Source organism: Phacochoerus africanus, chromosome 15 (assembly GCF_016906955.1).
Source record: "Phacochoerus africanus isolate WHEZ1 chromosome 15, ROS_Pafr_v1, whole genome shotgun sequence".
NCBI classification, from domain to species: domain Eukaryota; kingdom Metazoa; phylum Chordata; class Mammalia; order Artiodactyla; family Suidae; genus Phacochoerus; species Phacochoerus africanus.
The window spans coordinates 116,065,260-116,641,975 of record NC_062558.1 but is presented as its reverse complement, the minus strand read 5'-3'; the positions used below and the strand labels follow the sequence as shown (position 1 = coordinate 116,641,975).

Here is a 576,716-nt window from a genome sequence, read left to right as displayed (position 1 = left end):
CTAATGTGCCACCAATAGCAAAGAATTTCCAGAGCATCTCAGAGTAAACTGGGATCATCCCTTTGAGTTGCCATGGTGGGTTCTAATCTGAATGCATTCCTGCATCTCAAACACAGAATTTATAGTATGCTGCATCATCCCTAAAGCAATAGTTTGTCAGAGCAGGGGGCTTTGATATTTCCAAGAAGCACTTAATTCCTATCTCCACAGCCATTAAAAAACAAGAAAAAATGTCCTCATGCAAGCTTTTTTAGGCTGACATTGAAAGAACTGCAGCTTCTACAAGTCACATAGAAATAACCACATATTAAGATGTATGTTTGAAAAAAAAGCTGCCAATGCTTCTGTGAAGCTTAAGAAGATTTTCCTTAAAAGAAATCAGGTAATTCGTTTTGAATTAAAGCTAAGCACTTGGCTTAGTTCTCTTTCATTTTTCTTCTTGTAAATCTCCCACTAAATTAATTAAGCTGGTGTTCAAAACTGGCAGCAAACCTGACATAGGAGCCCATGCAGCAAACTGGGTGTCGATGGTGAAATTAGAACAAAAGAATCTGCTGCTTGGGAAGAGCCAGCCTGTTTTTTTCTTTGGCTCCCTCCTCCACCCCTCAGCACACACAGGACTGGCTGCCAAGATATTCTTTGTTGGATGCTTCATCCCTGTGTCCCACAGATGACATTTTTTTTTCTGTTATATATAACATATGACAAATGCATGAGCAATAAAGAGGAAGCTTGGCCATTTTCCACCCACATGCCTAACAACATGAACAGTTGCAGCTGATCCCATCATCCAAAACCATATTCAGGCAGAGTCTTCAAGGCAATGACAACAGAGAGGCCTGCCCCTATCATAAGTAGAGATGGTCCTGAGATGTCCTTAATACCAGCCATGGGGGATAATTGGATGTGTCAACATGACTGAACTAAGGGATGCCCAGGGAGGTGGTAACACCTGTTTTTTGGGTGTGTCTGAAAGGGAGTTTCAGGAAGAGATTAGTATTTGGATCTGTAGCTGTGTAAAGAAGATCAAATTTATGGCTGGGGGGCATCACCTAAATCACTGAGGGACTACATAAAATAAACAGGCAGAGGAAGGACAAATTTGCTCTTGTGGCTTACACTGGGACATCTATCTTTTTCTACCCTCAGACATGGTTCTTCCTGGTTTTTGGACTTTTGGATTTAGACTGGGACTTACAAGATCAGCTCCCCTGGCCTCAGGCCTTTGGACTGAATTATACTACTGTTTTATTTTCTGGTTCTCCAGCTCACACATTATAGGGCTTCTTGGCCTCTATCATGAGCCAATTCCTAGAATAAATCTCATCTATTTCTACATATATTCTATTGGTTCCATTTCTCCAAAGAACCTTGACTTCACACCAGGAATTAAAGCAAAAGTGCATGGCTGGATTTCCCATAATAGCTCAGCAGTAAGGAAACTGACTAGTATCCATGAGGATACTGGTTCTATCCCCAGCTTCGCTTAGTGGGTTAAGGATCCAGCGTTGCCAGGAGCTGTGGTGTATGTCACAGACATGCCACCTCAGTCCTGGTGTTGCTGTGGCTGTGGCATAGGCTGGCAGCTGCAGCTCAGATTTGACCCCTAGCCTGAGAACTTCCATATGACATGGATGTGGCCCCTAAAATATAGGAAAAAATAAATGCATGCCTAATGTTAATTTTTCTTCCTTCCCATTCCTCCCTTCCACCCCATCTCCCTTCTTTCTTTCCTTCCTTCTTCTCTTCGTTTTACTTTTTACCTTCTTGTTCTTCCCTCCTTTGCTACTTTCTTCTCTTTTACTTAAATATTAATTGAGCACCTACCATGGGCTGGGCCCTGATGAATCAGTAGTGAACAATATAGGCAACTACCTATCGGCTTAGAGAGCTTGCATCCCAGTGCAGGAAACAGATTCCAGGCAATGAGAACAATTAATGAATAAAAATAATGAAAGGTCAGGGTACATGCATAAAGTAACAAAGCAGAATCTTATTTTTTTTTGTACCCTCTGCTTTGACAGAGGATAAGATAGAGGGTAATAGGAGTTCCTATTGTGGCTCAGTGGGTTATGAACATGATTATAATCCATGAGGATATGGATTCAATCCCTGTCCTCACTCAGTGGGTTAAAGATTGTGAGCTGTAGTGCAGGTCGCAGACGCAGCTCAGATCCTGTGTAGCTGTGGCTGCAGCATAGACTGGCGGCTGTAGCTCTGATTCAACCCCTAGTCTGGGAATTTCCATATGTTGCAAATGCGGCCCTTAAAAGACAAAAACAAAACAAAACAAAAAAAAAGCCTAGATTAGGATGGAAATGTAAGGAGTGCTTTCAAATTGAGACATGCAGCCTGAGAAGGAGCTATGAAAGCTGGAGGAAGGGTTCCTGGCAGAAAGGAACGATAAATTCAAGTCAAATAAAGATGGTACTCCAAGCATTTGAGTGAAACCTATTTGTCTCTTGAAGACCACTGTCTCTATTCTTTGTCCTTCCTTTCAAAAAGAAGTCACATATTCTAAGAGTTCTAAGTAGAAATATCACGGGGCTCTGGAAGGGAATTTCTGAAATGAAGAGGTTGCTTTCAAAGTGACTCATTTATCCTCTTTCCTTGTAAGTCGAAGGCACAAGTGGCTTAAGTGCAGAAGGATCAAGGCACCTAACAAAAAAACAGTGGAAAAGAGCTCAGAGCGATGCTGTTTCCTTGCCATAATTAACCTCTGTTCTACCTTCAGCACAGTTCCTCAAGTCCACTACTGAAAAGAGGAATGCATCTGAAGCAATTATATGTGCTCAGTGGTTTGAGTCCTGAAATCTGTTTGACCTGAAGAGTAAGGCAATTTAAAGCAAAAATCGTTTTGCTTCTGGAGCTGGGGCAGGGAGTGAGGGTGGAGGTGGTCCTCAGTGTTAAACTGTGGCAACTTTGAAATACCAGCTAGACCTTCGGGGGCAGAGGTGGGGACAACCCTGTGCTTCTCTGATTTGTGCCTGTCTCTGCAATGTGAGGTGATGTGACTTGACACCAATTAGCTGCATGCGTGAAAGTCGACCCGCTCTCGGTTAGCGGTAAGTGGAGAGTACCGTGCACCACTTCAGACATGACACACGTGACACAAGGCACTGCCTTTGTTGATGCTCATCAGGAATGACAGGCAGTGAGTTACAGAGATACGCTGGAGAAGCAGAAAATGTGATTGGCCACAAACAGCATCAAGGATGACAAAAACTTCCTGATGTTTGGAGCAGGTAAAATAACCAAAATGTAAGGATATCACTGCCCCAAAGCCATGAACTCAGGAGGTGTCTGTAAATATCCTGGACATCTCAGGGGACTTGATGATCCAGAAAGAGGTAAGATACTTCCCAGAAGACTCCCTGGGATGAGTTCTCTCTTGCCAAAAAGACTGATATGTTAGCTAACTTCCAGAGAGCATGGAAGTTTGTAACCTTCGGAAGTTTTTAAAACCTGAGCATTCTCCCAGACAAACAAGACACAAACAAAAACTTAAGTGTGACTTTGATAGCTATCATTTTACAATTTATAACTGTGTTTACTTAAGTTATGATCCTTGGTGCATAAAATGATGAACAGGCATCATAACAAGTGCTATTTCATCACAACCCTCATTGCCAGAACTGATCTAAAACTCTGCTGCTTGAGGCTTTTTGCCAGACTAGGAATTAATAGTGACTCCCATTTCCTATAAAATCCCCAAAAGTCCTCAACCCAAGATTTTATTCAATTTCTCCCAATGCAAACTTCTTTTTATGAAATCATGTTTTATAGTTCCACCAGTCATTTTTTTTTTTTGTCTATGATTAAAAGAAGGAAAGGGACAAAGAAAGATCCACAGGAAATATTTTAAGGTACAAAAGCCAAATACAGACATATATATCTATACATATATATACACACACACATATATAGATATATATGTATATCATAACACACAATTCTGTTATCATTTTTTCCTAAACTACATGCTTATATACTCCTTCAATTAAAGGAGTAGACATAAAAAATGTAAGGGCTAATAAAAAGGAAATTTTCTGTTTTTACCTCTTTTTTATACTTTGAAATTTGGGCTTTTTTTTTTTACACAACTGTCATGTATATGCATGTATTCATGGCATAAGCTCATATAGTTGTATAGGAATAAAATGGAGCATTAAAGAGCAGTAATGGTATCTCACAGCTCCAGAACCAGAAAACTCAGGGGGGAAAAAGGTGATTTACAAGTCTAATCAAAACCAGTTTGTTGGTTTAAAATGGTATAGACTAGTCAATGACACATCTTCCTCAGTTTCTTCAATATTTATAGGAGAATGTCAGTCAATTAGACTGAGAAATGACATATTTAACTGGAGTCAGACTATAGCTATGCTCAAACCCTAAATTCAAACTCAAAAATTCATTTGATATAAACAATATTTATGACCATTTGCCTAGAGGAAGTGCAATTCTGTCACTTTCCTCAATCAGCATTTCCTAAGTGTGTCTTTTGGGACATAAATCCACAAGATGTCCAATGAAGAAAGAATTCTTCGGTCAAAGTTTGGCAATGTGTATTATATTCTCTTCCATCGATTCAAAATGCATAATAGTATAACAAAAATATCAGAGAATTCATGAAGTAAAGGAAAAAACCCTTTAATTTATTAACCTAGAGTTTTCCCCACCTATTTGGTAAGGAACTATTTTTATGTAAAATCCCACATAGTATACTCAAGGAAACACTTTTCCAGCAATTCCCAAATGTGTACCTAGATTATGGCCCCATAACCTCTTACCCAGACTTCATTGTTTTACCCAGCTTCCTGCTTCTCCATAGAACTGCACTTAGGGAAACAGAATCCTTCTGGATACTAACACTTGATACCTAAGCACTTTGAATCATGTAATTTTGATTAGTGAAAACTATTGTGAAAAATGTTGCTTAAAAATAAACTCACTGGAGTTCTGTTGTGGCTCAGTGGGTTAAGAACCTGACATAGTGTCTGTGAGGATGTGGGTTCAATCCCTGGTCTCATTCAGTGAGAAAGGATCTGGCATTGCTGCAACCTGCGGTGTAGGTCAAAAATATGGATCTGATCTGGGGGTGCCGTGTCTATGGCATAGGCTGCAGCAGCAGCTCTGATTCGTCCCCTGGCCCATTAACTTCCATATGCCACAGGTGAGGCCATAAAAATCAATGAATACATAGATAAACAAACTCAAAATAAATAAATAAATATTATTTAGGGCAAAAAAAAATCTCACTAAGTTTTAGCTACTATTATGAACAGACACAATGGTGAATTCCTTTCATAGACTATCCATGATAATCCTCAAAATGATCCTCTGAGGCTAGTGTTGTTGCTCCCAATTAGTGATGAGGAAAAGAGCCCAAAGGAGTTTGAATAGTCTGGCCCAAGATAACACCACAAGTACATTTGAGAAGATGGATTCAAACCCAAGCACCTTGACTCCCGGGCTCACATTTGTAACCACCCTGTGAACCGAATGTCTAAGATAATACATGACAGATAGTATTTTTGTTGTTGTTTTAATACTTTGCTCACTATATGTTCTGAGATTGTTTTCCCCTTCTCATTGGTAGCCAAATATCTCCAACTAAAGGATGGTTTAACAGATGTACAGAACTTCAAGGCATGCGTGTGGTAGACCCACCTTATATTGGCTCCATCTGACATTGTTACTTAGTTTCCTTTTGCCTCATTTTGTTTCCTGTCAGTTTTTAATGTTTTATTGTTATGCTATGCACATGCTATACAAATATAAGGTGGCAAGGTAAAAACATATTGTATCTCTAATATTTCTATGTATTCACCACCTGCCACAGAGCTTTTTTTTTTTTCCTCCAGCTGCATCATCATAAAATATCATTATGAAGATGAGCCAGAATTGAGTTCCAGTAATAAACATACCTTCTATACTAGACAGCTCTAACCCTAGCCGGCCAATTAGCACACAGTACACTGCATGAAAGAAGATGTGTCAAGAGCCCAGTTTGTCATCGACAGATAAGTAAAAGGTAGTTAATGTAAATTGCATTTCCAAAATTCCTTCTACTTAGCACGTCTCAGGAAGGACCTTGAGACTGTGATCTAAAGATTGCAATGAGCTTGAGTAAGGCAATGGCCACTTTACATTTACGCTTGTGTTTTTCTCCAGAGAGCACTCAGCAGTTGTCCTATTTACTCCTCCTCGTTACACTTGCTTGGTTGTTACGGCGTGTTATGAAAGTATGGCAACCTGAGCAACCATTAGTAGCAGCTCCCCAGAGCACACGGCTTAAACTGTGTTAAGATATCTGCCTCAACAAGTTCGTACAAGGGCCTTTTGCCCTGGGTGGCAAAGACCTCTGTTCCAAAGAGGGCTGATCCTGTGAGGAACTGATCTGATTGATGTGTTTGAGTGGCTGCATCCTCAGAAGACCACGTGGCCTGCCAGTTTCTGTTATGGGGATAATGGAAACAAAGCTCAGACTTTAGGTTCAACAATTTAACCGGTTGTTTTAAAACAAAAATATAGTTTTTTCCCAAAGATTTGAAACAACAATAAAGCTTCACTATAGAAAAAAATATATACAAAAAGGAAAAATACATAGAACCAAAATTGTTCACCGGGCCATTGGAATGCGAATGATTAATTTCCAGACTTGGATTTACACACACACATTCTCTCTCTGTATGAATGTGTGTATGTACATTTGTGTGGTTTCACAAAATGAGCCCAGGAAAGAGGATTCCAAACTTCCATTCAATTACCTGGTAGACTCTCTTACTATTTTCAATCATCTAGTTCCTCTTTCTGAAGGAAGATTTTACTTTCCTGGCACCTTGACGTCAGGTTTGACTGTGTCACTTGCTTTGGCCAATGAAATATAAGGAAGCAGATGTGAGTCAGCCCTGTGTTGAAATGTTAAGAGCCAGTGCATGATTTTCCAAGCTCTCTTTTTCCACTCTCCCACGATAACTGCCCTGTCAGCCTCCACTTCAAAGTTATGACAATGACAATGCAGTCGTACAGCCCCAACTGACTCTCTGTGTTATGTGAGAAAGAAAGAAATCTTTGATGTTTAGACTGAGGTTTGGGGGTTGTTATCACAGAATCATCTAGTCAATTTTGATTGTCACCCTAAACCAGTTGCCTAAACCAGTTGTGATCATCTTCAAACAGCCATGGCAAAACTAATAGAGCTATCCCTCCTCAAGATCAAACTAAAGAGCCGGAACTACACCAAAAAAGATATGCAGTCACTGCTTCTTTAGATAGTACTCAGTGAAGGCTGTGGGTTAGGGTAGAAGCTTGGTTTTTGCTTCACCTGTGACATACATTCAGAAGAGGTGAAGCTTAGTCTTTTTCATTAATACAGTAATAATCTGTCATTCAGTCAATATGGGATACTCCAAAATTTCCATATCAGATGTGGTATTGAATTCTTGCAAGGAAAACTGAAATGCTCAGGCCTCAGTCTACTTTCCACCTTTCCCTACTATATAACAAAAGAAGAATATTTGATCTTCCTATTTGGCAATGGACCAGGCAGAAATTAATGTGTTAGATATCATGTTATCATGAAATTTGTAGGATTTCTGTCACTGAGATATAAACACTCAAGTTCATTCCAGATTGGGGTCTTATTTTTCTGTGCTTTCCATTTTCTACTGTTCTATGATTTTGTTATTGTGTATGGGACTCTTGGAGATTGCACATAATGAAACCCTTTTAAATGAAATTCAATGTTTAATAGTTTTATAGTGTATTTGCTATTGGTATTATAATAAAATTTGGCTGTCATTTACACCAAGTTGTTACGTGAATAAAAGTGACCCCAACACAGACTAATTATGCCAATTATAACCTGAGAAAATTTTAAAATGGAAGCTTCAATGGCAAGAATAAAATTGATTTTATAATAACATCTATTATAATACCTGTGCTTACTGATGTATTGGTGACATAGACCAGTTGATATTTTAAGAACTCAAAGTCATACAGTTAGCATAAGCTTTGAACATATATATGCATGACCTAAACCTGTCATCCTGTCTTACACTGGCCTTTTAGATATCCAGAGCAAAGTTAAATAACTTAACACATAAAAGAGATCATTTCTATGGTGAAGAAAGCCATTGGTATCTCCAGGCATAATAGTCGCTAACAAACACTTCATGAGATGGATGGGAAAGGGGAGAATATGTCATTCATAATCTTTCAGTCAACTGAGAAGTCATTAATTCTAAAAATGTTTATTGATCTCCTACTATATGCTAGAGGCCCTTCTAGGCATTGCAGATAAAATGTTTAGCAACAACAGATATTCCTACTCTAAGTTATAGAACTTAAAGTGTTATTAAATAGAAGCCATATGTATATAGATAAGTGAATACATGCATTAAAAATATATAATATTCATAATAAATATTGTAAAAGGAGTATAACAGTGGTACCCTGGGAATATAATATCAGAGTTGATGGACGGGTATGGATGAAGGCATATATCAGAGAGGCTAAGGGGAAAAAACCTTTCTGAATAAATGATATTTGAACAGAGATGGAGGATAAAGAGCTAGCTGGCCATGAAGAGCCACGTGAAATAAAACCTGCAGAGGAAACAGCAAGGCTCTGAAGCAGGAGATAACATTGAATGAGAGAGGGGGGAAGCAAATGAGTCAGAAAGTCCATCAGGACCAAATTATGAGGGAAATTGTAGGATGATGACCTAAAGTGTGATTTTCATTCTAAGGGCCATGGGAAGCCATTGATATTTGAATTTAATGGGTGTCTCTCAAACTGGGAGGCCCATACCTAGCAGCATTGAGAGAGCACTCAAACCTGACATAGCTGTGGGGAAGCAAGTTATGACCAATGTATTCAACCAGATGATTTGTGCCATATGTCTAGGACATAGCCTAGTATTTTGAAGATGCCTGTTATTTGCATGTTCCTTTCCCTCTTTCCCCACTTCTTCTAACAAAGCAAAGCCCTTCACATCATTTGCTGCATGTCTTGCAACTAGAGAACCCTCAAAATAATCCGATACCCCAGAATCCTGCTTTTGGATCCCTTTGCCATCCTAGTTTGCAAATAATTTTTTTTTATTCATCTGGCCTATATTCATAACATTTTTACAAAATAAAACTGTGTTAAATACTAAACAGTTGTACATAAAAATACTTATAAAGATTCATCCCCCTTAGCATAACTATTTACATATTTCTATATACATATAAAACTTCACATTGTTGTAATCAGTGTTTACATATAGCTGTATGGCAATTTTTATTTATGTCTTTTGTAGGCATTTTCATGCCTCTATAATTTTGGCATTTATCATTTTTATGGGTGGTACTACTAACAGGTTCATATATCATAGTTTAATTAATTCTTTCTTAAGAAACACATATATTATCCATGTATTTCCCCACTCCAAATTGGTTCCTAGGCCCTTCTCAATATATTTCATGGCCCTTCCATATTTCTGGAGCATGCTATGACCTTTTAAAATAATATGAAAATTAAGGGAAATTATTTTTTTTTAATTATCACTTTTTTCTGACATTCAAAGTTTTTTTTTCTCCTTGATTCATATATATTTGGATAGTTTTTCTTTTTTTTTTTTTACAAACTACATCTAACTTAGTCCATTAGCTTTTAGACTTTATTAATATAATACTTTACTGGGTCTTGGCCCTTCTCATCAATCTTAGTTCTTTCTTTGGTTCCACTTTCCTTCGAACCAAAGGTCCAGGATGGCCAATACACTCAGTTGTATTTCTTCATGCTTTTGTAGTTTGAATCTTTTCCTTTAGGCTCTTTCCTTATTAAAAATAGACATGACCTTTTTTTTTCCCCAAAAGAATTAAGGCATCATGTATTTTAATTAAATGTAGAAAATATTTTAAAAAATTAAAAAGTGTGTGTGTGTGTGGATTTCTACCAATTAATTATGCTAGATTTAATTTATTGGTATAAAGTCATCCTTTTCTCCATGCTTAAGTTTTACCTAGCTGGAGTCACACTGCTTTTGTAATTTTATATCACTCTTCCACTTATCATAACCTAATAAACATTTTTCATATAATTATACTTTCTCATAACCAATATTTTAATGGCTACATGAACTTCTTTTGATTGGTGATATTGTAATTTTGTTAATCACTTCTGTATTTTGTATTTTTTAAATTTTCATAGCTTTCTTGTTAAAATTCAGTGAGTAACCAAGAAGCAGAGACCATGTTTATAGAGCCTTAGAGCAGTTTCTCTAATGTTTCACCAATTAATACTTTTCCAGGTGTTTGCTTCTTAGATGTTAGACTGCATTTTTACCTTCTCCCAGCTAATCCTTTTCTCTCATGCCCTTTCTGCCTTCCAACATATCTTGGAATTCCCTGTGACAAGCATTTGATTTGATTTTCCCCTTGTTACAAAGCACCTTCTAATCTGTCAGGAAAGCTCATGCCTTCCATCGCTTACCCCATGAGCTGAAACCCAGCGAGGCATCAGTGATTGTCAAACACATCATAAGCAGCATAAAGATGAGCCCAGAGGTGTTAATTCAGAGAGAGGGAGAGGGAGAGAGGAAGGGAGACAGAGCAGGCACAACTTCTCTGTGAAAGAGGGAAAGAGTGATGATAAAGGGAATGGACAGGCAGCTTTGGTTTCTAGAAGAAACATTCTGCCGTGAGAAATGCCTAGGAATAAAATTGACTTCCATGATGGATTACTACACGTTGATAAGAGAGACCTGGAAAATGGCATCAGTTAAACACCACTATCCATTCAGTGCATTAATGAGACAGCTTTCAGAATTCACTTGTATAAAGAGGGCTATCAATATTGGTGAAATCCAGAGGTACTGTGGCAGATTAGAGAAGGATGAATATTTGCTAAAGAGACAGGGATTTTTCATTCTGTTTCTCATTTTCCTGCACAACATTGTCAAAACTCGGCTATGCCCAGAAGTCTAAGAAATCCAACCTCATGGTTTATAATACTGTATGATAATTTCATTTTACTGAATGTAGAAAACACTAGTAGTCCATTTACACTGGTCAGCTTTCAAAGGTAACTTGGCATTCTGGTGATGGAGATGTTCAAAGACCACCCTAGGAGTTCCCACCATAACTCAGCTGGTAAAGGACCCAACATTGTCTCTTTGATGATTTGAGTTCGATCCCTGGCTTCACTCAGTGGGTTAAGGATCTGGTATTGCCAAGGCAAGGCATAGGCCTCAGCTGCAGCTCTGATTGACTGCTAGTCTGGGTACTTCCATATGCTGTAAGTTCAGCTGTAAACAAACAAACAAACAAACAAAAACACTGTATTTAACTGGGAAGATTTTGTTGTCTTTGTTTTTACTGTATCATGGTATTATGTTAATAAATAACACTTATTTATTGTTTGCTTATTCAGTCATTTATATACACCCTACTGTATATTCCACAAAGGAGCTGAGGCAGTCATTAGGCTATTATTAGAACAGCTTATAAGGTGGAAATAAAAAGAGCTTATTGGTAGTAGAAATGTGTGCACTGTATTCAGGTGGAGTTTATTGGAAATTGCCGGAGTATTTATTTACTCCACTGACTTAAAATATATCCTATTATATGTGGTACAATTAACATTTCCTATATGGACCACATGTACAGTGGCTGGATTACTATATAACAATTAAGTGAAAATAAGAGAAGTTTTAAAAAGTGCAGTTGCCCACCTGAATTATCTTTGTATCTTCAGGAAACTCCATTAAAAGGAAAGAGAATAAATAAAAACAATGTGTGTGTGTGTGTGAGAATATATATATATATGGAGCAGACCAGGAGAGGGGGTGTTGAGAAGTTTTTGGAATAAGGCAGGTAGGTGAGTGATTTATTTGGTTAAAAAAACATGGCGCAGCAGAAAGGAATCCAACTCGGAACCACGAGGTTGCAAGTTTGACCCCTGCCCTCGCTCAGTGGGTTAAGAATCCAGCATTGCTGTGAGCTGTGATGTAGGTCGAAGACATAGTTCGGATCTGGCGTTGCTGTGGCTCTGGTGTAGGCCGGCAGATACAGCTCTGATTAGACTCCTAGCTTGGGAAACTCCATATGCCAAGGGTGCAGCCCTAAAATGACAAAAGAAAAAAAAAAAAAACTGAATGCTTTACAGGGGGAAGCTTGGAGGGTATGAGTCAGAACCCCAGCACTTGGCACCAGTATCACAGAAGCAGTAGAAGAAACAGAAAGCAGAGGACTGTAGAAATCAGTACCCTGGTCCATTCGCTATTCCACTCAATCAGGCAATTACACTTCCTCCACCCCGGCATGTGGTTAATTTTAATTCTCTAAAGAATAAAACCCAGAGAAATTCCATTGTAGGGGGCATGAGCACAGTATGTGGTGGGAGACAGACAGCGAGGTAAAAACAAGAAGGTGAAGTTGAAGTTACCCCAGCCACTGCTCAAAACTATTTTCTTTTTCTTTTTTTTTTTTTTCCAAGAATGCTGGCACTGACTCCTCTACCTAAGGATTAACCATCCATACCAAACCCTAGGCCTGGACTTGGCTAAATATAAAGCTGTTGTTCTCTCTTACCAAAAAAAGAATACATAAAATAGGGAGTTCCTGTTGTGGCTCAGTGGATTACCAACCTATTATCCATGAGGATGCAGGTTCAATCCCTAGCCTTGCTCAGTGAGTTAAGGATCTGTTGTTGCCCTGAGCTGTGGTGTAAGTTGCAGACACGGCTCAGATCCCGCCTTGCTATGGCTGTGGCATTGGCCCATAGCTGTAGCTTTAACTGGATCCCTAGCCTGGGAACTTCCATATGCTGCAGGTGTGGCCCTAAAAAAAGAAGAAAATAAAGATCCAAAATACAACCTTCAGGAGCTCCCTGTTCACTTAGCAGGGATCCCACATTAAAGATCCAGCTCAGGTTGCTGATGTGATGCAGGTTTGATCTCTAGCTTGGGAACTTTCACATAAAACAGATGCAGCCAAAAAGCAAACAAACAACAACCAAAAAATACAGGAATTCCCAAAGTGCAAATTCTAAGACTCTAAACCATCACTGAATGATTTCCACTCATATACCATATATTCCAATCAACTATTTTAGAGGACTCTAATATCACTTTTAGAACACCAGGATTTAAAAAAAAAAAAGTTTCTGGAGCTCCCATCGTGGTTCAGTGGAAAAGAATCTGACTAGCACCCATGAGGATGCAGGTTTGATCACTGGCCTCCCTAAGAGGGTTAAGGATCTGGCTTTGCTGTGATCTGTGGTGTAGGTCGCAGACACGGCTCAGATCTAGCGTTCCCGTTACTCTGGTGTAGGTGGGCACCTGCAGCTCCAATTTGGCCCCTAGTCTGGGAACCTCCATGTTCTGTGGGTGCAGCCCCAAAAAGACATAAAAATAAGTCCCTAAAATAGTCTAGAAAATAAACAAGATTGCCTAAAAGGAATAGGTATTAGCATGATATAGGGCTTTTCAGTAGCCACATTAGAAGCTGAACGAAAATGTAGCAATGCTTTCAAAACTCTAAGGGAAAATTTTATTTCTGACGTGAGAGGCCACGCCTGGCCAAATTATCAATCCAGGATGAGGCTAGCAAATTCCTTTTTCAGAAATATAGATCTAAAGATTCCCTCTCATGGATCATTCTCAGAACATTACTTGAAGCTCTGTATCTCCAAAACAAGGAAAGATACCAAGAAAGACAAAGGCACTTATCCAGGAACTATTGGTTCAACCAAAAGAGGAGTGAGGAACAGACCCAAGAGGTTAGAGATGCAGTTCAGAAGGTAATCTAGAGTAGAGGTGAAAGATGGAGAGCTCCAGGATGGAAGACTATTGCAAAGAAAAATAAGTATTATCTCACTTGTTATAGAAGAAGGTATTCTAAAGGAATCTGTACTCCTTTTGGGGGGGGGGAAATAATTGTGTGTTGAAGACCAAGCAAATTTTTATTAAAAATCAATCAATAAGTCCACTTGGAAAAGTGACTCCAGAATAAAAATATAATCAGAGTATCCTACTATTGAATAATACTTGTGTAGTAATATCATGTAACAAGTAAATACGCATTTAACCAAAACTGGATTATAATTTTATTGTATCAATGGAGGGAAGAGAAGAGGGTAAGGGGAGGTGTGGGAGGAGCTGAGACAGGGCTTAAGAGTGCTAAATCCTTATTTACCACACTGCAAAGTAAAGACATAATGCTCAAAAGTACAAATCAATGATTCCTAATAGTATCATAGATACTGTAATGTTTGGTATAATTAGCATCATGGATACTAATAATTAGAAATACGGAAGTGAAATCAAATGGTACTTATAGAAAGAGAGGAAGATAGAGTTGGAAAGATATATGTGTTTATGCATATACAGTGTTGATAGTAATTGACTCTGAGGGCAAGGTATTCAGGGATTTATAGAAAAAGGAAGATAGAGTTGGAAAGATAAATATGTTCATGAATATACACTGTTCACAGTAATTGACTCTGAGGGCAAGGTATTCAAGGATAAGGTGGAGTTGGGGATGGAAAAGAGAAAGTTTTTTGTGAGGACTTTTATAGTTCTATTTCATTCTTAATTTGCATGCCCTACTTTCATAAATAATTTTTGGAAAAATAAAACCTTTTTTTTTTAATAGGGGAAAAAGCGATAAACTCTTTCATGTCCTGAGGTTAAGATATTTAGATGAGGGACTAAAAAAAAAAAAAAAAAGGAGACTTTTGTATTTGATACATTATTCCTGTGCTTTTTTTTTTTTTTTTTTGCATGTTTGAACTGGGTTGTAGTTAAATCCTTAAGAGTTATAGTGGAGGTAGATTCTACAGAACTTGTTGACTGCTTGGGTGAGCTGGCTGGTGAGAGAAAAGGATAAACAAGTTGCTTATCATAAGGGTGGAAGCAGAGCTGTTTGAAGAATCAAACTCGTGAAAAAAGAATTTAAGCAATCAATTTATTAGTGCTTTTTCCAAAGATTCTTCCCCAAATTTAAGGTTTAAAGTCTTTCCCCATGACCTACTAAGCATTCCTTAACCACAATTTTTCACAACTCGCATCCTTCTGAAAATAGTAGCCTTCTCTGGTCTATGTCTGCTTTTGGAGAATAATATTCTCTCTCTTTCTCTCTCTCTCTCCCCCCACCTCTCTCTCCCTCTACCCCCACTCTGTCTCTCTCTGGGTTATACCCAGGAGTAGGTTACAGATACACACACCACACACAGGCTCTCTGATGCTTCTCTACTTCTCTCTTCTCCCCCAGGCCCATAATTTTACATGTGATGTGTTCTATCTTACACTGCTGCCCGGAAGATACCAGGAACTGTGACTGGAGGGGATCTTATCTTTCTCAATAGACCACTGAGAAAACAAAACACCACCCCTGACATCCAGGAACTCATCTAATACAGCTAGATCTTCCTGTTTTTAGAAGCTGGTATGAAGCTCACAGCTAGGCTATGTTATTAACCTATTGTATGTAAACAATCTTACAAAACACCAAGATTATGAAAGTAACTCTGAGACCAATATAAAGTGAGACAAAACAAAGCTTATTCATACTTTTGTGTACATGCAGACAAGATAAGCTAACTTTGCAGCCCACAAAATGACAAACACCCTCCTTCCACCCCAGCCAGTGTGAATGATGCTGCATCGTTCCCAATTCCAACCTCAACCCTTAACCTCCCTTCATGTTGCTTCCCCTTGAGAGTCTGTTTTCTGAGATGGTTAGCAACTATTTGGTCCTGTCCAAAACAAGCATAAGATATTTGGTCCATGCTAAAGGTCCTTGTGATGTGGTCCTGTCCAAAACATCCATAAGCATATTTGGTCCTTGCCAAATAGTTTTGGACAGGACCACATCTCAAGGACCTTTTGGCATAAAGCAAGTATGTCCTTAGACATTTGGATAGGACCAAATATAACTGCATATCGAGGGCCTTTTGGCATAAACCCAATGTCTCAATGAGATTTTGGACAGGATCAAATATCCTGCAGGTATTGAGATATTAGATTATAAAACTGGCTCTACTTCCTAAAAACGTTCAATCAAAAATAAATCTTTGCTTCCTTAAATTCCCTAAAAAATTGCTTAACCAAAGCCCAGATCCTTTAACAGTTTCTTTATAACACCATCTCACTGAGACACCCCACACTTCCCATGGTGTCTGTTCTCCCTTGCTGCAATGAGTACTAAACAAAACTTGTTCAACTACTGCTGTGTTCAGGATGGGCTCTGGCTGGACGGCACTGATACAATGGCATTCTTTCTAGACTGAGTAGAGACAGTGCTTCATATGAACAAGAATCACTTTTCTTATAATAAATAGAGTATGACTTGGATCAGAAGAATGACATGCACAATACAGCTAAGATGCACTTACTTTGCCCATAATGATTAATAAATTGGGTTCAGATTCTCATTGTCAGATTTCAAGTACAGATCCCACTGCTCACTGTTTCTCTAGTTGCTTAATCTAAGTCTTGGTTGCCTCTTCTGAAGGCTTGGATAATACTAGTTCCATCCTCATAGGGATGCTATGACACCGAAGAGACAGCCATAAAGGACCAAACACTGTGCCTGGCATGTGTTAGTTCTCAATAAATCTCCACCGTTATTATTATCACTTTTTGCCCTCAGGGAAATGCTTTTGCATGAAGAAGTTTTGGCACATAGAAAAGAGGGTCATTTTAATGTCTGTAAAAAATGCCCAGCATGTAGTAAGCATTCAAAAAATATTTTTGAATAAATGGGTACAACTTATTTTGTCATTATTTTTTCTGTAGAGTTGAGCATCAATCAAATTATTAAGAAGTGAAAACATACTAAGTACACTCAAAGTTGTCTTCTGGTATATTATTAGTTAATAGGAATCAATGAAATTTGGAGACATTTTTATTTTCAGGGTTTTCTCAACAGGAGGGGCATATCACTGTTGGTCACTGAATTTTTTAGAGTAATGAAGTATCATCTAATAGAATCAATGAAAATATATCATTTTTGCTTAAAACTGGAAAAATATCTACCCTGATGAGATGCTACAATATTTTTTAATGATGAAACTCTCAGTAAGATTTTGCATGGATCTTACAAAGTAGTGGAATTCTTTCATACGATCCCACCCACTAAAGTATCACTTGTTTCTAAATAAATATATCATTTACGCTTTGAAAATAATATGTCCATCTATCACCCTTGAGATTTAGGGAGGAAGATGCAAAAGTCAGCAAGATCCACCTCTGGCAGCCATGCTTTAGAACATATCACAGCAATCAAATTTGACATTGTTAACAATTTATCTGGCTCAACTGTAATTCTAATGTACTGACAAGTGAAAATCTGGCAATGAAGAAAAACGGTGTGCAGACACTCTAATGTTTCAAGTGCTCTGTGATGCTTCCTTCCAAAATACTTCAGCTCAATCCATGCCCTTACTCTCTGGGAACAACTTTCACAACCTTTCAACTTTGTTTTGTTATTGACCTGCGATGACCTCAGAGTTAAAAAGGATTTAAATTGACCCATATGTCTTTGTGTTAGTACATACACATGTTTACTTTTTTGTCTGCCAAAAATATCTCTAAGAAAATCTCAGTGATGGGTTTTTAAAAATTAAGACTCATGCAATATCTTGGTTGAAATACCGTTTTTATGTTATGTATGAAAAAAAAGTTTCCAACCAAATTAACCTATCACAGTGGTTTTCCAACTTTTCTATGTGTTGGATAAACTAGTTCATTTTAGAAGATTAGATGTTGAGGCTGCCTCTCATTCCAGTGAATCTCTGAAAGTGAAAACCAGTCATCCATATGTCTGAAGCCCTCTTCCAAGTTGGTTCTAATGTAGAGCCAAGTTTGGAATCTGTGATCCAAGCAGGTTACTCATAATACAGTGTGTAATAGCACTGGTATTACCTGTGAGCTTGTCAGAAACACAGAGTCCTGGACCCCTTCTTAGGTCTGCTAATTTATAATATGATCTAGATCAGCACTTCCCAAACTTTAATGTGCCTTCCAAAAACATTGGAGTTCTTGTGAAAATGCAGATTTGGATTCAGTTGTTCAATTGTAGAACCTAAGACTCTACATTTCTAATAAGATCTCAGAGGATACTCATGTTTCTGGTCTAAGACTGGTCTTTAAGAAGGATATAGCTGGTAAAGTATGAGCCATCTTCCTTGAAACACAATCATCACAGCTTTGATCTAATAGGGATAATAATAATCACTACATCCTTCAGCCAACTACTACATTCCAGATGATGGGCTAAGAGCTTCTATTTTACAAGCTCTGTGAGGAAGAACTATGATAATTCATATTTTAAAAATGTTTAGGTTCATAGAGGTAGAATGTGACTCAAAACTGCTCAGCTCCCCCTATATCAAGGGCTTTCAGACTTCAGAACGATTATGAATCACCCAATGTGTCCACTACATATATAAATTACAAAATATTGTTTCCATGGGGTGGAAGTGAGGGGACTCAATTCATCATCACCCCAAGAGATGATATGACTCCTAAGTTTCACATGATGGCATCAATACAGGATAGGACTATAGAATGATTCTCAAAGAACATGCCAAATAAATCCAAAAAAGATTTCTATTCAGCCACACTTTTTAAGTGTTGGTAACATGTGGTTAACTGTATGTACTTAATGTTGCAATATGTACTGCTGAAATGGATTTTTCACGGGATGGGCTTCTTAGAGTTCTAATAAATGAAAAGACACCATCACTGTGCTAACCACTCTGGGACATTCAAAGTAAGTGTAACACACAGCACGTCTATGAAAGCCACTTTGCAAGAAGAGATATAAACTCATAACGTAGTTAAATAATAACGCACGGTAGCATATGGTAGATGTCAAACAAACAACAGAGGCAGTACTCATAATGATAGTAGCTACCACTTATTGAATAACTGTTATGTGCCAGATGTTTTATATAAATTGCCTCATTCTATCACTACAATCCTGGTAAGGTTATGATTAATATTCCCATTTTACAGATAAGGAAAAAGAAGCTCAAGGAGTTACGTGATTTTCTCAAGGACTCACGTGATTTTCTCAAGGACTCAATCATATTAAAAGCTAAACTGGGATTCCAACCCCAATTTTGTGTGACCCCCAAATGCAATTCGGTTTCTAGGATGCCTTATTGCCTCTCTTTCACCATGTTACCTCTTCCGTCTTCTTGGAGGTCAGTGAAGGAAAACAGGCAGCAACAGAAAAAGCTTTGTGAGGAGATTTTTACATGAGCTATTTTTATAATGACCGCTGGGATTTTGATAAGTAGAGAAGAAGGGAGAGAAATGGAACTAGAAAAAGACTGATCGGGGAGCAGTCTCAGGAAACAAGGGGATGTTCAAATTTGATAAGAATGGCTTGTTTGGGGAAGAAGCGTGGGGTGGAGTGTGTAAACTAAGATCATTATGAAGGACCTTAAAAATCCTCTCAGAAATATTGGTCAAAGGACATTGCAGTCTCACAGAAGTTCTCAGGAAAGGGAAACCAATGATGACCCTGGGATTTTCATAAAATGAATAAGACCCCAGTGTGATGAGTGGTCTGTAGGGTAAGAAAGGAAGGAATTTGTGAAGGATTCTAATAAGTCACAGCGAAGTTTTGGGGAAATGTAAAACTAGCAAGGTTTTAGGGCAGAAGGATTCTTTATGGAAACTGGAAACATAAAGCAGTGAGGTCTTGACAGTTCCCACTGTAAAGCCCTAAAGGAATTGGAATTTTCTCCAGAAGGTGGAAAGGCATTATGAAGATCAGTTGAGGATAGAGAGGAGAGAGGAACACCTCTTAGAAAACAATGAAGTTTGATTTAAGGTATTAGTGACAGAAATGGGAAAGAAAACATAAATGATAGGAACTAAGAATCTAGGAGATCAGGCAGTAAAAGGTGCCTGGAATGTTGGCATTCTGAGGAAATTCAGGATGATGAGAAGATGGTAACCCCTGGGCGATTGTGAGTTGCTTAGCTATTTACTTGTGTGTAAATTCTGGACTTTGTAGTGTAAAGGAAACTCAATACCAAGTGGGATATGTTTTCCTCTCAAAAGATCCATAGTCATAACCAAAAAAAGCTTACATTGATGCACTTTTCTAAAAGTCTTATTGAAGTATAGTTTATTTACAATATTGTGATAATCTCTGCTGTACAACACAGCAATTCAATTATACATGCACACACTTTCATTTTCAGATTCTTTTCCCATATAGGTTATTACCAAATATTGAGACCCTCTACAGCAGGTCCCCATTGGTCTGCCATTCCATGTACCACAGTGTGCACATGGCAATCCCAACCCCCAGTCCATTTTTTACTTATATGTTTTATTGTCTTATTCAAAAGATTCTTACATACATTGCTTCACTGAAATCTCACTTATCCATGAAGAAGTTGGGGAAGAAATAACACCTAAATTTTATTTGTGAGGAAAGTGAGGCAGAGAGAGGCTCATTCATGTATTTGAGGCCATTCATATTTAAGTGGCCAAGCCAGAAATGGTACTCTGAGTTGTGTCCCCAAGTCCAAGATCAGTCTCATAGCAAAGACAGTGAATCCTAAGCAGGAAAATGCTGGGCTAAATGGGGATGAGCACATAAATTTCCATAGCAATGTATCATTCCTTCAATTAGTCCATAAAATAGACGACAATTCAATAGAAGTAGGTAATGACATTGTACTTTAATTGTCATTAGGTTTAAATTACAGAGCTATTTCTAATCAGTTTCCAGGAAAGTGAGAGAGCAGGAGGAATAAAAGTTGGTTAAAGGTGAGGGGTTTTTATCAGTCATGTTTGGAAGTACAAGTTATCTGTGTCTAAATGTAGAATGCTTTGCATGAGTCACTGACCCCTTAATTACTGAGTTCTGAAGCTATTCAGCTGCCTGATGAGAAGAAGCCCACTTCAAATGATGGCACTTGGTGTCAACAACACTCAGAAACTGATCACAACCTAGAACAGGCAAGAAGATTATTTAAGTTTCTCAGACTCCACCTGGGCAGGGAGATGTTGAATCTTAAGATTTCTATGCCTCTGCTTGCACTGCTTTCTGAAAGAAAACAAAAAACTAAACAAAAACAAAGGAATGCTGAAGACCTGGATACACTATACTATAAATTAATCACTTAATCATTCTGTTCCTCATTCTGTGCCTCCATTTCTTATCTATCAACTGACAATAAGTCATTAATTTCTAAATCTATTTATTGATGTTACATGAGTTTAAGACCTTACTATATGCCAAGGGTCAAGTTTAATGCTGCAGAACAGCATGGGATAACACAGGTTCTAGCCCAAATGAATCTTTGAAATTATCAAGATAAATTAATATTAAGCAAATAATTACAAAAATAACCATAAATGATAACACTAAGAACTCAATGTTTTAGTGAGGCTTTCTAGAATGAAGGAACTTCTAAATTTAAGACACAATATGAAAGCAATGAATTTTAAGGTCAGGGGAAGATAGTTAAATTCTACTGAGTATCTACTATCTATTAGGGATTATGGTCGATCTTTATATCCATTTGCTAATTTAATCTTCCTGTCAACAGGAAGATTATAAGTTATTATACGTGTTTCCTTATAAAGAATAAAGGCTAAGGGAATTTAATTAACTAGCCCAAATTCATTATACCATGGTCCTTAAGAATACAAATTTTGGAGTTAAGTTACGTGAGTTAAAAATCCAAGTTCTGCCTTTTATTGTCTATGAACTTGGGAAGTTACTTAACCTTTTCTTTATCTTAGTTATCTCATCTACAAAATGAGAATAATAATATCACCCAGATTATATGGTTGTTGTGAGAATTAAATAAGTTCATGGTGCCTGGCAAAAAGGAAATGCTATAATAAATATTAACTAACATATTATTCTTAACATTAGTTGACTTGATAAGTGAATTTCATATGTCAACTTGGCTAAGCCATGGTGCCCAGTTGTTTGGTCAAACAGGAGACTAGATGTTGCTGGGGAGGTATTTTCTAGATACCATGGAAATATTTTTAAGATGTTTCTATGGAGGTATGAACATCTAAATCAATAGACTTTCAGTGAAGCAGATTCCTCTCCAAAATATGAGTGATCTTTATCCAATCAACTGAAGGCTAAGGCAAAGATTGAGATTTCAAAAGGAGAAGGAATTGGGCCTCAAGTCTGCGACAAAGAAGCCCTGCTTGATTTTGCAGCTTGCCTGGCTTGCCCCATAGCATTTGGACTCAAGATCAGCTCTTATCTGAATTTCCAGTCTGCTGGCTTGCCCGGTGGATTTTAGACTCACCAGCCCCCACAATATGATATATCCTATAGGTTCTGGGGTTTTTTTTGAGGCCCTGACTAATACAGTTGATAAAGCCTAAATCTGAATCCAACTCTGATCACAGAGGCCAGTTCTGAGTTTCGCAGTTACAATGGACCGTCCTGTGGTTAAATTGGAAGCTGTTCAACCTGTGTTGTCCTCGTTTACCAATTTGGTGGGGCTTTTTTTTTAATTTTTTTTGATAAGTTTTTACTGAAAAAGGCAGTAGCAGTCAAGTCCAAAGACATCAGACTACAGGTCTTTTGTCTTCCTTCTCCAGAACGTTCCTTCCCTGAGGGCTTTGACACTGTGAATGGGGCCACCTCTGACAAGTCAAATTTCTTTCATAATAGAGAGAAATGTTTAAAATGAGATCCTAGACTTTCATTAGTTTTTATGCTGCCCTAATTTCTTTTTCTCTTTTGGTTCCATACCAGCTGCAGACTTTAATTAAACTGTGGCAAGTCTCCTAAACTTGGCGGGCTTTCCAGAGAAAACAAGGGCACCTCCTCCCAAGACAGACCTTTCCTGGAGTCCTCCAGTCTGCGTTTATTTTCCACAACTGTCTGGATCAGAGGCTAGGATTTTGCATGTCCTCATATCTTGTCTCCTCCCTTCTTTTGCTCTCCCTCACTTTGCAGATTTCACTAGAGGTTCCTGAGCCGTGTATTACTGCCATCATACATTCTAAGTAATATTTCATTGATATAATTATGGTAAATTATGACACTGGTTATCATTTCAATTTTTTATTTCAAGTACCATTCATAGCCATAGGATAAACCCATCATATTTGTATTTATGAAAGATTAATGCATCTCTTTATTATAGACAATGATAAAATAAGATGTGAAAAGGAAGCACAGTCTTATTAGGCTGAAGACAATGACAAATATATTACAGATCTATTCAAAATACTCCTGAACCTCAGCCGCTATGTACACTGGGCTCTGTTTTCTGCACCTGTTCTGTGATTATCAAACTGTGTAATACAGACAGCTGAAACTCACAGGTTAATTCAGTGGTGTTTATATGACAAGGTTATTTAAACAAAGCAGTACATTTATTTATGAGGCCATTTTATTCTGCAGAGATTCTTCTTCAGCTGCATCATACGACCACTTCCATCTTGAAACAATATGAGACAGTTTGTAGGAAAACAATAGAAAATGGTGATGTAAAGATACTACCAACGGAATAAATAAGGAAGGTCAGTGACTGGAAAATGACAGGAGAAGAACTCCACGCAAAGATTAGGGAGAAGAAACATACATAATTTTTTTTCTGAGGAAAGATAATACAGGGAACAGAGGAAGGAGCTGAAGAAAAAGCTTTCAGACCAAAAGAGGTGATATCCAGAAGGTCTAGGAGAGCAAGCAAGAATTTAAAGAAACCTAAGAGTAGCTTCCTTCTAAAACCCTACAAGAATTCATCTATATAAAGAGCATTCTTCATCAAACAATAACCTCAGGTGATTAGGCCATCTTAGTTAAGCAGTAGATATAAGTAATTCAATAAATATTTATGGAGAATCTACCACATGCCTGGCCCTCAACTAGGCACTAGAACATAGCAGTGAACAAGAGAGATATGAAACCTGACTGGGAAGATGCTTACAGTTTAATTAGAGACATATTAAATAAGGACTATTTTAATAGTTTATTGTATTTAGAATTGTTAGAAATTTCATAAAGAAAAAAAATGCAGGGTATTATGAGAGCCCATCACAGGATGGGGGTTGTTTTAGCTATCCACAAATCTCAAAGAAAACCTCCCCGAGGAAGTGAAATTTTCAAAGCTGAAAATGAGTAAGGCTTTGCACAGGCTGTTTCTTCTGTCTGGAATTCCTCCCTTGCAGCCAAGGACCTAAGTGAGAAGAAGGCTGATCCTCAGAATTAGAAGACAGTGAGGGAGGAAGAAGGGGGCCTGAGAAGAGGGTGTTGAGTGATTGTTATCAGAGATTTACAGACCACATGAAGAATTTTAACTTTATCATCAGAGCAAAGAGAAGCAAATTAAACATTTAAAGCTAAGAAATAAAATGACTAGATTTGCATTTTTAAAAGAGGCCCGCTTGGCACTCTTGCCTTCTGAGCTGGACTGCATTTGGCCTATGTCTCTCAATAAACCTGCTTTCACTTTAAAATAAATAAATAAATAGGCCCTCTTTTGAGGGCAGGGCACAGGTAAAAGAACAGGATTGGAGGCTACTGAAAGATAACCTCAGTGATTGGTTTGTATCAAGAGCACCATATGACAGGCAATACACGTGAAGTGTGTTGGCTCACTTTGCCTCACTCTACATGGCAGGGATTCAGGAGTGGTTTTGTGGGCATGTGGCAAAGAACCAGCTCAGCCAACAAATGCCTAGTACCCAGGAGAGTCCTGCACTGGCAGTTTAAGGCTCTGTGGCATCTGTCTTGAAATTCCTAACATTTGATCACTTTCTGTATGATAATATGAATGGATGGGATGATAGAGCATACACAGGGCTGGGAGTCTCAGCTTACAAACAATCTTGCCCCCCTCAGCCTCTCTGACTCTCTGCGATGGGTTCTCAGCCATCTGCTCGCAGCCCCTTGGCATCTGGGTCCCACCAGGCCACCCCATCTCCATCCCTGCCTTGTGATCACTGCTACTCTTTCCCCTAGGTAATGGCCAGGTTATGTTGGCATGGAAAGGCCTGCTTTCTACCATCGCCCTTTGTCCCAGTGGGGGCGTCCCATCCATGAGTATAGAATGGACCTCAGACACATGGTGGTTGTTCCTGCTTACTCTCAGGGGCTGGCAGCACCCCTGAGTGTTTAGTGGGTGTCCTGTCAGGGACAAGTTTCTCAGCTACTCCAATCCATGCACCAAGCACATCTGGCACAGAGAACAAAAACTCTTGGGGGTCACCATCAAGCTGGGTGAGGGGAGGAGATAGCAAGCCCATGGACACAGAGATTGACCAGGGCATATTGCCTTGGTCTGACAGCTGACTGACCTGCTGCCTTCTTCACTCACAGGATGGAACCCTAGGCTACCTGTGAGAGTCTATGTGAGTATTGTCATACCTGGGGTTAGCATGAAAGTAAATAACAAAACCAAAAACACACCAAAAAACTGCCATCACAATTCAAGAAACAGACGGCAGATAAAAGCTTAATATCTTTGCACATTTAATGGCTTTATCCTAGTCTTTGAGCAAGGAGACTTGAATTTCATTTTGCACTACGTTCCACAAATTATGTATCCAGCCCTGCACATTACTGTTACCACATTTTAGAGATATGGAAATTAAATTCTGTGTGGTTAGCTCTGTGGCATGGGACAAGTTATTTAAGTTCTCAGAGCCCAGGTTCTTAATTATCATGTACAACTCCCTTCTTAGAAAGAACAGAGTTTTGGATATATTTATTTATAACATCTAGTGGAAATGTTAAGAAGGCCAAGATGTATGTGTGCGTGTGTGTGTGTGTGTAGACACATGTGCATGGGTGTATACATATGCATATTCCTGTGCATATATACACATGTATTTTTAAATTTTCTTGTGAGCTCATTGAGAATTGTAACTCTATCATCTATCTGCTTTATAGGTCAGAATTTCAAAAAAGGGGATTAGATCAAGTTATAAATCTAAATTATGTATCACAAGAAAATTCTAGGAGCCAACGTAGATGTCAAGGAATTTGGAGACTTTTTTAATGGTGACATTCACATCAATAATGAACATACTGAGCGTGTAATATGTGACTGACCTAAACCTAGGCCCTTTACATACATTATCTCCATTTACAACTAACTTTATTATAATCTATGGTTACCTCTAGTTGATAGATGAAAGTTAAAGTTCTACAGAGTTAAGTAGATAATACAGTTTCATTTGCAGAAATGAAGTACATGGGCACAGTTGGCAGAGGTATGAGGAGGAGTGGCTCTCCATCAGTTCACCTTGGGCAGGATGAGGGCATTTGGGTACAGCACTGCTCAGAATCCCCAGGATCCAGAGCAAGTCCCCTGGGGAACAGTAGAGCAGGCTCTCTCATTCTCTCTGGGCACCACCCTGGCCTAGAAATTGTTGGTTTTCTTTCTTCCTATGGATGAGTATAATGTGGCTTTCCTTTCAAGAGCTGTTCTGAGGCTCCCTACATCAGGACACTGACAAGTATTTCTTTGTAGTTCTCTGCCCTCATCTTGACACCCTCAACGTCACTAGGTATACAAGCAGGACTAAAAACAAAACAAGCAGGCACACAAAACAAATACACCATGTATACATCCTCAGTGCTTCTGGACTTGTAATAACTTCCAAAAAGACTTGATAGATCAAACAACTCACTTGGTAAGAATCATTCATTCCTGCAATCATTGATTTCAAACAGGTATAAGAGCTTGTCCTGGGTATTGTGGATCAGAATAGGGAACAAAACAGAAAATGTAATGCTTTCACAGATCTCATATTCCAGTTGGGAGGTGACGTGATAATTAAACCTATCATATGTCTAATGGTGATAAATTCCATGGAGAAAATCAAGAAGGCATAAGTACAAAAAGGAACACAGGGGAGAAGGCAAGATGCTATTTTAAACAGGGGGTCAGGGAATGCCTACCTCTCTGATATATTTGGGCAGAAATTTGAAAACAGCAAAGAGCTAAGCTACCCACTTGGCTGAGGAAAAAATATTCCAGGAAGTATTTCAGCAAGTGCACCAACTCTGAGGCTGCAGTTTGCTTGTAACACGCAAGGAAGAGTAAGGAGGCCAGCGTGATGGGAGCAGAGTGAAGAGGTAAGAAAGGACAACATGACTGGAGAAGTGATGCAAAGCAAGGGGTCAAAATGGGTCTCAAATCCAAAACACCTAAACCAATTCAGGTAGGAGAGGGCAAAATGAGTCTCAAATCCAAAACACCTGGTTTCAAACCACACTCCTTCGGTGGTGTAACTGCTTGGTCACTGCGTGCTCTGGACACCACAGCTTCTCCTAGGTGCAAGCTCTTTTCTCACCTGAGATAGCAAGTGTTCTTAGGCACCAGTCCCTCAGTGTGCAAAGCATCTGGGGGAGACTGCTGAAGGAAAATGGCATTCCTTTAATGTTCTCAGTGCACCTCCTTCACTTTGAGTCCCCTGCCTTGCAAACTATCCAGGAGGGACCTCAAGAAAGGAGGCCACTGGAGTCCAGTGATTTTGTTGCACAAAGGAAAGACCACAGAGTTTTATGCATATCCCAGAACTGAATGTGCCTAAAGTTTATAGCTGATGCTTGAAGGAGAGACTTGCCCTAGAGGCTGCTATGAGCAATGGGATGTAGGAACTTAGAAGGCATTGGATTCCCTGGGGGTGGTGCCATGTGTGGTGTGGCTGCCTCCAGCCCAACCTCTCTAGGCCGCTCCCTCTGCTTCCTAACCTGGATTGCCTTATGGGACTCACATGTTTGGTTAATTATAACTGTATCTCTTTTCTGAATGTGCTAGATTTTACAGCGTTCACAGCTCCTAATTAATATAGACCTCTCTCCCTGAACAGCCTCTGGTGTCTTTAGTGAAGTTATAGATTTTCTTTCTCAATTGCTCCGGAGCCACCCCAAGGCTATTAATTTGGGCTATTAGCCTTGGGTGATTTCAAAATCCATATTGATAATACTGAGGCTGTGCTGGCTGCTTGCTACATGGGCCATGAGTAAACAAGTGGTAGCTTTCTCTGTTATTTCAGCTGCAGCCCAGATTTTCTGGAGTGCTTCCTGGGAACTAAGCTAGGTCAGGTCACTCTTAAAGGAATCCTGTTCCACAGATGACCTGGAGACAATAGCTGGCTTTCACAGTAGTAAAAATAAGCATAATGATAATGACAGTAATGATAAATTAATATGCAGGCAGACTTCAGAGATTGCAGTCTGTTGCAGACCACCATTGTAAAGCAAGTCACATAAATTTTTAGGTTTCTCAGTGCATATAAGTTATGTTTATACCATAACCTATTAGATGTGTAATAGCATTTTGTCTAAAAATGTAGATACCTGAATTAAAATGTACTTGATTTCTAGGGGATTCCCATTGTGGTACAGAGGAACCAAATCCAACTAGGATCCATGAGGATGTGGGTGTGATCCCTGGCCCAGTCCAGTGTGTTAAGGATGGGGAGTTGCTGTGAGCTGTGGTGTAGGTTGAAGATGCATCTTGGATCCCACATTGCTGTGGCTGTGGTGTAGGCCAGCAGCTTCAGCTCTGAGTCGACCCCTAGCCTGGGAACTTCCATATGCCACAGGTGAGGCCCTAAAAAGCAAAAACAAAAACAAAAAATTTAAATTCTAAAAAACTATTTCTAAAAAACACCAAAACAATTACAAAGGGTAACATCAAAAATCACTGATCACATATTATCATAACAAACATAATAATAATGAACAAGTTTGAAATATCATAAACATTACCAAAATGTGACACAGAGACCCAAAGTGAACAGCTCTTGTTGGAAGAATGATGCTGATAGATTTGCTCAATACAAGGTTGCCACAACTTTCAATTTGTAAAAAATGCAATATCTGAGATGGAAAGAAACACCATGTTCATGAATTGGAAAAACTGATATTCTTAAAATGACTGTACTGCCCAAGGCAATATACAGATTCAGTGCAACCTTGTCAAAATACCCAAGGCATTTTTCACAGAACTAGAATAAATAATCTTAAAATTGGTATGGAAACAGAAAAGACCCTGAATAGCCAAAACAATCTTGACAAAGACAGAGCTGGAAGAAGCATGTTCCCTGACTTCAGACTGCAGTAATCAATGTGGTACTGGCACAAAAACAGACACATACATCGATGGAACAGAAGAGCCAGCCAAGAAATAAACCCACACATTTATGGTCAATTACTCTACCACAAAAGAGGCAAGAATAGACATTTATAGAAGAGAGCCTCTTATATAAGTGGTGCTGGGAAAACTGGACAGCTATATGCAAAAGAACGTTAAACATTCTCTAACACTATATACAAAAATAAACTCAAAATGGATCAAAAATAAACTCTAAATGTAAGACTAGAAACAAAAAAACTCCTAGAAGGAAACATAGGCTTAAAAAAGAACAAAGTAATGCCATTTGCAGCAACATGGATGCAACTAGAGATTCTTATACTAAGTGACAAAAGTCAGAAAGAGAAAAACAATACCATATATCACATATATGGAATTTAAAATATGTCACAGATGAACCTATCTACAAAACAAAAACAGACTATGGGACATAGAGAACAGACTTGTGGCTTCCAAGGGGGAGGGGAAAGAAAATGGGATGGACGTGGATGAGAAGTTTGGGGTTAGTAGATGCAAACTATTACATTTAGAATGGATAAGTGACGAGGTCCTACTATATAGCACAGGGAACTATATCTCATCTCCTGGGATGGAACATGATGGAAAATAGTATGAGAAAAAGAATGTATACATATGTATGACTGGTTCACCATGCTGTGCAGCAGAAATTGACACAACACTGTAAATTAACTACACTCTAATAAAGATAACATATTTTTTAAAAGAAAGAAAACATAAGCCGAGCATTCTTTGCTAGAAATCATAGCAATGCTTTCCTTAGGATCTGTCTCCTAAATAAAACAAAAGCAAAAATAAACAAATGGGGTCTAATTAAACTTTAAAATTTTTGCATAGTAAAGAAAAATATTGATGAAAATACAACCTACTACATGGGAGAAACATTTGCAAATGGTTACCAAGTAGGGGTTAATATCCAAAATATATAAACAGTTCATAAAACTCAAGGCCAGTAAGATAGACAGCCTGATTAAGGAATGGGCAGAGAACCTGGGTGGACATTTTTCCAGGGGAGGACATGTGGATGGCCAACCAGCACATGAAAAGATGTTCAACATCATTAATCATCACAGAAATGAAAAATCAAGGCCACAGTGGGATAGTACCCAACACCTATCACAATGACTGTCACCCAAAAGAACTCAAATGAGAAGTGTTAGTGAGGATGAGGTGGGAATGTGGATTGGTGAGGCCACTGTGGAAGTGGTATGGAAGCTTCTCAACAAACTAAGAACAGAACTACCATATGATCCAGCAGGCCCACCCCTGGGTATATAGTTGAAAAAAAAATGAAAACACTAATTCCAAAATATACATGTACCCCAGTGTTCACAGCATCATTGTTTATAGTTGCAGGGACATATATAGGCAACTAAGTGTCCAACAGGAGATGAGTGGATGCAGAAGAAGTAGTATATCTTCTATCTATCTACCTATCTATCTATATCTATCTACATTTACATATGTATGCATAGATATAGATTATATATAATGGCATATCACTCAGCCATAAAAGGGAGTGAAATTTTGCTATTTGCAATGACATGGATCCAGTGGGAGGGTAATATGCTAAGTGTAATAAGTCAGATATAGAAAGATAAATACTGTATTATATCCCTTATATGTGAATTATAAAAAAATAAAGTGAAGTAATGAATATAAAAAAAGAAACACACTCACAGATACAGACAAATTAGTGGTTTCCACTGGGGAGAGGGAAGGGGAGTGGGCAGGAATAGGGGTAAGAGATTAAGAGGTATGAACTATTCTGTATAAATTAAATAAGCTACAAGGAATATGGCTAATATTTAATAGTAACCATCAATGGAGGATAAGCTTTAAAAATTGTGCATCACTATGTTGTCCAAATGTAATTTATGTAATATTACACATCAACTATACCTCAATAAAATAATTTATTGTTACTATTAACAAATAATTTTAATAAATGCAACATCCGTTTCTATGATAATTTATTCATCAACTACTACCTGCAATCGAGACTATAATGAGGCACCACCTTGTACCAGTTAGAATAGCCATCATTAAAAAGTCTACAAATAAATGCTGGGGAGGGTATGGAGAAAAGGGAACCTTCCTACACTGTTGGTGGGGTGTAAACTGGTATAGCTACTATGTAAAAACACTATGGACGTTCCTCAGAAAACTAAAACAGAGCTACCATATGATTCTTCAATCCTATTCCTGGGCATATATCTGGAGAAAACTATAACTCAAAAAGGTACATGAAGTGTGATGTTCATTTCAGAACTATGTACAATAATCAAGACATGGAAGTAACCTGAGCATACACTGACAGATGAATAGATAAAGATGTGGGGTATGTGTGTATGTGTGTGTGTATCTAATAGTCATGTTTTTTGAGCACTTATTAAGTGCCAAGCTGAGTATGGTAAGAATAAATTGAATTAGCACATGGTTTTCCACCAGTGCCAGGCACATGGTATTTGTTTTCATTTTTATTTTTGCTTTCAGAGAATGGCTGGTATGGGTGTTGACCAAGTGGAGACTGAGAAAATCTGAAAACAAGAAGTCAAAGCCACCCATAAACTTCTACACAAATATAAACATTTTGGAATATTTCCTTGAAAATATTTTCTGATCATATAATTTTTGCAATGTCAAAGTCTTTCCAATGCATTCTTCTTCTTTCACCTGATATTTGTATTATTAGCTTTCCTTGTCTTTGAAAATTATTTAAACACATAATTTTATTGACAGTCACAATGTGGATATGCCATAATTTACTCAGACTACTACTGTTTGACATTTCAGTGGTTTCAAGTGTTCAGTCATTGTAAAAACGGTTGTATTGAACATGATAATGTGAAAATCTGTCTTTATCTACATTTTTTATTATAATATATACCTAGGAAAACTTCCTCAAAAGAGGGTTATACATTCCCACTTCTTTATAGCTGTTGATAGTCTCAACCTACTTTTCAAGGAAGTGGTACCTATCCAAACTCCCAACATCAGTATATTAAAGGAACCAATTAATGACACCCTCTAGGAAACTTTTCTGTTACAAATGGTTAAAATGTTGAGACCATCATGAAATTTGTAGTAGCAAATTTGAAATTAATGCAGCTTTACTATCTGTTTATTTTTTATCATTATATACTTTAACCAGTCTAATTTGTAATCCTATACATAGAATTTGGGATAGAGATAAATGACTGGGAATTAGAACATCCTCACGTTCGTATATTTGAAGAATATCCAACTGATCTGACTTTTTGTGATTCTCTGCTAGTTTCATTATCTAATACATTCACTTATTTCAAGAATATTTACTGAGCACCCACTAGACTCAACTGTTGAGTCATAAATAATTATTTAGAATTGTATTATGAAACATGGTACCAACTGGATTCCAAGGTGACACAGACAAATAAGACAAATATACCTTCAGAGAGATTCTTTCTAATTGGACAGGTAATTACAAATATGATAAATGTTAGATGAGATAAAGGCAGGATATCATGGGAACATATGATGGGAAACATTATGATGAGAATATCAAATCTGTTTGATCTATGAAGGGTGAGTATCACTGGGTCAGCTGAAAAATAGAAGAACCTTATATGAAGAGGGAACAGTATGTGGCAAGAATTTGAAAAAGGACAGCATGTACATACTTGAGGACCTCAAAGAATTCCACTATAATTAGAGCACAGCAAAGAAGGGTGGAGAAAGTGCTAGGTTTGGATGGAGAGGATGTTGGCATAGGTCAGACTTTATAGGACATTTATAACTCAACGTGTTGGTCCAAGTACTGAAAATAATTGAATGCTTAAAGGATTTTAGGGAAGACATAAGATGAGAAGATGTATGTTTTCAAAAGACAACTCCTATTTAGAGAATAAACTGGAAAAAGAACATAGTGCAAAAGTAGTGACCACTTAACAGGTTAACAAAATCTAGGAGAGTGATGGTGGTTTTGAAATTTAATGAAGCAGCAATGGTGATGGAGAGAAATAGACAATATTAATATTAAGAACCATAGGGACAAAGCTTACTGCCATTTGAATCCCTTGCACAGCTCCTGAAAAATCTTTCTCCCACCCCTTGACCATTACTCCATGAGGATAAAGGATTCCTGATCTTTGTTAATTCTTTAAGATTTTTCTCCACTTAAGATCTACACCAGGAAGCTTCCCCTGATCTTTCTTTTCCTTAGGTTAAATAATCCTATTTCTTTTTATCTTAATTCCCAGTATATATCAGTTCAAATTATTTTTTTATTTAAAAACATTCTTTAAAAGGTGTGTATTTATCATTTTTCTATTTGCCACTTATGGGATAGGAGATATTTTCTTTAGTTATTGTAGAAACACTGCATATGTTTAATAACCTATTCATGAAATGCTAGCATTTTATAGTTTATAAAGCTATATTCTATTTGCTACAGTTTGAGGAAAATATGATAGGACAGGAGAAAGAGGTCTGCAAATGCATTTATTTTGAGGCATGGTTACAGGAGTTTCCTTTTATTGGCAAAAGCACAAAACTCAGAATGATCACTTTTCCAGTAGTTTGTAATCTGGGGAGGAGGGCAGTGATGATTCCTCAGACACCTTCCATGGGCTTGATTTTCAATTCTTTGCCCTGTTTCTGCTAATCACCTCATCTCACAAAAGAGAGAAGTAAGGATTAAGGAGATACTCTCTGTGACTTTATATAGCTCCTCAAAATAAAAGGGCTATATATATTCAATGCATTATGAATCTGATTGTGTTTGTATTCAAGATTTTTGCAAACATTGACTTAGCCCCAGAAGTGTCTTGTTTTCTAATTCTGCACCAGGAAAGGGATCCAAAGTTAACCCTCTAGCAAGATGATTTCTTAGATCAAGAGATACCAGAGGCAGGAAGCCTTCTTTCACAGTTTATCTTCTCAACAGTCAATTCCTTGCTCATTCACCAAATTGTCAATCTTTGTACTTTTTTTCTCTCACCTCAGAGGGACACAGCCCTGCCTCTAGGTGACTTCATGAAGTGATAGTGTATCCCTTAGTGATTGCTTTTTACTCTTCTGTAGTTGTCCACCCAACAGCTAGTTCTGCCTCTGTGTTAACTGTATGTTGGATTTGAGAATTAAAAGGGAAGGATGCTACCAAAAAATATCAGAGAGAGCAGTATCTTTCCTGCCATTTGCCTCATGACCTTGTACACTAACCCCTTACTTCAAGCTCCTGTGTTGTATTTGATGTTGTCTATTATGTACCTGTGATCAAAGTGCCAGGCTGAGAGTAACATTCTGCCTAAGTATGTCAGGCAACCAGAGGTAGCGGAAGGCTGTTTCTAATAATTTCACAAAGACACTTCAACACAGTCATCACACTGATGATTTTAAATGATTATTAGATGGGTTCACAATCAAGGTGACTTTGTCAGGCTCAATAAATACCAAAAACAAGCCTCATGGTCTTGTTTCCTTACTTTTTACAATCTCCAATGGAGCAGCAGTGAGGAGGAGGTGCAAGGGGGCATGAGAGCGGAGCTTCTTCAGTATTTCTTCCTTGAGCATGTTTTGTGCTTGTAATGATGGGGGCAGGAGGGCAAGACTGAGCTCTGGAAACCGGCAGCCATTTGTCCCACCTCCCTAAAACTCAAACTTCACTTTTCAGCCTCCTGGATGAAAGTCTTGTGTCTATTTATTTGTGATTTATAAAATCGCACACCCTTGGCAAACTGCTGGCTTTGGGGAGCAAGCAGACAGCTGAAACCAGCCAGTAGGTCATATAAAGACCAGTACAGTAATCCCACCTCTGTCAGGGGGAAGTGACTTAATGATCCTATTTCCTTCGTCAATAACAATCTGGGCAGAGCTATTTACAAGGATGGGGCTTCCTCTGAGTCCTGAGAGGAGGAAGGTCATGTTAAGATTCACAAATCCTCTTAGAGTAATTCTGTGTTCTTTGTCCTCCTAAGACTTGATTCCTGACATCTGAGAGAGAAATTCTACTTCTAAGAAGTCTGGGAAAATCTTAGCAAAACCTCTTTAATATAGAGCCCCCTGTGCCTGGTCCAGGGTGGTATGGGGGGCAGGTGAACACTCTCAAACCTTTTACTGAATCAATGTCTTCTGTGTAAAGGATAGAAATTATATCTCCTTCCAATCCTCATCTCAAGGACTTTAAAAGGGCAGTTCCCCTGGCTTCTTTTGCTGAGAGGATGAAGGAGCAGGGGAACCAGCCCCAGTAAGGCTTTGTAGATGAAAGAAAATAGCAGTGCTCTTGCCACAGTGAGGGTGGTTAGGGAATCTGTGACATTTTGAAAATGTGGTCTTGCTGTGTTCTTTGTTTAAAATACACTGTGCAAAAGCTGACTGGTGATAAGGCCTCTTTGTACACATTTTTCTTTAAGGCCATCGTTAGGGCTAAAGAATGGTGAAGACCTCAAATGTCTCTCTGCTCTCTGGTTCAGTCCCCTCCCCCTGTACCATTCCCTTTCACTCTCCCCTTCAAAGTAGAGATTGAGGGGATCAAGTATTCATGTAGAGTCAGGCAGACCATGAGTTCAAATCTTGACTTTCTACTTGGCTTTGTAACTTGAGGTGTTTCATGGATACATGGGGTGGGTTTGGTGATCATGAATCATGACTGTCTGTGTTATTATAACTATGGAGGCTACATTCTCCAAGCCTGGGTTTCTTCACTTAAAATATGAGGTTAAAATTTTACCATCATGAACTCATGTGAAGTTAAATGAAATAATGCACAACGATGCTCTAAGTTCCCTACAGCTCTATGGCAAGGTATCCAACCCATGGACCTTCACAGAACCCTCGATCCCAATGAGAAATCTTTCCAGTTTTTATTATAGTTGTTGCATACTTATGTCACAACATAGGACCTAGCTTCCTGAGGGCAGGTATCTTAGTTCAGACTTCAGTAATAACAATACCATAGATACTATAGTTGGTCTTACTTTTAGTAAAGCAGGTACCTGATTTAAGCTTTGATTGCTGAGGCATCCACTTCAAAGAAGCATCCACACCAATGGAATGACACACTGTGAGCTGGTACTAGACAAAAAAAAACCCATCCCCTTCCTTGACACCCCAGTCTCATTTGTTTTGTAGCTTTTAATTCATCTCAACAGTTGCCTCTATGGATCCACTTGTTTTTCTCTTCCCAAAATTTCAATTCCTTCTCTTAGGTTTCAAATTTACCAATGAAGAGTGAGCCTGTAAAACTCAAGGCACCTCACCCTCAATCCCAGTAAAAGCAGAAACTCAGGACCTCACACTCTCTTTCTCTATCCATTACCTTGCTGTGGGCTCCCAGGTGTGCCTTCTAAATCCCAGGACCTGTAAATAGTAAATCTCACCCTCCTGCCCAACACACACCGTTTCGTGATAGTTATTGGTGAGGGCATCTTGCAATTGTAATCAGAACTACAAGGGCTGGTCCAACCATATTTGTTTTCCATAGGTGGAGACCAGAACACAACAACTGGTTGGCTTAAAAAACAACCATTCACTTCTCAGTTCTGGAGGCTAAGAGCATCAGCAGGGTCTGGTGAGAACCCACTTCTCTGTTTGCAGATGGCCATTTTCTCCTGTCTTCTCACATGGTAGATGAAAGAACTCTAGTCCCTTGACCTCCTTATAAGGGCACTCATCACATTTTGGAAGCTCCATCCTCATGACCTAATCTTACCCTAATTACCTCGCAAAGGCTCTGCCTTCAAAACCATCTTATTATGGGTTAGGACTTTGCCCTATGTATTTGGGGTAAAACCATTAGGTCTATATCAGCAAAGGAAAGTGATATTTTCTAGATTGGACTCTCAGGCGCCAACACAGTAACTAACAAGTACTCAAAATACACATTGAAGGTACATATGGATGGAGGAAGGACAAGTACATTTTTGGCTCTAATGTAATTTTCATAAAAGCATTAATGTCCTTCCTTCTAATATTGCCCCAGGATACTCTATCAATATGCTTGTGACAGAGCTTCTCAGACAGGGCTCCATTCCTGGCCTCTCACTGTCCCTTTATCATAGTCATCAGGCCTGATATATGTCTTCTCCCTAACAGAAAGCTAATGGCAGCTTGCTGTCTAGGTATGGAAAGGAAAAAGCCATCTCACATCCACATTAGCACTAAATTGCTAATGACCAGGACAGTTTATTACACATTCCCGTTTAGAGATATCTGCATTTTAATCAGTGCTTCAACCAAAAGGATAGCTGTATGAAGGTGGCTTTTCAAGACTCAGCATTTCTAAGCTGTATATTTTGAAAGTATCCAGCATCACCACCACCTACCCACCTATGCCCAAGACTTTCAAGTATAAAGTTATTTATATGCTTGAACATCCATAAGAAGTCTATGAGAAGTCTCGTTTATTCCTTCCTTGATCAAGAAATTGTCACCAAGCTGTAGAATACCCCTGGGGACTAGAAATATACATTTAGAAAATATATTTGGGTTTTTGTCCATATAAGGTGAGGGCTATAGGGACAGCTCTTCCTGATCAGTTTTTTTTTCTGTAACCAAACACATGGTCCTCCCATGCCCAGGGCCAGCTATCAGGTAGCGCCATTACTGCAGCCGTAAGTAGAGCCAGACCCAAATTTGACAAGTAAAGTGGACTTATGGGACATAGGAGTGGGATCATTGAAATCTAGACTTTCCTGGAAAAGTTGGGAAATGGGGTTCTTCTGTACCTGCATGTAGGTGAAGAGGCTGCCTTTGCCCAACCAGGTTAGTCCCTGGTTAGAAAAGTCAGACTGTATGCAACCAGCCCTACAGGGATGCTTAGGTCTCAAAGGCATGGTCCCAAAAAGCAAACATCTCAGCAAAAACCATGGAACAAAGGAATGTTTTTGCCTCCAATAATGTTGAATAAGGCAAAGTTAATTTTAAAATCTTCTAGTGCAGTTTTATTTTTAGAGACAGTAAAGTGATTTGCCCAAGTTCACCCATCTTGTGGGGACAGACCAGCCACCTGTTAATGTCTTTAAAAGTTGCATACAGCATTTTAAATTATTTTATTTTATTTTATTTTACATTTTATGGCTGCACCTGTGGCATATGGAAGGTCCCAGGCTAGGGGTTGAATTGGAGCTGCAGCTGCTGGCCTAAGCTATAGCTGCATAGATCTGAGCCGCATCTGTGACCTACAACAGCTCATGACAACACTGGATCCTTAACCCATGGAGTGAGGCCAGGGATTGAACCGGCATCCTCAAGGACACTATATTGGGTTCTTAACCCACAGGACCACAATGGGAACTCCAACATATAGCATTTTTAAATGCTTTTCAAAAATTACATTTGGTTACAATAAATTAGAATGGTAAGCAGGGCAAAGTCATCACTTCCGTTAGGTAGATAAGGAAATGAGGATCAAAGTGGCTTAGTCACACAGAACCTTCCGGTGGACCTAGTACAAGCACTCAGTACCTCAACTCATATTTGTGTAGGCTTTTTGTAGTTCTGAATTTTCTCTATCTGGTTGGTTATTTGTTCAATCTGGGGTCTGACTTTATGTAAAATATATTCTTTCTTTTTGAAGGAAGTTTACCAGATCACCAAGAATCATGAACTGAGGCATCAGAACCTGTGCTCCTCTGACCATGCTGCCAGGTGATGCTCTGGGCCTTGGATTCCCCATCTTAAACACTTAAACAGGGGTGCACTATATGGTTTCTAAGAAACTTTCCAATTTCCTGTAGAGAACTGCCAGAGTTTTGTTCATACTTATTGTAGGCAATGCCCAAACTGCAACATCAGACACGGATTGGTGAACAATCCTCTAGTTGCTCTGTTTCTTCTTCTGTTTCTTCTTCTCCATTTTCAGTGGTGAGCAGGAAAGCTGGCCATCACCAGCACACTTCTGACCACCTCATGCTGTTACCTTTATACTTGTATCTGATGCTTGCAAGCATCCTGCCAAGAAAGCCATAGAAGCTGTAATTGAGCAGGACCCTACGGGGCCTTCCTGGGGCAGGATCCTTCCCCATATCCTCCATTTTCACTCCTCTCTCACATATCTAATGCATATTTTCTGAGTGAATTTTACAGATGTGAACACCCCCCACACACACACCAAATGGAAGATGCTAATGACATGGTGGCCATGAGCACATAGCCCCTAGGCTTCCTGGAGCCTAAGGATCGATAATGTTAACCCTTGTGGCACTGCCGTTACCTCACCATCAGCCAATCAGAAGATTGTGCAGGACATGATCATATATTCTGCAATCCTTCCTCCTCATCAGGCCTTTAAAAACACGTTACTAAAACCTTTTGGGGAGTTTGTTATTTTGGGGGGCATGAGCCACCTGTCTTCTTGCATGACCCTGCAATAAACATTTCACTGCTCCAGATTCCCATATTTCAGCACCGTTTGGCTTCACTGTACATTTTTTTTTGCACCTGAACTTGTGTTCACTAGCAAAACTCCACTACCCACACCTACAGGTGCTTTAGCCAAATACTTTAGTGTATGGGTTCTCAAGTGAGACAAGACAGGGGATTGAGTCCAAGGTTCACTAAAATCAGTGTAAGTGGCCTATAAGTAGTAGTAATAGGGTAGGGTTAGGATTCGGATTCAGAAACTAAGACCTGCAGAGATTAATTGCTTCTCACAGCTGGCCAGGGCTCAGCTCAGCATAAAGGACCACAGAGCAGTGAGCCCTGTTAGTAGGGGCAGAGGGAGGATGGAAGAGAAAGAGAAAGCTCACTGTTATAATTATTACTAGATTATAAATTATTATCTATAGATAAATATTTTTAACACACAAAAGAAAAGCAATTCTGCAGAATTTTTATGGCATCTGGGAATGTGTTGCACATATCAGATTTGCAAAAGGGGAGGGCTTTTCTATATTTCGTAGAATCTCCAAACTGAGAAACCCAAGTATAATGTTGCCACTGTGGGACCTGACAGGTCACCCAACCTTTCACAGCCTCAGTTTCCTCTCATTTGAAATGCCAACTTGCACTCCAGCCTTGCAGAACAGAGGAGGGGTAGGGGTGAAGGAGGCAGAGGTGAAGCACCAGGCAGTATCAGGAACTGCTCGCCTGCTATCCCTCCCCCATCCTAAATTCTCATCCAGTGCACTCACTGCCTTCACACCCATTCATGACAATGTACCCTCTTTGCTCTCCCCTCTTCTTTAGGCTGGGTGCTTGCTGCTGACAGCTGCTCTGACAGAAAAAGCACTGATAATTACTGCCTATAGTACTTCTTCCCAAAAGGCTAGCACCAGGGCTGCCAGCCACTGAGCCCTGACCTCGCTCTCTTAGCCTAAGAGCATTTCTCCAGGTCTGGCTGAGAACAGCACACCTCATCTCTGAAAGTTTGACCTTTTCCCAACGTCTCTTTGTTGGTTGCCGCTGTCCTTTCTCAAAGCTTCATATTGATATTTGGCTCTAATAGAGAAACGTAAACAAGAGATAGATAAAGGTTAACAATACCCAATCAATGCTGCAGAGAGAGGCAGCCCTCAGAGGAAGGTATTGAAAGGCCAAATGTAGGGAGAGCTCTATTGACAATTTAATTGCATTCATACTTTCCTCCTCCAATGTTGAACTATGAACTCATATGTTGAGCTGACTGATATTTCTTCATTTTAGCTAAGGGGGGTATTTTTTTTTCAATAGATGTGAAGAAAAATGGCATGCAAATACATATATAATTTTCTGAATTTGTTAAAACTTATACTCGAACATACTCCTAAGGTGCTTATTTTCTATTTAAAATTACTCTTGCAGTTCCTGAAATGTGCTTCCCCATCACCTACCTTCTCATCATCCCTGTTATGTTGATCCACCTAGGGAAGTTCAGTTCCCTTGCTCATCTCCCTATGACACATTTCCTTAGGTTCCAACCTACATCCAATGTCCCTTCCTCTGCCACAGCCACCCTATCATAATTGCCTTAGTATCTGTATTCTCACACCAAGACGGTTGCCAAAAGTCATCATGTGTGCAAAGGAGTTATTCAAGAGTGGCTGGGCAAGAAAGTGAGGTTCACAGGGATTATGTGTATTTCCTGAGGTCATGTGAATTATCACCAGATTAGTAGTTTGAAGTTAATCTTAAGGTCTAACTTTTAACTTAGTTTTCTACCATTTTATGTATGTCATCCAGTTTCTTATACGAACAACATGAGATGAAATACATATAGGCTACTAAGGGAACGAGGGCAGGAAGGAGGGAAGAAAGAAAGAAGGAAGGAAGGGAAGGAGGGAGGGATACACCATTATGACAATGAATGAATCACTCACTGGCAGAAACCTATGAATGAAGACCAAACCTCTCGAATTGATTCCAGTATTACTTTTCCATCATAATTATTTATTTCATCCCACCCCTTTTTTCCACATCTCTGCTTCTTCATTACCCAGATTATAGCTTTCCATTCATTAAAGAGTGAAAAATAAGTATTTTCCTCTTTAAAAGAATCTAGTAGGTAAAAACCTGGAATTGAGGAAGAAAATATAGGTGACGGTAGAAGGAGGGTGATTTAAAAACAATGTCTACATCTAAATAATTCTTCCTTTACTACATTTTTATAAGGTTGGGATTCCTGGCATTTGATTTACCATTTTTAAATGGTAAAAACACACATGTTGCAAACAGTTTGGGCTACCTGGACAGAAAATCAGGATTTCTTCTACTTGCCCATTACAAAGCTTGCCCATCTCTTTGTGGCTTGCAAATAGCATGATACTTATCTAAAAACTTTATATCTCATGGCACATGTACAGGGTAAGGCTGTAATGGAGCAGAGATCCTGCAAACCAGCAACTTCAGGGTTCCTTCCAAAAGGAGAGAGATGGAACTCAAGGTCTCTGTTCCCTCCAGCATAGGAAAGGAGGGCAGAGTGTGCCAACAACTGGGAACCAATACATTTTCTGTGTTAAGCTCCATTTATATGCTACAGGAAGAGAAACAGCAAAATACTGTTGCATCAAAGAAAATTGCATCAATTTTTAATTACACACTTAATCATCTTCTTCCAGAAAGGCAAACCATCTTCTGTGACATTCTTAAATATTTGAAGGCAGTGCTGAGTGAGTGCAGGGCAGGATGTTGGGTTTATTAGATGTCATAGACAATTTCAACTGACACTGATGGGTTGATTCAAGGGACAAGATCCTTTTAAGAGTTGTGAGTGCCAGACACTAAGGAGACATGCAATGTCCAGTCTCAGGATTTTTTTTCCTTCATTAATTCACTCAATGAAGACTAATTGCTAAGACTAATCCTTTGAGGTATAATATTCTAAATGTTAGAGATAGAGATGAAAGACAGTGTCTACTTTGAAAGAACATACAGTTTAATTATTGATGACAACATAGCAATAGTTAAAATATATTGAAATAAGAGCAATATTAGTGGAGGCGCAAGGCAGGAGAAGATTTTCTTCATCGGGGCAAGTAACTATGAAGGTTTTTGGTTTCTCAGAAAAGAGTTGGAAGGCTTTGAGTAGGGTTTTGGGGGATAGATAGGAGTTTGGAGCAGAAAACATGGTATTGTACGTTTGGTCATGTGTATTACTTCATATGCTCAAGAGCACATTTCAGAAGAGAAGGGGTGACTTCCAGTTAGGGGGAACTGCAAAAGCCTATAGATATTTGTTAAAAGGCAACATTTCACCTTTTATGGTAGGGATGACCAAAGGCATTAGTCATTTACAGATGTCGAATGACTTTCCATATTTCTTTAAACACAAAATCTTTGTTTCCGTGATGCAACTGAATTCCATCAGTAAGAAATCAGGGCAAAGCTGAAATCCTGGCTGTCAACTCTGATTTGACTCTTGAAATGTATTAACCTTAAGTTCCTTAACCTTTTTGGAGTTCCCAGTCTGACTTTATTTTTTTTTCTTTTTAACTGTGGCCAAAAAGCATGTAACACAAAATTTACCATCCTAACCCTCTTTAAATGCATGGTTCAATGGCACTAATACATCCACATTGTTGTGCTAACATCTCCACCATCTATCCACCGAACCCTTTCCACCTTGCAAAACTTGAACTCTACCTGTTAAGTAACACCCTACTACCCCTTCACCCAAGTCCCTGGCAACCACCATTGTACTTCCTCAGACTAAGAATCTGACCACTTTAGAACCTCCCATAAGGGGAATCATACAATATTTGTCCTTTTGTGACTGACCTCTTTCACTCAGCACAATGCTCTCAGTGTTCGTCCATGTGGTAGCACATGTCAGAATTTCCTTCCCTTGTATGTATATACCACATTTTGCTTATCCATCACCCATTGGTGGATACTTGCACCACTTCCAGTTTGGGGCTATTATAAATAATGCTGCTGCAAAAATGGGTATGACAAATAGGTCTTTGTGAGCTTGTTTTCAATTCTTTTGAATATATACCCTGAAGTGAAATTACTGGATCATGCAGGTCTTTTTTTCCCTGATAGTGAAATTTAGAATGTAGCTAGGATATTTAATTCTGCCCTGAGGGGACATGTCTTGCCACTGAAGTCAGAAAACATGAATTCTCATCAAATTTTCATTGTTAGGGAGTTCCCTTTGTGGCTCAGTGGTTCACGAACCTGACTAGGATCCATGAGAATGGAGATTTGATCCATGGCCTTGCTCAGTGGGTTAAGGATCTGGCATTGCCATGAGCTGTGGTGTAGGTCACAGACACGACTCAGATCCTGCTTTGCTGTGGCTGTGGCATAAGCTGGCAGCTGTAGCTCTGACTGGAACCCTAGCCTCAGAACTTCCATATGCCTCAGGTGTAGCCCTAAAAAGAAAAAAAATTTTATCATTAATTTACCAGTTAACTTAAATAAATTCCTTCCCCTTTCTGGACCCTAGTTTCTTAGTTAGAAGAAGGTGGACTAGACATTATCTGAGTCTGTTTTAGCATGGGCATTCTGTGGCTCCACACTTGTGGCAGTTGTGTCTTCTCTGACTGCTGAAGACATTGAACTTGGTTTATGTGCACCCATGCCTTGCCTTGTCCTAGACAGGGTAGAAAGCACACAATGACTACTCACAGGAACAGGGGTGGGGAGCAATCTGGTTAGAAAGGCAAAGTTAAACGGGCAACATTTAAATCACAGTACCTTACATAATCCAACATGAGCTAGTACATTAGCCTGGAGACCCTTTGGTAGCTCAGCAATTAGGAATGTAGCTTCCACACCAAGATAGCCTGCATTTGAGTCCTGGACTTCCATTTGTTATCTGTTTGACCTTAGGCAAGTAGTTTAATTATCCTGTGCCTCTGTTCCAAAATTGTGAGAATAATATATATTCCATGGTATTTTTGTATTAAATAAAGCACCTAGAACAGTGTCTTCCCCTTGCCTGTAACTTCTTCTTGATTGTATTTATGCTATTTCTTCCTTCTTGGTAAATTCTGCTTCTCTTTGCTTGGCAAACAGTAAAGTCTTAGATGTCTAAATTCTAGGTGCTCTCGATTCTTTGCCCTAGCTTTATTTTTAACCTCTATTTCTTGTCCCCTTGTTCCCTACATAGCCCTTAATTCCTCCACCTTGATCCACATCATATTGTCATTGTTTTAATTTGATTTTTGTGTATATCCTCACTTTTCCAGTGTTCCCATTCCTCTTACCACCTTCTGGTCTTCCTCTCATTTTCTTTACGATGCTTCTGACACCTACATCAAGATAAGTTTCTCTCTGGAGGTAAAATATTCAAGATTCTCAAATAAAATGAGGTCACAGGTAAGATGCTAGCTCCTAGGAAGGCCCAGGTCACTCAGTGTGGCTCTCTTGGGTCTTGAGGAAGGGAGAGGGGAAGCTTAATTTTAAGTAGTTCCATCTATTTCTCAAATCTGGTATCATTAAATTTTACTTTTATCAAGTTAGTCTCTTGAATAAAAAGTTTAAACAAAAGTGTTTTATTCAAGGCTCGCATTTTATCACAATGAAAGATTTTGTTAAATAACTGCAAGGTCATTTTCAAACTTAATAGCACTAGCTCTATTTTAAAAATATAATCTAATACCTTTAAATGCCCATGACTATCCAAAAAAATCTCTCTTTCCAAGTGGTTTCTTCAACTGGCATAGAAAGAAAAGGTCCATCATTGCACTGAGTTGCTCTGTCTCTCAAATCTGTTTTCATTCTCTTTAACAGTCTTCCTTTTCCTTTTCTTGTAACTTTTTTAAAATATTTTGAAAAAAACTGAATGGTGTTGTCCAAAGCCCATATTATGAATTCAGCTAAGTATGTCCTCATAGTGTCATTTACTCGTCCCTCTATCCTCTGTGCATCCTACAAGAAGTATAGAAGGTAAATTATTCCTAAAGACTTCATTAGATTCAGATAAAGCAGTTTTTGCAAGAATGCTTCACAGGTTGCCCTGTGTGGTTTAGATTGCAAGACACCAGGAGGCACCTAAATCTGTCACATTTTTAGTGATTTGAAGACTGATGGGTAGGTTCAGGCGGTGACAGCCCTGTCTGTGCACTGTTCTGCTATTTGCCAGCAGAGCCTAGGTTAGGTAGTTTAAGTACCATGGACAGTGCTTGTCCAGCCTTGCTGGACACTGAACAAACGCTAAATGACTGGGTGGGTAGAGATACAAACTCTTATTCAGGAATTGACTCTCCTTTTATTTATTTATTTTTTGACTCTACTTTTAGAGATTAACAATGATTATATAATTTATTGAGGATCTACAATTGTCAAGAACTCTTCTAGCTTCCTTACAAATCTTAACCCATTTATGTATCCAACAGTCATCCATGTTTCATAGATGAGACATCTGAGTACAAAGAAATTAATTTACCAGCTTCACCTCGCTGAAATGTGGCAGTTGTGAAGTTCAAAATCAGGCAGTCTAGCTTCAAAACTCCACTCTCAACCATGCACCACCTCCCACCAATTACTGCAAAGGTCAACTCAAAGCTTACTTCCTCCTGATTGTAGCACCCATATATATTCTGCACTCCTATACAGCAGAGAGCATAACCTACTTGAAAACATGAGATGTGGGCCTAGGAGGGCAAAGTATATTTCAGGCTGCCCTGTTCTAGCTGTTTGTCTTGGGTCAGTTAACTCCTCTGGGTCTAGTGTTCTGCCATAACAATATTTTCCTCTTGAAGTTCTTATGAAGGTCCAATGAAGAAATACAAAGAAACCTTGTAAGTTTAAGGCATTATTCCAACATTTTTCACACGTTTCATTCTCATTCTCTCTCCCATGCACAACCTGTACCTAATTAGATTATGTCTCATATTCAAAGCAATTCTTGTCTCTTCCTTTTTTCTATCCTACAGCTTTCACAATATTTCTTTGCTTATGACCTTTGCTAGGACATCAGCTGCTAAGCAGAGTTGCTGAATATTGAAACATGCAGGGTCCCAGTCTTTACTAACTGCAAAGCTTTATTTTCCAATGAACATCTAGCCCAAAGATGACTCAGGAACCCAACAATAATTCTGGCCCTTGAGAATTGCCAGGTCTAGCTCGCTGACATCACTATATAGGAGACACAGAACACCATTTATATTAAAGTCACATTGATTTAGATTCTACTTGGTTACATCATTCAGACATAGTAAATGTGCTCCTAATTCAAAACCAGCCTTGGGCAGCATTATGAGGTTGGCAAGATTCCCTTTGGTGTCTTATCCTTTCACTCCTCTCCCCTCCAAATCTGCATGTAGAATTCCCTTGGTCCTTGGATCTTCTTTATGGAAAACTAATCTTTTGATTTTTGTGTATGTGTGTGTTACTATAAAATAGAGGTTTATGTTTTATTTATTCCTAGTACAGATAAGCAATTTAATTGAAGTCTTTGGATAACTATAATTTTACATAAGGCATTAGCTCCAATCATGGAAATTTTAGGCATTTCACTTGTTGTTAGGGTCACAGATGCAGGGAATTTGAGATATATAAAAATTTCAAAACTCATCAGAATGTCTAGGAAACAGATAATGCCTTTTCTGCTTATCGAGAAGGCAAGCTCATTCTTGTTATAAAGATTGAGAAGTTCTGAATAATTATTTCTCTTGTGAACTTTCAGAAAATTTCTGTCCCAAAAAAAAAGAGCTGATCCTAATTCGAAGTTCATTGTTTAACTGAAATTTTAATAAAGCTTTGAAAGGTTATTTAATCTTCAGCTTGCAAAATCACACACCTAATTGCCATGTGTTCACTTGATTCAATTTTATAAGATTTATTGAGCATCTACTTGGCACAGTAGGTCATTTAAGCTGAAAAATGTTTGGATTGTCTTCCTCTAAATGCTCATGCATATGCAGAGCAATGGGAATGGACAAATCTGAGTTCAAGTTTTGGCACTGAAACTTACTAATAAAGAAATTATTTAACCTCTCACACCTCAGCACTTTCTCTGTAAAATAGGAATTATAAGTCTGAAGTCCTAGAGATGCTGTTTTATGACTAACTTAAAATGAGACAATATAAGAAACTGCAGGTCATATCATGGTCTCTCAAACAAATGCCAGCTCCCCTTCTGCCTGTAATATACTGCAGATTGTCATGAGTTTCAAAACATAACTGCAAAGTACCACAGGCCTATGGGGAAGAGATTAATTCTGACTGAGAGATGGTTTATTGTCAGGCTGTATCATTACATCCAATGGGGCCTTTATATATTATGCTTTTTAAAAATCTCACTTAACTTTATTTTCCAGAGTCCATTAATCTCTCAACTTTAAGTCTGGGGTTTGATTTTAGAAAAACGTCTTCAAAGAAAATAGTTCCCAATACTGACCTCCCACCATGTCAGCGAATCTGTGTCTGCCCAGGAAATGCAGTTTTGCTTACGCTGTATGTTCTATCATTTTCTGCCCCTATCGTCCTATCTCCTTTCTCAGCCATGTCTAGTCAACTTGATGGGATCCTTGGGCATTTTTCCTAAACATCACCACGTGTCTCCCACAATCAAAACCTCCTATAACTATATAGGTTAGCCATGTTTCAAAGACCATGATCAATCACAACCACACACATACCCGCCAAGTTCTTAGGTTTTTGTTGTTTGTTTTATTTTGGGAGCAAAGATCATGAACTCAAACTCCTGGGCTTTCAAGTGATGTTTACAGTTTAGAACAGAACACAGATTACATAATATTCCTTCACTCCTTCTTCCTTGTGTCTTGGGGTTTTTGGTCATCGTTTCCCTGCCTTTCTGTTTTTCCTCTTACTTTTGGATTAAACCTGCTCTTACTGAATACTTAAATCCCTACTAAATGCTCTACACTGTTCAAACATAACCAGGCACTTTCCATAGTCTTATTTTCAGATGAATGGATAAATGGCTGGGTGAAGCATATGGGTTCACTCATCAAAAGGAAAACTTCCATAAAACACACATGGATTCTCAAAGCCAAAGCCGCATTGCCAGAAAAGGTCTGCCCTCATTCTGCCATGCTCACAGATGTTAATCTGTTCCTTACAATAAACAAGTAAGGTAAGTGAATATTGGTTCCCCAGCAAATGCCAACATTCACTGGCCAACTCTGCATGAGGAGAGACTTCAGCATATGCAATGGACAGATTTATACTATTTTGAAAAGTTTTGTTGGGCAGACCTCAATTTACACATATAATTGTGTGCACTGTAGGATATATCTGTCTGAAGGGTAAATTTTTTCTTCTGTCTTCAATTCCATCACTTATTTAGCACTTAACCTATACTATATTGTATATCTTGCTATCTTTTTTGTGACCATAAGCGTGGTTTTTTGCACACAAGACCTTGTACAAAATAATTGAAAAAGCAAGTTTCTATAGTTTCCATTATAATAATTACTATTTACTAATTGTTTACAAGCAGCTATGCATTATGGGATTGTTAAAAAAAAGTCTTTTTTTTTTGCTATATTGTATATTACTTGCATCTCCCCAACTCACTGCCAATAAAAGCATTGAGTATCATAGTCTTAACTCTGACTGCCCCCCCAAAAAAGCAATAATGTATATAATTATACAGAGTGCTAGCGATACATTTGCTTAGTATATGTTGACCTCTCTTTGTCAGATCCTGCAGAGGGGCAGCTACTAGGCAATGGATTCACTTAACATCTTGAGCCATAGTGTTCTCCTTTATATAATGGGAGCAATTGTTTTGAATACTTAGGGTTATAATGAGGACTTAGAGTTTTTGTAAGTCACACATTGCCATAAAAATGTTAATATCACTTTCTTTTCCAGCTTACCATCACTTCTTTTTAAGAAACCCATATCTTTTTTGAAAGGACTAGGTCCTGAAGACTTTGCAAATTCAATTATGAATCCCCACAACCATATTTTATAGTCTTCATGGCCTAAAAAATAAAATGTAATATGCAATTTCTGCCTAATGCATTTTTGGTTCCAAACAAAGGACAGATTTAAAAGAAGTTTAAGCCAATAAATATATTTGTGTCTTACAGGTTTAAGATAAAGTGACTATTTCACAAAGCCCAGGGCAAGGAATACTTGCAGGCTTAGCAAAAGACTAAAGGAGTGGGAAAGATAGCATAAACCAAGTGGGAGGGGCTTCTCAGCTTCCCTCTTGGATCTGATCTCTCAGCTTCTCTGTGTGCTTCATTCTCTCTTTTCCATGCCTGGTAGAGAATAATGCCCCACTGCTTCCAAAGATACACAACTGCTGTTGAAGCAAGCCTGCTTCAAAATTCCAAAGCAAGCAATTCCAACCGTTTCAGGTTGGTGAAATACACACTCATGACCCATGTATACGACTATGACTATACCTATTCACCCCTGTAGATGGGGTGGGCATAGAGTGTGGTGGGACTGTTCTCCAAAAAAGATGGTTTCTATAAGTTGCATAGACACCTCAAAAATTGTCTTAAGCAATTAAATGTTTTTTGTTGTTGTTGCCTTTTTTTTTTTTTGTCTTTTTTAGGGCTGCAGTCATGGCATAAGGAGGTTCCCGGGCTAGGGGTTGAATAGGAGCTACAGCTGCTGGCCTGAACATCATAGCCACAGCAACAGGGGATCAGAGCCACATGCATGACATACACCACAGCTCACAGCAACACTGGATCCTTAACCCACTGAGCAAGGCCAGGGATCAAACCTGCATCTTCATAGATACTAGTCAGATTCGTTTCCACTGAGCCACAAAGGGAACTCCAGCAATCAAATGTATTTTAATTAGAAGGAAGATTCTAAGTTTCTACAGAACAATATATGACAGCCAATAAGCCAAAAAGGAATATTCCTATTCTAAGTGTACCCCTCAAATACCATAATTCCTACTGGTTATTGAGAAATATTTGAAATGACACAATGGCATGTACTATATATAGGAAAACCAGAAGAAAACATATAAACATATATTAAATAGTTTCATATATTTATATGTGAAATATATTTGTATAATTACATATTATAATATGTAATAGTTATATAGGATATTATAATATTGCATAGTATAATTATAAAATTACATATATAAATTTTAATTTAGGCCAAAGCTCTGAATGGAAGTAAATCATGGATTATATATAGATCAGTATGTTGGAAAGGAGCACAAAGGTTGATGTCACTGTCCCTTGGGCCAAAAGATATAAGGAAAAACTCAATTGATGACTATCAACTTTCCTATGGACTTTATATGCAACACCTCACCTAATATGATTCGCCATGAAAAATCCATAGATTGGAGAGAATTTAAGATAGCTGGAGGCTTTCTTATGAACATTCACGACTGCTTATGCCAAGAAAAAATGATCTAAGGCAAAAGGGAAAGAAGGATTTGGAGCGAACATTGTTGTTTCTTAGATCATCTTTCCAAAGGGAACATGCACATTTCAGTTTTGCTATCCATTTTCACTGACTTGGGAATCTCTGTCATGGTGGATTTATGAGACTTTAAATATTTACCACCATAATACATGCTTTAAAGATGCATTATTATTTTTTAACCAACATTAAAGTTTAAAAAACTGAGTAAAACTCTTCCATGATTGACCAGATCATCTCTCAAAACCAAAAAAAAAAAAAAACAAAAAAAAAACGGAAGAACAAATCATACAAGAACAAACCAGCAAGATTTAAGGTTGCGGGAGAGATTCTACATCATTTCTTTTGGGGGGAGAGATCTGTATTCCTATGCTTCCCTGAACAGAGAGTTTAAAGAACTCTGCTTGCTCTAAGGTTTGTTAACTCGTTTCGAACATTTCCATTTCAGAAATGGGACAATGACCTGCCAATTAAATCAGGTTTCTAGTTAGTTGCCCTTGGATAGGATTCAGTTTGTGCAGTATTGGCCAGTTTAGTGTCTTCAAAAAGTGGAATTAATTGTCAACATTTAAAAATATAGCACTTTTTCATTAATAGCAGGATTTCTGGCTTTATCTTAAAATTTTAAGGGATTCCTAATTGATGCAGCAATTTTGCTGAGTTGAGAAGAGGCTGCTTTCCCCTTTAGTTTTCCTGTGTTCTAGATTCATCTTAGTCTTGTGCCTCAATTGTCTCCTGGACACTGAGGTTGTACACCAATGGTCACTTAATACAAGAGAAGGTATTTTGACTCTTTTCCCAGGATTCTAATCAAAGAAAGAGAATCAAATAAAGTTCTGAGTGACCATATGTTTCAAGACGGAGATTTCAAGATGTCTCTGGAAATAAAGAACACTCTTCCATGTGTGTATATAGGCAGTGCAGTCGTATACTTAAGTGACCACTGTAAAATAAACCCAGCCTTCTTCACCTTTTTTTTTTTATTAAACACCAGTGGGACCAGCTGTTTGACTCATGGATTTATTAGATCTCTTCTTATTCTAGTACTCTATTATGCCACAGTAAATTCTAAGTGTTTGCTTTACCATTTGACAGGTGTAGCTAAATAATTTCCATGTGGGCTTATGAAAATGAACAGTGGAAGAAAAGACATATTGTTCTAGAAAGAGAGGGATGCTAAACTCGAGGTAGGAGCCCAAGGCTAGACATAAGAACCCTAGGTTGCAGCCCTTGACTATTTCTACTATTTCTACCATTGCTTCTCTGTCTTAGATGCATTAATCAACAGTGGAGACATTACTGAATTCTTTGGATCTCTAAGCCTCCTTTCACTTAAAAAAAAAGTACTAATCCATTGAAAATTGCAAGAACCCCCTTTTTCATTTTCTCGATGACTTTACAATTTGCAAAGATAGTGTATATTTTTCCTCTCTTCTATAAGCATTTCTCAGATCTCCTTGGAACCTTCTCTCTTCTGAGTTTATAGAAGTGTTTACTATCTACTGTCACTGAAACTCGAAGTGAACATGTTCTTAGTTTAACAATAGGATAGAGTTCCTTCCCAAGACACAGAGTAATTGTGTTTGGTGCAAAATTGCCTACTGCATTTTGACCATTAATGATTCATGGTGTTTTCTAGTCTACTTGCAAATGCTGAGTTTTATGCTTTTCGGTCCCTCTCTTTTTAGCATGGAGAAATTACTTGGGCAGAACCCACAAGCATTAGTCACTCAAAAGTTTCCTGAAAGAACAGAGAAGAGTACATTTTAGGAGTCTAAGGAAGACCCTCCAGAAAACTTGCACCCCTTGCCACACAGGGCAGAACTAAGGCTCAGAATGAGGCCCCCTTAAGAGAAGAAAACATGGGGACGTTTGGTGTTATGGAAATTAATACTCAACTGCTTATTATGTGTTTTAAAGTAAGTTATGCTTCATCAAATTAGGTAGGAGTGTTTTTGCTCTAAGAAACTTGTTTAAGAAAATTCTAAACTATAGGTTTTCTCTACATGATCTTATAGCAATTATTCACATTTCTCAAAATGCAACACTAAGAGTTGCATTAACCAATGCAAAATAGCCAGGTTCATGTCGAAATCTGCCAAAAGTTGGCCTGCATCTGGAGGAAGTCTGCAAGATCAAATGGAGCCCACAATCATGGAGTTCCTAAATAACAGAAAATGTGCATTAATCTCTTCTAGGAAGAGAACTTAGTGCAAAAGCTATGACTCCATTTACAAAGTAAGTGGACAATTTCTGTTTTGTAAGAACAACATATTATCTAAATTAAGTGAGTGACATAAGCTTCAAAAGCTATGTGGAACAAAAAGAATGAATGTAACTATGTGCAATACATCTAGTAGAAAAAAACCCATAAGCACATAGTAAAAATAAAAGGGAACAACAATTTACTACCATTGGAGGTGACTATTCTACCAATTCCACACTCTGAAAATAGGCAGTTAAGAATACAGAGCAGGACAGGGCATCAAGATGGAGGAGCAGAAAGACATGGAGCTCGCCTTCCTCCACAAAGACATCAAAAATATGTATACATATGGAAAAACTCTCACACACAGACAGACAAAAAAACTAACTGGAAACTGGAAGGAAAGCTTTTATACAACCAAAACTTTAAGAAAAATCTTCACATAACTGGGTAGGATGGGGAAAAAAAAAAGGCACCAGATCAGGACTGGCACCTTTGGAAGGGATCTGTGAAGAAGGAGAAGGTCCACAAAGTGGTCCTTCACCCTGGGAAGGGATCAGATGGACTCAATTTGAGCATCACTTCTGGGACTCCTGCAGAGGAGACAAGTCCCCTTGCCTGCCAGGAAATCCTCCAAGACAAACAGAATTACCAGAGAAGCTTAGACTCTGCTCAAAAGGAGTGCATACCTTGCTGGCTCACCAACCACCCGGGTGAGAGAACTTTGCACTGGAGGCTGCCACCTTGCCACACTTCCCAATCCAAAGGGGTAAACGGCCCAGCCCTACTGACACCACACTACAGCCTGGTGGACAGCAGGGCAAAGATTTGGTCTAGCTGTGCCAAGACAGTTAGGGACACATGGGCGTGTGATCCAGACCAACCACAGAGACCACGGTCAACACACACAGCAAAGGGCAGCGAGTCCAGCTGGGCAGACGCTGTCAGAGCATGCACCAGGCAGCAACACCAGCAGCCTCAGTATAAGCCCTGAATCCCCAGCAGACAGGCCCTGGGTGTGTGATCCAGGAGAAGAAGCGAGCCTGTTGTCTGTGCAGGCAAGGTGACTGGGGGTCCAGCTGCAGTAGACATCGTCAGCTTGCACACCAGGTAGTGCCACATGAGTGTGCAGTGGCCAAGAGCTGAATTTTGGGTAGACAGGCCCTGGGCAAGAGGACTCAGTAATTCATTTCTCAGTGAGAGCACCCTGGGGTCCAACCCCTCCACTCCACAGCTTAGTGCTGAATCTGGGGCAGACAGGTCCTGGGAGAAGGCTGACAAAGAAGCAGACCAGATCCCAAGTGGCAGCACAGCCACGTCAATTCCTGCAGCCTCAATGCTGCAACACCCCAGCTCCAGCCTTGCACTAGATCTGGGATGAACACAACAGAAAAAAAGGATGTAATCTTGGGCTGCTTCTACGCACAATTACAGATACGTCCACGGGCGAGCGCGTAGGGTCACTGCCATGGTTCTGACCTTACTTGTTTCCACAATCACTTCCTTTGTAGCAGGGAGTGCACTCAAGGGCAATGGAGCCAACTGAACAGGACCGGCAGGGCTTCTACTCCATTACTAGGGAGCAGACGCCACCCCAAACAGAGCAGTGATGCCCCCAGAGCAAAGAGGAGGAACCCCCTCATGTCCAGCACAGGTACAGGACACTACACCAATCACACCCCTATCCAGGAGAAAAAGGCCAGCATACCTTGAGAGAAGGCATGCAGAGAAGACCACACCAAAACCAGCCCTTACACCAAAAAATGTGCTTCACACACACAGTCTACACAGGGATACTCCCACATAAAAACACCCCTTCAAGACCACAGTAGATAATTGTTTCTCCTGTAATCATAGAGACAGAAAAAGTTAAGTAAAATTTTAAAAAAGCAAAGGAAATACTCCTAATTTTTTTTAAAAAAAGAGAAATAGCCTGAAAGAACACATTAAAAATGGTTAAGATTGTGAATTTACATTATTTGCTTTTACTATATTTTTTAAATCCAAGGGAAAAAACCCCAGAAACACAAACACCTTTCAATTTTGAGGATGGATATTATAGAAGAAAGTTAGTCCCTACCTTTCCTAGGCGTCTGGACTTTTCAGCTCTTATCAGCCTGTGTTGCAATTAATGGCTCAGATCCCAAAATATCCTCGATGGTGTTGACTCTGTAGAGAAGTTCATGGTACCTAGAATTTAAACAGTCAGAAGTTCCAAGAGTAGAAAAAGCTTTCCTGGTAAAGACATTCCCCTGCTACTGACTGTGCCTGAGAGCAAGTGAAGATATCTTAGGCTGGCGTTTCCACAATTTAACATGTATAGGACTCACCTGGAGTCTCCTTAAACTGCAGATTTCAATGCAATAAGTCTGTGCGGGTTCTGAGGGTCTATAATCTGACATTTTCCCAGGTAATGCTGATGCTTCTATTTTAAGGACCTTGCATTGAGTAGTGAGAGTTTAAAGAAATTCAATTGTCATAGGTTGAATTCACGATTTACCAGTTTCACCTAATCATAAGAATCACCTGGTACTCTTGTAATCCCAATATCTAGGTCCCTGCGCTGAGGATGATGTTTAGTTGTTCTTTACTGTATATCTGGAATTTCTGTTTTAATGATTAATTACATCAGTTAGTTGCTATTTCCCCAAATTCACTAAATGATATAAGCACTGAATTTAGGGAAACATTTACTCAGGGATCTTTAGGCTTGTTTTCAATAGTGACTTTCCCTGATCCTGCCTCTCTGTATTTCTCATAGGGCTGTAGAGCTATAGATGAGGTTCTTATTAGATACCTACCTCCAGGTTTCTCTTGATGTGCTGCTCCTTCTACTGGACACTGAAATTTCTACTAGAAGCATCATCCCCCTTTATTTTAAATAACTAAAAATAAACACTCAATATGTGAACCAGCTTTCATTATTTTGATGGTTAAGTGATTTCATTCAGTGACATAAATCTATTTGTGTGACAATTCTGTGAGGTTTATATTATTAGCCTCATGTGTGGACTTTAGAAAACTGAAGTTGATAGAAGCAACATGACTTGCTCAAGGTCACACAGATGCAGGAAGTTCTGAGGACAGGATTTGACTCACAGTTCAGCCTGAACAACAGTCACTCAGATATTAGACATCTGGTCACCTGTGCTGCCACCTCCCTGAATGCTTGTGAGACACAACATCTGCACAATATTCGTTTCTTCTGCTCTTCACTCAACTTAAGGTCTCCATTTACCTTTGCTTGATGTCTCCTGCTCAGAACTTTATGTGCTTACCTGTGCCTTTCTCCCCAGGTCTTCCAGCCCTGAATGAACACAGCCCTGATTCTGACCTATCCTGGGGGCAGGATCACTCTTTCTAATCTTCCTCTGGTCTTCACAAACATCCACAGTCATCTGGGTCCAAACAGCTAGCCACATTGGGATGTAGGTTGGTTCCTGATGACAGGTTCTTTACACCAGCAGTCACATGTCTTCCCTGAGATGTTCTTCAGTCCTAACCAGCTGTCCTGCATAGAACCACATGGCGGGGCTGGTGGGATGGGCACATTAGGCCTTATGGATAGTTAACAGTGACTTTTGCTGATTCTTCTCTGTACCTCAGTGATCATTAGATGAATTGCATAGAGATTATTCATTTGACAGTGCCTGCCAGACACTGTACAGGGTACCTGGAGATGCAGAGCTGGGCACAAGTTTACAGCAACGGTTGTCATCATAGAGCTTCTGATTAAATAAGGAAATTATAATTAAATAACCAGAATCCATGTGTGATTACAAATAGAGACAGGGCTGTTCAGGAACACAGATGTTAAAAGTCACAGATGTCATAGAAATCAGTAAATATCTGGTCAGGTTAATCTCATTTTTTGCTTTTATCCTATTCAGTGGAGTTGTTTATAGATGTAAAAAGAGCTAACATATATAGAATCCCTGTGAAGTGCAAGTGGTTTCTTCTAAGCATTTAATACATTTTATCTTACTATTTAACCCTATAAAATAGGCATTGCTGTTCGACTTCAGATTTTTCCTTTGTGAATTTTGGGCAGAATGCGTATCCAAGCTGCCCAGAGTCGTAGAGCTAGTGAGGAGTGGGTGCTGAATTGAACACAAGTCTATCAGACTCCCAGGCTCAATTTTGTAACAACTGTGGAGGACTTACTGCCTTAGGGAAACAAGGTGGATGTGGGGTCCTGAGAGCCAATAGGAAGAGTAAAATGTGTCATGTAGTGATGGGGCCCAGGGTGGAGAGAGAATGTCAAGATATACCGACATTAGGTAGACTGATCATTGGTTGAATACATAGACCCAAAGAGGATTGTTTTGGTGGTTGACAAACAGGAAGAAGATTTGTTAACAGCTTGGCCCTGTCTAAAATATTTTATCACTGGGTCTAAGTGAACTTATGAAAGGGGGGGAGGGTTATCACATTTGTGGATGAAAAATGCTGAGACGCCAATGTGTCGATTGACAAAATCAGTATTCACAAAAGTTTCCACCAACTGAAATGAAGGTCTGCACCTAATAATGTGAAATTTAACACAAATGTAAATGAAGGCTCGGCTTTCCACTTCAGGGTACCAACTGAGTACATACAGAACTGGGGAGATGACATCAAGGTTTCTATGTAAAGATTTTTGTCAGTAGGATACTCAAAATTAGGCAACAGTGGAAGGTGACACAGAAAAATCTTAATGAGATGTGTGCTTAAATCTGAGATAGGTAAAATTTGGGGAAAATGTAAAAAAACAAAGGCGATGAGAGGCAGCATTGCTTTCTCTGAGCTGTTTATGGGAAAAAAGTATTTCAAGTGCTTCTGGCACCTTATAGCAAGGTTCCATATGGACCAATCGGATCATTTAAAAAAAAAAAAAACAGGATAGTAAAAGCTTAGAAATAATTTCACATGAGGAGTAGTTAAAACTTAAAATAATAAATCAAAGTAGATGTCAGCTCCAGCTCAGATAAGACTCAGGGTAATTGACAAGCCGTCTGTAGCATTTGGACTCCCCTAGAGGAGGTAACAGGACAACCAGTTGAGGGTTGAGAATAGACCACCAGGAACAGTAAGAGAAAACCATCAGAGAATAACTGTTATCCGTTTCCATTTTACAGATGAGAAAGCAGAGGTCTAGCAAGTCTCAGTAACTTTGGCTTGCTGGATGATTCACGGGAGGCAGAGTGGAGAAAGTGAAACTTTTTAGGGGGAGCTTCCCAAAGAAAATCAGAAGTCAGTACAAATATGTACTTAGCAACAAAAATAATGATGGGTAAAATTGGATTGTTCTGATTTTTATACCAGCCACTCTGTTAAATGCTTTATATAGCTGGACTCATTTAATATTCCTAGCAATCATTTCTCCATGTTAAACATGAAATGACTGAGGCTAGAGGAAATTAACTTGCTTGTGGAAGGCAGAACTGAGACTCAACCATATCTGGTTAGACTCTATTTTTTATTTATTTTTATTTTTGTATTTATTTGTTTATTTATTTTGTCTTTTTGCCTTTTCTAGGGCTGAACCTGTGGCATATGGAGATTCCCAGGCTAGGGATCTAATCGGAGCTGTAGCTGCCAAGCCTACACCAGAGCCACAGCAACATGGGATCTGAGCTGTGTCTGCAACCTGCACCACAGCTCATGGCAATGCTGGATCCTTAACGCACTGAGCAAGGCCAGGGATCGAACCCGCAACCTCATGGTTCTTAGTAGGATTCGTTAACCACTGGGCCACAACGGGAACTCCTGTTTAGACTCTAGAGCCTACTGGCCAATCCCCTGCTGCTTCTAACATAGTGTAAAACAAGAGCAAACCAAGACGTTGGCTTAGGATGGCAGGGGTTACCTGGGGTAGGAAAAGAGAGGTGTTGGCTCAAGGGGAGAAATCAGGGGACTCTGGTAAATTTTTGGCCAGAGACACAGTGGTCTGAGCGGAAAGTGATTATATGAGTAATCACAAGTCGCTAGAATATTCCAGAATAATCAAGAGTGTGACAGTCCCTGGAAAGCTATGGCTGTAACCAACTCCAGCTAACATCACCCTTCCCTGGAATTGGTTCATGAAAACAAATAAAATCCTTAGACCAATGCATCCAGTATGACATCACATCCATCACCTGTACCTTTCTGGGCAATATCACCCTGCTTTAGTGGCATTTTCACTTTCCTTTGCCTAGCTGTGTGCACTCAGTTTAAAAACCACCACCACCACCAACATTTAAGGACTAACATGACACAAAGTGTTACTAACAGCAGGGCTCTGGTGCTGATATTGTACTTTGTATTGATGTCCTGCCTCCCTCCCCGAGCTTCACATATCCTATTTCTTGTGGACGTCCCGTGTTTAGCACAACAGATGCTATCTTTCTTCCCAGGCATTAGGGAAAGAAAAGTCATCATACTTTCTAATGTTGGACTCCATTCTGGGGAAACTGAGGCTGGCAGGATATGATCTGAGTCTTCAACCTCAAAGACCAGGTTTTTTTTTTTTTTTTTCCCACTGTACAGCAAGGGGATCAGGTTATCCTTACGTGTATACATTACAATTACATTTTTCCCCCAGCCTTTCTTCTGTTGCAACATGAAAAGACTAGTTTTTTGATAAAAACCATAGACTAGACTCTGCTTCTCAAAAGCTTTACCCCACACCCCACCCCCACTCCTTTGCCACCCAGCTTGCTGCCTCTGCTGCTTAAGCCAGAGGAATCATTTTGTTTTCAAAATTCTTCATCTAAAATGTAATAAGGCTGCTTCTGAAACAGGGCAAATACCTGTGGGTAGAAAAAGTATCTTGAGCCTCCACTGATGGGTCCTGGCAGTGGAGGTCCCTCTGCCACGAAAGTTAATTTCTTGCTCCTCTGTGTCTTGCTGTGAAGTGCTTTATTAAGAGGAATTTACTCTTCAATATCCTATAGTGATTTCAAATTCCCAAGCTTACTGCCATGCCTTACTTTATAGCAACAATTACACACCACTCCCTAAGGTTGTAAAGGATTTGGAAATACATCCTCAGTGGAACCTTAAGATGTCAGATGCCACTAGCTTGCAACAACATTAACTTTTCTCATTAGAAACTTGGGTGTGAGATACTTGGAGGAGGCGAGGCAGGGAGAGAAGGAGCCTAAAAAGAATAAGGAGAGGGTTCTTTAAATATCCTGGCTTGGTCTCAATACTCAGGGACTGCCTTAAGAGAGTGCATCACAGGGATGGTAACAACCATTGGTTTTCTCTTGCAGAGAGCAGTTTCATGTTTGTAGGGGGTCTGATTTCCTTCCTCCAGCCTCTAATCACAGAGCCAGGTAACTCTCCTCACAAGGCTGGTTATTTTAAATGTTTAACGTTTTTCAAAGAAAGTTACTGCTGAGCCTCTTTTAATCTTCAGAGCCAGTCATAGGGGGTGGAATGGGGGGGCCGTGTTGTGCTTATTCAATGGTATTCTAATAGTTCTCTCAGGGTAGCCTCTCATAGAATCCTATTCTCCAAATGGGAGTTGGGGGCAATGCCATAGACTGTTAAATGAAACTCCTGCATTTTATAAAGTAGGAAACAGATACTCAGAGAGGGTAATTCAGCTCATATGTTATCATGTCATAAGCAAATTGGGAGAGATTCCCCAAGTGTTTTTATTGTTCTCCATCCCACAGTCACCGGAGAGAAAAGTGATGCACTGATTCACCCAGAGGTTAATTTTTTTTTTTCATTTTTCTCCCTTTCTTTAATTCACTTTGCCTTTATAACACCCACATTTGGGGACTTTATGAACAAAGTAAATCAGGAGTAAGCAACCGCTGATTCTTCAAACAATTTCATCTGTTTAAGTGGAAAACAAGATGCACAGTCCCCGTTTGTGACAATAGTTGGGGAAAAAAACAAAGCTTTTGAAGAGTTCATCATCAGCATCACCAACAAATATGAGATGAGAAAGCTACCCACATAATTGTAACCTTCTAGAGGCCTTTCCTAAGCAAGAGGATTGAGAGAAAAATGGCAGCCGTCCCAGATGATATGACTTGAAATTCCTCTCTCTGTCTGGCACACATTTACTATCAATCCTTGGCCTCAGTTTGGGTATGAGATGGTGGTTTGTAGAATCACGTATTGGTAGGCAGATAAGTTTGTATTTCATACGACTATTTTTTTAAGAAAGAATGTCATACCTTTGTTTGAAAAGAAAAATCTCTTCCAGAGTAGATGAAGACCTCAGAAACTTTCAAAATCTAGATCCTGGCCGGAAAACTTGTAAACCATTTTTGACAGATCTTTTTCGTTTCTTTGTTTGTGTGTTTGTGGTTTGTTTTTTAAGAAAAACATAATAAATCTTGCAGTCTTTGCTTTCATGTGGTAAAATACAGAGACTCAAATTTGAGAATAGCAGTGAAAACTCACATGTAGCATAATTGTGGGCTAATAAGAAATTCAAGAACATAATTTAGAAAAGAAGAGACATGGACATCTGCTGAGCCCCTACTCTGTCCAAGGTGTTAAACTGGAGGCTTTCACACTATAATATTTTCTTTTAAGAAAGGAGTTTAAACTCTGCAGATCCTTTGATGCAGGAAAGTTTAATCACATTAAGTAACTCACCTCTAATAGCTGGATCTCAGGTTGGAGTCCAGGTTTATCTGGTCCCAAAGCCCAACTCTTTTCCCTTTCTGTATGAGTTGTTCATTGGCGCAAGATTTGTATACAGATGGGATCTCATACAATCCCCAGAAGTGTTAAAATTATTTCAAATAAAATCTTTCATAGCAGTATATAGACTAAGAGACAAGTTAAACCCAGTTCCAGGTAAGTAATCACTGATTTTATAGGGCAACATAACATAGGAATGACCAGCATGGGCTCTGAAATCCATCCCTGGATTTTGAATCTTACTTCAACCACTTAGCACAAAGATTGGGAAAGCTGAGGAGAGTTTTAAAAAGGGATTTTTCACAAAGGTGTGGGAAATTTCCTGGAAACCAAAAAGGAAGACTTGACAGTGCCACTGCTAACTCCTCTAGGCTAAAGGAGGGAAAATGGTGGAACTCCCAGAGAGAAGGAAAGCTGTGTGGAGTGGGCTGCCTGGAAGAAGATACAGGTTTCAGTCAAGAGACGCATCGATACAAAGAGGACCCCACAGTGAGGGAGGGAGCTGGAGAGTAAGTATCACAACCTCTTGTCCTTTCCTACAATTTTCTGTTCCTTGTTGGCGTCACTGAAATGGAAGCCAGAAAGAAGTAATAGCATTCACACAAGTTGGCCTCCCAAGCACTCCAGCAGGATGGGAAATAATGGAAAGTAGATCTGAAAACACACACACACACACACACCTGTGCAATAGAGATGATAATCATCCCTACCTCTGCCAGCAGTTGCCAGGATCATGTAAATTAAAACTTGTACTGATTGATACTGATCCCATTTTGAATGCAAACTATTGCCTGCCATATCAGTAAACAAAGGATGCTTCAGCCATCAAGCCATCACATTACACCCTCCCCAAATGTGAGCCCTGAAGGAACTCAGGATGCAAAGAGGATGTCCCCTATCTGGCAGTGCAATACCAACAGTGCACCCTGAGGAGACTCAGGGAGAAAAAGCACAGGATACTGACCCCAGAGAGATGAGGTGCATATCAAAGCAGTGATTTCTTTTGTCTTTTTTTTTTTTTGTCTTTTTGCCTTATCCAGGGCTGCACCCATAGCATATGGAGGTTCGCAGGATAGGGGTCTAATCAGAGCTGTAGCTGCCGGTCTTCACCAGAGCCACAGCAACGTGGGATCCCAGCCGGTCTGCAACCTACAACCTACACCACAGCTCACGGCACATCCTTAACCCACTGAGCAAGGCCAGGGATTGAACCCGCAACCTCATGTTTCCTAGTCAGATTCATTAGCCACTGAGCCACGACAGGAACTCCAAAAGGAGTGATTTCGATGAGCCCTGACTCTTGCATCTTCTCATACATAGAAAACTGCTAAACTCCTTAACTTGAGATTTATGGTTTTAATTAACAGTATTCTTTTGATGTCCCAACTACCTCACCTTTGTTGCAAAACCTCCTATATATCCTGGCTCACTCCCCTACCTCTTCAGAATCATCTCTCAGAGTTATCTGAAATTCCATGTCCCAGGCTTAAGTCCTCAGCTTTTTCCAACAAATAAAACGTACCTCTCAACTTTTAGGTTGTGACTTTCATTCAGTCAACAACAGATAAATCCATCTATAAATCCAGAGGTAACATGAACTGAGGATGACCTATTCTAGCATCTTCATTTGACAAAGGAGGATATAGAGGTTGCAAGAGAAGTGACTTTCCCTAAGTTAATTAAAGAGTGAAGGAATCAAGAATAAAACTCTTCATGTAACCGATTAGAACCCCCGGAGTCTTCCCAAAGTGGACCCCACTCATGTTCTCCACCTGCCTTATTTAATCTATAGAAAAAACTTCAGTCAAAGAACCAGTTTAATCAGAGAAGTGATAAAATTCAAAGAAAAAGGAAAACAGTCAAGCAAGACAGAATAATAGTTGAACCATTCAACAAAGTCAAGGGCTTTTGGTTAGTTCTTCAAGAACTGTAGATAATATTCTGAGCCACATCCTTGGGGCTGTTTTGCAGGTGCCAAAGTCCCCACTGGGTGGAAGAAGTCAACGGTATGCTGCCTACAAGCACATAGACCTCAGACATGTTGGAACCAGAAGGTTGATGATGCTGACTCAATTGCCTCATCACCCACCAGTGAGGAAAATGCCCATGGGCTAATCATACCCTGCTCCTTGAACACTGTAAGACTCCTCACTACCCCCTCCAAAGGGGGCACAGTCCTTGAGGCACTAGCCTTCCATGTTCCCCTCTTTGCCTGGCAATGAAAGCTATTTTTTGTTTCCTCCAACACTGTCTCCGTGTTTCTCTTTGGCATTGGTCAGCCATTATCTCAGCAACAAGCTCTTCTGTCTTTTTTTTTTTTTTTGTCTTTTTGTCTTTGTTGTTGTTGTTGTTGTTGCTATTTCTTGGGCTGCTCCCGCGGCATATGGAGGTTCCCAGGCTAGGTGTTGAATCGGAGCTGTAGCCACCGGCCTATGCCAGAGCCACAGCAATGCGGGATTCGAGCCGCATCTGCAACCTACACCACAGCTCACGGCAACGCCGGATCCTTAACCCACTGAGCAAGGGCAGGGACTGAACCCGCAACCTCATGGTTCCTAGTGGGATTCGTTAACCACTGCGCCACGATGGGAACTCCTCTTCTGTCTTGTTGTTAGAGATCTACATCTGTAAATGTGTCCACAGAAGGGAGGGCATAGACCCAACCTCAAGTCAATAAAGGTGAAAAAAATTGGCTGTATGATCCACTGAATTCACAGCCCTGAGACTTCCAACATGGCTTCTGCAAAGGAACAAGGATGTCCCCCATCTGGCAGCGCAACCCCAACAGTGCACCCTGAGGAGACATCCCACAGAGGGGAATGTGATTTCCTGGATTAGTTGGTTCATGAGCTGACCTACATTTTTCTCTCTCATGGGTTTCTCTACATAAATAAGAATCTACATGGTCAATCTTTAAAGGGTCTAATTAACAAAGAACAGGGACCACTCCCCCAATAGGCCCAACAGTCTAAACAGCAGATCCCTTCTGGTCTGGTCTGCAGCAATCATGCCAGAGTGAGAAGCAGAGCCAGAATATTAAAAAAAAAAAAAAAAAAAAAACAGCCTTCTCTTCCCAGAAACATGAATGCTATGCAAGGACAAATTTAGCCTAGGGTCCTTCATGATAACTGCAGCCAATTATATTTTGACCAGTCATACCAGTTCACCTGGGATTATCTCAGTTTTATCACAAAAAGTCCGTCAATTTACAACAACCCCCCCCCTCCCCAAGCCCAATCTGCCATGCCCAGTCCAGGGCAAAGCAGGTCATCTGGTCACTTTAGATGATTTCCTGAGATTTATAAACTTTAGACCAGACAAGAGTCCTGTGCTTAGATTCTTGCCTGGTGCTTAATTGCATCTTTTGGGATTTAAATGGTTGTGTTTCTAACCAATAATCTTCATTTACCTCTGGGAATCCTGATAAGCATATGCTAATAAATCAAAAAGTGGTCACAAGGATAGAAACAAAAATTGAGACAGCTTAAAAACAAAACAGAGAACAGATGATATAACTACTTGTAATTCATAATTATAGCACTGACTTCCTGCAGAGTCTGCTCAAAGCACATGTCTATCTAGGGAGTGTGGAATGGTGACGGAGGCCAACAGAAGTCCAGGTGGGAAATACAGAGGATCTGAGATCCTCTATTGACTGGCATCCGTGACATTAAGGAGTGGACACCATTACTCAAGACAGCCCTCTTAACATCTCGCAAGTAACTTAGTCTACTCTAGTGTGCAATAAATTCTTGGGGAGTGAAGGTGTGAAGAATAATGCAAAGGAAAAATGCCTCCAAAGCTATGAAATTTAAAGAAGTGTCTCCAATGTCATTATTTTTAGCTGTTTCTGAACTTGAACCTAAACGGGTCCTCTCGGCCAGCCTACTCTTGCCAAGTTCTCATTCAGAGCCTTGTCCAACACATTGAATCACTGGGATACATCAGGCAGAGCTGTGTACTACTATCAGTCTTCAACACCCACATAAACTCAGTAAAATGTGAATTATACTCGTGATGGGAAAAAAGAAGCATACAAATATAATCTGTAATGATCCCAGCCATCTTCCTTTCTTGAATTAGATAGTTTGCTCTGCTTGGTCTTTATTTTTCTAATCTCCTCATCTAAAAGAGAGCTCTGATGTGCCAAATCAATTCTTGGAATATTCGTGGTGGAAAAATAGATGAAAAGTCAGAAGGGTTGTGTTTTCTGGAGTGTGACTCAGTAGAAGAAAGAGACACATGGAGAGTTTTCAGAGATATTAATGGGGCTATGATTCACCTGCATAATATTCTAGAAATCTAAGCTAAAAAGAAATTAATTTCTGATTAATTTTATTGCATGAATGGTTTGTTTGTTTTTTTAATAAAACATGGTACCATTATGGGATAGAAACACATGGTCATACATATTTAAGTCTAAGGTAATATCCTGTATGACACTATTTTACCCTGCTGAGAGACTGTGACAGGAAAATAGGCTATTCTGATAGTTCAAAATCAATGCACAGCAGTTACTTTATATCAGTGAACAGAATTTGCCCTGACATATATTCAAATCTATATAACAGCATATAATTCTGTTATATATTCTGTTGACATTCTATCACCTAAAATTTCATATACAATTATTGTACTTTCAAGCAAGTCTACAGTATAAGCTAGTCCAGGTAATAAAATAGTCTCAGTAATTTAAAGTAAATTACGTTATTTTATTTAGTAGGAAGTACACAAGACCAAAACTCGGAAAGTCTGTGGCAATCCCAGCTCCATCACTCATTTGCTCTGTGAGTTTGGGAACTTTGATCCACTTTTTAAGCCTCCACAGCTCAGATATACCGTATGTAAAGTCATACTCACAAGACGTGGGGGATCAGATTGGACCCAGAGTAAAAGCACTGGGAAAAAATCTCGAAGTTCCATACATATGAAAAGTTACTATTATACACATTTCATGAATAATATCTTGCTAAAGAATTAGGAAGATATAAAATGTATCTACTATTACATGGACTCGACTTTTAACCTTTCTGTGATGATTCAGAACAAAAAAGGCAAAGCAGGTCCCAACCACTGGAATGGGACAATTTGGTTCAGGGTAGTGCTTCCATTTTTAGATTTGACCATCAAAATGTTAAACAGTTTAAATTTGCATCTAAATGTCCTCAAGGCTTGCCCTTTATTGATTTAAAGACCATCTCCCATTGCCTTTTCCAGCTCTGCTGAAAGTACTGGCCAGTCTTACTGGCCTCTGAACGACCAGATGGTAAACACTGCACACAGTCTCAGGCTAGGCATACCTTAGCAATATTTTTACCTTTAGTCTCAATGTTAACCAGCAGTTGGGAACCTTGACAGAGAATCTCAGATGACAGCAGCCTGTTCTGCACTAAATCCTTAATTGCATTTTTCCCTGCTGTGACCAGATGGACTGAGGAGCCAGCAGGAAGCCTTCATGGTCAGTAGAGGCACATTCTGGGATTAGGTATTAACTCCTTGAGCTTTGGTTTTCTCACTTATAACATGAGGTAACTTCCTATACAGCTGTTTGTAAGACTATGAGGTCACCTGTGTTCACCATTTAGTGGGAGGCACAAATTCCTGGGTACAAGATAGCTCCAGGGATATATTGTGCAACAGGCAGAAGGTAGCCAATGTTTTATAATAACTAAATGGAAAGTAACCTTTACAAGTTACATATCAAATTTAATAATAGATTTAGATTTAAAAAACATTTAGTACAGTGAGGGGTACTTAGTGAAGAACTGCATACATAGGTTTACCTATTATTATTTTCTGGCCTTCTAAATTAATTCCGTTTCCATGGTTATATAACTCTCAAAGAACTGGATTCCTTTCCTTTCTGACTCTGATAATGGCTCATAATTAGACTTTCATTATTGTGATTATTCGCTTAGAACCTGTCTATCATTACCTTGTGAGCACAGTACCCTTGTCTGCTTTTACTCTGTATTATGTGTCCAGCTACCAGCACGATGCCTAGCAGCTTATAGGTGCTCAATGCATTGTGTCAAATAAAGGAACAAATGAACATATGCATGAATACCATGGAATGTATACCAGTGATCACTGAGACCCAGGGGAAAAAAACAAACAAATAAACAAAAAAACCCAGCAAAAGTCATAATTAACCACCCACCTGGGCTAATTGGCCCACCCCACCAGCCCCGCCATGTGGCTCTGTTCGGAATAGCTGGTTAGGACTAAAGAATAGCTCAAGGAAGGGATGCGACTGCTGGTCTGAAGAGCCTGTCGTCAGGAACCTCACTGCATCCCAATGTAGCTAGCTGTTCAGACCCAGATGAATGAGAGACCAGAGGAAGATTAGAAAGAGTGATCCTGCCCCCAGCATAGGTCAGAATCAGGGCTGTGTTCATTCAGGGCTAGAAGACCTGGGGAGAGATAAGCACATAAAGTTCTGAGCAGGAGACATCAAGCCGAGGTAAATGGAGACCTTAAGGTGAGGAGAGCAAAGCAGAAGATACGAATATTGTGTAGGTTCCATGTCTCACAAGCATGCAGGGGAGTGGCAGCACAGGTGACCAGGTGTCTAATGTCTGAGTGACTGTTGTTCAGGCTGAGCTGTGAGTCAAATCCTGTCTCCAGGACTTCCTGCATTCTTGTTACCTTGAGTAAGTCTTGTGGCCTCTATCAACATTAGTTTTCTAAAGTCCACACAATGAGGGTAATGATATAAACTCAAAGAGTTGCTGCACAAATAAAATCATATCACTTACCAAAATTACCTAACTACCCAATGATGAGAATAGGGTCACATGGAAAGCTTATTCTTGGTTATTAAAAACAAAAGGGGGGGTACCTTCTAGTAGGAATCTATCTCTGTATGAGTCAAAAGAAAGAGCAAAAGAAGGAGTTCCCGTCGTGGCACAGTGGTTAACGAATCCGACTAGGAACTGTGAGGTTGCGGGTTCAGTCCATGCCCTTGCTCAGTGGATCTGGCGTTGCCGTGAGCTGTGGTGTAGGTTGCAGACATGGCTCGGATCCCACGTTGCTGTGGCTCTGGCGAAGGCCAGCAGCTACAGCTCTGATTGGACCCCTAGCCTGGGAACCTCCATATGCCGCTGGAGCGGCCCTAGAAAAGGCAAAAAGACCAAAAAAAAAAAAAAGAAAAGAAAAAGAAAAGAAAGAGCAAAAGAAAAAAGGCAAAAATTAACCCCAAAAAATGTAGATATAAAATCAATAGCTAATCCTTTGGGAAATGCAGAGAAATTATAGTGAAGAAAGAGCATGAAGATCATCTACTTAGTGTTTCCAAAACTGGCCTGATCATAATAATTTCCTTTGTAAACATACAGTTTATAGACTTCCACCGAGATCAACTAAGTCCCAATCTCCAGGGGAGGAACCTAGAGAGCTAGACTAGTAAGGATACCACGTCATTCTTACAACCAAATGAACTGAAATCCTGTTTAGCTTCATCTTTCCCCATGGTGTGAAAGCCCTCCGGTCATTCCACTGACCACCAATAGTAGGAGCATCTGGGGACTTGCTAGTACTTCAGGATCTCAGGCCCCAGCTCAGACCTACTGGGTCAGAATCTGCATTTTAAGATGACCCCCAGGTGAATCTTCTGGTCACTGAAATTTAAGAGGCCCTGGTCTAAGGTGTCCCACTAACTACTGGGTACCTCAGTGACAGGAAATACACTCCCTCTCAGAAGACTATTTCTATCTCTTAGTACCTCTGATTATTTGCAAATACAGACACCACTCATGCCCTAAAAAATCTGCATCACTAAGGACCTTTAGGAACTGACCCAGTAAGGACTGGGGGGTAGCTGGTATTTCCTGGATACCTAAGGAAAGTTGTTTTTGTTTCCTCCTGTTTCGTTTTTCTTTCTTATGTCCCCATTATATTTTTCCAGAACAGAACAAAGAGCAGTAAGAGTGATAGTTTTACAGTTTTGAAAATAACCTTAATGTTTGGCCAAAAAGAAAACAGCTAGAGTCTCATATCTCTTCCTGCATTTTTTTCTGATGTGATCTGTTTTTAGCTTGAAATATAAAAAGCAAAAATGATGTCATACTTATAGGTATTTAGAAAAGAGAGGAGTATTTTAATAGCTTTTTGGGTAATTGTGGTATTCTTCTCTGATACTCCACCAAAACTAGAAAAGCGATAGCTCATTAAAAATCAACATGGAGAGAGTTCCCTTCGTGGCACAGCAAAAATGAATATGACTACAATTCATGAGGATGTGAGTTTGATCCCTGGCCTCTCTCAGTTGGTCGGGGATCTGGCTTTGCCATGAGCTGTGGCATAGGTTGCAAACACAGCTTGGATCCCGCATCGCTATGACTGTGGTGCAGGCCAGCAGCTGTAGCTTCAATTCGACCCCTAGTCTGGGAACTTCTATATGCCAGGGGTACTGTTCTAAAAAAGGAAAAAATAAATAAAAATTAACATGGAATCTGAAGCTATGTTAGTAAAATTTTATTACTCTATGAAAATTAGTCTATCTTGTGTTTTTGGTAGCACTTTTTATAACTTTGAAGGAAAAATACTGGACAACTGGGTTATGCAGATATCCTAAATACTTACATATTTCATTTTAAAAAATCAGACAAATCACATTCATTAATATCACCACTGATCCCATCATTAATTTTGTAAATCTTGCAAGCTCACGGTGGCTTACACAAGTTTTTTCAAATTTCATTTTTCTTAAAATTTTCTTTGGTAACAATAATTACAAGTTGTTTCTCCTGAAGTGACATGCTTACTGCATTTATTTTTGAAGAGATATCTGCCATAAACTTAAACTGAATAACTTTAGTTTTTCTGCCATTCTTTCAAGTAAAAACAGTATTCTGTGAAAAAAAAGTGGTTAGTTCAGCTTGCAATTCAAACAGTCGTACAAATATTGCTCCTGGAAGCAACCATAGTATCTTAGATATTAGCAGATATGCTTTATGCATAACATATGTTTAAAAGTCATGTACTCAAGGTTTGAAATTTCATAAATTTAGCATTTTTCTGCTTTATCTAGGATATGTTTAAGTAAACATACCCCTTTTTCACTACAGTTGCAGAGCAGTGAAAAGTATCATTATTTCTACGACAGTCTGGTGCCAGTACCTTGATTGGTTTCAAGGAGCTAACGTCTCTAGTCACCACTGCTTTTGCACCAAGAGTGCAAATACCAACAGAGTGAAAAAAGTAATGTTATCAAGACAGTTTGACCTTAAGCCCCTGAAGTCTGTAGGCCACACTTTGAAAATTGCTCTATTAATTTGTCCTCAGAGGTAATATTTTCTCCTCTCCATCCCACTCACCCATCTTTCTCCTATTTTTCTTTTTTTTCTTTTTTTTTTGTCTTTTTTGCTATTTCTTTGGGCCGCTTCCGCGGCATATGGAGGTTCCCAGGCCAGTGGTCGAATCGGAGCTGCAGCCCCCAGCCTATGCCAGAGCCACAGCAACGTGGGATCCCAGCTGCGTTTGCAACCTACACCACAGCTCACCGCAACGCCAGATCATTAACCCACTGAGCAAGGGCAGGGATCGAACCCGCGACCTCATGGTTCCCAGTTGGATTCATTAACCACTGTGCCACGATGGGAACTCCTTTTTTTTTAAGTAGCAAAAAGATTAGCCTTGTCTTGGTATTCTGGCATTCCTTCTTTCCTCCACAATTTGATTAAAATAGGGTTTATTAGAGATATAGAGCAGTGTTAAATCATTTCTATATATATCACACTATTTAACATCTACATAATTCATTTCATTTACATCTGCATTAAAGCTTTACCTACACTGATTCAACAACCAAAGGTGAAAATTTTATCACTAACCTAAAATGAAAGGTATGTCTGGAAAGATAAAGAACTTAAAAATATTTATTGTCCTTTATACCAGGTAGGGTCCTTCAACAAAAACAGAAGTCACTGTATGTATTTAGAACCTCATTTTAATTTAGTAGAAGCAATTGGTGACAATTTTTATAGAAAAAAATTAAAAGGCACATAGAGCAGGTGGGAAAAATCCAGATTTTAGCCATAGCAAAAAGCCATTATCACTCCTCAGCCACAAAGAAAAAATGAGGGTGTTATTCTATCTAAGGGGCTAGAATATGTTTAATTTTGAAGTTAATTATTCACAGCAGATATTGCCTATATGATAACCAAGAGAAAATTCACATGAGATTGGATAAATCTGAGGAAAAAAAAAAAGGCCAAGGAATGGCACACTCTGGCTTTGTTGCCGTATCTCTGAAGAAAAATGTCATTTGTTAATTTTTAATAAATGTTGATCGAGCAACTACTATGTTCTGGCCTCTATCCTTAGCCATGGATATTAGCAGTGAGTAAGACAAAGAAAATAAAAGAAACCAACATTCTAAGGATAAAGACAAACACAAAACAAATAACCCTGCAAATAAACAGTGATATTCACTATACAGAAATGTAAAGCAGGATAATGCAATACAAAGTGTCTGGGTTGCTCTTTTAGGTCAGTCATACAGGCAGGTGAGTCGTGAGGAGGTGACTTTTAAATTGATATTGGCAAGAGGGGCCAGGTCTGGGAAGGACATAAGTCTTCAGGTCTCAAAAATAAGCTAGACACCTTAGAGAAAAACAACGAAGGCCAATGTGGTTGAGATTTGTGGGTTGAATGGGAAGGAAGGGAGAGTTGGGCAGAGAGCAGATTGAAAAGGTATTTAACAGTCTATAAACCTTTCCATTACGAGACTGTAAGAACTTCCTTTGACACTAAATGCAATGAAATGTCACTGGAGGATTTTAAACATGAGAGTGGCTGAACACAACTTAGTTTCAAAGGTCCTCTGGAAGACAGGAGTGGGAGGAGGGAGGTAAGCTGCCATTGGAGGTCAAGGGACCAAGAGGAAATCGTCTCAAGGTGCATTGACTTCATCAAGCTCCGTATCTTTTCCCTGAGAGAAGGGAAAGTGCAAAGATGAGGCTCAAATTACCCAGCCTTATCCCTGGGAATAATTTCCTGACAATAGTATAGAAGGTTAGAGTCAAAGCAGGTTGTGGCGACCCTTCGAGTTGTAGAAGCAGAGATTAGAATTTGGGGAAGAAGAGATGGCTGGAAGCTACAGTATGGGGTATCAGAGATGAAGAGGGAGCTATGCTCAGAATGGGCCCCAAAGAATCTATGCAAAAGCTACATATAAGTTTATACTGGCAAAGAACAATTGGAGATTGAAATTAAAAGCATCACTATTTTAAAAGCATAAAAACTAGGAAATACTTGAGTGTAAATACACCCAATAGGTACAATTTACTCTAAACCTATAAAACATTATTGAGACAAAACAAAGACTACTTCAAAAAACAGAAAGATATATCACAAAAATAGACTGGAAGGTTAATTTTGTTAAGATGTCTGTTCTTCCGTATTTAATACATAGAGTGCAAGCAATGCCAATCACGTGAAAGTAAACATGCTAAAAGCAAAGGAGCTAAAATACAATATACATTAAAAAAAGACAAAGTTAGAAGAATCACAGGGAGATGGAAGAGATGACAATAAGGCAGGCACTAAGAAGCTATCGATGAATGAAAGAGCAAGGTGAACGCAGCACGATGGACATGTGACATGATGCTATGGCCTGCATTTCACAGAAGCACTGGTTTTGAAGGAGAACTGAAGCAGTGGTTTATACACATCTGTCTCCATGTTCTGAGGTTCTTGAGGTGAAAGCCAAACCTCCCATGTCACTCTCTTTAAAGGAGACTGTTTGTAAGGAGACATCCAGATCTCTGTCACGGGTGGAGCGTGCAGGGGAAGCTTAGAATGAGGGACATGGTATAGCATAGTTCACAGTTAAGAGAGCCTAAGTCCAGAACCACAATGGAAAGTTGTATGGGAAATAAGAACTAACGAGTAAGAATGAAACATCATATTAAGGAGTTCTCATTGTGTCTGAGTGGTAACTAACCCAACTAGTATCCATGAGGACATGAGTTAGATCCCTAGCCTCACTCAGTGTGTTAAGGATCTAGCATTGCCATGAGCTGTGGTGTAGGTTGTAGACGTGGAACAGATCCCATATTGCTGTGGCTGTGGTGTAGACCGGCAGCTGCAGCTCTGACCTTCCATATGCCATGGGTGTGGCCCTAAAAAGAAAAAAAAAGAAAAAGAAAATTCATATGAATATGGGAGTCCTGTCAGTGGAGTTCAGGTGTTGCGAGGACCTAGGATAACAAGGATGTAAGGTATGATTGGTGATTGGATTAACCCCAGAAATCTCTTAGAAGGAGGTGGTAACCAAGACAAGCTGGGCATCTGGTATTTCCTGGTTCTCGGGGCATGTGGCAGGCAAAGAGTGAGCTGGGGGCCTTGAGGGTTGTTCTCTTTGGTGGCTGCAATAAGGCAGGCAACACAGAGATGGGACGTGGGTCCCGAGGATGACGACTGCCTGAGCTCTAAAGTTTAGGAGTGGTGGAAGCCCCTGTTTGCATTAGTCAGTATTTCTCCTCTCCACGCCATGCTCTGGGTGGACGAGAAACTGGACAAAAACAAGTGAATTTCAAACTTCTTTGCTGAGGAATCCTTTCTTCAAGTGAAAGTTGCTGTAGAGGCCCAACTCAAAGAAGGTCCTACATCAGATTCGCTCCTTACTTGGGACCCTGAGGGTCCACGAGAGCTTCCTGGATCTTCCGGGATTGAAGAGGCATGCTTTGTGCCTCTAGACGGTGCCATCTCTAAACCAATTCCACATCTCAGATTCTGTGTGGGTATAATTCACAGCATTCTGACTACTGTCTGCAGCCATGACATATGTGGTAAAGCCTCACTAATTTTGAATAATGATGCTAATATGATTCAGTAACAAAATTAAATTACAGACATTTTGTTAACAAAATGCAATTTTATGACTCTCAACTAGAGAATGTTTTATAAACTGAGCTATAAACGGATATTATTAAGCTAAATGGAATAAGTTTATGCAAAATTACAACTCACAATAGACCTACATAAAGTGATGTATCACAAACATGTAAATCCTTTCACATAAGAGAAATAATTGCTGTGGCTGAAAAATTGAAGGCAGAGTAAAAAGGGTCTTTAATTTATTGAGTCCCTGGTTGTCAAAGCTACTACTTGTACTTTGAATTTTTCCTTAAATATAAAACCTTAAAGAGTCAAAGGTAAAGTAGTTATATTAATATTTACTTGAAAAAAAAAATCAACTGTACACATTGTCAGTTGTCAAAAATCTCAAGTGAATAAGGTTAGAGAAAAAAATACCACTTTTTAGATAAGCCTAGGTCCCTGGTGGCATTTGAAGACAAGTACTGAGTTAAAGTTAAAAGATATCATGGGTGCGGGACTCTTGAACACCATGATATGCTAAAGCAGAATATCTCAAACTTTAATATGACTATGAATCACTTAGCAATCATGTTAAAATCCAGATTCTGACTCCATAGTTCTGGGGTGGGATCTGGGATTATGAATTTTCATTTTGTGTCAGTGCTGCAAGTCTGTGGATTACACTTGATATAGAAAAGTACTTTAGTTACATTCAGAGTTTACATGAGAAAGTTGAGTAGATGTAGTATAGCACTTTTGATTCTGCATACCTTCTATGAGATGACAGAAAAAATTCAAAGACTTCTATTCCAAGTTCTTGTACATAGGATTTATCTTTACTAAGGAGGATGATCCTTTAATTTCAGCTTCTAGTTTGTTTTCTCACCTCACTTCCTCTAAACACTTAGTTGGGGGCCTTTCATTATAGATTATTAAGCACATTACATAGGGAAATCAGGTACAGAATTTCATAACTCAAATTCTCTGGTGTTGGCATAGGAGTCTTATAATTGGCTGGTTTAATTTTTTTTAATAGTGTATTTTCTTTAGGTAAATTTATTTCCATTCACTAATGTTTAGTCAGTGAGCTTACCTAAATATGCTTTCAGAAAATGAGTTGCTTCACTTAAGAGTAAAGCAAGCAATTGCTCTTTAGATTTATGGACTTGTAGAATTTTAGGTTGAGCGTATTATTAGAATATGTATAATCTAAAACCCTTGTTTTTCCTGTAAGGAGATAGAGATGCTAGTTATAATTCACAGGAAGGTTTAGTTCCTATATCTTCAGTCTTTCTTTGAATATTTAAAGGAAAATCTGAACTTCGGTGCCTCTTGAATTTAAACTCAAATATTATTTACCTTGTGTATTAATGGCTTATTAAAATGGCCATCATGCATTTCTAAGTATATCAGTGTGGAATATACTAGCTTTATGCACTTACTCATACATAAAACCACCTTACTGTTTTTCAGATGCTTAAAATGTGTGCCTTAAGCTGTGTTAGGATGAGCGACTTAAAAGTTTAACATCCAAATACTTCATCTTAACTGTCCCTGTTTATATTTGGGGCCCATATTAACCTCTGTTCCCAGATAGATTTAACAGAACGGCCATATCATCCTAGAAAGAAATGTGTTTCAGGGAGATGTAATGCAGGTTCAGGGTCACAGACTTACACAGCCTCTGATTATTGTCCACACACGGCGCTGAACGTCCCCAGTAATCTGTGAAATATGCAGAAGGCACGTTCTCCAGTTCCAGTTACTTGCCACTTAGCCCCGGTGAGCTGGCTGGGCTCCAATTCAGGTAATTGCATCCTGTCTGCTCAAATTTCCTTTGCAATTTCAATCAGATATGTTATCCTCCTTAGCATGGCTGCCCAGAATGATAGTTTAGGATTCTCTTACAGCTGCTAAGCAGCTGTTATGTTCAACCCAAGAGGTGACTATGTTTGAGTAGTGGGTAAAATGATTCCTTGTTATTCCTTTTCTGCTTCACAGAGGTATTCTGAGGCTTAATTAAGATGTGTATAGCTTCTGAGGTGCAAGTTATAGCAAAGATGGTTGACATTTGTTATTAAGCATTTTTAAAGAGTTCTGTACCTGATTTCATCTTACAGTGGAATCTGGGTATAATTGTTCCTCATACTATGATATATACTATGTAAATTGGATAGAAAAATCGTCAGAAATTGGTATGGGTTGAATTACACAACATGTTACCCCTTTTTATCACTTTAAATGATCTTCAGTATTAACGGAGAAAACTTCTCACTTACAACTGCATTAATAAACTTTTGATGGTTTCACATTATTAGTTGCAGACACTGAAAAGGTATTTATCTGTTTTGTCCATCGTTTCCCCAATTTTGCCATATGACTATCTTTGCATGTACTTTGCTCACAAAAATATGCTGCATTAGAAAATAAAACTATCCCAGAATTTAGTGGCTTAAAACAACCATCACCTTATCAGATCTTATAATTTTGTTGATCAGGCATCTGCTCAACTGGGAAATTCTTCTGCTCCATGTGAGGTTGACTGGGATCATCTGGTGTCGGGACTGCTTTGGAAGTCTGAGATAGTTTTATTTTCATGCTCAGTGCCCTATCAGGGTTCGAAGGAAAATTGGGTTCAGCCAAGTCCCTCTCCATTTAGTCTCTGGCTTCTTCATTGTTCTCTCCAGCAGGGAGTCAAACTCTTACATGGAGACCCAGGATTTGAAGAGCCTGAGACTGAAGTTGTTAGTTCTCTTAAAGGCTGGACCTGGAAAGGGCAAAGCATCACTTTAATATTACTTTCTTTGTCAAAGCTGTCACAGACCAGCCTCTATTCAAGGGAAGGGAAAACTGGTCCATTTCTTAATGAGAAGAATGGGAAAGAAGCATGACCATTTTTAATCCCCCATCCTGACCATTTTAATAGTGCTCTTATCCATGGTCGCTTCAAAAAGATCTGAGTTTTCCACAAGGGACACATTTACAATTAAACATCCAGACAGAAAGACTTAGTATCAACCTCCTAGCTTTAACAGTCCTATACAAGACCTTTGGAAACATAACAAAAGCAGGCATTTCCTAAGAACTAACAACTGTAAATGGGGGGCTCATTGCAATATTTTCTGTCTCTGCTATTTAAAGATTATGGTACCATCACTCCCCACCCAAACCATTATTTCAAATAAACTCACAACTTGCAAATAGTTGTAATTATACTGAGTTATTTACATCTAGAATACTAAAACAAACAAAAAACTTGCAATGGAAATATATCCAATGTTATGGTTTCTATTCTGTTGCTGAGGAACTTGAAATAAAATGGTAGATGATTTGCTCAAAAGCCTCCAGGTTTATTTTTGTGCATGGTGTGAGGGTGTGTTCTAGTTTCATTGCTTTGCATGCAGCTGTCCAGGTTTCCCAGCAATGCTTGCTGAATAGATTTTCTTTTTCCCATTTGATGTTCTTGCCTCCCTTGTCAAAGATTAATTGACCATAGGTGTCAGGGTTTATTTCCGGGTTCTCTATTCTGTTCCATTGGTCTGTCTCTTTTGATACCAGTACCATGCTGTTTTGATGACTGTGGCCTTGTAATATTTCTTGATGTCTGGGAGAGTTATGCCTCCTGCTTGGTTTTTGTTTCTCAGGATTGCTTTGGTGATTCTGGGTCTTTTGTGGTTCCACATAAATGTTTGGATTGTTTGTTCTAGTTCTGTGAAAAATGTCATGGGTAATTTGATAGGGATTGCATTGAATCTGTAGATTGCTTTGGGTAGTTTGGCCATTTTTACAATACTGATTTTTCTGATCCATGAACATGGATAAACTCAAAATGGCTGAAAGACTTAAATATACAACAGGACACCATCAAACTCCTAGAAGAAAACATAGGCAAAACACTCTCTGACATAAACATCATGAATATTTTCTCAGGTCATTCTCCCAAAGCAATAGAAATTAGAGCAAAAATAAACCCATGGGACCTAATCAAGCTGAAAAGCTTTTGCACAGCAAAGGAAACCCAAAAGAAAACAAAAAGACAACTTACAGAATGGGAGAAAATAGTTTCAAATGATGCAATGGACAAAGGCTTAATCTCTAGAATATATAAGCAACTTATACAACCCAACAGTAAAAAAGCCAATCAATCAATGGAAAAATGGGCAAAAGGCCTGAATAGACATTTCTCCAAAGAAGCTATACAGATGGCCAGCAAACACATGAAAAAATGCTCAACATCGCTGATCATAAGAGAAATGCAAATCAAAACAACCATGAGATACCACCTCACACCAGCCAGAATGGCCCTCATTAATAAGTCCACAAATAACAAGTGCTAGAGGGGTTGTGGAGAAAAAGGAACCCTCCTGCACTGTTGGTGGGAATGTCAACTGGTACAGCCACTATGGAGAACCGTTTGGAGATACCTTAGAAATCTATACATAGAACTTCCATATGACCCCACAATCCCACTCTTGGGCATCTATCCGGACAAAACTCTACTTAAAAGAGACACGTGCACCCTCATGTCCATTGCAGCACTATTCACAATAGCCAGGACATGGAAACAACCCAAATGTCCATCAACAGATGATTGGATTCGGAAGATGTGGTATATATACACAATGGAACACTACTCAGCCGTAGAAAAGAATGACATAATGCCATTTGCAGCAACATGGATGGAACTAGAGAATCTCATCCTGAGTGAAATGAGCCAGAAAGACAAAGACAAATACCATATGATATCACTTAGAACTGGAATCTGATATCCAGCAAAAATGAACATCTCCACAGAAAAGAAAATCATGGACTTGGAGAAGAGACTTGTGGCTGCCTGATGGGAGAGGGAGGGAGTGGGAGGGATCGGGAGCTTGGGCTTATCAGACACAACTTAGAATAGATTTACAAGGAGATCCTGCTGAGTAGCATTGAGAACTATGTCTAGATACTCATGTTGCAACAGAACAAAGGGTGGGGAAAAAAATGTAATGTATATAACTTGATCCCCTTGCTGTACAGTGTGAAAATAAAATAAATAAATAAATAAGTAAATAGAAGCCTCCAGGTAAGGAGTAATGGGCAGCTCAGTTTTGGACTCCACTTATTCCACCTTCTTTCCCCTCATTTAGACTTGACTTGCACCCTGAAAATGAGGTTCAAGGTTTCTGACATCATTACAGTGGAAATGTTTTTCAAGAAAGCGAAGAAGTTCCCTACTTTTTCCTAACTTTTTTTTCTTTTTTCTTTTTTTTTTTTTTTTTTTTTTTTTTTTTTAGGGCCACGCCAGTGGCGTTTGGAAGTTCCCAGGTTAGGAGTTGAATCAGAGAATAAGAGTGGCAACTGCCAGCCAACACCACAGTCACGGCAATGCTGGATCTGAGCTGTTTCTGAGACCTACACCACAGCCCACTGCAAAACCAGATCCTTAACCCAGTGAGGCCCAGGATCAGACCTGCATCCTCATGAATATTAGTCATGTTCGTTCCTTCTCAGCCACAATGGGAACTCCAGAAGGTCTCAACTTTGTATTCCCACTTTTATTAAGAGATACTAGGGTGGAGCTGTTGCTGTTGTACCTAGCTCATTTCATTTGTCAAGTAGGGAGTGTGAGAAATCTTGCTCAGTTGTATTGTTTGCTTTGTCGGGAATATCACAGCCAAGGATGCAAGATCCATTCTGGTCTCTGGGTTCTTCCCTTCCACAAGCAAAATGCACCATCTGCATTTTTCTTTCCCTTTTCTCTAATTCTTCTTACTCTTCTCAGTCTTGAAGGCTGAATCCAGTTTTCCCAGCTGCTTTAGAAAGACTTCTACTATTTCAATCTGCATTTCCCTCTTTCTCTTGAACCCAAAGAACTTTATAGTCTGGAGCATGTGTTATCAGAAATCAATCATGTTCATTCTTTTGCTCATGAAAGGCCACATTACTAGTAAGCGACAAAAACAGGAGTTAAACACTTGACTGTTAAAACATCTTTGGATAATTGTGTTATTTGTATGCATTTCCACATGTGTGTGTGAGTAGTCATTTGGGGAAATGTATGGTTATCTTTCAAATGTCATGTATAACATAAGTAAGTCACAGACAAAGTGCTGTGAGATTTCAGATAGGAGGTGGTTCAACATGAGAAAGGTAGGGGTGATTGTAATGTGTAAGAAAAAAGCAGGACAAACAAAAATATGCTAAGAAGTTTAAATTTAGTGAGATAGTCACTGCTAAGTTTTTAAAGGTGCTTAATGTGGGTTGGCAAGATCAGACACAAACTTTTAGAGGACTGATCTCAGCCTGGGTGGCAAGGTGATTGGAGTGGGCCCTGTCAATGTTATGAGTTATGCTTTGCTCCTTTATTTCCTTCCAAAAGCAATTAGGAGTCTATTGCAAAAGTCCAAGTAAAGCAAAGTAATAATAGTCTGACTTCAGTATATATCTCGTCTTGGCGTGTTTATTGATAGTATTAAGAATGCAATTCTTGAATTGTTAACTATTAACAATGACAATATTAAGCATCATTTTTGTGATACACTCCTCCTTTCATTGGATCTTCACATATATTATTTTCACATATATTATCTACTATACTTTAAATAGACCACTGACCACATAAAACTAGCAATGTTCTGAGGAGCTAGTTGCCAGTCAAAACATTTGGCTCATTTACTAACTAATCTATAAGCAGCCATTCTCCCTCTGTTCTTGGAGCCATGCTTCATGGTGCCTTCCCTCACGGTTATCAAAGCATAAACAATAATCAGAAGACTAATGATAATGTTTTCCAATAAATGCTATTATTAATATTCAACTTGAATCAAAAACTTCGAGCCCAACAATATAAGATGTATATTATTGTCTATAGTTTATACATAAAGAAACTTGGGCAGAGAATGTTAAATAACTATCTAGATGCATGTATCCTTCGGGGATAGACTGGGGATTCAAATGTAGGCAGGATGACTCTATAGCCTGTGTACTGAGCCAACAACCTGCCAAATCTAGCTTTTCTAGTCTTCGTTCTCGAGTTTCTACGAGATGAGATCTTTCACTACGGGCACAAAAAAGAAAAGCTGTATTTTTAAAAAAAAATATTTTGGACATTCTAAATAGAGATATTTGGTAATATACACCTCTCTTTAGGATATAATTTAAGGACTATTTACCTTGCAAATCATGAATTTAAACTTCATTATGTTCTACCAAGCTTAACATGTCGAATGGCAAAAAGGGACTTTGAAAACCAGTAGGCGGAAAGAATCCAAATTCCCTTATCCAAAATAAGACACAATTTCTAAATCCTCCACAGGTTTTCTCTCTCCTAGCAGCTGCCTGCTAGGAACAGAGCGAGTTCACCACAGCCCTGCACAAGATTTAATGAGGTAATTAAGAAGTATGCTGAGAACTTGGCCCAGGACTTGGTTCTGTTTTTGCTCTGCAGATTTTGTGTTGGTGGAAGCAGTTCAGGAAATTCATCATTTGTGCTTGGCAATGCCAGTGACACAAGTCAGTCTTGGAATAGAGTAAGGGACCACGGTACTGAGTGGGTAGCCAAGGTTTGGCAGTTACATATAGAGGTTGGAGGGACCCTTTGGCTATGATTAGTGTTCCTCTCAGATAACTCTTAGCAGCAAGTGGCAGGGAAAAATGGAACTGCCATTCTCCCAGTCTTCCCAGATTTTTATTCCATTTTTTTGGCTTATTCTTTCTACATCTATATGTAGACTCTCTTTTATAAGAAAACTTCACATGCTATCACTAATCTTACATAACTGAGAAATAGTATCTTTAAAGCATGTGAATATATGGCTGAGAGAGATTACCTTCCAAATATCAGAGAACCATTTGCATTTACATTTCCATGAATGAACTGTTTGTACTTTTAAGCAAAGATCCACAAACTTCTGTGGGGAACTATGAATTGGGTGCCTACTTACAATGACTGTGGAATTATGAATGGGTACAGCAATTTGTCAGTATCTAGTAAAATTTTTAAGTGCTTATTCTCACTACTTTCACCCTTATGTATTTATCTTATGAACTCACATATATGCAACGTGTCATATTTATAAGACCTCCATTGCAGCATTATAGGTAAAACTAAGAAAACAACATTCATACTTATTAATAGATGACTGGTTAAATAAATTGTGGGAGGACCATCTACTTCCAGCCATGATTGAGTCACTGGTATGAGCTAGCTCTCAAGCCATAAATGCCTAAAAGACTAAAAAAAAAATATACGAGGCAATAATTTTCAGCATTGGATAATGGACTGCATAAGTAGGGGATTTCTGAGAGAAGGGAAAGCAAAAAGGTAAGGTACAAATTATCCGGTCTTATCCCTGGGAATAATTTCCTGACTACAGTATAGAGTCAAAGTAGGTTGTGGCAGTCCTCCTGAGCTGCAGAAGCAGAGATTAGGATTTGGAGAAGAGAAGATGCCTGGAAGCTACAGCATGGAGTATCAGAAACTAAGAGGGAGCTATGTTCAGAGAGTGCCCCAAATAATCTATACAAAAGCTACATATAAGTTTATACTGGAAAAGAACAATTGGAGATTGAAATTAATCGCAGTACTATTTACAAAAGCATAAAAACTATGAAATACTTATGTGTAAATATGCCAAATGCATACAAGTTACTCTAAAAACTATAAAACTTTATTGAACAAATCAAAGAAACACTAAAAAACAGAAAGCTACACCACAATAATAGACTGGAAGGTTAATTTTATTAAGATGCCAATTCTTCCATAATCAATAAGTAATTGAAAGCAATTCCAATCATATGCAAATGAGCATGCAAAAGCTATATGGAAAAGCTAAGAGCTAAAATAGCCCAAATGATTTTAATAAAAAAAAAGATAAAGTTGGAAGTTTCACTCTATCAAGTGGTAAGAGTATTATAAAGCTATAGTAACCAAGCCATAGGTTAAAGGAACACATAGAGTCTATAAATAGACCTATACATGTATGCACAATTGATTTTTGACAAAGGAACTAAGACAATTCAATTTAGAAATGATGCTGGAACAATCTGATACCCATATTAAAAAAATTGAATAAAAGAAAAGAAACTGAGTCACAACTCACACTAGTAAAAAAATTAACTCTAGGTGAATTGTAGTCCTAAATATAAAACTTTTCACAATAACATAGGGGACAATCTTTGTTACCTTGTGTTAGACAAAAATTCCTAAGATCCAAAGAGCATGAATTATAAGAGAAAAAATGGATACATTATACAACATAAATGTTAAAATTAAAGCTCTTTGAAAATCACTTTGAAGAAAATTAAGCCAAGCCATAGACTGGGAGAAAAAAAAATGTATAAATGCTACATCTATATCAAGTATATATAATGAACTATTAACTCATTAATAAACAAAGAACACAATTCAATTGGGAAAGGGGAGCATTTTCAACAAATGGTGCCAGATCAACTGCATATCTGTATGGGGTAGGGGAGGAAGTTGTTATATTACACTGGATGCAAAAATTAACTTGAAATGAGTCACAGACCTAAATTTAAAACCTAAATCTATTTATAGTAGAAAACATAAGGGAAAAATCTTTGCAACCTAGACATAGGCAAAGATTTCTAAGCATACAAAAGTATAAACAAAAATTTTGTAGACTGGATTTCATCAAAATTAATATCCTTTGCTCTTTATAATACACTATGGCAGAGAAAATTATACTCCCCCAACAAAAATATCCCATGTCTAAATCCCCAGGATGATTGTGAATACACTATATTATAAGACAAAGGGAAGTTTGCAGTCCCTAAATTAGATTAACAATCAACTGACCTTAAAATCCACAGGTTATTCAGAGTTCCCATCATGGTTCAGTGGAAACAAATCTGACTAGGAACCATGAGGTTGCAGGTTTGATCCCTGGCCTCCATCAGTGGGTTAAGGACCCAGGGTTGCTTTGAGCTATGGTGTAGGTTGTAGACATGGCTCGGATCCGGTGTTGCTATGGCTGTGACGTAGGCCAGCAGCTGTGGTTCCAATTAGACCTCCAGCCTAGAAACCTCCATATGCCACTGGTGATGCCCTCAAAAGACAGAAGACCAAAAAAAAAGTAGACAGATTATCCTAAATTTCTTCATGGATTAAGTGTAGTCACAGGGTCTTTAAAAGCGGCAGAGAAAGGCAGGGGAGCAAATCAGAGAAACTTAAAGAACAAAAATGATTTAATGTTGCTAGCCAGAAGATAAGACACATGTTGAGGCCATGTGTCAATGAAACAGGGATTCAGAACTACAACCACAAGGAACTTAATTCTGACAACTTTATTTTTAACTTTTTTTTTTTTTTGCTTTTTAGGGCCACCCTGTGGCAAATGGAGATTCCCAGGCTAGGGTCAAATCAGAGCTACAGCCACCAGCCTACAACACAAACACAGCAACACAGGATCCAAGCCACATCTGCGACCTCCATCACAGCTCACAGTGACACCAGATCCTTAACACACTGAGCGAGGCCAGGAATCAAACATGCAAACTCATGGTTCCTAGTCAGGTTCATTTCCGCTGCACCATGATGGGAACTCCCTGACAACTTCAAAGAAGTTAGAAGCAGATTCTTCCTCAGGGCTTCTGGAAAGCTACACAGTCCTACCAACACTTTGATGCTGTAAGACTTGAGCACAGCATCCAGACACACAGGGCCAGACTTATACAACTCACAGATCTGTGAGATAATAAATGGGTGATGTATTAAGCCACTCAATTTCTGGTAATTTGTTACACAGCAATAGAAAACTTAGACACCTTTAAGAAAATGAAAAGCAAACCACAGGCTGGGGTAAAATATTTGCAATACTTATGTAAACAAAGGACTTGTATCAAGAATCTATAGAGAACTCCTGCAATTACATAGAAAGAAAACAAACAACCTAATGTAAACTTCGGACAGAATATTTCAGCTTATGAAAGACAATATGTAAAGTCCCAATGAAACGATGAAAACATGTTCAACATCAATGGGTTGTTCAGATTCACATTAAAAACATGTTGAGATATTTTTCAATACACATTAGAACAGCTACAATTTAAAAGACTAGCCATACCAAGACTTGGAGAGCATGATATAAGTGGGATATGTATCCTATACCAGCAGGAAAGCAAAAAAGTACACTTTGGAGAGTAGCTAGGCAGTTTCTTAAAAAGATAAGCAGATAACCATCTTGTGATCCTAATATTCCTTCCTTAGGCATTGACCAAAGACAATTGAAAACACATGTCCATACAAAGACTTGCATGCAAATATACGTGGCAGATTTATTCGTAATAGTCAAAACTAGGGGAAAAAATTCTGAATGCTCATTGTCTGGTGAATGGATTTTAGTTGTGAAATTATGGTATATCTATGTAATGGAATAATACTCAGCAATTAAAAAGTAATGGGCTACTGATACATACAACAAAATGGTTTAGTCTCAAAGGTGTGATGCTACGTGAACAAGGGCAGACAAAAGAGAGTACATCATGTTAGACTGCATTTACATGAAATTCTATGACATGCAGACAAATCTGTAGTGACAGAAGCAGGTCAGTGGTTGCCTAGGCATGCAGATAAAGCAGCATGAGGAAACTAGGGTGAAGGATATGTTTACTATCTTGATAATGATGATGGCTTCATGGTGGACATGTATGTCAAAAATATCAATTTGTACACTTTAAACATTTGCAATTATTGTACTTCAATTATGTCTCCATAAAACAGTTTAAACAATTGTATGGCTATGAAGCACATTTTCCAGCCATAGAGGCCTGGCTGTAGTTCAGCAGTTTGAATTCTCAGAATATCATAAATGTCAAAAGGACACTGTGATAACCCAGGATTTTGTCACAGAATGATCCAATGTGGGGTACCTACAAAGGCAGGTAGGGAAAGGTGAAACTGTTCTCCGTCTCTACAGATAAATTGAGGAAAATTAGTTTCATAAACAGCCCTTCTGTTGTGGCCCATTCTCTCTACCCTCCTTGGCATGAGCCTTAATCAGTTTACCAGCACTGAGCCCTGAAAAGCCAAGGGGGCTTTCTCAAGCATAGGGCTCGGTCCTTAGGATCCCAGAAGACTTCATATCTGCTCTCCTGCTGTTATCAAGCGTTGCCTTTGAGTTTGTTAGTGGTGGCCAATAGGATTAGCAAGAGCCACATCTCAGAAACTCCCTTGGTTTAAAAGATAAAGGAAATTCCCTGAGGAGTTTTCTAGTCAGCTTCGGAGTAGCAAGAGGATTTCATCACATCTGGAAAAGAAAGAAAATTGCTCCAATCATGTCTTTTGAAGTTTTTATGCCAGAGCCTTAGAGGCCTTTCTAGCTGGTGCTTCTGCCAGGCAGGGCTATGTTCCCAGCTCAGGGCTCTCAAGAAGGCATAGCTGATTGCTCAGCAGAAACCAAGGAACTGCCAGTGCTGGGGAGAATCTATCTCCTCATGACAGAGGCACCACAGTGGAGCAACACAGACTGACCTCTATCCCTCCTATGATTGCTTTGGCCCTGGCCCAGAGAGGAGCCGACTGCACAGACTTTGACCCTTTCCTCACTCACAGAATCAGTCCTGGCTGGGGGAAACATAAGAGGATTTAATCTTTTCCCTGTCATTGGCAGCCAGATCAGCAAGTACCTCAGATAAGGCCCCTCATGTGATATCATTCCTATTTGCCTCAAGACATCCTCCCCACAATCTTTATTCTCCAAAAAAAGCATTTCATTGCAACTCAAGTAGGATAAGTTGTTTAACCTCTCAGTACCTCATTTCCCCTTATTCACTCATTCATGTATTCAATAAATTGTTAATGGCATCTACTATGTATAGGTTGCCTGTGCATGATTGTCAAGAATCAAAACTAAAATTTAGATCTGCTAGAAACCAGAACAATGATTTCTTTATTACCAGAAAATGTTTATGTCTTGGAAATTGGTAAACTTCAGGGCAGAGCACCTCTTCTCTCTCCCCATGTGAGCTTGGTTGTTAAAGGTTTAATGGAACAGAGAACTGTACACATAGAACAAGAGAAAGAGAATGACTTCCTTAGGTTGTAGAGCCAATAGTAAAGTTTAAGAAACTTCACTGTTGGTGGGAATGTAAATTGGTACAATCACTATGGAAAGCAGAATGGAGGTACCTCAAAAGAGTAAATGTAGAGCTACCATATGACCCAGCAATCCCACTTCAGGGCATATATCTGGACAAAACTTTCATTGAAAAACATGCGTGTACCCCTGTGTTCATTTCAGTACAATTCACAATAGCCAAGACATGGAAACGAGCTAAATGTCCATTGACAGATAAATGGATTAAGAAGATGTGGTATATATACACAATGGAATACTATTCAGCCATAAAAAAGAACAAAATAATGCTATTTGCAGCATCATGAATGGAATCAGAGACTCTCATACTAAGGCTAAATAAGTCAGAAAGAGAAAGACAAATACCATGTGATATCACTTATATCTGGAATCTAACATATGCCACAAATGAACCTATCTTCAGAAAAGAAACAAACTCATGGACATGGAGAAAAGACTTGTGGCTGCCAAGAGGTAGCAGGAGGGAGTGGGATGGACTGGGAGTTTGGGGTTAATAGATGCAAACTATTGTGTTTGGGGTGGATAAGCAACGAGATCCTGCTGTGTAGCACAGGGAACTATGTCTAGTCACCTGTGATGGAACATGATGGAGGATAATGTGAGAAAAAGAATGTATGATTGGATCACTTCGATGTACACCAGAAATTAACAGAACATTGTAAATTAATTATAATAAAAATAATAAAAATCTTTAATAAAAGGCAAACAGGTGGTAGCAATAGTCTTGGGATAAACACACTAGCCTAGAGGAGAGTGATACAAACAGAAGAATGAGAAAAGAGCTCAGAAAACAAACACACACACCATGATAAACCAACAATGGATGATTAGGGGAGGAGCAAAGGAAAAACAAAAAGGTCCAAGAAAGATTTGAGTGCACTTGTTTGGAGTATCAGGAAGGAGTTTCACAAGGGAATGTGTCATAAGATATTTCCAGAAGGAAGTATTTCAATTTGCTAAATTAATCTTTTTTTTCTTTCTTTTTTCTGTTTTTGCTATCCTGTGGCATATGGAGTTGCCAGGCATCATATCCAAGCCACAGTTGCGACCTACACCAGAGCTGTGGCAATGCCAGATCCTTTAACCCACTGTGCTGGGCCAGAGATTGACCCTCTATCCTGGCGCTGCAGAGACATGGCCCATCCCATTGTGCCACAGTGGGAACTCCATGCTAAATTATCTTTTTAAACCATAGTCTGAGGTTTAGAAGTGCCAGGAATGTTGGTGGCTGGGGTGAGGTGAATGATTGATAAACTTGGACAAAACACTTTCAAAGAATAATGGAGAATGAAGTTAGATGCATAATCGTAAAAAGTAGATGGGACTGAAGTGCAAATAATGCGGATAATGAAGCAGAGGGCTTCAGTCTGATGATTAAAAGCTGTCCTTTCTGGAAAGGGGAGAGCTGGATATTCTGCTGCCAGGACTCACCTTGTGGATCCTCCTTTTCTTTTATTCATGCAGGAAATATTCTCTGTTAGCTCATGCCTTCTTTACATGGAGGATGAAGAAAGCAACAGCTTTAGCTCTGCTAAGCAACCATACTCTCCCAAGATTGATGAGGTCCAAATCATTGAACCTGGAAGTTCAACTGCTTATCATTTAGGAAAGGTTTTTCCACAGATGGCTAATTTCATTTCCCGCATGTTGAATTTTTCCTAGCTTTCTGCTCAGAAGGTAATCTAAATTTCATGCTTAGGGAGTACCTTGCTCTTACCCAGGAACATATGCTCCAAGAGGGAATATTTTCTCTGCTCATTTTTAACTCATAAAAGATGCAGCAGGCTTGGGGCAGCAGAGGAAGAAGAGTTTGAGACTTGCATTGTCTGTCTGGCAGTGGACATTTCATCCCCAGCTCAGAGAAGTCGCCACATCTATATGAACCCTGAGAGTGATGGCCAGCTCTGTACACCATATTCCACTATCCAGGGCTCAGCTAATGGGGCTGGACATGGGCAACTACTCAAAATCTGCACAGAGACAGTGACTTTCTGGCTCAAAAAGACAAGCTACACTAATCAGATTCCCTTTATCTGAAACTTCCCTCCAGGTTTCTTGGCTTGCATCCTTCCAGTTGCAGGAGCATGCACTAGAAGAGCAAGTAAAAATAGAGAGGATTATGGGCAGGCAGAGGAAATCAGAGAAATTCATGATTTCCTGAGTGATAGAGTAAGGTTATCACTAAGAAGTATAAGAACTGGAACTTAGAACTGCTAGGAAACCAGTGACCAAAATCACCCACCTTGGCCAAGCATGATAATAGCTGCTTTCCTGAGTTATTTCCCAGCAGAAGGTCCCAATAAGCAACATGGTGCTGCCACCAAAACGAACGAGGAGAATTTGGGAGGAGCCAGAAGCAGAGAGGAGATGCTAGCCTATAATGTGCTCCACCAAACCCCTAGAACCCTTCCCCTCAGAACTGTTTGAGAGATGTGTGTGCTACTAGGAAGGACCCTGATTCAGACCACATATGGGCCAAGCAAGATGACTGGCCAGAGACAACCCAGAAATTAACCCCATTACCATAAAACCTGAGACCTCAAGCCACGTGTCAGAGCAATACTCCTGTGTTCCCTCACCCTACTGATCTCTGCCCAGGCACCCCTTCACAGTAATGTCTTTTGCTTTGTCAGGACATGTGTCTCCTCAGAAAATTCATTTCTAAGTGTTACAGAGTAGCCCACTCTGGACCTTGGAAGGATTCCCCCTACCTGCAACAGAACCAGAAAATCAGAAACCAAGAACAAAATAAATCTGAAGATTATACACTCAAGACCTCAATTCATGACAAAAAAAGAGCCCTAATCATCATATGCATGGATTTCACCTGAGACACTATCTTCTCATGATTGCAACGTGATGTCTTCAACAAACTCTTATTAAACTCCTACTCTATAGCAGACATATAAAGACAGACCCTGTCTTCACTGTCCTCAAGTAGTTCTCAGAGTGGGACAAGAAACACCTGTGTTAAGGGTTCATTGTAAAAGGGAGAAAATGAGAATTAAAAACAGCAGCTAGGAGTTCCCTTCATGGCTCAGGGGTTATTGAACCTGACTAGGATCCATGAGTATGTGAGTTGCATCCCTGGCCTCACTTAGTGGGCTAAGGATGCAGCATTGCCGTGAGATGTGGTATAGGTCACAGACATAGCTCAGATACTGTGTGGCTGTGGCTGTAGTGTAGGCTGGCAGTTGCATCTCCGATTCAACCCCTAGCCTGGGAACTTCCATATTTCAGGGGGGCAGCCCTAAAAAGAAAGAAAGAAAAGAAAAAAAAAACCAGCAGCTAAAGTCACAATTTGAGGACAGAGCATTTCTGCAGTAATTGAAGGGCAGCCTGATTTTCTATCAGCAAATCAAGGGCAGCTGGGACTCCCATAGCTAACCACAGGGTACTTGCAGCTTATCTGTGTTTATAATCATTGGTTCATCCCTTCAGAAAGTGTACATATCTTAGCTCACTTGATAGTCTGGTTGGTTTAAAAAGCCATAGTCTGTCCACTATCTCTGGGTTTTACCAAGAGGAATATATTGATTTGGCTTGGCTAAGTCCTATAAAATGCAAATATATTGTTTCTTCATCGAGAGCCCCAAACTAAGTCACAGGAATAATGCCCAGACCAGAGGTACCTGGATTAGCATTTAATAAGCGGGAGCTAAATGGGATGCAAAGATCATCTCATGGAATCTTCAAATGGTACCATGAAGCACCTATTATTATTATTATTTGCACTTTGAGATTGAAGAGTAATGAAGGCTTAGTGATGTAAATTTACATGCCAAAGTCAGCAGCCAGAGGTGATAGATAGGACCCAGTTCTATTTCTGTGGTCTTCATCATTACACTAGGAAGAGGCCGTGTACCGAAGACCTGTTCCCCAAACTAACCCAGACTACTGGCAAGAGCAAGACAATTGATAGGTTAAGCTATGCATTCACCAATCACACTCATAGTAGTTATGGGTTTTGGGAAGGACAACTGCAAAGAAAAATCTAGAAAAGCCTGGATATAATTACATAAAAAATAATGTATTGGTAGATATTCAATTTCTTTATAATATTAAGGTCCCAGATGATGTCTTCCACACATATACATAAGAACCTGTGTCTATGTGTGTATGTGTATGTGAATATATATATTCAGACCTGTTGAAAGAAAAATATAAAAATCCACAGGGTTTAGAGTAATTATTGTTAGCAAAGGTGATCGGGTCTTACTTAATTAGCAATAACGGAAGAAGGTAACATGGCAGTGTTTTTTTTGGCAAACAGAGATGTTGGAAACTTTTAATTAGCAAGAAAATCTCCCAAGCTGGGGTTCATACCTCCTCTCACCAGGCAAAGACTCCACAAAAACAGCTTGTGCAGTGATGAAAATACAAGAGTTAAATAATGAAGCAGTTCTCCAGTCCTTAGGGGAGAAGCAGGGCAGCCTTTTAAAGTATTCACTTAGTGTTGACTGGAGGGAGGGAAGAGAAAAAATATATAAGCCTTCCATTCACACTCCAGATGTTCCCACTAAACAATCACTTTCAAGAAAGCTCAGCTTGCGTGAATGATAATCATTCTTGAGACGGGGGACTTGGCAGTCCCAGAATAAAATTGCTTGTGGAAAGAGGGCTGCTATCTAAGGCCTAGGGTTCAAGGCGGACCATGACGCTCTAGCCTTGAGGTGGAAGGGCTCTGCCCTGCTCTATATCTCATTTGCCACAAGAAATTCCCAATGCCTTCTATTCTCCCAAGACTTCTCTGTTCTGACGCACAGCTGGAGACTGGGCTGGAATCCTGAGTTATTCATGGGTGCATGTGGTCATGGGATGTGATTTTTCTGCTCCTTGAACTATTATACTGAGGAAGGTATAGCTGTTTACTGTGTCTTATATCTGTAAGAACCCTTCGAATCATAGGAATGGGTTTGTCTTTTTTTGAAACTGACCACCATGGGATGGTGTCTTAGGTTGGGTGTTCTAGAAACAGGGCTTACGACAGGGATTGGGGGCATATGATTTATTAAGAGTATGCTAAAGGGAAGAAGGAAAAAAGATGGCAAAGGAGGGAGAGCCAAGCCAGGATGTAGTCTCATCCTCCGTGTCGCTTTGACCCTCGCAGAGTTCTGAAACATAAATCACACCAGACTTGCCCCATCCAGGAGAGGGGCCGTTACTGCCAGGAGAGATGGGAACCCTCTGGGGCAGGAGACACGAGCAGCCAACACTCACAGACTTCCATGCTGAATGCACAGCTGAAGTCAAAGAAGTGCAAATACAGGCAGGGAGAAGCCAGGAAATTGCTTTCATACTCAGCTCATAGTTGTAGCAGCTCTGAGCCAGTATATTAAATTCATTACAGGATGGGGCATCTCATTTGATACACACAATGGCCTGATAAGATAGGCAGGGCAGACATCATTTCTCTTCAGCACCACTGCCTATATTAGAGAGGAGGAAATGTACTCACCTAGACTAAACCATGAGCCAGAGTAACCCAAATAATCTGAAAAGCATTGGAACTAGAACCTAGGATATCTGACTTTGAGTTCTGTGTCCTTTCTGTACCATCTCTCTACCTCTTCCCCCCTCTCTTGGTAAAAGAGGAGAAAAATAACATGGTGACAACCAGGTGACAAGTGGTACAACAAATGAATGAGAAGCAGGGAAAGGGGAGAAGAACTGAGATAGACTCACCAGAAAGGCTTGCTGAGGGGGCCACACCTCTGCTGGGTCTATTCCACAGTTAGGATTTAGATGGATGGAGAGAATTTGAGAGCATCTCAAACTCAGGTAGTCCAGAGAATAGAATGATGCTGGGTGCATCTGGGGTATAGCACGTGGATCATTTTGGAGAGGTGCTAGATTGGTAGAAGTGCCTTACAGGTGTGTGTGCCTTGGAACAAGAATCCTGTAGCTTGTCTTTCCTCTCACTCAACCCCCACATGGTCTTCCCTCCACATGCCCACACCATGCCCTTCTCTAGCTTCTAAATTCGGATGTAGTTTCTGGCTGTGTTAATGCTGGAATAACTGGTCCTAGCTGTGAAGCATTGCATGAATTTGCTTTCCTCCACCAGTTGAAGAGGAGTAAAGACCTTCAAACTCAAGATGCAATTGCTGTGAAGTCATGGTAGGATTTTAAAGGATTAAGATGGCTTGGAAGAAGACAAAGTATTCAAAAATACCCCACTCCTGCCTCAAAACACACCTACCCAAGGGGTTTATAGGGGCCTCAAGGAAAAAGACAAAGGAAATCAAATTTTGACATTCTTGTTCCTAAGACCCTGGCCAAACCCCTAACTGCAAAATATTTTCAGAACCCCGAGTGGTATGTGACCCAGCCTAGATATTTATGAAGTCTCTCCACCCACCTTCCCCTCCCCTGCAAGCTCCAGTGAAATCACAAGACATAATGGGTCAGTCTATTCTGTGAAACTATAGAAAACCACAAGAATGCATATGAAAGAAAACTCCCTTTTTTTGCTGAGGGATGGCCACTTGATAGCCACATAGTGACCCCACTGGCTAGCTAAGAAAGCCCAATCTGTGTCCTAGAACCTGAGCAATCAAACCACTCTTTCTCCGTCTTTGAAGAGAAATAAGAAAAGGGGTATCAGTGGGAAATTTCTGGTCAATGATAGACCTATAGGCTTGTGGAACTAAAGAACCTGTACAAGTTAAATCATCTGACAAGAAAAATACTTTACAACTTGAGGTAAGAATAACAAACCCAGAGCAGATAGCCCAGATTCACAGGGAAGAGCCAAAGGGACTCTGGCTTGGTAGGTTGTGATGAGGAAGGTGGAATTAGGGGAAAGATATGGATCATGGGGCCAGCATTGGACACAGAGCAGAGGTGAAGGCGTTGTGTGATGTCAGCTCCTGCCGAGATACACTGTTTATCTGCACCTTTGTTAATCTTTTTTTTTTTTCCTCCGCTTTTTAGGACTACAGCTCTAGCATATGGAAGTTCTCAGGCTAGGGGTCAAATCAGAGCTGCAGATGCTGGCCTAGGCCACGGCCACAGCAACTTGGGTTCTGATATGCATCTGCAACCTACACCAGAGCTCACAGCAATGCTGGATCCTTCACCCACTGAGCAGGGTCAGGGATTGAACCTGTAACCTCATGGATACTAGTCGGGTTCATTACATCTGAGCCACAATGAGAACTCCTGTACCTTTATCTATTTAAATTTTTTAAAACTTTATTTATTTATTTAGGAATAAGCCTTGTAGTGAATTGAAATGATGGCCCTCCAAATGAGATACCCACCCAGAACCTGTGAATATGACAGGTTTCTGACTTGGAAAAGGGGTCTTTGCATATGAAATTAAGGATCTTTGGAAGAGATCATCCTGGATTAACTGAAAGGACCCTAAATCTAAGGATAAGCCTTCCCCTAGGAGAGAAGGGAAGACACAGAGAATCCATGTGAAGATAGGAAGAGACTGCAGTGATGCAGGTTCAAGATAAGGAAGGCCAAGACCTGGCAGCAGCCACCAGCATCTAGGAGAGACCGTGCAATAGAATCTTCCTCAAGGCTTCCAGAAAACAAAACAAAACCTTGCCACACTGTACTTTTGGACTTCTGGCCCTCTAACTGTGAAGGAACACATTTGCATTGTTTTAAGCCACCTGGTTCATGAAAATCTATTAGAATAGTCCTAGGAGAAGTTCCTGTCCTGGCTCAGGGGAAACGAATGTGACTAGTATTCATGAGGATGTGGGTTTGATCCCTGGCCTCACTCTGTGGGTAAGGATCTGGCTTTGCTGTGGTGTAGGCCAGAAGCTGTAGTTCTGATTTTGCCTGGGAAATTCTATATGCCACAGGTACAACCCTAGAAAGCAAAAAGAAAGAAAGAAAGAAAAGCACAGTTCTAGGACAGCTCTAGGAGCCTAGGAGACAAATGCATAGGTACACAGGTGCTGTTGCTGGGAACATTCTTAGTAACAGCAGCCAAGGTGTGTGTGGTGGGCCAACAGGCTGTGTCCCCCCAGGCCTCCATAACTACCTCAGCCATCAGGAAACCAAGCTTTCTAACCAACCAACATCCCAACTTGCCCCAAAACATGAGAACTTCCATAGCCTCCCAGGGCCAGCTACCCTACACAGAAGCTTCCAACTTTGGCCCCTCCAGCAGCATCGCAGCTCAAAAACATCCCATGAAACCCACATCCCATTAAACCAGGCTCAAGCACACCATAAGGCCCCTGGGAAGTTTATTCAAATGACAGAGTCATTCTCCTTTTTGGAAAAGGTCTCTTATCAGACGATACAGAGTATATTTTCAATCATTCTTATATCACAATGAAGAGACAAACCCTGTTAGTATGTGTTCACTAAGCTAGGAAAAAAAAAAAAAAAGGGAGACGTAAGACACAGCGGCTTGGTACACTCAGGGACTAGTTGGGACTTTGAGCCTCCATGAATCTTAGCAGAAGCCAGCGAAGTGTAATTCAATCTTTTTAACTTCATGATATATTTTCATGTCAGTGGCTTTAAGATAAGGAAAAGACTTTAGTGAAAAATGAAACTTCTGATGAATAACTTGTAGGACGTTGAATAATATACAAATATTTCTTTCTCTTCTGTCAGAGATCTTCCAAATTCTGCTGGTTGTCAGCCTTGCCACAGCCCTCCTTTTAAAAGGAGCACAATTTGGGAGGAACAAAGAAAAGAAACCTGGGCATTTGGGGAAGGAGGAGGGAAGGGGGAGGGAGGGCGGGGAGAAAGAAGAGGAGGGGAAAAAAGAATCTCAGCATGTCATAATTGAAAGATCCTAAAAGACGCAGGAAAATTGGCACATTGTTGATAATAACCATAATAACAGAGTTAATGATAGGCTCCCTGAAGGACCTTGCTTGGTCTTGGATTTGTTACAAAGAAAAAGAGACGTTCAGCTGGCAGGCATGGCTGCTTTCAGCAATGCAACATTCGTCCTCCCACAGCCCACCAGCCACGTTGCCAGCTGGGCCACTTGTCTCTTTCACCATCCCAGCCCTCATGTTGCCTTTACAAAATTCCTGGTATCTTGGCTCTTCTCTGAGATTCAACAAAAGAACAGGTATAAACATTTATGGGGAGAGGGGCTGGTTTATGTCTGTATTTTCTCTCTTTTTTTTTTTCATTATTTCCTACACAGGGGACAGGAGACAACACTGGGTTGGTGAATGGGCTGGAGTAGAGTCCACATGGCAGAGGGAGGGAGCCAAGGAGCACACCTTGGGGTGAGGAGTTGGGGTAGGGGGTAGGGGGCAGGGTCGGAGCTTTCCTGCACTGTTGCTGCCTTAGGAAGGGGTCCTGCCCTGACACGGGGGCTATAGGAAAGCACTGAGAATGGTTGGGGGCAGAGGGGTTGCTCAAATGCTCATTTATGCCAAACCCATTATCCATCCTCTTGATATTTTCTATTTTATGTTCTTCCTAAGAACCAAGGAGAAAATTGAAGTGGTGGGAAGTGAGAGACTCCCCCAAGACCACCCAGAGAGTAAAGGCAGAAAGAAACTGGAATTGAACCCAGCTGTAAGTCCTTCAAGAGCTAAACCCTTCTGACAACATCTCAATTCTGCTCCCAGAAGTGGAGGTGTTGCCCTATTTGAGGCTGGGGTGGGATGTGATCCCTGAATTCTGAGAGCTCAGAGTGGGGGAGGCTTCACAGGAAGTGAGGTGGTGTGATGCCTCAATGCACACTCAAAAAAAAAACATGCTGCAAATGGAAAATGACTTGAAAAGCAGGCTCCTTTCCATGGCTGGTGGGGTCGGTTTACATGCACTCACCTTCTGTTGGATGTCTCTCTCTTGAGTGGTCTCCTCCAGGTCCATGGCTCTGCGTATCTGGTTCTGAACCTCTAGCCACCACCCTGGTATCAGAAGTTCAGCTGGGTGCTAAAGCTCAGGGAAAAAAATTGGTCTAAGTTTCCCTTTTGTGTAAAATGTTTTCCAGCACCAGGCCATGCCTTCTTCAAGCTGAGTTCTTCACAGTTCTCTCAGGATCTCTCACCATGTTTGATCACCACTTAAAACCTTAATTGACGTTGTCTGGTTCCAACTTTTGTGAACAACAATGGCAAATTACTTACTGAGGGGACGTTGTCAGAAAAATTGCTCAACAAAGATTTTTTCTACTTTTGTGAAAAGAATAAGACAAAAGTAGCAGAGAGCATATCAGAACCATTTCTTTTGCCAAGAATCTTGAATAATGATTTCCTGTATCTTTAATACTCATTGTGAAGAACCTATGTAATTAGTTTCTTTTTCCATTTCTAAAGACCAATAAACCATTCTCTAGCAGATACTATACTACCACAAGAATCTTGAAGTTATTGTCCGTCTTTGACCTATGAATACTCTTATTTTAACTATGCTTAATAATCACTATTGCAGAAGAATCTCATGGTTTTTTTAAAAAAAAAATATTAAAAAGGACTCTAGTGAAATAGTTGGAAAACCATTATAAACATTTGATGTGATTTTTATATTCCTCTTTACTTTTTAAAAATTTGAAATGAACAGGAGTTCCCGCAGTGGCTCAGTGGTTAATGAGCCCGACTAGTAACCATGAGGTTGCGGGTTTGATCCCTGGCCTCACTCGTGGGTTAAGGATCTGGCGTTGCCATGAGTTGTGGTGTAGGTTGCAGACACAGCTTGGATTCCACGTTGCTGTGGCTGTGGCATCAGCCAGCAGCTGTAGCTCCAATTGGACCTGTAGTCTGGGAACCTCCATATGCTGTGGGTGTGGCCCTAAAAAAGACCAAAAAAAGAAAAAAAAAAAACCTTTGAAATGAACATAGGCTTATCATAAATATTTGAAGCAATAAAGAAAAGACAAACTACCTGTGATGTTAGAAGGTCAAATTTTTCTAAATGGAAACCTCTGATAGTTTATTTCATAGCCGTCTTTCTAGCCCATCTCCCACAATTCCCCCATGCCCATTCAGCCTCCAGTTCTGCCACTTCCCCAACTTTTAGAGATCAACTGCTTTGCCAGAGAAAGAAGGGAAAGGGAAATACTAGATGGACCAAAAATGTAAGCAAAGTACACTTTTAAATGCCTAGTGTAAATGGCATTTCCTTTGCTAATTCCTCCTTCATTTTTTACCAGGGTCCTTCTTCCAGTGAAAGGATTACCCCTCCATCTGTTAACTGTCTCTAAATTACCAAAGTATTTTGTACCTCCCAAAAAGTGTGCTTGAAAATTGAATACTCACAAGAGTGTTCCATCAGGCCATTCTTTTCCATCATACCCCAGGAAAAGGGTAGCAAATTCATATCTTAAGTTCCTACTGCCTAGCACACTACAAGGGACTTAGTTTATTTTTATTACTTGTTATTATTATTATTGCTTCTTTTAGGGATACATCCATGGGCATATGGAGGTTCCCAGCCTAGGGGTCAAATTGGAGCTGTAGCTGCCAGCCTACACGACCCACAGCAACGCCAGATCCAAGCCGCGTCTGTGACCGACACCACAGCTCACAGAAACGCCAAATCCTTAACCCACTGAATGAAGCCAGGGATCAAACCTGCATCCTCACGGATACTAGTCATATTCGTTTCTGCTGGGCCACAGCGGGAACTCCCAGCACTTAGTGTCTTAGTTGGTGCTCAACAAATGTTGAAAGAATAGTCATTTCAAGAATTCCTTGAAAGGTTATTAAAGTCGACCTTCATTCTCTGTCTCCAAAGCCACTCATTGATTTCCCTTAGTGATGGAGGGACCATTTTTCTCCTGGGGTATGTATTCTCAGTGGAATAGTAAGTTCAAATGCATCTACTCGCACTTCAAAAGCCAGAGGAATAACTTACAGGTTTATTCCTCCAATAATTTTCCTCACTGTTTAGTTTTCGAAGGCTGTTATAACAAGTACCAAGATGGGGTGGCTTAAACAACAAAATGTCTTTGGTCACAGCTGAGGAGGCTAGAAGTCAGAGATCGGGGTGCCAGCAGGAGTGGTTTTCTTCTGAGGCCTCTCTCCTTGGCTTCTAGGTGGCCACCTTCTCCCTGGATTCCACCCAGTCTTCCCTCTGCGTGTGTCTATGTATGAATTTCTTATTATAAGGATATATGTAAGACTAGATTAGTACCCACCCTGACAGTATCATTTTAACTTAGTTACCCCTTGAAACCTTCTGTTTCCAAATACAGCCACATTCTGAGGTGCTAGAGGCTAGGGCTTCAACATGTGATTTTTTTTTTCTTTTTTAGAGTCACATTACAGTGTATGGAAGTTCCCAGGCTAGAGGCTGAATTGGAGCTGTAGCTGCCTGCCTATACCACAGCCACAGCAATGCCAGATCTGAGCTACCTCTGCAACCCACATGGCAGCTTGCAGCAACACTGGGCCTTATCCCACTTGGCAAGGCCAGGGATTGAACTCACATCCTTCTGGGTTCTTAACCCACTGAGCCACAGTAAGAACTCCAGCATATGAATTCTGAGGGAACAACATCAGAATTTTCAGCCTATACCTCTCACTGTCCCATGCAGTAAGCATGTGCCCTAAACTTTACCAGTCATGCAATTTATCAGAAACTTTGAATCTTCAGTAACATGAGGATAGAAGAAATGATTACAGTTCAGCCCAGAAATAGCCCCTGGTAAGATGCTCTCTGCTAAGAAGATGATCCTGTGTCTCCTGCTTTCCAACCTTCCAAAGTTGTCTTAACTCCTGTTTCTTTCCAAGGTATGGTCTTCAAACTTGAGTTGAATCTGTGGGCTCCTGATGGCCTTCGTGTAAATTCTGCTTTGCTGAAATTAGCCAAAATGTGTGTCTATTTTCTGCAACCAGTATCTGAATTGATAGGATATTATAAATATATTTTTTAAAAACTACCCAAGGTTATGCTCACTGATTTCTGACTATGAAGGTCACCACCCCAGGGAGAAGACTTCAAATACACCAAAGCTTATAGGGAAGCCCCATAAGGAGTTTTTAGGTACAGAGAATTGGAGGTCCATCTACGGGTAGGGAATTGAAAGGGAAAACACAATTCAAAGGTAAATGGAAGATGGACACATCTCTAAATTTAAATAAGGGTAACCCTACATCCTACTTTGCTTGAAACAATCCTTGTCATGCTTCTTCTCCTATTATAATTATTAATAGTGCTCCATTCACTGTTTTATCTTACTTTGGATTAAAAAATGATGTGGTCACCTTATATTGTGTGTGGTTTGATCATTGATACTGCCCCACCATCTAGAACAGAGCCTAACACAGAGCAGGATTTCAGTAAATATTTCTTGAATGAATTAAACCAATGAATGAATGGGAGGGATCTTGCCCCATTATCAGCTACAGATGCACATTGGTTATTGATTTTTTTTTTCTACTCAATGTCACTTGCTGGGTCTGTATCTTTGAGCCAAGAGGTTTTGGAAGAAAAGCATCTTGCTAGGAAGAACTCCTAGATGGAAAGAAAGCACAAGTTTGGAGACCTGCCATTTTCCTGTTAGCACTCATGCTAGTGGTGGCTGTCTCTTTGAAAGGGATGTATTTCCAGGCAAGGTGTGAAGCCCACCAGTTGTTAGCCTGCCAAGATCTGAGCTCCACTGGATTCAGAGCTTTTCCTCCCCTTACCTGACCTCCCTATTGCCTGGATGAGGCTTCTGCTTGATCAGTAGGCAACAAACACGCCACTAATTAGGAGGCACAAGGCAAAGCAGAGGATGATTAGCTCATGATGAGTACACGCTGCCTAGAGTTGTCTTGTTACCATTATAAATAGATTAGAAATCTGGGGAGCATCTGCATTTCCCCCTAAACAGAGGAGATTCTGAAATTGACAGGTTGAAAGGAGAATGTGTCAAGTAGGGCTTTGTAATTGACAAAGATTACCTTTATTTCTCTAGCCTCTTCTCTCCTCACTTCTTCCCTTGGCACCCTACCCTCAGACTGTCCCAGCTTCCAGTGGAAGAAGCCCAGCAATTCTCTAATTGAACCATAAGATTTTGGAAGGTCAGTGTAAGAAAAGCATTCTGGCGTTCCAAGGACCAGGTGTGCTGTTTACGGAAACAATTATGTGCTTCCCAGGTGATTCTACCTAGAAACCAAGAAAGACAGATTAGTGACAAGAAAAACAATTCTGTTCTGTCTCTATTGCTTCTGCTCAGCCTCCTTTCTCTTCCCATCCACTGTGCTTGGACACGCTCTTAACTGCAGCCAGTTCCTGGGACACAGCAATAACACTTTGCAAGGGAGAATTAGCAACTCAAGACCCTGCACTGTGAGAAGAGGCTTCTGGGAGAGGCTCCAGGGAAAACAGGGACTTCTTGGTGGGGAAAAATCCCCAGAGCCCAGAGCCTTCAGCACATGGGACACTTTGGCACAGACATCTCTGTTGAAGAAATCTCTGTTCTTCAAGGACCGGGCTATACACTTTCTCAGGAGCAAATCACTGAAAGCCCCACTTTATCTAGTTCATTTCCAGTGGCTGCAAACAGTGCTGTTCCCCAAAGAGTAGGCCATAATGACAGAAGGCTCGTGTGCCTGCCATAATCTATTTTTTCCTGTCTTTGCTGACATTTTGGAAAGACTCTGTGTCTTGTGTTCACTCTCTCAAAGAGCTTCCCTTGAGCTGTGACCAGAGTTGAGGGCAAGACTCCATCTCCTTGGTACCTCCATGTGCATATAAGGTACATTTTTAGAAATAATTGTTTGGTCTGATTTTTTTTTTTTTTTAAATGTGTGAAGGTGAAAGAAGTCAAGTCAGTGACTCTCAAAGAGGGGCCACACACCAGGACCTGGAAATGGACATTATAAAAGCTTTGTATTAGAAGAGAGAGTAAACAAGAAACAAATTATATTATAAAGGCTAGAGCCCAAAACTGTCAATAAGCCAGGCCACACTGTTTCTGTGCCACAGCATGGCTCTCTCTAGGACATCACCATGCTCAGCAAGGCTGAGCATGGTTCAGACCCCAAGAGCCTCCAGCCTTTAATTTTATGAGGCATTTCTGGCAGCCCTGATTAGAAGTGTCCATTTCTTGTCCCTTCTATATGGTCCAAGGAAATTTACATCAGTTATATTAACAAAAGAAGCAATAAAATAAATAGTGTCCTTTGGGATCAATGTGTAAACAGTGGCTTTTAATCTAAAATCTTTTTTTTGCTTTCTAGGGCTACACTTTCAGTATATGGGAGTTTTCAGGCTAGGGGTTGAATTGGAGCTGTAGTTGCTCTCCTACACCACAGCCACAGCAACTCGGGGTCCGAGCTGCATCTGTGACTTACACAGAAATGCCAGATCCTCAACCCACTGTGCAAGGCCAGGAATCAAACCCTCATCCTCATGGATACTAGTTGGATTTGTTTCTGCTGAGCCAGGATGGGAATTCCTAAAATTTCTTCTTTCTGAGGGGGAGCTGTGGAAAATGGCTGTATAAATCTGAATTTTCTCTCTGGCAAAATAGCCTTTGATGAGTGATGGGCCAGATACATTTTATAACTCTAGGCCAGAAAGGACAGAGGAAAAGGATTCAGCATGATACAACTGAAGCTTCTCAGATTCAATTCATTATTTGCCAAGCCCTGGTTATTTTGTGTGGGTTTACACAAATGACTGTGTTTGAGCTCGGTTCCAAAACTGTGAGGTAAATGTCATTATCATTAATTTATAGATAGGAAAATGAGACACTGATGATGTCACTTTACCCCCCTGGACCTCAGATAATGAAAAAGCAGCACATTCAGGTTTTATTGAGACTTTTAGTCTCCAAGTAAATTGGACATTAACAGAAACGCTCTCACCTATTTTGTGTACAATGCCCCATTGATTTCTATCTGAATGAACTTGTATCTCTTAATGATATAGGGTCTGAAAACACAGAGGCCAAGAGCAGTTTAACTCTGCTCCTATAAAGTTAGTGGGAATTAAGTTGTAGGGGCATGAAACTGCAGCAGCACTTTGGGAAGACTCTCAGGATATATCTGGTCCCTTGGGCAGTACCATCAGACCAGACAAGAGAATTTGGCAGGATCTGGTTTGTCTGTATCAGGGTGAGGCCTTCCCATTGCTGTTGTTTGATCTCTGGCCTTCTTCCCTCCGAACAAGGCCAAGTGCTTTAAAAGGCAGGCAGTTCTGTGTGTGAAGCTGGGACCTGGCTTCACACACTTTGAGCAGCTTTATTTCAGTCCGTGTGGGAAGCAAGGATATCAGGCTTTGAAACAATGGGTCAGCAGGGCAACAACTTGTGGAGGGTAGTGAGCCACTGTGTGAGGAGCCGACTTGGGCTGCTAGATTCCCAAGCTTCCCAGACTCTATAAATGCAGGGGCCCTATTGCCCTTATCCATCAGGCTCTCTAATGACTCTCAGTCAAGTGCAGTTCAATCAGTTTTGCATTTGCCAGGGAGGTATGTGGTGGAAATCAGACTGCCCTACAGGGAAGAAGATAAGCATTCTACCTTCAGCTCTGCACTAGTTTCCGGCGTAACCTTAAGGAAATCACTTTCTTTTCTGAGTCTCAGTTCATTCTCTACAGAAGGAGCGAGTTCTCCTAAGTATACCTTTATGCTAGTCCTCTCCCAATCGTTTTGGAATTAGCAGTGTGCTTTTCACACCTCTGGAAATCAAAACAAGTCCGTGAGGCAGGCCAGAAAGTGTTTGTTTTCCTTTTACAAATAAGGGCATTGTGGTCCAGAATGACTTGCTACAAGTCAGAGATCTCCTAACCCTGGCTTAATATTGGTTCCAAGGCACAATCCATCAGCACCTTGACTCCGAGCGTGTTTTTGTTTTAGATAATTCAATTGGGTGGCTCTCCCAGAGTTGCAGCTGTTGCCCTGGAGGAAATGAGAACATTTAGAAGCTGTTCTCACTTGGGTAGACTAAGGCGCCTTGTATCATGGTAATAGGAACTAGAGGAGGTGACTTTTAGCCAGTAAAATAGCTCCCTGAGCTATTTTAGTTGCAGCTAGAGCAGTTATTCTCAAACTTCAGTGCACACGAAAATCCTTGGAGAATCTGCTTATGCTCTTTATAGCTGGGCCCTAGCCCCAGAGTGCTTCTGCAGGCTTACTGACCTGGTCTAGAATTGCCTCAGAGAGGACAATTCTGATGGTCAGATTGACTTTACCACTGGTGAGAGACCCTGCATAGAACTAGCTACAAAGCCAGTCACACTCTCTGCCATCTGCCTTTGCCTGCTTTCTCCTGGGAGATCTCATAGGCCTCTGTTGGTGGTAGATAGAGGGGCTATATTCTGAGCATGACTTTGCCCATAGGAAACCACTAACTCAGACTATTTCACCACTTTATTTCACTTTTATCCTCTTTAATCTGGTGGAGCAATTTTATCAACCAGGACATAAAATTAACATCGGAAGAACTCATCTGATTGGAAAGCAAAAACTAATGCATTTAGAAAATTCTCCTTTGACTTAGGTTAACACTATTAGACATTTCACATTACTGGGGGAGCTCAGAACCCTTAAAAATCCCTTAAAGATTTGTAGGTACTTTATGTTATGAATTGCTAGAGTTAGACCAAAAAACTCACCACTTCTTTTAGAGGTACTATTAGTGCCATTCTCAACATTTGAAGAAGGTATTTATGTAATGTAAATTTTTTTAAAAGGTGAGTATAACTCAAGAAAAGGTATACCAAGAGAAATGAACAAGTTTAAATAATTCACAAATTGAAAGAAAACCACACTGTTTAATCCTAAGTCTTCATTTGAGTTCAGAAAATATGATTCCGGAATAGTCAGTTCGCATTCACAATATGGGAGCAAATTATTAACCAAAACTTCTGGTTTCTTATGTTTCTGGGATTCACTGAAATTTATCACACATTTTGAATACTAAAAAAAATGAAAACTTCCAACTTACAGCCCTTATTCTTGGTACTTTGTCTCCCTTCCCTTATTACCTAATGTGCAGAAAAGCCACTTCCTCCTCCTTCCAAATTCCTTACACAGGAAGAGATTTGTTGCTGGTTTGATCAAATGGTATTTAAAAAGTGTTTAAAAGAAAGGATATATGTCTTCCTAGTTTCTTCTCCTCTTTTCATTTTTTCTGCTGAAAACTTTCAGACCTGAGTTCCCCCTCTAGCACTCATTGGGAGCTTGTGTCAGACACACATGCCTTGGGGTTACCAAGACTTCTGCGCAAAAGTCCTCGCCAACATTTGGGATGGAAAACTTAGATATTGATTTAAGTGAACCATCTCACTAAAGTTGCCCATGGGGTCTTAGGAAATGAACAGGTATAATAAATTGAACTGTTATTCCCAATTATTCTTATCCTCCCTAGATCAGAATTAGATGTCCACACCTTTTGTCGTGTAATTTAGTAATGCCTTGCACCAGAGTCCACTTACCTGGCCCATTGATGTTGAATGTAGCCATATGACTTTCTTGAGTTAATGGGACATCAGTGACTATAAAGAAGAGTAACCATTTTTGGCCAAGGTCTTGTAGAGTATGCTGCTGGCTTTACTTGGAATTCCATAATCCACCATGAAAATAACATGCCTGGGTAGTTGCTGCTCTGAGAATAATGAAACTCATGGAGCAGACCTGAACCAACTGAGGCCTGCATCCAAACCAGTCCAGGAGAGCCTGGTCAATCCCAACTGAGCTCAGCCAAACCACTGCCAACCCGAAGACTCACAAGCAAAACATCAATATCTGTTTTTACAAGCTATTTGGATTTTTTCCCCCATGCAAAATTATCACAGCAATAGTTGCATGATACAATAGATCCAGAAAAACTACCAAAGAGAGAAACCTCAGCCAGGTATGTAGCTTTGATGTACAAAAATACATTTATTTTCAACAATTTCAAAACCACTGTCTTTTTTTTTTACAGTAGAAATATTCAAATGGAACAATAAAACCAAGAACAGTATATGTACATATACTGTATATATAGATATGACTCATGCATTTGTATTCCAGTGTTTATTACAAGTATTGCAATTGTCTGCCCCATTTAACCCTTGGAACAAAAAAGCAGGATCTTTAGAAATCCTCCCAATTCTGATCTATGCTGTAGACGGTCCAATTTCTCCAGGTCACATTCTCTGCGTCTCACAGAGAAGGATGTGAACAGGTACAAAACTTGGCCTTTCCTCCCATATATATACAGTATATCATTAAAAAAAAAAAAAGTATACTCAGGCTGAGCCTGAAAAGAAAACAATGCTTTCAGCATCGCTTAAAGCCACCCTTCTGAAAGGAACTGACACGTGAAATGGGTGAAGGGGCTGGGATGATAGAAAAGAGAACACTGGCTTTGAAAGTCACTCGCCTCAGATGCAAGAACTATCTTAGGGGAACTGAAGGCAGACATTTGAATTGAAGGAAGTTGTGTACATCAGACAAGCAAGTAGCACAGCTTTGCTAAAATCAACTTTGACTAATATCATGAAAAGCTAGACCCCTATTCTTCCCACAGGGTTTGCACCGTCTCCTGATCCCACAAATGCCACCTCCCTCCCTCCTCCAACTTCTCCCAGGCCAAGAGACCCTCACTGGGCTTAACTGAGTACCCAAGGGACTTCTCTGAGCTAAGAACAGCCCATAACTTCCCCATAAGCATTACACCTTTTCATGGACTTTAACCAGAAAACAATGCTTTTCATTGTTCAGATCCATTGCCTGGCTCCTTTAGAGAAAACCATTTTCCTAGGCTAATAACCATCCTCCACTGCATCCTTCCTGAGGGAAAGCCTCGTTTCCCCATCTGGGTCTCAGTCTGAAGTCTCTCATGGGCTTCATCTTTCAACTTCTTCCATGTCACTGTGGGACAAAAAGTGCCCCCCCCATGTTCTATGAGGTCACTCTCATCCTTCCTTTAACCAGTTGTCCCCAAGAAGCCCTCCCCCCTCCCCCCTTTATATACAGAAGTAGAAACCGGCAATGACATGGACACAGAAATGCAAGAGTTAAGTGTGACAGACAACTGGAGAGCATCCAGAACCCAACTCATCCAGCAGGCCTGGGGGTTGGTCAGCTCTGAAGGTGAGTGCATAAGCCAACAGACGCATCTTTCTTTTTTCTGTTTTCTTTTTTACTAAACATTAAATTATTTCTTAGGAAATAAAAAGCTATTTACATTGTAATTATATACAATAAGCCATCTGCAGCCTCGCAGTGGACATGCATGAGGCAGGGCCTCTTCCGACAGGTGTGCACGCTTTCTGCAGCTACATTCCCTCCCCACCAACCTACCTCCTGCAGATCTAACTGGGAAATGGTTTATGTTTTAGGTGTGTGTGTTGGGTGGGAGGAGGTGGGTATTGGTGATTTGGGGGCCAGGAGGGGGTGGAGATGGGAGTGGGAGGTTAGTGGAAAGCCAACCCACATTAAAAAATAAAAAGAAAGAGTGGCCACAAGGCAAAAGAGATGCCTTGCCCTATCAATGGCAGAATGAAGCAAGAAAGCCGTGGAAAGATGCATCCTTTGTCCTTAGCACACATATAGTCATTTATTCTTTTTGTCTCATGTTAATCAGCTAAGAATGCCTTTGCCTCCCAAAGCTAACCATCTGACTGCTTATTATGAAGGGGCCCTTGGTAAACGAAAGGTAAAAAAGACATATTCCTTTTTCCATAATAAGAGATAAGAGTAATAGGAATCTTCAAAAATAAAAAGTCAGAAAGATGGTTGACCACGTGGCTTGTTGGTACTAAACACTAGTGCAGTTGGGGATCTCCTTTGTGCTTTCGCTGTTTGCAATGGTGGCAATGCTTCCTGCAGGGGAGAGAAGACAGAGGGAGGTAAGGATGTACATGTTACAAGGGTATGGATCTTTGTTTCTTTACTGATAAATATCAAGCCACCTTAAGGCGTGTTTATCAAACAAGGCACCTGTGTCACCCATCCTATCAACTCACTGGCTTAGTCCATGTATGTCTGCCATCTCCCACACCAACATGCAAGGTAGGAGAGATACCTTGTGCCATCCTACATTCTGCTGATCACCACAGTAATAGCCAAAAGGTAATGAACACTTACTTTGTAGCAGACACTATGCTAATGACATATGTCATTTCATAATCACAACAATCTTAGAAGGTAGGTACTATTATTCCCATTTCACAGATGAGGAAAATGAGGCACATAGAAGTCACAGAGCTAGTAGATTGGCAGACCAAGCAAATGAATCCAGGACTATCTTAATTATGCTATAAATGTGTTTACTTTATAGGAAAACAAAAGAGAAAGTCCAATAGTTATAAATAGTTGGCTTCATCCCTCTCCCACTGGGATACCAGTACTTTTGATCTTGATCAACTTTTAAGAGAAAAAAAGTTCTGCCCATATTATAAGGTCAGAGGTAGCAGAGTCATTTTAAAACATGATTATGTTGCCATAGCCAATTGTTTTTCCTCATCCTCCAGTCTAGTCCTGCCTGAAGGACAGGCCAAGTGGACTGACTGACTCGAGTTTGGAGAACAAAGGACACAGGAGCTTGGTGATACCAGCACACGTACCTATGACCCGGGAGTCCAGCTCTTTGTCCAGCAGTTCCTCGGGCTCGGTGAAGTCACTGAGTGTGATTTTGGGGGCATTTTCACTTTGGCTCACTGACCCAATCATCTCCTGCTCCTTGTCGTGTTGGACTTGAGCATAGATGTTAATCCAGGGGATTTTCCTACATGGGACAGGAGCAAAATCAGAGTATGATCACAGGGCATGCTAAATTGGGGCAATTGGAAATCCTGGGTGATAAGGGAAAAGAAGAAGCTATTTACAGGACAGGCCAATGTTAGCGAAAGGGGATAGCCACCCAGATTCTGTTGCCATAAGATCAATGAATGCAAGGATGGACCCAGATGCCCAAGAGAGAGGTAAACTACAGAGCTCCCCAAATAATACACCTTTTCCTGGGGCACAGAACAAGCAGGTGTAAACAGCAGGATGATGCTATTAACCAAGGGTGCACTAAAACCCTTAGAGCACTTGCCAGTGATTAAGTTTATAAAGGAGTTGGACTTTGAGATGCATAAGGTTGTATCACAGTGAAGACAGATTTTTCTATGTGTGCATCAGTTTAATCAATTCACATGTTTCCTTTATGAATAGCCAAGAATAAGAGTCTTATAGCCATGTACTGTTTTCAGAACACCATCTATGGGCCAAATAACTTAAATAATTCCATATTCAGTTTCCTCATCTGTTGAATAGGAATAACAATAGCTTTCTTTTAGGATTGTGGAAGGGATTAAGGAAAAGATTAAGAGAAGCTGAATAACTTCCTTCAAAGACACAAAGGTAATAGGTTTGTAAACAAGGCAAACAACTTGAAGTTGGAGAGGTAGGCAGATTCATACATATTTTCTGAGTATTTATCTCCTGGCCCATTTCCACTATTTCCTGGCATATTGTATTCCACCTTCCACAACCTTCTTTGACTTCTTTTAATCCAGCATTTGTCAAACTTCAATGGATGCATCACTAGGTTCTTGTTAAAATGCACTTATGAACCTCTAGGTCTTAAGAGGATGTGCTAAAATCCTGCATTTCTATGTGGTTCCCAGATGCCACTAGTCCTAGACCCAGACTTCGAGATTCAAGATTAAAATGTTTCAAACTCAGCCCCACCTTGGGGACTTTGAATCAACTGTTCTCTCAGTCACACACCTCCTTCTACTACTTTCATGATGGCGCCTTTCTTATCCTTCAGAATTTGGCTTACATGTCACTTCTGAGAGGCCTCTACTGACCACCCAACCTCTCTCATTATAAATATTTAATTATGGGATGGTGTCTATGAAAGAAATAAATAGGGTGTTGGTTTAAGGTGATGTAATAGGCAATGTACGTGGACTTGCTTTCTGTCTGTCTTTCCCACTAAAATCCCCATGTCTGCAAGGTCTACATTTTCCATCTTCATGGCTATACATTTAACATAGCACAGGGCTTGGAACATGGTTTATATTCAGAAAGTATTTGCTGCATAAATGAACAAATGACCTTTCTATTTTCATATATTATGTTCCCAAACAAAGGACTGCACTTGTAGAATATTATAGGTAGATGAGCTCTCTCTTACTTCACTAAATGATGGGGAAATTGGTCTGAAGGCCAGACATTTCATGAAGCTGATTACTAGTATAGATATAAATAAGATTTGAGACACCTGACACCCACCCAGTCCAGAACATTTCGTGTATGTATGAAGGAGAATCACTCTGTTGCCCTAGTGCCAACAGGTGGTATTTTCAAGCTCTACCTTCCCTTCCCTCCTCCAACTCCCCCATTGAGTAAGGCATTTAGAATGTGAGGCACTTAATAAGGTCTTTCTGTAGCTAACCTAGAAGGAAAAAAACAAATTATGTTTAAGACATGGGCAGTTTCTACCTGTCATTATGTTCAATTTTCATGTTTTCAGTAGCTGCTTTTCTCCATACATTAAGGGAGGTGTCTTCCTGACTCCTACTGGCTAAACTAGCTTAATATAATTTACAAGAACCTTAAATGAATAGATTCTATGTGAAGCAGCAAACCGCAGGCTCTCTAAATGGGTATAATTAAAATTTCATGCTGGCCCTTACTTTCTACTTACCTCAATAGAAATGCAGGCTAATGACTCTGATCTCTTCTAATCATAAAAGTACATATTACTCATGAACGTGGGGATCAACTGTATTATTTATTAGGCGCTGGGGGCAGTCAAACTATTCCTGATTGCACAAGTCTGGGTACCTCAGAACTGTAGTCAGAGGTCCCTGCCTCCCTTTGCCTGCTTTCCTAATGATACCTGTGAGGGTTTGGATACATTTGCCCTTATAAATATTATTCACTGTATTTCAATCTCTGAAAACAGGCATACTTTCAATATTTTAATAGATGGTTGAAAAGTAACAATAGGAATTCCCATGCTTTTCAGTTTTTAACACATCAATGTAAGACTTTTGATACTTTAAGAAAGGTGGTAAATGAAGAGAGTTAGAGGCATGTCTTGGGCTACACTTTCATATAAGTTTTAATAAGAGAAGTAAGATGGATCAATCTAAGTCATCTATATGAATTTCCGTTCTTGTTTGTTCCAACTGTGATTAAGTGTTAGAAGCCTCTGGGAGGATTTAGAGAGCAAGGTACTCCCTAAAGCCTTAACTGGAAGGAAAAAAAAAAAAAAAAAGACCGGGAGGAATATAAAAACTCAAAAGTTATTTTGGGTAACAAGAAAAACCAAATCCACAGTATATAGAAAGAAGGTCTCTCTTTCTTTCTCTTTCTCTTTTTTTTTTTTTTTCTCTTTAGGGCTACACTTGGGCCATACAGAAGTTCCCAGGCTAGAAGTTGAGTCAGAGCTGCAGGTGCAGGCTTACACTACAGCCACAGCAATGTGGAAACCCACATCCTCATGGATACTAGTTGGGTTCATTTATCCGAGCCACAGTGGGAACTCCCTTGAAAGGTCTTACAAAGAAGAACAATCTCAAAATGATTTTTAATTATATTGCCTAACATATCACAAAAGAGTAGTCACTATACAAGAACAAGATCCGATGCGGTCACTTAACAGAAGATGAAGAATATAGTTACCATGATTTCCAAGATTCCTTTAAATAATTGTATTCTCTGTCCTCTGTTAGGTGATCACTTGGGACATTGAGATTGTTTCAGCACTTGGAACACAGGAGGCACTCAATAAATGTTGGATGAATAAATTAATGCCTTAAAGAGTCAAAGCTGGGGATGGCAGAAGGAAAGTTTTAGGTCTGAAAATTCAGCATGGCTAGGGATCTAGAAATATAAACAGAATTACCCTTTCTCTAGCCTGTGATGCCCAAGTGTTTACTAGCCAGGTATAGCTATTTAAACCTAAATCAACTAAAGTTAAAATTAAAAATCTAGTTTCTCTATCACACCAGGGGCTACTATATTGGACAGCATTTTAATTAAAATATTTTAATTAAAATGCTCAATATTTGGAGCATTTTAATCATCACAGGAAATTCTACGGAACAGTAATGAAAGGAGCAAAGGAGAGTCTGGGAATCATGAATGAGAACCTGATCTTCAGGGCCAGCAAGCTACTGGCATTGCAGGTATTGAGGAGGGAAAGGGGACCAAAGAAATAAAAGAAGATCCAACAGGACCTCAACCAAAGGGCTTGGACATTGGGAGGAAAATGTCCAGAAAAGGTGACTAGAAAAAATGGTAACTAGTGATTGATTACTCTTAAGGGACTCTGCTGCTTATCCAGTTTGACTAGTACTTGTTTCCTGTTGTCTACAGCCATACCACCTTTAACATGCCCAATCTCGTCCATTTCTGGTAGCCTTAGCTACATGATTCACTGTTAGGGACACAGAAAGGGTTGGCTGATATTTGGGGCCTAGAGAGGTAGAATAATTCAGAGATGCCATAAATGGGCATAGGTTCAAATATTAAAATCTGCACGTTAAGAGATGCCTGAATTGAGAAGTTGACTATCTAGGGAGTTTAGCAACAATTACAAGAGAACAGAATACTTTCTAAGTCATAGGATACACATTGCCTTAATTTGGAGACATCTGCACCAATACCTCTTTGCAAGACTCCGTTGGACCTTGTTCTCAGCAAGAATGAACTTCTAGGTGTCAGGTGATAAATTTGGTTTAGTTGACCATCAAGCCCCAGCAACCACCAGGCTTCCCCATAACCAAATTCCTGAATGAATGAAAGTGTGCTTTGTATGTAGCTGGAGTGCATCCATGAGTGGGTGTTGCTTTGATCAGACTATTCCCGTATTGAATCTTTGCTCCCTAATTGGATATAAAGGTTTTTTTTTTCCCTCCTTCTTCAAAGGGAACATGGAAGATGGGTGGACACATCTAGATCCAAGAGGACATGAACTCATATACTGGTCTACAAATTGAGTAGGAAGATAAACCCCACACTGTCTTTCTGGTAGAGATGCTGAAGGATTCCTGCTATTGTGATGAATTCTGGGATGTATATGAGTAAAATGGGTGTTTTTAACCCTGAGAAATTCACTAGAGGATAGCTGATGGAAGTTGTAGGGAGTGGGTAAAGTGAAGCCCCGTAAACAACTGATCTCTTCCAAAACCTAAAAGCATTACCTTAAGTGCCTAGAGAAAAAAAAAAGTTATACTTTCAAAACATCTGACAATAAGTAATGATGCTTTTTCTTTACACAGGTTTCCTATGAACCACATTTCTATGCCATTGATATGTACGAACATACTATGTATCAGTTTGTGACACAGAAGGCACTTTTGTAGGGTATGATGTTATTTATAGTAGCTTAGCTTTATTTTTAAATTATGTACCAGGTATAAATAGGATTACACTTAAAACATACAGCAAACCTATAAAGTATTATTTTTTTTCCATTTTACATATGAGGAAACAAGGGCTTAGAGAGGCAGATTGAACTAAAGACACTAAAATGCTAAAAGTTAAAATTTGGTCTGATTTTTGGATCATACTCTTAACCAGCACACCTCTTGGTAGATGTATTGCATTATTCAAGTAATGGTACAGAATTATTGATTTCAATTTCATGTTTTTAATAAGTATCCTATTATATCACCCTACCTGGGATCTTCCAAAATAATTTCTGAATACTTATGGGGTTTGGTTTTCTTGATCAATTTCCCTTTAGAAATAGGAAACATAAGGAAGAGGATAAAATTGAATATTTTTGGCATGCAAATTTAAACAGGGAGATTGGACAGTGGCAGGAAAAAATAAGGAAATATATGTGTGTGTGTGCATAACCAGATTTCAGCAGCATTTTCTCCACTTAGCCACCCTGATTCGGTGTTGAGATATAGAAAAAGATCTCCTAAATATTTGAGATCTTACTTCAGAAACTTTGATGAGGTTTTAAAACCCCTCAAACTTCCCTTGAAGAGAATAAACTGATTTCATAGGCTATCCATAATTATACTAACTCAACAGAATTAAGAACTGAATAGAGTTCAGATTCTTAAAACTTATTTATCCCCTGACCCTAAGCTCTTCTTGCTCTGCCCCAATGCCAAAGAGAGCTTCAGGGGAGTTAATATCATCTATTTGGGATGAGTTTAGGAATGTTGGTTACGGGAGGACTCAGCTCCCAAAAATCTAGCCCCACAATTAAAACTGAGTGATGTGAGCACATACCTTTTAAACTTGTAGATCAAAAACACAGCCAGGCCCACAAATACCACTGACAAGAGCATAAGCATCGCTGAGCTGCTGTGTCCGGCACTGGAGTCCACCAATGGAGCTAGGAGGAAAGAACAGACTTTCTCACCTGGAAGCTATTAACTGGAGGGCGCATCCACTGGAGAAAGGAGGCCAGCTGGTCTCCATCCTCATATCCAGGTTCCAGTTGCCCTGCATGCTGTCTGGGCACAGGCAGCTTGGCTTCAATGATGAGAATGAAAACTTGTTCTTTGCATAAATTTTACCCAGTCTAAGGGGAGTAGAACTAGGACTTGAATGTTCTTTCTCTTAGATAGTCTAAGCACCTGTCAACATGATTATAGGGGGCTCTAGGGAACTTTGAGTTAAATACTGATGCAGTGTTTTGATCTCTTCCTCAACACTGTTTTGGTAAAACCCTGCTAGATGGGCACATTTGGAACTTCCACATCTGAAAAGCTTTATATTAATTAGAAACATTTAGCAAATAGGCTTCCCCAGAGAGCCAATGGTGGATGCCCAAAGGGGCAAGACTTTTTCTTTTATTCCTTTCACAAATCAGCCACCTAGGAGTTACCACCATGGTGCAGTGGATTAAGAATCTGATTGCAGCAGCTCAGGTCATGGCAGAGGCACAGGTTCAATCTCTGGCCTGGTGCAGTGGATTAAAGGATCTGTCACTGCCACAGTCATGGTGTAGGTTGCAGCTGTGGCTTGGTTTCAGTCCCTGGATCAGGAACTTCCAAATACCACCATGGGTGCAGCCATGAAAATAAAAAATAAAACAAACAAATAAACCACTTAGAGCTGGTCCCTTTTTCTACTTAGATTTACACATTATAAATCAAAGGGAGTTTTAAAGTGATTTGATCTCATCTCCCAACCAAGATTCACTGAATCAGAGAATTGTAGAAATTGGGAGAGCCTGAGGACAAATTAAAATAATCCCAACTGTTATAGATTAAAAACATAATATAGTCAAGGCCCAAAGAAATTGTAGGTTTTTTTCCAAGATGATCTAGGGATTTGATAGCAGAGCTGCTTCTAAGAAAGTCTTCTTGACACTTTAACAGGAAACCTCAAGGAAGATGTGATTACTCTTTCTCCACCATCACTACACATGGATTTTCTCAGGCATTTATGGAGAAGTGTTTGGTAATTATACCCTCCCTTTTCTGTCCAGGATATCAGGTCACCATACATCCTCCCCCCACAATCCCACAGGCACTCACCTAATGTCAGCTGTGTGACATACACAATCACTTGAACCCCTGGCTTCAGTTCAAACTGGACCAAGTTTTGGTTTAGAGCATTAAACAGTGTCTCTACAATCTGGGGGGGAAAAAGGAGAGATAGAGAGAGGCTGTGTGGCAAGAAATGACATGTGATAATGCTCCCTCATGGAGTAAGAAGACAGGGCCAACAGGGAAAAAATGACCATGATCTATCAGAGGACAGGATATTAGAACATTTTTATCCATTTGGTTCTCCCAGTCCCTGGAGCCTCCGTGAAGCTAAGGACACGATTGGTATTACTTGCTCACACTGGAGGGTGAGACAGAGAAAGGTGTGTCCAAAGTCACCTAGTGGATTTGAGCTGAAAACAGACGTAGACGTTTCAACTCCCAGTTCAGTGCCTTTTCCTCCAAGCCTGTATAACTTACTGTAGGAACACCTGTTGTGGGTCCCCATTAAAGAAAGCCCACCTGCCATTAGTTCTTTAATCTGAACAAGCAATATGCACAGGGTAGAGAGGCCCCTGCCAGGATTAAAGCAGGCATGTACACCTCAGCCCACTCCTCTGCTGTTTCTCTTTTAGAGACAATGGGAGGCAAACATCAAAGCAGACACTGCCTCCTTTTTATGGGATAATTTTTCCTCTTTACTTTTCCCCAGCAAGTCTCAGAACACATAACATCGATTTAATCACTGTGTAATTCCCACATGAAAGCTGAGGCAGACTGAGGCTGTTGTCCCTAACTCTTATCTCGCTGTACTCGCCTTAATATCACAGCTGCTATTCATCACCATAATTACCTATTTATCTAAATGGATGGATAGTGTAGCTTCCAAATATAGTTCACACATGCCACTTGCTATTTCAGAATAAAGAGGTCTTGTAAAAGTGATGCATGCATTGAGATGCTGAATTTATATCTGGTCAATTTCAATACGCAGCCCTGCAATCCAAGGATCCACTTCATTTCCAGAGAAACTGTGATGGCATCACTGCAGCTCTCAGAGGGCTGTGATGGACACAGGGATGGCGTGACAGGCAGGTGAGTAGAAGAAGGGTGTGGAAGATCTCTGTATGGCAGTTAACTCATATGGAAGCAAATGTGTTTGACTGATACTGATTTTTAGCTGCCTCCTCCTCACTTATTTTTAGCATCACAGGAAGGCATGAAAGGGTAAAGCAAAGCACAGCCAATGAGACCTCAGTGAGAGGAGGGAGGGAGAGAGGGAGAACCAGGGACCACCACTGCCTTCACTTCTAGGAGAGCGTGCAGATCACAGGAAAAATATGCCATTTGATAAGGACAGTAAATCACAATCCCTTTTGGGAATGCTGCTTTCTTAGTCAAAGCAAGATGAGGGAATCCATCTCTCTCCAAAGATGTTTAACAGCAGTTCATTTTCTTCCCAGAAGCAGAACTTAGACTGACCCGGATCTTTAAAGACAGAAAGCACATTTTTCCAGAAATAGACAGGGGAAACTCAAATTCCTCTTTTTCTCCCCCACCTCTTTCCCCAGGACAAGCAGCTGGGTGGGAGACAAGAGCAAGGTGTAGGAATGCCAGCTGTTGGAATGGATGATCACAGGGTACTTTTCTTTCCTGTGTGGCTGAATACTCCATTATTTGTGCGTTTGTCTTTATTCTGGGTAAGGGTGATTATTCTCCAAAAACCCGGGTGCTGGACAGAGAGTGACAAGCTGATGGACCAATACAAAAGGGCTCATCTCCCTTTTTGGCTAGAGAGACTTTGTGTCCCCTTAGAATGTGAGGTGCAGGCAAGTGTCCTGGCCAAGTTTTCTCTCACTTACTTGTTCCAGGTCCCCTTCATTGCCTTTCCTCCTCTCTGTTAAGTTCTTGGGGGGAAGGATGAAGAGCTCTGCTGAAGTTGGGAGGCCAGGGAACACAGCAACTAGGATCTGTTCTTCTGGGACACTGGTTACCTACAAAGATGTTTAGACCAAAGCATAAGGTCCTGCAGAAGCCAGCTTTCACCAAGTCAATAACAAGCATATTGACTATACATTATTTAAAAGCAGCATTTCAAGCACAGTCTCCAATACACATCCAGGCTTTCTTTCTATTTTCTCCTAGAAATGATAAAGAAGTATTACTTTCACTAACTCCTCTGCTCTCATACACATTTTTACTAAAACTAGAATACTACTACAAATGATATTTTTAAAATAGTGTTTTTGCTGGCAACATCTGCAAAAGCTCCTCCCATACTCTGCATTTTTCTACACTAAAAGAGCTAGAGCTTCTGGCTAAAACATGAACAGACTGGCTGCAAATGAGGAATAAGAAATTATAAACAAACATGGGAAAATGCAAATTAAAAAAAAAGCCAAGCAGTTCTTAGTTTCACTTACTAAAGCAGGATTTTTTTTATTAAGTTAAAATAGCTAATACTGGTAAGGCTTCAATTAAGAGATTTCTTTAACTGTTGCTGGCAACACTAAAAATTGATATACATTGCCAACGTGTTTTTTTAAAGACTTATTGTAAGGTCATGAAAATATCCAGACCCTTCATTGGGTAACTGTAACTTGAGTGTTTTTATCCTAAAGGAATGATCCAAAATATAGAACAAGCCATATGGAGGAAGAAACTATCACAACATTTTTTATAACAGCAAATAAATGGGAAAAACTCAAATCAAATATTCAAAAAAATTAAGTAAATAATGGTTATGCTACCATTAAGATGATAATTAGTACAGTGAGGTAACATGGGAAAACACTTAATGAGAGCTGCATTCTGATCTATTTTCTTATATTTCTTTCATTCCAATGCTATAAAAATAAAAAACATATACAAGTAAAAATAAAACAAAACAGTAAAACCTGTGTTGAGATGCTGAAATTATAATTGTAATTGAATTTTTCTATTCCTGAGTGTTTAGTAAAAAGATTCTATTGCCTTTTGATAAAAACTAAAAGTAAGGCTTTTTTTTTTTTTGGTCTTTTTAGGACTGCACCTGTGGCATATGGAAGTTCCCAGGCTAGGGGTCGAATCAAAGCTATAGCCACAGCTACAGCAATGCCAGATTCCAGCCACTTCTGCGATCACAGCAACACTGGACCCCACCGAGAAGGCCAGGGATCCAACCCCATTCTCATGGATACTATTAGGGTTTGCTACTACTGAGCCACAACAGGAACTTCTAAAAGTAAGCTTTTGACTGAAAGCAAATTCCTTAAGAAAAATAACACTGAGTTCTCCCCTGTAAAGTTTGGACCTAATCTTTCCTATGTGTCTCCTGAAGGTCATTATTCCAGAACAACACCTCTTTTTCTGTCAATCTAAATATATAATATATATATATATTAATTTGGCAGAAACACCTGCCTCATCCAAGAAGTTTCCCCTGACTATCTAGCCTGCAGTCACCTGTTCCACATCAGCCTCTTGCCCCCAGCACTTTAATCACTATTAAAGGAACTTAGATCATGGCCATTGTAACATATGTATATGTCAGGCTGGTACAATCTTTTCTCTGATAGGTTTTTTTTTCTTCTTTTTATAATTTAATTTTTATTTTATATTAGAGTATAGCTGATTTACAAGGTTATATTAGTTTTAGGTGTACAGTGACGTGATTCTGTTATACATATACATATATCCATTCTTTTTTGGATTCTTTTCCTTATAGGCAATTACAGAATATTTAATACAGTTCCCTGTACTATTTAGTAGGTCCTTATTGATTGTTTTATACATAGAAGTCTGTATATGTTAATCATAAACTCCTAATTTATCCCTCCCCCACTGTGGTTTATACTTTGGTAACCATAAATTTACTTTTGAAGTTGATATTCTATCTCTATTTTGCAAATAAATTCATTTGCATCATTTTTTTAGGTTCTGCATGTAACTGATATCATGATTTTTGTCTTTCTCTGTTTGACTTACTTCATTTTATGATAATCTGTAGGTCATCCATGTTGCTGCAAACGGCATTATTTCTCCTTTTTATTGTATACTGGGATATGTAATATTCCATCTTATATATGTACCACATCTTTATCCATTCCTCTGTCAAAGGACATTTAGTTTGCTTCCATGTCTTGAATATTGTAAACAGTGCTGCAATGAACATTGGAGTGCATGTATCTTTTTGAATTATGGGGGTTTTTTTCCAGGATATATATCAAAGAGTAGGATGGCTGGGTCAGGTAATAACTCTGTTTTTAGTTTTTTAAGGTAACTCCATACCGTTCTCTGTATTGATTGTGCCAGTTTATATTCCTATCAAAAGTGTAGGAATGTTCCCTTTCTTCCACAACCTCTCCACTGTTTACTTTTTGCAGACTTCATGATGATGGCCATTCTAACTAATGTGATGTGACACCTCATTATAGTTTTGATTTGCATTTATATAATAATTAGTGATGTTCAACCACTTTTCGTGTGCTTTTTGGCCATCTGTATGTCTTCTTTGGAGAAGTGGCTATTTAGATCTGCCTATTTTTTGTTGGATTTTTGCTTTCTTGATATAGATATGCATGAGCTATACATATATTTTGGAGATTAATCCCTTGTCAGTTGCATTATTTGCAAAGATTTTCTCCCATTCTATGGGTTGTCTTTTTTTTAATAGTTTCCTTTGCTGCGTAAAAGCTTTTGAGTTTAATTAGGTCCCATTGGTTTATTTTCATTTTTATTGTCATTATTTTAGGAGGTGTATCAAATAAGATGTTGCTGTGATTTATGTCAAAGAGTGCTCGGCCTATATTTCCTTCTACCAGTTTTAGAGATTCCGGCTGTACATTTAGGCCTTTAATCCATTTTGAGTTTATTTTTGTGTATGGTGTTAGACAATGTTCTAATTTCATTCTCTTACATGCAGTTGTCCAAACTAAATGTCCATTCACAGATGAATAGATTAATAAGATGTAGTACATATACACAATGGGATACTACTCAGCCATAAAAAAAGAACAAAATAATGCCATTTGCAACTATAGAGTCTTATACTGTGATGTAAGTCATCAAGAGACAAATACTATATGTCACTTATATACTGAATCTTAAATTTAGCATAAAAGCTGGCATTTCATTCATTTTAATGGCTAATATTCCATTGTCTATATGTACAACTCTTCTTGATCCACTCCTCTGTCAATGAACATTTAGGTTGTTTCCATGTCTTGGCTATTGCAAATAGTGCTGCAATGAACACTGGAGTACATGTGTCTTTGCGAGTCGTGGTTTTCTCTGGATAGATGCCCAGGAGTGGGATTGCTGAATCAAATGGTAATTTTATTTTTGGTTTTCTGAGAAATCTCCATACTGTTTTCCGCAGTGGTTGCACCAATTTACAATCTCACCAACAGTGTACTATGGTTCCTTTTTCTCTACACCCTCTCCAGTACTTATTGTTTGTAGGCTTTTGGATGATGGCCATTCTGGCTGGTGCAAGGTGGTACGTCAAAGTGGTTTTGATTTGCATTTCTCTAATAATGAGTGACATTGAACATCTTTTCATGTGTTTTTTGGCCATCTGTATGCTTTGGAGAAATGTCTGTTTAGATCTTCTGCCCATTTTTTGATGGCTTGTTTGTTTTTTTGGTATGGAGCTGCAGAAGGTGTTTGTAAATTTTGGAGATTAATCCCTTTTCAGTTGATTCGATTGCAAAGATTTTCTCCCATTCTGTGGATTGTCTTTTCGTTCTGTTTAGGGTTTCCTTTGCTGTGAAGAAACTTTTAAGTTTGATTAGGTCCCATTTGTTTATTTTTGTTCTTATTGTCAATACTCTAAGAGGTGGATCTGAGAAGATGTTGCTGTCATTTATGTTTGAGAGCGTTTGGCCTATGTTTTCCTCTAAGAGTTTTATAGTGTCTAGTCTTATATCTAGGTCTGTAATCCAGTTGGAGTTTATTTTTGTGTATGACGTTAAGGAGTGTTCTAATTTCATTGTTTTCCATGTGGCTGTCCAGTTTTCCCAGCACCACTTATTGAACAAACTGTCCTTTCTCCATTGTATATCCTTGCCTCCTTTGTCATAGATTAGTTGGTTGTAGGTGCGTGGGTTAATTCTGGGCTTTCTATCCTGTTCCCCTGATATATATTTCTGTCTTTGTGCCAGTACTATACGGTTTTGATGACTGTTGCTTTGCAGTATAGTCTGAAGTCCGGGAGCCAGATTCCTCCAGCTCCATTTTTCTTTTTCAGGATGTCTGGCTATTCTGGGTCTTTTGTGCTTCCAAACAAACTTTAAAATATTTTGTTCAAGTTCTGTGAAAAATGTCCTTGGCAATTTGATAGCGATTGCATTGAATCTGTATATTGCCATATACACAATGGAATATACACAGTGGAATATTGCTCAGCCATTAAAATGAACAAAATACCAGAATTTTTAGCAACAGGGATGGACATAGAAATTATCATCCTAAGTGAAGTCAGCCATACAATGAGACACCAACATCAAATGTTTTCACTGACATGTGGAATTTGAAAAAAAGGACAGACTGAACTTCTTTGCAGAACAGATGCTGACTCACAGACATTGAAAAACTTATGGTCCCCAGAGAAAACAATCTGGAGGTAGGGGAATGTGCTTGGATTATGGGATGGAAATCCTGTGAAATTGGATTGTTCTGATCATTATATAACTACAGATGTGATAAATTCATTTGAGTAATAAAAAAATTTTTAAAAATTGGCGCAAATGAACCTACCATAAAACAGAAACAGGCTCACTGACATAGAGAACAGACTGTGATTTCCAAGGGGGAGAGGAGAAGAAATAGGATGAACAAGAAGGTTGGGGTTGGCAGAAGCAAACTCTTACATTTAGAATGGATAAGCAATGAGGTCCTACACATTGTGTGTACAGCACAGGGAACTATATCTAATATCTTGGAATAGACCATGATGGAAGTTGAGAGAGAGAGAGAGTTGGGTCACTTTTCTGTACATTGGAAATTGACACAACACTGTAAATCAACCATACTCTAAAAAATATTTAAAAATCCCTTATCAGTGGCTTCATTTGCAAATATTTTTTCCCATTCTGTGGGTTTTCTTTTAATGTTATTTCTGTTAGATTCTTTTTTTTTTTCCCTGTCCTTTGTCTTTTTAGGGCTGTACCTACGGCATGTGGAGATTCCCAGACTAGGGGTCAAACTGAAGCTACAGCTGCTGGCTTACGCCAGAGCCACATCAATGTCAGATCTGAGCCACGTCTGCAACCTACACCACAACTCACAGCAATGCCAGATTCTTAACCTACTGAGCAAGGCCAGGGATTGAACCCACAACCTCATTGTTCCTAGTCGGATTCGTTTCCACTGAGCCAAGACAGGAACTCCTCTGTTAGATTCTTACTGTATGTTTGCTCAGACATTCCTGGAGGTCTCTCTGACTGCTTCACTCTTCCATGTGATGGACAATGACAACGAGGAAAGACTCAATAAGTAGAAATTGGATTGAACAGAAGTAGAGGTATTTTCTCCCACTTACTCAGCTCTGGTTCCTGTTTGGAACTAGGCTTACAAATGGGAGTTAACTTTCAGGGATGTGATGAAGGAAAGGGAGATCGCCAACTTGCAGAGAACTAGTAAGAAGCAGTCAGAAGCCTGAAAAGTCCTACAAAGTGGGGAAGCATCCCTGTGGAACCCAAGGGGGCTTTTCCAGACACCTGTTTCCTGCTAAGAAGCATGACCTTGAGTAGCTAGATGTATCTGTACCAAAGTCACGGGGCAAGAAGACCTTAACCTAATCAGCCAGGGAAGCAAGTCTAAGAGACTAGACTGATGAGCAAAACACAGAATCACCCAATGGAGAGAAGGGTATGAGCTGATAAATGTCATGGCTGGTGTGATCTTGTGTCCCAGGAAGAGTGGTCTCAGGGAGCATCATTCAATTAGGGACTTTGGAGGGACCTTGGAGTTCAATCTCATCTAAGGGGAATATGAATGAGATTTACAACCCAGGAATCAACCAAGAAGGTTGACGGTTTTTTGTATATTAGGATAATTGTAATTGCTAAGTTATTTATTTAAAAGCACACATGTTTAAATAAATACAACCATACAAAATATAAAATAATCTGGGATGTTTCACAGTCAAAGGCAGACACAAGAAACTTCATTTCTATCCTTTTCTATGAACCTTCTCTTTATTAAAAGATGTAAGGTAAAGATCTTCTTGTAGACCACTCCTGACAGGAATGCTTTTATATCATGTTCTTTTATTTCTTCTTTCTCTCTCTCTGGCAGCTCCTTCTCCATGTCCTTCTTTGGATCTTTCTCCTCTGCCTTGGTGAGCATCAGTGTTCATCCCTGCCCTGTCCCCCTCTCCCACCTTGGGAGTTCTAAAGACTTCCACAGCCTCAGCTCCCTTATCTCCGCCTCCAGTGGAAACCTCACTTGATTTTCAGATCCATAGCTTCAACTCTTTGGTTCTCTTCACCCCATTGTTTCTCGCGTGCCCCAAACTCATATAAAAGACTAAACTATTATTGTTTCTCCTACACAGTCCCCATCTTGATTAATAGCAAGGAAAACTATCCCCTACCTGCTCTTATAATCTAAAAGCTTCTCCTCACCCACACTATATTTTATTAGTCTCCAATTCTATTTCTCAGCTTGCTAAGTAGCCTTTGAATTTTTCCTCTTCAGGTTCTGATTATATCTGGTTTAGAAAACCACAGTAATCTTTTAACTGGTCATCTATTCACTCCCCACCTCAAGAGCCCATCCTCTATAATGCCATCAGAATGGGTGTCTAAAACATAAATGTACTTTCGGGACTTTTTACTTAAATAACAAAAAGGAACACATTTCACACTACCTAGAGCCTACAGGATGTATGTCAAACCCCTTTTAGTTTCTCAGACCTTTCATAAACTGACCCAACCATTCCTGATCAATGTCAGTCACCTGGGCCCTTGGCTATGCTAAACTGCCATTTCTCAAATATGCTGCACTTTCAACAGACCATGGTTTTGCATAGGCTGTTCATTCTACCTGCAAGACATTTTCCTCTCTCTGTGAACTAAAATGTAGCCTTTAAAACAGAGGTCAAGTGTCCCCTCCAAAGACCATTCTAATAGTTCTCAAGTATTTACTGAATCACAAATATATGCTCAGCCTGAACTTCCCTGTACAGAGAGAATTGTGCTTCTCTCCAGGCTCTTTTGAAACACTGGCTATGCCTCTACCATAGAACTAGTTTTATATTAGATTTATCTATACATTTGTATTGACCATGTTTTATTCAGCATTATATTCTAGTGCCTAGGTCTGAGCAAAGGATTACCAAGAAACTTTAAACTTTCTCTAAGGAAAATATGACCTTGGGTTAACTTTAAAATTCCTGCTGGCATACTCTGTTTAGTGGCCTGTAGACTTCAGACTGCCGTGCATAGTCAATGTGAGTCTGAAAGTCTGAGTATCTGATTAAAAAACAACAGAAACAAACAAGCAAATAAAAAAACCCTAAATCTCCCCCCTAAACCTTGGTAGGCAAAGAGCCAACCAAGTGAATGATATTCGTATAGACTCAATGAGGGGTCCATCCATCATTTCATTAAAGGGGTCAAGCTTCTGCCTTAGAAAAACTTAGGATAAAGATGAAGCTGATTTCTCATCCTCAAACATGGAATTGATTCTCTGTCTCTATTTCTCTCCCCTTAATCTCTCCATCATTCCTTTGAATTTATTACTTCCTCCATTCTTCTTTATTCTCTCTCTTTTTACAGAAAAATCATCTTTATTTAACTGTAGAATGGTGGTTTAAATCCATGAAAATGTATTCTGGACCACACCATCTGGTTCTTTACTCATAAAGATTTAAACAAAGATAAAGCCAACTTACTTTCACCAGAGCCCGCTTGATGACATTTCCAATATCTTGCCTCCACTCAGGAATGTCAGGGTTATGGTAATCCAGATTAGGAGAGAATGATAAGAGCTGGGACTGGAAGTATTCTGCAAGGAGAGAGAGTATGTGAGTGAGGCCAAGAGAGGGTGTGACAGCGAGGGAACCCCATCATCACTGTGTTTTAGGGAAAGGGCCCAGGGTCTTATGTGTATCATCTAAGTTTCTTCCTCTCAGCCTGTCTCTGAAAGATTCAGATTCTGAATCTTGGATTCTGAAAGAAAGTGGGATTTGGTGACTGGAAGATGATTCATGCTCCCATCATTTTTATTGGCTCCTAAGATCTTAAGGCTGTCTTCTTGTAAATGAACATTGTCTGAAATGAAAGATAAGTAGGAAACTCTAGAAGAATGAGGCTCTGGCTGCTGCAGGTAGACACATGCAGAAGCAATGATAAGACACTGACAAGGTGGGTTTGATTAGAATTAAACCTTTTCTTACCCTTCCCTCAGTTTCATCTAACTTGCTAGAAACTACCTCAGGGGTTAGAAAATAGGTGGAAACCTTGTATCTTGGGTGTAGCTAACATTCAGTTTCTTGATGTGGTTGGTAAGTGCACAGGTCTGCACACTTGGTGGTAATTCATGAAGCTAAAACACTTATGATCTGTACACTTTTCTTTTTTAAAGGTACACTTCCATAAAAATGTTTATCAAAAAAAAAATCTTCCAGGTGCCCAATGAGAGAATCTGAGTATCGATTTGTATAGTTATAGTAAATGATACTCATCTGGGGTGATAGAGGAGAAATATAGTCTGAGTCAGGAGATCACATACTCTAGTACGACTTTCTAGAAAACCCCAATATGGTGGCTGTTTTAGGAGTCTAAGGGCTGTTTGTGGGATGGAGGTAGAAGCACAATTTGATTTAAAATAAATTTAAAAATTAAGAATGGCTCCCTAGGATTGAAAACAGAATGGTGGCCATATTTCCCACTCTCCTGCCTTACTCTGTCCTTATATTCTTAATCTTATTCTCAGCCTTTGCAGCCAAAGATATTAGAATTTCCAACAATAAAGAAAACACATCAGTTATGTGTAGTTCATCTCAGTACCTAAGCTGTGAGATCTTCAAGAGAAGGGATCATAACTCCTCCAGTTTTGAAGTCACTGGTCCTCATCCTCAAAAAGAACAGACACTACACATATGTTACAGATGCTTTGGCAGGTCATCAGATTTATGTGCTTCTATAACAGTCTTTCCAGCTCAGAATCCCTCCAATTTATAACACATCTCTATCTAATGAGACTATGAGGTTGTGATATTAGACACATCACGGAAGACAGAAGATGTCTGTCTATGACCTGCTTCTCTTACAACACTCAGTACTACTCGAGGACAAGGTAAGAAGTAGGTTTGGATAACTTTTGTGGACCTACATCCTACATACTTTTCCCATGGCCTGAAGAATTTCCAAAGCAGTCAGCAATGATTGCCAGGGTGGTTGGAGGGAATTGGATGGGCAGAAAGGGACATCACAGGGCTTACCATGAACTGCAATATCTTTTGTGTCCTGGATAAGGGCATTCCCAGCAGCCACCTGGACGGTGATGGTATTGGTTCCCTCTGCTAGGAATGTGAAGGAAATGCTGCTGTCCAAGGTGATGAGAGGCTAAAGTAGAAGAAGAAACACTCATTTAATCCTTTATGGGATATCAGTTCCTCTCCTTCCTTGTAAATCTCAGACTCTCACAAATCTGCGTAGCATGTGCATATCCCCAAGGGATTCTAACTTGAAAAGGAAAGAAAAAAAGTTACAGTTTTCTAAAACTGTGATTATGTATCCAGTATCCAGGAAGAGTTTTAATATACTTGAAAAACACTGTAAAATGTTCATTCTGAGAGATGAAGATAAAACTGGGAACCATGGATTTTGTGTACCATTCTATTCCTCCTCCTGGGGCAAAGTAGAAGCATCTTTTGTAATTGATTCCTAGTGGCTCTGGGAATAGGCGATTATATTTCTTTTCCTCTAACATTCTGTGTCACTTATCTTTTCATTCCATATTCCACTGGACTGTAAGTATTTTCAGAGTAGTAACCACATTTTATTTTTTTCTGAATCACCCACCCTTGGCACAGGAGAATCTATATATAAGTTGGATACATGGTCATATTATTGATATTTTGTTTATCATATTTGTGTTTTCCATTGCCAGGCATTTATAACATTTTAAATGATTTGGAAAACATATAAACATGCGTATCTGTGCTCACTTTTTAATCTGTTTTTCTTTTTCTGTTTTCTTCCCCTGCTCATAACAGATAGGAACTTGCCAAGGATAAAGAGATAAAGAGAATAATATATATTTTTTTCCTTGGGATCTAGACTCAATAGAAGCAGGTGCTTATTGAAGAGAAGAGAATGCAGATTCTGAGATTGAAGAAATATTATTCAGTGGTTATCTTGAGGCCCTGCCATCTCAAATTATCCAGTGTTGGCAAGGTAAGTCATAACAGTAGGAGGCTTCTCTAAGGCATCTCATAAAAAGGTGTCACAGACACAGATGAGCCGATTCCCTTTCCTCTCCGTGTGTCGGGACAATAGGATAGAGTGCTGATGTAGCCAGCTGGGAATGCATAGAGTTTCCCTTTAAGAGTGCGGGTATCAGCTGGTGTTCACACAACACACCAGTGCACGTAAATCCTGCAAAAGCTCGGAATGCAGCTTTCAGAGAGCATCCCTGCTGCAAGGCTGAAATTTCCTTCTAGCTGAGAATCTTCAACTGGGTTTTTGAAACCATAATTTGATTTTTTGGCTTTAAAATTCTATTGCTTTATTTTATGACTAGGCTGATGGCTGGAGTTGGGCAGGATTTGAGGTATTGCCCTAAGCTTTCCGACACCCTTTCTTCTCTGTTTGCTAAATGAAAGAAAAGAGTATGGAAAGAGTTATACTCTTTTCCTTAACTAAGGGCAAACCCCAGAGGCCAAACATTCTTTCCCATACTTATGGCTCTGTGATGATACACACACAGGTGTGGCCTTATTAATTAAACAACAAATGAGGTACAAGTAGTTCTTGGGGATGGATATCGACTCTGTGGGCCAGTAGTGGTTCTTTAGTGTCCTGTGTTGAAAAAAGAAGCTGAAGTCAAATTGAGTTCAACACAGCAATGGAATAAAGGAAAAGCATGCACCTCTGAGTTGCCATTTCTAATTTAACAGGAACAGAGACTTGAAACTCTGCCTCTCCTCTGTTACCATCTTAATGAATGACTGGGCAAAGTTTGTCTCCACTGTGGGCCTTAGTTCTTTATCTGTTAAAGGTTTGGGTTAAAAGATGTGAGGACTCATTCAGTGATCAGAATATGTAGGGTTGATCCATGGCTTTTGGCAAACTTTCTAGTTTCTACTAGTCAACCCATTAGGTCTTATCTGTTAGAATACCTCTAGTTGCTTCATTACCTTAGTCATATTCTTTGGAAGCAAAATGAGATCCTTCTATATACCCAATAGAATGGCTAAATTTTCTTTAAAAATAATAATATCAAATATTGTTGGGGATGTGGAGCAACTCAAATTCTCATACATTTTTAGTGGGATGTTCAATGGTGCAACTTTGTAGGAAAAAGCCCAGTTTTATAAGAAATTGAAATAGATTTTTCCATAGCAGTTGTGACATTTTATATTCGTGACTCATTTATTGCAGTCCTGGCAATTTAGTCTAGATAAAAGGAAATACATATCCACAAACAAAAGAAATATTTATAGCAGTATATTTATAATATCCCAAAGCTAAAGAGTCTAGGAAGACTTATCACTAGAAAATGAACCAACAGGCCATTGTATATGCATACAATAACTATAAAATAACAAATACTGATATACATAACAATATGGATAAATCTCCAAACCATAAGAAGTGAAAGAAGCCTATATACTTCTTTCAAATAGTATATTGATATTTATGTGAAGTTCTAGAAAAGGGCAAACTAATTCACGATAGAAGACAGTGGTTGTTTCTGGAGTTGGAGGTGGGAATTGACTGAGAAGGAGCACAAGAGAATTTTAGGGAGTAATGGTAATACTATATATCTTGATAGGATCTGGGGTTACAGGTGTAATGCCTTTGTCAGAACTCATGAAGTACATACTTCAGATGTGTGAATTTCATTGTTGATACATCTCATACCTCTATGGGGGAAAAGTATAAGCAAATATTGAATTCTAGCTAATGATTTGCAAACTAAAGCACTGAGGACAAAGAATATAGGTGTCTGAAATTTATTCTGAAATGAATCAAAACATTAAGATCAACTGACGGCTGGATAAAGAGATGGACAGATAGACAGGCATGATAAAACAAGCATAGTAGATATTCATGAAAGATTACAGGGGGTAGGTATAAATGGATGGTCACGGTAAACTTCTTTCCACTCTGGTTTATGTTTGTGGTTTTTAACAATAAAATGTTGGGAGAGAAACAAAAAAGAGGAATAATCAATGTATTTTTATTTTTTCTTGATTCCACAAATTGCTCTCTCTAACCATGACTATATCACACGGCCCTTCTGTTTTGGTCACTGCCCTCAGCTAGCTCTAATCTCTTCCCACCTCTCACCACCAGGATACTGTTCTCTCCTAGCGGTGCCTCTTCAGAGAAACTTCACTACTCCTCTGTCGCCTTGTTTAGCTTTCAGAGGTCTGCGTGGGCCCTCCTTTCTCTGCACACACTTATCGCCTTACACTAGGGTGATTAGTGCTGTGTCAGGCAGTGATGTCTCTTTCTGAGAGGAATGGAATTCCTCCTGTCCCAGCAGATTTGGTCTGCTCTCCATCTGGCTGCTTTCCTAGCAGATCCAGGAATCAAGCAAGGAAGCAAGTCTGCAGGACAAGGGGATGCCATCTGGAGTGGGAGGGAGTGTGCCATCCCACCGGCCAGGCAGGGCTCTGAGCCACAGAAAACTGTTGAATGTGAACACGTGGTCTTGGGGCAGCAGGCCACAGGGGTCTGTGCTAGGGCAATGGCAGAAGCTAATTTTGTTTTCCAAATGGCTTTCATTTTTCATTAGCTGTTATGGCATCATGGCTGATTTCACCTTCCTTGCAAAGCTGGAGCGCTCCACAGGATTCTTGAGTTCTTCACTGGCCACCCATGTCTAGTGCACAATGCTAAATTAAATCAAGTATTTTAAGGTTCATTTACTAAATCTATTAGGCAAGCAGACACATTTATTAAGCCAGACCTCTGTTAATCCCAGCAAATTGGCCTTTTAGAGCCCTACAAATCCAACAGGCAGCCAACTGACTTCTAGGTTCTTTGTCTGAGCTTTAGGACCAGCCCACAGTGAGGCTCTTGCCCAACCTAGGCTGTGGGCTGCATCCGCCTGCCCTCAGAGGATTCTTCACATGCAACAGATTGTATATTACCCACTGAGACCTTCAAGAAATCAACAAAACTCCAGGTGACTATGTAGTCATGAGATTCCCACTTGACTAATAAATCAGGAAGCTTCAGGGAAATGTTTGGATGGTACCTGCACTAGTTTCCCATATACAGTAAGTCAAGTTAATACTGGATATTATAAAATATCCGCAATATAAATGTATACCTTGATAAAGTCTGCCATTCCCAAATTGTGCAGACGGTGCATTCACTCCACTTACCTTACTTAAAACATTTATTAGATTGCACAATGATGTGTGGAAAGTGCTTATTATATGAAGTGGGGAAGGCAGAATATGTAATTGTAATTATGTAATTATGTAATTGTTCTATTATTAGAACCATATAAGAAAATAATCTAAAATGCACAAAGACCAAATCTACATTAATGAAGTAGTATGTAAAGATATGATTATGGGATTATTTTGAAAATTCATAGTTTGGGAAGACACATTTCCCTCAAAAACACATACAGACACCTGTGCGTGCACGTGCGCACACACAAACACACACACACACATAAAACCTCTAAAAACTCTTCAAAGATATCTCACTGTCTAAGGTATCACTGTCCATGAATCTGGATATATTTTCTATTATGTTATCCTAAATCTGAGTTTCTATGTCAAAATAAAATGTATCCATTTATGTCATTCAAAGACATTTGTCATCTATCCTCTCCAATTTTAGTATCTTATGCAATTTCTTCCCAAATGCATCCCGCTTTGGTGGAATCAATCTACACAGAACACAAACATGCCCAAAGCATTAGCACTGCACACAAACCCCTTCCCCTCCTCTCTTCCTTCATTCTACCACTCCTTCAATGCCAATTTAGGACCAGCTCCATATACCACTAGCTCCAAGATCAAGAAGCCCTCATACATCACTCTCTAGGATGCTTGGCTAGGCCAGTAATGTTACATTCCTATTATTGTAATTTATAGTACCAATTCTTGGATGTTAACCTCATATTCTCAAATATCTTGTTTCTTAAGGGAAACAAATGGAATTTATACTGCTTTTTGTTCCTCATAACATATAGCACAAAATGTAGATTCTTGAAAAAAAGTCTATGAAATCACTGATACAATTTCACATCTACCGATAGGCATGTAGGCATATTGGCCTGCGTTGGATTTCAGGAATGCCTACACTCTTCAATTTATTCATATATTATCACACTTTCTCACCAATCATTGTGTGTGTGTGTGTGTGTTTATACTGCCTTCTCGTCTGGAATGTAATCTCCTGGAAAGTAGGGACAAGGTTGTAAGTGCTCTTCTATCCTTAAGGGCACCAAATGGAGGGTTGGCTGCAAAGGGTGAGGGTTGAGTCTTATTGGGAAGTTGATTTAGTTCAACCACCTGGGTGAACATGTCCAATGCACCTGGTCACAACACACAGAAACAGACATACACACACAGCCATGGGATAATTTCTCCTCCATCAGGGATGTCCTGATGATTAAATAAAATATAATACATGTCAAGAGTCTAGTGCAAAGTCAATGCTAGAAATAAATGCTCAAAGTTAGTATTAGCTCCTTTTACAGATCGGTTCATTCATCACAGGTAACCAAATAGCATGACAATCGGAGCACTTACCAACACACCGAAATACATGCATTCATTTGCCAGGAAAATATGATGCTCACTGAATCCATTTGTGTGCACTATGACTACCTTGATATTTTTCAGTCATAGTGCTATAAAAAGCACTAAAAATGTACCTTTTTAAAATGGATAAAACAACTGTGCTTGGAGGTGGGAGAGAAATCTATGGAACCACATCACATTTGCCACTGAGACACAGATGCCATTGATGCAAAGAGGAGCACAACAATGACTAAGATGTTTAAGTCTTTAGAGGTGTTCTAAGTGCTTAAGTACCTTTCTTTACTTAAGCCTTGAAGTAATATTACAGTGTAATCACTACTAGTTTACTCTGATATTATGATAAACAAAACTGAGGCACAGAGAAATGACCTGATTTGACAAAAGGCATACAGCAAGGAGAATCTGAATCTGGACCCCATCCCAGGCTTGTTTCATTTCAGTACTGCTCTATTTGAATGCCTCTAATGTACTATCATTCTCAGGGTGCTTTGGGAACAAAAAACAACTAGTAAGACCTTTCATATCTTGATATTTGTACAGCACTTTATGCTCAAGTTTATTGATAGACATTCCTAACTAAAGGAATACTTCAGGTCATCACCAATTTAAAAAATGAATCTATAACGCCATTCTACAATTTTTAAATTTCTCTTTCATGTCATAATATAGATTAGATAGCTACACATATATTTCAAATAATAACTCAGTGATGTCCATAGATTAGATATTACTACCCTTGATTTAGAGAAAATAGCACTGAGACTCAAATCAGGTTGATTTGTTCAAACTAACACAGATAATCTTTAGAGAAATAGAAACTAGACTCTCCAATTACTATGTCCATTTCTCTGTTGATCAAATATTTATTAGACACTGTCTGGTATTTCAGGTCTTAGAATCAGCACTCAAAGGGAAAAAATGGTACTGTAGAGAAACTACCTTGGGTTCCTTGCGGGCTGTTGAGTAAATTAACAGTAAATGTTTATGATGGCCAAGAACTGCCCTCCTTACACACAGTAGTGTCTCAGTAAAGATCACAAACTCCCTGGCTTGACAGCCCACATCTCACATCCTCAGAGGTGAAATGAACTTAAAATCATTCTCTTTCTGATATTCTCCTCCCAGAAAATTTTCTCTTTGCTTTCACCATGGATGTCTGCTGGTGTCTAACGCAGAATTTTAAGGTCTGTGACCTCCAAGAGACAAACAGAGGGATGAAGCTGAAGCACTCTGCTGCTGGGGTGCTGGTGCCTGGTAGACTGGGGTCAGGAGACCTGGGTTTAGGTCCAGCTGTTTGACCTGGGGATGCTTATTTCATACACAGAGCTTCAATTCTCTCATGTACCACATGGGAATCTTATCAACTAACCTCCTTATCCGTTGTCTTTGTGAATAATAACACCAGAAATGCAAAAGCATCCTAGCCTATACTGAGAAAGTATGAAGGTATATAGCACAAGTGATGCAAACAGAAGTCTCCCTTGGGCCCATAAATCTAATTCAGTGTTTTATCAACCCATCCTAACTGCCAGTTTTTATACAAAAATAAAAAGCATCCATTTAGCGAGTATCTCATCTGTGCCAGAGAGAGGCATATTATCTTTCTTAGTTTTCACAAAAATCAAGATGACACAGTAATTATTCTCTCCAGTTTACAGTTGAGTGAATTAAATTTTAGGTCAAATCGCTTGATCGAGCTCACCCAGCCAACATTGCTGGAAATATAACCCTTGCCTCTCTGACTCCAAGATCCATATTCTCTCCACCCTATCATGCTTCCTCCCTAAGCAAGAGCAGGGATAAATCAGCTCCCACTCTTACCACGCAGGAGCTGAAGTTCTCTGTGGTCATCCTGAAACAACCAAACAAAACTGGCACTGTTCCATTCCTTTTTTAAAGGAATTACTCCACAAGCAACTGGATATTTCTTTCACCTCTCTATGGATATCCAGCATTCCAACTCTGATATGATATCTTTCATAAATTATTGTTTTAAGTAAAGCTCTAAAATAATCAATACCAACCACATAAAGAATGACTGAAGAAAATGCAAAGACCAAAAGAGGACTAGAGAAAAACAGGATGCCCTTAAATTGAGCGACCCTCAGATGAAATGCTCCCAGCTTCTGTTATACAAGTGGGGTCACTCTGGACACAAGCTTCACCAGCAGCAGTCGCTAGGAGTGGGGAGTATGCACAAAGTCCAGAGATCTGCCCTTTAGTTCCTTTTTTGAGACTTGGCAACATCAGTACTGTGCCAAAGAAGAACCCTCTATAATTCATAGAACACCTAGTAGGTCTCTATAAAGATCCTTTACATGCATTATTACCCCATTTGATTTTCACAGCTCTGCATTTAGATATCTAACTTATAGTTACAGAGGGGTCACAATCTCAGAGGTGCTAAGTGATGTTGTTGACATTACATAGCTAGTTAGTGGAAAGGCCAAGATTAAAACAAAATGGAACAAATGAATTTTTAGAAATAGAGGAGCAAGAACAACCAGATTTGGAGAGCTGCTCCAAGTACTTTCTTCCTTAGGATTTTTTGAACTTGCCCTATTATAATTATGTTACAACAATGAAATTGGTGTAGGAAGTTATGTTGTGTATTCAGTTATGTGGATTCATAGCTTCATTAAGTGTCCCTATTGCTCACAAACCCAGAGCCTCCAACATCAACACAGAACTTGAAACACAGGGGCATTCGGTAGAGATGTAATCAGACACCAATCCGAAAGGGTCAAACCTTTGTACTATTGCCGAACCACCAGAAATAGGTAAGGGTCCCCAGCTGGCTGGGCCACACCACTGCACTGATGTTGACCTCCTTATTTCTTATGGCAACAAATGGAACTCTGAGATGAACGTGCTCCACAGGACCTGCGAGAGCAAGGAAAGTGATGTCAGTGATTATATTCCTGGAATAAAGAAATGATCACACTCCCAGATTCTTCATCTTAACTCCTATTACCATCACCTATAATAAAACAAGGACTGCAAACTCACAAGTATGGAGAAATACATGCATGTAGGGGTGTGTGTGTGTGTGTGTGTGTGCCTGAAATGAAGCACATAGAAGAGGAAACTCTATTGCCTTTGGAATGGATAAGCAATCAGATCCTGCTGTGTAGCATTGGGAACTATGTCTAGTCACTTATGATAGAGCATGATAATGTAAGATAAAAGAATGTATACATGCATGTTTAACTGGGTCACCATGCTGTACATAGAAAATTGACAGAACCTGTAAACAAGCTCTAATGGAAAAAAAAATAAAACTCATTATATAAAAAGTTAAAAAAAAAGAAGAGGGAACTCATATCCGGCTTCAGAGTGTTTGAGTGACATCTGAACTTCATTTATATCTGATGAGCCCAACCAGGGATGCTTATGAACCTTCAGTCCAAGGACAAAGCTAGTTTACTGGACACTTAGCCAATAAATAGGAAGAGCAATCTCTTTCATTTCTGATGATGAGCCTGTATTGTGATTGGGGGTCAATTGCATTGTATGAAGGGTTCTTCCATTATCCTCAATTGTTAATTGGTTCCATCTTGTTCAACAATGGGCCATTGTGCCTGTCATCTGCAACACTCTGCGGGTGTCATTCAGAAGCTGCCAGGCTGCTTTATAAAAAGGAAGACAGCACATCTCCCTAAATTGAAGGAGACATAAGTGCCAGGGTCCCAAATAATTACAACAAAACTGCTTACAAAAAGGTGACTAAAACTCTGTTGCTTTTTTTTTTCTCAGAAAACTGATATTAGTCGTCTCAAGTTCTAAACTAGCAAGTAAGAGGATAGATTGGAATCCACCTTATGCATAATAAGTGAGGAGTTTAATTTAAATGGTTTGCAAAATAATGTGAAAAGAGGAAAATGCTGGTGGAAAATGTTATTGTGCCAGTATTGCATTTGTGGTATAGATGCGTTATTTTTTTTTAACTCTGAGGAATTGCCCCCCCCTTATCCTCACCCTTTCTCTTTCCTTTCTCTTTATTTTTTCCCTCCCCCCCTTCTTTTTCTCCCTTTCTTCTTCCTCCCCTTTCCCTTATATCCTTTCTCCTTAACCAAATCCAATTAAAATATTCTAATTATCTGTCCACACTATGTTAGAGCACATTTTTCCTGGTTTCCATCATGAGAGTGTTGATCAACTCATGTGACTCATGGTCACAACTGTAGAAGGGGGCATCTCTTTAGCTGGGGGCCTGCAGTAGTTCTCATAAGTAGGACATTTTTCAGGCCACCCAGTCTTCACTATTTACATCCTTGTTTATTTTGGAGACAGTTTAGAAAGAAGAAACCAGATGGACATTTTTCATTTCTGCCCGTGTGTAATTTTATCTCTATGGCCTTTTCCTCAATCTTACGGAAGCCTGGCCAACACAGATTGTTTACGCAGTTCCCCGTCTTCCTTACAGTAATAAGAACACACAAAAGCGAAGTTTGGATGTTCAGAGCACTATATAATTAATTACTATGGGGTGGCACTCTTTCCATCAGCACAACCACACCGTCACTATCCCTGTGTATCACTGAGTAGAAGTTGCTCTTAAGACAGTGGACATTCTTCTGAGCCTCACCAGGTATACCCTATGCTGTAGGTAACTTTACATGGACTAGCTTTTGGGTGAGGAGAGCAGCCAGACCTGCTTGCCACTGTCCAGATGGTGTTTTCTGAAGAATCAAGAAGAATCTGTGTATCTATAGCGTGAAAATACTCTCGGCTTATGGCTCTCTCACCTGACCCCAGACATATGGCTCCTCAAGATTTCTTCCAACAAATAATTTCCAACCTGTCACTTCAGATACATATCTGGCTGGAGGCTTAATTATTTTCACTAAGTAAGTCTGTTTAATTATTTTTGTCTGGTTTGATTGCAGGTGAGAACAAAAATTTTTAAAAAAAACAGGGTGTGAGAAAATACTGGCTGCTTTTCATTCCTTCATTAACTCATTTTTTGGAGTTTATCTGGTTTGTCTCTCTTGGTTGTTTGTGTTTACACATCAATGTGGAAGAGAATGAGGCAATGAATGGGAAGGGGTCTCTGGCCAGGCCATGATCTAGGAGGGAGATAAGAATCCTCAGTCTTGATGATCATTGTATGACTATAAATGCAATAAAATTCACTTAGTTGGAGGAGTTCCCGTCGTGGCACAGTGGTTAACAAATTCGACTAGGAACCATGAGGTTGCGGGTTCGGTCCCTGCCCTTGCTCAGTGGGTTAACGATCCGGCGTTGCCATGAGCTGTGGTGTAGGTTGCAGACGCGGCTCGGATCCCACGTTGCTGTGGCTCTGGCGTAGGCTGGTGGCTACAGCTCCGATTCAACCCCTGGCCTGGGAACCTCCATATGCCGCGGGAGCGGCCCAAGAAATAGCAACAACAACAATAACAACAACAAAAAGACAAAAAAAAATTCACTTAGTAATAAAAACAAAACAAGAAACAAACAAACAACAATAAAAACAAGAATAATCCTCTGTCTTCCATTAACACCTCAAGAGTCATTCTCCACACCCAGACTCCGATCTCCCATTTTTCTCACACTGGCAAAGGGGCCCCTTTTATACTCAAAGTCAATTCAATGCTCCTGTTCTTTTTTTAACTGATGTATTGTTGCCTTACAATATTGTATTAGTTTCAGGTGTATGGAAAAGTGACTTGGTTATACATACATACATGTATACGTGTGTGTATACATATATATATGTATGATTTAATATGTGTATATATATATGCTTTTATTTTTCAATTACTTTCTATGATAAGTTATTACAAGATATTGAATATAATTCCCTGTGCTATACGGTAGGACCTTGCTGTTATGTACGGTAGTATATCTGTTAATCCCATACTCTCAATTTATCTGTCCCTCCCTTTGCTTCCCCTTTGGGAATCATAAGTTTATTTCCTGTGTCTGTGAGTGTGTTTTTGCTTCGACAATTATTCATTGGTACCATGTTTTAGATAATGCTCCTGTTCTCAAAATGTGTGGAGCCCATTCCCCCAGCCAGCTCATGGGAACCCTGGGTTTTTCCACAGTTGATTGATGACGTCGCTATTACTCATGGCCCTGGACAGCCTTCTCAGCTTCTGTAGCTCAGAGCTCTTGGGTCCACCAGGGCTCATACTGTTGGGTACTTTGATGCTCCCAAATACAAAATGAGACCTCCTTCTCCATAAATCCATGCCAAACACCAAAGGGATGGGGCCTTTCTGAATTGGAATAACAACAAACATGGCCACATTTATGCCAGCTTCAGAATAAGCACATTTGGGTAAATATAATCTCAAGGAAAACATGTATCAGCTTTTTAGGACAAACAACAACAACAACAAAACCCATGAGCCAGAAGCTCCTGGCTTTAACTAGAGATAAACCATGGATTGAGGAGAAGAGAGCTAAAGGGCTTCAGGAGGGAACACAGAAAAGTCCTACAATTCTCCCTGTCAAATAGTGCTCTTTTTGATAAAAATCTAATAATCTGCGTGAGATTGGTTATTATGGGCAGCTAACAACTACTTTTGTTAGCTAATGGCCCAAGGTGAGGCCAAGAGCAGTTTCCACTACAATAACTGTCTGGTAAATGCAGCCATGATTGATTTGGAGGGAATTATGAGCATGATAAAAGCTTCAAGGAGCATTTCCTCCTTCACACACATAACCCTCAGTATAAACCTGTTTTCTGCTGTTGTGTTTTTTGCCACTGAGATACGTTGGTCTCCACGGTCCTGCAGGCAAGACCCACTCTTGGCAGAATCAGGACCATGGGTGGGGCAGGTTGTTGGAATAGAGGAACATAAGTTTGCTCTTCCTTTGTCTTCATTTTTAAATGCCACGGACAGGTCAGGCTGAGAGTTAAAAGGAAGTACTCAGTCCTCACTGCAGTAGGAACATTTATTGTGTGCCAAGCTGGGTGCTAAGTAGCATTTTGAAATTGACATAGACCTGAAATTGCCATCCTTAGACCTGTGTGCAAGACTGGCCCTTTGCTGGCATCTGAGAACTTGGCTCTGGGAGTGTTTCCAGTCAGCAACTGATTAGAATGCTTTACCCTGCCTATTTTTGCCAAAGATGTGGTTTATTCTGAAAAAGTGTTTTCCGTGGGGAGTCAGGAATTTGGTGCATGCTAGGCAGAAGATGGCTGCTTGACAGGTGCCCAGTAGAAGCCAGGGACTTGGGTCTCCAGTGAACTTCTCTGGTAAATGGCCCATCATACATGTTGCTACAACTCACTGCTGGAGGAAGTATGCACGTTCTGTGTGGCTCCATGGAGAGAAGACTTGAAAGTTTGCACATGATTTCTTCCAGGCTTTGTTCCACTTTTCTTTTTCCTTTTGCTGATCTTGTTTGTCTCCTTTCACTGTAATAAATCTCGGTCTGAAGTATGACTATGTGCTGTATCTTGTGAGTCCTTCTAAAAAATCACTAAACTTGGTGGGGAGGTGTGTCTTGGGGACCCCTTGACACACACACATAATCCAATTTGATTCTCATAACCTCACTCTAAGTACTAAAGGTGAGGAATCAGGGGTTTGTAAAAACTGAGAAAGTTGACTGATGTTAGACATTTCACAAAGGGATAAGATCAGAATTCAAACACAGGACTTCCTTGCTCTAAACCTGGCTCAGGAACACCTTGCACCCCGCCCACCTGGGTTTCTGACCTGGTGCTCTTGGCACAGAAGAATTCTGGTTGGTGTGGTGTGGCTATCACCACTTGGGTCATTGATGACCCATATCTCGCAGCACCTCTCTTGCCTCACCAGAATGTAAACTCAGCAAGGGCAGGGCCATCTCTATTGCTGCCTCGCCAGTACCTAGCAGAATGCCTGACCTATATTAAGAACTCAACCAACTGTCCTTGAATAAATTACTGAATGAATGGATGTGTCACTTGTGTTTCCTATTTACTGTTATAAGAGCCCTTAGAATTAAGCCATTTGAAAACTGAAGCTCAGAAGACCCAGAGAAGAAATTATTTATCTAATGGTTGTATAGCCTCACATCTTTAAGAATATAATGTATATAATCCAGGTACTTTTCCATGCACTTCACTCATCACTGCTGGTCCTTATGCTACTATTGTGACCAGAATGCTAGGAGACTAGCCAGGAGACTGTTCTCCAGGGTCTCTTTAAGTGTAGGTTGTTTATACAGTAGAGTATATATGATTATTGAGTTGTTAATAGAAAAGGGGCCCCATGATATCACCTAGATTATTTTAAAAGGTATAATTTTCACCATATGTAGCATATTTCCCTCCAAACTATTATGGAGTATATATGTAAAAACCAAAGAAGACCTTAGACTTATGAGTATAACTATAGAAACCAATAAGAGCCCCATAACAAACATTCCTTGATCCAACATTATAAAATCATATTTATGTTTCAGTTTATACAGGTCAAGTCCTAGGATAGCAAATACACAAAAGGCTTCCAGTACAAACACACTATTTTGGAACTTCAGCTGTTGTTTGTCTCCTCTCACTGGCCAAGAGCCAAGAAATATATTCTAGGACAGCAAAAATATTTTAGATACAGAGTCCCCATCATGGCTCAGTGGTTAATAAATCAACTAGGCTCTGTGAGGATGCAGTTTCGATCCCAGGCCTCACTCAGGGGGTTAAGAATCCGGCATTGCTGTGAGCTGTGGTGTAGGTCATAGACACGACTTGGATCCCGCATTGCTGTACCTGTGGCGTAGGCCAGCAGCTATAGCTCCAATTCGATCCCTAGCCTAGGAACTTCCATATGCCATGAGTACAGCCCTAAAAAGCAGATCTTAGAATATTTACAACTGAGATAAACTCAAAGTAACCTTGGATGTAAGAAATAGGTTATTTTGTCTGTTCAGTTCTGCATTTAAAACAACCCAGGCAAGAGTTTCTTTAATCCTTCTTTGTCTCTCCCAAGGAAGAAAACAATTTACTTGGATTTGTGCTTCTTTCACTCATAGTAGCTTGAAAATGAATCTGTGGCTATGAACCAGATGAGTTTCCTCCTCCCCCACATTAGGAGGCTCCAAAGCAAAGGGAAGGGACTTTTACCTCAATGTGTGCTTGCATACTCAGGCACACTTATTTACATCAGAACAGAGTGGAGCTGAAAAGGAAGGACCAGTTGGTAATGTTATCCAAACTTTCAAAATCCTCAGTCTACTTCAGTATCATGAAACTCAAACACAGGAGAGCACACATCTCAGTCTTTTGATTGGAATCATCATTTGGGGTAATAGGCAGAGCAAATCCAGCTCAGCTTTGAACCCCAGGAAATCTAGACACAGGGAGTTATCAACAGGGAAAAAAGTATGAGAGGGGATGGCTGGTGCTACTTACAAACCACGTGCAAGAAGAGGACAGCTGTGTCTGAACCCAGGTTGTTCTCTGCATAGGCCGTCACCTGGAAGATCCCTGCACTCTTGTACACATGCTTGATGCCATCCTCAATGGGACTGAAGTTAGCATAAGACACGGCAATCCCATCCCCAAAGTCAAGCTGGATGTTTGTCCTTTGGAGATCACCCTGCAAGGGGGAATAGCAGTTGGCCTGGGTCCATTCACATGGTCGAGCTTGACTTCTATTTGATGCCTGGTCCTGTGCCTTCAGCATCACCCTCTGAGGCCCTGATCTCTCCAAGGGGGCTGAAACACCCCCAACACAATCATCAGACTCCTCTGCTATCTACTGGGCATCATGAACAGGTGCTATATGTGCCCCCATATGCCCAAGCTCAGGGCACACTGGTTTGTTTAACACTGGCAATTGAAGATAAGGTAGAGCTTCTATGAAGCTCTGAAGTGGGGAAACCAAGGGCTTCCCTGGCTCCCAAACACACATGGTTTAATTATTCCTACCTTTGTCATAATAATAATAGTAGTAGTGGTACTAATACTAAAATAATAGTCACAGCTAATATTCATAAGGTTTCTTTTTAGTTCCAAGCAATTAATCCTCTCACAACTCAGCAATGCACAAAGTGTTACTGTCCCTATTTTAGAAATGGGGACAAAATATATTAAGTAATTAGATCAAAGTCTTGCAACTAGCAGTAAGAGACCCAAGTTTGAATCCAGGCAGTCTGGTGTCAATACTAACACTCTCAACCACCAGGCATAATTATAACTGTTCCTAACTTTTTTAGTATTTATTATTGTGTTCCCAGCATCATGCTAATCATTTAACATGTATACCACCACCTTCAAAATAACTCTATGAGATAGGATGATCATTTTCACTCTACAGAGGAATACTGCACACCGGCCAACATTACATCTGTGCTCTGTTGACCTTGGGTTTCCCTAAACTTAAGCCCCATCTTCCCTAAAGCCTTTTCTGACCATTTCAGCTTAGAGATATTTCTGCCTCTTGGGATGCTGAGATGCCCCTGGGTGCTGCCTGAGGATGTGATTGATGTCTATAGTTCAGCTGAGTGCATCTCACTACATCAAGCTGATACCTAGCTTCTTAAGGGCTGATGCTGAACCCCAACCTTTCTTGTCCCACTCTGCACTATACTGGGCCACCACTCTGGGTACATTCCATTGATCCTGATGATAAGATAACTATCCCAAATGAAAAAGAACAATTAGGTTCTTTCTGCCTATTTGCAAAAATGGTTGGTGAAATAAAAAAAAAAAAAAAAGAAATACCTCCATTTGGAATCATGAGCCAATCCTTCTGCCCAGTGAATGTGCATTCATCACAGTTTCCTTTTCTGTCTCTTCCCCCGTGGAAACTCAGATGTGAGTAAAATATTGATAGGTGCTCCCTTGCCCCCCATACAATGTCAACTACTCTTGAGTTTATGAATATAAATTAAAGTGGAAATGAACTGAAGGCAATTCAAATAGATAAGATCATGGCTCTTCACATCCATTCAAGGGAAGGTATTTATAGTGCTAGTCCTGGAAACTCCCTAGTGGAAATGTGATAATGACCTCCTCCAAATATTAAAGTTCTTTTTAATTCAAGCACCCAGTGTGAGCAAAGGCTGAAAAATCTGCCAACCCAGGATAAGGAACTTTTGCCAACCATCCTGTCCAGTGTGGATAGTTTAAAGGTTTCTAAAGTATTCATAGTTAAGGGAAAATCCCCTGGCCTGCATTGGTCTCCTTCCAAGATCTCAGGAGCCCACAGGTAATTTACATTTAAATTTAGAGGGCTTTGTAAATCAGGCAAGCTTTCTTGTCCCAGCATCTCAGCAAGAAGTGCCTGAAAACTTCCCTGGTTTGGAAAGAGATGAAACAATTCATATAGGAAGCAAAACACATACAGCAGAGCTATTTCCATTCTGGAATGAATGAACACAGTCATTCATTTTTACTACCCAGATTATAGAAGACCTAAAAAGTAAACTAATGGAGCAGGTAGCTGATGGAAAAGCAATTTATATGGTATTCTTTATAAAAATAAATTTCAGAGTTCCCATTGCGGCTCAGCAGATTACAAACCTGATTAGTATCCATGAGAATGTGTTCAATCCCTGGCTTTGCTCAGTGGCTCAGTGGGTTAAGGATCCGGCACTGCAATGAGATGTGGTGTAGATTGCAGAGGCAGCCTGGATCTGGCATTGCTGTGGCTGTGGCGTGGCTGGCGGCTGCAGCTCCAATTTGACCCTTAGCCTGGGAACTTCCCTATGCCACCAGTGTGGCCCTAAAAAAGCAAGAGAAAAAAAAAGTTTCAAAGATTAGGATTCTTTTTTCCCCACCCTCATAGTCATAATTTCAAGACACTTTGATAACCTTGTGGGCTTTTCTAATCAGTGGATTAAGGGCAAAAAAAAGGGGGATGGTCCTGAAAACAATAGAAACAAATGTGAAGTCCCTTCTTCTAGCAAGGTCTGCAGTATATAGGCTAATGGTAACAAGCATTATTTCAACAAAGCAGATCCTAAAAGGGTACCTCAAATAATATATTCAGATCTGCACCTTCCAGAGTCAAGGGAGCCCCATTTGCCCCACTTTAGCCGAGGTCTGTATTGTGAGATGACGTGAAGAAGGTCCCTTCTCTTTCATCTTTTTCATCTTTTCCCCCAAAGTCTTAGCTTCTCCCCACGGACTTTGCTCTGAGGACAGTGGGAACACATGTTCTTTCTTTTCTTCCCTGTCTGGAAATGGGAAATGGCCTGCTTGTGAGTTCTGACCTGGGGTCCCAGGTGGCTCTGCCCCTACCTCCTCCATGAGGATGATGAAGGTGGCATTGTGTCCCTGCTCCGCCACCAGGCGGCCATCGGTTGTCGCCACGTGGAGGCCATGAGGGGCTTTTCCAGGGCACATCTGGGCCTTGGCGGTGTACTTCTCCCTCAGTCCATCTGTGCAGTTGTTGGACACAATCCGCCGATACCTGAGGATACAGACCATTGTCAGCAGTGTGGCTTGTGTCCTGCGTGTGCACGCTTGCGTAAGCACATGAGGTAGAGTGCAAGAAAGCAAGAGTGAGACAGATGTTTCATGCACCTGCACCTAAAAACTGAGTCCCAAAGAAGACAGCCATTTAGGAAACTAAATAAATGCTGAGAAACCACTATCCTTCCATCTCAGGAAGAGCCGCTCTTTAAACATGATTATTGATCCTACCTGGTGGGCCACGTATCAGATCAGTGTCTAAACCAGTCAAGGAAAATCAATACCTGGCTCACACATAATGCAGGAAGAGGCAGACCCACTGGACTAGGGAAACAAGGAAAGCTGGAGCTTCTCTCTATGAGGGAGGGACTGGTTCGGACTTGTAATTAAGATTACTCAGTTAAGCCTCTTCCTATCTTCTCTGCACAGCCCCTGCCCCAGGACATCCTATCCCTCACTCTGGAGCTACTGGGTTCACTTATAGCACATTTTCTCTCCTTGCTAACACTTCATTTCTCACTCACCACAAATGCCAGACTAGAAGCACAAGTCTGACGTTCCTATTTAATCCTGCTGTGAAGATTGCATGGAAAAACAGCCCCACAAACACCGTAACCTTCTAGGAAAAGGGCATCTTTGCACAGTGATGACATATTATCCTGCTTGATCACTGACCTCAACACCTGAAGCCAAGCTGAGAGTTCATCCACTGCCCTTACCTGCAGGACAGACATTATTTCTAGGCATACCACTATCTGTGAGACTGCGTATAATCAACATTCTGGTCAAACTACAAAATAAATGCACCACCACTACCACCATCATCATCACGACTGTATCACATCATATCTTTCACCCTGTATGTCAGGAGTCATTAACCAATCCATCAATGGTGCCTTTTTTTGGTGGCCTTGAAAGGAGATGAAACCAAATGCCTTATGAGTGATATGGGTCTTCCACACTACCTGATATTCCCCTACCCCCAAATACAGCTCCGCATCTCCAACCAGACATTTCAAGAGGATGTTAAGCTAATGCCGTATGTAGTTATTCCCTCAGATGGAATTACAATATATACTCTTGTAGACATATGTTATTTTTAATTGCCAACTGAGTTCATAATGGGTCTAGAGCTGCCCTGCCTGACAGGCTAGCTGCATTCCCCCTGTGGCTACCGAGCACTTAAATGTGGTTAGGGTTGCGTGTTGAAATATTTTAGACATGTAGTAAGATAAAATATATTATTAAAATTAATTTCACCTTTTAAAAACCCTTTTTCGACATGCTATTAGAAAAATTTTAATTACATATGTGGTCATATTATAGTTTTTTGTTCAGCACTGGTCTACGTAATAGAACCTTTTAAATCTATATTTTATTGCTGACCTTTAGTCATTTAGAAGATATTTAGTTTTACTCATGACAGATAATTTGATGGGTACCATATCCTGAGGCAAACTTGATATCATCCACTCCTCCTCTTCAACTTCAACTGGCCAACTGGTTAATAATTTCTAATATAAACCTTCATTTAAGAAACCTAGAGGGAGTTCCCGTCGTGGCACAGTGGTTAACGAATCCGACTAGGAACCATGAGGTTGCGGGTTCAACACCTGGCCTTGTTCAGTGGGTTAAGGATCCGGCGTTGCCGTGAGCTGTGGTGTAGGTTGCAGACGCGGTTTGGATCCCGTGTTGCTGCGGCTCTGGCGTAGGCCAGCGGCTATGGCTCCGATTAGACCCCTAGCCTGGGAACCTCCATATGCCGCAGGAGCAGCCCTAGAAAAGGCAAAAAGTCAAAAAAGAAAAAAAGAAAAAAAGAAACCTAGAGATGTATGCAGTCATTTATAGTGAATCCTTTGGAAAAAAATGAAGCATTTTCCCCTTTCATCTCCTGGATTTATTTGGTTGGCCATTTAGGGGTTTGATAAAACTATCTTGCTTAAAATTGGGGCCACCTACCTGTGCCACATGACCATATGAGAAGCCCTAATGCAATTATCTTCCAACTGTGTCCAAGATATGCTCTGGCTAGGAATTTGATAGTCTAGCTGATCATTTGTTCCATTAAATCTCTCTTCCTCAAACTTCATAGCACCTTATTCTCTGACATCACATCTCTTTATGTTTCACTCTGCTGGATCTGTAGTTTGAATGGTTTGAATCCCTAGACCACCCCTCTACCATAAAATGACATCAAAAGTGCTTCAACCCCAGCTCAGATCCCAGGAATACCTCCCAAAGAACCAAATTCTTGGCTAAAACATTATGTTTCTCAGAGCATCTCAGACACTAAATCCATCTCTTGCATCGTGTTTTGCTTTTTTTTCTCTCTCTCTCTTGTAGAACTCAGGTAGAGAGTACCCCTATCACTATTTTATAACCAGGTAAGGTAAAAGTAGTGAGATGTTGAATAACTTATATATGCCCTTAGAAGATCTAATGGAAGAATTGAGACTGGATTCCACAAAAATTAGTCCCTCATTACTCAAAGATGAATGCTGGGACCAGCAATGCCGATATTGTGTGGGAACTTGTTGAATGAAGAATCTCAGTGCCATTATAGAGCCCCTGAATCAGAAGCCGTGTTTTAACAAGATCCCTGAGTGATTCATAGCACATTAAAATTTAAAAAGTTTTGTCTTAGGCTACCAATCCACTTTCCAAATCCGTATGATATCATGGAATTGACAAAAGAAAGAGGAAAACAACAAACCTCCAAAGAATTTTTTTTCAAGCATCTGAATAAGTAATAAGTGAACAGAGAGAAACATACATAATTTGATAATTGCAGAAAGTATACCTTGACCATTTTATTCCAGCAGTTCCTAGGATGGACCTTTCGAATTTGCATTCTGTTTTTATCATCAGTCTATGAGAGCTTCAGTTCATCTATTAATAGAGAACACGGTAATATCTGCATATCACTTGTGTTCATTTATTTCCACTGGGGCCAAAGAAACAAACTGGTATCTCTTTCCAGAAAAGAAGGGATGATCAAAGCAATAGCTATGTTTAGTCAAGAGAAAATGGCAAAAGGTATTGAAATCTAGGTAATCAGAATTTTTCAGATGTTCAAAAAAAATGCTATTTTCAGCTAAATAACTCTTCAGCTTTCCTCATAAGGCACCTGCTATCAACAAGTTCTATCTACCCTCCATCTTGCTTAAATAGCAATGGCTCCCTTAATTCTGACTTAGGGAAACAGGAAAACAGTGAGCAGAGTCCCTTCCGGGGTTTTACTTACCCAGTGCTGTTAAGGTAGCTTTGACCAAGGCTGCAGTCTTTTGATGGGGAGGCTGGATTGTACCAGAAAGCTGGAACACACTGGCTTTCTCCATGTCTCTCGTAGCCATAGTCACTGTTTAGAAAAGGAATATTGCATACTGGTAAACATGAGCAAAAGTTAGAATACATATACGCACAAACACAAACAATCACTACAGCCACCCAAAAAAGAAAAAAAAATCCCTGTAACATATTCTTTAAATAGTCTCAGTAAGGACAAATATTCATATTTTAACACTGAATTTTCAGACTTAGAAATACCCCCAAATAAAAGTTTGGATTGTTTGTTATAGTTCTGTGAAAAATGTCATGGGTAATTTGATAGGGATTGCATTGAATCTGTAGATTGCTTTGGGTAGTATGGACATTTTTACAATATTGATTTTCCCAATCCAGGAACATGGAATATCTTTCCATTTCTTTACATCTTCTTTGATTTCTTTGATTAAAGTTTTATAGTTCTCGGCAAATAGGTCCTTTACCTCCTTGGTCAGGTGTATTCCGAGGTATTTGATTTTGTGAGGTGCAATTTTAAAAGGTATCGTATTTTTGTATTCCTTTTCTAATATTTCCTTGCTGGTATACAGAAATGCAACTGACTTCTGAATGTTAATCTTATATCCTGCTACTTTGCTGAATTTATGAATCAGTTCAAGTAGTTTTGGGGTTGAGTCCTTAGGGTTTTCTATGTATAGTATCATGTCATCTGCATACAGTGACAGTTTTATCTCTTCTCTTCCTATATGGATGCCTTTTATTTCTTTTGTTTGCCTAATTGCTGTGGCTAGGACTTCCAAAACGATGTTGAAGAGCAGTGGTGAGAGTGGGCATCCCTGTCTTGTTCCAGATTTGAGTGAGAAGGCTTTCAGTTTTTCCCCATTGAGGATTATATTTGCTGTGGGTTTATCATAAATGGCTTTGAGGGGGAGGGAGTGGGAGGGATCGGGAGCTTGGGCTTATCTGACACAACTTCGAATAGATTTACAAGGAGATCCTGCTGAATAGCATTGAGAACTTTGTCTAGATACTCATGTTGCAACAGAAGAAAGGGTGCGGGAAAAAATGTAATTGTAATGTACACATGTAAGAATAACCTGACCCCCTTGCTGTACAGTGGGAAAATTTTAAAAATTATTTAAAAAAAAGAAGAGATAAACAACAAACAAAAGAAATACCCCAAAATAATTTGGAGTCCACTATATAGAAGACATAGTGGACTATCAAATGGAGAGTCTAGATTTAAAGAGGTATGAACATATATAATGTGGCAGACACACTGGCTTGGGATGGGTGCAAGGGATGCATTAAATTTAAAACTATATTTTGGATCACAGTGGTTTTACTGTAATAAGTAGATGACAATCAAGAAGATGACTTTAAAGGTCAAGATTCATTCCTGGGTTAAGATTCCGCATCTTATTGCAAAATGAATTTCATTGATTTTATTTTTATTTCATTTTTCCTGGAAATTCCCTTTCAAACACATATACACATTTGCATTCACATCTACACATAGAATCATTCAAATTTCCCCAACTGTATATAATACAGGTCCTTTGTTTCCTTTAGGAAAAAACAAAACAAACAAACAGAACCCACCCACCCCCAAACTAAATTGTAGCTCTTTTCCTTGTTTCTGTAAAAGCCTAGCCTTAATAAAATGAAGAAAGTCAGGTAAGATTTTCTTCTTTTTCCCACACTCCAAAATGAGGAAGTCACGGACCCATTTAGGAGAGAGGGGCTTCCATATGAAGCATAAATGGTGTTGCTTTACTTCTTGGAGTTTCATAAGGTTACCAGAAATATAAATGCCAGAGTAGAGAAAGTGCAAGAAAGTAAGCATTATTGCTCTTGTAACCAGCCCCAAGTCATTGAAGGTGGTTTCACTTGGCAAGAAGAGTCATGCTTCTAAATTAAGCATCCAAGGGTTTCCTGGAACCCACAGACAGGACAGAACAATCCAGACGGTTGAATATTGACCCACTGAGTGTTAATGAAACATAAAACAACAGAGAAATCACTCTCTCTGGACCCACACCTCCTTTCTTTTTTTGCCTCCATATTCTTTGAGCCATGATTTAACTGAAGTCCAGGGAAAACAGGGAAATTGTCTATATGAGTAACTAGGACAGGAGTAAAAGGAATATAGGAAAAAAAGTTTAATTCCACATTTATGTATTACTCATATGAACCCTGTCCTGTGTAAGAGGTACAATAATCCCTGTCCTTGGGGGGGTTTCAGTCTCTTAGAAAGAGGAATACAATATGCCTCAACTCAACAAAAGAACAGAGTAATACAGTATGAAGCAGAACACAGTGTAATGCAGCATGGAACTGAACACAAGAATACTGTATGAAGCAGTGCAGGTAAGAAGTACCAGCTGACTGATGAGATTATATAAAAGATCTCAGTTTGACCCTACCCTACCTTCTCACCATCTTCCTCCAAACAAAACTCCAGCCAATCTTTCAACTCCCTTTGTCTTGGTATGTGTTATGCCCTGGGCTTTTGAATTACGCCACCCTTTTCTTTGCTTGGCATTTTCCAGTGTATCCTTCTCCAATATCTAGGTCTGATGAGACCATATCTGCCTTCCCAGACAAAATTCTTTGTGGCCGTATTTTGGAAACATTGTGGTTACAAAGGAAGTGACATTTCTGGTTTTTTTTTTTTTTTTTTGTCAATATTATGATAGTCTAGAATAAGACATTGCAGATGTTGAATAAATATTTACTGGGTGAGTAAACACTTTGGTTACATTTTTAAATAAATGCACTAATTTATTTAAATTTATTTAATCTCTCATTGCATGTGATCTATTTCTGCAGGGAGACTTTAAGTCCACAGTGGACTTTCCAGTGGGGACCACAGAGAATATCCCAAGTGCTTAAGAGATGTCCACGGAGCGAGTGTGAGCTGAAGTCATTGCAAATTGAGGTGGAGAGGTGAAGTTCATGACCAGCTTTGTGTTTAAATGATACTGGTAGAAAAAGAGAAAGGGATATGTCTATCAAGGTCATCTTTTGCTATGCCTCCTGATCAATGATTGGAGATCTTTCAGCCTGAGAGTTTATATGGACTCAGTGTTGTGCCAGCTGCTAACAGCCTTTGAGAGCAGCCAACTTAAAATTCCTGGGATTTTGCAAGTTCATTAACAGTTGTTAAAACACAACTATTATCAAAAATTAAGTTCTACAAAAATTTCAATTAAATAAATTACATTCAAAAGATAAGTACTGAAAACATAGAAATTCCTCATTATTTAATGTATTTAATATTATATGCAATAAATATTATAGATAAAAGTCATTATGTGTTACATTATCTATGCTCTTAAAGTCATTTATACCCATGTATCTATACGGTAAAAAAACATGTTGTGCTTCCCTATTCTGCATTCACCGACGTACTGTTGGTAGCTTGAAATTGGCTATGGTAGGAATATTTATAGAAATTAGCAAAGACTACTAATGAAACCTTATTTATTACTTTATTCCTAGAGAGCCTGTAGTTAAATACTTACCAGCACAGCACTGAATATCTGATGTTTAAGTATTGTTTATCTAAAGAAAGTTTTGGGCTGTGGTATGTCTGTACTCCTTCCTGAAAACCCCCTGATTGCTTTATTAGGCAAATCTACTGAATGTTATTTTAATCCTAAGAAATATTAATGATATTTGAAGGAAGGCTATTTGTCTAAGCAGCTTTGGGAAAGAGAGAAGTGTCTTAATGCTTCTTGCTAAGCCTAACCATCTTTAGCAGTACTGTTCAGCTCTTCTACCTGTTAGTGATGCAGTAATTTAAAAGCATGCTGCTTTGCCCCAAAGAGAAAAGGCACCTCATTAATATTTAATAACATTAATGGAAACATCATTGGCTGCCTCCAAGCTGTGGACTTCTTCATTAACTTCTGCTAAATGTATATTAAAATCTCCCTTACTGCTCAACCTCTCTCCAAGCTCTGGAGTTTTCATGATTTCAGCAAACAAGCCGTTCCAGCTGCTTCTCCAGCTTCCTAGGGAAAGGTGTTTTTCTGTTGAATTGTGACATTTGGAGAGAATGTACCAGAAAGTTTTATTTGCCTTGGGGAAGTAAGCTGCCTCAGCTTCTGCAAACACACAAGTAGTTTCCTTTAAGAAATAAGTCACCTCTGTATCTTTCTTGACTAGGAAAGGATTTAGAACTTCTAAAAGTTTAGGGGGACACTTGCGCATTTCCAGGAACCAGCACGAGCTCCAAATCCTATCCTAGAGGGAGCCTTAGTTGATCCAAAGAAGGGATAGACAAGGAAAGGCTCAGAAATTAAAAAAAAAAAACAACCTTCTGCACATCAGAATAGAAAGAAACATGTGTATTCCTTGGGTCCAGTTCCCTCAGATGACATGTTGGAAAGGAGAAGCCAAAAGAGGAGAAATGCCTTGTTCAAGATTGTACACAGCTAACCATGTCCACCAAAAGTGATCACTGAGAGGCCTGATCCCTCCTTCAGCATTAGTACAATCCCATGAAAATCCATTTCACCAACAGTAGGTAAGGCCCCTGAGTCCCTGGGAATGACATTCTGATCCTCCTGGAGCCAGCCAAGTCATGATCTCTGCTGGCCCAGTGGTACAGGGTATCCTACTCCAAGACCATGCACAACCCTATTATAGCATTTTTGATCCCCAGTACCTCCATTCTCCCATTTGGGAGTTGAGATTTGGGGCTTAGTGTTCCACAGGTGTCTCTGTCTCATTTTAGGAGACAGTACAGCATGCTGGGTTTGGGTTTTTGGCACAGCATGAACACTCAGCAAAGAGAAGCAACCACAACAAAAATGATGGAATAATAATTGCCATGATTATCATTTGCTAAGGCTTAAGCCTAAACACAGCTATAGAGATAGAATGATGATTACATCCAAATCATTTCAAAAATTGTTTGAAAAACCAAATAACCATCATGCAAGTATTTCTCCTAGTCTAACCCATGCTAGCCATCGGCCCTTATCCCACCACTCATCAACAATCATCACATATCTGCTTTCTCTGATCTGCTGCCTATTTTCCTTGTACTTACTCAGCAGCAAATCTACAAAGCTCCATCACCTCCTACAGGCAGCCTTCAATCCTTATTCCAGTCTGCAGGGATCTCCTTGTTCTAACCATTCCCAGCACTTGCAGGTAGGACCAATGCTCGGTGCCCCATGGGACCCTACATGATAATGGAAATGTTTTACATCTATGCTATCCAATATAGTAGCCACTAGCCAGGTATGAGTAGTGAGCACCCGAAATGTGGCTAGTGAAATTGAAGAAATAAATGTTTAATTGAATTTAATTAAAATGCAAATAACCACATGTGATTTGTGGCTATTATAACGTACATCATAGGTTTGGATCATGAAATTCAGTACCCAGTTATACCCTTTATTATTTGTTGTCATACCTTCTTTGCATTCAATAACTCTGGCTTATACATCTTTGATTGTTTTTTACTAGGCATTTCTATGAACACCTAGTTCATAGAAAAAGCTATGATTAATGGGGCATTATATGCAGAAAACTAAAGGTTGAATGGATTGCAGACACATGTGAATTTATGTACTATGGTACCCCAATTTTTCCCCTCCCTCTTTTACATTACTACATGATAAATGCACTCTGTATCTGGAACTCTACTGGATATGGAAGGTAAACACAAAGACATATTAAGACTTAGGACTAATCAACTGAAAAGCTTTTGCACAGCAAAGGAAACCAAAAAGAAAACTTTCAGAATGGGAGAAAATAGTTTCAAATGATGCAACCGACAAGGGCTTAATCTCTAGAACATATAAGCAACTTATACAACCCAACAGCAAAAAAACCAATCAATCAATGGAAAAATGGACAAAAGACCTGAATAGACTATTCTCCAAGGAATATATACAGATGGCCAGCAAACACATGAGAAAATGCTCAACATCGCTGATCATAAGAGAAATGCAAATCAAAACAACCATGAGATACCACCTCACACCAGCCAGAATGGCCCTCATTAATAAGTCCACAAATAACAAGTGCTAAAGGGGTTGTGGAGAAAAGGGAACCCTCCTGCACTGCTGGTGGGAATGTAAACTGGTACAGTCACTATGGAGAACAGTTTCGAGATACCTTAGAAATCTATACATAGAACTTCCAGATGACCCCACAATCCCACTCTTGGGCATCTATCCGGACAAAACTCTACTTAAAAGAGACACATGCACCCTCATGTCCATTGCAGCACTATTCACAATAGCCAGGACATGGAAACAACCCAAATGTCCATCAACAGATGATTGGATTCGGAAGATGTGGTATATATACACAATGGAACACTACTCAGCCATAGAAAAGAATGACATAATGCCATTTGCAGCAACATGGATGGAACTAGAGAATCTCATACTGAGTGAAATGAGTCAGAAAGACAAAGACAAATACCATATAATATCACTTATAACTGGAATCTAATATCCAGCAAAAATGAACATCTCCACAGAAAAGAAAATCATGGACTTGGAAAACAGACTTGTGGCTGCCTGATTTGAGGGGGAGGGAGTGGGAGGGATCGAGAGCTTGGGCTTATCAGACACAACTTAGAATAGATTTACAAGGAGATCCTGTTGAGTAGCATTGAGAACTATGTCTAGATACTCATATTGCAACAGAACAAAGGGTGGGGGGAAAAATATAATGTGTACATGTAAGGATAACGTGATCCCCTTGCTGTACAGTGGGAAAATAAAATTTAAAAAAAAAAGACTTAGGACTCTGAAGTCAGAATATTATTTTGAATGAGTTAACCTCTTTGTGTTTTGATTTCTTCATCTATAAAGTGCCTGTGATAAAAGACTCTCTTTGCAGGAGGTGGTTGAGAAGATTAAGTAAGACAATACATCTCAAATACTTGGTACATAGTAGGTGCTCAGTAAAATTACTGCTGTATGAGTAGGTAAGTGAGTAAGGAAAGAAAATTACTGGATATAATTCTAGTCTAATTTGGTTTCTCACTGAACAAATGCATTTGGACCTCCTGGGGGCAACTAGTTCCTCAGAGGCCTCAGAGGACTTCAGAGCAGACCCTTTACACCCCCTTTTCTGACTACCCACTAGTCTCTGACAAAGTGAATTCTCCTTGAGGATTTGTTTCTGGCCCCTCAACAATACCCTGATGGAGGTTACTGCAAAGTGGTTCTCTATAGTAAGCATGGGGCTTGGGGATTTATGAGACCATTAATTAGAAATGTATGCGGTTACTGAATCTGACTAGGAACCATGAGGTTGCGGGTTCGATCCCTGCCCTTGCTCAGTGGGTTAAGGATCTGGGGTTGCTGTGAGCTGTGGTGTAGGTCGCAGACGCGGCTTGGATCCTGCGTTGCTGTGGCGCTAGCGTAAGCCAGCGGCTACAGCTCCAATTTGACCCCTAGCCTGGGAACCTCCATATGCCACAGGAGCAGCCCAAGAAACGGCAAAAAAAAAGAAAGAAAGAAAGAAAGAAAGAAAGAAAGAAAGAAAGAAAGAAAGAAAGAAAGAAAGAAAGAAAGAAAGAAATATTAATATTTATGTAAAATTCATACTTATTACTGATACCATCTCTGGATGGAAGGGTGAAAGTTGTGAAAAGTTAATGGTGATCCACCAATAAACATGTATGAGGATCTATAAAGTCTTCCTTCTACAAGCAGAAGAGGGATATTGGTGGGAAATATCCTTCCTTTGTGAATTCAGGCTGCACTCCTTAACTTTTCCACCAAAATCAAGACATTTAACCCATCCTCTCCAGTCTCCACTCCCTGTTGTCTCTGAGACTTAAAAGTTGCCTGGATCAATCAAATGAACATGACCCGATTTGATTTCAGAAAACAGTTAGTTGGAATGTGCAAGATAATCACTTACACTGACCAAGCTGGGTTTTTCAGATTCCTCTGCTAACACTTCCCGGTAGGAAGGAGCATTGAGAAGGAGACAGGGCTATGACACAGTTACAGTACACAGCTTTTTAGCATGAGTATTTATGATAAACAAATTCTATTTGATGGAAAAAGTATATTTAAACAATACCTATGGTTATTGAAGTTGACTTAAAAATAGCAAACAAATTTAAAGATTTAGTCCCACTGTCCATAAAAACCATCGTAACACAAACAAACATAAGAACACAAATTTCAGAAATCCAACTCTCTCTTCCATACTCGAAAGTAGTGCAGAAATGCTTTTTTTGGTCACATGATTTTTTTTTTTTTTTGCGTGTGTTCTCAGATGATGGCAACTAATCCAGCCTCAAGTCTTGTGTGTTTATTTATCCTACCTCAGACTCAAGTGGTTCTATTTTCTTTTTAATATGAGGTGTGGTTGGCTATGGAAAGGCAAACATATAATTTCTTATACATCTTCCCCTAAAATTCTATGGTCTTCTCATACACCCTATACCTACAATTCTAGTACCAATGGCCAAAACTACTTCATTTGGCATTGGTTTAGAATTAATAGAACATTTTATATGAAACCTTGAGTTTTAATTTTATAATAACCAAACTTGGTGACCCTATTTCTTCTGAAAAATAAAGTGACTTTAACATAATAAAGACTCTGATTTATTGAGAAGTGGCATTATATACAGGGGAGAATATGGAATTTATCTAGACTTGCATCTGATCCTCATCTCTCTTCCAATTTATGTGCACTTGGTCAACTTACATTCCAGATGCTGAATTTCTCCCCCCTAAACTGTCATAATAGTGAATTGACATTAGAGGGCATAAAGTCCAGGTGGTACCTCTACCACTGCAAGTGTGAGAACCATAGAGGATTTTGCAATGGCTTTTCTCCCTCCTGCTTTACTTACAAGTGCATCCTGACAGCAATTGCTAAAGAAGGAGTCAGAAATAGTTTAAGCAATGCCATTTCCATTGAAAAAAATGGATGACACCCAAAGGTACAACATTGAAGACAGTGCTTATTTGAATGTGTGAGCTCTGGCTAGTTGCTAAAAATACCACAGAGACCACTTAACCCTGGGGTACAAGATTAACAACAGCAGCAGCAAAAGCTATTTGCACCATTAGGATAAACTCCTTATCCACTTTAATGATGTATGTGAATTCATTTATTCCTCCCTAGGACCCAATGAGATACATGTTATATATTTGTATTTTACAGTCCAGGAGTTGAAGTCATAGAGATTAGAGTCAATTTCCCAAGGTCAAAAACTGAATATCAGAGCTTGGATTTTTTTTCCAGACTAGTAAATGTTAACATAAACTGCTGAAGGAAAAATATTTATGTTACAATTCTTACTCTTTATCAATTAATTATAAGGCTTTCTAACAATAGGTGAGGGTATAGCACAGCTCAGAGAGACACAGGAGAAAACGTAGCATAACATAAACAAAAACATCTGCTACTGTGGATGCAATATGCAGAAAGACAGAGGGAAGCCTGATATTCATATTCTGAATATTTGGGTTGACATCAATATGTCATGTACCATAATTCTGTGTGGCTTACTGTATAAAGTGCTATGACTATTTTTCTGGATTGTGGTTAATAATTAAAATTCATTCTCCCCAAATATGAAAATATCCTTTGTTTCTGAAGGGTCAAAAATGCCACAGGTGGGATTCTGCCATTAAAATTAAATTCAATTTGTCCCATTTCATTCGGATGATTCTTGCTGAAGTCAAATTGTTCTAGGCATGAGTTCATGGATGAAGAGTTCATACAGTGCAGTCATGGTCACCTAACAAGCTTGCTGTCACCAGCTATAGTCCTAGTAGAAAGTAGGAAATGAAAGATAGCTTGCAGCACCAATCAAGCTTTAAAAACGGCTGGATTAAATGAGGATGGAAAGGGTGAGGCTGCTGCACAGGGGCAGCTGTTTTGTACCCATCTGGGCTTATTTCTCTTACTAGATGGGAGGAAAGCACTGATGCAGCTTTGATGCTTCCCTTTATCTTCCATGTTTATAGGCTGAGACTTGAGCCCTTATGCTATATATATATATACATAAATATATATAATGATTTTTATTTTTTTCCATTATAGCTGGTTTACAGTGTTCTGTCATTTTTCTACTGTACAGTATGGTGACCCAGTTACACATACATGCATACATTCTTTTTTCTCACATTATCATGCTCCATCATAAGTGACCAGACATAGTTCCCAGTGCTACACAGCAGGATCTCATTGCTAATCCATTCCAAAGGCAATAGTCAGCATCTATTAACCCCATGATTGGATTAGGAAGATGTGGTATACATACACAATGGAATACTACTCAGCCAAAAAAGAGAACAAAATAATACCATTTGCAGCAACATGAATGGAACTAGAGACTCTCATCCTGAGTGAGGTAAGTAAGAAAGACAAATACCATATGATATCACTTATATCTGGAATCTAATATACAGCACAAATGAATCTTTCCACAGAAAAGAAAATCATGGACTTGGAGAATAGACTTGTGGTTGCCAAGGGGGAGGGGGAAGGAGTGGGATGGATGGGGTGCTTGGGGTTAACAGATGCAGACTATTTCCTTTGGAATTTTTTTTTTTAATCTGGAATAATTTATGAAAATTCTAAATTGAGCTTCAGCTTTGGACTCTCCTCAAAGAAACAACATTCAAAAACATCATACAACTTTGTGATGCTTACTGTTGGTTAGACACTGAAGATGCAACAATAAAGACAGTCTAAAATTCCTGCCCTTACACTCTACTGGGGAAAGATGGGCAGCTATAAAGCAATCAAAAAAAAAAAAATCTCTACTTGTGGTTAACACTAAGAATCCAACAAAACAGGGCTATGTGACAGAGAGTGCTCAGGTAAAGTGATATTAGATGATCTCAGACGGTGTTTCTGAGGAGTTGATGTTTTCACTGAGGCACCTAATAGTGATAAGATCTGATTTAGGTTTTTAAATATAATTTTGTTTTCTCTAATGATATATATTTAGGGTGACCAGAGGGGAAGTAGAGAGTGAGTTAATAAATGGTTGGAGTGATCCAGATTGCAATGAACATGGTCACAGATGCTTTGAGTTAGAATGTGTTTTGGAAATAGAAACTTACAAGGATTTGCAGATGGCCTGGACATGAGGGTAAAGGAAGGGGAAAATCAAGCTCTCCTGAGATTTTTACTTAAGCAAATGAGTGGGTGTCTGTATGTTTTACTGAATTTGGGAAAACTGGTCCAGGGATGGGAGCCTTAAGAAAAGTGAGAGCCTACTCCCAGTAGTGGGTATTGAGGAAGAGTTCTGCTTTGGCTACATTAAGTTTGAAATCCCTATTAGCAATTCAAAGGAAGATGGATGCTGAGTAAACAGATGGACACAAATGTCTTTATCCAAGAAGAGATACAGGCCTGAGCTGGAAGTGAATATTTGGAAATTACTGAGTCAATAGCTAGTAAATGAGATTCAAAGTCATTCTCTGGGATTGTCATTAGAGGGAGAAAAAAGAAGCCATGATAAGGGTTCATTTGGAAGAACACAATTTGAGTTAATGTGTCTGGAGGGAACTGTCCAAGGTGCCAGCTCTCTGGGCTCTCTGTGCCCAGCCCAGCTTCTCTGGGACTCTCCAGGACAGCTGCCCACTGAAGATGAGAACTCCCCTTGGACATGCTGTTCTGCTAGAACCATGATCTTCCATGTGAAAATGCCTCTTCCTGTCCTCCTTCCAGGGATGCAGACTTCCCACCTGGCTAGGAACAGGGGTAGCCAGGCCTGCAGGCCAGCAGACACACCTCCTACCTCTGAGTCATGCCTTTCTCCCCAACTTCATCTTCACCTTCATCCCCCAAACCAGCAAATATCTAGTTGGAATTGGTGACGAGATATGAAGGGACTCACCATTCAAAGTCCCAGTCGGCACAGACACATGGTTCGGAGACCACTGTCCCTGAGGCGTCTCTGCTCAGGGCACACTGAGCGCCTGGCTTGCGTTTCTTGAAAATTTTCCTTTCTCCCATGACGCAAGGCTCCCCCTTAGGAAGAAAATCAACAGTGAGAGAGGCAGAAAAACACAAAGAAGGTGAACTAAACCACCTCACCTTTTATTTATTTTATTTTATTTTATTTTATTTTATTTTATTTTATTTTATTTTAATTTTTTCCCGCTGTACAGCATGGGGATCAAGTTATTCTTACATGTATACGTTTTTTTCCACCCTTTGTTCTGTTGCAACATGAGTATCTAGACATAGTTCTCAATGCTACTCCACAGGATCTCCTTGTAAATCTATTCCAAGTTGTATCTGATAACTCCTGATCCCTCCCACTCCCTCCCTCTCCCGTTGGACAGTCACAAGTCTATTCTCCAAGTCCATGATTTTCTTTTCTGTGGAGATATTCATTTGTGCTGTATATTAGATTCCAGGTATAAGTAATATCATATGGTATTTGTCTTTGTCTTCTCTTTTGGTCTCTTTAGGTAGAAATCGCCTTCCCACTAACCATCTGGGAGTTCCAGAGATTAAAAAGCTGATCTTTACTGCCACGCAAGAGGAGCACTGTGGGAAGCTGGCCTATCACTGCTACTCCACCTAACCCAGTCAGTGATTTCGACTTGGCCTTGTTTCTTCTCCACATCCGTGGAGAATACAAAAACTCCAAGTCATCCTCACAGACCACAGGCAACTTCCCAAATGGCTTAAGTAGAAATTCTAATGGAAAGGAACCTACTTCTGGCATATTTTTCATCTTCAGAGTAAACCTGAAGTGGACCCAACAGGAGTCCTGTCTATGATAAACAACCATGCCTATGTCCTTACTCCCAGTCAAGGGTAAAAAGAGAAGTTGGTGCAAATTATATGCATCCAATAATTATTAAAGAAAAACAGTCTGCCTCTGCATATGGAGCCCCTCACTCCCACCTTTCACCCCTTCTCTGTGGTCCTACCTGCAATGATCCTTCCAGCTAGTCTGAGAAATCCTCTCATGCTTCCTATTAGAACCTGTGATGGTCAAACCATTGGCCAGTCTCCTAGTTTGGGAAGTTTATCTCTCCATGGGTAGCACTAAAATCTCAGGTTATCATTGTCACCTTTCCCTCAGGCTGCTCAGTGATTTCAAGAAGAAGATCAGGATTCCAGAGTGCAAAATGATCCCCAAATATCATCTAGCCCTGCTAGATTTGGGTGTGTGGGCTCCAGACCCTCCCCCATAATCCACCATTATCCTCAGTTGACTCGCTACTTTCCTCCTCAAAATAGGATGGCCTAGTAGGACCAAAAAGAACTTGCAGTAGCTCCTATTTCTAGGACCCAGGATTCCTCCACCCTGCCCTGTACCTGATTGAGCAGGTGCCAGGTCTGGAAGTCCTCCTTATTGCAGCGCCGGCTGAAGATTGATTTGTAGTCCACCTTCACCAACTGCCATTCAGAGCGGAGGCTGAAGTGACCAAAAACTCTAAGGGTTTTCAGGGGAGGATGAGCAAGACAAGAAAAGGCCCCACGGTCAGTCACCAGTGCACAAAGACTGGGGGGAGAGAGGACCAAATTGCAGACTTCACCAATTTTTCCAAAGCCAGGTCTTTGATGGCCACTGAGGGGAAAGTCACTGCCCACACAATTTCAGTCAACTGACCTAGTATTCACTGCGGGTTTAAAACAAACTTTTTGTATGTGCGCAAAAGTATTGTATGTGCTTTACAAGAGGCATTTTTTTTATTTTTTTTATTTTTTTTTGTCTTTTTTTTTTGTTATTGTTGTTGTTGTTGTTGTTGCTATTTCTTGGGCCGCTCCCGCGGCATATGGAGGTTCCCAGGCTAGGGGTTGAATCGGAGCTGTAGCCACCGGCCTATGCCAGAGCCACAGCAATGCAGGATCCGAGCCGCGTCTGCAACCTACACCACAGCTCACGGCAACGCCGGATCGTTAACCCACTGAGCAAGGGCAGGGACTGAACCTGCAACCTCATCGTTCCTAGTCGGGTTCATTAACCACTGCGCCACGACGGGAACTCCACAAGAAGCATTTAAATATAGAAAGGTGTGGAGAAGGAAAAATTTTCCCAATCATCTACAACCCTCTACTCATGGAGAACATTTGCTCATTTATTTGTTTGTTTTTAGCGCTGTGCCTGTGGCAGATGGAAGTTCCCAGGCTAGGGGTGGAATTGGAGCTGCAGCTGCCAGCCTACACCACAGCCACAGCAATGTGGAATCCAAGCTGTGTCTATGACCTAGACTGCAGCTCATGGCAACTCTGGATCTTAACCCACTGAGTGAGGCCAGGGATCAAACCTGTGTACTTATGGATACTAGTTGGGTTTGTTACTGCTGAGCCACAAAAGGAACTCCATGTTGCTCATATTTTACATATGGCCTTCTTCTTAATGCAAACACTACTATTATATCTACTGATGTCCCCTGGCAAGGACTCAGTTTTCTCACCTGAAAATTGTACATAGATGTGTTGAGGTGAGGGTAGATTAGCTGATCTAAAAGATGACCTTGCCAGTTCCAATATTCTGACTGAATCTAAGCATGCTTTACTTGAAATTCTCATTGCTTAATTTACATGAATACCACGCTCTTTTTCCCTTCTCTGAGAAATCATAGTTGTCTTGTAAAAGGAACTCATATTTATGTAAAGCAAAGAAGCACACCATCTGTGAGATTTAGATAATCAATACTGACCTTTTCAAAGACCAGCAGTTGATATCCCTATAAATATGAATGATCAATCGTTTCAAGAAAAAGAGAAGAAAAGACTGATCATCCATACTCCACTCAGTGGCATGTCTTGTAATTACAATGCAAGGCATCCATCACCGTGATGGAAAGGGGAGACCAGTCACGCTGGGAAGAGAAACAGATTGAGGTCTTTCAAGGAATTGGATGGCTTGCATTCCAGCAAGACTTAACCACACTCTCAGCCCTGGGTTCTCCTTTTCCCAAATTCAAATAGTCTTATAGTGACACTAAGAGACTACTTCTCTCTAAGGGATATTTCCTTCTGCTATATGAAAGATGAGGATGCTATCGTAGGGGTGGAGATGACTAAATTTGTGAAACTGAGAAAGCAATAGGTTTTGTAGATCATGCAACTTAAAATACACCTCAGGGAAGGATTTTCAATGTTTTATCAGTTATATGTTAAATAAAGCTTTTATACAGCTTTATAAAAAAAAAAGATTAAATAGGCTTGAGGGAGGAACTAAGGGTCTCTCCTTTAGCACAACTTCATGGTCTTTGCATAAATTTTACTTTAGCCTTGAGTAGTAGGAGCTACAGGGTCTAAAATACCCTGGATTGTGTGGCCAATACCATGTGGGCTACCTCCCCCCAAGGTCTCTCTGTTCTATTGTATTCTTGCCATATTCAGTGGTACCCAAATCCAATGCATTCAAACCAGGTCTACACTAATGTATTTCTACTATTCAGTTCTGGTTCAGTTCATGGAGAAGTCATGAGTCAGCCTTTTTTTTTAACATTTAACAAAACTGTTATATCTTATTAAAAGTTTCTATTTGTTTTAAGAGAGTAGAATAAGGTTAAAATCTCATCAAGCAAAAACAGACCAACAAACAGAAAAGTAGGGTAAATCTTAATGAATGTCCCCTTCTATCCAGACCATCCAAATCCTCTACATCCTTACCTCCTTTAGTAAGTCTTCCTGGATCGGAGTACTTTAAGTAGCAGGATACCGGTGATGCTAAACAAAAAACAAAACGCTTCTGCCTACTTCACATAGTTTTCAGTGATATTATGGACCTCAAAATACATCATGTCAGATTAACCCCATTCCTCTCTATGAAAGGATTACTAGACAGACAGAAGAGGGAAATTAAGGTGTATGATTTACCTGGATATAAACAAGGTATCTAACAGGGTATGCTATAGCAGCCTTGAAGAAAAGATGAAAAAATATGATCCAGATGCTAGTAAAATTATGTGGTTGAACAGTACCTAATTACAGCATTAAAATCAAGCAGGAGGGAGGGTGAGTACTTAGCTGCAAGGTTCTGCTGTCGGCTCTTTCTTGTTCATCATTTTTATTAATGACTTGAAGACATGGAAATAATGGTCGTCATTGGAAATTGCATTTTCTAATGACACATGGCTGGTAGAAACAATCAATATGCTTGATGGAAGAATCAAGACCCAAAAAGGTCTTGACAGACTGAGGAGACAGGGCTGAATTTAATAACATGTGACATAATGGGGGAAAAGGTCAGGTCCTACCCTGGCAACTACATAAGCACTAGATGAAAGAAATGGGGCTTGGTGCAGCTCAGGATAAATAATAATAATGCTGATGGTGATGATTTCCACTTAAGAGTTTTCATGCACAATGTTATTAATATACATAAGCAATTTAGAGAGATCAAAAATACTTAAGGTAATCTTAGAATGCATTAATTAATGCAGAATTTTGTATCATCTAGAACAATAGTGTCAATATCCTGGTCTGTTTTCCATTAAATCTATCAAAAAGAAAAATTCTAGTTTTAGTCTTGGATGTCACCATTCAAGAATGATATAGACTAATATATAACAATATAGACTAAAGTACACTTAGGAGCTTTGGTGGTAGTAGTAGAAGTTGAATCTCCTGAAATTTTAAATAAAAATATGCATATATTGGCTTGTATGTATTTATCTATGGAGAAATTGCATATATTTGATCAGTTTTCCAAAGGGTTCACAGTTACCAAAGTTTAAGGACCATTAGAAAAGAGAGTGATAGGGAGTTCCCACCGAGGCTCAGCGATAACAAATTCTACCAGCATCCACGAGGACATGGGTTCCATCCCTGGCCTCATTCAGTGGGTTAAGGGTCTGGCATTACCATGAGCTGTGGTGTAGGTTGCAGACATTACTTGGATCTGGCACTGTTGTGGCTGTGGAATAGGCTGGCAGCTGTAGCTCCTACCTGACCCCTAGCATGGGAACTTCCATATATGTGAGGTCAGCCCTAAAAAGACAGACAGACAGACAGACAGACAAGAAAAGAAGAGAAGAGAAAAGAAAAGAAAAGAAAAAAGAAAAGTGATAAAGATGATGTACTGAATTAAATAGTGGTTCCCCAAAGAGATACAATTGTACTGTAATCCCTGTCACCTGTGAGTGTGACCTTATTTGGATAAAGGTCTTTGAAGATGCTAAGTGAGTTAAGGATCTCAAGATAAAATCATCCTGGTCCTAAGTCCAATTGCAAATATCCTTATAAGAGATACGAAAAAAGAGAGACATACAGAAAGAAGATGATGTGAAGACAGAGGCAGAGATTGGAGTTATGCAGCCACAAGCCAGGGAACACCTGGAGCCACCAGAAGATGGAATAAGCCTAGAATGAATTCCTTCATAAATAAGAGGGAGGGTGGCCTTGCTTCCAGTTTGACTTTAGACTCTGGCCTCTACAACTGTGAGAGAATGAATTTCTGTTTGTTTGTTTGTTTGTTTTTCATCCACCCAATTTGTAGTAATTTGTCATAGCAGGCATAAGAAATAATACAAATGACAATATGATTTGAGACCCCTTTTCATCCATCTCTCCAAGGAGCAGTGAAAAAACTATGTCTGGTTAACCTGGTGATGACTTAGGAATGGAGAGGGGAGTGAAAACCAAAAAAAATGAGCACTCACCCAATTGCATGGCCTACTTGATCCCGAGCCTCTAAAGATTGTTCTACCCAACTCTTTGGGATATCCTGTTCCTGAGCTCAGAGTTCTCATTTTAGGAGTGAACATAATACAGGTACACAATCAGGACTTGTGGACTAATTCAGATTCCTCTCCTCTGAAACCCCGGCAGATCCATTCCTTTCACCTATATTTGTTTGGCTTCTATTCCAGACTTCCTTACACCATGTTTTCCAACTCTTTCCCCAAACCGTAAGTCAATTTTCTAATATTTCTACTTAAGAGTGTGGTAGTCTGCTTTCATGTGCCAGATGCAAATTTTTAAACATTTAAGATCAGGCTTATGAACTTTGCTTATTTCCTCATTGGACCCCAACTAAGATTGTGGGGTAAAATCCCTTAGCAACTTTCAGACATTGATGTCCTCCCCATCTCTCCATCATCAGCTCATGGTAGATCCCTTCCTGTGGGGCATGTGGCTCTGAAACAGGGTTTATCTTTTGCAAAGATATGGCTTCCCTAATTCTGTTCAGTATTGGTTTCATTCACTGTTATTTGGTTGGAGCTCATGGAAGATGAAGAAATGATGGAAACACAGCAAACTAAGTAGGAGATTAAAAAAAAGACTAACTTAATTTCAAGCATTTATCATCCCTTGTCATAACTACCCTTAGAACAGATGTTAAAATTCACAACATCCTTAGAAGTGAGAACCCAGGTGGGAAGTGAGAGGAACCATCAGAGAAGTCAGAGAAATCACATCCATCATTTTGGAATGATAAACACTGACTATATCCACTTGGTTCTGGAGTGGAAAAAGAAAACCTACATTGCTTCTAATTCAGAATACGATAAATCAGTTTCCCAGATAAAATGTTCTCATCTCCTGGAAATGTTCCTCTAAAGCTTATCATAAGTAAGGAAGGAACAGCATACCTGTCCCACTTGTGGTAACTTTTGGGGAAGAATGTTGTTCATATGTCAACTGAATATGAAAACTCAAGAGATGAGTAGGGTAGAAGAACCAAAGATGTGGAACATATCCAAAAAAAGATAATGTAATTCCAAAATCAGGTGCTACTTCCGTTAGAAAGCCTTCTGTGACTGTTTCAAAAATACTGAGTTCTCACTCCTCAGAAACTTGAATGGTCCTATTATCTTTAGACTAGAGGTTCTCCACTGTCTGCATCAGAATCACCTAAAGAGCTTGGTAAATATAGATCGTCTCCCACCCAGATTTTCTAATTAATATGTTTGGGGTAACTAATGAGGTGCCTGATTACTTGCATATCTAATAACTTCCCAGAGGATGCTGATGTTGTTGTCTCCAGGACCACTCTTTGAGAAATACTGTTCTAGACCACTTACCCATAATTTAATTTTCTTGTATTTTTTTTTATCAAATTTGTGTCAACCAATGAGAAAGCTCCATAAGGCTGGGAATGTTCTTGTACTTCTGTGTACCACACAAAGCCTTTCAACAGGAGTTGCTTGAAAAAGACTGGCTAACTAATTACTGAGTACTCCTGGAACAAGGCAATTCTAAAGGGTGGTTTCCTTCTTAAGTCTTTGGCAAAAAGAAGCTAATTCCCAGCATGCCCAAATCCACTGTCACCCACTATCCTACCACTTCCTTGCGATTACCAGCATAAACTATTTTGACCTTCTTTTCCAGAAATACATTTCTAGCCCCCTTCTGAACTCAAAGCATATTTTCACCAAAATCATAAAAACCCTGAGATAGAGTATGTGTAAATCTTGAAAATCCCAATTGATGATAAACATTCATTATCATTGCCCTAATTCTCACTGCTGGGACCTCCACAGACTCATACCAAAGATCCAGCTCATCAGGAGTTTTTGAATGGGTTGGCTCAAAATTCCTCGGGTAAGGTAAATATTAACCTCAAATGCAGGGTCTTTCTTTATTCTTGTTTGAGGTAACATTTTCTAGAGAGTGTTGGAGAAATCAGATACTCATACATAAATACAGATGACTGTCTGGAAACAGGTATCTTACCCTTTAGTTCCCCTGAAGAAGTTGCTCCCAACCATAGACTCAAATACATGAATTCACAGAGCCATTTCTCACAGTATGGATTTTCAGGAAAAAATCAATTAAAATTTATTACTTTTGTTTTCCTTTTTCTTTTTCCTTTGTCACCTGGATTTTTTTTTTTTTTCATGAGAGTTTTTGGCTCCACTCAAGATTCATTTTCCTCTTGGGCGAAGACCTGAGACCATTTCTCTCTTTTTTTAAACCCCTCTGCTGTCTGTCTGGACTGCTAATGGGACTCAGGTCACAAAATGCCCTCCTTCACTCCCGGGTGGTTAACTTTTAATATACAGGTGGTCTGGGCATAGAGGCAAGGGTATTAGGTAATGAAACAGAAGTCTTGTTTTTCCTAGCTCTGATCTGCTGCTAGATTAGCTAGATGACCTTAAGCCAATCATTTCATCCCTCAAACATCAGTGCCCTTAACAGAAGATTTAACAATTTAACAATTTTTTATCAGTGATACATGTACACAAAGGATGAGATGCAGAAGTAGTCTAAATGGAACATAGCCCGTTGAGGACAATTTCCAAGAGTTTATTTTCCTTCAATCCCTATGTCTGCCTCCAGGTAGATAGTCTGTCTATATTCTGGTGACCCCTGTACACAAAGGATTTATCTATAAGGGTCATTCATCTTTGTCTCCACTGGCACTTCTTTCATATAACAGATGCTCAATAAATACTTCTGGTTTGATTAATGGGTAGAATTAATCTATCAAAAAACCATCTACTTCTTCCAAAATTGGGGTAATAGCTTTATCTGCCCTTATTTCTGGGCCAAAGAACATGGCTTTGCTAGGTGTCCTTTGGGGTTTGGGAGTACAAAAACAATCTCAGGAAAATAGCATCAGCTTCTCTTCCCTTGTTATCATGGACTGTGCTAGGATTTCCACAAACAGCTGTGATTTGCTGGGATTGGAAATAACACACCTTCTCTAATCCACTATCCGGACCTGAATAAGCCTTGTAAGAAGGGAAGTGATTAATTTGAGAGAGGGAGGTGTTTTACAAAAATAAAAGACTTCATTAGAATTCCACACACACAAAGGGTTAGCTACTCATTAATTAAATGATTTCAAAGGGGATCTTGGTATATAATTGCTATAATTTAGGTGGAAACAATGCCATATTAAGTGTAATTAGAGGAGTAGGCTCTGTAAAGATGTTTTCCTCTTTAGCGGAGAGCAACTCTGGGTCGCCCGATTCCCCTCTGCACTGTAACCTGGTTCTTTTTTCAACCTCCAAATACATCAGCTTTCATATATAGTTATAAAAGCTGAGAGAGTTTCAAGGAGAGAGTGGTTGACCACAATCCTTCTAAAAGGAAAAGAACAAGAATTCCTTCCTAGGAAACCACTGGAAATACACAAAAGAAAGAGCAAACAGTGCACAGGGAGTTAGGTTAGAGGATGCCACTGCAGACTGACTTTTGAGGCAACATTTGGTCAGACTTAACTAGGATAATACTGTGTTGTCATCCACCTGCCCAGGACCTTCTCCATTTCCTTGATCTTCCTCAGTTACCCCAGAGCACGCACCTCGAGCTCTTCTAACCACCAGCTCTCCCAGCTTCACCTGCCTGAAGAAAACCTTAAGAAACAGAACAAGGCCAAAGCTGACTCCATCCGTTTCTTCTTGACTTTCCACTTTCTGTTATTGCCTCAACTGGATTCTCAGTTATCAGACTAGAAACCTCTGTGTGAGCAGAGACTCATCCCTCAACATGGTCCTCGATCTTAACCTCCAGCCTGACACTCAATCCTTATACATGTCTACAAACCCTCTCACATTCACCAACTCCATTTGTATGCCACGCCTGTGTGCTAGTAGTAATAATAGCTATCATTGATGGGTATCTGACAGAATGCTTGTCAGGTGCCAGGAACTCTGCTAAATGTTCCCTGGCTATTATCATCCTGAATCCTCCATACAATGCCTGAGAATCTTAGGTAAAGCCACTGCAGATGAGTAAACAGAGGACCTGGCCATACTCAAGGTCAAGATTGAGCTGGGATTCAAGTTGACTTTAATGTGAAGCTAAAGCTTTAACCAGTCACACTTCCTCTGGCTGAAGACTAATCCAGGCTCTCAGTACCTCTCGTCTCCTCACTAGTTTCACTAGTTTAAACCCTACATTCTCTTCCACTAAAAGAAGCATGATTTCCTAGTGCCTGCTTTTCCTCTGCCTGGGATACCTTTTCCAACTTCTCACCTTGTCCAAATCCTACCTACTCTACAAGTCTCAAGTCAAATAATATGCAGTCATTCTGGGGAGGGGGGCAGGAAGAAGGGAAGGAAATCTTTTCAAATCTAAGTAATTTTCAGTAACCATTTTGAGTTCTTTTTGTTTTTCTTTTTAGGGTCACACCTGAGGCATGTGAAAGTTCCCAGCTAGGGGTCTAATCGGAGCTGCAGCTGCTGGCCTGAACCACAGCTACAGCAGCGCTGGATCTGAGCACTGTCTGTGACCTACACCACAGCTCACAGCAATGCTGAATCCTTAACCCACTGAGCAAGGCCACAGATCAAACCAGTATCCTCATGGATTCTAGTGGGGATCGTAAACCACTGAACCATGAAGGGAACTCCCTTAAGTTCTTTTTTAAGAAAACAAAACTACTCTAAGTATACAAAGTTTTTTTTTTAAATTTATTTTTCTTATCATCACTTAAACATATTGATCTAATGGTAATGTTTAGAAAGAATATACTCTCAATGATATCAACTCTTTGGAACTAGCCTATCCTTTGCTTGTGGCCCAGTGTGCAGTCAATTTTATATATATAATTATTTATATATATATTGAATATTTGCTTAAAAATACATATTTTCTATTTGTCATGTGGAGGGCTGTATATAGTTCTTTACAGCAAGCTTGCTAATAGTGTTACTCATCTCCAAAATCACACTAACTGTTGGACTTCTTGGTCTGTTGCTATTTGCCTGAAGTTTAATAAACTACTCCCCTATGATAGTTCAAATCTTCCATTTCTCCTTGAAATTTTTGTAGGTTTTTCTGTTAATCATTGCACTATACAGGTCTTGAGATTTTTTTCTGTCTTCAAGACAGACTATTCTACTTGGCTTTAATTTAAATGCTAACTTTTCTGTTATGCTCTCCATGATGTTTCTTCCCCCTCCATTCCTTTCTTTCTTAGGAAGAAAAAAAAATTATCTTTCCTCTGAATTTTCGTAGCATTTTTTCTCTATATTTTGACTATCATCCTTGGCACTTCCAACAGGTATCAAAATTCAGAGAATATTCACCTAAATATATTGTCATCTTTGCTAGGTTTTAAACTCTTGCAATTCTGCAATTTATATAAGCTGTGCCTTACATATAGTAAGTGCTTGTCATATACATGTTTTCTGAGAGCCAGGAGAATAAATTGGCTAAACATCAAATATGTTGGCTTCAGACAAGCCAGGATGTGAGCCCCAGTCCTGGAGCAACTGGAAGTTCTTTATATGTATATTTATTAGACTTAAATTTCCTCATTTGCAAAATTAGGATAATAACAATACCTACTACATAAAGTAACACAGAGGAAGACAACCATCATATGATATCACTTATATGTGGAATCTTAAAAAAAAGGATACAAATGAACTTATTTACAAAACGGAAACAGACTCACAGAATTTGAAAACAAACTTATGGTTACCAAAGGGGACAGGTGGTGGTGGGAGGATGGATTGGGGGTTTGGGATGGCCTGTACACACTATTGTATATGAAATGGATAGTCAACAGGAACCTGCTGTATAGAACAGGGAACTCTACCTAATAACCTATATGGGGAAAGAATCTGAAAAAGAATAGATGTGTGCATGTGTATAACTGAATCACGTTGTTGTACAGCGGAAATAATTACAATGTTGTAAATCAACTATACTTCAATAAAACATTACAAAAGGAAAAAAAAATACCTAACAGAGTTCTGAGGTTTAAATGTGTTGTATATTTGTAATGTTTAATATAAATTAAGAAATGAATAATCTTAAGCAACTATTAATATTTTACATAATAGTAATTAATTAAGTTGCTTCATGTCTTTTGTTGGATGCCTGAAAATTTTGTGGGCAGAGAGTGTGCCTTACGCTTTTATAGCCCTGTTATTTCTACTCTAAGATTTTGCAAACAGGAGGTTATCTGCAGAAGTCAATTAAACAACAATAACAATAATAATTAGAAACATAAATATTCATGATAATTTATTGAACACTTACAGTATGCTAACCACTTTACATGGATTATCTAATTTCACCTATTGTCCCCATGTGATAGATGGGGAAAGTAAGCCTCAAAGAAGTTTAATAAATAATTCATTCAAAAAGGCTACACAGTGAATAGGCATTGGAGTCAGGAGCCCAATTTAGGTGTTTGCTGCTAGTGTTATAACACAGTTCTCAGCACCATGCTCTCATACCCCTTCTTCTGTGTTTTGTAACTAATTAGCGGTCATTTAACTGCACAGTTCAGCACAGAGGTATGGGCATGGGGCGGGGAGGAGGCTCTTTGCTCCAGCTTATCATAGGCTGCTTGCATAAAGGCAGAAACAGCATGAAATATATAAAACTGAAATCACATTTGGAGGAAGGAAGAAAAAGAGAAACATGTAGAGGTTATATCTAGAGAGCTCCAATTATGCCTCAATTTGTCTCAAGAACAAAAGTATTTATTCTGTGAGGAATTATGTACTTGATCTTAAACTGCAATCTTCATTGGCTTGGTTTCTGGTTGGGAGTCCCTGGGGCATGAAAAAGAACAGAGCTTCACCCACTATCTGGAAAAAACAAAACCCAGATAAAGTAGTGGCCTGCTCAAGAACACAAAGGGATAGAACCCAAGTCATCTGAAATCCAGTTCTTTCTCCCACACTGACTGCTTTTCATGGGAAACCTTTGCAGCTTGCAGGATGAATCATGGTAGAGCATATATGACAGTAATTGCTGGAGGAACACATGGTAGGAATTTGACCAAATCCAGGGCTATGCGTAATCAGGAAAGGTTTCAGACAAGACCCACTTTCCACATTAGGCTGCCTTTTTCTTCAGCCTCCTGTGTCTAAAGAGAGCTCTGGGTTTTTCAAACTGTGCCCTGCCACTCTGGAACTATAGATGTGTGCTATTAGGTTCTTTTAAAAGAGAATTTCCTTTGGTGCACTAAGACTGGCATTCATCTGCATAGCCTAATGGGTCCAATAAATCATCAGAATGACATAGACAATGATGTGTCCTGGTCTCCAGGGAAATGAGCCTGTTCCCCTCCAGAGAGATAGCTTAGCTATTGTCATTGAGCCCCTGATGTGGGTCAAGGTCAGAGATGCTAGGGTTATGGAATCTAGGTTGTGCTTCACAGGTGGCCAGCAAGCCAGAAGGCAGGCACAGACCTTCAGTTCACAAATGAGGGAGGATCCCTGTGGGTACTAGGGAGGAAGGAGTCTCCTGTCGGTCCAGGTGTTGCCTCCACGTTGACATGTAGATATATGTGCCCCAAACTGAATGTTCTGCAATGACCCAGCCAGGCTACTTGCAATTTCTCCTATTTACACACCAGATTTATCTCTCATTCTTCCAAGTAAACAATTAAACCAGCTGTGGATTCCGGTGAGTCACACACTAGCTTCTCTGCCATCTCCATCCAAGACTTAGAAGTAGCCATTGCTAGGAAACCGCATATCCCAGCTCAATCCTTTTTACCCAGCCTTGACTTCTTTCACTGGCTGGATGTCATTAATTTCAGAGCAAATTATTAGAAACCTGGAAAACAGTTCTGAAATACGTGCAGATTTATGACGAAGTCATTTCACAAAAGGTCGCAGGCAACCCTGCCTGCTATAATTAAATCTTTCATTAATTTTTAAAATACACAATAACTTACAAATGCAGAATAAGTTAACCGGATGACCTTGAAAAAACAATTTCGAGCACTGCTTCATCAGAAGCCACTATCTAGCAATTTCCTGAATTTTTATTTTACAAGTGGGATTTGTCTTTTTCCATTTTTGTCTTTGATTGGGTTCCAGTAGTCCGTTTATGTGAAATGATTCAGTGTGTAAATGATTAATTTACACACTGCAGAGTGACGGTGGGTAGTTCAGACTCTCCTTCCTTTAGGTCACAATTTCAAAGGTAGAGTAAGTGTCACCCACACAATCATCCATACATATTTAAATGCAGCCTCTATGCTTTTATTATGTGGAAGCTACTGGCGGGTGGGAAGAGGGGTTATTGGCAGTGTCCATGGCATGCAAGAGTTCCCTGGGCCAGGGACTGAATCCATGCCATAACTGTAACCAGAGCCACAGCAGTGACAACACCAGACCCTTAATCCCCAGATCCATGAGAGAATTCTTACTTGTTTTTTTTTTTGTAAGTACATGTTGATAAATGATTTCTCTTTTCTCATTATAAAAAGCATGCATTCTCACTACAAAACAGTTAGAAACTATAAAAATCTATAGATGAGAAAATAAACACCCTACTGGAGTTAACCATTTTTGATTCTCTGTGATATTCCTTTTCATTTGTTGACAGTGCTCTTCTTTCTCAGACTAAGAGATAAACAATAATCAGAATTCACAACCAGAGATAAAATCTTTGGAAGTTAGAAGCAACTGTGAGGTATCTTGCCTTCCCTCCCTTTCTCTCTCCCTTCCTCCCTCCTCTGTGTGTGTACATTTGCCCTTTTGTCTCTGTCTCACACACAAACAAGCGCGCACACACACACACACACACACACACACAAACACAAACACACACACCCACCACCACCACCACCACCACCACTAAAAGCTCAAAATTGCATTATGGAAAATATTCCCTAAACACTAGAGTTGAAATTGCATTCTAGCTGAGTGGATTCCAGTGAGTCGCATACTTTCTTCTTTGCCACCTCTGTCCAAGACTCAGAATTAGCCATATAACCTCATAAAAAACTGACCTTTTTCTCTGTAAGGTATAGAATAAGCTATAAAACAGTGCCTTCCCATCAGCAGAGACCTTGCCCATCTTGTTTATGCCCAGTCCAGCTCCTAAAGTTCTCAGGACAGTGTCTACCTTGTAGTGGGCACTCAATACATATTGTTGCATAAAGACATGATCAACTCTCTTGTAATAGCAGCTCAGCCCATGTGGCTTCCTGAGTCCTTCTCTAAGCATTCCTATAGAGTTCAGTTCTTTCTGAGAGACCTAGGCCCTCCACGCCTCCTTTTACCTCCTGCCTCCATAATCCCGTGTCTTTGCTATGTTGGTCCTCGGTCATTGGTCTCCAGAAATTCAGGCCACATACCTGCCACCTAATTGTTTTCCCTTTAAGGTGTGGAAGGGATTAGTGATAAAGGAGGTCAGTGGCTTCAGGGGAATTGCATTGAGTAAAAGTGCGACATGAAATAGACCTTAATAGAAATAGGCAGGGGATTGACAACAAGGAATCATACACTCGGAGTCTGTGTTAGTTACATGGTATGATGATGGGTGAGATGGTGAAGAGACAGGGATTAAAGGTTTGAAAATAACCACCTGGAGAGGAGGAGGGACAGTTGAGAAAGAGACTAAAAGGCATTGGACCTGAAGAGGCAAAAGAAAGAAAGCTTATCTTTTAAATGCATTTAAAGAAATCATTCAATATCCAAACAAATTTAACTCTTAAAAAAAAAAATCTTAATAAGCTCCTTCCATGGGTTTGAAAGTTTCCAGTCCACAGCATTGGGAATGTAGTCTGTGAACCTGTGAAAGACGAGTCAGGAACTGAGTGATGGAGAATCTGAGAGGTGGAAACAAGAGGGAGAAGATGAATGTTCAAGATGGGATTTGAGAGGGGAGAAATACCTGGGAATTAAAAGAGCTGTAAAGGGGTGGGGGACACCTGGTTTTCCTTTGTCATTGCATTTCTGTTTCCTGCTTTGTGTCAAATCCTGCACCAAGAGGTAAAAAGAATCAGATAAAAAAAGAAAAAGGTAGATGTCAACCCCTTCCCTTAAGTAGTTTGCAGTTTAGTCTCACAGTATTATTCACTCTCAGTGTATTTGCTGAGCCCCAATTATCCACAGTCCTCCATGTACTGTGCTGATGAGGATGACAAATAAGGCAGTTGCCAACTTTACAAATCTATCAGAGTAAAAAAAGACCTCACACCCTGACTGCAGGGACGACCAATATGTAAAACAGAGCACAGTGCAAAAATAAAGGTGACAAAGCCAATTCACCATGACCCAGCAATTCCATTTTTAGGTCTGCAGCTCAGAAAACTTCTATTGATGTATTTGGAGGCATAATCCAAGACAGGACAATACTGTTTGTAATAGTGCAAAACTGGAAACAAGCTAAAAGTCCATCAATAGGAGAATGAAGAAATAAACTGTGCGTATGCATGCCATGACAAAATGCCTCAGAATTATAAGTGTCTGAAACAAATGGATATGTCCCAAGAGAGACAACGGTGACTGACAAGCATATAGAGGAATGATAGAATCTGGATAATTATACACTTAAAAAACACACAAAGCAATATTACATATAGTTTTATGGATAATTAAATGTGTCCTAAAAACATCAACATACATACCAAATTCACAGCAGTGGTTGATCTGTGAAGGGAGTGAGGGGATAGGGTCTGAAAATGGACAATACCGAGAAATCCAACTCTACTGGGATGCTTTGCATATTTGCTTTAAAAATCTGAAGCCCAAAGGATAACGTGTTAACATTTATTAATTCAAAGTGGTTGGTATACAGGTGCTTGCAATACTCTTCTTTGTACTTTACTGTATTTTTTAAGACTTTCAAAAAGAACTGTAAGAAAACAATTATAGGTATGAAATTATGGATGTAGAATCTATATTAGGAATCACAAATTCAAAATCTTACAGGAACCAGAAGCTCAACTTAAATGAACAATGAATAAGCTGAAACACCTGGAGAAGACATGTATATCAGGTAAGAGGTGGGGCAAGAAATAGCACAGCCAGTGGAAAATGGCCAGCTGCCATGGAGCTCTAAGCAGTTTATTGGACTATGGGCATTTGGAGGTCAGTGCTGTGAGATTTTTTTGTCTGCAAATTTTAGCTCCATTAAGAAAAGTGCAGACCAACCTAAACATATCTATAATCTAACCCATGAAGCTTAAGATAAAAATTTAATAAAACAAAATAAAGGAGACCTGGAAGAAATATAGAGGGCTTCCTGAAAGAGGTGGGACTCGTCTGTATGGTTAAAATAAGAAATGAGGAAAAGTCTCGACCATTTCAGATGATTTGTCTATTCAAATAGTCAGCCCTCCACATCTGCTTGCTCCACATCCACAAACTCAACTAACTACGGAACAAAAACATTAAAACCAAAATACAGAAAATTCCAAAAAGAAAAACTTGAATTTGCCACACACTTGCAAATATTTATATAGTCTTTAGATTGTATTAAGTATTATAAGTAATTTAGAGATGATTTAAAGTATGTGGGAGGATGTGCGAAAATTATGTATGCCATTTTATATGAGAAACTTGAAGATTCATAAATTTCGGTATCCATGGTTGGGAGGGGTGTTCTGGAACCAATCCCCACCAGATACCAAGGGACAACTGTATTTCCAAAGAGAGCATAACTGAAGTAGTTTGTGGATAGGAGAAGTTTGTAGAAACTGTGTCAAAAATTTAAATGATATTTTGTAATGCAGCCACAACAGATTAAGCTCCATGTACTCTCTTGTTCAAGGTCAATAAACTATAGCCAGTGGGACGAATCTGGCCCAAGGCCTGTTGTAGATGGACTAGAGCCTGATGATGGTTTTTACATTTTAATGGGCGTGGGGGAAAGCAAATGGAGAATTATATTTTCCATCACGTGAAAATTGTATGAAATTGAAATTGCAGTGTCCATAGGTGAAGTTTTATTGGAACACACGATGTCCATTCATTCATATTGTCTGTGGCTGCTTTCGACACCAGAAGAGGAAAGCCAAGTTGGTGTAGCAAAGACCCTGTGGCCAGCAAAGTCTAAGATCGTTATAGAGAGAATCTACTGACCCCCTGCCCTAGTTGGCCAAAGTTCTTCCCGGTAGGTAGCCCATTTTTCGATCATTAAACTATGGAGACTGCAAACATCTCTAATGTCACTCAATGGAGGTTATTTCACTTCATTGTCACATTCACATGAGGAAACTCAAGCTCAGAGGGAAGGTATGCAAGACATCTAAGGTCACCATGATGTAAGTGGCCATCTCAGCTTTGTCCCTGGAGAGTGGACCTCCAAAGCCCATGCTCTCAGCCACCACCACACCATCCCACACACACAGCAATCCATCAGTCAAAATAAGCCTTTTCTTTCCAGACTATCCTTCCAGTACCTTCCAGTATCATCCAAGCCCCCTAAGTAGGTATGCCTTCTAATTTTGCACTCTGTGGCTCCAACTCAGTGGGCTCTTGAATTGATGGCAAGTCTGGTACTAACTGAAAGGCCTGAGTCCAGCAGTGACTGGCGAAGATGACTTGGGAGTTCCCTGGATTTGCCGATTACGCGAATGACTTACTTTAGGCAAAGCAAAATCAGACTTTTCCAGCAAACAACAAAGAATCGAAAAACAGATCAATGGAAGCAGCACTGGCTCATTTCCAACGACTTTATCAGATGCAGTTACGAGAGGCTAAACAATGCATTTAAGCCCAGGGCTGGGTCTCCATGTTGCGCCAAGGCTGGATTTAAGAGCATGTTCCCTGCTAAGCTTGTGGTCACAGTCTCTTAAGGAGAAAGAAGGTCTTAGCTTTTCTCTTTTTTTTAAACCTCTGCAGCTGTGGGGTTTGCATAATTTTCTGGGCAAATGTTATCTCTCTTCTTTCACTCTGACTATTAGTTCTGCTGCTGGAACAATGGATCTGAGATTTATACCAATTAGAATGGGATTTACATAGGGAGTCAGCAAGGCAATTGGCCCTAGACAATTTTCTGAGCACATCTCGGTCCCTCCCCACCTCTCACTCTCCCCTCTACAGCCTAGGTATGTTCACATTCTTCTGCTCCAAGTTTGTTCACACTGTCCCCAACCTAGGATGTCCTTGGTCCCCCTTTCTGCATAGACATGAAGCCCTAGCTACTCTATTTTTAATCCCTTCTTTGATATCCAATGGCAAATACAGTTTGTGCTACACCTTACCATTTACTTGATTTCTAGTTCTTTCATGTGTTTGTTATCTTCTTTCAGATAGACTGTACTTGTTTCTGGCAGGGCAGTGGGAAGCCAATGGCACTTGGTGAATAACATTCCAGCACTCTCACCCCCAACACCATGGTTCTTTTCTGAGCACACCTTGGGAGAATTCTAGTGCCTTTCCTCAAATTTCAGCTCCAAACCTCGAGTTTGATATTCACATTCCTTGCTCTCAATTTTCCGTTTGCTGAATATGTGAGCTGAGCACTTATTTCTCTGAGTCTCAGTGTTCTTCTCTGCCCATGGACAATTATCTGATCTACCTGGAAGGGTTACTGGGAGATGTCAATGAAATCAAGTTTGAGAAAGAACTTGGAGAGATACCTGCCACAAAGGAAGGTGTGGAACAGACACAGGCTTGCTGCTGCTCACTCCTGGTGAGAAGTATCTGCTTTCTTCCAGGGAAGCTGTGCCCCTCCCTTTGGGGATTTTTTTTTCCCTTGGGAGGCTGCCAGGTTTTCCCTGTTCCCTGTGAAAAATCAGCTAAATCACAGTCAATAGGTTCAACATTTCATATCAAGAATTTCTAATATAGATTTGAGGCTACAGGAAAACAGTGTTTTTCCATCTGATTCCATATCCCAGCCAAGCAAAAAAGAGCACTTCTTAAAGTGCCAATTTGAGGGCCAATAGTGGACCAAATAAGCCCAAAGTGCCCTAAAAAAAAAAAAAAAAAAAAAAAAAAAAGCAGATGTTTCATTACCTGGAGAGCCACTGCTTATGATGACAATAGGCTCTCCAGCTTGTCAATCACCCTGCCTGAGACACAATAGGCCCCTGGCTTGTCAATCAACCCTCTCTGTTCTTGGCCTTAAGTAATAAGAATGATCACATTTCACTGTGAGTTATGTTAGACTAGATGGTTCCCGTCAGGGTTACCACGGCGATGTGGAAATAATAACATTTGAAAAGACACTGGAAAAAAAGAGCACAATAAAAGTAAGCAAATCCCATGCCCGCAAGCTGGGGACTGTCTAGTTCAAATAAATTCCTCCATAAAGCCACTGTGTTAGAATGTTCCATGCTACTGAGCTTTGGCCTCCAGGAGAAGTGGAAGCTGAAGAAATTCTGTGGAAGGTGGAGAGAATTAAAAAATCATTCCCAGGCCAGTCCTCAATTCTCTAGCTGTCCCTCTGTGCCCACTGCCATTCCACTCCTTGCTTTATCACCATCTGCACATAGACATAGGCCACTCTAATTCCTACCCAACCCCAGGCTCCCATAACTTGCAACTACTGGATTTTGAACAAAAAACTTAAGAATATCTGGGGATCTTCAATCAATTTCCTAAAATGCTAGAGCCATGAGCCAGGGATGTCATTATAATTACAACAGTGGTAAGATTATTGGGGATAATATTCATAAGATTCATGTGCTAATTTGTTCATTTATTCAATCTTTCTCTCTCTCTCTCTCTCTCTAGATATATATGGTTAAATCTTTCGTGCTAGTACAAAACTGATGCATACGGCAGTCAAAGAACATGATACACAAAGATCCTCCCTCATGGGGACTTAAAGTTCCTGTGTGTGGGTGTTTACATACATATGCATGTGTGTTTGTGTCTTAAGGATAGATCAAGGGACAGGGAAGTACTAAACAAACTACCATTTTCACTAATACATATGGTCTGAAATATTGTAAAAGAAGCCTACATTGGGCTACGACAGCATATAGCATAGGAGTCCAACCTGATCTAGTGGGCTAAAGGAATATGTGCCAGAAAACAAAACAAAACAAAACTGATATTTAAGCTGAGACCTAAGATACCCAGAAGCCCGGCTGTTCGACCAGGGAGGGCAAGCACAATGTAGATGTGCACACAGACAAAGACCCCAGGGCAGGGAGATCAGTGGATCAGGGAAGAGTGCTCAGACGCATGGGTGCCAGAAATAAGGACCCAGAGAGGGACTCAATGTAGATATTTGTAGGCCATTCAGTGAATTTGGAATTTATCCTAAGGGCACTGGAAAGCCCTCCAGGGGTTTGAGAAAAGGAGGGCTTTTTCCAAATTTCCAATGTCAAGAACATCACTCAGTATCTAATTTGTAAACATAACCAAGACCCTTTATAGTCTCAACCCCTTAACATCCAGTCATGCTCTCTTATGGTTTTTTCCTTTGCCCTGAGGTCACTCATTTGTACAACCAATAATTATTAATTTTTGTTTTTGTCTTTTGTCCTTTTAGGGCCACACCCATGGGATATGGAGATTCCCAGGCTAGGGGTCGAATCAGAGCTGTAGCTGCCAGCCTACACCACAGCCACAGCAATACTGGATCCTTAAACCACTGAGTAAGGCCAGGGATCAAACCCACATCTTCATAGATACTAGCCGGGTTTGTTGACCACTGACTGAGGCAGGATGGGAACTCCTCAACCAATAATTATTGATTCCCTACTATGTGCCTACCCCCCTTTTGGGCACTGAGGCTACAGTATTCAACAAAACTGATAAAATGTGTGCCTTCTTTTGCGCTTTCTTTCTGTTACCTACTAATTGGTTTTCCACTGGTGAACTGCTATGGAAACTTCCAAACTAACTCAATCGTCACCTTTTGCATGTGTGAGGCTTTTATGGGCCTATACCTATATTCTGGTAATATAATTAGGGTTTCTTGATGTTGTGTTTCCTACTCCCCCCAACACTGGACTGAGAGCTCCATAAATGTAGAAATAACTGCTTTTACTTCTTGAATATCACGTAAGAGAGTCTCAAACATACTGGAGGCTCATTAAATGTTTTCGAATGAATGAACTGTGTAGTAGCAGGGCTCTCTAGAGAAATGTAATGAATAGGAGATAGAGATACAAATAAAGATGACCTAGACATAGATATGGGGGAGAGAGAGATACATAGGACATATGGAGGCTAATATGTCCCAAGACCTGCAGGGTGAGTCAGCAAATTGGAGACACAGGAAAACCAATGGTGTAGTTCCAAGCTTGAGAGTCAGGAAAAGTGAAAGTTCTAGTTGGAGTCAAGGGCAAGGAAATAATCAAAAACAAAAACAAAACAAAACATGTTGCAGTTCAAAAGCATCCAGGCAAGAGGAATTCTCTCTTGTTAGGGAAGAGTTAGCCTTTTCGTTCTATCTGGTCCTTCAACTGATGAGACACGTTTCACCCTCATTAGGGAGAACAATCTGCTTTACTGGGTCTGCTGACTTCAATGCTAATCTTACCCAAAAATGCCTTCATAGAACCAACCAGAATAATGTTTGAGCAAATATCTAGGCATCCTATGACCCAGTCAAGATGACTCATAACACTAATAATCACAAAATTATAAATATTTAAATCCTCCAAATGCAGGTAAAACCTTAGTGTCAATGAGCTAGCCCTTCTTTCTTCCTGACCTCTACTGAGCTAGAGTCAGGGTTAACAGAGAGAAAGATACAGAATTCAAATAGCCTATACCATTAATAAGTTTTGGTTAAACGGCAAGGTTGAGCAATCTTGTCCCCAAATGGACTTCCTGTCCTCGAAGTTTCTAAGGCATACATAAACCATCTTGAACTCTGGTGTCTGTCTTTGCCATTGTGCCATTCCATGAGATAAAAGCACTAGTCATCCTTAGAGGGATTCTTGCTTTTAAAGTATTTTCAGGAGTTCCTGTCGTGGCTCAGTGGTTAACGAACCTGACTAGGAACCATGAGGTTGCGGGTTCCATCCCTGGTCTTGCTCAGTGGGTTAAGGATCCGGTGTTGCCGTGAGCTGTGGTGTAGGTTGCAGACGCAGCTCGGATCTCGCATTGCTGTGGCTCTGGTGTAGGCCGGTGGCTACACCTCTGATTAGACCTCTAGCCTGGGAACCTCCATATGCCACGGAAGCAGCCCTAGAAAAGGCAAAAAGACAAAATAAAAAATAAAAAAATAAAGTCTTTTCACACCTAAGGCAGAGAAATTGTCTCGGCAATCATTCCAGGATCCACCCTTCTGGTTGTCTAAAGAGCCCTGGATCACTGTAATACTAGAGAAACTTTGAATTTAATAAAAAGTTAAAAACAAAGAGCTTGAATTGTTTTATACTTGGTTGGATGATTGCTTCCAAACTAATCTTAATTCCATGAAGGACAAATACCATTCCATCTCAAATCCCATATAAGTATGCACTACTCTAGTTCCTCTTCTACTTACTAGTACTTACAGGATCTTGATAAGCAAGGTAGAAAGGGGAGAAAAGCTCTGCCACACTTTGTAAAGTCTTACTGGGGAAGAAAGAAAAATAGGAGTGCTATCTCATCTTTTCAGTAAATGGTTTGGCCTTGAGGTCAATCTCCCTCGTATCCATGTAACCAGCTAAACTCCATCTGAAACTGTGAAAAAAAAATTACCCTTTAAGATTAGATGAATACAGAATTTAAGCTGTCGGCCTTAAACATGCTGGGAAAGCCAGGTCATATAGAGATTTGGGTACATGTGCTATTGTTCAAAGTAACTCCCAAGAGAAGCAGGCAATGAGTTCAGAGAGGTGCCATAGAAGAGAACCCAGGATAAACCATACTACGTGATGAGGAGAAACAGAATAAAGGGAGGACAAACATGTCTCTTTGGTACAATAACAGGGAAGACCTGACTTCAGGGCCACACATATCTGCCAACCATGTCAGGACCATGTCAGAGCTGACTATGATGAGCAGCCATATCTGGCCTGATGAATTTAAGCAGACTACAAACTTCTTGACTGTGCGCACCTTTGCCTTACAGAACTTAGAATTTAACACTTAAAACTCTTTGATGGCCGTCTTAGAGGATGTCTCAGAGAAGAGGAAGGTTTTCTTTTTTAATCAAGGGACTAAATGGAGGATCAAAAATAAACTGGAAAAGTCAATTCATGGTCAGAGCTCCCCATGGAAAAAAATGTGGTGGTATTTTAGTATTCCATGATGTGGTTCCTGGAATTCATAAGAAAAAACTTTAATCTCTTGGCAGAGTATTCTGGGTAACATGACAGTCAATTGTTTGTCACCTTTAATGTGCAAGTCTACAAAGTCCATGAGGACAAGGGTTTCTCCCTGACTTGCTCATCTAACTGTATCTGGCATATAGGTAGCACCATTTTTTTTACAGTATAACTTCACCAATGTCTTGCCAGGACCTTAGATCCTTGGGATTTCTCTCCCACTGTATCTTTGTTATCTAAACCTCCTCTATATTTATACATCTATATATATATGTACATTCATTGGTGTGCATATGTCTATACACATATGCACCCGAATATATATATATTCACGAAATGTGTATATATATACACACACACATATTATTTGTATTTTAGAAATAAAATTTACATTGTGATATGTTTTCTTTGAACATATAGGACTTGTAATCATATAGCATATTGTTGCTGTATATCCACCAAATGATGAAGCATTAGACTCTAAGCATTAATAATATACCATATCTTAAATACTGTCCATGACTTGAACAGCGAAACGTGCATACAATATTGTTAATTCTTAATTGGTAAAGTGATTTGACAGTTTAACAAAAGAGTCTATTTGTTATTATTGGAACTTTAATTAAAAATTTAGAGGGTGCGATAATTCTGTTTTGGGGTATGTTTTAGGAAAATAAGAAGAAATTACTGAAAAATGCAAATTACAACTATACTTCCTGAGCAACAAATTCTGCAGGAAACCCTTGTTTACACTGCACAAAGGAACGGTTCATAGAAATCCCTATAACAACCACAAGCTCTTATCTGAAGACATCAGTTATGAATGTAATACACCCACCTTGGAAGGCTCAAAGCAGCTCCTCCTAGGGTTTGACTTATCTTTCAATTTCCAACCATAGTGGGTCTATGTGCCTAACACATAGCATTTGCCCCCAAATAAGGGTTATTTTAAAAGACAGTGTTCACCACACTTGGAGTTAGAAAACTGTAGTAGCAATTTGAAAAAATTCAAAGATAAAGATAATGTAAAATCACTCTTTGTTGCACTTGTTCCAAATAATTTTAAAGACATTTTGTGGAACCACCAAAATTTTCCTTTATGAATCTTTTTTAAGTAGTGAGGATACTGTCTTACTTTTTTAAGTATTGAGGATATTTGTATTTCTAAGGATAAATCCTGTAGATGTGGAACCCTTAGCAGTGCTTCTACTGAATTTCCTAAAAAGGGAAGATTTTTGGAATGTCAACATTTTATATATATATATATATATAGGCTGCACCTGTGGCACATGGAAGTTCCCAAGCTAGGGGTCGAATTGGAGCTGCAGCTGCCAGCCTACATCACAGCCACAGCAACGCAGGATCCAAACTGCATCTGCAACCAACACCACAGTTCACGACAATGCTGGATCCTTAACCCACTGAGTGAGGTCAGGGATTGAACCCACACCCTCATGAATACTAGTCAGGTTCCTTATCACAATAGGAACCCCCCAAGAATGTAAACATTTTAGAAAGAAGAAGGAGAGATTCAATTTCACAAATGAAGTCATGGAAATCCAGCATACTAGCCACTGGACAGTTAGGTATTCCAAAGCCACAGGATTATACAGAATCCTAGGTAGGGTGGCCTAACCCCTGGACTACTCTTTTGTTTAGTTGTTTTTTTTTAATGTTTGTTTTCCCCAATTTGTGTGCCATTTTCTGTTATGGTTGTGTGCTTTCTGTCACTCTGAAAGCCCAGAGAGTGGCTGGCTAACCCTATGAGCATGGAAGTGAATGGGAGGGACATGGCAAAGTGGCCCAGTCTGGGACTAGATTACGCCATTGCATCAAAACTGCACTTAAGAAGGAATTTTTAACTGATCACTCTGGGGAAAAGGTAACGTATAGAAATGAGCTACCTGCTTCATGTTCAAAGCTCATCAGTCAGTCTCATATTTGGAAAGGACTGATTTAAACTATAAAGAAATTAATGAATACAAAGGTTAAAAGAACAGCAGTGGCCCCTAGAGTAGGAAGATGATAGCCTTCCTTCCTCCAAACCAGTGCAGAAGCATGACTATGACCCTTTCTGTGCCCACTCCATGATACAGCAAATTCTCCTTTAATTCTCCAGGGAATAATTAAAGTGTAAGATATTCCAGCCACATGAGAGTGGCGGAGGGGGAGGAAGGTGGGGTTTGGTATTGCTGGTGAAGAAGTATCATAATTGCCTTTCCATGCCCCCCCAACCCCACACACATCTGCACACCAACACACATAGGTGATTTGCTTTTTAAGAACTAAATTTTGACATATTTTTTGAAAACATCACATTATTACCACCTTCTTTAACAATTCAGAAATTACTTCAGGGCTTTTTCCAGCTTTAAGATCTATATCACCACTCTCTAGTCTCATTGTAAAGTAATGTAGAAAAGTTTTCACAGCAAATTAACCTGAAGTGGAATGGGAACAACTTTTGTGTGTGTGTGTGTGACTCAAGGAGTTTCCTTTAAAAAATTCCCTGTTTTCAGTACTGTTTTGCTACCTCTGTCCCCATAACTAGCCCCTTACTGGACTGTTCTGGAAAGAGAGAAAACACATCTAAAGACTTAAGCTCCTGCTCACATGAGTTCTGGATAAACAAAAATTATATATATATATATATATATATAGTGTTTTTAGGGCTGTTGCACCGGCAGCATATGAAAGTTCTCAGGGTAGGGGTTGAATCAGAGCTGCAGATGCCAGCCTATGCCATAGCCACAGCAATGCCAGATCCCAAGCCATGTCTGAGACCTATACCACAGCTCATGGAGCTGGATCCTTTAACCCACTGAGCGAGGCGAGGGAGCAAACCTGCACCTTCATGGATACTAGTCAGGTTCGTTACCACTGAGCCACAACGAACTTCTGTTAAAATATTTTAATTCCATAAGAAACCATAACTTTTCAATTAGAAGCTCAAATTCTCTCATGCTGTCAGTAGCCTTTCGAATTGGTGGGTGGGTGCAAGCATCAGTATTTCCATCTTACAGATGAAGCAGCTTTGGCCCAGAGATGGAAAGGCTTTGGGAAAAGCCCTTGGCCTCTGTGAAAGTAGAGCACAGGCTGCTGGGCTGCTTTGGACCACAGCCAAAGAAGTACTCACGTCATGATCTGGGTCTCCACGCCTGCCTCCACCAGAGCCCCGTCAACAAAGAGAGGAAGTGAAGTGAAACCATACTTGTCCCAGGAGTGGCCCTCATCGAAACTCACCCTGGGTTGGGAAAAAGGACATGAAAGAAACAGCTGAAAATAAAACCACACTCTTTTTTGCAACCACTTTTCAGGTTATTAAATTCTCCTCTGTATCTCACTTTCTGGCAGTTTGGATTATCAATAGGTATTAATCTTCAACATCTCCCCATATTATTATGAGATTTGATCAAAACTGCATTTCCTGGCCCAGGCAAAGACAGCACCAAGCCCTGCAGAAATATTTCAACATCTCAGAATAAAAAAAAAAAAAAATCCAGGTAGGAGGGCTGAGTGGATGGAATGTCACATTTCCAGTACTCAGAATGGAATGCGGGGTTCAATTTACAGCACAATCAATTCAGCCTTTGGAGTTTCTGACACAGATAAATTGAGTAACACAGGGTATACCCTATGGGAGGGGAGGTGTGTGTCTTTCAGACCAAACCTTAAAAATAGCAATTTCCTATTTGTTCAAAATGGATGAAGTATCACTTTCCTTCTCCCATGCCACTCTACGGGGCTTTTAGGGACAAGTATAGAGTATGAGACATTGTTCTGGGCAACGCCATTCCATCTTCAACCAGCAGTAAGAGGAAGTTCTGGCCCTTTGTGGACACATCCAAAAGGGAGGCTGCCAGTGGAGAAGACTTGAGCAATTCTGAGTGGTTGCTTTCTTCCCCTTCTTGATATTATTGAGTGTCCTGTTCCCCTTGATTTAACCAAAGGATAAGCCCGAAGACCGTCTCCTCTGAGAAGCTTTTCCTGACACTCCTCCTTCCCTCGGGTAGTTTTATTTGCTTTTATTTATTTATCTTTGGTTATCCTTCTTGGCCTGGTCAATTCATAATTCTTCTCTGACTCCACAGCATAGGATGCTCTGAGTTCGCCTGTAGAAACTCTATTTTCCCTCAACACCCAGGCCTTCCCCTAACATAACTCTAAGTGAGGACCTCTTAACTCATCTTGAATCCTCAACTCAACATTATAATCTTGGAACTTCAGGGATCACAGTATATCTTTTTCATCGACTAACTCCCTTGATGTCACCAAGATATCTTTGTCACAGTGCTTCTTAGTTGATACTACATACAGAGTTGCAAAAAAAAAAAAGTCTGACTTTCCCACTGAACTGTGATTTTTTGAGGTCAAAGACCATAGGAATCATTTTTGTATTCCTAGTAATTAGTAGAAACATTGACATATGTTAAATGAATATACAAATGAAAAAAATAAGAAATGATCAAGGGAACTCTTCTAATCCATCCAATCATTTTTCAAGCATGACTTATACTAGCATCCATGAACTGGATGTGAACCACTGTTCCCATTACTAGTCAGCTATTCAGTCCATGCTCTGCATATTTACTTTTTATCTTATCCTCTCTTCCCAAATATATTCATTTTAAACATTATAAAGTCAGTTTCATCACCCAGGTAGACAAACTAATCTGCCATAGAACAAGTTCTGGATAATGTCTTGCATACCTTGGCCTATTCTACAAACAAAATCAGATGACACTCAGAAAAGGTTTTATGAGTTCCTAAATTATCAGCATCTAAATTATCAGTCTTGACTTTATAACTTTATTGAGGTATCTTTCATATATATAAAAACTGTATATATTTAAAGTATACAAATTGATCTTTTGATATAAACAGGGACCATGGAGTTCCCTTTGTGGCTCAGCAGTTAACAAACCCAACTAAGATCCATGAGGATGTGGGTTCGATCCCTGGCCTTGCTCACTGGGTTGGGGATCTGGCATTACCATGAGCTGTGGTATAGGTCGCAGCTGCAGCTCCAATTCAACCCCTAGCCTGGGAACTTTCATATGCTGCAGGTGCAGGCCTGAAAAGCAAATAAATAAATAAATAAACAGGGACCTTCTGTCCAGCACAGAGAACTCTACTCAGTATTTTCTGTGATAACCTATATGGGAAAAGAGAAAGGATGTGTGCATATGTATAATGAATCATTTTGTGGTACAGCATAAATTATCACAATCTTGTAAATCAACTATACTTTAATGAAACTTTAAAAAAATAAACACATGCGAGATAGCTATAGATTGATAGATATACAACAGATAGATAGATAGAAAAAGAGGCATAGTGAACATTGGCCACCATGAAGCTGGTTTCTGAAGAGGTGGGAGTGGAGGGTAGGCAGAGCTGGAAATGAGGATATGTAGGTTAAAAGGTACAAGGTTTCTGTTATGCAAGATGAATGAGGTCTTAGAGATCTACTGTACAGCACAGTGATGATAGTTAGCAATATTGTTTTGACTTTTTTAACTTTCCTTTCATTTGTTTATTAAAGACTATAGAAATTGAAAGGTCCCCCCCCAAAACAAAAGAGAAGGTGGGGCATTTGTGTGTGATTGAGTAGCAAACTGAAGTAGCCATTCTTCAGGGAGCATCACCTTTACTGCAAAGAACAACTTGGATATTTGGCAGACGCTTAAGAGATTGGAGCTGTTTTGACATTTAAGGACTTGGTTATTTTAGCCTTTTTTTTTTAAAATATACTGAAGGCTAAATAATCATCAAAGCTGAACCAGAGGAAACTGGGCAGATCGGAACATCTTTTTTCAGAAGTAACTTTCTCATTCCCAAAGGAGACATATGGATGGCCAAGAGGGGTATGAAAAAATGCTCAATATCACTAATTATTAAAGAGATGCAAATAAAAACTACTATGAGGTACCATCTCACACCAGTCAGACTGACCATCATTAACAAAGTCAACAAATAACAATTGCTGGAGAGGATGTGGAGAAAAAAGTACGCTTCTCCACTATTGGTTGGAATGTAAACTGGTACAGCTACTATGGAAAACTATATGGAGGTACCTCAGAAAACTAAATATGGAACTACCATAGGATCCAGCAATTCTTCTGCTGGGCATATATCCAGACAAAACGTTCATTGAAAAAGATAACATGCACCCCTATATTCATAGCAGCACTGTTCACAATAGCCAAGATATGGAAACAACCTAAATATCCATTAACAGATGAATGGATTAATAAGTGGTACATACATACAATGTAATATTACTCAGCCATAAAAAAAGACAAACTAATGCAGTTTGCAGAAACATGGATGGATCTCGAGACTCTCATACCAAGTGAATTAAGCCAGAAAGAAAAAGACAAATAACATATGATATCACTTATTTGTGGGATCTAAAATATGGAAGAGATGATCCTATCAAAAAAAGAAACAGGAGTTCCCGTGGTGGCGCAGTGGTTAACGAATCCGACTAGGAACCATGAGGTTGCGGGTTTGGTCCCTGCCCTTGCTCAGTGGGTTAACGATCCGGCCTTGCCGTGAGCGGTGGTGTAGGTTGCAGACCCGGCTCGGATCCCGCATTGCTGTGGCTCTGGCGAAGGCCGGTGGCTACAGCTCCGATTCAACCCCTAGCCTGGCAACCTCCATATGCCTCGGGAGCGGCCCAAGAAATAGCAAAAAAGACAAAAAAAAAAAAGAAACAAACAGAAACAGAATTTATGTTTGGCCAAGGAAAGCAGACTTTGGGTTCCCAAGGGGGAAAGGGGAGGGAATGTGATGGATGGGCATTTTGGGGGGTTTTTGGATGCAAACTTATATTTGGAATGAATGGGCAATGGCGATCTAGTGTACAGCACAGGGGAATGTGTGCAATTGGGTCACTTTGCTGAACAACAGAACTTGAAACATTGTAAATCAACTATAATTTAATAATAATAAAAGAGTGAAAATAAGGGACATTCTATTGTAGCTCAGTGGCTATCAACTTGACTAGTATCCACGAGGATGGGGGTTTGATTTCTGACCTTACTCAGTAGGTTAAGGATCTGGTGTTGTCATGAGCTGTGATGTAGGTTGCAGACTCGGCTCAGATCTGGTATTGCTGTGGTTGTGGTGTAGGCCAGCAGCTGCAGCTCTGATCCTACCCCTAGCCTGGGAAATTCAATATGCTGCAGGTGCTGCCATAAAAAGCAAAAAAAGAAAAAGAAAAATAAAAATACAGTGAAAATAAGAGCATATTTGAGAATGGATTTACCTTTCATGCCATGTACCCTCTTGGGTCCTAAAATAATCACAGGTGTTTTTCAAAGCATATCATGGCCACTAAGTAGTAGACTATCTGGTAAGTCCAAGAGGTGAAAGATGATATTTAGTTTCTTCTAGTTTTTTTTTTTTTTTGGATGACTCTGAAGTAATTGACTATCATCTTGATAGGAAGAAGCCAAAGCGGCTGAAGGCCTCCATCATTTTCTCCTCCTCAGAATTTTCTTACGGTTGAAGGTCAGTTATTAACCCCAGCAGAAAAACTTGCAAGGAGTGCCACCAGCATCCCAGGGAAGGGGGAGCTGTCACACCACTGCCATTAACAGGAGACTAGAGGACAGTCATCTCTATATATGAAGAAAAGATACCACAAAGTAGACACAAAAGGACCATCACAGCCTTTTCATCTCTTAGGTCTGAGCTCTGAAGAAAAACTAAGCCCAAGATGGAGAGAGCAACTTCAGAAGATAAAAGGGTGCTGTATGAACTGAATTCACATGCAAGGGGCAAAAGCATGGTTTAGACAGAAGAATGGGATCAGGAAAATAAATAAGAAATGGCGACATCCAGGTGGGAAGGCTAGCATTCACAATAACCAAAGTCTAAGGATGGCATAACACCAGTGTTAGCAAGAGGACAGTTCTCTAGGGCCAGAGTGAAGAATGGATCCCATGACTGTCATTTATGGTCAATGCATGACTTGAAGCCCAGGTTTGTGCCATTTGGGTGACTTTCTGAGATCAGTAATTTCTAACACCTGAATATCTCAGCCTGAGGTAATTATTAAAATAAAAACTAAACTTCTTGAAAACTCCAAAAAAAACCACTATAAAATTAAATCATTTGAGTATCAGAAATCTGGGTCTGCCATTTGGGAGAGCTATTCTTTCTGATGACTGAGAGTTTTCAGGTGTTCTGAAGTAATTCTATTGAATGGTAACCCCATGGGACCAACTTCTTCTCTAAATTCAATAGCTCATCAATGGCCAAGAGAAAGGAATGTGGAATTCCTTATTATGCCCACAGGTGAAGCTGAAATCAGTAGGATCTCCAATACTCAGGGAGTTAGGAGTAAAGTTACAATTGACCTTCAAATACTGGCAAGATGAGAGTATAAAACCAAATCAAAATAGAATTCATTTATAATTTTTGTGTGTGTGTGCTTTTAGGGCTGAACATGTGGCATATAGAAGTTCCTGGGCCAGGGGCTAAATGCCAGCTTATACCACAGCAACAGCAACACTGGATCCGAGCCTCATCTGCAACCTATACTACAGCTTGCAGCAACACCATATCCTTAACCCACTGATTGTGACCAGCAATCAAACCTGAAACCTCATGGACACTATGTCAGGTTCTTAACCTGCTGTGCCACAATGGGAACTCCCATTTATCAAATATTTATTGATATCTACCGTGTGACTCTTCTGGCAGCAGCCTCTGTTCTAGGGACGTAGCAGTGAACAAGAAAAGGAAGGTCATAGTTTCAGTGGAATTTATGTTCTAGTTTGAGAAGACAAGCAATATATAGATAAATGGATACAAAAATATATGTTAGAAATTAGTGTCATGAAGACAACTCAAACAGTGATATGATAGAGAATGATCAAATAGTTACTTTGTATTGAAAATTCAAGAAAGTCCTCTCTGAGGAGGTGACATTTAAACTGAGATCTGAATGATAATAAGGAACCAGCTGTGTAAAGATCAAGGTGAGAGCCCTTCCAGAGGCGAGACCTGGTGTGAAGTGAAGTTGCTGTATGGAAAGAGCAGAAAGACGGTCCGTGGTATAGATGCATGGGAAAGGGATGAGCATGATAGAATGGAGTCAAGAAGATAAGTCTGGGACAGACTCTGAAGCACCTTGTTTCCAGCTGAAGTTGCAATGATATGTTTTGATTTAGCCTTTAAAAGATAACTTTTATTTCTTCATGGTGAATGGATTATTAGGGCCCCAAATGGATGCAAAAAGATGAATTAGGAGTTCCCATCGTGGTGCAGCAGAAACTAATCTGATGAGGAACCGTGAGGTTGCAGGTTCAATCCCTGGCCTTGCTTGGTGGGTTAAGGATCCATCGTTGCCATGAGCTGTGGTGTAGGTTGCAGACATGGCTCGGATCTGGAGTTCCTGTGGTTCTGGTGAAGGCCAGCAGCAATAGCTCCAATTTGACCCCTAGCCTGGGAACCTCCATATGCCATGGTTGCAGCCCTATAAAGACAAAAGACAAAAAAAAAAAAAAAGGAAAAAAAAAAAAGATGAATCAGTGGGGGAGGTGTGGCTATTATAAGAGACCAAGTTAGAGAAGGAGTTTGGACAAAGGTCATAATAGTGGAGACAGAAAGAGATGGAAAGAGTAAGAATATTTTTACAGGTAGAGTCAAGAGAATTTTGCTTGAACAAAAGAAAGAAATCACAGACACCATGGATTTGGGGGATTAATCAGCTGAGATAGGGAAATAGGGAGAATAGGAGAAGCAAAGCTTTTATTGATTTGGTTGTTTCTGTTTGGTCCATGTCAAGGTTGAGATGATCTTGTATTTCCATGTTATGACACTATCAAGAAGAACTTTGGATGGATGGAGCTGGAGTTTTGGAGAGTGTTTAAGCCAGGGATGTAGTTTTGGAAGTCACTTATAAGATGGGACCAGCTTAAAGCAGAATGCTTAATTTAAAAAAAAAAAAAGAAAAAAAAAGAGTCTCACAGGAAAAAAAGTAACTAACGACGAGCTCAAGGTGGGGAAAAAAAAAAAAAAAGAAAAGAAAAACAAAACAAAACAAAAAACACCTGAGGTGATTGTCAATCACGAGGTAAATATTTTCCAGCAGACGTCCCTATTGTCAGAGGTAATCAAGTCACTGTGAGTCTAGTACGTGTTCACAGATAAAGAGCATGCATAATAAAAAACATTATCCTGCCATCAGATCCTAAATACTATGTTCAGTTTCAATCATTGCAGAAAACTGACAACCAGTGTGATTAAAAGTAAGAAACAGGCTGTTCTAGAAACAGGTTCTATGAAGATAGCTTAGGGAAAAGAAGAATAAGGGCTGAGTCATTTATCATTGCCTTTTAAATTTTTTAGCAAGAGTGCTTCCAAATAGTTAAACGCACAAACATGTTTCCATTCGTTGTCTATTGAAAAGGGGTAATGTCTGTGAATGAAATCAGAGAGAATGTAGATAGATGCATGAAAATATCAATATATTTTAAAATATAGAGAGAATAAAGTAGGAGAGATTTCTATGTTCATAATTGTTCTAAAAAGCAAAGTTAAGTATTTGCACAAGAATGTGAGCTCCGGAGTATTTTATCATGTTCAGTGGTATATCCCAGCACCCCTACTAATGCCTGATAAATAGAATATTCTCAATGACTATGTGAGAGATAAATGAACAAATGCATAGAATCTGTCTTGAATTGCTTATCTTACCATTTTTCCAGAACCTAGGAAGCCTAGATAAAACCATCTCTTGAGGTCCTTTCCAAGTGTAGGACTCTAAAAATCTCAAGCATCTTTGGGGCAGACTTATTTTGCATTAGTCTGTGCAGCAGGACAGAGATGGATGAACAGAAATTACACATAGATTCATTATTGCTCAGCACAAACAATCTTTCTAACAACTCAAGCCAATGTACCATTTGGAGGCTTCTGCAAGTTGGTCAGGGTGGTGCAGTCCTGGTGAAGCAGGCTAACCCTCGTAAGTGTCACAGAGATATTTGTTATACTGTATGTGAAACTAGACTACTTGTCCTCCAAGACATTTTCTTACTCCATGGGTCTATGACTTTACAATACTAAGGTGAGATCCACCAAAAGGAAGAGAATCTTCCAAGAATAACCAGAGCCCTCCTGGGAACTCTCTAGCAAAGAAATAGAGTTAACAGTGGTCACTGAGGATTGATGTTCCTCACTTTGGTGAGATGCATTGCTCCATTTTACATTATCCCAAATGCACGGGGTGGTGGGATGGTAGCCACTTGGAAGTTCTTCAGAACAGCACATGCACTTTTGCTTCTTAGAGGCACATATTGGTTGGAACTATTGTTTTCCTGTAAGTGTTTCTCTGAACAAAATGCTGGTGCCCACAACCATTTATAGAAGAGCAACAGAACAAAAAAGGCCAGGTGATGTTTTGCTTTCAGTTTCTAAGAGCATCCCAATGAAAGGAGACACGGACAGCTTGTTAGGGCTAAGCAAACAGTAGGACCCCAGTCTACCTGCTGATTAGTAGCTCTGTCTGTTGTGAATTTTCATTCTGTGGGGCTCCATTGTTCATTTCACTCTAATGCTTCTAAGGTACAAAGGTAATACTGGATGGAGGGCTTACCTGAAATAGCACTTATGTTCTAATCTCTATGCATCTAAATGTACATGGTCACAAATGGATGGGTTCATCTGTATGCTGTTTTGCCTTCATGCATATCTAGCTACCTATCATTTCAATTTATAGGGAACAGCATGCCTTGTTAGCCTAGCTAAAGTTTCCCCAGCTTTTCAATTATGATTGCTATTTTCTCTGAAAGGCAAAGTAGCTATTATTTAAATGTGAGAGCCACTATACCCTTGTGTAAGAGTAGGCAGGCGGGTGTCTTTTTCCTATGCAAATATCTATACATCTGTATATGCTGCCAAAATAATGTCAGTTCAAAACTCACTAAAGAAAAGAACAATGGACTCATTACTTAACCTTTCTTTCACTTAAAATGAGCTGTTTACCTTGAAGGTTGTAACTTAATTAAAAGTATTGCTGATGAAGAAGCTGCCATTTGAATTTTACAAGCCTGCAACTCATAAGCCAGCCAGAGACAAAAATCAGTCAAGAAGTTTGTAAGGAAACGGTTATGATAATGATATGGTCAAGCCCTTACAAAACACTCAGTTGGGCTTGAAAGAGACGTGCAAAGGAGAATTCCTGAGTGAGTTATTTGCAGTACTTGTTTTCTAATACACATGCTCAACAGCTGACATTTAACCATGGCAGGGACCACTTCAGAGATGGGCATTCATAGATAGGCAAGAAAGCAGAAGTCACAGGTGGGATCAAAGTTCAGGGAAACATTTGTAGCATTTGTGACAGATGACAGGTCAACATCCTTTGAACAGGGAAAATTCTATTTCAAAAGCTCAGTTTGAAAAATCGTCTTAATGCTTTGTAAATTGAAGTTGGTAAACACATGGAGGGTAGTATTTTCATTACTATTATAAGAGGAAATTCAATGGTAATGCAGATATTTTCTTCTGAGTTCTATAAATATTTTTTTATCAAAAAAGAGATATTTTATGGAATAAGGGAAAACTCAAACCTTGTATTGATGAGTTTGAGAGGCAGGATTTGATCCTACTTACATATCCCTGAGTGAATATTAGATAATTTTCCTAACATGGATGGTTTCTCTTCAAAAATTCCCAGACAAGTGATCCTTTGGGAAGTCGTCAGATCTTTGCAGACAAACATTTGAATGGTCAGGTGTAAAGATGCTAAGATTTACCAAAACCCAAATTTTCTTTGGTCCCTCTGCTCCACATACGCTTTTTGTGCGAAATATATTTTCCTCTTCTTTCACCAAAAAGAGGTAAGAGCAACAACAAACTTTTGTGTAAAAGTCTCTAAAAATCAACCATGCAATGATAGCTAATGAAAGAGGAAGAGCAGGTGTGATATTCAAGCATAAGATGTGGTTGCCACCCTCTTCCCCCAAGTCTTAAGGGGACAATATCTGCCAGCTGTACCTGTCTGCAGGGCATTTATCAATTATCTCCTTGAGATTTGGATAGAAATGGTTAGAACACAACAATAAGAGCTAAGACATGTCATTTTTCTTGGTTAAAAAAACCAATAAACGAAAATATCTTAAGAGTCAAGCTGCCCTGCCTGAGAGTATGAGTCCTGCTCAATCCTCGACTCAGAGAGGTCTTCCCATTGCAGAGGGAGAGAGGTCTTAGTAGTAGAAGGAATTACCTTCATATTCAACCTGAATCCCTTAAACTGGCATGTACCATTCTTAGGAGTCCTGCCTACCCTTATTTACTCACATTCTTGATTCTAACCAAAGATAGTTCTCGGTGATCTCCCTAAAACCCTGAACTCCAGGCTTGATCAGAATTTTCTCTGCCCTTGGCTTTCCTCTCATCACCTCTCCTACTCATGGCATCCTTTTTTTTTTTTTTTTTTTTTTTTAAGACCAGCCCTCATGTCACTTGCTACAAGAAGATGCCCTTATATACCAGGGAGGGCTGCACCCTGCCTTGGGAATCCAGCAATGCACACAATCAGCATCACGACACAGACATGCTTTGATTTCCAGTAATATGTGGACCACCTAAACTCTGTATCTTGACCATGATCTTCCAGAGGGCAGCAACCATGTGAGAAGACTTCTGTGGACTCATTAAAGTGTCCGGAAAATAATCAGGTAAAACAGAAGAGCCACTGTGATAGATACGTAACTTGGTTCTGCAAGGTTCTAGCTGCATAGCTTTGAAAAAGATATTTAACGTGTCTGCATTTTAATGTTATGATAAAAAGAGTGACTGGAGTTCCTGTGGTGCCACAGCAGTAACACACCTGACTAGTATCCATGAGGACTTGGGTTCAATCCCTGTCCTCACTCAGTGGGTTAAGGGTCCAGCATTGCCCTGAGCTGTGATGTAGGGCACAGACACAGCTCAGATCCCTCATTGCTGTGGCTATGGAATAGGCTGGCAGTTGTAGCTGCAATTTGACCCCTAGCCTGGGAACTTTCATATGCTGTGGGTATGGCCCTAAAAGGACAGAAAAAGAGAGAGAGAGAGAGTGCCAACACACATAGGGTGGTTTAAAGAATTAACTAAGATAATTCATGTAAAAGTCCTAGAACAGTGCCTGGAATTTAATAATCCCTCAGTAAATGCTGGCTATCATGACTATCATGTAATTCCACTCTTCCGATATTACCTCAACATTGTAACATCAGTAGTAAAAGGATGATAAACAATTATACTGGGAATTTTTCAAGCTCCTGCTTGAGTTGGCAGAGCATTTTTTTTTTTTTTAGCAAACAGAGTTAACTTAATACATGGCCAAACTAAGAAAAACTTTAAGTTCTTGCCAAGAAGGCTGCAGCTTGAAGTTGATACCTGGGGATCCTAAGCCTCTTCCTAATTACTATCTGATGCTTCCAAGTAAAACTCTTACTCAAAGAGGTTAGTCTTCTAAAGCCAAGGGTCTGGGAGTTATGCCAGCATCTGTCTTCCAGCCCATGCTGAATCCCAATGACTCTATTCTAGAGGCGCATGCCCTCTACTATCAAACATTCTCTCTTTCAGATATTCATTCTGCTAAATCTGAAGCCTGAAATGCTTTCCCTTCAGGATGTAAACATATATACTTATTCATCCTCTGCCAAAAAAAAAAACCATCATCATCATCATCATCATCATCATCATCATCGTCGTCATCGTCATCATGCATTTTCACTCAACTTCGTTCCAAAATCTACTTTCTTGGGAAGAATTATCTACACTGTGTCTGTACTTCAATCCATTGATTATCAATCATGCACTCACTCATCCAGCCATTCATTCACATACTTCAGTCTACCTCTCATCTTCACCTCTCTTGTGAATCTAGCCAACAAAGACCACCAGTGACTTCCTATATTGCTAAACTGTAGATTGTCTTTTACTCTGTAGATGATTCAATCTGATTACAGAATCTGGTGCTTTCTTCAGCATCCATGAAAATATTCCCCCTGTGTTTCTATCTCTTTGTGTAGTTCTCCTTAGTCTGTCCTGTAATTCTTCCTCTTCTCTGCAAGTGGGTATTCAATGGTGTTCCATGAGAGCCCCTGTTTTCTTTTTTTTGTATCCACTTCCCTGAGGCATGGAGCCTACTGACATGATTTTAACTACCACCTAATGGCTAGAGACTAAAAATTTTTTTTTTTTTTGCTATTTCTTGGGCCGCTCCCGCGGCACATGGAGGTTCCCAGGCTAGGGGTCCAATCGGAGCCACAGCCACCAGCCTACGCCAGAGCCACAGCAACGCAGGATCCGAGCCGCGTCTGCAACCCCCACCACAGCTCACGGCAACGCCGGATCGTTAACCCACTGAGCAAGGGCAGGGACTGAACCCGCAACCTCATGGTTCCTAGCCAGATTCGTTAACCACTGCGCCACGACGGGAACTCCTAGAGACTAAAAATTTAAAGTGTCATCCTAGATGATTCTTCTAATCTTGAGGTGAATATATACAATAACTAACCATCACCTCTGCTTGAATATTCATAGATATATCAAATTAAGCTGATCTAAAACTGAATTTAGCATCTGCTACATGCACTTAACCTTCTTACAGCTACTATATTCTGGATTCCTAATCTTGGCTGCCTAATCTTGCCAGTCCTTCCTGTGCATTTTTTTTTTTTTTGCCTTATCTGAGCACACATTCCTACATCCCATTGTATTCATCATACCTCCTCATGTCATTTATCTGACCTATTACTTCAATCTAAGGGTTAAATGGTGTAATGTGTATTAAATGGATGGATGGATGAAAACATGGATGAAGGAATGCATAAATGGGTACAAAACCATGCACAAAACTTGTCCCAAGCATTTCCACTAAGAAGTTGCTCATTAATAGGGGAGGGAGCTGTCCTTACCACAAATGCCTGACTGGCAGAGGTGTGTGTTTCATGGCCACGAGGGCGCCACCCCAGTCTAGGAACCAGACATTGTACTCTTCATCAAAGATCTGGAACAACAACAACAACAACAACAGTCATAGCAACGCCTTACATTTGCAGAGTGCTTTACAGTTTACAAAGTCTTTCATGTATATCATTTCATCTAGATTATGAGCCTTCCAACAATCCTACCAGAGAGTTTGGCACGTACTGTCATCCCCCATCTAATTGATGGGGAAATGGACTTGCAGAACTCTCTCCCTAGGCCACCCAAATGTCATTGCCAGGGCTCTTTTCCCTAGTACTGTGAGCCAGTGTGCCATATGAAGTTGAGACAATGAGAAGCATTTTCAACTAGATAACCCAAAAGAAAATATGACTTCCAAAAAGCTTTCCCATCTTTTTCATCTAAGTTACTACTCAGATTTCTTTTTCTCATTTAATCAAGTGTGATATTTACTAATGTATACATGGTCTGTGTCTTCTGGTGTGTCTTTAAATGATCAGGGAACTTAAAAGGACAATTTCTTTTAGACATGTAGATGTTGTGGTCTTATGATGACTGTTTACAGGCTCAGCCTCCACCTCCTAGTCTCCCACCCAAGGTGGATGAGGTATTTACTCTAAATGCTCATGAGGACACAGTACTTCCTGGGACTGAGAGTTATTCTTTAATTCATTCATTTGTCCAAGACTTATTCAAACATCTAATCATTACTTTGCTCATTCAGTGAACATCCATCCACTCATCTATATGGGCATATACTAAGCACCTACCAGGATGCAAGTCTCAGGAGACTTAGCTCAGACCAAACCCCACCTATAGCATTGTTTCCACAGTTATGACTTTTAAATATCCAATCTAAGACAAGAAAAGTATCTCTCCATCAGAGAATAATTTATCTCTTCTAGATCTTCTAGAGGAAAGTAGAATTGGAAAATTCCTCTAGCACTTCACCACTAATGGTGGCTCTTACAGTCTGGATGGAGAGGTTGGGATGGTGGGTTAAGTGAGATATACTTGAAAGGGTAAAAATGTATAAGAAGATTTAAAAGGGAGGGAATAGGAGGAATGATGTCTCCTGTACATATGCCCAGTGAATACCACAGAGAAAAGTAAACGGAATCTCAAGGCTTAAAGCTCTCATTTTCTTCTCACATTTCCCTTTCAAGGAGAGACAAATGTCCATACTAATGATGAGCCTTAATGCACAAAAGATTTAAGGGTCATTTATTTATATTTCAGATATAAACATTGACTCTGAGCCTGCAATGCTAACTTTTCTCTCCAGGGCTGAGATGGGCTCCATGAGAAGCCACATAATAGAGATGCCAGATTGAAGTCTGAAGGCAAGAACTACAGAAAGATTCTTGGCACTGAGGAGTGGGAGAGAAGTTATTTTCTTCACACTTTTCTCTGTATCCTCTCATTCTGGCCACTGCTAACTCCCGCCCTGTCTAGCACTGTCATGGAAGCTGGAATCCTTAGCTGTTTGGGAGAAGAGAAAAGAAAGCCAAAGTAGTGACAGCACAAGGAAGGGATGCTGCAATGACCACCTGGCTAGGTGCACTACTTCTGGTATCGGTGAGACAATGGCTTCTTGGGAGTTTCTGTACCAGAAGAGTTTATACTCCAGTTTCTACCTCATTCAGCACTTAGAGCATATTACATTTTGCAGGTATGATCTTGTTTATGTGTCTGTTCCTCATCTACCTGACTCTGGTCTCATGGGAAAGAATCTTAACTTCCTCTTTGTTGTATGCCTTCTCATGGTTAATATAATGGTTGTGTCTGGTAGGTCCTTGGCAACTCATTTTGAGAGTGGTAGTGGTGACTGTGGTAGCAATGGGGGTGGTGATGATGATGCTTGTGATTGTGATGATTATCTTCACCAAGGGATGCAAACAGAAATGTCCCCAGGGAGATTTCAGATGGTGGCTTCACCTCATCATTAAGACATCCCATCCTCTTCCCCTGTATTCCTTAGATGGAAACCTTCTCATCCTTAAGATGTATGAAAATGCCATCTCTTCTTAGAAAGTCTTTACCAGTTTCCCTAAGTATAATCAATTTCTCCCTTTCCCCTGCAAGCTCATAATGCCACTAAAATAATACAATCACCCTAGTGAGTTATTTATGAACCTGTTTCCTCTACTTAATTTTGGGCTCCGTGAAGAAAGGGACTCCAAAGTATTCAACTACCTCCTCGGGTTTATACTTGACACTTAGTTGACATTGTATAAATCTGTATTGTCCAATATAGTAGCCACATGAGACACTTTACATTTAAATTGATTAAAATAAACAAAATTAAAATTCAGTCCCTCTGACACTAGCCACATTTCAAGTGTTCAATAGCCATATGGGATGGCATAGATACAGAACATTTTCATCATTGCTGAAAGTTCTATTGGACAGTGCTGCAAAAAAAAAATGTTTATAAAATTGAATTAATTTTTCATATAGTCATGTGTTTATTAGGCTGTCTCATACTTAATTAAAGTTGGGCCTACACAATTCATAAGCCACCATGGACTTCCACAGCTTTACTGGTCTTGGTATTCTACCCTCTTCATCTTGTAGATAAAGAAACATATCCAGAAAGAGAAAGAGATCTACTTGCCAGGATCTTATGGCGCATTAGAGACAGAAACTCTTTTACTGGTTTGAATCCCCCCACACCAGCACTGGCCTTAGCAGTGAACAAATTGGGAAAATCCCAGTTTTTCTTATCCCCTGCCTAACTCTTCCCATTTTACCCCATTGTCTGCCAGCTATGTGGGCCAAAAAGAACAGCTGTTTCAATATTTTTGCACCTCAAAAGTCATAATGAGCCTGAGGAACCATAGGAAAATGCCATGTTGGCAGAACTTGCCCTAGATGCCTCTTCCCTGCCCCCAAATCTCCCAATTACCTGTCTCCATGTGTTGCCCCCATCGGAAGAGATGAACACACTGATATCAGTATACGAGAGCTCTGGGCCAATATTGCCTGAAACAGAAGCAGATCATTTGAAATTGTCGGGCACTTTACAGATTACTTGTGCTTGGAGCTGGGGGAATCGGGTAGCAGAGAGCAAAGGTTTTCCAAGTTATGTTTAGAGTAGATTTGTACAGTCTTTCTTGATGTCGTGTCAAAAACCCAGTGGGAAGATAACCCAAAATGGTGGGGGGGAAATGAATAAATAAATTATATGACAGGGATGCATCTTCAAATGGTAAGACTCGAAGACCAAATATTGATTAGCTTGGATCTTTGGAACTCTTCCTCTTGTATAGCAGCAGTCTCTTCAAAGTTGATCTTGATGGTGGAAAAGGATGGAAGTGTAGACGTGCACGGAGAAGTTGGCCCTGAGAATATCTTTCTCCTCATATCTGATACTAGCCCAAGAAAATCTGATGTGTATATGTGTGTGTGAAGGGGTGTGTGTGTCTATTCGTATCTGTGTGTTTCCAACTTATACTCTTCAATATGTTTATTGAGTGTCAGGCAGATGAATAATCCAATAGTATAGACTATGTAACCAAAATTAGAAAGTGCCCATAATGAACCTATCTACATGACAAAAACAGATGCACAGGCACAGAGAACAGACTTGTGGTTGCCGAAGGGGAAGAGGAAGGGAGATAAATGGACTGGCAGTTTGGGGTTAATAGATACAAACTATTACACTTAGAATGAATAAACAACAAGATCCTACTGTGTTGGCTATAGGAAATATATCCAGTCACCTAGGTTAGACCATGATAGAAAAGAATGTAAGAAAGAACATATATGCATGTGTGTATGACTGAGGCACTTTGCTATATAGCAGGAATTTGCATGTTGTAAATCATCTGTACTTTAACAGAATTTTTTACTAAGATTAGAAAGTGCCCAGAATAAGATGGTTATACTCATCAGACCATGGCCATCAAGCATGGTTTATACCTAAACTGACCACACCTACCACTCCCTTCATGCACCTTTCCCCTCTCCTTCCTCTTTTTCTCCCCTTTGGACTTCATCATCCTGTGGTTATGTTTATTGAAAAAAGAAAGTGGTTATGATTTTCTAGTCCATCTGTATTGCCCAAGTTGCCCTACATACTCTCCAAGCCTAGAATGATGCTCCAAATTTGGAATTTAGTCCCTCAACAAACAATTATGGAAGGGATGAATGAGTGAACAAACGATTAAATCATGTTCTGATATTGATGCACATTTGGGGAGGTCTTAAGAATCAGGAAAGTACCCTAAACATGTAAGAATTTATCACTGAGGCTGATATTTTTTCTTTAAAAATAGCAGGAAGGGAATGTTAGCTCCCACACATCTGTAGCCTAAATAAGAGCACAATAAAAATGCAATAATGAAAATGTTAATTGAGCTCCTGACATTTAATGCTTCAAAATGAGAAATTAAAGCCAGGCTACAGCTTGTCAAGCTCCCATCAGCATCAGGGAGCACACAGCTAGCCAACTTGTTTTGACACTCAGGCTTCCAAAAATAACCCTGAGGCTCAGAGCTCAGGCAGTAGGTACCAGTGGAGTGGGGAGAGGCATAGTGAGCAGCTCTGAAGAGCTACATCTAGAATCTGGAACTCAGGTCTTCCAATCCAGTTTCTGGAAAACACGAATGAAGAAAGAAAATAGGGATAGACAGAGAATGTCAACTGGGGTCCTTTACAGATGGCTGCCCAGAGCATTGTGCTAATAAGGATTCTGAAGCCATATTCAGTTTCAACAGAATAGAGTTTGGTGATCCATTAGTAATGCCTACCTAGGGTGGTAGAGGGAGCAGGAAAATAGTACCCCCAGGGCTAGAATTTGCAACCCCTGTCATGGTTTCTTGGGATTTGTCTCATCAACTCTTACCCAATTTAAGAGCTGGTTCCGCCTACATCTTTAGCCTCTCCTTGAAAGCTTGACCAGATTGATTTTGGAGGCACAGTGGTGGTGAGAATTCAAGGCTCACAGTGAAGTCTGTTTTGGAAACATCTTCTGTCAATTGAAAGGCTAGTTGAAAGAAATGCTGTTGATCACAGGGACCAGAAAGTCATTTCCCAGAGGAAAGGAGAGAAAAGAGGTGTCCAGAATGATTTCATCATTGAACACATTCAGTCCTTTAGAGGACTGTGAGAGTGAAGTCTCTGATTGGGCTAGTCCGGGTTACAGTGTCAGAGAAGGAAGATTTGAAGAATGTGCCTCAGAGGCTACAGTGGAAGTGGAAGGGCACTTCCCAAGGTGGCCTCCGGCCAGGCTGGAGGAAAAGGTAGCTGGTCCCCACTGAAGTGGTATGATAGAAGAGAGAAACAAGGATAGGGATGAAGAAGAGGGAGTGCTTCTCAACAACAGCTTAGATGGTAAACCACAGAGGGCCCGGTGCCCTTTGGGGCAGCTGTAGACAACATGCTTTTAGTCCCACATCTTCCCAAGTGAAAGACAGAGATGGAGATATCATTCGGGATTAGAGATAATTTTCTCGTCACCACTGATGCCCACTCAGAGTCAGTAAGTAGAGGAGGAAGCAGACAGTGCACAAGCCACTCTAAAGAGGGAAAGCACCACTATGGAGGGACCAACACAAGGGTATGGGCATTCAGAGTGGGTAGGAAGTGTGGCAGGGAGCATGGGTAGCTGTGAAGCTGGTGTGTGAAGGGACTCAGGGCTAGGTCTAGCTGAATGGCTATTGGGTAGATTAGACTTGGAGCCAGAGGGAGTGTGGGCATGACCATGGCACCTGTTCATCCTGCCCTCCATCTCATCATCTGTAAATCGAGGGGAAGAATAACCACCTATTCTGCATCATAAGGTCATGTGCATTCAAAGTGAGTTGCACACCTTAAGGCCCTGGGAAGATGTGATTCCTTGATCCCTAGCTGAAGATCACAATGGTAAGGATATTTAGAATGCTAGTGTCTCTGTTAGCTCAAAGCCATCATTAAAGTCTCCAAACTAGAATCCAATCTGCCTTCTGAAATGGTCTCAACAGAAGTTAGAGCTGGATCCCTGGGTAGGCACACATCCCTGCAGCTTCCCCAAGACCTCATTTCCAGGAGAGGTGGGAAGAGTTAGTGAGTAGTGGGAGTCGAGAGGAGAAAGGCCAGGGTTATGAACACTTGAAGGCAGGCCAAATGCATGGATGTGGAAAAGGGTCCTGTAGAGACAGGCTCTGTACAGGCCACTGAAGGCACCCTTGGCTAATTTCCTAATGATTTTCCCAGTAGGAAACAACCTCTCAGGGGAAGCAGGCAAGCAGGGTTAAGAGAAGGTGGAAATGAGGTGTGTGCGGGTGATCTAGGATCAGGATTTGTCAGCTGTGTTACATTCCTCTCAATGCAAAGTGCCACACAGAGCAGCAAGAGTTACAAAGGGGAAAGTAAAGGAATTAGTAAATTCTCATATATATACAGACACAAAGAGTTTCAAAATCAAATGTGTAATGCCCACATGTTTGCTAGTTCATAAAGTCTTAACATTAGAGTACTTTAGAGGCACATGATAGTTACAGGCAATAACAACCATAACTAATTCTCCCAACCACGCTCTGAGCCCTTGCTGGATTTTGTTGACACACTCCTCCCCCTCTATGTTCTGCAACATCCTCACAAGGTAGAAATAAGACTTGATTTACAGAAGAGGAAAATGAAGCTCAAAGGTTAAAGAACTAAGCCAAATTCCTAAGGCTATGTCAGAGTTCAGCTTGAAAAGCAGGATTCCTGAGTGTATTCAGCCATTCTGTGGATGCATAATATTGATGGATTCTATTGAAGGTGATGTGCAAACTACATTCTCCTGGTGCAACAAGAGCAGTTCTAAATTTCTGTAATATTAATGATGATATAGGTAACATGTAGTGAGCATTCAGTATGCCCTAGACACTATTTTGAGCTCTTTAAATCCATTGCTTCATTTAGTATTCAGATTCTACTATGTCAGCACTATTATTCCCACTTTGCCAATGAAAACAGACAGTTGGGGTAGTTAAGCCACATGGAACAATGCCTGGCTACATAGTTAGTGTTTAAATAATGTTAGATTTTCTTATTGATTACTGCTGTCCAAGGTTACTTCCACAAGAGGGGCCCAGAGCCTCCTATGGGCTTTGAGGAAAGGCAGAGTATGTAGCAGTCTCAGAGGTGGGGGTTCCAACTGGCATGGATTATGGAGTGTGGAGATCAGTCCCCCAGCCAGGAGAATAGCAATAGAGCCTGCCCTTATCTCTCACTGTCCTGGGATCCCTGAAGCCAGTGGTGTTAAGTATGGCGGATCTGATCCCTACCAGATTGAGAGGAGTGACTGAGACATCAGAAGACTATGAGAGCTGTCAGTCTGATGGGAGTGGTCACTGGTAGTATTTGAAAGTTCATGCAGTTGGAAGCTGAAGAAGGAAGTGAGGTCTAGGAGAAGAGCAACTTCAGGGGCTAGGGCTTCAGGTTGATGAGAGAAAACTGACTAAGCCATCTCAGAAAGTCTCTGTGAATTTATCTGCTTTGATTAGCAAAAAGCTGCCTAATACCAGAGCTCTAACTTGGAAGATTAGAGGCCCGCCTTGCTTTATGCCATCAATGTATTCCTGAAAAGGTGTATGCAAATCAAATGCATACTAATCAAGCACATTCCCCCAGAGACTTTCATTTTCATCTCAGAGTTGTTTTATCTTCCTTTCTGATTGATGTTCAGTGGACAGTGGTTTCAACAATGCAACCTGGAGTTTTTCTGCCCTTTCCCCCAGGCTCTCAGCCAAGTGGTTAATCATGTGTAAACAAACCTTTACATGCACCAGAGACCTCCTGATTAAAAACAGCTCTGAGGTGAAACCCTTTGTAAAGAATTCTCTGTGTAAAGAGAAAACTACCCCAACTTATACTGGGTGGGCTAGGAAGTTGAAATATCACATTTTCTTAAAGTGAGAATTCTCTACTAAAAACAACCTTGCTGATCAGTCAATTTACTTGGAGAGGAACTCTGGGCTCTCACTAAGCACAGTGGACTAACCTCTCACCATGTAGGATGGTGCATTTACCAAGAGTTACAACTGTCTGGAGTTCTTTTGCTGGGTTACTAGATTAGCCTTGGAGTTCCACAAATCCTGCCTATTATGTGGGAAGAGTGCCCATAGCATTTAGTTGATGCTCAAATGATTCCAATGAGGTCATAACATCTTCCAGAGGCCCTCAGTGAGGAAGAAGCCCAGGGAATGCCTTTCTTACCTGTAGCCACCACGAGCCCTGGAGCTGTCTCCTTGCTGGAGATTCTTCCTGAGGAATACGGATTTTCAGAGATTTGCAAGTGTAGGTGTAGGGAGCAGAAGGGCTGCAATGGAGAAGAAGAAAGTAGCTTCATTCCAGGAAACTCCTGACATGCACTCCTGTCCCACCAGAGATGGGGCTCTCTTGTGTTCAGCTTCCAGAACAGCAAAGGTCAGATGTGAGCCACTCACTTAGCTTTGGGCAGGGGTCATCTCTCCCTGAACAGCCTATATGCTCACATCAGAAGCTGCCCTGAGCACCATTCATAGGCCTGTGCTGGTCCCCACTCCCATAACAAGGATATGCCTATCTCCCTCACCCCCACACCATCCATCAAGTTCCAGCTCATGGTCAGTCAAACAAAACCTCTGTGACCATTACTTTGCACAGGATGATACTGACCTTCTCCCATATCTGATGCTGACCATCATACTCTGGTTCTTGGAGCTCTAAGGGGCCAGGGAGAGCAGTGAAATGGGGAAGCTAAGGGGGAGTCTCAGGTCCCCTACCCTCTTCTTCAATCAGGTAGTCTCTGTTTCTGCTTTATGTATTTGGCTCCTGTCTGTAATTTCACTTCAAATTTTACTTAAAATGTTTGAAGCCATGATCTAAAACTCATGTAAGTTTATGTTCTTTATTCATTTACTTGTTCATCCCTATGTGAGCTTCTATAAAAGGATTGGGGATTTATAGAGATGTAGGGCCCATAATAAATAAAAATGAGCACATTGTGAAACTAGGAAAAAGAGAAAATTAGGTTAATAAAATAAGATGAATCCGAGTTCCCGTCGTGGCGCAGTGGTTAACGAATCCGACTAGGAACCATGAGGTTGCGGGTTCGGTCCCTGCCCTTGCTCAGTGGGTTAACGATCCGGCGTTGCTGTGAGCTGTGGTGTAGGTTGCAGACGTGGCTCGGATCCCGCGTTGTTGTGGCTCTGGCGTAGGCCGGTGGCTACAGCTCCGATTCGACCCCTAGCCTGGGAACCTCCATATGCCGTGGGAGCGGCCCAAGAAATAGCAACAACAACAACAACAAAAAAGACAAAAAAAAAAGACAAAAAAAAGAATAATAAAATAAGATGAATCCATGGGTGAGGTTTGGGGAAAAAAGTTCTTGCTGTGACCGGTTCCCAGAGGTAGGCAGGCACCTGACTCTGACCTCCCTAGGACCCTAAGCCAAAAACATGGAGCTAGACTTAAAACTACAAAATGGAAAATATCCTTTTTGTCCTATTTAACACTAGATTTCCAGTTTTTAACATAATGTCTAGAATATGATATATGGTTGATAAACCTTTTTAGTAAGTGGTAAAAGGCAACTTATTTTGTGAAGGAGAAACATAACCATTTCTGAGTCCTTGAAAACATTTCTCACATAGGTTTTCTGTAAGAACTCACTGAGGGTTGTGAATTTCACTGTTAATTACCTTTCTTCCCTCCCCATCTCTCACTGCAGCCCCTGAGGACAGAGACAGTATCTTATACATCATGTCTTCCATGGTGGCCACCCTAATATTCCATATAGCTGGAACCCTGGGAATGGGAGAGATTAACTATTGCTCCATGTGGACCTACCAGCCTGACATTTCTTGGGCTTCCAAGGCAACTCTTGCTTACCTTGACCACTATCAAGAACTTATCAAATTGTATCATATCAGCATCAGCTAATAGGTATTTACCCACTACTGAGCTCTGTTTGGCATCCTTAGCCCCTGGCTCTTTCTCTTGTGTTTACTTATCTTATTAGGAGTTGGACCACATAGTATATTCTCAGTAAAAGCTTGTGGAATTCAGCAGAACTTTCCCTCCAAGTGATAAGGCAGTCTGTGTCCACAAATCAATGCCCTGGAAGTTGTAGGAAATCCCTGTCCAGCACCAGCCAGTTTCCAAGGCCTCTTTGAAGGAATTTATCCATCCCCAGCATCCCCAGGGTAACCAGCCTGCCCTGTGGTCTCACGTGAGGCTGAGGGACTGACCAGCAGACAGTGTACAGGGCTTCCTCTCAGGTCCACATCTGGAGCTTGCAGTAGACGCCAATCCCTGCCCTTGTTGTACGTGATGTATGTCTTCACCTGGTCATCCACCTTCTTGTTTGCCAGGAATATCCCTTTGATACCTGCTACCTAGGAAAAAAGGTGGGACATGGAGAAGCATGTTGGGCCAAAACACCTATAGTTTGGGAGAATCCCTAGGAGAAGCCCCAGCATCTTCCACAGCATGTTGGGGGTACAAAAGAGGAAAAGGTGAAGGGCGTGGTGACAAATGTCATATACCACGTGGTCTCGGAGAAGTTTAAGTTCCCCTCTGTTCCCTACCCCCACAAACCAAAAGCCCCACTCCCCTCTTACTCATCTGCTTTTCCCCACTCTACAAGTCTCTGCACATTATTCAGAGGACCTTATCCTTAATCAATGATCAACATTCCCTTTGGGGTGGGAGTGGCTGATGACAACCGAGGGAGCTACTCCTTCCATAGAACATTAGGGATTAACAGGTACACATTACTATATGTGAAATAGATGACCAACAAGGACCTACTGTGTAGCACAGGAAATTCAATTCAATATCTTATAATACCTTATAATGCAAAACAATCCAAAAAAAGAATATATAAAAGAACATATTGTATATATTTCAATTATATAGATAACATTATATAAAATATATTACTGAAAATAATACATATGATATATATCATATATAACATATAAAATGTATGTAAAATACATAACTGAATCATTTTACTGTACATTTGAAACATTGTAAACTATACTTCAATAAAAGTTAAAAATAAATGAATAAATAAATAAATAATAGAGAGCATGGCATTTTGCTCAGAAAGGGCTTATAGACAGGTTTGCAAAGCATCAAGGTATAATTCATAGTTGTAGAAGTCCAGGTGTCCTGATTCAAGGCAAGGTAGATATTTTTAGGCAGATGACCCAGCTTGGAGACCAGGCCCTGTCTCTGGCTGTCCCACTATATCACTATGTGACTTTTGGGTAATTCCCATACCATCTTTGGGTTGAAAGAGGTGGAATAAAAAATTCCTTTCCTTTTTTTTTTTCCTCAGTCACCTATAAAGGATACCACAGATAACAAAGAGAACTATTGCCAGGGTCCTTGATGTACGGAGGTCTGTACGCCCTTGATATTATGAAGAGAGAAGAGCATCACCGCAAAACACATAGATAGAGAGCTAGGAGATTTATGATCCAGAAGGGTTGGTTCAAGAGTAAGTACAGATTTGACTCACTTTTATTTCTTCTATGCCTACATCTGGGCAATAAGAAGAGATATTTAGCATGACAACACTCTAAGTCAAAGAAAGATTCCCTTCACTTCCTGTTCAAGTTTCAGCATGTTCCAAAGCAAAGGGAGTCCAAATTGTTTAAATATATAAAAACAAGAGGTGGAAGGGCAAGTTTTCTGATAACACTCAGATATGTGAAAATTTTAATTTTAGTTATCTCCATTCTTTGAAGGACATTGAAAATTGAGGTTTACCGCAGTTCTGAGAGGATGCCAGTGGGAGCAAAGGGAAAGAATTTCATGGAAATAAGTTCTTTTTTTTTTTTTAATGGCATATTTTAGTTGATGAAATAAGACGTTTTTTTGTTTTGTTTTGTTTTTTTAAGTAACATGACTGGCCTTGAAAGAGAATAGAGAATGAAATGAATGAAAAGAAACAAAACAAAACAAAACAAGAACCCCAAAACAACAACAACAAGAAAAAAGACAGAGAATGTCAGGAGGGCAAGAGCATTATCTGGGAAGGATACCACCAGGGGAGTTTGACAAAAAGCCAATAATGGCATTGATTAGATTCCCTAACTAGACCAGAGGGTGGGTAAAGACAAGCCAGCATGTGGGAAGGGCAGTGGTGTCAGAGTCATGCCCTTCCCTGGAGGTACTGTCCCTGCTCTAGCTGCTTAAAATCAGTGTTATTTCAGGAAGACTAGTATCTTTACTGCTCATCCAGGGACTGTGAGACCTTCAGATCACCCCAGTTTTTAAGACCAATTACAAAGGTGTTTCTCTTAAACCTGATTACCAATTATTCCTCACAGAGAATGGAATCTTTGTTTCCTTAGAGCCTTCTCTGCTATTCTTCTTAAACACAGAGCTGGTGCCTTTTCTGTTGGACCACAAGATAATGATTCCATAGCACTCTCTCCTTAAGCCAGCTCCCCCCCTCACCCCTGTCCCACCATCCAACATGCACCCAGAGCCTTGCTATCTACTTTCTAGGACACACACAGGTCAGACTCAGACTCTTGAGTCTGCTCATTTGGGGCTTCTGTATCTCCCCCACCCCCAGCCCCAGCCCCCAAGCTCAATGCATTCCAGCATGAATTACTAGCCACTCGGTTGCTTCTTGTATTCTTCTGGCATGTTTGGAAAACATAATATGTCAATCTTATACTACCCTACTCCCATTGAGAACTCCACCACTCAGGCAGGTATTTTCTGTGTGCCCCACATAGTCTGAGAGCAAAATCAGGAGAATGGAGATTGAAAAGCTACAGGAAGGAGAGATTTTGAAGGAGCCCATCTGCACTCCTGAAGATATTTCTTTTGCAGTTGCAAATAACACCAAAGAAAACTCTCTCCTGTCTGAAAAAACAAACATACAAACAACAAGAACAATAAAAACAGCAAAAAATACAACACTTTCCATTTGTATTTGGATTGGTAAAAGTTCTAACATTATTGTTGAATTGCCTCTTGGCTCCATCTCTTGCACAAATAGATTATAAGTTTGGAGGGCACCTTACTTTCTGTGTCTTAAGCCAAAAGCTTTCAAATTTTTGGACTGCAACCCAAGTATGAAATATATTTATGTCACAGTCAAGTAGACTCACACCCACACATGTATGTACATGTACATAAGTTGCTAAATATATATCTCTGACACACACAAAAGATTCAAAAAACACTACTAAGCCCCACTATATACAATGTAAAGAAGTAGGAGAATGAGACATACATTTTAACTCTTCTCCATCAATAGAGGTACTTGGAATCTGATAGACTTAAATGGGTGTCTTCCCACAGTAGTTTGGAAGCAGACCTGCTTTTTGGCTGCTGTTGGCCCCAAGAGTTCAAGGAGAAAGGTACCAGTTTGTGGAGGTCCCCATAGAAGAGGGTAGTACAAGATATCAGGCCTGCATGGCCCACTTTTCCTCTGGGAATCAATCTGAGGTACAAAGGGACACTGACAGCAGCCCCTTGGCAGAGCACTGAGTCCAGGTGGCATTGTCATCTGTTGTTCACCTTCCTGAGCCCTAAGGACAAGGAATCCAGGGCTCTGCTGGGAAAAGCAATTACCATGGTCTGCTTTGGGCTGTCCCTAGAGTTGTTCCTGTGGTGAGCAGCCAATGAAGGTCAGCTTGGGAAGAATGTCCCCTTGGAGTCTATAAGTAGCTGTCCATCTGGCCAAGGAAGGACCACAATAAAGGTCATAATAAAGCAGTGGGTGGAGGGCAGGCACTAGAAAATGGAAATGCAATGAAACACCAGTAAGATAGGCAAAGAGGACAGAACACTAAGGATGGCTCAGAGAGTTTCATTTTCTCCATCCTCAGAGAGGTCAAGATAATTAATCATTAGGAAATTTAAATGAAACTAACAAGTTACAACTAGGTCCCGAAAGGAATGTGTAAACATGCACACATGTGCACAACATGCCCATACACACAGATACACACATACTCACAGACACACACACAGAAAACTGATAATGCCATGTGTTGGTGAAGATGTGAAGCAAACTAGAAATCACATACATCTCCAGTGGGAATACAAAATAACATTGCCACTTAAGACATAGTTTGGTCAATTTTTATAAACATATACTTACATTTGACCTAGCAATTCCACTACCAGGTATTTACATGTAAGAAAGAAAAACTTGGGAGTTCCCGTCGTGGTGCAGTGGTTGGCAAATCCGACTAGGAACCATGAGGTTGTGGGTTCAATCCCTGCCCTTGCTCAGTGGGTTAACGATCCGGTGTTGCCGTGAGCTGTGGTGTAGGTTGCAGACCCGGCTCGGATCCCGCATTGCTGTGGCTCTGGCCTAGGCCGGTGGCTACAGCTCCGATTCAACCCCTAGCCTGGGAACCTCCATATGCCGTGGGAGCGGCCCAAGAAATAGCAACAACAACAACAACAAAAAAAAAAAAAAAAAAGAAAAACTTAAGTTCACATGGATGTGCACAGAAATTTTATTCAAAAATCACACAAAACTGGAAACAACTTGAATGACCTTCAAGTGATGAGTAACTAAACAAATGAGGAAATGCCCAGGCAACACAGTACTACTCAGCAGCAGAAAGAAGGGAGCATTGATTGATATTCAACAATATGGGTGAGTCTCAATGAGCTAAGTGAAAGAAGCTTGACTCAAAAGGCTACCTACTATATAATTTCTCTCATATGAAATCAAGAAAAGGAACTATTGGATGGAGAGAGAGAAATCAGATTGGTTTGCCAGTAACTTTGGATGGGAGGAGGGTGACCACAAATGGGCCGTAAGAGGGGATATTTTGGGACAATATCCTCTGTGTTTGTTATATCTTGATTATGACTGTAGATGCAAATACTCCTGTCAAAACTCATGGAACCAAAAGGGTACATTTTACTATACATGAACTATATCTCAATTAAAAAAAAAATGAATGTGAGAAAATGCATAGTAGGAAGTACTTGGGGTGTTTTGGTCAAATAGACTTGGGTTGATTCCAACACAGCTCTACCACTTGTTAGCCCTGTGATCTGAGCCAAGTTAGCAAATTCTGTGCATCTTTGTACCCTCATGTGGACAACAGGGAATGATATCTACCACAAGGAGATATTGTGATAGATAAGAAAGAGTATATAAACTGTTAAGAGTTTTAATATCAGGGCCACTAGCCACATATGGCTACTGAAAATTTGAAATGTGGACAATGGGACTAAGAAACTGACTTTGAATTTTATTTAATTTTAATGAATTTAAACTTAACTTTAAAAACCAATACCAGGTCCAGTTATTGGCAAACTTTTAAGTATGTTTGGAATAACTTGAATCTACTTCTACCATAAATTTTATGAAATGTAAATTCTGATCAAGTATTTATGGGGAAAATTTAGCATACGAATTGAGATGTACTTGGGAAGTGTAAACTATACCCAGGATATTGTAGACTTAGTATGACAAGAAAAACCATAGAATACTTCATTAGTAATTTTTCATATTAATCATATACTGAGATGATAGAATTTTGGATATTTTGGCCAAATAAAATGTATTATTACAACTATTTTTACCTGTTTCTTTTTACTTTTTTCTATATTTCAAAAAAATTTAAAGTGCATGTGTAGCTGTATTATATATTTATTCAACAATGCCAGTCTAAGGCATTACATGGTGTGCTGTTATTATTACACAGAGTTACAAGTTAGATGAGGAAAATACTGAAGAAAATGCAGCATCTCAGAGCATATTTCCATAATATAACTGAGAGTGTTGGAAAGGATATTTGTTACCTGATTTATCAGTGGAGGACAACTAAGAAGAAATGTAGTTTATAGTTAGAGATGTCAAAAAACCACAACAGAGCTCTCTATGAAGAGTGTCATAAGAAGAATGGTGAACACACGTAATGAACTACATTCACCATCAACACCAGCCTTGTTTTGATGAGATGGGCTCTGACGCCTTAAAGAAAAGATTATTATTTGGCCTTCAAGAATTATTTTCTCCCCTGATTATGTAATTACAGCCATGACAATATTGTTCTCTGAGACAGGAATTGAACAGAACACAAAAGACTCTCTCTACAACCGTAAATTGCACCCACAGTAAAGGAAAAGCCAAGATCTTCAAGGTGAATTCTCAAATAAATTCTCACTTTCTTTGTTCTCTTTTCAATGTCAAGAAGAGACTTGAGAGTTCCATGTGGAAGATGGAGTGACATGCCATGAGCTGTGAGGGGCCAGAGTCAGCTTGAACCACCTCACATGTGTGTTAACTGAAGGCAAATCTGACATTTCAGACAAGGGAAAACAGATGTAATCATATGTTACATTATAACATAGAGCTAAGGGAAAACAGATGTAATCATACGTTACATTATAATATAGAGCTACAAAATAACTTGGCATAGGGAATACATCATGCATACGATTATAATTCGCCAGATGTAAGGGAAAAATATAGAGAAATACTAGCCCAGAGAATAAATACCCAACTCTTCAGTCAAGCTCTTTACTAGCATCTTTATCCCTTTATCCCTTTTCCAAGGTCATTCAACATTCCAGGAAAATGGACCTCTGCTCATCAGACTGTGGTCCTCTTCTCATGCTAGAAATTTACTAGGCATGCCTTTCTCTTATGCTCTGGCAATTCATCATTTAAACCTACTCATATGCAAGTCTCCCCACATTCATCGAGTTAGAATTAACAATTCCTTTTTAGTGATCCTCTAACATGCAGGAATCATATCTCTAATACAGGTTAGTCTGTGATCACTACCCTACTAGAGTCGCTTATATCTTCCCAGGAGCTTGTGAGTCTCATGTACTGGCCTCATCAGACAAAATACACTCCATGAAAGTTTGCTAATTTAGCTGAATTGAATGTGAAAGCTTACTGTTTTTTTTTTTTTTCCAGCTGTATTACTCAAGGGCATTCAGAGTCCAGAAAAATTATAGTCTCTTTGCTAACTTGCCATATGGTACACAATCTCAGTTTCTATGAGAATCTCCAGTGAAGAAGGTTAAAGTCTAATGATGCCTAGAGACTAATTAAATTGAGCTTTATCTCCAAGTCATAGAATGTATATCCAGGTGCAAAATAGCACCACCCTCTAAAAACCTTCAGTATGCTCATGGATATAGATAGTGTCAGGATACAATGTTTTCCCTTGGTATTAAATGCCTTCTAGAATCTGAATCCCAACTACTTATCTAGCACTCATTCGTGTATCTGACAACCATCTATTCTACACAATTAGATGGGTTAGCTCACAGTCTTACAAATCTACACCATCTGTCCAATTCTTGGCTTACGCTATTCTTGGCACTTGGGATAGCTTCCACTTCTTCACTTCTTCATCCCCAGGGCAAAAGTACTAATAATCAGATTGGTAACACTGAGAAAAAGAACTGGGCATGTACAGCACATCCCTAACTCAACTATTTTCGGGATCTGCCTGCAAAGATCACATCCTCTGTACCTCAATGCTGTGTTGTTAGAGACAGTCTTCCACGGGAGAGATTTTGATTCACTGTTTCTGCCTGTGACTGGATGGATGAGTCCAGTTCTGGGGAGCAGTATTAGTAAGACCACGTCCTCCCACATGCTTTTAAAAACAGGAAAGCTGACATTTGATGTCCTTTTGTCTCACCTTTTTTTTTCCTGTTTCAACTGGTTTCAATCTTGGGCAGGTAAAAGAGGAACTTTGTTTATTGACCCCTTCAGAGTCCAACAAACTAGAACGCAGGCTCTGAGGGTAAGAACTCTTATTTCTCCTGCTTTCCCTATGGGCTTGAACAAAATGCAGGGTCACAGAAGCCCTGATAAAAATGAATGGAGAACAAGCTTAACAGAATTGGTTTTAGAGACGTTCCCTTGCCTGGTACATCTTGCTTCTCTGTGGCTGCAATGATATCTTACCTTTCTCCCCCCCCCCCCCCAATAAGACTGACTTTAGCAAGACAAAAAAATATTACATGTATCTTGGTACATTCTTCATTTTTATTCATGCTCCACTTCAGGTCAGAATGTCTCACTGTTCTAGATGACCAAGGAATTTCAGGCACCCTCTTTTAGAAAATGAATGGCACAATGGTAAACTCACCCACCACATCAATAGAGTCAGAGAAACAGGGATTTCTCAACTGAAAGGTCATCTGAAGCAATGTCCACCTCCCCTATTAGTGTCTGGTCATAGGAGTGTGAATAATCCTCTTACCTCTATAGGCTTACTGGTGCAAACAGGAATAGCCTCAGTCCTGGGAACATTCAGCCAAACCTTCCCACAGATGTGATTTACTGCCCAATAACAAAGATGTATTTCTGCCTCCTCGTGTGATTAGCGGCATGAAAAGTTAAGCTTCCCAAAGCCATTTACACCCCTTAGTCATCTCTTCCAGTTTTTACAATTTAAGGAAGAAATCTAGGCCATTTCCCAAGCTGGGACCTTGTTGCTAAGGGAATTATTTCAGCACTTGTCTACTACATCCCAGAAAATCAGAGTATTTCTACCGATTTTGTTTTATACCCAATGAAATTCACTTCTGTCTGTTTTTTAAAGTACTTCCATTCGCCACATGGCTTTGTGTAACATTCCTTCTACCTAATAAAATAATTGTAATCTTATATGTTTCTACCACTCTTAGTAATTGAGAAGCCAGCTTAGATACCAGGATAGGGATGCTGGAATTCTGATAGGCACCACCCAGAAGAGACCACTGCAAAGCAAAAACCCAGGCACTGGTCCTCAGGTTCTGAAAGCAGCTCCCACTTCTCAAAGAGGAAAACTCACAATAGAGTAGCACACCCAAGCCATCTGAGGCTGCCATCCGCAACAGACAACTCATCCTGCCATGAATGAATGACCTCAGCCAGCACAGCCTGACACCAGTCACTAGTGAATGTTGGATAATAAGACACACTTTTAAAACTCAAATCAACCCATCAGGTTGAAGTGGTCAGTTAAGTTCTTCCACTGTGGCCAGGACTGACAAAAGTCACACACTGTTTCTGGAGGTATAAATAAACACTACAGATTTAGGATCACTGAAACAATGTTTTTTTGGTTTTGCTTTTGTTTTGTTTTGTTTTGTTTTAGATTTTTTTAATTAAAGTATAGTTGATTTATAAAGTTTCTTCAATTTCTATTATACAGTAAAGTTGTTTTTGCTTTTGTTTTTTTTTTAATCTAGTTCCTAAATGTTGTCATTTGGTTTCCTAGATAAATTATCCTTTAATTGGTGATCACATTAAAACAGAAATTCAATAGAATTGGAAACTCAATAAAGGTGATAATAATAAAAAAGAAAGAAAGAAAGACAATGTAAGTTAATGCCAGTTTTTCTTCATGCACAGGTGTTGGCATCTAGTGGCACTTTAGGGAAACCCTCACTCCCACCACTAATATTTTCTTTCCTTTCCTATAAATTTGTTCACAGAACACTGACTTTCCAAATAATTTAAAGAATATAAATAGCACTACTTGAGTTCCCATGTGGCTCACTGGGTTAAGAACCCAACATAGTGTATATGAGGATGTGGGTTTGATCCCTGGCCTTATTCAGTGGGTTATCTGCCATTGCTGCAAACTATGACATAGGTCACAGATGCAGCTTGGACCTGCTGTTGCTGTGGCTTTGGCATAGGCTGGCAGCTGCAACTCTGACCTCCAGCCCAGGAATTTCCATGTGCCACAGGTGCAGCTGTAAAGTAGATAGATAGATACATAGATTCATAGATACCTAGAGATATACATGTATATAAATGGCACTACTCCCTCCATAAAAGGAAGCATAGGATTGAAAAAGGTACTTAAGAGATCACAGAGGTCTATTACTTTCACTTCTGGCTTGTAATCACACATATACATATATGAACGTCAACTTTAGCAACATTTGTTGAAGGCTTATTGAGTCAGACACCACATTAAATGCTTTACAAACATCTCTCTCATTCTCACAATAATCTTATTAAATAACATCTCCATTTTTCAGGTAATGGTATTGAGGCACGGAAGAGTTAAATCCCTTGCCTAAAGTCACCCAATCACTAGGTGCACAACTGAGATCTGAACTCAAGACTATCTGACTCCAAAGCTTGTGTTCATACATTTAAAACTCATGAAAGAGAAAGTCAGATCCAGGTGCAGGATAATCTTGGCTACATACCTCGTACAATTCAATAACGATGTTTCCCATTAGTCCTCGGCTGCTCTTAATGTTCTCCATGGCCAGGGTGAAGTAGATCCCACGTGTGTCTGAGATGTAGAGATTGTATGTGTCATTCTGGTTCCATTCCTGGACGGCTGCAAACACTTGGTTCTCATCGGTACTGATGATGTGCATGTCCTATAAGAAGATGGAAGGCCTGTAAGGGAGCAGATCTCCATATCTCCCTGCCCACTGGACCCAGAATAATTACCATGACTTATGAAATGGTTGAGAAAAAGCTTGAGTTATAGGCAATGTTAAACAATTTTTTGTTGGGCCACGGCTATAAACTATGAGCCTCATGATTTCTGTTCCTTCCTAAGCAACAGTAAGATGGGTGTAAGGGGCTTTGGTGGGTATCATTTTCCATGGCTTCGAGGGATCCATCCACTTTCATTTTTTATTTCTATAACTGGAAATTAGTGTTAGTACTCATGGAGACACACAGCCTTGCAAGAGGAGACACACATGCAAAAAAAGACAGGGCCTATCCCTTTATTAGATCTTCATTCATGATTTCAAACTTTTTAGTGTAGAAGTTTTCATACATTCTTTGGAATATTTAGTCATGGGGATAGCAGGAAGGGTGGCATGGAGGCATAGCAAATGGGCAGGGCTCCGAGCATCCAACTCAGTTTAAAACAGAGCAGCACTACTTAGACCTATTGTATCCTGGAGTTCTGTGTTATATCTTAGGAGTAAAGGGTGAGGGGGTTTCTGCTGGTAATAAAGTAATATTTGAAAACCACAAATAAAGAGGAAAGGCAATTAAACCTGGAATTTAGTGTTCTGGGTCATAATATAAGCTCTGCTATAAGTTAGCTATATGATATTGAATGTGTCAGTTTCCCCGATCTTCCATTTTCTCACCAAAAATGTGAAGAGACTGGGTTTTCATTTCAATAGCTAACATTTGGGAACATATTCAGTCATCTAAATGAATTATTTTAATTAAAAGTCCAAATGATTCTGTAATGGAAGGGGTATGATTATAATCATTTTATTTAGGAGTAAGCTAAGGCATGTAGAGGTTTACCAACTGACCTCAGATTATATAACTTGTAAGCAGTCAAACCATGTTTTGAGCCTCTGTGGGATGACTTTAATACAATTGGTAGCTTCTAACTATTTGTATATATAGCCTCCAGCTCAGAAGTTGCAAACCAATGACCCATGGAATGACTATGAATCACAATGGTTTGGTTTGACCATAGCATCTATCAAATACCTGAAATGTAGTAGTTTTAGGTGGAGTTAGCATTCATTGGAATCTTAGCTTTGCATGCCCAAAGGTTCCAATGATCTGCCCTTTCATATTGATGTTAACTTCTTGGTCCCTGAAGTCACTTTAGTTTCTATGCCTGGATGGATCATTTCTAAAATCAAATTAATAGTTCACAACTCAAAATAGTTTATAAATGCAGTCTGCATATAGGCATTGTACAAAGATTATCATAAATTAAAATCCTTGTCTAAGGAATTTACACTGTCAGGAGGAAATACTGGCCTGGATAAATACTTGACAAAATAAGAGTACTTCCATTTGGGGTAGGGGGAGGAGGCACCCTTGTCACTGTAGTGGAAATCAGTGTGGTACTACGAATACAAGCAAATGGAGTTGACAGTAAGTAAATAACTAGGGTGGATCTAGTCTTTTCTGTATTTGACCAAACTTTCCTAGAAATGGTTTCAACAAGAAAAGGAGGCAGCAATGTCTCTAATGTCAGAACCATGGAGAGTTCCTCCAAGATGATTTTTTTAAAGGATACAAACTCATTTGATTTGGATAGCTGGGCGGTGGGGAAAGTGAAAAAACAAGTTCTGGATCTTTTACTGGAGATTGTTGGGTCACAGCCTCTAGCCTTCGACTCCATAGGTCACCTTGACGAAAACCTCACTTGTTTATTTGCACTTACTTACACACCTTGTAGAATCACAAGTTCCTGCTGAGCTGCTTGAAAATGGAAATAAGGCTTACTCTTAAAAACCATGTGATGAAATCGTGTTGTGTTGGTGTGGAATGAAAGCCCAAGAACCCAGTAGGAGGGGAAGTAGCAGCTGCAGGAAATACGGATTAAATTCACTTACCCTGTTAAAAATGCAATAGAAATGCCTGGATTTTCCCAGATGTTTGGTCATAAAAATGAACGAGCTAAGTTATTTTAGACTAAACTAATGTAAAAGAAGTGGAAAAAAAACAACTTAAAACACTAGGGCATGGTCAGGATTAGAGGCAGCAGATTTGCTCTGAGTGCCTCTTAGTTTAGACCTGCAGTGGGACTGTGTTACCTGGTGAACAGGTATTCCAGACTCTAAGATGAGAGAACACTCTAATAGATAGACATATGTAATGTTTGCTTGATAAATTCTTAATTTGTCAAAGCCATTTACATAATAAATCGTATTACTGAGATTTGAATGCAAGACTATCTGAATCAAGAAGCCAAACTATCAGTGGGAGCACAATTTAGTATGCATCAAAATGACCTGGAGATCCTCCTAGCACGCAGACTCATGGGTTCCTCTGCCTAAGATTCTTATTCAGTATGTCTGAGGTGGAGCCTTGGATTCTACCATCTGAGCAAGCCCTCCAAATGATTCTGGTGCATGCAATTTGAGGAATCACTTTTTGATAAGCTCTGAACTATTTGTTCTCTCTCCTAATAGGTCTTAGAGTTGAATAGAGGTCAACCAATAATCAAAATAATAAGCCTTTAATAATAAAGTAAAGCATCATTAGCTAAAATTGGTCCAACAGGAACCTGCATGTTAACAAAGCTTATTTCTTTCATCTTGCTACCCTAATCTAACTCCAAAGCATGTGTCACTTCCTTACTAGAACAATTATAAATAATACTCCCCTGACACAGTCTCAAGACAGTCATTAGGGAGAATCACAGCTGCTTTTTGAAAACCTAAATCTGTAACTTCTTAGGTGAACAACAGTAAAAATACCCTCTTACTGAAACATTTTCTTATAATCTGGGCCTAATGCAACTTTATTCATTACAAAAATGCCTATGTTCTTAAGTGTTTGCCATGTGCCAAACACCATATGTAAATACAGAGAGTATTAAAATGTAGAACCTGACCTCAATAAGATGCCCACACAGTGGTGGAAACATCATAAACTTGTATGGCCTTTCCTGAACTTGATTAAGGGCTATAGTAGAGGTACTGCAACTGGTGAAAGGAGCACAATGGCTTACAGGTGGGAGGGGGGAGGCAGAGGAAGAGAAAGTAGAGCATTCAAGGACATGCATGGAACTTGGAACCACTCATAGGCAATTTTCCTCCAAGGGAGGTGAGAAGAGAGTGGCCACATCACAAGGGGGTCTGTATAGAACACCAAAGTTTTACCCTGAAGGAAGTATAAATCTTACATAAGATTTTTAAGCAGGGGAGAGGGAGGATTAGAGTTGGTTAATGCACAGATTTTGGTGAAGAAGATCAGGTTCATTGAATGATAATGTCCAATATGGGAGCATTGTGAAGAATGAAGTTAAGTGGTATAGTGCTAGAGGCAGGAAGAAGTCTTAAAAGATCGTTGCAACCATCTAGGTAGTAACACACAAGACCTGAACTGAGGAAGTAGTTACTCCAAGAGAAGCCTATGAAATGAATTGGAGAGATGTTAAGGAGGTAGAATCCACGGGGGTTCAAGGAGACAGATATATCTTTAATATCCCAGGTACCTGAATTATAAACATTTTCTGCTTTTTCTTTAAAGTACTCATTAGAATCAAAACTAATAGTCACTATTACAATTATGTGTGTGAGGTCTGCCTCTCTTATTAGACTATAAGCTCTGGAGGGCAGAAGCTATGTCTCTCTCGTTTATCATTTTTAGTACTTCCCAGAGCATATGGTTGACATCCAACAAAAGTTGATGGAGTAAATAAATGGAGTAAGTAAGAAAACATGGGAAAAGGAAGAGAACAAGGGTCAAAGGGTAGAGACTTTGAGCTTAGTTGTTAAATGAGATGATTTAGGGAATGTACTTCAAATAGGCAGTTAACAATAAGGTCCAGCATTTAAGGGAGATATATGCGCTGGGATATGGGAGACAGCAGGTGACGAGAAGGGATGAGATCACACGGGAACCACGAAGAAAGCAAGGAGGACTTAGGAACACACAATTTTAAGGATGGCAAGGAAAGGGGATCCAGAAAAGGAGACCAGGGGGAAAAAACGGCTATAGGGAAATGTATCAAATATGGCTTTTTTTCCCTCAACAGTGTCAGATACTCCAGAGAGGTTAAAAAAAAAAAGATAAAGACAGAGGGATATCTAATAGGATTTGGCATGTCGGTGGACCCTGGTAACAACGGCTGGCAGATTTTTAGTGGAATAGTGGGAAATGAGTGTGGAAGAGCTGAGAGCCACAAGCAGCAGGTTCAAGAGTGAATAGGAAGTGAAAAAAGAGGTTAGAATTACATAAAACACTTTAAGACGTGTGGCAGGGACACAGCAAAGAAGGACAAATCAGCATTTGGGGAAGCATAAAAACTAAGAAAAATCTTCCTAAGGAAATTACAGAAAAGGTTAATAGCAGTGTCATGATCACTGTAATAAATTATCTAAAATATATTTCCTGCTCCTTTCTTTCATTATTCGAAATGGGATTAATTGTATTCTACCATCAAAAACAAACCTAAACTTAGATAAGGAGAGACTTTATTTGAAAAGCCTATTGCAATGGGGATAACACTCTGATCATAATATCTGAAAGCACCTCAGAGGCAGAAAAGAATGACTTGTAGAGGGAAAAGTAAAGCAAGGCTAGAATGAACTATGGGGAGAGGGGTGTGTAGTTAAACAGGAAGTTATTACACTGAAGGTGGGAATGTAAATTGTTGCAGCCACTGTGGAAAACAGTATGAGGGTTCCTCAAAAAAATGAAAATAGAGTTGTCGTATGATCCAGCAATCCCACTCCTGGGCATATACCCAGACAAAACTATAATTCAAAAAGATACATGCAGCCCAATGTTCACAGCAACACTATTGACAATAGCCAAGACATGGCAACAACCTAAATATTCATCAACAGAGAATGGATAAAGAAGATGCTACACACACACACACACACACACACACACACACACACACACACACAAATGGAATATTACTCAGTCATTAAAAGAATAAAATAATGCAATTTGCAGCAATATGGACGAACAGAGAGATTATCATACATAGCAAAGTATTTCAGAAAGAGAAGGACAAATACTGTATGATATCACTTATATGTGGAATCTAAAAAATGACACAAAGCAATGTATCCATGAAACAAAAACAGCATCATAAATATCAAAAATAGACTTATGGTTGCCAAGGAGGAGGGGAGTCAGAGGAGAGAAGGACTGGGAATTTGGGATTAGCAGAGGAAACTATTATATATAGGATGAATAAACAACAAGGTCTGACTTACAGCACAGAGAACTATGTTCAATATTCTGTGATAAACAAAAATGGAAAAAGAGAAAATTGTTCTGCTTAGGGTCAGGTGATTCTCAGAGGAGAAAAGCTAGACTTAAATTTGGTCAAGTCAAATTAATAGGCATTTAGTCCAGATTGATCAGTGGGAACACACAGTTTAGTTAATCATTTATGAGATCAAAAAACAGGAATCTGGTCTTGGCAAAGGTAAACACAACACGGGGGCATCTGAGTCTCCTCAGGACATGCGAGGGAGGGGATTTCTTTGTTGTAAGCCATGTCCAGGAACACAAAAGGGTGAGGGGATTTCTTAAATGTTGCTGTTTTCCAGGAGCTTGGGGCCAAGTCATGTTCAACATTGTCACCACTAAACTGAGTTCTATAGGAAAACAAACATTGTTTTCCTTTTGTAGAAATGACTGTTAGAGTAGCAAGTTAAGAACAAGTCCAGCATATAAGAGAAAAGAAGAGGTCTATCAGACTCAGAGTGATACAGGGATGCAGGTAACTATGAGACCAAAGGCAGCCTGGGCTGTGACCCCACAAGGGACTTGCCGGGCAGGTTAAGAGTGTCAGTAGTACTTGCCCCGGATCACAGTGGGTGTTTAGATCTGCCCAGCACTTTACATTTTACCAACAATGAGACATCTGATTTATCCCCACAACTTTGCCAAATGGTATCATGTTGCCCATTCCACAGATGGGAAGACCTGGGCTCACAGATAAACAGGCAGCAGAGCTGGAAAGAAAATCCTGGATTTCTGCTCAGGAGCTCTGGTCCCCTTTTCCCAAGGTGTCATGGCTCCTGCCATCTGCCTCCAAGCCCTCCACTGGTGTGCAATTTTCATGGCCATTGGCCTGAAAGCACTGACCTGATGCCCAGGAGCTGGGTTATAGAGATCTCAGCACAAGGTTGCTGCCCCTAATAATGGCACCCTTTATTAACCGTCTTCATTTCCTTCCCTGCAAAATACTATGAAACCATGGAGCACCCCAGGAGAGAATCTTCTGAACAGACAGGCTGGGAGTAGAGGTGTTTTTGTTTTTAAGCAAGATGCCCAGCAGCAGCTGCAGCACCACATGGAATGGCAACAACTTGCTTAAAAGCCATTTCCATTTTTAAACAATGGAAAGACCAATCTCCCTCCACCCACTCTGTCCTCACCTCCTCAGCAGAGGCTATGGAAATCTGGGCCAGTGCCGACTAATAAAGGGGATCGATAACCATCCAGCTATTTTCACAGCAGCCCTCATATTAATGAGAAGCTGTTCTGGATGAAGTTCTATAAGAGGGGCCGCACGGATGGTAGTCCACCACAGTAAATTGCCATGGGGTTGCTAATCATTAATGGAGTGTTCTAGGGTTCTGATCAATGCCAGGCTTCATTTGTTCCCACCTGCAGCCACTCTGCTCAGGAGAGTAAATTGTTTTCCTGAGCAAGTGAAAAGTACATAAAATATGCAAACATACAGAGACAAAATAGACCCTATATGGATTATAGGGTTTGGAAAGTTCTTGAATTTTTTTTTTCCCTGGGCCAAAACATGGACATCATCAGGTTACTGCTAGGAGTATACTCTTTCAAAAGGAAAATGATTATGAACTTCTCCTTCCTCATCTTCTCAAAGCAGAAATACATCTTTCCTGCTTGAGTTTAGAATATCTGATGGGAAGTGCTCCAGTGATGCCACTGGTTAGCTCATGGTACTCACAGAATATGAGTAATTCCCGGCAACCATGATCCTATACACTGGTTTTACAAAGCCACTCACATAGAGAATAGAGAAAATGAGAAGTTGATGGCCATTGTCCCAGAGGCTACTTATTATGGTCCCTGCCAAGCTCATCAGCCTCTCCACCTCTCTGTATGCAACCCAGTCTCTCTCAAGATGGTTTTTCAGTTTGTTAAATGAACCATACTCTCTTAAAAACAGGGCCAATGTATAAAGTTTTTACTAGTTTCCCTAACACTGGTTTGCAGGGTTAATTCCTTATCTTTCTTGAATCATCTGAAGTGTCATTTTCTTTAGGGAACTTTCTCTCAATACCCATATTTGATGAGTTCCAACAATTATGTCACAATGGCCTTTGGACTTCTATACCTACAATACTCCCTATACCCATGATTAATTCTTTGGTGTCTCTTCTCTACCATAACACAAGCTCCACGCAGGCAGGAAATATCTGTGTCTCACTTTCCACTCTATCCACAAAGCTTAGTTCAGTGCCTCGCACAAAGTGAAAACTGAAATGGAAGAAAGACTAGATCAATGGATGAAAAAAATAAGGAACATGCGAATGAATGGATACATGCATGTTTACATGAACAACCACATGGATAAACACAACCAGGGAGTAGATACTTATCTACCTTCTTATCCCATAATCTCTTCTTTCTCTGCACTCATTGAGCCTTTCATGATACATTTCCTAGCACCAGCTTAGAGACACAAGTCTTTGTAACATTACATTTGATACATGTCCAACCTGAGACTTTTTGCTTCTTTGCAGCTTCAATAGGGGATGCTATTATATCCTGTCTATTTCACACTGAGGTTCTAAGATCCATCTCCTCCCAGAAACTACTGTTCACAAGGAATGAGGTCCTCAGCATAAGTTTTATAATATTCCAATAGAGGAGTTAAAATGCAATGACTTGATATTATGGCAAATCATTCCTATTTAATTACTCATTGTGGTAGAAAGGAGTGGAAGCATAGGCAGTACATTTATATTTAGCACTAAATATAAATGTACTGCCTATGAGGTTCACCTGTGCACCTGTATGTAGATAGAAGACAGAGAGACAGACAGACAGACAGACAGATAGATGATAAACAGGTAGATATAGATAGATAGGGCTTCTGCCTGGGCCATTCTGAGCCTGGCCCTCTATTGGTCAGCAAGGCCATTGTGAAAGGGAGGGGCCTCCAGAAGAGATTTCAAAGCTAGTGCTCCTTTCACCACCAGTCCGGGGAAAAGACCCAAGGTTGTACCTGATATTTGAATCTTGGAAATCAAAGTTCTTGTCTGCATACCCTTCTGAGAGGGGAACACAGAACCCAGATTCAGCAACATCAGCAGAGGCCAATCCCCGCAGTGGGAAGTCAGGCTGAATGCCAGCCATCTCCCAGGCAGGGATCAAGTTTTCTGCAGCCCAGCCAGGCAGCCTCTCCCTGCCGCTTTGTCTGGCAGCACCCAGGACAGCGGGTGGCACTTACCTTTGGCAGCGAGTACTTGGGCAGCTTTATCTGAGCAAAAGCCTCTCTTCGGTAGGACACATAGTAGCTGGCTCTCCCACCTGTTGTCACCTGGATCATGGGGAAATACAGGAAGGTCAGATAGTGCTATGGATGGATGACAGCACAAAGAGGACAGAAGCAGCCTCTCTATTAACAACCACAATAGGTTTGCAACAACCTTTTAGGGAATAGCCCTTGTTGGCTTTACACCTCCAACCCTAGATAACTTGAGTTGCTCCCATGTCACAGTGCTTAGCAATTCCAACACTCTCTCCCCATGGCTGGCACTATCTGTGCAAGAAGGGGCTCTGTATTTGGTCACCATGCTCTGCATACATACACACCTAATAGATAACATCAACTGAAAACAGAGAAGCTCTTGATATGGGCTGTACCCATGATCTATATATTGTCTCCTTTTCCCCAACATTTTTAATCCATTGAAATGATGACATGATTGTCAAAAAATATTTTCTGAATCTGAATAACTACTATTGCTCAAAGAGCTTGTTACTTTGAAATTAATTTTACTTTTGATCTGAGCACATTTTTTTTCCTTCATATTTACAAAGCCATGCATTAAGCAGACATTTATTTATTCTTTCCATGTGCAAGTTAATTATAGGCGTCCAAAGCCAGAGAAATAATGCTGAATTTGAACATCAGAGATCCTACATCTGAGTCTCAGTTCTACTGACTCACAGGTGGGGGAGTCAAGATCTGAAACCTTACTCAGGAAAGATGGATTCTTAGAGGAACCCAGAAACCGCTCCAAGAAATGGCCCTCTGGTCTGGGCCTGTTGGAAAGTCCTGCCAGTGTGGCACAGCACTGCAGATGGCTTCTCTTGGCACAATTATCCTAACTCGGGGAAATTAATATTCACAGGAGAAGGCAACATAGCCTGTTCAGAGAAAATAGCAGGATGACAATAGCAACCAGGCGGCTGTGCTCAGGAGGCAATTACCAGAGGCATGCACTCCATTCTCACTGAGGCCCAGGCACTTGCTGGAGATGGTCCAGTCCCCTGAATCTGGTCTAAACCTGGCACCCACCCACAGCGGCTGCTGGGAGCATGAGGGGTGTGACATCTCTATTGAAAGCCACCCATCGCTCCTCACTCAGAGAGATGCCATCTCCCATGACTCCCCCTTGCCCTGTTCGGATTAGAAGCTTACAAAGCAGGCATCAAAAGCTGCCAGGTAGAGCAGATGTTCGAGTGAGCGTGACAGCAGAACCCTGGAAAGAACTTGGTAGAATACATAGGCTGTGAACCAAGAGGAGATTTTGGCTTTCTCCCTGAGGTTCACTGCTAGCCTTACATGTCTATTTTCTAATTAGAATAATGTTTGTCTCATACTTCAAGCCTTTTTTTTTTGATAAGACATCTGTTCTAAATCTATATTGTTCTGTGTTGGCTTAGAGGCAGGATGTTGACAGATTAAGATCAATGAGCTGCCAAGAAGTCTTTATTATTTTTCTTTTAAAAATAAATCTCGACTTCATAGAATCAGATAAAAATATAACCCTTGGTTTTAAACATAGTCACTATTAGTCCTGGCATGATCATATTTATTTGCTTATTTAATTTGGCTTTATTTTTTAATTATAAAGCAACACATATAAACATATCTGCTAACCCAAGAACTAGATCAATAGTCTTTAAACTTCAGCACGTATCAGTATCACCAGGAAAACTTGCTAAAACTCAACTGCTGGGCCCCACTGAGTCTGGGGTGGGGTCCAAGAATTGTCTTTTCCAATAGGTTCCCAGCTGGTGCTGACACGGGTGGTCGGGGGACCACACTTGGAGCAGAGCAGAACTCGAACTTTAATGCCAATGGACACACACCCCTATGCCTCTGGGCTCCTCACCTATCCTGACTCCTGCCTTCCTCTGAAATGTAGTTACTTTCCAGAATCTTGTGCTTACAGTGATGACCTTTTTTTTAAAATTAAGGTAAAATTCATATAACATAAAGTTAATCATTTTAAAGGGTATAATTCAGTGGCATTTAGCACCTTCACAACGTTATACAACCACCAGCTCTTATGTAGTTCTAAATCATTTTTCATCACTCCTCCAAGCAGATCTTTTACCCAGAGATAAAATTTTTAAGCCCCCAAGTATCTGCTCTGGTCACCTATCATATGCTTAAAAGTCAGTTCTATGCAGGACATCCTAAATCTCACCAACCTTACCCTTAGTGAATCAGACCAGCATCAGAGGCAGCAAGTTCCACTACTGATGCGAGGCAGAGAGCAGCAGTGAAAACAAGTGTTTCCCCAGAAGACTCAGTCACCTCCATAGGGAGAAAGATGAGACGGCACCACAGGGCTTTTTATCAGCACCACACAGCAATGCCCGTGGGGTTTCCAAATTACTGAGGATCCAGAGGGAGAACAGAGTGGTGCCTTTGATAGGGTGAGCAGTCCCGCTGACTCAGGAATTCAGCCTAGCCATGCCTGTTATGGCCCTGCCCAAAGAGAGACACACACTCTCTTTCAACCTCTCTCCCCCCAACACACACACACCCAGGGAGCATTTTTGCTTAAGTAAGTCATGAAGATGGAATTACACTTCAGAATCACCATGGGATGATCTAAAATATTAAAAGGCTGCACAAAGCCCAAGGAGCCCAGAGATTCTTCAGGCCTCAGATATTATAGCAGCCCTCAGCATATCCACCGGCTCCTGCAGCTCTGCCTTTGTCCTGGCCATGCCCCTCTCTGCACTGCGCAAATCCAACATATGCTTTAAATCTCAGTGTTAAGGCCCAGAGATCCTGGAGAGTTTCTGGATGCCACTTATTTATTATAACATATCCTTCCTCTCAACTCCTGAATTTTTGTTATTTCCATTTTTCCAGTGTTTTGACATTTTCATGGTTTACATATATCTATAATGATCCCTCCAGGTCTTATTATAAATTGTAACTTCCTGATTGCTAAGTAATGCTGGTCTCACAGCAGATGATTAGTGGATCCATGATGATAAAAACAATGATAAAACTGCCCTGGTTTGAGTTTGTCTACCATGCTTCAGAACCTTACATTGTCCCATATAAATTATACAGTTCAAACCCATCAACAACCCTGCAAAGGCAACAAGAAATTGAGTGACTTGCCCAAGATCAGACAAATTACGAGCCCAGTAAAGTCTGGCTCCAAACCTGTTCTCCTCTATCCAAGATGAATCCTCCATTCACCTTCCTTATGTCAACAACTGTACTGTAACCATACGATATATTTCCTTGATTACATCTTTTAATTGTTTTTAAATCTCTATAATTGACTGTGTATACATTTGTATTTCCATGTAATCCCAGAAAATCGGTTATGGTGTTGATGCTGCATCTTAAAACTAATGTCTTCTTAGAAGAGAAGAGGTGAGGTAATAAAAACAAGAGAATTATCATGCCATGAAAGCTTATTACTTGGAAGATGCTACAGTAAGCAGTTTACAAACCACACTTAATTTGCATATGTGTATTTGCATATATCCATCTATACCTCTCTCTCTACCTACCTACCTATATACACACACTCCATCTCTTCTACAGCTCAGGAAACTGAGCCTGAGAAAGGCCAACTAATTTGCCCAATGTCACACAGTCCTTCCTTGTCCCAGCTAGGGTATGACTCCAGCCTGTGTTTGACTCTTTCACTAGGAATAAGCATATCCCCCAAATGTCAGGCATGGGGCAGGAGGTCAATACTTACTGACTAACTGAATAATGAGTTGTCATTCATCCACGTAACCAGAGAGCCTTTGACTTTGCTTCCCTCCATTGTTTAGTGTCTAAGCAGTGGCTCTAGAGAAGAGCTTTCCAACACTGCCTGGCTCCTGGCTGGTCACAGGAACTTATCTCCGAATAGAAGCTCTAGCCCTCTCCCTGGGGAACAGAGCCCTCCCAGTCCTGGAATGATACCAGGCTAGTGCATTTGCTGCCTTTCTGCTATTATTTGTGTGGTTCTCTGGCAATCATACAAGGAAGGAATAAAGTTTAGCGACTATTAATCTATTTTGATGAACTTTTCTCTTCCTCACAAGCAAATCTGCTGGCACGGTAAATCCCAGAGATTATGACCACTTTCCCTTTCAGTGACACCTTTTATTTTACATTTGATGAATGTCATCCAATTATTTGCTCTGGGCCCATCCGTCATGCTAAACACAGAATTAGCTGGGTCTTTTCCTCACTAATGACTGGCTCGTTAATCTGATTTTCTGGATTTCCATTTTACAGGTTTAATTGGGCTCCTGGCCAGTGAAAATGATTCCTTTGGACAAATGCATTGGCCATTAAACACATCTGTCTCTTCTGACTTTCTCCCATGCCTGCTGTAACCAAGTCTAAACTGACATATCTTTTTTTTTTTTTTTTTCATTTCTCCTTGCTTCTGAATGATGGCTTGCCCTGGAGGAGAGAGAAAAATATGCCTCCAAAATGGAACTGGGGGGCCCTGAATCATACTGAACTTGTTTCTGTCACAGATGGAAGAAAACTTGTAATGTCTCTAGAATTCATAAGTGGGTACAGGTAGTCTGAGAAGAAAATCAGAAACTAACATTTTTGAAGTGTCTATCATGTGATGAGTGCTTTAGATTTATGATACTATTTAATATCCACAATTATTATTATTACTGTTACTATTGTTAAAACTATTATTAGTACCCTCCAAGGTGAAGGTATTAATAACATTTTTCGAGTACTTCCTACATGCCAAGTGCTATTCCTCTGTATATACCAGCTTTCTCATATATGATCAGGTGAGAAATTGAGGCACAGAGAAATCATACAGCATACACAAAGACACACAGCAAGTAAATGGTGGAAATGGAATTTGAACCCAAGTTCATACGACTATGAAGCTTATGCTTGTCCCTCAGACTATGCGAGGTTTCCACACGTCAGTACAGAAGGGAATAGATCCTAGGTCACTCAATTCCCAATAACCAGGTAAGTTGCCCACCAACAAGGCAGGTCTTTCTCTGTGAGGGTTCATGTCAATTCCCCAGCCCTGAGAAATCAATGTTCTATTGTTGCACAGGAGTAAATTGTGCTGCTATTGGCATTTGTGAATAAGAGAGTATAATGGAAACAATTTAGATTACACAAGAGCTGTCGCCTTCATAGGAAATGACATTTAGAAGCTTTTCCAGCTAGAGGAACTTGCTGGGTCCAATACAACATGAATAATCTAAGCCAAGAGAAGCGACTACATTCATAAGCACATGTTAGGTACTTCTCAGGCAGCCTCTGAACTGTTCCCTCCTTCTTAAAAAGATGCAAGGGAACAGCTGAGTTGTTATGATGCACAATTAACTTTTTCAATTTCTTTGCTCATTAATTCTATTCAGATTATTTAAAATAAGTCTTGATGTTGTTAGGCCTTTCTCTTCCTCTCCACCTACATAATTCCTTTAAAGATCATGCTTTTTTTTTTTTTTTTCCTTCAGGAACAAAGAAACAGGCTTCTGAGTACTGGACCACAAGAGTCAATAAATTGCCATGGGCCTCATTAGGATGTGGCTCTAAATATTAGGATGGTCCCAGGGGCTTCTACATGGCAGTTCAAGTCATTTTGTCATCTTGAAATCATTTTCCAAAACTGCCCTACTAAGGAACTGTCTCATGTGTCTGAGTCAAAACTGGTACAGCATTTGAAACAAGACACCTATCAGCAAGACATCTACTCTGCCAGACTGTCTGATGTTGAATTTAGTGTTTGTCAAACTGGTGTTGGCTTATTTAATGTCCTGGAGGCTCTGTGATATTAATGTAATATGCAGTTTTATCTGTCTGTTTCTAGAGAGTGGGCCTAATGCCTAGTACAACACTCCAGCTTAGGCCAAACCTCCTTTGAAACATATTTCCCCATAATTTTTTTTTATTGGGGCCCTAACAGCCCCAAAACAGCTTCACCAAGAATATATCTGGGATAAGAGAAGTGATGCGAAGTCAATATTGCTTTTTCTCTTGGTGAGACGTGTGCACAGGTGTGTGTGTATGTGTGTGTGAGCATAGGGGAGATGTTGGAGGGAAGATATGTACTGAGGTTGCTAGCACACTCATTGGCCAACAAATATTCACACATCAACTGCTGCCTTCACCAGCCCTGCCAGGAAACTTCTTGGAGCCTTGACTACCTATGGAGGATGTTGATAAGGAAGAGAAAAGGTAATGAGTTAGAAAAACATGGGACAACAACCACATGTCTAGACCATACACAGCAGAAAAAGAATCAGCAGACTTGATTCTCTGAGACTGTGTACTGAAATATCACAAAGGACCAGACTCGATATGTTTCCAATTATCCATTTTCAAAGAAGACTCCGCTTCTGATTTTTAAGCATTGTAGCACGTCTCTTGGGATCCCAGACGTATGTTTGAATCCTGCTTCTGCCATTTGTTGATTGGGTGACCTTGGACAGGTCATTTAACCTTCCTAATTACTTCTTTGGAAAAACAGAGATATTATTCTGCTTACTGACATGTTACTATAAGGATTAAACATGTAAGGAGCCTTATTCCTGAGCCCAGAACATGCTAGGTACTCGATGCATGTCACCTGTCCCTGCTGAACTATAGGCCCAGATGCCTGTATCAGTCTAACAGCTTGGAGAGCTTATGGTGACTGAGCATGGTGACAGTTTACTATTGCAGGCCAGAGGCTTCAGGAAGTGCTAGGGTAGTCGTATGGATTGCCTGGTCAGAACTTATTGGAAATAGAGGACTGAAATTGTTCATGTTGCCCTCAGCAAGGATGATTTTTATTTATTTATTTTTGCATTAGAGTATAGTAGAGTTGACTTACAGTGTTTTGTCAGTTTCTGTTGTATGGCATAGTTTTACATATGTTTATATAGGAATATATATATATTCCTTTTCTCATTCTATCTTCCTTCATGATCCATCCCAAGAGAGTGGATATAGTTTCCTGTGTTGTAGAGTAGGACCTCATTGTTTATCTATTCTAAATGTAAACGTTTGCCTCTACTAACCCCATCCATCCCACCCCCTCCCGCGTCCACCTTGCCAACCACAAGTCTGTTCTCTATGTCCTTGAGTATTTTTCTGTTGTGTAGATTAAAATGGTAGAAAAACTAAATAGACATTTCTCTCTTAAAGAAGACATACTGATGGCCAATAGGCACATAAAAAAATGCTCAGCATCACTGATTATTAGAGAAATGAAAATCAAAAGTGCGATGAGGTACCACCTCACATGGATCAGAATAGCCATCATTAACAAGTCAGCAAATAACAAATGCTGGAGAGGGAGAGATGGAGAAAAAGGATGGCTTTGTAGAGAAGACCACCCATGGAGACCACAAGGCCATGTGTTTTGTGCCAGACATTTGACCATTAATGGCTTCAAGTCTTATCTTCAGGTCCTAGCATTTATGATTTAGAAAGAGGGGTAGGAGTCCTTAAGATGCCCACTTGATCCTTCAGAGTAGAAATTGTTTTTCCTTTCCTAGTTTTATTGGGGAATGAAAAGACAATGATAATAATTATGGAAATAAAAAAAGAACAGATATGAATTTTAATTGTCATCCTGAAGTACACATTTTGTGAGCATTTAAATACTCCCAATTAATATAATAGATACAAAGCCAAACCCTAGACAGTCTACCCTGAGTGTTCTAGATCTGGAAGCCACAGTTTCACAGAAAAAGGAAAATAGTACCCACAGAAGCACCAAAGACAAATGCTAAACTTACTATCAAAACGCTTCCCCTGCCTCCTGTTTCAAATGTCAACGTTCCTTGAGCACTGTGAATACAATACTTTTTTTTTTGTCTGTTTTTTTTAGGGCCACACCCGCAGCAAATGGAGCTCCCAGGTGAGGGGTCCAATTGGAGGTGTAGCCTCCAGCCTATGCCAGAGTCACAGCACTGCGGGATCCCAGCCAAGTCTGAGACCTACACCGCAGCTCACAGAAATACCAGATCCTGACCCCACTGAGCAAGGCCAGGGATTGAACTCGCGTCCTCATGGATACTGGTCGGGTTCATTAACCACTAAGCCATAATGGGAAATCTGAGAATAGTTTATATATATATTAAAGTATATGTGTATATATATATATGTGTGTATATATATATATTAAAGTATATGTGTGTGTGTGTATATATATATATATATATAAAGCAAGAGAGAGACTGAGAAGTGGCTAGAAAAGATATTACAAGTTGCTAAGCTTATATAGTCTTCCTATACTTAATAAGGTTTTCTCTTCATGATATCACATAGGCTATTTCCTATATACAAGTAGACATTATGAAGGCAATTAATTGACTGAAATCTTCCCAGTCTGGAAGATAATAACCCAAATTTCAGAAAATTAAAAACAAAATAGTGGGGAAGGAGAAGAGGGAAGGTTAAAAGGGCCTGGTATCTGTAACATCTTAACTAGCTTAGCTCAATCGTGAATCAGATATGCAATTTAGGCATGGTAACTAGTCTCTTAGAGTTTCAAGGTTATTTTTACATAAAAATGAAATGAAGAATAATTACAGTTATCTTACAGAGAAGTAAATGAGATAAGATAATAAAATACTTTCGTCTAACTATAAAATGTTTCACAAACACAATTATGAGGATGATATGACCGACCTTTGTGTGCACTCAGGAGCCCAAACCTTTTACTGATAAATCACTAGACTGAACGTTTGTGTCCCCTCCAAATTCATGTGTTGAAACCTAATTCCCCACGTGATGGTGTTTAGAGGTGGGACCTTTGGGAGATGATTAGGTCATGAGGGTGGAATCCTCAGGAAGAGACTAATGCTCTTATCAAAGAAAGCACAGATAATTTTCTGAGTTATGCTACCATCTCAGGACAGGGCAACAAGATACCGTCTACGAACCAGGAAGTGAGCCCTCACCAGACACAGAATCTGCGGTGCATTATTCTTGAACTTAACAGCCTCCGGAACCTTTAAGAAATGAATTTTTGTTTTTTCATCAACCACTTAGTCTATGGCTTTCATAGGAGTCTTAGTACAGAAATCAAGCTGATGATCCAGTTAGGCCCACTCTTAATTGTGTGGGATGTTGAAATTTGCCATTGGGGCAATGGCTATCTATACATAGCCTGCAGGACTAGAGTTCCCTACAGACTCAAAGGTTGGAGGATACATGGAATATGAGGAGAGAAGCAAGAATTGTACAGGCAGAGGCATAGAATAGAAGTGTCTTTGGCCACCGGGATGGATGGCAGCTGCACAGAGCTACTTAGAGAATGATTAATTTTATTGATATGTTCAAGATACTTTAGAGATCCTAAAAGGGCAAGGCAAGCAAGATCATTAATTTTAGAGAGAAGCAGGGATGCTTCTTTGGGACACAGGACTTACAGATAGACCTGGAGATACGTGAGCTGATGGATATAGCACAAAACTTCACCAACATGGGACTTGCTGCCTCATGAGTCAATTTTGGGACAGCAGTGGATGAATTTAAACCATATGCCAAGCTTTTTCTCAGAAAACACAGCTGCCTCCCCCAAGAGAGCCATGAGTATTTGTAAAATGCTAACTGCTACTTCTTGGCACTTCCCCATGACGCTCCTTTTGTGATAACTCTCCTATTCTCCACTAGCAGAAGCATCACAGTTGGACAATCAAGCTCCATGCTCACCAATGTCTGCTCTCATACACAGTGACCTTGTAGGAGAGATACTATGCAGCCCCCCTTTACCGATAAGTTAATTGACATGCATGAGGTCACTCAACTCCAAAGGAGCAAAGCCTGGATTTGAACTTGGGTCTTTCAATTTTGACAATGTCCAGTACATTGTGCAAGCCTCAATGAGTCTAAAATGTCTACTGCTGAGCCTTTCTGAAAAATATCTCATTTGGGGCCAGTTATCTGGAGAGATTCATCCTGACTCAGATCTCTAGAAAAGCCCAGAATCAATGAATTTGACACCATTTACATTAAAAACTACCTTCTTAATGAAGCCTCCTCCATCCCAGTTTCCCAACTAGAGTCAGCTTTTCTCCCTCTGGTTTTCAGGACTCTTTGTTTGTGGCTCTGGTGCTACACTTACCAGCTGCTGCCCTGAATTACTGGAAAGTGGTGCTACACTTACCAGCTGCTGCCCTGAATTACTGGAAAGTGGGCATATCTTAGGTTGTACTATAATATCTTCAAGGGTAGATAATGTATTCTGTTCCCATGTAACTGTCTCTCCATACCCAGCACCCATGTCATGACTAATATTTGTAGACTACTCCGTGCTATTAGTTTTTATTATTGAACCAAATCTCATTTAGTCAGAGCACAACTATACAAGTGGGGTCTACTTAGATTCCCATGTTAGAATCTGGGAACCTGAGGCTCAGACAGGCCACATTAGGTCACCTTCTTCCTAAAAGGTGAGGCTCAAATCCAACCTCAGAATGTATGATTTAAGCCCCAGGCTCTTTTCATGCTGCCAGGCTGCTTCTGTCTATGTTCACTAAGTCAAGATCAGAAGAACACAAAGTGAAGATAATTGCATGGATTTTTACAAGTGGGTCTTGATTTTACATCAAATCCTCCTTTGATTGGTTGGTAACACCACAGCACGGGAAAGCAGGGGCCATGGGAGAGCGTGCTTTCCTATGGGAAACAGGGAAGCAGATTACAGGATGTTCTTCCCCACCCACTGCCGAATCCACATATTAATTAAAGGTCTGGCCAACATCACATCGTTCCTTGAACATTAATCATGTTTAGACATCTCACTATGGATCCTTGCCCCAATTCTACTATGGATTGTATTTATCAATCAATCAACAAGTACTTATTCTGTCCTTTTGTACCCAGGCTGTGTCATGTACCACAGGAGTCATGGGGCTGTGACCTCACGGAGTTCACCATTTCTTTGTAGAAACAAGCCTAACATATCAGATGTACAAACGATGATATAAAGTGAGTGTTGATACTATGCTACTCTGAGGAGGGAAGGCTAAGTGCTGTAAAACAGAAAAAAAAAAAAAAAACCTTAGAACCACAACAGTTACTCAACTTCTTCTCAAGATCTTTCTAGAATTACAATAAAATAAGTGCTGGGCACTGTGGGAGTCCACACTCATCCCATTTCCTTTTACAGATGACATGAGTAAGAGATGGAAATGGCAGGGTGACACAGCTAGCAGAGGGCTGGGCTGGGATTTAAGCTCATGCTTGCTTAACTACAGAGATGTAGGCATAAGCTCTCTTCTGTATCACCCTCCACTGTGTGATGCACACACCTAGTAAAACGTAGTATATAAACAGGTATGATGTACACTCCCACTGCCTCCGGAGGAGAGCATGGGTCCTCACACTGAAGGATATGCTATTTTCCCAAGAGGATGATGGGTTTGTGGATGTAACACTAGAGAAACCAGATCATGGCTCAACTGTCCCACACACCAAAGGGAGACACTGGGAGAAAAGGTGAGACTGTACCATAAAAGAAGAAAGAAGAGATCACCAGCAGAGCTGGAGAGGTGGCAGGATGGGAGATCCTAGAGAGTGGATCACTGGTGATTAGTTGGTTCCAGAAGAGGTGCTTTGTGGGGAGGACTAGTAATAGAGGGTGTGTGTAGGTTTTATTAAGGGTTTTTGTCATTTAGTATCTGATATAAACATGCTGCTTCATTTTCACTTGACATTTTCAATAAAAATGCTATACTACTCTGCTCAATAATCTTATTAAAATTTTATGTATTTGTTTGTTTATCTCAACAGAGGTGGTTCACATCAAGAACATGGTTCTGCTTTAAGAAAATGCCCAAGGGTTACAGCTGGGTTATCAGGAATTCTATCTTTCTGCACCTTTTCAGGTTACTTACTTCCTTCTTGGTTGTGGAAATTAACAAAGGACATCAAAACAGAAGCCCAGACATGGATTGAAACCTCTTCCACCCCTATTAACTATTAAGGCTCTTTAGGAAAAACACTTAACAGCTCCTACACCTCAGTTTCAACTCAAAACAGCTAAGTTCAAAACAGATAAGCACCCTCACAACATAAGGTCCTACGTGTGCCTAACACAAAGTAGGGACTCAAAAATGTCAAATGTCAATGTTTTTTGTCCCTTCACTTCCTGAGTCCAGGTTGCCTCAACATGAAGGTCGTCTTTAACTCCTATCTCCTAAGATTCTACGCTGTCAGTTTCTTCTGTGGTCATTCAATGACTCCACAAGCATGCTGTAAGCACTTACTTTGTGTGAAGCTTTCTGCTCCTACTTACCGCCCATTACACAGTTCTTGACCCAATTTGCCTCATGCAAATAAGAAAGTTTAAGTTGTGACTCTTTCTCATTTAAAGAACAGAACAAATGCACTGGTTGAGAAAGAAGGCTCTGGTGTCAGGCTGCCTAGATCAGATTTCTGTTCTATGCTTTGGGAGAATGACTTTACCTCTCTGTGCCTTTTCTGTGAAATCAAGGTAAGAGTAGGACTTATCTCATATGATGTCATAATAATTAAATGCATTAATAATAGGTCTAGCTTATACCAGCCACTCAATAATCATTAGCTGATTATATACACAATTGGTTCTCTAAGAACTACAGATAATTAAATAAGAAAGAAAATGAACCTAGGAGGTAAAAATCATGGAGGAAGGGTTAGGACAAATATTAACCAAGAAAATGCTGAGAACTACAGTGTTTCTTACACAGAAGAGTTAGTAATGTTCAATCCACTTCTTAAGGACTTGTCTCTGATATTTCATTTCGGAGGATATAAAGAAGCCACTTCTTCACCGGCTTCCCTCCCCCCCCCAAAAAAACAACCAAGAAGCAATTACACAGTGTGATGAAATAATAAACACACTCATATTAAGAGCACTTGGATGATTTCTCCATACTGCAGTCTGGAGACACTCACTACCTGGGGCAGGCAGTAAAACAGCAGGCGTTTATTCTGGAGAACCAGACAGAACCCTTGGATACAGCCCACTCTCCATTCTAATTGCATTCAGTGGCTTTACCACCACAAGGTGTGCATTACTTTCAAAGACATTTTTCAAAAAAGAAAGTGGAAATGATCTCGCCTGGCTTCAGAGGTTACAGGCTGTAGGGAGAAAGGGGAAGTGTCTAATTTCATGTTCCCATTACACACAAGCTGGATAAGAAAAAAAAAAAAAAACAAGGAAGGAGGAGGAGAGAATGGAGATTCAAGAATCAGACAATTTTAAAGCCCAAGAAACACAGAGAGAAGAACCAATCAATTTTTTTTTTCCATAGCAGATGTTTGCCTGCAGTTCCAAAGCTAACAGCAGTTGATGTAGTAAGGATGAAATAGAAGGACGAAGAAAAGAGAGTTTAAAAGGAAGGGAGGGAGGGAGTCAGATGGCAAAGAAGCAGCTAATCCCCAATTCCTCCTTCCTGGCCTCACCATACTAGGCTCTGCCCTCTGGGGACAGCAGGGCATCCACTGCCTTACCCACCCTAGGTTCTCCTGGGCCCTTGCATATAGCAGCCCTATGCCTAAAGCATTTTTCACCAGGAAGACAAGGGTAATCAGGCCCATCCTTTAAACATCTTCATTCTATTACTTTCATAATCAGTTTCTGAAGTTCTGTTCAATAGATGTGGGGCCGACTAGACCAAGCGCTTGAACAGCTGCTTGGGCCATGGAGCTGCTCTCTCTGCCATTGATCACAGAGACAAAAATCAATCATGGCTAAGAAGAAAGAAGTTAAAAATAAATTGCAGGAATTGATTTCTATTCAGACCTTCTGACTCCCTGTTTAGGAAGGAAGAAGGAAGAGGGAAGAGGGAGCCTGGATCCACCTGTCATGAAAACAATTCATGTGTCCCAACCTCCAAAGCAAGATCTTGGAATGTTTTACACACACACACACACACACACACACACACACACACACACACATTTTCTCTTAATTTATGCTTTTATATTATTTTGTTTTTGCATCTTAATAACCATCAGAGATGAGAATCCATCCAAATCATAATCTTTCATGAGAAGAAGACTAGGGTTTGTCTTGAGTTCACTACAAATACTCTAAAGTGGGACCCTGGGCTTTGTGGATGGTAGGAACTCCAGAAAAACTTGTTGAGGGACTGATGGAATCAGTGAATGAATGAAGTCCCCTCCTTGCATTATCAGTTCTTATAGTTATGCTTATTTCTGTGAAAATTTTATCACAGCAGGCAACTTTGTTATTGCTCTGCTTATGCATTATCTCTTTCTATCTCACTAGACCATAAACCCTCCCATGGTAGGAACTTATAGTTTTTTGCTTTTAAATTTTTGATCCATTGCATCATCTTCATACTGAACTCTCAGTAGGCATAAGAGAAGAATGATTCAGCAAGTCTCTTGAGGAATTAGCTATATCCAAATATATATACATATTCTGACATTAGAGAAATGAGTTGGGAATTTCCAAATAATAGCCCCCTTTCTTCTAACTGACTAAATGGAACATTCTGGAGAGTGATCAGACGTGGAATTTTAGCACTGGAAGAGAATTTCTAGAGTCATACAGCCCACTGGCTTTCAAACTGGATTCTGGGGCACTCTAAAATTCTACAATGATGCCTTGGGAGTGTCTATAAAGGGGTGAAGAAGAGGCTGGGTGGGGGAGGGAGCTGATACAATGTCTCACCCTCTTTAAACTATGTCCATTCCATTTGTATCTATTTTACATTTTGGAATTCCTTGAACAGTGTTGAACGTTCCAACTGTTAAGAATATCAATAGTAACCAAAGGTTTGAAAACTCTGATGCCATCCTTTCATCTTTGTGATAAGGAAATGAAGCTTTGAAGGGGAAAAGTAATGGCCCAAGGTCACAGAGTGAGTTATGCTGAGACCAGACTTAAACTCAGGAATACTGTGCTACCTGCCCCCACTGCCCACCTCATACTGTGGACACTGTCTCCTGCCATGAAAGGTCTCTTTTCTTTGTAACACTGGATGGTCCTGTAGTTGGACTCCTCAAGTCAATTCCTTTCTTTGAGAATTGGCTTAATCCCTGCCTTTTCCAGGAAATGTCCCTGATCATATTGTGCCTCACAGATCTCCCTCACTCTGAGAAGGAGCCTTGATTATCTTAGGGGCATTTACGCATCACTCATGGAGACCGTCAGGCCATCCAGTTCTACCTCGTATAAACTGAACAACAAAGGAGAACAACCACTTTGTCAGTCGTGTCTACCATTATATCACTTTCATTTAGAACAGTAATAGGAGCATATTAAGTGCTCAACAAGGAATTGTAGAATGAATGAATAAATTAATCAACCAATCAACACTTCTGTCTCAACAGCCCAAGGTATGTAGTAGGTATTCAGTCAAATCAAGTTGATTGATTATCCACTGGCTCTTCCACTCTTAAATTCCAAGAAGACCTTATTCTGGCTGACTGTGAGAGTTTTCAGAATCCAAGTCTTAAAAGCTTCTTGCAGAAATCCAAAATATCCTTTTATCACCATTCACTAGCTATGGAGTTAAATGTAGAGAGATTAAAAATTTTAAAATATGGGAGTTCCCCTTTTGGCTCACCAAAATCGAATCCGTATCCATAAGGATGCATGTTCAATCCACATCCTTGCTCAGTGGGTTCCATCATTGCTGTGAGCTGTGGTATCGGTTGCAGATGCAGCTTAGATCCTGCATTGCTGTGGCTGAGGCAGAGGCTGGCAGCTATAGCTTGATTTTGCCCCTAGCCTGGAAACTTCCATATGCTATTGGTACAGCCCTAAAAAAAAAAAAATTAAAGCTGAGCCTCTGATATAGATATGTATTCTAGTTAGAATGGTAATGGGGAGAGAACTGGACTTAATAGTCTGCTTCTCAGTCAACAGCCCAACTGCCTTCATTATCAGCACTGTTGTTTTTACAATACAATTATCTTTAATAAAAGACCCCAGAAAAGGGATCCTCCTGGGAGCTGGGCTTGGCAGAGCTCATGTTGAGAACTTGCTGGGACTTGAAAGGGAGGGATAATGGGAGACCTGACTGGGTCATGATTCGATAGCTCCTCTGCACCCAGAAATGGGACATAAGGGAAGCTGTGCCCCAAAATACATCATGAAAATAGGCTAATGCATGAAGAGGTATAGGGAAAGGGGGGAAGGCTGGAGATGAGTGGAGCTGGGGATGGTAATGATGATTAACCATCAGGTTGTCAACTGCCCCCCTTTGTCATCCCTGTGACAAGTGTTTGAATGATCCTCTAAGTGTATCTGAGGGACAGCTCTCAGAGGTGCTGGCATGATTACATTGTGCTGAATTCCATTAAGCCCTTCTTTGGTTAATGATGCAGAAACTTTCTGATCTGAAACAAAATTGAAACAGATTCTGACAAACAGTCCACTTGAACAAGGAGTGGAGTGAGGCTTTCCTGCCCCTATTATCTACCAAGACAGGGACAGCACCTGCTTACTTCACCTTTACAGTCAGCTGGAAAAGCTTCTGGGAACACCAGCTTTTCAATGCTATGCTAATGTGAAGATCTGTAGATTGGGGAAATGGATCAGTGTCCTCATTTGCTGTCCTTTACAGACCCAGGCAGCCCTGAGTTTAGATCCTCCTGACCTTGCCATTTATTGAACTGTATGATGAAGGGTAATGCTCGAAACTTCTCTGAAACACAATTTCCTCCTTTACAAAATAAAGAGAGTGATATCTACCACATTGAGATCCCGTGAAGATTATGGTAAAATTAAATAAAATGTACATGTGCCAGATATAAATTTTGCACTAAATAAATGGGAGGTCCTTTGCCAATAAGGATAACAATTCTTCAGTTTGCTGATTGGTGGGTGAAAAATGGTGGTGTGGCTAGATGGAAAGAATAGTCTCAAGAATTGCTGCTTTGGAAATAAGAACTTAGATTTCCAAAGAGTGGAAGAGTTTTGAAAGTTAGGTGATCTCATTCCTTTGAGTTGAATATAGAAATGTTTGTGGCCCCTGGACAGCACACCCACCTTGAGGCCAGAACACACAGGCTGCATCTAACTATATGAGGCTCCTGGATAATTAAACACGTATGTGCCACTCTTCCCATAAAATACACTGAATAGCAGATGTGCAACCATGACCCACCTTGTGCCCAAGGAGACACCATTAATTAACAAACACAGTCTTTCCTAGTGAACCACAATAGCAGCTTCTATGCCATTGTTACCAATTACTCAGAGGTGATACACAAAATGAAAAAAAAAGTGATACTTCAAAACCAGACATATCGCATCCATGTACTACTAGAAAGGCAAATATTTATAACACATAGCTAATTGTGGGACAATGAGCTGGGATTAAGGGAAAGAATTCCTTGCTGTTTGGGTCTAGTAAGCAACAAGTACTGTAACTTCCATGGAAACTCTGCAGATCTCTTGAGAAGAAGCAAATCTGAATCATTTATTAGAAACAGGCATGGAAAAGCTTTAAATAGAGTGAAGAGATCACCATGCCCAAGGATTGATGGGCATCCTGTACAGAAAGGCCCCTCCCTGGAGCCATTTAGTCTCAAGCAGGAGACAGTGGGGAGTCGTCAGCATCTGGTTGGTAATTGATGCTGTGCTGTAGGAATGGACAGGAGGCATTGATCAAAGGGTAGGAAGTGACCAGAGAAGAGGAATCTAGCCAAGGCTCTGAAAAAGACCGTATTTAACAGATGGGCAGAGGGAGAAGCACCAGTGTAGGAGAGGAAGAAGAGACTGAAGAGGCAGTGAGAGGAGCCATACTGCACACTAGCAAAGGAGACAGGCTGCTTCAAAGAAGAAGGAGTAGCCAGGACATTCCAACGCTGTAGACAAGTCCACTAAGTTCATTCTTGAGGGGTGTTATCTGGGTATCATTTATAGACACCTTGAATGAACTTGGAAAATGCAATTTCAATGAAGTAGCAGAGGCAGAAGTCAGTCTTAAGTGGGTTAGAGAGAGAAGGAAATGAAAAAATAGGTTAATGAATGTAGACAGTGCTCAAGAAATTTGGTTGTGAATGAAAAAGGAGTCCCTTATAAAAAGGAGTATGAGGAGTTCCTGTCGTGGCTCAGTGGTTAACGAATCCGACTAGGAACCATGAGGTTGAGGGTTCAAGCCCTGGCCTTGCTTAGTGGGTTGAGGATCTGGTGTTGCTGAGAGCTGTGGTGTAGGTTGCAGACATGGCCCAAATCCCACATTGCTGTGGCCCTGGCATAAGCCGGTGGCTACAGCTCCGATTCGACCCCTAGCCTGGAAACCTCCATATGCCTCCATATGCCACGGGAGCGGCCCAAGAAATGGCAAAAAGACAAAAAGACAAAAAAAAAAAGAGGAGCATGAGGTTCTAAAAAAATTCATTGTTTAGTTTTTTTGGTAAAGTTTTATTGAAGTACAATGGGTTTACCAGGTTGTGATAATTTCTACTGCACAGCAAAGTGATTCAGTCATACGTATACACATATCCATTCTCTTTCAGATTCTTTTCTCATATAGATTATCACAGACTCCTGGGTAGAGTTATCTCTGCTACCCAGCAGATTCCCCTTGGCCAATTTTAAAATATCTGCTATCCTTAAATCAAAACTAAACAACAATCACTGAGGTATATGGAATGACTGTTGTTCAGTTTTAATTTAAGGATAGTAGATATTTTAAAATATTTTAACAATGATGGAAAGTCAGAAAGAAGGAGGAATAAACTAAAGGAGAAAGGAGGATAAGCAATACAGCCAGGTCTCTGAGAAGTTAGAAGGGATGGGGATAGGTGTTTGGGTTGGGGATTTTATATGGGGATGAGGATGCTTCTTGCTACTTGTCTTATATAGTTCACCCATCCACAATCCTGGGTGCATAGTAGGGACTCAATGAAAGAGTCAACGTTGTCTGGCGTTGGGTTCCTCTCAAAAGTAGAGGCTGAGACAAGCGCTTTTGTGCAGGTAGTTTATTTATTTATTTATTTTGGAGGGGTCGTTTGGGGTTTGTTGGTTTATTTTTGAGAAATGTTCCTAAGGAACAGGAATGATGGAACTAGACAGCAGGAAACTAGGAGTCAGGGAAAGCCATCCCAAGATGTATTACTGAGCTGGTTACTCCCATGAGAAATTGGGGCTTAATTCCACTGGGGGACCCTATGGTGCCTCACAGAGGACAAGGCTAAGAATTGCCTTCCTGACCTAAGAAAAGGAGTACTTATCCACTGGCTCCTAACTCTTATTGGTCAAATCATCCCATAGGATCTTGACACCCTTGTGACTCAAGGTGTGCATCTGGGCCAGACTGGCTGAAGGGGTCTCTTATTATACGCCTCCTACTCAGGGAGAAATTACCCCCTAGAACAAAAAGCAAGAGGTCCACAGAGTAGCTGAGGCAAGGTAACACCAGGCCACCTCCATGCACAGCTAGTTGCTGATCAAAGGTGAGGCAGAAGCATGGGAAATGGGAAGGAAGAGATGTTCAACACGAAGGTCAACTAAACGTCATTACTTCACAATCTGATCACTATTTTGTGTGTACTCACAGAGGTATTTCAAACACTAATAACAATGTTTACTTCATTCACTAAAATCATTATCTGTGTGGAGGCACATCCCAGCTACATGCTATTTAAAGAACTTCCATTAGTGTTGCCTGTTGAAAACACTTAAGACTCTGAAAGCACCTCAAGAATATTCACCTGAAGATGTCTTTATTGGATTTCTTTTGAAGATTGTCTCTGCAACTCTTTCATTTTCCTTTAAACTCCTGTGCTGTAAATGTGTCCCTAATGATGAAATTGCTATTTATTTAACATTCAAAATCTCTCCCATTAAGGCAAAATTAACATCATTTAAAATATTGCCAAATAGTTTTTCTTTGAATAATTACACTCTATTAATTTCTGCCTCAGGGCTTTTTGTCATTCAGAAAGATAACAATTTATTAGGGATATAGTAGCCACACCATAGAGGCTTCTTTACATCTCATGGTGATGCATAAAGCAGGCTCTTAAAATATCAAAAGCCAGGTCATCTAGGGACCAAGAAGGCACTCAAGAGTCTTAAAAGATAATTAAACTCCAGCATATCTACAGTTGTATATACACAGATATATGTATCATTAGAAGCCATATCCTTTGACAACCAACACAGTAGAAGGTATGTGGGATAATTTTATCATGCATATATGTCAATGCATGTGTTGAAGCCATGAATAATTAAAGAATGAATGTAAGGGAAAGATTTAGTCATCTTTTATGTGATAGGCTTATCACAAAATACACAAAATACAGTAGGGCTAATTTTTGCATGTGGATTAGTCTCTTGATTCTTGCATTTCATAGGGCTCTGTAGTGTTCAAAGCATTTCAAAGCCATTTTTATCTCCCTTAATCCTCACAACAACCTTCCAATTTAGGCAGAACAAGTAGCATGATTCCATTCTACAGAGATCAGGAAATTAATGCTTGGAAAATCCAAGTGACACACCCAGTGTTCCCTGGCTGGTAGGTGGTGGATTCCTGACTATAACCCAGGTCTTTGAGTTCAAGGTTCTTTTCCTCACATGAGGCTGCTTGCTACTTGAATCATAAACTGCTTGAGAGCAGGGACAATGTCTTCTGTTAACATGCTCTGTAGCATCTGATGTATTTCTAGTAGCTCAACAAATATCTGTTAATTGGCTACTTGTACTTGTTAACTGCTAAATCTTCTAGAACATTTCCCAACAACAAAAAAATAGCACAATAGTGCTATATGTCTATGTTTATACACAGAAATCTTAGAAACTAACAGCAACTTGTATCCAAACCACCACTGGCTTCATTTGACTATTGGAATTATCTGAGAACCCCTCTTAAGTATGACATTGCTAGAGATGTCCTCCCCCAGAATTCCTTGGTATATAAACAGGGCTTCTCTTCATAGCATCACTAGGAGTTGAAAGTGGCATTATATAGTAGATGGCTTTGCACTGTTACTGGTCTCCTTGAAGACAGGGAGAAGGGTTTGGCAGAAGTGAAATGGCCCTCCCTCCTTCAAATTTTCTTGTCTATCCCTACAGAATACTTTGTATCTTTGTAACGATTTTTATTTTTTTTCATTATAGGTGGTTCAGTGTTCTGTCAATTTTCTACTATATAGCATGGTGACCCAGTTACACATACATGGATACATTCTTTTTTCTCACATTATCATGCTCCATCATAGGTGACCAGACATAGTTCCCACTGCTACACAGCAGGGTCTCATTGCTAATCCATTCCAAAGGCAAGAGTCTGCATCTATTAACCCCAAGCAGTTTGTATCTTAATTATGGATTTTTTTCATAAGTCAGATATTTGAAGATATGGCAGTATCAAGCATTTAAAAAAAAGTCAATTGCACATGCAATGAAACTTTATTCAATGATTGACTAAACCCTATGACACTGATGGCCACCTCCCCTGCCAGATGAAGACTAGGACTGGGCTTCATGTAGCTCAGTGAAAACACACAATCTTTCGTGATAACTTACCAGGGCTCTGCTCCTATTTCTTCATCACACTCCCTAATAGCTAGGGTGTGAATCATATTACTGAAGGGATTTTATCGTTAACCACTGCTGAACTACCTATTCTCTAGGATAATCACTAGAAAAGCCACTCGATAAGGAGAAAAGACAGGATTTCCAACCATCTTGGCTCAGAACACAGAAACCAACTTATCTCTCTCCCCTCCTGCCCCTACAGAGGAAAGCCGATTTCTCTTTTATCCATGTGGAACAGAGGCATTTCAGACAGACACTTTCCCATTAAAACAAGGGCTCTTCTGGGAAGGATTAGCTCCTTTTGATTTCACTACAAAACCCCAGGCCCTGGGCCCCCTGCACAGAAAAGGCCTTGACGGATTAACAAATTTCACAGCTTTCTGTACATCTCCAGCTCAACTTCCCTGATAGCAGGAGATCAAACACTAGGTTCCCTAAGCAAAACCATCAGGATGGCTACCTTTACCTCGTTGTCCATAAAAAAAAAAATAAAAGCGGGGCAGAATATTTGGGGTCTCTGTAAATTGTGGGAGCTGTGTGGGTAAGTATAGGGACCCTTCTACCATACAAGATACAGGATCAAAAATAATAACACCATATCTAAAAAAAAAAGAAATTATGACTGGATATAAAAAGCTTTCCTTTAGAGGGGTAAATGGAAGAGAATAAACATCTTATGCAAAATTGGTATCATGAGAAGTGCATTATAAAGATGTTAGCTAGGTTTGGGGTTATTTAAACTGCACTATCAAATGTATATACATTTATTAACAATGACTCACTCGTGGGTAAATAATTACGACTTAAATACATACATTTTATTTATAAATATGCAGAGACAGAATATGGGTCTGCCTGTCAACTCAAATTTCTAGTGGTTCAGTTGTCCACACACAAAAAAAGCCTCACCTTGACCTACATAGTCAGCAGTGCTACAAAAATGTCAGGGTTTGCAAATGTTTTTTAGCAGCAGATTCATTTCATCAAATGAAAAGTATTAAGAACCCTGATAAACAGAGAAAACCAAAGCAGAGTTACACTTTTAAGGAGGGTCTGAATCCTGGAGACCTACCCTTCCAGACACCCTTGTCCATTTTCGTTACATTTTGAGACAAGTTCCCTAAGAGCCAATATAAAAACTGTTAAGAAACACACTGGGCACAGAAGGGTATGAATGAGTGAGGGGATAGACTCGTCTCTTTTTCTTCAAGTTTTTTGTTTGTTTGTTTTATTCCTTAGAATTCTTTCTCTTATGGCACTAAAACAAAATATAAAATATTGATATTTTAGAAAGTGAGACAGTTGAAGTGATAAGTCTCTTAAAATTATGAAAAACCAATTCCACCAAAGCCCCTTATGTCCATCTTGCTGTTATTCAGCTGCTCACATTGTAGGTGTAGAAGTGAATATCCGCCTTCACAAGTCACCCCTTTAAAAGCCAAACTATGGAAGGAAGGCAGGACTCCGTGGCTGTGTAATCCTCGGTGTCCAGCTCTGCCTTAGGAATATTCCACGGTGATGTCACCAATAAGGGCGGGGCTGGATCCAAATCTGGGTGTGCTTCTTGTCCCCAAACAGTTCTTTGGCAGCTTCTAGCCAGGGCAGGAAAAATATAACCTATCCCGATGCCCTGATAGCTTACTCCACTACCAATCTGTAGGTTTAAACTGTGGAGAAGTTACTGTTGGTCTTAGGGTTTTCTGCTCTGAAAGTCTTCTAGGCAGCCTTATTTCAACAAACAGAATGAGGAACTCTTGCCCTTTCCTTCTTTCAGAGGTAGATATTAATTACTGCAGAGCAAGTCTTACCTTTTCCATACAGCCTTTCCCACACTTCAACTTTCAAAACTCACACCTTCCAAAAAAAAAATAAAAATATACTGACTCCAGAAACGTATTTGAGATGCTGTCCAATACTTTTTTTAAAAAAGCAATTATAAAGCAAAAAATATAAAAAAGAAAGGTGCCAAGTAATCAAAAATGATCAGTGGTATAGGAGAAAAGAAGAACAATATCAGAAAGCTTAATTCAGGGAAGCTGCCAAAATTGACACAAAATTTAGTTTTGAGCATTTTAACAACTGCAAAAAGGGAAATGCAAAATTACCAATATTTAATAAAAGGAAGTAGAAATTGCCTCTCCAGGACAATTTTCTAATTTATTTTCCAGCCACTTCATTCCCTCCCGCAATTACTATCGTCCTTAGATACCTCTATCTATAATTAATATACTATGTCCTCTCACTTTGCTCCCTTGACCCAGGCCTTCCCTCTGCCTGGAATGCCCTTTCCCCCTCACCTGTCTCACTGGTACTCATGGCCCCACTGCCAGGAAGCTTGTACTGACCCTCCTCCCATGGCAGGGTCAAGAGCTCCTCTTCCTCACACTAAGAGGAACATGTGCTTTCCACTAATGCATCTCTCATCACGCTCCATGATAATTGTTTCATTGTCTGTGTTCCCCACTGGGCTGAATGTATTTTAATATATTTAAATGAATGAATATAAAAAGGGTACTGAATCACGTAATGGATAATTCGTGGAGAGCAGTTCTATAAAAATGGAGAGACATTCTACACATGGTCATTTCTTATGCAGTGAGCAACTGCCAATTACCCTAAGTTGTCTTATATTGTTAGTTGAAGAAACAGGACTCACTTGCTTTAAAAAGATAACTAACCACATTCCTTGAGAATAAGGATGATGTCTTATCTTCTCTGTTCAGTTCAGTTCAACAAACGTTTATTGAGTACCAGTCATTATGCTAAGTTCAGGAAAAACAATGATGAATAGAATGTAGTCCTGTTGCTCTTAAAGTTTACAGACCTATCTTGGGAGGAATAATACACATGGATAAGCAATCAGCAAAGGAGCTTGGTTTAATCCTGGTTGATTGAAGATGTCAGGGAAGACTTCCTATAGAGGCATTGCCTAAGTTGAATCGAATAGGATGAATCTGCCTGATAAAAGGACACCCCAAGACACAAACAAAATAGAAGAAAAGCATATTAGACAAGAAATGATATAGTGCAGAAATGACATGGTGCATGAACAAAGATTAAATAGTTTATTTTTATTAAAGGGTAAAATATGAAAAGGGAGGTATATGAGGAACAGTGGTGGAAAAGGGATTCACATGAGGCTGATGCAGTAGGTAGAATTCAGATAATAGGAGAGCTTGTAGACGATGTTGAGGAAGTTAAGTTTTGACCTATAGGCAATGAGTAGCCACCGCAGACAAGAACATTGATTTTTATTTTAAATAAACTCCTTTAGAAGTAGTGTTGTGAATGGATTGTGGGTGTGCTCATTTGGGAGCAAGGAATTCAGTTAGCAAGCTCTTGCAACCTTTCAGAAAATACATGATAAGAGTTTATAAATGCTTTTAAACAGCCCAGTAATAATGGTGCTTCCCCCTTTCCTTCCATAAATCACGCTAGAGCAACAAGGATAACATGAAAGAATCATGAAAACTCTATACTGAATGAAAATATAACCCCAAAACACAGTATATGCAAAAAGGAAGCCAAAAGCAATGAAGGATAAACAGGGTGCAGGCAGGCACAAGGGTAAAAATGTCTACAGCTACAAATCTTAGGTTAGTCTAGAGCAATAGAGTTCTCCAGAGATACTTCCTAAGGAGCAACACCAACAATCTATTATTTGGAACTAGGAATTGGTTGGTGGGCCAGGAATTGGTAGGGGGAGTATTCCTGGAACTGAATGGTGACAAGAAGCTGGAGAGGCATGGTTGGATAAGAACCACTCAGTTGGTCCTACCTTATAAGAAGAACCTACTAACAGACTACCACTCTTTCATTATAGGGACCTTCACTGAGAACCAAGGGGGATTCTTCTTAAGCTGAAAGAGAGCCCTGATTTATCTCCAAGATGAACTTCCTCAAACTATTCATCCTGAAGAGCTTATGTCATTAAAAGATACATAATGGTGAGCAGCAGAAGAAAACAGCACAAGAATTACACAAAAAATAACACAACAAAATAAAAAAGGGAAAGGGACAGGCAAAACAAAAGTCTAGCAGGCATATAACAACAACAACAAAAAAGCTTCCACGAAGCAAAAATGTTGTGACCATACTCTTAGGATTATAAAGAACTCATTTGATGACATCACCTCTACAGGTAGAGTCAAAACAGAAATGCAAGCGCTTGGGGAAAATAGATTGAGGCAACAGAAAGAGATAAAATATAAGCTGGCAAGGTTCATGAAAGAGGTTAAACAATAGCAGAAAAAAAGGCAAAGAGGAGCCTGGACATAGTTAATTACTCATTCAGGGACAGTATGGGTAAAACTGTTTTTATAAATTCATTTTTCTCAGGGAGTTAAAAATGCGTTAGAAGGGAAAAAAAATGACAGCTCCCCTTTGTATTTCTTGCCCATTGTACACATCCTAAGTGCCCTGGAGGAAGCAAGCCAAAACAATAAAACTAACATGTATAATACATAAAATACATATTTCAAAATATAAATGACAGAAACTTTTGAGAAATTAAAAAAACAAGAAACTGAACCAATTGAACGAGACATATTCCAGGGAAAATAATCCACATGTATGACCAACTGGAAAATATACATTAATAAAGTAAATAGTATTCAAGTACATATTTTTTAAAATTATATATCAAGGGCAAAAAAAAAAAAAATCAAGACACTGAGAAGGGAAAAATTTTAGGCTAGCCAGACACACAACATTCAGTAAGTTAATGAAGCAAATTTCTTAAGGAAAGTGAAGGACATAACAAATTTTACCCCCTAAAAGATGTTATTAAGGCATAAAGAGGATAAATAAATATATTTTCAGCACTCTAGAATTCACCTCTAAGACATTACTAAAGGACAGATTTCAGACAACCAAGACATAAAACGGAAAACTACAGTAAAAGGACTGGTGGTAGCCCCTGAATATATTTACCTATAAAACTAAAATCTAAATAAATTCAGGAATGAAGCTTTGAGCAGAATATAAATGCTTCAAATTACTTAATTAAAAAGAAAAGTGGGAGTTCCCGTCGTGGCGCAGTGGTTAACGAATCCGACTAGGAACCATGAGGTTGCGGGTTCGATCCCTGGCCTTGCTCAGTGGGTTAACGATCCGGCGTTGCCGTGAGCTGTGGTGTAGGTTGCAGACGCGGCTCGGATCCCGAGTTGCTGTGGCTCTGGCGTAGGCCGGTGGCTGCAGCTCCGATTCAACCCCTAGCCTGGGAACCTCCATATGCCGCGGGAGCGGCCCAAGAAATAGCAAAAAAAAAAAAAAAAAAAAGACAAAAATAAAAAGAAAAGTGGAGTTGAGTAGAAGAGGAAGAGAAGGAGGTCATAAACACGCACGCTATTTTTCTCCACCTTTCTTTAGCAATGCTTAATAAAGTATTTAAATTAACAGAAATACATTTTAAGATAGGAAAACAAACACTAAGAGATACTATAACCAACAAAAATGGGGTGGTTGTGGATTTAAAGAGAGAGGGGAGGAAATAGAAAGGCATAAAAATACACCAAATTTAAAATTTATCACAAAAGGAAATCAATCGATGTTATGCAAAAATAGAAGGTTTGCTATGTTGTGTAACATTATATTCATGAAGCTTAGCTAGAACAGATATTCAAAATCCTCAAACAAATACATAGGCAGGAAACCAAGGAAAATAGATCATACAACCAGATTTTTTTTAAAGCAGCATAGTTTTTTTTTAATTAAGCATTCACTGTCAGAACTAAGACATATCTTTTATATCAAAGCCAACCCTCAAACTCATCCATGAGAAGCAAAGGATTCTGATTATTGACAGCCAACCACCTTATATCTGTACTTGCACTATGAGCAGTTGTTTACCTGCAACTCACTGACATTCTTCTATTTCATTTCCATCTTAGTCAGTTGAGAGTTGCAAATAACAGCAATTAATCTGTTTTTATTTGATGATTAATGAAATTCAACGTTTTTCTCAGAAGTGTCGGCCTTTTGCATTATTTAGAGAGTTGTAATTCAGTTGTTTCCCATCTCTTTCATAGTTGGAAAACAAAAACCTTAAGGCAGCCTTCAAGACTCTGTGGGGTTGGAGTTCCCGTAGTGGCAGAGTGGGTTAAGAATCCAGCCAGCTCTGGTTGTTGCTGCAGAATCATGGGTTCAATCCTCAACCAGGGGCAGTTTGTTAAAGAATCTGGTGTTGTTGCAGCTGTGGTGTAGGCTGCAGCTACAGCTTGTATTCAATTCCTGGCCCCAAAACTTCCATTTGCTGTGGGTGTGGCCATTAAAAAAAAGAAAACTATGTGGGAGCTACACCTTATGCCTTTCTGATGTTGTCTCTAAACTCCCCAAGTCTCATTTACTTTTCCCTCAGCTCCTTGAACTCTAAATATTGGAGGGCCCCGTGGCCTAGTCTTTAGATTATATCTCTTCTTAATCCACACTTTCTCCCTTGATGACTTCAACTCTGCAATTTAAAAATATCGCTATGCTGACCCCACCAAACTGATGTTACCAACCCCCTACCTTCTCACCATTCTTGCTTATAAATCCAGCCCCCAATTTCTACCTGTCTACCCCACCCTGCATGAGGGGCTCAAGCAGTACAGGGCCCAACAGATCTGGCTCCATGCCCCCTTCTGAGTGCTGACTTCTGTCATTCTTTCCTTGGTTACCACACAACAAAGCCTCCCCAGGTCATCCTAAATAAAGTAGCAATACCTACTGACACCCAACATTCATGGCCAAGCATTTAGCATTTATTTTTATCTATAGCACTGTAGTCAACTGATATATTTTGTATATAGAGATAAACAGATAATGGCAGAAGGTAGAAAAGAAGATAGAAAGCAACATTTGCACGACATTATTTTGATGCTTTACAGATATAATTGACCAATATAATCCTCCTAGTAACTCATGAAGCAGGTACTACAATTATCCTCTTTTTATAGATGAGTAAAATGAGGCATAGATCAAGATCAAGCAGCTAAGTGTGGCGACCCAAGGTTGGAATAAATGCTGGCCATTAGGCTCCCAACAGTAGGTCATTAACCACTACCTTTCACAGCCTTTCGTATAAATGTATATATGGATATATATATATATATATATATAATCTATATATTTTTCCTCTCTCCCATTAGCATGTAAATGCCACAAAAGTAGGAACTTTACTGTGTTCAATATCTTAATCTCGGCACCTCAAATGGGGTCTACAACATAGTAGGGAATCGATAAAATTTTATTGAATAACGGGAACTCATTTTTCTTCCAAACAAAATAAAATTTGATGCTGATTAAAGAAAAGAACTTCTTTGGTTTCCAGCATAATAATTAAAAAAAAAGAAATGTTTCAGAAGTTTAAAAAAAAAAACTGGATATCTGCCTACAGAGTTACAGAAAACTTTATGCAACACAAGGAAAAATGAAACCAAAAAAAATCTGAACATTTTAATTCTAAGTCATGTTTCCCAGAAACAATTCTGCCAGTTTCATCATTTTATGCAGTATTAGCATTAAGAAAAGGGTAATCAGATTGGTAAATTCATAAATCATCCCTGAGCTTCTACATTAAAATAAAACCCTAACAATGGAAATGGAATAAAAGGAAACACTTGAGAAATAACTAAGGGTGATATTAGCAGAGGCTGTGGATTCATTTAACTTTGTGACACAGATTGACTTCCAGGATTCTACCTTGAGTTACCTGGCAGAGGGTAGTGCCACCAATGTGTCAAGTTCAAGGGAGGCCTGACAATTGTATTTTACTATTTGAGATGTCAAGATGGCTGTTAGACATGTAGGTCCACAGTATCTGTGGGAGGTCCCAACACCTTGAGAACATGGAGAAGATGCTTGAAACTATGAGATTTCCCAGGGACCGTCAGGAGGTGTGGGTGGAGGTAAGAGAAGTAGGCCAAGGGCAGAGAGTGTGGGAACACCAAGAGTAGTGCCTAATGCTGCATGTTTTGCATTGCATGTGTTCAATAAATACTTATGAATAAACAAATGGTAATACCAAATGACCTGCCAAGACTTAGGAAAAAAAATTCCTGAAATTCTAGCTTTTAATCGGGCTGAGAAACAGCCACAAAGATCTCCTTTTCACTCCCTCTTTCAAGCTGGTTTTTGAATGACTGGCTATTTTTCCTATATATTATCCCACTTCAAAAGCCCACACAGCTAATTTGTAAAAAAGAAGTAACTGCTACATCCATACTCTATCAATAAAACAAGCAGTCACTGAGCACACTTGATTTGCAAAAGCGTCTTGTTAAGGCCAAGGTTTGGGGTAAAGTATGTGTATAAAATATTACCCCTATCCTCAGAGAGTGTAAAAGAAATTCAGAAAAGAGAAAAATCCCCTGAGATATAAGTAACAACTCCTAATAGTCTAGGTGTAGAGCAATGGTAGATAATAAAAGCCATAAGGGCACAAAGGAAGGGAGCCATTCCCATCTCTGAAGTTCACAGAAGTTCTCATAGGAGAGTCGGGGCTGATCAGGACTAAAAGGCCAGGGGTGAGGCCAAGAGAGCCATCCAGGTGCTTAGCTCTGAGCAAACTCAAGAAATTCTGAAGTTCACTGTTTCTATACAAAACAATCTGCAAAACCACTGACAGCAGAAGGTGGGAAGGCAGAAAGTGGGGCATCAAGGTTGCTGCCTTCAAATACGAGGATGATTTGTCCCAGTAACACACCCTCCCACACACAAACACACCCACACACAACACATACACTACTCCACACATACACACACACCACACATACATGCCACACATAGACCACACCACACACAAAACACACATACACTACACACCACACACACTCCCTATATACACACTCAGCATGCCTCACTCGATGGCACATCTTCACTTGTTTCCTCTCATTTTTGATCTATTTGGTCCCTCCTGCCAGTGAAACTCTAAACCTAAATCAAAGGGCACCCTCCTGCACTGCTGGTGGGAATGCAAACTGGTACAGCCACTATGGAGAACAGTTTGGAGATACCTTAGAAATCTATACATAGAACTTCCATATGACCCCGCAATCCCACTCTTGGGCATATATCCGGACAAGAGTTTCCTTGAAAAATACACGTGCACCCGCATGTTCATTGTAGCACTATTCACAGTAGCCAAGACATGGAAACAACCTAAATGTCCATTGACAGATGATTGAATTAGGAAGATGTGGTATATATACACTATGGAATACTACTCAGCCACAAAAAAGAATGACATAATGCCATTTGCAACAACATGGATGGAACTAGAGACTCTCATACTGAGTGAAATAAGTCAGAAAGACAAAGACAAATACCATATGATATCACTTATAACTGGAATCTAATATCCAGCACAAATGAACACTTCCACAGAAAAGAAAATCATGGACTTGGAGAACAGACTTGTGGCTGCCTGGGGGAAGAGAGGGAGTGGGAGGTATCAGGAGCTTGGGGTTATTGTATACAACTTGGTATGGATTTACAATGAGATCCTGCTGAGTACCATTGAGAAACATGTCTAGATATTTATATTGCAACAGAACAAAGGGTGGAAAAAATGTATACATATAAGTGTAACTTGGCCCCCATGATGTAGAGCGGAAAAATAAATTAATTAAAATAAATAGATAAATTAATTTTAAAAAAACCTAAATCAAGGCTTCCCTAGTTTGTCTAAAAATTTGTGTCCTGCCTGGGCCTGGCCATTCGAGGGGTGGTTAGCACTGGACTGGGAGGGGAAGAGTTAGTAAGACCTAGATTTTCACAGAAAGAAAATCCTAGAGACACTTAATTTCTTGGAGCGCCTCATTCCCATGTTAGATAAGCCACTTTGGACAGAAATAGAATGTGGCTTTGATAAATTACTTATCTCCTCTCTAATTCCTCATCTCTAATGAGATTTGATTCTAAGTAATCTCAAACCCCAGGCCAAGTCCTCATCATTTCAAGACCTCTTTGGCATAATAAAATGACAATGCAACTGAGGGAACTTTAGCAGGCCACTAAAGTACCCTGCATATGGCAGTGACCCATGACACCTTCATCTTTCACCAGAAGTCCGGGATCTCCCCAGGGGACTGGTATCCAAAGCATAGGAGAGACAGCATGCCAGTTCCACATCTGCATAGCCTCTGGGAAGCCATCCTCATTTTCCTTGTAAGCAATTGACTTTGCATCTTCCCTCTACCTGTACATCTGGACTTACCTGAATGAAGATATATTCATCCTGGACGACCAGGGAGCTAATGTCAATGGAGCGAGCAAAAGGCCCACTCCGAGTAGTCTCAGCACATTCCTGGATCCTGCAGGTGAGGTAGTGAGCATCTGAAAGAGGAGGGCAGAGCAACACTTAGACACAGGGGCAGCGGTCAGTGAAGCTCTCAGCACACAAAGTTCTGCTTACGAGGGATCACTGATGCCATTTAAAACAATCATGAGATTGCATTTTCTTGTCCACAGAATTTGTAAAATTTTTAAAAGTAATATCTAGTTCAGAAAAGGGAGTAGGGAAAGAGTTAATCTTACATCCTAACAGCTCAAGACTAAATTGGTACAAATTTTTGGAGGAACAAGTTTGAAATATCTATCAGAATTTTAAATGTACCCGTCTTACACTAGCAACTCTAATTCAAATGAGGTTTTCTAGAGACAGGTATATATGTTCACAAAGGGGCGATGGGGGGATGTTTATTGGGGCATTGTTTATAACACTGAAGAAAAGGAAACTGGCTAAATGTCTGTGAATTAAGGAACATTTAAATAACAGGTACACATACGTGGTACCATTGCTGAAAATAAAAGAATTAGGGATATACATATGCATCAACATTCTGCTTCCTCCAGCTGCATTGTTCTACAACCCTCTTAAAAAATGATTTAGCAATATATATAGTTTGATCCAATTTATTTAAAAAAAATTTTTTTGTCTTTATAAATATAGGTTTTTACCATAACCACACAGCAAAAAAAAGTTTTAAAGGACACCTACAAAAATTAGCCATGATTACTTGGGGAGAAGGAATGGACTTAAGGAGAAAGAGTTGAAGTAGGGCCTTTGCTTTTTATATTATATACATCATTATTGTGTTTATAATAAAACTGTATTTATTTATTACTCATAAGTAAAACTTGTATCACTACTTGTAACATTTTCTAAATATCTCAGTTGCTGAACATTCCTCAAGCAGCTGGACCTGAATGAGAAATTCTGGACTCTAAGCATTCTGACAATGAGGACACAGTCAGGCAAGGAAGACAATCCATTCTGTTATTTGTTCTCCAAGGAAAAACTGCAGGGAAGTCTCTATAAAGAAACCTCTGTATAAACTTGCTTTACAAGTATGTATTATTGATTTAATGATGCTTAAAAATAATAAATGGGTTAAAGTGGAAAGTAATAATCACTTTAGGATTAAAAGCAAAGAAGTCTTTGTCACCATCTAAAATGACCTGCCTTACTACATATACGTAATGTTCTCACCAACTTAAATATGCACACAGGTGTGCGTAAGTGTCACAAGCTACAATGAAGGGGGTGGTAAGCAGTAGAGATAAATAAAGGCAAAAGTTTAAATAATCAACAGTTTATAACAATTGAGTTTAAAGCAAGGGTACTTTAAATCTTCCCTCATTGTTGATCTTTAATTATTGATTGATCCAGCAAGTACTTGTGTGCATATAATGTGTGGGGTATTATATAAGTTCCAGGAATATAGCCATGACTTAGAAATTTTCTATTCTGGAAGGAACTGCTGTCTAAAAAGGGTTCACTCAAAAATTATTTGTAGCTAGCTATTACAAATATTTATTTATGAATAAAATGCTAATTTAATAAAGAAACATGTTTTAAGAGAAAACAAATTTATTATGTGCTATATCTCTACTTTTCAAATCTGGACAAAATTAAGTTGCTTTGGGATCCTTAATCCATACACATCAAACACTGATTTCAGTCTCTCCATCAGCTGTTTTATCATCTGCTCAGTCTCTCAAGCCTCTTCACTCTCCTTTCCTTCCTTTCTGTGGTGCAATCCAGCTTGTTCTCTGCCCTGACAATTCTGCCTCTGAAGTGTCTCCAGAATCTCTCTTCTTCTCTCCATGACCCTTGCCATTTGCCTGGACAAGTCCATCCCATCTGTGCTGCCTGCTGCACCGATTTCACAGCTGGTGCTCAGGTGCATGATGGACTCAAAGCAGGGTGGACCTGAGGGAAAGAGCCAGCATCATCTCTCAAACCTAATTGAGCTAATCCCCCCCAGCCTCAGAACCACCAACAGTTCTGAGTGCCTGAAAACAAAGCCCAAATATGTTTCTATGAAATAGAAGGCCTTTTACAACTAGCTTAATGAAATAAAATGTCTAAGGAGCCAGGCAAATAATATATAAGAGGAAACTGAGCTGGGGTAAGATGATAAAAGGCAGCTGGCACATGGCCTTAATGTCAGGGATCACTGAGGGACACTTGGAACTACAGTAAAACGGCCAACACTTGTCTCCTTACTGGGGAGCTGCTTCTCGACATCCATTATCATCGAGATGCAGGAATAAGATGTTCTGAGTTTCCGCATGAAGTTAAATATTCCAATTTTTTTATTGTCAAATTTCCTAATGTTTAAAAAATTGAAAACTAATTTAAATTTAAAATATGGTGCAGTTCAAACTCTATGAGGCTAAAGGAAATAAGCCTACAGTCCAAACAAGCCTAGGGGCCATTCATTTTGCATCTTGACTCTGAAATTTGGTCCTTTCCTGCCTCTCCAGAGAAGAGAGAGTGCCCGGTCCTCCCCTGTTCTCTGACGTGTTATCAGTCTGGCTCCCTCCCCTATTGTGGAAGTACATCCTGTGGGCCCCATCCTCTCGGTCTCTGTCCACAGAGAAAGCCAAGAAGGGCCTGGCTTTCCACTTCTGGCTGAGAGGACAGGGGAAGGCAAGCAGCCCAGGCTGTGCCTTGGAGCACATGGCCTGCCCTCCAGGGATATTCTTGGCCTCACAAAGGCTTAGTAATTTGCTCCTAGAATAAAGCACCAAAACCCAGTGAAACGCAGCAGTAAATACATGTAAAGAAACCACAAGTGTTGACATAACAACCTGCTTCTTTCTTGACAGCAAGTATCACGGAAATCTCCTTATACCGGTAATCAAAGGTGTGCACAGGAGGATGTCTGCTTATCCCTCTCATGGGCTCATTTCCCCCATCTATTTAGTATTTACTCCTGCACTTGGAGATGTTGAAAAAAAAAAAGAAGAATCAAGTGTCTTCAAGGCCACCCCCAACAAATGTAAACCTACCTAAACCTTGGCCCATGGCAGGTGAGCTATTGCGCCAAACCTGTCCTAGTTCTTGGCTCTCCCCCCGTCCCCCTTTCCGACTTGCCCCTGCCTGGCAGGGAACAAAAGGTCCAATTTAACAGGAAAGCAGCACTAAAATGAGTTTTCAAAATCCACTTAAAATTCAGGGGCCTCGCAGTCATTGGTTCAGCTCATATATCAGAAGGCTCAACGCTTTTATTTTTCAAACCACAGAAACACGATAACAAGAGCTACAGCGCCCACTGCCTCATGAGAACCCAATGTGGGGGCCTGAGGAGAAGAATGTGTCAGGCAGGCTGGGCTACAAGTTTCCCGGGGGAATGTGGGTTTCAAAGGTGGGAAAGAGTCACAATTGGCTCAGGCCTCTGACTTACAAAGGGTCATAAATTTGGACTTTGGACATTATCTCCAAATGAGGCTGAATGCAGCCATATTCTGTAATGAAACTGAAAGAAGCTATGTATCAGATAACGTGAAATACCCAAATAGGCTTCTAACAAGTGTGGCCTTTTTATTTACTTATTTATTTTTAATAGCACCATATGGCTGATAAAATGGAGGAGGCCCAGATCACTTGAGCATATTGAGGGTTTGAGAGAAAGGCTTCTGAAGGTAGAAAGTGTGAAGATCAATTCCTGGACTTGCTGCTTGCTGATTGCCCTTGGCTAAGCAGAAGTATGCTTTTCATCTGCAAGGTGCAAACAAGTTAGCGTTTGCCTCTCAGGGTTATCGTCAGGATTAAATAAGATTATGTATGAAAAATGCTTAACACATTGTGGACTAAATCTAAAAAATTCAATAAATGCTAATTCTTTTTATTATGAAGAAAGAAGGAAGGGGATTTAACACAGTGTCCCTCATAGGTTCAATTAACAACAAGGAATATTCTGTTTTATTACGGAGAATCAAAAGACCAGGAGAGGAATTCCTCTTGTGGCTTAGTGATAATGAACCCAACTAGGATTCATGAGGATGTGGGTTTGATCCCTGGTTCCACTCAGTGGGTTAAGGATCTGGCATTGCTGAGAATTGGGGTGTAGGTCACAAACACGGCTTGGATCTGGCATAGCTGTGGCTATGGCATAAGCCAGCAGCTACAGCTATGAATTGACCCCTAGCTAGAGAACTTCCATATGCTTCAGGTGCAGCTCTAAAGAGCAAAATAAATAAATAAATAAATAAATAAATAAATAAATAAATAAATAAATAAAAGTAAACAGTAGAGCACAGGTCCTACTGGTAAAGTCATAAGTCATATTCTGAATTTATGTCACTGTTTGCTTTCTTTAAATGCTATGGGTGCTCAGACAAGAGAAAAAAAAAAAAGCACATTTGAGATGAAATAATCAAGGAGGACTTGAAGGAGGAGACAGCCCTTGTGTTTAGCCTGGATGGAGACATGTTCTATGGGAGAAGGGAATTCCTGAAAAAGGGAGTAAAAACTGATGTGGACATCTAGGTGCAAAGTGGAAGGCACTATAAAATTAGATGATAATGTGTGGACTTGATTAATCCTTATTCTTGAACTTCTATTTCCCATCCTCTCCTTCAAAACATTCTCAAATGAAAAACTAGAAAGACCAGACTGAATGAAGATCTCATTTGGATACCCTTCTGAGAAAACCAGATGGTGATTTCCCAAGTGGTTGAGAGTCACCTCATCCTCAAGATTAATGTATTTCTAAATGGGAAATGTCTTTCAAATGTATTTCTAAGAGCTGGTACAGTCACTTATCCACTGAAAAAAAGTCAAGGCTTTGTTGCCTATACCTTGGAGAGCAAGATCTGCTCCATAACTCTATCAGTACTGGCTTGTTTTAACTCACTCTACCACTGGTAGAAACTATAGGGAAGATGGTACCATTGACCCCGTGTGCCCAGTCTCATGGCTTCTCAACTTACATGTAGTGGACCAATATCCTCTCTGGTGAGAAGAGGTAACCTTAGACTGACTGATTCATTCCTTTTGTATGGGGTCAAGTTGTGCAGAGAAGCTGCATGTGTCAGACACTCCCCAAAGCTCCATAAAGCAGAACATAAGATTGGTCCCTGCCCTCGGAAGAACCCCAGATTAGTGATGAAGACAATATATTCACAAGTGATTGTGCCTTAGTATCTGTGCTGGGTCAAGGATGATCAGGAAAGAGGAATGTAGAAAGATAAGGAAGGGAATAACCTGACACCCTTAATGTTATCTTCCTAAAAGGTTCATTTCTGCCAGCAGTTTTATAAGGCAAGCTTCTCATCCACCTACATCAACAAGTTTCACTGTAAAGTCCAGCATTCCTCACTCTGCCAAACCTTAGCAAAAGGATCATCTCCTGAGAAGCAGGGATAAAGTCTTAGTCATCTTTGTTTCCCACCTGGTGCTGACTTTATAAAAAATCTTCAGTAAGTGTGAGTTAAACTGAATTGAATTACATTAAAAGCTGACACATTTCTATGTTGAATTATATTGTGACTTGCGATTATGTTTTGCCTTTAAGATTATTAAATATTCAAACTATTCTAAACGTCATGTCTCTTGCCATTTCAGAGGAAAAAAAAAAAACTTTCCATGATTCACTCAATCTCCATCCCTTTGGGTAATATACATATTGTCAAAATTGAAAAAGTGAATTAAAATTGTGAACAAAAAGCAAATTCAGCTCTTCGGGTCTTTTCATAGAGAAATACCCAGGAGCTATTTATTTTAAATAATGACATTAACTCTCAAATGCAAATAAGTGAAACCAAGCAGATTCCGAGAAACTCTGAAAAGTTATTTAGCTTCCATAAGCTTCCTGAGGAGTGAGCCTAACCTGTTTGCAGGCACAGTGAAAAACAAAGGATATTGACATTATTGCAAATGCCTAATACAGCACCTGAGACAGGGTAGGTACTTAAAATCAGCAAGATAAGAAAAGGTAGCTACCATTCCTTCCTAGCATACCTAGGGATTTAGAGTTTTTGTGAAACTTCTTACTGCCCACAGGAGAATTCTAGGGTCTCTTCCTTCTACGGACACAGAGGGAAATCTGGCAGGGTAATAGGCATTTAGAAATCATACTGATTCTAAGTATCGTAGGACTCCTGACTCTCCATTCAGGGCTGTTCCTACTCTACTTGCCAAATAAACTGACTCCAAATATGATGATTAGGTAGTGGTAGTGGTGGTGGTGACAGTAACATTTTTGAATGTTCACTCTCTTGTCTGGTCTTGCAGGAAATATATGCCTTCAACTGGTTATTGCAAGAATGTACGAATCATGCAGGAATTGCTGCAGCCCCAATAAGGAGTTAGAATTATTTTCATTCCCATTTCACAGATGAGGAAACTGAAGCAGAGAATGATTAAGTAATACATCTGAATTCTACAGCTCTAAAATGCAATAGGGATGGGATTTGGACCTAGGTGATTTGACACCAGAACCAGTGACCCTAACCATTATGGATTTGAATCATGGAAGGACAATTATGATGAGAATTAGACTAAAATTCACATTCTGGTTCAGTCCCTGTCACTGACTATCTATGGGACCTTGAGAAAATTGTTACACATGTTGCTGCTTTTTTGAGAGTGAGGCAATTTGAAAATTTCTAATCTATTCCAATCATGCTTTTAAATACTGAGATCCTTTGTCAAAAACCATCCTATATTCTCAATATATGAAGTGGATTTTTTTTTTTCTTTTTGCTTTCTGCTTTTTAGGTTTGAGCCTGTGGCATATGTAAATTCTCAGGCAAGGGGTCAAAGTGGAGCTGCAGCTGCCAACCTACGCCACAGTCACAACAACACAGAATCCTTAACCCACTGAGCAAGGCCAGGGATCGAATCTGCATCTTCATGGATACTAGTTGGTTAGTTACTGCTGAGCCACAATAGGAACTCCTGAAGTAGATTTTACCATGCCTTATATAAATGAAGAGAAGGCAGGGGGGTCTGTAGTCCTATTGATTTAACTCTCCCCTTATCCTCTTCTTGGTTGAGTTCTTAAAATAATGCCAGAGCTCTTAGTTACACAATTTACAACCATTAAACTAGTTAATAACCTCAAGTTCTTTAAGAGCCAATACTCTATGCGTCTAGAAGCTACAGTTTAGGCTGCAAGGCTGATAGTTTTGCCTTGTGTGCCAAGCCCACTTGATTATTTATGACTGCCTGGAATGCTTTGTTAGGAAGTACTGGGCTTTATCTTGTTTGATGAGAAAGTGTCATGATTGGCTAAGAGAGCTGATAATGGTCCTGGGACAATGAATGGTCATATATGTTCTGTGGGTTTGGATCTAGAAATGTGAAGTCTAGATGTCTAAAACCTTTTAGCTCCTATACAGTTTCACTAATTACAGTGTTCCTCTGAGGCACTCATCTAGCTTATGTTTCAGAATTTCCAATGATGAGGAACTTGCTACTTTACAAAGCAGTCTGTGTCATTTTGGGGGTCCTCAAATTGTTACTCCTTTGTTCATGGAACTTAAATATGCCTCACTATAAATTTTACTCTACAATAAGAATTTTTGAAAATTGATGAAAAAAATGATAAAAATATTTATTATACCTGTGTGTTTTTAAATATGTGAAGCACTGGAAGATTACAGAAAGGTTAAAAAATTTTCCAAGGTCAAATAGCTTCTAACTGACAGAGTTAATTCTCCAACTCAAATGTTAGGGACCAATATGACACTGTTTCTGTTGACACTCCATTGTCTCTTGGATGAAGAATGCATATATGAGTATGTAACTGAGTGTGGGAGAGAGAGGGAAAAAGAGGGAGGGAGAGAGAAAACGAATATGCATATGAATAAGAACATGAATATTAACATGAATATTCACAGGGGACACTGACAACATTCAGAGTGAGATGATTTCCAGAAGAGAATGGGAGAAGAAGCCATTTGAATCCTGAATCTCATGGCAGAAGCAGGTTTCACACTGTTGTTAACAAGATTGGTTGGCTTTGCCCTCTTTAAACCCTGCCAAAGCAAGAGATAATTCAATGACTTTAGTTTAATCTGGAGGTCTGACACTCAAAGAGAAGGACCAGGAGTAGGGAAGTGTGGAGATACTCCCATCAAAACCAGACAAGGGACCTGTTTATGTTGGGTTTGCTCCAGAGTGTTAAGAGGCAAGTCTAGAGCCAGGATGGTCAAGGCCACACATAATACTGAAGAGTCACATGCTGTGTTGTTGCTCCTGCAACCCCTTCAGTCTAGAGCAGTGCTGTCCAATAGACACATGATGGAGCCACTAATGACCCTTTACATTTTCCAGTAGCCACATTTAAAAGAAGAGTACACACCAAGCATACTTTATCTAGTCTTCTATAGAACCAGCTCACCAGATGATCATAAGGTATGCTACAGGTTAAGAGAAATGGCCATGGGAACTGTGTGTGTGAGTGTAAGACAGCATTCACCACATACCACAGCAGAACGGAGTCATGCATTTCATTAGGATATGCAAAATAAAACATCCCCAGGTTAATTCAATCTTGTTAGGTGCACTTTTCAAATAAAGATGGGTGAGAGCCAATTCCCTAGGTCAGGAGAAGATTTTTTGAACTACCAAAAAACTGATTTTAAAACTTTAAAAAGTGAAACAGAATTAATATGTACTATCCTTTAACCTAAATGTGGCATATGACATTTATTCCTGTTTTATATCCGTCAGCTTTTTTTCAATTCTTGACAATAAGCTGGGAATTTTTCTATGTGCTCTGCATTTTTTTTTTTTTTGTCTTTTTGCTATTTCTTTGGGCCGCTTCCGCGGCATGTGGAGGTTGCCAGGCTAGGGGTTGAATCGGAGCTGTAGCCACCGGCCTATGCCAGAGGCACAGCAACGCAGGATCCGAGCCGCGTCTGCAACCTACACCACAGCTCACGGCAACGCCGGATCGTCAACCCACTGAGCAAGGGCAGGGACCGAACCCACAACCTCATGGTTCCTAGTCAGATTCGTTAACCACTGCGCCACGACGGGAACTCCCTGCGTTTATTTTTTTTCTTTTGAGGGCCACACCTGAGGCATAATGGAGGTTCCAAGGTTAGGGACTGAATTGGAGCTGCAGCTGCTGGGCCTACAACACAGCCACAGCAACATAGGATCCGCCTTGCATCTGCTACTTAGGCCACAGCTCAAGGCAACCCTGGATGCTTAACCTACTGAGCGAAGCCAGGGATCGAACCTGCGTCCTGATAGATACTAGTCAGATTGGTTTCCTCTGAGCCACGATGGGAACTCTGTGCTCTGTATTTTTAATCTCATAAAACTTCACAGTATTCTTATACTATAGACCTTATCCCAATGTGGACCAGCATTCTTGAATTTTCAGAAAATAAGTTTAAGCTCAGTGTAAGAAATTACCTAAAGAGGCAGAACTGTCCAGCAATAGAATGGATCTGTCTTAAGCAGAGCTCATGAACTCTGAGGATACCCTGTTAGAAGCTGGGGGTGGGGGAGGTTCCTACACTAGATAAGAGGTCAGACAGTCCTGTAAAGTTTCCCCAACTCTTCAATATTACAAAAATTATAGATCACATACATAGCTTAAAAAGGTTGACATAAAGATCAAAGCGAAGTCAAGGGCTGTCCCGAAAACTGTGGGTTATCTTCTGAAAGCTGCTGTCCACTCCCCTCCTGTTCTTCTTCAAACCCCTCCATCTCATCCTTCATCCAGTGTTTCCAGTTTTTTTTTTTCTTTTTTCTCAGCAGTAAATTTCTAATTCAAGCTTTGCCACTCTTTGAATATGTGCCATTATCTCCCTAAATCTTAAATAGCTCTCCTGTTAAAAAATGTAAAGGAAGTGTAGGTCACCCCTCATCTCTGCCTGCTTCAGAGAGGAGCTTATATTTATTCAAAAATCAAAAAAAAAGAAAAAGAAAAAAAGAAAGTACTCAGCAAAGTGCCAGGCACAAAGTAACAAGTGTTGATCACCTTCCAACTCTCTTAAAAATAAAAATAAAGCAAATAAAATATATTCCCCAGAGTGCATGTTTCTAGCGTGCAGCTGTGTTTGGCCTTAAAAGCAGTAGTTTTATCATGGAGGTAGCATATTCTGAATGATACCCCAACACCTATATCCAGGTCAAAGAGAATCTGCTTACAAGTGTACATTCAACTCAAACCCTTTGAGTTGGGCAGAGCCAGGATAAGTATGCTCAGATAATAGGAAACCAGAGCACAGAGAGGTTAGGGGGTCTCAAGGTCTCATGTCCAGTGGGTGGTAGAACTCAGGACCTCAATTCACAGTTAGGTGTTTTTTACGGCTATACTCCTAGGTCACTATTATTTGCATGAGTTATTTAGCTCTAGTTATGACCTAGAATATGTTCATTACATTTCCATATATTTGATGTATATCATTATTTTCACATATGTAATACATTTTTAAGTTGATTTTATTTTTCTTGAGCAGGAAAGAGCTCTATAGATATAAGTTGGTGCAAATGCTATTTAAGATGTAGATGGGTGCACAATGTACAAAGGGGTCATAGATTTGAAATCTAGGATTCCTCTGCTTATTTGCAGGGGTGATAGAGGTCTTGCTCATAACTGAATCTGGGGCTAAGAATCTTGCCCAACATACAGTAGGCTATCTCTAAATATTTGTTGAATGAATAAATAGTTTTGCAAATATTGTTTTCCAGTTTTTTTTTGGGGGGGGGGTAAGCATGGCTATATAAAGGTTTATTTTTTTAAAGCTGGCAGTCCTTTCAATTCACCATGTAAATGCAAAATAATTACGATGAGCTACAGACATTCCTACTAGAATTACACTGCAGATGCTGGGAAATTACTAACAGGAGCCTCAAAATTTATCATATTAACTCACGTCCCCAGAAAAATTCATTCCCGAGGGTTTATTTCAATGAGATGTCTCCCCTGGGACTGTAGGCCTCTCCCCAACTCTAGGAAATAAAGATGGATATGGCAGTAATGGAGCTCAGGACTGTTCATCTTCCCAAGCCATTAAAATGCAAATCGGGGGAGGAGAGAGAGAGCTGCAGGCAGATCTCCCAGGGCCTGGCCTGGTGGCCACAGCACTCACATCCATCTGCCGTCCGCACCTCCATGTGCACCAGGTCTGCTTCCTTGTCCAATCCAGCCACCGACCTGGGGAATGAAAGGAGAGTCAGAAGCTCAGTGACCATATGGGTGGGAGACAACAAAGCGGGGAAGCATTTGGGGTCATGATTCAGAAAGTCACTTTCTCAAGAGGGCCTGGCCGGGACTGCGAGGACCCACAGAATATGGTGACATATGGTCCCAGCAGGGTGGTTGCCCCTCATAGCTGTCACCTGTAATGGCTGCAACTCATGTCAGTGAGTCAGTAACTCTCAACACACCCATCAAAGTACAAAGGAATGCTCTCCATAGTAAAAACAGTCTAAACCTCTGCCCTTGACCCTTTACCACCTTGCAGATTGATCTTGTCACATCTGATTATTTCCACCACTTCCTCCCCCTCTGCCCTCCCACTCGAGGGGGTGTTATTTCTTACCACACTCTTACCCCAGGTAAGGTGGTTTAGCCTCTGCTCTGGGTTGTTTGTTTCCAGATAGTCCTAACCTCCTGAGTTTAGATCTATCTGCTCTTCCTTACCTCCTTGTGAACAATAAATATATAGTAACCAACATTCAAACTCTGGTCTGACAAGGACACGATTCTCCTGGTGGCAGGGATGGAAGAGCAAAAAGTCTATGATCAATAGCCAGAAAATGAAAGCTGAGAATCTTTACAAATTAATCCTTGTGGGCCTCCACACTTCCACACATAAAGCCCAGTGAGCCACCTCCTGCATAAAATCTCTAGGCCAGAATAAGACTCAGAAAGTGAGCTAAAAAGGCAACAGAGACATTAAAACATTCATGCACTAAAGACATCACATGATCTACTCTCTCTCTAGCAAGCATGGACTCATAGTCTTTTTACTCTTATTATAAATATCATTCTGGTTTTTTAGTCCTCATTGGCTAAGAGGCGGCATGTTAGAAAGGAAAAGTAGAATTTAAAATGGCAAAAATCAACAGATGGTACCCAGATAACAAGAAAAATAGAAAACTTATTAAACACAGACCTAAGAACTCTAAACCCAATCTTCCACACCATGAATCCACTATACTTTTTCAGGTCCTGAGGCCATAACTGTATTAAAGCACAGCTCAGTATCTGATATCCATGCTGAGGGGCCAGAAGCAGAGAACACGGTAGGCAGGAGGCTAATGATATAAGCTTACTCTGTTTAAGAAAATAGGCAAATGAGCTCTGTTAGGAAAAATGAAGTGATTTTTTATTTGTTAGTGATTATTGTTTTGAACAGCTAAACTTTCGTTACTTAAGAAGTTCATTTACATAAAATACTTCTTTCTCCAAAAAAACTGCATAAAAGAGGCTTTATTTAATGTTTTATTTTTTCCAGTGATCATTGATATACTATATCTTTTAATTTTGCCTCATCCATTTGATCCTAGGGGCAAACATCTAACATAAGAAGAGCAGGTATCATTAGTTATATTTGATTGAATGGGAAATGGAGGCACAAAGAAATGGATATTTGTCTAAGATGACACAGGGGCCAGGCCAGAACTAGGGAGGCTTAACTTACTTCTCCATTGAGGGCAGCTCTCAGTCTTCTTGGCTCTTTTCCCTTTGGTTGGCAAGGTCCTTTAAACCCAACTCTCTCCCTGTCCCTTTTCTTCTCCAGCTAATCCTAACCCCTCCTTTAGTTCTCAATTGGCCTCATCCCTCTAGCAGCCCATCCATCCTCATCTCACTGAAGAATACTTTATTTGCTTCCATAGGACCTTAGCTTGGTTGTTCTCAAACTTGGGTGATCATAACAGCCATTGAGGGGGCTTTGAAATATCCATATGTTTGGCCCCTTCCCAAATCAATGAGATAAAATTCTTTGGGGATAAAATCAAGGCATCATTATTTTTTAAAGCTCTCAGGTGATTTCTATGCATGGTCTTGGAACCACTGTGTTGTATGATTCAATCACATCACTTATGTGATTGCAATTTTGTGTCTTTCATACTTGGATATAAACTTTAAAGATATGGGATCCTGTCTATTTATCTTTGAATCATTGGCACCTATGGGCCTAGTGCATATTAGGTCCTACCAATGTATTTACTGAATTAATGAACAACCCAATATGCCCCTGATAATGACAAAGTTCAAATGTCTAATTTATCTAAGGTCAGACACACAGGACTGAAAGCACCAGAAAGGGCTATATGGATACCTTCTCTATGCCACAACCTCTCTGTTTATTTACAAGAAATTTTGTATACTCAGGATTAGAGACTTCTCAGGTATTGTTTTTCTATCCTCACCCAAGGTCAATGATAGGATAGAGTGGACAGAATTGAAACCATAGTGATTAAATCAATTACAGTCATCAAGCATTAACGTTCTATAGAAAAGTCACTGCCTCTAAGGGGCTTAATATAAGGCAGACAACAATAAAACAAGTACATAAACTTCCCCCTCATTCAGAATTGCTCAATCCCTTCCACCTATCTAAAACCCTGTATATCTTTTAAGGTTAAAACCAAGCTCTAGATCACCCTCCTTTGGACTTCTATGGAATTCATACTCTAGATTACACATCCTCTAACACTTATAATTTTATAAAGCTGTGTATATGTTTCTTTTGAGTTGGTTTTGGCCCCTAAGAATGGGCACCTGTGGTATTGGTTGGCATAGTACCCCTATAACCCTTCCATCCTTTACAGAACTGTTATACCCAACTCAAGCCATGCACTTTGTCCAGGATGGTCAATCAGAGTAGCCTATCCCTCTGAGCCATCAAGATGGTACATGATCCAGTGTGATTATGAGACATTTTGGCTATAGTTATAAGGACATGATAAGACAGTTTAGAGAACTTCTGCAGTAATTCTCCAACTCATCTGGCAGAGAAAAAAAAAGCTACCTTTCCTTCTTATCACCATGATAAAATGACTGGAAGAAATATTTCCAGCCTGATAGGAAGAATAAGTATAAAAGACTAATGTGGATATACATAAGAAAAATAAAAGAGACTTTACATTGTGACATATAGCTCAACAGAGAAACAGGGATAGAAAGGGTTATATGAAGATAGTGGTCAAGAGATGAGATGAGATAGAGATACAAAAAAACAGACAGACAGACACTGAGATTCAGAAAGAAATAGAGAGAGTAGACCAAAATGGCAACATAGGTGACTTCTGAGCTCCCAATGTATACATGGAGGAATAGCCTATCAAAGAGTTCCAAAACTAGCTGAGCAACTCCTATATATAAAATGAATGAGAAAATATCCACATTGAAATGGGCAGAAAGGGCTTAGACTTACTCTATTCATAAACCCCACCCCTGGCAGTTCCACACAATTAGGATTGAACCCCTAACCCCCAGATGCTCCCTAAGGAGCAAAAGTTTTAGACCCCACATCTAGAATCCTAAATTTTAAGACCTGCCACAAAGGGGAGGGTCCTCCAAACAACTAACTCTAAAAGCCAATGAGCATTATGTCCCTAAAACTACAGCAAGCAAAGAAGCAGTTCTTAATGGGTGATGGAACACTGCTGCAGCTGTTGTTCCATGGCTCAGTGCAGAGAGAGCAGGAAAAATCACGTCTTTCCCCTAAAGTAGTTACCAGAATATTTTAACAACTGCTGCCTGAGGATCAGGCTTCTAGGGGCTGCATGTGATTATCCCCAGAGACAGAAGAATACCTCTCCCCCATTTTGCCTCCAACCATCTCCAAGTTGTCAGTAACTACCTGGAAGAAGCTCATACACATGACTGTACCCCAGCTTTAGGGGCTACCACCTAAGAGATGGTCCCCAAATCTTCTTGCTTTGATAACCAATGGGATTTCCATTCATGAGTCCCATGGGATTGTAACAAAGAAGCAGTTCTTAATAATCTATCACCCCAAGTTTCAGCACAGAAGGTGCAGACCAAAAAAAAAATGGCCATCTTCCACTCTTTCCCTGAAAGGGAAAATACTTTAAATGCTGCCACTTGAGGCTTCTAATTTAGCAGGCTCCTCAGGGCTGAGATCCTCTTCAATGATGGAGAAAATCTGCATACAATTTTTCCATCTTCTCCTTCCAGTGACTCCAATATAATAACATTTTTTTAAAGTCACCAATATCTCCCTGAAAGGAGATTGTACACATATCTGGCACCCCACTCTTGTGACTATTTCATGAGGGCTGAACTCCTGAATCACCTGGGTCTAATAAACAATGGGGCTTACACTCATGAGGCACAAGGGCTGCAACAAACTAAGAAACAGTATTAACGGGCACAGGCATACACTCACCCTTGCATCTATACACCAAGGCACAGCACTTAGAACGTGGGCAAAAATGACTATTGTCTAGTTTCCCCCTGGAAGGAGCTTAACTACATGCTTTAACACATGCTTCCTGAGTATCCAGCATCAGCCTGCATCCAAATGCTGACTACACTTCTCATCTTTGGAACACTAACAGGTCTTGGCATACCTTAACTATTGGGAACCACTAAGAACAAAGAATGAGGCTTAGACAATCACAAAAGTTTGAGAGACAACTACGAACACAGCCAAGTTGATCAATGAGGTACCTCTCCTACATGAGATCAGTCTGTCAAGATTGGAAGATGTGTCTGGTGCTGATTTATCTGATGCTCAGAAACCAAGACAAAGAGTCAAGAAAAATGAAGGAACTGACAAATATGTTACAAACAAAAGAACAAGATAAATGTCTAGAAACATATCTTAATGAAATGGAGGTAAGTTATTTATCTGGTAGAGAATTCAAAGCAACTGTAATAAAGATGCCTATAAAATTCAGGAGAGCACTGCATGAACACAGTGATAATTTCAACAAAGAGAAAGACCTTTTAAAAATCACCAAACAGAAATTGCAGATATGAAGAATAAAATAATTGAACTGAAAGATTCAACAGAGGGATTCAATAAAAGACTAGATCGAGTGAAAGAAAGGATCTGTAGTCTCTAAGACAGGAAAGTGGAATTCATCAAATTAGTGGTATTAATAAACTTTTTAAAAAATGAAGATAGCTTGAAAGACTTATGGAACAACTTCAAGCAGACCAATGTTCTCATTATAATGCTCCAGAAAAAGAAAGGGATAGAAAACTTATTTGAGAAAATAATGCCTGAAAACTTCCCTAACTAGGGGAAGGTAACAGATATCCAGAATGAAGAAAGCCAGAGAGTTCAAATAATATGAATCCAAAGAGAACCATGCATACACATTATAATTAAACTATCAAAAGCTAAACACAAGGAAAGAATCACGAAAACAGCAAAAGAACAACTTTTGGAGTTTGCATTGTGGTTTAGTGGGTTAAGAACCTAACTAGTATCCATGAGGATGTAGGTTTTATACCTGGCCTTGCTCAGTGTGCTAAAGGATCTGGTGTTGCTATGCACTGTGGTGTAAGTTGCAGATGTGGCTCAATTTTGGCATTGCTGTGGCTGTGGTGTAGTCCCAGCAGTTGCAGCTCCAATTCAACCCTAGCCTGGGAACTTCCATATGCCACAGGTGTGGCCAAAGGGGGGAAAAAAAAGTTACATACAAGGAAATTCCCATAAGACTATCAAAGATTGGAAAAAAAAGTTATATACAAGGGAACTCCCATAAGACTATGGAAGACTACCAGCATATTTTTCAGCAAAAACTTTTACCAGGCCAGAGGGAAGTGGAATGATATATTTAAAATACTGAAAAAAAAATTAGCCAAGAATGTCTTATACAGAAAATTGTCTTTCAGAATTGATGGAGAGATAGAGTTTTCTAGACAAACTCTGGAGGGGGTCAACACCATTATATGGGCCCTAGAGAAAATGTTAAAGTCAGATCTTAAAATTGAAATAAAATAACAGTAATAGTAATAGGAAAACATATAAAAGTATGAAATTCACTGCTATGGATAAACATATAGTTAAATTCAGAATAGTCTAATGTGTTAATGGTGGTGAATAAATCACTGATAAATCCAGTATGAAGGTTAAAAGATAAACTATTAAAATTAACTATAAAATTAATTTTTTAATAGATACAGAATGCAAATGATGCAAATTGAGACATTACAACATGAGATGCAGAGGCAGGGAGTGCTTTTGTATGTGTTTGAAGTTTTACCTTTTTTTCTTTTTTGATGGCAGTTCCCAGGCCTTGGATTGAACCTGCACACAGCAGTGACCTGACCACAGCAGTAACAATATCAGATTCTTTAACCACTTAGGCCATCAGCAAACTGCTGCGTTTGAAGTTATTATAAGCTTAACAAAGACTGTTATAATAAAACATATTTTGTATAAGCCTCGGGTTAACTACCAAACAAGCCTAAAGAAGGTACATAAAAGTAAGAGAAAAAGGCATCTAACTATTCCATTATAGAAAGTCATCAAATCACCAAGGAAGAGAGAGAGAGATGAAATAAAGGAACTACAAAACAATGAGAAAACATTCAATAAAATAGCAAGAGTAAATCTGTACCTGTTAATAATTACTTTAAATGTCAAATGACTAAATTCTCCAAACAAAAGATATAGAGTAGCTGAGAAGATAAAGAAAATTAGACCCAACTATATGCTGCCTACAAAAGACTCACTTCAGGAGTTAACTGCTATGACTGTAGAGACTCGGGTCGCAGCAGAGGTGCAGGTTTGATTCCTGGCCTGGGAACTTCCATATGCCATGGGTGCGGCCATTAAAAAAAAATTACAAAAGACTGACTTCAGCTTTAAGAATACAACACAGACTGAAAGTGAAGAAATTTAAAAAAAAATTACATGCGTATGGAAACCAAAAGAAAATGGGTATCTATCTTTATATCAGACAAAACAGATCTTAAGGAGAAAACTGTTAGAAGAGACAAAAAAGGTCATTATATATTAAGAAAGGGGCCAATTCATCAAAAGCATATATCATTTTAAATATTTATGCTCCCAATATAGAATAATCTAAATATATAAAATAAGTATTAACAGATCTGAAGGGATAAATAACAATATAATAATATTAGGGGACTTCACCAGTGGATAGGTTGTTCAGACAAAAAGTCAATAGGAAACATTAGACTTAAGCAACACTTTAGATCATATGGACCTAATAGACATACAGTAGTCCAGTCTTATCCTAGGTTTTGTTTTCTGCAATTTGAGTTACCCAAGGTCAATGTGGTCAAAAAATTTCAGAAATAATTTATATTTTTTTTCTATTTAGGGCTGCTCCTGTGGTGTATGGAAGTTCCCAGGCTAGTGGGGGAATTGTGGCTGCAGCTTCCTACTTATGCTATAGTCATAGCAACACCAGATCCAAGCCATATCTGTGAACTATGCAGCAGTTTACAGCAATGCTGTATACTTAACCCACTGAGCAAGGCCAAGGATTGAACCCATACCCTTATGGATATTAGTCAGGTTCTTAACATGCTGAGACACAATGGGAAGGCCCACAATTCATAAGTTATAAATTGCACACTATTCTGAGTAGTATGATGAAATAGTGCACTGTCTTGTTCCATCCAACCTGGGAAATGAATCATCCCTTTGTCCAGCACATCTTCGTTTGTTATTATTCCATTTATTATTAGTTATTGTTGTTAATCTCTTACTGTGCATAAGTTATACATTAAACTTGATCATAGGTATGAATGTAAAGGGAAAATATAGAGAGCGTTAAGTACTATCCATGGTTTCAGTTTTAGGCATCCACTAGGGGTCTTGGAATGTGTCCCCCATGGATAAGGAGGAACTACTTTATACAGAACATTGTATCTGAGAGCAGCAAAATCATATTCTTCTCAAGTGCACATGAAATATTTCACAAAATAGATCATATATTAGAACACAAAAAAGTCTTAATAGAAATTCCCATTGTGACACAGCAGAAGCAAATTTGACTTGTATTCACGAAGACACAGGTTTGATCCCTGGCCTCAGTGGGTCAGGGATGCTGCATTGCCATGAGCTGTGGTGTAGAGTACAGATGCGGCTTGGATCCCACATTGCTATGGCTGTGGCATAGGCACACAGCTGTAGCTCCAATTCAACCCCTAGCCTGGGAACTTCCATATGCCATGGGTGCAACCTAAAAAAAGCAAAAAATAAAAAGTCTTAATAAATATAGGAAGATTAAACATATTAAGCAACTTTTCCTAACCACAATGGTATAAAACTGGAAAGCAACTGCAAGAGAAATGGAAATTCACAAATAGGTAGAGATTAAACAACATGCTCCTGAACAGCCAATGGGTCAAAGAAGAAATCAAAAGAGGAATTAGGGAGGCGGATCAAGATGGCAGAGGAGTAAGATGTCGCACTCACCTTCTCCCACAAATACATCAAAAAACACATCTACATGCAGAACGACTCACACAGAACATGTACTGAATGCTGACAGAAGAATTTAAACCTCCATAAAGGGCAAGAAACTCTTGACATAACTGGGTAGAAAAAAGAAAAAGAGGAGTTCCTGTCGTGGTGCAGTGGTTAACGAGTCCAACTAGGAACCATGAGGTTGCGGGTTCGGTCCCTGCCCTTGCTCCGTGGGTTAACGATCCGACGTTGCCGTGAGCTATGGTGTAGGTTGCAGATGTGGCTCGGATCCCGAGTTGCTGTGGCTCTGGCATAGGCTGGTGGCTACAGCTCCGATTCGACCCCTAGCCCGGGAACCTCCATATGCCGTGGGAGCGGCCCAAAGAAATAGCAAAAAAAAAAAAAAAAAGAGAAAAGAAAATGAGAGAGAGAGAGAAAAGGAATAAGGACAGGACTAGCATTCCTGAGAGGGAGCTGTGAAAGAGAAAGGAACCCACATTCTGGGAAGCCACCTAACTGATTGGGAGATCAGTGGAGACAGAGGGACCTCAAAGTCACAGAAAAAAGCACAGGAGCTGGACTGAAGAGGGCAAAGTACAGTGACAACTGCACAGATCATCTGCACCACCGCCAGACACCATGGCCTGAGATGGTCTGGCGGTGGGGTGGAGGGGTGGCTGGACACTAAGACTTAGGCTCCAGAGGTCCATTCTGGGGAGAGGATGAGGGTTGGCTATGTGGGGACAGTCTGAGGAGCTAAGGAGCAGTGTGCTACAGGCTGGAGAGTGGAACTCCAGGGCAAAGGGAACCTGAGAAAAGGTCTGGGCCTGCAGGAGAAGCAAAGCACACTTGCTGGGGAGGGAGACAGGAGGAGGGTGGACCACCATAGGAATCTCCCTGTGCATGCACACACACAAGCTCTCAGAAGGTGGGGCGCCTCTGGTGCAGGAAGGCTATGGGTGGCAAGAAGCCACTTGCTCAGGCTACGGAAGACTTGGCACTTCTTGTGCAGGCTATGGGTGGCGGGAAACCTCTTGTGTGGGCTAAGAGTAGCAGGGAGGCTCAGTGTGACACGTGGCAGGTACAGAACTTGGCAGTCATCTCAGAGGCCAGAGGGAGGTGTGGCCTGCCACCACTAGGGGCCTGTGAATGGGCTCCACCTGTGGCCCCAGTCACCTCAGGTGTTGGCCAAAGAAACAGAGGGCAGTGCAACCAAGCACCACACGTTGTCACTCTCACTCTCCTGGGAACACACCTGCCCTTCAGCTGCCACTGCCAAATGCTATGGGCAGCACCCAGATGCTTGATCACGGTCCTTCCCCAAAACCTTACAACTAGGAGCAGCTAAGGCAGCACCTCCTGTGTGGGCTAAGCAGGATGGGATGCTTCTTGTGTGGTCTGCAGGTGGCAGAGGCAAACCACCACAGTTATCTCTGACTCCCCACCACCACTGGGGATCCCTGAAAAAGAACCACTTGCAGCCCAACCACCTCAGAGGGCACAACAGAGGAGAACATTGCAACGGAACACAACCTGTTGTTGCTCTCGCTCCCCTGGGAGCACACCGCCCTGCTGTTGCCACTGCCAAATGCTCTGGGCAGTGACCAGATGCTTGATCACTGTCCCTTCCCAGAAACCTACAACTAGGAGCAGGTGGTACAGTGCCTCTGGGTTGGGGGGGGGAGCTAAGCAGGATGAGGTGCTTCTTGCATGGTCTACAGGGGGCTGGGGCAAACCACTGCAGTTATCTTTGACTCCAGAGGTGGGCATGGCTCACCACCACTAGGGGTCCATGACAAGAACTACTTATGGCCCCTATCACCTCAAGGGCACCTCAGAGGAGAGCATCGTGACTGAACACCACCTGATGTTGCTCTCACACCCCTAGGAGCACACAGATCCTGCTGCTGCCACTGCCAAATGCTCTGGGCATTGCCCACACACTCAATCTCTGTTAATTCCCAGGATCCTGCAACTAGGAGCAGACTGTGCAGCTCCTTCTGTATGGGCTAAGAGAGACAGGGTGCTTCTGATGTGGTCTGCAGGTGGTAGGGGCAAACCACCACAGTTATCAGTGACTCCAGAGTGGGCATGGCCCACTACCACTAGGGCTCCGTGAAAAGGCACCACTTGCAGCCAAAATCACCTCAGAGGAGGGCATTGCAATCAAATACTATCTGTTGTGGCTCTCACTCCCCTGAGAACTCAAACACCCTGCTGCTGCCACTGCCAAATGCTCTGGATACATTGTAAGTCTGCCTAAGGCACCTTACCACTTCCCAAGGCCCTGCAACTAGTAGCTTGTGCCACCTTCCTGCAAGTCCTTGCTGCTGTTAAGAGCCCAGCAACCAAGCACTGACTACCAGCCCTACCCATTGCCTCCTTCTCCCTGGAAACAGACTCAGCACCCTAGGGATAACAGTGTGCTCACATTGAAGAAAGAGACAACTAATATTCAAACTCCTATGCCAAAAATAAATAGTAACCCCCCATGAAATACAAAGGGGAGGTCTAGCATAGAAGTAGCCCTCCCAAGACTACAGTTTGGCCTCCCTAAATTCAACACAAAAAGAAAAACGTAAGCAAAATGAAGATGCTCAGGAATAATTCCCATTTAAAAGACCAGGAGAATTCACATGAAGCAGAAAACAATGAAACAGACCTCTGCAATCTGATAGACACAGAGTTCAAAAGGGAAGTAATGCAAATACTGAAGGAATTAAGGCTCAATATCAATATCAAGGAATTAAGAGTGATTATGAACAATAATGCAGATTCCTTTAGAAAGGAACTAGAAAATATAAGGAGGAACATAGAAAAATTAGAAAATTCATTTGTAGAGACACAAACTGAACTAAAGGCACTAAAGAGCAAAATGAATAATGCAGAGGAATGAATTAGTGACCTGGAAGATAGAATAATGGAAATCATCCAATCAGGACAACAGACAGAAAACCAAATGAAAAAAACACAAAAGCAATAGATGAGATCTATGGGATAATATAAATTGGCTAATCTACAAATAATAGGAATTCCAGAAGGAAAAGAAAAGTGGATTTAAAATATATTTGAAGAAATTATGGCTGAAAACTTTCCAAATCTAAAGTAAACTGATATCAAGATACATGAACCACAGAGGGCCCCAAACAAGTTGAACTCAAATAGGACCATACCAAGACATATTATAATAAAAATGGCAAAAGTTAAAGAGAGGATTCTAAAGACAGCAAGAGAAAAGCAAAGGGTCAATTATAAGGGAACCCCCATAAGGCTATCAGCTGATTTCTCTACAGAAACAGTACAGGCCAGAAGGGAGTGGCAACATATGTTAAAAGTTCTGAAAGGAAAAAAAAAATTTGCAGCCTAGAATACTCTATGCAGCAAGCATATCATTTAAAATAGAAAGGGAAATAAAAATTTCTCCAACAAACAAAAGCTAAAAGAGGACAGCAACACTAAACCCAGTCTAAAATAAATACTGAAAGGGCTTCTCTAAATAAAAAAGGAAGAAGTAAAAAGAAATAGGATAGAGGAATCCACAATTGGAAAGCAATCACTTAAATAAGCCAGCATACAGATCTAAAAGAAGGAAAAAAAAAAAAACCCTACTGTAAAAGCAATGATAAACATAAGGAAGAGCAAAAGGACAAACATGAAGACGTTTAAAAAGGACTTCAAAGCATAGAATGTGGGGAAGGAAAGTAAAAAAATATAGACTCTTTTTTTTAATGTGTTTTAACCTATATGACTAACAGGCTAAAACAAGCAGATACAGGAAGGGGTTAACATACTTCAAAAAGAGGGCAACCACAAATCAAAATCAAACATTGCATTCACAAAAACTAAAAAGGAAATTACTCAAGAATAAAATAAATGGAAATCATCCCACCAAAAAAAGGAAGGAAAAACATAGAATCAACTGGAAAACAAGGTTTAAAATGTCAATAAATGCATATCTATCAATAATTACCTTAAATGTCAATGGATTGAATGCTCCAATCAAAAGACACAGAATGGGAGTTCCCATCGTGGTGCAGTGGTTAACGAATCCGACCAGGAACCATGAGGTTGTGGGTTCAGTCCCTGCCCTTGCTCAGTGGGTTAATGATCTGGCGTTGCCGTGAGCTGTGGTGTAGGTTGCAGATGTGGCTCAGATCCCACGTTGCTGTGGCTCTGGCATAGGCCAGTGGCTACAGCTCCAATTCAACCCATAGCCTGGGAACCTCCATATGCTGTGGGAGCGGTCTAAAGAAATAGCAAAAAAAAAAAAAAAAAAAGACACAGACTGGCAGGTTGGATAAAAAAGCAAAAATCTACAGTCTGCTGTCTAACAAAGACCCCCCTTTGGGCAAAGGACACACATAGATTGAAAGTGAGGGGGTGGGAAAAGATATTTCATGCCAATGGCCAAGACAGGAAAGAAAGAGTTGCAATACTCATATCAGACAAAATAGACTTTAAAATGAAGGCCATAAGGAAAGACAAAGAAGGACACTATTTAATGGTAAATGGATCCATTCAAGAAGAGGATATTATGATCATCAATACATATGGCCCTAATATAGGAGAACCCAGATATCAACAACAAACACTAAAAGACATAAAAGGAGAAATTTATGGGAATACAATCATAGTAGGAGACTTTAACACCCCACTCACATCAATGGACAGATCCTCTAGACAGAAAATCAATAAGGCAACAGAGATCCTAAAGGTCACCATAGAAAAGTTAGACTTAATTGACATTTTCAGGACATTACATCCAAAAAAATCAGGATATACATTCCTCTCAAGTGAACATGGAACATTCCCAAGGATCAATCACATACTGGGGCACAAAGCTAACCTCAAAAAATTTAAGCGTATAGAAATTATTTCACGTATCCTCTCTGACCACAATGGCATGAAACTAGAAATTAACCATAGGAAAAATAATGAGAAAAAACTATTTACATGGAGAATAATAAACATGCAATTAATAAACCAATGGGTCAATGAGGAAATCAAAAAGGAAATTAAAAAAACACCTTGAGACAAATGATAATGAGGACACAACCACTCAAAATCTATGGGATGCCACAAAAGCAGTGCTCAGAGGGAAATTCATAGCAATACAGGCCTTGCTCAAAAAAAGAAGAAAAATCTCAAATAGACAACTTAACCCACCACCTAAATGAATTAGAAAAAGAAGAACATCCTGCTGAATAGCATTGAGAACTTTGTCTAGATACTCATGTTGCAACAGAAGAAAGGCTGGGGGAAAAATGTAAGTGTAATGTATACATGTAAGGATAACCTGACTCCCTTGCTGTACAGTGGGAAAGTAAAAAAAAAGAAAAGTAAAAGAAGAACAAACAAAACCTAAAGTCAGCAGAAGGAAAGAAATCATAAAGATCAGAGAAGAAATTAATAAAATAGAGATTCAAAAAACAATAGAAAAAATCAATCAAACCAAGAACTGGTTCTTTGAAAAGGTAAACAAAATTGACATATCTCTGGCCAGACTCACCAAGAAGAGGAGAGAAAAAACCCCAAATAAATGAAATAAGAAATGAAAAAGCAGAAATCACAATGGATAATGCAGAAATACCGTAAATCATAAGAATACTATGAACAATTGAATGCCAACAAATCTGACAACCTAGAAGAAATGGACAACTTTCTAGAGACTTACTGCCTGCCAAAACTGAATCAAGAAGAAATAGATCATCTGAACAGACTGATCACTAGAAATGAAATTGAATATGTAATAAAAACACTTCCTACAAATAAAAGCCCAGGAGCAGATGGCTTCACAGGAAAATTCTACCAAACATACAAAGAGGAATTTATACCCATCCTCCTTAAACTTTTCCAAAAGGTTGAAGTAACACTCCCAAAGACATTCTATGATGCCACCATCACCTTAATATCAAAACCAGACAAAAATACCATGAAAAAACAAAACTATAGGCCAATATCTTTGATGAATATTGATGCAAAAATCATCAACAAAATTTTAGCCAACCAAATCCAACAACATATAAAAAAGATCATACACCATGACCAAGTGGGATTTATTCCAGGTTCACAAGGTTTGTTCAACATATGCAAATCAATCAACATCATGCACCACATTAACAAAAGAAAAGTCAAAAAACACATGATCATCTCAATAGATGCAGAAAAAGCATCTGACAAAGTCCAACATCCATTCAGGATAAAAAGTCTTACAAAAGTGGGTATAGAGGGAACATACCTTAACATAATCAAAGCCATGTATGACAAACCCACAGCAAATATAATACTCAAAGAAGAAAAGCTGAAAGTCTTCCCACTAAAATCTGGACTAAGACAAGGATGCCCACTCTCACTTTTATTCAACATAGTATTGGAAGTCCTAGCCACAGCAATCAAACAAATCAAAGAAATAAAATACATCCAAATTGGAAGAGAAGAGGTAAAATTGTCACTGTATGCAGCTGATATAATACTACATATAGAAAACCCTAAGGACTCAACCCCAAAATTACTTGAACTGATCCACAAATTCAGCAAAGTAGCAGGATATAAGATTAACATTCAGAAATCAGTTGCATTTCTGTATACCAAGAATGAAATATTAGAAAAGGAACACAAAAATACAATACATTTTAAAATTGCACCCAAAAAAACCAAATACCTGAGAATACACCTGACTGAGGAGGTGAAATACTTATATGCTGAGAACTGTAAAACATTAATTAAGGAAATTAAAGAGGATTGAAAGAAATGGAAAGATATTCCACGCTCCTGAGTTCTAAGAATTAATATTGTAAAAATGGCCATACGACTCAAAGCAATCTGACTCAACACAATCCCTATCAAATTACCCATGACATTTTCCACAGAACTAGAACAAACAATACAAAAATTTATATGGAACCACAAAAGATCCAGAATTGCCAAAGCAATCCTGAGGAGCAAAAAACAAGCAGGAGGCATAACTCTCCCAGACTTCAGGCAATATTACAAAGCCACAGTCATCAAGACAGTGTGGTACTGGTACCAAAACAGATATACAAACCAATGGAGCAGAAAAGAAAACCCAGAAATAAACTCATACACTTACAGTCAGTTAATCTTCAACAAAGGAGGCAGGAATATAAAATGGAAAATAGTCTTTTCAGCAAGTGGTGCTGGGAAAACTGGAAAGCCACATGTAAACCAATGAAACTTGAACACACTCTCACACCATGCACAAAAATAAAGTCAAAATGGCTTAAAGACTTAAATGTAAGACAAGACACCATAAAAATCCTGGAAGAGAACATAGGCAAAACATTCTTTGATATCAACCTTACAAATGTTTTCTCAGATCAGTGTCCCAAAGCAACAGAAATAAAAGCAAAGAGAAACCAATGGGACCTTATCAAACTGAAAAGCTTTTGCACAGCAGAGGAAACCACAAAAAAACAAAAAGACTACTTATAGAATGGGAGAAAATAGTTTCAAATGATGCAACTGACAAGGGCTTAATGTCTAAAATATACAAACAACTTACACAACTCAACAGCAAAAAAGCCAACAACCCAATTGAAAAATAGGCAAGACCTGAATAGACATTTCTCTAATGAAGATAGATAGATGGCCAACAAGCACATGAAAAAAATGCTCAACATTAATTATTATTAGAGAAATGCAAATCAAAACTACCATGAGGTACCACTTCACAGCTGTCAGAATGGCCATCATTAGTAAGTCCACAAAAAACAAATGCTGGAGAGGGTGTGGAGAAAAGGAAACCATCCTGCACTTTTTGTGGGAATGTAGATCAGTACAACCACTATGGAAAACAGTATGGATGTATCTATGAAAACTGTACATAGAACTACCATATGACTCAGTAATTCCACACCTGGGCATATATCCGGACAAAATTCCCTTAAAAAAGATACATGCACCCACATGTTCATTGCAGCACTATTCACAACAGCCAAGACATGAAAACAACCTAAATGTCCACCAGTAGATGTCTGGATTAAGAAGGTGTCTCATACACACACACACACACACACATATATATACACACACACATATATACACACACACACACATATATATACACATATATACACACACACACATATATATACACATATACACACACACATATATATATAGATATACAATGGAATACTACTAAGCCATATAAAACAAAATACTGCCATTTGCAGCAGTATGGAGACTCTTCATACTAAGTGAATCCTGCCAGAAAGAGAAAGATAAATACCATATGATACACTTTTATCTGGAATCTAATATATAGCACAAATGAACCTTTCTACAGAGAAGAAAATCATGGACATAGAGAACAGACTTGTGGTTACTGGGGGGTGGGGAAGGAGTTGGATGGACTGGGAATTTGGGGTTAATTGATACAAACTATTACCTCTGGAATGGATAAGCAATGGGATCCTGCTGTATAGCACTGGGAACTATGTCTGGTCACTTGTGATGGAGCATGATAATGTGAGAAAAAAGAATGTATACACTTATGTGTAACTGGGTCACCTTCCTGTGCAGTAGAAAATTGACAGAACACTGTAAACCAGCTGTAATGGAAAAAAAATAAAAATCCTTGTTAAAAAAAGAGAAATTAAAAATATCTTGAAACAAATGAAAATGGAAACACAACATACCAAATCTTACAGGATATATCAAGGAGAGAATTTTACAGCAATAAATATGTACATTAAGGAAGAAGATCTCAAACAATCTAAATGTACACCTAGAGAAACCTTAAAAAAGAGCTAAACTAAACATAAACCTTATTAGAAATTAATAACAAAGATCAGAGGATATATAAATGAAATAGAGACCTAGAAGACAATAAAAAAGATGATGAATTAAGATAAATGAAAAGACTAGTCTTTAGCTAGATTTACCAAGGAAAAAATAAATGACAAATAAAATTATAAATGGAAGAATAGACAGTACAACTAACATCACAAAAATGCAAAGGTTCATAAAAGACTACTTTGGAAAATGATAAGGCAACATATTGGACAACACAGAAGAAATGGATAAATTCATAGAAACATACAATCTATCAAGACTGAATCATGAAGAAATAGAAAATCTGAACAGACCAGTTACTAGTAAGGAGACTGAATGAGCAATCAAAAACCTCCCAAATAAAAGAAAGTCCAGCATCAGATGGCTTTAAGGGTGACTTTTAACAATCATTGATATAAGAACTAATACCAGTATTTCTCAAAATTTTCCAAAAGATTAGAAGAGGAAGAAATACTTCCAAAGTCACCTTATGAGACCAGCAGTACCCCAATATCAAACCCAGAAAAGGGTGCTCCAAGAAAATTAGAGACCAATATACTTGATGGACATACATGCAAAAATCCTCAACAAATGATTAGAAAATTGAATTCAACAGTACAAATCTTCCCTGACTTACATTGGGTATATTTTGATGAATCCATCAAAAGTTAAAAATATGCTAAGTTGAAATGCATTTAATACACCTAAGCTACTAAATAGCACAGCTTAGCCTAGCCTAACTTAAATGAGCTCAGAACACTTACATTAGCCTACAAGCAGTTAAAATCATCGACCACAATGCCTATGTTATAATGAAATATCAAATGTATCATGTAATTTATTGAGTATTGTACTGAAAATGTGAAGCAGAATGGTTACATGGGGACACAATGGTTTTAAGTATATCAATTGTTTATCCTATTGATTCTGTTTCTCTGAATAGTTTTAACTAATAAAAAATGCTTTTCTCAGTCCTGGTCCAACTTTGCAGCCTGTTTATCCACATAAACCCATAATGTACCTTAATGATTATGCTTGCATATTTATTTGCTTAAGCCATCAATTACAAACAGAAAGAGTCTTGTTACTATAGAACCCATCAGACAATGAGCTTCTGAAGAACAGAAATGCTAATCATCTTTCTCTAACATTTACTGCCAGATACAACTCAGGATTAGGCATAACTTCAGATTAAATGATAAGAGATAAGAGATTTGTACTTCAAAGCTGCTCTGTTCTTGGACTCAGAGAGGGAGAGATTAATCTGCTCAGCTGGTCAAAGGTGGAGCAGAAGATCCTGGATGCTAAAGGTAAGAATACTCTTGCCCTTCTTCAGCACCAGAGGAAAGCCACTGCCTATTTTCTGCAGTACTTCCAGCATTACCCTGGAGTCTCTCAACACTGGCACTGTTGACATTTAGGGCTGGATAATTCTTTACTGGGGGGGCTAACCTATACACTGCAGGACATTTAGCAGCAGCCCTGGCCTCTACTAGATGCAGTAGCAACCTTGCAGTTCTGACAACAAAAAACCAGTCTCTAGATATCACCTATGATCCCCTATGGACAAAGTCGCCCCCCAGTTGGGAACTACTGCCTTACCTGGATGCACTTGACTGATGCGTGAACTCTGTGCCTCCCCTGCTAACAAAACAGCAAAAATAAGAACACAGAGATTTCACTTCCTCATCTAACCCTAACACTACTGAGATGCATGCTCACAAACTCTTGCTATTCTGTACCTCACCATCTCACCAGAAAACTCTCTGACATTCACCAGGTGGAAGCAGTCAGGTCCCTCATCTTAAAGCCTCAAGAAATCTCAACTTCCAAAAACGTAATAACTGGAGAGTGCACCCAAATACAGCAAACACAGAAATATAAGATGCTGATATTCCATGATTCTTTTCGGTGTGGAGGCAAAGTTTCAAGGAATAAACTTGCGGAAAATTTTGGGAAAGTGCATGTGGTAATAATAATAAACACTAATGGCTACTGTGTCAGGCATTGTGTTTGGTGTTTTACAAGCATCATCTTAATTAATACTCAAGGTACCATTCATCTCATTTTCATCTTCGGTAAAATGAGGATAATAAGAGAGATTAAGTAACAAACCTAAAGTCACATGATACTAATAATTCACAAATATTGAGAGTACTGTATGTCAGGCGCTATTTTAAATGTAAATGCTGATCTCATTTCACATACATATTGATCCTACACGTCTGGAATCAGTCTTTTTCCATTATTATTATTATTCTTTTATTTTTTGATGTGCCCACAGCAATGTGGACGTTCCCAGGTCAGGGATCAAGCCTGTGTCACAGCAGCGATCCTAGCCACAGCAGTGACAATTCTAGATTCTTAACCAGCTGAGCCATCAACAAACTCCCCCATATTTAAAAAGGATGCAATTAGGCACTGAAAGCTTAAGTAACTTGCTGAAAATCTCACACCTAGAAAGTAGCAAAACTAGGGCTTGAACCAGCCAGGTGGCTTCAAGTCAGGATCTTAACCTCCCCTATAAACTGACTCTACTACCTGCTGAGAGAAGGGATGGGGTTTGAACCCAGTCATTTTTCTGAGAGCTAAGCATCATAAGCATCGTGCCCCGTTGCCTGTTCTCTCTACATAGGCAAGTCCTTAACAGCAGCATTCTACGGCATATAAATGCATTATTTATATACATTTGACATCTCAGAAAATGTTGGTTCTAGATTACATGAACTGGGAGTCACTACCATCTGGTAATAATCAGTGAGGAAATGTTGGGAATAGAAAAAGGTTAGGCTAATGAGAGTGGATACATGGAAATTTTTGCCGAGAAACCTTAAGAAAGACAAATACAGCTGAGAAAAGGACATTTTGGGGGCTTGGGCTTGACTCATTTTTAGGTCTTTGAGAATGGAATGAGCTGAGATATGTATAGAAGGGACTGTGACACTGTCATGAGTCTGTAGCAGGGGATTAGAGGCTTGCCTGCTCAGATATGCCAACCAGGTTAGTAAGTGTCCCTAACACCTCTTCCATCTCCAGGACCAGAAGGGGGCCAGAGTGAACCAGAGCGTTAGAAACAGCACCTATTACAGAACCAGCCATGGCACAGATCAAGCTCCCTCTGCTTCATGTTTGCAACAAAGTAAAACTGAATTTGCAAGTATCTCATTGAAATTACATGAAAGGAAACTCCTGAAACTTTCTAGAAATTATCAGATGGTAAAAAGAATATCAGTATGTATTATTACTAATGCAAAATGAAAACAAACCATCAATGGCACCTTTATTTGGTTATGCTGTATTCCTGGTTTTAATTGACTATGAAATAAAATTTAATAGAGCAAAACATAGTTAAGGTATGAAGAAGAGATAGGAATCCACGAAAGCCCTTATGAGTATTTAAAAATTCCTAAATGGTGAAATACTTTACTGAGGGTTCCTCTGAAACCTAACACCCATGACTAGGGAAAAACTAATCTTCCATTGTATCTTTGCAGTCTTCCTAAACAAGGGACAGAGGTTCCTTTGTGGTGCACTGGGTTAAGGATCTGGCGTTGTCACTGCAGCTGCTGTGGTGCGGCAGGTTCAGTCCCTGGTCTGGGAATTTCCACATGCCATGCACATAGCAAAAAAAAAAAAAAAAAAAAAAAAGGAGCTAGGATAGGAGGATAGGATCAAACTTTGTGAATCCCTCCCCATCACATTTTTCCCACATATGCCAATAAAGATTTTAGTCTCCCTGTCTGTAAGATGGGACAATCATAATACCTACCTCACAGAGTCGCAGGAAGGAAATGAGCAAAGTGGTAAATACTTAGAGCAGTGCTTGACAAATAGAATTTTTTTTTGTCTTTTTGTCTTTTTTAGGGCCACATCTGTGGCACATGGAGGTTCCCAGGCTAGAGGTCTAATCAGAGCTATAGCTGCCAGCCTACGCCACAGTCACAGCAACGCCAGATCCAAGCAGTGTCTGTGACCTACACCACAGCTCACAGCAACACCGGATCCTTAACCCACTGAGCAAGGCCAGGGATAGAACCTGCAACCTCATGGTTCCAAGTCAGATTCGTTTCTGCTGTGCCACAACGGATACTCCAGACACATAGAATTTTTTAAACCTTTTAGCTATTATTATTTTTCATTTAAAGGACAAGATAAACTAATCTGATTGATGCCTGTCTTCTTCCTTCTCCCATACCTCAGTTCTATAATTATCGAGTGCTGAATAGTTACAGTATTGCTCTATGCACTGGACATGAAAAGTCTTGATTTGGGGGGTTTAGGAATCTTTCTTCCTCTCCAGATTGGTTACATATCACAAATCCTGGGAACTCACTCTTGATAAGGGCTCTTATAAGGCCCCATTCTCCTCCTCAGTGTATAAACTATTATACTATATTGCAAGTGCTTTTTTTTTTTTTTTTGCCAATGGGACACCATCCTTGACCTCGACCTCAACAGCTTTTACTTGTTCTATCACAGTGCTCAGCACATTGTAGATCATCAATAAATATGCATTGAGTGAATGATTACAAACCTCTGATTCAGGCATACAGACTTCCTAAGACTCTGTGTAAGCCTTGAGCTCACATTTGGGCATTTGGGTCTCAAAGAAAACTTTTCTTATGTTCAAAAGAGATCTCACTTTCCTGTTTGTGTCCCAGATGATGTTTATCATGTGGATTGCTCAACTGGTGCTGAAAAGGGGAAAATTTTTCTATGCAGACCTGGATAATATGTGAGGTTTCCTCGCAGGTTTCCTCGCAGGCATGCTTAATTTTATAACAATTACCAAGCTCAACATCAGTGCACAAGGATCATGTGAAACTCTGAGAGGAAGGGTAAGGATTATTCTACAAAATTCAGAGTGCTTCTGACTTCTGAGCGAGGGCCAAGGACACAGGGAACAAAAGAACATAAGGAGCTACAGCCCAACCTCCAGGGAAGAAACTGAAATTGGCTCCTGGAACCATACACTCACAGATGTTACTGAGGGAAGTACAGATGTTACTGATGGAAGTCACTGAAAAAGGCCAAGCGGCTTTCAAATTTATTTTTAGCAACTGAATCCTCTGTTCAAACACAGTCTCCAAATCCTAACATGTGAAATAGGTCAAACAAGAACTCATCAGAAACTATGAATGGCTTACTCAGACACAACAATGCCCGAGAAAACTGGACAAAGAAACTTTGAAACATCCTGATCTTGTTCGACCCCTTCACTTAGTAGATCAGAACACTGAGGTTCATACAACTGTCCACAGACACACAGAGACACACAGCCAGTTTGGGTCACATGGCCCGAGGATCCAATTTGGAACCTCAGGCCAGCCTCTTCATCATACACGTGGCTGCCACAAGCACGTGGAAGGGCTGAATTTCTCAGTTTTTCTCTCCTGGGGGAAGTGCATCCCAGAGCAACACCTTCTGCAGAATTAGGAAACCTGGACATTGGGGTATACACAAGGGAGGTATTAAAATACTGATACAGTCCAAGGAAAATGCTATGTAAACCGATTTGCTAGATAATTAAATGATAAAATAATCTTATCTCAACATGTATTTCTCCAACCCACACCACAAACATTCTCTCTCTCTCTCTTTTTTTTTTTTTTTAAGGGTCACACCCTTGGCATATGGAAGTTCCCAGGCTAGGGGTCAAATCAGAGCCATAGTTGTCAGCCTGCACCACAGCCACAGCAATGCAGGATCCAAGCCACATCTGCAACATACACCACAGCTCACTGAATCCTCGACCCACTGAGCAAGGCCAGGGATCAAGCCGGCATCCTCACGGCTACTAGCCGGATTCATTTCCACTGTGCCACAACGGGAACTCCACATTCTCCTTCTTGATGTCTTTGCTCAGGCTGTCCCTCCACCAGGAATATTCCTCCTATTCTGTTCTGCATATTCTCTGCTGATGGCCCAGCTCAAGGCCCACTTTTCATGAAAGCTTCCTGATCCTGGCTGAACACTATAATCCCATGAGGAACTTGTTAAAAACATTGACTATCAATCCACAGGTCCCAATTCCATAAATTCTGGTTTCATTGGTTTGGAGCCACAGTCCTTCCACATTTTCATAGCATCAGAATCTTTTTGTTAAAATACAGATGCTGGGCTCCAATCTCAGAATTTCAGATTTGGGAGATCTGGGGTGGGGCTAAAGAATTTGTATTCTTAGCAAACATGCAAATGATATGATGATGATGGCCAGGGATCACAGTCTGAAAACCACTAGCCTGGAGTACAATACAGGAATCAATGGCATTTAGATACTCTCAGGATATGCAGCCAGCGTTGAGAATCACTCATTAGTGCTCAAAACACAACCGTCATGAATCAAGCTAAAATAGCCTTTCCTGTTTATGTATCAGTGGGGTAGTTAAAAGCATGAACTGTAGAATCAGATGCCCCGAGTTAGAGTCTTGGCTCCATCACATACTCCCTGTGGGATCATAGGCAATTTACTTAACCTCTCCTTGATGCATTTTTCTTATTGGCACACTGGAGAAATGATAATAGTGCACTTCTCATTGTTTTTATGGGAACTAAGTGAACTAAATGCATGTAAACATTTCAAATAGAGAGGTGGGGGCATATGTGAAACCCTAACACTATATAATGATTACAGTTTATAATGCTCACATTAAGTGTTAACTAATAATCGTTGTTATTATGTTATTATTATTACATCTAATGTACTAAAATTTTATTATCAATTTAATATGTTATCTCACGTAATCCTTAAGCAAACTCTTGAAATCAATAGTATAATTTCCTTCAGATGATGAAATGAAAAATTTGAGATGTTAAATTGTCTAATTGTTGGTACAGGGTGAGAAAGATGGAACCTGATTCAAACACAGTCTGCTTTACTCCACCATCAATAATCTGTGTACCTGAATTTTCTTCTTTCTTTATTGTACTGTCCTTAGAGACAGTCTCTAGATCTGATTAAATTATGTTCCACCAGTGCCTAGCACTGTGCTTTGCTCTGTATTATTAAATATCTGTTGAGTAGATGAATATACAAATAAAACATTAATAATCCCAGTAGTATGTTTAGGATAAATGTTGAAAATAGCTCCATAATATAGTGAAACAGATTTCATTCGTTTAATTAATCTCCAGGCAATTAAGTAAATAAAGTCTTCATTTTCCATTATTATGCTGTTATTTTCATCATTTATCCTCAAAGCAATATTGGATCTGTCAAAAACAGTCATCTGTGATTTGCTTGACAAATGTGATCATCCTATGAAAATGCTAGGACAGCACAAACTCAGGGATCTTATCCAACTTCAATGAACATGGCTCCTCTAGTGGGCACTTTGACTTCCTTCCAGTCACAATAATCTGTGCCTCTGTCAACTTCTGTCTCTCCCAGACCCACAGAATTCTAGGTGCAGACTCCCCTGCCCACACGTTATATGGCTCCATCCCTTGTTTATAGTTGATTAGACCAGGGATACACCCTCAGCCCAAGCTAGGTCAAAGATATTAGTTCCCAGACTTTAGGACTGCTTTGAGAAAGAACAGCTTGAGAATCAGAGAAACTTGTCTTGGATATCTTTAACTGTCCTGCCAGAAAGAAGAGAAAAGCAGAGATAAGACACAGAAGGAAAATACTCTGTGAGATTCTGAAATAGGGTCCTTCGTGGGGTCTAAATGCATTCCTTTTCTGGGACCCTAATAAATTTCTCTCTCTGTCTGTCTGTCTGTCTGTCTGTCTCTCTCTTTCTGTCTCTCTTTCTCTAGATAAATTAGCTTAAGTTAGTTACTGTTTCTTGCAACCATAGAATCATTCCCATTGTGACTTCTAAAAGTTTTTCAGCATGTGCTGAGCCATCTCATGACACTTGGATTAGTTCCTATCCCTTAAACATTCTGCTGCTCCCAGCAAAGTTAAAGGACCACTGATTACCATACCAGTGTCTCTCAAATAATCACCTATGACCCACTAGTGAGTCATAACACATATCTAATGGATCACAACCCCAATTGTTGTGGTTTTTTTTTTTAATAAAATAGAATGTGTTGTTGGCTTTGGGGGGGTTTTTTTGTTTTTTTTTTTATTTTTTTATTTTTTTTGTCTTTTTGCCTTTTCTAGGGCTGCTCCCACAGCATATGGTGGTTCCCAGGCTAGGGGTCGAATCAGGGCTGTAGTCACCAGCCTATGCCAGAGCCACAGCAACGAGAGATCTGAGCCGCATCTGCAACCTACACCACAGCTCATGGCAACACTGGATCATTAACCCACTGAGCAAAGGCAGGGATCAAACCCATGACCTCATGGTTCCTAGTCGGATTTGTTAACCACTGAGCCATGATGGGAACTCCCAGTTTTTTAAATAAAATACAATTAAATGGAATAGAAAATTTCAGAGAGAATCTCATGTGTAGACTAAATGTTTTTCATGGATACTTAAGGCATATAAAAAGAGCTAGGTGTTATACAGGATCATAAGTGTAATAATTCCTACCAGGGAAGAAGGAAGGGAGAGAGGGAGGGAGGAAGCAAAGAGAGGGAGAAAGAAAGAAAGAGAGACAGAGAGAGAGGGAGGGAAGGAAGGAACAAACTATGTGGCCTAATTTAATATAATATTTTTCTAAATTCTAGGTGACTAGAATGAAATTCAGCAGTCATATGAACTGTTTTCAGGACAAGGTATACACCCATCAAGAGGTCACTTGTAACAGGAGTTTGAACTCAACTGAAGAATCACAATGATCTGTAGCCAACATCATGCTACAAGCTGGCATGTAGCAAACTGAAGTTGAGCTTTGGTCACTGGGGTTTTATGGTTATGCTAATGGAGCAACAATCCATGAGGCTTTACTTAAATACAACCAAATGATTGATTTGCTAGGTATATTCAGTAACCCCTTGGAAAGTACTTACTGAATACCCACCATGTGTGAGCACTTGGAGAGCTTCCAGGCAGCCTAGAACATGGTCCATCTGTATGTTATATATGTGTGGGGGCTATAGCCTAGCATACAAGTGGACAAGACCATACGACATGACACTGCTTAAGAAAGTCTGCTCGTGAAGACCTATGAATCCCATTAAACAGACCAAGCACACTGCCAAATTTGTAGAGAGGTTGCAAAGAACAAGCAAAGCCCTTGTTCTCCCAGCCATTTGATTTTGGAATTGCCATTTTCCCCCACCCCATACTCTGAGAGTACCTTTAATAGGCATTTATGGGCTAACACATAAAAGGACCTTCAAAGAACTTGCTGTCTTGTTGGGAAAGTGTAATAGATCAGGTAGAGTTGCATAGAGATGGAAAGACAAGGACCAGGTTTGAAGAATGTGTGGGGTTAGAAAGTCAGGGAGAAAACAGAAATGATATGGTCCAAGGCATGGTGGTGCAAATAGGCACACCAGAGAAGAGAATATCATATCAAGCAGCTGTCACAAGATATCACTTTGGAGACAGAATAAGAAAGACTTTGAAGGCAGTGAAAAGTCACCATAGCAGAAATTATGGATTGGTTCCTACAAACTAAAATATGCAACATTCCCTTCATGTTCATTGGACCACTGGATAAAGGCTTCTGTTTTGGCAGGAATATTCATTCTATTTCTTTAGAAAGTAATTTGTATTAAAGTAACTTTGATAAACTCTTTACTTAGGAAAGCCTATGCTTTTTACAATGTTGCTTCATTTCTTATTCTTTGGTCTATGGGATGTGTTTAAAATATCACAACTTGGAGTATGTGTGACACCCTAATAGCAGTGATTTATGGGGATCTTCACATGTCCTCATTCAGTGACATACTGAGCCAACAGCCAGGGCCACTCAGGAGGGAAAAGATGCAAACAGAACAAAAGTAGTATTCACAGAACTTCCCCACACCACCCAAGCTCTGCCACATAAGAAGAGAGGAGACAGGCATTTGATCAAGAATTTTCATGAAAACTTGGGTAGAGAAGTATCCATCTGTCACTCCCCTGGTCACATTTCAGGTCTTTTTGGGTCCCAGGACCACACTGACTCAGTGATTCATTCCACTTATTCACACACTGAGCACCTGCTACATATGAGTCTGGAACAAAAAAGATGATGGGGTAAGAAAAGATGCTGAGAGCAGTAAGATGGTGAACTAGAAACTCAGACTGATAAGAAAGCAGAGGGAAGCAGATGCTTGTAAGAAAACATAGCATGTGCCTTCAGAGTGGAGTATTCTGCACAGAGTGCTGTGAGCATCCACAAGGGGCTGGGTCTTTACAAGTGAAGGAGACACTTCATAAAGGAGAGCCATACACAGATGAGATGCAGTTAGCTCCTGCTGGCCCATCAGTGTGGCACTGAGGCTTCCTGTGTGCCTGGTATAGAGACCAGCAGCAAAGTGAGGGTCAGTGGCCAGAGGCAATAGAGGGGTTGGAAAGTGGAAAAGGATATAATTTCAGAGAGAAAGAGGTAAATAAAAGTTTGGAGACCTGTTAAAGAAAAACAATTAGGAAGGGACAAAATTCTCACACTGCACGTTTCTTAGGCTAGAGCTCAGGGTGACACAGTTAGTGCTTACTGGGGTGGCACTAATTACAGTACCTATTATTTTTAATTCATAATGTGTTTTTAGGGCAAAAATCCATCTCTTCTATGTCCAGTGGTTAAGAGAGGTACTTTGGCATCATCAATCTGAGGTTCTAATCCCAGGTCCACATCTATTAGCTGTGTGACTTTGGGGTTAGTCGACCTCTCTAAATCTCCAATTCTCCATCACAATAACAACTTCCTCATTTGGTCTTGAGGAGGATGAAGAGAAATGGTATACACGTGCACACTGAAAGAATGTTCCCATCTGTGGAAAGGTTCTTTTGTGCCGTATATTAGATTCCAGATATAAGTGATATCATATGGTATTTGTCTTTCTCTTTCTGATCTACTTCACTCAGTATGAGAGTCTCTAGTTCCATCCATGTTGCTGCAATTGGCATTATTTTGTTCTTTTTTATGGCTGAGTAGTATTCTGGTGGGTATATATACCACATCATGGACTTGGAGAACAGACTTGTGGTTGCTGAGGGGGAGGGGGAGGGAGTGGGATGGATTGGGATCTTGGGGTTAATAGATGCATAATATTGCCTTTAGAATGGATTAGCAATGAGATTCTACTGTGTAGCACTGGGAACTATGTCTATTCACTTATGATGGAGCATGATAATGTGAGGAAAAAAAGAATGTATACATGTATGTGTAACTGGGTCACCATGCTGTACAGTAGACAAAAAAGATAATGTATTGGGGAAATCAAAAAAAAAAAAAAAAAGAAAGAAAGAATGTTCCCACTGGGTTCCAGGGTTCCAGGAATCTCCTAGAGCTTACACAGGCAGACATACACACAGAGGCAAAGACACAGGCACACACACCTGAATACCCACTGGTAGTGCAGAGTGTGTCTATGGAAATGTGCATTGGGATAGAGTAGAAATGGCCCTAGGCTGGGGAAAAGACTTCCATTCCTATCACAGTCTGTTCACTGACTAGCACTGAGGCTTTGAATATGATGCCTGACCCCTCTATTTGTCAGAAAATTGCAGGGGTTGCCAGGGAGGTGGGATTGGGGCCAAAGGATCCTCTCCATCTCTGCTCTCCAGGGCTGGTGATTCTGCAGCTGAGGATGCTGGAAGCACATGAGCTCTTCCTTTGCACTGACAGCTCTTAAAGCCCTGATGGTCAGGGTCCTCCCAGTCTATCCTGCTCTGCCCCTTCTCTGAGAGGGGACCTTTATAATCAGGTGAGGGCATTGGAAGGTAGGGAAATCCCCTGCTGGGAAGGTTCCCAAAGTGTTACTAGCCACCACCTGCAGGATCCATGCCCAGCTGGAGAGGATGCTCTGAACATCCATGTGCTGCCAGAACCCACCTGCCCAGCACCCCCACGGGTATTGAAAGACTGAGCAGGGGGCAGCCTGATGAAGTTGCTGCTGGGGTTCAACAAGCAAAAGATACTCACACTCAACAGTTTGAAGAGTGTTTTGGGAGGAAGATAACATTGTTCCCATTCCACAGATGATCAAACTCAAAGTCAAAGTCACTTAGGATCATCAAGCAGAGCCCAGAGCTCTCAGTACTGTGGGCTTTCCCTGGCTGCCTCTCACTTAAGTCACATGTAATTAGATGTAAGATTACGTGGTACCAATGGCAAGTACTGCAAGAATTCAGAGAGTTAATTAAAAAAAGGCAAAGGACATTAAGGAGACAGCTTGGGAGGATGTTTTGTAGAAGTTCTAGAGAAGAAAGAAAAAGGAACCAGGTATATTTATAGACTAATAATGTGCAGAAGGGGGAAAAATGTGCTGCCTCTGGCAATTCTCATCAAGTTAATGGATGTTGCCAATTACTGTGGTAACATTTTTAATTGTATCTTAGCTCTGAAGAGAATAATAACAGAATTTCCTAGTCTTTGCCTCAGGACTGTTAGAGGCACACCTTCTGGTATATTACAGTAGCAGTGGACCTATCTTCCCAGAGTCTACAGAGACAGCCCACTTCATAGGAAAGTCTCACTCACAGCTGTTCCAGACCTAACTGGCATGGAAAGCAGTAGTTAGAAAAAGAGCATTGGCTTTATATGTTCACGTGTAGAAATGGGTTTGGGGGACACTTGGCAAGTGTGAGAGGGAACAGGCTGTAATCACATGGGACCCTCATGAAGAAGATGATGACCACAGCATCCCCAAAGATAAGGTACCAATCACTAGTGCACGTGTGCTGTTTTACAGTCCCTGGGACACTATGCATTGTGAGTGTGATCTTATTTAACACTCATAATACCAGTGTGGTTATTTGATTAATGCCTCCCCTCCAGACTAAGTTTCTTGAAGGAAGGGGGTCTTGTCTGCTTTGTCCACCAGAGTAAATCCCCTTCCTAGCACAAATCTGGCACTTAATCACATGGTTCAACTAAGATCAACGCTCCTGTTTTTGGTCTGCATTTTACTAGCCAGGAACTAAAGGCTTGGAGGAACTAGGCAGGTGGCTTGTCCAATAAGTGGCAGCTCTTGGATTCAAACTCAGGTCAAAGATGGCAGAATAGAAGGACTGAAGCTCAATTTCTCTCCTAAAAACAACAAAATTCACAACTAAAGGCTGAGCAATCTCCACCCAAATGGACTGGAAACCTTAAAAAAGATACCTTACTCCAGAAGAAAAAGAGGAGGACACATCAAGAGGTAGGAGGGGTGATTGCACAATATAAACAACCCCATACCTCTGGGGTGGGAAGATCCACAGACTGAAAACTAACTGGTTCACAGAGACTCACCTACAGGAGAGAGAGTTCTGAGCTCTACATCAAACCCTCATGTGTGGGGGACCTGGCACTGGGAGAACGATCCCCTGGAGCATCTGGCATTGAAGGCCAGTGGGGCTTGTGTGCAGGAGCTACACAGGACTGGGGTAATGGAGACGCCATTCTTAAAAGGTGCACACAGACTTTCACGTGCACTGGGTCTCAGGGAAGAGCAAGGTCTCCAAAGGAATCTGGGTCAAACCTGACTGCAGTTCTTGGAGGACATCCTGGGAAAACAGGGGTGAATGTGGCTTGTTGTGGGGGACAGACATTGAAAGCAAATCTCACAGGGATATTCAGCAGCTTGCCTGTCTCTGGAGTTGGCTATTCTGGGAAAATCTGGCCCCACCCGTCAGTCAGTGCTGAGAAGCCCCAGGGCAAACAACAATCCAAGTGGTATCACAGCCCCACCCCTCAGTAAACAGGCTGCCTAAAGACCCCTCAGGCACACAGCTGCCTCTAATCCCATCCAGAGACTAAGCCCCACCCACCAGAGGCATTAGAATCAGCTCCACCTACCAGTGGGCAGGCATCATCCCCCCCCCAATCAGGAAGTCTACAGCAAGCCCCCATACTCACTTCAGCCACAAGGGGGGCAGACATCAGAAGTAAGAGAGGCTACAACTCTATTATCCGTAAAAAGGCCACCACACCAAAAACCTATAAAAATGAAGAGACAGAGAACTATAACTCAGATGAGAAAGAAAGGAAAAACCCCAGCAAATCAGCTAAGTGATGAGGAGATTCTCAGCCTCCAGGAAAAAGACTTTAGATTGTTGATGATAAAGATGATGCAAGACATTGGAAATAAATTGGAGGCAAAGATGGATAACTTACAGGAAACACTGACCAAAGAGATACAAGATATAAAACTTCAGCAAGAAGAGATGCAAAATACAATAACTGAAATAAAAAAATTCGCTAGAAGCAGCTAACAGCAGAATACAGGAGGCAGAAGAATGAATAAGCAAGGTGGAGGACAGATTAGTGGAAATTACGGATGTAGAACAGAAAAGAGAAAAAAGATTGAAAACAAATGAAGAGCATCTCAGAGAACTCTGGGACAATGTGAAACGCACCAACATCCGTATTATAGGGGTGCCAGAGGAGAAGAGAGAGAGAAGGGGACAGAAAAAATATTCCAAGAGATAATAGCCGAAAACTTCCGTAACATGGGAAAGGAACCACTCACTCAAATCCAGGAAGCACAATGAGTACCATATAAAATAAACCCAAGGAGGAATACACCAAGACACATATTAATCAAACTAGCCAAAATTAAAGACAAAGAGAAAATCTTGAAAGCAGCTAAGGAAAAGAAAAAAGTAACAAACAAGGGAACTCCAATAAGGTTATTGGCAGATTTTTCAGCAGAAACTCTGCAGGCCAGAAGGGAGTGTCATGATATACTTAATGTGATGAAAGGAAAAAACCTCCAACCAAGATTACTCTACCCAGCAAGGCTCTCATTCAGATTTGAAGGAGAAATCAAAACTTTCACAGATAAGCAAAAGTTGAGAGAATTCAGCAACACTAAAACAGCCTTACAACAAATACTAAAGGAAATCCTCTAGGCATAAAAGAAAACACACAACAGGAAACAAAAATTCCACAAATGAAAAGGCTCACCAGTAAAGGTGTGAAATCATCCATGCACAATTATGCCACCAAAATCAGAAAACATGAGAAGAGGTGGGTACGAATGCAGGACACTGGAGATGAACTTGCAATTAAGAGACCAACAACTTAAAACAATCTCATATACATATAGACTCTTATATCAAAACTTCAGAATAACTGCAAACCAAAAATCTACAATGGATACACAAGCAAGGAATCTCTGGAAAAGAAATATATCTCATAGTAAATAAGTGAATAATCCACCATGAAGGGGGTCATTTGACATCATTCTTGGAATGCTGAAATCTTAGATCTGATTCTGATTTCCTCTCCATCAAAGAATTTATCATAATTATAATTAAATAATGCAACTGTACAATTACATAATACAGTTCTACAATTGTATTATCAATAACCATTTCTCTCCATGGTACAATGTAAGGTCTATAATGTCTTGTTTATCACATCACCTAGAATGGTGTAATGCCTATATTGAAGAATCAGTAAGATGTAACAAGTTGTGAGGACAAAAAAAAACTCAGGTCAGAGGGACTCGGCCCTGGAGTACAGTGTGAGAGGCAGCAAGGAGGCTGACTTTCTTCACTGGAGAATGAAGGAGGGAGGCGAGAAAAAGATAAAAAAAAAACTACAATGCACCAGGCATCTTATTTCTTTATGTCATTTAATCATAAGAAGAAACCTACAAAGCACGTATTGCCCAGATTGAAAATGTGGAAATGGAGGGCCTGAGAATTTAAGTGTGTGGGCAAAATTCCTCAGGAGGGCAAAGAAGAACAGAGCAGGTTCAAATGATCCCAAGACTTAATCTCAGTAGAGCCTTCCTCCACTCTATGTGTCCCAGAGAGGGATGCCACACAGGTCAAACTGACCCTAAAAACTCCAAACACTGAGGGGAAGAAAAAAAAAGGGGGGGTATGGTTTCCTGTTCCTTCAAATAAATCTCTTAGGGACAACTTGGGGACAAATTGTGACACAGGTCATTTTTCTCTAATGAGCCCTTCATTCCCATCCCTGTTCCCAGATCCCCTTTCTGTACTTCTCTCTCTGATTTCTACCTTCAGTGGCATAATCCTTCTCACCCTACACCTGTACCAGGACCCAAGATAGTCCCCCACTTAGGTCTGCCCTTCCTAGATAATATTCTGGGCTCTAAAATCAACCACCAGCAGCCCACAGATATGCCTAGGCGCTCAGTCAATAGCAGCCAAGGAAAGTATCTGAATGAATAAAAAGAACTCCTTCAGTAACAAGCAAAGTTATCCTGGGGGGCTGGGGGGCAACAGATCCAAGAAATATTAACCAGGTATACTTCCTATACATGGGCTAATCTCTCAACACTTTCTGCCAAAAGTGTCATTCTCTAAGCAGAGACTGTATGAATGAAATACTCCCTTTCCTAGGCCTTGAAGGAGGCACAGCCTAAGTGCTCACAGATTTGCCCACACCCCCAAGATCTCTGCACCTGAGACTACACAGAGGGCTCATGTCACACACCAAGGCTTCCCAGTTTAGGAAAATAACCTGACTGATCTGAGAACCAGTCATTTCAATTCAAAGTAGGCACTGGTCCCTTCCTGCCTCTTCCTCTTCCTTTTCCATCTTGTTTAGTACATTTCACTATGAGGCCATCACCAGAAGACAGTAGGGCAAGGCATACACCTTGCAGTCAGAGAGACCAAGGTATCTATGACCACATCCCCACCACCCATCAGTAAGGGACCTTGACACACCTTCGACTTTTCTGAGCCTTGAATCTTCATCTCTAAAAAGGAAATAATAATAGTCCTTACCTCTCAGTGTTGTTGTGAGAATTAAAGTAGGTAAGAGTAGGACACTTCTAGGCTCAGGAATACTCAATGCATGTCAGCCATTAGTGTTTCTCATCTTCCCAAAGGGCCATCAGTCTTTGACCCCTACTATTGTCCCAAGCCCCCCATCCACTCCTCTTTTACCTGCATAGACAATGCTAGAGGCACATCTCCTGGATAAGAGGAGAAACAGATAAAATCACCAGATTTTATCTACAGGTATAGCTGTTTCATCTACCTTCCCAAAAAAGATTCCTCCTAAACCCCAGTACATTCCAGAGGCAACATGTGAAAACTCCTAGGACCTGGAAAACTAAGACCTACATAAAGATGCAAAGCCCTGGCACAAGGCTGCATAGTCCTCTGAGACATTACTCACACCTGCATCTGTCGGCCTGGAGAAGGGCTGCCCAGGAGAAGAGAAAGAAGTCAGCCCCTCTGGGACAATTACAATTAAACTGAACCAGATGCTCTGAAATCCTCTCCTGGGAACCATTCCGCCTAGTCCAGGGCTGGAGCAATACCACTTAATAGGCCCTTTTTCATCTTTAATTTCTCTGATTCAGAAAGTTTACAAGATCAATTGCTAAGAAGGCTAATGTGAGGAGATGAGGCAGCAAGTTGCTCTGGGCCCAGAGTCAGCTAATTCCTTAGCTTCTAACTAGAACCTATAGGGACCCACTTATATAAAGCCTGAGAACTCGCCTGGCTCAACTGCCCCTCCCCTGCAAACCCCTCTAAATAAAGAATTTGAATTGCAACACAGCAAGAATAGCCTGTCATCTTCAAACCAGGGAGCACTTCCTAGGAATCTCAGGAAGATCTTGCTGGAAATACTTTCGCCTCAACCCAGGGTAGGGCTTTTATGTTCAGAGCCTGCTCCCCCCTCCCCCCACCACCATCTTCATATCTAGCATCCCAGGGACCTTGCCCCTGCAAAGACTATCTGAGACAATGCAACATCACGATCAAGTCAGGGGCTCTCAGACTGCGTGAGTCTACATCCCATTTCTACCTCCTTCAAAGCCTTGGTTTCCTTATCTGTAGATGGAAGTAACAAAAGAACTTTGTGGCCTATAAATAATGCCAGTAATGTGCTTAGCTTGGCACCTACACTCTGTAAATGCCAGCTATCATTCACTGTCCAGTTTGCTTGGGCCACCTAGTGCCAGCACACTGTGCTTATTCAAGGGTAAAGTCAAAATGGACCAATATGATGAAGCATTTCTGTTTCACGGGACAAAAAAAAAAAATAGGACTATACTCAGATATTTTAGCCAGTGTCCTCGTAGCTGCTGCATCCCTGAGAAAAGTGACAGCCTTTTCATTTCTTGTACTATTTTATGTATCTCCTTTATTCCTGGAGTAAGTTAAAGCCTCCCCTCCTTCATTCCTGCCCCGCAGGAAGCCACATACAGGGACAACGCTGGCTGATGACAGTTTTACCAAATGATTCCTGGAAATAGCATGGAAGAAGAAGAAAAAAACTGCCTCCCTTCCAGGGGATGTACATTCACTGAGTGGAAACACAGCCCAGAAGAGGAATAGCTCATACGAATTGTTCTGCAGGATACACCCTCCAGGACTCTTCATTTCCTTAACAGGACATTTGCCTCTTTTCCCCCATCATTGTCTGCATATTTTCCTTAATGATGGCAGAATTAAACTGAACTTTTTCTGCGCAACTACCTCTGGGGGATTCCAGCAAGCCTGGGAAGGAAGTTTCAATTTGTTCACTTGCTGAGAATGAATTCTGCCTCATATAACTCCTGACAAATTGCCATTTTTAAAGGGTTTGTTAATTTCCAATGAGCAAATGGCACATCAGATATCTTGTTTATTCAACAGATGCTCCTGAGCTAAACAAATGGTTCTTGTTTAACAAACATGGAAACATCTTGTCAGCTTTGCCGGGATCATCCTGTTTAACTATCAAGGGGGGCTCTTGTGGTTCGTGGAGAATATATGAGCTGCCTCCCTCCCATGTAGGGGTCTCTAAAGGGTTGGGAAAGTGGTTCCACTGGAAGACGTGACGTGAAGCTCCTTGATCACAGGCTGGGAAACAGCTCTTAGACAAAGGACCTGGGATTTCTCCCTTTCTATGAAGATGTCAAGTATTTCAGATTCAGATCTGTTTGATAAAGAAACCTCTTTGGTGCTGAAACTGAAAATAGTTTGGATAGAGATTCCCATTAAACACAGAAGTGGTATAAAACTGTGGTTAAGAATCTCAGCTTCACCGTAAGCCTAGGTTGGATACTGGCTCACCACTTAGTAATGGTATGAAGCTGGGCAGCTTAATTAACCACTCTTAACCTCAGTTTCCTCTTCTGGGAAATAGGACTAATGACTTGAAAGGCAAAGATGCTGATGACAGCGAAAAATGTAATAAATGTCCATACTATTAACCCCAGCTCAATTTTTTTATCTTTTATTTTTTTTTGGTCTTTTCTAGGGCCGTACCTGAGGCATATGGAGGTTCCCAGGCTAGGAGTCTAATCGGATCTGTAGCCACCGGTCTATGCCATAGCCACAGCCACAGCAACATGGAATCCCAGCTGCATCTGTGGCCTACACCACAGCTCACAGCAACTCCGGATCCTTAACCCACTGAGCAAGGCCAGGGATCGAACCTGCAACCTCATGGTTCCTAGTCAGATTCATTAACCACTGAGCCATGATGGAACTCCAACCCCAGCTCCAATTTTAAGAAATTTTTAAAATGGAACTGAACTCAGGAATGAATCCATGGACTGAGAGAAGGTTGGAAAGGGCTCAGTTTCTGTATCCTCCATTGTCTAGAAGGAGTAAATGTGGCATGTTTTATTCAGTGATGGTTCAATGACTCTGGTAAGAAGTGAAATCTAAACAGACAATGGAGTCCTTCCAATCCTCAAATCTCCAGCCTGATATCATAATTACTTTCAGTCAGTGAGCTAAGGATCTGGCTAGCCTAGGAGGCAGGGTGGGTGGGATGAGGAGGGCTGGGAAAGAAGGAACAGAAAGAGGCCAGCTTGCCAGGAGCACATGAGGACACGTGGAGAGAGATGATGGCTGACCTCTGTCAAGTCCAAATGTGCAAGGATAAATCCATCTGCTGATAAGTGCAGCATAGGACAAGGTATTAATTACAGGAGGGATGGCATTTCGAAGCCTCCCTGCTGGAAAGTATCATAGAGCATTACCTTGAGACAACATCTAACATGCTGAAGATTAATTTACTCCACAGTTTAGGTGCTCTGGAGAGATGCAAAGTGAGGTTGACCCCAGGTGAGTTTGGCATTACCATGCACTGTCTGAATGAGTTGCAGATATTAACCGACCTGAGCCTGGGAAAGGACTGCAAAAGACCCCCCACCTCCCCAGGCATGATTAATTACCTGGCTCCTCTCCAAATCAACTCTATAAGGTAGAGAATAGCATGCTTATCCTCATTAGGCTGATGAAGAAACTGAGGCTTAGAAAAATGGCCCCAAATATTAAAGCTTCTACTGGAGGAGCCAAGACATCTGTCTCAAGAAAAATGGACAATTTAAATACTCTGAACATTGGGAGAGAGTGCAGGCGGTTTCAAAAGCAATGTAACTTTTGAGCAGAACTTTGGAAGATATTAAGTAGTTTGCCTGGAATGGTAATGCCCTGCTTTTGTTCTCCTGGCAAAGGGAAGGCATGATGGAAGACCTGCAGGTAAATGATCTCAGAGTATGCATGCAAAAGGGAGGTGGGTGTTGATTGTGGGTGGGGAGGTGAGGATTAGTAGGTAAGTATGAGTTTGGAAAGAAGTTTCAGGTGTTTGGTGTGAGAGGGCATTCTTTGCCATGCCACAGGGTTTGGAATTTAATCTCTAGATTACTTTTTCTCAGTCTTGATTCCCTGAAAAATCTATGATGATGATGCTCAGCTTAAGACACAGTTGCTGTGCCTGCCAAGGTCTTGAGAAAATCATAAGTAATCTTTAGTGAAATACTGCCCAACATTGATTTGCATTCACTACATCTCTTTGTGGTTGGTCCAAAAAGGCAGATTAGAGAGTCAGTAAGAGAGAAAAGACTGGGGACACATTAGCTGTTGCTCAATTGATTTTTGTTCATTTAGCAATGCAAGGATATAAGAATGACATCATTTTACTGATAACCTTGAATTGCCTCAAATTTGCCAAAAAAAAAAAAATGGAGGAGTGATAACTCATCAACATCAATTCTTTATTGGCTGCAAAATTTTGGCGACACACTTCACATGTAACCATGACTCACAAATGTGTCATTACACTTTCATTTAAAATTCTTTTATAAATCTCTCTTGATTTCAACAGCAGTTGTTTAACCAAAGGGTAACATCATTTAATCTTCATTTTAGAAAACTTACCAGGCAGTATAAAAGATTGACTCAAGGGTACCAAACTGAAAGCAGAGAGGACAGAATGGAAGCTGTTCCAGGGAAAAGATAATAAGGATGTGATTTTTTTATGTAAGTAGGGATGATAAAGATGCATCTGAAAACATATCTAGTAGGTGTCATAAACTGGCATGGGGATCATATGGCGGGCGTTGGCTGAGAGAAAGAATGAAAGGGGTCCAGGATGATTTGAGATTTCCAGGTTGGACAAGTAGATGGCTGGTGAGATTGTTCACTGAGATGATGTGGGAGCTCAGGAGGAATAATTTAACCAACTTAGGCGAAGGAGGAGATGCAGTTTGTGTGCACTTGAGGAATGCAATCTGTTCTTTCATGGAGAATTTGGGATTTGAGGTTGATGAGAAATATCCCAATAGAGCTACATAGTAGTAAATCAGGGTAAAGATGTCCAGTGGGCCATGGGGCATGGGAAGTGGGGGATTCTGGCAAGAGCAGAGTAGGTGATCTTTACAGGTATGGACAGTCATTATGATGTGGATGTGATTTTCTGGGAAAACAAATCTTTTTTTTTTCTTCTTTTTGTCTTTTTAAGGCTACACTCATGGCATATGGAGGCTCCCAGGCTAGGGGTTGAATCAGAGCTATAGCCACAGCAGTGCAGGATCTGAGCTATGTCTCTGACCTACTCCACAGCACAAGGCAGAGGGAGACCCTTAACCCACTGAACAAGGCCAGGGATTGAACCTGTGTTCTCATGGATGCTAGTCAGATTCATTTCTGCTGAGCCACGATGGGAACTCCAAAAACAAATCTTTTTAAAAGCAAACAGGAAAGTGGTGAGAACATCCTGGAACATCCTTGACATCTATGGCATCCCAAGTCAAGAGGAGCCAATTAAAATGCAAAAATGGAAGATAGAAAAACAGGAGAAAATCACAGCGGCCAAGAAAGGACAGAGTCTCTGGAAGGAAACAGACACCATGAAAACTGCTGAAGTCAGACAGAATGAGAAATGAAAAAAGAGCACGGGAGTCAACATGAAGGGTTCCCTGATGATCACAGTCCAAGGAGCAGTGGTGCAGGAACCAGACTGAGTGGGTTTAAAGGTGGTTTGGAGGTGAGGAAGCACATCCATTATACATAATTTCAAAAAAAAATTAGCAATGAAGAAAGGAGACAAATAGAGAAGTCACTTGAGTGGAAAGAAAGACATTTTTGTTTCCTTTTTGCTTTTTCTTAAAGGATGGAAGAGAATTAGTGATTTTTAAGTAGGTACAAGGGAATAAAGAGTTTGAATATACTGGACCCAGAGAGTAACTAATACAGCAAAGCTTCTAAAAAGTTAAAAGAAACAGGAATAAAGGTGCACCTGAAATTTAAGTTCATTAAGAAGGTACAGCTACTCTTCTAACACAACAGAGAAATATGGAGAAAGAGAAGACTTTGCAGAGAGAGGGGCAAAGGAGAGTAGGATGTATTTATATGTAGTAGTTTCTAATTTTTGGTGAGACAGAAGACTTGATGACTTCTGAAAATAAGGGACAGGGAAGGGTGCAGGTAAGGTGACTGGCAAAGATGTAGTAAAAATTTGGACAAGTCCACATCAGGAACAAGAAGACAGCCAATTAGAAAACGCTAGGTGGCAAAAGCAGGGACTGTTTGGCTAATCAAATAAAAGGAGTGGAAAGAAGCAGGTCATGACTGGTGTTGAGCAATTATGATTCTCTTCTTTCAAGAATGGAGTAACATGCAGCGTTGCCTACCAAATAGATGGTAGTCAGTGATGACGTGTCCAATTAGATCTCTAGGTGTAACTTATCCAAATGTAATGTGGCAAATCCACAACCTCATTCCAGCTCCACTCCTGGCAAGGAAAAAAGCAGCCTTCTGTGGCCAATAAGATGGCAATTCCAGTCTGTCTTTAATTTATCTCTGACTCTTCCCAAACGAGCTCTTTCCACCTCTAAACTCAAAGACTTCTCTCATCCATCTCCACCTCTTCAAGTCCACTGTTTCATAGCATGACCGCAGGTCTAGAATAGATCCTCCAAGCCATGAACACTGAAGAAGAGACAGCCAAGGAATTAATGTTCACCAGGAAAGATTTCAGAGCAGGCAGGATGGGGGAGAAGCTTCTTCTCAGTATTAATGCAGGTCTTTGGTACAACATGGTCACAAAATGTCAGCCATGGATTGTTCCACCAGTGAATATTAATTTTTAAAAGCATTTTCTGAGTATTAGCTTTTTATAGAGCACAGTGTTTACCCAGGGGACCATTCGTAACAGTAGTTAAAGAGAGACACTCTAATTCATTGTGTTTCTACGGCCTTGGGAAATAGAAATCCTTTAAATACCTTTACTCTGCTTCATGGGAGCTACTTTTCAAAGTTTAAATTGGTTACTTTTCACACTACTCATTTCTTAAATTCCATTTATAAATCAAAGTAGCTCTTGAGCAATTTGATGGGAGTGAAATGGATGAAGAAAGAACAAACAACAAATATATATGTGTATATGGTCATTTGAGTTTATTGGATTTTTCTTATTGTTACTTCTAACCTCTTCTATGAAGATGCTCTGAGCTAGGTCTGGCCTGGTGATCAGAAGTGCTGCTAGGAAAGGGTTGTGATGGTCTTCTTAGACTACCAACTTCCAACTCCAATGATACCATGTCTTCTATGTTGCTTTGCGTCAGAGTTGACCTGACTAATGTCTCAGAGATCCAGGATGAAAAAAAGTCCTTTCTAGAATAATATCTTCTCATTCACAACCACTCAATTCCAGGCTTTAGAACTCACAATGAATATTTAATAACACTGGTCTAGAAGTTTCTAGCACATCTCAATAGAATCAAAGGCTCTTAATCAGTGCTGAAAGAGTCCTCAGAGGTCATCTCATACAGTTGGTTTTCAAACAACTTAATAATGGATATAGTTTCCCAAACCGTTACACACTAATATTTTAATGTAATTTAAAATATCACAGAATGTCAAATTTCCATACAAGTTTCTAAAGATTCTCAATGGATGCACTTATCTACACTTAGCTCATCAAAAATCAGTAGCAGTTTGTGGACCAGCACTGGTCCCTGGACTCTATTCTGAGCAGAAATGATGCTGGTACAAACTTATTCTAAATTTAGGTAAGGAATCTGAAGTGTAAGAGAAGGGGCAATTAACCAGTTACAATTTCTTAACAGGAGAGTTAGGTTAGGATTGGCATTATTGATACTAGCCACAACGATGGAACGTCTTCACAGTCACTCAAGCAGAGATTCAGAAAGATGGGCCCCTCTGCACAGAGACTCCTCGTTACCTGAACCCTAAGTAGTTTGGTCTTATTAAGTATATTTGTCTATCTGACTATGCCACATTCCCTGATACATATACATTATTAAGGCAGACCTTTCAGACTCCCAGGCTAGGCTGGGTCCCTAAGTTTTTACCCTCACATGGCAACCTTTACTCATCTTTCACTGATTTAACCATTGTTAGCAACTACATCTTTATCTGATTATTGCATTATCATCTTTTTCTTTTTTTTCCTGCTGGGCTATAAGGGCTAAAGAGGCAGAGACCATGTCCGTTTTGTATACCATCATAGCCTGGTGCCGAGCATAGTGCCTGCCTCCTAGCAGATGCTGAACACATTTTTTGAAAGAATTAATTAATGAGTAGAGAAGCAATGCTAGGGTAGCTCTCTGGGGCCACCTGCAGGGACTGTAGGAACTAGCAGCATACCTGATGAGGACACCAGGACTAGAGCTGGGCCTGGCTAAGATTTCTCCAGGGCAGCTTAGCACCTCACACCTAGCAAATTCTCCAGGCTTATTTCAAATGGCCTTTTATCAATGCAGCTGGCAGGTTGTTTCTCCCCTCCTCCCTTCTTCCAGATCTCCCTTCCTGCTTCCTCCCACCTTTCATCCTTTCTTCCTTCTTTCTTCCCTGTCATTTCTGTATGTAACACTGCATGAGACAGTGAACACCAGCATAATCTGGCAGGATCTTTGCGTAGAGAAAGCTTATACAATACATGGGTGAAAGAGATAACTACAAATGGCCCAGTTGATGAGAAAAACCAGAAAAGATAAACATTAAGACAACATGAGCTCCAGGAGTTTCAACTCCTCTGCCTGGGTTTTAAGCCCATTATAATCAGATTCCATCTAACAATGCCCAGGTTATCCAGCATGCATCAGAGAGCCTGCACGCCTCAACACCTTCAAAACATTACACTTACCCATTTCTCTGATTCTCTGCCTTCTGCTGCTGCTCTGGCTGAAAAGCTCTCCTTCTTTAGGCTTGGCTAGGTCTCACCTTGCCAGATGGAGCTCAAGTGCCACCCCCTGGGAGACCCACCCCATACTCCCATTTCCTACGACCAAATTATCTGTATCACACAGGTGAGCCCGGATGGATTATAAGCTCTTTGAAGGAAGGGCCTGTGGCTGGTGTCTATTCACTGTCCCCACAGGGCTTTAAGTATGGAATTGTGAATGCATCAGTGGAAATGCACAGCAAGGCCAAAACAAGATTTGGTACTTTTATTAGGTCTGTCACTCCCTAGACTATGGAAAAGCAATTCAGAGCAAAACGCAAATAGGTGTTATTAGAAAGTGTCATACCTTATCTCAGCAATGGCTTCTTTTTTTCTTTTTTTTTTTTTTAAACTCCACTGTGCCCACAGCATGTGGATGTCCCTGGGATCAAACCCAAGCCACAACAGTGACAACGTGAGATCCTTAACCTGCTAGACCACCAGGGAACTCCAGCAGTTAACATACAAAAGAGTTTTCCATGATCCCATTTGTCATTTACAAAACCGGGCGAGTAAGGACAGGTGGGAATAATGGGAAAGTACATAATTGCTATAACTGCAGCATAACATATACAGTGCCAAGCTACTGTCTACACCCCATGATTCCAGGTGAGTCACTTTGCCTCTCTGGACCCCAGTTTCTTTATCTGTAAGCTAAGTCTCTTTTCTCGAGACTTCCCTTCTGCTTTAATTGTTCAGGTGTCTCTTCGAAACTGGCATGTCTCTCCTGGGTTCCCAAGGTCAATGGCTGTTCCAGAAACTGCCGCTGGTTTCCTCTGAGCCGCCGGAAGGAAAGGTTCTTATTCATTACACCGCCCCATCAATCATCCAGAGTCCATAGGATGTTTAATATGGAATCACTTAATTTAATAGTCATTTTGACATAAGAAATTGTTTTCTTAAAGCCAGAGCTGGCTGTAAAACCTCAAATGATATTTTATGGCTGTCATATAATAAAATCATTCAGCAATTAGTGATTAATGACATACAACAGTAAGATTTTTCCATGGCCACCTCCCCCCGTGGCTGTTTCTCTCTGGTCTCACCCACTTTCCAGTCCAGCAATCAAACCTGGAGTGACAAGCCTCTTTCTATAATCAGAGTAGATTTCTGAGCCTAAAAGGCCATCACCTCCAACAAAAAGCATCCAATGGGCCTGGCCTGGTACTGTGGTGGGACTGAATGTAAGCATCTAAGTAGACAGTCCCAGACATGGATGAAAGCTAGAAAGCATGGGCTCCCTCAGACAAAGTACCAGGCGTGGGGTTTAGAACAAAGGAATCAAGCTTTTTTCATTGTGCAACAGGGATTTTGTGAGAAAGGCAATGGACCCTGTGAGCTGTCTCCCTCACCCTCCTGCCCATTACACTGTCCTCCTTTACTGCACTTTTAGTCCTGACCCTCCCACTCTCAAAACGCCAAGCACTGTCTCCCTGAGCAGGGTCCCTGCTGTGTCCCCTTCCCTCTGGTCTACCCTCCCACAAACACCAAAAATTAAACTTGACAATGTGGGCTTTCAACTCAGGAAGACCAGCCCCTCTTTCCTAGTTCATAACACTCACCCAAATGCGATGGGACAGACTATTGGTGCTAGTCTCATTTTACAAATGAAGATGTTGAGGCCCTGGGTGTCTAAGAACAGTCAAAAAGCAGCACAACCATGGTTCCATCCTTGGCCGTCTGCAGCCAACCCCTGACCTTGGGCCAGTGCACTCTTCTCACTCTTCTGCACAGTTGTTAAAAGATAATTGTAGTAAAGGGAGCCATGAACCTAGCACATTGCTTGGCCTAATCTAAGTCCTCAATAAATGGTAATTTGTGATTATCATTGTTACTTACATAGTTTATAATGTTACTGATTTTTGCCTTATTTCCCCTGTTAGGAACAAGGACAGGATTAGGAGTAAACCTATCTGTCTCTGCTATACTGGATACAGTGATGTGCTGTCTGGACCCCACTGTCTTCTAGATACTCATCCCCCAGTGTAGGAAGTGATGATTCTCAGCTAAGTTGCTCTCTGGAATTTTCCACAGCTGGTGACAGCACCTCACCAAGTTCACACCCCTTGCCCAGTGACAGCTCACATCTTACAGATGCTCAGTGTGGAGATAGGAAGGCTAATCCCTTGGCTCAAGGAGGGACATATCTAAAGGCACATCACAGCTACACAGCTCTCATGGGATCAGCCAGTGCAACTGCATCACAGCTCACTCTCTGCCCAATGCCCTCACCCCTCAAAGGGGGTATTATTCCTGAGCTCCAACAAACCTCCTGCACAGAAATCCCTATCACAAAGGCTACTTACCGAAGGAGAACTTCCTAGGACATCCACCCACCCCCCAGAAAATCCATGCACAAAAAATAAAGAAACGCAAAACTACTCAGGGAACACTGTTTCACTGCCTTTTTACACTGGGGGAAATTACACCTAAGTTCAGAGCATAATTTCCCATCAACTATGTAGTAAATACAGTGCTGAATTTAAACCCTCTTTGAATCTGTGGTCACTACACCTTGTTAATTTATTTCCAAGTAGAACTTGAGTTTTTAAATATCATAAAGAACAAAAAATATAAAGACAAGAAACAGCATTTTAGAATGAGAGGATTTAGATTCATTTTCTACTCTTCAAGATGTTCTTTTACATTTTAAATTGTAAAGCACATTTTCTAGAATTTTCTGAAGTTCTATCTCCTCTTTCCTGTATTTGCTGCCCCCAGTAATAGCCTTTTAACAGGCCACCTGGTCCCCAGTTCTTCCTTCGATGATTTGCCCTTTATCCTGCTGCAAGAATGACCTTCCTAAAGACTGGTCCTGAGCATGCCCAGTTCTTTAAGTGTATTAACTGAAGAATCTTCAACCTGGCATTTAAAACCTCTAAGTTATCACTTTAATCTTCTTTTCAGCCTTATCGGCATCTCTTCTCCCATGAGCATAGAACTTGAATTTCCTGACAGACTGAACCATGAATAATTTTCTAAACACACCCCATGCTCTCCTGCTTTTGAGGCTCCCTTTCTGTTCCTTCTTCTATCTGAAATGCCCACCATTATGTCCCAGAAGAAGGCCCAGGACCACACCCATAAGTCTGCCTATGAAACTGAACTCATTTGTTAGTGTTCCTCTCTGAAGTCTTTACTGATGCCACCTCCTCTGGCCCCTCTATCTCAGGTGGTACCTCTCTTGTGGCATTTCACTACTGTCCCTTGTATCAGATACTTGCCAACTTATCTCAACTTCCTTTCACGCTACTGTATCACTCAGCTCTTGCTGCCTAATAAATCATGGTAAAATGCAGTATCTTACAACAGTTATATATTTTGCTCCTACATCTGGGGGCCAGCTGGAGGACTGCCTTGGCTATATTGGGCTCCATGGGAGGCTCTGCTCCATACTAGGAATCAGGAGAGAGAGCTGGGTTCCTCACAGACGTGTGGGCTTAGGTGTGCTTCATATGTCCATTATGGATCTTGGAATGTGGGGGCCATCATGAAATGAAAGAGGTAAAAGATGCACACCCCAGGCAGGCAGGCACTTTAAAAGCTTCTTCTTGTTCTTACCTGCTAAACTTGTCCACGCAAGTCAGACGGATGAGCGCACAGCTGGGGTGAGAAAATACCTATTGCATACAGTTCATTGTTGAAAGGCACCGCCAAAGTCACACAGCAATGCATTTGGATGTACAATTCTATTACTTAAGAGATAATTAAGCACTAGAACAAATAACCCATACCTACTGTCCTTTATATCCTTTTGCATGAATACACTATTCACAGAATAGGGACTCCAGTCTCTTGAAAAGAATTTCTTAGTAAGTACATCTAAATGGACATAAATAAAATCCATAGCCTCTATTATGCCACAGTGTTAATAAAAACTAGAAGCATTATTTTAATAATGACTAATATCCATATAGCGTTTTACAGTTACAAAGTATTTTAATAATGCCTTAGAGCTTTCAAAGCACACAAATATATTATCTCATTTAGTGAGTAGTATATGCATTTTTAAAAGATGCCTGGAGGGGGCAATGTCTTCGCTGGTTGGAAGTACTCTTTAACTCTAGATGTCAAGTACTGTGGAGGAAGAAAAGGGTTTTTGGTAAGGGGCCCCTGGGTCGCGACTCAAAGCACAACCCTAGGACACCACTAACTTGATCCTTGGTTTTGAAAAACATTTTCTAACCAGGATATGTACTGTTTACTGGGAGAGACACATGCAATGGAGATTCCTGAGGCTAGATTCAGAGCAAGGGTTTAAAAGTGGGGCCCCAAGAATCTGCATTTTAATGAGCATCTTAGGTCGATCCACTGCAGGTTTTCCCTTGACCATCATCTGAGAAAAAACATTCTATCAGAGGAATGGACAGGATTTCTCTCCTCCCAGCACCTAATGTTGAAGATCAACACACAGGCTACAAGAGGATTATCGACTTCTGGGACAAAAAGCATTGGACTAAACTTCCAAGACCTTCTATCAGCCCTTTGAATTCTAGAGATGAAGGTTCACAAAACCACAGGGATCCTAAGAGCAGCCTAAGTCCTGGCTGCTATTCCAGTGGCAGAAATAGAATTAGTCCCCAGAAGCCCTGAATCTTTCTCAGACTCTTTCCATGACACCTCACAAGCCATGGATTTTTTTTCCTCCTAATGTACTGAGTTTCTCTCTGTGCTGGGATATCCTAACAAAGCTCACATCAAGTCAATAGGAAAGAAAAGGAAGAACAAAAGGAGACATAGCATACCTCTTAAGGCCATTCATGTTTCAAATATCTTCTTCCACAAAAAAAAAAAGTAGAAAATAGTCATAAAACCCAACTCCATTTGCCCTATTTCACTGCCACTTCTTTTAATGACACTTGTTAAGCAGGGGGGTGTTAGTACTAAGAAATGTATGATTCAGGATCCTGGATCTCTCATTCCCAGTGTTACTTAACAAGTGCAGGGACATCCCATTTTAAACCCCCCAGTGCTTCTGGCCCAGCTCCTTGGCAATTACTGCACACTTTGGTGCATTTTATAGATCAGACTGGTTCCAGGGTCTGACCTTTTCAACACTTCAGTCTCCTCGTGTCCATCTGAAATGCTGAGTGGGCAGAGAAGGGACCCCCCCCCCTGGGGATTTCTCTTTCTGCCTCTATTGTGCACAGTTTTGCACAAATTACTTGACAGCTTCTCTTCAACACTGTTAAGGGAAGAGGTTGGCAAATGTTGCAATGTGATAAGGCTGGCCAGTGGGGAGATGAAAAGGGGCGTGGCATGCACCTAATCCATCATCCAGGCTGTCCTTCCCAAGAGCAGATTCAAGTAAGAGGGCTAAAGGAGGAGAGTGTGTCCTGATTTCAGGGAAATTGAGGAGAAACAGCATGGATTCCTAAATGACAGTTTTGTCCCTTCTTGTACTTATAAGCAAAGGGGATCAAGGTGGTAGCATACACCTGTCACATATTCAGAAATACACAAACAAGTACACAGAAGGAAAACCGCTGTCTTTGAAAAGCAATTTGCTGACAGCTGAAAAAGCCTAACTGACTAAAGGAGTTTCCTGTTTTAAGCATCCCTTTGAGAATAAAACAAGCTACAGTGTGACTGAATGATCCTTAGCACCCTTTGCCACCAAGTAAAAGAAAGGGTTAATTTCTTCCAATCTAATCACCATAGTCTTTCACTCTCTCTCACACCAGGCTCTATGGATTATCACTTAACTGCATAAAATCATTTCCATGTGAATGTGGACATTTACCTTCTTACCAAAACATGGTGAAGCCCTTGATAGAGCAGAGGATCACCAGGTAGTATCCTCATTAGCACAGTGGCTTAGGTTCTTTGGCAAGACTTTAACCACTGAAAAAATGTCTACTCTATAGGATAACCTGAAGACAATTATACCAGTATGTAGCTTGTATAAAATGAAAGGACCAATCTAGACTGATGATTTTATAAATGTTTTAATTTGTTTCCTTGATGAATGGACTGCCATCTTCAAAACAACTCTTATGCATAAGCCTAACATATAAAACATAAGAAGCTGAGTAGTTCTGGCTGAATCAAAAATGAGAGGGCCAAGGACCTGATCACTATGCACCACTAAGGCTTTCCTGTGTATCAGATAGTCCCTGGGACAATTTTTCAGAACTCCCATAGACTTTCCAAGAGCACTAGTGGAGAAATCACTAGACCAGATCATCTTTCAGGGTCCTTTCTGCTGTAACCTCCCTATAATTCTTTAGTATACAAGAAGAGTATATCAATTCAGTGGTATATTCTGCCATGAAAGTGATCTTTATAAATACTATGCCCACATAGAGAAAATTGTTTTGATTAGGTAAATGTGAAAAAAGAAACATAAATGGTGTGACATAATACAACTACACTTTTTTGAGAAATTATTTCATGTGTACAAAGAATCAGAAGATGGAAAGAGAGAATAAAAAATGTGTATTAAAATTATTGAATTCCAGGTTTTTTTTTTCTTTTTTAGGGCCTCACCCATGGTTGTGTGGAAGTTCCCAGGCTAGGGGTCCAATCAGAGTTGTAGCTGCTGGCCTATGCCACAGCCATGCAGGATCTGAGCCATGTCTGTGACCTATACCATAGCTCACGGCAATGCTGGATCCTTAACCCACTGCACAAGGTCAGGGATTGAACCCATGTCCTCATGGATACTAGTTGGGTTCATTATTACTGAGCCATGGCAGGAACTCTGATTAAATCCTAGTTTAATAAAAAAAAAAATTAAGGCTGTTGTATCAATTAAAGTATAAACAGGAATGGATTATTTAAAATATATACTAGGCATACATTTTTAAAAGCCCCAAATCCCATAATTTTTCATTGGAGACTGGCACTTGGGATCGAGATACTTTAGAAGATTTGCATCTGTCTTGAAAAAATCATTAGCTTATATATTGACAGAGAGCTGCACGGAATGCACTTAAGTATCTCAAGGAAAGTACCAAATGTTAATAAATCTTCGTAAAACATGACCGTCATGCCAATCCCCTGCACAAGAGATGAATGCCCTCCATTACCCAGAGAGACATGTCTAAACCACTTACCTCATGTTTGAGGCCCTTCACCATCTGAATCTAGTCTACATCCCAAGCTTCATTTCTCACTGCCCCTCAATGAAAATCCTATTTTCCTAGCACAGTGGTGCTCAATGGAGGGAGGAGATAACCTGAGAGAATAATTTGGCAACATCTGAATATTAGAGACATTTCTGATTTTCACAACTAGAGGAGTTCTGTGACCGTTCACAGAGTAGAGACCAGGGATCCAGCTAAACCTGTTACAAAGCACAGGATAATTACCCAGACCATAATGCCAAAAATGTTGAGGTTGAGAAACCCTATTCTTTTTTTTTTTTTTTTTGGTCTTTTTTTGCTATTTCTTGGGCCGCTCCCGCGGCATATGGAGATTCCCAGGCTAGGGGTCTAATCAGAGCCGTAGCCACCAGCCTACACAAGAGCCACAGCAACGCGTGATTCGAGCCGCGTCTGCAACCTGCACCACAGCTCATGGCAACGCCGGATCCCTAACCCACTGAGCAAGGGCAGGAACCGAACCCGCCACCTCATGGTTCCTAGTCAGATTCGTTAACCACTGTGCCATGACGAGAACTCCAAGAAACTCTATTCTAACAACTGCTCTCCAAATATACTGAGACTTCAGCTTTGTTCTAATTAGGCTCCCTGAAGGAGAACCCTTTCTTACTTGCCAAGTCAACCATCATCCAAGGTTCTTCAATCTCATTTCCTCCAAGAAGCCTTCACTTGGCATACCAGGCTAGCCTGGGCCCTTCAGCTGCTGAGCAATCATGACATTTTCCCTAATGTTCTTTTGGTGTTTCCCATTTCTGCCCATGCTCCCTTGGCAATCTGCATGGATTTGTCTCAACATTTGCATCACATCTGTTAAAGCACACATGATCTGATACAACACAATCTTCAGCTTATAGTTTTACGAATTTTATTAACATCAAGCTAGAAATATTTTTCTCTAAAATAATTTTAACAAGTATAATAACAAGGCATGGGCTGATAACTGGAAAAAAAGATCAGAAATACAAACAATGACAATTAGGTAATGAATGGGATTTGAATGTAGAGAAAAACATATGCAGATACAACCAAACTTACTTAGTTTCAAAGAGATACTCAGAGCTATCTGCCACCAAATTAATGATGATACTCATTTCTGCCAATTATCCTCTCATCTTAGGAGTTGTTTTATTATTAATTTTATATCTAATATTCATTAAACACTTACTATGTGCCAAGCTGAGAAGACTGACATTCAGCCAGGAGGTGATGGCAGGGTATACTGATGCCTCATCAGTCAGAAAGGACATCAGCTAATTAAGTACAATTGCCTAATATCATATAGTTATTAAGCACACAGCTCTTCTCCTTTAAATTCCCAAGCCCCCTACAGGAATGAATCTCTAGTTAGATCACATTCCCCTAATTACTTTAAAAAATCTCTTTATAATATAAAGAATCTTAGGGCACCAATTATATGTGTGTGTGGGAAAATTGTAGATACACCTTATGGTTATCCAATTCAGTCATGCCAATCTGAAGAAAGATATGTACAAAGTATCTTTACTTCCAATAGCACCCAAAGTGAAAATTCCTCGATATAACATTAGCTAGAAATATGTAAGACATATAGAGAAACTACACAACCTTATTGAGGAATACAAAGAAATACTCTAAAAGGAGAACAAACCACATGGCCCCAAAGAAATCTGGATGTTGAAAAATATTCAGTTCTTGACAAATGAATTTAGAGCTTTGCTGCAATTTTAATCAATAGTCTCCTGAGTTCCTTTATAGGGAGAGGGGAAGTGGGGAATTTTGAAACATAACAGTGATTCCAAATTTATTTGGACGGATAAATGAATAAGATAAGCCAAGGATATTTTGGGGGAAAAAGAAGAGGATCTATTTTTGTTCTCTTATGTTTTGCAGGAAAGACTTGCCCAACCAGGCACAGCGTTGTGTTATAAACAATAATTAAACACAGTGTGGTCTGGCTTAGGGCACAGAGAACTGACCAAGCCAAGAGAATAAAAGCTGCTGACAAATGCTGTGAACCTACCATCCTCAATGGTTCCTAACTTCTGACCAGAGTTTCTCCTACAGGAAACAGTCAGAAATATGGGCACAGAATTAAGTGGGAATATGTTTATTGGAGTTTATTTTATTAAAAAATAGAGATCCTACAAATCCTAAAAAATACCCATCAATATGGTTTAAAGTTATTAAATTATTAAAATAATTAAATTATAATATAGTCTCAAGATAAAACAGAGAACTATCAATATGAGATTTCTGAGGCATAATTAGGAGAATGTGTTTTTAATGTCATATAATTTAATATATATAATTATAATGTATGTTATATATATACTATATAGTAAAGAAGCATCACAAATCAGAAATCTTTAGCTAATATTTTCATGATCATAGAATGTGGGCACAATCTAAATACAAAAATAATAGAAGACAGTATAACAAGAAAAATAAAAAGATTTGATCACTTTTAAAGTAAAAAGTACGTTTGATATCATAAGGCAATTAAAATCCATAGAATAAACTGGAGACAATCCTGAAACAAAATGAGAGACCATATAAAAAAACTCATAATAAAAGAGAAGCAAAAACAGATGGTCACATAAAAGAAATACAATGGCTAATAAATATATGAAAACATGTCTAAACTCACCGGTCTGATAAGAAATGCAAATTAAAACAAGGAAAATCCATTTTTGCATATTAAATTAGATTACTTTTTTAAATTAAATTTTTATGAGGTGTAGTGAAGTGGTATTTTACTAGTTGGAGTGGAAATTGTTATAAAATTTCCAGAGAACAACTTGGCATAATATTTATACATATTGTTTTGGTAATCTATCCTTAAAAAATATAATAATCAGACCATGGAAAAATAATTACTTAAAGGTTTTCAAAATAATATTCCAAAGACTTCCTCAATAGTAAAATTTTGGAAGTAAGATCAATGTTAAATAACAGAAGGGGATTAAATTATTATACAGCCACCAATTAGAATACAATGAAAGTAACAACAGTTTTAAATTATGTTTAGAGAGTACAGAGAATGGTACAGGAAAATGTTCAAGTATGTTTTTAAAAGATGCAAAAGTTTAAAAACAACATAACCTTGGAGTTCCCGTCGTGGCGCAGTGGTTAACGAATCCGACTAGGAACCATGAGGTTGCGGGTTCGGTCCCTGCCCTTGCTCAGTGGGTTAACGATCCGGCGTTGCCGTGAGCTGTGGTGTAGGTTGCAGACGCGGCTCGGATCCCGCGTTGCTGTGGCTCTGGCGTAGGCCGGTGGCTACAGCTCCGATTCAACCCCTAGCCTGGGAATCTCCATATGCCGCGGGAGCGGCCCGAGAAATAGCAACAACAACAACAATAACAACAACAAAAGACAAAAAATAAATAAATAAATAACCTCAATTGCAATAAAAACAAATAAGTTGAAAATTATAGTATATTATAATAGGGGAAAAAGTCTATGAAGATGTACTTGATTTTTTTAAGTGGTATTTTCTGGACAGTGAAATTAGAGGTAACTATTTTCTTTTTATTGCTCTGCCTTTCCTTGAATGTCTACAATAAGCTTGCATTGAATCGACAAACAGGAATAAAGTATCTAAATCATGTTTATGTCTTTTAAAAGTTATTTTTGTAGTTTTGCCATTGCCTCTGTATCTTGTCCTAGAAGCCTGAGACATTTCTGCTCTAGGACTCTCCTCGGTGAGATGTCCTCTGGGAAGTTTACGTTTCTTCTCAAAGTCTTCCCTGTTTTAAACCTTGCTATAGGCTGAGTTGTGTCCCCCACCAATTTACACATTGAAGCCCTAACCCCTAAGGTGATGTTATTTGGAGATGAGACCCGTGGGGGGTAATTAAGTTTAGACAAGTTCATTGGTGTAGAGTCCTCATGGTGGGATTAGCATCCTTATAAGAGAAACACTGCACACCTCACTTTCCCTCTTCACCATGTGAGAACATAGCAGGAAGGGAGCTGCCCACAAGCCAGAAAGATAGCTCACTCCAGAAACCAACCATGCTGGCACCCTGATCTCAGATCTCCAGCCTCCAGAAGCGGGAGAAAATATATTTCTGCTGTTAAAGCCATCCAGCCTAAGCAGACAATTATACACTCCTCTCCCAACATGGAGCAGGGCACTCTGAGATTTACTCAGTGAGAAAAAGGCTGATTCTGCCACCTGCAACCCTGCATACTGAAGAGCCTCCAAGCCTTCTGGTGGATGTTTTCCCCTTGGGCTGTTCCTCTTCTTTTTCTAGGCCTCTCCCTGACCTTCCAATTCTTAGATTCCCCACGCAAGACGGCTAAGACCAGTGCACTGCTATCACTGTTTTCACTTCTTCAAGTAGGGAGCAAGGCTTAAATGGGCAATCTGAGTTCCAAAGAAGACTAGAGCAGTCAAGACGCTTTATTCTATGTGGGTTGCTTGACCCTTCCCTAAAGGACAATAGCTATCTGAAATCTCACCCACTGTGAAAACAACCAAATTTGCTCCCCTCTGAAAATGTATTAGTGAGATTATTCTCTCTCTGTGCTGAATGGCTATTACTCATGTCTGCCACATAATCATCTGGGTAGAATAAGCAGTTGGAGGCCCTCTGTCTATAATTCCACAGAAACCAGCCAAAAAGTGGGGGAAAGAAGAAGGAATGGTGTTTCTACTTGAATCTTAGAACGTTTCTTACACTGGATGAGGAGAGTGAATGTGGCTGTCTTTGAAGTCTCTGTTTAACACATAGAAATCTTTTCAGATTTCCAGAGGCTGGGTCAAATATGACACTTTCTCTTCCAGTAAAGACTTCATTAAGTCTACAACTACATAGGTCTCCTTATTTTCCCTCCTTCATAGAATGCATACATGGTAAGCCAAAGTACCACATGAGTCCAGCACCTCTTGATTTCATCCAAAGAGTTGAGGGTTCTGTCTTCCCCGGGGCACTGACTATGGTGTATAGTTTCTGAGCACTCCATCCGTTCTTAGTATTAAGATAGCTCTTCAAAGGCCGAGATGTAACCAGACATGCAGCATTTAAGTGGCCTCTGCCAGCAAAGTAGAAACTGATTTCTGCTTGAAAGCCGAGCTTTCACACTCCCCTCGTGACCTTGCATGTATTATTTTCAATGTAATGTATTTTTAAATTGCTGCATCATTTAAAAATGTAAGGGAGAGTTGAATTAAATATTATTTGTGGCATACCCTAGTTTGCAAAGGGCCTCTAAATCGGATCCCTTCTATCAGGTCGATGCCTAAATCCCATTACTTGAGATGGCAAATGACTGTGTTTGCAAAATTGTAGGTGCACAGTTAGAGAGAGCTTCAAAAATTCAGCCCATAATGTTAACTTTGTTTGAAAAGAGCTTGATTTTCCAGGAAAAAATCTCAAGCCATTCTGCCTATTCCTTAACCCTGTCATGGATAATATATTAATATCCAAAGGATGACTCACCATGTAATTCTTCAGGAACCATAGTTTAGGAGCTCATCCTTAAAGTAAAACATAGACTACATTAAAGAATACGTGAGATTTACAGAGTTTAAATTGAAGTAAAGGTGTAAGGAGGTTTGTCCAGCCACATTAATTCAAATAACCATGCCCTATTTTTACCTCCAGCCTTTCTGCCCAATGTCTTCCACACTCACAGCTGCTACTAGGCTGAAATGGGTAAGTCTAGGATTCAGATATATGGGAATTTTGTAAGTGAAGTTAGCACTTTTCTGAATGGGAATGTTCACACTTGGCTCATGTTTACACATACACACACATACAAACACTCTCAGAGAGGGAATAAAAAGTATTCTCAGCAAAATCCTGCCATCGAAATGTAGAACAGAATAAAATGGAATAGAATGAAACAAGTTGACAACCTCACTAGAAATATTAGCAGCTAAAAATAACAAATATTTATTGTCTCTCTGTTTCTACATGTCAGGAATCTGAGCATGACTCAACTGGATGCCTCTCTCTCAAGGTCTTTCACAAGAATTCAGTCAATGTGCTGGCCAGGGCTGCAGTCTCATCTGAAGGCCTGACTGCAGAAGGATCTGTTTCCAAGCTCATGCACATGATTATTGGCAGGATTCAACTTTTCCTCCCTGGAACCGAACTGTCAGAATGAGGCTCTCAGTTCCTCACTGACTGCTGATTATAACCTCCCTCAGTTCCTTGTCACATGGGCCTTTCCAGAAAGCAGCTCACATAGCAATCATGAGAATTCGCCTGAGACAAAAAACACTGTCCTTTTGTAACTGGAACTCTGAAGTGACATCTCCTCACCTCTGCCACATGCTAATCACTAGAAGTAAGTCACTCAATGCAGCCTGAATTCAAAGGGAGAGGGCTACTCAGTGGTGTGGTCTCCAGAAGCAGGGATCATTGGGGGCCATTTTGGAGGCTGCCTTTCCCAACCAGGAAGGGAGTACTAACTATAAATAGACTCATTGCATATATTTTAGGTGGGAATATACAATAGCACATGATTTATATTTTCTGACAAGGATTAAAGATCCTCAAATGTATATATTTTAATGTAATTATTCTCCTTTTAGTGGTGATATAGACAAAATTGTTAAACCCTAACAATCACCGATTTTCACTCCTATGTGTTCTAATAGATGTGCAACAAACACTTATGGATTTCCTGGGGGTGGAATAAGAGTGATAGATGGAGAGGCAAAGGAGAGAGGGTCAATCATTCTCTATAAGAAAAGCTTATGATACTTTGGAAGGTGTGTAAGAGTGGAGAGGTACTTTGGAAGGGGATGTGCTGTGGACAACCCTGTGGCTGAGAATAGTTTTATAGCCCATGGAAAGAGAAGGAACATATGAGAAAGTAATGATTGTCTAAGATGATAAGGATTTTGAAGAGATAAAGGGGTTTTATAAAGACTCACCGTTGACTGTGTGATGTGATGCTTCTTTGCAACTCCTCTCAAGGAAAGGTTCAGTAAAAAGCTACACTGCTCTAAAATACTTTTAGTGTTGCATATGGATGTGACACTTGAATGTGACACTCTGTTGAGACTAGGAAAAAACATATGTTTCTCAATGGGCTAGCTGGGACACTGGTCCAAGAAAATGATCCTAGATAGTAAGGAAATATACATAAAATATTAACTGAACCATTATTTATAAAAAATGAAAAATATGAACATTTCTAATGTCTAGTAAAAATAGAATATAGCAATAAAGTATATATCTTTACAGAGTGAAGTGTTGCCTAGATAATTAAAATGATGGCTATAAAATGTTCACAGTAACATAAAAATTGTTGTAATAAAACATTAAGAGGGGAGAAAGTAGATTATACAAATTCACATGTAAGATGTTTAAGCTACATATAAAAGAGCACATTCATCCAAAAAAAGAGACTGAGGAAAAACAAGAATAATGAAAGACTGGAAAGAAAATATTGCAATGAAAGGACTTTCTAGTCCATATCCTTTTTTCCTTTACAAGCTATTTTCCTTGGACCTCCTATCTATACACACCAGGAGGGACATGTGCTGCTTTTCCATTCATCCAATCTTCCCTCATGACCTTTCTTAAAAAGAAGAAAAGCAGCTGGGACAACCATCACTAGAAACCTACAATGAGTAAGCCAACATTAGTCTAAGGATGAGAGAGACAAGGAACCCACTGTGGCTGTCCCTACACACCAGCGACTCTTCAGCCTGCAACCAGCATTGCAACAGGTCAAAAGAGCTGTCCACAAAGGACCCTCTCCTTGAACACCCTACAGTGGGCTGATCTAGAACTTGTTGTACAACTATCGTCTTCCTATAGATTTTCTTTTTTTTTTTTTTTTAATTTTAAAGGCCGGTCAATTTTGAAACCCAAATACCCCAGAAAAGGGGTAAGAGTTTAACATCTTAGGGTATATTACTTTATCACAACACTTTCATACAATGAGAAAAGGCAAAGAAGAGGAACAAATGGACCCCAATCTTTCAGGAGAGAGAATAATTAAGGAAAAGTTAGTAAGGAAGAGATATTGGATACATTCTTTCTCTCTTTCATTATACTATACAAGTAAAAGCTATTAGAGATCAGAGGCACTTAGGGACTAGTCCAGTTACACAAGAACTCAGCAAGGCCTAGGATGCCTGCGCCCTCCTTGAAAAAGATGCTGGAAAAGGGCAAATACCTAGGTAGTGTGAGGGTCCATAGAAGCAAAGCTGTGAACCATAACAAGTATTCATATTGGATGTGCAATGAAAATAATCTTCCCACTGCAGAATGTGCCTGCCTGCTAAATTTCTCCCATTGGAAGGGAAGAAGAACTATTCATTTGCAGCTCAGTAGGATATTGAAACAAAACAAAATGTTTTTTCCCTATGATAACTTTGTCAAGCAGAGACTAGAGAAGTATTATATTAGGATACTTAGCTACTTTTGTGATGTCCCTACAAACTAAAAATCACTAAAGTAGTTGGAGTGATGAATGGGAGCATAAGACAAGTCTGGTAATCTGCCTGTCAGGCAGTTGTCAAATGAGTGAAAGGGTCACAACTAAAAGACTTGTCATGTCAGTCCAATTCTAGGGGTGTGAGCATGATGGCTAAGTCACTCCAGGGTGTAAGATTCCTAGGTGACCTCTCTTGATGGCATTGGAACATCTGGAATTCATAAAGAAAATTTTATCTCTATAGGAAGCTTGATTACTAATGCTAATGAATATCATGCCTCCTGCCCTATCTAACCCCCAGGCACTGTGGGGCACTAAGGAGGAAATGGATAACAATGATAGCCCCTTACAATCCCCAGTGCATTTTCAAAGCCATCAGTTACAGGGTCATCACTTAGAGGGTTGATTCTTCTCCCCCACCCTCGGCAGAAATCATTTCTGAATTATAGTACTCTTCTCCACAGATCTCCTCTAGACTGCTACTTTCCACCAACTAAAGGCAGCATAGGAAAAGAAGCCTCACATTCATGGATGTCTATCTCCAAATATAGATTTTGAACATCTCCAATTTATAGATAACAATATTTGGACAATATTTTGTCTGGATTGCATTTTCACTCTATTTGTCTACACAACATAATATAATGGTCTTTCATTTTAATGTCTTGTTTTGACATGGCTATTTTCTCTCCAGTGTGTCCCCACACTTACCAGTGCCACTTCATCCTAAATGATCCCTCCCAAAGAAACAGTTTTAGGGCTTTTTGATGTTGATTTGTTTTCACCACGTCAGAAGAATCATGAAGCAAGAAAGAGTGAGGACAATAAGGTTAGGTTGAGATGTGGATTCCTGACAGTAAATTAGACCCACTGAATTGTTATCCAATGTTCACAGGCAGTCTCACCCAGCATGGGATTCAAAATTGCATCCCAGAAAAAATGACAGATCACTTGTGTGCCATGTTCTTCACAACTACTAATAAATATAGTATTTAAGACATAATTTACAAATTACAAAACTTGAAGGGAAAAATGAAATTGCCAAGAGTCCAATTCTGAAACGATTGCATCTGGTCCTTTGGAAACAGAGAAGAAGAATATTGTTCCATTATACAGATGAGGAAACCAGAGCTGGGAGAGGCCCTGTCTCAGCCAAAACTGTGCTCAGCACCCTGAGAAGTGAACTTTGTCTTTCCTCAAGGAGCTGCTGAGTCGATATTTCCACTCCAAACCCATACAAGCCATGTCTCTTCAATATAAGTGGTTTGGAGTTTTTTGACAGTCATGGATTCTGTCACTGGAAGAAAATAATGGCCTCTGTAAAATGAGCTCTCTGCAACTCCTATGACACTTAAAAGAATAATCATGGCAATTATACATCAGAAACAGAGAAGTGATAATTACAAAAATGGAATTTTCAGCTACCACTTGGCTGGCCAGCACAGGCGCTAACTTTTACGTTTCCCCATGGGGGCATATATGAAAGGAGCAGAGAGTGAAGAAGAAATGAAACACAATTATCAGGACCTGGGGATTTATTCTTTTTACACAAAGGAAGAGGGAAGGCAGACAGCAGCTGGAACATGCTCTTCTTGCTCTTTGCAAAACATAGGAAAACTCTGCCCTTCCTCTACTTAATTTATTTTCCTTCCAAAATGATGACAAGACTTATCCAATCTATTATATTTCTTTCTCCATCAACTTGACTTCCTAGGCGGCCAATGGCCTTACCATCAGGAGTTTGTTCTAGAAATAGCAGAAGGATTTTGTTTTTGTTTTTGAGGGATTTCTGAGTGATGGTACACCGAGAAATGGTCCATCTTAGCTGAGCCAAAGGCTGTAACTATATAGCCAGAACATCAGAAAAAACAAATACTTCTTTTTCTGCCTTACTCTATTGTAAAAAAAATCTTAATAATTCTAAATACAGACCAAGTAATAATTGTAATAATAGTTACAGACCAAATAATAGTTGGTCTGAAAAGGGAAAAATAATTGGGGATAGTCCAGGTATTGAAGCAAAAGCAACACTCGCAATTCCCTTTCCTCTCCCAGGATTCTGTATATATAATAAGACATGGTTGACATGGTGCTTCAGAAATCATCATTTTAACTCTGGACATAGTTTTTGTAGGTGCAGGAGGGGACTGGGTGAAACTGCTGCTTCCAAAGATGTTGGTATGGATGTGTATATGTACAAAAATGGATGTAAATGTACATCACCCCACAACGCATACCCTGCACCTACCTAATGGAAGGCATACACGGCCATCTCATGACTTCTTAAGGGAATTGAACTAAGGCATTTAAAATGAGCATGGAATAGTTACTATTTTCAAGCACTGCTAATGTTGTTTCTGTTTTTAATCAAACATATAATTAAGCATATTACACACTTTGGTTCAGGCTGCCTACAGATATCCCTACACATATTTGGCCATCGCTTTCATTGAAGTTAAAGCAAGACACAAGGAAGAAGCATTTTTATGTTCCAGCAAGGAAGAGTAAAAGCTAAAATTACACTAAACCAGGTTTCCCTTGTTACAGCCAAAGTAACAGTAGTAAGCATGTATTTAAAAAATACCAGTTAATGACAACACTTCCCAACTAGGGGGAAGGGCTAACTGTCCATCTGAAATGCCTTCACTCTTTAAAAAGATTTTTCAAAATTGCTCCATGGGCATCATTCTGAAAGATTTATCAGGTGTGATATGAGACAGGAATTCTGGACTGAAATGAGTTTGGGAATCTGACTTCATGTTTGGCAGCTTCCTTCATTCCAGCCTTCTCCAGAGTCTTTAATATCCTACCGTGAATCCTGAGTCTCCAGGAAGGTAGAGTGGGGTAACCATCACCTAAAATTATTTGACCATAGAAACACCTATGGAAGGACAAGCATTGTGTGGACCTAATGTTCTTTGGAGAACATTTTAGGAAAATATTGCTTTTTAGAATAGGTTCATAAAATATTTACTTTTTCCAAAAATAAGAGAGATTAGTACACAGCACAGATGGTCATGATGCTCTCATGGATTTCTCCAGCCCAGTGCTTCTCACTTTAATGGACACAGTAAGTCACCAGGGATCATGTTACATGCAGAGTGCTACTCAGTAAGTCTTTGTGGAGCCTGAGATTCTGCATTTCTAACAAGTTCCCAGGTGCTGCTGATGTTGCTGGTCCATAAACCAAACTTGGAGTAGCAAAGGGCTAGGGCACATGTGACTTCAAGGGCTGAAGGTGTCCAGGGATGTGTCCTGAGTGCTATGTTGCCTGATAATTCCTTATCCAAGAGGGTGGTGAGTCTGAAAACGGGGCTTACCAGTAAAACCTGTTGGGTGTGATGCGTTCATGCATGAGTTGCCACCGTCTCCCAAAGTCCATGGAGCTGTAGAGCTGCAAAATAATGAAGTGAGGAGAGCATAAGCATCAAGGGATGTGCTGTTTAACAGAATACATGTGCATCCCCCTGGAGAAGAACATCCCAACCCACCAGTGTGCCCAACACCCTCAAGAAGGCATCCATTCTATTCATATACAAATGTATGTACATGGCTGTGCCATACTTATCATGGTGTCTTCTGGCTCAATATATAGGCAATCAGCTGATGCTTTTGAGCTAAGCTTTGAAACCATTTCTGAGGCCATGTCTCTACCTTGGGGGCAAGGCTTTTAGTAAAATTATATCTTCCTTTTTTTTCCAGCTGCACCTGAGGCATAAGGAAGTTTCTAGGCTAGAGTTTGAATCTGAGCTTCAGCTGCAGGGCAATACTGTATCCTTAATCCACTGCGAGAGGCCAGGGATCAAATCCACAACCTCATGGAGACTAGGTCAGGTTCTTAACCCACTGAGACATATGGGAACTCCTCCTTTTTTCTTTAAATTCTATAAAGTCTTTAGCTACATCTAAAATAATTCAGCAACACTTATTTAAAAATATATGTTTATGGAAAAACCCTTACATGAAAGTCACTCTGTAGATTCTGTGTTCAAGGAAAAAAAATAAGACACATGTAAAAATGCCCTTCATGTGATACCTGATACAATATTGTATGCAAAAAAGTGTGCCCTTTCAGCTTTATCTCTTACTCTTCTTGTATATAATATAAATGACATGAACTTTTCAGTGCCACTAAAGACATCAGACTCATTCACATTCCCACATCTTTGTAAAATGGCAAGGATAAGACCACTCTTGCGGCTGAGTGAAAATTACCCATCCATGCAGGGCTATCTCTGACCTTTAGCCCACTCACTACTCTTTCTTCTCAGTGCACTGCACTCATCATTTTTTCCACTGAGCACTTACCAGAGGGTAAAATACAGGTATGTCGTTCAGATTTGTCTGATTATTTAGTTTTATTTATACTCCTTGAATACATATATAAAGTGTTCACCTAAATATCTATTGCATAAATCAATAATTAAAACAGGGAGGTAATGATGGAAGAAACTCCATGGAATAAGAAAACAGGAAAAAAAAAAAAAGAAGAGCCCTGGGACTTTGAAAAAAAAAAACCAAAAAAATAGAACCTTCTGCAAGGCCAAATGAATCAGATTCCACATTCTCTTATTTTATGAATGCAGAGTATGGCCCCTTTGTAACACAAAAGGGAAAACACAGAATCTCTGTAAAGACTAGCCAGGAGTGTATGGTTTTATTTGTAATTGAATATCTAGAAGTATAATATCTGAATCTATCTGATAATGGAATAATAGATATATTGTCATCATCATCATTATTATTTGACTAAGTTGTTCTTTCACATACATTTCAGCATTACAAGGACACTGAGGGGAGTTCAAGACAGTTATCAGTTATTATTAATGTAAACCCCTACCCTCAAGCATTCTCTGATCCAACCAGGCACAGTTAACCACCCCCCCCCATGGTGCCAATACTATATGCCTCCATGAAGCTGTTTACACTCAGCCATAACTGGTTAGCACACCTCCTCCCCCACTAGACTCTAATTTATAAGAGGGGTGGAGATCATGCCTTACTCAGCTTTGTGTGTCAGTGACTATACAATGCCTGGCATAAAACAGGGGAACACAGGAACCTCCTATTTTACAGTTCATGAGACTCAACCTTGAAGAAGTTATGTTTTGGTCAAATGAATGAGGATGTAGGTTTTCTGATGTCCTGGCTCACCTCTCCTTCCACGGAATCGTGATGTCTGGTTTATAATGAGAATGCCATCGTGTTTATTTTTTTTTCACAAACTTTTACAAGTGGGGAAACCAAGCAAGAGAGAAGCAGGTGGTCTGCAAGTTTGTAAAAATGAGGTCATGGAAGGACACCCCAAGAATCACACCCCCAAGAGCTGCTTACCCATAGTGTTCTCAAGTGCACGCACACCCAGGTAACATTTCCATCTCTAAGTTATGAGTCCATAATCTTACAATGCCTACAGAAAGAATTTTTGCATGAACTTCTGATTATCTCAAAAAGGCTTGAGGAAGTATAGTGCCATTTCAGTTTAATTCAGTAAGTATTTATTGAACACTGGCACCAGGAACTATATTTTTTAAAAGTCTCTATTGTCCAGTAAAGAACAGATATGGGTGTGTGGTTGTGGAGATACACATATATTAGTAGTTAAGGAGATGCATTAGCATTTCCATTTTATCAATGAAGATAATGACGCTTTGTTCTATAAAGCAACCAAATGGAAAACTAGGAGGTCCATGATGATTTATCTGATTTCAGGTTTATACTAAACCATGTCAATACCACCAACACTCACAGAATTTACACAAGCCGGGATCGCTCATCTCTCACTCTATGAGAAAGTACCAACTAGTATGTGTGCCCAGCTCAACACATGGGGAAAAAAAGGCAAAACTATTCTTCCATTGCCCTCAGTCTCTTTCTTTACTCACCAACTTAATGAATAAAACAGAACGAGCTCTACACCATTAAATTACAGGGCGCACAGAGACGCATTCAATTCTTCAGGAAGCCAAAAGGGTAACTATAAGCATGTCAAAAATGAAAGTGGGGCAAAGGCTAAGGCGCTAAAAGGCGAGAGATGGGAAAAATAAACTAGGCTAAAAATGGGTAAATGAAGCTCCCTGGATAAATGTATCTTAAGCTAGGCCTTTGGAGATAGGTGGTGTGGACTGAGTGGAAGAGACAGTAAGAAGATTGGTGTCTATATATTCAAGGTCTTCAGCCTGGCTTGTCAGGGGGGCTTTAAGAGAAAGGATGGATGTGATGATGGTCGCTGGCCAAAAGCAGGTGGCAGTTGTCTGTCTACCCATTTGTCTCCTTATCCATCCATCTATTTCTGGATGTTTTATATTTACCTATATGTATATTTATATATTGGAGAGGGTCTTGGGAGAAAGGAGAGGGTTTGTAAGGATCATACCATCCTGCTGGGAAGACTATATTGACATACTTTATTTCAAGGACCGAGTATTTCATTTAGGGTTTCAAGAACTGGGTCACTCTCTTTCCTATGGCAGGTGTCTGATAAATATATGCTCAGAATTAAGAGAGATGTTTCCTAATTAAATATTGAAGAGACTTTGGGTGGAACCTTCTACAACCCAAAGCTATCAGACTGTCTGTCAGATTCTACTCAGAGCAAACAGAGCCCCAAATTCCATCAAATGAAACCCAGCATGATTGCGTCTTCCTCTGCTGCAAACTCTAGTGACAGGTCAAGAAAAACCCTGGGGGTCACAGTGACAACACCGGAGTCTTAGTCCTCCAAGGAAACCATCAGACCTTCCATCCTGGAGGATACTGGTCATGGCAGAGTGCCATGCACTGCAGCTCCTGCCCAGGTGTGCTCTTGGGAGAAGTATGGCTCCTCTCATCCCATGCTCTTCCCAACAGAAAGAGCAAGAGCTCAGCTGTAGATCTCATCCAAGCCAGTTTCACTTCCTGACTCCCTTGTCTCTGCTTTTTCTTTTTCAGCTCTTCAGTTTGACTGATGGGAAAAAAAAAATTAATTGAATTCTCTGCCTGGAGGCTGATTTAGATGAACAGAAAGAGCAAACTCCTATTCATTAAGGGCCTTGGGTGAGCCACCTTGTTTCTCAATCCACAGTAAGTTTCTCAGTCTGAAACGAATGGTGTATCTCCCACAAGCTAGATCTTTGCAGCCTCTTCATTCATTCATTCATTCATTCACTAAAAGTGTATTAAAAAATGACTATGCTTCAGGCACTGAACTGAATGCTAGGATTACAAAGGTTAAAAATACCATGATCATCAGAAGACAGAAATTCAGACAATCACACTGCCATGCAATATAGGCCATAATATTAATACTAACTATCTCTGCAATGGTAACAGAGTGGGCAATAGGTATTTTCTTCTTTTGGTCACAGAAATTTTTAAGGATTATTGTGAATATGTATTAGTAATTTAAAAAATGAAATCTATAACATTGAAATAGAAACAAAGCACATAGGCAATCATTCAATGGAAAGTATTGAAAGATGATTTCATGACATGAAAATGTTCATTATATGTAATTTATTTAAAAATATGTTACACTTTTGGCTACCAAAGAGGATGGGTGGAGGGGAGTTGAATGGGGATTTGGGATTGGCATATGCACACTGAGGTACATGCAATGATTAGCCAACAGGTACCTAATGTATAGTATAGACAACTCTACCCAATATTCTGTGATAATCTAAGTGGGAAAAGAATCTGAAAGAGAATGGATATGTGTTTATGTATTACTGAATCACTTTTTGCACAGCAGAAATTATCACAACCTTGTAAATCAACTATACTTCAATAAAACTTAAAAAATTCCGCAGATAAACCAAAGCTATTTAACATTACTCTAGACATTAAAAAATGTTACAAAATATGTAGATATTAATACTAATTTTATGTAAAATATTGCATAACTTGAACTATATTAGGAGGTAATATGCCAAAATGTTAAGAGAGTTATCTCTGAATTGTGAAATGATGAGTAATTTATTTACTTTTTAAAAGCTACTCATCATTTTCAGATTTCTTTATTATATATATATATACATATATATACATATATATATAATTTCAATAATGGTGCAAAGCTATGCATTATTCCACTTATATTTTTATACTAATTTTCTATTTATAATGTATACATTATCTATCTTTTAAAAGGTTAAGAATTGAAATTCCAAGTTGTTCATTAGGGAACTGGAATTAGACAAAGCATCATGGGATTTTCAACAAAATGGTATTTCACAGAGGTTATCATGGATAGTGGTGAATCTTTCCTTGGATGGGAAATGTGTTAGCTCACATGGTGTTTATACAGCACTGCATGGCTTCAAACCAGAATGGCTCATGCAATATTAAAATGTGTTTTCCAAGCAGTAAACATTTTGAAGCATTTTTGTTCATACAGAGTTACATATGAGACCATGTTTCCCTCTGTATCCTGCCTTATGATGGCCTCTCCCTGCAAGGACATCATTTCTGGACTTTTACCGGAGAACAATCCAGATCCCTTTCTCTCCCTCTTTCACTATAGTTAATGTTCGCATCTCTCTTAACAAGCACGTATTCAGTAGCGACACATACACGCAGAGCCCTAAGTGAATCATTGGAACAGCTGGAAAATATGAAAGAGCACGCTCTTTTCCTTATTGATTCCGTTATTAGTTCCCTAATTACATCAGCCAGCCAGGGAAAACCATCTGATAGCTGAAGAACTTAAGAGGCAATTTAATCAATGTACTATTCCACAGGAAGAACAACAAATCGTATCTGGAAAGTTTAAGTCCAAAGGATAATATGATTACATTAGGAGGTTATGGGTTGAATTTATTGTGTCCTATTCCCCACCCTCTCCCCCCAGAAATGAAAGATATGTTGAAGTCTTAATCCCCAGTATCTCAGATTGTGACCCTATTTGGAAATAAGGTCCTTGCAGATATAACCAAGTTAAAAGTGAGATCAGGATAGGTTCTAATCCAGGATGGCTGATATTCTCGTGAGGAGAAATGTGGACACACAGGCAGATAGGCAGAGAGGGAAGACGACGTAAAGATACCCAAAAGGAAGAACAAATGAAGACAGAGCATTATAGTGACGTATCTACAAGTCAAGGACTATGAAGACTGCTGGAAATCACCAAAACCTAGGAAGAAACAAAGACTTCCCTATAGGTTTCAGAAGGAGCACAGTCCTGCTCACATCTCAATTTTGGACTTCCGGCCTCCAGAATTGTAGGACAATGGATTTCTATTGTTTCAAGTCATCCAGTTTGTGGCATTTTGTTATAAAAGCCCTAGTAACTAATATAGGCATCTCACACCTACCAGCAGGAGTCATAATGACACATCTTGCTCTATTTCTTTCTTGTTTTCTTGTCTCCACTCCTAGTCATTGAGTTGTAAAGCTAGACATCTTGCTTAGGATCAGACTGTTGATTCTGTGGTGGAAAGTCTAGCCCTCATTTGCCAGTATTTATCTGCCCTGTGCATCTTCATCACACCCCTAAGGATATTTTCTAAGAATAAATGTGAATTCATAATGGCCACATGGTGGTAACCAGACATAATCAGAAGGGACTACAAAATATACATTTTACAGCAGCTTTTGGTGTGCCAGTCAGATTCCATAGAGCCAGCCGATCTTCTATGTGGAGGGAAGGATGGTTTGAAATATATTTATATAAAAACTCTACCCTGTAGGGAAAATTCAACCTTAGTGTGTAACTGTCTTGATTTTTTTTTTTTTCTTAAAACCTATGGAGTTTAGGTAGCATTCTACTGAATTTTGTGTGGCCACACTGGTCTTTGTCTTTCAAATAAAATAAAGTAGGTTCCTACTCAAAATAGGAAGGACTCTGCACCTATTTCCTTGGTAGCCACAGAGCATGTGGGAGACCTAGGCTGGCCTATATCTTGCCTGGGCTTCAGGGAGAATCTCCTGGGTTGTGGCAATATCTATGGTAGGCTGGAGAGCAACCAGGCTCACAGAGCAACAAACATTCCTTTCCAGCATGTGTCTCTGGTTCCTTTCTCCAAAAGAAACTCTTTCTTTTGGAGAAAGAGTTCTCCAAAGAACTCTTTCCTTGATAAGCAGGGGAAACAATTCCACCCAATGTCCCTGTAAGCTCTGGGGACATAGACAAGAACTTCTGTCTTCAGTAACCATTTTGCTTTGCCATTGGAAGACATAAGGTATCTTCACCAAAAAAGATACTTATAAAAAAGCTGTAGACATTCACCCAGTCATGGCATTCTATTGGAGATGCCACCATCTTTCCAACAATCTTCTCGAAGATTTCTAGCCACAAAAGTTTCCGGTCTCTCTCAGGCAGCTTACATGGCTCATTCCTTCATTTAACAAGGCTGATCAAACGTCTGTTAAACACCACTTAACACTGTTACATAGGTTTAGAATACATCAGTGAACCAAAAACACAAAAAGCTCTGCCCTCAGGGACCTGTCATTTTAATGGATATCAGGAACTCAAATGGTGTCAAGTTCCTTGTATGAATACAAGAGGGAGGTATAAGGAAAACAGTACTGTTATTTGTAATTCTTTAGATAGAGGTTCACTTTGCTGGCACTTAATGCAGTAAGAGAATTTCTCTGCTTATCCAACAATAAGATTTTTTTCCCACTTTTTATTGAAACATTTGACACTCCAGGGCGATCTTTTATTTTTCTGCTTTTGATAGAGTCATAAGTTCAAAGAACATTTCACTTTTCTCTTAACTCTAAGAAAAACACGGTGCAAACGTGATAATACTTAGAAAATGACATTTCCCCACAACGCTGGGGGGAAACAGGGAGTCCAGGGAGCTTGTGCTCCAGCTAAAATATGGCTTAGCTGTTCCTTAGTTGAACGGGAGTGCTGATCCAAGTGTGGTCATGCGTTATGATTTTTAAGGTTATCTGAAAAGTCAAATATTTATGGGAAATCTCCATATTTTACATTTTTGTCAAAAATTTTAAAATTTATGGATTTCTGGGAGTTCCCATCGTGGCGCAGTGGTTAACAAATCCGACTAGGAACCATGAGGTTGAGGGTTTGATCCCTGGCCTTGCTCATTGAGTTAAGGATCCGGCATTGCCGTGAGCTGTGGTGTAGGTTGCAGACGTAGCTCAGATCCTGCATTGCTGTGGCTCTGGAGTAGGCCAGCGGCTACAGCTCCAGTTTGACCCCTAGCCTGGGAACTGCCATATGCCGTGGGAGCAGCCCTAGAAAAGGCAGAAAGAAAAAAAAAATTATGGATTTCTGTTGTGGCTCAGCAATAATGAACCCAACAGTATCCATGAGGATGTGGGTTCAATCCCTGGCCTCACTCAGTGGGTTAAGGATCCGGCACTGACATGAGCTATGGTATAGGCCACAGATGCAGCTCAGATCCCACATCGCTGTGGCTGTAGTGTAGGCCGGCAGCTACAGCTCCAAACTGACCGCAAGCCTGGGAACTTCCATATGCAGCAGGTGCAGCCCTAAAAAAAAACAATTTTTTTTTTAATTGCCGGGCAAGTAAGATATATCTTAATCCAGGTGGCCAGGTACTGCTTGAAGACTATCAATTTGTGACTGAACTTTAGTGTAGACCTACAACTGACTGAAGGAAAGAGTGAGATTATATGACTTTGAAATAACACTGCCAGATTTAACAAATACAAATACAGAATAGAATGCCCAGGTTCTTAGAATTTCAGATTAAAAACAAAAATTTTTTTGACCAAGTATATCCCATGTAACATTAAAGATAAGCTTATATGTTTAAAATGTTGTTGTTTATCTGAAATTCAAATTGAATTGTGTCCTATATTTTATCCAACCTTACTTTGAAGTCCCTCACATTCCATTTCTAAAAGTCCAGATTATAAGATGTATCCCCTTACATCAGGCTTCATTATTCTTTGACATTGGATGTCACCAAGTGAACAACAGAATCTCAAAATGATTTGTAATACTCTATTTCACTCAATCTATTTAATGCTAATTAAGTACTAGCATATGCTAAGCTCAGTGCCAGGTATGATAACACAAAGGTGAGTAGCGCAAGGTTCCCTGATCTCCAGAGACTCAAAACCTAGATAAGAAGACAGATGTGTCAACAGGTAAGTGCAGGACAAGACAAGGCAGCCCCTGCCAATGGAAGCAGAGGAGGGCTGGGAAAAGGCAAAGGAGGGAGTGGTCACTTCTGAGGAACTTGGCACTGGGCCATGAGCTGAGTCAGAATGGATGAATAGGAGCTGGCCTGAGGATAAATCTGCCCCCTGCCCCCCCACCAAAAAAAAAGAAAAAAGAAAAAAAAATTGTAGCTAGCAAAGGTGATCATTTCTGGACATTAGGGAAGATGTTGGAAATAAAACGAACATTATCTCATCCTCCTATAAAAATACAGTTCATTTGGCCATGGATCAGTGTACACTGTTCTAACTGCAACATTTCAAAGGAGAAAGAGCAGAGATGGAAAAAAAATATGAACAGGTCATCTGAAGGATTCAAGAGGAGGAGGAGAAAACTGGGGAGCTCCCCACATAGCTCAGCGATAACAAATCTGACCAGTATCCATGAGGAGGTATGTTCAATCCCTGGCCTTGCTCGGTGGCCTTGCCAGTTAAGGATCCGGCATTGCTGTGAGATATGGTGTAGGCTGCAGATGCAGCTGGGATCCTGAGTTGCTGTGGCTGTAGTGCATGCCAGTAGTTACAGCTCTGATTTGACCCCTAGCCTGGGAACTTCCATAGGCCACAAATGTAGCCCTTAAAAAAAGAGAGAGACAGAGACAGAGAAAACAAGTACATAGGAGCATGGGTGTGAAGATAAAATGAAACTGAAAGATGGGGCTGTGAGGGAGTTCCTATCATGGCTCAGTGGTTAACGAACCTGACTGGCATCCATGATGACACGGGTGCAATCCATGGCCTCATTCAGAGGGTTAAGGATCCAGCATTGCCGTGGGTTGTGGTGTAGGTCTCAGACTTGGCTCGGAGACCGAATTGCTGTGGCTATGGCCTAGGCCAGCGGCTACAGCTCCAATTTGACCCCCAGCCTGGGAACTTCCATATGCCACAGGTGCAGCCCTAAAGAGTCAAAAAGACAAAAGATCGGCTGTGAGAGTGAAGGCTATAAAAGCAGAGAAGTGTAGGTAGATACACATTTATTCATCAAATTTCAAAACATACTCCCTTAAAACCAAAAAGAGGCAAGATTACAATACCAAAAATGAAAGACTGCTTTTATTTTTATTTTTTTCATTTATTTATATATTTTTTTTCTACTGTACAGCATGGTGACAGTTACACATACATGTATACATTCTTTTTTCTCACATTACGTGTTCCATCATAAGTGACTAGACAGAGTTCCCATTGCTTCACAGCAGGATCCCATTGCTAATCCATCCTGAAGGCAACATTCTGCATCTATTAGCCCCAAGCTCCCAGTCCCTCCCAGTCCCTCCCCTTCCCCCAGGCAACCACAAGTCTATTCTGCAAGTCCATGATTTTCTTTTCTGTGGAAAGGTTCCTTTGTGCCCTATGTTAGATTCCCGAAATAAGTGATATCACATGGTATTTGTCTTTCTCTTTCTGACTTACTTCATTCAGGATGCGAGTCTCTAGTTCCATCCATGTTGCTGCAAATGGCATTATTTTGTTCTTTTTTTATGTCCGAGTAGTATTCCATTGTATACATACCACATCTTCCTAATCCAATCATCTATCAGTAGACATTTGGGTTGATTCCATGTCTTGGCTATTGTGAATAGTGCTGCAATGAACATGCAGGTGCATGTGTCTTTCTTAAGGAGAGTTTTGTCCAGATGTATGCCCAAGAGTGGGATTGCTGGGTCATATGGTAGTTCTATATATAGTTTTCTAAGCTACCGCCATACTGTTCTCCATAGTGGTTGTACCAGCTTACATTCCCACCAACAGCGCAGGAGGGTTCCCTTTTCTCCACACCCCTCCAGCATTTGTTATTTGTGGACTTATTAATGATGGCCATTCTGACTGGTGTGAGGTGGTATCTCATGGTAGTTTCGATGTGCGTTTCTCTAATAATCAGTGGATGTTGAGCATTGTTTCAAGTACCTGTTGGCCATCTCTATATTTTCCTTGGAGAAATGTCTATTCAGGTCCTTTGCCCATCTTTCAATTGGGTTGTTGGCTTTTTTTGCTCTTGAGTTGTTTTAGAAGCCAGTTCATAAAATTCACTACTCTAAGAGGTTGGTGAGAAAAGCACAGGATATCCTATAAACAGTTTAAAACTCAATGTGCCTCCAAGTCTTTCATCAAAACATCCCTAATAGCCAAAGGGAATAGAGCTTCCCATTAGGAATCTGGACATGTGACCTTACACAGCCTGAATAAGGACAAATTTTTCAAGTCTCTAATTATCACCTTAAAATTCTAGGGATATTTTGTCATCTACTATATATCTGCGCTAAGGATTTTTTAAAAATGAACTTGTTCACAAATCTTCAAAGGAAGTGACCCCTCCACAAAAACACTCTACATCTCTCATACTCTCTTTATACCACTTGCCCTGGGGAGGGGGGTGCACGTTTGAGTCCCATTTTGAAGATGGGGAACTGTCACCAAAAATGGTTGATGCATAATTAGGGGCCAGGTACTGATGCGGGTGACTTATTTAACTGTCTCAAGTGTGTTTTGTGTAGGGTGACTGCAAGGGAGCCTGTGATCATTTCTTGGTGTCTATGACGACTGGAACCCTGCACCTGATATAAGGAGACACATTTAGGCAGGGCTGTTGTTTAAGGACATGACCAAGGGAGAAGAAAATATGGAGTTCTGGTGATGATACACTTGCAAGAATGCAATTCCATTAGACCCTGGCTGCTAACACAGAAAGCCTCATTTTTTCCATGGCTTTTGTATGATTCCTCAGGCTTATCCACCTGACTGTACCCCCAGTTTCAGAGGCCATCTGTATATTTGGATAAGTAAAGCCTTCTATTTCCCAAGTCAGGGTTCAACTCCCTATGAGAGATATTGGTGACTCACCTGAGAACACAAAGCATAGAGGATGCTTGCCTCCATTCTCTACAATGTTCAGAATGTGTGGATGCTTCGCTCCAACCCAGCATACAGAAACTGGCTCATAACAATATTAGTGTCTACACTCTGTCAAAGAGGTAGCACCATGCTCACTTTCTGCCTGCATTTTCCTCCAGGATTCTCTCCATCCCCCTTATTTTCCAAGTTCCAGCCACACTGGCCTTCTTTTGGCTTCTCAAACATGCCAAGACATCTCTAGCCCCTGGGCTTCTGCGCACGCTATCCTGTCTGCCTAAAATGTCCTTCTTCCACTCTGCACCCCTCCCTCTTTCCAAACATGTACTCAACTGCTACTTGCATGACAGGTATCAGCAGAAATATCCCTTCCTAAGGGAAGCCCTGTTGATCACTTCCTGCCCCAGACAGAACCAGGTCCACCTGCCAACTGCTTCCGTGGCTCTCTGTCCTCTTGTTGCACAACATTCACCAAAGTACAAAATTGTATATTTGTGTAATCTCATGATTAAGGTCTGTCTTCCTTTCTAATTAGTGGGGAATCACTACTTTATTTTGTTTTATTTTTTATTAGAGTATAGTTGATTTAGAGTGGTGTGTCCATTTCTGCTGTACAGTGAAATTGACTAGCGATCCAGTCGTGCATATATATATATACACACGCACACACACATTCTTTTCCTCATATTATCCTCCATCATGTTCTATTCCAAGAGATTGGATACAGTTCCCTGTGCTCTACAGTAGGATCTCACCACTACTTTAATAGTCCTAAGCTTGATAGAATGCCAGATCTGGGACAATAGATGCTCAATAAATAGGTCCTGAATGAACACATGATTATTCCTTTTCAAGCCTTTTAAAATTCTGTTCCTTCCTTGGAAAGGCCCCAACCCTTCCCAAGTTTGTTTAAATTCTACCCTTCTTTCAATATTAGTTCAAACTGTCTCCTGTCCATGAAGCCACACTTGGCCGAAAGAGATAAGAGTACAAGAGAAAAACTGAGGAACTACTTTTAAAAGAAAATTCATAAAACCCATCACTATAAGATGCTGGAGAGAAGGGAAGAATATCCTATGGATAGAATCTCCTTTCTCACACATAACACCCACTGTCCACCGGACTGTAGTAACAGGTTTCCCTTAGAAGCTCTCCAATTGCTTTTATTTAACTCATCCAGCTGCTGATCTGGTCATTTGCTCCCTTATGCATCAAAACTTGAGGTAATCTCTTCAAATAGATTAGAGGCTCCTGGCTGAGCGAAATCTCATCTGAAATCTTGATCCCCTCTAAGAAATTCCACAGAGCTTCCCAACAACACAGAATCAGAGAATAACAAATTTTATAGCTGAGAATGTTCTTGGAAGAAATCTGGACAATTCTTTTTATGCACATGGAATCTAAGGCCCATAAAATCTATGGGACCTGCCTGGCGGCACACAAATAATCATCTGTGGAGCTTGAATTCAAACCCAGGGTCCTGACTCACCTCAATGCTCTTGTAACTGTGCTATACTGTCTTTTCTTTTCTTTTTTTTGGTTAACTGCTTGATTTTGAAAGAAAAGCAAGTTAACATAAGCTCACAGGAATAATGGCTCATTTGGCTACACCCGGCATGAATGACACTGCACCTTGAATCCATCCAACACTTTTATTTACAAGTCATTTTCACATTTCATTTTATCCTCTTTTATGCTAAGACTATTTTCTAAGCTAATAGTCACATAAGACAATCTTATAAACAATTCTCATAGTATTTACCAAAATCCATTCTTTTGTCTCCTCAGTCCTACTCTCTTGATCATTTTCCTTTGCAATCACATTCTATTCATCTCTACACATTACAATTCAGAAACATCTCATATTAAGCAGTACCCTTGGAACACAAATGTTGCTAAACCTCCACAAGCTGACTTTATTTGTTCTGACCCACCCCCCCTCACCCCGTACCTGTGTTCTCTCTTCTTCACGGTTTTTGTTTCACATCACATCCTACTATTAATATCCACTTTATCACCTACTTTCCTGGCCTTTTCACTGCATTCAGTTTGTTTTTAACTCTTCTCCAAGTTCAAATTAGTTTTTTATTCCCAATACCCTGAATCTAAAAAAGGTGGGAGAACTTACTTTTTTTCTAGTTTTAGGTCATGTATTTAATTTAAATTGCTACCTTTAAGTAGCAAAACAATAATACTCACCTTCAATGTGGAACAAATGACTTCTTTACCTACCATATGAAACACCATTTGAAACACAACTCTATTTTTTAAACATGCTCATGATTTTAGTATTAATATACATAAAATGACCAGAAAATCTGAGTTCATTCAAAGTCAAGTATTAAAAGAATAAAAAATAGTGTGTACTTCAAAGTCTATTCTTGCAGAAAAATAAGAGGCTCTGACCCTGACAGGTATTTCTTGTATATAGTTTGACTCAAAATAAACACTGACACCCAGGGTTTCTGTCCATACTTCCTAGAGGAGAACATGGAGATTTCATGGGTATAATGAACTTGTTCAAGATCCCAAAGCAAATTCAAAGACGTGATTCCCAAACCAGTGTTCATTCCAAAACATCTGCTGCCATTGAAAAAAAAAATGAGTGTTATCAAGGAAACAACCTTAATTGTAAGGGAGCTTACACCATTACCTAGAAAAGTTGGCAAAACTTGGGGTTGTAGCACAGAAAACAGACCAATGAGCAATTTGGAAAAAGTGGTCCAGGGAAAGGACAATGAGACTGTCTTCTGCTGCATCAAAAGGCAGAGCAGGACCAAAAGGGGATCCAGATAGAAGTAAATGTTGGCTTGACATGAGAAATAATATTCTAATGGAAAGAACTCACTGAGGCTGGAAGAAGCTGTCTCACATGGCAACAAGTTCTCAAGGGAGTTACAGGATATGTTTAAGTAGAAAATGGATGAGTACTTTGATTAAGGTGATACCATCAGGAAATTAAAGTGTCAGATGGGGTTTAAGTCAACGAGTTCTTAGGTCCCTTTAGATATATGATTTTTGATTCTTAATCCAAGAGCAGTAATCCTAGGAGCAGAACCCAAGGGGGGATATTCACTACTGATGTTCCCTAAATATTTGTAAAAGCTGGCAGAGAAATTTTTTTCAAAGGCTCTCAAATGTTGTTGGAAAGGCCAGGACTCTGTGTGGCAGCTTTGATGGATTGATTTAGTCTCCTTCTATCTAAGATCTTTGCAAAAGGACTTTCAGCTCTTCCCTTCAAGAGCTAGAATTCATTTCCTTACCCCCTTGTTTAGGCATCAGAGTACAGTGAAGGTGAATCTGTCCCAGTTCTGAATGTAGCTTCCAAGAAGCCTTGGAATCTTTCAGGATGCTGTCACCCTGGGTGAATGAACCTGTGCTAGCCTGCTGGAAGATAAAGGACCACATGAAAGAAAACCCAGTCGACATCCATCTCAGACCAACATACAGCCAGCTGATCTCTACCTAGAAGAATGTGCCAGCCAAGATCAGCACAGCCACCAATTCAACCACAGTTGACCATAAAAACATGAATAAATATAGCTGAAGCCAGAAAAATCACCTAATGAATTCAGAGTTGTGAGCAATAACAAATGTTCACTGTCGTAAATGTCTAAGTTTAGGGAGATTTGGTTCCACAGCATTAACTAGCTGGTACACCGACCTTAGATACAAGCCTTATTTCTATCAATGATCTAACTGGGCTATTTTGAGGAAGACTTTAAATTCCTCAATCTCTGTCTTTTATATAAGTATGATGAAGGGATTTCTTCACAATAGTGGCTCTCAAATTCTAAAGTTATTTAGATGTCTTGTTAAAAATGTATATTCCAAGCCCCCTTCCAGAAATTCTGGTTTAGGGGTCCAAGGGAGGAACCCAGAAATATGCCTTTTAACAAGATATCAGATGATTCCACAGTAGAACAACACATTGAGAGACTCTGTTCCAGATAATTTTTTTTTCTTCTTCTTTCTTTTTTCTTATTATGTACATACCTGTGGTATATGGAAATTTACAGGCTAGGGGTCCAATCAGAGCTTCAGCTGCAGGTCAATGCCACAGCCATGGCAATACTGGATACGAGCTATATCCAAAACCTATGCCACAGCTTGGGGCAATGCTGGATCCTTAACCCACTGAGGGAGGCTAGAGATTGAACCCACATCCTTATGGACACTATGTCAGGTTCATAATCCACTGAGCCACAATGGGAACTTCTATTCTAGATCACTCTTAAGGAAGCTTGGAGATTTATAACTATGCTCATAAGCCTTTCTTTCAGTCAGTCTCTACTTCCATCACAGGTAGATGATGTCCAGCTGAATATTTGCAACTCCTTAGAGATGGGAGTGTCACAACTACCCTAGGACCCATTAGAGAAGAGTAACTTGTCCTTAAATCAGACACCATTTGGCTCCTGAGAAATTCACTCATAGCTCTATCACAGAAACCAGAGCCTTGAAAAAAGAGATGGACAGACTGTTTACACTCAAACTATTCTGTCCAACTGCAAATGCTGGAACACAATTAAATAGCAAACAGCATAGCCTCAGCTAAAATGCACAACAGCTGGACTGTGTTCCCTGAAAGTACAATGCATTTATTACACAGATAATTAGACTTCCCTCTAGATCCCAAAGTCATATGCTCTGTGCATTAAGCAAAGAGGACTTACTGCATGCTAGCCAACCCCCAAATGCACAGAAAGTGCTGATCCTTGGGTTCTAAAATGGGGTGAGGAGTGAGTTGGGGAAGAGCCAGGAAGATAGCAATTATTCTGATGTTCTTCTGTTCTTGGATTTAGTGACCCAAATCAGTGGTTCTCAACTCTGCATTAGCGTTTCCTGAAAGTGTCAAGCTATACTGGTGCCTGGGCCCCATCTTAGAAACCTTAAGTCAAAATCTCTGGGAATAGACTACCTCGGCACAGGTGTTTTTAAAGCTTTCCAGGTAATTCTAATGCATAAACAGGGTCGAGTACTATGGTCTAAAGCAGAGGTTGGCAAATTATGATCCATCTGTTTTTGTAAACAAAACTTGATTGGAACCTATCCATACTCACACGTTCAATGTTGAGTCTTATAATAGAAATCATACGGTTGGCAAAGCCTACTAAAATACTTAGTATTCTGTCCTTTACAGAAAGTTTGCCAACCCACTATTCTTAGCTACTGATCTTGATCTTTAGTATCAGGTAAGAGGTCCTAAAAGGAATTTTATACTGAGTGCCTCCTGGCTTGGTTACCAGGAGGCTTGGTTACTTGGTTACTTGGCTTGGTTACTTGGTTACTTGGTTTGCCTGTGTCTCCAACACCAGGAACCCAAAGAAAATAACAACAACAACTAAGGTCTAACAAGTACTTATTGTGTGTCAGGTACTATGTTAATCAGTTTGCATTGAAGCCCTACAGTCACCCTGTAGAGGAACTCTGGTTATCATTACCTTATAGAAGAGAAAACAACACTTTAGAGAGGATTAAGTCACTTGTCTGAAAACACAGAGTAACTGTCAAGGTCAGATTCAAATGATACTGTCTGATTCCATGGCCCATGTGCTCAATAACCACACAAGCCAAGATTCACAACATGGAAACATGGATCTTCTGAGCCAGACTGCAATGTGAGCTTGGGCAAGCTACTCTGAGGGGCAGGGGTAGAGAGGTTCTAAGAAAACCTACACTGCAGGGCTACAGTAAGATTAGGGAGAGCACATTGCCTACTAAAATAAAAACATCCGGCAGACTAAAACCATTTTTTGTCAGGTTTTTCTGCTGTAGACACACTTGACGATATTTCACTAATTGTTTTCATCTATTTAATCACTCAGTAATTTAGTGAACACTTTCCATGAACCAGCATGGTTCTATATTCTAAGGATATAGCAGAGAACAAGATACAAGAAAACAAAGTTTTCTTAACATTTTTATTTGTATGTTGCCAATTTTTCCTACTACTACGAAGGGATGGGTTGGCAGATTTTTTTACTTAGGAACAGTGGACAGTTTCTCAGCACTCTACTTGGGAGCCATTTTAAATAGTGAAACTACCAAAGAGAAGCACAAAAGTACAGAAATCCATGGCACAAAACAAACCACATAAAGGAGGTCACTTATAGTCTGAGAGCTCAAATAAGAAGACAGAGTATAGCCCTGTTCAATCTCTTCTGGGAACATGCACATCCAGGGACTCAAATTTTTGCCACTCAGTACATTCTGAGTACTGATATGGGGATTATAAGTAAATTTTAGTGACCAAGTAAATTTGCAAATATAGAATTCACCAATAATGTCATGCAAAGATAACTGCTAAGAGGAAAATCAAAGCAGGGTAGGGGGATAAATTCAGACAGGCAGTACTATTTCTGTGAAGACAGTCAAGGAAGACCTCTCTGAATGGATAACATTGGAGCAGAGGCCTGAATGAAATGAAAGAGCAGGTGATATGAACATTCAGAGAGTGACCTAGGATGGAAGAAGAGCAAGGGTGAAGGTCCTGAAGTGGCCATGTGGTGACTCAGAGGAACACTCCAGGCCAGTATAGCTGGAGTAGTGGCAAGAGAGAGAAACTCTGGAGATGAAGTTAGAGAGAAAACAGAGAGGACCTCACATACGAGGCATGTCTGCCCTTGATGGGATCTTGGTCTTCTATACATGATGGAATCATATGGAGGCATTTGAGGAGAATTCTGCCACAACCTAATTTAGTTTTTTAAAGACCACTATTAGAAAGTGTGGGGACCACAGAGAAGAGATGATGGTGGTGGTCCAGGAAAGAGGGCGGTTGGCTTCCACTAGCATGTGAGTGGCAGAGTTGGGATGGTGAAGGGACTTGTAAAATACTCTGGAGATAAGGCAAATAGGACCTGGTGATGGAAGGACTGTGAGTTCTGAGTGAAGGAGGAATCACAGATAGCTCAAAGATTTTTGTACTCTTCAACTGGGTAGTGGAGGGAGATGAGAGAATGGATCATATTCGCATATATGGTGAAGGTAGAAATGATAAGTTTTGCTACTGTACTGGAGTTGAGTTTGATTGCAAAAAAAAAAAAAAGACAATTCCAAGATGTTGAGCCTGTAGAAAGGGGTGTCATTTACTATTATTCAAATCTGGGAAAGGAAAGTGTTTGTAGGGATGTCAAGGTTGCATATGTTAACTTATTATTTGGATTTTTTTGGTGTGTGTTGGTGTGTGTGTGTGAGAGAGAGTGTGTCTGTGTGTGTGACAAGTAATAAAGACAATTATAAAGGGGTAGTAGATACTCATCCATTATGTATAAATTACCTTTGTGTATGTTCTGCTAAGTATTAGAGATAGGCAGAAACAAAACCTAGTTGCCATGGAGGAGCTTGAAATCTAATGGAGAAACAGGTAAGTAAACAGATGATTTTCTTTCCACTACAGGTTCTGAAGCCAGAGAATGTCAGGCAATGCCCAGGGCAACACAGAAAGAATACTGGAAAGAGATCCCAAAATCCTAATCTGCGGGAACTCCGATTTCTCCAAAGAAAGACCTAACAAAGAATGATTCTGCTGGTCTCATAAATACAGTCAAGAATTTTCAGCTCAGCTCATGATAAAATTGCTACCAGAGAAAAGGCTTATGCGAAGGCAGGGCAGACCCATGGCTACCATGACATCAAGTGGCACACAAACGTCTCCGCACTCAGAGGACAGCCCCGGGCAGTCACGACCACCATCCCCATATTCATCCTTTCTCCCGCTGACCTTGTTTGTAGCTCTGCTTGTTGCTTTTAATGTGTAACCAAGAGAAACTCTAGCAGAGAAACACCAACAAAACTAAAAGTCCTCAAGCAAGGGAACTGCCTCTGCAAACAAAGGAAACATGAATTCCTTCAAGGTTTGAGCAAGGAAGAAAAAGAGCACTCTTGAGGAAAATCCCTGCTGAAGACAAGATACTCTTTTACTCTGTTTCTACCTTTCTCTCTGGTCCCAGCACTGACAGAGACGAACCTGAAAAATAAGACACAATCCCCTCCCTTAGTCCCCTCAGTACAGCTGGTAGAGACCAGGATTTTCAAAAGAACTTACTGTAGAAATCCAAGAGGGAAATAAACAAAGAAAAGATAAAAACTGCAATCGGTGCACTCACAAAGCAGAGGTCCCTGACCCCACAATAGCAGAGAGTGTTACCAGGCACATGGGCCCAGTTTGGTTACACATTCAATCTGTCTGAAAGTTCTGTGTTCAGAAAATGCCTCTGTTCAAAAAAAAAAAGAAAATGCCTCTGTTTAATCCTTAAGCAGGACGTTCATGCACATGCATACATTTATACACACTCCTTGGCCACATCTTTTCTAGATATATGTCTGGAGTTGTTGCTCCAGTCCAGTGGTGGTTTGGGGAAAGACATGAGTGGGTTTCAGGGCTGTTGAAGGTCTCCTGGGAAAAACAAGGCAAAACTCATATTCCTTCAAGCATAAATTAACCAAGGCATGGGTAGGGTCAGGTAAAAACATGATTCCCTCTTCTCCATTTCCACGGCCCCCATTCCATCCTATTTCATGAAAACTTCACATTTCTGGGCCAAGAGGTCCCCTGGGATCAATGTCGGAGTCCCCTTTGAAGCCAGTAATCATGAGGTGGGCTTATTACATCTTTGTCTAACTGTAAAGTGGCCTCACAACCCTCCAATTTTGGTGTTTCAAACTCAAAGAACAGCGAATCACTACAGTCAAAGGCATTCTCAGCTGTGTTTGCAAATACAAGAACAAGAAAGTGTGTGTAACCCTCTGAGAAAAACCAGGAAGAGCACCCACATAGTCACAGGAGGGGCTATTCACCCAGAGTTCAGTTGTGTACTACTGCTTATCACATAAAGAGTGTGAATCCCAGACAGATACAGATACCCTCTTCTTGTTTTCTTTTTGATTTGAACGCTATTGTAACAAGAACACTAAATTCCAACAGTGTCACGAGGAGAGAGTCAAATCATAAAAATAAAAATATTAGGCTGGAAAGGGGAGGCTAGATTCTCCTTGAAATGAAGACTTCCCAGTTCTCTTTCTGTCCAAGTAAGTGCATGGGAACCACTCTGCCTGTGACACTCATCCTCCCATTTCCAACTGGATCTTATGGTTTGATAATTTCTTGTTATTCAACCCCTCCATTCTATCCCTGTCCAGCATTCACAACTCTGCCAGGAAACTTAGACTTTATTTCCTATTTCTTCCCCACTGCATTGTTCAGCAACTACACAGATGCTTTAGACTGATTTTCCAACACCACCCCTACCACTGCCCCCAGGCAAGGGACAGAAGTTCCTATTGGACCCATCATTTGGATGTGCTCAGCCTCCATGGTATGATTTATAGAAAGGCAGCCTCAATTACAATTTCTCTTACTCCTTGCATTGATGAAATGCTGAAAATACAGAATTGCCAAGATGGCATGGTACACAGCCTCCGACTCAAACAGCTTTCTGCTGACAGCCCCGGGCACACAAAAAAGCTGCAGCTCCCAAAACAGAGACTCAATCCATCAGTGCCAAAGATGGGAAGACCGGGAGCTGTTTTCCTAAGTCAGAAAAGTGGCTCCACCACCACGCTCCTCTCTCCATCCCACGGTGGGAACTCTGCTCTTTCTTCTGGCTGGGAACTTAGAAGCAGCCTCTGATATGGGCCAAGCAATTTCAGGAACAGCAGCCAGCAGACAGGAATTGGGAGATTTAAAAAATAAATCTGCATATGTGCTTCTATTTCTAGCCCTTGTTTACTCACAATAAAAAAAAAGTGAAAGCAGTAACTGAACTAAAAACAAATAGACCCATTTAATCTATTAGCTTTGGTTTCACTTTTATTCTGCCGACTTGAAATTGGTAAGAACTCCACAATAGTGTTTCACCCAATGGGAGAGTTTGTGGGAATAGCTTATCCCATTTCTTTTATCAGGAGTGAGCCTAGGATCAGGGGAGAGAGAGAACTTTAACATGTGTCATTGGTTGGTAGAACAAGGAGCATGTTAAATACAAGGTCACTCTTGGACTACCTTCCCATAGATACTCCAATTTTTTTTGATCCTGTCTCTTCAAAGTTTTTTTTTTTTTTTTTATTACAGATGGAATGATCTGCATGGCATCTTAGAAATAACTTTTTTAAAAGCTCTGGGTTTGGACAAAAGTGCTCAAGGGAATTAACACTATTTGTGGTTTACCCAGTGTACTCTCCATCCACTGAACCACAGTCATCCTTGCAATGGCCTTTCTCCAACATCCTAGGATTTCCAAAATTGATTTCTGGGTAAAATTTATCTAAGAGGTCTTCTCTTGACAACTGGGATATATTTTAGTGTCAATTATTTAAATTAGATTTTGTAATGAATAGATTTTATTTTGAGGGACAGTTTCACCTTTACAGAAAAACAGATGGAAAGTACAGACAGAGATTTCCCAGAGAACCTCTCTCTTCCCTACTATTGCTAACATCTTGCATTAGGGTGGTACACCTGTGAGAAATGATGAGCCAATATTAATATATTCTTATTAATGAAAATCCGTTGTTTGTATTCTCTGTGTTCATTCTATGAGTTTTGACAAATGTAGGAGGAATGGCATGTGCCCACCACTGTGGTATGACACACAAGAGACTCATTGCCCTTAAAGATGCCCTGTTCTCCACCTATTTATCCCTCTTTTCCCTGAGACCCAGGTAACTACTGATCTTTTTACTGTCTCTATAGTTTTGCCATTTCCAGAACTCCATTTAGTTGGAATCATACATTATGCAGCTTATACAAATTGGCTTCTTTCACTTAGTAATATGCATTTTAAATTTCATCCAGACCTTTTCATGGGAGAATTAGCTTTGGTTTGTTTATTTGTTGGTGTGATGAAACTAACAGCTTATAAACAGAGTCAGGACCAGTAAATCATAAAATTCAAAATATATCCCAACTTTCCCCTTTCTTAATTGTAATCTCTAAAGCAGATCAGGGACACTATGAAAAACTAATCAAACAAAAACCTGGTGGTCCCTAATACTATTAAAGGGAAATCCACAGAGGCACATTTTATATTATCCAGTGTGTGTTTAGAGATATGTCAAGTGAATCACCTGAAATTATCCCATCTCAGGGAACATTATTACAATTACTAGTTATTAGAATTAATTGTTATTAAAATGAGAATGTGTCAGGGTTCAGGTGGAAAAATAAAAAGAGTGCTTGAGGTCCATAAAACAGCACAAAGAGATATTCATTCAACTGGTTGGTTAACTCTATTTTAGGGTACAGACACGCTGATGGATCAAAGACCAGCTACTGGGTATTATCTGAGAATCTAGCAATGACAAGGCTTTGTATCATGCACTTTTTTTTGTGTGTTGATGTCTAAAACACATGCCCTGCACACTAGCAGCATGTCATCTCCTAAAGAGTGTGTTGCTTCCAATAACTACCACCATGTTAAACATTATGTATGGGGGGCAATGGAGGTACAGATGATGAGTTTCATGGAAACTCAGACAAGGAAGATCCTTTATGACTGGCTGACAATATGAGCTAGTAGCCCCTCAGGGAGGACAGAAAGTCATCCATAAGCAATGGTACAATGGCAGGGCAGTATAAAGAAGATGAGTGCAATGGAGAAGATCAGGTGCTCCCCCTTTTATTGGTGCATGAGTCTCAACCTTATAATCTAAATCCAGCTTTTGTTATTCTGCATAGGGTAGGAGGTTGGGAAAAGGGAGAGTAGCTTTGGTTTATCTATTTGTTTACTAAAATAACTTTAAAAAAATTAGTGGCACACCTGTGGCATATGGAAGTTCCCAGGCTAAGGGTCTGATCGGAACTGCAACTGCCAGTGTACACCACAGCCATAGCAATGTGGAATCTGAGCCACATCTGTGACCAACAACACAGCTCTCACAGTGGCACAGATCCTTTAACCCACTGACCAAGGCCAGGGATTGAAACTGCATCCTCATGTATACTAGCCAGGCTCCTAACTTGCTTAGCCACAATGGGAACTGCCCTACTAAAATAACTTTTTAGTGAATTTGAGTATCTTTAGGCATGGCATGTCCACACCAATTTATTATAGCCCAAAACTGTTATTACCTTTTTTTTGGGGGGGGGGGGTGCATGCCCATGCCATGTGGAATTCCCCAGGCCAGGGGTCTAACCCATACCACAGGAGTAATGAGAACCACAGCAGTGACATCAGTCCTTAACCCACTGAGCCACCAGGGAACTGCCCCAAATTGTCATTTGTATGATTTGCCCATTCTTAATGTACCTTTGAGATAAACATGGGGCATACATTTTGCAGAGAGAATCATCAGAGGATGATGCATTTATGACTAAAAACCATAAAAATTGAATTCAATGATTACAAATCTTGTACTTCACCCTGAGAGCAAAGGAGAGTCATTAAATTTTGGGCAAGTTCATTTGGAAGAAACGCTCATATGGGCAATATTAATGAAGCTCTTACCTTAAAAGATTCTAATTCTATAAAGAATAAAACCCATATTCTTGAACATCCATTGACAAGTAAGTGTGGACCACCCCATGGATTCTAATAATAGATCTAGAAAGCTTCCTGATATAACAACAAGACTACGGATATGAGGTCTTTGAAACATAATGCTGGATTCTCTAACAGAACACATTTAGACTCTGGCTTAGTCATTTGAGTTAATTGAAGTCATAAACTATTGGAGCTCTTAGACCTTCTTGACATTCGAATGTAAGTTATTGGTGCTTCTGTAAAATTAAGGGAAGAGAAAGAAAGAAAAAGGAAAGCATTTCTAGGGTAACCAGTACCCTTCTGATATAGAACAGAAAGTTCATCTGCTAGGTTAGACAGGAATAATGGACCCCTGCAACAAGTTGGTCTTTAATTCAGAAATAGTTGCATTCCTTCATTCATTCACTCTTTCACCCATTCGATAAATGACTATTGCTATTCTTCTGTCTACTGGGTATTATTCTGACTGCTGGAAGATTAAAAAAGAAGATAAGGAGTCTCCATCATGGCTCAGTGGTTAACGAATCCGACTAGGAACCATGAGGTTGCGGGTTCTATCCCTGGCCTTGCTCAGTGGGTTAAAGATCCGGTGCTGCCATGAGCTGTAGTGTGGGTCACAGATGTGGCTCGGATCCTGCATTGCTGTAGCCCTGGCGTAGGCTGGTGGCTACAGCTCCGATTGGACCCATGGCCTGGGAACCTCCATATGCCACGGGAGCAGCCCTAGAAAAGGCAAAAAGACAATTAATTAATTAATTAATTAAAAGATTAAAAAAAAGAAAACAGATTAACTCCAATATGGTTCATAGATACAATATAGGAGTGGACATCTATGAGCAAAGTAGAACGAATAAGTGCTTGACACAGGATGTGGCATACAGTACACACTTTAAATAAATAGCTACCCTTAGCATTAGATCAAAGGAAGAAGGAGCATCAAGCTGTAGAAGGAGTGTGACCACTTTTTGTTGCATGAATAAAGGGAGCATTTGGAAAAGCAGCATCTAGTCATGTAAGTACATTAACACGTGGATTGGAAAGGTAAGAGAAGGGAAGGAAAGAGGTAGGACAACAAAGGTTTATAGAGAGGAACACAACCCACATGTGTCTAAAACATGAAGTATGTGAAGAGGAAAAGTAGAAACAGTAGGTGCAGTCTAGAAGAGAAGATACAAATGCCAACTCAAAGTATGAGCAATGGAGAACAACTGGTTATTCTTCTGTGTGGGAAGGACATACAACATCCTATAGAAACCACAAACTGACCTCACGACACTCAATGTTTATCATGACCTCTCCTTAGTTTTATCATCTATAAAAATGAGAGATGCCTTCTAAAGAATGATCAAATATATTACTCTAAAGGAATTTTAACTTAGGTCAGTGTATAGGAAGCTTAAAAGGCAAAGACACAGAAGAACACCTGAAGAATTAGGAAGCCACTGGTGGTGTGAAATGAAGACAAAAGCTCAGGTGGGAACAGTGGGAATGGAGAGGAAGTGAAGGCAATGAAGACAGCAGTATATAATAATTTCAACACGAGTGACAGGGGAGGGGAAAAGCCCCAAGCTTAAGTGAAGAGAAAGAATGGGTTGTTTATTGGTTGAACTAGAGAGACAAGTTGGAGTTTGGCAGATGAGGTGGAAGATTTTAATACTTCCTCAGGAACCCCCATGAACATAAGTTTAAGATAGACAGAGAAAGAAACTGAGTTTGGAGGATGTATGTATAATTAGTAAAGGGTGAATTTAGATGAACAGCTGTATCTTCTTCTAGATTCTACCAAGGGAAGCAATTCAGTCCAACTGTGTTGAGTCTGTATACCATAATTGTATATTTTGTTTTAAAATTAGAACATATAAAAGAGGAAAATAAAGCTTTGCATGTAATAACCTTAAAAAACTATGTCTAGTCACTTATGATGGAGCAGGATAATGTGAGAAAAGAGAATGTATACTTCTATGTGTAACTGGGTCACCCTGCTGTACAGTAGAAAACGGACAGAACACTGTGAACTAGTTATAATGAAAAAAAATAAAAATCATTACATAAAGTTGAAAAAAAAAGTAGTTTAGAAAAATGCCAAATACATGTTTATAACATAAGATGTTTCTGTCGCTTTCCTACTCTAAGTTGTTTTACAGTAACCCTGAACTTCTAACTAGTTCCTGAGATTATGTGGAACTATCCCTCCTCTCACCTTAATATCAGAGTCAGGATGTGAGCTAGGACTAAGCTAACAGCAGAGGCCTCGTTGATGAGTTTAGGGGTGGGCATGCGGCACAATCAGAAGCAACTGGAGCCAATCTCAAGACTCCCTATTGAAGCAGCTCTCTTTCCACCAGGGGTCATAAGAGACGAGGGCAGAGGTTTAGAGTGGCTAGCAGCCATCTTGACAATCTGCGGAGAAAATTTCTTGAGACCAAAGATAAAATAAAAAAAAATAAAAAAAATAAAAAAAAGCTGAAAGATGAAGGAAAAGGACCACTGCGGGCATGCTTTGAGCCTTTAGACTCAATCATGCTTGAACAGGTGTTCCCTTTAATGTCACACGTACTTAACTCACAAATTTCCCTTTGCTTATGCTGGTATGAGATGGGATTTTCATCACTTCCAACCAAAATAATCCTTACTTTATACACACAACATATAACCATGGGTAACGCTGCATCATACAAAAACTAAGTCCAGAGAGAGGCATATATTCTGTAGGCTGTGTTATCCAGTGAATACTTCATGCAAAAGGCCAGTTCTTGAGGGCTGGTTCACTGTGCTTTGGCTAAGGACATTTTTATAGGGCACTGCAAGGAACATAAAAAAAAAAAATGATCTCAGTACAGCTCCGCTAATCAGGGACATCATGATTTCATGTAGGAAACAACTGCATGCCAAACTCAACAAAACAGTGAACAAAGCTGAATGAAATGACAAGTGGAGCCTAACAAAAAAGGATTCATCCTTGTGAGACAAGTGAAATTAAAGAGAACTACCATTCTTTAAAAAATACAACATTTATTGAGCAACATTCTATGTGATACAACTTCTTAATTTACTATCTCCATAGTTCTATTCTCAAAAGCAACAGTAATAATAATAATAATAATAACAATAAAAGCCATAAAGTCCATGACTGCTTCCTCCATTTTTTTAGACTGGACATGTAATCTCAAAGTTCATGCTTTAACTAGTAAATTATAATACTTAGCAACCTCTTATTGCCTGGCTGACCCAACCAGCCTTTCTGGCTAACCAATCGTCTTTTCTACCCTTGTACCTTCAAAGGCTCTTTATTTGCTTGATACAAGGAAGCAGCAAATTACTTTCCTATTGTTTGATTGCCTCCTGGAACCCTGCGAATCAGTTAAATGGCCTGTCGGTCCAAGGTAGGGCCTTTCTGCCACTGCCACCATGACTGCCTTTGCGGTGGACTCCCCCACCATCCTCTGGCTTCACACACCCCAACAGTGAAACCATGTCATGCAGAGACAAGAGAAAGTAGATGGTTCTCTAAAGAAATTCCCCTTCATTACAACAAATAACTTGATAATTACCAGAAGTGGCAGGAAAAAAAAAATATTACTAGCACAAGAGAACAAGCAAAACTTAATCTTTAAATGAGACATAATGGAATTTCTCACAATGCGTCAAAGTCATGGTTAAAAATGCTGTCCTCCAAATGAGAACACTGCCCTCCTGACTCCAATTGTCAAATCTGTTCAAACACATCTCTCCCGTGAGGCAGTTTTCAAGATTAATAATAGTGTGTATGTTGTTTTAGAAAACTTCCCCCAACCCCCTGCAATTCAGAATAGCATTTATTTTGTGAGCTTCAATCAGGCCAGTCATCCATTCCCCCCAGGTGCTGAGTGGAGAGGAAAAGCAACTTTTGCAGGGATTGTGAGAAATTGGAGTGGCAGACAGGAATACCACTGACTGCAGTGAGGGTTCCCTTTCCAGCCGACCTGATAGAGATCTCAGCCGCTTTTATCGCTTATGATAATAATTAATATAAGAGAACAAAAAAAGTGATTATTATTCACAGAAGTAGTTACAGTAATAAAAGTGACACCTATTTTTCCAGAAATTTTAAAAAATATTTTTATTTTATAGTAATTAGACTACAAGCACGGTGCTAAGCTGGTTTAGTTTTATAGTTCCTTTGGTGTCATGTTTAGCTTTTTTAAAAAATCCTTAATATTTTCTTCTTATAGAATATGTATGTAATATTTATAATATGTAACATATAACATAAATGTAAGTTATGAAGTACAGTAAAAGAAACACCTGTGATCCTACCACCAAAATTTAAAAAGTAGAACCTCACTTATTACACTGAAGTTATCTGTGTGCTCCCCTGAGCCCCAGGTAAGCACTCACCAGAACTGGAATTGTATTGTCCCACTGATTTTAAAAATAATTCTACCCAGTAAGGATGTAACTCTAAACATAGTATTTTCAGGCAGTGTTTCTTTCTGAAATTAAAAAATGGAGTCATACTGTATAAAGCCTACCTTGATGGGCTTCTTTCCCTGATGGATATTTTTCTACGATCTATCTATGCATGTTGTTCAATGCGGTTTTGTTCATTAATTGTCACGACTGATAATATTCCACTCTATGAATATAACACAATTCAGATGTCCCTTTGCCTGTCAATGGATACTTGAGATACTTCCAGCTCTTTTTCTGTATGGACATTCATGCACGTGTTTCCTGACAAGCATTTCCCCAGGGTTTACACCAGGAGCACGTTGTTTAATTGTAGGATTTGCATTTAGTTCCTGTCAAAGGTCACTCCAGCCTATTTTTCAAAGCAGTTGTTCAAATGTAAACTGGCACCCAGGATGTACTAGGATTCCCACTAAACCTCAGCTACCTTCATACTTGCAATGACAAGGTATCTTAATTTTGCTAGTCTGGTGAATATTAATGGTATCTCGTCACCTTAATTAGTGTCGTACCAATTACTAATGAGGCCAACCTTTTTTTTTCATGTTTATTTTCCATTAGTGCATCCCCTTAAACATTATACTTTATAGCTTATTTTGGTAATTATTTTGTTAATTTGTCTATGGTTTGTTCATAAATTTGTAGTATTTCTTTCTGTAAAATAGATTCTTATTCTTTGATAGAGATATGTGTTGCAAATATCTTCTCCAATTGGAGTTTGTGGCTTATATTTTCACATACCATTTTTGGTATCTTTTAATGAAAATTATTCTTCATTATTATGCACTTTAATTAATACAACTTGAATGTATTCATTTTACGGTTAGCACTTTTTGGGTCTTAATTAAGAAACCCTTTCCTATCATAAGATGTAAAGTATAGCTTCCAGAATTTCCTTCTTAAAGATTAATACTTTCTTTCAGATTTAATTTTTTTTTTTAATGGCCACATGTGTGGCATATGGAAGTCCCTGGACTAGACCAGGGATTGAACCTGTATCCTCAGAGAGACAGCATCAGGTTCTTAAGCCCCTGAGCCACAATGGAAACTTCTTCACATTTAATTCTTGAATTAATATGGAATTTTATTTTTGTGCATGTTCAGACCGAAATGTATTTCTTTCCTATGCACAAATAATTGTCCCAGAATAATCATGACATAGTGCGTCCAATAGCCACTGTTTTGTTATGCCAACTTTGACATTATTAAGTTGCCATATGTTTTGCAAGGATCTTTTTTGAGCTCTCTATTCTGTATCCACTTGTCAATTTGCCCATGTCTATGTGGCATGTGTGTGTCTGTGTCTGTGTCTGTCTGTGTACAAACTAAGGAGAGGTACAGAATAAAACTAAAACTTTTATATCTGATAAGTTCTCCACCCCAGCCCAACAACACACATTCGATTTCCCTTCAGTTGAATCGGCCTTAGTCTTAAGCCTTTGCTGTCTTTTGTGTGCTAGAGAATCAACTTAATAAGGTCCTACAAGCATTTGCTATTATTTTGATTAAATTATATTAAAACAAAGAAACCTGAGAAAATTGACATTTTTATGCTACTGAGGATTCTATTAAGTATGCACAGTATATTTTTCTACTTAGCTTGGATTCCTTTAATGTATTTTTTAAAAGTTTTCTCCATAAAGGTCTTACATAACTTTACTCTTGTTGGAAAGGAAAATATGTTACACCATGTAAATTATGTTTTAATTATGTTTTATAATGAATTATTGCTAAAGAATAAAAATCCACTTAAGGAGTCCCCATCATGGTGCAGCGGAAACGAATCCGACTAGGAACCATCAGGTTGCGGGTGTGATCCCTGGCCTTCCTCAGTGGGTTAAGGATCCGGTGTTGCCGTGAGCTGTGGCGTAGGTCACAGATGTGGCCTGGATCTGGTGTTGCTGTGGCTGTGGCGTAGGCCACCAGCTGTAGCTCTGATAAGACCCCTAGCCTGGGAATCTCCATAGGCTGAGGGTATGGTCCTAAAAATACAAAAAGACAAAAAAAAATCCACTTAATATTGCTAAGTTTTATTAAGTTTAATCAATTGACTATAGTTTCTTTTGTGTTTATACATAAAAAATCATATTATCTATAGAAGATGATTTTTTTTTATCTTATTATGATAGTTAAGATTCACAGTGCAACACTTATTTAAAGCTGTTATAGTGGGTATCTTTGTCTTACTCCTAATTTTTCTAAAATGCTTCTATTATTCTATAATTAAAAATGTTGTATTTTCTGGCTGATAATCTTCATCAAATTAAAGAAGCACTCATCTTCCACTCATTTATTTGTTTCATTTGTTTTTATTTTGTAAATCACTAATTTGTTGAATTCTATTGAAGAATTTTTATGAGAAGCTTGGGGGGGAGTGAGATGGACTGGGAGTTTGTGGTTAGTAGGTGCAAACTATTACATTTTGAATGGATAAGCAACAAGGTCCTACTCTATTGCATGGGAAACTATATTCAACATAGGACGGAACATGATGGAAGATAATATGAGAGAAAGAATGTACATATATGTATGACTGGGTCACTTTGATGTACAGCAGAAATTGGCACAATACATTACATCGACTATAATTAAAAATGAAAATTAAAAGAATTTTTATGAGTCAATTGAGAATATAGTTTTCTCCTCAAACTTTTATTTTTTAATGATTTTTAATTTTTCCCATTATAGTTGGTTTACAGTACTCTGTCAATTTTCTACTGTACAGCAAAGTGATCCAGTCACACACACACACACGCACACACACACACACACACACACATTATTTTTCTCACATTATCCTCCATCATATTCCATCACAAGTGACTAGTATGGAGAGTATGAGCATGGAGGTACCTCAGAAAACTAATATAGAACTACCATATGACCCAGAAATCCCACTTTTGGGCATATATCCGACAAAACCTTCCTTGAAAAAGATACATGCACCCATATGTTCATAGCAGTACTATTTGCAGTAGCCAAGACATGGAAATAACCTAAACGTCCATCAACAAATGCATTAAGAAGATGTAGTATATATACCCAATGGAATACTACTCAGCCATAAAAAGAACAAAATAATGCCATTTGCAGCAACATGGATGGAACTAGAGATCTCCTCAAACTTTTAATATAGTGAATTTCATTTTTATATATTTTAGATCTTGCATCCTAGAAATAAACCAAATTTTAGCATAATATATTCCCTTTTGCATACATGGCTGGATTTACTTTATTCCACTGAAACTTCATATTATGAAGCAGGTACTTTTGGAGTTCCCCTTGTGGTGCAGCAGAAACAAATCTGACTAGTATTCATGAGGATGTAGGTTCAATCCCTGGCTTTGTTCAGTGGGTTAAGGATCCCATGTTTCTGTGAACTGTGGTGTAGGTCACAGATGCAGCTTTGATTCCAAGTTGCTATGGCTGTGGCATAGGCCCGCAGCTATAGCTCAGATTGACCCCTAGCCTGGGAACTTCCATATGCCATGGGTACAGCCCTAAAGGGCAAGAAAGAAAGAAAGAAAGAGAGAGAGAGAGAGGGAGGGAGGAAGGAAGAAAGAAAGAGGGAGGGAGGGAGGGAAGGAAGGAAGGAAGGAAGGAAGGAAGGAAGGAAGGAAGGAAGGAAGGAAGAAAGAAAGAGGGAGGGAGGGAAGGAAGGAAGGAAGGAGGGAGGGAGGGAGGGAGGGAGGGAAAGAAGGAAGGAAGGAAGGAGGGAGGGAAGGAAGGAAGGAGGGAAGGAAGGAAGGAAAAAATGAAGTAGGTGCGTTATAATCGACTTACAGCATGTCATTTAGTAGTGATAGGACAAAGAGTAAAGGCAGTACTTGACTTCAGGCCTGTCTGACTTCAAACTAAGATTTTAACCATGTGCCACAGCTCTCTGGATGCTCTGAAGTTAACAATTCATGACAGTGACTCAACACACATTTTCATAGCTTCCACCAGTCTATGCTTTGCTCCTGAGACAGTAATATCCAATATGTTAATCTAATTACACTTGATTGGTGGACCTTGAAAGTCAAACTTGTAGATGCGTGTGTATGAAGGGAAGATGACGGAACTGCTGGCATTAACACGCCCCACGACCAGAGAGAAAGGGTGTAAATGAAGACTAAAACATCTTTTAGGTCTACTGGAGGGAGTGACTAGAAATTTATCAGGTTATCATCTTAATGGGAGGGGAGGGACATCCTCATTTTCTTTCCACCTAGATTTACGGCTCTATCAAATCTATTTACCCGAGCCCACCTCCACATAATTTCACACTTCTTTGTCAGAACATTTACCACTGTCAATCATTCAACACTTAACTTTAGATTAAAAGGATATTCACCGGAAAAAACAGGCACACTGTTGCCAAATCACCCAGGGCCCAAAAGTTCATTCCAACTTCCTCTTAAGCACAGTTTTCCTTCACTTTGAACATGTATGTTTTGTCAACCTACTCCAGTTTCTCTACCTCGTTTTCTAAATTCAGTCACTAGAACCAAACATCACAGAAAACTCAAGTAAACAAGGGAGAATACCTAGGTCCAGGAAGGCAAAAGTCATGGGAAACACAAGAATGGGTGGCCTGAGGCTCCAGCCCTTCTGCGCTGTGAAAAGCCTGGCCACATTCAAGAGATGGTGTTCTAGATACTAATCTTAGGGTGGACGTCCACTGGTTGGAGCCTCTGCTTTGGAACTTTGCTTCTCTCACATATCACTGTCTCGATAAGATCTCCCCTGACCATCCTGAGTTGCATCTCTCTCATTCTGGCTCCCCCTATCCTTTCTTGTGTTATTTTTCTTATACCACTTATGCAATAATTAACAACATATGTTATTGCTAGACCAGCTCTAATGATAGTTAGCCAACGGCAGTTGACCCTTGAACAATGCACTTTAGGACTGTCCGGGTCCACTTATATGCAGATATGTTTCAATTGCAAATACCACAGATACAAGGTCAGTGGTTAGTTAAATCCATAGATACAGAGGAACCATGAATATATAGTGCCGACTATAAATTACACATGGATTAATCCTCATGTTGTTCAAGGATCAACTATATATCAATTGCTGGCCATCTATAATATAAAAACCAACTATAACAATAAATGGTATATTAATTTGACATGTATGGAAAGTTTCAAGATGGGAGAAATTTTGGTCTGGATTTGTTTTGTTGGCTATTTTAGGGCCGCGCCTGCTGTGTACAGAGGTTCCTAGGCTAGGGTCAAATCAGAGATATAGCTGCTGACCACAGCGACAGCCACACAGTGTGGGGTCCAAGCCATGTCTGCAACAAGCACCACAGGTCACGGCAATGCTGGATCCTTCACCCACTGAGCGAGGCCGCATCCTCATGGATCCTAGTCAGGTTCATTAACTGCTGAGCCAAAAGGGAACTCCAGTCTGCTTTTTGTCTGTTTATTTCTTAATGTACCCAGGTGCCTAGAGCAGTGCCTGGGACATGGCCAGTGTGCCATGAGTACTGATGGAAAGAAGAAAGGAGAGTGAAATGGAGGGAGGTATAGACACTCCTCTAATGTGAAGACACATGACCCCAGCTCAGGTAGGCGCAGTGAGTTTCCCAGGTATGGAACCAGCAGGAATAGCCATTTAAAGATATATAAATTGTGTTAACCTTAAGATACCATAATCAATAGAAAGCAGTAGAAAGGAATGTACTACTGATATGCACCGCATGAAGGAAGCTGAAGACCCTCGTGCTTGGTGACAGAAACCAGGCACACAAAAGAAGCACACCTTGTATGACTGTTTGTGTAAGATGCACACTAATCTACAGTGAAAAAAGCAGAGCAGCGCTGGCCTGGGGTCAGGGGGGTGGGGCGTGGACTACAAAGGGACATGAGAAATCTTTAGCGGAGGGTTTGGAAATGTTCTGCATCTTGGAAATGGTTCCGCAGGAGTTTATGATGGTCAAACCTCATTGAACCGCGTACTTTAAATGAATGTGGTTTATTATACATAAATTATTCCTCATTTTGATAAGGAAAAAAATACTATAAGTGGCACAGAAAGAAGCAGATGGCTCTTTAGCTCACTTTTCAAAGAACATCATAGCCATAGAGTCAGCAGGCCAGACATCTACTAGGTGTGCTGTCAACTCTGAAGTATGCTGCTTTTCTCTAACTTCCCCTTTTCCAGCTATCTCTCCTCTTCCTGAAATAAAGAAATCCTCTAATAGCATCTTACAAATGCACCAGTTCTGCTTATTCATCTCAGTAACTATGCAAGATGTTGTTTGTGCCCCTTGTCACTACACAAGGTGTAGCTAACACTGTCTGGGCCAAGGCAGCCATACCCCCAGCATCTCCCTGGAGACTCTCACCCTGACCCTAGCCTCCCCTTCCTCTTCTCTTAGAAGTGTCTAAACATCAGAAAAGTACCACAGAAAGAAAAAAAAATAGAAAGTGTACTTCCAATAGAAAGATTTTTCATTTAAATGTGCTTTATTGTGTGATGTATTCCTTTAATTAAACTGTGTGTCTGGTGCACTAGTTGCTATTACAGTGCAATTCCTCATGTTTATTGAATGCAAGAGTAGCTAGGGCAATGCAGTGGAAACACACATTAGCAAGAGTGCAACTTAAAGCTATAGTTCTCTGATCTTTTGTGCTTCTAAGAGGTAGATAATCTTCGGGGTTAGTGGCCCGGTATACTGAGATGCCCTCTATCAATATGAACAGGTCTCATCTGAAAGGAAAAACAAGGTTTCTTTCTAAAAACCGTGTTTGGCTCATCTTGTTGACTTACCCAGATTGTACACTCTACTTCTAGAAGAAACAAAGAACCAGGCAGAGGAAGGGCAGATGCTAGAAATTCCCCCACCTCTTCAAAAGATTGGATAAAGGAGCAGAATTATTAACATTCCTTGCCATTCACGTGACTTTATGGCTTATAGAGAACTCCTCTTTAGGGGCTTGTGAAGTGTTGTTACTGCTCATACTGACTTAGGAACTAAGAGACATAGGATAAGTGAGGTACCCAAGTAGCACAGAAAACAATGGAGACACACTAGAACCCCAAGGCTGTTCTCTTTCCACCTCAGAGCTGGCAGGGAGCTCTCTGTTCTGACTCTGCCATGAGTTATGACTGACTTTGGTACAAATCCTGGAACCTCTCTGTTTTAATCTCTTCATCTGTAAAGAGAGGGGATAATTCAACATCCCTTTAATTCTTAAATTCCGACAGTCTCTTAAATATGCTTTCATAAATTGAGAAATGAGAAACCAGAGGAAAAGAGGTCTCCTTTCATGAGCATTGGGAAGGATGCTTAGTTTTCTTCCTAGACCAGGGTTCTGTGATACCATGAAAAAGAGCTAGCATTTCCTTCCATACCACTCCTATTTTTTTTTCTCTCAAACATATTGAGAAAAAAAATGTCCTCACAAAAAGATCATATTTTTAAAAATTAATTATTAGTCGATAATCCCAATAGATCCATGGTTTTCGTTTTTCCATGACCTCCATCAGGCCTACTCAAAATGCATTTCCATATTGACATTTTATCTCATTGCCATTTTCACAAGGAAGAAGGTCTATCCTTTTGTTCTTCTTTTGGGGCAATTATTGTACCTCCTTACTACTTGTTCTCTCCATTTGGATTGTGAGTTTCTTGAGGGCAGAGACCTTAAATAACACATCTTTGGATGTGCCTTGGCATTTACTGTTTACTGCCAATGGCTTTAAAAACTTGAGTAGACATTTATAGTATGTTTCTCTGCTTCTTGAATTTGTCCTTCCACAATTAAAGCTCTGCTTCCTTTTCCAGATTCTCCTAATAAAATCAATTTCTCATTTTGGCTCTGGCATTCACTAGCTCTCAGTAGAGAAAAAAAAAAATCACATACTTCTCTATGACCCATTTTTAATTCATCAATTTCCAAATTAAAAAAAATTACCAACGCACCAGGTAATTGTATAAAAAGCACACAGAATCACTCAGCAAAATACCTGTATACAGCAGGTACTCTATAAAAATGTGTTAGACCTGAGAATATAAAACAATGTGCCCCTATGTTCATAATTCCCCTTAGAGTTCAAGGCAAAAAGAGAAGAAAAATGTGTGCAGTCAAAACTTAATCCAATGCTACCTTCCCAATCCACTCACATTGTTCTGTCAGTAACACTCAGTAGGGTAGACAGCATCCTCTAAAAACATGCTGGCTATGAAGTATCTCACCACCAGCCTCTTCTGATGACTCAAATGCAACAAAAAACATAATTCAGACACCAAAGGTAGTTTAAAGCTACATCAGAGAGATAGATGCACCCATAATGGTGTTACAGCCTTCAAACTCAGCCAGGTTTGAATATATTTCCTTGATCAGGACTGTTCATGGGAAGAAGAAAATCCCTTCATGGGGAATTTCTACTAGACAACAGGGAAATGCAGACCTTTGTCCAAGAACTGATTACTGGGTATTTACTATGTGCTGGGCACTGGGGATTCACAAACAAAGAGTCAAGGTGTCTTCTCCAAGGTACCGACAGACTGTGCAAAAAAAAAGGTGGCTATCATATAAAGTGGTGGATGATACAATGGAGGTATGTCTGTGCAAAAAAAAAAAAAAAAAATGGAAGGAACCTGAGACCACCAGGTGGAGATCAAATAGGCTTCTTGGAGGTACTTAAGCTGAATGAGAATTTGCTAAACAGCAACCAAACTATGTAACCAGAATCATGCTTTGCCAGTGATTTTTCCGTTCTTTCTTCCCCATTCCTCTTCAGCTACACCATTTCTTTTTCCAATCTTTAAGGCCAAGCATGAGTATCTCCTTCTCTGTGATATAGCCCATCAACCCGGCCCAAAGAGACTTCCTCCCTGGAATGTGGAGCCTCCCACACTTCTAGAATTCCAGCTGCTATTTTGATTTCAAATGTATGTCCTTCTACCTCCTCAGCTCTTGAGTGCAAAACCCATGCCAGGGGTTGCTCAGTATTTTATGTCCAGCTTAGAGAACCCTGCCTGGTACTGAGTGTGTACTTCTATAAATAGACAACCAATGAACAATTGTCCCAATCACCATTTGAGTTGTGAATGAATCTTGTGCCCTGATTTTTTTTTTTTTTTTTTGGCTCAGAAAACATGATCTGCAATTAGGGCACTGAATTAGGAGGTAATCTTGAATTCAGCTTTGCTTCCTCACTCATTGCCCTCAACCTCACAAATTCCCACTCAAACACTCACCTTGGCAAAGTCACTTATACTCTCTAGCTTCCATTTCATTATATTTCTTTCTTTCCTTCTTTGGAGGAGTAGCCAAGTAGGTATAGCAATGGTACTTTTCTAACTTGTTATAAAATTCAAATGAGATTCCCAATTAAGGTTATTTTTTTTTTAATGGCCACACCTGCAGCATATGAAAATTCCCAGGCCAGGGATAGAATCCGAGCTGCAGCTGTGACCTACATGACAGCTGCAGCAACACTGGATCCTTAACCCACTTCTCAGGCTGGAGACCAAATCTGTCTTGCCACAGAGACAACATTGCCAGAGCAGGAACTCCCCCAATGTGTGTGTTTGTGTGTGTGCATGTGTGTGTGTGTGTGCACATGTGTGTGTGTGTGTGTGAGTGACCTCAAATGGACTACAAAGACCTTTGAGAACAGAAATTATACCACATATTTCTCTATATCTCTCATAGCACAGAACACAGGCCTGTATTGAAAGTAGATTCCTAATAAATATTAGTTAAAAATCCCAACTACTAGTTAGGACTTCAGGATGAATGGGAAACAACGATGCTAGACTAGGGTAACTTTCCTTTCTTCCTGAAAGGAATAAGCTTTCAAGGCTGAGACCTCTTAGAGTGAAGATCCTGTGCTAGGACGTTCTTACACCCACTCATCCAATAGGTCAGCAGGTAAGTCTAGGGCACCTACCAGGCCTTGCTTGGGATACTGAATACACAACCTGGGACCAAACAGACTGAGTCCCTGCCTTCCTCGAGCTCCAGTGCTGGTGGGTGACTGAGAGGTTATGCAAGAATTAACATGCTGGATGGTGACAACTTATTAGGAAGAAAAATAATGTTGTACAAATAGAAGTGGCTCAGAAAGAAGTTGAATTTGCAGAGGGTAGTTGGGGAAGTCATTTTTAAAGAGATAACATTTGAGCTGAAACTTGCAGGCAGTCAGAACCTGAGCCAACTGGACACCCTGCATCCCAGAAAGAGTGCAAGAGAAGAGCACTGAGACAGGACTGTGCTCAGTGACAGGAGCCTGGGTGGAGGGGGCTCCAAGAGCCTGTGGAGCAGTGGTGGGAGATGAGGCCAGGGCAGTGGGAGGGCAAGCACACGGGGAAGAGTATATGCGATTCTATGAGCCATGGAAGAGACTTGGGGTTTTCCTCTGAGTCAGGTGAGATCCATTGGAGACATTTTTAAAATTAATTTTGGTGAAGTAACACTGGCTTCTAACATTATATATATTTCATGTGTACAATATTGTATTTCCAATTCTGTATACGCTATAGCATGCTCACCACTGAAAAGTTAGTTTCCATGGTCATCACACAGTTTGATCCCCCTTACTCATTTCATCCTCCCCCATGCACCCCACCCACCCTTTTGCCTGTAGTAACTATTCTGTTCTCTGCATCGATGTGTTTGTTTTTGTTTGACTTAGTGTGTCCATTTATTTTGTTTGCTACATTCCATATATGAGTGAAATCATATGGTATTTCTCATGTGACTTACTTCACTTAGCATAATACCCTCAGGGTCCATCTATGTTATCACAAATGGCAGGAGTTCATCCTTTTTTATGCCTGAGTAACATTCCATATATATATATATATATATACACACACACACACACACACATATCTTCTTTTCCCATTCATCACTGATGGGTGCTTAGGGTGTTTCCATATATTGGCTCTTATAAATAATGCTGTGTGAACATATATGTTTGAATTAGCATTTTTGTATTCTTTGGAAAGTTTAAATCAGGGATGACATAACAGTTATATTTTAGTGGATCATTGTGGGTGGTTTACATAGAGGTAATGGTAGGTAGAAAAGAGAGAACGAGGTTGTTACAATGATCCACATGAGTGAGGGACCTTGGAGACACACACCAGACTGGAGCAGTGGAGGAGGGGTGTTTGGATTCTAGATGTGTGTTTATTTATTTACTCATCCATTCATTCATTTTATGGCCACACCTGTGGCATATGGAAGTTCCCAGGCTAGGGGTTGATCAGAGCTAAAGCTGCCAGCTTATGCCACAGCCACAGTAACCCCAGATCCAAGCCACATCTGCGACCTACATCACATCTTGATCCTTAACCCCCTGAGTGAGGCCAGGGATTGAACCTCACAGAGACAACATTGGGTCCTTAAGCTGCTAAGCCACAATCGAACCCCTAGATGTGTTTTAAAAATACAGCCAAGGTGTTTCTGTTCTGGCCCAGCAGAAATGAATCCAACTAGTATCCATGAGGATTCGTGTTTGATCCCTGGCTCCGCTCATTGGGTTAAGGATCTGGCATTGCCACAAGCTGTGTTGTAGGTGGCAAACCCAGCTCAGATCCTGTGTTGCCTCAAGATGTGGCGTAGGCCAGCAAGCTGCATCTTCCATTCAACCCCTAGCCTGGGAACCTCAATATGCCAGCCCTAAAAAGCAAAACACAAAAATGAAAAATAAATAAAGTCAAGATGATTTGCTTGGGGACCGATGGTAGGGTCGAGTATGAACTGAAGAGAAGGGTCAAGACTCCAAAGTATTGTACCTGAAAAACTGGAAGGAAACAGGGAGAGGAGCAAATTTGTGAAGGGGAATGCATAGCAACCAGGTGTTTAATTTAAAACGGAGTATGTGGGAGTTCCCGTCGTGGTGCAGTGGTTAACGAATCCGACTAGGAACCATGAGGTTGTGGGTTCGGTTCCTGCCCTTGCTCAGTGGGTTAACGATCCGGTGTTGCCGTGAGCTGTGGTGTAGGTTGCAGACGCAGCTCGGATCCCGCATTGCTGTGGCTCTGGCATAGGCCAGTGGCTACAGCTCCGATTCAACCCCTAGCCTGGGAACCTCCATATGCTGCGAAAGCGGCCCAAGAAAATAGCAAAAAGACAAATAAATAAATAAATAAAACAGAGTATGTAGCATAATTGTGAAATAGCCACATTGAGAAGTCAAGAAGGCAGTTGGAGATGAACAAATCTAGAGTACAGAAGAGAGACCTGAACAAATAATTAGGACAAATAAGTGGTATTTAAAACCGCGAGGCTGGATGAGATCATAAAGGGAATGAGAGAGGGCAGAGATGGGAAGAGGTCCAAGAATTGGATCCAAAGCCTCTTCAGTATTAGGAGAGTCAGATAGACGAGGCAGAAGCATGAAAGGCTTCCGAGAAGGAGCAGCCAGTGAGAGGGAAGATACAAAGAGAACAGAGTTCCATCTTGCATATATTTTCTTCCTTCTATTCATTCATCCTCCAAACCTCAGCCTTTGTACTAATGCTTCAGAAAGGACTTCCGTGATCCCCAGTACAAGCATCCTTCCACTAATCACATTGCTCTTTGCCTTCTTAACACTTTGAGTATGAATCTGTGCATACATTTATGAATATAATTACTTATGGCAATTTGTATCATTCCGTGTTTGTTTACATGTGTACAATGAATATCTGCCTTTACCTGGACTGCTGGCTAGCCCTGCGCAAGGGCAAATCCCATTCACCGCAGGTGCAATTGGTGAATTAATGCTAGGTGTCTTATGTTCATTACCTAATGTCAATTTAATAGCCATACTGTGATGTTTATAGGACTAGTCCTATTTTGCAGACATGAAAACAGAGGATGAGAAAATTCAGTAACTGTTTGAAGGCCACCCTGCTAATAAGCAACTATACCAGGATGTAAAAGAAAACACATAAACACACTAAAATAGATAACCAACAAGGACCTACTGTATCGCACAAAGAAGTATATTGAAAATTTTGTAATAACCAATAAGGGAAAAGAACCTGAAGAGGAATCTATATCTGTCTGTCTATCTGTCTGTCTAACTCAATCACTGTGTGTGTAACCTGAAACCAACACTATCTTCTAAGTCAACTATACTTCAACTTAAAAAAAGAAAGAAAAGAAAGCAAAGTAAAAGAAAATGAAAGAAAAGAAAATGCAAGTCTATCTAATTCAAAGCAGATGGCCTTTCTAAGCTGCCCATGTATAGTAATAGTTCCGTTAGTGTTTGGTGCTGGTCTGTTTAGAAAGCAGTTTATTACAAATGGAAGAAGTGGGAGACTTGATAAACTTGAACCTCACATCACCAGTTCCTTCCCCTACCTCTCCCCATGCTCTCTACCTTCTCACTAACTCACACTCACGCTGTACATAGCTGTCCACATCTGTCTACGCTAGTCTCTACTTGTCCTCACTCTGTAGCTGTTTTCTGCCTTTCCCTGGCCTGTTCTACACCCACCCCCTCAGGGCTCACTGACAAGGACTGCATCCCTCGTCTTCCAGGTGGCTCAGCCAAAGGCAGGCACAGGCAAAAGTTAGGCAGGTGAGACAATAGAGAGGTTAGGACTTGGCTTTCCAACTTCCCGCCTCCCTATAGGGTCTCATATTTGTGGCAGGGGCTCCCTCTCCTATAACTTCAGCTGAAGCAGTTCAGTGCTGCCCTGGACCACTCACTGGGGAATTCATGGAGTGTTTGCTCCTTCAAGCCCTGGCATCTTGAAGCTTCCTCCTGCTTCCGACTGCTGCTTCCTACCATCGCTGGCTCCCAGCGCCTTGCCATGCTGGTTCCCTTAACCTTGCATGTCCCTCTGAAAGAGGTCCCTTCCCTCAGGTCTCACTGGAAATCTAGCTAGGGCCAACCTCCTCCTCAAGGCCTCGGCCCTGGCGGATACAAGGTCAGAGTGCATCCCTTCTCCTTGGCGCAATCCTGCTCTGGCCCCAGCCCCTCCTGTCTTCCTGCAGAGCCCAGGCTGTCAGGCAGACCTCTTCACTGTGCCTGCTCTGATTTTACAGCCATCCACAGTCCCATAAAACTCAATGAAACAAAAACCTAGAGAATCTGTACCACACCTGAGAAATTTCCCATAACTGCCCTGAAATGGTGCTAGATTTCCTGTGGTAAAATTTAAAGAGATGGGGGAAAAAAAGAAAAGAAAAGAAAAGAAAGGGAAGAAGGGAAGGAAGGAAGGGAGAAAGAAAGAAAGAAAGAAAGAAAGAAAGAAAGAAAGAAGAGGATTTGACATCCAGGTGTAAACTAGTAATAATTTCTGGCTTTTCCGTGACTAAATGAGAAATGAAGTGTGGGGAGGAACTCAGGCTGTCTGAAGGCAGAGATAAGACTGTACCTCCAGTTGGGAGGCTGCACTCTGCATAAACATTTTCCAAACCCCAGTTCCCAAGTGCTTGGAAGAGAGCCCAAGGCATCAGCCAGAGTCTGGTCAGATGGAAAATGAGAGGGGACAGGCGCCCACCCAAAGCTCCTGCCTCCACACACTCATTCGAGGACGCTGGGTAAGCACAATTAATGGTGAAGTGGTTTGTACAGTTTATGTAAACATATTAACACCTTGCTCTGCACATTTATCTGATGTTAAGTGATTAACCAGTTCCATAAGCTAATATTTATATATGACTTGCAATTGTGCAATGCAAATTAGGCCCCATTTATCATGGAATTGGAGGATTTGGGAAAGGAAACAGAGTCCAGGGACATTCTAGTCCAACCCCCACATGAAGACAAGTAAAATAGAGAAGGGCAGCGATATGGCCAAGGGGGTGGAGAGCAAGGGGTAAGGGTCTGTCTCCACTAATCCTTTTCCTGCTATATTTTGCTATTTTCCCCTCATAAAAAGGAACAAGGTACCCACGTTTCCTAGATCCTTAAAGAGAACAAAAATTAAGTTTTTCTAACATCCTTGAAGGCCGGAATAATAATAACTAACGTTTTGCCAGCTCTCACCCTACGCCAGACAGATGCTAAGCTGTCCGTGGTTAAACCTGCAACATCACTATGGAACTGATGTTCTTGTTAGGAATTATAATCAAAATTGAGAGTGCTAATTCCAGATCCCGGATTCACATCCAGCTCCATTAAAGGGATGTAGGACTTTTTAACTAATAGGGTGGCTGTTAAGATTAATTAAGAAGCAAATAAAGCAGTTACCGTGAGGCCTAAAACATAGTAATAAGTGTCCTAGAAAAGGTTTCCTATTTTGTTGTTCATCATGTTCCGTGTTTTTTAGACATGGGAAAAACAGGCAGAGAGTTTTATTTTGATACAAGAAAACACACACAGACATGTAGCTGTTAAAGGATAGAGCCAGGTCTGTTGACTCCAGAGCCAAGGTGCCCCCTCACTGATGCTGTCCAATAGCACACTTGGTGGTGGTAGAAATGGTCTCTAGCTGGGATAACCAGTACCTGGGTACGAGATGCATGCGGCTACAGAGAACTTGAAATGTGGCTAGTGCAGCTGAGGAATGGAATTTTTATCTTATCTATTTGTAATTAACTTAGTTTACAGCCACACGAGGCTAACGGTTACTGTAATGGACAGCTCGCTTCTTCACTGTCTCATTCGCGTTGCCGTCCTTATTCCCTAGCTCACTGCCTGACTTCAGCTCGCTCTCTAGGATATAAACCCTTATTCTCATCACTCTGATGTTACTGCCTTCACAAGCCTCTTCTCCATAAAGAGTTATACAGCTAAGATGAACTCACAAATGTCTGTATAATGAAGGAATATACAGATGAACTCAGCTAGTAGAAAGGGGTTCCATGTGAATCAAGGTAGATCTCCAGGTCTGCCCTCCCCTGTCATGATGTAGACACCCTTTCCTCAGCCTGCAGCCATTCAGCTTTTGTCTGCTTTTTTTTTTTTTTTTGTCTTTTCTAGGGCCGCACTCGAGGCATATGGAGGTTCCCAGGGTAGGGGTCTAATCCAAGCTGGAGCTGCCAGCCTACGCCAGAGCCACAGCAACACAGGATCCGAGCTGCATCTATGACCTACACCACAGCTCACTGCAATGCCAGATCCTTAACCCACTGAGCAAGGCCAGGGATCGGATTCGTTAGCCACTGAGCCACGACGGGAACTCCTTGTCTGCTCTTAAAGAGAGACAAGTGGGCCAAACTCAGAGGCCATCAACATCCTGAATCACTTGTCACCTGGTTCTCACCTGGGCATCCAGCTAGTGTCTGGAAGAGAATTTGGAACACAGTGATCTCTCATTTTGATTCTGGTGGTCACAACCTTATATGGGTCCAGAGAAATTTCAAGAACTGCTTAAAACAGACCTCAGTCTGGAACCTGGAGAATTAAGATCCCTCACCATGGACATCTGACCAGCTTCTGTCTGAAGCCCAGTTCTTTCACTTCTACCTCCAGTACTTTGGGCCACAGTGATGCTCTAAAACCTTAGTGCCTTATCTTTAAAATGGGAACAACAGGGCCTGCCTCCAAAGGGTTGAAAGGGACGCTAAGTAGACAGAGCTTAATACAATGCCCAATTTGCTGTACTTGTTCAAGAAAGAATGTTCTGCCTCTCCTTGCAAGGCTAGAGTTACTGAAACCACCTTCTCTAATCGGCCTGTCACCAACACATCCTTCCTTTCAATGTTTTTCCCCTGAGGGGGGTTCTATAGGCATCTTTTCAAAGAAAAAGTATATTCAAAGGGTGAGCATACAGCTAGACCAGTTCCCATAGTTTTGCATAATTTTTCAAGTGGGAAGTACAATTTCAAGGAAAATTCTGGATAATCACCATCCCCATCAAAAAGCACTTAAACGCCTATTTGCAAGTGTGCTAAAGGAAGAGGACAGGACTGTACAGCCCTGCCCTCCAGGCACACATCAAAGAATCACTTAGATGCAATATGTTCTTTTCCCCAAATTACCAAACCCAAAGATTTGACCCCTCTAACAGCATCTGATTCTTAACTAAAACTTGAACCTCTCTCCTTCCTTTTGGCATTACTCATTTCTGAATTTCTTCCTACTTCCGGGAACATTCTTCCTTTGTCACTTTTGCTGTATGCTGTTCATCTTTGTTCTCCCACTTACGAGCTGTGTGGCCTCTGAAAACTTACTTCACCGTCCTGAACCTTGATACCATTATCCATAAAATCAAGGTAATCTTACCTACCTCATAATGTTAGTTTGAAGATTATTTAGGAGAAATAGGCCACAAATGGATGGGACTCCATCCCCTAACAAATTTATTTATGACAAATAAAATAAAACTCAGAATCTTAAATAGTTTCCAAGCTTAGAAGGAAATTCTTATGTGTCAAAATCAAAGTGAAAACTCAAACAAAAAGGAGTTCCTGTTAGGGCACAATGGGTTACAAACCCGACTAGTATCTGTGAGGATTCAGGTTCAAGCCCTGGCCTCACTCAGTGGGTTAAGGATCTGGCATTGCCACAAGCTGTGGTGTAGGTCTCAGATGTGACTCAGATCCTGTGTTGCTGTGGCTGTGATGTAGGCCAGCAGCTGCAGCTCTGATTAGACTTCTAGCCTGGGAACTTCCATATGCCACAGATGTAGCACTAAAGAGCAAAAACCAAAAAAAAATAAAAACCAAAAAAACCAAAAACAAACAAACAAACAAACAAAAAACCCAAAGGGTTAATAGGGGGCTCATGATCTATGTATTTGTGAACTAAATATAGGCTTTGGGAACTGAGAGTGTGTTCTAAGATCTACCCAAGGAAAAGAGAAATCTTTAGGTCCTACAAGGTAAATTGCTGTAAATAGCCCATATATAAAGTCTAAAGTGCTACTGGACATGACACAGAGCCTCAAAATACATTAGCTAGGGTCTGGACAAGCAATAACAAGTTGCCTTCTGATCAGAGCCTTGGATTAGGCTGGTTTGGGAATAGTCACCCAGAAGAAATAAAAATCTCAGGATAGCTATCATTATGGGTCTAGAGTTTGAATTCATATAACCTGCATTCATGACCTGAATTCATATGACCTGTATATATATATATATATATATATATCCATATTCACTGACACATTTAGGGCTCAAACAAAAGTCAATGAAACCCATGGGGGATATATCACAGGGAACCCTGTAGAAAGCAAAAAGATGACTCCATATGAAGATGAAATAATACTTAAAACACACACGTATCCCATAACCCATACCCACCTGCCCTTCCACACACAAATAAACCACTGTGAGGTTTGAAATTAATGAATGAATCAGAAGGAAGCTGTAATATTAAAATTAGCATAAGGAAAATATTTAGCACAATGCTGAGTATATATTAGGTAATAAATTGTCCTGATTTCCCACTGTCTTTTCTTCTATATCCTAGAGAATGGTTCCAAGATTCTGTTCTTGTCTTTTTATGTAGGACATTTATTTTTGGTTTTGCTATATTTTATTCATTCATTCATTTAGCAGAAGAGGGCATGATTGGAGCTGAGCTTTGAGATAACTATGCTTTATGCTACCACCGTATTGATTCATTCACCATTGCCAAAAATAGAATAAGAATTTTGGGGGACAATGGAGGACCAGGAACCAAACAAGAGGTGGGCAGGTAGGAAAGCTAATCCATCTCCATGTCACAAAAGAGTGGCCACATGGGAAAAAGTATGAGAGAAGCAGATCGTGGGATTGGTCAGGGAACCATTGAGGAACCTCCAGCTCCACTTGTGGACTCTAACAGGCTGAATCTCAACTTAAACCCAGAGTTGGGAAGCATAAAGCATCCTTCCAAACTGTGGGTGTGCTTTTTTAAATTTTATTTTTATTAAAGTATAGTTGATTTACAACGTTATGACACTTTCTGCTGGATAGCATAGTGACCCAGTCATACATACATATGCATACTTTTTATCATACTATCTTCCATCATGTTCTATCCCAAGAGATTGGATATAGTTCCCTGTGCTGTACAGCAGGACCTCATTGCTTATCCATTCTACATGTAAGAGTTGGCATCTACCAATTCCTAACTCCCTGTCCAACCCACTTCCTTCCCCCTTCTCACAAACATAGAGAACAGACCTGTGTGTATGCTGTAAAGGGCAAAATTTAGATCACTGGGGCATGAACTTTCCTGCCTTCCTCTTCTACCAGAAGGCTGAGGTTCAGGGTTTTTAGAAGTTATCTCAAGGAGCAAGAGGTGTTCATCCTGGGGTGAATACGAGTAACAGGACAGGTACTAAGGCTATGTCACCTATTGAAAGGTTTTCATATATAAAGAGAGGGGATTTATGGGCTTCAGAAAACAGAGTATTTGAGTGAAGTCATGCAAAAAGAGAAATTATTACCAATAGGTAGAAGACTAAAGGAAGCAGATGTTATGTTAATGTGGTAAGGTCTTAGCTAATGATTGGAATTATCCAAAAAACCAGAAATGGTTTCTTTGAGGAACTGAGCTCCCTGAAACTGGAAGTATGTAAACAGAAGCTCTGTGCTTGCTGTCAGAGCTAATATACAAAGGATTTTGGAGTTGTAGATAAAGATAAAAAATAGAGAAGGTTAAAAGCAGCAGCAAACACAATTACAAAAATATTTCCCAACGAGACTATATAAATGAATTCCATACCTGGAAGTATTAATAAAAACAAAATAAATTGAATTAAATAAATGATAATAAGTGTGTTTTTGAGCTTCTCTCCTTTTCCAGTTTCATAACAGAGGATGAGTACCTACATACACACAAGCAAAGCAAAGGAACACCACCAAGTGGCACTGGCACAATCGAAATGCTGAAAATGTCATAGTTCACATGTTGTCATCACTGTCCTTCTCTGTGTTTATTTCCATTAGAAGAGCTGAATAATCTAAGCAGCACTGTCTTCAATTTTGTAATTAGAAAGCATGGGCCCTGATGCATTGCAAATGCAGTCAGAATCCCAGCTTGTGACTTAATGAGCAAGGATAGTCCAGCCACAGACGTCCACCCTCCATATTAATCAGGAGCTGATGATTTTCTGCTGGGAAACTGTCCTCAATGATACATGGTGCTAGTCAGCTATTACCCAGGTGGCCTGCTTTGCCAAAGACCTCTGGCCTTTCTAGTTTTAAGTCTGTACAACTAGGCATCAAGGAAACTGGGAAAGCTTCAATTATCTTGGGAGGTAATTTCCCCCAAGAGAAAATATTCCCTGAAGCCCTAGAAAAGTTAAAATTTCAAGGTAGCAAAAGAAGAAATTTTTAGAAAACTCAAAATAAGCAAACAGAAAGAAAAAAAAAAATCTCTGCCAAAAAGAAGAAAGAAATCTGAGTCAGCTCAGCCAATCAGAGGCCAGAGCATGTGAAAATCAGTGTCATCCGCTCAGTTGTGGGGTCCTACAGAGGTTAGAACTGGTTTATGCCAAGCAGAGATCTCACATTTAAAAAAGAATTAGCACAACTAAGAATCTTTCTCCTATGGGACTCCGATAACACAGCAGCGAGCTTTCCGTCATTATTCTCATTCTACATAAATTGAAGCAAGTTCAGAGATAGATGTTAAATCATCCACCAGAGGTCACACATTTGGTTAAAAGAGAAGTTTGGAGTTATAAATCCAGGCCTTTTAAGTACAAGTCCAGTTCTCTCCAGAGCCTATACTATGTGCCTCAAGAGGGTCTCCTTTCAGCTGCATATTAACTATGAATTTTCCCCTAAAGCATTAACTTAACTGAGCCTTTCTCCACAGCTGACCTGTCACCAAGTATGTATTGAGCACCTAAGTAGCCCAGTAGGTTTCTTTCTTTGATGAAATCCTCTTCATCCTTCAAGGGCCAGCTCCCTCCCTTCCCAATATTCTGTCATCTCCAAAGACCCTTCCCTGCTGGTGGTCTCTGAAGGCCATTAGTCACTTCTAAGGCTCCAATGTCAACATACATGATCAACAAGAGTTCATTACTTTTTCCCTCTCACCAGACTGAGCTACTTCCAGAAAGTCTGATTCATCATTGTATCTACACAAGCACTGTACACAATTACTGAAATCCTTCAGGTCCTCAGTAAAGATTTGGACAATGGAGAAGGAAGGCCTGCCATGAGTAAACTGGGGTCCTATTTCAGAGCCAAGATGTACACATGAAATAGACACTGCAGAAAGGATTAGCTACCTGTGTGTCCCAGGTTTTAATTACTGTAGAGATAATCCCTAAGGGACAGTCCCCAGAAAATAAAAAGCACATATATACATATCTCCCGCCCACAATCCCAGATGCACCTTCTCCTTCTCTGAGAGATAAGAAGCATCCACAAAGGGTTGTCGAATGTCTATAAAGATAGGTGTAAAGTCATGCCATTGCCTAATCAAGACTGGGTTTCTCAATTGGGATAAGATCCTTGATGGAAAACTAAAGTCTCAGACCATGACAAACAGTTGGAGAGAGAAGTTTGCATCCTAAATTCTGAAACAAAATCTGAAGTCCATATGAAGTTGATGAAAGGCAGCACTAAAGATTACCTTTAGATTTTGAATAGCTTATGGTAAAGAAATGACTTACTCAAATGGCCTTTTTTAACATAGACAGTTCCCAGCCTCCAGATGAACTAAGCGAACAAGAATGGGAAGAATTTCCAATCTTTGTATAATAAAGCACATACTCTGTAACATCCAAAGGCCCCCCAGTGGCTGACCCTGGACTAATTCTTGGCTACTATCCATCACACACTGTGATTCAGTCAAACTAAACTGCCTGCAACACTTAGCTATACCATCCTTTCTCCACCTGCACAAGTTTACTTAGGCTTTTGCATTGCCTAGAATATCTTCTCTGTGTGCTCATTTGATACCTTTTCCAGGAACCATCCTCCCCCAAAGCCATGTTTCTCATCTTCCTGGCTGGATCTTTCACTGAGTTCCTTAAATATTTACTTTTACCTCTTCAGTGGGATATGAGGGTAGAAGTTTGTACTTTCTTTCCACTTACTTGATATTTTAAAGTGACATTTTAGTCATAAGGATTTTTTTTTATTATTATTAATTCTTGTCTCTCAAAGTCCCTTTAATGGCTTCAAAACATTTTCTCTTACATTAGGTAATTTTCAAACTTCTCTGAAACTAGTTAACATAGTCCTATTTTACAGGTGAAGTATTACAATAAGTGTACCCAGTCACAAAGGACCAGGGTATGGCCACTCTTGGTAAATGTTCTATATGCACTTGAGAAGAATGCGTATTCTGTTTTGTTGGGTGAAGTGTTCCATCAGTATCAGTTAGATCAAGTTAGTTGATTGTGTTGTTCAATCCGTCTACATCCTTACTGGTTTTTCTTTCCACTTGTACTATAAATTGCGAACAAAGAATCAAAACTTGATTTCTTTAAAATATCATTTACAAATCATATTTATGAGATGCTTAGGGATAAATCTGACCAAAGAGTTATCTACAAACTAAAAAAATAAATAAATATATAAAACATTGATAAGTTAAGTTAAACTCAAAATAAATAGAATTAATGTTTTCATAAATCTGAAGACTCAATATTTGTAAAATACACAAATCATTAGAGATAAATAACAAGTGTGGGTAAGGATGTGGTGAAAAGGGAACCCTCATGCAGTGTTGGTGGAATTATAAATTGATGCAGCTACTGTGGAAAACAGTATGGAGGGTCCTCAAAAAATTAAAAATAAAACTGGCATATGATCCAGCTACTTCATTCCTGGGTATTTACTCAAAAACGAGAAAACAAAACAAAGAACTAATGTGAAAAAAGATAGATGCACTCTAATGCTCACTGAAGCATTATTTAAAATAGACAAGCTATGGAAGCAATGAAAATGTCCATTGACAGATGAATGGATAATGAAGATATCTCTCTCTCTCTCTCTCTCACACACACACACACACACACACACAAAGGAGTATTTCTTAGTCATGAAAAATTGAAATATTGCCATTTGGATCTAGAGGATATTATGCTAATTGAAATAACTCAGGGAAAAACAAACATTGCATGTTCCCCACTTATATGTAAAATAAAAAAAAATAAGAAAAAAAAGGAAAACAGACTCAGAGAGAGAACAAAATGAATGCTTGTCAAAGAGAGGGTGATGAAGTGGGCAAAATAATTAGAGGGAATTAAGAGATACAAACCCCCAGTTACATAATAAATAAGTCACAGGGATATAATATACAGCATAAGGAATATGGTCAATAACAATACAACAACCTTGTGTGGGAACAGATGGTTACTGAACTTGTCATGGTAATCATTTCATTTCATAGTGTATGCCAATGTCAAATCATAATGTAGTATACCTGAAACTAACATAATACTGCATGTCAACTATATTTCACTATAATTAATTAAAAACTAACTATAATAAGTGTTGGTGAGGATGTGGAACAAAGGTAACTCTCATGTACTGCATTGGAAGTGTAAAATGGCACAACTGTTTCGGAAAAATGTTTGGCATTTTCTCAAAAATTTGAAGCTACGTCTACCTTATGATCCAGTCATTGCACTATTAAGGTCTTCTCCAAGGAAAATAAAAGCCTATATCTATACAGAAACATGTGCAGGAATGGTCATAGCAGCTTTATGTGTAACAGCCAAAACCTAGATTGATCCATTAATAGGTGAATGGGTAAACTAATTTTGATATATCCATACAGTGGAACACTCTCGAGAAAAAAAAATAAATAAATAAACTATTGATACATGCAGCTACATAGATGGATCTCAAAATATTATAAGAGAAAAATGCCATGCAAAAACAATACATATTGTATAGTTCCTTTTATATAAAGTTCTAGAGAATGCAAACGAACCTAGAGTTACTGCCAGCAAATCCCCAGCTATGAATACTGTGAGGAGATGAGAAGTGTGGGAGGGAGGAATTATAAAGGAGCACAAGAGGGTGATGGATATGCTCTTTGTCTTGACTCTAGTTATGACTGCATGCATATTAATTTCAAAACTTATCAAATCAGTGCACTTTAATATGTGCAGTTATTGAACATCAATTATACCACAACAAAGTTGTCCATAAAAATCTGAAGGCAACACGCAGAGTGCCCTTAGTCCTATTTTAAATAATGTTTAGGAGCAACTAAAAATGTTTAACTCCAACAGAGTTCCTTAGCTCTTAAACACATGTATCTTCAGGACAGAGCTCTTCAAATGTTATATCCAACATTTTTGAAGCTAGTTCACACCTTCTCCCTAAATAGGCTCTTGAAATAATCTATAGTTCTGTTTTGTCATGCCTGGTATTTTCATCACAAACACCTTTGAGGCAAGCAATTCCACTACAACTAATTAGCCGTGAAGCAATTTTGCCATACAAAATAAAATAACCAGGTGACAGTTTGGTTTCACTTCAGCATTGACACACTACTACTCCCATTTTTATATTATATATATCTTAGGACTCATATGATTTATACAATGATGAATAGATGTAGCAGTCTTAAAATAGTGGATGATAACAACTCTGGATAGAGACTTGATAGAAATGTAATAAGAAAAGTTACTGGAAGCTGAAACAGGAGAGTGTGATGCCAGATAGCATGTTATACTAGAAAATGATAACGAAGCAACTTGCAAATGCTTCAGGGATCCTAGTCACCATGCCCCACGCCCCCCACCCCCCCGTGAAAATGAAAAGTTTACCAATCTATGGCAAATATAAAAGAAGCAGCGGCTTGTAATTCACAATAGGTATTGAGAGCTTTAATTATAGTCGTTGACAGATTTAGACACAACAGCTTGTTCACTCATGTCATCTCTACCAAATTTATCACACAACATGAGAAGTTGGAGGCAAAAAAAGAAGAACCAAGCTCCTCCTATTTCCCAAAAAGAAATGGTTACAGGATCCCTGATGAATTTAAGCTTCTTGAAAATGGTGACAAATTTTTGCTATGTGATGAAAGGGAACATGACATAGATAGAATTTTGGTATTTAGTACAGAACCTGATTTTGATGGTTTGATGAAATATAAGGACTAAGCACGTGATAGAACATTTAAATGAAGTCCAGGTGTGTTCTACCAGTTACATATGTTACATGTGTTGATAAGAAATAGCAGCATCTCTCTTCCGTTTTTTTGCCTTTCAGGGAAACCTGAAGAGATTTATAGTGATTTTTTTATATTGTGAAGAATTTATGTCCAACATTAGATCCTGAATCTTTAATGATGGACTTTGAGAAAGGAAGTATAGCTTTCCCAACCCAAATATGACTAAAATCATCTATCCACACACATTTTAAATGTATTCAAATATTTTTTATATTTTCATTTTTCACAATAAAATCTTTTTTAAAAATTTTGTTATTTTTTCCATGTTTCATTATGCCTTTTTAAATCTTCATCTTTTATTTTCCTTTCATTATTTTACCTTTAACATTTTAACATTTTCTGGCCAATTAGTTATGCAGCAAAACTGCCTACAGTGAAACTGCTTGTGGCAAAGTTCCAATACCTAGAACCCTATTTTGTAGACTTATCATCACTGCCATCAATTACTCATTTGATCAGTGTTTCTCTTTCTATGGCAGCAGAGACAGTATCAGTAGCCTCTAGCCTTCACTACTGCATCCCAAGGTCTTGGTACACAGTAAGTGTTCAGTAAGTACCTGTTGAATATGGTATCTTTGGCCTGGTATCTAGGTAATAAAGAGCAAGTTGTTGACACCTTCAATTAAAATGCTAAAAAGCAAGAGACGGTTTTTGCTCTCTATGTTTTCCTTCATTTTCCCATTTATTTTGTCAACGGTCATTTTCAGAAAAAAATTCTCTTGAGCTTTTAAAACATGAATCTTTGTTAGAATTTGTTAGGCTCTTGTATCTGTTCATAAGTTACAAAGGAAAAAAGACAAATGTCATGGCATACTTTTCAGTTACTTGTAATGATTAAGTTGTGATACATGTAATGGTGATTAAATAAATAATAGCAGCTTTTTACCTGATTATGAAACTGGTGTTTTCAGCATCCAAAAGGGAAGAGATTAAACAACTCTAAGGGTAGACAAATTAGAAAAAGAGTAATGATCCACTGGTGAAACTTGAAAGCTCCCTTTAGGAGCTGGAGCCTCTGGGCGAGACAGTTTCAGAAACCATCCATGCCTGAGATAAACAGGGGAGAGTAGATTGCCCATCTGCCTTTCAGCATCTTCATTATGAAAACATTCAAGTCCAATATTAGGACAACAATATTTGAAGACGGAAAAGTTAATATATATATATTTTTTTGTTTCCTGACTCATTCCCTAGCTGCCTATTACCAAGCTTTTGTACAATAACCCCTGGTTTCTCTACCAAGCACTTCAAATTAAAAAGTCTCCATTTTAAAAATCCTTGTTTCAATAACTTACCCAGACAAATACTGCTGGCTGCCGCCTCCAGTGCTCAGAGCCACCAACGGAGGCATGGGGTGAAATGTCAGAAAAGCAGCTAAAAGGAAAAGGGACCACAAAAGAAGGTCATTGTCCCCTCCGTGCTATACCTTGGCAGCAAGGCTTACTAGGGCCTCCCTCTCCCACTCAGTGTGTTGGAGAAATAAGTATCTCCTTTGTCAGGGAAGAACTGTGCTGTGGGCACAGCCCATGGCCTTAGATATGTTTGTGGGCAATCAAACTATGACATCAGTGGTGTTCTTTCTACTCTTGCCACCTCAGGATTATCAGGCACTGCTCTTTCCTGTGACTTCTGCACAGTCACCAAGTCTGCTTCCCAATCACTCTGTAGTTTTTTCCCCTCTCTTTTCAGTCCCACAATGATTACCTTAATTCAAATCTTCTTTATCTCTTGTCCAGGGACAATTTAAGATTTTCAGATATCCTAAACACTGAAAAACATTTTGCATGCACTTAAAAAATGTAAAACCGTAAAATAAAAGGTTTGCGGGGATGCTGAAATGAAGAGTTTTTTTCTAGATTTTTTTCTTAAAAGCTGAGATAAATTCATTTATGTTTCCATAGATAAGTTGGTCTAGGGACAACTTCCTCTACAAAGTCATATTTGCATTGAGTCTTAAAAGATAAAGCGATGGAGAACTTGGAGTTCCTGTCATGGCTCAGTGGTTAACAAACCTGACTAGCATCCCGGGTTCAATCCCTGGCCTTGCTCAGTGGGTTAAGTATCCAGTGTTGCTATGAGCCGTGGTGTAGGTCACAGACTCAGCTGTGGCTCTGGCAGAGGCCAGTGGCTATAGCTCCAATTCGACCTCTGGCCTGGGAACTTCCATATGCAGCAAGCGCAACCCTAAAAAGATGAAAAAGACCAAAAAAAAAAAAAGAGAGAGAGAGAGAGAGAGATAGATGGAGAACTAGGTAAAGAAGGAGAAAAGGACTCCCAGAGGAAAGTGGATATGCCAAGGTATTTGTGGCTAAAATGAGAGGGTACATTTCCCTGTTGCATGAGTGAACAGAGGGCTTGGGGAAAGTAGAAAGTCAGACGGCATCCAAACTATTATGGTTTATGAGCTAAGCTAACTTTACCTCCCAAGCTATGGGGAAGACAATGACGAACTGTCAGAAGACATGTAACATGTTGAAGTCATCCAAACCTCTTCCTGTGAGATATACTGGCATTTTCAAACACAAAGAAAGAATAAAAAGAGAACACCCCAAACAATATCAAACAAAACAAATCTACCTTATAAAAGCAAATAGTCATGATCATCAAAATAAGTGTCTAGCTGAGATTTCTTTCAGACTGCTCCCCAGTGCTCTCCATGGCCTGGGCACCATATTTTCTCTTACACCTGCCATGGTTTCCTAACCTAAGCCAGGGTCAAAGCCAAAGACCAGTTGGAGACCTTCCTGACTAGTCTCAAAGACTGTCCTGAGGATCTGGTTTCCATTCCAGGGACAGGCCCACTCTTACTTCCTTAACTCCCCACTCCATCCCCACAGCACATCCTTCCCGGTGGCCAGTTCCATTCCATTTGCCTCGAGAAGCAGTCGTGTTACACAGTGGACTCCGACCCTCTCCTCACACATGGCAGCAGAGACCCAAAGACAGTAAGACTTTTGTCACTCAGCAACCCCGGCATGCATTCATTCATGTTATGGGCTAAAAAGTGGCCCACTAAATCCCTATGTTGATTCCTAACCCCCAGTATCTCAGAATGTGACTATATTTGGAGAAAAGGTTTTTAAAGAGTTGACTAAGGTAAAATGAGGTTTAGACAAATGGACCTTCAAGCAATATGCTATGTCTAAGAAGTAGAAATTAAGAAGCAGACACAAACACAGAGGGAAGAATATGTGAAGGTACAGAGAGGACAGCTCTCTGGGAGTTCCTGTTGTAGCTCAGCAGGTTAAGAATCCAACCAGTATCCATGAGGATGCAAATTCAATCCCTGACCTCGCTCAGTGGGTTAAGCATCTGGTGTAGATACAAGCAGTGGTGTAGGTCGCAGATGCGGCTCAGATCCCAAGTTGCTGTGGCTGTGGCAGCCAGCAGCTGCAGCTTCAATTTGACCCCTATCCTGGGAACTTCCATATGCCACAAATGTGGCTACAAAAAAAGAAAAAAAAAAAACCCACAGAAAGAAAGAAAGAAAAAAAAACTGCCTAGAAGCTAAGGAGAGAAATCTCAGAAGAGACCAACCCCACTGACACCTTGATCTAAGACTTCAAGCTTCCAGAATTGTAAGAACTTAACATTTTTGCTGTTAAAGCCACTCACCCTGTGTTATTTTGTTAGGGCAGACCTACCAAACTATTACAGTATGTGACCAGATGGGGAACAGGTTTGTTTCTTTGTTTGTTTGTTTTTAACCATGATTCCTCTTTAGAGGAACTCTTCTTGTTTGGGGATTGCATGGATCATGTAAAAGGGAGTCACAGGTATGACCTTGATGACCCGGATGACATAGAAGGCCTGGGTCTGGAGCTGTGGATACCTAGGCTTTCTAGAAGCAGGTTCAGGTAAGCAGAGGATTCTGCCTGCTGTGGGACAGAAGACCCACTGAAGCTGGGGGAACTCAGTGGGTGTGTTAGTTTCGTATTACCACTGTAACAATTACCATAAGCTTAGTAGCTTGAAACAAAACAAATTCATTATGCTACATATCTGGAAGTCGGAAGTGTGCAGTGAGTCTCTGAGGGTTAGAGTCAAGGTGTCAGCAGGGCTGTGTTCATCCTGGAGGCTTGGGACGAGAACCCATTTCCTTGCCTTTCCCAGCTTCCAGAGGCTGCCTGCATTTTGGCAGCTTGGCCCCATCTTCAGAGAGCGTCATTCCAACATCTACTTCCGTTGCCCCATCTCCCTTTTTAACTCTTACTCTTCTGCCTCTCTCATAACAAGTCTTGTGATTACACTGGGCACTCTTGGGCAATCCAGGAATACCCTCCTCATCTCAAGATCTTAACTTTAGCACATCTGCCAAGTTCCTCTTGTCCTCTAGGGAAACATATTCACAAGTGTGAGGATTCAGAGGCAGGTGTCTTTGGGGGAGATGGTATTATTCAGTTTACTGCAGTGAGGACAACCAGAGGGTGGCACGGCCCCGGAGTGACTTAGGAACACAGAAATATCAAAGGAAATGAGCTGGGTGGAAATCTGTGTGCTGTGGCCCCTGCCCTTGATCTCAGAAATCTTCAGCTACCACGCCAAAATCACAAAACATGTGTCATTGTTTTTTAGATTTCCCCCAGGAGCAGACACTGAGACAAGAACTAAATAGCTTATTTGGGAGATAGTAGAGAAGTAGAGAAATTACAGCCATTGGCAGCTATGTCATAGAGCCAGCTAACTCTCTGGATTTAGAGCTTAGCCCCATTGGGGAATTCTGGAGCGGGGGAGGTGGTTTAAACCACATGCCTTAGGAGTTGTTCCACATGATATTTAAGGGAACCATGATAGGTACACACCAAATTTTGTTGGTCATTGGCTGCGGCAGCCCCCACATGTTAATTCCCTGGCACTTCTATAGAAGTGGGTACACGACCCTCTAGAGGCTTTGGAGAAAGCCCTCCAGCAAAAACATGTACATCTTGCAATAAGAAATCAGGGGGAATGTTTCCGCTAGAGTGGGAATACCAAATGGATATGGGCAGGGCATCCACAGTGTCTGATAAAATGAGATTTCTCATGGAAATCAGTGACATGGATGGGTTTTGCATCCTCATTGCTGTGAGCTTGAAACAGTCCATGAATATGAGGTAACAGCTGACATCTGGATTACACAGAGAAGAAGCATCAACAACAAGTGACTTTTGTACTTGGCTTATACTTTATGCCTACAAACCTGCCACTACTGCAACTCATTCTACAGTCTCTTCTGCTGAAAAAACCAGCCCTGAACTCCTTGCTATCTGGCCCTTGTTCAGGACTTCTATAGAGCCCTGTTTCCAGTATTTCCCTGGTCTCAAGCCAATTTCCCCCTCCTCTCCCACTCCCACCACATTTGGCTCAGACAGAACATCAATCTGCACTGCTACACATCTCTATTGCTCTTTTGAGTAGATGAAAATATATTGGATAGAATTTCCCTCCACCTACTACTTCCTCCCTTGATTAAAAAAAGGAAAATTAAAAAAGAAATTACAAAAAAAATCTCCAACTGTTATTTTCTCCTTCCTTTTCATTCCGAGGCTTCAGTCGTTCCCCTCCATTCCCACCCATAAATCAGGCATTTCTGGAGCTTCCATGTCCAAATGCACAAGGACGATATACATGTGGGTACTTTTAAGTGAGAAGTCAATGTACTATAATTTAATTTTCTCCTCTCACATTAAACTTGCCATTCTTCACATAATCGGAGTGATAAATGCAGAGTCAGACTTCATCTTCCTGACATTAATACCCATCAGCACTTCAAATGCAAACAATTGTGACATTCGACTTTATAAAAATTACCAAGCACACCAACTCTGCTTAATTAAACCATTTAAAAGTTGCTTTTGTTACATTTAATGAATGATATATTATACTGCAATGAAACATGCAGCAATACAAATACTTCACAATGCTTCCAATTAAGACTCACTTCACTTATGCCAATTGACAACACGAGTGTTCCACACTTCATTCAGCTTGTGCATTTTAAATGAACTGGTTAGTAAGAAGGGTGCTTCTTTGCTAATGAGTTTTGTAATCAAGGCATCTATTTTAATTTCAAATTGGCTAGATTGGGGGAAATTGCTAGACTAAATGACTGGTACTAATTAGGATTATAAAAATATTCATCATGCTGTGGAATTAACATGGGGGTCTGATTTTCCTACATTTGCATATTGCTTGAGTTTGGGGGGGAAAAAAATCTTGACAAATTGTCTTCTCTTTAGCAAATTGAACAAACACTATATCTGTTTTAGCCCTTCTTTTCATTTAAAGCATAATACATATTCATGGTTTGTAAATGAAGTTAAATGATTTCAACTTCTATCTTCATTACCATATTAAAGATGTTGTCTCCATAAGCTTCCTTAAAAAAACTTCAGATTACAGTATTACCTATTTGAATGGCAAAAACTTTTATGTAATCTATATATTAGCCCAAACATGGGGGAAAATGGGTGGGAAAAGTAAGCAAAACAGTGAAACCTAAAGAAAAAACTGCTTTGTTATGTATTGTCTGCCTGAGGCAGAATTAATTTGTCCTATTGTTTATCATCAGGAAGCAATTTGATGATTGCTCAAATTGCAGTCTACTACTACTCCTCAAAGTCCTGCCCCAGCAAATGCCGTCACCTGAGGGATGTGCTAGAAGAAACACTGGATGCATCTGAAGGTCTGGTGTCTGAAGGTCTGGTGTCTGCCTGATTGATTTTGTGGTCTTACTCTTACAGTGTTCTCTGGGGCTAAGGTTCAGTGTTGGGTGGCCCCTCTGGAATTCTGCCCTGAGGTAGTGGAAAGTCTGTCCATCTGCTAGCCATAGCAAGGTGTGGTGGTCACAGTGGGGGATCTGAGCCAGGCTTAGAGAACAGGTCAGGCCCCTCACTCTCTGGGTGACCTGGAGCAAGTAAATATTGCTTTCGAGAGTCATATGCAGTGGGACCCTACTGTACAGCACAGGGAAATGTGCGTGATGGGGTCACTTTGCTGTACAACGGAACTTGATGAGACACTACAAATCAAATACACCTTAATAATAAGAGTCGTATGCTCACCTATAAATTGCAAGCAACGTCCACCTTGCAGATTCTATGAGAATTCAATGCAATCATGTATACAGAAGCACCTACCAGTGACCACACACAGACTTCTCTTTAACACTGAGTAAGGTAACATGGGGGTGTAAGAGTTACCAGGCACAAATCCCAATTCACTGCAGATGTCTACACCTCTTGGCTCCAGAGTATTTGTTTCCATTACAACTTGTCAAATCAAACAACCAAATACTAATACAACTTTAGGACAGAGCCAAAAAATTAATCTGCAAAACTATCAGAATAAATCACTTCCTCAACATCTATCCATAGCATATGCTTCTAAGTAATAAAACCTATATCTATGACTGAGTTGTAAATAATATGGATTGAGGTTATATACAAGAATTCTTTTGGTTAGGAGAAAAAAATAATTCCTAGAGTTTTGTAGTTCAAAAGGGACCAGAGTGAAAAGTAAAGCTAAAAAAAGGAGAAACTTCATGCTCAATATATTCCTAGTTCGGGGAAATTTTCCTCTTCACCACACTGCATCTTGAAAATGTATTTATATAATGATTTGAAATGATTTTACCTGAATTGACTTTATTCACACCTAAAACCTGCCTTTTTTTTTTTTTACAGCTACCTACAGCATATGGAAGTTCCCAGGCTAGGGGTCAAATCAGAGCTGCAGCTGCCAGTCTACACCACAGCCACAGCAACATGGGAACCAAGCCACCTCTGCGATCTACATTGCAGCTCACGGTAATGCTGGATCCTTAACCCACTGAATGAGGACAGGAATCAAACCCACATCCTCATGGATACTAGTCTGGCTCATAATGCACTGAGACACAATGGGAACTACTGAAGTCTTTTATAATTAGGACTGAAAATAGCCTATTCAAGGTAGATTACTTTTCAGAACTCTTCAATTATGAAAGTAATCTAATATTACAAAATTTGGAAAACAAATAGTATAAAAAATCCACAAACATAATTCCATCATCTTATGAGAACTCAGGTAATAGCTGAGAAGATTTCTTTCAATTTTGTAATTTTAATCTTTTTTTCCCCTTCTTTCCTACCTTCTTTCCTTCCTTTATCTTATTTGTTGCATACTTGTATTCAGAGTACTAATTTATTTAATATGAATTATGCATGAACTTATATATAATGTATATAATATCAGATGTATGTTAAATAGGTATTGATACGTATCCATGCTGCTACATGGTTGTCATGGCCACCACTGTAATAGTGGCATAATATTCTGGCAAGTGTATATACCCTGATCTGAAGTACCTTAATGTTGGGGTCTCAGTAAATTTCTATTAGATTTTCCCATTATGAACGACTCAGATAAACATTATTATGCCTCAGTCTTTTTGGTATCATTCCATTGGTGTAGTCTCAGAAGTAAATAACTGAATCACTGGATCAAAGTTATGAATATGTGTATGTCTTCTGATACACATTGTCAAGATGTTTTCCAAGAAGGAAAATTCATTTGCATGACCATCAATACAATTTCAGGATATGAGTTTCACCGTAACTTTGCCAGCGTTGGGTATTTTCCTTATGGCACAGAAAGGAACACATTTAAAATTAAAACCTATTAATTTTGGAGTTCCCGTCATGGCACAGTGGAAATGAATCTGATTAGGAACCATGAGGTTGCAGGTTTGATCCCTGGCCTTGCTCAGTGGGCTAAGGATCCGGCGTTGCCATGAGCTGTGGTGTAGGTTGCAGAAGCGGCTCAGATCCCAAGTTGCTGTGGCTCTGGCATAGGCCAGCAGCTACAGCTCCAATTAGACCCCTAGCCTAGGAGTAGCCATAGAAAAGGCAAAAAGACAAAACAAAACAAAACAAACAAACAAACAAAAACCTGTTAGTTTTAAATGAGTATCTATCGAAAGTTTCCTTATGAAATCTTTGGATTAGTTGGCCTTGCTGAGTATCAATGAATTCTTGCCTTTGGTTTAGACTAATTCTCTAATGTCAATATTTTTAAAGGTTTTCTCTGTCACATACCTTACTTGCTATCTGCCAACCTTTCTTCCAAAGAATTCATCTTGTGTTTATTTCTTCACTAGTTTAGCCCACAATAAATCATCTGCATGAAGTTAAAAATGACCATATTAAGAGTGGACCCACTGGGGGTGGGAGTTAACGGCTGAAAAAGTGCACAAGGGGGATACTGGGATGCCAGTCGTTTTGTGTTTCTTGATAAAGGTGCTGGTTCCACAGGTGTATTCAGTTTATAAAAATTCAATTTTCATGGAGCTTCTGTTGTGGTGCAGCAGAAATGAACCATACTAGTATCCATGAAGATATGGGTTCAATCCCTGGTCTCGATCAGTGGATTGGGGATCTGGCATTACTGTGAGCTGTAGTATAGGTCACAGATGTGGTTTAGGTCCCTTGTTGCTGTTGCTGTGGTGTAGGCTAGCACCTATAGCTCCAATTCAACCCCTAGCCTGGGACCTTCCATATGCCACAGGTACATCCCTATAAAGCAAAAAAAAAAAGAAAGAAAATTTCAATGTTCATGATATGTGCATTTTTCTGTATGTATACTACTCTTTGATTTAACATGTTTTAAAGTCTGACCCTGACTCTAAAAGGCCGGGTGCTATCAGACCAGGGTGAGTGGTCAAGAAGGAGGCACTTTGTTTTCACCTTCAGGAAAGGGGCCTCATGGAAATTGTTTCTATGGTGATAGAAATGGCAAATGTCTACTGTACCCAGGAGATATCTGTAAGAGCAGTGTGAGCTCAGCATAGGTGAATGGCACTATGGATTTCTGTTTCTCTTAAATGATGTGCAAATGACGTTATAAGCATGGAAGAGGACTTAATGAAAATGCAATGTTTTTCTTTAAATAAAAAGTACCCTTAATGTTTACTCATTCAATAGGGAATAGGTTTTAAAACCATGGCCATCCTTAGTTCATCCCCAGTGGCTTTCTCCTCCCCAGGTGGGAGCCACAAAGCCTGTTTCTGTCAGTGGCTACTGAGGAAGGTTATCACGGGCTAATCCTGGAGGCTCTGAGTACAATTACATTTCTAATCTAAGGGTTTACATGAGAATATAAATGAAAGGACTAGCTTCATTTGTATCCAACATTCCAGAAACACAAGTTTAAACTTCCTTTTGAATTTTCAGGCCCTCTACACACCAGAGACTTCCCAATTCACCAGTGTCCTGCTGGTGTGTGGCAGTCTCAGGTAGGGGCCAATCAGAATAAAAAAAAAACACGCATGGAATGACCACCCTCTCCTCCACCTCAGGCCCTATTTTTCCAGTGGTCATGCTTAAAACTGCATCAGCCTCTTAACCAGCTTGTCACTCTGTCAACTACTATTGAGCTTGTAGGGTAGCCAGTGATCAAACAAACAACAGCAACAACAAAAAACTCATTGCTGCACACTTACCTTCCTCCCCACTACCATAACAGCAACCCTTCATTATGTGTGCTTGTTTTTCAGAAGGTGGTTTTCACAATGAATTTATGGGCAATTCTAGACCAGTCAAGCCCAGAAGCATCTGAAAAATAATGGCGTCTGAAGTCTCATTGAGATCCTCGTTTCTGATTGCCAAAGCCATTTAGATTTGTTAAAGTTTCATTTTGCTGAGAAGATAAATGATAATAGAGAGCACTGCATTCTACCCCTCGTGCAGAAAAACAACCGTGTTCAATTCCCTATCTCCACAGAAGGCCCCTGTCCAGGATGTATACATCTGTGAATACATAAGCATGTACCCATTTTTTAAAAGCTGCACAGAATATCTTGTCAAAATGAGGGATACTTAAACACCCAGCTTTCTATAGCTATAGGAACAGCACCTACTCCTTTAGAGGACTGCAATGTCCTCAAAACCTAACTCAAACTGTTTCCAAAATTCTTAGTTTAAATAAGATTATTGAGACCTTCAACTAATCCAAAACCTCATACAGTGAGCTGTTTCAGTCATCAGTGAGGAAATAGCCTGATGGAAGCAAAAGAGAATCCTGCTTCTTAAGTAACATAAATACACAGCTCTCAAAAGATGTTCTAGCACTTAGGTTCTGAAAAGAGAGGAGAAGAGTAGCTTTTCTTTCATTATTTCCAATTTGATCAACCATAACTTATTATTTCAGCTTTTTTTAAAAAATCTGAACTATCCTTATAACATGTCTTCAAGATTCTGTTCCTTCTTTCTTCCTTCCTTCCTCCCTTCCTTTCTCTCTTTCTTTCTTTACATTTTTTTAGGGCCACACCTGCAGCATATGAAAGTTCCTGGGTTAGATATTGAATTTAAGCTGCAGCTGCCAGCCTACACCACAGCCACAGCAACATGGGACCCAAGGCACATTGCAACCTAGGCCACAGCTTGCGGCAATGCCAGATCCTTAACCCACTGAGTGAGACCAGGGATAAAACCCACATCCTCATGGACACTAGTCTAGTTCTTAACCCACTGAGCCACAACGGGAACTCCAAAAACATCTTCAAGATTCTTCCACTCAAGAAAGAATCTCTTGTCTTTACTAAGTATGAGTCATTCAGTATTAAAATTCAAGATGGCAGGAGAATCTGTAAGGCAGAGGAGGAGCTGGCACAGGAGTTGGCAGGACTTACAAGACAGCCAGGATAGAAGGGCTTGGTCACAGGCCCAAGTCACACTGAACAGGACATAGCAAGCACTTTGCTAGATCAGGACAATCTGAACTGGACAAGCATGATCCTCCAACAAGGTCAAGTGCAAGGTGCATTTACCCCTAGCTCCACACTTCTTCACAGCTTTGGAAACTGGAAGGCTTGGATCATTTTCACCCACAATCTGGCCCTCTCCAGTACAGAGGAGCCACAGTTCCCAGTTGATTCACAACCTGCCATCCAGCATCTCAGTGAACACAGCATTATCTTTCAATGTCTAGATACAATTTTGTTCTATCCAGAAGGTGTTTTCTTAATTCTCCAGCAGTGCCTTTACCCAGTGAGATCTCCTGGAAAGACTCATGCAGCTTTGGGGGAGCAATTTGGAGAGTAGAGCAACTGGATATTGTCCTTTTAAAATATCATTCAATTAGGTCTTTTGTGATACATACAACATAATGAGATAGTCTTACCGATTCTAAAGAAATTGCTAGTGCATTTCATCAAAGGCACAATAATGGGAAACATCGATTCCCTTCTCACCACAAACATCTCCCTTTGAGGCTGCAGTTACCTTAATAAGAAGCACTTTTCATTTTCTCTAGAAGAAACCACCACCTCAATACAGGCACATCAGAGAAAGATGCAGTCTGAAAGAAGATATTTGTCTATCAATCTCAACCTCCCCTGCATCTTCATCTGCTGTTCTGTAGCATCCCCCTCCTTGACTCTAAAACAGTAAATTAGCCCAAAATAAAGAAAAAAACTCTGCCACAACCTGAATGACTGGAGCAAGATGTTTTATAGCATCTCTACAAATGTTGCCAAGGGTATCATCTGCCTCCTCACACCATTTATTTAAAAGAGCAGCAGGGCTCCAGTTAGAAACTTTATGGGCCTAAAGAACATTCAGGCGCTTTACACAAAAGAAGCCAATAAGAAAGAGAACTTAAGGAATAATACACCTGGAAATGTGCCGTGTGATTAGGAAAACCCATCAGCACCTACTGCCATGTTTCCTACTATTTTTACCAGGTGAAAAAGCAACCATCAAGTTTGAAAGTATCTCAAATGCATAGTATCCACAAGAGTGTTTTGTGAGCAATACTGTGGATGTTCTCGGGGCTGTGGAGTTGGGGAAAAAGAATATTTCTTCTGTATACACACAAGACATATTGTATTTGGTTTATCAACCTCTTGGCATGAGATGCCTGATGCCACTAACCTAGTTTGTCTCTGCGTAAGTTAAAAACATGGTTTAGGAGTTCTGTTTTGTCTAAATAAATTACCATGCAGCCATTCAACAACACCCAAACGATTTATTTATTTTTCAACATTATCTTCAAAATTCCTGGCTATATTAAGCATCTAAACTCACAGACTACCTGACATTTGGCTAAGTCTTTCATACAATATCCACTTGATGCCATGAAAGAAAAGTATTTGCAATGGCTTTTGCTCTGCAAATGTCATGTGGGTGTCCTTAGGGGATTGAATTTAGCACCTGGTTCCCACCATGAGGCTCCACTAATGACAGATATAAAGGTTATGTTGAAATTATTGTTTAAAGGTGCTGACATCTCACACACATGCATACACACACACACACACACACACACACAGACATATACACTTAAAATTATATATTCAAATATGTACTTAGGATCAACTGTTTCAGGATTTAAGAGAGAACAGGGAGAAGACGATATTTCAACCAAGGTTATCCTGTTGACCTCTCTATGCAAGACAGTGCTCATAATTATCTATTTCCTTTCAATGATTGATTTCACAACACTGTTACATAATAGTTGGTTATCAAGCATTGTACTAAGGTTCGGGAGAAAGCAGGAAATAAAGCAGAAGAATAATCTGAAGTTGCTTCTCTTAAATTGATCAACTATAAAATAGGGCTCCTTACTGTGGTACCTATGCATTCATCCACTAACTCATTTGCTTATCGCATATCCACTGATCTTTATGAAGTACCAGGTACTGTCATAGGGACTGTTGCTACTGCCTTCCCGGAGCTTGCAATCTAGTGAGAAATATAGGTAATCCCAAATTCACATTAAATCAATGGGCAATTTCAACTGTGGCAGGTACTCAGAAAGGAAGGTGCATAGTGCCATGAGAAAAAAATATCAAGGGGCATGGTCAGGAAATTTGGGGAAGATGTTCTGAAAAAAGTGGTGCTAGATCTGAAATCTGACAGTGATGAGATTTACTTTAGGGAAGATGATCCCAGGCCCAGAAAAAGGAGCAAGGGGGACAGAGGGGTGGGGACTGAAAGGATGCTATTAAAAGGAAGTAGCAGCAATGGGTCAGGAGAGAGAAGGAGAGACAAGACCAAGTAGGTGCTAATGGACCCCACTGAGGACTTAGGTCTTATTTTTTTTTTCTGTTAGCAGCGAGAAAATGTTGAAGGAGTGTAAACAAAGGCATGAAATCAAATGGTAAGATCTACATTTGGGAAATATATTGTTCAGGTTATAGCATGAACACAGATGATAGGAAGTATTAAGGATACCCCCTAGGTTTCTGACTTTTTGCAACTAAATGCACACAGAATACTGGAAGAGAACCAGCTCTGCTGGTGGGAGATCAGGAGTTCATTTTAGGAATGCGTTGAATCAAGAGGCTTCTGAGACATGCAGGGGACAAATTCAAGTGCACAGCTGGACATATAGATCTGAAGCTCAAAGGGAAGGCCTTATTGGGCCACTCTATCTTAGATGTACTTTTAGAAAAAAACAAAAGTGACTTGTTTGAGGTTTCTCTCCTTTTGCTAAACTGAGAACAATGGTATATTCCAATTCTAGGCAGCATGGTATGATGGAATATGTCTAGACTTGGAGTCTGACAAGATGCATCCAACCCCTGGCTCCTTAGCTACTTGGATGAGTTTGAACAAGAACCTTTGCTTTTCTACACCTTTGTTTTCTACAGTCTCCATAAAATTATTATGACTACACATATCCTACTTACAGCAGAGTGTTATTTTAAAAGTCAAATGAGTACAATCATGGAGAAAACCATCTTAAACCTATGAAATGACAATGCTGTCCATAAATGAAATACATCTGCCTGCATATGTTTGAAACTAAAGCGTTAAAAAGGAAACAGTTGCTTAGACACAATCAACTTGGTTGGAAGGATGCAATGTCATTGAATCCGCTCCAACATTTGGAATGAGTAAACAAGTGCTTTTCACCAGGTGGTACCTGGGTGACAAGATGCAAATGAAAGCAGTATTTGTTCACCTTTTGATCCAGACTGTAGGCCAGCACCCAGTCCTCTTGCTTGGGGTGAAAGAGCAGACTCTGGATATAGAAAGTGAGCCGGTATTTCTGATAAGTCGCCCCTTCATCTGAGCTGATCAATATGCTACTCTCCATCTCAGGATCACTGAGAAGCATGATCTAAAGAAAGAAGAGAGGAGGAAATATAGACAGAGTTAGCAGGAGAGACTAAATACAAGAAATGAAAGCCTAAATACAAAGTCTTCTCTACATGTGTATCTGAGCACAGAGAGGGGCATCTGGGCCTCTCAGTAAAATATAATATTGGCCTCTCAATAAAATATAATATACATTTTTTTTTTTTTTTGGTGATTGAGTCCTTCATTGCTGAATGGAGCCAAAATATTGTGCAAGGTTAGGTCTGCATACAAATGAGTCTTCATTTTTTTTTAATGTCCACCTTTAAATACTTTTATTCTTGATTTTTCATTTGTACGTTTAAACACTGGGAGTTTATGCTTATGGTCTTCTGTCTCCTGTCCTTGGGAAAATCACACCTCCCTCTCCTCATCTTCCCTCCATCAATTCTCCATATCACTCTCCAACACTCCCTTGCCCTTACCACTCTTTAGTCATGAAAAAAAATCCCACTGTTTGTTTTGTTCTTTCTGAATCGTCTTAGTGACTTAATTGATTTAAGTTGTTTTATGATCCCTTTGCTCTAGATAGTTCCCCAAGCACATATCCCCAAAGGTTTTTGGGACAAATGCTGCTGCTCAAGAAAGTTTGTCATCCCCAAGCCAAAGGGACAGAGTGGTGTAGTGGAAAGTCTTTGGTATCTGAGACAGCAGATTCAAGTCTCAACACTTCTATTGTCATGTGGTTACCTTGGAGAGTTACTTAACTACTAGAGGCCTTGGTTTCCTCAACAATAACTGACTCCGACAATATTAAAACTGGCTCTGAACAACTGGATTCCTGGGAGACAGCCCAGGCCAATCTCACAGCTTTAGTCCTGTCCCCTCCAATCCACTTTGCATATTGTGGCCAAAATAATCATCCAATAATAAAATCTGATTCTGACATTTTCATAACTTAAAACATTCAATGGCTTATTTTTTATCTTCCTACATCCTAAAGTTCTTAAAGTAACATGACATAATATCTCCCTGTGTATGTTTTTGGTTTCAGTAGCAGCACAGAGTTTTTGACCTTTATTACCTGGCTCAACTCAACTTTTTGAGTTCCTAATGTTTGCTGAATGGCTGAATAAGCAAATGAGTTGGTTCCCTCCTGTAAGATTTCCTGTCTTGGCCTGTAATGCCCCCAATTGTCAGGGCTACTGCTACATATGGTCTGCATCACAGGGCCCAAAATACCAAGGAAAGCAAAAAAAAAAAAAAAAGTCCATATCTTATACAATAAAACTTTTGAATAAAAGGATTTTAAAAATTTACCCATAGCATACATTAATATTATAAAGTAAACATAAAACAAATTCAATGCCTTTAACTACTAAGATTTATAGTCCTTTTCCTCTTTTATTCCTTTACAGCTTCCAAGGCAAGCTTACTTTCTTTTTTTCAAATATTTGCTTTGGCTTCATTGAAATAAGTTATTACTAGTTATCAGCACATTTTTGAGAAACGGATGCAGTATAGTTTTTTTTTTTTTATTCATGCATGAATAATCTAGGGGAAAAGCTCTTAGATGGGTTATTCATAGACAGAACAACTTTCTCCTCCCTTGGCACAGTGAAGGGTAAGGACAACTGATAAAAGCACCCCCTGCTGCCCTTAAGAAAACCTCAGAAGATGCATCCATGTCCCTTGTAGAGTCTGCAAGAACAAATATACTGGGAAATAAGGGGGCTTTCATACCCGCCCTCTCTTGCTTCTCACCATGTACTGATGGGCTACATAACAGGCAATGAAATCATTTCTCCCCTGGTGCAGAGAAATTAAACTGCTTATTTTATGCAGGTATAAAGAAGCTTCATGCCTATGATTTTAATTAGAAGATAAGACCAACATCATAAATGAACTTTATTTTATATACCATGAGTTACAATATACCGAATAAAGGTTACCATCAAATATCTAGTGCAATGTCCTCTCTTCTTGCAGCCCTGTTTCTTCCTGTACACATACTCCATATTTGCATGCACATATTAATCTGCACACAATTGCTGCATATATGTGTGCACACACACGGTTACACATATGCAGCTGTGACATATATATGCATGCACATATATAGAAATGCACTTATATACAAGGGTATTGATATTGTGTGTGGGTTTTAGGGAGTTTTTTTGGCAAAGTACATTTTTATTGCCACCTTTCTCTGACAATCTCATCAGAAATCCTTTTATATACTTTGATATCACTGACAGTGTCTGTATTCAATCATAGTGTCTGAGAAGAATAGAAGGAGGGAAGTAGAAACCTACATGTTTTGGATTTCTAATGTGCGCTTGGCATTTTATAGAGTATTTTACCCCATAAACAAAATTATAGGACATATCATCACTTTCATTTTACAGGTAGAGAAACTGAGGCTCAGAGGACAGCAACTTGCCTATTACATCCTCTGATTGACTCAAATGCCAGCACCTCCCACTACGCACATGCATACTAACTCTTTTCTGGACCTTGAAACCTCAGCCCTTTGCAATCTTTACCAAGGGACAAATGGAAGTCAGAGAAGTAGCTCTTCATTCTTTTTTTAAGCATTTCTAAGAAATCTACATAAAAAAGCAGTTTCAAGAAAGCCCCCGACTAATAGACACCTTTGGCCAAGAGGACATGAAGAATTAATTGACTAGAAATCCAAAGGGGAAATAGAATGTTAGTGCAAAAGAAAGGAAGGAAGGGAGGGAGGAAGAAAAGTCTTGGCAGAAGTCAAGTCTCAAAGTAAAATATCTATTTTGTATATGAAGCTACAAATGTATTTCCACAACTACATATATTAAAAAAAAATCATCCCAGGCCCACCCAGATTGTTAGTGGGGAGCAGGGATATCAAACACCAGGGCCTACGAGGGCAAAGCAGGTAAATAAAATGAGCAAGGCTGATAAAGCAAAACAAGGAGTGGTAAGCACTGTGGGAAAATGGAATGTGCACACCTTTCCTTAAAATGTTTAAAATCAGATTATGATTTTAAAAGTATCCTCACATTAAATGTGTTTGTGGACTAAACTTATAAAATAGGCATGTGACTCGATATAATTATGACAGTTTGATGCCTACAGATACAAAGAAATTTACAACCCTTGCCTTTCAATCTTTAATGGCAGGTATATTTGTATAAAGCCTATGGCAATGCCTGTTTAGACATCTGTAGATTCTGCATTTATGTGATTTTGATAATATGAAAAAGAAGGTGTTCCCACTGGAGATTTTTGTTTGTTTGTTTGTTTGTTTTATTTTGCTTTTGCTTCATTTTCCTTTGAATCTTTATCCAGTTTGCCCTGGCACAAGATCTGCAGTGGGTATACCCATCTGCTAGAAGAGAAAGAGGTCTTTCAAATATGCTGGAGCAGAGTTATTAAGGTTATAGGCTCTGGGGGCAGGTGTCTTGAATTTAAATATTCAGTCTGCTGCTTTATGTGTAAACATGAGAATATTATTCAATTTTTCCAATCAGTACTCTCATCTATGAGAAAAGCAGATAATAATTGTATCTAATGTTGTATCTCAATGTTGATAGGGTTAAGTGAGATAATGATTAAGGAGCTTAGCACAGGGCCATATGTGCTAAATAAGCATTAACCTTTATCTATAAATCACCCGTGATAAGAGCACAACTAAAGTCTGAATAGAGGCCAGCAGGCTGGAGATTTGGGGATTATTTGCCTCTCTCTTAGTCCCCATCATACCTGAGTTTTATAGATAAAACAAAAGGGATGGGTAATGGGGGTAAAGAGGAGACGCAGTTCAGTGGGTGTAAAGTTTCAGGCATGCAAGATGATCAAGTTCTAGAGATGTGCTTATAGCTAATAATTCTGCACTGCACAACTGGAAGGGTTTGATAAAAGGGTATATCTCATGTTATGTATTTTATTATTACCATTTTTAAAAAAATGAAAGGAGAACACAACTACATTTTATACTTATTTTACATTCATTTTACACTACCAGTAAAATTTTAAGAAAAACACACCACCAAATATCAACACCACCAAAATGAACACCAATCAGTAGGTAATCATTAATCCACTAACCACAAGTGCACTTTGAATGGCCAGTCTCATTTCTTTTAATGGGAGGCTTTAGCCCTTGAAGGAACTAAACACACTACTGCCTTAGGGGTAAGAACCTCATACAACTTGTGTGTATGGACTTGGCCTTTCACGATAAGTGAATTTTCTCTATGACATATTAGAGATGGACAAGTTGTAGAGTTTATTGACATAAAAATGGTGTGATATTTTTTAAACTTGTAATTCTTTTTGCAGGAAATCCATAGAAACACTGAGTAATGTGTTCCTAATTTTAATGGAGGGTTGCAAATTACAAAGGACACAGGTAGAAGTTAGGAATCAGGCAGGGGCTCTGCTTCCAGCAATTTAGGTTTTCAAAAGACTGTAAGTTTATTTGTGTCTAAACCAGTCAAAATTAATATTGGGGATGTCAAAATCCTACCCAGAAATTTTACCAGAATGCCCACTTTCCTGCTGCTGGGCAAGTCCTGTAATACCCAAATTGTAAAATTAATGATCATGTTACTTTATTCAATCGCCATGCTCTCTCTTTCTCCTGTGTGCAATCTATAAAATGGGGTGAAACCTATAGGTTTCTCAGCCTCTCACTCTGCCAGAGATCCAGAAATGCAAACAAAACAAATTGTAGTTCAATGCTTTGAAAACAGTCTCTGAATTTAAGTAGACTTCCTCTGAATAGAAAAGGAGAAATACTATAATTTACTCTATAATTGAGTCCTAATGGGAGACCCTTAGCACAGTTGGTGCTCAGTTAAGAAATAGCAATAATATCAATACGAGCTCACAAAGCATATTAGGCTAAAACCTAAACCTACTGACATAATCAATATGTTGCTGGATATTGACTTATACACAAATAAAGCCTGTTAGAGATGAGGCTCTTAATCACGATATTACAATACACCATTATTTACCCCCCCATCCATCTATCTTTCTATCTTTCTATCTATCTATCTATCTATCTATCCATTTATATCTCTACCTAACAACTCACCTTATAGCAGAGGTTACAGCTGGCTGGAAAAGGGTTGGCCCCAGGGAAGATTTAGCAATGTATGGAAACATTTTTTTTCCATTGAGCTATAATTAATATACAATATTATATTGGTTTTGGGCACATAACATGGTGATTCATATTTTTATATTTGAAATGATCGCCACAATAAGACCAAATACCATCCTGTTACCATAAAAAGTTGTTACAATGTTATTGATTACATACACTACGTAAACATTACATCCCCCATGACTTATTTATTTTAAAGCTGGAACTATAGACCTCTGATCTTCTTCACCAATTTCATCCATTCTTCCCACCCTGGAGACATTTTAATTGTCACAACTGGGGACAAGGAAGAGAGTAACTGTCAGCTAGTGGGGAGAGACCAGGAATAAATACCACTAAACAAGTATGGAACACAGGACAGCATGAGACAACAAATAATTACCTAGCCCAAAATGTCAATAGTGGTGCTATTAGAGTAATCTTGTTACAATATTTGAGTGTGTGTGTGTGTTCATATACATATATATACATATATATATATATATACACACACACACACTCACATATACATATATATCATGAGAAATATATATAACTACATATACATTTTTAGATAAAACTTCAATGCATATCTATGTTTATATGCGTCTCTTTCACTTATTACCATTGTACATGTTATTCTCTTTACCAAGAGACTCTCACCTTTCCACCCTAACTCATTATATTAAGCATATTTCTCCTTGTCCTTCAGAATTTAACTCAAGCATCACCAGGAAAGCAATAGTCATTGAGGCCAATCATGAAAAAAAAAAAAGTAAAAAGCACAAAAACAACAACAAAAACAAACAAAAAACTTAATTTAAAAAATGGGCAAAGGACTTAGACATTTTTTTCCAAAAATTATATAGTATATATTTAGTGAGGATTTAGAGAAATTGTATCTCTTTTGCATTATTGGTGGGACCGTTGCATTTTTGGTGCAGCTCTTATGGGAAACAGTATAGAAGTTCCTCCAAAATAAAATAAAATATAGAATTACATATCCAGCATTTTCACATCTGTATCTATACCCCAAAGAATTGAAAGCAGGTTCTTGAAGAGATATTTGTACATCCATATTCATAATAGCATTATCCCCAATAGCCAAAAGGTGGAAACAACCCAAGTGTCCATTGATGGAGAAATATATAAACTAAATGTGGTATATACACTACAATGGAATATTATTTAGTCTTATAAAAGAAGGAAATCTTGACACATGCTACAACATGCATTAAATGCAAGGAAATTATGTTAAGTGAAATGAGACAGTCAAAAAAGACAAACACTATATGATTTCCACTTATATGTGGTACCAATAACAGTCAAATTCCTAGAATCAGAAAGAAGAGGAAGGGTTGCCAGGGGTGGGGGGGAACAAAGAATGAAGAGTTGTTTAAGGAGCATAGGTTTACCAGACGGAAAGAGTTCTGGAGACTGGCTACACAAAAATGTGAAGCCCATACTTAATACTATAGAAATGTAACTTAAAATGATTAAGATGGTAAACTGTATGTTATGCATATTTCACCACTTAAAAAAGATATAACCATATAATATTAGAATATGAGATGAGATAAAACAGTGTGTTTAGGAAATTTGAGAGCCAATCACCATAAATACCACTCAGCCCCGTTATTTCCTGAGTCTTTGTTTTAGGCCAGGCCCTACTATAAGGACTAGGATAAGAGCAATAAGCAACCAAATAAAACCCCTGCCGTCAGGGAGCTTGCATCGTAGTGAGGGAAGAACAGACAATAAACAAGTAAATAGGTAAGCCAGGTAGAGTAAAATAGATCAGAACAGGAGATAAGAACTGCTGAAGGGGAGGGTCAAGAAGGGCCACATTGAGAAAGTGACATTTGACAAAGGACTGGGAATTCAGGGAGTTAGAACAGAGTGAAGGAGGCAGAGTGCTGCATGTGGGAGCAGCAGTGGCAGGAGTACTCTGGCTTTATCCCACATGCCATGGGAAGAATTGGTGGGCTTTGAGAAAGGTTGTGGCTTGTACTTTTGATCCTTTCACCTGGCTGCTACTCTGGTTGAACAGAGTACCATGGGAGGTGGGGAATGGCAGGGGAAGAATGAGAGAAGCCAGTAGCAGGCCCCTGAAATTATCCAGATGGGAGAGGCTGATGATCTGCGCTAACATGGATGCAAGTGACGAGATGTTGTCCACCTGTGGGTATAAAGGAAAAGCCAAAGGTTCTGCACACAGATGAGCTCTGGGGAGTAAGAGAAAGTGGGGCATCCCATTAAATGTTTATACCTACATGTTCCTCTCAGTCTTGTTGTCATGATCAAAAATCTGAAATAATTGAAGTGGTCAGGTAGGTTTTTGGTCTGAACAACTGGGAAAACAGAACTGGAGTTTATGGGAGAGTAAAGTTTATGAGAAGGGCAGATCAGAGGCTTTGGAAATAAGTAATATGATTTTGGAAAGGCTAGGTTTCAGATGCAGAGTAGACACCCAAAGGGGCTGAGAAACAGACAGTGAATATACAAGGCTTACTTTCAGAAGAATGAGCTGGCCTGCAGATACAAACTTAAGAGACATCAGTGTTTGAATAGCCTTTAAAGATATGAATCTGGAGATCACAGAGACAGCAAATATAGATAGAAAAGAGTTTGAGAGCAGAGCTCTAGCACACTGTTTAAGGGTCAAAGAGATGAGAGATCAGAAATGAAGTGTGAGAAAGAGAAGGAAAAACCTTGAAACCAAGGAAAGAAAGTACCAGGACAGAGAGTGTTCAGTTGTGTCAAAAGCAGCTGACAGTTCAGCAAGATGAGTCCTGGAGAAGTGACCGCTGACTCTAGTGATGGGGTGGGATTTGGTGACAATGGCAAAGGCAGGAGAATGAAGTAGGCAGGCTGTCAGTGCTGTTGCAAGTATAAACTGGCATGACTGTTCTGGAAAGCAATGCAGCAATATGAACAAGATCCATAAATATTCATACTTTTGACCCTATAATTTCTCTTCTAGGAATCTGTCCAAGGAAACCATCAGGGACACAATAAAAGGCTTATGCACCTGTGTGTTCATCTCAGTGCTATTTATAACAAAAAAAAAAAAAAGGAAACAACCCAAATATATGATAGAATAATTAAATAAAGTAGACTAAATCCATTCAGTGGAATATTATGCAGCTATTAAGTATGAATGCAAATTGTTTTATGATACATGAAAAATAATCATATGTGGAAACACTACATAAAAATCAGACTGAAAACACATGAAGCATAACCTCAAATTTGTTAAAAATTGTTTCTATCTCATGTTCATATTTATGTACAAATAAGCAACTTGAAGGAAAAATTCACTGCACGTTAACAGTAGTGATTACTGTGCAGCAAGATCATGAGTCATGTTCTTTTTTTTCTTTATACTTTTCTATTTTTTCCCTAATATTCTGCAATGAGCTGACATTACTTTTATAATGAAATCTCTCTCTCACTCTCGCTCTCTCCACACATACACACACATACACAGAGGCTTTCTTTCCCATTAGCCCTTTCAAAAATCCCAGCAGGAAGTTTCCTGTTGTAGCTCAGTGGATTAAGAACCCAACATAGTATCTATGAGGATGCAGGTTCAATCCTTGGCCTCACTCAGTGGGTTAAGGATCTGGCATTGCTCTAAGCTGGAGTATGCAGATGCTGCTGAGATCCAGTGTGGCTGTGGCTATGACATAGGCTGGCAGGTGCAGCTCCAATCTGACCCCTAGCCCAGCAACTTTCATATGCAATAGGCACAGCCCTAAAAAGAAAAGAAAAGGAAAAAAAAAAAAAAAAAAGAATTCCAGCAGGGTCCACCACCGATTACCTGTCCTTAGAAAAACTGAGAAGCTGGAAAATATCTGTCCACTCTATGAGCATCACTTTGAGTACAGGGCAGCCATGGGTGAAGGTTGCACGGGCAGGGGTGAGGGGACCTCATGCAGATAACAACAAGACAGCCCCAGCTCAGGGTGTGGTGGTCCTGACCTCCCCTCAGAAGCAAGAATCTCTGAGGCTCATCCCCACCCCTGCTCTCAACTACCCGGTCCACCTCGCAGGGCATGACAGTTTTTCCCCAGCCCAGCTCTGACCATGATCATGGCATTTCTCTCCGTAAGAGACCCTGGTAGCCTCAACAGGTCATGAAAACCAATTCCGGCACCTCAGACACTTCATAACTGGGTCCCCCTGTTGTTCTCAGGCTGGGTCTCTACTACTCAACCATGCACTCTAGCGGAGCATCCCCTAAAAGTTTATTTTTTTTTTCTTTCAAGACACTATACCTACTCCCCAACCATTCCTGTCTTTGCTAATGCTCCGCCCCGCCACCTCCTAGAAAGCCCAGCACCAGCCCTTGTCCACGCCCTCCTTCCAGGTCCATGTTAATCCCCTCCCTCTCAGAAGCCCCTTGAAACCTCCAGCAGAAGGATCTCCACCTTCCACAAACTTCATTGGCAAATTTATCATCACACTGAACTATGGCTTTATGTTTAAAATATTTGAAAAGTTGTAATCACATTTATGACTTTTCAAATACGAGCTACATTTGGTTTCACTTGTATTCATCATATTCGTCCTAGACATTAAGTTCTTTAAAGGTAGAGAGTGTCACTGATGTCACACGGCCTGGTCTTTGCTGAGCTCAGTGAAGCATATATACTGTAAATATCTGATATGTGGCTGAGAGAAGGTCACTCAAGGGTGTCTAAGTTTGCTGGACCAAATATTCACTACATTAGACTGTGGCCTACAAGAGCCTTGGCCAGAGAAACTGGCTCCATCACAATCAGAGGGTTCAGCAAACTTCATGTGAACTTCACTGCCCACTGGCAGCCCAGCATTTACCAGCTCCCCCCACAGTAAGTATCACTTAGGGCAATAGTCTCTCTGTCACTCTAGCTCCTCTTTTGCCAAAGTCTACTACAGACAAGTTAATAAAAATGTTATTTTTTGCAAGATGTTTAATTCCAATATTTTGTAAAAAAAAAAAAAAAAAGGCAAGTCTAACCCTGTAGAGAGGAAAAAAAAGTTTCATAATTTTAAAATAAACTAAAGTCTACAGGATTGAGTTGGAAGTCATTTTCCTCACTTTTGTTGAATTATTTTTAATGTTTTTGTTGTGGTTTGATATGAGGGTCTTTGGTTTGTTTTGTCTTTCTCCACCTTAGGAGCATTAGAGAAAAATGCAAACCCAGACGTGTACTCATGAGATCGGATGGAGGGTGTTGAGATCTGGGTTAGATGAGATGAAGGGATAGGATTTGGTGCAACATTGTCATAGGCACTGGTAATAACCAGGTGTATTAGGATAGGCTTTGACAAGTATCAAATTAGTTGAATCAAGATCAGCCACATTATTTGCTGTTTCAAGTATGCAACTTGCTCCTGTGTACATCTGGGACCACACTGGAACTCCAGAGTTCAGAGACATTACTCGAAATCCTAAAATCAGAAAGGCAATGACTATATGGAGAGACAAAGAAAAATGCTCACCAGCATGAGTATTATCTAGCACAAAACAAACCTAATTTATAAGCATCTTGCTGAAGCTGCGGGGGAGGGAGATCCTGAAAAGATTCGAGAGCACGAGGAATGGCAAACGGAAATTAATTGCACAGTACCCATTATGACTAATTTAAGAATTGCAGATTGCCACTGATACAGTATTTATTTAGTGTGCTATCTTTAGTATTTCATTTCGTGAACATTATAAAAAGGGGACACAGGCTTTCATAAGTTCACCTGCTAATCTTATTTTTCCCATTGGACCTTGAATGCTTCATATGAGAAGCCTTCAACCCAGGCAGTTTTCAAAGATGTAACCCTCTTAGGACTGGCAATTGGGGAACAATTATTCTAGTTAAAAGAAGCAAAACACGTGTTAAGTTATCTGGGGGAAAACAACTGGAATAAATATGCTTGGAAATATCCTATGTCCAGGTCTAGTTGGAAGAGACTATGCAGCTGAGAGCTTCATTAACATGGGGACCAGGTCACTGAGTTCTGGGATCCCTGCTGGGCCCAATAAGAATGTTGATAATGATGATCATGCGAACAGGAGTTAGTTAGAACTCAACTCCCCTTTGCCATCACTGGCCACACTTCTCAGGGGCAGGGAAGGTTTCCCATACAACTAAATGCTGGAAGTGATCAACTGGGAGCAAGAAAGTTTTTAGGGACCAGCTTTTGGGGCCAATAGACCACCTGAAAGCCAGGCTGTCCCAACCAGTGGTACCTCACAGTCCTTTATCAGTTCAGGAACCAAACCCGGGGAATGGAAAAGGCAGTATTGAGCTTATTCTCCCAAGTCAGAAACATTTAGATTCTAGAAAGAATAAAAATAAAAAGGAACCAGACTCTGCAAAGAGTCAGGCAGACCCTTGACCTGCGCTTTCCACTCCCAGCTCAAGACACCTGCTCTGTATCCCTTCCCTGCAGGTAGAGTGACTGTCAACACCTTTGAGCAGCATTGCATTTTACGTTTTGCCAAGTCCTTCCACATCTATTTCCCCCTCCATTCTCATATGGCTCCCTGAGGAAGGCAGGGCAGGCATTATTACCCGCTGTATTAGTTTCCTGTGGCTGGAAAAAAAAATTACCACAAGCTTAATAGTGTCAAACAACATCGTTTTATTACCTTACAGTTCTGGATGTCAGATGCCCCAAATGGGTCTCCCTGGGCTGAAATCAAGGTGTCAGCAGGGCTGTGTTTCTTTCTGAAGGCTCTAGGCAAGAATCTGTTTTCTTGCCTTTTCCAGCTTCTGGTGGTTCCCCATCTCCTTGACTCAACCCCCCCACCTTTCCATCTTTAAAGTCAACAATGGCCAGTCCAGCCTTTCTCAGATCACATCACTCTGATGCTACTTCTCTCTTACAAACTGTCAACTTAAAAAATAAAAAAAAAAACTAAAGAAAACAAATAAACAAACAAAAACACGACCTAAAAGTTGAGAATGATGTTGTATTCCGCGTACTTGCTGAGGACTTAAGCCCAGAAGACAGGCTCTCAGATGGCTCTGAGAGGTAAGGGAGGACTCAATATACAGAGGAATTTTGCAACAAAAGCCAGGTAGTCAGAATATCCAAAGATGATTGTTAAGTGAAAAAAATAAATAAACACCTCAAGTTAATGGACTTATTGCTTTTCTTTTTCTTTTTTTCTTTTTAGGGCCACACCTGCAACATACAGGAGTTCCTGGCCTAGGGGTCAAATTGGAGCTGCAGCTGAGGCCTATGGCACAGCCACAGCAACATTGGATCCAAGCCCCATTTACGACCTATGCTTTAGGTTGCAGCAATGCCAGATCCTTAACCCCCTAAGTGAGACCAGGAATCGAATCTGCAACCTCATGTATACTAGTCAGATTCTTAACCCACTGAGCCACAATGGAAACTCCTGGACTTATTGCTTTTCTATGCATGAGAAGATGTAAGAGTCCGGGCTCATTGAAATTATCCCTTTGACATGCATCTCAACTATCTAGGGCCAGTATTCTGTTTTTCTCCATCCTGAATCCCCTCAGAGTGCACAATGGCTGATGGCTTAATGGCAGCAACATCCTTTGTTCACTGGCATGGCAAGAGACATTCTTCGTCCGCACCACTCTTAAGGACCCTCGTGATTACAATGACCCTCGTGACCCACCCAAAGAATCCAGAGGACTCCCCTGGAAATATTGTCAGGAAGATATTCTCTGTAATGATCACCTTCCTGTGCTGAGAAGTTCTCTCACAGGCAGGGGAAAGAAGGCCACAATAACAAGTGAAATATTTTTCTTTCTTTCTTTTTTGTTTTTGTTTTTGTTTTTAGGGCCGCACCCTGGCATGTGGAAGTTCCCAGGCTAGGGGTCACATTGGAGCTACAGCTGCCAGCCTATGCCACAGCCACAGCAACAAGTGATCCTAGCCATGTCTGCAACCTATACCTCAGCTCATGGCAATGCCAGACTGGTGACCCACTGAGCAAGGCCAGGGATCGAACCTGCATCCTCATGGATCCTAGTTGGATTAGTTTCCACTGTGCCATGATGGGAATTCCGCAAGTGAAATATTTTAATATCAGTAAATGAACCACCTTAATTCCACCTAGAAATTGACATCCCCCTTGTCAGGTAGCCTAACATAGTCATAGATTTCAGGATGTTTCCAGGAGGTCATTTATTCTTTCTAACCACCCCATTCTAGAGGCAAGGAAATGCCCAGCCTGAGCTGAGAGACTTGCAGCTGGTCAGACCTGGTCACCATGTGTGACAGTGGGACTGAAACTCTGAGCTTGACTTCCCAAGTTGAGTGCTCCATCCTTGCTGTGCTCTGGACTGGTGACAGAGTGAAGGAGAGTGAGAGGACACAGCAAGGGAACAACAGAGAGAGAGCAAAACAAGGGGGCAGAAAGGAATCAAAGGCTGAGCAGGAGAGACTAGGAGGCTGCCCCCTCCAGTCTTTGTCACCATCCTCCCCTTTTGGTTTCTATCCCTTCTGCTGCAAGTTGGACCCCATTCTCCCCAAACAAAAGAATGTGTGCATGCTTTTTCCCTTTTGGGTTTTTAGGGTGTTTGGTATCGCTTCCCATCTTTCACAATGTGCAGCAGGAGGGGAGGGGACAGAGAGGTGACAATTTTGCCAGGCAGGTACTGTCTGTAATGATCCATCATCCTACGCTAGGTGGTCCCCAGACAGGCAGGGAAGAGAAAGCCACAATAACAGTAATAAACAGAGAAGAGGGCTTTCCAGGTACCAGTGTAATGAGGAGCTCCAGCTGCCTCATTTGCAGCGGGGGGCGCGGGGGAAGGGTGCTTGGGGAGGGTGGGAAGGAGCAGGAGAGAAAAAACTAAAGGGACCACAGATGGAGGTGCCCAAAGGTGGCAGTTTTCTATTTTGCCCCAGTGACTGCTGCTGTGCATGTGTGTTTTCTCTCCTTATTGCTCAAAGGAATAAAACACCACCTATACTCTCACAAACTTTGTGTTGTTGTTAAGGATGGAGAAGTACATTTGTCAAAAGGTCCAACTGCCACTTCCGATTCCAAAGCTCGCAAAGGATCCACCCCTATGGTGATTTAGATTAATCGCTTCTCATTAAGAGCCAATAAACAAACTACATTGAGAGAGCGCCTCTCAGCCACAGCCCACTGTGGTGGTGTATAATTGCCAAGGGGGAGGGCAGAGGCATACCAGAGAGTTGTCAAATATAATTTATAGGTTTTTAAGATCTAATCATTTTCTATAATATTAGATTAAGTGACAGTCTATATTGAAGAGGAAATTACATTTCACCTTGCTTTCTTAACCCCACCCCCTTTTCTAGCTGGGGTTTTCAAAGAGCTCTCAACTCAACACAGCAAAGAGCCTAAAAATGCCCTTGACAATGTACTTGAAAAGGCCTGGCCGAAGGACTTCCATGCACCCCAAATCTGCCAAGAGAAGCGGGGACAAGAGAGAAATGGGAACTTTCTCCTGACCAAGCCAACTCTATCCAGGAACCCCAGAAGTCAGCTCTGCTCGCTATGTATCCTACTCTCTGAGCACCCTCACCCCAGCTCCAGGGTGTTTATTTTTGAGTTTGTGATGGTGAAGAGCCCTGACAAAAGCTCAGCATGTTTAGCTTTGGAATCAAGCAGCTCTCACTCTTTCATTTAGTCATTTGGTCACATGGTCAACCATTTGCCCACATGCACGCTTATGTGTCAGATTCTAAGAGGGCATGGGAGACATGGAATGAGAAAGACAAGATTCAAACCCCATTTCCATTTATTAGCTCCTTGCCTTCAAAGCTTTGGTTTTTCTCAACTGTAAATTCTTTTAAAAAAGGAATAGCACCCGCCTCCACGACCACTAGAAGAGAAGACGAGAAAGAGAAATAACGTTTGGAAACTCCTGACGCATATTGGCAAACTCAAATGTCAGGACTTTTCTTTCCCTTCTGCTCTCCACAGGGTTGAGAATGGTTATTCTCAATTAAGATGGCAACAAACACAAAATCTGTTAGAGGGGTGGGGGGGGGAGGGTCATGCAGGTGGCACAGCTGAGATGTATGAAGCAAAAACAGAGATGTAAAGATTGACGTCCACTGTTGCAGAAGGAGTCCAGTTCCCACAGCCCAAAAAAGGAGAAGTGGAACAGTCATCCATTACTGTGCACGCTTGAGACATACAAGGTCTGATTACAGAGAACCAGTTAATTAGCCTGGAGGTCACAGTCCTTCACTCACTGGTTCTGACAGAACTTTCCAATCTCGTGTCCCCAGGTGCCTATCCTCTTGAAGAATCATCCATTTCACTCTTTCCCAAACATCTTACTTTCCCACCTCCTAGCCAATGTAGATCACATTCCTCCTCCTGGAAAGCTCTGCTTATACTCTAGACACATAAACCCTCTCTATCTTTTAAGGCCAAACCCAAAGTCCTCTAAGAAAGCTCTGTGGATTCCTCCCTCTTCCCTCCGCAGTGCTTTTTAGAGTTTACAATGACCTGCTTAGATTATAGTAAAGCTTTGAGCGCTTTCATGGCAGGGGGAGTTTTCCCATCTTTCCATCTCCCCCCCGCCCCCCGCCATCTAGTCTAAATTAGTGTCTTTTAGAGGAGCTCAAAAGCCCAACTGCTCTGATCTGTGTGGCCTGTTCTCATGCACTCAGCGGAAAGAGGCAGCCACTGCCCCTGCAGGACCCGTGGATGAGGGAAAGGGGTCATGGCCGGGCCTCCAAGTGGCTCCTAAGGCCCTGATCACAAGGGGCCCTGGTCATTTCCCCACTCAGTGCATGCACTGGCCAAACTTGGCTAAGCCTGGTCCCACTGAAGGGAGGTGTAGAGTCCTCCCAGGGGGAGAACCCCAGGGGCAGAGTGGAGGCAAGGAATATTTTGTGCAAATGATATACCTGAATTCCTCTCCCAGGTATACACCCAAATAAATCATAAACAAACAAATGTGTGTACATTCATATCCAAGCAGCTCTATGCAAAAATGTAGCCAAAACATGTGGAAACAGTCCAAACATTCTTCAACCAGTTGAATGGCTGAATGGATAAGCAAATCTGGGTACATATACACGGACTATTACTCAGCCATAAAAAGTAATAAAGTACTGATAATGTGCCCCCATATGGATGAATCTGAAAGATATTATGTTAAGCAAAAGAAGCGAGTCGCAAAAGGTCACATAGCATAGGACTGCATTTATGTAAAATACCCAGGACAAGCAAGTCCAGAGACAGAACGCAAGCTGGTGGTTTCCAAGGACTGGGTAGAGAGGAAGCAACTATTTAATGGTTACATGGTTTCTTTGGGGGTGATGAAACATTTTGGAACTAGCTAGAGGTGGTAGTCATACAATATGGTGGATGCATTAAATGTCTACAAATCGTTCATTTAAAATGGTTAATTTTACGTTATGTGAATTTCACCTCAATAAAAATAAAAGAGCTGTGGCCAGCTCTGGCTGGCTCCAGCCTCCCTTGTGCCTGCCAAGAAAAACTAGGATGACAATACTAAGCTGAAGATACCAGTAAGCACAAAACTGATTCCCACCTGACTTATAAAGTGACCAGTCTCCTAATAAACCTCTCTGCTAAATGTAAATAATAATAACATAATTGATTAAAATAGGTCCCACAGACCACAACCATAAGGAAAGCCTGGACAGCTATATGAATCCTACAGCCCACTACTGGCTAGTGAGTCTGGTCACTGGTCTGCTTTCTCTCCATGTTGCCCAATTTCAACTCAGGCTACAGCCCATAAAGAATCCACATGTCCTGCTGATACAAGCGGCAGTTCCAAGTGGATGGCCCCTCCCAGGAACAAATCCCATTCTAACTGTCTCAAGCCTCCTCTTCCTATTTCTGAAAAATTAACATTACCAACAGGTTTAATTAAAAAGCAGAGGCCCCTTCATGCCTAAGCACCATGCTTCAACGCTCTCATTTTAAAGGATGGTGTACAGGTGCTTGCTTTATACAGCTTTATGAAGCATGTGTTATAAAAGTACCTCACCCATACGTTTTTTTATACCATGGCAGTCCATTCAATTCAGTGCCATAAAATCCTAGCAATATTTAAGTGTTAAAGGTGACTTTCACTATGATATTTATTATTGGGTAATGAAAAATGGGACAGATAGCCTTCAAACCTCCAGGCAATGGAGCAAACCACATCTCTTCTAAGCCTTTAATAATAGGACCACCATATTTCCTGGAAATGACACAAATCCCCAGAGTCCCTTTTAAGATTCCCTCTTGGCAGCGTGAATTTTAACAGTTTTTTTTTTTTTCTTCTGAGACCAAAACCCATTACAATCAGAGGAAAATCAATTAGTTAAATATTTGGATCTGCCTTCTCCATCAGACTGGACATTTTTAGGACAGCCTTGCCCTTCCCATATGACAAAGAATTCCCTATCGCTCTTGCTGTAGATAGCTCTATAGAACCCAACATAATCAGCGATCAGAACACGATGGGAATTTACTCCATGCCTCTCTTCCCAACTCTAGACCTTCTTGGGTTTTATGTCTTATTGCTATTATACCAACTAATATGCTTATTGCCATCTATTTCTCTGTTTGTGTCCTCAGCAGAAGTGGCATCTCTGAAAACAGTGACTCTGTCTGACTTATCTTTCTTACCTCCAGCATCTAGCACAGTATCTGGTACCCTCTAGATGTAAATAAATATGCCTGAGTGAAATAATAGTTAACTAATTCTGAGAAAACTAGTAGAGAGCAAGATCCTCCATCACAACTATCTCAATACATAGTTGAAGGCATGAGAGAGATTCGGCAATCTCAAAATCCCACAGTTAGCAATGACATGATTGGTAGCCAGTAGTGGCACTTGGAAAAGTGTATATGAATCCCCCAAAGTGCCTCTTAAACCCTTCTTCTTCCTAGATCTTCCTGCAAAGGTCCAGAGTTGGGATTTCTGACTCAGGGAGCAGAGCTCTGGATCTGCCTTATGAGAAGCCCCATGATTATTCCAGTGTACACACACGAGTCAGCACCTGCCCTTTAGAGTGTCTTCAGAAAGAAAAAAAAAAAAGCATTTTTTTTCTCCAGTTCCTCACAGAACAGACATAAGCTGCTAGTGCCTGAGAGCCCTCCATCAAGGAGGTGGCCATGGCAAGTTTGAAGAACTCATACTAAGTAAAATGGAATGTGAAATGCAGAAGCAGCCTTCCTCACAGGTCTGTTTCCCTGGACTCCGTATAAAAGCAAGGGCTGCAGGAGAGAAGGATGGGGGCCCTAGAGACAGGACCAATCACAGGAAGGGAATCAGGACAGCATTTGCTAACATCCTTCTCTGAGTAGACTTTAACCCCCTCTACTCAGTCAGAGGTGGGGTCCCCAAATATCCCTTTTGTAACTTAGCTCTAACGTCACACTAAGCTCTTAGACAGTATTATTTTTGCTCCTAAAGAGTCTATATTTTAGGCTTTCTAAACACCACCTATTCAGAGTTGGAAATAATTTAGTATCAACTGTGGAGCAATGAGCTGTTACCTTCAGATTCTCCATCTAGTATCTAGAATAGAAATGAGAAGGAATTAGCCATTCTCTCTCCTCATTAGTAAGCAAGAGTTGCCATCCCTTCTAGTTTACAATGTGTTAACACCTCTCTAGCTGCTCCCTGGCTGCTGTGCCTAGCTTAGGGTGATATCCAAGGGAAAGAAATAGAAATATTTGGTGTCAGTGTGTGTGTGCATTTAGGCTAGTGAGGCAGGCAGGTGGGGGCAGAAACTTGAATCTGATCAGAAAAGACTAAGCAACAGCTCTAGACTTAGTCCCAAAGTGGAAAATGAAAGGACCTTCGGCATTTGTTCCCTCCTGTGGTTTAATGCAGACCCCATTTAGACTAGGAGGGGCCAATTAAGATTCAAGGGAGAAAAAAAGTGTAATTCAGAGAACTGCATTTCAAACTTGAATGTGCTAAGTGATCACTAAAGATCTTATGAAACTACAGATCCTGGTCCAATACATGTGGTGAAGGGTGTGGGATGCTGCACTTCTAACAGGATCCTAAACTAAGCCAATGCTTCTGGGTCTGCAGTCCACACCTTGACCAGCAAGGACTTAGGGGACAATGAGAACAGCTGGTGTATTGCTCAGTGTCTCAGTGTTCATCAGATTCACCTGGAGGGTTTGTGTTAACCACAGGGTGCTGGGCCCCACCCACAGTGTCTGACTCAGGGATTCTGGGGTGGGCCTGAGAAATTGCATTTATAACAGATTCTCCAGTGATTCTGTTGCTGTGGTTTAGAAACCACACTTGAGAACCACTGGGGTAGTAGGACACTAGACATGGATTAGGCAGAACTGGATTCAGATCTCACTGTGGGGCTCAGCTGCTCAGCTCCCTGAATCTGGTGTAAGAGGGGATAATAATATCTATTGGTTGGTTCCTTGGCTTAGGTGAGGGTTAAATGAGATAATGTCTATATTTAGCAAAATTTGCTAGGCCCTCAAAAATGGACAGTAGTGAACTTCCTTTCCTTTGTCAAGATTAGCCAGAATGAAGAATGGCTGAATTCTAAAAATATTCTGGCATGTGGCTTCACCATATAAGGCTTCATATCAAAAGCCAGCTTTAGAGTTCCTATTGTGGCTCAGCAGAAAGGAACCCAAATAGTATCCATGAGAATGCAGGTTCGATCCCTGGCCTCACTCAGTGGGTTAACAATCCAGCATTGCTGTGATCTGTGGTATAGGTCTCAGGTGCAGCTCAGATCTGGCTTTGCTGTGGTTGTGGCATGGCAGGCCAGCAGCTGTAACTCCAATTCGACCCCTAACCTGGGAATTTGCGTATACTACACTCACAGCCCTCAAAAAAAAAAAAAAAGCCAGCTTGGCCCAAGACTCAAGATAATCATCAATTTGTGTACTGTGTCTGCTTTGATTTGGCCATTCTGACCTTCTACTGACACACAGGCAGACAGGTAAAGCTGACTGATCAGTTTATTTGAGGCTCGCACCATGCAAGGAAGTGTGAAAGGTGCCTCTGAGATGGGATTGAGCAAGATGGTTTCTGCCCCCAAAAAACTTACAATCTTGAAGGAAACATTCAGTCTGAAGTATTGTGAGCTGAAGGGCCTGTTAGGTGAGAGACTGCCATAGTGAATATATAAGGCGGAAGATAAATACAGTAAGTAGCATTGGTGAAGATCAAGAGGGAAATTATCTGTAAATACTAAAGATAACCAGAAAAATGTAAATATTGCTAGTTCATACTGTAGATGCCTAAAGGGCCTCTGTAACAGGAAGGTTAAAAAGGAGGCTTTCTTCCAAAACACATTCAACTTAAGATTCTCCTATTAGACTATCGCTTTGCTGAAATCATTTATATTTAAGACTGGGCTTTTAGTTATGAGACCACTCTGAGAGAACAGAATTCACAGATAAATTTGTGGATGTCAACTATAGTGTCTCTTAGAATCACCTGGAAATCTCTGTAGACCATTTCCACCCCATGCTACATGCTCTAGAGATGCTGATTCTGGAGTTCTAAGCAAAAACATAAACCTCCAAAGCCCCGTTTTTTCCTAAGACACCATTTCTCCTATGTGAGCCAGAGAAAAATGTTTTTCCTCAAGCCTCTGAAACTACCCCTTCTATTTCAGATGAAAATTTCCAGCCAGTTTTCTCCAGAACCAATTAATAAAACATTGTTGTAACTAAACCAGATCTATAAAAATAGTCTTAAAATCATAATCACAATCATAAGAGCTAATATTCTTTGCTCTTGCTATGTGCCAAGCTGTGTACTAAGAATTTTTCACATGTAGAACTTCATTTAACCCTCACAATGACTCTAAGTTAGAACTCTTTATTCACCAGTTTTCAGAGAAAGGTCCAGTATGATAAAGAGACATACAAGATCATAAAGCTAGAATGTAATGTTGCAGGAATAAAAATCTGCCTATTTCTAACCCCCAAACCTACTATTGTATACTATTCTAAAAGTAGCACTGTTTTTTGTTCAAAAAATGTAATGAGCAGTATCACCTTGGCTGTTGGTAGTGCTCACACATGGCTTCATTTCAGAAGGTGATATTTTGAAAAGGATCTTGAATGGGGCAGAAGGTTCATAGGAAACAGAGCAGAAGGGTGTTACAAAGAAAGACACAAAGGCATAAAAGGGGGAAAACCCAAAGGAGTCTTGGTTCCTCTACTCTGCTTGCTGTCACATTTGATTTTTGCTCCACCTTCACCTTCTCTCTTATTGCCCTGGCTTCTGCCCCTGCCTCTCAGAATGATGCTTTCTGTGACTCACCTGATGCCTGTACAGGTGGGTTCAGGCAGCACAAACAAACAAAAAAACTGCACACAGTTAAACCTGTATAAAGCAAATCCTATTCCTCCACTGACTCATTACCATTTCACTTCAAATGCATATTCAATGTCCAATCTATAGTTTCTCTCCTTTATGTTCTCTGCCAAGTGGCTAATGATCTGTGGATGAACAGTGAAGGACACTGACACTGACCAATAAGGTCACTATTTGCTCTACTGCTCCCTCCTCCATTCACACAGAAACTCAAACCCACTTATTTTACAATTTACAATGTCTATACGGTGGGTTTTCTTAAAAAAGAACATGAATTTAAGCATGCACTTGGTTCTATTCAAAGAGCTAGACCAAGCCAGATTACTGCACTAAGGTTCTTTATATATATGGGGAAGGAAAATAGAATATATTTATGAAATGCTGCAAGAAGTTCCAAGAGACAGCATAAAATTTCCTAAGTAGAAGATAGAAGTCATACTTAACTCCATTTCTTAATATTCCCTACTTTGAACCCCTAAGAGAATGCCTACCCTATTAAAGTGTTTCACTCTCTTACTGAGAAAAATAATTCAGTCCATCTATCATTCTCCTGAACTGCCAATTCCAACTAAAAGCCTACTTCCCAGGCTTGAACTACTTTCAAAACTATTTGGCTTCCCCTATGGCATGTAAGCAAAACAGCTCCTTCCACCACCATGTCTCCCCACTGGTGCCCAAACACAAACATAGCATCTGTGGAAAACATAGCAATTTAAAGACAAAGCAAACACAGCAATTTTAAATAAAGCCAACTCTCAATTTTCTGCCTCGGGAGTGGGGAGGGGATGATGCGTGCTAAAGGCAACTTTTGATTTTTTTTTTTTAACACGGGGAATAAACAAACAAACCTCGGATTTCACTGTTGAACTTGGTTATTCCTACCATGGAGAAGACCTGGGAAGGGTGTGTAATTCCAAATGGTAATGAATCAAAGCATTTATTTTTTCCTAGTAACCTGGCTGGTGGTCTTTTCTGCAACAAATGAGCTTGAATTAGCTTGAGCTACTATTACTATGGCTTTGCCTTCCTTAACAAAGTAAGTAATATTTAGAGGGTGGCTAGGAGGAAGGAGAGTAGTAGCAAAGGTGACTGGGTGAAGAGTAGCCTCTAATTAAATACTTCACCTAGAGACACATGTGCCTACTCAACACTGTGATAACAGAGTTGGCTACCCCACTTGTTCCCTCCCGGGAAGAGGCAAATCTAACCTTCACTCGTTCACTTCCTGCACGTTCTTCCTCTTGAGGATGTTTCTTTCATTAAAGACCCTTCCTTTGGACCCACAAGACATGTCAGAGTCAAAGAAAAGGAAGACACTTGATAGACCTCAAACTGGAAAGGCAACCAATGAGGGTAGGGTTAATATTTAGGGTTTCAGCTACGTGTCCCCAGGCCTGGCACCCAGAAGATGCTGTGAAGTGAATTAATCCATATGACAGCTCACTTCCCAGCTGGACCACTTCTTTCACGAGAAGTTCCTCACTCCATCTCATTGACCTCCACACTGCTGTCCTTACCCATTTCTCTGCAATCACCTCTGTACTCACCCAGACTTTATAGTTTTCATGTCCAGTTGGATGTTATGTGATGTCTGAGACCAGCTTCCCATATCCTTGATGTTGATTTCTGTATCTTGTACGATGATTTATCGTGTATGATGCACCCGCATTAGAATTCATTGCTAACAGCCCATGAATTAGGGACAGCCTTCGTTTCTGGGCTTTGTATGCTGTCCTTTGCAACCTCTACCAGGCATGGAAGAACCCTGGGGATGAACTTAAATGGCTGAGGTGGGGCATGGCGACAATGCCCTCGGAGGTAAGCAGGACCCAGGGGCAACCAAGACAGGGCCAGGCAGGCATCAGCATCCTGAATCAGTCAGAGAGGTGGACAAAGCACAGTTGGGAAAAGCATGTGGCTTGTCTATATGTTATTTGTTCCTTCACGCCAAGCCCATTCTTAGCCCTGCTGGGATTTCTCTATAAGGAGTCTTTTAAACATTCTCATTCATTTTTTACAATGACAAAAATAGCTCTGGTGTCCAGACAAAAGCAGTTGTTTTTTCAATACTTATGCCCAAGGTCTTTAAAGACCATAAAACTAAGTGTTGGGTCAGGAAGTGGGCCTTGGTAAACAAAGCCTTTCTCTGAGCTGATGGGGTTGATTTATTATGGCACAGGGCAGCCTCAGCATCCATAAAGGGATGGCCCTTCTGTTCTGGGAGAGCTTTTGTGCTTCTGGAGTCACTGAGACTCCCTCAAGAGGAAAAATAATGACACTCTTCTCTCTAAATCTCAGCTTTTCCTGAGCCTCCCTCTGTCACCATGTTCTCAGTCCTGGAAGGGGGAAACAGAGGAACTATTTTTACATGAGCAAAAGCAAAAGTGATGGAACAGTGAGCAGAGGGGTACCAGATGATACTAGGTACCAATGGTAATTTTAATAGGTCACATCACTGCCTATTCAGGAATGTGAGCTGCCATCACCTCTCTCCACCTCCCATGCCAGGCACCACAGATGGTCCCCCGAACTTGCTACCCCCAGAGGTGAGTTTGACTTCAGCACAGACTCATATTTTTCACTATCTGCACTATTCCCATCCCTTCTACATCTGCCTTCTCCTACTCCCAAACAAAAGGAATAGACTGGGAGCTCAGACAGAACTAGGGCTATTTCTCTAGGACTTAGAAATCTCACCAAGGAATTAACTCCAAGTAAAAAGAAGCTGCTCTGGTCCTTCCCTCCTAAGGCCACATGCAAGTGGTTCTCTTGCTAAAGAAGATGGGGAAGGATAATGAGCTGAGTGGCCCCACGATGTGAGAGCACCCCTGCCAGTGGAAACAGAGACACCACAGAGTCAGTAAGGCTATCAACCTGAAGCCAACCTCATGTCCAAGCAGGAGATGGGGCCCAGCATTTACAGAGTTCTGAGTGTCCTGTCTTCATGTCAAAGCTCCCAAGATGGTCTGACTACTACAAAGCACTTACAGAATGATTTTGGTTTCTGCTGAGCAAGTGGAAACAGGCTGGCTCCTCCACAACCACACATGTGACCCAGAAAGAAAGGGAGTGACCACATGACCCAAGCCTGGAGCACTGTGGCTGGAACTCACTGAACTTTGGTGAAACAAGAGAGGAGGGTAAGCCTAAAGAAGGGGCCCAGGGAAGCCTAAAGAAGGGGGCAGGAGAGAAGGAGGAACAATTCTGACAGTCCTATATTCCAACTCTTTATTCTCAATCCCCAACAGGCATCTTGCACTGCCCCCTGCCCCTTCCATAGCCAGCAGGATGTAAAGAAATTGTTGTCCCCACCACCAAACCTGTCATTTACTGAGCACATGCTATGTGCCAGTCACTTCCATGGATTATTTCATTCAATACTCAAAAACACCCTGGAGGGTAAGTATAATATTATTTCCATTTCACAGATAAGGGCACTAAAGTTTTCAGAACTCAACCTACTCATCCCAAGTAACACTGTTTTTTGTCTTGTTTTATATTTTTATGGCCACACCCACCTGGAAGTTCCAGCGCCAGGGATTGAATCCAAGCCACAACTGTGACCTATGCCACAGCTGGGGCAATGCCAGATCCTTTAACCATCTACACAGGCCAGGTATTGAACCTGCATCTCCATTGCAACCTAAGCCACTGTAGTTGGATTTTTAACCCACTGAAGCACAGCAGGAACTCCCAAAATAACACTGTTATTAAGTGGTAGAGCCTAGAACTCAGTTTTACCTGAGGCCAGCATGAGGGTTCTAAACACCACACTGGATGGCTGCAAAAAGGCAACCACTTGAGTCAAAAGCCATTCCCACAGCCCCCTGAAGGGTCACTCAGTTTCCCCAACTGAGGATTCATTGGTCTGAAGACAAAGCAAAGCATGGAGCAAACGCACTTTTCTTTTTGGTGGGTATATGTATGCATGGTTAAGTTTTTGAAAAAAATTATGTGTTACATCAAAAGAGCAGCCATGGCTCCCTTTTAAATCAAAGTGCCTCCCCAACATTAGAAAATAATTTAATGTAAACAATGTATTGAAGTCAACATATGCAGAGTCCACAAATTATAAAGTTTCAGCCCAGTGAATTTTCACAGGTGAGTGTGCCTGTGTATTCACTTCTGACATAAAAAATTATTTAGGAGTTCCCGTCATGGCGCAGTGGTTAACAAATCCGACTAGGAATCATGAGGTTGCGGGTTCGGTCCCTGCCCTTGCTCAGTGGGTTAACGATCCGGCGTTGCCCTGAGCTGTGGTGTAGGTTGCAGACGCGGCTCGGATCCCGCGTTGCTGTGGCTCTGGCGTAGGCCAGCGGCTACAGCTCCGATTAGACCCCTAGCCTGGGAACCTCCATATGCTGCGGGAGCGGCCCAAAGAAATAGCAAAAAGACAAAAAAAAATTATTTAGTAGTCAGCTGTGGCTGACTGGATAAGGACCTGACATTGTCTCCATGAGGATTTGGGTTCAATCTCTGGCCACACTCAGTGGGTTAAGGATCTGGTATTGCCTTAATCTACAGAATAGGTCACAGATGTGGCTCAGCCAGTGCCGCATTTGTGGTGGGTACAGCAGTAAAAAGAAAAAATGAAAAAGAAAAAAGAAAGAAACCCAAGTGTGTACCTTCTCTTCCAAAAACAACCACTATCCTTTCTTCTATTAACGTTCATTAGTGTTGAACATTTTTAAAGGTTATGCCAGTAGAGCTATTCAGTGTCTATTCCTTAATTTTATTTTATATTGGTTGACAATGATGTGTTCGTTTCAGGTGTACAGCAAAGTGAATCAGTTATACATTTATCTATTCAATTTTCAGCTTCTATTCCTATATGGGTTATTATAGAATATTGAGTAGAATTTCCTGTGCTCTACCGTAGATCCTTGTTGATTATCTATTCTATATATAGTAAGGTGTATATGTTAATATCAACCCCTAATTTATCCCACCTTTCCCCTTTGGTAACCAAAAGTTTGTTTTCGAATTCTGTGAGTCTATTTCTGTCTCTTTTTTTTTTAATTTTAAACCATACTGTTTCACCATGCTGCCTATAAATTGATCTTAATTCACATCTATAACCTAATAAGAGAGTCATATTTTTCCTTTTTTGTCTCTCTCTTTTTAGGGTCACACCTGAGGCATATGGAAGTTTCTAGGCTAGGGTCTGAATAAGAGCTGCAGCAGCTGGCCTATACCACAGCCACAGCAACGCAGGATCTGAGCCACGTCTGTGACCTACACCACAGATCCCAGCAATGCCAGATCCTTAACCCACTGAGCAAGGCCAAGGATTGAACCCACATCCTCAGGGATATTAATCGGGTTCTCGACCTGCTAAGTCACAACAGAAACTCCCTATTTCTGTTTCATAAATAAACTCACTTGTATTATATTTTTTATATTTTTTATTTATTTTTATAATGATGTTTATTTTTTTCCATTATAGCTAATTTACAGTGGTCTGTCAATTTTCTGCTGCACAGCAAAGTGACCCAATTACATTCTTTTTTCTTACATTTACCATGTTCCAGAGGGAGTAGGAGGGACTGGCAATTTGGGGTTAACAGATATATTTTTTTAGATTCCACATATAAGTGGCATATGAAGAGATATTCAAAATTGCTACTAAATTAAAAAATGCAAATAAAAAATACAATCATATATCACCTCACATCAGTGAGAATGGCCATCATCAAAATGTCTACAAACAATAAATGTTGGAGAGGGTGTGGAGAAAAGGGAACCCTCCTATACTGTTGGTGAGAATGTAAAATAGTGCAACACTATGAAGGATGGTATAGAGACTTCTTAAAAAACTAAAAATTACTAACCAAAAACTAAAAATTAAAAATTACTTGGCCATAAAAATGAAATAATGCCATTTGCATCAACATGAATGGACTTAGTATCATACTAAGTAAGTCAGACAGAGAACGATAGCATGTATTATTTTTCATCTTGCTTGTGTGGCTCCACATTTTATGAGATTAATCCATCTTGTTGCTTGCTCGTAACAGTGATTCCTTCTTTATCTTTGCTGTGTAATGTTCCATTGTGGAAATATTCCTCAACTTATTTGTCCATTTTTCTGTTGGTGGACATTTGGGTTGGTCCTAGGCGGTGGCTTTTATTGCTATGAATATTCCTCTAGATGTAGTGTGAGGCACATATGCATGCCTTTCTGCATGATACACATCTAAGAGTAGAATAAATGGGTCATAACCTATGTGTATGATCAGGTTTGGTAGATGCTACTACTTATCTCAAGGTGGCTTTAACAGTTTCCTTCCCTCTTAGCAGTGTACAAAAGTTCCAGTAACTCCACATACTTGTCAACACTTGGAATTGTCTATTTCTGATTTTAGCTAATATGTTGGCTATATAAATCATCTCAGAGTTTCATCTTTCATTTCCTGCTGACTAATAAAGTCGATTAGGTTTTCATATGTTTATTGGACATTTAGATATCTTCTTTGGTGAAATGTCAGTTCAAGTCCTTTGCCCACTTTTCTCTTACGTTGTCAGTTTTGTTTAAATGATTTGTAAGAGTTCCTTTTATATTCCAGATACGAGTCCTTCCTTCACGTATATCTTATGAATATCTTTTCTTATTAAGTGGCTTGTTTTTTCACTCTTATAATACTTTTGTGGAACACAAGTTATTCAGTTCCTTAAAGTTAAATTTATCAGAATTTTCCTTTATGGTCAAAACTTTGTGTGGCCTATGTGAGAAATAATTGTCTATCCAGAAGCCATGAAGATAATCTCATGGCTTGTTAGGAATCTTTATGATTTCAACTTTCACATTTATATCTGTAATCCATCAGGAATGGTTTTGCATAGAGAGTAAGATAGGAGTTAAATTTTTTTTCTTTTAAAAAATAATAGAATATTCAATAAACGAAGTTACATTTTTTAAAAGAAGATCCTTTCATCACAGAACTTCAATATTACTTTTGTTATAAATCAAGCAACTACAGATATGGCTGCTGCTGGGCTCTGTTTCGCTGCACTATTTCTCCATCTTTGTGCTAATACCGTATGGTCTTAATTACTGCAGCTTTAAATAAGTCTTGCTGTTTGGTACTGTAAGTACTGTGGCTTTTGTTTCTTTCAAGATGGCCTTCCATACTCTTGGTCCTTCATATTTTTCCATAAATTTTAGAATCAGCTTGTCACATTCCACAGCAAAAGTATAGTGGGATTTCTACTGCAGTTGTTTTGAACTAAGAGATGAGTTAAGGAGAGAACTGACATGCTTACAATATTGAGTCTTTCTATTAGTAAACAGTTTTTCCTCCCATTTATTTAGGCCTTCTTTAATTTCTTTCAGCAAGGCCTCAATGAAGCATTTTGTACCACTCATGACCTTATTATATTATTGTATTACCTGTACATCAGATATCGTTTGATGCTATTATACATAGAACCTTTATTTCATATTTTTAATGTTCTGTTTGTTTCTTATCATCACATTTAGAAATGAGAGATTGTATCAGTGATCTTGCCATATTCACTTATTAGTATGAGTGGTTGATTTATGAACCTTCTTGAATTTTCCACATAGACAATTATGCTATCATTTCCTTCTCTCCAATCCTTATACATTTCCTTTCTTTCTTGCCTTTTGCATCAAATAGAACCTTCATTATAACCCTGAAAAAAAAGAGGCGATAGTGGGCATCCTTATTCAGTTCTCACTCTTCAGGGGAAACATTCAAAATGTCACCACTACATGTGATGTTTGCTGTGGGTTTTTTAAAATATATACTTATTTCATCAATTAAGAGAGTTTTCTTATACTTGGCTAAGAGTTATTGGTATAAATGAGTGCCAAGTGTTATCAAATACTTGCTCTCCATCAACTGAGATTATCATATGATTTTCTCCTCTATTATGTAATTGTGGTGAATTATATTTAATTTCTCATATTGAAGTAACCTTGCACTCCTGGAGTAAGCCCAACTTGGGTGCAATATATTATCATTTTTATATTTTGCTGACTCTAATTAGCTGTTTTGGTAAGAATGTTTGCCTCTATGTTCATGAGAGGAATTCATCCATAATTTTTATGTCTTTGAATGTCATTCTCAGGTTTTGGTATCAAGGTTACACTGCCCTCATAATAAGGTGGAAAAATTTCCCATTTGTTCTATTCTCTGAAGAACTCCTATAAGATTCCTGTTATTTTCCCCCAATCATTTGGAAGAATTCATTGAGGCCATTTGGGGCTGGTGACTTCTTGGTGGGAAGACTTTTCATCACAGATTCAGTTTCACCAATCGACACTAGACTCTTCAAAATGTTGGTATTCCAAAATATTTCAACAGTTTCTCTAGTACACTGTAGGGTCTGACGCCTACAAATCCTCAGAAAATATGCCAACGCGTTTCAGTGGTCAGACTCCTTCCACACTGGTCAGATTCCCCTTCCGTGGTCCTGATCTTTAGTTAGATCTCCTTGACCCTCATCCTATCTTGGAACTGCCTCTCGGATGAATACAAGATGTTTTTATCATTAAAAAAAGAAAAGACCATCCCTGTCTTGCAGCAGGGTGATTTATTGAGAATTTAACACAGCAGGATAACCTATTAAGACATAACATTGTGCCTTCTTTCTCAGTGCTCCAGACTCATCAGGCTGTGACAAAAGCTAAGTCCCAATTCCCCACATAAACCTTTCTAGACAGGCAGCCAGGGCTTGGTTTCCAAGGTCTGAGCTCTCTTTTCTCCCCAAGGGGACTTCACAGCTTTTTTTGTTACTGTGTTTCAGAGCCAGAGCCAGAAGAGAAAGAGGTTTGTACTTGGAAGCCAATGCTAAAATCATCTTTGCTTGTTTCTCCAACTAGACCAGTCCAGGGAAGGGAGCCAGCTTGTCTAAGTTTTGGAGCTCCGATTGAAAAGAGAAAAGTACAAAGCCTTAAAGTCTTCTTTAATAACAGTAAGAAGGACTATAGTTTTCTGAGCCTGACAAGCAGCATTCCGAGGGACAGAAACTCAAATGGGGGTGCCTGTAGTACTGACTGTATATAGACTATGAAGGAAGCTGGTAGCCGTGGGAACCCTAGGAGAGGTGTGCACAGCCCAGTTCAACACAGAGGGAGTCGAGATGGCTTTGGAGGGAGCCATGCCTGAATGGACCAGATAGACACTTGCCAAGGGCCAAGTGTAGTGGAGACCATTACCACCTGTAGTTAAAGACATTCCCCTTCTTCTCTAGGGAGTATAAAATCCAGCATTTTTACATGGCTCAAGGGGGAAGTAAGCCAGAAAGCATAACTGATAGGAATAGACCAATAAGTCCAGCGATGAAGGGCTTGAGCTCCCAATTTCTTTTTTTTTAAATTTTTCAATAAAAACAAAGACCGAAATTTTAAATGTGGGCTATCTTTTAATCTCCGAGTGCTCTGGAACAAAAGAAACCCATGCCCTCATCTCTTTGGAACAGGGTTGGCATGGAAACTGGCCAGGAAATTAATTTTATAAGTAGGTTTTTTGGTGAGGTCAGTCACTTCACAGAGCCTCAGAGACAGCTTAGCCTGCCTTGACTTCCCTTTTCCCCAGTGATACTTCCATCCAGAGGACAGAAAATGTCCTCTCAATGTCCAGTGTGCAGGCCCAAGTGGACAGCCTTAAGGATTTTAGAAGAGTAGCAGCTGGGGGAAAAAAAAATGATATGAAATTCAGACAGTTCGCCTGCTCTGATTGGGAACTTTCTTGGGTTATTCTCACTCATTTATTGCATATTAATTTCAGCTTAGGTGAAATGAATGTCAACCCAGTGCCAGGTACTATGTTAGGCACCAGGAAGACTGGACACATGATGCATGGTTCTGGCCCTGAAGCATTCGGTGTTTAGCAGGGGAGATAGAAACAAGCACGGCTGAGCTGCAGGGAGATGTATGCTAGGAGAGGAGATGAACAGAATGCTATAAAAGCACCAAGGAGGGAGTGATCGATTCTACCACAAATGTCTCCCCTTCTTCGTCTCTCTCCCCCCAGAAGAAGGTTCCAGGCTCTTGATTCTGGCAGAGGATGCCAAGAAAGGACTGTAAGTTATCACAGCTGGAAGCCATTAGTCCTGTTGCAATAACAGGAGAGGCCAGTGGAAGGCCAAACACAGAAGGTGAGTCCAGGATGGAGCAGCCAAGCTCAGGTGCCATCTGGACCAGGAAAACAGATCTGGGAGCTGGGATAAAACTCTAAGCAAAAGCCCTCTCAGTTAGTCAGCCCTCCATCAGCCTTCCCCAGGGAAAGACTGAGAACCACTGACAAGTGGCTGCGATCCAGCTTCCCCGGAAATGCCTCCAACACCTGCAACGTGGTTTCCCTCCAAGGCAGCAACAGGAATGTCGTGCTCTGAGAACATGTATGACCTTGCACCAGGAATTAAGATGGGTACAAGAATGGGAAAACTCCATCTACGATCCAAAAGAGCTAGCCATCTTTCTATAGACCAAAACATTAAAAGATAGTAAGCAAAGTGGAAATGGCAGTCAATGTGGGCGAACTGATCGTGAAGGCCTTTTGGAGGAGATGACTCTCAGTGGGGTCCTAAAGATGGTTAGCATTCAAGTGAGTGGAGAGAGAAAGGAAGGAGAAGCTCAAGAGGATAATATGAGCTCAAGCCCAGGAGCCACCAGGGGAGGCAAAAGGAAACACGGAGTGTCTCAATCCTACAAGGGTCGAAGAGGACAAGCGAAATGGGGCCTAAGAAAGTATCTGGCGCATGTTGGAAGGAGTCTTAATCCCATTCTGTGGAGTCTGGCCTGAATCCCAAAGGCAATAGGTAATCACTAGCAGATTTTGAGTGGGGTAGGGACTGCATAAAAGCAAATTATCTCACGTAACACTTCTCCCTGAAAAACACCCCTCCCTTACCAATAAAGGCCATTCAATTGGAAGATGTCAAAGACAGCCTAGCCTCAAGTTATAAATTTACCTGCCAACTACAGAGAGCCCTATCAGCATGAGAAGGTTTGGTCTCTGAACTATATTTATTTCCCAGTCAAAAATTTAAACCACTAACAACAGTAGAAAAAAAGAGGCCAGATGAGGTTGAACGGCTTCCTGAAGCACAGAAAGCCCTGGAAGTACAAAAAACACATTAAACTGCAGCAAAATCAAAGGGTAAGACTGGAGTGCAAACTCTGCCAATCAGTCATCCTTCACTAGGTCAAGCGTCTACCACTTGGCTGGCTTCCACCCCCGCTGGTGCTCGAATGTGGACCCGTCCTCACTGCTGTGCCTTGTAATTAAAGGTAAGAGCAGACACAAGCACTGCCAAAGGAGAGCAGCCAAGCATGTGGGAAGCATCATTTGGAAGTGCCCAGTGGTGTGGCAAGGCACATACAACAGTGGGATTCTGCCACCACTTTGCTGAGTGACCTTCCTAATAACCCCCTGGAGGAAGAATTGGTTCACCCTTTCCTGTGTAAGCAGCCAGGGGGATTGGGGCATCTGCCTGGAGCTCAGGGGATGGCTGTTCATCCAAAACCCAAGCTTAACTTGGCTTGTCTAGACTGGAGGAAAACAGGCACCATTCATTTTCATCCCTATTCAAATATGCAATATTGCTTTGCCTCCTGGTAAGTGAAGGTGACATGAGCTTTCAGCCAAACTGAGAGAACTTACACTAGCTTAGAAAACACATATTCAATGTTGGTAATCTCTTAGAATGGAACTTGAATTTTCTAGTGAATGCTTCTAATGGAGTTAATATTCAGCTTGCTGGCATTCAAATTCATACCCACTTTTTCTAGACTATGCTTGATTTCTAAAGGGAAATTCAACTGAAACAGCAGTGCATAAACCATTGACCCACTTGGCACACTCTAATTCATCTTTTAAGGCCTAGTCAAATGTGACTGTTCTATATCTTCCACTGACTACTCACGGTAGACTTAAGCACTCCCTCCTCTGTGTTACCAAAGCATTGGATACATATCTCTATTTGAATAAGTATCCCTGGACAGAGGCCTCATCCTATTCATCTTGGTAATCCCTGTGCCTGGCGCTATGCTAACCACAGAGTTCATTTCCAGTTAATGTTTGATAATCTGATGTTGGACTGAGTTTATCTGTCTTTAATCCTACTTTCAACCATGAAAATTGTAAACAAACATACTTCACTGCTGAATTTATCTCTGTTTGCCAAGACTTACATATGTTCTTAAGCCTAAGTGCGCCTCCTGGGATCTAGCCCCATAAATCCAATGGCCTAGAAGCCTTTATACCTGGATATCCCATAATGTCAAACTCAACAGGCCCCAACAAAACTGATCCTCTTTTGCTCAAAACCCATTCTTTCTCGGTAGTTCACTCATGTATTTTTAAAATTTTTTAATTTTAATTTAAAATGATTTTTATGATTTTTATTTTTTCTATTATAGTTGGTGTACAGTGTTCTGTCAATTTTCTACTATACGGCAAAGTGACCCAGTCACACACACACACACGTTCTTTTTTTTCACATTATCCTCCGTCAAGCTCCATCACAAGTGACTAGATATAGTTCCCAGTGCTATACAGCAGGATCTCATTGCTTATCCATTCTAAATGCAATAGTTTGCATCTATTAACCCCAGATTCCCAGTCCATCCCACTCTCTCCCCCTCCCCTTTGCAACCACAAGTCTGTTCTCCAAGTCTATGAGTTTCTTTTCTGTGGAAAGGTTCATAGATGAATGGATTAAGAAGATGTGGTATATATACACAATGGAATACTACTCAGCCACAAAAAAGAACAGAATAATGCCATTTGCAGCAACATGGATGGAACTAGAGACTCTCACACTAAGTGAAGTAAGTCAGAAAGAGAAAGGCAAAAACCATATGTTATCACTTATACCTGGAATCTAATATACAGCACAAATAAACCTTTTCACTCATGTCTTATTAACACCTCCAACCCACAACCATTTACCCAGTCAGTCCACTGAAATCTTTAAAATCTATTATGTGCCAATGTCCAAGCAAGCACTAAGTTGAGGTGATCCCACCTCTCCAGCCTATCTCATGGCCAACCCTCCTCTCCATCCCTCATCCACTGCAGGAGTCCAGGCCCTCATAAACCTTTGCTGAGAATGTCATGTCAACCACTGTTGTTTTTGCTTTATTTATTTCAAGCAGACAGTTCTATAACCTGATTGTTATTTTCTTCTTACATATAATGAATGGCTTTTCATATCAACAAACCTAATCTTTAATCATTATATACTATTCCACCACATGAATATATTTTAACTGACTAATACAGCTTTCATGGTTGGCATTCAAGTGGTTTCTAATCTTTTAAATCATAATTGTGATAATCATTTTTATAAAATAATGTCATACGGGACTCTATTGCCAGTCTCACCATCCTTCACCCTGTGACCTTTCTAAGAAACAGATCTGATCCAATGACTCCCGATTTCATATTCTGTTAAGAATGAAACAAAATAAAACAAAACACCCAAATTCCTAGCCCAGAATAGGAGACTCTCACTCACGCAGCCCTTTACCACTGTGTTTTCCTCCTCAGCCACCTCTTCACCTGTGCTTACACTCTACTCCCTGCAAAGTTCCAGGGGCTTCCTGAACATGCTTAACTCTCTCACTTGTCTATGCCATTACAGTGTGGCTTCCCCTGCCCAGGGAACCCTCCCAACCACCCCTCCTGAGTCCTCAGGAACCCCTCCCGATGCACTGACTTCAACACGAGGTTCGCTCTGAGCCCTCCTGGCCCTGCCAGGTAGACACGTCATCTCCTTCCTCCATGACCCACAGCATTTATTACCGTCCTGGACATTCCTCCATGAAAGCAAAGGCCCAGGACACAAACACATATACTCCAACACATTTGACAAATGCATTCTTCTTTACTCCAACTAGATCAATGGTTATTCTTTTTTAAAATTTAAAAAATTTTTCTTTTTCTTTTTTTTTGTAATGACTGCACGTACAGCATATGGAAGTTCCCAGGCTAGGGACTGAGTCTGAGCCACGGCTGCAATCCAAGCCACAGCTGCAGCAATGCTGGATCCTTTAACCCACTGTCCTGGGTTGGGGATCAAACCAGCACCTGCAAAGCAACCCAAGCTGCTGTAGTCAGATTCTTAACCCACTGCACTATAGCAGAAACTCCAAACCAGTGGTTCTTGATGCCAGAAGCACTTAGAATCATCTAGAGAGCTTTATAAATTACTAATCCACATTATATCAATTAAGTCAGAGCTTTAGGTGAGGCCTGGGCAGGAGCATGTTTTAAAGCTCCTTCAGGATTCATGAAGGGCATCCAGAGTTGAGAGTCAGACTTCAAACCCTTCAAAGGCAGTGATAGATGTTTTTAAGAACTCGGGAATGTGTGGTGGGCAAGAATACAGAATTTGGTATCAATCAAACCTGAGTTTAAAATTTAAGTCATTAACTTGTTAGACAAATTTCTCAATTTCTCTTGACTTGTGTTTCCACAGCTACAAAATCGGGGTAATAACAGTGCTTGACTCACAGGGGTGAAAAGGCTGTTTTACAGAACATGCATTATTTTATAACACATATAACGACTTAGCTCTGACGTTGGCACACATGTTAAAGACAATTACTTCCTATGCCGTCTGAGCTCCCTTCAGTACCCAAAATGAGCCCACACACACACCAACCATTTGAAGAATGCCCATGTCCCGGAGGCTTGTGCTGCTTCTCAGCATCGCCTTCAGCTCGCAGCAACTCCAGCTAGAAGTGCTATAATGTACTGCTAATATCATTCCTTGTTAAAAGGAATCAGTGAAAAAAGCACCCCTTCCCAGGCTTGGCTGTTTTCAGAGATAATGTTAAATCAATTTTGCCTTCTTCCACCTCTACAATCTTAAAGGAAACCACAGTCAGACCTTCTAAATTGGTTATAATTCTGAAAGGAGAATAGAAGCACAGAGCAGCAAGAATGTAACTGAGCACATGGAGGCGGATCTATCTATCCCTCCAGTAAAAAGCAGCAGAGGAATAAACCAGCAAACCTCTTTTTGTTGTAAGTCTTAGTGGGATACTAGAAGTAGAGATGAAATGAGTACACTTACTGTCTAGAAAAAGTCTAGAGTTTTTGTAATGCTCTCATTCAAAAGACTCCAGGAAAACACTGTCACTTTAAAAACTAATGACAGAAGGGGTTCCCCTTGTGACTCACTGGTAATGAATCTGTTTAGTGTCCATGAGGACGTGGATTTGTTCCCTGGACTCATTCAGAGGGTTAAAGACCCAGTGTTGCCACAAGCTGTGGTGTAGGTCACAGACATGGCTCAAATCCCACATTGCTGTGGCTGTGGTGTAGGCTGGCAGCTGTAGCTCCAATTAGACTCCTAGCCTGGGAATTTCCATATGCCACATGTGTGGCCCTAAAACAATATAAAGAAAAACAAAAACAAAACTAATGACAGCATATATGTGCACAGGCTGTAGGTTAACAACATCCAAAGGGGGAAAAAAAAAATCTGAGATACGGTCCCTGCTCTCTAGACAGGGGCAAAACTTAAAAAGTTACTCAGTATCTTTATAGTGAGTGATGAAATCTGGATGTTAATTTCAGAGATTATTTCCTGACTGTATATCAGGAATGCCTGGAGATGTTTTGTCTAACAAATATTCCAAACCTTCTCCTTCTCAGAGTCTTCAGAGCAAGTGAGGTCCGTGATTCAATATTTTTAAAGTTTCCTCACGTTATCTAATACAGTCCAACACAAATCTTCCAGAGAGCTTCAGGAATTGGGGCAGAAGTATTATCTGGGATTGAAAAAAAATGAGGATGAGATACTGAGATAACAGGGCAAACTTCAACAGAGGAAGGGAGATTTTAACTGAACTTTGAAAGTAAGATTTTGGAAAGTGGAGTGGACACATATCAATAAAAGCCAAGACATCAAGATGGGAAAGATGCTAACAGGGAAGAGGCTAACATTTCCATTTACATAATCCCCATGGCTTATCTCATTTGACTCTCAATGAGGTGAGGAGGCAGGCATTGTTGGTTGCCTATTCAATATCCATCCCTGTCTCTCCTTCTTCCTTCCTAACAGAACCCATATTCTGTTGAGGTATCCCCCTAGGTGCAGGCACCTGCTTGGAGGAGGCTGGACCCCATTCCAGCCTTACTGGTCTGTCCTGCCCTGCCATAGGCATGCACATGGAATGCAATGCTGGGAGTTGTGTGCACTTCTGGAAACAGATCCCTCACTCTGAAAATGCATTGTCTCCTACTCTTCTTCTGGAAACTGTCATATTTGAAGGTGAGACTAGAACCTCAGCAACCATCCAGTCATCCATCAGATTAGCCTGAGGGCAAAGACCAACAGTCTAGATGGCAGAGGAAAAAAAAAAAAGGAAAGACCCTGGTCTTCCATAATGTCATGGAACCAATGAATTAGCAATCTGGAATTACTCTACTTTTAGACTTTGTTGCATAATTAATCAGTAAAGTCCCCATGCTTCAGTCAGCTAAGGCAGAGTTTTCCATACCTCATAGAGACAAAGCATCCCAACCAATACAGGCAGGTGTTATGATTCCCATTTTGTGCATAATGGCCTGAGTTTTAGAGCATTTAAAACTTATCCAAGGTCAAAGAACAGATACTGTTGAGCAGAACAAAGAGAAGACTGGAGAGGTAAGCTCAGAACCAGGTGGTAAACCACACATATGTGTAGACTTCTGCCAGGGGAACCAGGGAGATGGTGAAAGTTTTCAAGTAAGGAGTGCCATGATCCAAGCGGTGATTGTCAAAATTAAATGACATGTTCTGACTGCTGTCATTTTGAGAGGATGACTAGAGTAAGGGTTTGATCCTCACCACTTCCTCTCCTTCCCTCCCTTCCAGAGTTTGATGGTCCAGAGTCCAAGCACCTACCCGAAGACTTCAGGGCAAACCCAGAATGCAAGAGTTCACATCAAAACCGCTGGAGGACTAGAGAGAAATCATCTTTAGAGATGCTTAAAAGGAGAGTATGTCAAACCATTTACAACTAGCTTAGGGTCCAGCTGAGGCAAGACAGGCTCTCCAGAGAGCCACATCATGGAGCTATTATAGTGGAGGAAACCTCAAAGAAATGACTTTTTACAACCCTGTGTCTACAAGGCTGGTCTCCTCTGAGCTCTCGAATGCTCATGCTCTGTGATTTGGGATCGAGGCCGGGTGGTTAAGACCAGGAAGCCAGCAGTTTATTATTCTGAGCCGACTTTCCAGAGCTAACCTGCAGACTAAGATTCTGTTCTGACATCAATTCCCTCCTTTCTGAAGGTCCAGAGCGGAGTCAGGAAATCTTCCATGCATAGATCTGCTGTCACTGTCTCCCTGAGGATGATGAAAGATGGGAGGTTCAGGCCAAAGACCACTTTGGATAATTGCATCCTATCTCCCTGCTACTCTTCTTTTGTAACTGTCCTTCTGGCCTGGCCTGACTGTTTTAATCAGTCAAGTGCCTCTCCCACTACCATCCCCCAACAAGGGAAAGGTACTGTATAAAATTGAGCTGAGACTTCACAGTCTCAGTCAGGAACCTGGCTCCCAGACCTGCCCTGCACTTGGTGGCCAGTCCTCTTGTTCTCATCCTCTCTGGCCAGTCATTCTGTTTGGGACCCTGTCTCATCCTTCAGACTTTAGCAGATGTTCTTTCTCCAACTTGGACCCTTTCCCTCCTGGCTCAACCTTAACTCAGACTCTCCTCTGATTTTGCTGCCTTTGCCTATTCTAGGTCTAACGTGGCCTTGGGGACCTCATCCTTGGCCACATGTCCTTGGGCGGTTCCCCACCTGATTCACCCCAGCCTGAAAGACTAACCTGGCCTCTTCTGATCCTAGTGCCCTGGAGACTCTAAGTTTACTGGATGGACCAAAGAGCCTCAAAGTGCCTAGCTCTCCAATTCCTTCTTGGCTGCCTATTTGTCTAGGTCTGCCTACTTTGTGCAGTGTCTTTCTGTGTCATTTAACAAGAAAAGTGTTGGGCTTGAAGCCAGAAATCTGATGTCCAAAACCATGGTTCTCCCATTAAGTGGCTTCTTTCTAAAGCCTGAGCTGGACCCATAACCTGGTCCTGACATCTAGTCCAGCAGTTACTGTCATTACCCAGTCTCTAAGGTTTTGGGCCACCAGCATCTCTCCCACCATCAAGTCCCAAATGCAAATTCCACTGAAGTAAAATCTCTACCAGTGTGAGGTCCAGGCATAACATGCCTGACTGCTTCCTGGGCCTGGTACAGTGCCCCCTGCACAGCAAGGTACTCCCCAAACACACACTGCCAAGATAGATCACCCAGAGTTCCTACTGTGGCACAGTGGAAAGGAATCCGACTAGTATCCATGAGGATGTAGGTTCGATCCCTGGCCTCACTCAGTGGGTCTAGGATCCTGTGTTGCCATGAGCTGTGGTATAGATTGCAGATGCGGCTCGGATCCTGCATTGCTGTAGCTGTGGCATAGGCCTACAGCTCTAGCTCCAGTTTGACCCCCAGCCTGGAAAGGAACTTCCATATGCCACGGGTGCGGCCCTTAAAAACAAAACAAAACAAAACAAAAACCCCAGATCATCCATACACCACCAAGAGGGAGGAATGAATCTACAGGTGGTGTTTTGGGGGTTACAGTGCTGGAGGAGTTACATGGAGTTCTGGAGCCAGGCTGACCTGGATGTGAAGCCCTGGTCCACCAGCTCTATGTGCCTAATAGAGCTTGGGAGATAATGGGCAGAAACTTGCTTTGCACATATTGCCCAGGGCTGGCAACCATCACTTTTAATTTATACTCCAATAAGGGAGAAAGAAGCAACCAACCAATGGATCAGTGATAAGGCACATGAGTCAGGTGGCTGTATAAGGGAGAAATAGCAGGGATGCAGAGTTCAATAAGGGAGAAAGAAGCAACCAACCAATGAATCAGTGATAAGGCACATGAGTCAGGTGGCTGTATAGAGGGAGAAATAGCAGGGATGCAGAGGGAACAATTTTCTGTTGTTCCAGAAATTGAAAGGACTTGACCTAATGCTGGTTTGAGGTGGGTAGACTCCTTTTCCTAGAATGAAAAAGTCAGCTCTATTGATCTGGGCTACCTGGGAACTGGGAGGCTTCTCTGAGCCAGAGTGATACCCAAGAGAGGCTCAGTTAACCAGAATGGGGATGGGGCACATTGTTGAACACATACTCTGCACTCTGTTGATCTGAAGTTATTTAATTCTTAAATGTGTTTTCTAATCCTCTTGTGAGCCCCATCTACAAATGAGCAAGCTAAGGCTTTGAGGAGATAAACAGTACATCCAAGGTCACTCAGCAGGCATAGTGTGTGCCAGGAAGCCCTTCCCCCCACATAACTCCTCACTGGGCACCAGGGAGGAACCAGGGGCGGTTGGCAAGTTTCTAAACCAAACTGTAGCCTTTCCCATCTCTGACAACTGGGAGATACTCATGGACATTTCTAGAACTTCCATCCTCTCTGGTTCATTTCTTTCCTCTGTTTGGTCATCATGAGACAGCCAGAGCCATTCCTCTGAGTCAGACTCTTGCTGTGTAGTGGCAGAAATGACTGTCTGTTCCTGCTACCAGGGGCCCCAAGTGGGGCTGCCAGCACCAACTGGGCTTCAATTTGTCACTGAGGTCAGTGTCTCCCTCTCCACATGGGCTCTGACCCCCAACATGCAGGGATGGATAAGGACATGCTTGCTCCAAACCTGCCCTGGAGCCATTTGGCAGATCCGAGGATCCCAGGACGCTCGCCCCTCATTACCCAGACATGCTCATCAGCAGAGCTTGTGCTGAGCACCATCGTCTGTCATACTGACCTTGGGCTGGTAGTGGGGGGTGGGAGAAGGGCCAGGGTGAGGCAAGCATGCCAAGAGCAAGCTCTCTGATTGGTTGAGCTCACCAAGGAAGGAAAAAAAAATAGTCATTTATTTCACTGGTGGTGATGGTTGTTTTTGTTACAGGCATTTCTACCTCAGGGGCAGGGAGGCCCATTTGCTATATGACTGTGCATCAGAACATTAGAAAGAACATAGCACCCTGCCTTCCCAAACTCTTTGCAAAAGCTGCTCTTGTCTGGAATGCTCAAAAAACACACCCAGAAGGTCTGGAGAGGGCAGGGCAGAGAGAAGAGATGGAATAGGATGTTGAACACGGGCACCTCACTGGTCCAAGGGGCTCTTATGCTATCACCCCAGCTCAGAAGCCTGCTATGGCTCCCCATGCCCTTTGCACTGCATCCTAACTCCAACCTTGGGCTTCAACAGGTATATGATATCTAGCCCCACCCTCTCTCTCTCCTGTCTTGTCACTAACAAACCCCATATGCCGGTTACGACCTCCAAAGCCTCATTCCCCTGGGAGAATGTCATTTCCATGCCTTCTTTCTCCAAATCCCAAGTCTCCCAACATCTGCCCAATTTCTCCCTCTATGTTTCGCCGGCTCTGATTATGCCACAGGACAACATGTTCTTAAAGCTGGGTGCTGTATTAACTCTTTCAGTTATTGCTGAAGTTTGTACAATGCTCTTTGTTGAACATCTACACACACAGAGATGCATGTGTACACACCACATATACACGGAAAACCCCAAACCAATGAAATCAAATTAAACAAAATAGGTTAGGCAAACTAAGCCATGAGGAAGTACTGTAAAGGGCTAATTTTCTATTATTCCTCTTAAATGCCTGAATAATCTTACTACAAATCACATCTTTATTTTAAAAATATATGATCTCCTCAATGCAAACCCCAAAGGGCACTTTGGAGAGAAGCCAGGCTGTAGGTTTATATTCTTCCCATTTTCAAATAAATGCAAAAGAAAAAAAAAACTAGTAATCATTTTAATGAGCCTTTAAATAAATTCTTGGCTAAAGCACACTGCAGTAATTTATAGAGGGGACCACATACATACATTTGCTGAGAAAGGGACTTTGTGACTACAGAGTGAATTTCCAAGAACTGCTCTACATTCCTTTCCTTTAAATGATTAGTTTGAATTTGAACCATACTCCACATCCACTTCATTGCTGGGTCATACTTACAAAGGCAAATGGACACTTGTAAACCAGGGTCTTTCCCCTCATTGATCCACCTCACTTTTGATTTCTGGACTTTCCTTTACTCTAATTTCTTGGCCCCAGATGAAGTCAGATACTTTCACTCTTGGGGGGTTTACTTCATTCTTTTTTTCTGGACATACCAAGAAGAAAAAGGGTTGGATTTGGAATCAGTAAATGAAGACAGTTTGGTTCTGTACTTTTTGGGTTGTTTTTTTTTATCCTTTCTTTCACACATTTCCCCCTAAACTCATCTCCCTGTTCTAGCCTCTCGGTAACTGTTAATTTATGAGGCAAGAAAAATGAGGTGGTTGTGAATGAACAAGAGTGGGACCGTTTCTCTCCATCAGCAGAAGAATCAATCTATTTCCAGTAGTCAGCAGGTTTGGTTTTAAAAGACAAGGAAGACAACTGGAAAAAAGAAGGTGGCAGCATGCTTCCTGAACAGGGCAGGATGTGAGGCTCTTAAAAAACCCAGGGTTCTGGGATCTGCATCCTCCCCAAGGCAGCCAAGAAGCAGGCAGCCTGGCAGGGGAGACCCAGCAGCCCTGCAGCTGTGGCTGGCTCTCACACCTGGATTCCAGTGTGTCGTCCTCAGGTCAGCTCCATCTAAGGGGTTCACAGTTTTCCCCAACCTCTTGCTGGAGCTGGTTTCCTCCAAAACGATATTACATCTCTCAATTTTTTTTCCTATGGTCCCAGAAGGAGGGGATAGGTAAACAGTCTGTTATCCCCACTTTACAGCTTGAGAAACAGAGGCTCAGACAATTTAAATGAATGTCCCAAAATCCCACAGCTAAAGAAGAGAAAGGTCTAAACTGGAAATACTGATTCCTTCCCTGACTCCCTTCCTCAGGGACCCAGTCTCATTTCTTTGCCTTGAGCATGCTGCTCAACCATTCTGTGCCTCTAACATACCAGAGAGAGTTTGGATTCCAGACCCTTGACTTTTCATCCGGGTTCACTTGAAATGGGATTCTGGCTGCAATATCCCTCAGGCTTTGAGTCCAGAGAACTGAAAAGCTATAGATGTTTATATGAAGCCTATGGCTCACCTCATATTTTCACTGAGATGGGGTATATATTCCTAATTGTTCCCTACCTGCAACCACCATGGTACCCAGTCTGGGTTCTCCATCAGACCTGTGTGCTCCAGCAGTCAACAGCCCATGGACTTGGCAGAGAGAACTGGGTTAGGAGTCAGCAGACCCAGTCCCAGCACTGGCTCTGCTGCAAATGACTTCATGACCTTGGACAAGTTCCTAAGGGTCTCCTGTTAAATGAGGGCCTGCCTAAACAGTCTCTGAGGGCCCTTCTCTCCTTGACAAGCAGTGAGTCTAAAAACTAAATATGAGTGAAAGTGAGTTAGATGAGCACATTAGACCAAGGTAAGTGATCATCAGCAACCAAATTTGAGCAGGTCACTGACCTCTTCATGCCAAACTTCCCTTATCTGTAAATGGGATAATGATAGTACCAATATCATAGAGCTGCTGGTTAAGATTTCAGTAAGTTAATTCACATAAAGCATTCAGAAAAAATTTTGGCACATAGAAAAATTGCTGGTCCTCTTTCCCATCCTCCTCCTTCTCATCATCATTATTATTGTTATTTATTATTATAAACACATGTTATCTTTGGGCACAGAAGTGAATATTAGTGCTAAGAAGGACTTCTCTTACTTTCTCTTTAACTAGCTTATTATGCAAATTTTCTGAAGGAAGAAAGCAGTACCCACAGAGACAAGATGCCTGAGGCTGCAGGAAGTAAGCAGCCGTGAAGGAAGAAATATGATGTTGGAGAGCTGGTCCCTTGGCTGCTATTGTGATACTCAGTATCCTCGCCCCTGGGTTGCTAGAACAGGTGCAGCAGCATCTCTAGCTGCCTTTTCTGCTGGAGGAGGGCTGTGTATCCCTGGTTGGGGACAGTGATGCTCACGGAAAGTTGCAGTCACCTCACACAGGTAGATCCCCTCAACTGTGCCATGGAGGATGCTGCAGTTCTGAGTTCCACCAGTAGAGCCAGGGGGTTCAGGGAACCACCCACCTTCTGAATAAGAAACTGTGATGTCAGAGAGTCACAGGAGGGGTTATCTGGCCAATAGGTGGCCACAAAATCAAGAGCTATAGGGATCAGACCTTCCAAGGACTATGCCACTGGCTACCCACTGAAGCCCACAGATCATCACATGTCACCATGTACCCTTCTGAGAGGCACTATCCAAATGGTGGTCATCTAGACCATCTAAGCTGGAAGCATCCTCCAAAAACATAGAGCCTAACCTTGACACTATGCAAAGAAGGAAATGGAGGCTCTATGAGGAGGGAAGTTTATTCAAGATACTCGTTACCCAGGGGCACAACCAGGACCAGAAAGAAGATTTCTGACTCCTTCTCCTACTCCAATGGCTTTACCCTTAAATGACACAAAAGGTCCCTTTGTGTTGCAGAAGCTACTGTATGATCCCTTTGAGTCAAAGGGAGGTCTGTGTGAGCCATGCTCAGCTTAGTTTCTCTCACATAGCATCATCACAGGCCACCAGAAAGAGGAGTTTCTAAGCATTATCCTTATCCTGTTGCCCCAAAGACCACTTTGCAAATACCTACTTTTTACCTGGGAACTTATACTCAGAATATAGCATATGACACCCATTGGATACACGGGATTAAAGCAGATTTGGGACAGACTGCCAGTCCCCTCATCCTGAACCCACCCCTCAGTCCATCTAAAATATTTCAAGGGAGTTCCCATCGTGGCGCAGTGGTTAACGAATCCGACTAGGAACCATGAGGTTGCGGGCTCGATTCCTGCCCTTGCTCAGTGGGTTAAGGATCCGGCGTTGCCGTGAGCTGTGGTGTAGGTTGCAGACGCGGCTCAGATCCCGCGTTGCTGTGGCTCTGGCGTAGGCTGGCGGCTACAGCTCCGATTAGACCCCTAGCCTGGGAACCTCCATATGCCGTGGGAGCGGCCCAAGAAATGACAAAAAGACAAAAAAAAAATTTCAAAACACAGAAGATTCATGTGAAAATATTCAGCGAGAAATATCTTAAGCAAATAGGGAACGGAAGACAATGAAAGCCTGGCTGCACTGAGCCGTCGTTCTCACATGACAACAGTCACCTGGAGCTTAAATTACAGAGTGGCCACTATAGTCCCCACCTGGCCCACATCTCATGGGCTTTACCTGCCTGGCCCTTGTGGGTATTTGCGTTTGAGACCCAAGGTCTATACATGCAATTGTTTTCTGTGTGCCTCTTCACTACCCAAGCAGATTGCACATTTCTGAAAGCAGGAACCCTCATCCAAAATACTTTTCTCTGAACTAGACACTTAACAGATGTCTTAATAACCTAAAGTTTTCTTTCCACTTGTTTTTGGTTTTTTTGTTGTTGTTTTTGTTTGGTTTTGTTGTTGTTTTTGTTTGCTTTGCTTTAGTGTAAGAGATTTTAATATCTGTGAATTGAAAGTGTACTACCTTAGAGCTTACCTTCCCTGACCCTCTAACAATCTTGGGAGACATGGTCACAGAAAGCAGGAGTCCAATATTTTCAGATTCCACGTTTGTTCTCTCTTGAGGTTTTCTGGGGTCTCAAAGGGAGCTTGGGGTTATGCTGCTGTATTAAGAAACTGATATGGGAATAATCAATATCCAACCACACACACACACACAATTGCCCCTTTAGCAGCTTGAAAGAGGTGGCCTGCTCTTTGGAGAAATCTGCCTGGTAATTCCCACCCATATTTCTGCAATGTAGCCTGGAAGTAATTATCCTCGTGGTAAATCAATTAGGAAAGGAGAATCTAACACCCCTCTCCTGCCCCAAGAAACTGTTGATCCTCTAACAGTCATGGGCAGAAAACCCCAGGCAACAGAGTCCCTACTAGCAGAGGAATGTCTGCAGTCACCTGGTCTTATCTGTGGCAGGTGCAGCCACACTGTAGCAGGTCAGAGTAGACAGCATGGCCTGTGTGGTCAGACAGAGGTGAATAGGGATCCCGAACCTACTCCTACCAGCTATTTTAGAGAAAGCAAATGGCTCATCTGCCTGAGCCTCAGTTTCTTCACCTGCCAAATGGAAATAAAACTATTAGGCTAAGGGGATTAAGGGTGAAATTAAAATGGGTATAAAAATGAACTTAGCTGAGTGCCCAGAATTGAATAGGAACTCAGTTTCAGAAAGTCTTTATTCTATTCTGATGTCAGTCTTACAGTTCCCCCTGCCCCTCCTCCAACCCCACACAGAGGCATACACTCTACCCTGCAGTAATTTGATCACATTCCCTGGCAGTCAGGACTTTCCGTGCTCTCTATCTTTTCCAAAACACTGTTTCCAAATCTGCAGGTGGCAACTGCTTTCCAGCCAGAGCAATTAGACCATAATACACTTGCATTTCTCTATCCACTCAAAGATTTGTTCTCAAATAGACACCTGTGGTAGCTAAGCCCCACTCTTACTGAGGCACAAAGATTTCAGCCTGTTTGTACAAAGCACAGTGCTATTGCATGCAGGCTTGACCTTGGCACATGCCATTCTGCATAGGCCTGTGGACAGAGTCAGCTGATAGCATTGAGTTCTAGGAACCCAGGGACATTTATCTCCTGCAAAAGGAAGGGGAGGTTATGAGCTAGAGCTCAGACCCCACCACAGCAGAGCCCCTCCTCCAGAGGCAAGCCTAACATACACATCTAATGCACTGCTCTTCGAAAAATGCCAGGCTCAGACATCACCCAAGTGATCGGCTAACTGACCAATGGCCAGAGAAAGGCATAAAGTGAAGGATGCAGAATTCACATCAAACACAAGTAGGGCAGATCAAGGCCATTAAAACAATGCAGATGCCACTATACCATAGGATGATCTAAAACAACCTCAATTCAATTAGCTCCCAGCCTTTCTTACCAATACTCTCATATGGAAAAGACCTAGTAAACACAGCTAGTTCAAATCCCAGCTTCCTTAAGGGAGTCTAGTTCCCCAAATAAAACTGCTTGAGAAGACTTTGCAGACCCACCATTTACAAGTAGTACAGGCATGCTGTGATTTGCATAGAAGCTATTTCCTTATCTTACCTACCTTCTAAAGTGGCCAAGAGGACTATGTTGATAAACCTAAAAGAAACCTGAGTGTAGTAGGTGCTCAATTAGTGCTAAGATTATTACTAGCAGGAGACCATGCATATGTCAACACTTCTACTTTCAAGTTAATGGCTTATTAGCTATCTGCATTTGAAGATTTAATGTTGTCCAAAAAAAAAAAGTGTTAAGAAATTATCAATTAGCTTTGGGAGCAACTATGTAAATATGAGCACACTTTACCTTTTGCAAGGGGTAACAGAACTCTGATGTACTTATAGCCTCCAAGGAAAGCAGTAGCCATCTGTTACATAAGTAACTCATTAGGTAAAAATCAAGTGTTACAACAAGATTAACTGAAAAATCTGCTAGAGACTATTGTTATTAGCTGGCTGATTAACACTGGGAGCTACAGATAATTTGGGTGCTGAAAGAATCAGAAGATTTTTGCTTAATTCAAGCTCAGATAAGAATCCATATGACCACAGGTTTCAAGACGGAAACTAAAAAAAAAAAAAAAGTGTGTGTGGGGGGAATTACAAGGTCAATGACTCCCAGCATTACATCAATACAGAAACAAACAAGAATATTTTTATTTCTGGAGTCCCTGTTGCAGCTCAGTGGTTAAGAACCCTACATCCCTACATAGTGTCCAGGGGGATGCTGGTTAGATCCCTGGCCTCACTCAGCAGGTTAAGGATCTAGTATTGCTACAAGCTGCAGTGCAGGTCACAGATGCAGCATGGATCTGGTATTGCTGTGGTTGTTGTTGTGTAGGCCAGCAGCTGCATCTCCAGTTTGACACCTACCCAGGGAACTTCCATATGCCCCATGTGCAGCCATAAAAAGAGAAAAAAATAAAATAAAATAATTTAAAAAGAGAATAGTTTCATTTCTATCTGTCATTTTATCTGAGTGGCTTGAGAAGTGTAGGTCCAGTAAACTTGAGTATTCTAGTTAAGAGAAGGTCACCATCTAGACGATTTGTACATTATCAGCATTTAGAGTCTCAGTATACAATCAAAAACACTGAATAATAAAAATAAACAGAATCTAATTTCATCTCTCCTTGGAAGTTTCATCAGAAGGCACTTTGGGATCACACAGTCTCTTTAGGAAATGAATTTCTATGGAATTGCTATTTCTGAAAGAAAGGAAGAAATTCATGGCATTAGCCTATGTTTTATCTTTCCCCAATTGGAGTGAAGGACATGTTTGTACTTTTAACTTTCTGGGTGGCGGTGCCTCACAGGTGGGGTTTAACTGTGGTTTTTTTGGTGGTGTTTCTCAGAAAAGACAGGTAAACAGGCCTAACTCTGTGTTCACTGGGCAATAAATAATTCCTCTGAGGCATTGTTCCAGAGAGCCCATGGTCTGAACATCACCTCTGGGAAGGAGAAGTGGAGGTACTTTTCTGTCCCAGTGGCTTCCAAATGTCAGCTTTACCGTCCTTCTAACTTTGACCATGTGCCTTCCCCTATTCTCTGTCTCTCACCCTCCTGAGCACCTCTAGGTTATACTAAAAAGAGAGAAAATATCCCAGAGTAGGGAAAAATGGGAGAAGACCAAAAGAGATGCCATTATGAGTCCAATGGGAAACATGCATGACAGATGACTACTACAAGGGATGCAAACAGGTGTGACCCTTCATATGCCACTTGGGAAAATCCTCACGAAGACAGCTGATCTATCATCTACATGAAGATACGATTAATTCCCTCGTGGTCCAGACACAGGTCAGAGATCAGTTCTAAAGGGCATCTTCCATTTGTCAAGACCCTTGTCCTGTTTCTTCCAGAATGCAGACACTCCCTGTGACAGCCCCTGTCACTCCTCCTGAACCCCAAGTCATTGTGTGGGATGAGAGGAGCTTTAAGGTGGGAGTTAAAAGACCGACTGCCCATCCTGCTGCTGACCAGCTGAGTGACATGGGCAGAATATTTGTCCTCTGCAGGCCTCAGCTTCCTTCTTAATGGAGGGATAGTACAGAGGAAGCATTGAAATAGATCATCACTGACTGGATTCAGTCAAGTCTTATCATGTGACTATTATGAACACAGCATCAAGCTTTAATTCCAGGTCATGAAGCAACTGCCTCAAGCTCCCAGATCAGGACTAGACTGTCACTTTTGAAGCCTAGGACTGTGATTCTATGAAAAGAAAAGTAAAGAACAGAGCATGGTCTGAAGCCAAGAAACTTAAACTGAGCCTCAAGAGTCCTGGAATCTTAACTCTGGCTCCTTCTCGTCCCTGCCTTTGTGGTCTTTTGTGGCTTCAGTTTCCTCATCTGGTAATTGAGACTATTGGTACAGATAAAGGATCCATTTTTTAAAATGATTTATTTCTTTCTATTATGGTTGGTTTACAGGGCTCTGTCAATTTTCTACTGTACAGAAAAGTGACCCAGTCACACATACATATACACATTCTTCTTCTCACATTATCCTCCATCATGCTCCATCACAAGTGACTAGATATACTTCCCAGTGCTAGACAGTAGGCTCTCATTGTTTATCCACTCCAAAGGCAATACTTTGCATCTATTAACCCCAAATTTCCCAGTTCATCCCACTGCCTCTCACTCCCCCTTGGCACCCACAAGTCTATTCTCCAAGTCCATGAGCTTCTTTTCTGTGGAAAGGTTCATTTGTGCCCTATATTAGATTCCATATTTAAGTGATATCATATGGTATTTGTCTTTCTCTTTCTGATTTACTTCACTTAGTATGAGAGTCTCCAGTTCCATCCATGTTGCTGCAAATGGGCATTATTTTGTTCTTTTTTATGGATGAGTAGTGTATATATTCCATTGTGTATATATGCCATATCTTCTGAATCCACTCATCTGTCGATGGATATTTAGGTTGTTTCCATGTCTTGACTATTGTGAATAGTGCTACAATGAACATACAGGTGCATGTATCTTTTCAGATGAAGGACTCTTAACTGAGATTTACTGGACATCTTGGGTCCATGGGTATGATTCAAGGTATTTATAAACACCTAAAATTTGTTTGCAAAATTGTGTGTATGTGTGTGAGCAGGTTTCTAAAACGGAGGTCTAGAGATTTAATCACATTTGAAAAAGAGCTGCAATTTAAAAACTATCAGTAATGAAATCTATGATCCCTTCCAGCTCTAACATTCAATAATTCAAATCACAATATTGAAAAAAGTGAAAATGACAACCCTTTGGGACAAAGAAAAGAGAAACTATGCAGCTAAAATCAGGAACAGGAACTTAAATGGCTTTCCTGATTATCATAGTTCTGACACCTGGCTGGTGGGCACAGTTCTGGGTGTGGGGACCCCTGAAGCTGGCTGGATCTTTGGGTGTCCATCACCAGGGTTGAATCAGGAGTCATCAATTCTGGTTCCTTCCTTTGCTGGGGATAGTTAGGTGACGTGAGAAGGGATGGCTGTGCATTATGATGCTAAGAGCTTGACTCCGAGTCTCTCTGCTTTGAGTAGCAAGAACAATCAGTCACCTAAGCCAGAGCTGGGACTCTACCAGGTTTGAATCTGAGTCAAGGGACATCCGCACAAAGGGTGGAAGACGACCCCTGCGCCTACCTCACTGAAGGAAAGGTTAGCAAAACCACTGGGGAATGCAAATCAGATGATGAGGAGAGAGGTAAAAAGGACCATTTTCAGCCTTTTAGAAACCCTGCAATGGCCTTTTATAACTGTGGTGTGTTTAAGAGGGCCAGGGCCTGCCTAGGTTTCTAAACAGCCAAACTGTTCTAGCTGGGAAAAGGTCACATCTCCCCAAAGCCAACACATTAGATTTCATTTATTTTCTATAACCACCCATCAGTCCATGGAACCCAGGCCCCCTCCTCTCAGGAGGTCTTCATGACTAAAGTCTGACCCACGACTGGGTTGTTAAGTGAAGAAGAGAAAAGCAGAGGCTGGCAGAGCCTGCCTGCTCCCCTGTGCTCAGAAGGAGCTCTGAATCAAGCGGAAGAATCCAAAACTGCCTGTCCTTCTCTTGGAGGAAACAGACCAGAGAAAAAGGGGCTAGAGGGGGACTTGACTCTGGAGTCAAAAAGAACCATTCTTCATCGCCAGGCCTACTACTGACCGTGTGTTTACTACCTGGCTTTAGGCTAGGAAGTTACTTAATCTCTCTGAGCTTCAGGTGCTTCATCTGTAAAATGGGGACAGCAGTCACTTCTACCCCAGAGATTCACTGTGAGGATAAATGAAATAAGATATTAAAGTACACGGCACTGTTCACAGCACAGAGCGACCTCTTACATAGTTACATAGTTTTATTGCTGCTGCTGCTGCTGCTGCTGCTGCTATCATCATCATCACTGCTACTACCCTCTCAAGGGAGATGTTAGAAATACAGCATCCGTGGTGTTCCTGGCATATACAATAGGTACTCTGCAAGTGATTTCATGGCCACTGCTTTTTTTTTTTTTTTCCTAACTCTTGGCCCCTGGAAGCCATTCCATTCCACAGGGCGTGCTCAGGACCCACTGCCCCCCTCTTACCTTCCTTTTGTTGGTGGGATTGACGTAGAGGTAGCTGAGCACAGTCTTCAAACCTACTTTGTCATTCAGCTTCTCATAGGTGGTGCCATAATCTGTTGATCTGCAGGTAAGAGAGACAGAAAGAAAGGGAGAGATTGTTTTACCAAATGGGGGATTGTGTTTAAAGGGGAGCCTGGCTCTACTCTGACCTGCATCTTTGTTCCCAAATCACATGAGTGCTTAAAAGTGTTCTCCAGAGATAAAAGGCCCCATTAATTTTAGAAGAGCAATTAGACTAATGCATCTGCTTACTACCCAAGCTCGCTCGCCTTTGCTCCCAGCCTTTCTCGGAGACCTACTTTCCTGCCCTTTGTGAGGCTGTGCGGTGACAGGAGCTGCCAGAGTCCCCATGGGACCTCTTTGGGGAGAGGCATACATTCTCACCAGGGAGCAGTAGGAGGAGATCCTGAGGTCACTGGGGTGCCACCAACTTCATGCTCCCTCCATTGAGCCTGAAGCCAGGGGGCCCTCAGAGGGGGCAGAAGTGTTGTATCCAGGGGCCTGTAGGGTCCAGTGGCTCCATAATCAGGCTGCACCCAGCAGAAAGTCTAATGGTGTCTCACAGACACCAGAACTGAACCAGAGACACTGAACTGCTTCCAAAAGCCCATCATTCCAATGATCCTGTTGGCTACCTGCTCCTCCTTTGGGCCTAATTTCCAGGGCTCTGACCTTATACCAAGACCAAGAGTCAGGGCTCAGAGAAGGAAGTCAGGCCAAGCAACCCACAGGCTCCTTCCTCCCCATCTGGAGGTGGAGGGAGAGCAAGCACCCACCAATGAATTCCAACCTCCCTGCTGCTCCCATCTTGCTTTCCCCTTCACCCTGCACCCTTCCCTCCCTATCATACCACCAGCATCAGGTCCTCACCCTCTTTCTGCTGTCACCTTCCTTGGCTGGACCCAGGAAGCTTTTCCCACGTGAGTTTTAGGAAGCCTCAGGCCAGCTCACTCTCTCTACAGTCAAGTGACCTCCACTGAGGTGCCTGCATTCCACCTCAAATCTCAGTTCCCAACTCTGGCCCTGGGCCTCCCCTAGTAATAACCTACCCTTGTCTTTTCCCTGATCCTTTACCCACCCTCTAACTCTAACCTGATTCTGCCCTGGCCACAGCTTAGCTTTATAAATCCATTAGCCACTTTCTCCGATGACCTTGAATAACTGTCCTCACTCCGTGCAACCTGGCAAATTCTGTGCCCCAGCTCCATCTTAAATATGCACCCTTACCTTTGTTACGGCTTCACTAGTCCCCTTCCCAGTCACCCCCAACTCTCCTCTGCATCAGAACAAAGATCCCCAGCCATTGTACACCCAAAGGCACACACAGCATTTGCTGCTTTCATTCTTTCATATTGTCATGATTCATTCTCTTATGTTCTGTTTCCCCAACCACAAGAGCAAGGTGCTTCAGAGAATGTTATGCGGCAAAGAAAGAATGTGAACCTGGGGCAGAGCAAAATCTCTGTTTCATTCCTAGATGGGCAGCACCCATGACCAAGGGACCAAGTATGAGTTATTTGCTGGAGTCTCAAGTTTCTTAAATGAAAAATGGGCATAATTTACTCTCACAAGGTCTTTGTGAGGATGCAAAATTGCAATACATGGAAAACCACCTAATAGGATGTAGGCATTCTAAAATGGCAAAAAATAAATGAATATTTCCCATTGTGGCTCAGTGGATTAAGGACCCGACATAGTGTCCATGGGGATGCAGGTTCAATCCCTGGCCTCACTCAGTGGGTTAAGTACCCGGCGTTGCCTCGAGCTGTGGTGTAGGTTGTAGATGCAGCTCTGATTCCACCCCTAGCCTGGGAACTTCCATATGCTATGGGTGTGGTTCTAAAAAGAAAAGGAAATATAAATAAATAAATGAAATTGCAAAGGACATTCACATCTCCTTTCCCCAAAATGTGCAGAACCAGCCCTTACACATCATGCACACTTGGCACGTTTCCTGAATAAACAGACTTCAGTATTTCTAATCCCTCCGTAGGCTACAGGCCTCACATGGTCATCGGTTAAACTAACTTTAATAATCATTCCCCAAAACTGACTTCTTATCTTTGTCTCCTGTCTACCTTAGGCACTGCCAATCAGAGAAAGCCTTGCCTTTATCTCTCAAACCCAGCTCAGTCTCCAAGTCTTCATGATTCTACATCCTAAATGACTTAGACCCCTGGTCTCTCCATCTTCATTCCAAGGCTGTAGCTCAGGCATTCTCAGTTTTGCCATGATCCCCCAATTTGATGCTCTTCTTCAAGCTTCTCCCCTTCCCACCTATCTCCATGCTATCATCAGGTTATAGTTCAACCACACAGATCTGTCCACCTCTCTCCCAGCAGTGGTCACCCAGTGCCTGCACACAGTGAAGTCGTATCCTCCAAGCCTTATCCTGTAAAACCTGGCTAGAACTCCCCTTACTAGACTCACTTCCAGCCACCTGCTCCTCTGTCCCTTTCTCTCCAGCCTCATCCAGCTTATCTTGAATGTCCTGCATTTTTATGGCACATCATTCCCTCTTGCCTGGACTATCTCCATCCTCTGTTTCCTCCACTTGATAAATGGCTCTCCAACCTTCACACTCAACTCCAATATCACCCTCCTTCCAACATTCTTATGCGGGAATTAAGCACCATTTCCTTTGTGTTCTCATACCACCTTGTACGCATTTCTATTGTATCACTCATCCTGTTGTTGTGATCATACCATCTTTATTCTGAGACCTCTTCCTTGACTATAACTCACTAAGGTCAAGAGCCATGTCTTATCATGGCCCCCAGTGCCTTGTACCATGCCTGATACAAAGCAAGTGCTGGATGTATTGATTTTTGTATTGTTTGGTTTTGTCTTTATATGCAAGAATGAATGAACCCAAACCTACTCACAAGTTCTTAACCCACTATTAATATCTAGTGGCCACACAGCAGAAAGCCACACCTTGACAACACACCTGACACTCCAAATGCTGGCACAATCTTGCAGGCTGGTAGGGTCAGGTAGCCCCTGGTGCCAGGGAAGGATCTAGCATAAGGTTAAATGACCAATTCCCCTGACCTCCTATCCTACCCAGGACAGAGGAGAAGATACACCATAATCTCTAGAGACTGTGAGTAGTATTTTTTTTTTTTTTTGTCATTTTTGGCCACCCTGCAGCATACGGAGCTTCCAGGCCAGGGATCAGAACAGATCTACAGTCAAGACCTAAGCCACAGCTATGGCAATGCTGGATCCCTCACCCACTGTGCTGGGCCAAGGATCAAACCTGGTCCCAGGGCTGCTGATCCCATTGCACCACAGTGGGAGCTCCTCAGTAGTATAGTTTTATCAATACAAATAAAACAGATAGAACAAGTTGCTTCCTGATTCTACACTCTGGGGGCATAAAGATAGTGCCATGCAGGGAAAGAACACTGAACTTGGAATCTGGAAATCTAGACTCTTGAAGTAACTCTGAAAGGCACACAAAGTGTTACCCTGGGAAGGTCAATTCTCTAAGCCTGTTAAAGAATTCTTCTGACACATTAAAATGGAAAGGCAGGAGAGTCCTTCATTTAGGACTCTCACGATGGGAAACAGGAACCATGGCAATTAGTTTTGCAGCAGAGCAGGGAGGTTAGGCTCAAGTTCAAATACAACAAGGAAAAAGTGGGAATTTATAGCCAAAGAGAAGGGTGGGGTTCAGTGGATAGTGGATATTACTAAGAAGTAAGGAAACACTTTGATAAACTGACCTGGCAGGATTCTTGCTGAAAGTGGGCCAAGGTGAGCGGACATCACCTGGGGAATGGTAGGGATGGGGAATATGATCTGATATTGCATATGATGAGCTATTTTTGCGAGGGGTGGGAGGATTCTGCTAAACTAATTTTGCAGGACTGTTGCTAAATACAGGCTCTTAATAACATTCCCAAGAACAGGGCCTAGTTGAAAAAGAGCTCGGAGGATGCAGACTAGAGTTTGGTCAAGAAGAGAATCATTGTCAAGCCCCATTCTACCATCAACGCAAGAGTTTTAACTCAGATAAGCTTAAGACCTCTTCTGGACTTTAAATCTTATTATCCCACCAAGAACAGTGCTAAGCTGTTTTCCAACTAGCAACTTTTCCTCCTGCTATATATAGCAAACACCTTACTGAGAAAAGCTAAACTCTCAGGGCTCCCTGCATGACTGATGTCACAACAAAATTCCTTCCAGAATCCCAATAACCCTCATCAAAGGTAGTGCGCTTAGCATGACACCCAGCCTCTCCTTCTGCAAAGCTATCCAACTGACTCACACTGACTTTGCTGTTTTCCAAAAGCAGCTGCTGGGGGTAGGGGCTTCCCAACACAGGATATACCAGGCTCAGCTTCCTCTGTGCCTCAGGCGGTCGCTGCTCATTCAGGCAGACAGAAACAAGTCCCAGTGAATACGCCGCAAGAAGCCAGTGAGCCCTGGGACCAAAAGAGCCCTGGACGCTGTCCCTTCCAGCACGGACACTGCACGCCACGTTGATCACAGAGTTCTGTGGGCCCCCTTTGTCTGGTGTGTGAGGCAGCTGGCAGAGAGGCCTCAGTGCCTTTGCCAGAAACAGCTGTGTCTGCAAAAGTCACTTTGACAAGAAAGCAGACCATCCTCCACCTTGTGACTCCAGGCATCTGCCGGCGGGGTCACTTAGAGGAAGCAGGTTCTTTTCCCCTATTTTAAATCTAGTTTCCCAAATCTTGACACTAAGCTCCTCACATCAGGACGTCCAGAAAGCTGGAAACATCCCATGCATATACTGAGCAACCACCATGGGCCTAGCACAGTGCCAGTTACCATTGTAAATTGCTCAGAACACACAGCTAACCTGGCAGGCAGCACGTAAGAGATGCCAGGGCTTCCAGCTTCTGTGTCTGGGCGCAGATTACTCCAGTTCCAGAAGGTGTGCACGCCACTGCTGTGTGCACGTGTGCGCGTGTGTATGTACACATGTGTGGGTATATGCACACATATGTATATTTCCCTTTTTCATGTCCTTTCTTTGTCTTTTGTTACAAATTCTTTTCAGCACACAGAAAAGCACAAGATGCCAATCATATGCCCACTACTAGATTTACAGGTTGTTCATAAACACAAAGACTTGATAATCTTTTCAAGTGTTTTTACATTTACATACATGTTACCATACAGGATATCTGTTCTGCAGCTTGCTTATTTTGTCCAACATTCAGTTTGGGGAATTTTATCCACGTTGATATGCCTAGCCCTAATTCATGCATGTTAACTGTTATAGAGCATTGCAGCTCACCAATAAACCACTGCCCGTTTGTCCTTTCTACCACGGATAAATATATTTGTTTCTTTCTTTTGAAATTTGCTATGGTACATGTTTCAATCATTGTTGTTACACATGGCTTCTTGTGCATCTGTAAAGAAAAGTTCCTTCTGGAGGGACACTTGGATGTGCACCTCCCACTCATACCCTGTGCATTGCTGGTTACTGACAAATTCTTCTCCAAAGAGTATGTACCTACAAAGAGACACTCCCTTAGTCCCCAGCTCCAGGAATGAGGCCCTTCTTTATCGCCAGAGCCTGAGTCCATAGCTCTTGACTGAGTCACAGCTCTTGGTCTGACACCAGCTGTCTCTGCCTCCAGATTCCTGAATTCCGGAGCATCTGAACCTCATCAGCAGCTGGGGCCCTGAAGGCTGGTCTCACAAGTGCTGTCCCTGATTTTTTCCAGTGGCATCACTGTAGGTCATCCACTCTGCGGCTCTACCACCTGCCCAGGAACTTGAGCCAGCCAACCACTCACACTCCTCCCCAGGTACCTGATGCTGACTGGTGGACCAGGTGACCACACTCCTCAGCCTCCCTAGATTCCAGGTCTGAGCCCATCAACTTTTCAGGAGCTCCTGTACTATCCTGATAGGCCTCAGAAGAGCTCCATGTGGGTCCGTACACTCTGGAAAGACCCTCGCCCCAGCCTAAACTGCCATAACCCTGGCAGTTACCCAAGGCTATTCACTCAATGACAATTTCCAGAGTCGAGTTATGAATATGGTACACTTTCATCCACCCAGCAAGCTCCCACTCCTCCAGTGAGCTTCTGGGGAAGAGACTGGTGGCAATAAGCATATGGTCTGCTATTTTAAAAGTACAAGAACAGAAAAGAAAAAGTTTCAGCCAACACAGCCAAGACAGCTTCCCAGTTGAGCTGAGCTGGAGCTCAATATCGCCAACCTCCTCTCCATTGCCCCGTTCCATTCCCAGTGCTGTGTTCCTGCCAGAGGTGAGAGGGCTCTGGAGGGCACTTTGCCAGTTCTCACCAGGGCACCAGATGTTCAGAATCGAGTAGAAACACTGCTTTCCTAATCCAGCCAGCTGTCTCTCGCTGCCCACCTGTGCTCCTCAGCCCCCTCCCCCTTCCCTCTCCCTCACCCCTGAAAAGGAACTGGGAAATCTCAAGTCTTTTATTCCTCAGTTCTCTTATCAGTCTCTCATCTCCTCAGTGGACTCTTTTCTCTATGATATAACCTAAAATTAGCAAACAACCTCAGTCCTGGTAGTTCCCTTTCCTGTTAGCAATTTTATTTTGTTGTGTTCATTGCTTAATGCATATTTATCTTCTCTCTATTATGGTATCTACTCCATACCTGGGACTGGGCTTACTCTCCACTCCACCCCTGTCCCAGTAAGGGACACTTATGAGAAGCAAGCTATTGTCTGTAAAAGGGCCAGATAGTAAATACTTTAGATTTTGCCAGTCTCCATCAAAACTACTTGACTCTGCCCTTGGAGCTCAAAAAAAGCCAACCAGGATACATTAATGAATGGGTGTGCTGCATATAATAAAACAGTATTTACAAAAGCAGGCAGGATATAATTTGGTGGCCACTGTTCTAGCTAATTGCAGTATCAGTCCCTACTATGCCCACCACCAGCCTGCTTTTGCCTCTAAGACAACTTCCCAAGATTCTGGCTAGAGTCTGATGCCCTAACTCACCCTCCCCTGCCTGACTGCCATGGGGTCAAAGTGCCTGCCTAAGCCTGGCACTCGGGCCTTCATAGTCTGCCCCCTTGTAGTCCCATTTCCCTTCTCTCCCAAAGAGCTTATGGCTGGCAAGTGTCCAGATTTTCTCCTTTTCGACTCCCAACTCTAGTACTAATTACATTGTGGAGACTTTTCCTACAACTTCAGCCCACACCCTCCTCTGCATTTGTATCAGCAGCATCTAGGAGTTCCCTATTTATTCTCTGAATACGCATATGTGCTTCTTCTCTTTTCAGCATCGACTAAAAGCTCCTTAAAAGAAATATAGCAAATGGGGAGTTCCTGTCGTGGCGCAGTGGTTAACGAATCCGACTACGAACCATGAGGTTGCGGGTTCGGTCCCTGCCCTTGCTCAGTGGGTTAACGATCCGGCGTTGCCCTGAGCTGTGGTGTAGGTTGCAGACGCGGCTCGGATCCCGCGTTGCTGTGGCTCTAGCAGCGTTGCTGTGGCTCTGGTGTAGGCCGGTGGCTACAGCTCCGATTCAACCCCTAGCCTGGGGACCTCCATATGCCGCAGGAGCGGCCCAAAGAAATAGCAACAACAACAACAAAAAGACAAAAGACAAAAAAAAAAGAAAAGAAATATAGCAAATGGAATATTGTTCATATCTCTGAAAGTACAGAGCACTAAGTAGAGAAAACAAGGAAGATGGTGAGCAGGGCAAAGACAACTAGACCAGCACGGGATGAATCAGCCATGTGAGTTCTTCACATATCTGAACAATAGGGCCATTGTTGTCAGGGTTCAATAGAGGATGGTGAGATAACTAGTCCATCATCTGATAAACCCTTGTGCCGTACATGTGAACGGCCTGTCATTTTTATGAATACTCCATGTTGTGTTTTTCTCAACGACAATCACTTTTTTCCCCCAGTTCATACTCCTTCCATGCACGAGTGAGGCACGTGGATAACCACTTAATCATTAAAGAATCTTTGTCCACTGTTTCCAGTTGACACCATTAAAGTACATTATGGCCCAGCTGCCTGAGGAATCAAAATATGAACCATGCTTCCTCCAAGTGACAGGCCTTAGGAAGCCCCACCAGCCATTCCACACCGAGGACATTCCTCTGAGCTACACCGAGAATAGCCAACAAAGACCAGAGACAACTAGGGCCGCCGGTGTGTGGTGAATCACACCTATTCCATTCCAAGGGCAGAGTCAGGAGTTTCCATTACACAGCCCAGCTCCACGGCTGCCTAGGGAGTCTTTATGATCGAAATGGGAAACCACGGATACTCCCCTCTGGCCTGCCTCTCTGCCAACTTAGGGCCAGGGCTTAAAGCCACATTAATTTATATCTTTGCAAAGGCAGAAGCCCAGCATGACCACAAATAACCAGCCAGAAAACTAATTTCAGACTCCAACTCAAAAAAGCCGTGATTTAAACAGCTTCATTCTCCAAGTGGGTATTACCCAAACCCTCTGCTTCAGAAAAGCCACAGACAGGCTGATGCCAAGGCAGAAAGTTACACGGCTCTCTGTAATGTCTTTGTGTCACCTGACCCCATGGCCTTATTATCTATCTTGCAAAGAAAGGCACAACGACATAGAATAATTAATGTTCTCTTGCCCCGGCTTTCTGACTGACAGCCACCACTGGGTTCCATGTGCAGGAAATTGGAGTTCACCTGACTCTGGAGACGAGATCCCACAGAATTCATGGTGTATATCGAATAAAAAGTAGACCCCCTAGTAGTGCCCTTCCAGCTCAGATCTAGGAGGCAAGGTTGGAGTGTGGGGGTTGGCCAAAATATTCAGATCCTTGATCTTTCTTTCCCATTGAAGTGTGAACACTTCAATTCTCACTGAAGAATCTCAGTTCAGATGATAGAGATGTCATTCAAAATGACAAAAAATCTCAGTCCTATCAGCCAAGGGGTCTGTTTGTGTCATACCTGTGAAGGGAGGAAACAAGCCCTCCAGAGAAAAGAAGGAGTATGAGCAGACCCCACCCCCCCGCCCTTGCCCCCGCAGAGGATGTGACATCTCATCATCCACCACACCTTTGTTCACATGAATATAATGGAAGACAGTCGTTATGGGAAAGGCTAAATAAAATACAGCATATTTTACAAAGACAAATACACACACACTATATAACAGCATTAAGGAATAAGGTAGAGGAGTTCCCTCTGTGGTACAAAGGGATCCGTGGCGTCTCTGCAGTGCCAGGATGCATGTTTGATCCCCCGCCTGGCACAGTAGTTAAAGAATCTGGCCCAATGCCATAGCTGCAGCGTAGGTCAAAACTGCAGCTTGGATCAGATCCCTGGCCTAGGAACTCCATATTCCATGAGATGGCAAAAAAAAAAAAAAAAAGAAAAAAAGAAAAAGAAGAAAAAAAGAATAAGGTATATATCAAAATTATTGACCAAGAAAAGTCTCTAAGACTTTACTAGATGAGAAAGGCTACTGAATAATAATGCATTAAATACACAAACAGTATACCCAAGCAAAACAAAATAATATATTCCCATTAAGCTTATAAGTATATATACACAAGTGCATTTTAAAATTTCCAGAGGAAAACACAAATATATGTCCATATTAGTTACTTCTGAGTAAGGAACTAGGGTGGAGTGGGCTGGCTATAAGAACTTGAGTTTAATTGCAACGTTGAAAAGTTTTCAAAACAAAAATACATCCGTGTATTGCTCATGCAGTTAAAAATAATAGCAATAAAATGATTTGTTACCAAGGAGTTACAATGCAGATCCATAAATTAACACATCTATAGAGAAACTCTATTATAGATAAGCATTTGCATTCAAAAAGACAGCCCAACATAATTATAAGAAGATTCATTTCAGAGTCAAGCAGATTTGGTTTCAAATCCATCCTGGGGAACCTTAGGCTAATCACATCAGTCTCATGTTGCATATCTACTCAATGGGAATATAAATATCACCTTCATAGGATAACTGTGATGCTTAAATAGCCCTAATAACATGAAGTTCACTGTACTGCCAGTTGCTGGGAGACCCCCCTGGTAGAATAATAGTGTGATCCCTGGAGGGGAAATTGAAGACACCCCCCTAGAAATAATTGTGTGATCCCCTGGAGGGGAAATACATCTCTGGGTAAGCAGCAGCTGAGTTATAGTTATATAACCATCAGTGGGCAGGCTAATGTCATCTCCATCCCAACTGTATTGGCAGTAAACTACCAAAAGGCACATGGGAAGATGGAGGGAGGGCTTGCTACCTATCATCAGAGATAACCTCCTGCAAGTGGCCAACATTTAACAAATTAAAGTCTAGAGAAAATTGACTTCTCTTTTTTCACTAAATTTTCCTGGGGGAAAAAATAATGAGATACAAACCAGAGTGTTCTGGATGATTTTAGCAAGGCATCTCTATCTGGGGAGTAGATATTTACCATTTCCCTTTAAAATTATATTCAGCCAGTTGGGTTCCTATGACATGCATGCAATTATGTCTCTTCATGAGCATCCATAAAACTTTCTCACTCCCTACCTCGGATAACATGGGTAGCTGCCTAGTGGAGAAATGTGAATTGATGGAGAGGCTTAGACCTCCCCTCTACCTTAGAGAAGCTAAATTCTGTGTCCCATTCATTTATAAATCTTTCTTTTCTCTGGGATAAGCACAATGCCATGTCTGAGGTAGGTGCTCAAAGCACTATTTAATTTTTCAGTTAAAGTGAGTCTATTCCTCCCAGAGGCAGGCAGCTCTGTAGAGAAGAGAGAGGCTCCTTTTGCTGCCATCCTCCTCCATCTTTCCTGCCTCTGGTTTCCTAGCACCCAGCATCCATGTCACACTTAGGGAGCACTGTACCTGCTCTCTGGTGATATACATCTCTTTTCTTCTGCTGCTGTTTTATGTCATTATTTAATGTTCTCACTCCAGACAGAAGTCTTTTGAGGTCAAGGAACTACATGGCATGTCTCTTTTAACCCCTAATGCTTGCTGAATAATGCCATGCAGTTTGGATACTCAGGCTGAGCCGATATATCCCAGGGACTAAAACAGTCACCTCAGATAGATTCTGCCTGTGAAATGTCCTGCTGGGAGAGCCTAATAGCAAAGCAGATCCTCCTTCAGGTAGAGCTGGTTCTATCAGTTATCTTACTGGTCATCCTAGGGAGAAAGAAGACTAAAGTTTTCCAACACCTGACAACCCCCAGCCCAGGAAAGAAGAGGAAATTCCCAGATACCCAGGAATGGATTGCAGCTCTCCTATTTGAGGCTCTGATACTATAGTCACTCTGTCTCCTTATGGGCCCAGAAGTCTGAAATCTCATTTATCTCTTCTAAAAGAATTACACATTGATTGTAGGCTCCCTGAACTGTGCCAGTTACACAACATTATTTATACAAGTGCCCTGTTGGACACCCCATTCTACATTCCAAACACTCTTGACAATAGACAGGAGCTGTAGGGCATGAAAACCAATCATAGTTTTTTAAAGCTTTCCTCTGAAAGGCTAAATAAGAAAAAGAAGCAATTAGCTAGAAGTTGGGTCTTTTTCTCAAGCCACTGAGTATTTCTTAACCCACCCTGTTGCCCTTGGAGCAATGATCCTCTGAGATCTGAGGTTGCACTCATCTGAACCCCAGCTGATATGGGCTGGCTCCACAGATGCACCCATAGCCTTAGATGAAATAAATGCCACCCTCTGGGGTATTTGAAAAAAAAATAAAAGCACTGAAAACTTACAGTAGAAATATTACAAAATATAGAAAGGAATAACGTGCAATGTAGACATCAATTATATCCATACTATATGAAGAAAAATCCAATTAACATTTTAACTTTTTGTTCTGTAATCTGTGTGCATGTGTATATTTATAAAGTTTGGTGTCATTCTCTGTATACAGTCTTATATGCTAATTTTAATTAACATAACATTTTAAACATCTGTCCATGTTGTTGAACATCCTTTAAAAATCATTTTAAGCCTTACAGCTTTCCAATGTATAATGTTTCATAACGTACTTTAATTGTCTTCTTGGTCAGATGGTCAGTTTCTGGCCAAATTTTCGGCATAAATCTTTGTATCCATCTTTGTTTCTTTAAAATGCATTCAAGTAAGTATAATTATTAGTTCAAAGTGTAAAAATTATTATTAATATTCTTATTACAACCTGCCTGACATAAATCTTCTGGCTTCCACTAACAATCTACACTTCCACATGGCAGTGCCAGTTTCACTGCATACTGGCCGGCATTCAGCATCACTATCTTAAAATTTCCAGACATAGGTGTTCCAAGATACCAAACGGCCACACACTTTGAAACCAACACACTGTAAAAATGTGAAATCTTAACTGTGTATTCATACCTGAATACCATGTCTTTAACTGTGGTTCTTTTTTTTAATTATTTTATTTTATTTTATTTTCCCACTGTCAGCAAGGGGATCAAGTTATCCTTATACAACTGTGGTTCTTAAACTTTGATGACTAAAGACTCGTTTATACTTTTAAAAATTATTATAGACCCTAAAAGATTTAATTTATATGTTATATCCATCAACCTGGACTACCTTAGAAGTTATATCTGATAAAAAAGTTTATAATATTTATCAATTTATTTTAAAATAATAATAAAGAATACCACAATTTTATGAAAAACAACTATAGTTTCTAAAACAGAAATAATACATTTTTTAATTTTTCTATTCATATTTTAATAACAATCTTAATTGTTTAGAGATGGCATACTACAGCAGGTGTGCACAGCAGACACCAGCCCTGGGGTGTGCCCATGTTTATGATCAATTGGTACCACTTATGTGTAATAGCTGTGATGAAGGAAGAACAGAGGCTATGTGGAGGTTTTTGTCATTTTTTTTGTCTTGTTTTTATTTATTTATTTATTTTTTATTGCACCACAGCCTGCGCAAGTTCCTAGGCCAGGGATTGAACCCATGTCACAGCAGTGGTAACACCAGATCCTTAACCCACTGAGCCACCAGGGAACTCCAACAAAAACAATTTAGTCAGAAAGAGTAGCATCATTTTATACTTTTTTGCGAAGCTCTTTAATATCTGACTTAATGGAAGATAGCTGGGTTCTCATATCTGCCATTATATCTAATTGTTTTGACATCACATACATCATGTAGCTTCTAGAAAATTCACTTTTCTCTTGTGAGAGAAGGAGAAGAAGAAAGGGCAAATAACATTTTACTATTATTAGAAAATAGTTTTGATTTCACTGATCCCATGATAGGGTGGTGGACATTCCACAGAGTTCCCAAGACCATACCTTTGAGAACTGCTCTTCTATTCCAAACAACTTTATGTCAGGGTCCCAAGAGGACTGAAACTTACAAAGATATTTTTTCTTATTTCAATTAAAGCTCTGGACTTCTTGCAAACCTCCTCTCACTTCGAACATTCTTTTTCACAAGACCCTGAAAAGTTCAAATCCAGCCTCCTGTATAAAGCCTTCTCAACTACCCTGCCTTTCAGAGATATTTCCTTTCTCTGATTCTCACTGCTTTTACATCACTGCAGCACAAGTTGGCCTATACTCTTTGATTTTCACAGTCTCTTGTCTCCACCAAAACTCTAAGCTTCTTGAGGTCAAGATCAAGCCTTTGGCACACACTTGGACTCAATAAAAGATTTCTCGGAAGACTGCCACCCTAAGCCACTGTGGCATTTAAGTAACTAACATTTACATAGGGCTTTATACAAACCACTTTCTCTTGAAATATTTCATTTAATTCCCACAATGACCCTTTGACATAGGCACTTTATCTTTGTCATAAAAATGAGGAAATAGAGATTCAGAGAGGTTAAGTGACTAAGTAAATGACAATGCGGGAACTTGAACCCAAGTTAAATGATCCCAAATGCCACGCACTCTACTTCCATGCTGGCTATTTATTGAAAGCAGTGACAATTGAGCATCTGCTTTACAAAATTTCACATAGTAGAGATTTCACTGACTCATCCTTTCAGGCACCTCCTATAGCCTGAGCAAACTACTGAATTGGAAAATATTTCATCCCATACACCTGAATCTGGGGTCTTTGGAACAGAGGGTGCAGAAGCCCAGGCCAAAAGTATCACTGGAAAGAAAGGACAGTGTTTTGTTCCTTTTTTTTTTTTTTTTTTTTTTTTTACTAAAATACATTCACTGCCAATCCTGTGAGAGCCTGTAGAGATCTTGGCCCTGGAATCTAGCCTCCCACAGCCCACTCCTCAAAAACACAGGCACTGCTCAGGCTCATGTCCTCTAAGAGTCTCTGGAACCCAGAACCTTTCCTGAGACAGGCTGCTCTCCTGGAGAAAATGAAGTGTTCAACTGGGCAGGTCATGATGGTGAGAGGAGCCAAAGGCCTGGATGGAACAGTGCCTCCCAGCCCATTAACAAAGACTGGCAGCAACATGATGCACTGACTATCTCCAGTGGCTCAAACTGCAGCAGTCAGCAAGCCCCATAAGTTCTGGTCTATTGGGCTTCCAGAATTTTGTGGTTACAGACACTCCTTGTTTGCAACTCCAAACAATGTGTCACAGTTTGATTACTCTCCTCTTTTGTAAAATGAGAGGGTAGAACCAATGAACTCGAAAATCCCCTGCCATCCCCAACCTTCTGTGCATCTGATCAAGCTCCAAATGGCTTCTGGTTGCTTCCAAAATGCAGATCTTTGCTCAAAGGATGCAAATCTGTCATCGCAGAGAACGCTGAGGTCTTGCAAAATTTTTCTGAGCTACTGTGCATCCTTGGAATAAGTGTTAGCTTCCCAAAGGTCTACCAGTGTATGGATCACCTAATCTAGGTACCTAGAGAAATGCTGTCAGAAGGTGCCATATGGCCTTGGGAAGACAAAACCATTTCTGGATAAATAACTAGAAAGCAAGGTATGAGTCAGTCCTGAAGATCAAAGGATAAAACATGTCATTTTAAAGACAACACTTGAACCACCAGGAAATGGTAGACAAAATGACATAGCACATAGGTGAAACTTGATAGAGCCCTGTCTTGGAGAAATTAGGAGGGAGGGAGAAGCTTAGGGAGAGGAACAGTGATTAGGAAAGGGGCTCAAGAATGCAATTAGATAAAACTCCATGAAGACAAGGGCCCTATTAGTGTCCACTCCCTGGAACTCAATCACTACTGTCAATAAATAAATGAATAAGCTGAGTAGCATTGAGAACTATGTCTAGATACTCATATTGCAACAGAACAAAGGGTGGGGGAAAAAATGTATACATGTAAAGATAACTTGATCCCCTTGCTGTACAGTGGGAAAAAATAAATTAAAATAAATTAATTAATTAATTTAAAAAAATTGTCCATGTCACTAACCTAATGACAGTAGGTTGTAAGAAATGAAAGAGGGACACAGAAGAACGTAATGTGTTTGGTGGACAGAGACAGAGATGAAGGAGAAGGAGAAGCAACAAGTAAAGACAACTTCAAGATTCTAAGCCTGAGCATCTAAGAGAATTGTGTTACCATGGACAAAACAAGAGAGAAGCCGGTATCTCTGGAGCAAATTATAAACTGACTTTAAGAACAAAAGAAACAACCTAGGCTGAGTTCCCTAAAATCAAAGCCTGAGTCTGGGATTTGGAAGTTTAAAAATTACTGAGGAAATACTTTTAAGCAAAACCTAAGGGCAGAGAGGGAGGCAAGGGAGGGGAGGAGCAGAAGACAAGCAAGGCTGTGGTTCCAGGTAAAGCCTGACCCATAGGGAACACTGGTATATAACTCTCACCACAGATTTGACCCACGCTAAGGAAAGGAGACAGGCTTTTGTGCCCCATGCCAGCAAATTATTGGCCATCCCAGATATGGGAAGTGGTGACTTCTAGAGGAAATCATCACATTTCTTACAGCAGATGATGGGTGGGTAAAGGGAATGCTAACCTAAATTTTGCTTAAGTCTTAGCAAATACCTTCCATTATTATTTTGAATGTTAGCATTAAGAAGATGGCAAGATGTCCAACATCTTGTTAAGTACTTAATGGATGAAAGAAAACAACGCTGGGCAACTACAGGTTGCTGCCCCTGTACATCCTTTGTCTGACAGTATGATTCACTTCCCCTCCATTTCCTGAGCTACTTCCCATAAGTGGCAGAAAGTTAAGTTGTTGTCTTTCTCTGGGTTTTCTACACAGGAGTTGTGATTCATCAGAGGTGCAAGAGCATGAGAGAAAAGCTAGGTGAGGCTTTCTAAAAGTGGAGGAAAGATAGGCTGTTTCTGTTTTAAGCACTTAAATATGGATGGGAAATATTCCCTGGGCCCCCTAACATTCACTGCCAGTTCATATATCCTGGCCAAGAACCGTCTCTCCTGGATGGAGCCCATCAGAAAAGCTATTCTAACACATCTAGAATTCTATACAGCTAGATTTTCCTTTTATATGGTAGGAATCTTCCCTGAAAGGATATGTGTAAATTTAACATTAGTTGTAATATTCCAGGTAAGCTGAACTCTCTGTTTAAGAGCTGTATACTAAATCCTGCAGTAGAAAATCACCCCCAGATGCATATTTCCTCTGAAATATCAGATATGTCTAACATAAAGCATGCTTGCATTTTATAGGAAGCTTGCTGTTTCATTCTTTGACCCAGAAATCAATCAACATGTTTATTGAGCACCTATGGGGTGAAGGGTGCTATGCTAGATGCTGGAAAAATACAGCAGGTCTTGGGAACAGTAAAAAGACATTCTAACTAGAGAACAAAGTAAATGTAGGGTAGGAGGGCTGGATACTTAATCCAGAGATTGTATGCATGGAGGTTGCTAACCGCAATAGCAAACACCACACCGTGTCAAAGATTTAACACTATGTTAGCATACTTCTCACTCGTGTCCTAGTCCAAAACAGACTGGTAGGGAAGTAAGGGGCAGGAAGGGACTCTGGCTCACTACTGTGATTCAGAGGCCTGTGTTCCTCACATAGCAGGGTTCTGCTATCTTCCAGATCTTAGAAATCCTCAGCTGAACTGGCGAAAGGAGAAATGAGTGAGAATTGTTTTTACCATGTACCCATCACTCCTAGCATCCTTCTATGGGCCTGAATTCAGTCACATGACCATATTTAAGTGAAAGAATATAGTCTAATTGTGTGCCCTGGATAGAGATGAAATGGGTCTAGTGAATATAGGCATACTTCATTTCATTGTGCTTTGCAGATACTGTGGTTTTTTAGAAACTGGAGGTTTGTGGCAACCCTGCATGGAGCAAGTCTATTGGCACAATTTTTCTAGCATTATTTGCTCACTTTGGGTCTCTGTGCCACATTTTAGTAATTCTTAGAATATTTTGAACTTTTTCGTTATATTTGCTATACTGATTCATGATCAGTGATCTTTGACGTTACTATTCCAAAAAGATTATGACTCACTGAAGGCTCAGATGACAGCATTTTTCAACAATAAGGTGTTTTAAATTAAGGTATGTGCATAGTTTTCAACATAATGCTATTGTACACTTAATATACAACAGTATAATGTAAATATAACTTTTACATGCCCTGGGAAGCTAAAAAAAAATGTATGTGTGACTCATTTTATTGTGATATTCACTTTATTGTGGTAGTCTGGAATCAGATCCATAATATCTTGGAGGTGTGCCTATTTCCTTTCAGTCTTTGCTGCAGGAACATGAGGTTTCAAAATTTTGAAATTAGAATTTTATCTTATACATAAAAGACTGACCAGATAATGCCTTCTTTTTTCCAAAAATATTCTAAGCTCACTTGAGACACATCCTACTCACCAAAAGAATAGGAACATAATTTGTTTATTACCTATGCATTTAACAAGTACTTATGCAATGCCTTGACTTGTCTGCCACTATTCTAGATGTTCAAAACACCATATTAAAAGGAAAACAAATAAACAAACCATGTGTTGGGCATTTTATGTAAGATAAATATTTTTACTTTTATCCGAATATTTTTAGTAAAGAAACCAGGTTCTTTTGGCATCCTTTCATGTTTAAAAAAATAAACTCAAAATGGCTGAAAGACTTAAATATAAGACAGGACACCATCAAACTCCTAGAAGAAAACATAGGCAAAACACTCTCGGACATCAACATCATGAATATTTTCTCAGGTCAGTCTCCCAAAGCAATAGAAATTAGAGCAAAAATAAACCAATGGGACCTAATCAAGCTGAAAAGCTTTTGCACAGCAAAGGAAACCAAAAAGAAAACAAAAAGACAACTTTCAGAATGGGAGAAAATAGTTTCAAATGATGCAATGGACAAAGGCTTAATCTCTAGAATATATAAGCAACTTATACAACCCAACAGCAAAAAAAGCCAATCAATCCATGGAAAAATGGGCAAAAGACCTGAATAGACTGTTCTCCAAGGAAGATATACAGATGGCCAGCAAACACATGAGAAAATGCTCAACATCGCTGATCATAAGAGAAATGCAAATCAAAACAACCATGAGATACCACCTCACACCAGCCAGAATGGCCCCCATTAATAAGTCCACAAATAACAAGTGCTAGAGGGGTTGTGGAGAAAAGGGAACCCTCTTGCACTGCTGGTGGGAATGTAAACTGGTACAGTCACTATGGAGAACAGTTTGGAGATACCTTAGAAATCTATACATAAAACTTCCATATGACCCCACAATCCCACTCTTGGGCATCTATCTGGACAAAACTCTACTTAAAAGACACACATGCACGCTCATGTTCATTGCAGCACTATTTACAATAGCCAGGACATGGAAACAACCCAAATATCCATCAACAGAGGATTGGATTCGGAAGAGGTGGTATATATACACAATGGAACACTACTCAGCCATAGAAAAGAATGACATAATGCCATTTGCAGCAACATGGATGGAACTAGAGAATCTCATCCTGAGTGAAATGAGCCAGAAAGACAAAGACAAATACCATATGATATCACTTATAACTGGAATCTAATATCCAGCACAAATGAACATCTCCTCAGAAAAGAAAATCATGGACTTGGAGAAGAGACTTGTGGCTGCCTGATGGGAGAGGGAGGGAGTAGGAGGGATTGGGAGCTTGGTCTTATCAGACACAACTTAGATTTACAAGGAAGTCCTGCTGAGTAGCATTGAGAACTATGTCTAGATACTCATATTGCAACAGAACAAAGGGGAGGGGATGTGTACATGCAAAGATAACTTGATCCCCTTGCTGTACAGTGGGAAAAAAATAAATTAAAAAAAAATCTCTCAACAAGTTGGGTATAGAAGAAATTCACATCAACATAAAAAAAGCCATAAGTGACAATCCCACAGCTACTGATATTACTGATTATTGCTTAAATGGTAAAATGCTCAATTTTTTTCCTTTAAGATCAGAAGCAAAACAAACATGCCCACTCTCAGCACTCTTATTCAACATAATACTGGAAGTCTTAGCCTAAGCAACAATGTAAGGAAGAGTGATAAAAGCATCTAAATTGGAGGGAAAAAGAAGTAAAATTGTCTCTGCTTGAAAATGACATAATCTTATATATAAAAAACCCTAAATACTCCATAAAAAAACTATTAGAACTAATAGGCAAAAGTAAAGTTGCAGAATACAAAATCAACATGCAAAAATCAATTGTGCTTCTATATACCAAGAATGAACTATCTAAAACAAAAATTAAGAAAAATAATCCCATCATAATTGCATCAAAAAGAATAAAATACTTAGGAATAAATTTAATCAAGGAAGTGAAAGACCTATACACTGAAACCCATAAGATATTGATGAAAGATATTAAAGAAGGTACAAAATAAATGGAAGAATATACCATGTTTGTGGATTGGAAGAATTAATATTGTTAAAATGTCCATTCTACCCAAAATGATCTAGAGATTCAATGCAATCACTATCAAAGTTACAAAAGCATTTTTGATAGGAATTACACAGGAAAAGAAAAATCTAACAACGTGTATAGAATGACAAAAGACCCCAAATTGCTAAAACAATCTTTTATTTATTTATTTACTTATTTTAATGATTTTTCTTTTTTTCCATAATAGCTGGCTTACAGTGTTCTGTCAATTTTCCACTGTAGAGCAAGTGACCCAGTCACACATACATATATAATTTTTTCTCACATTATCATGTTCCATCATAAGTAACTAGATACAGTTCCCAGTGCTATACAGTGAAGTAAGTCAGGAAGAGAAAGACAAATATCATATGATATCACTTATATCTGCTAAACCAATCTTAATAAAGAAAAACAGGAGTTCCCGTCGTGGCACAGTGGTTAATGAATCCGACTAGGAACCATGAGGTTGCGGGTTCGGTCCCTGCCCTTGCTCAGTGGGTTAACGATCTGGCGTTGCCGTGAGCTGTGGTGTAGGTTGCAGACGCGGCTCGGATCCCGCGCTGCTGTGGCTCTGGCGTAGGCTGGTGGCTACAGCTCCAATTCAACCCCTAGCCTGGGAACCTCCATATGCCGCGGGAGCGGCCCAAGAAATAGCAACAACAACAACAACAACAAAAAAGACAAAAAAATTTTTAAAAATTTAAAAAAATAAAGAAAAACAAAGCTTAAGACACCACAGTTCCAGATTTCAAACTATATTATAAATCTAGAGTAATCAAAACAGTATGGCTTTGGCATTAAAAAAAGACACATAAATGACTAGAACATAATAAGAGAGTCCAGAAGCAAACTCACATGTATGCAATTGATTAATTTTAGACAAAGGGACCAAGAATATACAATGGGGAAAAATAATATTTTCAATAAATGTGCTGGGAAAATTGGATGTCCACATGCAAAAGAAGGAAATTGGACCCCATCTTATGAAATACACATAAATCAATTCAAAATGGATTAAATATTTGAATGTAAGGTCTGAAACCATAAAATTCTTAGAAGAAAGCATAGGAGGTAAGCTCCTTGACATTTGTCTTGTAAATATTTTTTTTTTTAATTTGACACCAAAAGAAAAGACAGCAATGATTGGATTAAGAAGATGATATATATATACATACACACAATGGATACTACTCATCTATAAAAAAGAACAAAATAATGCCATTTGCAGCAACATGGATGGAATAAGAGATTTTCATACTAAGTGAAGTAAGTCAGAAGAAGAAAGACAAATACCATATGATATCACTTATATCTGGAATCTAATATATGGCACAAATGAACCTTTCCACAGAAAAGAAAATCATGGACTTGGAGAACAGACTTGTGGTTGCCAAGAGGGAGGGGAAGGGAGTGGGATGGCCTGGGAGTTTGGGGTTAATAGATGCAAAGTATTGCCTTTGGAGTGGATAAGCAATGAGATCCTGCTGTATAGCACTGGGAACTATGTCTAGTCACTTATGATGGAGCATGATAATGTGAGGGAAAAAATATATACATGTATGTGTAACTGGGTCATCTTGCTGTACAGCAGAAAATTGACAGAACAGAGTAAACTAGCTATAATGGAAAAAAATAAAAATCATTATAAATTTAAAGAAAAAAGACAGCAAAAGCAAAAACAAACAAATAGGACTACACCAAACTAAAAAACTTCTATACAACAAAAGAAACCATCAACAATTGAAAAGACAACCTATGGAATCAGAGAAAACATATGCAAACCACTTATTTGATAAGGGGTTAATATCCAAAATATACAAGGAACCCACAAAACTCAAAACCATAAAAAAAGACACAACTTTAAAAAATGATCAAAAATGGAGTTCCCATCGTGGCTCAGTGGTTAACGAATCCGACTAGGAACCATGAGGTTATGGGTTCGATCCCTGGCCTTGCTCAGTGGGTTAAGGATCTGGCGTTTCCATGAGCTGTGGTGTAGGTTGCAGACAAGGCTTGGATCCCATGATGCTGTGGCTCTGGCATAGGCCAGCGGCTACAGCTCCAATTTGATTCCTAGCCTGGAAACATCCATATGGCCGCAGGAGCAGCCCTAGAAATGGTAAAAAGACAAAAAAAAAAAAAAAAAGATCAAAGAACCTGAAATGATATTTTCCAAAGAAAACATACAAATAGTTAACAGATTTATGATAAGGTACTCAACATCACCAATCACCTTTGGGAAATGCAAATCAGAACCACAATAATATATCACCTTATACCTGTTAGGATGTCTATAATCAAAAAAAAAGAAAATCCAAGAGATTAAAAAATGCTGGTGAGAATATGGGGTAAAAAAGGAACCCTTATACACTGCTGGTTGAAATGTAAACTGGTACAGCCATTATCGAAAACAGTATAAAAGCTCATTTAAAATTAAAACTAGAATTACTATTTCCAGCAATTCTACTTCTATTTTCAAAGGAAATAAAGAGAGGATCTCAAAGAGATATCTGCATTCCTATGTTCACTACAGCCTTATTCACGATAGCCAAGGTATAGAAACAATCTGAATGTCAACAATTGAATGAGTAAATAAAATGTGATATATATGTATGTATCTCATACATACATACACACACAGGCATACAATGAAATAATATTCAGCTTTTAAAAAGAAGGACATCCTGCCAGTTGCAATAACATGGATGGACCTGGAGGGTATTATGCTAAGTGAAATAAACCAGTCAGAGAAAGACAAATATTGTGTGGTATTGCTTATATGTGGAATCTAAAAAAATACAAAGAATCAAAATCATAGAAGCAGAGAGTGTAATAATAATTCCTATGGGCTGTTGGGTGGAGGAAACAGGGAGAGGCCTTCAAAAGGACACACATTTTCAGTTTTAAGATACGTAAGTTCTGAGGATCTAATATGATGGCTATAGTTGGTAATACTGTATTGTTTAATTGAAATTTGCTAAGATAGGGGAACTTAAGTGTTTCCTCCTAGAAAAAAATATATAAAAAATAATAAAAGTGTTTAACAAATTTGATCACCCAAGCAGTTAAAAACCTCTGCCCTAAAATCCGTATAAGTTCTGGAAATGGATAGTGGTGTTTATTGCACAACATTGTCAGTGTACTTAATGCTACTGAATTATGCTCTTAAATGTCTAAAATGGTAAATTTTACATTATGCATATTTTGCCACAATACAAAATGCTTATTTAAAAAGAAAAAAAGAAAGAAACTAGTCTCATAGACTTGGAGAATAGACTTATGGTTACCTGGGGGAAGGGAGAGGGAGGGGGAGGGAGGGGGAGAGATTGGGAGTCTGGGGTCAATGGATGCAAATTATTGCTCATGGAATGGATTTACAATGAGATCCTGCTGTGTAGCACTGAAAACTATGTCTAGATACTTACAATGCAGCACGACAATGGGAGAAAAAATTATGTATATATGTATGTATAACTGGGTCCCCATGCTGTACAGTGGGAAAAAAAATGTGTGTTGGGGGAAATAACAATAAAAATAAATAAATTTTTTAAAAATAACATAAGTGGACACGTGAAAAAAAAAGAAGAAGAAGAAACTAGTCTCAAAGAGGCCAAGTAATATGTTCAAGTTCACACATCTGCTGGATGGTAGAGTAGGTGTTTGAAACCAGGTTTGCTTGTTGACTTCAGAGCACAAGTCCTTCTCCAGGTGCCATGCTGGCTCTCTATAAACACTTCTCTGAGCCAAAGAGACTGGCAAATACCTTAAGGAATGGCCTCCACAACCCAATCCCGCATCAGCTTCTCAGTGGTGCTAAGGAACAGATAAGTAACCAGGGAGATTTAGCCTTTATTTTTCACCTCAACTAGAATGAACAAGCTGGACTGAGTGTGAAAATTCAGGATGGGCTGAAGATATCTGGGATGTGTGTTCCCAAAGTCTGGCTGGCAGGCATGAGTGGGACTTACCCAAAGCATTCCATTCCCAGGACCACCCAACCCTTGCTTCTGTTGCAAGGAAGACTGTCCTCCCCTCACAAGGCAAGGATGAAGTAGTTTTCTCTTTAGCATCCATTACCGACCTCTAAAAGTACTCTATGACCCCATTGTTTACCAAACTTTAAAATGGGTAAGAGTATTATTAAGCTGGTTGTAGAGGAATAGTACCAAAGAATTTAAAATATCAAAATCCAGTAAAGCTTTTCAGAGTAAAAACTTTTTCTTTTAAAGAAAAGTGAACTAATAACTTCAGCTACTTAATTAATAGCCTTCTGAAGAATCCTATAGATTTTAGTGAACTCATCTCAATGACTGGATATGTTGCGAAGTGGGAAGTCTTCTCATCTCAAAAATGTTCCCCAAAAATCTGTCTGGTGCATTGAATCCCATGTTTAGATAATCGTTTCCTTGGATTAAGCAAAATGCATTCATTGAGATCATTTTTGGGGAAAAGCAAAATCCTAAGATATTGAATGTTCATTCCTTCATGTAAATCATTTTATTTAAAAATTGTTTTGTATGAGGACTAGGATGGAGTGAACTATGATGGACCCATAGAGCTTTGGAGAAACTCTCTGGAAGAGAAATCCTAGTTTCTCAAAGCCCAGCAAAGCTGGTGGTGTCCTTGGTTTGACATTCTCAGGGGATGGGTGTCTGCTTTAAGTTTACTATGTAAATGATCTGAGCTGCCCCTCATCAATAGTGTTGCAGAGGGAATAATGCCCAACAGAGTGGACTCCAGAAAGCTCGAGTTCAGAGCCTACTTTTAAACATATTCTCTTCCTTAAACTTGCTCTCCCAATCAAATATCTAGTCCCCTGGTCCAGGGAATAGCAAACTTTTTCTGTACAGGGCCAGATCACAAATATTTTGGGTTTTGTGGGGCATGTGGTTTCTGTGTCAGCTCTTCGACTCTGTAGCACAAAAGCAGTCATAGACCATACAAGTAAGCATTGCTAAGTTTCAATAATACTTAATGCATGGCCACTAAAATTTGAATTCCTCTTATTCCTTAAGGTATCAAAATATGGTATTCTTTTGATTTGTTTTTCAACCACTTGAAAATGTGAAAGCTGTTCTTAGCACACAGGCTATACAAAAACAGGAGGTAGACTGGATGTGTGGCCTATGGGCCATGGTCTGCTGACCTCTGCCCTTGTCCCCTGCCCTCTTGTCCCCTGCCCACTATGAGCTCTCTAACCCTTTGTTGGCCTAGGAGCATCAACACTCACCTCACCTCCTAGATCAAAGTCTACACACGTGCTTTGCACTATGCCTGCTTTGAGCTGTCCCTTTGCCTGAACCACCCCAGTCCCAGGACGCTGTCCCAGCATTTGTCCTTTGTGGCTGGCATGCTCATCTGATTCACTGTAGCTTTGGTCCTAGGAAAACAAATTAAAGGGCTGCCAAATGTTTCTTCATGCCATCAAAAGATCTGCAGCCTAAGAATGGCTAAGCTGCAGCTTATTCAACAAATCCATATGCATGATGCCAAAGCTGGGCTTCTTCCAAAAGCAAATGGGAAGCATCCACCACTTCACTTCCTTTGCCATAAGACCAGTGAGGAAGCAAGTGCCCTGCAAAGAGGGCAACTGACATCTCCAACAGAGGAAAAGATGCACCAAACCCATCTGGTCAGTGCAATCTGGCCAGGTCCATGTGGCTAAACTCATGTTGCCTAAAGCAACAGTTTACTTCCAGGTTGGAAAATGGCAGCAATAAAAAGTAAATGGAACCCAGCCAGATAGATGATTCTCAATAAACAAAGAGACTCCACATAAGGAGAAATGGGAGGAGGGGGAATATTTATATACATAGAGAGACATTATCTTCTTCTCCAACACATTTTTCTGAAGTTACAAATCAATGGTTTCTATTTATTCCCATTGGAGGGAAAAACAAAAACCCTGAGATTTATGAACAGTGTTGTTTATTTATAATCCAAGAACTCTCCTCATACCATATGGCTGGGAAATTGACAGAGAGACAAAGTGAAAGGAAATTGCCTATTTAATTCAAGGGCCTTGGCAAAGCTGGCCATCAGAGAGAGCATCCTAAACTCTTCCTCTGACACATGTGGGAGCAGGTACAGGCATGGAGGCATGTATGCAGCAAGCAGAGGGAGCCTTTTCCTTGCCAGCAAAGCCACAATGCAGTGTAGCGGGAATGAGAGCAGCAGAGGAACTCAGCTGAAGAAGCCCGCTCATTTTTCTATTCGAGCACAGATACCAAGAAACAGACCAGAAAGGAGAGGGCTGAGAGATGCAGGAGCGGCCAGTCTTGCAGACAAGGAAAGAGGATGCACAGCGCATCAGTGTTTTCAGGAAGGCAAAGTACACACAGGTCTCTGCCACATTTTTGTTTCACTGTTTTCCTCCTCAGTGTTAGTGGGGAATAAGCAGGAATTTCTGACCATCCCTGCTACCCAGCATGCTTTCCAAAAAGGCAATCACTCCCTGCCTTTAAGGAACAAGACACAAGTTTGCACCAGATGCTTTTACTTCCTCTCTGTTCCACTCTCCGCTTTCAGCCTGAGGACAAACACAAAGAAGGGGAAACGCTAAAGTTGAAGAATATTCATGCAAATGAAAATAGTGCCCAGATATGAAAAGGGATTGAAAAGCCAAGGAAAAAGGCAAATGACACAACAGGGCAAAGTCAAATTCACCTCTGAAAAAAATCCCCTGACACTCCTGTCTGTGGGGCTCCATCCACCTGAGGGTCCACAGCCCAGAGGACCTGCCCTTACCACACTAGGTTTCCATGCCTGCTGCCTACAGGTTTAACTGCCTTTTAAAACACCTAAAACTGCTCCTCTGGCTCACCTCCCAATTCTGTTTGGATGACTCCCAGAACTTAGCCCACTCCTGGCTCTCCTGTGAGGTCCAGCCCCACAGTTCCAAATGCTGTGAGGTGAGCCATTGGCACTGCAATTCCAGAACATTAAAACCTAGTACCGAGCTCCTCCACCATAACACTGCTTCTCCTCTCCATGCTCACCTTATTCTTCTCCTCCATTTCCTACATGTAATGGGACCAAACCTTGCAACTCTCCCAGGTCTGAAACCTTATAATCATCATGGCTATTTCTCCTCCTCCTCCCTCACCTCTAATCACCATCAAGTCCAGTAAATGGTGCCTCAGAAGCATCTCTAGTACTGTCCCTTCTCTCTCTCCTTCTGAACAACCTGAGGGTCTCATGATGGGCCATCTGGACTGCTGTAATACACACCTAGTTTGCTGCCCCACCCCCAGATATCCTCCTCCATAGACCAGGGTTCACAGGGGTCCAAATCTACCTTCCTAAAGCATGACTATGGGCACAGAGACATTCTCCAGCTCAAGAACTTAATGTGGTCCCATATTTACCGTGAAATATAATTCTGGTATTCAATACCCTGTCTGCACCCACCATCACCACTGCTCACCGCAACCCGGGGCTGCACACAGCTGAATCTCAGTAATTGCCTGACGATGAAAAGGCTGATGAATGAAAACTACAGGAAAGAGCAATGCTTTTTCTCTTTTCCTCTACAGTTATTTGGGAGAAATTCTGCAGTTGAGCCGGCCTGTGGGCTTATAAAACTGAACTGATTTGACGGTTACAAGTGTGTAAAACAATGATAAGAAAGCAAAGGGTAGAGAGGAAAAAAAAGGAGATTACACGCGAGTTCATGCCAAATAACAGGGAGGCAATCTGGTTGGCAAGCAGCCAGAATTATTAAGAGCAAGACCCCAAAAAGTCTGTGAATAAAACAGAAGGGCCCCAGGTATACAAGGGAGAAGTAATTTATTGATGAGGAGTAGCCATTGCTAAACAATGAAATGAATTTGCTGAGTAGGAGTGTTGCAGAAAGGGAGGCGGGAACAGGTGCTAGAGAGAGGCATAAATTTGCCACAGGAGGAAAGCCGAGGTCCTTATCAGAATGGGCGAAGGAGTGTCTTGAAAGAGCAGAAGGCTGACCAGACTACTAAGTGTAGCAGGGCTTGCCTGAGAAGGAAATAATTGGAGAAGCTCAGGGCCATTTTCCTGCTGTGGAGACTGCCGGCTCCGTCTAGGCATGTAGAACAGGTATGGCTAGGGGTCCTTGGCATCTGGAAGGGAATGAGTCCTAATTCAAAGAAACAGACTCTGCAGAAGCACTGGTAAAGGTCCCACACCAAGGAGGCTGGGTGACCAAAATGGGACAAGGCACAAAAGGGGACAAGAAGGATAAAAGGGTTGGCACATGTCAGAGGCATCACTGATAGAGTTCCAAAGTCTGGAAGTCACACTGCAAGTGACATCATACTGGGGTGAACTCTGCTCTTACCTTGTTCTGATTCCCAAAGCTCATGGGGCAGATGGTGTGGGGATGGGCTGGAAGAGGCCATTGCCATTAGTCGTTCTATACCCAGAATGAGGTTATGCTTTGTACATGGTGATGCCCTGAAGACTGACTTGCTGCTTTGCAGATTCTACTCCACAAGTGCCTACTGAGTAGCTCCGTCAGTCTCGCATGGTGACGCTATGGTATAAGCAGAAATCTCCACACGTGTAAGCCAGACACTTCCCCATTGTCTCACTGCCCAAATCAACCACCTGGAGTGATAAAACAAATAAAACCCCAGCTTTTGTGAAGCTCATTAACTAATGTGGGAGAAAAAAAATGAACTAGTATACTAATAAGTAAGTAAGTAAATTCAAAAACTAAAATTCTGAAGCATGCTGAAGGAAATAAAGAGGACTAGGATAGAGACTGGTAGGGGACAATGTCTTCCAAGAGGAGATGCCATTTAGGCTGGACCTGAACTACTAAAGCATGGAAAGTGTAAAATAAAAACACCACAGAGGGAATGGCATGTGTAAAGGTCCTGTGGCAGAAAAGAGGCTGATTAGTTTAAGGAATTAAAGGGAGGCAGTAAGGCTAGAGCATAGTGGGCAAAGGAGAGAGAGACACGCAATGAGAATATACGGGTCCCAGCCACATGTTCCACATAGGGATGACACAAAGTGGGAAAAAGCACCTAACATGTATTGATTACTTCTATGTCTCAAGCACTGGGAGAGATATTTGTCAACAGTAGCTTCTACTTTTACCTATAGAAGCTTACAGAGAGAACTAACATACATGGGACAGAAATATCAGACTGGAGATGTTTTTATTGGTTTGCTAAGAATTTGACATAATCTCATTTTCCACCCTCAGCCAAAATAATGATCCCAACTGGTCTACTACAGCTCTCTAAATACAGCACTGAGCTGATCCATTGTTACTTACAATCTAGGTTTCCTAGCAATAGAGATGGACAGGACCCTGAATGGGTCTTAACCACCAAACTAGATTTTTTTGAAGGAAAACATCAACAACCCAGTACATATTTTTTACATCAAACAATTTAAAGTTATAAAACTTAAAACAAGAATCTTCACAAAATATTCATGCTGGCATACAGCCTGCGTCTTCTTCCTGGAGGGCACAACCTTGTCTACGGAAACATATGTTTAACAAATAAGGATCGCAGAAGAGAGAGGAATCCCAGCAGCTTCATTCTGTATGTGATTTAAATCTTATCCTAGAAGATACAGTAGCCAAGGCATTACCTTTAGAGGTGACAGCTGCAGTGTGTAAAATGACTAAAAGAGCAGAAACATGAAAGAAAGAAACATATGATCCAATGTCAGCTTTGCCTCTAAATTAACTGAGTAAATCTTAGGCAAACATTCACCTCTTTGGGCCTCAGTTGATCAGGTATAAAAATAAGGAGTAGGAAACTTCTGATTCTGGTCATAATAGAGTAACCAGGACTGAATCGACCCTTTCACATGAAATGACTAGAAAATAAATAAAATATATAAAATTCTTATTTTTAAGTCATCGGACATCAGGCAACAAAGAACAGGGATAATGAGAGATAGGAAACAAATGAGGTAAGCCTTACATTTGACCTGGATTACGGCATGGAGAGTTTTTCCAGGCGACTTGCAGGGTAAGATATTTATAGGAAGCCCAGTGATCTTCCTGATTTGAGTTGATGGCATGGGGAGGTCTGGGTAGGCAAAGATGCCTACAGTTTGCAAGAAACAGGAAGAGAAGAGACAGATGCACAAGAAGAGAAAAATCTAGAGAAACGCAGAGGGTGCATTTGTTCAGCTGAGAATTAACCAGTTGAGTATTAATCAGCTGATTATTAATCTCTTCATGCATGTTAAGAAACTACCCAAGGTCGGAGAAAGAAACATCTGAAAGGATTAGAGAGGGCACTCCCAAAAGCTCACACAAGGTCAATAATCTTCACTGTGCCCATCAGCCAGGGGGGCAAACCTTATAAACGGGGTATCAGGTAGAAGACCTCAGTAAAGTTCTTCCTTAAAAGTGGGGCAAAATCATTCATAAACAAAATGCTGTTCTGGCCTCAGCTTATAAAGCTTAAAATCAACACCTGAAAGAATTCAAGCATTTCCAAGTAATGTAAGGGCATCCCAGGAAAAAGACTCAATAATACTCAGAGGAATTCAAATATATACAGCAACCAATAAGATAAAAATCCTAGTATCTGGCATCAAATAAAAAATTATCTGGCCTTGGCAGAAGCAGAAAAATCATGCCCATAATGAGTAGGAAAATGAATCATTCTAAACTATTAGTTCTTAACTAGGGGTGGTCTCCCAACCCCTCCAATCTGGCAATCTAAGAACATAGTCAATAACCAGAGAAATTTCTAATTGTCAAGACTGGCATCTAGTGGATGGGAGGGCAGGGATTCTGCTAAATACCCTATAATGCACAGGAAACCCCCCAACAAAAAAAATTAGCCCATTTAAGATGTCAAGATTACCACTGTTGGGAAACTTATTCAAAATCATCTCACAAATGATATACATGATCAATTAGTAAATAAAGACATTAAAACATTCATTAAAACTTTATTCCATATGCTAAGAAGCTAGAGGAAAAAGCATATGTCAGTTATATACACAAAAAAAACCATAAAAAGGAGACAAAACAAACTTTCAGGGAGAAAAACTATAATGTCTGAGCTAAAAAGTACACTAAATTGGATGAATGGCAAATTAGACACTGCAGAAGAAAAGGCAAGTGAAATTAAAACCATAATAACAGAAACTGTACAAGTGAAACAGAAAAAAATTTGGAAAAAAAAGGAATAGAAAATCAGTGTGCTGCAGGACATCACATGCAATTAAAAGTCCTGAAGAAGGAGAGGAGAAAACCTATTTGAGGAAATAATGGCTGAATATTTTCAAACTTCAATGAGAACTATAAAGTAGCATCCATGAAGCACAAAAAATCCCAAGCACAAGAATCATGAAGAAAACAACATCAAAGCACATCATAACCAGGTTGTTTAACATCAGTCATAAAGACATAAGGAAAAAGAAAAAAATATGGACAACAGCAAGTTTTTTGTTCGAAATAAATGACAAGACAATGAAGCAACATTTTAAAGATACTGAATGAAAATAACCATTGATATGGCATGGAAATCTGGATCCACACAAAGGAAGGAAGAGCATGGAAATGGTAAACATAAAAAATTACCTAAATATCTTTTAAAAGATATTTGATTTGAAGCACAAATAATAACAATGCCATGTGAGGTTTTTAACATATATAGAAATGAAATGCATGGCTACAATGGGCCAAGGGCTGGGAGGGGAAAATTCAAGGGTACTATTTTAAGGTTTTTATACCACATGTGAGGCAATAAAATGTCACTTGAATCTAGCCTGTGATAAGTTTTAAGATGTGTACTATAAGTGCAAAAGCAACAACTAAAATAACGCAATCAAGGAGTCATATCCAATTAGGAAAAAAAAAAAAAAACAGGTAAAGTGGGATTAAGAAAAAATCAATCTAAGGGTTCCCTGGCTAAAGTGGAATTAAAAAAAAATCAGTCTAAGGGTTCCCTGGTAGTTCGGCGGGGTTAAGGATCTGGCATTGTCACTGCTGTGGCTCAGGTTTGATCTCTGGCTCGGGAACTTCCACATGCTGTGGGCATGGCCAAAAAATAAATAAACTTTTTAAAAGTTTCAAGGAGGAAGAAAAATGGACAGATAAAAAAACAAAGAATAAAGAAACAGATTTAAATCTAAACATATCAATAATGTAAGGGGTCAAAGGCAACTGTCAGATTGAATTTTTGAAAAAGACCCAACTATATGGCATCCACAAAACTTTAAATACAAAGGCACAAATAGGTTAAAAGCAAATGCTGGGGGAAATTATGAGAAACGATGTACCAATCAAAAGAAAGCTAAGTGAGAGAGTTCCCTTGTGGTGCTGCAGATAAAAGATCCAGCATTGTCACTGTAGCGACTCTAGTCGCTGTGGCATGGGTTTGATCCCTCGCCCAGGAACTTCCACATGCTGCAAGTGCAACCAAAAAGAAAAAGAAGCAGCAGCAGCAGCTGGGGTGGCTATACTACTATCAGGAAATGTAGGTTTAAGAGTAAAGAATATACCATGGATTAAAAGGACCATAACATAATGATAGTCAATCTATCCAGAAGATAACACAATTCTAATGTTTATACATCTCCTAACAGAATTTCAAAATACATGATGTCTTATAAGGCACAGGCAGGGCTAATAGTAAAACATAACAATGTTAAAATCATGGAATTTGGTAAATTGCTATTTCCCCAAGATCCCTAAGTATCCCACAGCCATCCCTGCTTCTTCCCCAGGATCTTCCCAGAATTCAGAAACTAAAAGAGTAATATATGTATAGCATGGAGCTTCCTTACCCTGTTCAAACCCTATGGCCTCTGTCTGCTCTGATTGATTGACACCTACTACTTAGTATTTTAAATATAACCTCCAGGCTTAGATGAAGGTAATCTTCAAATTTCCTGCCATTTACAAGGTTTTACCATTGCATTTATTCAAACTGACTCGACAAAGACAGAACGTTGAGTGCTGGAAGGGTGGTTACAGCAAAGAAACAAGAATGGATAATGTTCCTATTTTGTATCAGTGGTATGTAGAATACATGTTTGTAGAAACATGGAAACAAGGGCCTCTTCCACTGGGCCATTTTACAGTTCTCATTGAATACCACAAGATCTGATGCTCTGCAGGAAAATACAATTAAGCTCAATTCTTGGGATCAACCAGAACATAAGTCTCTTGGTCCAACCACTCAGCCTGTCACATTGCTCTGGTGGTAGCTGGGGATTTATGGATTTGATTTCAACATTTAATTCTCAGTTTTATCCTCGGTAGCAGGGGAATAAAAGACTAAAATGGTTTAAAAGAGGTTAAGTGTTACAATTGTATGAGACTCTAAAAAGTGAAAGTAAGGGGAACAGTTTTACAATGCTCTCTAAAAGAAATCTATGATGTCTCAATGCTGCCAGCCAGAGGAAAGGAGGTCCTGGGGGAAAGTACAGCTTCCCAACCTCCTCTGAAAAAGACCATAAGCCCTAAACTTTCAGATGCTCTCTCTTTGGTCTCACGCTGTCTCTACGGGCTTGCCCCTCCCCATGTTGCTGGGAAGATACAGGAGAGAAGAGAGGTAGCCCGCCTGGTACTAAATGAGCAAGCATCTATACCTGCACACCCCATGCAGCCATGGCTACTGTAAATCGCAGCAGATGCAATAGAGCTTAATATGTGTACAGAAACACAAGTGAAACAATAAAGTAGCAGAGATTCAGAAGACCAAGCACAGCTCTCAAAAGTGGTACCATGTGAAAACAATCCAGTTCATATGGGATCTTGGTGACTTTCTGGATGAGGCTGCACCCCACCCACATCACCACTTGGAGACCTTGGGACAGAGAGGATGCTGGGTCAGGTGGTTGGTAAGCAGCCAACCACCTGACCCAGCATGGAGATTCTCCCCCTTCCTAGCACTGCACTCTAGTTCGAGAGCTGGATTCTATGTAACAAGCTCAGGGGATCAAGCGTAAGCTCCTCAAGGGAAATTTTAAAGCCCTCTAAATTCTGTATCTTCCCTCCTCCACGTCCACCACTGTATTTCTGGTTAATCCTCTGTTCGCCCTCTCCACACCAGCAGGAAGGAATGACCCACAAAGCCATGGTCATTTCTGACCCAAGCTTCTGCTCATGCCAAACCTCTTTCTAGAATACCCTCCATGACTCCTCTCTGCCCAGCTCTTTCCTATCCAACCTTGCAGCCTTCACTCAAGCTGCTCCCACCCGAGTTCCTTTTCCCAATCACTGCAGTCCATAACAATGAGTTCTTATTCTGAAGTTCTTTAGCACTTACCAACAATAAAGTGTCCATGCCATTTGTTCACAGATTTTAAATTTTATATAATTACTGTCTATATGAATCTTTTATCTCCCCGAAAACATAAATTCTTATAAAACAGAAACTCTAAAATAAGTTATTTTCCCTACTATGCTTAGTGAGGTATTCATTAAATTACTTGCTGAATGAAGAAATTTCAATCTCTAAGATTACCCAGATGTTCCCACCTAAATATTCCTTTCAGAAAACCCTGCAGTCAACCTGCGCTGCAACTTAGCTCGCAAACAGAAAGCAAAGGGAAAAAAAAGTTGTATATTACAAATTCCAACCAGATTATTCCAAAATTTGGACCAAGAAGATAGTAAGTAAACTATGTAGAAAAATGAATAAATAAAACAAAAAACTTAGAAGCATTCCTGAAACCTGTTATCATGGATAAAAGAGTACACATTTTAATTCAGGAAATCTACAGATAAATATTTTCCCCACTATCTTACAATTTCTACATATTAATTTAAAGAAATAGCATAATGGTAAACAGTTGGTGAACAGGTGGTAAACATGCCATTTCCAGGCAATACATAGTTACTCTCCTGGGCTCTCACCTAAAGAGACTGTATTTCCAAATCTATATCTAGGAAGAAATATATATATATATATATATATATATATATATATATATACATATATATATATATATATATTCACATATATACACACACATATATGCACATACTTATATGTACTATTTTGTACTGTATACACATTTCTGTATATAATATATGTCATAATTTCTTATATGGTGTCAGGGAACATTCTGTGTAGGTGCCTCTTGGGAACAAATGGAAATATATGTATATAAAATTAAGTCCACAAAGTAAATGGAATGAACTCACCATTTATTCTCGTGACAAAGATATTTAAATTCAATTTCCAAGAATATTGAAAAGAGAGAGGCAGCTCTTGAATAAGAATTTGAGGACTGCTGATGACAATACGGGAATCCAAATAGATTTTGCTGCCTCCATACAGGGATGGCCAAACATCATGCATCATAATCCCAAAATAAAAGTCTCCACCCTCACTCCATTATATAAAACTCTGGATCAAGTAACTCTTACTAGGAAAAAAATAAAGATGTATTTAAAGACCATGGAACAGGGAGCCAGAAGACATAAATGTCCTTGCACAACTACTATCCAGCTGGGAATCTGTGAGACCATCATCTAATATTTCTGGACTCTCAGTTTCTCATTCCGTTAATTAGGAGGAATGGCTATGAGGTCCTTTGTGACTCCGAGGTTTGCACTTTACTTTGAGCATTACAGAGACTAGGTGTAACTACATTCTCATTTTCCTCTCTTTTCTAACAATTCTGTTGACATTGCTGCCTTTGCTCTTTGGCTTCAGATCATTGGAACTAAGGGAAATCCTTGGAAATATTAAAGACAAAAAAGCAGAAATCCTAAAAGTTGAGATTTTTTTGCACTGAAGTGCTCTTAAAACTTTCCCAGGATACTGGGATATTCAACCTGTGAACATGTTCTTTCTAGTCTGATGCATGACACACTTCCCGCAAGCAGGATGTCATGGGGATGGGAGAGAAGTAGAAAGATATAAACGAAAAAATACTTTCTTGGTTTTACATTTTATATTTGAGGGAGAGCCTTTTTCTCCTAAGCCTTAATACCCTGGAGCATTTTAAAAGATGATGACTATTAACATTTTTTTCTAATTCCAACAAAACTAAACTGCATAAAGAAGTACTTTAAAAGTCCTGCTGAGTACTTAACACCACATTACCACTAGGAACACCTACACAGTGAGGTCTTTGGAACAGAAAGAAATGTTTTAAAAATCTTTAAAGTCCTCCGTGTGCACTTGAAACATAAGTGTGTGTGCCCTCAGAAATTTAAGTCTCCCTGGCAGTGTAAACTGAAATCTGCTGTCCTTGAGATCTTTGTTGACATGACCCTAAGAAAGGCAACATTTGCGGTTCCAGAATGTCCAGTAAAGAGGTATTGTTGACAGAGGAGACCGCAGTGCACCTGGCTGTGCCTATGAGCATTCACAAGGGGTCATAGAAACAATGTTCCCTGCATGGGTGAGCTGTAGTTCAGGCCCCTTTCATGGTCCTGGCTTTAGAGCAGAGATTGGCTTGTTCACTGTATTCCCAGCTCCTGGCACGGTGCCTGACACTTAGTGGATTCTCAGGAACTTTTTGTTAAAACACAGACTTGGAAATTTGCTACTAGTTTACCCACAATTTCCTGACTTCCTACCAACTACAATAAAGCTGAAGAAATAAAATGAGAAAACAATCTACAAATAAGAAATGCAAGAGATTCTCTAGGCGAAGTAACTAGTGCAAGTCTCCTACGATTGGTACCAACACCCCTGGGAGGATGTGGAAGAAAGAAGTTAAAAAGGCACATGGAACCAGATTCTGAGAGTTTTGCTGATGGGCACATTCTTCCCCACTCCACTCCACCCCCACCCAAACTGCTCCCTATGGGAGTTCAAGACTTCTTTTTTGTAATGCCTTCTTTTTCTTCCACCCAAATGTTCTATTTAAGTGTGCTAGATTTTGTATCCATATTGCTTATTGAAAAGGTTACCTCCTTTCTATATCCAGTGGAACCTGGTTCCTCTTTTCTAAGACCAACCTATCACATACATCTCTCGTAGCATCACCTGATTACTCTTCCTAACTTCTATGTCTAATCTTCTAACCCTTCAACAGCTCCCTGAAATCTGCTGACTGCTTCCTTTACCTGCTATCCAAAGTCCACTATCCTATCTCCTCTCTGAACTTTACAGTATTTTATTTAAAGGTCTCTTAGTACACATTGATTTTTACATCATAGATCCTTGATGTTGGGTTGCTTTATATCACTTGCTACATCTTATTTATCTTTTTATCTCCTCCAGGGTAACCCAGAAGGTGGTAGTTTCTCCATGTTCCAGGAATGGATTAAATAATTAAGTGATCAAAGCATACTTGTGCTAAATATCTCTTCCCTTTTCTAACGATCTTTATCAGTTGTAGAATCCCAACTGGAAGCTTATGGGCTAAGTTCTCCTGAACATATTTGATTTGACTCACCAAGAAGTATTTAAAAACTTGAACTTGAATGACTTTAGAGGGGATACAAATGCCCCACCCTTTTCTATTACCTGTCCTGCTTTATCCATGTGTTCTCCTCTTAAGATTCGATGCCACCGTCCTTGTCTTTAAATTTATATACACTTGAAACATGACAGTAGTAAATTTGTATTGGGTATTTGCTTATATCATAAACTTGCTTAATATATGAAATACATTTCATGTATTACTGTACTGTGTACAATTTTATAGTCAACAGTAAGAGCTTGGTGTGATTCATTTAATAGTTCAGCAGTGCTAATTAGCATTATCCCCAACTGGATAAGTGGGTCTACTAAAGTGAAAAGGCTGGTCCCCGCTATGGTTCATATACAGAGGGAACTGAAGGTGTAGTTACTGGCTTCCCAAAGCCAAGGTGCCATGTCTTCTCTAAGAAGTTCAGGAAAGCTTGGGAAAGGTGGAATAGCAATCTCAGGAGCCACTAACAAAACTAGCTCCAGCTTCCTCAAAAGAAAAGAAGTTGAGTTGTCCCCTTCTGGCTCCCTGACACTTAAGAAGCTCCAAATAGTTGCATTGGGGAAATAACAATAATTAAAAGTAATAATAAAAAAGAAGCTCCAAATAAAAAGAAGCCCACCTCCTTTCATAGCCTTGGGATATTTAGGAGGATCACCAATAAGAAAATGAGACATCCCCCATAGACCTCAGCTCCAGTTGGCTGCTTTGTTCAAAATCACTGCAAGACTTGACCCAAAGAGCCATTTTTCTTAGCTCTGACACCCCATCAAGCTTTTTAATGTTGCTAATAAGTGAAGTCTAAGGTTTTGCCTTTAAAAAATACGTATTTCAGAGTTTTCTTTATCGTTCCTTCATTGCCAGTGAATCCCTCACAGTCTTCACGCAAAGGCACTTAATCTTCTCATCTAATGACACTGTCTACAGAAAGAAGCCGCCGTGTCTCCATTCACCAATAGCCAGATCAATCATGTGTCTCTAAGAAAATGAAGTCATACCAAGCTGGTTTTTAACATTACTGAGGGGTGTCATTAAGACCTCAGAGACTCTGTCTGCTGACGGGCTCTGATAGCTTGTGATTAATTAGGTCCGTCTTTCCCATTGAATCCCTCCCTGCCTCTGCTGTCAAACCTGTGCACCCCAACAAGGAGACCCCTGGGATCCCCAAATCCTATGACCACCAGCTTGAATGAGGTCCAGGAAACTTCCCCAGGCCCTCTGCTCTGGAATAGAAAAATCAAGCACTTACCTTGTCTACTGAGAACAAACTAAGCAGATGGCACAGCCACCTGTAACCTTAAATTGCATCCCCCCCCGTGATTCTGTGATGTTGCTCTTCTGGGGACCAGGATGCTTTTTTCCACACTTCACTATAAATCAGTAGCATCTCTTTGAAGTGGAAGAGAGAGATCAAGAGGGGAAACATTGTGTGACAATGGAATGGTGAATTAGCATTCTTTTCTTGAATCCAAATGTTCACTAGCCTTTGTTTGGGTTTTTTGTTTTGTTTTGTTTTGTTTTGTTTTTGTATAATGATTTTTTTTCCCATTATAGCCGGTTTACAGTGTTCTGTCCATTTTCTACTGTATAGCATGGTGACCCAGTTACACATACATGTATACATTCTTTTTTCTCATATTATCATGCTCCATCATAAGTGACCAGACATAGTTCCCAATGCTACACAGCAGGATCTCATTGCTAATCCATTCCAAAGGCAATAGTCTGCATTTATTAACCCCAAACACCCCAACCATCCCACTCCCTCCCCCTCCCCCTTGGTAACCACAAGTCTATTGATACCTGCAATAGACTAATCCTGAGCTGAGGCTGGAGGGGGCAGTGGATGGGGTGATTGGAATAGGCAGCTACGATAGGCTATAATATGGGACAGTGCAACACCAAATTAGAGATTGTCCAAGGAAATATAAAGATCACAATGAAGGGAGTTCCCATTGTGGTACATCAGAAGCAAATCCAACTAGTATCCATGAGAATGTGAGTTTGATCCCTGACCTTGTTCAGCTCAGTGAGTTAAGGATCCAGCATTGCCATGAGCTGTGGTGTAGCTCGCAGATGCAGCTCAGATCCTGTGTCGTGGTGGCTGTGGCACAGGCTGGCAGCTGTAGCTCCAATCAGATCCCTAGCTTGGGAACTTCCATATGTCATGGGTGTGGCCCTAAAAAGCGGAAGGAAAAAAAAAGTGTATGTTACTGGCAAGGGAGTGGCTATTTGGATATTTCTTCCCTAAAGAGGAGGGTTGGGTCAAGCCCATGAACATATTTCCCCATCAGCTTTCTCCTCTCAGACTTCAGTGTACTGATCTGTAAAATGGTCCTGCAGAATTCTATGGTTCTAGGAGGTCATGGTCTTCCCTATCACAATTAGGTTGTATTTATCAGAATTTTCCTTCAAAACTGTAGCATTCTGAGGATAAGCTTCATAAGTTGATACTCCGATACTCCTCTGTCCTCTCTCATGCCAAATACTAAGTTCTGCTCTAAGAGTGTCTGAAGCCAGGAGGTTTCCTTTGACCAAGGATATAGTCACGCTTTCAATCATGCATCAAAGCCAAACAAAACACATAAGTGATTTGGGAACCACTTTTATAATAAATCTGGGCATTTCACAAGCAGACAGAGAATAAAACAGGGATATAGAGAAAATCAGGTAGATTTCTATCACATTTGCAAAAGAAAATTCAGTTTTTTTTTCCTCTACTCCACAAAACTAGAATACTGATCAGTAATAGTGACTCTTCTAAGGAAAAGCTATAATTTTCAAAGGGGGCTCTACCTTGCAAATTTCACCGAGCATCTGCTGTGGGTCACCTCTGGCTTCAGATTCCATGTGGAAATGTACTTTTCTCCAGTCAAAATAGATATCTTCTGACTTCTAAAGAGGCAAGGAACATTTGTCTCATTCAATACACATGAAAACCATATGAAGTCCTTTCAGTAAGTATTTACACTCCCATTTTACCAGTGATGAGAAAACTGAGCCCCGATAGAGAGGTAGCTTGGCCAAGGTCACAGGGCAAGTAAGAAACAGATTTGTTTCTATCATCTAAGTCATCTGACATCACATTCTATGGTCTTTCTGTTGTGTTACTCTGGTTGGTTTTTTGATAAAACTACTACACTATTTTTCAATCACCAGTAGATAAAAGCATCTGCCTTTATAACTGTCAATGTGTGTACTTATCTTTATTTAAATATAAGCAATTGAAAAAGTAAACACTGCCCACCCTTCATTCTTAACATGAAGTACTTTGGTCTGTTACTCTGTTCTCTGTTAAAAGAAGTCTCTTTAATCAAGGAAAAGACTTAGACTCTGTCTGTATGTTGTACATTCCCTTCCAAGCCTGGCATTTGCAATTGACTATTTCCACTTAAATGCTCCATCAACTCAATCAAAATGTTAATATTCTGATTACAAAGTATTGCTCTATGCATTTTTAACATGTTTCTTTCCCATTTCTGGAGTTCACAAATAGGCAGGTCATTTGGGTTTAAAAGGGGACAATTTATACAACACAATGCTACAGTAATTGATCAGTAGAAATATTTCAGGAGATTAAACTACAATCTATATGCACTCACCCATATTCATATCTTTTCTGTACTTTGCACAGAGCTATGGCACAGCTGCTAAACCTCTCTGTGTTTCTAAAAATCAAGATGACCAGTAAACTAGCAACTATCTTTTTAAATCTGCATTAAAAATGCGTTTAGTGGTGTTATTAAGAAGTGTACCTCCTTGTTCATACTTTGCTGCATAAATGATGCTGAAGTTGGAGCAAATAAATAATCACGGTTTCAGCCTCAAGGCACTATCTCTCAGACTGCAGAGATTACATATTTTACAAGTCAGATACACAGAACCGTCTCAGGAATTTTAAAATATTAATCTCTTTCTCCCCTGTATGTAGAGTGACAAACATGTGGCTTTGAAATCCAATTATGGTTCACATCATGACATTCCCACTGCAAAATGGATAGCATGTAACAGGAGATCTGCTTAGTAATGACCCCATCAGTATGAGCCACTTCCCTGCTTATCTGCATTATAATATTACAGAGCAAAGCAGGGAGGCCAGGCTGAGGGAAAGCAGGATTTCTACTGGGGGGTTGGAGAATGTGCTAAAATGTTCTGGAAGATGCCTCTTCCCCAAGTGGGATGTGGGGTGGGGGAAGGCTGCTAGAGGCATTGGTGAAGGAGGGGACAACCAATGGGATGGGATGTTAGAGGTACCAAGGAAGCCCCTGACCCCAAAATGCTTTTCCCACCTGCTCTGACAATGCCTTTTGCAAAAAGCAAAGACTTGTACCCTGTAATTAGGCATCAAAGTCATGCATCCCTGAAAGGCAGACCACAGTGATAAACTCAATACCAGTTAGTAAATTTTAACAAAGGAGAGGAAAGGCAGAGAACATGCAGCAGCCAAACAGGAGGAAGAGTGGTCCCATGGAGAAAAGGAGTGTTCAGGGAAGGAAGATGAACTTTGCTGTCTGATATTTCTTCTCTGAGTTGCTATAAGAAAAAAGATAATGCCAGCTTGTGCTGGTAAGTCTCAAAGGTCCTTTACAATTCCCATCACATTCTATCTCAGTCATTGGTTCATTTAGGCCACATGTGTCATTAAATATCTAATAATGAGTTTGGGCTACAAGGAATGTAAGGAAGAGAAAATGCAGGCTTTATGCCTTCCAGGAACTTAGAGCCTGGCTGGGGAGGTAATATATAATATTTAGAAGTAAATTTAAAAGGAAGAACAATAATGCCTACCATAAAAGGAAGTGAGAATTAAATGAAATTTAAACTGCCTATCATAGAAATAGGCTTTTAGTAAATTTAGTTAAATCCCTGGAATATCTGTTTCTGTTCCGACACCATGTAAATTCAATCCTTTATGAAACTTTATTTTATTTTCACCTATGCACCTGATTCAAAGTGATTCCTCAATAAATAAAAACCCATAGATTTAAAAACCAATGTTTTGGTTACCATAGGTAAAACCTCTAGGGGATGGGGAGGGAAGAATTGGAAGGGTAGGAATAACACATACACACGACTGTATAAAATAGATGATTAATGAGAACCTACTGTATTAACAGGAAATTCTACTCAATAGTTTGTGATAACCTATATGGGAAAAAAGAATGGATATATTTATATGCATGACTGATTCACTTTGTCGTACACCTGAAACTAATAAAACATTGTAAGGCACTACCAATAACATAAAATTTAAAAAAAAAAAAGAGTATAGATGAAAGTGTAGGGATGTGAATCCAGGGTGGCTTGGGCTCTGGGGAGAAGGATTTAAGCTGTGGATTCCTCACCTGCCCCAAGGCATCACTCAGATTTACTATTTTAGCCACCTCCAGCCTGAGAAAGAGCTGGCAGGTAAAATTCCCTGGACTTCAATACTCTTCTAGATGTTTCTAACCCTTGACCTGTCTAGGGTCTCTGTGCAGTGTTTTACAGATTAAGGACTTTGTGCTAAGGAAGAGGGTAGACCTGTGCACTCTGTTAGGCAGGATGTGAGCCTATTCAGTGGAAGGGGTAAATTTCTTAAATTCACATGCAGGCTCCATCTTCTTGCCAAAAGGCTGTGCACTAGAAGAAGTAGCTCTTTGCAAGTCGGAAAGATGTGTATGTTAGACAGCAGGATAGCGGTGGCTTAGCCCCACCATCTTTTTGATGGACATGGTAGTAGGCAGAATAATGGTCCCCAAAGATGCCCGGGTCCTAATTCCTAGGATTTGTGAATATGTCACCTGAAGAAGAGACTTTGCAGATGCAGTCAAGAGAACAGATTTTGAGAGGAGATGAGCCTGGATGATCCAGGTGGGCCCAATTTGATCACATGAGTCCTTAAAAGTAGAGACATTTATCCAGCTGTGGTCAATTCAGAGCAATGGGACATGAGAAAGATATGGCCTGTCATTGCTACCTTCAAAGATGGGGTAGGGAGACATGAGCCAATGAATACCAGCCACCTCCAGAAGCTGGAAAACACAAAGAAACAGGACTTCTCCCCTAGAGCCTCCAGAATGGAATGCGGAGAACAATCTTTTAGCCCAGTAAGACCTGTGTCCAACTCCTAATACACAGAACTGTAAAAATAATGAACCTGTGTTGTTTTCGGCCACTAAATTTATAGTTGGTTGTTAGGGCATCAATAGAAAACATATGTAAGCTTGATCTACCTTAGTCTGTCCATCCCAAAATTCTCTCAAATTAAGTCCTAATGTGCAGCAGACATCTTGGGGGAAAAACATGTTTCCAACAGTCCTTTGTAACATAAAGCTGTCCATGAAAGCCACCAGCTTTGCTGAGCCAAAGTGATGGAACAGGATGGTGCTTCCCAGAGTTTCCTAAAAGCTTGTCATTATTTCAGGGTGAATGCTTAAATAGTAGCCACTATGGTTCTGCAGGCTGTGGTCCACAGCAGCATCCTCAACCAATGCCCGCCCCCCCCCCACCAAGGCCTTCCAATGGGTTGTGCATTCTCTCCAATTCCCTGTATTAAAACTGTCGATACTTGGAATACGAACAGCACATTCCACAGAGACCAAAATATGACTGATGATGGCAAAATTCTATGCACTTACATTCTAACTTACATGATGTTATTAACTTTTTTCTCACGCAAGTATTTTACCATGCTATTTAAAAACCTTTTTCAGGAGTTGTTTTGGCTCAGTGGGTTAAGAACCAGACATGGTGTCCATGTGGATGCAGGTTCGACCCCTGGCCTTGCTCAGTGGGTTAAGGTGCAGCATTGCTGCAAGCTGTGGCATAGGTCACAGATTGCGGTTCAGATCTGGTGTTGCCTTGGTTATGGCATAGGCCTGCAGCTGCAACTCCAATTTGATCCCTAGCCTGGGAACTCACATATGCTGCAGGTGCAGCTGTAAAAAGAAAAAAATAAATAAACCTTAGTTAAATCATTTAAATGGCCACATAGTATTTCATCGCACAAAACAAATTACGCTAACGGCTTTCCTAATTGAGAATCCTCCTTTTTATGAGAATTTTTAATTCTCATTTTTCTCTTACGAACACTTTTTCCTAAATCATACATACATGTGCACACACACTGACACATACAAACACAAGTTTAGTTAAAAGACAAGAAATACAAGAGGCAATAGCTCAAATTCTTCACAGGCTTTGAATAGATCTTCTTGAACATCAAGTACCTTTTGTGACAAACCAAGCCCTTTGCCCCAGATGCTCATATAATGGGATTCTTCACAGCCTACCTCCACTACATCACTTTCCCTATTAAAGTACTTTTACCCTTCCTTCACACCATTTAATACCAGCTATCATTCTCCTGCTTGTTAATTTCCTTGATGGTTATACGCTTCCCCAGCCAGCACATCAGCTTATCAAGGACAGAGACCACGAATGCTCTGTTCACATCTGTAACCCCAAGGGCACAGCACAGTTCTGGCAACAGAGTATGAACATGACATATTTGTAGAGTAAATGAAAAAAACAGACTTCTTCATGGAAATCTCCATGGCTCTCCCCTTGTCCCTGAGCTAGTGCTCAATAAAAAGACAAAAGAACATAATGAGCACATGTAGTTGAAGAAACCGTGTATATTTCTTAAAAGTTTTTTCAACATGCACACTCGAAGGGTCGTCAGGATACTATCAGGCCTCCTGATGTCCTGTCTGAAAAAATGGCAAGGTATGTACATATCAACAAGGACAATTTTTTTCAACATATAAATGTTATTACCAAGGGACACCTCTTTTTTATGAAAACTAACTTTATAACACAGAGACGAGAGGAGACTTTCAAAGTCAGAATGTTAATGGCACAATTATGTTTTGAAACAGGAAAATTGTAGGTAACAACACAGCAAGGACATCCTATGTGGTATCTGATTCCTTCCCAGGAGATTTTCTTCCTATCTCCCTGTATAATTAGTCTTCCTCTCCTCTCTCAGCCTGTTTTCTGTCCTTCAAGTAGCATTCGTCTATGAGGCTTTGCCTTGAAATTATTTGTGTCCATCTTCCTTTATCTGACTCTGAGCCCCTTGAAAGTGTGGCCAGCTCCCAACTTGTTTATCTTCAGTGCCCAGTCCAGGTCCCTACACACAAGGCTTAAACGAATAAATTACCACAAGCTAAATTAAGGGTGGTAGGAAATGATATATATTGAGCATCTTTCATGGGTCAAATACCTGTGTACTGACTGCTGACTTACTTAATCCTCATAAATGGTATGATAAAATTTGTTTCCATTTTACAGATGAGTAAACAGGTTCTGCTGGGGTAAATAAAATTGCCCAAGGTCACCTAAATCAGTGTGGGTTGGAAAGAAGTGTGGCTAGGCATCAAAACATGAAGAAAGTGGAAAAGGCAAAGAAAAGAATGAGGAAAGAGACATTTTAGGGGCAACCATGATGTGGGAAACTACAAGGCATGTAGATGGTAGGGAGTGGACTAGCTGAAGCAGTGGTTAGAGTCACTGAGAAACAGTAGATATTATAACAGGTAGACCTGCGCCAGAGTGTGGTATGCGTGTTGTATACCAGCCACCACACGGAGCTGTGTGCACATGCAGGAGAAGATATGCTTTCCATTCTATAGTGCATAAAAAAGCTCTAGCCAAGTCTCCTAATCTCCAACTCAGGCTCTTTCTTTTACCTCAAATGGAGTATGACTATTTTCTAAAAGGACCTGAAGGTCTTTAGGGGTCTCTACTATTGTGCTCATAGAAACAGATCCTCAATTGACATACAATTTCTACGCTTCTGCAGATTAATTTGAAGGATGCATAACCATAAAATATTTTGGAACCTGATTTGCTTTATTAATAGTGCAAAGAAAATGCAGAAACCCAAAGAGAAAGGATAACCTTATGAGAATAAGCACTACCCTCCAATAGCCAGGAAAATCAGAGCAAGTAATTAACATCTGATGATAACATTATCCAGGACAAACCAGTTACAATAGAAAATGATTACAATCCTTAGAATACAATCCCTTTCGGGAATGTTTACTGCCCTGAGTGACTTACAACAGTTGAAGAAGTCACAGTCCCCCTTTGTCAGCAGGCTTTGCTATTTTTCTCAAGAAATGTCAGGTCTGACAACAGCAAGGTGAGAAACGCAATTTGCAACTTATTGGCATTTGACCTTGATGCATAAAGTAATACTAACTAGAAAGAAAAGACATGGTTCAAAAATTCCCAGATAAACTTGGGGAGCCTATGGGCTTATGTTTGGCAGTGTTACATGAAAAAAAAGCCACTTTCCTTTTGCCATGTGAGTTTATTTAGCCCTTCTAAAGATTTTCTATCAGTGTTGTAGTATCTAGAGATTCAAAAACAGTAATAATTATGTCCATTGTAAAGCTCTGCATTGACTATCAGCCTGGCACTTGTTCACTCAGACAGGCATGCAGGTTTCACAATTTAGATATATTTCTAATATGCACCAAGCGGCTCATGAGATCATCTATTTTTTTTCTTCGTGGACATGGGCAGGCCAGTGGCCATAACTAACTAGGAATTTCATTAGAGCAGCTGGGTCTCAGCTACAATTTATAAACTCAAATGTCTTCAGTACTTCAGAGCTAAACCTCAAATATCAGAGGTTCAATTTTAGGCAAACACTGATTTGAAATTTCAGCAGGTCAACGAGTTCTCTTAATAATAAATATCATTTTCAAGAGTTTACTAAGTACTAGGAACTCTGCTAAGCACTTTACAAACATTTATTAATGTAATTATCATAACTAATTTATAAAGTGGACTCTATCGTTATGTCCCATTTTGCAGATGAGAAAGTTGAAGTTAAGAGGAGTAGCCTGCCCAAAGTCACACCACTACTCATGGCAGAGCCAGGACTTAAACTCAAGAATGACTGATCATGTGAACCACTATTGTGAATCCAAAGTACAAATAATGGTATATGTACCAAGATGCCATCTTTGATCCAATGCACATCCCAAAATAGAAGACAGGTTAGAATTTTCTTGATTGGTCAAATACTCTTCACTTGAAAAAAAAAAAAATCTACCTATTGACAAACGTTTGTTGAGCCTTTATTCCAAGCAAAGCACTGTGTATGTATAAAGCATGACCCTTGCCTTTGACAAAGATTGTCTTTCAAGGGAGATAAGACATATGACTTGAGGACTTGAGGGTAAGAAGGAATTGAGAAAACGGAAGACGTCATGTACTCAAACTGAAACACAAATTCAGCAGACATGAGGGTGTGAGAAAACTGGAGAAAGAAGGGAAGGTGATGAGAGGGGAATTTCAGGTTCACATTACTATAGATAGGCAGTTCCAAATGATTGATGATGAGGACCAGGATTTGGGAATGCTGGTCAGTGGTTGAAAAAGAGAGCTTGGACTCTGAGGTCAGAGGACTGAAGGTAACTTCTACTGTGGATAGAGAAGTCATCACAGAGGATATTAAAGGACATGATGAAGAGGAGCGGTGTAAGGTAAAGACACAGTAGGCACATGGCTAGGTAGGCTTGAGGTTAGGTACTGCAACCTGAATGAACAACAGTAGACAGGAGAGTGGCTGCCCTCCATTGTGACACCTTCACAGAACTGGAAGAAACGGTTCTAATTTCCCCCATCCCAATGACACATAAGGTCTGCTTGCATTTATTAAGAAAACTACCTCTTGGAGTTCCTGTCGTGGCGCAGTGGTTAACGAATCCGACTAGGAACCATGAGGTTTTAAGTTCGGTCCCTGGCCTTGCTCAGTGGGTTAAGGATCCGGCGTTGCCATGAGCTGTGATGTAGGTTGCAGACGCGGCTCGGATCCCGCGTTGCTATGGCTCTGGCATAGGCCAGTGGCTGCAGCTCTGATTAGACCCCTAGCCTGGGAACCTCTATATGCCGCGGGAGCAGCCCCAGAAATAGCAAAAAGACCAAAAAAAAAAAAAAAGAAAGAAAGAAAAGAAAGAAAAAGAAAACTACCTCTTAGGAATTTTCAGAAGGCCTCCATCATTTCGACGCCCCCAAACTTTGACGAGCTAGTCAGTCTAGAAGAATCAGGAAATATAGATGGCAAACATTGAAAAGGGGCCAGCATACACAATCCGGGCCAATAAGACCTTTAAAATGTCTCTCATCACAGTTAGAACAGCCCTCAGTGGTAGATCTTCCTAATGTCTATCACAACAGCAATGTGTGCCAGGGACAAGGGAGCAAACAGAAAAGGGAGGCAAAGGGGAAACGCAGCCGAATGCACGAGCCTCTTGGTGGCAGATCTGAACAGCAGATAGCTACAGCCAAACCAAAGACTATATGACAATGTCTGGTATTTTGTCATTTATTGGAATTTGTCAGCATGACCAAATCCTCTCACTCAAACAGAAAAGGAGGGTGTGAAGGAAGCAAAACAAGATAAGCACATGGCATTCTCACCCTATTAGTGTGATTTCTTTGTGTGGCCTTGTTCAGGATAAGCAGCTCCCTTCACTGTGTCCGCCTCACCACGGCAGTGAATTTTTAATGCAAATCAACTGTCTAACAGTATTTGTATTACAGTAATAACCTGGAAGAACTTGTTTAATATCGGAAGACTTAGTGGAGCAGATGAATGGTTCCAACATGATATCCACGGGATAGAAATTCAATTAGAAGCTGCGAGGAACGCTGGAGAGAGGTGGTTGTTGTTCAACACGTACCATAGGGCCCTTTGCCGGAACACAGCTATTAGCTGAACTGGTTGAGAAATTCCGTTTTCCTTTATGGCAATCTGTTAGCTTGTATAAAGTTGCATTAATAAAAAACACCAAGCTGCCTCTGTGGTGGGATAGCAGGATGAGGCCAAGGGCTAGTCACATATTTTATAATTATGGATTAAGTGTATTATGCCATGCAAATTAAAGATATGCCATAATTATAATAAAAATGAGAGATTGTGCATCTGCAAGTGGTGATTGTACAACTACTGCATCCAGGAGAGAAAGCTGGGGCTCTACCTCCAAAAGGCAATTGTTTCTGCAGGAAAAAAAAAAAAAAGGAAGAAATTATCTTTCATGCGGACTTCTCTTCTGAACAGGAAGAACAGGAATCCTCTGGAGACAGTCAGTTAGAAGTCAAAGGGGGCTGTTGACTACCTCTGCTCTCAGAACCAGGTCCCACTGTTCAAGAACCTACACATTTCAGTGGGGAGCATGCTGGAGGGAGTGGAGGTTGTCAAGTTCATTTAGGAATGAGTGGATTCCCAGAGAAGAAAATCTGGGGTCTTACCCTACTGAGGAAAAGTGGTCCAGGATGAGGACATCCAGTCTTCCACACCCCTTACTGCATTTCAGAAGCCCTCGCTCTACGTCTATTTTCTGTTAGTTTTGAAGCCAAAACCCTTCTTGAGAAACTGACTGGTACATTAGCCTCCCCTGCTCCCTGCTACAGAGGGCATGGATTCTTCAGATCTTTCTTTGCTCTTTTCTTACCACATCTGTTGTGTGGGGGCACAAATAAGAGGGTGTGTGCGTGTTTGTGTGTGTGCCTATGATTATAAATCACATTCTGCACACAGAGCACCAATGCTTTGAGCCATAAGCTTTCACGCATGGCAAATGATGATGATTTCAGCACATAACACAATTTTCCTTCTGCCAAGACTCCAGCATATTGTGCTTTTCAGAAAACAAACTTTTCAACCCATATTGTTCGTAACAGTGCATGGGAGTGGGCGTGCGTGTGTCCATTTGGGCAAGCATGTGAGACCCACACACAGAAATGGAGCTAAAGAAAGGAAGCTCCTCAGAAACGCAGACACCCACCAAAGGAGGCGTCAGTGCAAGTAGCTGTCTCCTCCACCTCCTTTGTTATTCTGCCCCTATTGCAGGGAATCCCAAACAATGGCTTGTGGACTAATCACATGGGATGTTCTCAAAACAATGAGGTTCCCTAAGTCCAATCCCATACTTACTGGACCAGGGTCCCTAGAGGATGGGACACAGTCTCAGAAGCTGGCGTTTTAGCAGGACTGTGGCCTATCATGTCCAGGTAACACTGACGGGCACTCAATTTGAGAAACAGTTCTCTATTTTATTGCCCAGGTTCAAGACCTCGGCAGGCAAATAGATTCTCAAAAACACCTCATAAGGCCTATTATCAGACACAAACCCCTCATTTTTCTGACAATGAAGCCGAAGTCCAGGAAGGAAAACCAACTCACCAAAGGTCACACAGGAGTCGCTAGTAGAGTTCAGGCCAGGCTGGGGACAATGCCTGCCATTTATAATTTGACATAATTTAAGAGCCCTTTGCCAGTTATTATCACATGTGCTCCTCACAGCATCTTACGGGTTTCATGCAACAATTATCATTATAGTTATAACACAGTCCCTATATGGGTATAGAGACTTGGAGTAGAATTTGGTTGACTAGGGTATAAACTTGGTATGCTTTATCCAGCCATGCGGATCAGTGTCTGGCTACATGTGACTGATTTTAATTTATTTATTTATTTAGTCTTTTTGCCTTTTCTTGAGCCTCTCCCTTGGCATATGGAGGTTCCCAGGCTAGGGGTCTAATCGGAGTTGTAGCCACTGGCTTATGCCAGAGCCACAGCCACGCAGGATCCGAGCCATGTCTGCAACTCACACCACAGCTCATGGCAACTCCAGATCCTTAGCCCACTGAGCAAGGGCAGGGATTGAACCCGCAACCTCATGGTTCCTAGTCGGATTTGTTAACCACTGCACCACCATGGGAACTCCTGAATGATTGTAATTTAAATCAAATGGTCAGAGTGAGCAAAGCAGTCAGTATGGGGTAGAGTGGAAGTTGCCTCTTGCCTAAGGACAACTGTGTTCCAGTAGGTTAAGACTACAATCAGAAATGTGAGACACGGAAATAAAATGAGGACTACTCAGCAGGGTTTGAGAACACTGAGCAAGCACACCCCACACTCCAGAGTTAAGCATCCCCTTGGGGATTCCCTGCCCTCCCTCCTCTGATTTCCAGAAAGGACAGAAACAAGATTGCTGGTAAGCTGAGTCTTGGGGCGGGGGCACCTGAGTCTCAGCTCACAAACGTTGATAGAAAGGATTCCAGAAAGACGGCTCAAATAAAAATGGATCGAGGATTCAAAACCAATTACCAAAGTATAATCTCACTCAGATGGGCACGCTAAGAATAATTTCTCTCTGTAAGAAAAATGTCTGTTGTAGACACATTGCAGAAGGCTGCATAATTAAATACAGCTGCCAATTCTCATTTATCTTCCTGGCGATTTGCATCTGAGGGTCCACCTGGATTGCCAGAGGCCCGGAGCTGGAGAGCAGAGTAGGACCAAGAGCAGGGGCTCCACGCTTCTAAATTAGCAGGACTCTAAGGAGGACACTGCACCTCTGATGAATCCTGCCTTTAATCATTAGTTTGCACTCCCAGTTTAGTTAAGGGGATACCATGCCTAGACCACGTGTCTTGCCTCCTCCCTTCCTGGAAAGTTTTCCTGTCTTTCTTTGCATAGTTAAATCCTAGCCATCCTGCAAGCTCAAACTTGTAACGGAGCAGGATTCTTCCTTGAAGCCTTCTCTGTGCCCTCACTTTTCCATCTGCAAAATAGGGGTCATGACAGTAGTCACTTCCTTGGATTGTTGCAAGAAAGTGAGTCTACACGTGATTTTCCAACAGTGCGAGATACCCAGTAATCTCTCGATAGATATGACTGTTGCTTTATCCTCTGGCTCCTCTGGCCAATGCTGCTCATTTCTTCTCCAGTTACTCATCCTCTCAAACATTTAGGGCCCCTATGAGCATGTAGGGCCATCTCACCCACTGTGATCGCTGCTCACTCTGATGCTTTGTGTGGGGTTCTAGGCTCCTTGAAGGCCGGCAGCCTTAAACCCTTTGGCCTCTCACTGTGAAAGAGGCTTAGGAGACTGGCTGGCAAGAGAGTCAAAGGATGCCTTAGAGGTGGGCTCCTTGCAAGATCCTTCCAAGACAGACATCCAGGAGAGGCGAGAGGAGAGTGCAGAGAAGAGACAGATGTGGAACAGTCTCGTCCAAATCACGCTGAGTACAGCCCTGTGGGGTCACTCTCAAATGGCAAACATTGTCTTCATTACAGCTGGCCTCTACCTGATCGGGGTGAACTCCTTTCTCTTTCCTCCACTCCTCCAGTCAGCCTGAGGGCTGCCTCCACCCCCGACCCCCAACCCCAGAAAGATGCCCTATGTCCCTTGCTGTCCCCAGGCCTATGGCAACCTAAACCATCACACTTTCCCCAGTTCCCCATCAAAGTCTCTCCCAAAACTTTCCCTCACACTGAAATGCCAGTTGTTTTCAGTATTCCCTTTCTTTTAAGTAATATAATAGTCTTTAACTAGAAATATATTTTTTATCATTTATTTATATATACATTTTTCTACTGTACAGCATGGTGACCCAGTTACACATATATGTATACACTCTTTTTTCTCACATTACGTGTTCCATCATAAGTGACTAGACAGAGTTCCCATTGCTTCACAGCAGGATCCCATTGCTAATCCATCCTGAAAGCAACATTCTGCATCTATTAGCCCCAAGCTCCCAGTCCCTCCCACTCCCTCCCCTTCCCCCTTAGCAATCACAAGTCTGTTCTCCAAGTCCTTGATTTTCTTTTCTGTGGAAAGGTTCCTTTATGCCATATATTAGATTCCAGATATAAGTGATATTATATGGTATTTGTCTTTCTCTTTCTGACTTACTTCATTCAGGATGTGAGTCTCTCGTTCCATCCATGTTGCTGCAAATGGCATTATTTTGTTCTTTTTTATGGCCAAGTAGAAAAATAATATTTATTAAATATAATAATGATCCATCAGTTTCATCAAGGGACTGGCATAGAACCTGGCATATGGTGGGGCTCGGTGAGTGCATATTGAATAAATGCTGCACAAATGAATGAAGGAAGGCATGAATGGCTCCCATTCAGTGCCACTTACTAAAGGTGGTTCAATGTTTCCTTTTCCCAAGGACTTAGAATGACCTGGAGCAAGAGTTCTAGATCATAGGACCAATGTAGAGAAATATATATTATTTTAATTTTGTTTACATATGCTTTATCTGCAAGATAAAAATAGAATAAAATGTGCACCATTCTTTGAGAGCTATTAACACTTAGAACATGCATCTACTGTGCATCAGCCATAATAATAAAAGAAATACTAACAATAATAGTAATGACAACAATCTAAAAGCATTACTAGAATTCTTATAATATGCCAGGCACCATCCCAAGAACTTTGCATCTACTCCAGACAACAACTCTATGCTGCAGATGCCAACATCATGTTGCCCATTCTGCAGATGAGGACACCGAGGTAAAAGGGGAAATGATTTGCAGCTAAGAATGGCGAGGCCAGCAAGGGAACCCAGTCAGCCCTATATAGTATGTGCAGTGATCATGCTTCCTGATATTCCAATTGAGTCCTAAGTTCAAACATTTAATCTAACACATTTAAACATGGCACATGGTGTGTTCTGCTTTGGAGTTGAGAAGAGAAGGTTGGAGACATTGGCCAGAGGGGCGTGTCTGAGAGATGCCAAAAGGAAATCAGAGCCTGGGGAAAGATTGCTGGACTGATTGAGCAAAGCCTGTCCTGGAAGCCATGGCCTCACTAGCTGAAGAGGGACTCTATCTGAAGTTAAAGACACCAGTGAGCCTCCCTGGATGAATATATGAAGCGTGGAGGGGGATAGACCTATGAGAAGATAGCTTTGCAATGGTGTGAAATTCTGTTGGGGGAAGCGCTCCTACAGAGCCCACATTAGAAAGAGCAAGACCTCAGACATGGCTCAGGAATTAGAACTTGGCTCATAGTTTAAGAACTTTGTGATGTGGCATTTCTCAATGATGTGTTAATATTGCTGTTGTGCTTTGAATTAATGGTCTCGAGTTGTGCATGTTATTTTCAAAGAGACATTTCCCCAAGAAAGCAGCCAAGACATCCTCCCTCAGTGAGAGAACAAGCCCCTAGAGCATTCTGAAGTCAGAGTAAAGCAGGAAATGGATGGAACCACCTGGACTGAGCCACAAGGCTCCTCAGCAATTAAAAACAACTGCATAGGAAAAGGCAAAGCAAGGAAAGGTGGAGGGAAGAGGTGTGTGTTTCTAAGAACCACACAGAGCCAGACTCCTGTGTGCTAATGAATACAGAGAAGCTCCGGGTTGTAAAACAAGATGAATACCACCCCTCATTAGTGCTGCATTTGATGACTGTGTAAAAGGAAGAAAATGATCCTCTTAAAAAGGGTCTTTAACATTGATGGGTCAATTTTGGCAATTACAGGATTTACGCGGGTATCTTTGCACCACATTGAAATGAGCCAGAGCAAAAGCAATTTTCACTCACTTGTTTAGCTGATGACCACACAGCTCTTCCAAGGCTTGCCTTATCTTTTAGGTCTCAGCTCAAATGTCAACTCCTAGGCAGGGCTGGGAGCAGCAGGAGACAGGCTAGCAGGGCGTCTAGGGCACAACATGTAAGGAGGCCCTGGCAGGACTCTGAGTACCTCAAACAATACACCTTGGGCACCTCCCCTGTCCCCTTAGCCTCATCCTAGTCCCAGCCATGCTCTTAGGTGAGGCCACCCCAACCACTCTAATAAACGTGCCCCCATCCACTAAAAAAAAAAAAAAAAAAAACACCCACAACATGAGGGCTGTGAGTTCAGTTTTATCTGGGGCTTACTGAGGACTACAGGCTGGAGAGAGTCTCTCAGATGGCTCTGAGGAACTGCTCCAATGAGGTAGGTGTGCAGGGCAGTGTGTGTATACATAGGACTTTGGAAAAGGGGGTACATGCACTCAAGTACACATCTCAGGAGCAGGTTCCTGCTAGTCACAAGGAGCAGATGTCTCTGAGTGACTTTAGTGCTTCTCCAGGTATGAGAAGATGCAAGAAATTTGGTTCATAAAATTTTCTCCAGAAAGTGTATGAAGGCCTATTCTGCCAGTTTTTCCCAGAGCCCAGAGTGCCCCATTCCTGATCTACTCGCTGAACCCCTTTCAAGGTGTGTGAAGGGTCAGCAACTGCTGTGGTTAGGGACTTTGTCCTCGCAGAACCAGAAGGTGAGCAACATGCTTTAGTTGGCACACCTCACTCCCCTCCCCCTGCACGCTGATCACACCACCCTGTGCCACTCACCACTGTTACTCACCTACTTCCTGTTGTCCTCATCCTTCTGTCCACTCCAAGAGAGCAGGGATATGGTCTATCTATCCTCCCCATCCCTGCCTGGGGTCCCTACAGCCCCACATGGTGTCCTGCACACAGTAAGTAGGCTTCCGGGAATGTATATGTTGAATGGGAATAAAACAAGTAACTCCTGTCTGATCCCTACACATCTGCCTCCTGTGCAGACACGTAACCAAGGACAGAAGCACGGCAGCCAGCCTCTCTGTGTCGTGAAGTCCTACCCTGCAGAGAAGAAAAAGATGCACTAGCCCTCCACCCCTGGTCTGCTCCAAGACAGCCTAACTTTCATTGCCAGGCACTCTGTGCCCAGCCTGTAGATCCACTTTAGGGAAAAGATAAAAGTCATGTTCCTTCAAGGTCCTCTTGGAGAAAGGCTCTCCAGACTCACAGATTTCTCCTGGGTGAAAGCCTGGCATTTGATTACCTTCATGTCTTAAGTTTCCCACGTCTTCTGTTGTTCAAAGAGCGAAGGGTTGCATCACAAAGCCCTAAAGACTGGGCTCCCCAGGTCTTTCAGGGGTGCCTGCAGGGCATCTGAAAGTGAGCTGGTTTCCCTTTGGGTCTGATATCTTTCCCTAACCAAGCGATGTGAGGCAAGTCACTTCTCTTCTCTGAATCTGACTTTCCTAATCCCTACAATCTGTAGGGAAGGCTTGATGATACAGATTTCTCTTAGCATGAAACTTCAGCAATCTTGCTGAGAGAATTTATAAAGTAGTTAGGTTACGAACTGCCATCCAGGGAGCTGGCAATCTCATGGCCACCTGCCTGCCCTGGCTTCTGCCTGTGGATCCCCAATGCCTCCTTCCCTGCCTTTCTCCCTTCTTCCCTCCATCCCATGGCTCCTATCATGAGCTAAGCACAGTGCTTGGTGTTGAGAAAGCACGCTCTATGAGATAAACACCCCCTTATCATCAGTGGATCTGTTTAGTGGGGAGGTGGCATGGTAGTGAAATAAAGAACTAACCCCTACATAAGACAGAGGATGAAATGACTTTAAATTGTATAACAACCAGTACTGTTAGAGACTGAGGGTGTACCAGCTCAGAAACCTCTCTTAGAGAGGGTGGCCAGGTAACAGCTCTCTGGAGAAGAGATGCTTAGATTGAAGATAGAAAAGGTAAAGAAGAACTAGGCTTGTGGAAAATGTGATGGCGAACAGGAGGAGAACGAGAGTATTCTACACAGATGTGAAGTCCCCAGGCAGGAAAAAACTTGCTTTGTTCTACAGAGATTGAGAGAACACCATTGGTGGTTTGGGGTGGCATATGCATTGTCATCCCACTACTTGGTCTTCTGGGTCTAGATGTACTTGCTGCTTTCACCTTATCACTTCCATAGTGGACATTGAGGAGCAAAATGAAGGTCCCATGATGATTCTGATGAAAAGATGCTGGCAGCTCCCCCCACCCCCGCAGCAGTCCAGCACTCACTGGCTGATGCCATCCATCATAGCACACCTAAGGGCCACTAAAGAAAGACAATACCATCCTTATGGACAAACTTCCTGGAGCTTAATATGAAGCACCACTTCAGGGATAAACTGGTGACGGGAGTGAGCTGAACCTGGAAAGGACTGACTGTGGCTTTGGTGCCAGTGTGTACAAAAAGGTCAATGAGATTTACATTTCCAGTCCGAGGCTGGAAGGATCCCTCTGTGGCTGCATCCATCCCATGTTCCCAGGGAGTCCATGCTTGCTGAGGCACTGGGGCTGTGCTTGCAGTAACACTAAGCTCTCCCCAACTCCTACAGATCCCTAGCAGAGGAAAATCCTTCAAAATGATTTTAACCATAAGGCTTTTATAAATGTAAAAATTCCTGACATCTCTGAGCAAAATAGCAAAGCTAGAAGTCCATACAGCATTTCCAGACACAGGTAGCATCCTGCTCAGCTTAGATTGTACCCAGCAGTTTAACCATTTTGCCATCTGGATTTTTAGATTAGAGATAATATCAGGGAGGACCGATCCCTGGTGCACAGTAGCCATCCAGTAGATCCTAACAATTATGAAAACTGCCCCCAGGCACATATTGACCCCACTTATCCCCTAATCTCTTGGTAATTTTCCTTTGGTCAACCCTGATAAAAGTAATTTGGCAACTGCCTCAAAATAGCCAGTGAATTTTGATAACCATGGCATTCTGTGTGTGCCATTCTCAGTTAGCAGGCTGGCTTCCAACATATGCTGCCATTCCAAAATATCCATTTCATCCCATCCTACACCATCTAACTATGACAGAAACTATGACAGGACACACCACAGAACAGTAAAATGCTGCTACTGCAAAGCTGGTGACAGAAACAGAAGGGCACCAAGTGTCTACAGGAGGCTAGCACCTGGAGTCCCTGTAGGACCTGAGGCTGCTGGACCCAGTCAGGATTTCAACTGACTCTCGATATCAAGACCAAGGACCCCACTCCTCTGTCCACCCCAAAGGCATTTGCTGAGCACCTATGACACTCTCAGCACACAGCCAGGGGCTGAGAGTGGTCTCAAGAAGTCACCATGGTAAGACCAAGTAGTAGATAAGCAGGGAGAAAAGAAGATTCTAAGGGACTCAAAAGAAAAAAGTGAGAGACTGCTAGGCTCAAGAATATCTCTGGAAGAGTGTAGAACATATGCCCTGAAAGTGGTTAGGAGGACAGAAGAGGGGATTCCAAAATGGGACGTGGCATGAGTAAAGGCAGGGGTGGTGGGAAGTGAGGTGGTGACTGGCTTGAACAAATCTATGGAAGCATATGCTCTGCTGGGAATGGCACTAAGCTCTGAAGCGATAGGGTGGAGGCTGCCCAAGAAACCACCCCAAGCTTCCAGGGGAGAAATTCCTTGGTTATGAGTAGGTCCTGACTTGGTCCATCAGGGTTAATAGCCCAAATCTACCTGTGTGAACTTTAGCAAATCACTCACTGTATTAAAAAACAAAATAAAACAAAAACCTCAGTTTCCACATCTCCAAAAATGAAAAGTACGATAATACCTACTGCATGAGTTTGGGGGAGGATTTGATGAGATAACTGAGCACAAAACAAGTAGATGTTTCCCCAAATGAATGTCACAGCTTAATCAACAATTTTTTGCACACATTCTCCATCTAAGGGATGGATTGCTACTGCATAAGAATAGATTTAAAAGGTAAGAGTTCTTCAGTCTTAACAAATAAAACTAAGAAGGAAGGTGATTCACTAAAATAAAAATTAGCAGATTTGATTATTTACAAAATTTAAAACCCCTACTTTATGAAAAGCAAAACTACGATAACAGGAAAAAACAGAATGGGGGAGATATTGGTAACAGATTTAACAATGTCTTCAATTTATATATTCCATTTAAAAACATACAAATGATAAGGAAAACAAACACCAAGAGATAAACACACAACATGTGTGGAAGGAAAAATGCATATAAGGAATTATAGGTAGACAACAAAACAAAGAAAAATATGTTCCCTTCATAATAATATAAAATCAGTAACAAAAAATTAAACAAAATTTCAATACTGACAGATCTTTAAAGTATTCATTAAATGATGGCATACCCTTGTTTAAAGCCTTTTAGGCACCTACTATGAGCCCAAAGTAAAACCCAACTTGTTCTAAATGGCTAAAGAGACACCACAGGCATGCCCCTGGTCTCCTCCCCACATTCCTGCAGACCACTCCCCCAGCCTACAGACCACTCCCCCATCCTATAGACCACTCCCCCATCCTATAGACCACTCCCACATCTTACAGACCACTCCCCCCTACAGATCACTCCCTCATCATAAAGACCACTCCCCAATCTTATAACCACTTCCCCATCCTACAGACCACTCTCCCCCCCTACAGACCACTCCCACATCTTATAGACCACTTCCCCATTCTATACACCACTCCCAATCCTCTAGACCACTCCCCCATCTTACAGACCACTCCCCCATCCTATAGACCACTCCCCCATCTTACAGACCACTCCCCCATCCTAAAGACCACTCCCACATCCTATAGACCACTCTCCCATCTTATAGACCACTCCCCCATTCTACAGACCACTCCTACATCCTATAGACCACTACCCCCTCACCCACGAGCTTACCTTGGCTCCTTGAAAAGGGAAGCTCTCATGCACTACAGGATCTTTGCATAGGGCTGCCTGGAATGTTTCACCCTCACTCCTCACAACTTCTCAGCTCCTGGTTAATTCTGCATCATCCTTCAGCCCCTGCTATAAGCACTTTCCACATGTTATGAGTTGACTTGTACGCCCCACCAAAATGCATATGTTAAAAGTCTCCTCCCCAGTAACTCAGAATGTAACCTTATTTGGAAACAAGTTTTTTGCAGATGTAATTAGTTAAGATGAGGTCTTACTAGAGCAGTGCAGGATTGGGGGGAGCTCTAATCTAATATGACTAATGTCCTTAAAAAATGGGGGCATTCTGATGCAGACAAGCACACAGGGAGAAGGCCATGTGAGCATGAAGGCAGAGATGGGTGATGCTTCTCCAAGCAAATAAGGCCAGACTGCCAGCAAACTACCAGAAGAGCTAGCAGAGGGGCATAAACAGACTCTCCCTCACAGTCCTCAGAAGGAACCAACCTACTGACATCCATATCCTGGGCCTTCAGCCTCCAGAACTGTGAGGCAATACATTCCTGTGGTTTAAACCATCTAGTCTGTGGTTCTTGTTATAGCGGCCCTAAGATCCAGGAAAGCCCTCCAGGCTTCTCCCACTGGGGAAGCTCCTGCCCTCTCACTGCCTCCTGCATCCCCATTCACAATAGCTAAGACATCAAAACAAACTAAATGTCCATCGACAGATGAATGGATTAAGATTTGGTGTATATATGCCCAATAGAATACTACTCAGCCATAAAACAGCAAAATAATGCCATGTGCAGCAAAAAGGATGCAACTAGAGATTCTCATACTAAGTGAAGTCAGAAAGAGAAAGACAAATACTAGGCAATATCACTTATATGTGGAATCTAACAGATGACACAATGAACCTATCTACAAAACAAATAAGCTCAAGGACATAGAAAACAGACTTGAGGTTGTCTAGGGGGAAGGAGAGGCAGTGGGACGAACAGGGAGTTTGGGGCTGGTAAATGCAAACTATTACATTTAGAATGGATAAGAAACGAGATCCTAGTGTATAGCACAGGGAACTATATCCAGCCTCTTGGGATAGAACATGATAGAAGATAGTATGAGAAAAATACTGTGTGTATATATATAGAAATTGTTACAACACTGTAAATCAACTATACTCTACTAAAGAGAGAGAGAGAGAGAGAACTGTGGAGATGAGACTTATTCCAGACCTTCACAGAAAGGAAGAAACTAGACCCTCCCATGTTCCTATACTTAACGATTCCTTCGCATATAATGCCTTGGGTTGGAGAAACCACAGGTATAATCCAGTAGGAATTTCCTGTATTCTCCCTCCTTCACCTGAGTCTTGCACCCAAGATCTTGCACTAAGAACATTTTATATATATATATATATATATATATATATATATATATATATATATATATATTATATATAAATACTGGTTGGAACTGCCAATAACAACTTCCAACCTCAGTCAGGTCTTCCTTAGTGACTGTCCAGAATAGGATTAAGTACAAGGGCTCTAGTATCTGAGCATCTGGATCTAAATCCCAGCTTTGCCACCTACCAAGTGCATGGACCTGGGAGAGTCATTTAAACTTTCTGGCCCTCAGGTTCCTTGACTATAAAATTGGAATGACAGCAGTCTTCAACTAACTGAATTTTTATAAGTCTGAGTTAAATATAGGTAAAGCACTTCCATCGGTGTCTGACAATGTAGTTAGTGCTCAGAAAGTGTGAGCAACTACTGTTACTGATGTGGTTGCTATTGTTTTCATTTTATCCATCCATATGGGCCTGGATATGCTCAGGCAGCAGCAAACATGTATTTTCTTCATGGAGTCTGGGAACATCATTTTCTAGGATCTCATTTTCTAAATCTTATTTCAACAATTTTATAGTAATTTTAGGCATACATACCAACTACCCTATACCTAATATAAATGCATGTGTATAATAGTCATACACCACACACACATATATACTCACCACAAACCCTGTGAACATCTCTTTAAATTTCAGAAGTTTCTTTTCAGCATAAGAGTTTCAGAAATGCACCTTTTTCATAACCAAACCAACACACATACTGAGTCTTAAAATATCTCCTCTAGAAATCTATTCCAAGAAAATAATCTAAAATGCAGACAAAAACAAAGATTTATGTATCTAGATATTCATTGCAACATTTTTTAAATAGTGAAAAACTGTAAGACAATCTAAATCTCTAAAAATAGAGGAATGAATATAGTTAAGTAAATTACAGAACAGCAATACCAAAGCACTATTATGCAAACATTAAAATTATGTTTGGAAAACATTTTGAATACTACAGAAAAATGCTTAGTCAAATGTTACATGAAAATAAGAAAAAAAAATTGTTTATACAAGAGAATCACAATTATGTAAAATTGTACAGGTAAAAAATGTATAGGTATATATGTTGAAACTTAACAATAGTTTTAAACAGGGTTATAGATGGTGACTTTTTTATAGTACTCTTCATATTTTAAGTCTATTGTTTTTATTAGTGAAATTATTGCCTAAAAAATTCAAATATGCAAAAGAGGAAAAAAAAACTTAGAAGCTTAGGAAACTCATTGTTTCTTCCTTGTTGGCCAGACAAAATCATGTATATCTCAATCTCAAGTCCTAAATATATCAGGCAGATTTATTTAAGGTTCCAGGGTAAATCAGAATTAGTTCCAATTCCAAATTCTTTGCAGTCTGCATTGTTACTATCCTGTCTTCCATATCCCCACAGTGAGGAATGAAATGGAATAATCTTAGGAATTCAGTCACTTCCTTTGTCCTTTGCCCCACGCTTCAAGAATGCTGAAGTCTGACCTTTGTCTGAGTACAGTGAGCCAGTGAAGCATGTCTAGTCACTGACAGCCCTTCACCAGGTCCTACTTGATAAGCCAGTCATCATACCTTAATGCCTTAACCCCTATCTCATAGAATTCATGTTTCTATACCTGAGAAACAGTCAGAGATTCAGGGGGTTGGAGAAGAAGTTTCTGGTTTCCCTGGATCAAGGGGATTTTGAGCTTAGATGTCCTGCCTTCCTCATTCCTGACCCATTAAATAATATTAGATCACTGAACATTCTAGAAAGTAGGTGGATAAATAAACACAGACACAAACATATAAATGGATAGATGAATAAATAGAGAGGGGAAAAGCAGTGAAATTGTCATAAGTCTCAGACTTGATCCTCCCTGCCTACACCTTTTTACCACACTAAATCGCCCTTTCTAAACACATCATTCTAAAACACAGATATTATTTTACAGTTGCTATTCATGAACCTTTGTTCTTTCCTCTTCCCAACAGAAAAGCTTCTAAACTGCTCAATCAGGTATCAAATTCTTCTCCAATGTGACTTTTACTTCCTGTCCAGCCTCCTCCTTGGCCATCTTCTCTACCTTGTATCCACAATTCAACTCCACTGGTCTCCCAATCATTCTCCCAACTCAGTATGGTCACTCTTTACCCCTGGATTTTATTCCATTTCTTTATCTAACATGACTATCCCCTCATATTACCCATTAAGGTCCTTCTCTCCCTTCAAGATGCACCTCACGCATTGCTCTTTACATAAGCTTTTTCCTATATCCCAAAGCTAGAATTACTACCTTTCTTTCTCATACCTCTGTTTTAAACTTCTATTATATTTATTTGTTACCATCATATAATATAATATAAAAAGTCTGTATGCTCTCTTTCTTTCTTTCCATCTCTCTCTCAGTTGGAGGGTCCTGAAAGTGAAAATCTCTTCTGCATCCATGCATGGCCTATAGTACTTAGCATAGATATTACACAGAAAAGTTCTCATTAAATGAATTGACCTAAAGCATGGTTCTGTGAGCCAAACTCTGGACTCAGAGCCCTCATTGGGAAACATCACTTTGTTTCATGATATACTCCTTGATGTATATCAAGCACTGACAGCACTGACTCCACAGTAAGTATTCAAAAACAAATACAAAATGAGTTAATCAAACTCATGGGATAGAATACAGTGGAACCTGAAATTAAACACACAACACCTTTCATACTCACTCCAAGAAAAATGAAATGCTCAAGTACACACAATAAAACACATAGAAGTTAAATTTAAAAACACTGATAAAAAAATCAAAGACCTAAATCTATAAAAATATGTACCATGTTCATGTATCAAAAGAGTCAGATTACTAAAGTTGTCATAAACAGGAAAGAATAAACCTCACCAGTAGAGATAAATATATAGACAAATACAGAATAAGGTAATACTGCTGTGGTGGTGCATACATCATTTTCAACCCTAGTATAAAAGTTAAAAAATATTTTTAAGAAAGTATTAAGAATAAATGCAACCGCAAAATTTATTAATGAATACATGATATATAAAGAGGTACCTTATGGTATCAATGACATAAAGTGTTGGGGGAAAGGAAAGAGTAAAAGCATAAAGTTTTGTACACAGCTGTTAAGTTGTTCTCAGCTTAAAATAGGCTATTATAACTGTAAAAAGTTAATATAAACCTCATGATAATCACAAAAGATAAAGCCTATAATAGATACTAAAATGATAAAGAGAAAATAATCAAAGTATATCACTAAAGAATTGTCAAACATGGAAGGAAACAAGACAGCAGGAGAGGAAAAGAGGAACAAAAGAACTATAAAACAGACAATAAACCATTAACAAAATGGCAAAAGTAAGTTCTTACTTATCAATAATTACTTTAAATTTAAGTGTATTAAACTTGCCAATCAAAAAATATATAGTATTGGAATAATTTTTTAAAAAGAAAAGAAACAAGTTTAACTATATACTGCCAACAAGAGACTGACTTTAGATTTAAGGATATGCATGGACTGAAAATGAAGGAATGGAAAAAGATACTACATGCAAATGATAACAAAAAGAGAGCAGGGATGGCTAAATTTGAACGAGTCCAAACTGTCACAAGAGAAAAACAAGATCATTATATACTTATAAAAGAGTCAAATCAACAAGAAGATATAAGAATTACAAATGTTAAGTATGTACACAACACTAGAGTACCTAAATATATAAAGCAAACATGGACAAGTTCGAAGGGATAAAGAGATGGTAAAGAAAAAATAGGAGGAGACTTCAACCTCACTTTCAATAACTGATAAATCATTCAGACAGAAAATCAATAATGAAGCAGAAGACTTGAACAGTACTATAGACCAAATGAATGTAACAGACTTATACAGAATGTTCCACTCTTCAGTAGCAGAATGCACATTTTCTCAGCTCCCACACAGCATTCTCCAGAACAGATCATATGCTGGGACCAGATAAGCCTTGACAAATTTAAGAGGATTTAAATGGCCTGAAGTAGCTTTTCCAACCACAATGCAATGAAACTAGAAATCAACAACAAAAGAAAAACTGAAAAATTCACAGATGCATGGAAATTAAATGATATACTTAATGCAACCAATAGGTCAAAGAAGAAAGCAAAAAGGAAATTAGAAAATGTCTTAAGACAAATGAAAACAGAACATATCAACACTATGGAATGAAGCAAAAGAAGTGGTAAGACAGAAGTTTACAGTGGTGTGTCTATATTAAAAAATATATATATCAAGCAATCTAACATTATACCTTAAGGAACTAGAGAAAATAAAAAACTAAGCTCAAAGTTAGCAGAAGGAAAAAAATAATAAAGTTTAGATTAGAGAATAAATGGGAAAAAAGAGTGAGAAAAATGGAAAATTGGCAGAAAATGACTTTTTTTGGAAAAAAAATAAAAATCATTACATCAAAAAAAATTAAATAGACATATTTTCACTAAGAAAAAAATGAGGAAAGATTCAAATGCAAAAAATCTAAAATAGAAGAGGAGATATTACAACTGATACCATAGAAATAAAAAAAAAGATCATAAGGGATAATGATGAGCAATTATATGTCAATAAATTGGAAAACCCAGAACAAATGGATAAATTCCTAGAAACATGTGATCTACCAAGACTGAATCAGGAAGAAACAGAAAGCCTGAACAGACCAATAACAAATGGGGAGATTGAATCAATATCAAAAAACTTTCCAACAAAGAAAAGCTTAGGATCAGATGTCTTCACAAGAAAACTCTGCCAAATATTTAAAAAATAATCACTACCAATCTTTCTTAAAACCTCCCTCCCAACAACAAACAAACAATAAAAAACACTTCCAAACTCACTTTAAGAGGCCAGCATCATCCTGATTCCAAAGCCAGATAAAGACACCATAAAAGAAAAAAGAAAACTATAGACTTATATCCCTGATGAACATGAATGCAAAAATATTCAACAATATGTTATCAAACCTAAGTCAATAAAACATTAGAAGAATCCTATACCATGATCAAGTGGGATTTATCCCTGGAATGCAAGGATGGTTCAATATATACGAATCAATCAATGTAATACACTGTACTAATAGAATGAAGGATAAAAAAATCACATGATTAACTCAACAGATGTAGAAAAGTTATTTGATAAAATTCAACATCTTTTCAGAAAAAAAACCTCTCAACAAATTAGGTATAGAAGGAACTTACCAGAGTTCCCGTCATGGCTCAGTGGTTAACGAATCCGACTAGGAACCATGAGGTTGCGGGTTTGGTCCCTGCCCTTGCTCAGTGGGTTAAGGATCCGGCGTTGCCATGAGCTGTGGTGTAGGTTGCAGACACGGCTCGGATCCCACATTGCTGTGGCTCTGGTGTAGGCCAGCGGCTACAGCTCCGATTCGACCCCTAGCCTGGGAACCTCCATATGCCACGGGAGCGGCATAAGAAATGGCAGAAAGACCAAAAAAAAAAAAAAAGAAGGAACTTACCATAACACTAGAAAGGCCATATATGAAAAACCTATAGCAAACATCATACTCTCATACTCAATGATGAAAAAGTGAAAATATATCTTCTAAGATCTGGAGCAAGACAAGGATGCCACTTTCACTATTACTATTCAACACAATACTGTAAGTCATGGACAGAGAAATTGGGGCAGGGGGGAATAAATGCCATTCAAATTTTCAATGAAGAAGTAAAATTATCTCTGTTCGCAAATGACATAGCATTATGTAAGATAGGCATAGGGGATTAAGAAGTACAAATTACTATATATAAAATAAGTCTATAAGGCTATAATGTGCAGCACAGAAAATATAGCCAAGCTTTTTTAAAAACTGTAAGGGGACTATGATCTATATAAATATTGAATCACTATGTTGTAACCTGAAACTAATATAATATGACAAATCAATATACTTCAATTTAAAAAAAAAGAAAACTCTAAAGAATAAAAAGAAGTTAGAACTGACTTATTTCACTTAGTATGATAATCTGGAACTAATAAACTCAAAGTTGCAGGATAAAAAATCAACATACAAAATAAACTATACATTAACATAAACTACCTTCAAAGGAAATCACCCGAACAACACCATCTGCAATAGCATCAGAAAAATAAAATACATTGGAATAAACTTAACCAGGGAATTAAAATACCTGTATACTGAAAACTATATAAAACACTTATGAAGAAATTAAAGCAAATATCAATCAATGGAATGACAGCCATGTTGAGAGCTTGGAAGAATTAATATTGTTTAAATGTCTACACTACTCAAAATGATCTATAGATTTGATGCAATCCCTATCTAAATCTCAATGGTATTTTACACAGGAACAGAAAAAGCAATTCTAAAGTTTAGATGAAACCACAAAAAAACCCTGAAGAGCTAAAGTAATTTTGAGCAAAAAGAACACAGTTGGAAGCATCACACTTTCTGATTTTAAAATCTATTATAAAGCTATAATATTCAAAACAATATTTACTGTCATAAAAACAGACATGTAGACCAACACAATAGAGAGCCCCAAAATAAACTCACACACATACAGTCAACTGATCTTTAACAAAGATGGCAAAAATATACAATGAGGAAAGGGCAGTCTCTTCATAAATGATGTTGAGAAAACTAGATATCCACATGAAAAAGAATGAAGTTGGACCCTTATCTTACACCATTCCAAAACAAAAAACAAGGAAAAAAAAAAAAACCCACACGCAGTCTGAAAAAAACAGGCATAGGAACAGAATAGATATTTCTCCAAAGAAGACATACGAATAGCCAACAGATACATGAAAAGATGTTCAACATCACTAATCATCAGGGAAATGCAAATCAAAATTATAATGAGATACTACCTCACATCTCTTAGGATGGCTATCATCAAAAAGACAAGAGATAACAAATGCCAGAGAGGATATTGAGAAAAGGGAACATTTGCTCATTGTTAGTTGGAATGTAAACTGCTACAACCACTATAGAAAAGAATATGAAGGTTTCTCAAAAAATTAAAAATAGACCTATCGCATGTCCAACAATACCACTTCTAGATACATATCCAAATGAAATAAAGAGAGGATCTCAAAGAGATACCTCCACTCCATGTTCACTGATCATTATTCACAATTGTCAAGGTGTGGACACAACCTAAATGTCCATCAATGAACGAATGGATAAGGAAAATGTGAAACGTTGTATGCTATACAGTGAAATATTATTCAGTCTTAAAAATATAGGAACCCTGCCATTCACAATAACATGAATGAAACTGCTATACGACATAAGCCAGACACGGAGGATAAATACTACATGGTACTGCTTACGTAAGGAATTGAAAATAGCCAAACTCCCATAGAAACAAGAGTAGAATGGTGATTGCCAAGGGCTGTGACAGGAGGGGAAGAAGGCAGGTACTAGTCAAAGGGTACAAAGTTTCAGTTATATAAAAGATTATGTCCTAGAGATCTACTCTTCAGCATAGAGCTATAGTTAATAATGTGTTGTGTAGTTAAAATTCTGCTAAGAGAATAAATCTTATGTTAAATGTTCTCATCACAAAAAAAATTAAAAATAAAGAGAGTAGTAGGAAACTTTCGGAGGTTGTGGATATGTTTATGGCTCTGTTAATGTGTATATTTATCTCCAAACTCTTCAAGTGATATACATTAAATATGCACAGCTTTTTCTATCTGTTATACCTCGTTATGTGATTTTAAAAAAAGAAAATAGGCAAAAATATGAATATACCAAAGAGACTATACAAATGACCAAAAAAAGCGTATGTAAAGTGGTACAGCATCATTAGCTATCACAGAAATGCAAATTAAAACTACAATGAGATATCACTTCCCACCTACTAGAAATGCTTTTAAAAAAATGACAACAGCAAATGCTGACAAGGATATAAAATATGGATCACTGCATATTTCTCGTAGGAATATAAATTATACAGCCTCTGTGAAAAAGTTTGTCAGTTTCTTATAAAATTAAATACACAACTAACTACCATTTGACTCAAGAATTACACTCTCCTAAATTTATCCCAGAGGAATTAACAGCATTATTTGCAACAGCCAAAAACTAGAAACAACCCAAATATTCCTCAATAAGTAAAAGGTTAAACAAACTGTGGTATATTCATACCATGGATTAAGAAACAGTGCATATATATATACATATATATATATTTTTCCATATATATGTGGAAATTTATCACTGGATACTGAATATAATTACTTGTGCTATAAGGGACCTTGTTGTTTATCTCAATAACATTTTTCAAACAACAAAATTTTAGAAATGAGAACAGATTAGTGGTTGCCAAGGTTGAGTGACTAGGGATTTGGGGAGAGGGAGGTGGATTTGATTTTGAAAAGGCAACACTAGAGATCTTATGGTGACAGAATTCTTGTCTGTGACTTTTAGGACTGCAGTGGTGGGTAGACAAACCTAAACACACACACACACACACACACTGAAATGAGAACAACTAAAACTGAGGGAATCTATATAAGATTGGTGGATTTATCAGTGTCAGCATCGTCGTGATATTATATTATAGTCTGGAAAAGCATTATCATTCGGAGAGACAGGGTAAAGCTCTCTCTGTATTTTTTCTTAAAGCTATTTGTGAATCTTCAATTATTTCAACCAAAATTTCAATTAAAAACGTGTGTGATCATAAATGACACTTTCAACCTAAATAATATTCTACAATCAACAACTGGTCTGCATAAGAGGAATGAGTGAGAATTTGTGGTTGATTAAGAGCATTCTAGTTGTGTCTCTGGGTGAGATGGGGGTATTCAAAAAACAAGAATTTTTAAGAGTATGTGCCCAATCAATCATAACACCATCATTTATGAAGACTCTACTGGAACTACGGTGCATCGCTTGTAGTTCAGGGGAATAGGTGTAGACACGCAATCCCCAGGACTGCACTGAGAAGGTGCTCAGTAACTAAACCCTCGAGTTAAAACCATCTGGGGGAGTTCCCGTCGTGGCGCAGTGGTTAACAAATCCGACTACGAACCATGAGGTTGCGGGCTCGATCCCTGCCCTTGCTCAGTGGGTTAAGGATCCGGCGTTGCCCTGAGCTGTGGTGTAGGTTGCAGACGCGGCTCGGATCCCGCGTTGCTGTGGCTCTGGCACAGGCCGGTGGCTACAGCTCTGATTCGACCCCTAGCCTGGGAACCTCCATATGCCGCGGGAGCAGCCCAAGAAATAGCAACAACAACAACAAAAAAGACAAAAGACAAAAAAAAAAAAAACCATCTGGGGAGACAAGCATGGACCTCAGAGTTTTATGACCTGAGGTCAAATTTAATCTTCATTACCTGCTGGCTCTCAGAACCTCAGGATCACCATCCACCAATGAATGTGGGATGAAATACTTGTAAGGTTATTACGAGTAATATGTGTATTCATAAAACTCCTAGCACATTCCCTGACACATAATAAATGACAGTCTTTTAAATCAATAGTACAATTGAAGGGATGCTCTTTTAAATTTTTCCTATTTTAGGTAAAAGTCATCTTTACATTAGAATACATCTCAGAAAATATGTGATGACAGGGAAGGCAATTGGTCTGGTATTCCCAGAAACCTTTCCAAGCTCTCTTTGGTGATTCCAGGCTCCCTGTGCATAGGAATGAACACAAGAATTCTCACCCCTGAACACAGTTAATGCTTTGACTATTTGACTCAAGAGTTTCCTCCAATTTTCTCTTAGGAATCGAAATCACAAAGAAAGCTGTTGTCATATGATGGCAGGTCACTAGAGAATAGAGCTATGATATGCAGCTGTCCTGGTCCCTGGAAATGTAGAGAGTAGAGCCATGACATCTATGGTCCACGGAGATGCCTAGGATTTTTTTGTTCCTGAGGTTTTTTTGTTATTTCTCCCTCTAAATGTTGCGCCATACTAGTACCCTTCCAAGAGATTCTATATGATACCCAAGTTAGTGATGATTTCTGTTGCCTGCAACCAAAAATTATGAATAGAAAGCCTTCCCAAGTCACATGAAAACCTTTCCCCATTTGTTGTGCTCTTTGATTCCCAGAGAGCCTAGGTTTCCAGGTGCCAGTTTATCCTCATAGAGTTTTTACCTCAACACAATTGCATGGAGGACAGAACCTTATGGCCATTCTCCTGTGGCACCTCTCTCTAAAATCAGTGTTAATTGCCCAACTGAACATGCCTGATGCTTACAAAATGTGAGCTAATTAGTAGGTGCCAAAGCTCATTCCAATTACTAACTTTTATGGCTTTCACTTATAAAGATGGGGTGTAACTACGTATTTTTACATGAATGGTTGTGCTTGTCATTCTGACCCAGCCACAGGAAAATGGGTAAGAGGGCAAGGCGTTAGTCTGGCAGTAGGATTCCCCAAAATAAGTTCCCACGGACCTTTCAGAAGTAAAAATGGCCATGAAGTCTCTTAGGTCAGTCAAAACATCAAAATCAAGAGAGGAGCATTTTAAAACCATAAGTTCCTAGATCTTGATCCCAGAAATTGATTCAGTAGGTTTGGAATAAAGCCCAGGAAACTGGCTTTTCTTATAGTTCCCTGGTGATTCTCATGATCCATCAGAATTGAAAAGCACTTAGACAAATATTCAAGGAAACCCATTCCTAGTCCCCAAAGTAGTCCCTTGGCCATGGATCTCTTATGAAATATGAATGGTTGCTGAGCTGGAAAGGCCAGGAAAGACTGATTTCTAATGAAAGAGCATTGGGCTGCTGAGAACTGAGAGACCTAGATCTGGGTACCACATCTGAAATCACTGACCACCAACCCATTCAAGATCTCAGTTCATCCATCAGTGAAATGGAATGTTTGATTACACAGGCCTCACATTCCTCCCAGAGATATGAGAATGAGACATGTCATGCGTTCGTGTGGGCAGTGACCACAAATATTACATCCATGTACTAGATAAGTGCCATGGAAAGGAAGATCTTTTAAAAGATAAACTCTATGTCTTGCCTTTAAGACTTTAGCTTTAACTTGAGCACAAACCACTTGGAAGCAACAGCAAGCTATGAAATACTTCCTTTGTAAGCTCAGTGATTTCTGAAAAGAAACCCCATGGATGTGTGACAAAAAGAGGAGGCTTTTGTACCAGTTTATTGCTCCCCAAATAAACTCTAAGGCAGTGGTCTTTATGGGGAAGTTGCCAGAAGTCTCCTAATGACATTTACAGTCTATGTCCAATAAAGTAATTGGCCACAAAAGGATGAGAAAGTAGCTATGAAAGCTTGACTACCTAATCTTTATGGCTGTTACATATATAAGCAGGAATGGAGTATGTAAAAATCCACTCTCCTATAAACATGGAAACAGATAGGCTCTGTATGAACTGAATTTTTCCCCTTTTTTGGCTTAAAACCGCATTCCAAGGGCCCACCTATCATAGTTTTACACATGTGGACATCTGGCAGGGAAATAAATTAAGGCTTACCTTAGAGAGATGCATCCATTTATAAATGCTATTTTAGAAGGAACTGTCTGATCCTGTTTACTTATTAACTTCATTAGAAGGCTAATGAATCTACTGCTGAGAAAATGAGAGGGAGCTCTTTCTGCAGAAAGGGATGGGCAGGAATTTCACAGCCCTTCTTGAAGTGGTGGCATTTTTCATAATTGTGAAAAAAATGACACTGCATTTGGAGGGAAGAAAAAAACAACATAAAATATCAACCCCCAGACACAATCCATACCAAAAGGTTACATTCTCTCAGCCACTGGACAAAAAACAAAATTTATACAGGTCAGGGTCCCTTCCTAGTGGAAGAAAAAAAAGACTAGGTCATAAAAAGCAACCTCTTTCTCATAATAAAGAGGAAAATATTAAATCTGTAATTCAGAACTGTCTCTCCAGTATTCTCATTTCTCTATTCTCCAGCAAAGTAAAACATCCAAGGTCTCAAGATTAGAGCAAACTCCTTTCTCATTCTATTTTTTGGGAGGAACAAAGAATTTCATAGATTGAATGATGCTCTCTCCATTTAATGAATTTAAATTAAGCAGTCAGGACAGGTGTTCCAGCTCACACCTGCCAAATGGCTAATATCCATCCATGAAGATCATGTTAGCAGAGTGTGTCTATGTTGCTGGCACCACCATATTTTTCTTAAGGAGAGTAGCCGTTTTCATCAGTAGGGCTATTGGCTCAGGATCTGTTGGGATTATAAATCCCATGTTTGTTTTTCCTGTTTGTCTTCCTGGAAGACTGGGCTGGCTGAGTCCGTGAACTTGGAGTTGAAAGGGACATGAGCAATCATTTCACCTGAAAATTTTATTTATGAGGAAACAGAAGGATGGTATGAGTAATTCAATTAATTAGTAACTGGGACAGACCTAGAACTCAGGTTTCCTTCCTAAAAATCAGAACCAACCAGGGAGCTTTTAAAAATATCCATCCTGAGTAACACCCAGCCTTAGTTAAGTGGAATCTTTTGGTATTGGCCAGGAATCTAGATTTTTAACACATTCCACAAGTAATTCTGAGAATATACCAAATTTGAAAAGCATGGATGACCCCACTCTGCCTTCCATGTTAATTACTAGGGAGGTAAGCAAACGTTTCAATGGGCTTGCCTCCCTACATAGTTTTGCTAAAAATAAAGTAACCACCAAAGGATAAGTTAACACTGTGTTAGGGGAACTTAGATTGTGCTCTGCATCCTACACCCAAAATAAGCAGCCACAGTGGCTAATGTAGAAAAACCAAAAAATACATCAACCTTCCCCTTTGACCAAGCACAGATAAGTATCTAAAGGAGACTCCAAAGCATTCTCTCAATAGAAATTTAACATTTCCAGGCACAATTTACTTAGGATTCTAGGTGTTCTGCACCCTGTCCTCCTAAAGAGGTTGGCACAGCTCTCCTCTGGAGCCTGGGAGAAGCTGCTGGGCTAGGAGGATATGGGCCTATGAAAAAATAATCATCCATTAAACATTAAGTAGATTGCAGGCATTTTGCATTTCATACATTATCTCACTGACTCCTCACAAAGCTTCCATGAGATAGGTCCAGAGAGTGGGATGAGATAGGCCATCCCACTATATGGATAAGTAAACTGAGGCTTAGAGAAATTAAAACATTGCTTAAGGCAATACAGGTGGTAAGCAGTGCCTGTGGGATTTGCATCCAGGCAATGTGAGTTCAGGACCCACTCCTTTAACCACTACACATACTCAATCCCATCTTTTACCAGGTGTTTCTGAGAACTATGGGAACTAAACAGTCTTTCCTCTTAAAAGTTTTACATCCTAACAGAGAAATAAGATGTTTTATATAAAGGAGCAAAACAAAATACATGAGCCACATTGATCATTTGTCTAATTCATTCCTAGAACAGCTTTGCCTCCTCATGGAATGAGGGGTGATAATAATAAAAATATAAGTATTTCTACAGTAGAACCATTCATCACAGGATGTAATGTGTGTGTAATGTATATATATATTACACACACACACACACACATACACACACTTACATATGCCTGACACTGTTTCCTATATGCATTAATCTTATCTTTCAACATTCCTCAAGGATAGTAATCAAGACATACTTATTCTGCATCTCCCAACCATGAGCACAGGACTGCTTACATAATGGATGCTCAATTAATATCTGTTCGGTTGAATGTTCTGTGACCCATTCAGGAGTTTTCACCAGATTTATGACCACTGAAAGCAAAGAGAAGAAGGCCCCCAGTTCTAGAGGGAGGATTTCACAGCCTGTATCAGCCCAGTGTTTGGGACCTTACATATGAAGAGCTTAGCGAATAGGATGGAAAGCTTTTAATTAACAGCCCAGCCCAAAAAAAAAAAAAAAAAGTCATTCCAATATGCAGTTTTGTTTCCATTAATTCACTCAAATTCAGCAGGAATTCCACTAAGGAATTGGGGTGAACAGCTGTAGTGGGAGGGAAGCACATAAATAAATCATGAGTGTCATTAAAATTTGTAAACTAATAACTTCTGGGAAGTCTTAGCAATTATTATCAGGGTTATCTTGGCAAACAAAAAATTAATAAATTCAAAAGGTCTCCACTTTCTCTTTAAAAAAAAATATCATCCCCAAGAAAGGTCACTGACAGAACAATTAGAGGAGGAAATAAATGGTCCAGATAACAGCTTGCAAACCAGATGAAAAGTCAAGGGATTCCCCAACGGCAGGGGGCTTAGACAACTCAATAAAAGGAAAGCAGCAGGACAAGGCAAGTCTGGGCTGGGGCTGGGGCTGGTCTGAGGCTATTGCAACTTTAGTTCTCCTAGACTTTATTTAGTGCAGCCCAAGTGCTGGGCATTGTAGATCCAGAAACAAGAGAGGCACACAGTCCCTGCTCTCTAAAGGCTCCCAGGCTGGAAACAAACCACCAGTGCAGTGTAAGGATGTGATGCCAGTGGTAAGAAGAGGGGAGACATCCAATCCAGGGAGGAGGGTCAGGGAAGGTATCCAGAAGGACGTGTCCAGGAACTGGGCTCATAAACACCCTAACCAGGAACACCTTGATCTGAGGCCACCCTGCTCTGCAGGCCCTAAGGTCAGAAGCACAGGAGGAATAGCTGAGAAACCTCATTGCTTTTTAAGAGCAGAATGTTGCCCACATTGCAGGGTTAAGGGCCAATAAAAAGAGCAAGGGGAGAGAGACGGAACAGAGAAGTGAGCAATGCTGGGGGGACCAGCCACCACAAAGGATGCCTGGTTCCTCTTGTGTCTGGACAACTGCAAATCCATATAGCTCTGCAGGTACCAATAGGAATTCCAGAGGAATCAGAAGCTGACCACTCAGGGACCTTTGCTAGAGACGAGTGCTTGGGATGTGCAGATAGAAGCTGGAGGATTGTTTGCTAGCTCATCTACCTCCAGAAAATGGCACGTTAAAAAAATGTGTAAAATGTGTTTATGACTCCGAGTGTTAATGTTTAAGATATATAAAACTGAGTCCAAGAAGCAATTTGCCAATCAGAAACATAAATCCCCACCATGACTAATGTTCAAAATTAAAACCTCGAAAACCTCAAGCAGTGGATTAATTGGCCTTTTCATAGTTTCCACTTCCAAAGAAAAGTGGCACCCTCACTCTCAAATCAAAGACCACAGATGCCACCAAATTAGGCAGAGATGCACATCCCCGTGGGGGCAGAGAGGCGTGAAGATGGCACCAAAGCATGTGCCACATGCCATTGTCACAAAAATGAGCAAGAACATGTCCCTGCCTTTGAGTCCACCATGCCTGCACACCATATAACCATGACCTATTTTCAGCAGGGAATGGAGGAGTTGTGAAGAAGAGGGCTGTCTTTGCCTAGCTCTCGGCTTCCAAGTAGGGGACGTGTGAGTTTATGGAAGGAGACCAGGAGCCAGGAGCACTCATAATCTCAGAACTCTCACCCAGGAAACTCAGGGAGACCAGCTTCCTCCTATGAACTTACATCCTTGTCTCTGAAGGGTTCTGTGGCTCCAAGAGCAGGTTTGCTGTCATCCTTTCTAGCCCTATGTCTCTTTGTCTCTAGGGCCAATAGCCATGATGACTTCAGTTGGCAAGAATCACAGCCCAAAGACCGAAAAGTTCCAGTGACTCCTCTTCTATTTCTGGGAACAGATTTACATTGCCCTCCTTTCATTTTAGGTCATCAGAGGTTTGATATGGATCAGGTCAGCTCTTGACATTTCACCTATTCCATGTACCATAATATTATAAAATCATTTCCCTCCAGAATAGGTAGAATTTTTTATCTTTTGCCTTTTGATAAAAGAGATAAGCATCTCTTTGGAGAAAAAAAAGTTACCCCCAAATGAACTGACAATATTTGTAAAAGTAGATACTAGACCTCCACTAAAGATAGCAGTCGCTAGCCTTACTTAGCTATTAAGCTCTCAAAATGTGGCTGTTCCAAATTAAGATATGCCCTTAAGTATGAAATACACTCTGGATTTCCAAGACTTACTGTAAAGAAAGAAAAGCTAATGCAAAATAGCTCATTAATAAATTTTATTTATTAAATATTAAAATGATAGTTTTAGATAACTAGGTTAAAGATAATTAATAAAATTAACCTCCAGTATTCCTTTTCACATTATTGACTGTTAGAAAATTATGTACCACACATACATTTCTAACTGGACAGCACCGAACTACAGAATATGGATCTCAATTGCAGAAAGAATATTTTAGCCTATAAGTTGAATTCCTAGCCTAGGTACTCTAGAGTAATTTTACCACTCTGGAAATTTCTCCCTCTCCCACTTTCCATGTCATCCCACTCTCCTACACATGAAAAAAAAGAGCATCTTGTAGGAGTTCTCTAATGGCTGAGCAGGTTAAGGGTCCTGTGTTGTCACTGCTGTGGCAAGGGTTCCATCACCTGGGAACTTTTGCAGGTGGCAGGTGTAGCCAGAAAAAAAACACGATCTCTTATTCTTGAGGAGGCCATGCGTCCATTCCTGTCCAGCATCAGAGCCCAGCACACAGGGTAGAATGAGCACAGGCTTAGGAGTCAGATAGGCCTGCATCCTCCTACTTACTAACTCCGTGATCTACAGCAAGTTATTTAACCTCTGGAAGCCTCAATGTTCTCATCTGTAAAATTGGGGGCAGTGATACCTGACTCTCTAGTTTCTTGTAAAGAATAGAACAAGATGGCTCAGGTAAAGGAATGGGCCTAGAAAAGCAGCTCAGTTACTCGTGGATCACATGGTGATGGCACCTCTCCTGAAGCGTCTCCCTGGCTAGGCACCATATATCAGGGACTATTCTATCTGGTTTATGTATCTTGTTTCATTACAACCTCACAACAACTTTATGTGGTGGGTGTGAGTACAATCTCCATTGTACAGATAAAGACATGGAGGCACAAACCACAATTCAAAATGATACATGCACCTGTATGTTCATAGCAGCACTATTCATGGTAGCCAAGAGATGGAAACTAGCTAAATGTCTATAACAGAGGAATGAATGCACAAGACATGGTACATGAATGGATACAATGGAATACTACTCAGTCTTGGGGTTTTTTTTGTTTCTTTGTTTGTTTGTTTTTTGTATTTTTAGGGCCACACCCATGGCATGTGGAGGTTCCCAGGGTGGGGGTCGAATCAGAGCTGTAGCCACTGGCCTACGCCACAGCCACAGCAATTTGGGATCCAAGCCTCATCTGCGACCTACACCACAGCTCACAGGAAACACCAGATCCTTAACTCACCAAGGGAAGCCAGGGATAGAGCCTGAGTCTTCATGGACGCTAGTCAGATTCATTTCCGCTGAACCACAATGGAAATTCTAACTCAGTCTTAAAAAAGAATAAAATAATTCCATTTACAGCAACATGAATAGAGTTAGAGATTATCATCCTAAGTGAAGTAAGTCAGAAAGAGGAAGACAAATACCATATGATATCACTTTTACGTAGAATCTAAAATAGGGCACAAATGAACCTATCTACAGAACAGAAACAGACTCACAGACATAGAGAACAGACTTTTGGTTGCCAAGGAGGAGGGCGTGGGGGAGGGAAGGATTGGAAGTTTGGGGTTAAGAGATGCAGACTATTACTATGGAAGGGATAAATGACAAGGTCCTACTAAATAGCACAGAGTATTCAATATCCTGAGATAAGTCATAATGGAAAAGAATACAAAAAAGAATATACATATAAGTGTATATGCATAACTGAATCACTCTGCTGTACAACAGAAATTAGCATAACAATGTAAATAAACTATACTACAATAAAAAGTGAAATGAAATGAAATAAGAGGTGAAGAAACATGTCCAAAGTCACCCAGCAGCTAAGTGGAGGAGTGTGGACTTGAACCTAGGCCATCAGTCTCCTGAACCCAGGCTTTCATGCTTAATTACTTTGATGAGAAAGAAATCGATTGATGCTGAGCCTCCTGACCATGACTCATCTGTCCTCCTCAGGTCAGGCTTCTATAAAATCTAACAGAGTCAGTCTCCAATATCACTCTTGATGGATGGACAACCTCCAGGCTTGACCCACTATGGACTAAAAACACCCTGAAATTGAAGCCCTGAGTCTGTTTTAAAAGTCCATCCCCAATCCTCATTAATTCTATAAACTTGACACCCTATATGTAAAATGTCCCTTGACTAAAAGATGCCAACAGATGGTTGTGTTAAATGACCAATGTATGCAACCATCCCTCTGTTGGCACAGAGAAAAATTTTGAACACCTCCAGTATAAAGGCACTAAGGAGTTCCAGAAAGAATATCACAGAGGCACATGCTATTGCTACACTACAGAACGCCTTCAAACAGGCTTTTGTCTATTTGGAAATAGATGGCTTCTGAATTATTAATCCAGTGAGGCAAATAATTATATCATACTGTAACCTGGCAGGGAGTGTCATCATGACAGCTGCTGCTCCAGGCACCTTTGCTGTACAGAAAATTGAAGAAGAATCACCAAATTCAATTTAAACTTGGTTAAGCACATTGGGCCAAATCACAAAAATGAAAGGGTGTGTGTTTAATTCCGTTTCTTTTCTCTGCTCACTGTGTTATAAGTACAATCACAGTGCCCTGGGCTCTAACTGTAACATATATCATTAACAATATAGAAAAGAGGATGGATACACAGATCTCTAGGGAATGAGTGGGGAAGACAATATAAAAAAAAAGTGAAAAGACACCCGATGAGGCCTTAGGAAGTTGGAAAATTCCCACAAAGTTTAGGAGAAGCCCTTTTCCTCAGTCACACTCTCTGCAGGGGTTCCTATGCTGAGCTTTATCAGACCTGTGAACCCTCTGGATCATAACACAAAAATATATCCATGTATAACATTTATCTGGAGGGAAAGCCCAGACCATCTACCAGCGTCTTCACATCCCTGAAAGGTCACACCCTATATACTGTTATCTAGAAGCTCTGCTCTCAATAACCCCTTATGGTTTGGCCCCTTCTGTGAATGGCTAAGTCCCCGCCCCCTCCCTATCTGGTCCCATACCCAGCTGTTTTCCCTGCTTCCATCCTGCCCGCCTTACTCCTGCAGCCCAGCCTTTGCCCTGTGCTAAGGACATTTTCCCACTTTCTATTTGCCAAACTACATCTTTTCCATCATTCCAACACCAAGCTCAGAGAATTTTGTCGACAAAAGAACGCCTTTGACTAGGCAGACATTGCTATTCCAATTCCCCCCAGTCAGCACAAAGAAAAACATTGTAAATCACTCCTCTCCCCTCCATACCCCTAGTCATCACCCCTGAAGATCTGCGCTAATTCCTAGATAATGCAGAATGCATTCCCTTTGGTAGCCAACGATATCCATTCCCTGCAGTAGTAGATCCTTATAAACAAAGTCAGTCATAAAATGAAAACTATAAAAACACCCACAGCTAGTATAATCATTAATTATTACCATTAATTGAGCACTTTCCACCTGTGAGTTGCTGTCCTAAATGTTTGTACATCTATTATTTCATTTAATCCTTACAATCCATCCATGAATTTATTCATCGAGCAAACAGTGATGAAGTACCTCCAGTGTGCCAGATGCTGTTCTAGGTGCTGAGGATACAGCACTGAATTAAAATGGAAAAAATTCTCTGTCTCTGCAAGCTTAGATGTCAGTTGGTGGAGGTAGGCTATGAATAAATCAATAAGTAAATCTTTAGCAGCTAGAGGGTGACAGGCACTAAGGAGGATAAGGCAGACAAGTGATGGGACACACCGTAGGGAAGGAAAAGGCCTCCCTGGTGAGGTGAGCAAAGAGGAGGGGCGTGAGGGAGGCATGGCCCCCTCGGAGAACAGAACTCAGATCCAGGAAAGGGCTCTGGGGAAGAGAGGCTGGCTTGCTCGAGGAACAGCAGGGCAATGTGGCTGCAGCAAAAGTAGAATCTGTACTCTCTACAATTTGCATTCAGGGGAACTGAGACTTAAGACAATGAAGTGGGTTGAAAGGCAGCCCCCCCCCAATACATCCTAACCCCAAGAACCCGCCATGGGACCTTCGTTGAAAAAGTGTCTTTGCAGATGTAATTAAGTTAGCGATCCAGAACTGAGGTCATCCCGGCTTACTTGCTGGGTCCTAACTCCAATGGCAAGTGTCCTTCTCAGGGGCAGAGAGGAGAAGGCACACACACAGAGGAGAAGGTAAGGAGGGCAGAGAGGGGAGTAACACAGTCCCAAGGGACATGGACAGCATCAGATGCTAGAAGAGACCAGGAAGGATTCTCCCTAGAGCCTCCAGATGGGGGTGGCCCTAAAGACACCTTGATTTCAGGCTTCTGCCCTCCAGACTGGAGGAGAATACACTTCTGCTGTTCCGAGTCAGCCAGCCTGTGCTCCTGAATTATGGCAGCCCAGAGAGGTTAGGCAAAGTACCAAAAGCTGCACAGCTCTTTGGGGGGACAAGTTGGGATTTGAATCCTGGCCATGGGACATCAGGGTGCCCTTGGGGCTACTCAGCTATCTACTGTCTCTGACATATACCAGCGAATACATTAGCTTTTATGAGCATCGGGCACACAATCTGTCACTAGCACTAAATACCCTGGCTTTGCCTGGCCCACTCCTAGAACTACCAAAATTTTCCCAAAATAAGGGCTGCCGGGTATAGCTGTTTCCTATTTTAAGGATAGGATTTTCTGGCTTGTTCCATTATTTGCACTGGAGTCGGACTTAAAGGATTACCACAGTATCACTGTGATTGGGCCTGAGGGGATGGTTCCTGAGGCCCTAATTCTCTGGGAGTCCCATGTGAGTGGAAGCAGGCAAGCTTTCATCTACAAGAGGCACATTGGTTACTTATACCTCAGCCAATTTTATCCAAGCATCAAAATCAGGTTTTGGACGTCCTGAGCAAATAGAGGCAAGCCTCAGTCGATATGAGCAATTAACCCCTAAATATGTAATAGATGCTGTGACTGTTCCCCTTCCTGGGAGCATGGCTCTGGCTAGTCCTCTGCAAAAAAACGGGTCAGAGGAAGAAGCAGCCAGGCAGGCAGATACTCACAGCCCAACCCCTCTACTCCCAGACCCCAGGAGACCCTCAGGACAGGTTCTGGGTTGATAACATAGCCAAGTGAATGGCCTTTTGTGACAGTGTTCTCCCCAGTTTACAAATGACAGAGGGAAAGGAAGAGATACACAGCCCTCTTGAATCCCAAGGACATGAAATGAACAGAGCATGAAGCGCCAACTCAGAGTGGCTGATTAAACTTGCTGGTGTCCTGTGTGACAGACAGCAGCCTGACTGTGACAGTAAGTGCATGGGTGAGGAAGCATAAGGACAAGTGAGTGTGTGGTGTGCTCTGTGCAGAGAACTCCCAGGTTCACAGCTTCCTTAAAGCCCTCTCTGATGATCCCACCCACAATGTTCTCCCTGCCCCAGCCTCCCATTAGGGTGGATTTATCAAGCTTGTACATGGATTTGGAGCCCAGGGTTCACAAAACTGCTATTATTTCTTTTAAAGTCTATTTTTTAAGACAAATACATATTTTAGGAGTTCCCACTGTGGCACAAGGGGATCAAGTGGCATCTTTGGAAAGCTGGGACACAGGTTAGATTCCTAGCCCAGCACAGTGGGTTAAGGATCCAACATTGCTGCAACTACAGCATAGGTCACAACTGCAGCTTGGATCTGATCCCTGACCTGGGAACTCCATATGCCATGGGCTAGCCAAAAAAGGAAAAAAAAAGTATATTTTTAGGCTGAAAACACGTTTTAATATACAATACTAACATATCTGTCTTTATCCCAATATAGTTGTAAAGTGTCTATTTTAATATTATTTTATAGAGGAAGGAGTCCATGAAGGCTAGAACCACAAAAGTCATCACACAGACCTGACGTCCACATGTGTCTCTTCCCAGAAGCACAGGCTTCTCCAGAATCACAGCATCTCCTAGGCACAAAGGATAGGCAACAGTCCCAGGCTGAGACTCACACCAAGGCCAGCATCCCTCTGACAGCACCTCCCTTAGCCACAGTCCTGCTTAGCATGCATGCTCTGATCTCTCTAACTAGACTCATGTCCATCACCTCGAAGGAGAGGCTGAAGGACCACAGAAGCAACCATGGTGCCAAGAAGAACACGTGATGGGCTGCACAGGAAACCAGCAGAGTGCTAAAGGAACTTGCACACAGAGGCCACCAGTGCCACCTGGGGCACAAAAGCGGGCCTTCAGGAGGCGGCCCATCCTCTGCTCCTTTCAAAACATGCCCTCACATGAGCTGAACCACAGCAGATAGTTGAGAATCTCTGATCAACTTACCTCCAAAGCGAGCTCTCAGTCACGCTCCCCAGGTTGAAGTCATACAGCTTTGTCAGGATAAGTATGACCTGAGAGAGGAAGGAGGAGGGCAGAGGAGAGGAACACAAAAGGGGAGGGGAGAGAAAAGGAAGCCGACTTTAGTTTGTGTAACCATATACAGCGCATCTCACATCACCCAGAGGAGGGCTTAGCATTTATCTGTTGAGTTGAGGGGTATTATAGGATCAAGCAAGGGGGGAAAATTATTAATTTAATGCTTCCTCGTTAACTGGTAGCATTTATTTTAATCCCGACATTGCTTTGCATTTGAAATAAGACATGTCAACAGGAATTAACTGGGTATTGGCAGTTGTTTCCCACATCTGTCTTCCTTCAAGGTCAGTCATGGGCTGGCTGGCTCTGTTCACCCATATGACCACCTGGTGATCAGAGGATGGGCCTGCCTTGGATTTGGAAATGACTCTGACTTGTAGGTATGGCTTGATTCTATCTGTTTACAGAGGGGCTCAAAGAGGTTTTATGTCTTCATCACTAGGGCCTCAGTAGCCATACATACTTGAATGACAGAAAAGCCCAGTCCCCAACATCCTCTAATGCCACCTGCCTTCTACCACGTCCCATTCATGAAGTAAGCATGACTTTAGACTCCACTGGGCTCCAGGATCACTTTCCTAGCTCCATCTGAAGCTAAGAAACCCAGAGAGAAGCTGTACATGTCCAAGAGCTGGAGCTGCCTGTAACAGGGTTAGTAGTTATCTGAAATAATCTTTAGTTGGCCAAGATGGTCCCAGGCCCTTTAGACTTCACCAGTTGGGGACTTCGATTTCAGACACTTCCCTGATATGAGCAGATGCCCCTCATGTGCCTGGACGGTGCTTAGGCACATCTCCATATTCACAAGGATGGTAAGTGCATGCACCTGAATCGATTTTAATCAAAACACAGGTGCCTGATACACAGTGCCTGCCTGCACACATGATAATCCAGTTACACATAAGTGTGCTTATCTAAATTTAATGCACAACCCATTTCACTTTTCTCAGCTCATCCCATTCCACAATTTAACTTCCTCCAGTTCATTTGTACAACAGCCATTAAACTCTTTCCGAGATAATGAATTTCTGCCACCAAGATGGGACTTTCCCATTCTAGGTATCCATTTAAGAGTAAAGAAAAATAATCAGCCACTATATTGAACATTTTTATGGCATTTAACCAACGACAAAACACTCACATTGAGATTTATTCTCATCTGGCACCCCATGGGGTTGGTCAACACCATTTCCATTTCTTTTATGTAAACTAAGAAAAAATTAGAGGCAAGGATAAGACCCATTATGGGTCAGAGAAAGTCTGTGGAAAATTTGGTTTGGAACATTCAACTTCTCTGCAGGACCATGACTGGAGGGTTCATAGGTCTGCTCTCAGATTTTATCCTGTGATGGGAATTGTAGGTTGGCAAGAAACAGCCAAGCCAAGAAACACATCAATGATGTGGCTATTTGGTAAACAGTAGAATCCATCAAGCTACCTGTCCTATTAGCATCGCACAACAGCAAGGAGCAGGTATCCTCTGAAGACCATTGTTCTCCATGGTCACTCAGGGGTCCTTGCCTCTCCCATTAATGGCAAGTTTCCTCATTTGTTAAATTCAGAGGCTAATGAAGTCAAGGAGCTTATCCACACCTTCTCCAACCAAATGCCTAGCAATGTGCTGATCATTCCCATTTGTTGAATTAATACAAACACACACACACACACAAACACACACACACACACCAGACTTCTCTTCTTCATCTTACCTCTTTCATCTACAAAGTCATGTTCATGGTAACTATGAGCAGGCCACCCCAAATTCTGGACAAACCAATTTGGTTATGCTCTTCTAGAAACAGATCAGAACACACATCTAAAGTCTACAGGAGCAGGGACTACTTCGTTGTCTTCCAGCATCAAGCCTTTGGGGGCATCAAATAATCTCCCAAAAGTGCGAAGCCCACAAAGAGAGAAGAAAGAGATGTCAGGGGTAAAAGTTCTACTTAAGTAACAGAGCATCTAACAAACAACTGGGTCTGGAAAACCCATCTAAGAACCCAGAGCTGTTCTCATTCTATTAGTCTCTATGCAATGCTTGGACCACTCTCCTTCCCTCCCTCCATCTTCTCTGCCCTTAACATGTTTCTTGTGTATCTTGTCTTATGTCAGTGCCTGCTTCATGGAGGATCCAGAAAAACACATCCTGCCATACCTCCATGAGTGTTATTTCTTCCTTCATGGTAAATAGTTTCAATTTTGCCTCTTAATCCACACACTTTCTTGGTTATAAATCTTTCTTGGTTAGGCTCCTTCTGCCTACTGATGACATCCAGATTCCTTACCTGGTATGTAAGGCAGCCCACCGCCTGACCCACATATTCTCCTCCAACCACTTTTCCACTGTTCTCAAGAAACTGCCCTCTGCTTTAGCAATCCAAGTTCTCAAGGAGCTGCAAATAAGCCAACCCCATCTTCACATCTCTGCTTCCTTTCACGCTGTATTGTAGCACTGCCTGTGCCCAGTCTTTTTATTAGTGCCTGAATGTGCCTGCTTTTTTCAAGAAACAGTTCAGTGTGCAACTTTTCCAGGCAGCCTCAGGACTGTCCCAACCATCAAAGTTTCTCTCTGCTAAAGCCCTATCACACTAAAAACCAAATTACATGATTTGCCACTTAGTTAAATGTACTCTTGATAGCCTCTGGATATCATATGATCTGCTTTCTCAATTAGATTCCAACCAGCTTGAGGTGAGGTTCAGGTTTTGTACTTCTGTTTCCCCAGGAGATAGGCTCAGCATGTCAAGGGTTCCTAAAAATCATCATGTTTGAGTCAATGAAAAATAATGGTGTTTTAGCGGTAAAGCACAGTCTTCAGAAGGGGACGGAGAAATCTAGTCTATTTCCCTCATTTTACAGATGAGGAAACTGAGACATGAAGTCCGAATAACACGTGGCTTTGACCAGGTGCCCAGGGGACTGTTTGTCCTACCCCATGAAGAAGACTGGAGACCAACGACCACTGAGGAGCCTGCTATATGCAGATTCCCTGGTCTCATTCCAAGCAAGTTTGACTTGATGGATCCTGGAGAGGGTCCAGAAGTCCTCCCATAGCTGTTAGAGGACCACAGGTGGAGAAAGACTCCATCACACTACCATTCTTCTCCCAACTCTGTGGCAGAAACACCACCCTTCCGCTCCGGTGGAATCCTGATCTAGAAAAAAAAAAACCTGGAGGTCCCGTCGTGGCTCAGTGGTTAATGAATCTGACTAGGAACCATGAGTTTGCAGGTTCGATCCCTGGCCTTGCTCAGTGGGTTAAGGCTCCGGCATTGCCGTGAGCTGTGGTGTAGGTTGCAGACTCGGCTCGGATCCCGCATTGCTATGGCTCTGGCGTAGGCCAGTGGCTATGGCTCCAATTTGACCCCTAGCCTGGGAACCTCCATATGCTGTAGGAGCAGCCCAAGAAATGGCAAAAAGACAAAAAAGAAAAAACACTCCCTTTAAACTGAGTTGAACATTACCAAGAGAGCAGGTCACAAGAGATGCATGAGAAGGAAGTCTCGGCAAAAACACCCAGAACCCCCAAAGGAAAGGTCCAAACATAGAGAATTAGGGGCCAGGACCTTCCTTTCCCTTGGAGCCAGCACAGAAGGAGAATAATAAAGTTATGAAGAGATGATAATATAATCTTTAGACTTAAGATATTTTGTGCCTAGCAAAGAAAACCAAGATTGAAAGAAAGCCCACCAACCACTGGCTTCTCTCACCACTCAGAGCCTTCCAAAGGCCAATGGAAAGAAGGAGATTACCAGAAAGAAAACTGAAAGTAGATACAATAAACCCACTAACAAGCCCCAGGCTGCTGGGCAAGGCCTGAGATCAGAAAGAGAAGATATGACTCCAGTGTTCATTGCAGCACTATATACAATAGCCAAGACATGGAAACAACCTAAATGTCCATCAACAGAGGAGTGGATAAAGAAGATGTGGTACATATACACAATGGAATATTACTCAGCCATTAAAAGGAAAGAAATAATGGCATTTGCAGCAGCATGGATGGACCTAGAAATTATCATGCTAAGTGAAGTCAGTCAGACAGTGAGACACCAACATCAAATCCTATCACTTACATGTGGAATCTAAAAAAAGGACATAATGAGCTTCTATGCAGAACAGACACTGACTAACAGACTTTGAAAAACTTATGGTTTCCAAATGAGACAGGCTGGGGATGCGCTGGGGGTTTGAGATGGAAATGCTATAAAATTTGGTCATGATGATCACTGTACAACTATAAATGTGATAAAATTCACTGAGTAATTAAAAAAGAAAGAGAAGATATGAGTGTATCCAAGGATTCACCAGTGGATAGATAAGGCAGGCAGGGCAAGTGGAGGGGGTAGCCTGAGATCCATAGCAGGGCATGACTTGACTCCTCTCCAGGAGGGCCCCAGATGACAGCTGGCAGTCAAGTTCCAAAGAAAAGCAGGAACCAAACATTAATTTAACCCCTAATATGTGCTAAATACCACACTCAGTACATCTCAACCTTCACAACAAACTTTTGAGACTGAGCAGGTGGAATATAGCATCTGCATTTTACAGAGGAGGAAAGTGAGTCATAAAAGCTAAGTAATTTGCTCCCCAAGGCACACAAGTAGCAAGAGACAGAGCCAGCCTTCCTACATGGGGCTATGAGATCCAACCATGCTGGTTCCACTCAAGGCAATGCTCCTCCACTCCGCAAATATCTGTGTGAGATTTTTGTGTGCAAAGCAATGAGCAGCACATTGGAAAAAGAAAAGCACAGCCTTGCCAACAAGGAGCTTATCACTCAGTCACGAATTCCACAAACATGTACTGAACTCCTCTTGTGTGCATTAGAAAGTCACCTGCTAAACTCTTTGGAATAAAAAAAAATGATCCAGAGCTCAAGGTCCAGGTGTGAAGGTAACTTTTGTTTTCTTTGTTCTTGGACAAAGAAATAGGAAACAGATGTGTAATTAGGAAATAGTTAGACAAATTTTTGGGAGACCCAAGTTTGTCAAATCAATTCCTCTTTGACCAAACAGTTAAAACACTGGGATGGGGCTGGGGGTGTGCTTTTAGATAGCAGTAGAAATGAAAATAAATTGGAATAGCAGTAGAAATGAAAATAAACTGTAATAACATATATATGTATTCCAATAATAATAATAATAATTAGAATACATACATACATACATATATATATATATATATATATACACACACACACCTACATATGTACATATAAAAGCTCCCATGTCCTATATATAGACACATATAAACTTAAATTGGCATCAGACACCCTCTCTGGAATAACGTTTGTTCATATATCTCTTACAGCATTTATCACAATGGATTAAGGTGACTTCTCCATGTCTGTCTTGTCGCTTAGATTGTGAATTTCCCAATGCCTAACCTGACACATGGCAGATGCCATACAAGGTCCACTGAATGAATTATAAATGAATGACAATAAAAGAAGGGATGAGATGATGAATGTATCTGAGAGGCACAGATGATGTGCTATAAGAGCTGAAAGGAGGAAGCAATTAAGTCCAGAAAATGTGGTCAGCAAAGCCTTCCTGATGGAAAGATTACATGAGCTGAAACTTGAAGTATGAAGAATTTGAATATGGAGAATGAAACCCACTCCCTTGTCAACCTGGCCTCTCTCCCCACCCCCTCTTTATTTCCTTCCTTCCTCCATTCTTCAACTGGACAGGAATAGATAGAGAAAAAGCAGGGGGTACCATTCCAGTTACAAGAAAGAGCATGGAGATAGAGCAGAACAAGACATCAGGGGCAAGAGCAGTTGTGGGCTGAGTGCAATGTCATGTGTATACCAGACACTTGGAGACAGTCAGACTGTGCCAAGGTGGGAAAAGAGGAACATAGGATGATAGAATCATGCAGGAAGGACAGTGGAACCCAATATGTAGTCAGTTATGGATTGATAAAAAGCTTTATAAGAGTTTAGAGGGTGATAACAATTGTAGACCATAACAGGAGACTTACTATATATATAATATTAATACATGTTATACATAGAATATCAATATATAATATACATATTAGGTGACTGTATTATAAGAAGAGGCTTACGTGTGTGTGTGTGTGTGTGTGTGTGTGTGTATGAACTGTATTATAACAAAGGACTCATATAATTAGGTGACAATAAGGGACATGACCTGCCTCTTACAAAATCAGTTGATGCTTCCTTATTGACCATCCACCTCCAATCTTCTTGTCTCTAAGCACCTAATATCTTCTGCTGCCCCCAGACACCTAGGCCAGCCCTTAGCTAACTGCCTGATCTTTAGACTGCCTGTTACAACATCAGTAACTAGTGTCTTTATTAGTCCCACTCCCCACCTTTCATTCTTCTACTCCTACCTTATGCAAAACACAGCATAAGATCCCTGGTGTCAAAGTGATCAAAAGAAAAAGGGCTCCTGTTTTTATGAAATGTATAGTCTTCCTTAAGCCACTGCCTCCCAGGAGTATCTGTACTTGAAATAAGGGGTCCACATCTCTAGCAGGGTTGGGGCGAGTGACATCTGGGGACAAGAGAGCTTTCTACACTCTTCCCACCCACTTCCTTCGTGAGAGGTAGTCCCCACACTCAGAACTGCAGACAAACAAGTTTAAGTCCCAGCTCTACCTCCCCATCCTTTCAGATTTCTCCATGTCTACGTTCACTTACCCCATTGGGTCCAGCCGTCTGCATCTTGGATGGGGCTTGCCTAGCAGCATGGAAAGAACAGAGCACTTGCAACTAGAGGGCTACTCTCAAAACCACATCTCACCATATGCTACTGGGCAAGCCTGAGCAACTTATTTATTTTTTCAGAATCTGTTCCAGTTTCCTAAAATGGGGATAATGACTCTCCTTCCCATGCCAACCTCATGGGGTTTTTGATTAGAATCAAATAAGGACAGCTGACCTGCTTTAGAAGCTGCCTATGCAAATGTGTGTTATTAGGATGATAATTATTCTTCAGGAGACAAGGGTTCCAAGGCATCCTTTTTTGATGAGGTGGGGAGGGAGAGGGGATTGAGATCCTAGAGTTGCTAAGCTCCTTCTAAAAAATACCCACTTGTTCTAGACCCCAGTTGCAACACAGGAGGCTGCAAATCAGACCCAGTGTGTTCACCGGGCTCCTCCATCAGCTTCAGCTCCATAAGGAAGGCAGGGAGCCCCAGGGGATCCCTGTCCTCTGAAAGGATAATGCATAATCTGCAAATTCATAAATCACTGAGACGCTCTCACCCGTGAGCACATTCAGTGAAGTGAGGACCTTTACTGCCTGTAAAATTTTACTCAGAAGGAAAATTACTTTAGTTCATTAAACCTTTCTGAAACCTTGGTGCCTTTAAATCCATAGGGTTCTAGGCGTGTCCCCCTCCAGCTCCCCTTCACCTCTTATCACCTCATTTCTGCCCCTACCTTACAGTTCTTCGTATCCAGCCATCTGAAACATGGACAGTGGCCTTCTTTACCAAAAGTGATTGACAGTGGTAACATAACAAAGATGCTAAAACATACTCCTTGGGGACTGTACACAGAGTGTATTTTTCAGTCTTGGCAGAGTTTGAATCCTGGGATCCTCCTCCCACCTCATGCGGCACCCCCCAGGGAAGAGAAATTGAGTATTTGTAGCCCTCAGCCCAACAGATCCCCAACATTACAATGGCTAGGCAGCAACCAGGTATCCAAAACTGCGCTAAGAATGTGCCAAGTTCAGAACAATAGAAACAGTGCTCCCCGCCCACCATGAGTTTACCATCTATTGAGAGGACAAGGAATAGTACAAGAGATACCAACTTTGTCATCTTGTTCCTCTGCATGGACTTTCACAAAACCGGTACCCCTTCCTTGTTTTTTTAAAGGGAAGATCAACTCTGTGGTTCAAGACAGAACCTGAGCATGACCCCTGACTCCACCCTCATCCCACACATTGCAAGACAAATAGTCAGTCTTCTGAGATGTGTGTGGTCAACTATATTCTCCAATTTCTGATTCTCACAATTTTTTTCATTCATTCCCTGACCCACCACGTATGGAATGTTTCCTGTTGGTCAAGTGCTGTGGATTTGGCAATGAAGAAAACAAACCAACTTCTTTGCCCTCATTAAATTTACATCCTGGCAAGAGAGATAAACAAATAAGTACACAAGTGACACAGCAAACAGATGATGGTGAGAGTTGTTTGTGTGTGTTGGGGGGTGTAAATAGAAGGTGAATAGCAAGGGATAATATTTAGGGTTGGTCCAGGGCTATGAAGTCTGCAGCATTATAAAAAAGAGCCCAGAAAAGTTCTCTATGAAAAACTGACACTGGAGCAAAACCCTAAATGAGGCAAGGCAAGTCTCTGGGTAATAAACAAAACAGGCAGAGGAAGCAGTGAATGCAAAGATCCTGAGGCAGGAAGGTGCCTGACATATTCAAGAAACATCAAGGAGGCCAAGGAGGATGGAGCTGAGGGCTGGGAGAGTAATAGGAGATATGTCAGGGAGACACTGGGCGACTTGCATCTTGCTGGGACTTGGAAACCACTGTAGGGATTCCAGCTCTTACTGATTGAAATAAGAAGCCACTGGAGGATTTTGAGAGGACTTAAGTTTTCACAGTTACTTTGTTGAGAAATGCAATAAGAGGACAAAGGTGAATTAGGATATCCTAATTGCAATCAGACAGGTGAAACATGCTGCGGGTAAGACAAGACCAACAGCGGTGGTCAGGAAAGGAAACACGACCTGAATACGTTTTGAATGCAGAGCAAAGATTTGCCAAATCAGATAGGGTGTGAATAAAAGAGAATAGTCAAAAATGACCCTCGGGGTTTTGAACTAAGCAACTGGAAGCACAGAGTTGCCATTTTATGAGAGGAAGACTTTTGGAGAAGGAGGCTGGGAGGAAAGATGAGAACTTTCGCTTTGGACATCAAGTTTGTGATGCCTAAGAGGTTGTGGAGTTCTTCAAATGGAGAAGTCAAAGAGCTGGATAAATGAGTCTGGAGTTCAGAGAAGAGAGTCTTGGCTAGAAATATCAATTTTGGAGTTGTCAGGGATTAGATGGTATTTATAGATATGAGACCCGATTAGACCACTAAGAGATGGAGTGTGGCTAGAGTAGAGAGATGAAGATTGAAAGCCGAGGTCTTTCAGCACTTAGAGATCAGGAAATGAGGAAGGGAAACCAGAATGTGCTTAAACCTCTCAAAATTGGCAGAGTGACTATTTGTGTCCTGTGTGAATATTCACCAAATGGTATTTACTACAGAGGAGCCTCTCCATAAGTAGATGAACGAGATGGCCTTCTGAGTTGCCCTGTGGGCTCCTGTGTAAAGTGGCTACAATGGCAGAAATGGAGGCTTTGCCTAGGCTTGCCATGGACTTTTCCTAGCCAAGCTGACACAGATTTCATCACTGCTCAGTTCCCACCTGGCCAACATCAGAAACCAATGCTGAGCCTCAACGCAGCCCCTGGTGGAAAGTTGATTGCATCCTATCCCTCCCATCAAGGAAGCAATTTCTTCTTCTTGAACTTGCTTTCCCTGCCTGCAGTGAATAGGCTAGAATCGAGTTCCTTCCATCTCAGAGCATCTAATTCACCGTCACAGTATCCCACACAATTGCTTCTGACAAAGGAACTCATTTCACAGCAAATGAAGTATAGTAATGGGCATGTCCATGGAATTTACTGGTCTTGCCACAAACTTCCTCAGCCACAAGCAGCTGATCTGATACAATGATCGAATAGATTCAATGACAAATCAAAGATTCAACGACAGAACTGGAAGCCAACACTGCGTGAGGTTGTGGTCTGCCTTCTAGGAGGTGGATGCTAATACGTGGCCAAAACACAAAAACCTGAGAATGAAGGGGCAAAAGTGGGAGTGCTCCTCTCATTTATTCCACCCAATAATCCATCACAGGTATTTTCTTCACATCCCTACAACTTTTGGCTCCATTGACAAATCTCAGTTCCTAAGGAGACAAAGCACCCGTTCCATTGAAAGAGAAGCTGAAACGAATACCTATCCATTTTGATCTTCACATGCTATCACTGAACCAACAGGAAAAGAGGAGGTTTCTTATGAACAGGGGATGGAAATAGACACTCACAGTATCTAGAGGGATGAACTGTGTTGTCTGCTTACTCTCAGCCTACTTTTCTGCCTATGTATTGTAGGTGATCATGACCCTGAGAATTGCATTTCTAAGACTCTCCTGTCATCTGGCATCTGATTCTGCCAGTGAGGGCATGGAGTACTAGTGAGGATGTGGACAAGGGAAAAGTTACTCCTTTCACAATTGCATCTTTGAGTGACAACACAACAGCAGCAGCAGAGCCTATGGTAGCAACAGCAGTGGTTCTGGGTCTCAGTGACATACATGAAGGGCAGCCTCTGGGGTTCCTTCTCAAGCAGCTAAGCACACATTGCAGGAATCTGGGTGGCAGAGACTCCTGGCCTCTTATACTGTTCTTCCTCCCCCTGTGCCAGTGTGCAGCGTTTTGGCAGTTGCCAAATTTGAGCAACTTTGCCTTTCTGCTCATTGCTCCTCCAGCCTTTCTGGCACTCTTATAATCAATCCCAGCATTCACTGTCTTCTCTTATAAATATCTAGAGTCAGGGACACTCACTGACACAGAAAGGTCTGTGAGACGAGGAAACTCATGAGAGCACATGTTTAGGTGCACATGAGAGCACAAGTGAAGAATGTGTTTCAAGAAGGAAGAAGTGATCAGCTGCAAGAAATACTGCTGACAATTCTGTACAAGAAAGATTAAGAACGGACCACTGTATTTAGCTCCTAAAAATAACTAGTTTACTTAATTTCCAGTCTTCACCCTTCTTCCATCCTTACACCAGAATGACCTTTCTACAGCGGAGGCCAAATCCAATTACTTACTGCTGAATAATCTCTGGTGGCTTCAGGCCACCTTCCAGGTCAAATTCCTCAGCATGACATAAAAGGCCTTTCTCAACCTGGCCCCAACTGATATTTTAACAAACTCTTCTAGAGCCACTTTCCCAAAGCAACATGTAAATTATAGCCACACCAGAATACTCATTTTTCACCCAGTTCCATGCTCTCACACTTCCACCCAAGCTCTTTTCTCTATTCTGAAAGCCCTTCTCCCACTCTCCACCCGAGAATTTTATTCTTCAAGGTCTAGCTCAAATGTCCTCAATACTCAATGTTCTGTCCTCTAAGACAGAACTGATCCCCCTGTAATCCATGTGCCCTTAGCTTTATGCACATACTTCCAATTATGCTGTCTACTTGATTATAATTTTCTATGTGCATGTGTATCTCTACTACTAGGGTATGTGCTCCTTCAGGACAGACCTCATATTTCTCATTACTCTACTACAAGAGTATTATCTGTATTATCTGCTGCTCATTAACATGCTGCCTATTAGCCAGAATAGTTCATACATTCGATGAACTAAAAATGTTGCCATAGCCATTCAAAGGAGAAGACACGTCTAGGCTGGGGGATCAAGATATCTTAAAAAAGGATGAGAGGCATAAATAAGGTCATAAGAGAGAGGGGCAAAATGGAAATTCCCAGCCCTCTTCTTCCTGGAGTATATGATACGGTTTTTCATGGGTAATTTTTTCTTAGCTAAGTTAGTCTGCTAAGTCTCTCCAGAAGGAAGAATTCAAAATGGCTATGAAAGAATCTCAAGAAGGTCCTCAAGAGGGTCAGATAAATGGAACACAAGGTTGGGGAGGGAAGGGTGAAAGCAACCTCCTTATATGACTGCATTAAGTTTAAAGAGTTGCTATTCTCTAGGGGTTTCTAAACAGAACAAAGGCATATAGCTACACCTCATGGGATGAAGATTAAAGAAAACAATCTACAGACATAAACATAACTGATCACATGGAATAATTTAGACAAGAGAAAAACAAACACGGGAAGGGCAGAGGAGGGGATGCCAACATACACTGAGCACCCACAAAGTGCCTGGCACTGTGCTTGGTGCTCTATGTGCCTCACATAGGTAATGGGCATAACCTCAGTGAAAGGCAGATATCATTATCCACCTTGTCCAGGTGAGGAAACTGTCCAGTCCATGCAGCTAAGGGGAGGTAAAAGGCAGCACCCAAACACAGGCTTGTCTATTCCTAAGGATCCAAGGAAGGTATAAGAGATACAGAACTTAATAAGCATTAGTCATTCTTATCTAAATGGGGCCATTGGTAAGAAAGGATCTTGCAGAATGTGGTAGCTGAACAAGACAAGTGGCAGATCAAGGAAATGGAAATGCAGTGTTGTTAAAACAAGAAGCTTGTGAAAGATGGCTATTGAATAGCAGGCGTCTGCTCTAGTTTTGTGTAACAAACCATTAAAAATGAATTAAAAATCCATTCACCCTCATTCCCTAAGGGACTCTAAAAATGAAAGAGACAGTCATCTCTTGGAAACAATTGAAGTAGCATGCAGCCCAGTAACAGGGGTGGGGCCAAATGACTCCAGAATCCCTTGGCAATGTCTGTACTCCATGCTGATCACTCACCTGAACTAGGGTTAATTAGCTCTAAGTGTACCATTAACTAGGAGTATGAGCTCATACCTTGCTATATGTCCATCATTCCTTCCATCCAAACACCACTGGCACCACCCTGAGGAGGAGGTCAAGAGCAAAAATAGATGTGAGCAGATGAAAAATGAGATAATGGCTCCAAAGCTACCAGAGTGAAGCGTCCAGAGATAATCACCAACACAGAGGAAAATATAGAAAATATAAGCAATCTGTTACCTTGGTAATATTGCAAAAGCTCTAACTCAGACAGTCTTGGTGTTGATCCAGACTCTCTATGTGAACTGAGGCAAGTGGCTTGCCTTATGAAGCCTCAATGTCCTTATGAGGAAAATGAAGCCAATATCATTCCCTTCACTGGATAGTTGTGAAGATTAGAACACTATGCCAGGCACATAGTAAGGCTTCAGTATATATTACTTCCCTTCCATCTGGGTTCGTCTCTAAGCAAACCAGATCATTTGCCACCTAAGTAGGAAAATGCCATGGCCCAAGAATGAGCATGTCACTTCTTTGGTGATGACAACCTGAAGCTCACAAAATAAAGAGAAACCTCACTGGACCTCTCCCTGATGGAGAGATGAAAGCTGGGAGCACTCCCTGAGTGCCTGTGCTTGCTTTGTGTGGACATGCATTGACAGCCTCAGCAATGGGAAGATCACAGACTCATCGAGTCCATTTTGCCTGGTGTGTGATCCTACCACTTGTCACGTTGCATCCCAGGGTCTGTCTCTGCTGGTCCTGCCTGCAGGCACATACACCCCTCCTCCTTCCACCACTCTTGTCAAGGGGCATCATTCCCTCTCAGGTCTCAGGAGCTGAAAGAGCTTTCAGCCAAACCACTGTAGCTGCTGAACCCGATGGATTTACCAGAGATAAGTAAGTGTCCATATTAGAAGCAGCTACCAGCCCAAGAGAGTAGGGACTTGACTAGATTGTAAGCTGCCTCAGGGCAACACAATGGCCTGTCCTATTCATCACTGTATCTTCAGCACCCTGGACAGTGCCCAGCACATCTGGGATCCCCTGTAAGCAAGGGTGGAGTGACTGACCTATCATCTAGCCTGGGATCTGACATTTATCACAACCTGTCTCCTATTCAACCCTAAAAATTACTACATGGTCTCTCTTACGGGCAATGCACCATGCTAAATACTGTGGAGGATGGAGGGATGAAGGACACAGAAGAAATATACCTTTACACAACTACATTTACTGAAAGTTGGAATCACTCTGACTTATACCACGTTGGTTGGAGTCATTTCACCTATTGTCTCATGGGAGCCTCACAGTAACCCTGCAAAGTTGACATAGGATAGACATGAGTAATTTCCTAAAGAAGATGAGGTAGAGGAATACCCTCCATGAAAATTTTTACAAAAGATACTATTTGAATTAGCTCATTTGGTAGGTAAAGAAAGAAATGAGCTTTTCAGGCTAAGGTTCCAGCCTAAAAGAGAAGACACAATGAAGTTGGAATTGCCTGTCATATTCTGGGGCCAGGGCCTGGGATGGGTGGTCTACTGAGGCTCCAGCTTTTGCAGCATGGAGAAGGAGACCCAGACTGGGGTCAGATAATAATGATTTTAACTATAAGGCAGGTGAGTTTCCCACTGCTGATGTAGCAGATTACTACAAATGTGTGGCTTAAAACAATACAAAAGTATTATCTTATAGCTTTGGAGACCAAAATTCCAAAATGGGTTTCAATGGTGAAAACCAAGGTGTCAGCAGGGCTGCATTCTGCATTCCTATACTCCTTCTGGAGGTTCTAGAAGGAATCTATTTTCTTGCCTTTTCCAGCTTCTGGAAACTGTACTCTTTCCTCGGTTTCTGGTACCCTTCCATCTTCAAAGCAAGCAGTGATTGGTTGAGTCTTTCTCACATTGCATCATTCTGCCTCTGACTCCTCTATCTCTTCTCCATTTAAGGATCATTCTTACCACATTGGTTCAGTGATTACCAGGATAATCACTTTATCTTAAACTCAAATGATTACAACCTTATATCCATCTTCCATCTTAACTCCCCTTTGCCCTGTCACCTAACATACTCACAGGTTCCAAGGATTAGGATAAGGACATCTTTTGGGAGGCCACTATTCTGCTTAGCAATCAGGTTAAAGAGTTCCAACTCTTCTCAGAAAATAGCGCAGATATGACTGCTGGGCTCAGGCAGGTGAATGATCTGTTGGCACCAGCATTTTGGAAACAAAACTGTCAGGAATATGAAGGCTGAATTGGTGAAAATGAAGAACAGGGAGCCTGGTGAGAAGAATATTACAATAGTCCAAACATAAGAGATAAAGAGATCTAAATTGAGACAATGGAAGTGGAAAAGGAAAGAAAGGAAAGAAGGCAAACAGCCCTAGGAAAATTGCTGCTAAAAATTGCCAATGGAGCATGATAGAAAAGTGTGGAGTCTAAGATGCCTCCAAGGTTTCCAAGGAAGTTAGGGTACTTCACGGTCATTTAAAGGCCTGGGCTTGAAATCCATCCTCAACACTTGCATCTTATATGTTCTTTCAGCCTAACCCTCATTCCATGCTCCAGCTAAGTTGAACAAGTTCTCAACTTATTTCCTTGAATCTATGTATCCTCCCTTGGTTGGATACATGCTCATGGCCAAGACGCTCCCTCTGCCCCCATCTTGTTCTTGCCCATTTGCCTCAGGTACCAAAGGGCACATTTGTTACTGCCTGCCCAGCTGCCAGAACTTCTGAAAATCTTCTTTCCTTGATTAAAATTTCCTGGCCTCACTCACATTTCTCATTACCTCTTGAGCTCCTTGAGAAAACTGCTTCCCGGGACCTCACCTGTGGGTCGCCCATGGCAGACAACATCCCAAGACCTAAGAGATGAAGGTCCCTCCAATTCATGAGGTGGGATATGGAGAAGGGGTATAGATTTTAATCTGTTCAAGCTCTTGGACAAGTACTTGGTCCAAACCCCAGAGCAGTGAATCATATGTCATGGTAAAAGGACCATGCATTCAAGCAAGACAGTGCGTATAAATCCCAGAATTAGAGGGAGAAAATATTTAGGGTGTAATCAGGGCCATGCCAGACCCAGAGAAGAATTGCTCCTCTTTGGTCTTTTGCAGTGGCCAGCATTCTTCTGGCAGCCAAACCAATATTCCCCCTAGAAAGTTATCTGGATTGCCTAAAATAACATAAGCCTGGACTTTGTCACCATATAACTCCTTGGAAAGGAGCAGAACCTCCAGTGGCTGATGGTGGATGATTTAAGAGCCCTCTCTCATGTAGCCTAGGACATAATAACAAAGAACACATAATTTATTTGTATTGATTCACCAGCACGCATTTGATCATATCTCCCTGTCCTTCCTTTGGCTAAGAATCCATGGCCACCGTCCTGGGAAATTTATCTTTTGCAAAATATCTCTGTAAAAATAAGTTCCTCACATATCTTAGCTATAGCATGAGAGTCAGGTCAGGGAAATTTGCCAAGGAAAAGGGGAAAGGGAGCCAGCAGCCCTCCTCATGTGTTGACCGTGGTCTAAACAATTTCCGTCCAAAAGACAAGGTGTGCTGGGGGATTAATGCCTCAGTTCTTGGACAGGGACTGTCAGATAGAGAAACAGAAATTGAGAACAGATCAGATTCTTGCTCTAGAGAAATAAGAAGCACAGAGGAGCTGGTTGGATTCTGAGACAAAGAGAAGGAATTAAAAATAAGGATCAGGGAGTTCCCGTCGTGGCGCAGTGGTTAACGAATCCAAGTAGAAACCATGAGGTTGCGGGTTCGATCCCTGCCCTTGCTCAGTGGGTTAAGGATCCTGCGTTGCCGTGAGCTGTGGTGTAGGTTGCAGACGCGGCTCGGATCCCGCGTTGCTGTGGCTCTGGCGTAGGCCGGTGGCTACAGCTCCGATTCGACCCCTAGCCTGGAAACCTCCATATGCCGTGGGAGCGGCCTAAGAAATAGCAACAACAACAACAACAACTACAACAACAACAAAAGACAAAAGACAAAAAAAAAATAAGGATCAGGAACAAGTTCGGACCCCGTTAAGACTGAGATGACGTAAAAGCACCAAGGTTACACCACTGCTTTCATTTAACCTTCAATGAAGTTTATTCATCCAAATAATCTTCTATTGAACATCTACTATGAACTTCATTCTGCTGGAATAGGTACACACAGTTTTGTTTTTTTTTTCTCTCCAGAGACTCTCGATCTAATGGAAGGGAAAAAGCAAGTAAGCACGTATTTTCTTTAATTATTTCTAGTGTACTTGCTACACTAACTAAAAAAATTTGTGACTCATAATTCCACAGTGTAGTGGCTCCTCTCATGGCAGAAAATCATGGGGAAAAATACATAGAAATGGCTTTGTATTTTAACACGCTGATCAACAAGGGTGGGCACAAGGATTTTAAACGATGTTGAATGTGTTGAATGGACACCTAGAAGGAAGCCATTTACTTTAAACGGTTATATCCCTATGTGATCCACAGAGATGCAGCAAACAGGATCTCTTTGACAGCCTATTAAGTTGCCTTCAGCATTAAAGAGACAGACTAGATGGCTCAAAAAAGAACATAAATACTCCCCTCTTTCACCAACAATGTGCACATGTCCTCCTCTCCCTGCCAGCACCCACCTACCCACCCTTCAAGCATCATCTCAAGCCTCACCTGATGAGAGAGCCATCCTTCCTTAGCCCAGCCCACACTTATCTCTCCATCTGTGGCCAACTTATTTCCCAGTATCTCCCATCCCAACACTTATCTTACAGTTTGTCCTTGGCACGCCTCCTATTGAGTGAGAGAGTTCATGTCCCTCCCTTGGAAGAAGACATATCTTTGTTACGACCTTGACCAACAGAGTATAGGGTAGGTGATGCTAAGTGACTGCCAAGGCTAGTCTGTGCACTCTTAAGATGGCTGCTTTCAAGGTCCCAAAGCCATATTAGAGGATGCCCAAACCAGGCCACAGCAGGGAAGTCCACATGCAGGGGCCACAGTGTTTCAGCCCACAGCCTGGCTGCAGACCCAGTGGAGAGCAAGCATCAGTCACCAGCTAGGAGGGAAGATACTTTCAGAGGCCTGCGGCCACAACTACTGAGTCAGCCTCAGCTCTGAATCCTCTAATCCTTCCAGCTGAGGTTTCAGATCTGGTACACATAGTGCCCTGTCATAGTCCTCAACCCACAGAATCACAAACATAAAAAAAATTTTCCTTTTGCAGTACTGAGTTTTGGGGTGGTTTTTTATGCAGAAAAAGGACCCAGAACACCATTCATAAAGCACATGTACTATTTAAGGCTTATCGTCATTATGCACGTGGAATTATTTTCCTAATGACTTCATTTACGTGGAACTAATTTCCATAGATAGAGTGTAAACTCCTTGAGAGAACAGATTAAGAACGTATCAGACATATTCGCACAGGTATACTAAATACCACCTGTCCTAAAGTGTGTTCATCAAGAAACCACTTAGGGATCTCCCTGGTGGCCTAAGGGTTAAGGCACTGGCACAGTCACTGCTGTGGCTTGGGTTAAATCCTGGCCTAGGAACTTCCATATATGGTGGGTGCAGCGCCCTCTCCCCCGCCCCCCCAAAAAAGAAAGGAATCCACTCAGACCCACCCCCTTCTTTCACAATGCCACATCTCAAAGAGGGCTTGATCATCCATTTGGTTGTCCAAGCCACACATCCAGGAATCCTGCTATATTCCTCCCCACATGACCCTGTTACTCTGCCGCTAATGCCTGTGTCTTAGTCTTCTATGCATGGCTATCACTCCTTCCCAAGTTCAAATTCTCACTCTCTCTCAGAGCTGTACTGCATCTGTCTCCTTACTGGTCTTCCTGCCTCTTCCACAAGGTGTCAGGCTGCCTTCCTAATATGCAAATAAGTTCAAGGCATCCCTCCAAATCCTCAGGAACTCCCTCTTGCCTCCAGAGTAGACTCTAAAGTGACCAGCAAGGCACAAGGGCCTTCTCAACCTGGCCCAGTCTAGGTCTCTAGGTCTCTCTCCTCATTTCCTGTCACTAGCTCTTCACTTTGTGTTCTCTTTTTGGATCACTCTTAGGAACCACAGAATAGAGAAATTGATTTCAGTGACTTTTTTATTAATTTCTCCCCAAAATGATACATAACCATGGCATTCCGGCTTAGTGTGTGTGTCTGTCTGTCTCTCAATGCTCTCAGGGAACTCAGTCTAGAGTCTAGAGCTGTGCTTTCCAATTACCATTATGTCCATTAGCTATACAGAATTACCTAAATTTAAAAAATAAAGATTAGGTACAATTAGAAGTAATAATTCAGTTCCTTAGTCATGCTAACCCCATTTCAAGCACTCAACAGTCACACAGTCACATGTGGCCAGTAGCTACCAAACTGGGAAGAATAGATTATAGAACACCTCCATCATTGCACAAAGTTCTACAGAACAGCTAAGAGTTGTTCCTCAAACGTACTCTGTTCTCATTTGCCTCCTGCTTTGTTTTCATCCCAAATGCATACTATAAATTCCCATTACTGGTAAAGAGAAGAGCTAGATTCCCCCATGCTGCCCAGAATCCTCTCATTCTCCTCCTGGGAACAATGTCCCTTTGGGGAAGTAGTTTTCCTCATGATGAGCCATGTGGTTTGGGTGGCAGGGACCATGCATTGACCCATCCTCAGCTTAAGGAGTAGGCCCTATTTGGCTTAAGCCAATCATCCATCCCACCCCTATGGCACAGTGACTGTCTCAGGGAAAAAACACATTGCCTAACTGGAGCCAATGAAATCCAACATGAGTCCTGCTGGAGCTCCTGGGAAAGAAGTATATCTACCTCATTCCTCCAGAAAATTAATGACAAATTCATTTCTTTTAATAATACACAATAAAGTGATGATCTAGAATGGCTGCAATAATTTTGCTGTCTTAAAGGGAGTGCCTGAAGTTGCTGAAGGAATATAGAATGGAACCTGAGGATGCTGAAAACATTTCACAAACCAGTAGAAATAATAAGGGAAAGTAGGTCCTTGATAATATCATTTGAGCTGCTGGATCAAGCCTGACCTAAAGCTATTAGCCTCTGGTGTTTTATATTAAATCAGCCAATAAATCCTCCTTTTGTTTCAGGCCAGTCACATTCTTAACTGCTACCCCTGAAATACTTCTCCCATCTTTTAAGCCTCAAATCAAAGTCATCTCCTCCATAAGGCCTCTCATGACTCTTCCAGACAGACTATTACTCTTTCTTTTATATGTCCCTCGATGCATCCTAACATGACATCACCGTTTTACTCAATTGTAATATTAATATTTTATCTTCATTCTACACTATGAAATATTTGTGAGCAAGTTTTGAGCCTCTTTATCTGTGTTATAAATAACAAACTAACTGAACCCTAATATAACCTTCTCTGATACATAGTACATGTTTAAAATATTTGTTACTATGTAAATATTTACAGGATAAACAGTTGCCAATCAATGCATTTCAGTTAATAATAATAACAGCAGTAGGAACAGAAGTCAAAATTCACATCCATTATCATATTTAACCCTCACAACAATCCTATGAAATGTGCCTTCCACTATTCTCATTTCTTTCAGGGGTGGACCAGAGTCTTAGAAAGATTGACTAACTAAGCAAAGTCCCACAGCACATAAATGACAGTGCTTGATATAGTCTTTCCTCTAAAAAATCTGGCTGTTACCTCCCAGTGTTTTATATTCCACCTCCTTCCTGATTAAGGGTGTCAATTAACTCAGCAACATCAGCACCACTGAAGTTAATTATGGCAGCTCTGCATGTGCTAAAACCTCTGCTGGAATCTCCTTAAGGTTAAGTTCAAAGCAAACCCAACAAAATCCTCAAGAGAGGACCACAGAGCTGAGCTCAAGCCAACTTTTTATTCTAAGTTCAGTGGTCAAGGGAGACAGGAAAGTGCAGATCTGGTTCCAAAGCTGTATGAGCAAGCTCAGCTCTCTGGGAGTGAAGACCTGATACACATTCACTTTCCTGAAACCTGAGAGCTCCACACCCATGTTCTGTGTCACCCCATCCTCAGTTTCTTCCTCCAGGATACCTACCTGGCAGGGCTCTAGTTTTTCTTCTAAAATTAGAATGTGGACCCAAACGAATAGGTTCTAAGTGGGTAAGGGGTGACCTGGGGGAAAGGAAGAGCATGCCTGCCATCACCAGGGCACTGAAGGGTCCACGCGGATGGGTTGTGGCTCTACTCCAAGGACAAGTTAGCCTAGGATCACAGCAGAGGGACCCTTCAACCAGCCAGCTCATATCAACATCTAAAATGTGCCCCATGCTTCTAAGGAGTTACAGGCATATGAGGGGGGACATGCACATAGTCCACCGAGACAGGTGAGTGAGTGGGAGGCTGTAAGCTGGAGAATGTGGTGGGGATGGGTCAGAGAGAAAGAGAGGCAGCTGAAGTTGTGTGTGTGTGGGGGGGGGGTATACAACATATATATGTAGCATGTAAGAACCTCTCTAAGTGTGGCTCATGGACCACATGAATCAGACCCATCTAAGGAACTTAAAAACATACAGATTCTGCACCCCACCTGTCATCACTGAGCAAGACGTCTGGGAACAGGGACTGGTCACCTGCATTTTATAGGCCATCCAACAGATTCTTAGACATAATGAAGCACAGCCCCTCAGAATTCTCAAGTGATACTGAGACTGTTATAAATCCAAAAAATATCAAATACAAAAAGGCTTGTCTGTCACCTCCTGGCTTTCTCCTATGCCACATCTCCACCAAGAATCACCACAGCTAATCTATTCAGTTTTCGTTCATTTTTATCTCTAGATTGGATGACTATTTCTATACAGATATCAAGTTGTGGGCCCAGAGGTGGCCTCCCTTCCACAACTGCCCTGGGGGCTTCAGGCCATCACAACGGCTCTGTCCCCATACAGACTTGGATTATCTGCAGGGCACAACTGCCTCAGGGGAAACTGTATTTGTTTTTGTTTTTGTTTTTGCTTTTTAGGGCCACACCTGCATCATATGGAGGTTCCCAGGCTAGGGGTCAAATCAGAGCTGTAGCTGCTGGCCTACATCACAGCTCACAGAAACACCAGATCCTTAACCCACTGAGCGAGGCCAGGGATTGAGCTTGCAACCTCATGGATGCTAGTCAGATTCATTAACCACTGAGCCATGATGCGAACTCCAGAAACTGGATTTGTTTCTGGAATTCCAGTCACTGGAATGAGCAGTCCTTCCAGAAGATACAGGGATGGGGGACATGAGAAATGCATAAATAGGGTCAAGGTGATGGGAGCCACACCACTTCTTGTATGACTCCCAGTGTTTATTCCCAGCCGACCCAGAACGGGGAAGATGAATCCCTCACTTTCACGGTCTGTATGTACTTGAGGTCTATGGGCCAACCAGGAGCCCTCCTTTCTACATCTGAGCCTCACTCCAACTGCCCCCCAGCCTCTAATCAAGCCCTGAGCAGCATGAGGTGCATGATCAGGGCCTCACCCGAGGGTGGGATGGATATTTGGCACCAGATACCCAGTAAGGCAGGATGCACCAATGGGAGGCCAACAAGCCACCACAGACAATGCGATCTTGTGCTGCTGGGGAACCCGCTGTTAGAGTTCACTTCCACCAGGCGGCCAGCACCTGCACAGCACAGCCCCCTGGATGCTGATGAGGATGGAGTTCTTAGATTTAAGTCCTAGGCTTTCCCACAGTTGGCCTGGAGCAGGAAGTAAGCCAGTTAATCAGTACTACACACCTCCCCCCAGCTCCTAGATCAGGGACTGGCCAGAAGGAGGCACTCAACAAACAGGTGTTGGCTGAATAGGACAGGAGCAAAGTCACAGGTGGTTCACAAGCTCCAGACATAGATACTATTTAACAGGGAAGTAATACCCCAGAGACAAAATGTAGGATAGTTAAAAGCCTAATCACAGAAAGCAAATGGCCCTGGGTTCAAATCCCAGCACCAGCACCCCTGCATGTCCTTGGGCAAGTTATTTAATCCCCAGAGCCTCCCTTTATGCCTCTGCAAACAGGCACACAGACCTCACAGGGTTGCCATGAGAATAAAGAAGAACATTGTCAATCAAAAACCCAGTGTCTAACACACAGAAGCTGGACAATGTTAGCTGGCATTAAAATTAGCTTCCCTGGAGTGTCCATTATGGTTCAGTGGGTTAAGACCCCAACTAGTATCCATGAGGACGCAGGTTCAATCCCTGGCCTCACTCAGTGGGTTAAGGATCCAGCACTGTCGCAAGCTGTGGGGTAAGGTGCAGACACAGCTGGGATCTGGTATTGCTGTGGCTGTGGCCTAGGCCTGCAGCCAAAGCTCCAATTCGACCCCTAGCCCAGGAATTTCCACATGTCTCAGGCACAGCCCTAAAAAAATAAAAATAAAAATAAGCTCCAGAATGTTCCAGTTCTCTTAAAAGGGAAAGGAGAGAAGATATTCCAAAGAAACCCTCCGAGTTAGGTACTGTTCTCCCACTCTCCAGCTGAGGAAGCTCGGACTCAACGAGGCTAAGAAATCTCCCCAGGTCACACAATGCAGAGCTGAGATTCAAGTCCAGGCAGGACCTCCAAGATGTGGCTCTTTCCTCACCTTGGTGATGTTTTTTTAAAGTCTCTGGTAGGTGACCTGAGTAGAAGCCGGGTCCTGTCTGGCTCCAGGGGCACAGCTAAGATTCCACTAAGCTCACAAACTCCCTGCACTTGTGTGTACCTGGGTTAGCTGTCATTTCTGTAAGGTGAAAATATACCATCAGGGAATGAGCAAATACAAGAACAAGAAAAACTACTAGCAAAGTGATGAAGCTTGGTTGTCTGTTCCTTATACTGGAAAGGATAAACATTTGTTGGTCCAAGACCAGAAGTTGTGCTTACAGGCACCAGAGAAGGACAGAAGTACCCTAAGAACAGGTAGTTTATAAGGGAAGTAGAGTGAACCAGTGCTGAGAAGGTGCCCAGCAAACCGTCTTTTGCAAATTTCTAGAAAAGCAAATTAATTCATTTCTGAAGTGCTGCAATACCATTTGAATTAGTGAAAATTAATTTTGAAGTTATGAAGTGTTAAGGATATTCTAAAGAAATGGGTATCCTCCTGGGGATACTGTGTGGTGACCCAGGCCTGCCAGAGAGCATTCTGGCTGAATGACAAAGCTATTTATGCCCATTAACCTGCTAATTCCACTTTGGGTAATATACCCTTATAGCCCAAGGAAATCATTTGAAAAGAAAAAAGAAAAAAAGCTATTTGTGTGGAAATGTTCATAACGCTGCTCTCCTTCAGAGGAAAAACAACAACGAACCTAAATGCCAAATAGCATAGACATAGTCAAGCAATTAATGGCATATTCTATGATGGATTCCACATTAAAAACTGAAACTACTTGGTCTTTTTTAAATACAGGGGAAAACACAGAAACTCAATTTAAAAGTTAGACCAAAAAAAAAAAAAAAAGGAGTTCCCGTCGTGGCACAGTGGTTAACCAATCCGACTAGGAACCATGAGGTTGCAGGTTCAGTCCCTGCCCTTGCTCAGTGGGTTGAGGATCTGGCATTGCCGTGAGCTGTGGTGTAGGTTGCAGACGCGGCTCGGATCCCGCGTTGCTGTGGCTCTGGCGTAGGCCAGTGGCTACAGCTCCGATTCGACCCCTAGCCTGGGAACCTCCATATGCCGCGGGAGCGGCCCAAGAAATAGCAAAAAAGAGACAAAAAAAATAATAATAATAATAAAATTTTAAAAAATAAATAAAAGTTAGACCGAAACTGTGCTCATGCTTACTACAGCTATACCTGAATATGCATATTCACTGGTCAGTCAGTTTTTGGTATTAATGAGATCATATTTTATTAATGAGATTATATCCTATAAACGTATGATGAAAAATTGTTTTTGTTTTATATATTTACTCTGACACCTACCTAAAAAAAAAAAAGTGTGTCTAATATGTAATTGTAGTAATGCCAATACATCCTCCTTTATATATGGCCACATGTGACAGTCAAGTCAGAATAACCTTTTTAAATAGATAATTAGGATCGAGATGAATCTTACTTTGAATCTCAATTTTAAATCTTTATTTATTTATAGTTAAGTGTGTCCAAGAATGACATGTTCCAGGATCCCCAGTGACCGACTTCCTCGTCGTTCTTTGCTACTGTGGTTAGCTGTTATTAATCCCTGCGGTTTAGCTGACATATCAGCAATAATCAGCACAGATATCCTTCTTCTGTTAATACTGTTTATCTGCCCTGCCTCCTCCTTCAGACTGCAAGCTTTTTGTGAATAATGACTGTCTTCTCTCCTCTTCCAGGCTGGGCCTCAGAGAGCATCTTTGAAGCTTTCCTTCACAGACTGGGGCTCAGTAAGGATTTGATGACAAAGAGAAAGAGAAAATGAAGAATCATAACTATCAACTGTACTTATAAGCTATAACAATGAGGGGAGACAGAAAAATAGGAGCCAAGTACAAATACTCAACTTGCTGTGCTTCCTTTTGGCATAAAGTCTTGAAGCAAATAAAATACTCTTCATATTCATTAATTAATAAGCAGTATCTAAAATGCCCTAACGATAGAAAGATTAATTAGATCTAGTCTTGCTGCCGCCCCCAGAGTATTCCACAATTCAATACAAAAATGGACCAAAGATAGAGAGGGAAACCTATGCAGACTTTGGGAAATCACTCTGAGTTAACAATTGCTCAAGAGGGGCTGTCAGAACTAGGCAGGCTTGCTTGACAAGTGGAGGCATGAGATATGCCTCAGGTCATTGGGTGGGGAATGAGGTAAGGCCTGCATTCAGGTTCAGACCAAGGGCAGGAGTTTAAGGAACACCTTTCTGCCAATTTTATTAAGGACCATGACAGTCCTAGTTTGACTTTATGGGGTCAAATACTCTCTTACTGGATACCAAGGAGGAGCTACTTCTTGAAGAAGTAGCTCCCACTTCCACTCCCCTTGGATTATAAAACCTTAGCCCACCTAATCCTTGGGGCAGACCCTCCTTGACTGCTTGCATCTCTCACAAGCATCCTATCTTAATAAATCTATTTCTTGCCCATCACTTTCTCTCTCACTGAATTCCTTCTGTGTGGAGGCACAAAGAACCTAAACCGCAGTAAATCCAGACACTGGGCAAGTGATTCTAATTTAAAAACTGTGGGTTCAAGTCCCAATCTGGGTTTAGGCTGGGTTGGAGTCCTGGCACGTGGGTTCCAGCTAGGTTCAAGTCATAACTGCTGTCAGTTTCGATAGTAATCTGAAAATGCTGTCTTTGATGGAGGTTATTTAACACAAGGTACTGTCAGTGAACAGAGGAAGGCATTCAGATCAGGCTTCCAGGAGGAGAAGTGATAGCTGGGTTGAGCCCTAGGGAATGATTTGGAATCATCACATGGAAAGCAGGGGCTGGTGGAGAAATAGGATAAGGGCAGAATTCCAGGCAAAGGGAGGAACACCAGCAAAGGTGGAGGCATGATGATCAGGAACGAGGAGATCTCAAACACAGAGTTTGAGTTTGGGATAGCTGAGGCTGAGTCATCACAAAAGCCTGGCTTTGGAGGATGCCTCACGTTATTATTTTGGGTAGTGTGTGTCCTCAGAATGGGAACAGAGGGCAGGATGAGAAGGAAGGGCCAGTGATGCATCTTCCTGCAGGTAGGGAGAGAGGGAACTTTCCGAACCCCATCCGAACACAAAAGGAAAGCGGACCCACTTTCCTACCATGCCAGGGAATTCAGAACACCAGCATTCCCACTGCAATGAGGCACCAGCAACTTGGGAGCTATTTAGACCAGAGAGATTCCAAAGGTATGTTTCATATTAAGACAGGAGAGAACACACACCAATTTCCACCTCATATGTTGCAAAGTTACTCTGAAACAGGGTGAAAAAAAATTCATTGAGTTTTCCTAAACTACTTACAGAAACCAAAAAAGGAAAAAAAAAATTGACTCCTGCAAATATACATTATTGCTAAGAGATTTTTTTTTCCTCCTCAAAGAAACAGCGTTTAGAATATCTAAAATGTTCATGACAATAAGAGAAGAAAAATATCTTCTCCATGAGCCTATAAAAGTGTTGTTGTCCCGGTTACTAATTTGGTTTCATTATAGAGATGAATTATTTTCCTTTAATGAAATTATTACCGGCCCGGAGCATCTTCAGTGGAAATTCTCATTGGGGACCATCATTTTCACCCATGGAGAGAGACCATGGGGTCCAGAAAGGACCAATGTGCCCCAACCTGAAGGTAGGAAAGCCTCCCTATTCCCAGGATGTGTGATGAGCTCACATCCAATCACCTTAGAAATAAGCTGATAAATCCAAATGGGATGCCTCAGGTTCAATCATTTGATACATACTAATAAAGCTTCTTCTATGTTCCAGCCACACTGAGCTGGGTGCATAATAGAGAGATAGAAATAAAATAGTGCATAAAATAGGCTGTGTCCTCATAGAGCATAATGTGACTTGTAATCTAGTCAAATAAATGAACATATAATTACAAATTATAATGAAATTCTCTGAATTAGAAAAGGGTAAAGAGGATATCTTTCACATGGGGAGGTCAGAAATATTCTTTCTAAATGGTGAAGGGATCAAGAAAAGTAGTTGGCCATTTGGAGAAGAAAAGAAAGACAATCACTGTACTCACAAGGAACAATAGTGGTGAACACCCTAAGGCTAAAAGACCTTGGGATAGGAAACCAAAAGAAAGTCAGTGAGGCCAGACAGTGGCAGACAAACAGGAGATGGAGTTGGGAAGGTGGTAAAGTAGGCAGGGGCCTTGCAGGACATGGAAAAAGAAAACTATCCTGAGGATGATTTGGGAGCTAAGTCAAAGGATTGGTGCCTTGGAGTTAGAGGTGGAAGAAACTATGGTTCTACATAAAAGAAAGAAGCCAGTTCTTCCGTCTGTTCCTAAATGCAAGCACACATAAAATTCAGATACCCACCACCCAGGGAGAACACCCTCATCAACATGGAAATGGAGGTGAAACTGGCCTACACTTCCTCTAAATACTACTCTGGTTATCATCTGGGAGGCTCTGCATGTCCCCCATTCCCAGCTGATTCTGGGGGACCAGAGGAGCATTGCCCTGTTACCCCTGACCCAGCCCCTGCCACTACCTACCAGAGTTTCAGCTGGACCATCAAAGAGAGAAATCTGGTTCCAACCTCTCGGATCCCAGTCTTTCCCACACCTGTGTACTAGCACCACTGAATTACTCACTGGAGTATTTCAACATTGTGAGTTGTTATCATTTAAGAAAACAAAGCTTTTCTATTTTTGGAATTGCAAGCTGGGAGTGGAGATAGAAAGTAGAAAGGAAATAATATTTGAGTCAGAGAGGTTTTGTTTACTTGCTATTTTAACTGAAGTAATATAATAAAATCTAGGTCAGAGTTTTTCCTACTATTTTAACTGAATCAATAAAAGAATTGCTAGAGCAAACAAAATCCTGGAATAATGAGGGAAAGGCCTAACTAGTTGGGGACTGATAACTGGGCTATCTGCACCAGCTTCCTTTCTCTAACCTGTATGTGCTACCTTTGGAAGCAGGACAGATCTCCAAGGGAAATGGGAGCTCCCATCTACCCCCCACCCAATCCCTGAAGGTGTTACTGTCAGATTGACCTTTTCTGATGCACATTTCCCAGCAGGCAACTCCCTTGTTCTCAAAATATCAATCACTTTTCTAAGTACCAGCTAAGGTCCAGAGCCCTTAGTTTAGACCACAAGGCCCTCTGATGTCACATCACCTTCCTGCATTGCTCCTCCAAAATGAATCTCTGGTCTCCTATCTGACTCCTTGCTTCTGAGGCTCTTCCCATGAGATGCTGCACTTTGGTCCATCCAGCTCTCCCTCTTCCCCATTCCACAAGGCTCACCCTATCTATCGCTCAGTCCCTCTCCAGGGATGCAGTGACTAGGACAGAGAGCACAGATCAAGGTGAACTCTGTGACTGCACTTTTTGAGCTGGATGATCTTGATTTGAGCTAGTTATTTAATTTTCGTAAGCCTCAATTTCTTCCTTTATAGACTAAGCAGGAGGCCCCTGCCCTTCCAGGCAATTGTGAAGACTAAAAGAGGCAAAGCACCATTTTTCCTTCACATCTTATATCAAACTCTCTCTTCCTAGAAGCCAATCTCAACTCCCCCAGGCAGATCCTTTTCTCTTACATGCGCATCTGTCATAATCATTATCATGTCAGTGTGTATGCAGGTCTGACTCCTGTGATGCTGGGGACTATGGGAACAAGCACTCTGGCTCTTCATCTTTGAATTCCCAGGAAATGAATGAATGAATGAATGAATGAATGAATTGTAAAATCCTTGACCCAGTTCCTAAGGCACAAAATGTGCCACTGCACATTTCCCCTTCCTATACGGTATCTTAATATGTTGCCTTCTAATTGCTGTGTGCATATCCTATCTTTTTCATTGGATTTTAAGTTCCTTGAATCCATGGGCATGTCTTAGTCACTTTTTTTTTAATTTCTTTTTTAAAAAGTGTTGTTGTCTTTTTAGGGCCACACTTGCGACATATGGAAGATCCCTGGCTAGGGATGAAGTCCCAGCTACAGCTGCTGGCCTATGCCTCAGCCACAGCAACACCAGACCCCAGCCACGTCTGCCACGTACACCACAGCTCACAGCAAAGCCAGATCCTTAACCCACTGAGCAAGGCCAGGGATCAAACCTGCATCTCATGGCTACTAGTCAGATTTGTTTCCGCTGAGCCACGACAGTAACTGCTATTTATTTTTTTAAATTTACATACAGTAAAATTTACTTATTTTGGTGCACAGTTCAATGAGTTTTAACAAATGCATAAAGTTGTGGAACTACTTTTGACATTTTTATTCCTCCCTAGGTACTTTATCTCTCTATAAATGGTGACTAAATAAATGAATGAATCACTGAATGAAGCAGCAATGAACAAACAAAATACTTTCCCAGGAAGTTTCCAAGATAGCGACCCAGATTGGTTTCGAGCCAAAGGAAATTCAGAGAATGAGATTATAACTGCCACACCACTTTTCTGCAAAGCAATTGCTCAGTATCTATTAGAAATCTTTAAAAAAGTGCTCATACCCTCCAGCCCAGTATTTCCATCTCTAAGACTATATGCAGAGAAAATACGCAGCTGCCCACAATGATTTGGGCACCAGGAAGGACGCAATAGCATTATTTATAGTAGCAACCATCCGAAATAACATATATACCCAATAAAGGAAAAAATGGTTAAACCGTGATACTTCCATACGATAAGATAAAATCATATCTCCACGTTCTTATTTTATAATATTGAATATAATGTATCATTGTGTAGTATCAATCATGAAACACAATCTATCAGTGTATAAAATACTAACAAATGTTTTTTTAAATGTATATAAATACATGTATATTCTGTATATGACAATGTTAAGAAATTTTTATATAAAATATTAAACTAATTTTACAAAATAAATGTACATGTATATTCATATAATCATCAGTGAGCGATAAGTGATTTTTATTTCCTTCATCCTATGTTTTCAGATTTTCTAATTTCTTACAATAGTTACCTCAATTTCTTCCATAATCAGGATAAAGTGATAAAAATAGAGTTAAAAGGGCTTTATTTCTGCTTTAAAAATCCCATAACCTTTATTTCATCTCTAGATGATTCAGTGGTGGCTAAATTTTAACATTCAAGATGTGGCATATGGCTCTGCTCACAGGCGAACGTGCTTTCTGTCTAAAGTGTGTTCAGAAATAGCCCGTCCCACTGGTGGGTGACACATTTCCTGCACACCTACGGGAAACAGTCCCTGCTCCCGAGGGCTGAGGCTTCAACAGTGCTTACATCAGGAGGATGTCAGATAAAGGACACTGGGTGGAGACTGGGACACACAGAGTAACTTCACCTTCACCACAAACAGGTCCAGGATTTTCCTTACCCTCAAGAGCTGGGGTGACACTATGTTCATTTCTGTATCTCCAGCAGCTAGTAGAGTGGCTAGCTCACAAAACAGATGACCAAATAATGCCTGTTACATGAGGATGGGCAAGGCATGAGTGAAGGTCTTCCACCCCAACCTTTGAATCTGGGCTGGCTTGTGGCTTGTGACTTCCCGATAAGATCATGGCAGAAGAAAGGTGTTCTAGTTCTTTGCCCAGGCCTCCAGAGACATGGCATGTTTTTCTTGCTCCTCTGAAAGGCTGCCTGGTACCATGAGAACACTCTGGCTTAGCCTTCTGAAGGATGACACTCATGACCAGCCACCTGCCAGGAGCAGAGCCACACAGCTGACAGGTGCAAGGGAACAGATGCGTGAGGAAGCCCAGCCAAGACCAGAACAACTGACCAGCTGGGCCCAGCCCAAGCTGCCAACTCAAAAGAATCCTAAACCAATTAAATGTTCTCTTAAGCCACTAAGTGTTGGGAGATAAATTACAAATGGACTTTCATTTCAGCTTTTACATCTGCTTGTATATCTTAAAGGAATCAAAAATTCAGCACACTTAAAACTGAATCCATGTTCTCTCTTCCAGAACCTCTAACACTCTGTATCATGGCTTTCCTTTCCGTGACACGTGACAAAGATCTAGAAATCACCCTCAACTTCTTTGCCCTCCCCTGCATCCTTCTATACCCAATGTCCCATTCAGTTCCATTGATTTTGCCACCTAAATACGTCTCAAATCCAATTATTTCTCTCAGTCACCATCACTAACACTTCTCCAAGTTACCATCAATCCAGCTCTGCTACGTGTCCTTTGACAAGTTATGTTACTTCTCAGAGTCTCTCTTTCCTTGACAGTAAAATGAACATAATGCAAGTACCTACTTCAGAGAGTTGTGTGCATTAAATGAGATTATGTATCTAGGTGCTTAATAGATGAGCCGGTATAAAGTGTTTAGTAAATGTTAGTTTATTTTCCTTGATAATACAGCACACACTGCCCATTTATGATAGGCCGCTGTCTTCTCTTCTACTGAGAGTTCCCACCAGTTTACTTACAGGAAGGCAGCAGCAAACTGTCTTTACCCATGCCTGATTCTCTTTCCTACCTCCAAGCTTTTTATATATGCTCTTCCCTCCATATAGAATGTCCTACCCTGTCATTTATTATAGGTGAACTCTTATTCATCCTTTAAAACCTAAGTCATTTTTACCTCCACAATTTCAGCTCTCCCTGAGCTCCCTACAGGGTTAGTCACTCCCTCTAATCTGTCCTTCTTATATGCTATCTCTGTGTTCAATACTTGATTCTAACGAAATACACATTATCATAACTTATTCATTAATATCCATGTTTATTTCACTGTTAGCTAGCCAAAGGCAGAGGCTATGTCTTTACATCCTTAGCACAGAAAATGGTGCCCAGTACACTATGTGTGCTACATAAATGCTTAATAAATACATAAATAAATAAAGATCTACTCATATCTTCCACAGCCTCACAAAAGCAGAGTGTACCCTGAATCAACAGAACCAGCTTCTTCTGCTTTGGGAGTCTTAGTTCTTTCTGTGCCAAAGTAACCGGCACCCATGTGGAAAATATTTGCTGACACTCCCCCACCCAGATTCTGAATTCCAGTTCAAAGCCAAGTGCCTGTCTCCTTGCCAGGGCAGCTCACAGCTTGCTGCAAATGTTTCCCTCAGCTCTGATCTGTGTATAACCTTAGCTATGTTATTTACTACCGTGAACACCATAATATATATTTAAATATACTGCAAAGGTCAGACAACTGAGCCATACCCCTTCCTGAGAATCCATTTCACACCATGGCAGAGTCAGGCCTCCCAGCACTCACTCAAACCCAGATCTGAAGGTAAATTATGAAGGTTTTTTTCTCATGTGAGGACAACCTCATCACACATCATATTCTATGGAATAATAGCTATAAATCCATCTGTTATAAGCTGGGAGAGCAGCAAGTGTTGGGAGCCACAGAATGATTTTAACTTCTGGGCTGTCACCCTCATAAGCAGAAAGTTCAACTATAAAAATCAACCTCAATTAAAAAAAAAAAAAGGAGAAAAGAGATGGAGAATGCACTTAGAGGACATATGCTGCTTCCCCACCACCAATTAGAGACACTCTAGACACATGATTCTTTTTTTTTTTTTCCTGTCTTTTCGCTTTTTCTAGGGCCGCACTAGCAGCATATGGAGGTTCCCAGGCTAGGGGTCTAATCGAAGCTGTAGCCATCGGCCTATACCAGAGACACAGCAAAGCAGGATCCAAGCCGTGTCTGTGACCTACACCACAGCTCACGGCAATGCCAGAGCCTTAACCCACTGAGCAAGGCCAAAGATTGAACCTGCAACCTCATGGTTCCTAGTCAGATTCGTTAACCACTGAGCCACGATGAGAATTCCTAGACACGAGGTTCTTAAACTTTCAGAAGACTACACCTCTCTTTCCAGTCTGTTAGCACTTTCTGTCCTTGATGATTTCAGTTCTCTCAAATGTAAAGGCTCAAAGAGCTCTTAGAGAAAATCATTAAATGATGATCCTTTCTCCACAGAAACATATACTTCACATAAAATTTTCTGCTCAATAATAGGGTATCTGTGGTTTCCCTAAAACCTCTCCATGGCCTGAGAAACCCCCAAAAAAGAATCTGTTCTACCTTATCTTTCAGCTGAGACTGAAGGAATGAACAGTGGGAGGATGAAGTCTCCACAAACACAAACCAGAGCAACACACACACACGTTCGAACACTCGATGTACACATGCATGCACAGGGTAAAAGACGTGGGATATAGGTTTTACAGAACTTGGCTCTGTCCTAAAAGCTCCAGAAGTCTAGGGCATTTTCCATAGTTTATCAATATCCTTTGTGGAAAGGGAGACCTAAGCTGATCTCAACAGCTCTGAGCAAACCCTAATCTGGCAAATGTCCCTTGGTTCTCTTCCATATGCTGGCATTACGAAAGTTATAGCACACCAAAGACAATCTGGGGAAGAAAAAAAAGTCATCCACAAGCACACTAGCCTCTTACTACGTCTAACTCTATGTTCTTTTTTTTATTTATATTTTCCCACTGTACAGCAAGGGGATCAAGTTATCCTTACATGTATACATTACAGTTACATCTTTTTTCCCCACCCTTTCTTCTGTTGCAACATGAGTATCTAGACAAAGTTCTCAATGCTACTCAGCAGGATCTCCTTGTAAATCTATTCTAAGTTGTGTCTGATAAGCCCAAGCTCCTGATCCCTCCCACTCCCTCCCCTCCCATCAGGCAGCCACAAGTCTCTTCTCCAAGTCCATGATTTTCTTTTCTGAGGAGATGTTCACTTGTGCTGGATATTAGATTCCAGTTATAAGTGATATCATATGGTATTTGTCTTTGTCTTTCTGACTCATTTCACTCAGTATGAGATTCTCTAGTCCCATCTATGTTGCTGCAAATGGCATTATGTCATTCTTTTTTATGGCTGAGTAGGATTCCATTGTGTATATATACCACATTTTCTGAATCCAATCATCTGTTGATGGACATTTGGGTTGTTTCCATGTCCTGGCTATTGTGAATAGTGCTGCAATGACCATGCATTGGGCATATATCCGGACAAAACTGTACTTAACTCCATGTTCTTTTCTGGAAGGGTGAATTTACGCCATTGTACAGACCTATAATTAAGTAGATAGAACATTTTGAGCTACCTTTTCATTTACCCCTAACCTATTGTAAATGTATTCCCATTTGCCATAAAGCCTTCACCATGATTATGATTGTTACTAGGGAGCATACCTTATTATGTTTTCTTTTTCAAGAAAAAAAAATGATTTCCTTACGAATTTAGCATCTTTTTGTCTTTGAACAAGTCCAAAGGATAAATTCAAAGGTGACTGAGTCAAAAGCCATGATCAGTGTTGTAGTTTTGGGTACTTCCTGCCACACTGACTTCCAAAGGGCTGTTCTGATGAACAGTGCCTCTGGCAATATTACTCCAGGTTCACTGCCACTGAAGAGGGTTCTAGGGCTGACAGAACTGTTAGTCACATTTAGAGACGTCACCTTGCTGTTAATTTGCATCAAGAATTCATTATTGTACTGTTTCCCTTGTAACTAAGCTCCCTACCTCTCTGTGCCTAGACTTACCCTCTGGGCACACAGGAAATTAACTGAGAGGAAACAGTCTGGAAAGAAAGACCTAGAACAGGGTCGAGTCATAAATACCCTTTTTAGGTTTCTGTCTCTACTAATTACTAGCTGTGTGGTCTTAGGGAGAATACTTGGCCTCTCTGTGGCTCAGTTTCCTCATCCAGAAGCTAAGGATAACTCTACCTACTTTATAGAAAGTTTAAAAGTGGGAAAAAAATCATCTGAAAATATTCATAACTTCTTCCCTAACACCCCATCTCCCTTAAAAATGAAGATTGAGGTCATCTGTTGGAAGATAAGCAAAATATCCAAGATAAAGGTTAAAAAAAGTCTGGTATTTATTCATTAAAAAAAGAGAGAGGGGGTAAATAGATATTAGGATAAATAGTGAAAGGGAAAAAGGACCAGGAGGAAGAGAAATAAATTCTGTGCGAGGGTAAAGGCAGGTGGGGGGGCCATGTGGTGTGAAGAGAGGGGCCCTGGCTACTAAGCCAAGAAAAGAAGGCAGGTCATGGGAAGGTGGGAGAGTGATGGAAATGGAGTGTCAGCAAATAGGAAAAAGGATGGAAGAAGGGGGCTGTGGTCATGCATTATATCAGACCCCTCTCTGTACTCACAACCCACAATTTCCACCCTCCAAAAGAAAGTGATGATGCCTGGTCTTAATCTTAGAGCCTTCTCAGCTCCTGCCCCCCAACACTCAGAAAGCCCCCCATATTCCCCACTGCCTCCAAGAGAAGTCCTACCCCCTTAGGGTGACACTTTGGCTCCACTTCAAAATGCCTGAAATGGACCACAGCCTACCTCTGTATTAATATTTTCTAGCCAAGACTACATGGAAACTACATGTGGAAAATTAAGATTTTCTGACTATGAGCCATGTCATTTTCCACTTCTAAGCCACGGCACATGTTCCTTCTTGATATGGCTCCTCTCCCACAAAGCCTTCCCCAGGTCTAATTGGAATTATTCTCATTGTCCTCTGTGCTCTCAGGACAATTTTGATTCTATTTCTTTAGCACCAAATCACATTCTAGTTATATTAGTTCTGTGTGGACATGTCTCTTTCCTTGTATTCAAGGGTGAGAAACTGAGATACAGGGCCATGGTTATGGCCCTGTGATGACTCACATAGAGTAGGTGCTCCTTAGGGTTGGATGGGCTTATCAGAAAACTGAATTAGTTCCATGCAGCACCTGGGAATCCGCTAAGGGTGACACTCATGGTTTGTCTTCCACCATCTGTCCACTCATCTAAACCCTACTTATTTGAATGAATAAATCAATGTACAAATGAATGAATGAAACTTCAGTGTCTAATGTCAGCCTTTCTTAAGGCACACAAGAAGCTCACACCTACCAGTCAGTCCATTTCTGGTAGAAATCAACTAAGTTTGGGAGTTCCTATCGTGGTGCAGTGGTTAACGAATCCGACTAGGAACCATGAGGTTGCGGGTTCGGTCCCTGCCCTTGCTCAGTGGGTTAACGATCCGGCGTTGCCGTGAGCTGTGGTGTAGGTTGCAGACGCGGCTCGGATCCCGCGTTGCTGTGGCTCTGGCGTAAGCCGGTGGCTACAGCTCTGATTCAACCCCTAGCCTGGGAACCTCCAAATGCCACGGGAGCGGCCCAAGAAATAGCAACAACAACAAAAGACAAAAAAAAAAAAAAGAAAAGAAAAGAAATCAACTAAGTTTGCCCAATTCCTATGATTTGGCATCTGTTCTAGATCCAGGGAATGACGTCAGTTGTCTGAATCTTATCCTATCTCTACCAGGATCTTTGTTAACATCTAAAGATTGAATACCAACTTTTCAAATAAATGCATTAATATCCCACGTTAGTGATGCAGTTAATAAGCTCATGGAAGGCGACTGCATTAAGCTCCATATGATGGATTTTTGTTGCTAATTATGTAACAATGGCAGTCACTGCACCTATTTTAACCTCAGTATCCATATTGTATAAAGCACATAACCATGCCTGCCCTGCCCTTCCAAGTTTACACGAGTATATGAAATAATGTAAGTAAGCCACTTTACAAGAGGATCAGGTACATTAATGGAAGAAGAAAACTAACATTGACTTTGAGCCCTTCACATGAAGCAAAGACCATGAAAGAAACTTTCAATAGCCTGTTTCATCTTCTCTATAATCCATATAACCAGGAATTTATGTACATGGAACATGAGCTTGAAAGAATTGACTTCAAATCCTAATTCTGCCTCTCAGCAGTTGTGTGGCTTGGGCAATTTCCTTGACCTTTGATTACCACCTGTATCCTCATCTTTAAATTGAGAATGATGAAAATTCTATGTTCCAGGTACTTAATAAAATCAAATGATGGAGTTCCCGTGGTGGCTCAGTGGTTAACGAATCCAACTAAGAACCATGAGGTTGCGGGTTTGGTCCCTGGCCTTGCTCAGTGGTTTGAGGATCCGGCGTTGCCATGAGCTGTGGTGTAGGTTGCAGACGCGGCTCGGATCCTGCGTTGCTGTGGCTCTGGTGTAGGCCGGAGGCTACAGCTCCGATTGGACCCCTAGCCTCGGAACCTCCATATGCCACGGAAGCGGCCCAAGAAATGGCAAAAAAAAAAAATCAAATGAGAAGCTCCATATGCAAAAAAAAAAAAAAAAAAGGCTCTGAAGATTGTAAATCACTAAGCAATGTCACGTTATCATTACTAACATTACAGAACCCTTTGACTTCACAAAATAATCAGAGAACTGGAGGTAAATTGGTGATTGGGTGATGTATACTGACCAAACCCCTTGGCATTGATTTGGGTCCTAGCATTGTGTGATAAGCAATAAAATAATAGCTCTTTCCCTGGAGTTTCAAACAGGCTTTAGCCAGGAGTTAGAGAAGATCTTTGTGACAGCAGTAAATTTATTCAAGGAGGGAGACCTTGAGCCTTGGAGGAGGCAGAGGACCCTCCAAGGAATAGCTGGAGGAGAAAGGGATCAGGGAAAAAAAACACTACCTTTCAAGAAAATCCAGAAGCAAAAATGGGGTCACTCACCTGCCGTGAGAGCTTGAGTGAGTAAATGAGCCTAGGGACTTGCACAGGAACATAAATGTGTTCCTTATAAACAGCAACCCAGAAACACCCAGGAAGAGAGAGAGGTGATAAGGCAGAAGGAAAAAAAAGTGCCAGTGATGGGTGATACAGAGGATTACAAAAAGTGCTTACTGCAGAGGTTTTCAAAAATATTTCAGCCCAGGAAATCTTTCTTTAAAAGAAATTGATGTGAAAATCCAAGGCATAAAACAAGTAAAATCAAGGTGAGCCGATTGAGGAGAGGTTTGGAGCCTGAATGCTCAACCACAAGCGTCTCCATTCCCCTTTGGGCAGCTTTGGAGAGTTATCTGAGGAACTCTAAAGGACATGACAGCAGAATTAAAAGGCCATGGACTGAAAACGGGACGAGATCTGGGGCACAAACTACCAACACCACCCCCTTCATTCCTTTCACAACTGGAACACCTCCCACCACATTTTAGCCTCTTTCCTGCTAGAAACTCCATTTCCCAGCTTCCTTGCAACTAGAAGTGATCATGAGACTAATATTTTTTGGACGAGAGCACAGTGATGTGTGTGATTTTTGAGCCACCTCCTTAAAAAGAAATTGATTGTTCTCTGTCCCACCATGAGTATGGGCATGACAGTAGCTACCTTCAACCATATAGAAAAAATAAACTGAGAGGCTAGGAGACCAATGAGACAGAAGGAGTCCAGGTTTCTAGATGACCTGATGGAGGAGAGCCACCTCACCTCCCGGGACTCCCACCAACACCTAAACCTGGGACATAAAGGAATCTCCATCTTGTTTGAGCCTCAGCCTTCTGGGTATCATGGTAACAGATGTGTATGCCCTAACCTACCAGGGCTGCAGGAGGGAAAGAGAAAACGTGGAAAACACTCAATTTGGTGCCACTCTAAGGTCTTCTATGAGCACATGACTCCCATCCCCAACACCAGAAGAGTGACCTCTCTGATCTTCTGAAGTAGTCAGCAGCTTTGGGGAGTTCCCTTCGTGGTTCAGCAGTTAACCAACCCAACTAGGATGCATGAGGATGTGGGCTCAATCCCTGGCCTTGCTTAGCGGATTTAGGATCTGGCATTGCCATGAGCTATGGTGTATGTCTGAGACATGGCTTAGATCTCATGTTGCTGTGGCTGTGACATAGGTTGGCAATTGTAGTTCCGATTCGACCCCTAGCCTGGTAACCTCCACATGCCTCAGGTGCAACCCTAAAATAGACAAAAAAAAAAAGAGAGAGAGAGAGAAATTGTCAGTAGCTTTGAACAGTAGCAGGTTCTGTTCATGCTTCATTTTTCAGGGAAAAGGATGCTGCTGATGCTCAACAGATCCCAACTGTATCCTTAACTGGGACTCTGACAGCATGGAATTTCTTTCCTCTCTGCTTTTGCTCCATATGGGCTAAGAGCCGGAAGTAGGATTTCACAGTCCTCCTCACTCTCTATTTCCCAACACTGCTGCTTCCAGGCTATTTCCAGGACGAGCCATTGCTTTCTGGTGGAACCCACAGCCTCATATCTAGTTCTTTAAATCCCAAAGAGATCTATCGGCTCATACTGAAAAGCGCTATCTCAATTCTAACAACTAGTGCAAGATGTTGAGAAACAACCTTGTAGAAGTTATATCTCTGTTGAGAGACAGAACTCCCTTTTTCAGTTTTTCTTCTTTTCTATTTTCTCATCTGGGATGATTCAATTGTGAGATACAGGCAGAATAGGATTTTAGATCCTCCATTCCTATCACCTGACAGGCTCATTCTCTCTTGGCTTCAGGGATCCAGAATCTTTATGAAACCGTTGCTAAATACTAGGTCATTACTGAAAATGATGATGTTGGGGTGTATAAAGGAAATGTAATGCCTTGGAATATAAAAGCTATTCTAATCACTACATCTAATTACTGAGAATGATTCACCCAAATATTTAAAATGTCTTAAAATATAATAAAGTGAAAAGAGAGAATGTGAGCAATTGCTTAGTGAGCTGGCAATGGGAAGTAG

The 576,716-nt window shown here is 40.5% G+C and overlaps 1 protein-coding gene across 1 annotated transcript; it reads right to left on the bottom strand.

The window, feature by feature from the left end:
• Positions 1–106,450: 106,450 nt before the first annotated feature.
• On the bottom strand, positions 106,451–543,729 carry SORCS3 (sortilin related VPS10 domain containing receptor 3). Its single transcript, XM_047762685.1, has 27 exons — positions 543,706–543,729; positions 536,937–537,004; positions 453,841–453,940; positions 401,680–401,838; positions 333,172–333,245; positions 271,845–271,909; positions 260,713–260,831; positions 229,043–229,132; positions 220,338–220,517; positions 210,407–210,553; positions 208,392–208,494; positions 203,113–203,189; positions 200,174–200,265; positions 187,384–187,491; positions 161,786–161,903; positions 160,347–160,480; positions 148,449–148,562; positions 145,031–145,202; positions 142,196–142,382; positions 135,596–135,729; positions 127,327–127,450; positions 125,776–125,888; positions 117,758–117,889; positions 115,944–116,043; positions 114,688–114,793; positions 109,059–109,219; positions 106,451–108,315 (listed from the first exon to the last, which is right to left on the bottom strand). Exons 1-27 carry the CDS (start codon positions 543,727–543,729, stop codon positions 108,251–108,253), a joined length of 3,066 nt encoding a protein of 1,021 aa, XP_047618641.1. The 3' UTR covers positions 106,451–108,250.
• Positions 543,730–576,716: the final 32,987 nt, after the last annotated feature.

Coding starts and splice junctions, on each gene's coding strand:
- SORCS3 (XM_047762685.1), bottom strand. CDS start 543,729: ATGCAGACGGCTGGACCCAATGGG. Junction 271,910..333,171: donor ACACCCAACAGGTTTTACTG/GTAAGCCCCGTT, acceptor TTCATTCCCCAG/GTCGGTGGCTGGATTGGACA. Junction 114,794..115,943: donor TGTCACACAGCTGACATTAG/GTGAGTGCCTGT, acceptor CTTTCCTCCTAG/CTCCATTGGTGGACTCCAGT.